This window comes from Falco punctatus (assembly GCF_963210335.1).
Source record: "Falco punctatus genome assembly, chromosome: 5".
Taxonomy (NCBI): domain Eukaryota; kingdom Metazoa; phylum Chordata; class Aves; order Falconiformes; family Falconidae; genus Falco; species Falco punctatus.
Genome location: NC_137584.1, coordinates 70,297,785 through 70,854,428, shown reverse-complemented (window position 1 = coordinate 70,854,428; position 556,644 = coordinate 70,297,785). Strand labels below are relative to the sequence as shown.

The window sequence follows — 556,644 nt, the reverse complement described above, 5'->3', positions numbered from 1 at the left end:
TCATGGTCACCTTATGCAGTGCAGTCTCATGGGTTTGCTTCCTCTTAAATATGTCCACGTTTATTCTGCCTTGGGAGCATATGCAGTATATCATATAAATCACAGTTACAGTGAAAAATAGATCTCTCTTCTCCCAACATAACAACAAAACAATAAATCCTGCCAAAAAAATGAGGCAGGGGGAATCCCCGAACAGCCTCTTTGGTCATTATCCCTCCTTAAGAATGACTAATCAGAAAACCCAGAGATTTTGGACCGTGTCCATTTTGCACACTGAACCAAGCAGAAATGGAAATTCCAAAGTCAAACCTTCCACGGAAACTGTCTTGCATTATAATTCCCTGTTAAGCTCTACCAACACGGCATCATCTGAAGAAAAGTCTGTCAGGACCTAGAAATACAGGGAGCAAAATGCATGTTTTCCAAAGAAATTCATGGCTGATAAAGGCTACAAATCACTGCTCTAACGTGCTCACTGAAAGATGTTCTGTTTAGTGAATTCTCACCACAGTGTGCAGCACTCGAATGTCTAGTCATCCATGAAAGCAGAAACCCCAGAAACACAAATTAGTGTAGGCTTGTCTCATAGGGTTCTCTGTAGGAAGATTAATATCTAATATTTTCAAATATATCTTGGCAAGAACAGATGCACATTAAGATTCCAGCAACATTTTCTGAATATGGCTCCAGACGACAGAAAAGCAGGAGAACTCCTTCTGCACACTAATATGTTAGCAGCTCCACAGATGGCATCCACAGTATTGATTGCCTTTGACACAGTCACAGTGAATCTTTTATTTAAGGAGATATTCTTCAGTGAATCCCTGCAATAAGCAGTAACAAATACTGCATGTTCTCGGTTTCCTGCTGGAGTGGTAATGGGCAGAAACTCAGAGTGTTATTGTTGCCATATGTTTCGACAGTCATATTGATTTAATTGGTTGTCATAAAAAATCTGACAAGAGGGAAGCCAGTTCATAGCTGGGTATGGGCCAGAGAGTACTGGTGAATGGACTGTGTAGATCTCTCAAGAGCCTCTTTGTCTTCTACCAGTGTCATTGAACTCGTTGTCTTGTCCATAATCTAGGAACAATCCATTTTATGGATGGAAATTAAGGCCATTTATTTTTAGGTCCAATTTGTCTTACAGAATGGCAGAAAATCTTGTACTGTATGGAAGCTATCTGCCTTAAAATATAAATTCCCTCAAATGGAAAATGATTTTACAGATGGACTGCTTCATCATTTGTATCCATATCACTCACCCGTATATCTGTGCTGTATTTAAACTACTCCAGTCCTTCCTTGACATCAAAAGACAACCACATGCAAGAACATCCATATTACATAACAGAATATTTAGCATTTGCATGAGAACCATCACACTGGAAGCTTAATGCACTCTTTCATATCTGTGGTTTACTGCAGGGTAGTGTTGCTACCCACACTTTATGGAAAGGGAAGGAAAACAGAGGTGCTAGAGAAATGATGCGACTTGGATATGGTGTGAGGTAAAACCAGGAGTGGAGCAGGGGTGCTCAGCTTTTGGGCTATGGGTTTACTAACAGAATGGTCCTCTTACTTTTTACCTGCCACGCAGGCTCTGGAGCAGTGTGAAAATATTCACCCTGTTTGGAAGAAAATGAAATTACATTTATCTTCCTACCTCATTGAAAATACAACAGCCAGGAGATACTCTTGTTTGTGTGTTCACTTTATTGTATGCAGTTCATCAGTTAGGTTCATTCCATGAGGAAGTTAGGTGCCCAGCCTGGGTGAACCACCTGTGCTGCCTCTGTGTCATCTTCTCTGGCAGCTCTTTCAATTGTAAGATGAATATGTCTAATAAACAGAGAGAATCATCCTTATACTTTGAGAACATATAAGCATCACCTAAGAAAGGATTTTGAACAATTTTGAAGCAGTCCAGTGTATCAACTTAATGTACTACACGTACTACAGCTTTATGAATGCTTTCAGATGCACCAGAACTTCTGTAGATTTATTACAGACTTAGTGAAAATACAAAAGGTTCAATAGGTACTATTATATTCAATGTATTGCATTAATCTATAAAAACTAGAAATGTGAATTTAAAGACAAAGTTCAGCTTAATCTTTTATTATCAGAGGTTCCTAATGATTGTTACTTATTTTGAAAATGAACTGAAAATGAACGTAAAGGTTATGCAAAAATGCTACACTAAACAGTGTGCTGTTCTGTTTGGGTTTTCCTCCAGTAAAAGATTCACCAGACTACATCCATCAAGGCTGACTACCCAAACCATTTACTGAAATCTTTTTTTTGGTTCAGAGGTCTATCAGTGTAGGTAATTTGTAAATCTAGACATTTATGCCCATAAAACCGTACTATGCAACAAACAGATTTGACAAGCTCATCTGAAAAAATCAAATTAAATTCTTGATTTTCATGCCCTAGTAAACGGTCAGCTAGTTATGAATGAATTTAAATATATAAATTAGCATCAACCTACTCCTGAGAGATGATTATTGAAAACAGTATACCACCGTGGCAAGAATTGTACAGCAGAGGAACATTTCCATGCAGCAATTAAGTTGATACCCATTAGCTAAGGACAATGTATTGAAGGCATGAAATTGATTGAACAGATTCTGCACAGTAACTGACTCCTATTTCAAAATACTCAAGTGAACAATCATCTGACTAAATACAACATTATTAAATTGAAGAGACTGTAGCTGATTTTGGCTACTGTGTCATAAACCTTGAGAAGAATCCATGCCACTAATAAATTTACTCAGTTTTCACCACTAAACTTGAGATTAAGTGACTTGCCCTAAGGAGTGTATTTGATGTGATAGGAAAAGCAAACCAGTCAGATCACACCCTTTGGTGTATTACACCTGTGCAATCCTACTTCTGTTGGGTTATTTCCAATGAAAGTTGTTGCAAAACTGAGTGTTGAACATTTGTATGTGGAACGCTGATGGGTTTTACATTCTTAAGAGCTTATCACGCTCTAACACAAAAATCAATTGCATTAAAGCAATACTAAGCAGTTTATTGAAGATCCTGTTTTTCCCTTGTGAAAGGCTTATCTGAAATTGTTTTAGATGGTGGCAATAAATTATTTTCCATAAATCTAAAGAACTTCAGATCCCAGCTATTTTGTCTAGTAATCAAGATAGTGCGTACACCTTTTGCTGGCCTATGTAAAAAAAGAAATTCCTTTAAATTGTTAAAACTAAAATAAAAGTTTGAGATATTCTCAAGTAGGAAAAATCTAAGATGTTTTTTTAACTTGAAGGTATCATGTGAAATGCTGGGTTTGGACACACCAATTCTGAACACCTCCAAAGAAGCAGATAAAGTTATTGACTTTCAACTGCATGCATGATAGCAGATTTTGGCCTTTCCATTTCTGACCTTTCATTTTTATAGGTGTTAACCTGATCTCATATGCGTTCAAGCATATTTTTCTGATTTATCTGCTATTAGATTAAACACATGAAGTTGAGGACCTACGCAAAAATTTAGGGATTCAAGTGCACTACTAAATAGCACTGAGATGACCAAAATACCAGCAAATAACTGCTTCTTAATAAACCACATGCCTAAAGTACCTGTGTTTTCATTTTAAAATTGGAGCTGGTTAGAATTTTCCTTTTGAAACCCAACAAGCACTTCAACATCCCCAAGGCACTTTGGGGATTTAGGCTCATTTAGCCCACAGGTAACACAAGAGGCCAATTTTCAAACCTGTATGTACCCAGTGCTTGGTCTTAGAGGGTAGTACAAGTATATGGTCCCAAATTTAACGGGATCTAGGAGACCTTACAGGAGACCACTGGCTACAACATGTCCAAGGTAGTGGCAGCCAGTGCCTGCTAACCTCAGGAATAGAGGTTAATGTCAGCTATATCCAGACTCACAAGCACTCCAAGTTCCTGCTGAGTTCCTCTAAGCCCTGTGATGTCCCATGCAAGGCTCTATTAGGATTTACCCTACTGGAGAATTTTCTGTGGGTTTCCCTGTATGACTCAGTTCCTTAGCAGTTATGTCCACTGCTGAGGTGAAGAGCTGACCAATTGCAGTTAAAGCTTTTCTATATTAAAAAAAAAGCCAAGTCAAGCAATGTGTTTCATGAACCCAGCTGGAAGATGAACTAAAGGTAATTATTAAACTAACTATGACTGAATAAAATATTACTTTTTCATATATCACCACATTTGCTTTGCTTCTTGTATTTTATCCTTTCTACAAACAGTGGCAAGTCATATGGCCAGGAAAAAAAACCCCAACAAACATCAGTCAGAGTAGTCTCACAGAGAACAACAACTAACCTTCTGCAGAGCTTAATCTCCTCCAGTGCAGTAACCTCTCAGTTACGTTCTCTTTACTTGTCCTTCTCCGCAATGCTGCTTTGTGCTGACCAGGCTGACAGCATTTCTCATCCACACTGTATTTTGCATTGCTGTTCTGCAAAATGAAATCAGAAGCTGTGTTCACTCAAAACATTATATGAATATTTAAATTCTTAATGTATTTTGAGTCTTTTAGCTTTTACTCGTGTCCCTACGTTTTCCTTTACTTTGCTGCTTTAAAAAGGGGTAAGTCATGCCAGCAAGCAAATAAAAAAAAACCAAAAAAACAAAACCAAAAAAGTTGTATTTTGCATTGTTGAGGCAAATCCAAAAGAACACAATAATTTTTATGGTGTTTGGATTGGTTTCAAACCAATCTTTTTAAAAGGGGAAGAAGTCACTGAAAACTGTCAAGTGCCTTTACAATTTACCAGGACTCATGATTTCATTGTGATTAATGCTAAACTTAACAGTTCCGCCAGCATTTGAAATCAGTTCACCAGCACTAAATCTTACACAAGTAGGTAAGTGCTACATCCAGCTCCAAAGTGTGTATAGTAATTAATGGTTCACAGGAAGAAAGCATACCGCTAACAGAAGCAGCTAAGCAGCTACCATCACACTGTATCGGAAACAGCCATCATTATCACTTTTCATAGCCTCATACCAACACACTCATATTGCCAGCAGCCACACAGATTGAAGAGCTAAGGAAAAGTTTTGGGAAGTGGTCCACAGACAAAAGACCACAGTTGCTCTGCAGAGATTTCATTGTTTCTCTGCCTAGAGGTGGTTGGGGTGAGCCAGAGCAGGGCAAGGCAGAAGCCTCCACAGGCTTGCTTACCCACATAACCAGGATTCCAGAGTACGTGGCCTCCATTCTCCATTTTACAGGTAGCATGCCATCTGGAATCTTCACTTCAGTAGAGGAAAAGCTGCGAACAGGTCACTCCTGCTTCATATAGTACAACCATTTAGAGAATTTGATTTGCAAAGATACAATTACTTGCATGGCACAATGGTCAGCATCATTAGATTAACACAGAAAGTGCTGCAGGCTCTTTAGTTAGCATCAGTGATTAGTGCCTTATTTCAGCTGGAAGATAGGACCTCCAGCAGTAAAGGGCCCACTTACTTCACAGTGAACCATTGACTCAGTGAGATACAAAGTTTAAGTGCCACCTACCAAATAACCAGAACCTCCTCCTGCTCCTCCTACATCCTTCCCTTGGCTCCAGCACCCAGGCTTTGATCCTGTTTGCTGCTAATTTGGAATCAAATTCAAGAGCCATAAAACACAGCAGTCCAGAGAGGTAGACTTAAAAACTTAGAATTAAGTTAAAGAAACTAAAATGTGGTTTTGTTTTTCAAAATCCAAGCAGTTATTTATTCTAAAAATCACAATTACGTATTTGAAATTCTTCCACAGTTAAGAAATTTTATTTCTGGCACACAAAAGGGATTCCTGTTTTAAGTGTTTGTTACAGTGTTGGCCTGCAGGTGAAACCTGTTGGTTTAGGTGTCTTGTCTGCATTTGTCAGATTCAGAAGTAATTAACAAATATTTCGAGTATGTTGAACAAACGAGCCGGTCATGTAAGTAATGGGCAACACTGGACAAAGAAAATAGGAGTTGTGCTTGTCAGTATGAGGGATTTCACTGCAGGAGAGTTGCTGTGGCTTTCATTATTTCAGCGGTCAATGGATGTTGCTATAGAAACTACATAGTTAGCAAGCCATGTAGGCAAAAGAAATATGATAAAGCCAAAACTAAAACAATGTAAGGATAAAGGACATGTCCAACAACTTAAACTCATTTGTTGGTTTTCTCTTTCAATCATACCACCAATTGACGAGATTTCTAGTAACAATATAGTAAATTCACATATCACTTTTATATGTCCCATCATGTAATTTAACACATAATAATCAAAATCAGCATCAAAAAAAAAAAGCATTTGGCTTCATAACAATATATTAACTGTCCATAAATACTAATAAGTAATTATAATACCTCTTGTAAGATGTACTTTCTTTGCTTAGAGGAAAAATAACATTATAATATTTTAAATAACATACGTGCCAGAAAGTACTTGCAGATGCAGTTACCTGCCTGAAGTATGAACGCATTGATGATCACCTGCGTAACAGGTTGGCTTCTATTCAGCACATGTCATGGTTTATGCTGATTTAAATATTTGCACTTAATGAATGAAGTCTGAGACTCTTCTTCCATTTTGGATAATCAAGTAAATAGCCATAAGAGCCAAATGGGATTAAAGAGACTTACAGATGATATCATTCTAAAGAGAAAAACGTATATGACAGGTGATTATATAACATTCTGAGTTTATACAGAATCTGTGGGCTGTATTCTGTGAAAATATTTTTTGTTGATTTTTCCATAGCCACATTGTCCTCTAAATTGATTTCTGTTGTGTACCCTTTCAGTAACAGGACAATGTGATTTTTTTCCTTTTAGAGGTGAACACAGTAAATATATACAGAAAAAGAGATACCCACCAGGACCTACAAATCCTCTTATACCCTTTCTTAGTTCTGCAATCAGGGCTGAGTGGCAGAGCCCTGAGCTTTTCCTTCCAAAAGCTGCCTAGCCAGAGGACTTTTTGGTAGAGGCGGCCATGGAATTAATCAGCAAAATAGATGCATTAAATAGGCAAAAGTCAAGCAAATGAGAAAATCTGATATATCAAGATAAGAGCTGTGCCAAGTTACCAAAAACAACACAAGCATTAGTGACTTCAAACAAAGAAAAGCAACTTGAGGAACATAGCGAAGCCACACAACATTTCCTCTCTATTCAACTGCAGCTTGTTCATCTAACCATCACAAATAAACCTTTCATTATCACATTGCTTTCCAGGTCTATGGAGAAAAAAATGTCAACTTATAGAAATGATTGCTTGAATTTCCACTGAAAGCCATGGTGCTTTTAACTACAAAGTCTCTTGAGAAATAAACTCTTGCTGCTAGGTCACATTAGAAAAAAGAATACGAAGTGTTTCATAAATGTTTGTATGGGCACTATAAAAAAACATGCAAAAACGATTAAAATTAAAGAGAGCATTCCAAAACTTCTTTTTAGATAGAGAAAGAAATAAACAAGAAATAACAATTTAAATAGAACACTTCTGGTTTGCACTGGTCCATGATTTGGTCAGTTTGGTCATTTTAGCTGGACTATTAAAAGTAATTCTCAGAAAAGGCACTGAGTCTTCAAGGGTCTATTCCCTCATCATCCAAGAGGGATGAGACTAATGTCTACTATGGGACTGTGCCAGGAACATGGTCTTTTCTTGTTAATGCTGCTCCTGGAAAAAAAAGAACTATTGTAAACCTCTTAACGCACTTTCCTCTTGCCGTGTCTCTCAACCCTGTCACACAATTTGAAAGGATATTAGAACAGACAGAGAGTGCAGAGTTGAAATCAAGCAAAAGTCCTTATTCCATGAAAGCTTTGCATATCACAGGGCCTGTGTTATGAAATGGCCAACCGTTTGCCCCTGAGTCCTCATCCATTACATCCACATAAAAAGACCATCTTGTAGTCAGAGCTGTGCAAACTGCTGGATGCTGCCTCAATCTGGTAGGCAGGAGGAAGTTTGCTGCCCCAGCCTGCCAGCTCGGTGTACCCCGGGGGACCCAAGCCGAGCCAATGCAGCCAAAGGACAGACATAAAACCAATTTGTTTCTTTATAGAATATAATGTCTGAGGCTGTTATTGGTGTGCCTAACCTTTGGATTAGGGGTCTCTCAGGTAGAGAGAGCTTAAAGCTATAGCAGTGGTTGGGGCAGAGCATACTACCATGGCTGGTGATGAAGATCACTTACCAAGGCAGGCATTCCTTAGGAATAGAGTGGATTTGACAGGATTTCGGTAAAAGGAAATTATGTGGTTTAAGTGCCTTTGCTTGGTGTGATTTGAGGGAAATCTACTAATGCAAAATTGGTCTGTTGCAAAACCACAACACACACTATCACTAGCAAAGAAGAAACTTCAGCAGCTGAACAGGATTTGTTCATGGAAAATTCTCTGAAACTGGAAAACAGTAATTACTTTTCTTATCAACTCAGGAAGGTAACTCAGTGTCTTTTTTTACACACAACCAACCTAAGGCATGAAGGCCTGAATCTATCCTACTCAGTACACATCATTCAGTGCAGAACGTCACCCAGGTTTGCATTGTAGCCACCAGAGGGACAGGATCATCCTGGGAGAGACAGCACACTTCACCTCTGCATCAGGTAGAGAGAACCTGGTGAAGCAGCTTAATTCGGTAGCCCAAAGCCGTGCACCAAGTTAACGACAAACCTCAGAGCAGAACGCTGCCCTTAACAGTTTTGGCGGCAGTGTCAGTCAGCCATGAGGATAAGTGGGTTCTAAGTATGGGGCAATCAGTAGTGAACAAGGGAAAATATAAAGGAAAAGGAAGGCATGGATATGTTTCTATGGCTTCTCTACACATACCTTATGCACGACATTCCCATGTCTTTTTCTAACTATCCCAGTAACTTTTTAATCACAGAAAATACTTTGGCTTGTTTTGGAATTGCTACTTATTCCTTCAGAAAACACCATTCAACAGATCTGAGCTATAAGTTTAAGTCAGTCCTGCTGTAATAGATACATAAAGCAAAATACTGAGAACATCTATAAAAGCAGAGTTGGGAATTTGCAGACCATCAGCTTTCAGTGCCTAGCTTGCAACACCTGGGGTTTGAATTTCAGTGGTACTCATTGCTGGCAGTTTACAGTGACTTCAAGAGCAGTAGTAGTGCTGCACTTCTTTTTCCTTATTAAATATTAACACATTCACGCATGAGAAACCACAAGGGTAGTCTAATATGTTGTATATTTATCAAATATTAAACAGTCATTGTTTGGATTTTAAGAAATGGAATCACAGAATTATGTTTAACTTTGTTCCACTTCTAGCAAGGCAGGCTCAAAATAGTGCAGAGTAATGTTTAGGTTACTAGCAGTTTAGTAACACTGTGCCATGGTTCCTTAATGAAAAATAAGATGTTAATAGAATGAACAAATGTTAAGGGGCAAAAATCTCTTCAGACATCGCCCACTTAAACAGTTGCCATTAGAGGAAGCTGTATTAAGTACAGATGTTGAGCGCCCACAGGGGCTGCTGTGCGAAAATGTCAGGCTGGTTCAGCTCTTTCCAAGGCTCAGTGCCTGAACCCTACATGCCAGTCAGACTGAACATCCTCTGTGGAAGGAACATTTGCATGGAACTCTGTCTCTATCAATACAGTACACACCCAGATCTGATTATTTTAACAAGGTTTCTTACTGTGTCAGTTCCAAATGGGCATTAAGGCTGAGCACCAGAGTAAACAGTGGGGGCAACAAACTTCATCACCAAAAACACCTGATGACCACTTCCACCAGCCCTTTCTTTTCTCTTTCTCTTGCAGGCTGCCCATTATTTTGGTCCTCCTGGCAGCAACTAGCTGTCATCAGGCTTGCTCTCTCAGGCACCCTGCTAGAGACTAATCCCCTCAACACAGCCCATTCTTCTGCCTCTTGCCATTCTTTGTTGGTTACACCATGTGCACAAATTAATTAGGGCTCGATTTAAGGGCTGACTAAGCTGGTTTGTAGCACAAATGAGTGCAGCTGGTTTTCTGCATAAGGTTTTCAGCTTCTTTTTTTTGGCCTTTTTATCCCTCTTGGTTTAGAAATATATTCTCTCTGTGTGTGTGCGCACGCGTGCGCAAACTAAACGAGATTTTTGGGAGATGCAATTGGCTAGGGAAGTTGGCAACATGGATCTGTTTAGCCCAACTGCCCCTGAGGGTCCAACTGAATTTCTTTCAGAGCTATAGGGTTAGAACTACTGAGTTTCCAGTGTCAAAGGGTGGCTTGTCTACCTCAGGCATGCTGGCATTCTGATCCTGGGAGGTCCCTGCCCCCAGAAAAGAGAAACATCTGGAATCACATGGGCAGCTTGTCTGCTGAGCTCAGCAGCAAGGATCCCTGTAGCTACAGCTCCACCCCACTGTTAGGGGACCTAGAAGGCACTTAACAATTACTGTCTTTACTATAGGATTACAAGTGCATTCAATATCATGTGTATAGTACGATCCTTCAGGTTTTACACAGAAATATTCTTGGGGTATAGTTCACACTGAAATATATCCTCAGAGAGATAAGCATCATGTTTTAATTTAATTTAGTGAAAATTCCTGAAATAAAAGGATATTTCACAAGTGACCATGTTATGTTTATATCCTCTTACATACACTTGAATTTTAAAATTCTGAGTGATGATTCAACACCACAGTAATAAAGCACCTCAAGTGATTGGGAAAAGTACATTCTTCAAATGCAGATATTAATCTTCACTGTTCATTTCAGCTAAAGGAAATTAGAATGATTATGAAATGAGCGTTTGATCCTCTGTTCTCACTGAAGTCAAATGGGAGTGTTGCTGTTAACTTGTATAGATGCCTCTAAAACGTTAGGATATGTGTGTTTATGAGACCAAAACGTTTACTACTTTGGGCTTGGTTTCACTGCCACTGGGCTTTAAAGATGATATATAGATTTAAATGATATATAAATGATGCTAAAATTACCTAGTTGTGGAACAAAAGATACTCTCATTGACTTCACGCCATTTTCCATTCCCTGTGGTCAACAGAGGTCTTATTAAGATATATAATTATTATAGAGTCTAATTGTGTAAATATTGCCGAAAAACAATCACATACAGGTGTAAGCCTCAGGCTAACCAGAATTTTCCACAAGCTAGAAGAATTAGTATATATTTCAAATCTATATATGTACATATGTATATACACATATATATACACACACCCCTTTATTTTTCTTTCAGAATATTTGTATGCTCCTTGGGGTAATCATTGCCCCTGACTAAAGTGTGCATGCCATTCAACAGGGACCACAGTCCAAACAGTGGCAAAGGCAGCTTGGCATATGAAATCAGAGGACTACTTACATACTTGTGATTAAACAGCTGCTGAAGTGCTTTATTAGACCGGGTTAACCATCTCCTCCCCACAACACACCTTCATTTCAATAAATGAAATTCTGTACTCGTATTTACTGAAGCAAAAGTCTTCAGTTTCTTCGTAGTTTAAACAGGAAGGAAACAAATACATATTATTTAGTCTGTTCTATCTTCCTTTTTGTAAAAAAGTAGATACTCAGTTGTCATCAGTTCAGATGTGAAGTACTACCTTGAATGTTGAATACAAATATTGCATAAATTATATGTTTGAATCACTCATGGAATAGATATGGAATTATTAGACATACAGTATGTAAACACTAGGGCAAAAGTCTCTGAATTGACCTTTGAAGGTAAGTTATTTAAATCAGTAGAGTGAAAACAAGAGGTAAAGAAGGTGCAGTTCAAAAGAGAAACCAGATTCATAATTTCCTAAAACAAACGTGCAAATTTGAATTCAGCTGTGCTAAAAAAAAATAATAACAAAGGCAAATATTTACGTGAGCAGAATCTCACCCAGCCCAGTCCCGATACTTGTACACATGAATAACTTTAGACACTTTAGCAGTAAGATTGTCTCAAGTGGCGTTCCTCAGGTAAGGAATGCCTGTATTTGCAGAGCCTGTCCATTACCACATAATTGTTATGCATCGTAAGAAAAGCTTGCCAGTCTAAAGAAAATACTTCAACAATCCAAAATAAACATTTTTTAACAAAAAGATTACATTTACCTGTAGACTTTGCTATTAATAGCCACTGATTTTTAGGCTGTACCTCATTAAGATCTTCTGTACCAATGAAGCCTTTTTCTAGATTGACAGGTGGCTAATTTAACAAAACAAAACAAAAAAAATCTTATTTTGAAGTTTTTTATCATGAAAACCCCTCTCAAACGGCCCAATGCATTGTGATTTCCGTGGTTCTTTTTCTTCTGAGCTGTTCAATTAGTTGGAAATCTCTCTCTGATGGACTGAAGCAGCTTGAGTGAACGCCTGAGCGCACAACCAATTAGGCTCATTTGAAGTTGCAGAATTGCCTTCTTTGGTGTTAAAACCCCATGTCAAACACTGGGTCTAAGATCATTTGTACTACAAAATGAGATTGACAGAGCAGCTGCAACAGGGGGCATGCCTGCTGGACGACTTAATTGTGGAGACTGAAGGGCCATCATGAACTGGCGTGTGGAGATTGTATCACCACTGCTGCATTACAAATGCTCTTTATTAACAGTGATCTGTAATCAATGAGCTCAGGCTTTTTGCCAGAGCTCCAAAATCAGATAGGCAGCTCTCCTGACAAGGAATGGGAGGAGCCACTGGAGAGAGATGTTGTGCTGAGAGAGGGCGCAGGGATGGGCTTCCTGGCATCTCCTTGGGGTTGTGAAGCTGCCGAGAAGGAAACAGCCATCCAGTGACACACAGCTCTACTCATTCAGTAGAATATGCATTGACTGGGTTGAGCATGTGGCAACATACAGGCAATTGCACTTGCATTGGCATGAATGAAAAATGGTTACTTCAACAAAGTGATATTTTATTAGTCAAAGAGACTACACCAACTCACACTGGCCTGAACAAATAGTTTTCATGGTGGCATGATGTCTGTAGCTTAATGGTAATCCCATGATACAAACGACCTGAAGTAAATCCAAGGGGGTTCCTTTCAGTAAATTAATGAAAAAAACCAGTCTATTTTAGTCTTTTCAGTAGAAAACCTTTACCTTTTATTAATAAGACATAATGCTTTTGAAAGTTACCTTTCACTGAGACTTCCAAGCCAACAATTTTGTTTACTCCTTCATTATGAAAACCAATGTCCACTTACTGTAACTGGAGAGAAATCAACATATCTGCACAAGTATTCAAAGATTACGTTATGATGAGGCAGATGTAAAACCAATGTCAAAGTCAACCTTAAAGTTAGGCAAAATCAGTGGTAGCTGATTGTAATTACCTTTGCTATGAGAATAACTTCACTGCTTTTTTAAAAGGCATTTTAGTCTTACCTACTTCATGCTGAAAGAATCCCAGAGAAGGAAATAAGAAACCTGAGTGAACAATACAGGAACAGCTCAACTAGTGTGGCAAATCACATGCAGATGAGCTCTAGTATCATAAAATAGTGCTTCAAGTTTGCACTCCTCAGTTAGATAAGTAAATCATGTAGAGATGCCTAGTCTAAACTTCTGGCTCCTCATTTCAGAACAAGGGACAGAATTTACTTTTAATTACAGGCTTTGTTCCCCAACCCCACCCCTCCACCCCACCCCTTTTTTTTTTATTTATACCACAGAGTAAGATTATCTCTTCAGGTTTTTGTTACAGGTTTGTGGGATTTTTTCTGAAGGGTTCATTTTGCTATTACCAGTAATTCCCACATGTTTATAAAGTCTGTTCAAATTGAACAGATTCACATTGTGTCATTCTGCATCAATTGCAACATAAGCAGCAGGCAGCTGAAATCAGATCATTTTAGGAAAAACTTCTGAAGTAAATACCTGCACATGCAGTCACATTTTACATTATCTTTAGGAACTCCTTTACCACAATACATGAAAGAAATTTAATAATAAACTTGACAATTAGGCTGCAGATTGTCTCACTGCTACCTTGTGGTCCTTGTGTGACTCAATCTGTCTGCACTCTCTTTCCTTAGAACTAGAGAATGAGCTCTGAGTGAGAATTGTATTTCTGTCCTTTGCACAGTGTCTAGCACTTTGCACACCATCATTGCCTATGACTAGTGCCCAGGAAGCTACAGCAAAATCACTTACTGCTACCGTTACAAAAAATGATAAGAAAAATCCAAATATCCTGCATGTTTAATGTTGGGAACAAAATGTCATTGTATTCTATTGTTTATGCACTGTTTATTTACCTGTTGCCAGCTCTTGTGAAATGTTTCTTCTGCATCAGCAATTCCTGATAGTAGGAAGGTAGATATACAGGTAATAGAGTTTTAGTATAATCAAGCTATTAAAAAAAAAAAAAAGTAGAATCCTTTTTTAAATAAATGGGTGTATCCATCAGCTACACTTGACCACACCACTCAATATTTTCTCATTTTTTTGCAGTGGTGTTTAGACCAGTTCAACAAAAACTAGTATCTAAACTAATATGCTACCTTAGCATAAGGAAATAACTAATCAATAAATATGTGACTGAAATTAAATGGCTATGTGTTTAGCCATATTAATGCTGTTGCAACTAAACTAATACCACAGCCAGTTGTAGTGGAATGAAGCTGGGTTAATTAGCATTGATAATATACAGCTGTGGGCTGGCTTCAGGGGTGGCGGGTTGGCCGATGTAGATGAGGTGCGGCTGTGGCTGGTTCTGTGAAGTGGTTGAGAGCCAGTGAAGAGAGAGCAGCTGAGGAAGAGAAACAGGGAGAAGAGAGAGTGTGCTCTGGATGAGGTGAGGGGAAGGTAGTAGAGCGACTGTATGAAGAGTATGTTGGTATGTGATGGTAAAAGACCTTTTTGCAGCTTGATGATTGCTTGATGAGAGTGCTGTGATAGCCAATCAATAAAAATATGAAATGTCATTTCTTTTTCCTCTCCTGCTTACAGGTTCTGTATATTCACTTAACACCACCTTTCCCACATATCTCAGGGTATGGCCTTACATAAACTGATGATGGGGCCATTGAAATCTGGATGAGTTGTCTTGATATTACTTTTTCAGTTCCACAATTTCTGATCCTTGGTCTTGTTTGCTGTTTCTTACAAAGCTTCAATGCCAGCAAAGATCTGAAATTTAACATGCTCTGGCTATGGAAAGGACGGGATGATTCAACACAGGCACAATTATTTGGTGAATTTGCAAGCTATCAGCAGCCTGTGAAAGTTTTCTCTAGCTATGGTGGTGAATGTGTCTGTATCATGCTGTCAGTATCAAGTAGTACCCTGTGGTTTCAAATAAACAATGTATGGAGGTTTCACAATACTGGAAGAAGACCACAGCTGCCCTGAATAGGTGGTTGTCCTACCTCTTGAAGGATGATTTAATAACAAAGAAAGATTATATTTCCTTTTTTATTTCCCAGTTATTCTGGGAAACCAGAGAGAGACGGTGTGGTGGAAAGCTCTGTGTGTGTGTATATACTAAAACTCATCACTACCTTTTGAAACTAGAATTTCACTAAAACCAAACATGGAAACCATTTTTTTAATTGTGCTTTGTCGAACTCACAACCCTTTCCCCTTCTCCCACTCACTGCTGTGAGAGATGCAACCATGAACTTATAAGCATCCCATTGTTATTTTGTTGAATAAGTGATATTCCATGCGTACATGGTAGAGTTACAAATTCAGCATGCATATAATAAAGCAGGCTAGTTTTGAATTATAAAATAAATGGAATATGATAAAATGAAGAAATAAAATAAACAAAAATGCTCATGTTTGAATCTGGAAAGCTATTGTGTCTTCTAGTATAATTCATTTTTATTTAAATGATCTATATGAAGAGCCACAAAAGGAAAACTACAGAATAAGAGAAAATTTTATGATCACTATACAGTTCTCAAAGTAAAAATAAAAAGAAGTAACTGCTACATTCCTTTATAAAAACTTAAAGCAACTCACAGTTAGTTGTACAGGATGTACAGGACTGAATAACTACAATTCATCAATATCCAAAAAGTACAGCAGGGCATATTCTGCACCCAGAGTCAACAGCATAATTTCTGACTGCCTGCAGTAGAACAGTCAAGGCCCAGCTCTTCAGCCTTTTTCTTTTAATTGAATTATTTTTGCCTAAATACATTACTGGGATATATTTTCTTTAAAAAGTTACCTTGATTCCTAAAAAGCTATCCTGAAAACTCAGAAGTCATCCTTAAAAATTATCCAAACATTTCAGTCAACAAATAACAGGGTCTGACATAAATCATGCTTTTAGAATATGCTTTGAAAACATACTCTTTACATTCCACCTTCTGAAGACAACAGCTGCGTCCTCTGTAATCTAGAGAAATGGGGAAAAACTTGGCACTGTACAAACATTTTTTTAAAAATACATCTTGCTGCTTTAAATCTGTGCAAATTCTTCAGTGATTATTGTCTTTAAATACTATCACAGATATAAAAGGGATTAGTGTTGATGCTTCCAAAATTTCATGCTCATTTGCGTGCTATAGATTTTCGTACAAAGAAATCAAATTGCTCACATCTGCGGAAATACCACATACTATACTTATTTGGACTTCTATTTGGGAAGTCAAAGCTTTTTCTGCAAGCTACTTTTTATAAAAAGAGAAAGAAAATTAAAATACAACATACGAAATGTATTGGCATTGCTAATCAATAATCTGTGACTTTATAGCTGGTTATCAAAAGGAAGTCTCATGCAACCAGGAATTAAAGGACAGAATACTGTCACTGGTATTCTCAAGAAGAATATTTTAAAGAGCAGTCAAATATTACAAAGTAACAAATATATCTAGCACCACACTACCAACAATTGTAGCTGGGACTTACAAATATATTTTTGATGTTTTAAAACATCGCTAACCATTAGGTTAATACAAGACTTCCTAGAAGAGGACTTATTCTTTATCTAGCAGCCATGGGTATTTTGTACCTTTCCCTCTGCTCATACGGTCAAGCAAGCTTTAACTGAACAAACTATGTTTAATTCTATCATTCAGAGAACAATAATTGCTGTTATTCAAAGACTAATAACAAGCTGCAGTCTAGTTCTGGAATATTTATTGCATCCTCTTCTCTCTGCTGTCTTTTGTTAGTTATGAGAAGGTAAGGAATGTCTAAAATATTCTGCTTCTGAAGTTATATATAAAAATTCTAAATATGCAATATAAAAATACAATATTATTTTTTAGTCCTGTGGCAAGACTTATTTTTCTCTCCCACAAAAACAGGGAAATAAATCTGACAGACTCAAATACCAATTGATTTATAGCAATATACCCAGACTGGGATTCATCTTCTGTAGTCCAAGTCATCCTGATCTCCTTTATGGTCAATAGAAGAAATCATGTAACTTCAGAAAACAATTCATGTTGCCTGTATTAATACAACCAGTTTAAGATGAAATGAATTGCTTATTTGTCTCATTGACTATACATGGTCCCTAGGGAGACTAACCTGAATTTGAACAACTTAACTTTAACACTTAAATTAAGGAAGATAAATCTTCTCCCAGTCTGTAAAATTGCTTAATTTACAAGTAAACCAGAAAATCAGCTATATGGCAGCATGAGACAATACCCAGGCTGCTATGGTGAGCCTGAAAGTTTTTACCCTTTTAGTTTTGCTCCAGTCACTCTAAGTCATTAATATCTCCTTGATTTTCAGTGATTAATTTCCTTTCTCATTGATTATCCTTTTCCATTTGTAAAAAAATGTTGACCTGCTTCTCTGAATAACATTTAACATTAGCAACAAATATTGCCTCTCTTTGTGATCAAGCAGGATTTAAAACTCTAAAAAATCCTCCTCATTTATGGTTTAGCAACCCTTTTTTCAGAAGCCAACCTACTATTAATATTACAAAAAAAGTTATAAAATGAAGAATGTAACACAGGAATAAGATCCTACAAGCAGTAGAACTTCTACAAAGAAAAGATGTAGAATCCTAACAGGCTACAGATAACCTTCAAAGTACTGTTGTCTGAGTCTGTTTTTTCATTTTATAGTTCTATTATTAAGCCTTTTTATAGCTATTTGCAATGATAAAAGAGCCAAAAATAATTAGGAAGTCAGACTGTGACTTCATGAAAGAACAGGAAAGAACAATAATAGTATATATATTTTTATGAGCAGTCTAAATTAGGTTGTCCTCAACTTTGTTGTGGTTACTTGCGAATGATTGTCCATTTGGATTAAATGTGAAGTTGATTTGGCATTCTTCCTTGAGTGAAAACTAATCAGCTGACAAAGATTTTGTTGCCTACACTTAAAGACAGAACCTTTCCACCAAGAGGAAAAATATCTAAGTCACCAATGATGCAGTTTATTGCTGTCAGGTGCTTTACTTGCTGTTTGATCATTTCATCTGTTAACAAACCAATTTTATTTCATTTGTCCAAGTGAAGCCTGATCTGTGCATATTATGTATCACTCACCTATGCTGTGTCACACATTAGAATCAAAACCCCTGTGATATTTTTATTGTACGCACTGGTCTTCTGTTTCTTGCCAAACTTCTAGTCATGCATATGTGCTCTATATCAAACTCCAAATGCTTCTGCAGAGATTTTAAAATATTACTGTACAAATTATCGTAGGATATAATGGTTTGATATGGTAGCACATAAACTATAGTTTAGGAACTTCCAAACAATTATGACTACAGCACCAATGCATCCAACCTTGTTTCTACTATCAGTAAATTTTTCTAGAGATTGTTCTTCACTGTAGTCTTGAGATAATGCACTTAATGACTCAAAGATGGAGATGCATGCTTGCAGGCACCTCTCCATAGACCTTTTCCTGATAAACATGGGAAAGTCAGCTGCCAGGGAATGCATCTGGGTCTTTTCAGAGCCTGAATCTATAGACTTTTGAACTTAATATGCAGATATCAACTAGGTTCTTTCCTCTTTTGTTTTTCATGTGACTAATGATTACATTCTTCATATGTTCTACATCCTTTTTTAGGCTCTTAGACTTCTTCCTCCTAGTTCGTTCTTTTTTTTTCCCTATTATCTTCCTTCACTATACCTTCTTTTCAGTTCCTCTGCTTTTTTCCTATCTCTTCAATACTCCACTTCCTTTCAAATTTTTGTTATTAAAGAGTAGATTTGTCTCACATAACTACAGCCATAGAAATGCTAGGTATTTTGTCTAAGGCAGTTATCTCAACCTCCTTTATAGTCAACAGAGAATAAGTATATTGAACAAAGTTATTTGCACTGTGCACTTTATACATCAACCTCAGATAGGGTCGTGCAAGGCCTCCTAGCAACCTCCACAGATGGAGACTGGACAACTCGTTTAGGCTGGATGATGAAATTTAAGATAGTTATAGTTTGGCAGAATAAATCCCCTCTGTTATAACTCTCTCATCATCGTTTGCTGTAAGCTTTTAACCCTTTAGTTTCACTTCAATAACTTCAGCTATTTGTCCTTGCACACTCAGGCCTCTCTTCCTCTTCTGCTCCTTCTGCAACTTTAAGGAAAAAAACAGTGACTAAGGATCTTGAATCTTATTATTGTTGCTTTCCTTTATCCCTTTTCTCTTTCCCCCTTCTATGTGCATGCTCTCAGTGTGTGAGATTAGACTGTGAATGCTGCAAGTAGATATGGACTGAATGTATATTTTTCTGTAAGTCAGGCAGAACATTTTAGATGCTCTTCTTTTAATAGGCACCCTCTCAGGTGTTGATGGGATAGAGTGTGGACTAGAGACACAGATTTTCACCTGGAACAGAAGACAGCCAACTTTTCCTGGGATGACTGAGAAACAATCCATGGGCTGCTCACCAAGTTCTGTAGGTGTTCACTCTGATGATGAAAATACAGGAGAACTTTCTAAGGGAATGTTAAGGACGTTTCTAAGGATGTTTCTTCTCCCTGTGATTCTTTCAAAGTTTTTGGGTTTTTTCCCCAAAGAAAAAAGGAATCAGTTTGATCAAACATGCTGTGTTTAACTGCGAAAAAGCAAGGAAAAAATCTCTGCAACAGCTTTATCTTACACCTGCTTTAATAAATTTCCTACACAGACAATTGGTAAGTTAAATTCATTTTAGTCAACCACAAATTGATCAATGATTAAAAGAAATGTTTTATTTAGAAGTAACATAAATATTTCTGACAAGTCATACAGCTTTTTTAAGCAATTTAAATCTGACATGCAGCCTTGCTTACCTTCTACATAATTTAAAATATAGCCTAAGCACTTCCAAGAATCTTATGACTGCTTTTTTTCAGGATGAAATATAAAAATATTCACACATATTAAGCACCTTTATTTCAGTATTTCCCAGACACTTCAAAACACTGAGGTTGAAAAAGCCTAGTCAGATAACTGAAACACTTCACTCACGATTAAATACCTCAGAAATGGCTGTTAAGCATTACGTAGTCACACATTAAACAATCAGTTTTCAATTATGTCTTCTCTTGCCTAAATCAGAGCAAGAATCCAAAACTAGGTGAAGGTTAAAAAGCATTTTATGTGCAGAGGCTGATGAAAGGAAAAGCAGAACATGCTGGCTAGGAGAGATGAGGGAGGTCAGCAGGTAAGCAGAAAACCCTCCTCATTTGAAATAGATGGGACACACTAACTTAAAGCCTTGCAGCTGAAAAAAGTCTTGCGGGGCTTTACTGATCATAAGAGCTCAGTCTCAGTTTTGAAGGAGATATATTTCCTACATTTTCTGTCCTGAATTATACTGTCACAGCTGCACTGACAATTCCACAGTATATTTTTTTCTAAAAATAAAATCATAACAAAAGAGATCTTGTTTGTTATGTTTGAAGTACATTCCTCTAAATGTTCCTCCAGCCAGGCAAGTTATTTCAGAATTTTACATCATCTTGCAATGCAAGTATTAAAAAGTATAAAAGCACCCCTCCTGACTTTTCTATACCACTTCACTTCCTCCAAAAAAATGAAACCAGATGACATTTTGGTTTATTTGTTATTGAGTGGGAAGAATCTGATGTTGTATACATCCTCAGTCCATTATTTCTGTGCCAGCTTGAGTTTCATAATTTAATTCAATTCCAGTAGGGCAGAGCACAGCAATACATTTAATAAAACAGTAAACTATGCAAACATGACATTGACGTTATAATGCAGTATTCATATGCATGCTGAGTTGTCATTTTTATAACACAGCATTTTCACCAGAGGGACACTTAATTAAAAACAGATTCTTTGTATCTGGTATCAAACTAGAACCAATTAATTCATTCTAATGCTATTTTTCTATCAGGAGCTAGTCTTTAATTGTGTTGAAAAATGCAGCATCCACATTTGGTTTGAATTAAAGAAACCATGCTAAGGCTCAGCAAGAAGCAAAAAGTGGATAACCATTTTGTTACAAGGGAAAAAAAACCCAACTATGTACAAACTACAGGAGACTGCTGTTTTTTGAAGAGAAAGGGGGCTGTCAACATTACACAATATAGAAGGTGAGCAGGTGTAAAAGTGATCTCGTAACATTACAGCCTGTGTAAGTTATGTAATACTAACAGCATCCTTACCTAATACAGTACTCAAATAAAGATGTTCCCTGCCCCTACTCTTTGACTCAGATATACAGGGGGCTGAATCCAGTAGAAAACGCCAAAGTGAGCAAGGTTGGGTTTGAGTGTTTGCTCACTGTCAAATTCACTTCTGTGTGTTTAAAGAGAAGCAGTGCTTTAGAAAGCATTTGAATGCGAACAAGGTGATGGGTTTGTAAACAAAGTTGCTAAAAAATATCCATGCATGGCCAGAAACATGGGAAAATACACAGAGAACTATATGTGACTGCCACTGGTGACAAGACTGGGATAAGTCAAGGTGAGAACTGGATGTTTTTAGGCAGGAAGTTAAGTTCAGAAAAGCTCTCACTGGCCTCAGTAAGCTTTGGACAAACACTTTTTTGCAGATTTCTGTATCTGCCACCAGATACAATTCAGGATTCCCTGAGCAGATGATTGCCCAAGCATGAGTCAGAGGTTTTTACCTGAGAAAGACTCTTCCTTAGTGCTGATGCCTCCTGTCTCAGTGCCCTGCGTCACACCCCTGGGGCAAGACACAGAGCAGAAAATGGCTCTAGACTTGGGGAAATGCCCAGAGTGTGGGCAGAGCTATTCCATCTCACCTGCCTTATATTTCATTATGAAGGTTCTTAAGACGTTTTGCATCAACTTGGCTGTGCCTCCTTTGTATATAGGTCTTGTTTGAGTCAAAGGAAGACTAACAACTAAGTCGGCCTCATTAGCTTTTCCCACAATCAACGTTATGGTCATTTCTCACTGGTCTGTGGCACCGTGTGTCTCTCTTTCCAGCTCTCTTCTGCAAACTGCTACTTTCTTCCACAGCTTCCTGTTTAAGATTTCCTCGCTTTATGACCTGTTATTGTTACTGTTTCTCAAGTATGCTGTCTTTGTGTTCCTACTTTGAGCTAATTGGAAAATGACTATTTATCTTTTTCTGCCAAAAAGCAGAAAAGGTTCATGGCTCCAGTGGTTTTGCTACATCTAACCTCTCAAATCATGCTTTCAGCAAGCAAACACCACAAAGAATACCAGGCTCAGTCAAGATACGGAGCCTGTGTATCACTGTTCATATTCCATGGCCCTTGTTTGGTAAGTGAGATACTCTTCATCTCAGGAGTTGGAAGTAGTGCAATCAGGCTAAAAACCATAATGGTAATATAACAAAAGGAACAAAACCAGATAAAATGAAGGCAGAATTTAAATACTCGTGTCAAGGACTACAGTCTGAATCTGCTAGACCCTTTCTCCCATCTCATCTAGGCACCAAGTTGCTTGGCATCCAGGTTTTTGACAAAGTTGTTTTGCAAAATGGCAAACTTTCCGATTTTCCTGACCTTGGTATAAATCTGGTTTATGTGCCAATAAACCTAAGCTTGGATTTTTGTTTCCAAGGTCTGTTATGAGCATGCCCAAATAAAAAAGATTAAGTCCAGCAGGAAGGATAGGAGCTTGTGGTGCTACTATCCTCTTCAGCCAGCAACACTTTAAATACTACAGACAGGAGTGAAGCTTGTTGCCAGAATCACAACAGATCAGACTGCCCTCACACTGAGCCAGAATAGCTGTTCCCTTTGGCCATTATGAGTTTCCAATTTGTGAAGGACATAAAGAAGAAATATCTACCTAAAGAATGTGAATTTTACTGCCACGATTGAAATGGGATCTGTCTACCTAAATATGAACATTACCAAATGTACATCTAAGGAAATAAAATATTATTTTCTTTAAGCCAGAAAATAAATTAGTCATTTTCTAATACTGACTCCAAGACTTCTAAGTTGATATCTCAATTTTTGTTTTATTAAAGAGGGCAATAAACAGTCACAGCCTTTCTGCCTTCACTGATTATAAAGGGACACTGGGGTGCGTGTGTCCAATCTCCTGTAAAGATGGATGAGATTAATCTAACTCTCAATTCCTGAGACTTAGGCATAGCAAGCGCTGCTAATAGTTGTCACATGCAAATTCTGGTTATTAATTGGAACTTATCACAAAATGAATATTTTTCTAGCCTAAAGAAGAAAATAAGGGTAGGGTTACAGCGATGTTTTTTTATCATCACAAATCTTTTTGACAACCCAGCTTCAGATCACTTTTGTAGGTTGAATGTGAAGAAGATATATAAGGCAAATAGTTGGTTTGGGGTTTTTTATAGACATGGTTTACTTGAGCAGTTCTTTTGATTTATTTTCAGTTTCATTTTCATATATTTTCACTTTCAAGCAGCCCATAGCAGTTTATTTATGCCCTGGTAAGTTCTGACCAATGCATTTTGGTCATCTCCAAATCTGCTACAGGTTGAATAGTCAATTTCATTTCTTTTCTTTCTTATATTTCATTTCTTACAGTGCTCTAGTAAACACTAGTGGGCAACCAACTAGGAAACAGCTCTGCAGAGGACCCAGAGATCCAGTTCTTGGCTCCTCAGTACAAGACAGCCCTGAACTTACTGGAGGGAAACAAAGATGATGACGAGATGGAACATATGTCATATGACAGGAAAAGGCTGAGAGAGATGGGGTTGTTCAGTCTGGAGAACAGAAGGCCCAGGGGTATCTGATCAATGTGTGTAGATATGTGACAAGGTGAGCGACAAGAAAGTCAGACTCTTCCCAGGGTATCCCAGTGACAGGAGAAGAAGCAATGAGCACAGACTGAAAATCCATGTAAACATGAATACACTTTTCTATAGTGAAGGTGACCAAGCATCGGCACAGGTTATCCAGAGAGGCTGTGAAGTCTCCATCCTTGGGGATACTCGAAACCCAACTGGACACAGCTTGGGACAACCTGCTGTAATTGACCCTGTTTTGAGCAGGGGTCTTAGACTTGAGATCTCCAGAGATACCTTTCCAATCTCCGCCCTTCTGTGATTCTATGGCTCTGTAAAGTGTTTTTTTTCAATGAAAAAGAAACATTTCCGTGAAAGCCGAACTTTTCAGTAAAAGTTATAATAAAAATAAGCAACTCACATAAAAGTTCCGGTAGAAATTTCCAGTGCCTGGTTTTCAAGAAGACAGCATTTTTAGGAAATTTTGTGTTGCTTTGTAGAGGGAATAGATATAAATCTAATCTATTTTTGTTACCCAGAGAACTTAATACAACAAGGTTGAATTTATTAGAAGGGAAGGCAGAGTAAATTTACTGTCTGTGTAGGCAAACATGCACAAAAGAGCATAAGAAAGTAATTATGTAATGCTCAGATTTGACATGCAAGTAAGTATAAACTAATACTGACTTGAGCCTTCTAATCATGTTCACACTGATTCAAATGAAAATGTATGTTTTCTATTACAATTATTTTACCACTGATTTAATGGAATTTCTCTCCAGCTAAGAGTGATTATTAGTCACAGAAGTGCTGTAATGCTGTGACCCTTTCAAACTTTTGCTATGAAACAGTTGTTACTGCATTTCTAATGTCCAAATAGTTGCAGTTGGATTCACATAATTTGACAATATCTTGCAACAGAATGTCCATATGTAATTTAGAGTTTTCTTATGATGTTCGTTTTCAGAAATACAACAGATAACACCTAGCCTATTGATCAGAGTAAGTTGTTAACTGGTTTAGAATCATTCCTCTCCACAAACTTGACAGGATCATTTACAATAATATTCAACGAGACAAAATAAACAAAGTTAAATGATTTAAAGACTGACTGCTATTCTTAAACATTTTCATACGCTTCATCTAACTGTAACACATATTTTTGAACAGATAATACTGTATAACTGTTTCTTTACGTTGCATTCTTAGCAGGTGGTTAAAGGACTTCTTGTTTTCTTATTTTTCAATTAATCTTGTTATTTTAGGGTTTTTTGTGTAGAATGCTTTTTACACAGGTAAAGCTCTAGAGAAAACCCATGTGAGCAGAGCTATATATGATCGCAACTATTATGTACCTTTTCTTATAAGTATCAGTGATAAAGGTCAGTGCAAACATATAATATGTAGTCAATTATTATGTCTGAAATAAAATGGGACAGATTATTAAGAAGTATGCTAATAAATTTGCCTGAATGATCTTTCTTATATTCACAATGAAGTATTACAGATAGAAGAAACAGAAGATGTTCTCAAGAACGGCAGTAGATAGCCGTAATTGATTTTCCTATTCTTACTGCTTGAAAACACACTATTGCACATATTTAGATCTGCAGGGTTACAAAAATGCTTTAGATACTATTTTACTCAATAGGCTTTGCTTTACTGTAGTTTTCTTTATCTACTTTCTGTGTCAGACTTGTCCTGGACAGAATAAATTCTAAGCACAGGTGAGTAGAGGCAGATGTGTGTTAAATACACAGCATTTTTGGTTAAGTGAGCATTCACTGGTGGCAACAACTAGTAAGTGGGTTGGAGACACTGGCCCATGAGTTATTGTGTTGCTTTGCACACCCTGAGGACCAAATACCAGTAGTGAAGAAACTGCAGTCAAAGATTTGCCACTGTTTATCCTTGTGTTCTCAGTGAGAAGAGATTTTGCACATTCCTGTAGGCTCATGCCGTTAGCAAAGTTTGCATGAACAGCTTTGCCGCATCCAGCACAATGATGAAATGTGGAAGTGGAGTTGTACTCTGAAGTGACATAAATGCATTAATATTGTATGTCCAGCAACATCTGCTCTGGCACTAGGGCTGTTAATAGATCTTTAGCTTTTTTAGCGCTTAGCAAATAATAATATTTAAATTCTTTGGACATAATGAAGATAAGTCTTCTTTTTCTTCTTTTTTTTTTTTAGTACAAAGACACGTTTAGGGAAATTGGTCAACTGCCAGTTCAAGAGAAATACTAAATGTGAGAAGTACTTCAGACATACATTAGCTAGATAAATTAGATAGCTTGAAAGCTCCTTTCCTCACTGTAGGATAATCAAGGAACTTGGTCAGCCTCCAACTCAAGATATTTATTTTACTTGCTGCAAGCTGCAAAGAGATATAAAGTACCCCATAACATTTGGGAATATAGAACTAAACCAGCCAAGCCTGAAGGAAAAATACACTTGTGAATACCAGCAGTCAGGAACTATCCATCACTGATGAAGAACCCCAGTATCCTGACAGCCTGTATTGATTTGGTTTGATATTTCTAGTCAGATCTTGCTCCTGAAAGCAGTGAAATGATCCTCTGTGATGCAATAGTTGTGGTAACAGACCAAATGACCATCTTCCAGAGGCAAGTGTCTAACAGACTTGCCGAAACCCAGAAATACCCTTTAAAATTTATTTCTTTAAACCATGAAAAGGATTTAAAACTGACTTAGCCAAATATATGCAGGACTATACTTTCTGAGTTTTGCATACTTCACCATAAGGCTTTCCATAATCATTGCTGTTTCAATTCTACATTGAGGCATTTGAGAGCAGACTCCTAAAGGGCTGCAAATGACCTGGCTGTTATCCACACACAGGGCTGTAAAACATGTGACCTTGAAAGAGTAGTTGGTGCTAGTCTTTGGTTTTCTCATCTGTGTTTGGTGTTTGTTGTCTTTGCCAAACTTTATTTTCTGTGTCACAACACATATAATGCCTAGAAAGTCTTTTAAGCTTTAAGTCATGTTGGTTTGTGGATTTTATTAACTTGGTTCTAGATTAAATTTTATAAGCCATAATGAAAGACATATGTCTAGTTATAGCTTCACAAAACTATACTTTGCCTCTTCCAGTATGCTGACATGGTCTCAGAGGGTCAGAAGAACACCCTGGCCTTTGCTCCCAAAGCTTTTCCTCTTGATGAGAGGGAGACCTAGAAGACTCCCTCTTCCCTGGGAAGGAGCCACAAGGTAGCCACCACCTTCTTAGAGCAGAACATCTGAGGAACCAGGAGGCACTCTGCACCACTGAATGCACCTGCTCCACCACCCAGACATCCAGCCAGTCCTCCACTGAAAATGTCTTAAGGGCAGGCACTCAGCACGAGGCTAAACTCAGCCCAAGTGTTACAGGACTTGCTCTGCATAATGTTTAATTTTGGCTCTTTGGTCAGACAGAGCCAGGATATTTCATGATACCTTCATAACAACTTTCCATGGTTTCTCAATAGATATTTTCTGCTTTTAAACCTCAGCTGAATTATGTAGTTGTAGATTTTGTAACTCAAAAGGGCCTGACATGTAGGTGAATAAGGAGGCTAATCATTTTGCTGTAAAGAAGAAAAATATGTATATGTTCTCATGCTTAGTAGAGTGTAATAGATATCCTAGATGATAAAGGCTCACAATCACAGAGTAGTTAAAACAAGGCTGGTCAGTTTAAATGAATTAAAACCCCTTTAATTCCTCCGAGGCCTCTCGATTTCTGTTCAGATTTAAACTGTAGTTACAGCCCCCTGTTAAGTAATACACATGCTGTGGATTTTCCATCCTATTCATCACAAATTCCTGCAGTAGTGGGGATGGGGGAGGGGGTGAGGAAGGGCTTCAGCTCTATAAATCGCCAAGAAGTGACTGACAAATACCAATGCAGACCTTTAAAGGCACAGTGCTGTGCTGGGGATGGCACAATGCCAGGCAGGCTGTGGATACACATTGCATTCTTTCTGAGCAATTTTAGAGAAATTATATGTTTATTCTAAAGTAAGGGCGGGGGGCGGATCATAAAGGCGCTTTTGCCATTTCAGTTGTAAGACAATGGAAAAACTATTTGAATTGCCTTTTCCTGTTTTATTGCATATGCAAATAAGGAAAGGGAATGGGGAAAAAAACACCAAGAAAATTCAATATCATACACTGTGAAAAGTAAAAAGGTAATGAAATTTATTTATTTTATTCTAAACGTGTTGTGCATTTGCTGTTCCTTCTTCAGGCTTCAGTCACATTTTAACATTTTTGTATGTAATATAGTTGAATTCCAGGGTATTTTATATTTCTGAAGTAAGCATTTTTGCTTGAAGTAAAAAAAGTAATTTCCAAACTTCTTCCATCTAATTAATGATATATGTTGTATATTTATTTAATGAGCTCTATGTAAATTCAGTCATTTATCTGATTTATGTACACAGTTGTCTGATCACCGTTTGGTACTTGCCATATAGCTACAACTATGCAATGTGAAACTTAAATTATGATTCTACAAGTCTGTGTCACTGTTTGGTCGTAGTTACAAGAGGACAAGATGATCATACTTTAACTTAGACAGTGATATATGCAGTCAGTGTCTATCCTTTCTGTTTATTTACTTAATTAGTCACAGTAATACATAAAATCTGAATACAGGAGGGAAGAATTCAAGAAAAAATCAAGAAAAGACAGTCTGGCTCTGCATGCTGTTTTCCTAAGATACGCGTGTAATATTGTGGCACATAAGATACACAGCTCACATTTATACACACTCATGCCGCTGTCATGTCAAAAATGTCATGCCTACTAGACTTCTATGAAAATATTCATTTTGCTCATTCCTGTGAATTAGTGTCAATAATCTTTTTAAATCACTAAACAGTGACCAATGTTTTGGAAGACTTTTTCCCAGTCAGCTTTATTTATATTGATAGGAGAAAAATGAATGAATGGAAAAGAATACAGAACTATTTTCAGGTTCAAAAAAAATACAGAAAGGAAGCATTCAAGTCACAATCCCTTTCATCTCTTGCAGCTTACTGATCACAGACAGAAGGCAAAAATGTGGAACATATTCCAGATTTCCTACTTGGCTCTGTTGTTTCAGTGCCAAGAGGAAAATAAGTAAAATATTATGTAAAATATTAAACATTATGAGCCAAATATTCTTCAGGGGGCCTGGAGGAAAGACAGCCAAAAGAAAATGCTTTTCAATAGGGGTAATGATATTAACTTCCTTTCCAAAACACTTTGGAATACATAGCTCAAAAGTGACAAGTATCTTTAACAATAAAAAATAATAATAATAAAAAAAAATCCACTCAGCATTCTTACAAAACTGACTATTCAGCACAAATTATGAACAAAAAGAAAGCTGATTTCAATAAAATTTCCAAAGAATTAAACACCCTGAGTTTCAGAGGTGATGAAAATGAAGTGTTAATTACTAACCAGATTGCTTAGTGTTCCTTGTCTTCATATCACAAATACAGCTCTTGGAGTTACACAAGCAGACACTTGCTCTCACTGGTGCTCAGAATAAACCAAGCATAGGGATCTTGGTGGCAAGTTTAGTTATGCCAGTGCCATCTTATTAGTTTTCCTTGTCCCTGTGAACAGGCGTCTGACAAGGATAGATAACTATCAGTGGGATGACAACGTCTTGCATTTTAACAGGGACAACAAATATAAGAACTGAAATACAGAAAGTCAGCAGGCACAGCAAATGACAATAATAATTTTCTTTATACAGTTGGTTAAGGTGATTTTTTTGTCATTGTTTATCTCATATAACTCAAATGCAAAATAGACATTGTGAGCCCATTTTACATTTTGATGTCAGGAAAACCTACAGGTTCAAGAAAAGAGAGAAAGAGGACATATCAGGGTATTTGTTTTCAAAAGAAAATGAGCAATCCATAACTGCTACTCTGCCTGTCTGTCATCCCTGGCTGATTACTTGTAGCATCTAGCAGAGATCATCAGAAAGGGATTTGGATGAAAGCAGGCTAGCAGTTTTGCAGATTTATTTATGGAGGAAAACTTGTGTGATCAGCACTGTGATATCATCCGTGGAGATGACCAAGAGCAGAAGCAGATAAATTGATCTTCAATATTAAGAAGACTGGTGGACAGATACATTAAAACCCGACATTGGGTAAGTGGCTTTGAAGAGAGATACGAAATGGTTGATTGGATACTATGGAAACCTTTAGAAAGTTTCTAAAACAGGCATGGTCTCCTCAATGTAAGGGACAAGGAAAATCACTTTACATGCTCAGGTCTCCATGGATTATTTGGATCTGAGAGGAAGAGTGGCAAAAGGAAAGACTGACATCTCTGCAAGACAGGTCAGAAGAAGGCAGTGTTCAAGGGATTAAATACCAAACTCCAATGGCATTTGAGAGAAAGTGACTTTGCCTCCTCCATGAATATCCAGCCAGACCCCTTTTTGTTTGTTCGTATTAGTTATGAACAGAGATGTACAGATGCATCAGATCTTGAAACAGAGGTGTGATTCAAACCATACCTATTAACACACATATATATCATACAGACCTGCTGAAGAGTTTAACACAATGTGGAAGGAGTCAAAATTTTAATACATATTACCATAAATCATGGTTAATCTTGGCAAACAAAGTCCACTCTTTCTAAGGACTCTCAGATTTTTTGGATAATTTGACTGTGTATATTCAAATCAACAACTTTGAAAAATGAGAGTAGTGTAGCTGTAGCCATTGCATGGCAAAGCCAAGTGTAATGCATGCAGGGCAACACAAGAGCTCCTGTGTGTCTCTACCATTGTTTCCCAGGCTGAGCAGGGCAGGCCAAGCTGCAAGGAGATTCTGTGAAGTCGAAAATCCCTTGGCATGCAAGATCGGGTCAGCAAACGTATTGTAGCTTGTTGAAAAACAATGAGCCCTGATTTTGAGTCAGATCTCTTGAAACTGAAGTCTATGCAGCACATGACATGTTTATTCACCCGAACTAACCCAGAAAGCATAGTAGTAAAGATTTATTTAATTTAATGTTTAATTTACGTTCAACAAAATGTATCACACACAGTTGCTACTTGTCTTTGCATCTGTGCAGGGACCTAAACCAGCAGAATTTTATTCATAAGTTACTATTATTTAAGCTTGTTTAGGAACAGAGACAACTGTATCTTAATAATTTGTCAAATGGACAATTTCTACTTGGGCTAATAAGTATTTCTGAAGAAGTTACCTGATCATCTCTGTGGTCTATTGACTACTTTTAAGAGATGTGAGAAACTAAATTAAAAAGACTGATTAACATCATTCAGCTTCATTTTTCACACTGAAAATTATTTTCTCAAGGTGTCTCCAGATGAAAAATGCTTGAAAACCACTGTTTTGTGGTAATCTATAATCACATTTCTGGTTGGATTCTTTCCAGAATAAATGATAAAATCTCACACATTTGACACTGGGGAACTGAAAAGACTGATCACTTTATGGAAGTATCGTTCTCCATTTCTTGGGTTTCTAAACATGGCATTATAATTTAGCATATAAAAAATGAATGCATGTGAAAACAAATAATTGGGCAAAGAAACAGGAGGTGGTACCAAAAAAATGTAGATTTTTAAGTGGTATTTAAAAACCATATTATTTCATTAATACAATATTTTTGTATAAGGTAGTGAATGTGATAGTTTTAAAGTAGGTTTAAGTACAATTAAGGCAAGACTCCTTTCTCCTCAGCAAAGTTGTACAGTAGGTAGGTAGGAGGGTATGTAGATGATAGATAGATAGATAGATAGATAGATAGATAGATAGATAGATAGATAGATAGATGTGTTCTGCTTATAAGTGACCAGATGTTTTTCCAAAGAACTGCACAAAAATCTTAAAGTGAAAGATATTGCATGTGTTTTAGCAAAGCAAGGACAATGAGGAGGTATACAAAAAAAAATTAGGAACTAGCCAAGCAGGGTAACATTACTGATCTTCAGAGTGTCTAGAGCATACATGTATAATCCTAACTTGTTCATCTTTAGGGTTTACAGTTCTAACCTGTGCTTTTAACTTCAGAAATGTTGTCTGGTTCCATGACAGCATGTTAGCTAATATGCCAGTTCATCCTCGTTTAATGAGATAAGCAGCATGATTTTATGTACAATGTCTTCTTAGGATGCTCCACAACCCAGCCCACTTTTTCAATGGGCTGGGAAGAAATTATTTTCTTTCTGTATTGCCACTTGTTCATTTAAACCATAATTACACTCCCAAAAAAAACTAAAATTCCCATACAAATACCAAAAAAAAGAGTCTACAAAAATTTTTCATCCAATGACATGGAACCAAACACAGCACCAGAAATGTAGCAGCAAGATATATCAGAGACTGGAAACACCTGGAGACTTGTAAAGGAAATGAATAAATAGCAAACAGCAACAAAATGGGCCATCACAACACGACACCCGAGGTGATGCTCAGAAAGCACTACACAGCTGTATGTTTCCTACTGGCTCAACCAAGAATTCAGTCTTGTCCGGATAAATGTCTGATAAATGTTCCACTATACAGCAATCATTGTGATAGTCCAGCCTTGGTGATACAACAGAGCTGACCGTGCCAGCCAACAGCTGCCAGTGACTTCTCACCACAGCAGCACAAAGCAGCAGAAGAGGAGCAGAGTGGAAAAGGGGTATTTCTGGACTATATATGATCATTTATTTGCCATCAATAGCAAACATCCTTCCAAAGGTGTTGACAATCTCTGGAATTTTTTACTAGTTTAGGAGTGACACAGTGGACAGTCATTTATATGAAGTCCCATTACAGAAGTTGGTAATGTAAAGATATCCAAGATCAGTAGGTATCCTCAAGTGTCTTTACTTTCTTTACTTTAATGGTGCCTTGGTGAAACATGGAATATTCTTTTAGAAAATATCATAAATAGGAAGACAGAAAAAACATAACATGCAGGTAACTCTACTGACTTACTGGTTGCTCTCCTTGCATTCTGGTTCATGTTTTAGAAGTTAAATATGTAACTAATGTTTCTGTCCTGTGTTTGCACTAAAATTACAGCACAGAGACAATTAAGGTTAGGGTTCTTTTTTCCTTCAGCAAACCAAACCCTTTTATCTTAATTACAGGACATGGCAACATGTCACAGAGCAGGTAATAGTTTAACATAAGGCAAAATCATATATCTAAAATTATGCAGGCAGCATTAAATATTTTCTCTAAATTAAAAGTAGACTTTTAAAAAAAATTAGCCCTGTTTTTTATTAGTTTTGTTCTTGTCTTCTGTTGAACTTCTAGTCAAAAAAGTCAAAAGAGACTGACGCGTCGAAGAAGAGCCAACAGCTCACTCTGGCTTCTGGCTCCTACACTTCATGTAGAAATTTGAGAGAACTTTGGAACCAGCTTTGCTCAAATGATGGAAAGACTGACAGCAGCTCCTTTCCCTTGTAAAAACCCTCAGTCAGCATGAAGCCTACTTAGTACAATAAACAACACAGTGTGAACTATTTTTGCAGGTGAGACATCCTGCTGGTGGCCCACCCATAAATCAAGGACACTGCCTAACAGCAAGGGAAACAGCCAGAGCTAAAAGAAGGGGAAATGAAGTGTTGCACATAACCCCCTACTGATTGAAGGTCACAGACCTGTTGAGACTGACAATTTATTATAATTTATTAGTGTTGCATTTCTTCTTTAAACCAGCAGGAGCATCAGAATCCAAGCATATGAATCCTGAAAACCTGAGGAAGAAAAAAAGGTCTTTAGACAATGTGCAGTCTATGAAGTAAAGGGAGATAAGGTAAAGGTAACTAATTCAGCCAATTTGCTTTTGACAAAGGTAAAATTTGAATGGTGGATGAAAAGCAGTATTTGTAAACATATTTAGAGGGACATAAAATATGCCAGAAATTATTAACGTGTGTTCATTGATATAAACATGCCAAAATTTACCTTTCCCCAGTGTCTGGTACTTAACAGTTAGACCTGGTATCAAAGACTTCCTGGAATTTTTACTGTAAACAGTAATTAAACAAACCCAATCTTTGGTTGTTGTTAGGCAAGAGATTAACTCCATGTGAAGTCAGTAGCAACCCACACTTTTGAAAGGCCCTTTGGGACCAGTTTTGAAGTCCTTCATCTAGAAAGGACTGCATTTTCTGATCACATATTAAAAGATTTCAGCCAATGCCAGCTTGCCCAGCTCCACAGAAACTGTTCATCTGCCAGGTAAAGAAACAACCTGTGAGCTACAGTAAATCAGCATTGTTTCTTTAACAAATGAGAGGGGCAAAATGCACTACCTTTTATATATTAAAAACCAACAAAATTCCTAACAAAAGGAAAACTTTTATCTACCTTTCTTAGCTTCTTCCCACATTTAGATATTACATTAGCTAGTATGTACTGGCTCATGAAGTGTTTAAAAGTAGGAATCCCCACATTTCTACCTCAAAAATTGTGGTTTTTGGAGTTAAGGTAGGCTCTATATAGTCACAAAATCATTCAGAACAAAGTACCAAAACTAGCCAAGTGAAAATTCACTAGCTTCACACGGCTGGACTGATAAATCCTAAAGATTTCCTGGGAATAAAACATGAATATCAAAGTCATGTGTTGGGGAACATTTTTTTAATCAGTCATATCATTTAAAAAACTCCTAAACCAGAACAATACAGTGCCCCTCAGGAAAAGGAATGATCAAAAGAACAAACCCCTCTGGCAGATATAAATCACCCCACTTAATGCATTACTGGAGGGTTCTTATATTCGGGCGATGAGGGCAGTTTAAAAATGTAGTTTGACCATATGGTATGATGTCTCATAACTTGGATGGTAAGATGCCAGCTTCATCTCTCTGGCTGCAGATCCCAAATTCAGCTTGTCCCCACTTCCACCAAGGTTCAAATGACCTTTTTTGTTTTAACTTAAATTACTTTGATAGTGAATCACCACTTTCTCTTTGTTCTGCCTTACTGAAATTTGGATGTAACAGTGATTTCCTTGCTACATTCTTACTTATCCAATGCTTTCTTACTCTACCTTTATTGCCACTTGAAGTGATCAGTTCTGAACTTGAAAAAGCCATTTCTTACAGCACATGGGTGAAAGCATGCTCCTTTAAGAAGTAAGTACAGATGGCAAGTCCATCAGCTAAGTTCAAACTGGAGGTCAAGAGAGGAAAAGGAAATTACCCCTCGTACTCCTCTCAGTCTCTGCCCTCTTCCACTGTCTTCTCTGACTGCTGGTAAATTTAGCTCATCATTTCCCCAACCAGCACCCAGCTTAGCCAGTGACAGTGGGAAATCAATATATCCACCACATTTGACCTTATCACCTTTAAACCGGTATCTTACAAATCACTCAGGATAAACAGTCATGATCACAGAGTTAGTAGGGAGGTCAACTAGTCTAAAGGAAGAATCAACTATACCTAAACTGTTCCTGGCAGATGTTTGTCTAATGCTTTCTTAAAATCTTCTAGCAACTGAGACTCCTTAGCTCCCCTCAGAAATCTCTTCCACCGTGTAATTATCCTTACTGATAGAAAATCTTTTCTCATGTCTAACCTAAATCTTCCTAGCTGCATTTTAGCATGCTATTTCTCACCTTAAAGATCAATGGATCAATGTCCTAAATAATGCCTGGAGAACATTTTGTTTGTCTCACCTTTTGCAGCAGCCTTTTACATGTTTGAAGGTTTACATCTACCCCTCAGTTTTCTGTTCCTTGTACTCCTCCATCCCAATTCTTTCCTTAAAGCCATATTTTCTAGGCTTATGATCAATCTTTTTTGCTCTGCTTTGCCCTCCCCTTCTTCTGGTCCATAAACTCCTGGAAATATGGTGCCTTTAATTGGATGCAGTAATGCTCCAGCTGAGGCCAGTATTCAGCAGAGCAGCTGGTTTACATATAATACTCATGTTTATACATCCTGATACAGTGTTTGCTTTTTTAAAAATATTTTTGGCACAAGTTTAACATTGAGAATACATGCTTGGTTTGGGGTGCCTTCTAGTTCCTAGGCTTTTTTCTGCAGAACTGCCAGCCAGGTAGAGATTTGTCTTCATGAAACAACAGAAAACCAGAGAAGCCCTCTCTTCTATGTCAGAGGACTCTGATGTGAGGAAATTCTGGGCTGATTTGACAATTTAGATTAGTTGTTACTTAAAAAGTTATTATCTTCAAGGTGCTTACAGACAGTGTGTTATTTGTTCCCTCATTTCTCTGCAACTCTGGTTATACCAGCTGTTTGGTAACTCCTTCCTCTAGCAGAGAGAAGACAAGAATTAGCTTCCTTGCCAGCCTTAGGCCATGATCAGTGCGTGCCTTATACAGGCATGTGTCTTTAAGGAAAAAAAGAAATCTTATGGATGGAAGATGTTTACCTCTCATAACTGAAGACAAAGAGAGGTCTTTTCTAAAAGAGGTCTAGGTGGCTGAGGAACGCAGGTCCTACTAATTATATCTCAGGGCTCAGCAGTAAGTCCTTGCTCAAGTAACCCCACTGATTCAAACCAGTTGTGCCATAGAACTGAAGGAAGAGGCCCAGAGCTGTTTTATGTGCAAATACTCAGAGATGTTCCCAAACAGAAACATATTAAGCTGTTTCCAATGAATCAAGAGGAGTTTTAACTTTCAGATATCCAAAGGAACACTGTTTGATTGCTTATATTTTTTAGGCTATGGTACCTGGTAGCAACAGTCAGCGCACAGGGGCTGGTAACAAGCCCCACGACCAGCATGCGGAGTGCAGCAAGCACTGTTCCACAGCTCAGCTAAGTAGCACCTGCAGTTACAAAGCACACTGATTTCAAAGGCTTTTCTACTTCATATTCCAGGTATTCGTCCTCATGTTCACCCTACTCAGCTTTAATTCATTGGAAATTATATGTTCAGACTAGGCATGCTTACTTTCTTCTGAGGTAAATCAATAACAGGCAAAAAATTATTCAAAGTCTCTAAGTTCAGAATAATGCCCTGGAGCTATTAATCTCTATTAAATATGCATCTGCCTTATAAATTAGTAGGTTTTGTGCTCTAAATCCCCCATGTCTGATAGTACTGGTTTTCCTACTTCTTAGGCACCTCAACTGTAAAGAGATTGGTAAACATCAAAATGATGTAAAAAGATAGGGGGAGGGTGGGGGTGGCAACTTACTCTGAATGAAAAAACAAAGGACTTTATTTCCCCTCAAAATTTGACCCTATTGGCTAAATTTCTTTCTTCCCCAGAGCTGTGCCTCATAGCAGAAAAAAGAAGGCTATCATCTAGCTACCTGGTTCTAATAGCCACTGCATTCCCTGTGTGATGCACATCTACCAAACCTGTGACACTGAGTTGTGCCAATAGAGTTGGTTGCTTACAGATCTCATGCTAGAATGACCAACAAGGTTAAGAAGCTTTGCTCCAATTAATCCTCCGTCCAAATGCTTTTGTGTCACCTGGTCAGGAATGCTATGACAAGACAACATTTTGGGGGATTAAAAGGCATTAATAAAAGTATGCTTTTCAGAGGAGTCATTTTTTTATACAGGCTAGCTTGCAAAAAACAGGAGTTCAGAGTTGCCTAAAAGTTTCTTTTGCATTTATCATTAAAATAAAAGCTTTGCTTTTCACACGAAAATCCCTCTCCTGTTGAGGTACCAAGGTATTTTTAAAGGATTAAAATAATTACACTGATTGTATTTGATTTCTCTTTTTCTAATCAGTTCACAGAGGTTTTACAAATTGATATTTCATCAAAAGTCAAAGTCAGAGAGGTTTCACTGTTTCTGTAAGGATTAGAAAAATTCCCAGTTGACTCAGATCTGCTTTTTGAGCACTTCTGATTATTTTGTATTCTTTCGTCCATATGTATCTTTTTCCTCATGCTAACATTTTTACAGAACTTATTTCCATTATTTCGACATGTGCACTCATCACTTGAAAAGCTATAAATATCTTCACACCCCTCATCCCTAACTACTGCTTTGAAGGTACCATTAAGTCATGCATGTGGCATAATTTGGAATTGGGGTGATAACTCTTCTTGCAGCCTGGACCACTTATCAGTGTTTAACACCTAGTGAACTCTTGGAACAATCTTTTAAAGTATTATGTATTGGTCTGAACTGTACTGAGTGACTTTGAAAATTACTGTCACCAGAAATTGTTCCTTGTGAGAAAGTCTTGCACAGCCACTGGAAAGGGAAATGTTTTCATTTTTGCCTGGCCTCTGCTCAGGGAAGGGTAGTTATGATTAAATTACCCATATTCACTAGTGTATTCATCAAGATCTGAACTTACAAACTCACCGATATGGTGATACTTCCAAACAAATTCAGCATCCCTGAAAATTTCACTCAGAAACATAAACAAGCCTGTTCAACTCCATGTGTGAAAATCCAACCACCAAACATTCTGCACAGTAAACTTAGTTTTCATTCACAGAATAACAAACGAAGCGCGTATTGTAATGACTTTTGATCCTATAATCCACACCAGAGCCCAGAGGTGAGCTAGCAATTTGCGGAGCTTTCTCCCCAGGCCTTGCTGGCACTTTTGTGCTATTCAAGTACACACTGTCCCGGTGACTGATCCAAATTACAGATATGGTAGAAAGCAGGGGATCTTGCAAAGCATACTCTGAAAATTTCAATCACTAACATTTTTTACCCATTTTTTTTTTACTTTTTCTTCTCCTAAGGAAAATTTCTCATCTTACTCTTAAAGCTGTCATGTGATTCAGCATAGCATTATGCCTGCCAACAAGTCAGCATAATAGTGGAACAGCAATGAAAAAGCACTGTTTTCACATGCCTTTTTACTTTATTTCACAAAACATGGCTTCTTTTCTTCTCTTAGAATTTCCAAGTGCCAAAATCTCAGCATCTACATTATAAACCAGTACAAAACAAGCTCTTAAACTGCAGTAATTTCAACTTGTGCACTATTGTGAAAATCCCTTTTCAGGCATTTCACTGAAATATTAATTAAAAACTTGAGTAATGTTTTATTTTTATATTTTACTGACATTAAGTTGACTATAATGAGAAAGTGTCTCTTGTGAGGACTTTGGTTATCAAAAAGGGCATTTTGCTCTATCTGATTTCCTGGCTGTATTACCAAAGAAATCCCTAAAAACTGAATTCAGATTTGGAACAAGAAGAAAGTCTCATAAAAAATGTTCTAAAATGCCAGAGAAGAAGCATGATCAGTCAGAGAGGATTAGAAAAACTTCTTATTAGGATTACCCAGAACTATTGAAAATAAAAATAAAAACCACTGGGAATTAAAAAAAAAAAAAGGCTGAAATAATCCAGATTATTAATATAATTAACACTAATAATAATAACAGATTATTAGTTTAATTAACAATGAATTATGTTGCATTAAAAGACCAAGCCAGATCTATCTGCAGACCTGGCTAAACCTACCCAGGAGAGGGCAACAGAGGAGAATGCACATCTCTGCTCAGTCACAGGTTTTCCACATACAGCAAGTGATTTCTCCACTTTTGATCTCAGCCCTTCATTGGTGGGAGCAAGAACAACCACTGCTGTCTGTGCCATTTATGCCCACACATTTTTTTCTGAGCTGCATGTTTTTTATTCTCCACCAGAAGTTAGCCACAAATCAGGCATATGTGGACACTCCTGAAAATGAATTAAAGTTTAAAATAACCTGTTGGGCCACGTTATTAGGAGTGTAACCCTCATTTAGAAATGTAGAAATCTTGACTGGGTTAAGTGGGAGATCATGCATCCTGATCCAACTGTGGCCAGTGCCAGATTCCACAAAAGGGTACAAGATCCTCTGAAGTGTGCAAAAAAGGGTTAATAATGGAAGAAAATATCTCTTAACTTTTTAGAAAGTAATTCACTTTCATTCTGATTCAGAATCCTTGCACTTGGTCTAAGCTTCTTTCATTTAATTCTATTTCTTATTGTCCAAGTAAATATGAACCTTTTAAAATTCTGGTGGGATTCTGTAAGCAACAGTATATTGTAGCAATTAATTCCAGAAAGACATAACACATTGCATAATGCTTTTTCTTTCTCTAGAAATTTTTCATCTTTTAAATTATTTAAGCAATCCCTTCTCTCATAATCAGAAGCATGTTAACTTATGTTGCCTTTTTCTCATTCCTGTGTTCACCAACCTCTTCAAAGCCTGACCATTCCTTCAATAATTTTATTTTTCCATCTGCAAAATTTCTGATATATGAACAAAAAATATTTTATATATAGGGAAAGTATTTTTAATAGGATCTCATATCTGAAATGTAACACAAATGAGAACATTCTGCCATTTTTTATTATTGGCACTACACTAACATTGGAATTTTTTCCCCTCTTGTTTGCAACATTTTCTTCACTGGTTTCACTGTAGCAGCAGACTGAGATGAGAATGCCATTGAGGCAAACTCAGTGATGCTGAGGTCTACTTTCCTAATGCCAGCACTGAATTTTAAATTGGAAGAATTCACTCAGACTGTTCCATCTCAGCATTTAGGAGCAGTGAAACCAGTACTGTGCTTATTTTTCCCTACACTTTTTACAATTCTTATCAACTACCGATTAGTCTAAGTACCTAGTCTAATTCAATTTTTGGTACTTGCCACTTCTCTAATTGTGCCTTTTTTCTAGGTCATTAATAAATAAAAAGCAATAGCTTTGGATATTCTACTCCTAGAAGTAGTTACACAAAGCTAGTAATGTATTCTTAGTCTCACAAGATTGTGAGTACAACAATATGGCTGCTTATTCGGTGCCTTCTATCATGAGTCCTGATATTACCTGTATGAAGGAACAACTTCAATGCCACACATATCAAAACAGTGTACCTGAACCAAGAGCTTGCTTCTGGAGTCTTTGCCTGTGTGAGAAATAGAAAGCAGTGTTCAGCCAGTTTCATATATATGTTCATGTATATATATTCACTTTGCCCCTCAGTGAGTGAATTAATCATGCTAATAAGCCTACTGCAGAGCTTTGAAAATCAAATAGAGGTGTCTTCAGATATTTATTAGAGCAAGGACTCCTCCAGTAAGCTGTTCTAACAACTGATCTCAAGACAGGAGGGATTTGACTACCAGGGCTTATTTTTGCTACCACTGAGCAGGAGACAACACACAATTACAGCCTTTATCTTTGATGAGCATATTATCAATGTCCTAGGTAAAGCACCCTGTTATTCTCACCCACAAACTACATAGGAAAATAACAGGCAAAATTCCTGTGATGTAAATGTGCTACAATCCTCTAGCAGCTACATACTCTCTCCTGATCTGCTTGAAAATATGCACTGAAACAGCAGTCAGCTCCACACTGTTAGGGCTCAGAGATGTGAAAACCAGATTTCACTGAGATGAGCATCTTGTGTGATGGTTCCCCAGTTAACTACATCCCCTCACCAACCATTCTGGTCTGAACCTGTAATGAATCTCCAAGAAGTACACAATCCACCCTGTCCTTTAAGGCTGGCTGAAGGAGTCTCTGCTCAGACATCTCTGTTCGATACAGAACAATTCACCCTCTAGTGGGAAAAATGTAGAGAAAAAACCATTCACTCAAATCCTTCCATGAATCTTTTCATAACCTGGGCTTCCACTTTTGCCCACCGATCTGGTAGCTTATTATCTCAGGATAAGTCCGCCTAAGAGGTGGCTTTGTAAATGGCCTCAGGTTGTCTCAGAAAGCCTTTTCAAAGGCAAACATAAGCACCAAATACAAAAAAGTAACCAGCTAAATCATTCATGAATGCTTCAGGCAGAAGGAAAATACCAGAAAACCCCTTCAAGCACCATCCAAATCCAAATGGTTATGCCTGAAACCTGCAAAACACCTTAGTCTTGGATATAACAATATAATTTGCAATATACAATGTCCCCACGGGGAATTTACACCTTTCAAGGTTTCCCAAAGAGCCATTTTTCCAGTGTTACCCCAACAGCCTCATCCTTCCCCAGACTGGACCCCAGTGAGCTGTGCTATATGGAAAAGTCACAAGTGGGAGAAAGTAACATACAAAGGCAACAAATCCTTCAGCATGGTAGGGGCCACCAAAGTGAACAAGTCACCAGGGAAAGACAGAATTACAAGTTTCCTGTCAGGTTTCTATCCCTAAGGAACAGCAACGGCTTGCTAGTATAAACCCCGCTGCCCTGAACTGTTCAAGGTGTACATTTCCAGACTAAACTGCATGTGCCCCGGACATCTCTGATATCAAGGTAGTTTTCCTGTCTGCCTCATGCCTGCATTACAGCTGCAAAGCATGGGACAGGGAAATGGGCAAGTGAAACAGATCATTGCAGCAAATAGTTTTTCTTGTTTTGAGTTTTGGTTGTGGTTGTTTTTTTTAGACATACATATAAAGCTTATACCTGTTTTCCTGCCTGACTGTACACACTGGAGATTGGAGATGCTGGGACCTGCTGAAAACAGCTTTGTCGGGTGGGGTGGGCAATTGAAGTTACCAGGACTGTGTACAGTAAGTGGTCAAGGCACACAGTTGTCATAAAGTTGTGATTGGCTCATGTCATCCAGATAATGATGCATAGGCAGATTTGGAAGGTATGAAATGTACAGACCAACTCTTCTGGCAGGGAGACTACCTGAGCAGTGGAGGTTTTTAGAAGACCTGGGAGCATGTGTGTTCTTGTGTGTGCTCAGTGATGAGCCCAGATTTCTCATTCCTCAAATAGGAAATCTGGGGGAGAGGGGGATTTCCTGAGACAGCATGAATCCGTGTGTAGGAGGGTGCTGCAAGGCCAGATCTGAGGTTCCCACCTCCGCAGGGTTTCCAACACCCCACTCATAATACACATGGGTCAAGGCCACAACAGAAAGCCAGGGAACCTACCCCTGAGGGAACCATGTGGGGCTTATTAATAAGACAATGTAGATGCCATCTAGAAGAAAGGAGCAAGAGGCATCGCCATTGCAATACTTTTGAGTGTTGGGGGGGAGCACACACAACATATTGATCCCTTATGGATGGTTTGGGAACACTTAGCTGACGAAGTCCCTGAGGAATGAATCTTGTGAATCACAGAGAGGTTTGGCTAGGAACTGGGCTCCAAGCTGCTCAGTGCTTTTGAGACTAAGATGCTCCCAGGTCCACAGAGAAACAAAACGTGAGGGCCTATAAAAGTCCAAAAGCACAGTCATCTCTCATTTTCACATTGCCTCCCACGTTAGGCAGTGGTTGAACAGGATGTGTGCAGTTTTTCCCAGTTACAAGTAAGCAGCTAAACCTTACATCCTTTAGTAGGATTTCTTAAATGTCAATTGGACAATATAATCTGGTTCTGGTAGTTTGCTGGTCCACAAACCATCCAAAAGTTCCAGCACCCTTTTTATGTTTCAGCCTATAAGTCTCTACCTTTCTTATCAAAAGACTCATCTGATGTTCTTTGCAGACCTACACAATAAAAAGATAAAAGGACCTGTGAGTGTCCTCTTGGTGGTTATGAGTTATATCTACTCCTGTCTTCAATGGCAGTGACAAATAATCAGGGAAACCTGCAAGAAAGAAAAGGGCCTTAAACCAAGTTTCTGAACAATGACACAAGAAGCCAGTAACACTTTGGAGCCAGTTTGAATTCTGAGCACTAAACATTTTCTCATGCTACTCACATCCTTAAAACTAGAGCAAGCAGTCTGCAGAATCCACAAGCACACGGCTTGAAGCCAAACTTCTTACCCAAAATGTTTTGACATTTTGTTTGGATGAAATACTGTTCAGTTAGCAAGAAGCAGTGATTCTGCTCATCAGACATACCACTGCCTTATCAATAATTGACATGCTTATTTTGCCAGGATGGTATCTTCAGAGGTAAATGGAGATAGTTTAAAAAAATTGTACTTTCATCTGAATTTCTGGACTTTTAATGTTCTCTCTTATTGTTATGTTTAGTATTGTTGGCCTGTCTTGTTAACAGGATTATTTAATTCCTAATCTTAATTACTTACTACTTTATATAAAATATAATTGTAACATCCTTTTTAATTTTTAAATCAAAATTTCCTGGTACTTTCACTGTGTTTGGGATTTACATGAAATTCCCCTAAGCTTTAGTTTAGTCTACTACCCTAACAGTTCATAAACTAAGTCCTATTATTTTTTCCTTTATTGCGAGCACAGGATAAGTACTGTTTGTAGTAACTAGAGGATTTATATGTAGTGTATGCATCATATTACCTATCTTAAGAATGCCAGGTGAAATATTACAAAAACTGATCTTGGCAACTGACATTTTGCTAATCTTCTGTTGTTTTTAAAACAAAAAGGTGTAAATAAAGTAATGCTGTAAATGCTCTGTAATCAATGAATACAACATAAAAATATGTAACTAATTTTGCAGGCTAGATTTGCACTATTCCAAATGGCAGCAGCATGCTCCAATAAATTATTATTCTAGTCAGCTCTTTTGTAATATTGATTTGTTACTTTTGTATAGCTTTGAATCAATAAACTGATTAAAGTCAGCTGCATTAGCTTTCAAACTTTTATTCAGCCATTTACTTCTATTCAACAGTATCACAGCTGACAGCATCAGTAAAGCTTTTAATAGAGACAAGCCCCAAATACAGAACACTAAAGAAGTTTGGATATGAATACCACAACTGGACCTCCTTAAAACAGAGCCTGCCTTAGAATAGTTATCATCATTTTTAACCTAAATCACACACAGGTTTGGTTTTCTAGACCTTGAAGCACATCAAACTAATTCTCACTTTATGCTGGAGCAGTATAAACAATTCTGAGCAGGAATAAGAGTCAGGTCTTTATCTATTTCAATGTTTGCTTTCTTACAGCTATAGTTTCCTTAAAATAAGGTGAAATACAAAATCAATTTGCTAGTTTGGACTGTGAGGTTTTTTCCCCTACCAAAGTGTTTATATGGATACTGTAAAAATCATTAACTCAAAGCATTAGTCCAGCTATAGTTCTAGCTGAACTTTGCAAGGAAATACATCTTTTCATATTTTCTCAAGGGGAAAAGATCATATTCTGTTAACTTATCACTGCTAGAATGAGTAATACATATTTTTATGTATTAAAAGTATCTTATCTTAATACTTATGTATTAAAAGCATCTCTGTTGAAAAAAGTCAGTCCTTTGTGTAATATTAAACCAGTAAGAACCATATTGATTTTCATACTTTTCCTATGCTGTCAATCTGCCATTCCCATTGTTCCTTGCAGTATTCTTATAACAGAAAATATACAAGAAGTGTTGCATAGCTGTGCTGAATCCATTTGTCTCAAGTACGCCAGCAACTGCTGGTATTGCTCTTGTGTTTCCTTGCTAAAGCTCCCATATCTATCACTACTTACATGAGAGCCAACATTCACTTAAGGCAGCAGGAGAGGAAGTGGAAAACCTCCCCTGCAAACTAGATCTGTGCTTTAAATACTTAAAGAGATGAGCAGTGTCACTCTAAAACAGGCATTACTTATATGTTAGAGTCTTTTTTCTATTTAAATACTTTGCAACATTTACCATTTAACCTAAGAGAGCCAGTTCACCGAATGGAGATAGGGTTTGTGCCTGATCCCCACTAATACACCCTAGAAGACTTCTTGATGTGCCAAAACATATGGAGAACAAACAGCAGTTGCACAATGTTCAATTTATTGTCCACTCTTGCATACTTTACCCACATCCTAAAGGAACTCACAAGTTACAGCCTGAGGTGAAATAAGCTTTGCTGCTTGCAGTTCTGCAGCCATTGAATTATTAATGCTTAGGCCACTGCTCAGAAAGGTTCATTTCCACAGTTCACAAGATCACTGCCTGGTGAAATTGCTCTTTGCTTTGCTACACCAATAGCTCATACACTGGCCCTAATGGGGCAAAGTTAAAAAGTAGTACAAGGCTTCCCCTTGTAAACACTTGTGCATGGGGATGTGAGTATGTGTAGGGAAGAGAGGGAGGAAGGGGGAGAGAGTCATTCTGATTCTTACATATTCACATCTGCCTGCAAGGTGTGCAGTTCCTCAGGGCGGAAGACCTGAGCCTGGCAATTGGTAAAAGCTAAAGAAGCCACCCTAACTGCTAGGAAAAAAATAGCTAGCAAGAAAACAGATGGTTATACACGTGGGGTTTCTCCCAGAATTTCTACTTAAGGCTTTTTTACTTTGTTTTCACAGCAAAATGGAAAATTTGGAAGCATACAGAAAAAGCCACAGATTTATTTTCCGATTTTGGTCACAGTATTCTTATAAAAATGAAAAACTTACAGATCTGGAAACAATCTTACTGTCACATAGCTAATTTCAAAAAAGGAGTGTAGACTGTAAAATGAGCGTGCAATTTCCCACAAATGCTTCTGTGTGCACAAATGGTAAGATTTTATGGGTACTCTTATTTACACGTGTGAAATTATGTGGTTACCTAGTGATGCAAGTTTTCAGGCATAAAATAAAATCACAATTTCTGCACATAGACAGCAGTCGCAGAAAACTCTATGCAGACTGACGCTAGAGCTTAGTGTGCTGCTTCTAAATCAGCTCAGGAATAAAAATAATTGCAATATTAATATTTTTTTAAAATAAAGTTAGTGAAAAAAATGGCTCAGTCCTTGTCCACTGATATGTAACAGTTTAGCTTACTGACCATGAGCCATACAGGGTATGTGGTTCAGGTGAATTACTTAAATAATATATTCGTTCTGTATTGGTTTGTCTGTCTTCATTCCAATATCCTTGTGCTGACATAAGGCAAACACTGCATGTGACAGCTAGAGTGAAGGGGGGAAGGGAGTAAGAGGGGAGCATAAAACTGACATGATTAATAGAGCTGCCACAATTTGTTTACCAGAATGACTTTGATGAACATGTACTTTTTTCAAGACTGTTAGTTCACTGCCATTTGTCTGTTGATTCACATTAAGGGTAAAATCAGGCCATCAAACTGTCTAGGGAAAAAAAACCCACCCTAGCAAGCTGGCTTGAACAGCTGAAGGTATTACAGGAATGTTCAAATGCTGTGATCACTGCACTGTGCATCTGAGTTATCTTTTTATGCATTAATATAGACTAAGGACAATGAGGGGCACTTTCTGTTACCTTCTTTACAATGCCCTGTACATTCCCAAATAATATTCCTCATTGATAAAAATTACATGGAGTTAATAAAACAGAAACTGCCATGTTCCAATGATTAAAAAGGTTAACAGTAAAGTACGTTTGAGCCAGCATTTCAGTCTGAGTACTCTAATCTTATCTACAGATTAAAAAATATATAAATTAAGATGCTTTTTGACATACTATTGTCTTTCTTTGATGTGAATGACTAGCAAAATTTAATAAATTTGCAGCTTGTTGTGATAAAAGGAGATGGAGACACTGATTCTGTCAAGGTGTTTCTTAGATAAAATCCTATTTACTCAGAGAGCATATCTGAAATCCCAAAAGAACTCAGATAGGAGACAGTTGATTTGCCCACAGATAGAAGCTTTTTTCAGGCAACACTTGACCCAAAAATTACATCTCAGATTTTCTCAAGGTCATACTCCCAGAGCATCTTTGTTCTTTCCTTGTGTATAGCCACCCTGTTTCTACCACTTCTTTGCAAGCCCTGATCCATCCATAACCTCTCTAGCCACTCAATTTATCTTACTGAGTAGTTTTACACATAGGTCAGTTTTCAGATGAAACTACAGACCAGCCAGCTAGCTCCACAGAGAGATTTGTTTCTTCCACCTAAATAAAAATCCTAAATATTGTTCCAAGAACTTTTCTCCCAATCCTTTGCATAACAATGCATTACATGTCTTTTTTACTCATTTAAAACTTCCCACATAACCGAAGTTATACCAAGTCCTCGGGTTTACAAAAGGAGGAGGGAGGGATTGATAATGGCTCACTAAGCTGAATTTGTAATTTCCACTGTCCCCCAGGTGGCAGATACTTGGATTTTTCATGAAATCATTGACTAGGAGAAATGCAGCTAAGTGACCAGGCTTTTTCAATTTTCTCTTGCTGGCTTTTCTTCAACAACTCTCACCAAATTTGTAAACTTCACAGTGATCAAAATGGCCCTTGTGTGGCCCACAGGTGTTGTCTCTCAAACTATGAATTTAAGTGCCCAGAATAAGGCATCTCAATTGGGGAAGTTGTGGTCATATTTTTGAAATATGAGACTCCTGTTTCTCTTGATGACATTGTTGACCTGTGAATGTGCAAGCGAAGAAAAAAATAACGCAAAAGCCCTTAAACTATTAAAATAGAAAAGTGACAGAAAATTTGAATTAGTTACGTTAAAGATCAGTCAGTCTCTTTTAAAATGGTTAGAGACTGAAGTTCTCAGTTTATGGCTTCAGTCCTATAGCTTGCTCAGGTGTTGTATGTGTCTGGACTCACGGAGCCTTACTGAGTCTTTCAGTCCCTGCGGTCTGTCACCCAGGCAAGACAGGCATACAAACAGTTCTGTAGATTAATTCTTCATAAGGAATACTCTGAGAATGTATCTACACAGTAGCTACTAAAATATGGCTCACAGAATTTTTTTTGATTTATCACAGTTATTCAGTTGTTATAATTAGATTCCAAATTCACATTGCATTTAAGAGATACTATTTTTATCAATCTAGTATTCCACTTTTTAGGAGGCAATTTATTCATAGATGGATGTGCTGCACTCTTAAATAAAATAAATAAATAATGTAAGGGCAAAAACTCAAGCCACTGTATAAATAGTAGAAATAGTAAAATAATAAAATGAACTAGGGTTGTTCATAAAAATAATTTTACCAAGTTTAACTAAATTCACAACATAATAAAGGACAGAGATGATAGCCCATAACATGCTGCTACTCCTCTTTGTAAGTTTACAAACTCAAGGCATTATCTCTCTTTAACAAAAAGGGTTCATTTTCTAATGTTTAATGCTTCATTTCTGCTACCAAATAGGAAAATTGTGCATAACTTTACAGAGAATTATCTAACTTTATAGTGAACTATTTAAAAAGAACTTGTTTGATATCAGCATTCAGCAAGTTAGAATCTGTTTCCTTTCACAAGCCTTGAAATGTAAACAACATTTAAAGGTTTCCTTTACACTATGGCACCTAAACTCCTTTTACATGATCAAAGTTAACATGGATAAATATGAAACTAAGTACTCCAGTTCAAAATTTTACAGAGCATCATTTTCACTGGGCAGACTTTTACAGTATTTGAAGGTTATTTGGGGGATGGACTTTTGTTTTTCTCCTTCAGGAGAAAGGAAGTCTGATGTGATGGTGTTTAGCCCTTTTGTAGCTGAGTGTCAATCTGTAGTGCCAGAGTACCAAATCACCATATCACAGTGATCTCAATAATTAGCCAGCTTTTTTCTACTGTGCAATAATAGGCAGTGGTATATAAACCATTCTTTATAGAATCTTCACAAAAAGCCTATGACTGTAAAAAGTCTAGACATGATGACAGTGAATATTTGGAATAAAGGAACAATCTGACAGCCGCGAAAGAAATCTCACACAACAAACGCGTAGTTTATAGTGAGAAACCTGTGCACAAAATACTATTTCAGAGAAAATTCAGTCCTCAAGAAGCATCACAGTTTCAGCAGCAGCTACAGACCTAAATGAAATAAACCAGATTTCTTCCAGTGTGAAATTGAAGAGAAAAAAATTAGTCATCAGTCTCTCTTCATCCAGTTCTTCCTATCTTCATTGTGTGGAATATAATCCTTACAAACCAGAGTATTTTATATGCGCAGAAGCAGAACAAGCTGTGCATTAAATACAGAAATGTGAAAATCCAGCAGAGCAATACATGAAATCCAGTATTTTACAATCCAATCCAACCTAATCCATATTTTAAAACAGGATAGCTAAAGAAAACTAAGGCATCGAAATATAATTTAAAAGAAAGTAAATAATACATAATATTAAAACAGAATAATTGTACATGAACACTTCACAAAATACTGTCGAAAGCAAAATGTATTTCCAGGGTCTGTTAAGCGAATTGCTTTTAGTTCTTTCTCTGCTTTTTAAAGTAAATCATAATAAGCTTCTAAAAATAAGTTTAAAAGCCACATGTAATGACTCCACAGATATATCACAAGAAGGTCACTTGCCAGTATAGCATTTAGACTCCCTTCTTCTCAACCCCTTTATGAAATGCAGTACCTTCCATCACTTAACCAGATAAAGGCATATTTTCTTACTCTAAGTGCTAGTACATATTACATCATCTTCACTCCAGATCTGAAAGGTCTCTCTTTATCATTTTGGACTCATGAATTTCAATAAGATTTAATATGACAGCTAGGTTAAAATCAGATATTTTTTGTGAGAGATGATACAAGTGTAGTCACTGGTGGTATGTCATTTGTGATCATCACACTGAGACCTTCCAATGTTTTTCAGTCTGGACAGCAGGGGTTAAGATACATTTTGTGGCACTGTATGTTGATCCCACACGGAGTAAAGATCTGCTACTAGAGACGCAGGAATAAATCAGGCATTCTGTTAAACTTTTTTAAAAAAAAACTGTTTCTAGTTTTCAGTAATCTAATCTGTAAAAGATATAATGAATAACTAGATGATACAAAACTGGGGGCGGGGGGGGGTGGGTAAGAAAGCTCCTTATTACAGCTAATGATCTAATTGTTCTAATATTCCATGTCTCTCAAAAACTCTTGTAACCAATGGTAGAGAAGCCCAAATGAAACACATCTGCAGAACAGAGACAGTGTTACCCACATCCTTCTTCTCTATGCAGCACAACTATAGTAGCTTTATTGCTTACAAAGTCTTCCAGAAACAGTAAGTCTGAATAATTTCTCCATTTTAATATTTTGTTTCTAGAGAAGAGGGCTGAGGGTCAAATCAGGAACCATTTTCAAGTCATAGTACTTAGAAATCTTAGAGGTGGGTGAGAAAAAAAAAACCTCTTACAAAATACTTATTCAAACTAGTCATGCTTTTTTGTTTTAATTTTCATGTCTCCATTGGCACATTTCTCAAGAAAAGTTGTGTTTTAAAGTGTTCACAAAAATAATTTCAGGCAAGAGAAAGAAATCTGTTCAATACTCTTTTGGACTGTTTTTTGTGACAAAAAGAGGAAGAGAAATGACATTATACCACTGAGAGGATCAGGCATACAGACCAAGTAGAGTGACTAACTTAACTCTGTGTATGAAATAACTAAAGTAATGCTCCATTTTTACATAGATCATACAATGAAATGTATACAAATAAAGTAGTATTCCACCAAACTATGACTAAACTATTTGGATTTTTTCCTGAATCGGAGAGCACTTTACCCAGAAATAGCCAAAGTTAATCAAGGAAAAGTTGAACAAGAAAAAAAAATCACATCAAAAAGATAAATTGCCCCACATTGTATTAATTAGCAGGGGATATTATAATATTGCCTTCGAACTGCCTTCCCTATACCTGAATAAAAACATTAAGAACCCAGACTTTTTCTCAAAAACTCAAGTTTAAAAAAGATATAAGTGCCAAGATGTAGGTATTTTTTAGATCTTATGTGTGCTATTTTACGCACGCAATCCTATGCATGCAACTGTATTGCAGCAAGTGTCTAGGAGAAATCAAATCTATTTTGTTCTAAACATTTATGAACAGTGCCTTTAACTCAGCACTTATGAGACACACACCACAAGAAGATACTTTTTTCCCTTCCTGGAATGTATACGTCAAGATTCTGCTATTGCGAGATGAGTTATCAAAACCAGTTTGTGTTAAATGTAATGAACTAGGAAATTGAGAAAAAAGGACTATACTCTTTTCTCAAGTCTCCCTTCAGCTGAGTTCAGCTAGAGCTTCAGTTGCTCAAGAAAGGACATAATCTTGTTCTAAAAGAAAGAAAAAACCCAAAACACTTGTATCTGTCTGATGATGAGACCTAAGTATAGTTGCAGCAGATTCCTTGTTAAGCTCCTCATCAAGAGTTTTTCATAAACCTGTTTTTGTCTCTCTGGTCAGTCATCAGTATTATGTTCAGTTTAATTCTTCTCAGACTTGTTTCTGTCTTTGTATCCAATTTAAGAAGTTCACTAGTGAAAAACCCCATTTTTATTCAGCAATATTTCCAATAAAAATATTCACATTTTTTTCATCAGGAGATGCCAAAAAACTAAAAAATGCTTCTGCAATGCCACATCTAATGCCAAAAAATCTTCAATTTTCACTTGTTAGTATCACTGCTTTCCCAAAATTTGCACCTAACTTTATCCTGAGGACACCACAGCCCTCCAAAACACAGCACAAAAAGAAGCCTGTGAATGTCAAAAATTAAATAGAAATATTTTTTTTCTTATCAATCAACTTTTGTATTTGTATATTGCCTTTTTATTTTTTTAAGTTACAAAAACTGAGTGCAAGTTATCATGTAGCACACAGGGTACCTCTGCTTCTACTCCATTTATTTTCTATTTCCATTTTCAAAATGTCAGATGCAATATTCAAGTTAGAAAATGATCTTGTATTCATCTTCACATTAATACTATGCTGTATCTAAATTGTAAGTCGTGTGGCTTTTAAGAATTCTAATAGCATGATGCATACTTCATACATTACCTCTATTTTCCTCTTGCCCTTTCAACCTTGTTTATAGTTTTGCATAATTTGTAATCTGCTCAGGAGGGTGAGATAATTGCCTGGTTAAAGTGGAGAATATTGAGGCAGGGCTTGAGCCTGAAAATCTTTTCTTGGGTAAGCAGTCCTTACTCAAATATGTATTAGCCAACAAATTCAAGAGAGTTTACATAAATGCAGTTTGCAAGTGTCTAGTCTAGGAGGATATTGAATCCCGTGTCTGTAGTTTCCCTATAGGAATGGATATCAGCTATGCTTTCATTTTCAGTACAACTGGAAAAGGATTAATTCATTAGACCATGATGGATCATCCTGCACTTAGCTTTCTAAGTTACCATAATTTTTTAAGGCCAGATAAAAACAGTGCATCTCCAGAGAATTCAGGAGAATTATACTGTTGTTACTCATGAACAAACTCCCACTCCCATTTTACAATAAATCTTATTATAATTTCCAAGCAATACAGTATTCCACAGCAAAGATGGGAACAGAAAGAAGCACAAGACAGTTTTATAAATCACTGCAAAGATTCAAGAGCTGAAAAAGAAGGTGTAGAATAATAAACCATAATAATACTTATTATTTTTTATTTATTAGATTAATCAGGAAAAGATAAATATAGAGAGTGCAAATATTTCTTAAATTGTGATTATGGTCATACAGTCTTAAAAATGGAAGCAGGCAAGGAAAAGAAGAGGTCTAGCAAATCACAATGTGAAAAAGATAAATCAGCTCCATGCCACTTATTTTCCTTTGAGTCAATGGAGAATGTTTCCATTTTGTTTCCAAATGGAAAGGGGTAAAGAGACTTTAATTAGTATTCCATAAACAACCCCAATACTTTCATTAGAGGACAATAAACAAATGACAAAGAATGTAGATCTTCAAAAGTGGCGAAGTGTTTGGATAAAATCTGTGGAAGCAGTGGGAACAAAAATTAAAAAGAGCCTAATAGATGAGGTATAATCTCTGTAAGAAGGGACAAGATGCAGAGAGGATAGGCGAGAGCATAGGTTAGTTGGGGTTGTTGGAACTGACACGTCTAATCCAAAAAGTAAACTAAACACAGAACCTTTGTTTTTTGAAACCATCTTAGGTAGCAGACTTTTGTGTGCTTCTACCTTTTTAGTTTAGAAAGGAAAGTTAAAAAAACCCACAAACCTTTTGATGGAGAGTAAATGGCATACTTTAGAATTTCACTAAATCACGATTCCTTTGCTGTTCGATTAGGAATGCATTTGAGAGTCTGGACACTTTCTTTCAAACTTGTTTGCTTTTCTTCCTCCCTGCTTCTCTTTACGCGACATTGTCTGTCTGTGGTGCCGAGATTTTAGAGCTCTCTTTACCCTTTAAACTGTTGCTGTCAAAGACTACAATAAAAGGGGGATTCATAATACGAAGTGCATTCTGCCAAGGCGCTTCTCCAATATATATTGCCATTATGTATCTTGACAGACCCCTGTGATTAATACCGTCATTCTAAGCCAATGAAATTGATCCTGTCACCACCTTTAGAAAAGAAGACAACCAAAAGAAAAAGTTCATTTCTAGGGTTTACACAGGAGATGAAAAAAAACTTTTAAATGGTCATCACGCAAAAGGCAAATTCATTCCTTGCATGTGTTCACCACCGATTGCTGCCAGCCACGCTGTACACAAAAACCACCTTGGACTTTATCACTATCTAAATCTAGTGTCCCTGATACACTTTCATTAGCTGCATTCTCCAGAAGCACAGAGAGTATTTTCACACAACCTGGAATGAACCATATGTTGTTAGCAATTTATCATCCTTGTCTTAAATTCTTCTGCTCCTATAGACACACAGTAGAATTCTCAGGCCAAATAAAAAGTGTCAGGGAACAACACAAATCAGTCTTACAAACAGGTAATGGAAAAATTTCATTGATCGAAAAAAGCATTTACAATAAAAGCAATAAAGACATAAACACTGCACCTTTACCAAATTCCTTTTATCTTTTTATCTTTTCTAGCTCACCTTTTTTTTTTTTTTCCTCCCTCCTGCTGGCAGTACATAAATGTCCAGAGAAGCTATATCTTCTTTGGGCATGGGCAATCTTTTCAATAATAACTTGCTGCTTCCTTCCTTTTCCTTTTTGCTGCTTGAATGAAGAATTCTTCTGCAAGACCACATTTTTGGCTGAATTGATTGCCCAAACCTTTAATTCTAATGTTTCAATACATTGACTCCTGGAGATTATATATGTGTCTTGTATTTCATAGACTTTTAGTTGTGATAATTTTGGCTTAGATTGCTGATAATGTTAGACCATTAGAGAATATATAGTCTGACAGCAGTCATAAAACAGGCATTTGTTACTGCATTGTGTTTTATGTTGGTTAATGGTGTGTCCACAAATGTTTGCAAAACATAAAAGATACCAATATTTTAATGATGCAATAAGACTGAATCAAATAAAAAGCCATATCTTTGTGACAAGAAAATTTATTCCAAAGCAATGGCACCAGAATTTAAATGAAAAGTTTTATAGAAAAGAATAGTATGCTTGTCAGAGCTTTATATATGTATGTATTTATTGGTGTGCTAAATTGATTATATACAGTAAATGGCATTGCTGCTATTACACCATATTCTGATCATTTCCATATGCTCTAGGCTTTTATTTTGACTTTGCAATTATGAAAGTATAATCACAGTTATTTGAGTAGGTTACATTCTGCAGGGAGAAAAAGTGATTGATCGAGTAACAAAATAACACATAAAACCAGGAAAGTTTAGGCGCTATGTTGATCAGATGGAAAACCAAAGTGCTGACTGCTTGCAGGCTTCAAAATATATGCTGCAAGTTTGTTAATTTGAATTGTACCAGTAGTCAAGGCCAGATAAACAGCCTATGGTAGCAAATGTGAGGCTGCTCAAATTTGAAAGTAGCAGACCTGTACTGACAGTAATCTTTTGTTGTTGTTGTTCTTATATCAGCATTTTACAGGTAAGAAACTGAGACAGGCGAGGGATTAAGCCACTTGCACAGATCAGAATTTCATACTTAAATTCTGCCTGCCTCAAATGGTCTTTGCAACTACAGCAATACTGCTTTTCTTTTTTGTCTTAAACTGATGTAGAGGAGCAGACAAAGAGATGCTGAGTGCTTCCATAGCAGCATTTGCCAATCTGCGCTGGATAAAGTTACATCCTTCATCTCTTTGTGGTCTTCCCCCTTGCGTGAGTCCTGGGGCTGTAGTTGTGGAGCAGAGAGCTCACTGACCTCACCACAAGGTGCCTCCAGGCAGCAGAGCAGCTCAGTGGGGAGACTCAGAGCCCCAAACCAAGTGTGGAGATGGAGGTATGGAGCACGCAAGCAAGGGAAATTACTCTGACTTACACAACAGCTGGGCATTGTGCTGGTGAAACCGCAGCTGCGCTGCCACATAGGGTAACAGGATCCCCTGCAAAGGCAGAAGTGCCTGAAGTGAAGCACTGCTCTCACGAGCTTTTACATCTCTTTCAAGCTCAGACATAAAACAAGGGGCAATGGTACCAGGAGGCAAAGTGGTGAAGAGACAGAAAAATGGCTCCCATTTCACAGAGGGATATTGTCCTAAACAGCACCTGTCCGGCCCCAAAGGCATAGGCAGAAGAGAAGCCAACCACATGGGTGACACTCCAGGGAAGCCTTTTTCTTTCCTCACTCAGCATGCAGGGGGATAGACATCAGCTTCCCTTCATCACTTTCAAGAAGGACTGTTGCAATGAAGTTAGATACTGCAAGCCAGAGAAGTCTCCTATGCGACATCACATGGGAGTTAGCAGGAATCTTCTGCAAGACGAGGAGGGCCTGAAGGACTATACCTGTTCCCTCTGCACAGCAGCCTCTTGCTGTGAAGCAGTCAGTGAAATAAGACACAGGTGATGCCAGAGCTATGCCACAGGATCAAAGAAGAAAGACTGATGGAGATGCACAAGGCATATCAATGAGCAAGACCATGTAAAATAAAATGACATAAGAGATAGGGCTATGTATTTTCTACCTAAATCACATTCTGCAGATGCTTTTTCCTACATCAGCCTACCCTTTTGTCTCCTTTGTGTTAAGTACCTCCACAGACTACTGGCATTTACTGTTATGTCAGTACTTTAGTCAGTAGCAATTTTGGCTTAGCACTTCATAGAATAATCACCAGAATTTTGAACAATAATTCCCCCAGTATTTGACTACCCTTTGAAAACATTTTGTTGTGTTATCAGCTTCAATAGCTCCTCAGAGAATCTTAATTTGTTATGAATAATTTATTGAGGATGTTGGCTGAGATGTACAAGCACATTCTGATTTTTACATTAAAGAGTGAGTAACATACAAATGTATACTGCTTTCAAAGAGTGGAACCATTTCTGGTGGGTTCTTTTAAAAAAAAAAAAAAAGCTTGATGGACACTTGTCACTTTTTTATTTACTGATTGTCTCAATGACAAAACTGGCCATTTTCCAAGCAAGATTTCTTTATTTTGCAGCCTATTTTCCAAAAAATACAACTGATTTATGTACACATTGTATCCTGGTTATAGCAGGTAAGCAAGGTCACAAAGAGGGGTTTGGTTGGTGGGAAAAAAATCTTTCAGTCAGCACAGTTCATCTGCAGGGACTTGGACAGACTTAGGACATTTCGGTGGTTGGTATTTCCCTGAGTCCAAAGTATGTAACTGTGAGAGGAACACAAGCAATATGTAAAAATCAGATGCTTAAAATTATTAAGAGGGCTATTATGTGTATTAAAATAATAAGCAACTGCATACTTCAGGTTGTATATCCATAAAGCTGAAAAACTTGTTTCTGCTTTTAACTAGAATTGCCTGCAGGGTGATAGTATTTGGCATTATGAAAAAGTAAAAACATTTTAGAAATTCATGCTTAAATTAGCACACAAAATCCTGGTTGTACTAGGAAGTGTTGTTAATCCGATTTCTATAAAGGGAGGTGAATAAAACAGCAGGTTCTCTAAGTACAGCAGACACGTTTGTTTCACGGGGAGGAGAAGGCACGTCCTTGGTTCATAGACCAGTTCCAGTAACTTTCTGACAGTAAAGAGAGAAGAAACTCTGAGACTCTTTCACGCGAATGTGCCTCATAACTAATGGAAGTCAGACAGAGCAACACAAACAATTCACCAATTGCATTTTGTATTAGAAGTCTGATCCTGTGCTTTTAAAAGAAATGGAAATGTTGGTGGGATTGGGCTCCAACAGATGTATGGTGAGTTCAGAAACTGGTTTGGTCTACATCACATCTTCAAGACCACTTTTCAGAGGAACAGAGACCTGTTTTGCCTACTTCAGAGACCCATGAAGCTGACAGAAAATTTCCTTTGTTTTTATCGCTACTATCCCTCACAGCGTAACAATGGATGTGGAATAAATATTTCAAGATTAAAAAGTTGTAGAGTCTTATGTCTTAAATAGAAGAGATACCACAAAACTGTACTTATACATTACTGTCAATGGAACAAACCAGATCTACCTACAGTCAAATTAATAATATTATTTTTTAATTGTTTTTATTCAGAATCTACAGTCTTCATTCAGGTTCACTCACACTGTTACAGCTATCTGCAGCTAGTTTTCCAGTCTGTGGTTGTCAGGAGTGACATGTTGGTAAATACCAGTTTAAAGTGTGTTATCCAATAAAGGAGGCATATTTTTTTCTACAGAATTTGCAGTAAATTTAACTTTATAGGGAAATAGTGCACTATAAAGCAAGGACCTCAGGTTCAGCAAAGCAGCTGGGTAACTCTGCTAAAACAGTATCCACTGGACACTCCACTCGTGCTGTAAGACCACTACATGCATGGTCAACGTGGCTGTAGTCAGCACTGTTGAGGACAGTAACTCCCCAAAGCACAGTTATGGCTCTGCAGCTACTTGCAAAAATGTACAGTTCGATTTTAATGTCATCTTATCTATTCAATAGCAGTTCTCCCCTCCCCAGTTTGAAAAAGCAGCTGTGGTGTCAACAGGCACATTATGTAAAAATAAACCATTTGATAAGTGGATAGAGAAGAACACTCTTTGATCAGCAGAATATACAGACGTCTACGAGTGCAAGGGGCACTGGTGGAATGCCTAAGAAGTAAGTTCCAGCAAGAGTGAATTTGCTGGAAGGGTAATTGTGTAAGAATCTGTCAGACAGCAAGAAAGAGCTATAAGCTTCCAAACCATATGATCCAAACCAAGGGAGGGGGGCGGGGGGGGGGGGGGGGGGGGGGGGGGGAAGGAAAGCACTTTTGCTTTCAAAGGTCTCCCGAAAGACTAAAAATAGATCATGGGGAGATGAATCAAATAATAATTTATTCAGAATACTAACTTGCAGACAGAATACACAATCCTTTGATGTTTGAAAACTATTGAAGAAGGTCAGTCCATTTCAAAATAGTACAGTTTGAAAGTTTTCTTTCTTCCCCCTTATTTCAATGAAGTTTGCGATGTGGGTAAACTTTGCTCCTGCTATCATATTTTCAGGCATCAAAAAAAGCAGAAGAGAAGTCTGTGGCTTTGGGTAAAGAATAGATTTGTGTCTGCTGTTAAATTAACAGTAAGTCCTGCTCCAGCAGAATATACCCATGGTTAAACAATCACCTCTAGGATTCTCCAAAGATTACATTTTGTTCAACCTCTAGATAAAGGTCAGCTCTTTTAAACAACTAATTTCTAATTTTTTCTTTGGGTTGTCAGCTTACCAGTTTCCATGTACACTTCAGAAAAACAAGCACACAAGGTTTCTATGATGTATTATTTATAATGAAAATTGAAGGTATTAAAATGCCTTCCCCTGTATAAACTCTTCATGTTGAGGAGTCAGACTACGCTTCAATTTGATTTGATTCCTTGATTTCATCAGATTATGATGGAATCTGATGATCTGTATTTTCTGTAGTAATTTGAAGACAGAACCTTTGGGAGATGTAGTCTGGCAAAAACCTGGCAAGTGACAGCATGTTTAAGTCTCAAGTTGCTATATTGATTATCTCCTTTTGCATTTTAGGATTTCAAATGTGCAGTTGATTTAGCTAATCAAGTGGCAAAAAATTTAGTAAGCTATTTTTCCACCCTTACTTTTCATGTACATTTTTATTCTGTAACAAAAATCCGGTTTATCAGGAGGTAAGCTTTCTGGGAAAATCCCAGACTGCTGGCTTTAAAGACTGTCAGCAATTACTGAGGATACCAAACTTCACTGAGACTGTCAAATCCAACACCTGCAGAAAGATAACAGAGGAACCCAGTGCTGTTTCAGAAACACCAGCAGTATCACAGTCACAGCTAGATAAACATCACATGACAAGAAGCGATAACAAACACACTGCCATAACCTCAGGAAGATCTACGTTTACAAAGATCAAGGGGGAAAACACGAGGAAATCCAGTTAAACAAAGAGCCTAAAAGATACTTCCATTTCACGTCAGTTGTGGAAAAATCAATAGAAAAATACAAAGAATGAACTCGGTGTGTTGAGATCCTTATAAAAATAACTCAGAGCAAATGCAAGCAAGCTGGAAAATCAAACCACGCTGGCAGTTGTTAAAGTGCTACCAGGAGGATTTAAGCCCTGCACTGCATTGGCTTTCAGATGCCCGCAGTTTGCTTTACAAAGAGGGGGTGTGTTGCAATTGAATGTGTCACCTTCTATTAGCTGGTGACAAAATGCAAGGCCCACGAGGAGCTGCTTAGGTCAACCTTAAAGACTCTGCCTCATACGACAGAAAATTGCATCACCCACCCCCTGCCCCTCATTTCCCAACCAGTGCTGAGATAAATGATGCTTCCTTTGCTGAATCGTGCTGCCTTGGCTGTTCAGGAACCTTACCAGACTCTGCATTAATACTGGCATGACCACTTCCACCCGAACTGGAATTCAAAGAGGGAATTGATGGGGGAAAATGTCATATATTTTTCAGTGACTTGCCCCATATTTTGTGTTCTCAGTATGTTAACTTCATACGATGCTGCTGGTGCCTGTGTGAAAGAAATATGCATCTAAACCATCTTTCTTAATTTGTTGGGTATATGAATAGAAAAACTTAATAACAGTAAAAAATTTTAAGTCTATGAAACAACGAGTATAATTTACTTCACATTTTTACCCTGACCTTCTATTTGAGTTGGATTTTTACATTATGTCTTAAGGCTCAGATACATTTCTTCTCCCACAAAGAATAATTCCAGATTAGATGTCATAGTCCTTGCTAACATTACTGGATGAAAATGTTCTGAGTTATTTGTTACACATGATGAAAAAGTTCTAGAAATGAGCCACCCTTCTGAAAATAATGGCTTTTTGGTTTAGACTGTATACAACAAAGACGGGAAAAAACAGTAATAGCCACTGCTTTATTTTGCTTAACAAATATGAACCTGTAAAGCACCAACCACATAAATCCACAGTCATTTATCTGAAACAACAGGACCCTTTGCAGACCCTGACAAGTATGAACATGTAAGCAACCTGATAGATCTTTCAGGATCTTCCTGATTTTGTTCCAAACAAATAAAATAAAATTGGACTTTCAAATGAAAATTCTTTCACAGCTACTTGCAGGCAGAGGCATATCGCACAGCAGAGGCAGGAGCGCGCATGTTTCCTTCTCACCTGTGGTTGGCAGAGTGGGCATGGGATTTCCCACCTGGCTCTGTCCTTCCTGGGAGGGAAGCGTTGTGCCCTTCAGCGCTACTGGCTGGACCTCAGCCTCGACGTAAAGCTGAATACACGTCCTCAGCATTTCTCATTCTCCCTCTGCAGAGCAAGGATGCCTGTTACAGGCCAAAGAAAGGCTGTTATGGACCTGTTCTGGCAGATGAGACTTCAAAGGGCTATTGAATATGATCCCATATCTTGTACACGTCATTTCCCTTTCTTTTGTGTTTCAAAGGCCAGCTGAGACTTAAAAAGGTGTTTTAGTAACAGTTTTCAAGTTAGTTACAGCTTCCAAGTATCAACCATAACCTCAGGGACCGTTTACTGCCAAACAGGTTTAGTGAAAGAGTTTTAAAGGTTTCTTTTAACAATGTTTTCCGTTGTGTGAATTAGCTGACAAGTGATAAACACCTGCCCACAATCCTGATCAAGACGGCTAAGATATTGTGTACTATCCTACCAGAATGATGTTTGTTTTATAAGGTGTCTGCTTCTGAAGATCACCATTAACAGACTTGAACATCGCTGAGACAGTGCTAGGAACTGCTGGGATAAACATATTCAAATACTTTTATTGTCTTACTGATGAAGCTGTTTTGAATATTTTTTCTTCTGCCTTCACACAGAATGTGCCTCCTAGTGCTCGGTGGTCCGTTGCCCCCCGAGTCATTGAAGTACTCAGAAGTTTTATGATCAGTCTTCCGGCAGGAAGCTACACACTAACTGAACTTCAGGCATGTGAACCATCCCATTGAAGTTAGCTGCAGATTTCAAGATCATGCCCATGTGTCTGTAGGATGACAGTACCTCAGCATCTTCATGCCTCTCAATTAAAGGCTGGTAATTGGAGCCAGCTTCTGGTAATATGGGCAACATTTCCCTCTGCAGCTCTGAGGACTCAGGATAGGGCTGCTCCTGTAACAAAAAGTGAAAAAAGACAGCCCAGGGAAGCCAGACTTGCTGTTTCTGGAAGGGTCTATCTCCTGCACTTCACATCACAGTGGCTTCTCCAGGGCTTCAGCTCAGGCAAAGTGATGGCTGTGGGCTTTGCTGTCCACATCTTATTTTGCTGCTGTAGCAACTGCTGACATTTCCTGTGCCTGGAGATGGCTGCAATCTCAGTCGTTCTCAGCATTGTCATAGGAATGTTGTGAACCCAGAGACGCAAGTAAGGAGACAAAAGATAACTTAATACCCTGCACAATAAAAGGAACCCAGGCGCACAGAGCCTCCTGCTGAAGAAACAGACATTTTTCTCTTCTGTTCTGGAGCCAAAGGTTGTTTCACATCTTCAAGGCCTCTTGAGAGTCCACTCTTTGGGGCCTCTGCCACAGGATTGTATATGGGGCATAACCTCTAGCATATATTCATCTCAGCTCAAACACTGAAAAACTAATAGAAGAGAACACCAAGGGAGAATAAGATGATGGAAACTCCTGATAGTTGGAAGACAAAATTAGAGAAGGTCCAGGTATTTGTCATAAAAGAGCTTTGGGACCACCGGCTACCTCTGTGAAGAGAAATGTTGTCTTTACTCCTCCTCAGTAGTGAGGACATTTGGACTGCATTAAACTGCAGAGTGGGAGGGGATTTAAAACAAAATCCCCCCTGCCAAAGACTGCGTGTAAGGAAAAGAGCATGATTGTCATAAAGCTTAGTGTTACAATGTTTTCAATTAGTTTAAAAGCATTTTTTATTGATAATTTTTATTATGGTTCTTCAGTTATTTTGTAACTTTTATTTGTAATAAGACTCAGTTTATTTGAAACATTTTTAAAAACTACATTGCTTTTTCAAGTGTTGTCAAGTATGAGTACTTTGCAAGGCCAAGTTAGCATACCTACTTTCAATTTTTAGTGGCTATTTTTGATTTAATGTTTAAAAAAGTTCATGTTGTGTTTGGTTTTCATCTTTTAATCTGATTTTGCAAGGCTTTGTGTGAGGCTTAGCTTCCGCTCATTTGAGGTGCTAAGCACCTTGCAGAATTTTGGCTATTGTTTTGTAATTGAGATTCAACAAATTCAGATACTGATGATTTGTATACAATTCAAATCTGATATGGAGATAGCTTTCATGAATAGGTTAGTTTACTATATTCTTACTTTTCTAACTTAAACAACGCATTGTCTTTTATTTCTATTTATTTCAGGTTTTGTTAAGTGTTTTTGTTCTGCCTTGAGTCTAGGTTCTGCACATTTTGTAAGTTCCATATTAAAGGTTTTAAAAATCTGAAAACTGATATGTCAAGCAGCTCAGCAATACTTGGATGATATCCATGCCACATGCACTTAACACACACGCACAACAGATAAGTTCTAGTGCAAGACCTATGCTGAAGATTTGCTATGACTGAAGATTTAGTATTAATCGGATACAAATTGCTATAACAGAGTTATCCTGAGTAAGTACTTTCAGCTATTAAATATAAGTAACTTGATCTATTTCTAAACCAATTATAAACTGCAGGGAGTTTGGGGGAGAGGGAGGAGATGGTGAAGGATAACTGGAGAAGGAGAAAGGAAATAGAGAAAAGGATTAATTGAACACGAGCAGAAGATTCGTATGAAGGAAAACATATCTATAATGTTACCTATGAGACCTAAAGAACATACGACAGCCTACCTGCTATTTTTGCTAATAATTTATAGACACAAGATCACTTGTAAAACTTGCCACTCGGTAGATGTAAGAAAAGTGTAAGCAACACTTAGGTTACTTCAGTGATTCTGAATGTCCATGCTTTACAAAAAGAGATGGGAAGAGGTAATAACTAGACTAACACGATATTTCATTCCTAAAGCTGATACCATGGTAATTTTTTTCCCTTCTGCCACTACAGTCATTCCCCTCATAACCGACTCCAAAAGCTAACTGACATATCTGACAGCTATAACCAAGGACCACACCATAACAGAACTACATCACAGAGCAACTTCATCACACAGCTGGTGTTATTAGGTTGTCCTTAATCAATCTAGCAGAGGGAAGACACCACGAAGCTCTGATCAGTTTATGCACGTTTAATAATTTGGAACTTATTCAGGTATATGACTCTTCCTCTATAAAGGATTTTTTTCCTTTTTCTTATTTTTTTATTGTTTTCTAACCCTATTTGGTGGTGGTTTTTTAATGCTATTCTTGTTCAGAATGTTGTGGCAGATGACAAACCTGGGGCATATTCTCCTTTCCACACAAAATTCTTTGGGAAAAAAAATAGTTGTCAATTTTCAGAACAAACAGACTCATCTCCAAACCACCAGAAAAGTAGAAAAGGGGAAAGAGGACTCTGACAGGAAATGAGAGTCAAGTATTTTAAGGGGTTTTTTTAATTACAGAAATGGCAGTTTTACTATGAACCTGTTGCCAGACTCCAGCATAGAAGCAGGAGGAGGAGGCTGGAGTGAGAAAAGGTGAATTGCCTCTGCCCATTTTTTTGCACCATTCTGTTAATATGGAAATTTTCTCATTAGCCAAGATGCTTGAAGACCTACACATACAAAATACACATATTTAAAACTTTTGCAAGACGCCTCCCGCAACTCAGTGATTCATTGTATGTAGGCTAAAAAGTGAAAACAGAATTCCACATCAGTAAGATTGGCCTAAAAATACAAGTTTGCCAAAACTGAAAGATAAAGATTGCAGCAGCACTCAATTTGAAGCAAGAAAGCTAAGCTTTTAAGTTCAGACAGTCCTCATTTCTGATTAAATTCTTTAGCACTCTGATTTCCTTTCCCAGAATATGAAATCAGATCACAGAAAGGGAAAAAAAAGATCCCAGAGAGGAGACCATTACTGACGGAAGCCATGTGTCATTAATTCAGTTATAAATTATTAGCTGAAAGCAGCCTCTCAGCATTTGTATTTGATGAACAAAAATTGATTGCTTCAAGGGCATTTCAATCCTTTTGATGTTACCATCTTTTAGTCCACCACAAAACTGAATCCTTAACAGAATGATTATAGCATTATAGTAATCCTAAGAGCCAATACTAAAGGATTTGGAAGAGCAACAGAGATCAATAGTTTGAAAAAAGCATGCCTTTTTGAGTTGACAGAGCTGTCTAGCCTGATAGTGAACCTGAAAAAAGTAAGTGGGGACTAAGTAAACAAGCAATCGTGCAGACTGAGCTAAACTGAGATGATGAGCCATTTTTCTGAATTGTTGAATACACCAGGAAGCTCTGAATATTTCCATGGGATTTAAGCAAAACTAATGGCAACCAAGGGATATTTTGACCACAATAAAAAAAAAAGAAGTTTCAGAAATATGTTTGCAAGTGTTTTCAGAGCTTTGTGAACTATTCTGGAGGTTGGGAAGTTCTGTGAGGTCAACATTTGTGTTTTGCATAGACTTTGAGATTATTTGAACTGGGATTTGAGGGAACATTGTCTTAATGATTGTCTTCCTTTTAGTTGCTTTGAAATCCAGAATCTGGGCCATATTCCAACACAGAGATGAAAGTGTAGTCCTCTCAGCAACTGGATTGTGAGATACACAGTAGACAGTACCATGCATCCTTATCGTGTAATCTCTACCAAACTTTAAAAAGCGTTTAAACTATGGAAGCAATAGGTAAGGTTTGTGGAAAGTTCAGGTTGTGTCAGGTTGTAAGTAACAAAAGTTTCCCTAGCACAACAAAGCAGCTAATGAGCTGAAAGCTAATGCTCTCTTCAACAGCTCAAGGATTAGCATAAAATTATACTTTGAAGAAGGAAAAAGAACAGCATTGCAACAGTGGGGTATTGTTAAAGATCACTGGAATGGATAGAGGGAAGAAAGAGCAGAAAAAAATCCTTACACCAGAACACTGCAAACTGGTATAATGTTTAGCAGATATTTAACGATTCTTTTGGTGTGCTAAACAACAGATTAACTTCATAGTACTCAAGTGAAAATTCAGAGAAATTCAGATGCAACACATCTGGAGAGCATCCCCTGGCAAATGGTGAATAGCTAAGTAATCTATTTCAATAGCAAGACATGTAGTGATAATTTATTGTTTGTAACAAGGGCTGTGAGCTTACCATTACTTCTAACACAAAAAGTTCTAAAATTATTTGAAGGATAAATGCAGGACTTCCAACAATCACATTTCTTTAGTGAGACATATGCCACCGATACATAGTATTATTAAAAGATAAAGGCATAAAAGTCATTTGAAAAAGGGTGTGTTATTCAATTCTGTATGGTTTTGTCTATGAAGACTAGTGGAAAAAAAGTGCAGCATGTACCTTTTATGCTACTGCAGATGATTTTCTTTATGGGCCATAGCTTTTTAGCTTGGTTCATGTTTTCACATTTCTTACATCTGAAAGAGTGGCACAAATTAAAGGCACATTAAAGAAATTATTTCAGAACATTGTGTTGAAGCAGGTTTAACCCATTATTTTGAAGCTGTGCATGATAACATGTGATCTTTAAGCTTAACCTTTATCTCAAGCTGTTTGAAATGTTTTGTAGCTGTTCTTGTCTAAACGAATAAAGAGGATTATAAGCAGGGACTGGCATAAATAATAGCTGTTTTAGAATGGGCACAGAAATCGATAGCTCTACAAATGGTAGCCACCTGTATCAGGAAACTAAAGAAAGAGTATTCAGTGAAGAAGAATGACTAGAAACCTTACAGCAAAGTATAGAAATGACAAGGGGAGGGGAGAGAGATCTTTTTAAATTGTTCTGTTATCTAATCATGAAGTGCCAACTTCAAGCCTTGAATATTGGTTATATCACTGGTAGTCTGCTGACTTTATCCAGCCACTCCTAACTTTACAAGATTTCATCAGTGTTGGAAGCTGGCTTGTCTAATGAATACACCAACCTTCATTTTTCCTTTTTGTGGTAGTGTTGTTTTGACCATGGTCTGTAATCCTTCGACCACATCTCACACACTCTTAGGCAGAACTGGAGACTATGAGCATGAAAGAGGACAAGTCTCTGACTGTCTCATGGTAAGATCTCATGGAAAACCTGCAAGCACTGGTGACTTCCCAACAGAGGTTCACAGGAGCAGAGGTGCTTAGCAAAGTACAGCTGGCTGACAAAAGACGGACACGACTCATGAAAGCACATGAGCAGACAAAATGCGACAATAGAATAACTGTTGTAAATCACAGGATGCTGGGACATGCAGGTAGTCTCATGAGGGGATAAAAGGCTAATTTGTGAGGCCTAAGACAAAATCTGAATCAATGCTTCCGATAGAGACAAAAAGAGAAAGCTATATTTTATGCCACATTATACTTCCTAGGAGACCATAATATGCTACTTGTGAGGCTAAGTCCTTGAAAATGATTAAATCTTTTTCTTTCTGTGACCCACATTCACATCAACACATGTGAGCTTCTGCAACAGGACAGGGGCTTCAGCTGTCCTGAAAAGCCAGAACATCTCTGACTCTGGCTGCATGGCATAAATCCCATTAGCTCCCAAATGGGAAAAATTTTTAACTTGCTCAATAAGGCTTTTCTTTGTCTTGGCCCAGAAAATTTTCTTGTTTTCAACAATTCAGAAAAAGTAGTCGCTCTTCAAACATGAAGCTACTGTAGAATTGCTTACTACTAACCCATTGTTTTTGCATTTTCACCCCACATCTGGACAGTCAGAAAATATAAGTTACTAACTTTACCCTAATCTTTAGGAATAAAGTAGCACAGAAGCATTGCAGGAAAAGATCTGCACTTCCCCTTGTTAAGGTCTGACACATTCATCTCACCCTACACTTCTATAAGAAATGTGGAGTTATTTCTATAGATTATTGCTGGGGTAGATTTGAAATTTGCATGTATGCCCCTGAAATTATTGATATGATTCTTGGTAATTGGGTTGTCAGATTTATACTTTTGATAACAAGACTGGCATTCTAACCCTAAATCCTTAAAAAAACATATATAACACAAATCTTTATATCCTGTCTATCTATCTACAGAATATTCCCCACAAATGTAAATCTCTATACAGACTGAAGTTTCCAAAGGTCCTGTTGACGTTGGTGGCAGTTTATACATATACAGTTTGTTCTCCATGAGAGGGGAAATTAACTAGAAATAAGAAAATTTAGTGCAAATATAAAAAAAGTTTTGTAAGATTTGAAAATAATTTAAAATCATTTAAAAAATAGTTAGACCTTACACAGATGCATGTATCATGTAGACATACAGTCTCTTATACAGTCATAGACTCTTAAAAATATTTCAGCTGGACAGGACCTCAGGAGATGATCTGATCCAAACTTGTCTGTCCTTACTGAAGGCAATCAAGACCAACTTGATTCTACCATGCTTATCAATGAATAACTCATTCAAGTTAACATTCTTCACCTGTGGTACAAGAAGGCTCAGAAACACAGTATGTGAACTGTAAAAGTTACTGTTTCTTGTAGTGTCTGAAGGATTAACCTCCTCAGGATTACTGTCCTTCTTGAAGTTGCCCCATCTTCCTCTCAGACCTTTATAACTCACTATAACTCTCTTCCTAAGTTACAAGCTTCTACTAGTTGCCTACTTGCACATAAATTCTTATTCAGAGTACCTAACTTACTCTCTGTGTGTTCTGTAATACTCACATCTACTTCTCACAGGCATTTTAGAAGTGTTATGTGCACATTATTTATCAATGAGGATTGCTAAACAAAAGCAGATAGAATTCATGTTGAAAAGTGTTAAATATTATTATAAAATTTTCATTCCACAATTAAAGTTGTGTGACATGGACTCCAAAAAGAGTGTCTTATTTTAGGAACTATATATGAGGTCACCTGAAGGCTTCCCATATAGTTTTGGTGAATTGAAGGGCAATCACAAATATATATTTAGGATTAGAAGGATGCTTAGCCATTAAATTTGTGATTATTAGGGATCAAAAATATCCAGTGAAGTTCACTAAAAACACAGGGACTGATCCACCAACAGGCAAACCAAAGGTTTTCATTAAGATGGAAAGTTTTAAAGTCTAGAAAGGAAACAAGTCATCACTATGAAATATAAAACATTTCAGCTGTGTGATACTGAGAAACCATAGGGAGATGACCAATGATTCCTGAATCAAGGCTTAAAAATAAGAATAATTCTATGTCATTTTCTGTTTTAGTAATGTTTGACAGGTTTCTGATCTGGAGTCAATTGATCTATCACTATTTCTACTTTAGAATAGTGATACACAGCCTTTGTATCTGTTATTCAATAAAAACTGGATCAATACTATAAGTATTTCATGGCTACATGTCACATATACAAGTTACATTAAGAGTATAGGACTGGAGAATCTCTCTCAATCACACAGACTACTCAGCTGCCATAGCAGGCAATCATAACTACTCACAAGCTGCGACATCTTTTAATTTCTTTGTGTTAATTTTCTTTGTTCCAGAACATCGCTGTGTTCTACACTCAAAATTGTCCTTAGTTTTCACCCTACATTTTTTCAAGAGCATCTTCTACCCATTTATTCTTGGATCAAGATTGTCCTTTATCTTAAATAATTCTTTTTGCTCCTTAGGGCTTGTTTCCATCATACATTTTGAGACAGCGGTAAAATTTCTCCCAGTTCTTGTTTTGCTATGCTGCACAAAGCCAGCTCCTCTAGTTTGTTCTCACATGTTAGCTCTGCATCTTGTGATTACTCCATCCTACTTACTTTTTGAATTGTAGCTTTCTAGAACTTGGATAACCAGATATTCTGGAAGAGTACCCTTGATAAGGGAAAAATTATTTCCCCTACTGAAAAATCTTTGCATGATAAATCCAGTGACTGAATTTGCCTTTCCTATGTTTCCTCACCTGTGGATTTGCCTTTCCCATGTAATCCCACCTGTGGATTACAGCCATTTTATGCTTAACTAATGCAAAATATTTCTCCTCCTCTACTCATGACCTTTGAATTTTATTATTAAAACCCAAAGGCACAAATCTGTAATTCCTTCTGTTCAGTGTAATTTCACTGCAACCATAATCCAGGCTGATTATTTAAGGTTTTTATGTTTTAAAGTATTTAGTTAGTATCTTCAGGACCAACACTAGCAGCTTCCTTACACCCCAACACCTCAATTCCAGTACTCAACACAGTATCTGCTCAAACCAGGTTTTCTGCCTACACTAACCAGTAATTTCTCAAAGTGTAACATCAGTCTACTCAGGCTGAGATAACTTGTGCCTACTACATTTAATTTGTAAAAAAATAACAAATAAAAGGCTACTGCGTACATTCCTCAAACGTTAAAAAAAACATGAAATATCTTTTATCCTTTATAAAAATACATCCCACATTTGTTATTTATTTGTTACTATATTTGCCATATGGTAACAGTGACTAAATTTATTTTTAAATACCTTGCCACCAATCTTGCAATTTCACATGCTAGGCCTCTCAGAACTCTGGAAAGGGCATGAAATTCAGAGTTTATTCCTCCATAACATAGTAACATCCATCTTTTTATTCCCTGTAGCTAGCTGCCTTGCCCTTTCTTACCTGTATTTCATATGACTTATTAAAAATTGAAGTAAAATATTATTTTAGAGATCGGACAGTGATCCTTTGACCCATTCCTACCCCTTTCAAATGCAGAGTAGCATCCCTTCTTCCCTCACTCTCATTTTATTTATAAGGCTAAAAAACCTTTTGTTCTTTGTTTTGAATTCCTTTGTGATGTCTAACTTGTCTCAGCTTCTGCTGTCTTATAAGTTTTAACTGCTCTTTCTATACCTTATGAACTCTAGAATGTCATTTCCTTTGCTTAACAATCCTTCTTTCCAGCTGTATTCTCTTACCTAAATCTTATTTTTTTTTCTCGTATTTTGCTCTTATTTTGAAGATTATTATTTTTCAGCCAGGATGAAAGTGTGACTCTCAACTTTGGATAGAGTTCCAAAGATTTTTTGCTCCTTTGACTTAAAGTAAATCCAAGCCTTGACTATATTGTCCCTCCTAGTTCCTTAGTCCAAAAGATATGACTACCTGAATTCACTAAGTTTAGTAAGCATATTAAGGTTTCTAATTGAAGCAATCAGAATTCAGAAGATACCAGTTCTAAGGGTGCCTGTGCAATTTTCATTCAAAATCTTTATGCATACACACTATAAAAGAGTCTTTATGAACTATATTATTATTTCATTCAGCCTCATGTAACATAAAATAAGGACAGTATTTATTGAGTACATAATCATTCACAGTCTTTTTTTTTTTTTAACTAATTGTTCATTGGGTTGCTCCCATCATTACTTGGTATTCATCATCCAATCCCTTCACAGACTGCAGACACATTTACTTGCATCTCTGCTTCTCTGCTGTGCTCATCACCTGATTTAGTGGAGATACACTCTGCCTTCATTTTCATAATAAGTGACAGATTCTTTAGTCACTCAAATTCCAAGATCTTCAGTGAGGAATGCCCAAAAAAACACTCTTTAAAAATTGTTTTTTGGAATCATAGAATCATTTAGGTTGGAAAGGATCTTTGAGATCATAAAGTCCAAGTGTTAAACCAGGACTGCCAAGTCCACCACTAAACCATGTCCTGGAGTACCACACCTACACATTTTTTAAACATCTCCAGGGATGGTGATTCCACCATCTCCCTAGGCAGCCTGTTCCGATGGTTGAAATATTTAATCAAACATGCTAAATGGGTTTAACTGGTTGCATAAGGAATTGCTCACAGGAATTCTTTCACAAGGGCATCGATATTAAAGAGTTTTCTAAGACAGTATTTAGATCATGTAATTGAAGAACATGCCCCTCTATATCTTTTCCCTTATTCTGTGCACAAGAAATTTATCTTCTGTGGCCAGCTCCAGAAAGAAGCTGAGTGCATGGGGTAGTGAACTCCAGGTGGAAGGAAAAAGGTTAATTGCTAGAAAGATGATTTTAAATTAAAGATTTGGCCTTTCCATGATGGAATGAGAAGTTTCCCTCTTAGTTCACTAGATCCTGTTCCCGGGTACGTGATTTTAGATTTCCAGTAGATGACAGAGTACCCAGAGTTTAGCCGTAGCTGTACTGAAGTGGAAGGCCTCATGTGGCTCTATTTTCTATTTTATTAAGCAAAGAACATCAGTTCATTCCAATGCAAAAGAAGCAGAAATGTGGATTTACTTGTCCAAAATTTACTCTGATTTACACGAAGTTGTGAGTTATGAAGGAATTCACCGCAAGCCTGATCTTACTTTCTTTTAAGTGGTAAAGTCTGCAAGTTCCCAATTGCAAAGTTTGCAACAAGTCATGCTATTCTGGGGACTAAGTTAACAGGACCTGCCAACGGCTTAGAAGGACAAAACAATGTGATCAAGTATTCCCAGAGGGGGCATAAGAAAGCTGTGGAATATATAGAGGCATAATATAGCCCTGCAACCCCTCAGGCAGCTGGGGTCTGACGCCTATGTACATACTGTCTAGCTCTGCACGATAGGCCTAGGAATCTGGGGCAGGGGGCGGGGGGGGGGGGGGGGAAGTTAAGCATTCTAAGTATTAATTTGAAAAAAAATTTAGGCTGGCATTTTTTAATGCTTCATACTAAAGAGCTGCAGGCAAAACTGCACAGAAGAAAGACACCATCTCCCATTTGTTCTCTGCTGTCATTCAGCTACCCCTTGACTAGCTTTGATGTGGAAGGGATTGTAATACAGCACAGGTTCCCTGCTCTGACCAGAGCATATCAATATACCTTGAATCAAAAGCAAGAAGAAATTATTTCTTGACAAGACTTATAAAACATTAGCAGACATCTCAGTGAACCATTACAAACCTGAGAGCAAAAATGTATGTCTACTAGCTTCTAAATTAATTGATGGGCCTATTATTCTCCTCACAGGGCTAAAAAGAGATACCATTTCTTGAATTTTCTTATTGGTGTTTCCCTTTCCCTTAGGGGAATGGGACTAACGTTAGGTACATCAATGTAGTTACCACTGAAAATGAGGAACCACATGGAGCAGCTTTTTGGTATGTTGGAGATCACTCATTCCTGACATATAATGAAGTCACCAGCTTTTTTTTTTTCTTGGTCTTTAATTGATCCAACTTTATTTCTATTTTGAAGACATTACCTCACTAGAAAAGTATGAAGATCTGATAAGAATTGAGCCCATTATAGCCAGCCAATTCCATGTAACCCTAGGGCAGCATGCCATACTTTTTTTCATTGGAAACTGGCTTAGTCCCACAAATGGAGACAGGTCAGGGGGAATAATGCCAATACAGAAACATAAGATCTTAGAAATACTGCCCATGTGAACTATGACTAAAAATATTGTATAAAACATAATAGTGTTTCAGGGGAAATTTCTAAAAAACAGTTTAAGTGCAGTAGAGCAGCTCCAGCAGGAACAATAAAGAAAGGACCACCTTAGACTTCCAATATCTTCTTTATTACTTGGTACACCCCATGGGATATTGGCCTTTTGCCACACCATTCATGAGGTCTAAATGCACTTTATGCTTACTCCTCAGTGGAAGCATCCTATCAAGCTGCCAGAGAGAACATTCATGTGAACACCACCCCCCCTTTCTCGCTTTACATAGAGTAAACCGTGCCTAAGATAGAACAATTTGCTCTCCAGGCTGGTGGTTAAGACAATTCTTTCTGAGCCCTACAGCCTGCTGATATCAGTATTCCCTTTGTTCACTGGGGCTCTCAGAGAGATGGGAGAATGAGAACATGAAGTTTGAACGTGGCTTTCCTGCCCTTTTTGGAGTACTCTCTTAATCTGCATATATGTGCAGAGAACTAACAGAGCTCAAGGAACCAGCTCCTGTTAAAGAAAGGTTTTTAAAGCACTTTACTGAAAATAATTACAAAATTCAGCAATTAAGAGTACATCATACAAATATTTTATGAAAATATGCGTACTACATTTAAAAGAAAAAATGAACAGAAATAGAAGAATTATAATTCAGAAGTTTTTATGTTTAAAGATGTTAGAAAACACTAACAGGTGGACAGTCTGTTAGGGATAAATCTTGCCTAAGCTTTAGATGTTAAGCTGCAAAGAAATGGAGGTCTCATTGCATTTGCAGATGGGAACTTTGGCATGAATATGAGTTCAATGCCAGATGAAGGCTGCCTCGTGGAAGAGTCTTCTTTTATCACCTAATCACCAGCATTAAGCTGCACTAGTACAAGTATGGCAAATGAATGCATTTAATGTCTGTGGGTGGACTAGATCTGACTTTTGTCCTAATGCATATACTTCATTGTTACCTAAATGAGTCTGGTGTTATTCTGTGGTCACTTTTGTGAATGTGAAGAATTAATAGTTCTGTGAATGTGAAGAATTAATTCAGTGACCATGCCTTTTGATTCCTGTTCTCTGTTCTGACTCAAAAGCCAGTCAAAGTTTGACTAGAGGTCTTAATTTATAAATCTTAGACCTTTAGTATTCTATTTCCTGCTTATTCCTGGAAGCAGTCTTTTTACTTTATTTGCAACACCCTCACCCTTAATCCTAGAACTGTTAAAAGGTTTAGAACTGAAAAAAAAAAATTCATGGAAGTGAACTGGAATATAGCCCCCTGTTTTCTTACTCTAAGTATCCAAAGTTATCTTTTTTTTTTTTTTTTTATGCCAAAGGACAGTAATCTCAAACAGTTCACTTTGGCAAGAAAATTCCTTTCCCATCCCACCCCCTACCACCAGTATTTTGCTTTATTTGCTCCAGTGAAAAGAGAAGAAACTTTAGCATACAACCCTGAAAATTCGTAACTTATACTCACAGAAACCCTGATGGGCAACCAGAGGAAGCTGACAGAGTTTGGGGACTGTTGCCTCCATCAAAGAATGTGAAGACAGAAATAAACAAACCTGTGGGCTCACAGGAAGTGTTTGCCAAAAATCATCTGGGAGGGCAGACAGTGATGACCTGTTCCCATAGATGGTATTACTGTTCCCACATGAGAAGCAATTTTATTTACATTGCATTTAAAAATCATAATTTGTGTTTTCAAAGCTTATATTCTCTGGGACTGGTCAAGGTCAGAATTCATTGTGGATGCAATACTGACTTTTCTTTTTCCATATTTCTGATGATACTAAGGCCAAAGAGACCATTAGGTATAGTAACATCCATATTATCTGCTACTAATTTAAGCCACTAGGAAGTTACAAATTCTTGCAGGATCATCCTGGCCCGTTATGCTACTAGTAGATGTATGCACTCTGCTATCCAATGAAAAAAGTCATTTTTGTGGATACCATTATTTTAGACCCATATTTCAATAAAATTTTATGTTACTAGTTCCCAGAATTTATCCTTAAAGGAACTGGTGTGCCCAGAAAGTGAATGTGCAAAAATCATTTGATACTTTAAAAAGTGTTCCCGGTACATGTCTAATCTAAAACTCATTCCTCACTCTCCTACAAAACAGTGGTTAGCTCAGCAGAACTAAGAGGTGAAAGAAAGAGAAAGTTATCCTTCCTCAAACGTGCTAGAGACACCATTTCAGTTATAGATACAAAATCATTACTGCTGAACATAAAAGATTAAAAACAACAGAACAGCCTGCCTTAATGCCAAGAGTTTTAGGTAAGTATGCAGAGTTACATGTTTGGTAAACCCAGATCTAGATAAAATAAAATATTCTAAATGGTATTTTAGGCAATGATAAGACTGTCATTGTCATTCTAGTTATGGCCAACTAGTACTCAATTGTCTTATTGCACTTTTCAGAAAAACCATTAGTCATGTTACAATTTAAGAAGAAATTATTCCTTTGTACTAACATACTTTTAGGAGGTTTACCACAGAAAAAAAAAAACCCTTACCTTTTCATCAGTTCTTGATGGCTGGAAACTATTTGATTTCCTCAAACCATCTTCCTTCATTCCTTCAAAGGAATTATCTGGACAACAAATCAATTGAAACTGAAGACTCTGCCAGCTGAGTCAGTTCATCCCAAGCTCATTAGACCCATAAATAATTTTTCATCTCTTACCAAATCTAGAAGCACCTGCCAGCATCACAGTGTTGGTCAAGGGTGGCCATCAGTTTGTGGGTGTATGAAGAGGTTTCATCCTGAAGCTGTGATTCATAAAGTGATTCATAGAGAAACATACTTTGTTAGCTGCATTACTCCTCTAACAGCACTGCTAACGGTGACAATCTCTGTCCAAGGTGCTCGCTCCCTGCACCACCTTCCTCTCCCTTCCAGCAGCTGCACAGTGAACCAGGCCAAGGAGCTGATCCAGCAGAAACACGGCTTTCTCAGTTAGGCAATTTTCCAGCCGTATCACAATTCTGATTCAGCTCTTTTCATGGTTATCCAGTAGAGGGGTATCAATCAAAGGATGGGCACCTCTTAAGATGGTTTAAGCATTGCTGCAGCCAAATGCTAGATCGATTTTTTACTGATTTCTTATCAGGAAAGCTAAAGCATTTTCTTTCAGTATAGCTTAATGCTACACTAAAACCTTGGCCAAAGCCCAGTAGTGTGGTGAGCTGTTTATCCTCTGGAGACTTGACAACCACATGTGGTTACTCTTAGGAACATCAGCATTATGACTGGTTGAGGATTAAAGTGGTCAGGAAACAAGGAGGGAAACCCCTTTCTTGTTCATTCAAAATCTGAAGTGGGAGAAAGCAGAAAGAGCAAAATGGAAACTTGGTTTAAATGGCCTTCCAAGGGATGCTTGGACTATAAAAGCAGGGCTCCAGACCAGATCCTTCTTCATAAGTGCAGCATAAAGATATGAAGCTGAAATAGGAGGGGCTGTCATTAAAGAAGGTGTGATTGTCTAACATTTGACCAGCAAGAGAGTGAAGGCTGAAAGGAACTTCTGGTGATACACTGCTAAATAGATCTGCCAATGGATATCTTTTCACTTTTATTCACCTGTTGCCATGAAGTTTTCAAACTCACTAGAGCAGTAGGTGATAGGGAGGATGAAAAGAACATCTGTCTTTGTTTGATGGAAATGTTCTGCTGCTAACTACCAATGTCTTCAGTGAACCCAGTAATGAGTTGCTGAAGCAAGCAAAACAAACTTTAAGGAAAATGAGTAATTCCAATTTAGAGATTCCAGCTCCTTCTGTGTGAGAACCTTTTGGAACTGAGTTACAGATCTCCTATAGCACAAAGGAATATAAGTGCTGAAGACATAAACCAATCACAGTATTAACAAATTGTCCCCATTTTTTAACAGCAAGTCTAGGCAGAATATGTGAAGTTTTATCCTGAGATGCAAAAGAATAATCGATCTACATAAAGACACTATTAAAAGAAGCAAATATTCAGTCATTTAAACAGTATTGAAGCATCTGCACCAAAAGTATACCATCAATACAAATAGTCATTTAAATTTTTTTTATCCTTTAAAATCTAAGGGCTCTGAAATATTCAAGTCACACAGACTAATATATTTTGGCTTTTTATAAAAAGTTTGCATGCAATTATGAAGGGCATCTGCTAGTTGCAGACCCACAAAAAGGCCCAGTTTTTAGACTTCTTAGAGCTTTTGTCACCACAATTTTTCAGAAGAACTTTATCAGATTCTCCATTGCTTAGTATTTCCACTGTACTTAGAGAGTACACATTAAAAAGAAGCTGTGGAACCGTAGTCAGGTTCATGGCCTTATACGGAAGGCTGGACTAGATCATTACATGATCCCTGGCCTTACAAAAGAAAAAAAAAAAAAGTGTTAGAATCTCATCCAAGCGGTTGCAATTCCCGTTTACACAGATTAGTTTAATATCCATGCACTGGTTCTCAAAACTATTATCCCTTACTTCAAGGAGGCAGGGAAATTTGAAACAAATGTAGAAACTATAATTACAAAAAATATATACTTGCCAGCTGGAAAAGAAATGTGAAGCACTCTTATATGCAGAACATACTACTACTACTTCTTTCCCCAGATTAAATACAAAGCAAAAAGAAGCATATTAGCAAAGTCAAATCTGTATTACAAAGTCCATGGGTAACAAAAAAACCAACAGATCCTGGGAAGGGGGCTAAAAAAAGACTATTTTGAGGATTACTACCCAAGATGTTTAGTGAGAAAGAAACAGAAGAAAAAAAGCTTATTGCAGACTTCCATTTATTTAGCCATCTTTTTCTGTCTATCCACATCAATAAATTTTCTGGACATGCACTTAAACAGGCCAAATTACATTTCTCTGGAAATGTGAAATATTATTAACATGATTAGTATCCATAAGCATGATCCAATGGGATTTTTACCATTAACACATATACAATACAGATTTTATTTCAACTACTATCCTGAAACAACTAGATAGGATCTTTTTGACTTTTCCATTTACATGATTTACATGATTTACATGATTCCATTTACATTTCCTTATACATGATAGAAGTTGACACCACACATTTCAGAAGACACCCTTCAACATGCAGAATCCCCCATCAGGATCTTATCCTTACCTTGGCAGTTAAAGAACTTTGTAGTTCAAGAATGTGAGGGATACTTCATCTTCCTTTCTATAGTTTTAAATTGAATTATTGCACTCTGAATGTAATTGCTAATCATATGAAAAGACAGTTTCTCTTTCAACCCCATCGAATGGTTGGTCTTTATCACTTTCTGAACACAGATCTCTGTGCTGCTACCTCAGCTCTAGATTGTCTCTCAATTAATCAAATTGCCTTTTTCACAGAGATACACATGTCTTCCTGAAAGAGGAGTTTGATTTCAGTGAAGTCAGTGCACCCCCTCGCCAAAGAAATGCAGACATTTGTACAGCTATTTGAAAGTATGTGATATTTATCTCACATATCTACTAATATATTTTATCATGGTTTGCTAGGAAAATCGTGACGTAGTTCTTCACTGGATATAAGTCAAAGCTAATTAATTTAGGAACACAAACAAAGTACCCCAAGGTAAGGCAGTCTGCCAATTTACAGTGCTCTCAGGATGCTCATCAAGAGCTCATTCAAAGCAGCTCATCCGTTGCTGACGACAAGACCATTTCCACAGACAGTAAGCCCTGTGTAACTGGCCCTTAACGCAGCTTAGCTAACCCAGGCTGGTTCAAGGATCCAGTCTCATGTGGACCTCTGCACAACTGCAATAGTTTATCACAGCTGAAGGGTCAGTTCTCAAGGTGTGGGGTTTCTTTTCTATTTTTCCTTTAGAAGAAAAAGAAAAAAAAAATATTGCACTTTACAAATGGAGAGAATACAATGCTTAAAGAGTTTTGAGGGGAAAGCCTTGTGCTTTAAAACATGAAAAAGGAATACCAGTTCAAAACCAGGAAACATACAATATTCTGGGCTTGAGCCTGAGGTCCACAGACCTTACAGGTGCTAAGAACATTTTTTACTTTTGGGGAAAGTCAAGCCAGGGCTGTCTTAAATTTTCCTTACATTGTCAACTTTTAAAAAGGGGGTTTCCTCCTCCTGCTTTTAGCCAGTGAGAATTTTCTTCTTCATAAGGGTCATCAGGCCTGTTGGTGTGGAAAATCAGTTTGGGGAGTGTGAATGCCACTGTTGCCAGTAGTCCATGGTGCTGATGAGGAGATTTATATTTGAATATGGTCAGTGTCCTCAGCCTGCAGCTGGAATGGATTATTTCCAACATTTTTTGAAAGGTCAGTTGGTGCGTTTCTGTGTCAGCATTGTCAAGGATTTATGGACAGCAAGAAAAGGTCAATAATGCACACAAAATGGCCTGCCAAAATGAGTTGTGATCTACTAGTGGGTTGTTGCCCTACAAAGTTCCACTAAACTGGAGATAACATACAAAAGAACCCACTTGTTAGTTTACCATGCCATTTGGCAATTGCTCAGCATAGCTCAGGTCTCCTCCTGAGCTAAGAAAAAAAAAAAGTGGTACTAAAAGTCACATTAGGAAAAATTTTATTATATATCATCTTCATGGTCCATTTTTCTTTCATGTGCTTCCCCATAATAACGTAGTGTTCACTAGATTGTCATGGGTATCCAGGGTATGCATGTTAAAAAGAGCTGATCATATTCACAAATATATTTTCCATTTTAACCCTATTGTTCTATGAGATCCTTAACTGTGCAATATTTTCATTAAAAAGATGCTGTTGCCTGTCTTTCATTAAACTAAGAAAGGAAGAAGTGTAGCAGGTTGGTATTATGAGATTTTTTAAAAAATTACTAGTGAAAAAGGCTAGACTATGTTGTCACATTTTACAATGGTAACCGACAATGGCTGCACATGAGAAACAGAGTGCAGAGATAAACTTCCCTTTATCCCCCCCATCCAGATTGTGTCCAGACCATCACATGTATTAGCAACTGACTGACCTAACCTTCATTAGTTTGGACCCATTTAGCTTTTGGCTCATAGTCAAAATCTATAGCTCTAGCAAATCCAGGAGGACTGAGTCGCCTGTCAATGCCCAGAGTAACCCACTGAGATCAGACCCAGCATGGCAGCCTTCATCACACAATGCTCATTCTGCCATGCTCATGGTAGCACCATTCTCATGAGTACTGTTAAAAAATGTCAGCCCCCAAAGCAAAGATGTGTGATGAGCACCCAGCTACTCCCAGGACGGGAGCTAACCAAGTCTCAGCACAATTACCTCCTCCTGAGTTGTCACTTCCCTTTGTGCAAAGAGACAAAACCCAGACTCCTCTTCTGTAATCCAGCCAAAAGATTCTGTGGAAAACAACAGAGTATTGTTCCTCCTAAAATCCTTCGCTATTTCCCTAAACATTTGACTATCTTCCCTTCAGATTTTTCCTGCCTCCCTCTGAGCCACCAGAAAGGGCACCTTGCTCTGACACCTCATTTTGGCCTTGGCTGAGATGTCTGAGTGGCTGCTTCTGCTTGGTGACTTGGTCATAGATGCAAAAAGGCACAGGCCCCCAACTAGAAAACATTTCTAGGACATTCCAAGTTGGTTGTTTGTGCCCTGTCCCCCAAATAAACATGCAGAAGTTAGGATATCTACAATGTTTTGCATCAGATGAAGGTCCCTCCCTCAATCTCCTTCCGTTTTATTGCTGTTACTAGATAAATTATGGAATTACATCAAAGAAGAAACAAAAACAGAAATGGCTTTTTTTTCTTCTATATCAACAATCTACCCTTACCCATTTCTGTGTCCTATAACCTTTTCAAGGAAGTCAGATAAACTTCAGATAAGCAATCAGAAATCTCCTGTTATGCTTTCATACTTCAGCTATTGTTCGTACTGCCCCTGTACATCCCAATAACAGGTATGTTTTACCTCGCATCAGAAATGCGTCAAGCAGGCTTACTGTGGTGCACTCACCATGGGCTCACATCAGGCAGCACCAAAATGGGGAGAATAAACATGGAGAGAAGCTACTTTTAAATCTCAAAGTAGGACTTCGTTTTGAGTTTTGTTCATCGCTGGGATCCATTCCAATTTTAATGAAACAGTATTTCTTGGTAATATTTCCACATTACTGTTCCATCTTTCATTAAAGTAGAGCCAGAAAAGCACTTAAGCACATGCTTAAAACTTCAAAATGCATTCTGAACGTATTGCCTAATTCCTGTGATATTTTTGTTCACTGGGGGTCTTAACAAGTTCAGACTAATACTAGAAATTGGCTTTGATTTAGATAAAAGCATTCTTGTGCTAAATGAGGTCAAATACAACAAGGCCAAAACCTGAAACCTTCACATGTGCTGGGGGAGACAGACACCATCATTCTTCCCTAACCTCGTGCAGTTAAAACATTGGCCACTCAGACGCGATGTGAAGAGGAATTACTAACTCTGCTAGCTTCCTCGCTGCAGACAGCTGCCCGTTCACTGGCCTGTGGGCTAGGTCAACTCAGGTGCCAGCACCAAGAACGACAACTGCTTTCAGCATGGCGACTTGCTGAGTAAAGTGTTGTCCAAAATGAGCTCTAGAAGACTGTAGAAGTGGCAGTGTAACCATTGCCCTATCCAGATTTTTAGGACAGCCCTGAGTCTTTACTTTTATTACTGGCTTCTCTTTGTCAAAAAAAGGGCATTTTGTACTGTGGGATGTAATTTTCCCCCTTACGGACCTCATGTCTTCACATGAAAGCATGGGATTTCCTACGTGGTTCACAAACAGGCCAAATTCTTAATCCAGTTTCAAAATAGTATTTTCTTCAGTAGTCTTTGTGAAGAAGGTTCAGCTCCCGGAGAGCAGAAGTGGACTATTTTAATACAAAGTAACTCACACCTTTAAAGGGATTCAAGCTGCTCTTTATATATTCCAGAAAGCCTTGCTTCGAATCTCATGCTCCCAGCATCTGCTCCCTATTCTCACCTATTCTCCTTCTTTCACCTGGGGAGTTAGGTAATGTCTGGCCCAAGTACAATAAGGCCCCCACCCCCTTTAAAGACCATCTTATTCTAGTACAACATTGTTTATGGATTCCATATGGTGTATCATTAGTGTTATCCTTGATTCTCTGTCTCTCACTTTCCTCTTGTGCAATAAAAGAGATGAAGTAACACATTGTAAAAGAATGTGTTTGCAAGATAGAATAGACATCTGCCTCTCTACTTTAGAGGCTGCTGTGAGAATACAGTTGCTACCTATTTTGCCAATTTGACCCCAACATGTCTAGGGCCTCTCAGAGCAATTGTGCGTGAACACATCAATCTGTTCATGAGCCATAGCTCTGTGTCTGAGATGGCCATCGATATTATTTTTTTTTCACTGTTACTTTGTCCAAAACCTGCCCGAGTTATTGTTGGTACTGTTACAAAAGATGTTAAGGATCTTTTGGGGAAGATATGACCTGATCTTTCTGGAACATTTTTAAAGAGATTGTCTTTCTTTTTTTAAAGAAAATATCATTCTTCCTTTGAGCCAGCAAGCCCCACATGCCCAGGCAAGGCCAGGAAGAAGTCATGTTTCCACTTTCAGAATTGAAGACAGAATGCTTTGTGCATTTCTAAGGAAAAACAACCCACTCCAATTCAACCACATGACTTGCCTTTAGATCTGTTGTGACAGCTTAAAAATTAGTAAGGATAATTTCATCATTAAAACCACCTGCTGTTTGATTTATGACAACTATATAACATCTAAGAATCAGTGAGCACAGTGGATATTGTCAAAAAGGCTCATATTGACCTCTTTTTCTTTACACCATCTTAAGTCAGGAATACCTCTAGTTAATTTGCTGCAATTAGCCTGCTGTAAAATGTACCAGAGGTGGACAGCTTCTAACTGCAGTGGAGCCATCCCCCCCCACCTTACACTGGTGCGGCTGAGATAGGAATCAGGCACAAAGGCTGCAAAACTGGTCCTTAACCACACACTGTCAAGCCTGACAGCATTTGGAAATCTGTTTGTATATCTCATTACATTGCCTCTTTGCCACAAGGCCATTGTTTAAAAAAAAATATAAAATAATATGTCTTCTCTTATCATCACATAGAAAAGGATATAAAATTATAAATAAAACTGAAAGCATCAGTCTTTCTGGATTATTTGAGAATAACCTCATATTAATGAAGATATAAACAGTATGCTTTAATAGAACCTGCAGCACAAACTGTTTGAAAGAGAAATTATTATTTCTCTTCCATTTCCTGAGTAATCAAACTTGAAGGCAGGTCTTGTGTCACTTCACAGACATAAGACAAAGACTATTTTAAAAACACTAAATCTGTTCTTTCCTCTTCGCTGAAGATCTGCTGTTTCACTGGTTACTCAGGGAAAACTATTGCTGGTGTTGGTGAAATATATTTGGACTGAGGGGTGCAGAGGTGGGCATACTTGTTATAGTGCTAAAACTATCTTTCTCATGCAAAAGATAACCAATCAACCAACACAAATTAATAAAACCTTACTAGTTGCCAGCAAGTCCACTGAATCTTTCTTCTTAAGTTAGAGGAAGCTGAAGTATCTGCCTTCCTGTCAACTTCATTTCATGGTCTTCTATCTTCCTCCTACATGTATCCATCAATTTCCAGCCAGAATGTTCTGTGTGCCACTTTTTTGCATGTGAATGACTCTTGCCTTATTTTTCTCTCTGCCTTCTGAAATCTCTATAATCTGAATTTATCTACAAGGTGAGAAAGAAAGTAAATTCAAATCTGTGAAATCTATGGGAGAACCAAGGAAGTTCCCTCAGATCATCTTGCAATTTTACAGGTAAGAGTGGCCAAGACCATGACTAGATCCTTCACAACTGCAGCAGCCAAACAAATACACTGTTTCCAGGGAGTGCAGGTGTACAACTAGCAAAGCATTCTCCATTCACTAGAAGAGGAAGCCCTTAAGAAGGACAAAAGACTGCATGTGGAATATGGTACAGTGGGAAAGACACTAAAGATCTTAACCTAGATGCACTCATATAAGCATTGAAAAACCTCAGGTCACCTCAGGTGTTTGTTATTATTTTAATATTATTGCCTCTGACTGACAGTAAAAGTGAATTGGAAGAGTATGTTTGAAAATCCTTATGTATAATACAATTATGCCAAAATGTATTTGAACCTCTATACTTGTAAGGGTCCGCTCATCATTAGTCTGGAACTGATATTTGGACACTGCTTTATGCACTGTTTCATTTGAACTAGATAATGGTAAAGTCTTCTTTTCTTCAGCATACTTTGTGCAGTGTAATTTACAGTGTTATGCAGATGCTGGATCATTCGAATCTCCATTCTGTTGCACATAATTTACATTGCCAGTGGCAAATAAAAAGATAAGTGCAATCCATATTGCAAATGTATCGTACCATTGTGAATTTGCATGCTTTATCCTTGTTCTTCACCTCGTGGAATTTATGTGGTCATTGTAGCAATGTCCAATATCACAGTGAATATCCTCTTATCAGTCATGTTTGGATTTTAAAACTAGCTCTTTCTATATACATCATCATAGCAGTCTTCACTATCACTCTAAATAATTTGAAAGCTACAGTAAAAAAATCTGCAGAGCTGAAATATCACAGTAGACGTAAGGACACTGCTTGAAAATAGACATGTAATGTTTCCTCTTATTTGATTCATACCCAGGCAAGCAGTTCTAAGTCAGATGTTTGGGGTTTTTTAATTAAATCACTTTACAGATTTAAATCCATTTGTGTTGGGATATTTTTTAACTCAGTGACACTTTTATGTGGACCGTATAGCTCTTTTGAAATATTTTCAGTTGAGCATCAGTGTTTCACCATGTCAACAAATGTTCCCCTGATGCAGGAGACCATCTAGTCTTTCAAAGCTCAGACACATAAATTAATCTTCCAGCTATATTTGAATCAAAGTAACTTTAAATACAATAAAATACGCAGTTCTAGGAGAAGATAACCCACAGAACCTCACTCTCTAAGGTCTGGTTTCTTGTGCCTTGAATTTCCATGTTCTGATGTTGTGTAAGATGAAAGCCTGTGTTTCACTTTACTTGAGCACAGAAGGTCTTGCCTCTTTGTAGCATCCTATTTTTTTTAAAAAATGTGATAATTTAGACTGATGTCTCTTTTGAAAACTCAGTTCAAATAGGCTGAAGGGTTGCAAAGATATTAAGGATGAAGTAACTGACAGATGGACAAAGAGACAATGTGGTTGCATGAACTTCATTCTCATAGGAAACCATGACAACTAGAAAGAGAGATCTGGAGATCTTTAGCTGGAGCAAGTCATTACAGCTTCACTTACCTCAGTGAGATGGAGTGACCTGCTAAGAATCTGAGTGGTAAAAATAGATAGTAATTAAAATGGAAACACTGGGCTGGGCAAACTCTGCCTGAATGTTCTCTCTCCTCTTCACCTCCTTGTAATAAAAATACAGTGCAATTGAATATGAAGTTCTTCATTATATTCATAAAGTAGCGTGGTTTTAAGTGGGCATCAAAAACAGCACTTTAAAACAGCAATTGTAGAAGTACCTTGTAATCTAAATACAGTACATTCTTTTTGGCATAAATGAAAAGTTCAGTTCTTACTCTTGACTTTTTGAAATTATTTTTCTAACACTGCAATTCCAGTGCAGGAAAATTACATTTAAGAAATGGAAATTAAGATCCTCTGTTTATTTATTTTCTAATCACTTTTCCATATCCTTCTTACAAACTACCAAAAATGTTTACAGTAATTGCTAATGCTATAAAGCATCTGTATTTGGCCCCTCCCTGTGAAGCCATTACCTAACGAAGTGCCACATAATTAAAAAAATAAACAAATACCAAAATATGATCCATTGCTGTTGTGTAAAAAAGGAAAATATCAACCAAAGTCTGTTTGAAAAACTTTCATGTGATCAATCACAACTTGTTAAAAAGTCAAATGAGTGAATGTTTTCATAGAAGCAGAAAACAGAGAATTTCAATCTCTTTTAAATTCTCTCCATAAAAAATAACCTCTTAAATTCATTTGATGCAGTACATTAGTCAAACATTGTGGATTAATATACAGAACCTGTGACGTGTTGATGTGGGTAGTGAGGGAGTTGTTTAAACTACAGAAGTCTTTAAAAACTTCCTTGCCCTGGCAGAGTGATCTCAGGTGGGATGTTAAATGTATGCTCAGCCACTGGCTGCAAGTAGTCACTAAAGTAAACACCAAAGCACCCTGGTGAAGGCAATTTCAGCCTCAATCCTATCAACTGACACTTCTGCTCAGTGACCCTCTCAGGTCTTAGAAATGGTCTTTTCAGATTCCGGGTCTTGCTGTATTGATTTCAATCAGCAGCTTTTCCTATGAGCCCCACTTTGAAATAGACCTGACAGAATTTCTACTCTCTAGCCCAAGTTTTATCTCTGGGGTTTTATTCACATTTGACATCGTTCAGCTAAATGACAAGTGAGGATTTTGTGTGCACTTGTTTTCCTACCCACATTTTTTTTTAATTATGTTTGTTTCAAACAGGAGTAAATCTCTTTGTTTACTTACGCTTTCACTCGCTCCAGCGAGGGAAGCAGACTCAGCTGCCTCAAGTGTTGTTTTCAAAATGTTTTTACATTTTTGGCCATGCTTCAGTGGGACCAAAGCATTTCTGTCAACGACTTCATTAATGTCAGGATTCTACCCCTGGCTTTTGAATGGCAGCAGCACCCCGCTGGAGGCTCTCTCACTGCTCAGATCCCCACGCTTCCCCTTTACCCTTACCCCAGCAGCACAGGCTCCGACAGCCCGCGCACCCCTATGGCACAGGCTGGTCAGGGACCAGGCAGCTGCTGCTCTGCACCAGGAGCCAGGAGGGGGGCAGAAGGGTGGAGAGTGGGCGCTGCAGCCCATCACGCCTCTCCCTCGCCAGAGGCTGCATCCATCGCACCACACCGTCAAAGGCACCCAGCAAAGCAGGCTGGAGGCAGGCAAAGTCCCTTAAACCACGTTTGCACCTTCTTACTTCTATAACTCTTGGCGTAAATTAGAGCACCCTAAAAGGGCACAAGATGGTTACGATTTGGGAGAGGGGGAAAAGGGTATTTCATATAGTAGAAAAGTTTCAAAGTTTTTCTCTTTTTCTGTTGTTTTTTGTTGTTGTTGTTTCTTCTTTTAAATGAAGAAAGCGATCAGGAAATCCTCAGCCGAAACTGAGAATGGGTTCCTGATGGCTGGATGGATTTTGCCAAAATCCATTTTAAGGTTTACTTTGAGTAAGCTCAAATCAGGTTGCCATATGGAATTACTCCATGCAGCAGCCTGACCCAGAGCAAAACTGAACAAAGCTGAGATTATTTACTAAACTCCTAAACTGCTGGCTGTTTTGCAACTCTCCCACACTGGATCTAATTCCTTAGGTAAATAAGCACATATTAAGTTAAAAACCCAAGTTAACCAATAGGCCAAATAGTTGTACACAAGGTAGGCTGTTTGATGACACACAAAACACAACCATGAGTCAACATTCATGCCTCAGACTGTCTCAAAGCTTGCTGGCACCTGCAGTTTAGCATATTTACTGCTGTAGCTGAGAAGATTGATCACAGGAAGCCAAAGCTGTTCAGTTAAAAAAAAATAAGAATCAGCTGTTTTCTATGAGCAGTCTGTCAGATAACCAGACTAATGAAACTGTGGGCATTTCTCTTGAGCTCAAGAAACATTCATGCTGGAGAGGATACTGGAGTCATTCTAATACTTTGCAGTTGTTTTGGAGGTTAAATAGAAAGCGGCACAGAAGAAAGGTTCTGCCTTTGTGATTGAAGAAAGGCAGAAACATAACATCAAAATGCACAGTTGTGCCCTCAACTAAAATAGTCATAACACTAATACTGTATTTTTCACCTCACTGATGCGCTCCAAATTGAAAACACAAAAGATGCCTTTCACTAATATTGTTTAAAAAAAAAAAATACAACTGTCCCACAGAGAAACCAGCCAGACAAAACACAGTCCTGCTTTTGTAAAAATAATTCATAACCTGATGAAATGTCTTGTGTCAGAATCAAAACGAAGAAGCTTCATATGAAAAGTGGATCTGACTCCTGTTAGGACTGCATAAGCTGCTCTACAATCTTGGCTTTCCCCATCCTGGCCTCCAAATGGATGCAAAGGTAAAGGGGAAGCAGCAAAAGGCTCAGCACATGGTGATCTTAGTGTCCTTTGACAGGACACATCACCAACATGGAAAACACCGACATTCACGCATGGGCTTTTGGTTAGCTTCTACATACAGACATGGTTTCGCCAGCTGCCCCACTGTCAGTGCAAAAGGGCATTCCCACAGGGGCTGCCTTACCTGGCTGGATACAGGCAGGACTCTACTGGGCAAACATTTCTTCTGCCCTGATGAGAACAGTCTTGTGGATGTTTACTCAAGTTTTGCTGGGCAGTGTGGGAGAAAAAGCATAGTTTCACATCTTCTGGTACCTTCTTCCTTTCATTTCTTACAATTTGTGAAGCTAATAGCACGGAAGAAAGGTGGCAGCCTAGCCTAACCTGCTTTACCTCACAAGACACAATACTAATGTAAAAAAGTGTTTTTAAATGGTGGTGAGATGCTCACCGCTATTCCAGCACTCTTGCACTTGTAAACTCACTACAAGCCAGAGGGCCGTTGTTTTTCATGTGACAGACATGTAGACCATCATGGTAGGTAGCACAAATCAGTGTAGCCTCAAGGCCACTCTAGCTAGTCCCAAGAGGCTGACCGTTTCAGAGCTACCTCAAGCTTCAAGGGACATAGAAAGTGCCATAGGAAGATTCCAGTCTGCCCTTTGAAAGTGAATCAAATCATCTCTGGTGCTACATCTTGAGGGGAAATTGAAAGTGTCCAGCTTAAAAAAGGAACCTTAAGCTTTTTTCACTATTTTGTCATGTTTCTCCTAACCAAAAAAAAAAACCCAACAAACAAAAAACCCAAGTAAATGTAGCACACTTGATAATATACAAGTTTATCTGTTGGCAACACAGCTTTGGCATAATTTCCAAATACATCATACTAACAATTCCTAGGAATACTGCTGGAAGCGAAAGATGGCTCCTGTATGACATTTACCATCTGATACGTTGGGTACCAAATAGGGGAGCTGACAGCCAGTTGAAAGCTTTGAATATGCTGATACTTTCTGGGGTTTATTTTCCAAGCCTCATTTTATGCTCTGCATTTCATATTAATGTTATTTTTGTTATAGAATATTTTTATTTATAGATTAATAAGAATATAGGTAACAGGTGACAAATATAGATAACATCATAAAAAGGACAAAGCTGATGACAGTTTGTGATAATAAAGGACAAATTAATAAGAATGATATGAACTGTAATAATGAAATTTTAATTATTTGCATGTAATTTAATGCATGCTTAGACAAAGTTTCCCTCTGAGGTTTATCTAATAGTAGCTTTTGTTGTTATTTTCCAATACAGGCATACATCCTCTGCTCTCACCTTTTATCTTCATGTTCTGTTTGCAGGCCAAGAATGACAATATTTTCCAGTGCAGCTAAAGCAGTATGTGTATTTAGTATGCTGAAGGCATCTATCATCTTTTGTCTGTAGCTTTTCTGAAAAGTTCATCACCTCCATTCCCTCAACCAATAGCTTTCTTGTAGCAGAACTAATGCCTGTGAGGAAAAGATTGCAGGGTCCTCAGTATGGCATTTTCACCAGCTGTATAAAAAAGGGAAAGGGGAGTGCAAGTGATGGAAACTGTTGTCAGATGATAGCTGTTTTCCTCATGAAAAGGAAAACACAATTTTCAGGATCAACTGAGGACACTTGCTGGACAAGCTAGATCACAGGATTTGTGAAATCACAGGCCAGGGCTTGGGGCAGAAAGGAGGAAAGGGAGATGGAAGGGACAATGCCTGAGAGTGCCAAAAATGAGAGGAGTTTGGGAGAAAGGTAATGACAGACTCTGGGCAGAGAGAGATGTCTGTGAGGATGAGCAGGCTTGATGATGGTGAAGCCCAGCTGTTTCCATGTATCTTGTCATGTATTCCAGTCTTGCACCTGACCTCTGGACCATAGTCCAGAGTGTTGTATGCATGCTTAGTGAAGCTCCATTTAACATCCATGAAGAAACCATGTAGTCTGTCAGGCTTTGCACTGTGGCGCATAGCCCTTTTTATTCACACAGGCACACCAGGCTGCATAGCAGCAGGCTATTTGTGACCTTCTGACAGTCAGAGAAGTTGTATCAAATGAAATTGCTGATGCCGAAATCTCTGATGGCCACCATATGGGGATAGAGGAAGTTCCTGATGGTATCACACACTTTTATTACAGTGGCCATGACAGCAGATTTCCTCACTGCAGAGCCTAGGAGCCAAGAATGCACAGACCCTAGTGGGCAATGGGTACTCTTTACACGCTAGAAGAGCAGTTATAGATATGGCAGGACTTTCAGTGCATAATGGTGAGGATGATACTGAGTTTTGTTGCAGAGCTAAGCATGGAGAAACTAGGACTACTGCTGTCCTATGGAGGAAAATATGGTCCCATGAGTGCCTATTGATCTCAGTGTCTCTTTCAGTATGGGCTTCAAAGGCAGAGAGGTAGGTCAATAACAGGCACTTCTGAAACCCCTCACTCATGCATTTAAAAATAAAAAAGAAAAGAATGAAAGAAACCCAACACATGTTTTGCACAGCTAAACAGCATCATTTGGGGAAAAGATGACACCATTTCCTGCCTGCATGGAAAGCCAGGGCCAAATTCAGGCCAAGGAGAGGGGAACTGCCTAAACTACCCTGTAGGAAATGCTAAAATTATGAACCGTGTTCAAACATCTAACTCAATACTGCAGAGTATTGCCTAATCCCAGGAGCATCTCCAAGAACTGAGTGCCTATGTCCATGCAGGAACATAGGACCAGCGACACAATTTCATCTCTATTTTATGCAATTAATTTCCTTGAGACTCAAAACTGACTCTTCGGTGCATCTCACCCCCATCACTGCTGCTTATGCATTTTGCTCTGAGTCTTGAGAATGGAAAATAAGTGAGCAACCATCGTATCCTGAGAAAGCTGCTTTCTGATCCAACCACCGCATCAGGTTCCCATTACTCTGACACCATCAGTCTCGCATTTGTTCACTTGCAGGGAAGACCCTCAGTGAGAATGACTGAGAGGATGGGTTTGATGGCTCAGAAACCGCTCCAGAAAGTGAACACTGTGACCTGAGTTCAAAAAGACCTAAACCCCAGACCAGGCAAGAGTTGCAGCCACTAAGCTGCTGCAGTGTCTCATGTTTTTATGGGTCAATTGAACCATACAAGCACACAGACCCAACTAATAGCCAGCTCTCGGGTCTGAATGCAGTTTAGCACAACTTCTGGCCTACTCCTTTGTCATAATACTGCTCTTTGTCTGTGTATAGTATTTTAAGCACCTAAGGGATGTTACGCTCCAAGTCAGCAAGCTGATTTAGCTGACGCACAGGGGTGGTGGGTGGCTTCAAGAAACATGGCAGACTATTCACAAAGTAGACAACCTTAATCAAGGCCCTGTGAGTCGGCTTTTCTTGATTCAAATAGTATCTGAGCAGATTCAGATGTCTTTCTTAAATGCGGTAGCAGTATATTATCTGTGTCTCTTCATATTTTGCTAAACTTCATTCAAGATTCTGAGAGCACTTAGGATTCACAGGAATCAAAGTAACTTACCTTTACTGTGTCCTCTCCCAATTCTGAGAAATGCTACCATTAATTAAAGTGAATTCCTGACAATGTATCCTACATAGGACAAATCTTAGTTTAAAAATGTAGAAGAACAGACAAAAATTGCATATTAGTAGCTATATTTTAAACCAAAAAAAAATCTTCACATAATAAATACATCTTATGCACATTAACTTCAAATTTACTTCAGAAAGCTATTTACAATATAAATAATTATAAATGGGAACACTTTGCAAGATATTGTTGACATAGCTAAATTGTGTTTCCTACATTACATTCCAAAGGAAAACTTCAAATTACAGATGTTATGCTACAATGTCACTAGACCTTATACATTGCAAGGCATGGGATTTGAAACACTGGCAATCGGTGTCTTTTTTTCCATAAATATAACCCGTTGGTTTAAAGGAAACATGAAATGCTTCATTATGTCTCAAGTGCTTTTTTTGCTAGATAAATAGTTTTATGCATTGAAAGATCTACCTTGGGAAAAAGTTGCAGTGCCTTAAAAGTACTTTTTCCAATAGACTGTATTTTCTTAGAGATGTAAGGATGCCAACATTTTATAAGTGAGCAAGATTATTTCTTGCATTTCTAATCTTCCCACTGTATCGGTAGCTGAAAAGAAAAAAAAAATCATGCAGTCCAAATTGCAATAAATAAAAATGTTTTAAAATTGTCTTTTGAATCCTACAATAGGTAATCTTGAGAAATTCAATCTTGAGAAAGGGGAGTTAAATAGTGACTACAACCAGACAAAAAGCTTTGTTTCTTCCTGTATTTGATCTTGCCTTTCAAATACAGCTTCATAGATGGAGTCATAAATTACCTCTTTTCAGAAAGGGATGTATTCCTAGTAACTCAGAGCCAGATTTATCCACAGAGTTTTTGTATACATAAGTTAAATGCCACAGTGAAGTTTAACCTCACAACATATTTTTTTTTCACTAATAAATGCTCTAAGGAAATATGAAATGGAGTCACACTAGTGCTCTATCCACTCTGAACAGAAGACTATTTAATTTTTTGGCCTTCAGAATAACAGCTAAACCCTCAGCTACACCTCTGGTAGGCTTTACTAACACCAAACTGAAGGGTTATAATAAAAACTGGAGGGTTTTTTGTTTTGTTTTTTCTGTTGTTGGTTTTTGGGTTTTCTCAGTGCACAGAGCTGAAATATTTAAACCTCAATACTAACTGCAAATAAAGTAAAATAGGTCCTCCTCCGCACTATGGAGGTATCTAGAGTTAATCCAGTATACCTACAGGAAAGCATGTTCATCCACCATTGTTCCTAATAACAAAGCCTGTATTGCCTTAAGACCCTTAGGTGTTTTCAGTAAACTTGCAAATCATGGAGAGACCAGAGCCTGAATCCGTTTACTACCAGACATTAACTATAGCCACCTTAAAATAGACATAGCTAGGTCTGATCCTGGAACTGTATGCTATAATCCCCATTATATACAGCTTTGTATGCAGAACGTCTGAAACCAATGTGTGTGCTATAGCTTTGTTCCTTGACTGAAAGGTTAACTGACCTTTGGAGTAGCCAGTCTGATGTTCTGGGGTGGCTGCACCTCTTCCAGAAATGCTATGTGACCTTTTATTTTTTCCAGCTCACTCAGGATGTTCACATAAATGAACATATGGTGGTTGACATACTTAGGGACATTAATGAATAAATGCTGCACATCCAGAGATAAAAACAAGATTCAGATTAGAGTGATTAAAAGAGTTTAAAAGAGCAAAATTTCACTGTGTAACCTATGGCAGTGTTGTGGACACATCAGCAAAAGCCATTCAAAGCTCAAGAAATACTTCTGGGGCTCTTCAGTGCAGGGAGATGCACTCATTTTTTCAAAGCACGTATAAATAATCTCTATTACAGAAACACAGCCATTACAGCTATTACCTTCCATAGCTTCCATACTCACATCTTGAGATTTTTAAAAAAATAAATTACAAACCCCAAACCTATTGACACTTCACAAGAAGTCAGCTTTTTTGCCCTTACATATATTAAGTAGTAGCTTACTCCACAAATATTCCCATTTGAGTCAATGGGACAAATTGCTGAGTAAGGTTCTTCTATTTTAACAATTGCTTTGCAAATTTGTCCAAAATTACAAACTCCATGCCCCTGGGCTGCGATTTTGTATAGAGGGGGGTTTTGCTTCTTTAAATAAGACATATATCAAAATCATAATGCATAAAAATCATAACACACCATCCACTGATATCAGTAAGAAATGGTTTGAAGGACCTGTGGTCACTCTGTATTTGGAGTAGCTACAAAATATTAATTTGGTGTTAATAGCAAAAAAGTATTATTTCAGAGAAATGATACAACACAGCAGTTTATATTGTTTCTGTTCCAAAACACAACCTACATACCTCATTTGAAGTGGTAACCTTTAGCTAATGTGATACATTGGAAATATATTTGGTAGAAATGCCTTGCATTTTTCAGTTTTGCAAAATATCTCATCTTATCTGATTTAGAAAACAAAGAAACAAAAAAAAGAAGATGATATCCTTGAAGGATACTAAATGAAAAGTTGAATTAAATAAATATATACTAGAAAAAATAAGCTTTATACCATATTGAAAAGTACATGTAATATGAGCTGCAGTGATATTATATGCTAGAATTAAGATTGCAAACTTGCTTTCATGTAGCATGCGGAGTCTAAGTCTACATTTAATGATTTCTGTCAATTGAGAAGAAATTCCTGGCTATCTAAAGAAGCAAGATGGCAAATTAGCTGACAAAAGGCATCTATCTCTAGCAGGTTGTACTGAAGTGCTAAGGAGTGCCAGTTGCTGGAATCCCATGAGAAGAGCGAGCATCAGCCTTTGCTTGTAGCACAATGTGGCTGCATGTACAGACTGCTGTACTGATATATTCCATTCATTACAGTGCATTTTTTTACATTTTTCATTGTTGTGGACTGGAACTATTGAAAATAGGATCAATAACTACAAGTTGGGAAGTTTTATTTCAATATCACAATAGATAATAATGGGGAATTTTTATTGCATAGCACACCGGCTTTTTTTCCTAGGTGAAATCATATAGAGTATAAGCATCTTATATTGTACCTGGTTTTTTTTTTGAAAGTGCAGAATGCGAATACAACCGTGCCCAAACTGTGGTCTCCTGACTGCTTGTGGCCATTAGATGATAGCCAGGGAACTGCAGCTGGTCTGCAGAACTCTATTAACTTCTAATGAGAAGATTGATAACAAGAGTGCTTGGTGATCCCAAGAAACTTGAGTGCTGACAAATTCCCATTCATCCAAACTGTTTAGGAAACTCTTCTGTAATACAAAATAATATTGACACTTAGACTTATTTTTATATGTACTAGTAGGGATAATATGATACCATGTACCTCTACTCTAATTCGCTTTGCAAATTGTATTTTAATACTGTACAATGAGACTCCAAATACAAGTTTATTCATATTATTCATAGGAATAAGTGAAATAAATATGTATCCAGAACTAGATTTATCAAAAATACTTTTTCATTCCTATGCTTTAGGAATATATACAATTGTTGGGCTGAAAGAAGTCCATTTTGGTCCATTCCTTCCTCTGAGTTAACAGTTGTCAATGTTTTACTTCCCCTCAATTATTTGTCTTGCTTTTATCTTAAAACAAACAAACAAACAAAAATCTCTAGCTGCTTCTCTTTATGACCTTTATTGTTCATTTGGCAGTTAGTCAAATAAACTTCTTGCCAAATCATTTTGTTCTCATTTTGCCTTGGCTAACATTCAATGCCCTGTCTCTCATTTCTGCCACTAGTTCAAATAGTTTTAGACCATTATTTATATCTCCTCCGTGCAGAGCTTGGTGCACACCAGTGACATTTTCCCTTTCTCTTTTCCCTTGCAAAGATGACAGACCCAGTTTATTTAAAGTTTTTATTAGATCTTTCAGTCTCTTTATCTTTTGCTGAGCTCTGCTCCACCTTTTCTATTATGAGGTTTAGATAATAAAGACCAGACTGTGTTGCCCTTCCTTGTGTTCAACGTACATTTCATCAGGAGTGATCACACTGCAGTCAACAAAGATTGCTTATGGAGTAAGGTACTACTCAATTCAACATTCACAATCTGCCTTGGAGTGATCAGGACTATACACAATATTCCAAGTTCAGAGAGGTAATTTCCTCTGCTTTCAAGTACATCTCTACTTACGTGGCTTAGAATGTTATTATTTAGCTTTTGCTTCTGATTAGTTTTATTTGAAAATAGATATTTTTAACCCACCCATAGCATGCTGGTTTATATTTAGTCCCATTGATGACTCAGTCCCATATGTCGAGCTTCTTAATGTTACAAATGAAGCTAGACTTAGTGCTGATCTCATTTTAGTAACCACAAGTCCCCTTAACTCCACATTGGTGTAATAGGGAGCAGTGGTCCTGCTCCCATGGAAGTCAACTTTGAGACTTCATATAAATGCCATACAAAGAAGGACAGGTCTACCAATTGTGCCTACAAATGCCCTATTTTACTCTTTTTAGCATATGCTTTTTATTTACTCTTTTCCAAACAATTAGTGTCTCTTTGTTCATGAGATTATTAAAAATTGCAAAACGTTTCTCTGCCTCTTTTGATGTCTTCTATAAGTCTAGGACAGGCCCCGATAACATCAGCATTCTTAAGACAACTGAATTTCTTGGAACCCTGACTTTCCTCAGTATTTTTTAATGAACATATGACCAATTTTGATACCCGTAATATGTTTTGATATTCATTACATTTTCTGCTGCAAGTAAGAAAAGAATGCCTATCTCTTTTTCAAAGTTATACCTATTACTTCACTGTATGTCCGACAGAGCAGTTACAAATTTCTATACTTTCTTAATTTACTCCAAAACTTTATCAGAAGTAGGACAAACCACCATACAGTTTCTGTCTATTCTCATCTCTCATATTTTCACACTTATGCAATTGCATTTGCATTTTACAGCAAAATTTCTAGATTCTACTGAGTTCCTTCTGTGTTTCAAATTAATACTTCATTATTCAGCCACTTAGAACCACTTTTCCTGTTTTTATAATATTACTAAATGGCATACATAGCTATAGGGTTAAATGTGTTTATCTTGGACCACTCCTAGTTCCAGCCTATTCTCCCCATTTCTCCTGACAATTTCCTTTCATTTCACTCCACTACCCACCTTGTGCAACCTTGCAAAAATATGAGGACAATCTCCCATCTCTACATCAAGACAACCAAGCCCTATGTGTTTCTCAAAAGTACACTGAGAAAGGCCCTCTTTCTTTTAAATACAGTAGAAGTAAATACTTGATTGTACTAATCATAAGGATACTGCTCATTTGACTCCTTTCAAATCAAGCATGTGTAAATAACTATGCATGTGAGTACACAAGGAAATAACAATTTGAGTTCTCTCTTCTTTCTCCCCTTTTTGATTTTTGTATTGGTTAGCCATGGATGCTTTATACCATGGAGCAGCATAACATACTTGGCCATTAGGGAATAAACAGATCACCAGAAGTACACTTTTTGTTGTGTATTTCAAAGGAACACATTCCAACTTTCCGCATAAAAAGAGTGCATAGCAGTTTTGTTGGCTGGGACCTGTGGTGCACATGCAGTTCAGAAGGGCTGCCCTTGGCAGTGTTTCCAAACAGCCAGCTCTTACACAATGCACACAAATTGCTCTGCTATCTGCCTCAAGCACTCCCTGCCTAGACCTTTTCCATCCTTCTCATCTTGCATGGCACCAATGTTGAGTTTAGCTCCACTCACTCTAACCTGCATGCCAATGCATTTTTATTTTTAAAAAGTAATGTGTGTTAACTAATTTAGCCCCTCAAACCTTAGATTATTCTTTGTAGTGCACTGTGGTATATCAAATGCTGGTAACGACAAGGGCATGAAAACATATAATATCTTCCAATTAGATCTCAAAGGTTACTTTTTAAAGCACAGAAGTTTTTAGAAAAAAGTGTCAGCTTCCATTGGTTATTATAACAGATGTTCCCTTGTGTCCTTGTGCTGGATCTTGCTGCATCCTTAAGTGAGAAGTCACATCAAAGTGTGATCCATTACAGCCTAGTGAATAGTTTCTAATGGTTTCAGTGTCATATAGATGCTCCAGGGCATATCCAGTTAATGTGTAAGAATGCTTATCAAAGTACTGCCTGTGGGAGCTGTAATAATTTGGAGAGGCTGCTGGGTGATCCCCTGGGGTTTGATGAGGGGACACATCTGAATGCAGGTAGTCTTTTGCTAGTACCAAACTAGATTTTGATATTCGGTCAGAATTAGGGCTGCTTATCCTAGACAATGTTGTGGGGCTGTTGTCATAGTCATTTTCATGTGGGCTCATGATCTTTCCATCTCGTTGCTGGATGTGTTCACAGGGAGGAGTGTTGGCAACCATCGGGACGCGGCAGACATCCCCTGCCAACTGCTGCTGAGGGTAATTTGCAAAACAGATAGCATGCTTCTTCCCTGTGCCATTAATGGAGATCAGTGGATCAGGAGTCACTTTCCGCAGTTGTAGTCTGTTTTCTTCCTCTTTAATCATTTGCTGGGTGGCTCTTATAAGAGTTTCAATTTTGCTAGGTTCGTGTGGACTGCTTTGATATTGCTCAGCACGGTATCGGTCACCTGATTCACTGGCAGAGCCAGGATCAGGTGAGCTAACAACACTGTCCTCATCCCAGTGTCCTCTCCCTAGGAAAGACAGAAAGGAGACAAGCATTGAGATTGAAGGAGGCAAGCAATCTTAAAGAACAAGTACCCTGAATCTTATTTTACAGACAGAAAACCAAGACAGAGGCAAGTGACTCATAACAAAGTCACCAAAAATGCCTGTGGTAGACCCCTTGCTTTTCAGTGACAACCTCTAGTTTCCAATGTCTGTACATGGAACAAGTGACCTAGCTGAAAATATACGAAGCAGAGGTCTAAGCACCTCAACATAGAAATCCAGTGCCACCTGAGATGCTCTAGGGTAACCAAGCTTCTGCACAGGCCCAGCAGGTATGGCACCAGCTCTACAGGAACTCTATGTCTTCTGGAGCAGCTAGAGGCTAGGCAGGGTACTATAGGGCATGTCAAAGTGCCCTCAGCACTGACCTTCAGGCCCTGACCCCTCACTACCTCTTTGTGTCAACAAAGTCTGAGTGAATTGGTACCATGATGAAAACAAAAATCTCAAGGAATTACAAATGTACATCATTCCAACGTATCTTCTGAGGCCTTTCCAGGAGCTAAAACATAAAGACAGCATTGTGGAATAGCTTGTGGCTCTATAGTGACTTTATGCAGGTTACACAACAATAAATAAACACAGGTAAGGAAGTAGTTCTTTAGAAGCATAAGAACCCATAGCTATTAAACAGGGTTACTGTACAAATGCGATGTCATATCCCAACACATAAATATTTGCCATATAAAACTTTTAGAATGGGAAAATATAACTGTATTTGAACCTCTCTTTAAAAAATAAGGCCCACAGACATATCAGAGAAGGTGTTCAGCTTGCATATATCTGAAAGCACAGAATCAGACCTGTCAAACCTCACTAGGAAGAAAGCAAGTGAACCCTAAACCTGAACAACCAACTAAGGCCACACGATAATAAAGTGCTTGATAAAGGATTTGCTGAGATACATACCTGCAGGAGGGCATGCGTTGGACTTACACAAATTACTTAACGATGCCTTTGCCTCAGCACATGCAAAGTCCTCTTTGGAGATGAGGCCCATTGGGTTGGTTGACCGGACTCCTCAAAGGAAACCCATTTTCAGACTAGCACGGTTTCCCCTGCTCTGCGTTTGATCAAGGCATACAGATCTGCCCAGCTACCACTGTGTGGCAGAGTTCATGGCAAAAATCAGTGATGGGCTTTTATCATCAACGTACCCTGCCATTTGTAGGTGGAAGTACTACACTGTTCAATACTCATGAGCATAAATTTATCCTTCACACCCTTGTAAGATCTGGACCCAAAACACCAGGGCCTGGAGCTGGAAGGGAGCTCCAGCCATCCACGCACACAATAGGTCCAGCACACCATGACACACTGTGGAGCTGGTTGACCGCAGCACTAAACCATATGCTCAGCTTGTCTCACTGCACAGACCATATCTGCAGTGTTCCAAACTTCCTGAGCATGACCAGAAATGCATGGATTCATGTCCAATATCCAGGGCCTGTCGTACTGGTCAGCTAATTCTCATTATCGTAAGGTGACTCCGAGCCAGGACTACCAGAAGATACATTAAAAGAACAGAAAAGGAAGCAAATATTTTCTGCCCAAAGAAACTGCTCTGACAGCAACATTCACATAGTATTGTCAAAAGGATTTTCATTTGTGAAAGGCCAAGGTTTGAAACTGCCTAAATCTAAATGAAAATGTCACATTTGCAAAGGAAGATGAGATGTTTCTCTCCTCAACTAAGGCCAACATGTGAGGTTTTACCCTCAAAGCTACATGCAGACTGAAGGCCTATTGAAATACATAAGACTTGATACAACAAAGGAAATAACTGCAGCACTTGGAATTACAACACCACCAAGGAACAAACTAAAATCAAATTATATTAACCATTTGCATTGATTAGCCTTGATAAAGGTGCGGAATAAACACTTTTGTATTTGTACCTCCGTATGGTATTCCTACATTACTATCTTTCTGTGCTCAGCAAGAATTACCATGCATGAAATTTCCCAGCAAAATCATCATACTTTGCTCAATTCTCTTCTTTTTTTGGAGAAAAGAAAGCTAGAGAAACAAGCATGACAGACGTACAGAAGAGACACAAGGAAGGAGGTGTGTTCTCACAGGGAAAATGGAGAACTGTCCTCTTCAAAATTTAGGGCTCCCTTTGTTTCCTCATTTTTCCACTGATTGTATTTCTTAGAACTTGCTATTTAATCATACTTCTAAATCTCAATAGAATTTTCCTCGGATTGGAGTGAAATAGTGCAGTTCTTTTTTATTTCCAAATTCTCATTCTGCAAGTCACTGGAGTGGTATTAATGTAATTAGCTTTTATGAGTTCTTTAGATACAACCTATATTTTAAAAGATTATTTTAGTAGAAAAGCATTTTTTTAATTTAAATTTATTATATATATATATATATAAATATAAAAAAACAATTTTCAATTAAAAAAAATAAATTAACTATCCTTACAACCTTAAACTCTGACTTTTGGGTCAGCTGTGGTCCTTCAACTCTCAGCCTACCCTTTAAACCCGAGGAGCTTCAGATTTTTCCAAACCCAAGATCAGTCTTTCACCGTGATTTTTTTATTAGCTTCAGCCTCTGATGATGTGCTACTGCATGGAGTTTGCAACCTGCCAGACACCAAGCAAGGCTTCAGACTTGGTGCTAAAAGGGTGAAGAAACTCCAATTAGCTAAAAATTATTGGTGGGGGTAAATGTCTGAAATCAAAAGCAAATGTTAATTTGAATTGCCAATTTTAAATAAAAATAAACAGCAAATCTTTCAGAATCTAGTAATATCCAGTTGGATATTAATGAAGAAAAAAGTAATTTGGAGAACAATTTCTCCAAAGACTTTAAAGATTTTTTAATATCTAGCTTGGATGTAGCTCTAATTTTTTGCTAAAGATATTCCACCCAAATCAGTTTGATCTTCAGTCAAATAAATAACACATTTCTATCAAGTGTATCATTTTGTTTATATTTTTAAGATTATAAAACCTCACCAGTCGGATATTTCCACTTTAATTTCACAGATTAAAAAAATATATAACAAAATTATATTTTGCTGCATATAAGCCAGACCATCAAACTCAACTTGAATTTTAAGCATTCCTCATCTCCATAGATGTGATCTCTGAGACCAAGACATATATCAAAAGCCTCTCTCAATTTCTGCCTCTCACATAAACAGCTGCATGTTTGTGTTGCGTTGCTCTGTCGGAGATGGTGCCTTGTTTTCTCTTACCATGAATCCTGTGCACTGACGTTATGTGGGGCATACTGTTCTCATATGCTTCTCTGCTCTCTGGGGATGACTTAGTCAGAGGCAATGCTGAACGAGAACCCCACCAGCTCTCCCTTCCTGGCTGCGGTGTGCCGAGGAAATACCGGCCAGCTTCACATCTGCCGCCTTCACAGGCCTGAGTATGGAAATGTCTGTCATCAGTCAGCCTGGAGTGGTCGAGTGCAAAACCGTAGCAGAGCGCACTGCGGTCTGAGTACTGTCTGTAGGCACAGGAGACATCATGGTGCTGGGAGCTCGGTCTGTCTGTGGGCTCCAGTAGCTGGGGAGAAGCTGTATCGGTCAGGGGGCTCCCACCCCACTGGCTCTCGTGGTCAGACTCGGATCTCTCAGTGTGAAACCCAGAATACTGCAAAACAGGAGAAGCAACAGGGAAATTACTACGCCTGGGTGAAATCTGCAAGTAATGGCACGGGAAAGAGAAAGCATGTATGTGATAGGGTGTTTTTTGCGAGCGTGCCCACATGTCTGCACCTTCTGATTGGGCTCCTAGTCCTTTCCTGTACAACACTCGGTAATGAGCTCACAGATGACAGCACAGACCTCATGAAAGCCTAAAACATCCCATGTCGACCCTTAATAGCCATCTCCTTTATGATGTGTAATATTAAGTTCAGCAACATCAATGTCACAATTCAATATTTTTTTAATATGTCCAGGTTTTTCCTATTGCTTTGAAAGCTAGTGCTTGTGCTCAGCAACGGTGCTCAAATGCTCTTCAGCAAAACGCTTTCAAAAGGGACTGAAATAAGACCGCTCTGGAGCATTCTCGCATGTCAAATTGAAACTGAATGTATTTCAAATTCTTTTTCTAAGAGTTCTCTCTTTTTCTCATCTTTCGTTTGTTGTTGGGGTTTTTTTCTTACCTGAAGTGGTATCTTTGTACTTCTTTCCTCCTATTAGTAAGGAAAAGAAAGCCTCCTGTAGATCCTGGGACTACCAACACTCCTACAGAAAAAAGCTCTGAAGTGATGGCAGATTGGCAGGAAGGTAAAAATCACAGCTCTGTTGCAACATGAGAGCAAGGAAAATCTAGAAACTGTTTGCCAGAAAAGGTGACTGCTAGCCAAAGCAGGCAGAGTTGGCATTCGGCACCCTCACTTAAGCTTTCCCAACACGGAAGAAGCAAGTAGCAGGCAGTTGGAAAAGCAGAGCATGAGCATTTGTCTAGAGAGAAGTAAGGGTTAAGTTAAATGTCACAGATTTCTAGATATTCATAATGAATATTTCAAATTTTTAGATACTTTTTGGGAAAGGAGAGAAAAAAAAAAGATAAAGAATGCTTATTAAACCTCCTAGGATTTAGCTATCTCGTTTTTAAATCTTTTTATTTATTGGAACTGTCAAACTTCATGGAACATCTTTAAATCAATTTCACCCATGATTACAGATTGGGATGAGACCAAAGCTGTACATGCTCGCCTCTTCACTACTGCACACTCATGTCACAAATCAATGTATTACAACATGAAACCTTGGAATTCTCCCATTCCATCACTCACCTTCCAGATGCCCACTATGCGTTTTCTTTGAATAGGCATTAGGCCTCTTCTGAAAACATAAGCCTACCTTCCTTTTCATTAGATTGAGTTGCTATGAAACTCCTCATTATCAGCCAGGATCAAGGTTTTATGCACTTACCAATCGAAAGTACTGACCAGATGTTTGACTTACAGAAACTTAAACCATCTGTGCAACACCAGTAGTGGTTTTGGCATTTAATTGAGTATTTCTTCAGTATTCCAGTTTATATTTGTGAATACTGTTTGTTAACATGGTAGGCTATTTAAAGGAAAGAAAGAAAGGGTCATGGCTTTGGGGAGCTTGATTATATTTTGTTATTAGTTGTCAGAGAAATACCTGTAGGCAAAAAGCCTGCCAGTGAATATGGAGGAGGTCAGCAAGTTAGTACTACCATACTCATTGCACAGTTTTAGAGATGAAAGGATAAACTGATTTTGCATGGAGGTAAGATAGTTTCAGAGGCAAAAAAGAGTTCTTTTAAATGCCAGTAGCTCAACACACATTAACTAGGAACTTTATTCAGCCATCACAGTGTTATGTGACCAACTGGAATGTCTAACTCTTCCATTACCCTTTCAGATCTGATGTCTTCAAACTGCTTTGTCACAAAGATATCTCTATAAATACAAATTGAGTTACTGTAAACTTTTTAACAAAAGCATATAAATCAAATTAAGTTTCCAATAAAAAAATAGAAATTATTAACAAAATTTTGACTATTACATTTTAGTTAAAATGGAAATTCACAAAAGGAAAAATATTTTTGTACCTGTTCTTAATTTATTTTTAGCACTTTTTTTAATTTGACTTCTACAAACTGGGTTTTTTAAATTTAAAAAGCTGAAATATAAGATATTATCAGCCTATATGTAAGTAGAAAAAAGTTTTAAGTTAATTTATTTTCTTATTAAAAACAAAACCCATAGCACATTTTTCTTTCATGAGGAAGACAAGGAAAATCAATTTCCAATAATATTATAATGATATTCCTTTTTTTTTGTACAGTTTATGATTATAAGAAACATCAGAGATTCTTCCAAACTAAAAATCCTTAATTTCATTTAGCTTTAATAGATATTCTCTTATTAGTTTTCTGTTTCTAAGGACACCTCAGGGTCAATACAGCTTCTCTTGAAGGGAATTTCTCCATTTAACTGAAAACTTGCTCATTTTTTTTTTATTTTTAACCTAACCACAAAGGATTCAATTGCACAGCATTCATGCACTTCTTTAAAAGAAAGGGAAATATTTTCAAAGTACACGTGTTCAGTATATGAGAAATGCACCATGTAATGTCAAGTAACCATGTAGTCAAGAGCAACAATACTTCATGCATATTCTTTGTACTTGATGTAAATGATGATTATTTGAGATCTGACCCATAGCAGCTGCTAGGCCATGGACGGAATTACATTAGCACAGTGAATTATTTGTGGCACACATCGTCTACCAAGGTTTGATATGACTGCTCACCCTTAAGGTACAACATAAGCAGACATAGGCCAAAAATATGTCTAATTCCCTCCAAAGCTAATCACTTCTCTATTTGGCATCACAGAGCTGCCTCCACCACTGCGGCCCTACCATTGCCTCTTCTGGGAATCTGATGTTGACAGGTGGAGACTCCAAATATGGGTATGTGTGACATGTTGACAGGGGGAGCAATGAAAGGATGATCAGAGATACTGCCTTACTGAAATGAGAGCGGAAACACTATCTCTCAAGTCAGAATTACACTCCCATATGTCAAGTGATGAAAGACCATAGAAAATGGAATCAGATTTAACGAAAATGATGGCCAAATAAAATTACTGAAAATATATAGCTTTTTCAGTCCTGGTCCTGCCTCACCAGAAACATTTTCCTTTCTGCTAATTTTTGCCTTCTGACTCCTATCAGTCAGGTTTTATTATTTTGGGGTTTTTGACAAAAGTTTGACCAGCAGACAGAAGTTAAACATGATAAAGAACTTCAGATAGGCAACATCTGAAATCCCTTTGTGATTTCTGAATTGTCTTCTGGCATAAACAACAATGATAAATAAATTAAATGATCCTCCAGCTGGTTCCTGGAAACGGAGTTGCCATCTCCAGATACAAGAAATGCCTTCCAGAGTGCTAATCCAGCGTACCATCGCAGTAAGAGCACACCAGCAGGATTAGGACTGGTGTAGAAAGGGGCTATAGGCCACCACTGACACTATTTCCACCCCAAGAAAAACTTTGTGATGGCCAAAGGGGCAAGGAAATAAGAAAATATAAATTCCATGTCAAAGAAAAGCTTGCTTTACAGGAGTCCATAGAATTGTATTAGGCCAGTAGACAATTTAATATTTCTCTGGTGATTTTACTTTGCCTGACCTTCCTTCCATTCCTACAGGTGTCTCACTGGCCTGAGCCCATGTCCTGTCATAAGCAGCAACATCAGCCTGCTCCACACACTGTGCCAGATGTTCAAACAATAGATGTTATAGATATTTGATTTTCTGGCAACCTACTCAGGTTTTTATCATTATAAACATTAAATATATAGTGAAACCCTCTCAGAGTTCTCTTTTCCATGAAAAACTTTCACTGCATCAGCATTAACAGCTTTCCTCTTGATTTGTGTCTTAACCATGAGAAAAAAAATCACAGATGCTGGCTGCATTGTACTACGAACATATGCATGCTTTTAAATCACTTTTATCTTACTTTTTACTAATGTAATCCTGAAATGTAAAATACATTCTTTTTGCATTCACTATTATAGGCAGAACAGATGGTGAAAAGGCTTAGATTAAAGTAATACAGCATGTCCATTAAAATAACCCCCACTGCTGGTGACTCTTCACCAGATCAGGAGTTATGTTTACTATAAAAAGAGAGGTTTGCTTTGCTTTTGAATACACTGGGAGTTGCCAAGGCTTTAGTCTACAGGCAGAAATGGAAAAAAAACCAAACAAACAAAAAAAAAATAGGCTGACTAGAATTCAGCCTGATATGATCAAATAGAAGTGGACAGCAGAATTAATCCAGATTATCTGTTTAAAGGAGCTATAGAATCAATTTACCTCCAAAATCAGGTGCATTAATAGACACATACTAGAGAAGGCTCTTACTTCCAAAAACTCCTGTGTGGTGTAGCACACACCAAAGCCTCCATCCAAGAGCTCTTGGGTACATCCTTACTTGTATACGTGCATTCCTTTTATATATATATATATATATATAATATTATATTTACCCAAGAAATAAGATGAGATATGAATCAATAAACTTTTTTTTTATCCAGATCTGACCAATAAACATTTCCATTAGAGGCAGACAACAGACAATTTTAAATATTTTCTTTAAACAATCATTATTAATGGGAGACTAAACTCCAAAGTGGTTGTTCAGATAATCTCAATTAAAATGTTTTTCCAATCTTGTTGTTATTTCCTCTGTACAGAATAAATGAGGTCCAGGGCTAGCTTTTGGGAACACAAAATAAATGAGGTCCAGGGGTAGATTTTGGGAGCCCCTCACAATGATTATTATTATGGGGGAAGACTACACACATCTTTTAACCAACTCAGAATTTTCCTTTTTCCGCAAAACCCTATCAAGCCTTCATCTTTCTTGTTTCTTCACCTCTTGGCTGTCCACCTCCCTGGTAAGACAGGACTAGAAGAGCCCTGTTCAAAGTGTCAAATCCTACAGCTGTGTCATGAATTTTGGTTTGCTCTCCTCTCTGCTGGCCTTTCCCCTGTCTGGGGCTGGTTTCACAGAACCCAGTAGCCCACTGTACTAATGTCAGTCAGTGCTAATCATATGCTGACTGATGTCTCCAATTTAATAAACTCTAATTTTGCTTAAAGAGCCTATAAGGGCCATATTGCACCATGTCTGCTTTTGCATAAGATTTGAGGAAAAAAATATTAATGTTGTCTTAGGTGACCAAAGCATCTGCATTTTGCTCTAGTGGTAAACATTCAGCTGAAATTTATTAACCTGGTTTTCATACAGTTCACATCTCATGTAGCTATCCTAGGGGCACACAGCTGGAAATGGAGAGGCTTCTCAGTCATCACCCAGTAAAGCATATGACTCTCTTTTCTCTTCAAGACTGAAGCAAAGTAAGTGGTAAGGTGAAAAGAAAGAAAAAAAGAGGAATTAAAAAAAAAAAAAAGGAAAGTATGTACATTTCAAATTACCTAGGTGCCCTTAACTTTAAGAAATACATTGCCCACTGCCATTATTTTACCAACAAACTTCCTGCTTCCTTCATCCACTAAAATCCAGGGTCCTGTGTAAGCCAAAATCTGCGACTTCATCTTTCAGTCATGGCTTTTGAGTCACACTCTGCTTCTCTGCAACTGACTGGCAAATTATGTAGGCTGGGGACTGAGGGACACAGGCCATGACACCTGCTGCATGTTCTTCACAGCAGCTCTTACTCTTTCAACAGTTTGTTCAGTGGTGGGGGAGGACGAGAGGGATGCAAAGCCAAGCTGCCAGTGTTGCTTGTGATGATGTGCTGCAATGAATGGTATGACTATTTTTCAAGATATTGGCAACTAGTACAGCTGGTTCTTTTTGAATTATGAAATCTGTGACTTTGCTACCAGGCAGCTGGTAATGAGGATACAAAATGAAACTGCAGACTAAACACCCTGAGCTGTCAGACAACAATCCCTGGTAAACCAACAGTCTCGACACTGCTAGTTCAGGGTTTTTTCTGGTGGCAGAGAGAATAAGGAGATACCGATGAAAGTCACATTTTCAGAAAGCAGATTGATGTGGGAGGATAACAGGTCTTCAGCTGGGATCATCCTGCTAGCAAGTGAGGACTTCTGAAAGGACTGTGTAAGGGGAGATGAAGGGTAATTTCAGCAAATCAAAGATAGTTATCTTAAAAATCTAATTCAGAATTAATTGTAGGGAAGTTTCCCAATTCTTTAAAGCAGTTTTATTACAATTGTCTGGTGTAAGGCATTCAAGAGAAAGACTCTCCTTTAACAACCTACAGAAATGCATATGAACAAATGATTAAACAACCTCTGGCAAAATTAGATTCATAAAATTTAGAATCTGACTTCATACCTAGGCACTCGGTTAAATATTCCCTGTGCCAAAAGCAGATGTCATTTAACTGAAATTCTTACCGCCCGGTACTTTTGAGGGGAAAAAGAAAGAAAAAAAAGAAGTGATGTAGACACTTGGGCTCACATTGTACAGCCTTAGAGGTCAATTTAGAAAACATTGTGCCTGCAGAGAAACTGTAGTCATCAAGGTCATTTATCAGTTAAATATTGACCTGAACTCTTTAAAAATACATAGCTTTTAAATGTTACATCATGAAGGCATATATTTACATCCACTGTGCGGTGGCATAAGGGCAGTAAGACTTGCATCATTATTTAGTAAACATAATGGTTATTTTGACAAACAGATTTATTTGAGCTAAAGGGTTGACAATGTAAGTATGCAAGTGCTGTGGCATTCTCTGCAGAAATCAGTTGTGTTAATGTATTAGGTAGGCTCCAGTCCAGAGATCTAATCAAATTTGGTCCGTTCTCCAGGCAGGGACATGTTCCTTACACATTAGGCCTGAAAATGGAATCTGGGAAATTACAGTCCACTGATGCCAGTGGCCATGTCCTAGCGCTTTCTCCCTTTCAAAGCTTTGTACGTAGAAAAGCTTTCTTGTTCCCGTTCAGCGTTAGCTTGTTGCTTTCTCTCCTTAAAACTCAGTCCTCCTGACTAAGATTTCAGTATTAAACTGCTGTCAAACATCTGGCAGCTTTCTAGATATGCTGGAATTATCGAAGAGTAAGAAAAAGCAAGCTTTCTCAAATGGCAAAACTCACAATTCTCTCGAACCAAGTATTTCAAAACCAACATTTTCACTTTCTTTCTGTCCGCTCCTCATTAACTCTGAGCCCTGCACTGTTATTGTTGTTGATGATGATTTATTATGCATGCTGAAACATAAATGTTTCCAGCTTTTTAGAAACAGTTTAAAGAAATATATTCCTGCCTCCAGATCTTTTAACCTGTCATCCTTTATTCCCTTTCAGTAACATGTTCTTTGGCCCATTCTAATTACTTGGGTAAAATAGCAGTCAAAATCAAGATATTAAAAAAGATATTATTTTGGTTTTTAAAGGCAGCTACCTGTGGGTATGGTGATGTCCTTGATTTTGACTTTGTGCTCGAGAGGCGAGATTTGCTTCCCTTTCTATTATCCGTTATGGTCGGAGTTGTATTTGCGTAAGAGAATGCCGGCTTGGTAGCAGTGACCTGATCCAGGGAGAGCTGTAGTCCTTTATATTCAGTATCCCTATATAAAAGGCAAAAGTGAAAAAGAAACTCACTTCGTATCTTAATGGGAAACATTCCTTCCTTCTTAGTAGGGGGTGGAAACAAAACATATTTCTAAGGAAAAAATAAAACCATCCAGGGCAAGCCACTATATCCCCCTAATACATTTAAGTAGTATAGCTTACTAAACAATCGCACTATTTTTATATTGAAAATATGATTGCTTTTTGCATCCAACTGTTATCATGCTGATCTACTTTCTTCAGTAATAAAAAACAATGGGATTGAAATTTCTGAGATTTATATTACAGTTCTGCATTGGTCATATAGCTAAGCAGTAAATAGGATACATTTTCCTCAAAACTCTTTTAACTGTACAACTACAAACTTACCACATGTGTATGTGTGTTCATGCATGTGTGGGGGTGCACATAGCAGCCTACATAGATGACTAAATTTAACAATTTTTTTTTTTTATGGAAAACACTTTTATTTTGAAGATATTTTTCATTGTTCACAAAATTTCAGGCAACTGGTGCAAATTTTTGAATGATTCCTCTTCTATGAGTCTTGTGAGTGTTTATTCCTCTCTTTTAAGTTTACCAGTCAGAGAAAACAGCTAAATAAATACAAATCTTCTGATTTAAATGGTCTGTCCCCCACTCACCAAATACTAGAGGTTTTCTGTGGGGAGCTAGATGCAATGGCAGTTTGTGATGTTCAGTGTTAGTTTCTTCAAGCTTTCTAATGAATACATAAAAGTAAGGATAACTGGCATTATTCACAATGTCTTACTGCACATAACAAGGGCATATGCATTGGACTGCACCCCTCTGCACACATGTGCATGTCTGCTGATACCCGGGGGAGTAAGAAATGAGCTCTCCAGCTTTCATGTAGTCATACGGAACCTATTCTGACAATGATTTATTAAAAGACAGCAAAGCAAGAGTTTCTTCCTGACCTACCTACCTGGAGGAAAAGAGGAAGGATTCATAGCTTTTCTCTTCCTTTGTGTTAATCAGCAGAAAAGTAAGAGAGCAAGGGAAAAATAATGCTTCTCTTATGCAGTCAAGGAGGCATATTCATTCACACATTACCCCATCTAAACCTAACTCATCCTTAATGAATTACATTAAGTCCAGCTTTAGCAAAAATATCTTGCTCTATAATTACACATATATCAATGTAAGCCATGAGAGTCTAACATTTTTAGAAAGGAACTGCACCACAACCTGAGCATAGCACAGCTTAGTACACTGGAATGCTTTCATATAAAAGTCAGGGACAGAAGGACAAACTTAATAAATCACTGAAATAAATGAAATAGGATGAATCTTTGAAAAGCCACAGATAAACCTGCACAACAGACAGATCTATTCATACCAGTCCTACACTAAAATGTTTTTGCACTTGATAAACAACAAATTTGTTGTTTGACGAGGTTTAGGGTTTTTGGCAATGCAGGCAATGTGTATGTATCCATGTGTTATATATAAACACATGAAAATTCATCACTGACATTAGAACTGTGTTGACTACACTGTTTCCAGTCCATAGAAGACAGAGATTAGCCAAGTATAATCAATGAATTCTAATAAAAAAATTACTTCTTAATGAGGCCATTTCTTCAAACTTTGGCTTTAGTAGATATAGGCTTCTGCTAGAATATTTGCATTTCAAACATCCTGCCTGCAATGAAAGTACCTCAATATAGGGATTTGCTTTGGCCTATTTGACAGGTAAAGCTCATCCACATGTTTAGAAACCGTCATTTTTTCCCGTGGTTAGCCTCCAGAATTTCTATCCAGACACCTTGACTCGACATGCAAAACATCTGTCTCCATAACTGAGTCCTACCAAATTATCTTTATGTTGTACAAAATGTCAGAAACAAAGGACGCCAATTAATCTTCATACTTTACTACTATAGTAGCATGACATATTATCAATAATCCTGAAAAAACTATCAGTCTCATCCTGATACACACATTCCCCCTGACTATTTGATTGTAAGAAAAGGAAGCCTCCTGTGATCTCAGTGTCCGATGCAGCAAGTATTGCCTCCAGAAATGAAAATTAATCAAAACTAAGTAGGTAAGTTATATACAGCCTTAGGGATATGAGAAGGTTATTTCATTTTTTAACCTTCCAACGCTTTTGCCTCCCTGTTTGCTGGAGAACCTGAAGCTCTGCACTCCTGCCAGTACCCCTCCATCCCTGGTGTATGCAACCCTATAACAGTGTGCTGCTTTCTCATGTCAGTGGAAGAGTTTTAAAAAATTGGACGAAACACCACCCCAGCATTCAGACCACAGACTGCCACTCTAACACTACTTGCCTGCCGTTACAATCTGTGTAAGGGCCAAGCATTCAAATCACAGAGACTACACCATAAAATGCTTCTAGGTCACAGAAATCTAAAAAAAACCAGGCAAACGAGGCTGCCCAAAACCTTGCATGCCATTATCTGTTACTTTTCTAAGTCCTTGGTATCATTACAGTGAGGAGTCACCCTCCCAGACCACATATAAGAATAAACACCACAAGGTGGCATCTGCAGCCAGTTGCTTAGATGGCAACATCATTAAACAAAAGATAAGTTCTCGCTGCGAAATGCAAAGTTTCCCCTTAGAAAAAGAACACATCTGTACTCTCCTTGCAGATGAAACATCTGGACTTTTTTGCATCACCATCTCAACCTTATCCTAGCACAGCTACCCTTCAGAAGAGCCAAGATAGACACCAGAACACCAATAGTAACAGGCCAAGATAAATACCAGATTAAAAAAAATGCAAAGAAAACATGAGGGAAGGGTCCTGTGGTCTCAATGTCAGTTGCAGATGATGTTCCATCAAGAAATGAAAATGTTTGAGTATATCCATATGCACTATGAGGCAAAGGACTAGAGGAACCAGGGCTCCTAGTGGTACACAAACTACAGATGAAAATTCTGACAACTTCCTAGAGGAATTTATAAAACTTCCACCAACTGTGGAACTGTAATCTCCAGATTCCTGTTCTCAGGCACCTGAATCCTCTATTAAACAATCCCAGCAACGCAGTAGTACTGCATCTTGTGTTCTACATGCAATTTAAAAAAAGGTGGTGGATATGAGCCTCTTCCTCCAAGGTCCTCACCTTCAGGATCCCACAGGGATCCATACAATCTACATCTATCTACATGAGACTGCTGAGAGAGAGAGTGATACGGCATATGTTCAATTGCTAACAGTATGTTGCTGACAATCTACTATTTATCTCATTTTCTGATGCAACTATCATCACTATAAAACATCAGAATAACTACAGGAAATTAGCTCTTAAATGAAGAACAGATGGAATAAACTGAATCCAGACAAGACCAAAGTGATGCTTCTTTGCAAAGGAATACATATTGAAGACCTCCACCTTTTCATGATGGGAAACAGCCATTCTTTCCACAGTTGGATGGAAATTCTAGGTCCTCTTTGACTCCTCAGAAAACCTGGATGCAGATGCTTTTGGTAGTGTATGCTTCCAAAACTGTATTATTTCTCCTCTGCCTTGTCCCTCCCCCCAGTATGAGAATCTGGCCAGTATGGTCAATGTATTAAGCACCTACAGACTGGATTACCATGCTTCACTGTAAGTGAAAAGAAATCAGAAGACAAAGTATAAAATCCTCTTGCTACAATATGTCGCTTCCCATTTTCATCTCAGATCTAACTCGCACAAGCATTTCCACTCTGTCCCATATCTCTGGCTCTTCCAACGCCCATTATAAAGCTTGAGCCTAATTTTGAGAGCACTTGTTGATGTAGTAGAGCTAGCATCATGAAAAAAAACAAGGATCAATGGCTGTACCAACTGCACTTCTCTGCAATAAAGCATCTGAAAGTTGAGTCCAAAGCATTTTTACTAAAGGGATCTAGCTATAATTAGCTGCATAGGTGGAGAAGGACAAAGGCTGAAGCAGAAAAGCATTTGGAAGAGGAAGGCAATCTGTTTGCTCACAACTTGGATGACAGCTGGGTCTGCAACACTTGTGTAAAGAGTTCTCATAATTCAGCTTTAAGAGACACTTTCTGCCACTACCATTGCCAAAATGTACAATATGAAACATGGTGGCAACAACAGTCTGTCTAATGGAAGTTTGAGGAAGGGATAATGACTTATCAGCAGATAGACCCAAAAAAGTCTGGTAAGGGAGTATCAGAGTGCCACAAAACCTGAAATCTCAGCAAACAACAGCTTGCACAAATACGGCAACTGAATGTGTCGATAGAGCTCACCATAAAACTGAAGAAAATGAAAGGGTTTTTTATATGATCTCTTTGAAGGAAAAAAGATGAGGAAAGGGTGAGTCAGCATTGCTAAAATAATGTTGGGAAGACTGGAATTACTGACAAAGGTCCCGTGGGCATGGTATGCCCCAAGACAAACTAAAACTGTACAGACAAGCCACGCTTTTTTATAGTTGTGTTTCTTCAAGTAACACAATGAAGTCTGGAACTACTTTAACCAAAATCTAAAAGTAAAAGTGAGACTAGACATTAGCATTAGAGAGCTAAAAGCATAAATAATTTTGAAGATATTTAGATTCCTACTTAAAGACAATGTTGGCTATGGGACAGAAAAGAACTTAAGCACTGAAAAACGCTTTCAAATAGAAAGAACAGTTCAAAAGGATGTATGCAGAAGAAGGACTAAAATAATGGCATCCATTAGTGAAGAATAAATATCCAGATTCAACCAAAATAATTTAAGGACAACCAGACTTAAAAATAGAGATCTTACGTATCTACAGTCATAAGCAACATAACTTTCAAACCAAGAAGAAAACCTTCAAAACAGAAGAAAAAATGCTCAGGCCATGGAAAACCCTGCAAAAGCCATAAGAGAGAGCATCTTCTTACCTTAATGCCACAACATACCAGAAAGGAAGAATAAGCTCTTCATAAAGTGACAGAGAATACACAGATAACCAAAAAGAGGCAGATATTTGTCATCTACCTGGACTTGTGCAAAGCTTTTGACATTGTCCCACACAATATCCTTGTCTCTAAACTGGAGAGACATGGATTTGACAGGTGGACCACTCAGTGGATAATTGGCTGGATGGCTACGCTCAAAGAGTTGCATTCAACATCTCAATATCCAAGTGGAGACTGGTGACAAGTGGTGTTCAGAGGTCTGCACTGGGACCAGTGCTGTTCAACATCTTTGTCAGCAACATGGACAGTGGGATCAAAAGCACCCTCAGCAAGATCGCCAGCACCAAGATGAGTTGTGTGGTTGACATGCTGGAGGGAAGGGATGCCATCCAGAGGGACTTTAACAAGCTTGAGGGGTGGGCCTGTGCAAACGTTGTGAAGTTCAACAAGGTCAAGTGCAAGGTCTTGCATGTGAGTCAGCACAACCCCCAGAATCGGTACAGGCTGGGCAGAGAACAGACTGAGAGCAGCCCTAAGGAGAAGGCTTGGGGGTTCTAGTGCATAAAAAGCTGGACATGACCCAGCACTGTGTGCTTGCAGCCCAGAAAGCCAACCATATCCTGGGCTGCATCAAAAGAAGCGTGGCCAGCAGGTCAAGGGAGGTGATTCTTCCCCTCTAGTCCACTCTTATGAGACCCCACATGGAGGAGAGTCCAGAGGAGGGCAATGATGATCATCAGAGGGCTGGGGCACCTCTCCTGTGAAGACAGACTAAGACAGTTGGTGTTGTTCAACCTGAAGAAGAGAAGACTTCAGGGATACCTTGTAGCAGCCTTTCAATACTTAAAGGGGTCTTATTAGGAAGATGGGGACAGACTTTTTAGTAGGGCCTGTAGTGATAGGACAAGGGATAATGGTTTTAACCTAAAAAAAGAGTAAATTTAGATTAGATATTAAGAAGGAATCCTTTACTGTGAGGGTGGTGAAACACCGGAACATGTTGCCCAGAGAACTTGTGGAAGCCCCATCCCTGGAAATGTTCAAGGCCCTGTTGGATGGGTCTCAAGCAAGCTGCTCTGGTGGAAGACGTCCCTGCTCATGGCAGGAAGGTTGGAACTAGATGATCTTTAAGGTCCCTGCAACCCAAACCATCCTATGATTCTATATTTTATGATATTTACAGTGTATTTAATTCCATCAAAAGACACTAAATTTAGACGCCTTAAAGAAGATTCACAGAAATTCAGTTTTCATGCATGGAGTTATGGCGTTGGATTACAAACACATATCAGATCATTCTTTCCAGCAGCAATCAAATTCTAATTTGATTGGATCCAATACAGCAATTCCAGTATACAACTGGAAACAGAACTTATTCTTGGTTTTAGGTATCTTTCAATTTATAGTCTGAATAATATGCAATTTTGTCACTGGAATACTGTCACTGGAAATCACAGCAAATAAAAAATAAAAAAGCATCATGTGACCACATAAACCTGAAAAACACTGGATAACCTACACCCATGTCATTCCCTACACATTTCAAAGTAATTGATGACATACAAGCTGCAAGTAAAGGCATTAGATGATTTTAATGCAGCAGGTTCCTACATCATAGGTACAATCACAACTGAAACAAAGTGGAAAGCATTGTTCATCCAAAAGAAATCAAGGTGCCATTTTAATTGGTTTCACTATTTTTTCTATTGAACTCATAATATATGTATGTTCATCATTTCCTCTAGTTTTACACGCAAATCTATGAAAGGGGTCATATGCACTCTGCATTTTTTTAGTTAAAAATCAGAAAAATTATTTGTCAGATTTTCTGCCAGTCTAAGAGAATACAGGACAGAAATATTGGGATTAAACTGAAAGTGTTAATGTCATTAATGCTCAGTCTATTTTGCCAAGTTGTTGCAATTCATTTAAAATCAGCCATGAAGGTGGTAAAAGTCTGGCACATCCTCGTACATGTCTGACCACAATACTATAATATATCATTCTTCTACTTTTAAACAATGCCTGCAACTTTTAACATTTCCACACTCCAGCTTATGCAATGCTAACAGAGCGCCATTCAGCAGATGAGTGAAAATAGAACAGATTCTGGCTGTTTGTCATCTTCAGGCTTTCTAAATCAGCAGATGGTACAACAAAACAGACAATTTCCTCATCTGCCATGTCCTCTGTTCATGTACAATGTGTCTCAGAAATGTTTACAAAGGCCTCAGTCTGCTCACAAGACTTGTCAAGGAGGAGCATATACAATCCCCTTAGCATCTTCCACAACCAGTCAAAATAAGATTTTAAACTTAGCTCGTTCAGGAAGCCAAATTTCAGGACAAAGTAGGAGAAAAGCTTTGAACCTCACTGCTTGTTATGAAACTACACTGACGTTCAGTTGTGCGGCATTGAAGATACTCCCTGCCTCGATATTCCCATTGGTTATTGGGATGGCGTTAGTACACCTCTTTTCTAAAACGTCTCAGTTGAAAAGTCCCATACAGGCCTGACCTACTGCTCACCAAAGTCTTTGGAAAGACCTTCCAGAAATCTTTCAAGTGGCTGTCTATCATTAACACACTTAACGGTTAAGCAATGTATCTACTTGGAGAAGTACAAGATCTGTATATTGGATCCCTTCATTAAGTTCCAGGCACCCATTTAATTCCATAAATAGCATAAGCAACGGTAATACATCTTGAGTCAAAGTTTACAGCTCCTCCAGCCCTGAGATTCACATACATGATATCTTGTTTCTGTATTTGTGTTTAAACACAGAACGATCCAAACCAGGAAGTTTAATTAAACGATTTGATACATTTGGGAAAATTGAAGCACAAAGTTTCCTATACGAATCATTTAACACAAATATCTGAGGGTATCCTCTAGACAGCTACTCTCAGAGAAGTTTTGTATATTCAGTGATTTGTTTCGCATTTCAGAATGCATTCGCTTAACTGTCAGTTGGAGTTAAATAAAACACCCTGGCCTCTAGACAACCATGGTGTGGCAGAGTTTTCAGCAGTCTGAAGGTACCTTTGTCATTCTCAACCACATAGCTAGCATCTCTGGCTCCAAATGGAATCCTTTGTACACCATATTTGCCTTTATTTACTAGATTTGCTAGATGAAAACCTGCACCGGGGATTTATTATTGTTTGTGAATAAAATGCCTAAGATACCTTAAGCTAATTATATATAAATGCATTACCATTTTGTTACAGATAGCACTGAAAAAAATGCTTTAAATAAATAAAATATGATGACCTGAGTATAATTCTGTAACATTTATATATACTGTGAGTGGTTTTTTTCAAATGCGAGGTGCCTAGGAGCACAGCTGGCTAAAAGTTATGTTCTATGTGTATTCAGCCAAGTTAAACAGAGAAATATATTTGACAGTAGTTTATAAATGTTTGTATATGTTAAAATCTGTCTGATAATGAGAAATTTGGATTAGAGGGACATAGCCAACAATGCTTTTTTTTCTTTTAGTTTTTTGGGTTTTTTTTGTTATGGCCACCAAATAGTTAAGAATACTTTACCTGAAGGCATGTTAAACCTTGCAGAACTCCATGACTCATGTCCATACTGTCAGCCTTTGTTAAATTATCATGGTGACCTCTTTGTAATCATTTGAGGGTTTCCATTACTTTAAATTCACCTGCACATTCAAAATAATATTTCTGAATAAACCAAAGGCCTGTTAAATGAGACTTCAAAAAGTCTCATTTTTTTCTCCTAACTACTCCCTTTCAACCCCTCCGTAAAAAAAAATGTCACTTCAGTGCATTGGCAAGCTCAGGTACACAGCACCCCTTTAGGAATTAATGCCACATAAACAGAAGTTCTCATGTATCCTTCCATTTTGCAGAAAGCCAGACTGACAACAGCACAACAGACTGCTATTAGAGAGGGTACATTTTCCCATCTTGGGCTTCTTAGTATTTTTCCATGTTGAAAACCATACCTTGAATACCACTGACACCTTTAAGACACCAATCTGATAACCAAGTGATGTGGATTCAATTCTCAATCCTCCCACAGCGTACGGGTGCCACACTGAACAAATCACATGTCATGGGATTTCAGCAAGCACTTGGCACTTGCCTGAGCTTACTTGACAGGTGGCCAGCAGGACTTTCAGTTTTGCCAGGGTCAAATTTAGCCCAGCACTGATCACTGATCACTTCTGAGAATCCCTACCTTAACTTTGCTGAATATTAGCTCTGAAAAGGAGCATAAAAATATGTTCTTGTAGGAAACGTTTTTGTGAAATATCTTTGTCTGTCTCACCTATTAAACCGAAGCTTTTTGTTGGAAGGAACAATCTCCCACTATTAATGCATGCTAGCCAATGTTACTAAGCTAACTCTCAGCTGCAGCCCCTGGCTGTACATCTACCAGAGATGCCAAAAAATACATTTCTCAAGACCAGTACTCATGTCACTATTGATGCAAAGCATAGCTTTATTGTTTCAGAATCTCCATGTATTCAACACAAATGTTTTTAACTACGTCCTATACTATTTATCCTTGATTAAACCCCTTCTAGATAATCATTAATGATTTATTTACAGTTGCTGTGTAAACAGTTAATTCACACCTATGATATATCAAATTTCACAGACATGTTCTTTAATTGGATTCATTTATTTCTAATCTATTTAAGTCCTCACTACTGTAATGCTTGACTAAATATACATTAAACTCACTTATTTAAACTGCTAAAATAAATTTGAAATGTATTCTATGAATAAAAATACTTGATTGAATACATGTAATACCATTGTTATTGTGTACCTAACTGAGCAGAAATTCTTGGGAATAGCACACTAGATAGCTATATGATACGCTTGGACAAAAGGATTTGAGAGGATGCTGACGATTTTTTGGCGGAGATTGTAGATTAACGGTTTTCTAAATCCTAAGAATTCCTATATCACATTAAGGTATGGAACAAGGAGAACCAAAATGAGCTCCTCATTATTTTCTTGATGGATGGTGGGAGTTTCCTTTTTAAAATCCAGGTATTTTTTTAGACATAAGAGCCTCATACCTCATGGCAAGAATAAGAGCTAAAACAGCCAAGATGCTTTCAAGATTTGACTATTCTATGTTTTGTAAGTAACAGCAGCTGAAAAGTTGACACAAAAATGGGTAAAAGTCCTCTTTCTGGGTGTTTAGAAGCCACAAAAGACAATTATGTAGCTAGGGACTCCAAGTTACTAGGGATGTATATAAGAGTCTCCTCTATGGAGCTTAAGTATGGTCTTTAAAAGCTAGTTTCAGATTTTTCTTTCTAAAACTAGTAGCCTTAAACCCTGTTTTAGTGAAGAATCCTCTAATGTATATGTTTCTTCACTTACACTGAGAAGTTTCACAAAAGAAAGATTCATCACATTGCAGAGGGGTCACTGATAACACGGACTGCCCTGTAAGAAAATGCATGACTATGTAGTAAATGAGGATTATAAAAATGAGGTTTATACCTGTCATGCACTGACACCTCAAATACTGCATACTCTGACTGTTCCATCTGAAAACCTGAAAAAGCTCAGAGTGGGACAGCAAGGATAGTGGGCTTGGAACAGGCTTTCTATGAGGAACAATTAAAAAGACTCCTCAGACTGAAGAAGAGGTGCCTGGGAGAAGAAAATAAGATCTGTAAATTAAAAGCAACATAGAGAAAATGAGTGGGAAGCAGTTTTTCACTTTTCCTTCTAATGCAAGAAGTAAGGGCTATGAAAGGAATGAAAAGGTGGCACATTCACAACAAAAGGAGAACTTTCTTACCACATTTACTTCAGCTTGGCAAAGGCTCACATGGTTTCAAAAGGTAAGGAGACAAATTTATGGAAAAAAAAACCCAAAACACTGACAGCTAATACACTCAAAGATCTCACCTCTTTCTAGGAAGTCATTTGAACTTCTTGAAGACTGGGACAAAGTGCTGGGGAAGCATTACTGCATGCTTGTCCTATTTTTAAACTCTTTCCAAAGTATTTGCCATGACCACCACCAATATGTGCCTGATCCCTTATAGCTGTTCTTACTTTACACTCTCTACCACAGCAGTTAAACAATTTCATACTTCAGTTCCTTTGAAACTGTGCAGTAAAGACTTAGTCCTAACAATTTGCTGTCATAATTTACTGTAAAAATTAATTTATTATTATTTCATATTTTATCAACTCCTCTGTGTTCCCCATAATTAAATCTTTTCTTGTGAAACTTTCCTAAGATCCTAAGGTGAACACTTCAAAAAATTAGCTTTTCTGCAATGACTTTCTGAACAAGCTTCTGTGATCTTGCCATAGTTTATTTGAGCAAAATTATGTGCTTGGAAAGTGGTTTGCTGTTTATTCTGTTTGTTTGTCCTTGGGAAATTTCCTATCTGCGTGCCTCATAACATACTTGTCCATCATTCCAGCCTACTTTTTGTGGTCAGCTGCACCCCATAGTGAAGAGGCATGTTAAATCCAAAAGGATTCATGAACTCCATCTGTTGAAGAGGTCCCATCTGCAATAGATCACTTTCATCAGATTAGTACTTTCTTGAGATAAGATTTTCACCTTCCTCAGAAGAAGGAAGATTTTTCTACAATGAAAGTCTTTCCCATTCACCCGTCCAGAGTTCCTCAGCTTTGGCCAAGGGACAGCACTTTGCCCCTGAGGGCCATTGTGGGCCATTACCTGCCCACAAAGCAAGCAACAATGACATCTTACTAAATGCTTTTCAACTGAACCATGTTTGGCTTAAGTTTTAGAGTAGGTAAGGGGAGAAAGACAGGCAAGGACTTGCACGTCATCCTTGGCATGTGAGGAGAAGGGCTTTTTGACTTTTTAACAAATTAATATACCTGTTTTCTCATTTCATTATTTTTACCTGAGTTAGACTGCCTTTTAACTCCTTCCCACGCACAGCCAAACCACTACTGCAGCCAAATCTCACTAACATTACTTGCCACTTGTGTCTAAGGCTCTGTTCATATCAGACTCAGGCTTGATGATCCAGCTTTAATAGACATACAACATATAAAGAGTTGATGTTGATAAAACAGGAAACAAATAGCAAGAAAAGCCAGTCAGTATCATGAGGCTATAAGATAGCCCATAATACTCCATTTTATTTGATACTTTCCTGGTAATCACTGATTCTGTCTCCTGAAAGTATACATTATACATGGTTATATTGGTTAAGTGGGTCCATTAAATGCTAAAATTGATACAAGATAACCTGCTTGACTACCTAGACCCTCTGGGCCACGGAATAAGTTAAACCACCATATATGGCACAACTACTGCTGACCCCATGCCTTCTATCAAATTCAGGAGACTTTTTTAATAGTAGTTAATGCTTTTTGACAATACTCCTAACAAGAACTCAGCATTAACATACACAGTCCCAGAAATGCATGCCCATGTTAAAATCCAGCTTATGAAACTGAAGAATAAGTCTCCAGTGGGTTCAATGGTTGTAGATAGTGAAATACTCACAAGGTGTGTCTAAAGTTTCTCAACAAATAAATAAAAATCATTTAATAAAACACAGGAACATCAAGCTAAAATCTTCTTTAGACATTTAAATCTATCACCTGACTAGTACCTTTGCCCTCTTGGTCCTTGCTTTGACTAGGACAGGCAGAGGCCTTAGCCACTCTGTTTTCACTGCTTCATGTGCACATTTATCAAGGGGTTTTGGATGCCTACAAGTGTCTCTGATCAGGCTGCTGTATGTTCTCATAAAAATGTCCAAAGCATATAGGCAGATCGACTCCACTGACAACCTACAGCTGTCCTTGGACCGACACTACAGCTCATCTGCAGCTGAAGTAACTGAACATTTGATTTGGTTTGTGCAACAAGTTTAGTATATCATAATGCGTGAGGTTTACTGTGCTTATGGTGACCACTTCTGTAGCCCATACACAGCAACACCGGAGTAGCTCACCTGTGCAAACGGTGCTGTGCACCTTCTCTCCTATTGCTTTCTTGAACCCACTAGATATCATCATGGAAGCCCTAACTGCATATTCCCATGTTAAGTTACACGGTTGTAGTCACACAGACATGCAGTTTTCTTTGGACTGAAGCCACGCTCCCACACCTCTTGGTGGTTTTCATGGACTAGAAAGCACTAAGGAGGCTGATCGTCTTTCAGAAGATGGCACTTTTTCTGTAACTCTCTCTCCTACTAGCAGCTTAGGATCAAGAGAATTATTTTCAGCATTTTGGCTGCAAATGGGAGGATGCTATCAAGCTATTTACCAAATCTGGCCTTTATTTGGGCAAATACTCTACTGGGATATGCCTTGTGAAGCAGTCATTGAAGATTATGATTTTGTTGTGGGTACAAAACAGTCTTTGGAAACAGCAAGAGAAAAATTGCGTGCGATGCCTTTGGGTGGGTTTCAGTTAACCAACAACTAAGTCAGGGAAAGAGAGTTTTCTACAGCAACAGCCCAGGCTACCAGCTGCCAAACATAGTACAGAGATGATCGAAGCCACAGGCTACTTGGGAACAGGCTGCCTTCAGGGCAGACTGTGCATGTTCACTTCCTAACCGACAGCACAGATGTAAGAACATTGAATATTGGATGTTTAAGGATCTTCACTCTAGGTTATGTCAAAATATCCACACAATGCTAGGGATATGTCCAAACTTTAGTTAGCCAGGCATTCGAGTTTCCATAGCTGGACTGAAACTTCAGCAGATAATAGCTGTTATTTTCAGCATTGCTGTCCCCAAGATTTATACACAGTGGTTTGTAGCTGAAAAACTACGGCTGTTCTTTATTAGGTCCCAATTCAACACAGTAACAAACACGTCCTTCAAGTCATCTCTATTATGGCAACACCAAGGAATATTCTTATTTTTAAGCGTGTGCCTAAGGCTTTCCTTTTATTTCAAAACCGAATTCACTAGGATATAATCATATACTAAAAGTTATGTCTAAGCACTTTTAGAGCCTGCCATGTGCTCAAGTGCTTTAGTAAATCAGGACTTCTGCAATTTAATTGCACTAAGTGGATGATAACAAAAGACAACAACAGGAATAAATTGTCTAACTGTGTTAAAGATCATGTGATTGACTCCAGACTTCAGCCATCCCAAGCCTTCAGAAGGCTCAGGCACTATACCCTTGTTCACACAGAGCGATGCCTGCCTCCATAAATAGTGTCATCAAAGTGAAAGGGGCTGCCTCTGAAGTAACCTACTGAGTACGAACATGTGTGCTGGAGCCTAGCCCATGCTGTAAAGTACAAAAGAGAGGTGAGGGAAGGCGAATTAGATTTTAAACAGATACTTGCCACTGTTGAATGGACAAAGGAGATTTATTTGTTAACACTTAATTTAGGCCATGTCGAAATGCCACATTTGTGTGTATACGAATAAAAACTAGCAAAACCACCACAACATAAAGAGAAGTGCTTACTTCAGAAGTAGTTTGGTAACTTATCACACCTGTTGTATCTCATGATAATTACAGTGAAACAACACGGGAGCCACAAGAGTACTGAGATGCAGCACAGAGCAAAAAGAGCAAACATGCAACAGATTAAGGAAACAGAAGCCGAGCTAGTAAAACTGTAAACCTGCTTAAGGAACACACTGTTGCTGTTATGAGAGCAGGAGCCAGTTCTGCATCAAGTTTTGTGCAGAGTATCAAGGCAGTGATAGCATGGAGGTGAATCCTTAGGCAGCAGTTCAGTGGCTTGGCCTGCCTCTGCTGCACAGCCACTGACACAACCCATAGACAAGATATAAATGCCATGTGGTAAAACCAGCAGATGCTCTTCCAACCACCTTACTTCTTTCCAGGTCTCTGAACTCTCACAGAGCAATGAACATAACCCTGAGCTCCATGGCCTATGGTCTCCCCTGCTCTGCTGTGTGGGAGGACCACTGGTGCTGATCCCCACAGGACTGAAGCTCTCAGCTGCTGTATTGGTGTTCACAAACCTCATTGATGCCATTCAGAGTGCGGAAGGGCAGAGTAAGAATAAAGTGTGAACAACCTCTCTAGCAATAACAGCTGTGCTACAGTGTACAGACCAATGCTTCCATGTAAAGTGAAATCTGCGGCAGCTTACCTTAAGCCATAAACTGTGGCATTTTAGGAGTAAGAATCCCTGGAGCAGGCCCTGTACCTTTCATCAGTGGAGTGAGGCAGACAGCTGGAGATAGTAATTACTCCAGCCATTGCCCTTGCTGAATGTGTCTCAGCCCCAGACAATCATTTTACAAGATCTGTAACTCAGTGTTTGGGAGGAGGGAGTTTCCAAAGGTCTGGAACAGCTGGTATGCCGAATGGGAAAAGGATGAAGTGGAAAGCATTTGAAGTCGCTTTTCTTTCTTGGAATAGAGACACTTACTTGCAATCCTGAATTTCATGCTGTGTGAGACTATCAGTATGCATGCATTTAAACTAATGACTGCTTTTCTGTGGATCTGAGCTGCAGTCCTTTAATCCTTACTTTAGCAAATAAAACTTTCTTCTTGCGAGCAGTGACTGTAGACTCTGGCCCCCAGTTTTAGTGCCTTGGCCATTACAGTCACCTGGTTGAAATACAAGCATAGAAATTTGGAGTGAATTAAACAAATGGTAGCTAAGAAAGCCCCTACATGAACAAAGAACTGCAGAAACGTATTGTGGACACCTGGAAAAGCCTGTCTCTTATTTGCAAGATATATATAAACAATGTTCCAGGGAGACAAGTCTGTAATAAAAACTAATGGCAAACAAACAGAATGCTGCACTGAGTAGTTCAAGAAGAATCCTTTTATACTTTTTTCCTTTGAGGCATATGCTTCCCAAGCACTTTGATTTATTAAAACAATTCCTTGATATATTTACATTGCTAATTCAATCATGTGAATGATGGTAGGTTTTCCAGTCTTAGGAAAAGTACATTGCAGATTGAACAGATAAATTGGGACCCAGTTCTGTGCACAATTAAGCAAGTGGCAAAATTCCCATTAATAGTGAGAAATATAAAGGAAAAGTAGCAGCTCAAATTTATTTCTGCTGTTTACAACTATTTAAGAAAGAATACATTATTCAGTTAAAGCCACTAAGCCTAATGTCGAGAATTAATGTTAGATGGCTAAGCTTACTCATACAACTGGTTCCACTAATGATATGAAAAAGGGTGTAGTAGGATTACTTCTGCAAGTAATAACTTTCTCAGTGTCTTCATTATGCCACATATTCCATCACACACTTGGGAAATACAAGAGAACATGCATCTGCCTTTGTCTAATGAGAAGACCCTGTGGCAATTCCAGATAGGTCAATTTGAGAAAAACACTTAAGGTAGGCCTGCAGGTGTGGACATAGAGTTTGTGGATTCTCCCATTGACTAGGAAAACAAGAAGGTGAGACCTGATGTCCCAGAGACAGGCCAAAAAGAGGATTCCTATGAAAAGCTATGAAAATATTTCATTGTAACTGTCAAAAAATATGGGGAGAGGTTTATTTCCACCTGAAACACAAATTGCCCTAAAGCCCACTTAATATGCTGGGAAGGATTGTTTTCAAAGTCTGAGTCATCACACATAATGACACCACATTGCTCATACAATCATTTTAAATCTGGTAGTACACAAAGCTATAAATAGTAATAATAATTTAAAGATTAAGTGTGTAGATACAATTAATGGTTAATTTATTCTAAATCGCATTTACTGCATCATTAAGTAAAACATTCATCAACATGGCAGTTGTTTGTAAAATAATCTTTCAAACAAATTGCATTTAATTTGTGCTTCTAATCAGCCAGTTACATAATGCAATATAAAGAGGTCAGATGGAACTATATCATAGATGTACTGTATCATCAGAACAGAGATTAGTCACAATTAGGTACCTAATCCATGTTATCTGTATATGTTACTGCTACTGCTATTCTTTTAAATGCTAAAGGACAATGAAACGTATATAGGAAAACTTCCTTAGCTTTCTCTGGAGACAAATTATTATAATATTTGCTCACGTTCAAAAAGTCAAAAGATTTGCCCTTTGTGTTATTCATTTGTTTAAAGGGAGGTTGTTTGCAATCTAAATATAAACTTAACTTCAGCAGTTGCGTTCTCTACTAATTGACTCATACTTGAGTCCCTTTATGTGATAAACATGCACAGCTAATAATCAATGATATGGCAACTGTGTGTACAGAACAAATAAGAAACAAATATTCTGTGTCTGTACTCATATATGCCAAGCAGAATACAAAGAAGAGCAAATACGTGTGCTTTAAAGCTGGAGTCCTTAAAGGTCATTTATATTAATTTTTGACACACTGCTGTTACACAGAAAATAACCTTTCCTCTTGTTGCTAAAATGCCCTTGCCACCATACCTATTTAGTTCAGCATGTATGCTTATTACAAACATTCGTCCTCAAGCCTAGAACTCACTTTTTCAAAGCTTGGGACTTACTGAAGTTGGAAATTACCCCCTTTTTATTTTCATAGCTGGGGGGGGGGGGGGGGGGGGGAGAGTCCTTTCTGCATAAACCCATTCTCATTTTTTCTATTTTCATTATCTATACCACCCAGGGCAGTTGGGAAGCTACAAGGTAAGAGATTCTTGCTCTTCCTCTCAGCCTGCACTGAAACTAGTCCTACAGACCAGTTTGGCACTTACACCCCTCAGTATCCATGCCTTTCCAAAATATCAGAGCACTCAGGTTCCTCTCAATAGTGAGAAAAAGCTCCTTATCTCATGAGCAAACTAAAAAAACTCCTAGGGCTTTCCCTGAGTGAAGAAGTACTGTGCAAGGGAACCAGGGACCCAGCAGGTCAAAAACCTGCACCATACCTTCCAAAGCTCACAATCCCTTTTGCTATTTTCACCCCATTTGGGTGAAAAAGACTATCACCTATTTTCAAAGGAATCTTCAGCAAGAGGCATCCCACCTTTCAAGCTCCATTCTGCGATCCCAAACACGACTGTTATTGCAAAACCACTAATTTGCACCTCTTTTGCTTTCTCTTCTGTATCCATACACAAGAATCAATATGCAAAGGTTTGTCTTCTTCTTTTGTAAGCAGGTTTTCCCTCTCTGGGTTTATAACATGACACAGGCTGCAGCGGGCAAACCAGTGCCTCTGCCAGGGACTGCATCTGCACAAGTGGCTCTGCCATGCACCCACTGCTGGGTGGGTAAAGTGCACATACATATACACACGTCAGCTGTTCCAGGTTTACTGGAATAATCCAATGTCATCCTTAAGGAACTGCAGTAGCTATAGGATTTGCACCGGAACAAAGTCCATTAAACACTTGCAAATGTTGAGTGCTACAGGACTTTTACTCAGCACTCCTTGGATGGGGTCTGCTTCATACAGAGGAAAACACCAAATCCTCGTAACCTCTCATTTTTACCCTGTATTTTCACCACCTACCTTCCTCATTTGAGTGATAAAATGTTGACTCTGAATAACTCCTTAAGGCAATTAAGCCATAGCTAGGTATGAGTTCAGCATCCATCCTGCCCGACTCTCCCACAAGGAACCTTTCCCCAGCAGCTCCCCTCCCCCTCAGGTTACCCATTTCAGAGGCTGGCTACATCTCACTTTTTTAAAAGCCAGCCCTTTTGCTGCTTACAGCCCCCAGCACATGGTGCAGCCTGTTTTTCTCACGTATTTTTCCAAAAGGCAGGTTAGCCATAGGGTAATGATGATAATAATAATAACAGTAATAATAATAATACTGCAGTGGAAGCTATGCCTGTGCCCTGCATCCAGGGCAGCAATTTCAGCAGTGGCAGCCCTGCCGCAGAAGCAAGCAGGATGCAATCCCTTCTTCTGCAACACCCTAAAGGAAAGCCAGGCAGGATTGATGAGACCTCGAGGACCCAAGCATACCAAAACTAGATTTTAAAGCAGTCGCGGTGCCTGCATTGCAGCCCCTGGCAGCACATGGCAGCTGCCGCAACCAACGATGAACCTCCCAGCATTCAGCATCCACATTTTGGCTAGCCTGGCTCCCTCTCTGCCCTCTTGCCGCCCTCCCCACTCGAAGCAATTAAGCTAAGAGAGCAAGGGGAGCCTTACACCGAGCGCAACGGAGTCGGGCTGCGGTGTAAGCTCATTCTCCAAGGGAAATCTTGAAAGAACTTTAGTTCTCCTACATGTCAGCCCGGCTGAAAACGGGTTTAAATATAACCTTGTAACCGGGGAAGCCGTCTCGCCTGCAGCGCTGCTTGTCGGTTGGGGTTTGGGGGTTTGTTTGGGGTTTAGGGGGGGTGGGGGTGGCTGTGAGCGCTGGGCCCCCCCACGGCCAGCGCCAGGCAGCGGGGAAATGCCGGCGGGGCGCGCAAGGGCTGCCCGGGGCGGGCGGATGGAGGCGCGGCCGAGCAGCGGCTGCGGGGGCGCAAACAAGGACTGCGAACAAGCTGACTGCGGTGGCCCCGGCCCCTCCGAGCCGCTGGTAGCCACCCTGGGCTGGGCTGCACTGGTGGTGAACGCGGCACTGGTGTGCAGGCAAGTGGGCTAGGGCGGCAGATGGTGTAACCGGTCCCGCTGCTGGGAAGCAGCTCCGAAGGGTTTGTCTGACCGGCCCCCAGGGGACCAGGGTACTCCCTGCTGGCTTTGTTGTGCCAGCCTGAAAGGCTGGTGCCGTGGTGGTCACCCCGGCAAGAAGGGGACAGATCGAGCCGGATCCCCAGCTGACTTTAAGCTGAACCGCTGGGATGTTTCATTTCCACTCGGGTCATTTGAGGTAGAGTTCCGTGATTGATTGTCACGCATTGAGGATTAAAGGAGGGGGAAACGACCGATAATCTCAGGTGCTCATAGGAAAACATGTAGCCTTTCTGGTACAAAACCACTCTAGCATGCTAGTTGCCTTTGGGTTCCTTGTTTCTTAGCGTTATGATACACTGACTTCTGTCTTTGCAGTTCTCCCTTCACCTAAGGTAAGTACTTGGACTTAATTGACAACGTGAGAAATACAGAGAGGTGCTGGTATAGGGGAGATGGACACACAAACGTGCGGAACGGCTGGGACAGAGGTGATGGTGCCTCTGCTGATCTGCATCCTTGCTGGGTGAACGCCAGACTATTCGCACCGCCGCGCCCCCTGTCCCTTTTTAAAGCGAATAAAAAGGGTTTTCTTTTAAAGGGTGTCATGGTTTACCCCCTACACCAGCGTACTGACCCAAATGTATGCCTTTTCATGCAGGCGCCATAACCCCATTCTGCCCAGCTAGAAGCACGATGCCCGTTACCACCTTGCGTACCTACGTGACTACATCCTAGGTGCCGCGATCCCCAGCTCCTTCCCCACCCCACCAGCCGCGCCTGTACACATGGCCAGAGCCGTTCCCTCCGTACCGAGCCACTTGATTCTGGGAAGCACGTCTTAAATTCGGCTACCAAACCACTTGCCACCTGCCCATGGGCGAAACCCGCAACGGCAAAACCGCGATGCTGCAGTTCTAGAAGAGCGGAGGGTCGTACCTCTCAGACGTTCCCAACACCTACATTTGCCTCCGGAATATGAAATGAGCAGCGGAACAGAGGAATATTCAGCCCCTAGGATCTACAGGTACCGCCGCCCCGACCGGCCCTACGGTCCCAACGAAGCATCAGTGCGGCCGCCAGCAGCTGCCGCTGTGCCTGCAGGAGATGCTGACAATCCCAACGATAAACACCTCCAAACAGCCCGAACGAGCGTCCCTTCCTTCACGGGGCCTCCCTGCTTCAGTTTAAGCAGCATAGCTAGAACACAACCCCAAATACTAGGAAGTGCGTTGAGATATATGGTATCTCAGCAGTCACTGATATTTAAAAAAAAAAAAAAAAACAACTATTTTATTTTGGTTTTTAAAAAGTTTAACTGACCCTTCTGGTCACCAACTTGCTTTGTGGTTCACTGTAAGGATTGCTCTCCAAGAACAAAAAAGAAATCTCGGAGCTTTGATAGAGACTCTGGATGAAATTAAGAACTTCAAACCCCAGATTTTTGAAAAGAAAAACAGATGTCCTGTTTGTTGAGTATAAATAACTCCGTACGTGGAAACCTTTTTTTTTTTTTTTTTTTTTTTTTTTTTTACGCTGCATTAAATTTTAGTTAATGCCGGGTGCATTTAAGCTGAAAAAAAAAATAAAAGGGGGGGTGGGGGGGGTGGTAGGCAGCAAAGTATGTGGGTGACAAACCTCTAAATCTTTTCCCCTCTCGAAAGAGAAAGAAACAGGCAGACGGGAAACCCTTCATCTACATGAAAGTGTTCAGTGTGTTTCCTAGCAGACCTGGCGAGCCTGCCCTGGTCAGCGGCAGCGCGGGGGCTCAGCAGCCGGGATCGTGAAGGGGGGAGAGGAGGCGGAGGCGCGGCCGCCGGGCCCGGCCCGCAGCGCTGCGCGGCACTGCGCGGGGCGCGCAGGCAGATGCCCGCCGCCGGCTCGGCCCCGCTCGGCCCCGCGCAGCGTGGCGCGGCCCTCGGGCTGACTTACGTGAGGACGTAGTTGACGCTGACGATGCAGTGCGGGCGGGACGAACGGCTGTTGTGCACGATGGTGGCGTAGCTCTGCACCCACACCCAGCCGCCGTGCTTGGCCAGGAAGCGGTAGTACTTGGTGGTCACTTGCCCTTTCACCAGCACTGCGGGGACAAAGCGGGGAGAGCCTCAGCACGGCTCCCGCCTCCGTTTGGATCGGCCCTGGGAAGGGGGCGCACACACACCCCAGACCCCCGTGGGCGGCGAGAGGCGCTGGGACTCCTTTCGCAGCACATTGGGAAGCGGCGTGGACCGAAATCCACGGGCAAAGGTGGTGGAGCCCTGAGATTCGGGCCGCTCCTTGTCAAAGGCTGTTCAGGGACATTTGGTGGCGCAGGATGAGTGTGTGTGTGCGTGTGTGTGTGTATGTGCGTGCGTGTGTGTGTGTGTGTGTGTGTGCGCATCCCATCACCACCACCACCTACCCCCATCCCAACATATCGTCATGGAGATTTCTCGCTACACTCTCTGTAAGGAAACTTTGCGGAAGTTAGTATCATTTTTATTCATCTATCCACGTATTAATGTCATCATGATATCAAAATAGAATGAAGAACAGCTCTCCGAATCGGGCTCACTACTGAGGTCAGAATTAGATACACAGATAAGGTTTGTGAGACTTGGTGGAAGTGGAACAAAAGTATTTGAATTTCAGTGGCATGGCTTCTTGGAGCAAGAAAAAAGGGGTTTTCCCTAACTGGAATGTGAACTGAGAGCCTGAAGTTTGCGCAGAGGAGTTCTGGTCCTACAACAGGGAGCTGAGGAGAAGAAAATAGCCTTTCATAGTCGAACCCCTCCATCTGCCTCCAGCTCGGAGTTCAGTCTCTAACGACTTGTTTCACTAAAACCTGCTGCAAATTTTGCTTATCCTCCCCTCCAGCAAGCTGTTTTTTCCCATTCCGACCTAGAGGTAAATCCTAGCAAACCCGAAGTCCATCTGCAGGGTGGGGGGGGCAAGGTCTCTACAAGAACATCATCTCCTTACACAAGTGATGCGCGCACCGCAGGTGGAAGGTGTCACAGCCATGGACGTGGTGGTAAAGGGTCTTCTCTATCAAGTCCTGGGGCTCGTAACCTGTTAGCTCAGCTACCCTGCAAGAGACAGAAGCAGCAAACAGCAGTATGTGAGAGGACAGGAGAGGAGGCCTGGGAGAGAATAAGGGAGGGACTAGTGAAATAGATTTGGAAATAACCCCAGCTCTACCTGGAATCTAAGAATATGAGCTTCATGTCCAGGCTGGCCCGAAACATGAACATATTGCTGTGGAGCTTGATCTCCGTCACGGCGCTGGGCGGCAGCGAGTGGCCCACGGCGACCAAGCCAACGTTTTGGTAGCAGCCGTCGAAGGGGGACATGTCCAGGCTGTACTGGCGGATCTTCAGGTACCCGCTGCAGTGAATGACCTGCCGGAGACACAGGAAAGCTAGAGGTCTGCCTAGCAGGGGGGAGGGCATGCTGTGACAGGTGCCCAGCCCCGTTGGGGGGTCCCGGCCATACCCCCACCGCCCTGGCCGGTGCCGATGGGCCGCCGGGTGCCCCGGAGCTGCTGCCCGCCCCACCGCTCCAGCACTGCGGCACTCTCTGAGGGTTTTCTGCTTTTCTCTTTGGGTTGGGCTTGGGCTTTTTCCATACAAGAGTTCAGCACTGATCTAAGGCCTATTAAAGTCAACGAGATTTTTTTTTTCCACTGACTTAAGTGGTTTTTGGACCACCTCCTAACTAAGCTTTTATTATTCTTCTAAAAAGGAAAGACGCGGAAGTGCCAAGCCAGTTACAACTTTGTAATGAAGAGTGTATGCGTGTGAGAGAAAGAGTTTACATGTGTGCGTATGTCATATGTGTAAGATATGTCTATTATATAGATAGAGCAGACGCGATCCTTAGCCAGAATGTATCTTTGGACGTAGATTTAGGTATGTCTCCTAAATGTATCCTCGCAGATGACTGCTTATGTACTTCCATCCTTTTTTCTCTATTATTAGGGCGTTTCTTCCTAGAGGAAGTTCAGCAGATGTTCGTGTACGTCGTGGCACAACATCTCCTTGGGTTATAGGTCCCCACGGCTCTTCGCTGTTGTGCAGCTGACACAAAAGCAGCGAGCAGGCAGGAGAGCAGGGGCTGTCCTCACCAAGGAGCCCTCAGCAGAACCGTGTGAAACACCTGGGCAAAACCTTTGACTTGGAGAGCCACCCCTGAAGCTGGCGAGTTACCCAATAAAGAAATGAATTAACCCAGGGCTGCCATTGTGTCACCTGACAGCTCCCACAGACACCTCGGGAACGCCCGTGGTCGTGCAAGCTTCAGTTTAAAAAGCAAAGTCAAACAAAAAAAAAAAAACCATAGGGAGCTCGATTCCTTAGTTTTATGGTTTGAGCTCTTTAACCTGAAACTCCGAGAGAAATTCTGGCTCTGAACCACATGAAAAAGGGTACCGGGCTGGGACAGACCCCGCGGGCAGAGGGCGCATCCCCACCCCTGTCCCCGTTTTCGCCACCCCAGCCCACCGCGCGCCTGCGCTGCCGGAGCAGGGCCGCGGGAAGGCTGGCGGGGGCGCAGGGGGTCCCGGGCGGGGTCACGCACCTTGTAGCCCCCGCAGGTCAGGCCCGCGTTCCTCTTGGCCAGGACGCACTTCATCCTCAGGAAGAAGGACCTCTCGATCTCGTACTCTGGGAGGGGGGACAGGCAGAGATGGGTTGAGCCGCGGGCTCCGCCGCCTCTGCGCGGTCCCCTCCGCGCAGTTCTCTCCGCGGCCGCGCAGGCCCGGCGGGGGGCGGGGGGCGGCGGGCTGTGTACTTTACCCTGCACAAAGTGCGAGTGGTAGGGCTGGTGGGCCGTCAGCACCGCCGTCATCTCGTCGTGGTCGGCGGGGTGGATGTACTCGTAAATGCTGTTGCCGGTCAGCTCTACCTGTGAGAGAGAAGGACGAGGAAGGGCAGAGAAGGGTTCGGGGTTCGCGGCCGGCACCGCTCATCCTCCCCGCACGCACCTCCGCTGTCAGCCGGGGAGGGTGGGGGGGAAGGCAGGCACGGGGGCTACCGCCCTCCCCGCGTACCTGCGACAAGCCCAGGTGCACCGAGGCGGTCTCCGAGATGTACATGATCTTGCCATCCGGAGCCACGACAAATATGAAACCGTCCAACGTCTGCAGAAAAGGGTTGAGGGGTGGGAAGTATAAATACATCAACAGAGAGATAGATCCACCTCTGAAGACAGACAGATCTATGAAGTACCTGTCCCTCTGATTTATTTTAGCCATCAGTCATCCCTGTTCAGGCTGTGACTATTCAAAAGGTTGGAAGGAAATGAACAACTCCTGGACAGGGATGCCTCTAAAGTTCTTGGACCCCCGAGACACAACGGGGCCGAGCTCAAAAGTAATGCAAAGTACCTGAGAAGTATCTAAGAAGAGCCTGGCTACCCGATGATGAATATGTCGGTCCCAGAAATCCTGAATACTTCTACCCCATTTCAAATGTCACTAGGGGTTTAGCGCTTGGATATTTGCTGAGGAGACTTCAGGCGAGCGAGGAGGATCTGAAACTCTCCGCAGCGTACATAAGGGACGAGATAAATTGTCAGGCATGTTTCAGCAGACATAGGTGGGACTTCTGGGTGTGCTGAGGGCAAAATAGACCCCCAAAAGGCCACACAACCCCACCAAATATGCGTCCTGATGGTAAACGCTAATATTCCTTAATATTTCAGTTCGCAGTAAGTTTTCAAATATGTCCTACCTCTGACGGTGCTAATTTCTGTGCCTGATGAGCCCTTCTACCCAGCACAGCCTCCCCCCAGCCTGTTTCTAGAGCCTCTCCCTGTTGTCTCCACACCACGCTGGCTTCAGCACATTGACGGGATTTGTCACCTTGTTAACAATTTGGGGAAAAGCCATCACGTTCCTGTATCCCGACACACCAGGATACACTGAGAATCCTTCGCTGAGGACTCTGTGTTGGACAATGCTGGGGCAAAGGACCCGAAGGGACCAAACCACAGCTCCATTGAAACGCACGACATTCAGCCGCTACTGTTTGTATTTCTGAAGTTGTCACCCTCCCGCCCCCCTTTTTATTAAACACTTGGACAGTTAAAAATTAGTCAAGGTGGCAATTAAAAGCGAAGAAAAGGGAATGATTTCTTTAATCATTAATATCATATGTCTGCCGTTTCCAGACCAGTACCTGCAAAAGATGGGATCCCAGTTCTCGTCCAACGTTATCCAGCGGGCTGGTTCGGCTGGAGTGGCCCCAGGCTTCTCCAAGTCCTGTTTATTTAAGACACACAAAAAAGTAAGGCGAAAATATGAAAAATTTACTCCTGTTGGCCTGCTGGAGAGAAACTTTTTTTTTTCAATTTTTTTGCTTGTGTTCTCTCTAAAACATGTATACATACAATCTTTGGAAAGCTAGACATGATTTCGTTGCACAGAGAAGCCTTTTTTGAGGAGACCTAGCTCCCATGAGAGAAAAATAACAAAATACTTATTTAGAGTTAACGGTGAAGCTCATCCCTAAGACCTAAGTGAAATAGTGTGTCAGATAAAAGGGCTTTTTAGTGCTGCCTTCAGCTACTGGGAACTGGCTCCCTGAACTTCAGGGAACGTGCTTTTCTCCTAACGCCACCGAATCCTGGACAGCACTGGGAGCCATTTAAAATGAAAGAAAGAGGTGTGCTGGGGGAAGCCTTTGATGTCGAGGGGAGGATGCGGTTAACGTGGCACGACGGTCTCTGGGAAGAACCTCCCGGCGGCGGTGCGGGCGCTGCGGGTCGGCCCTGCCAGCGCCCGGCGAGGCTGCGGGCTCCCCCCCGGCAGCAGCCAGAGCCGGCCTCGGCCTGCCGGGTAATCAGCCAGCAGTCCTTGGACGGGGAAGGGTGAGGAGCGGCTTAGACCCTTTGCTCGCCAGAGATCACTTTCCAGTTTGGTCTGTGACCTCCCCCTCTTTCTCTGTTCGGGGCCACCGTCCTCTCACTTGGAAGGTTTGTCATACGTGTGTGGGGAGGGAGAGGAGCGACCACATGAGGCTCATCCAGCCCTCTCCGAGCCCCGTGTTAAAACACTTTTGCTTTTAGTGACCCCCACACAAGTGAGTGGCTGTCACTAAACCGAGAGTAGTTTCACGGCTGCGGTAAGGCACTTTAGGGCGGCCCAGGCAAGTCACTGTCCGACGGCGCGGACTTGTCCTCCCTCCCCCACCCCGAAGCCGGGTCTCCGGGGTTCACGTCCCTCCCCACCATTCCTCCCTCCCGCTGCGCTGGCGGGCGGCCGTCTCCTCAGGGAGGGATGATCTGCCTCCAAACAACCCCCTCCAAAAATGAATCTTTCCGGACCTGTCTAATGTTTCAGACGCCGCTTGTTTTCTCCTATGCAAAGTGAGGAGGAATAAAAGCCAGATGGAAGTCACTCCAGCGGAGTAAAACTGTTTATGAGCCATGCCTTTTCACAGTGTTGTTTGCCGAAATAATTTAAACGGGGCAGTTGAAACCTTTGACGCTTATGCTACTAAATAAGGCTGAGGTGTCTGACATGCAGACACCAAGATAAAGTAAAAGGGAGGAAAAAATTACAAATCCTGATTGCTGGCTGAGCTGCGGATCGCCCGGGGGAGGCGAGAGCCGTATTCCAGCCGTATTCCGGCTGTTTCGAGGCAAAAAGGCGAGGCGGCGGCAGCATGCAGCCGCGGGCATCCCTCGCTAATGACCGATTTCACCTAGCTGTTTGCCGGTCCAAACAAAGCTAACGATCTCCTCCGCGCTGTTTGAACGGGGCATCCCACGGCGGCCCTCGCCTCCCTACCCACCACCGAAGCGCAGGAGCGATGCGCCCCTCTCACCCCTGCCTTTCCTTCTCTCCTACCTCCTTCCTGGTCCACCTCTTCACACCAACCTGTCTCTTCACCGCTCCTGCACTTCCTCCCTCTCTCGTTAACTTCACAGGCCCTACAAAGGCCTGGCCCCCATTCCGCAGCCCCAGCGTGTACCAGGGTGCCAGCTCGAAACAAGCTCCTTCCCATTACTTCCTCCACGGCAGCTGACGGGGACCCCCAGTGAGTGGCTTGTCCCCGAGTCCCCGGGTTTCTCTATTCCCTGCGCCCTTCGAAGCGAGTGAACCCGCGGGGAGTGCACCGGGTCCCCGCAGGCAGCTTTGCCCGTCCCCGGGCACCCAGCGACCAGGACGGAGCTCCATCCCCCGAAATCAGCAAGGAGCTGGCAAATCTTGCACAGCTTTCAGGAAAAGAGAGAACCCCCCGCTGTATATTTGTTTTTCGCGAGCACCTCAGAGGTTTCTCTAAGCCAGGATGGCCCACCAAGGCAGAGGCGGCCGAGACGGTTCCTTGCGACATCCCCACACCTGGAGGGAAATTTGAATGGCGGGTTCCTGTATTCAGGACCAAATCTGCACTCCCCTCCTGTGATTTAAGTTGCTTATTAATCGAAGTTTACGGGTCTAATTATTCTGCTTCTAAAAGGGAAAACAACCCGACCCTGGCGGGTTAATGAACAGCTCATGGGCATTGCAGGTTAACCTCCCCCGGGAAGCTGGTTCTTCACGGGGCGCTGAACTCCTCGCTGTGCTTCAGGTGGAAGCCCCGCGCTGCTGGGCTGTGTCTGTTAATGGTTTATAATTAAACGTTTCCACTTGTCTACCTGAGCCGGTTTTTAAAAATCCTATCGCATGAGACGATTCTTTGTACTTCCCAGATGTTTCAGCATTTTCAAGTCGGAGACTATTTCTATCCATTGGCAAGCCCAGCCTCTCCCAAATCGACGGGTCCTTCTGATGCCCCTTAAAAACTGGTTTTGAAGATTATACGAGAAAACCTCGCCATTAATACTCCCTTTTATTCCCTCCCCCCCCCCCCCCCTTTTCGCTTTAATATCCAATTTCCTTTTATCGAGGGGGCAAACTGTGATTTCTTGCACTTGACCTACCGCAGAAAATTCTGCAAATCCTTTGATTGTCTATTTAAAACAAAACAAGGAAATCAGATCTCCCTTTTGCTTCAGGATTACGCTTGGAAACAAGATCTAAAGATTCTCTTGTAATTTGGAGAGCCAGCAGCATAATAGGTTTGGAATAGAAACAAGCAGCTTTGTGAGGGGATAGATAAAGAAATCGTTTTTAGGCGAAGGATTTTCCCAGCTAAAGTGGCCGAAGACAAAGCAAAACATAATCTATTTTGGAAGATTTCCAAGATATGCCACATTAACCTTAGCAGATAAAATTTGCTGTCTTCCCTGCGTTCCCTCCCCCATCAAAGTCTGGTTTATCATATTTACATAAGTAGCCTTAGAAGGGATGTATCTATTATGGATCTAAGGAGCTAGCGAGCTCACATTTCATTTGGAAATGGAGGCGAAGTTTTCCTGTTGCTTATTACTTGACGCATTGTAGAACCGCTGCCATTTAAATACCCCGACCCACGGATTACCTCAATGGACTGGCTGCATGGGTTTTGTAATTTCCTGAAAATGAGATTTCGATTTATAAAACAAGAAACCAATTAGTAACCAAATGAGGCGAAGTAGATCCACTAAAATTGACCTAATCCCACAGGCACCATTTAGGCCAGTTCTTGGCGAATGAATGATGAGCAACCATCTAGCGTAAGCTCAAGGCATCATCCAGCTGTGTTATTCAAGCAGCAAAAATAAATGGATCGAGCTTTTCTTTCGGAATGAATTTGATACTCTTGACAAAACATAGATTATAGGCTTCTACCTAGCAATCTCCCCCACTCGAGGATTTTTTCTTTTATTTTTCCTAAGAAGTTAAACAAATTGGGCCACAAGAAATTGTTCACTGTCAGGAGGAAGGGAGGGAAAAAAAAAAAAAAAGAAATAAGACAGGCTCTTGATTACTTTACGAACAACAGCCTCGTACCTAACGGCGTGCGCCGAGGCTGCACGGAGATTGCGCGGATCCTGCTCGGAACAAGCGTGCTGATTCATCGTTTCTCTCAGCATTTCCCAATGGAAAACCACTGCACTTTCCACATCAAAAAGCATCTCCATCGGTGTTTCATGGGATAGCTACACCGGCGGATCCATGTGAAATGCCTTCTCCCCAGCCGTGCCCACCCCCGGCACTAGGCACGCCGCCCCCCCGGCCGCCTGCCCCCCCAGACAGGCTCACGGCCGCCGCGCTTGGCTGCGCTGGCCCTGTCCTTCCCCTCATCTTTTGATTGCTGCAAGCCTTGATGTCGGCAGCCAATGGAGGGCTGGGTGGGTGTCATCCCTACCCAGTGGCGATGTTGTCTCAAGAAGCACTTCTGTCCCACGGAAGGGGGAAGAGATTCCTCAATCATTTCTACCTCGATCTAGGCAAAGACGGAGGAAGGCAGGCGCAGGGAAATGAAACTCCAGGAGGCCCGGGCAGCTCCTTGGCCCTGGTTGGTCTCCGGGTTATTTGTCCCTCTGTGAGCATCTGCAGCGCAGAACCCACCTCGACCCCCTCCTTTGTCTGGCAATAGCAAAGTGGGGCGGGGGTGGACGGTGGGGTGGGGTGGCCAGAAGGTGCAAGCCCTTACCTATTTTGTGTTGATTTGCCGGCTTTTAAAAGCGCTTACTACGATTTCCCCAACGGACTATCCGTCACGACACGTCAGCGCGATCCGGACTTACGGTAGCGCAAAGACTGGCAGAGCGGACCGTTTGACGTCCGGATTTAAAAACCACTTAGTGGAGAGCCCCAGCCTGAGCTCCGGATCCCCTTCTTTGGAGGCCAGGCTTCGAGGCACAGCCATCCCCGGGGACTTGTCCCTGCGCCATGCCTGGCCGCACGGCCCGGCGAGGTGCACGGGCGAGGGCAGGAGTACGAGGCCCACGGCTGCCGTGCACGGCGGGCAGGTGCCGGCCGGGAGCCGGGCCCCACAGGCAGGGAGTTTTCTCCCGTCGCTGAGGTCAGGGCGAGGGAGAGGCGCAGGGGGCTCGCCCGGAGGCGGCCCGGGGCGCCGGCCCGCCGGGGCGGCAGCGGGAGCGCCTGCCTGAGCCGGGTCCAAGGAGCCCCGCCGCGCCTTTCGCTTCCAGGCGCTTCTTAAACCTCCCCCTCCGGGCAGCGGCGGCGGCCGCCGCCCCGCTCCCGGGCTCTCCCCGCCGCCTCCCGGGGGCCCCGGCCCGGGAACGTCTCTCACTTCTGTTTCGTGGCGTTTGTTCTGCCCTTTTAGGAGCCGCTCTCGGCTCGTTAAAGATGGAGGAGAGGCGGCTCGCTCGCCCGCCCGCCCCGCTGGGGATGCTAACACCGCGGGCGAGGGGTGCGGGACCCCCGACGACCTCCGCCCCGGGGCTCGCCCCTTCGCTGCGGCACCGAGGCAGGCCGGCCCCCGTCAGCCGCCCCCGCGGCGCTGGGGAAGCCAAGGAGGGGCGGCCCGGGCCTCGCTCCCTCTCGCCTCCGCTCGCTGGCTTGGTGTAACCTGCTCGGCGAAGACGCCCGTAAAGCTTTACGGCGGGCACGGGCCTTCCACCGCCGTGTGCAGCTCGTAGCGCAGCACCTCTCCCACCGCCCCCTGCTGCCGCACGGCCCTCGCCGCGGCGGCTCGGGGGACAAGCGGGGCCCGCCCGGCTGTTTGGGGAGAGGGGGGCGGCATGGCGCTGTTCCCATCTCCGAGGAGGTCATTTCTCCTTGCTGCCCAGGGAAAAAGATAAATAACAGCACCGGGAGCCGCAGGGACAGCAGCTGTACGTCCTAGTCACCGCCAAGCGAAAAGGCAGGCGGCTGCTGTATCGAGGAATTAGCTTGATTCGATTAACCATTTAATTAAATAGGCTCCCGCCAGCCCTCCGCTTTGCCATCGCCTAGCGTCCGACAGGGCTGATCTCTCAGTTAATTTAACAGGCAGTGGTTAATGATAACTCAAAATCTTGGCCAAATGAGGCTTCTGTGAAGGAGCGGGTCGCCGTCGGAGGGTTCGGATGAAATGGAATAAGCTACGTTTAAAAAAAAAAAACAATGCTGCTCGTTTCCAACTGCCTGCGGATGCCATTAGCGAGGTTTTGTAAAGATTTATTATCTCGGTAAATCACATGTGTTCATTTAGAGCAGGGATAAGTTAGCATCCCGCTTACTTTATAAAAATAATAATAAGAGGGAGGAAAAGTCCTGTTGACTAAACAAACAATCCTATTAAAAAAACGGTAGTGGAAATAATGCCGAGACTGACTCACTCTAGAAAGAAATACCAACATTTTGGCACACACGGGGTAACGGAATTGCGCTCTGAAATGCAAACAAACGCAACCGTGCCCAAATTGGAAGGGGGCGGGGGGGAAATCAGGGAAATTTGTGAGCGCAAACTGTTTTTTCTCTTCTACAGAAGATGCAAGTTCAAAGAGCCCTTATTCCGAAGAAACTGGGGAGGGAAGGGTTTGCACCAATGCACTTGCGAACACACCCTATTTATATGCAAGTTGAAAAATAGCCTCCAACATTAAAACGGTCGTATGCTACTAAGAAGGGAGGGGATGTTTCTAAAGAAAATTGGATTTTCCCCATTTATGTCACTTAGTACTCTATTTAATACATAAATTTGCTTTTTCAACGTTCGTCCTAGTAGCTTAGTTTTCACTTCACATTTTAAGTTCGCATAAAAACTGGAATTAGACAGAAGCAGCGTGGAGAGTAAACTGCAGTTTCAATGAGAAAAACTTCTGTAAGAAAATAAACACTGAAACCTAATGCTCAATCATTTCCCTTAGCAGTAAGAAAAACAGCATTAAATCACCTATCCACGTGGGAAACGGATTTTTTTTTTTCTGCTGATCTCTCCCCCCTTAAAAATAAAACAAAGTTAAGGATTTCAATATTGAAATGTTAACCATCCTGATTCGGCGAAAGTTTATGTAAACGGAGCCTCTTTTGTCTCGAAAATCAAACGCCTCTCGGCGCGGAAACGATCCATCCCCATCAGGACAGGGACTGCAAACGCGCCTTTTCCCTCTGTGCGCGTAAGCAGAATAGGACCCTTAAAATATTCCTAATTAAAAAAGAAAAACAAAACCCCCAAACAAACCCAAACAAATAAAAATCTATGAATTGCGCCACTTGTTGGTTTGGGTGGGTTTTTCTTGTTTGTTTGGGTCGGTTTGTGTCTTTTTTTTCTTCTCCCTTCGCTTTTTGGATACCGGCGAAGGTCAGTGAAGAGCTACCCCACTGGTTATAGCGATGGGATCTATTTTTAATGAAAACTTCTTTAGTCCTTCGACATCCCGGAAATTTTTCTAGGTATTTCTTGAGGCTACGTTACTTGCCATTAAATATTTAAAGTTCAATTGCAATTTTAGGGTGTGGGTTTTTTTAATGAAAGTTAACTCAAGAGTAAATTTATTAGGAAGTTCTGCTTAAAATTTTTTTTTTTTTAAATATCTTCTTTACTCTCCTCAACGATTTAGCAGGTCTTCAGCCTTCCCAAAAGCTGTCCGATCACGAAAACTACTATTTGTTATAAGCTTTCTCCTCCTGAAGCAGAAGAGTTCTAGCGCTGAAACGATGCGAGCTACCTAAGCCGCTGAACACTTTTCGCCCTTGACAATTTTAATCTGCTGGAGACCTAGTAAAGTGAAATCAGGGGTAGAGAGAACAACCCAGGTGTTCTAGTAGCTTGAGAGAATTACACAGCCATTACGGGAGGGATCTCGTTGGAAAATCTCTGCTCGGTTTATCAAGGTTATCCAGTGCCACTGGTTTGTGTTTAGATTTCTGGGGGCGAGACGGGAACCGCACCGTGATTATTGCGTGCGTGACGCTCTTGTCATTTTACTCCCAGAAAACTCTCGTTTCCAAAATTAATCCGAAATCTACCCAACTTCTCTCTCTCTAGGAACCTTTCAGATGTAAAAATATGCAGACAAATGCACACCGATTCTTTCCGCCTGTTCCCCATCCCCAGCCCCGCGTGTGCGCAGCGATGAAGAGCGTACATCTTTCTGTACGTGACTGTTTACAACCAACCCCTATGCAAGCACTCTCCGGGCAGATGGAAATCCGCTTTTGCACCGGCGAGAGGGGGTGTGAGTTACATTGGAAGGGCAGCTCGCTCTTACGGAGGCAACGCTTCTCTATCCTGGCTCTTCCAAGATCTCTTTAAATGTATGACGTGACACTTCACCGTGCTCGCGAGCCTCCTGCTACCCATCTCCAGCCCTTTGGCCAACTCATCGGCTCTGTCCCAATGCTTGTATCGCTTTCCTCCCCAGGGAAAAACAAGCAGAGGGACACCCCCCCCCTCCTTTAAATTCGTCCAACATTCCCAGCCTGCCTCCTTTCAGGAAGGCTTTTCCATTCGGTGCGCACTTTCCCTGCCTGTCACTACCTGTCCTCCCTTCCCAGCGAAGCAATTACTTCATTTTCTGGCCGGGGGCTCCGGGAGACCGGGATCGCCCCCCTCTTCCTCACCTCCCTCTCTGCAGCCCGGCCGAGCTGGAAGCGCCCGCTGCACAAGCACACCCGCACCGGGAGCCCCAGCGGCCGCCCCCGCCGCTCCCGGAGTCCCTGCCGCCCCTCGAGGTCGCGGGGGAGACCGCTCGGCCCCGGGCTCTGCTCGTGCACGGCCAGGCACGGGCGCAGCGCCGGGAGGCCGCCGTGGGCGACTCGCTCGCCATCAGTCGCGGCACCGGCGACCCGCGGCTCCGGGACCGGGCCAGGGCCGCCCCCCGCTCACCCGCCCGCCTGCAATACGTGGGAGGCAGAGCGAGCCCGCCTGGGCCGCGGAGGGGCCGTACGGCCCGGCCCCACGCCACGCCGTGGCCCCGCTCTCGGGCCTTTGTGCCCACCCCGCTTGCGGCCCGGGGGTGGGGGGCGCGCGGCCCCGCGTGGATCTGGCGCCCGCTCGGCGTCGGGCCTCGCGCGGCAGCGCGCCCCGCCGGGACGAGCCCTCTCGCGCCTGCTCGCCGCCTTCCCGTTTAATTTGCAGTTTGCCTTTAATTAGGCTGCGGAGGCTCTGCTGCCTGCAAAGCCCCGCTCAGCCGCCCCCTCTGTCTCCGCGCTCAAATTAGCATCTGCTGCGGCCGGCCCCGGCCCCGGCCCCGGCGCACTTCGCCACACCGCTCCCCAGGGCATTCAAACATCCTGCGCTGCCACCGAGGGACCGGGATCGCCTATTCTTCCTTTCCCGTGATTACTCGCAGCCTACAAGCAACACCATATGCTTCTTCTGATCAAACAACCCGCTACATAGGCACCGGTAATTGACGAAACCTGCTCGAAATCACGCAGAAAGGTAGCCTACTGAGACCGCAGGAGTTGACAAATCATTGCTAATAATCCTTTTAGGAACATCATGGGCATCAGAGTTTGCAATAGCTTTATTTTTATAAAGTATGCGCTGACAGTATAAAGGACAACTAGGTCTCCTTTGAAACAGGGGGCTGTCCTGCATAACGCTCTTCAAGGTGGCAGGTCACATAGAAGAGGAAAGGGGCTTGATGAAAGCTTTAATTATTATTTAAGGCTTTCACTTATCCCTTTCTTTGGTTCGAAGTGACTCGGAGGTATGGAAGGTTGTTTAAAGAAGTTATTGCAAAATGCACTGGATTGGAAATTACTGCTGTGGACTTTAGGTATAAGCGTTCATACGTAACCGGGGGTGGTGTGTGTGGGTGTACCTCCCCCAGTCCAAATGACTGCCCGATTGCATATTTACTTTTAAAAATTAGAATTAACACCGGTAGTTCAGAGATGTAATCAGGTAAAAAACCCACCCCAAACACAAAACCAACAAACCCAAACAACAACAACAAAAACCAAAAAGCACACACACACACCCCAAAAAAAGCCACCCCACAAACCAAAACCAACACCGAAAACCAAAGCAACAGAAACCCAGCCCGTATACCCACTCTTGATTCGTAAAATATAGTACAAACATAGCACAGACAGACCGACCGACTCGAGGTACAGCTACAGAAAAGCGAGGCACATAGCTGTATTACATTGTTTCTTATGTACACATACTTTTCAATAAAAGATGCAGCAGATCTTGGTTTTATGTCTGGGAAATAAAAAGTTCTTAATACTTTTTCTTTCACGCAGACTCTCTCTCCACCGAGTTGATCTAAATAAATGATTCGTGAAGTATTTTCTGGGGGGGGTTCCCTACATCTTACGAAAGCAATAGGGTGAGAACACAGGAGAACTTTATTCTGACTTTTAACTTTCTACGCTGTTTGTTTTTCTTGGCAGCCGATGTATAAGACCCAATCCTAATTCTACTCAAAAGCAAGGCATACTTTGGCACGCTTAAGTCTGCTTTCGCTAGGCAGGCGGGACCGTTGTTGCAGCTGTGGAAGCCAGCGCGAAGGTTACTGCTTGCCCGGCTGTGGAGGAGAATCAGGCCCGGCCTCGGACGCTGGGCTTTGCAGCACTGGGTGGGCAGGGGGATGGAGTGTGTCGGAGAACAAAACGCCTGTTAAAAATTGCCGAGGTCGATTAAAGCCCTCAGACTGCCCTAATGATCCTCAGAGCGAGATGCATCACATTCATGATGCGATTCGGTGTGCTCGGCTTATTTATTTAGGCTGCGTGTGGGAGCATGCCTGTACGCGTGTGCTGTACCTGTAAACCGCACCTTTGCTCGAAACTTGAACTAAGGCTTTAGGACTTTGCGTAGACTTATGTAAATATTTACCCATATATTAACTCCCCCCAATAGTATGGCTATAAATAGGGGTGAATCGTCCCCTTTTTCGCCACGCACGTGCTTGGCGGGGGATGTACATCTTATTGGGAGACTGGGGGAAAAGAAAACCCGTGTTTGCTTTAGCAGAACACGTAGCAGAGCTCAGTGCCTTCAAGTGTTGACAAAAGCACCGTAAGTCCCCAACCAAACCTGTCATAGGAACTGAAGGGAAAGTATTTACGACAGAGGAAAGTGACAGCGGAGAGCACCCTGCCTCCGAGCACACCACCCAATGCAATTTACTTTTTTTTTTAAAAAAAAAAAAAAAAAAAAAGAAAAAAAAGTAAAAGCGGCAAGCGATACCTGGATCAGAATGAAAATAGAAGCGAATAGGCATTCCCACCTACCTTCTGGAAAAACCACCCTCATTTTTAAATAGCTGGTGGTGAGTCTGATTATGGATGCTTTGTCCAGCTGAGAGGTGATAGCTGAGGGCAGGGGTAGTAATTTAGCCAGTTCATAAAATTCACTGTTTTCTTTCTCCCGTCTAGTCCGGGCAGCATTTTTTGACTTCTCTTTCATCGTGATTTTTTCCCCTTTCCTTCCTACAATTTAAACTCCAGAGATTCATCCAAAGGTGGAAGGGAAACTCAGCAGGAATTCATCTCTCCAGAGCATCAGACAGTGATTCTAAGCGCGGCCATTACTCTGAGAAACCGTTCAGTTGCGTAAAATGCAAACAAGTATTGAAGACCAGAGAGGTGTTCTTAACAAAAATATATATATATATTCTCTGAAAAATCAGAGTCAATCGGATGGGAAAGGCATTTATCCAATGCAGCTCAGAGACTCCAAGCAACTGCAGGGGGGGCAAAAAGGAGGAAAAAAAAAAAAAAAAAAAGAAAGAAAAAAACAGCTAGGATCTTGCGGCCCCAGACAGAAACCAAACGACGTATTTCTGGCCTTTTTTCCTACTCGTGGCGGGCAGCATAGCTCCTCGGAAGAGGGTCATAATAATCCCGTTTCTTCCCGTGATCCGCTGTCAATCCGAGGCCCGAAACGCCCGGCCGTGGGCTGCCTCCCAGGGCGCTGGGTGCCTTCCCGGGGAGCCTCTGTGAAGACAACAGCAGTCCTGGGGTGAGAGAGCCGGTACACAACGTCGCAGCGGAGCCGCGAGAAATAATAATCAACAAGCAGCCTCCGGCGGGTGTAGTATTTTCTCCCACCAGAGGGGAAAGAAAAAAAAAAAGAAAAGAAAAGTGTATTTTCCCATCTAGTGCGCCCGCAGCGCAGCCTGCCCCGCACTCTCCTCCCACAGCCCCCGCACTCCCCAGCCCAGGTGCGCGCTGCATGGCCGGAACAGGGCACAACCGAGGCGGGCACAAACCCCCGGCCGCCGGCGCAGGCGTTACCGGCCGGTTTCGGTGCGGCAGGGCTGCGCCGTCCCCTCCGTGCTCCCCCGGACTGGCTCCGCCGCGGCGGCCAGACCTCCCCACGCTGCCGGACCCGCAGCGGGGCAAGCATTTCCAATCCCGGAGTATTTAAGCTTTTTTTTTTTTTTTTTTTTTTTTTTTTAATTTTCCCCTCGTCTCGGCTGCTCTCCTCATTCTCCGGCTGGGGTCGGTCGGTGGTGGTGGTGGTGGTCTACCCCAGCTGCACCCTAGCCAGGGGAGGCACGCTCTGCCCAGCCCTGCCCCGAGCCGGAATCCACCCAAACATCACATTTTTCCAACCAAAAAAACATTTTTTTTTCCACCGGGAGGAAGCGACCCACAGCCTAGCCCCGCACATCACTGCAGCTCCTTGCTGAGGCAGGCAGCTTGTGGTGGGCTGTGATCTTCTTTTTACCTACCTTGAGTCCCTGAGCCCGGCAGCCTGCAGAGAGCTCTCCCGGGGTGAGGAGCCCAACTCTTTAATTAGCTCATTAATGGCACGGGGAAAAGTTTGCGCCTGTCACTGCTCCTCACACCGATGGGCAGACAGACATTGCCGCCTCCCCATCCCCTTTATCGGCTCCTGGGCTCTCCCTCTCACATAACGGGGGGGTTAGGGTGGGGTGGGGGGCGAGGTTGGTATTAATGAAGAATCCCTAATTTGCGGCTGAGAAATGCCTAATAACTTCTTGATGGCTAAAAGCCTTTTAGCACAACTTCATTTCTCTCCCAGTTCCCCCTCCCCCCCCCCCGCCCGGGGCCGAGCCCTCCCTTAATGCCACTCACGGACCCACCTCGCTTCCCATTGGCCGCCACCACCCTGCGCCCGGCCTCCCACTGGTGAAGGGGACGGTGACGTCACCGCGCCCCGGACACACCCCCCTCCCCTTTCTCCCCGCGTCCGCCCTCTGACCTGGCGGCGCCGCGCGAGGGGTGGGCGCCGTGCGGGGACGCCCCCCCCCGCCCCCAGCGTGTACCTGCCTGCGCCGCTCTGTTGGGGTTTATTTTTGTTTATTTGAGGGGTGTTAGGTGGGTTCTTTAGCCATCGCGATGCAGGCGACCCTCCAGCCTCCCCGCTGGGCACCGGAGAAGAGCGGCTGAGGTCCCTCCGGACCGTGGGTTGTGAGCATCGGCGGTTCTGCCCCCTCCCAATCCCCCACACCGAAGCCCCCCAAGCAAGTGGTCGTGTTTGAGAGAAATAAGCTGCAGCCACGTGTGTTGTCATCCCGTCCCCCCCGTCCCCCCACCTTAACGGGGTACGGTTCAGCGCCGGGCTGATGCTATGTGGAACAGCGTGAACTGAGTCGCGGGTTAGTGCGGAAGGAGCATGGAGCAAGATTTTAATAAATCTTGATACACGCTGAAAAAAAACCCACACCAAACAATCCCACAGAAGACCAAAAAAGAGGGGAAACCCCCCCACCAAACAACCCCAGTCCTCCTACATCAGCAGACAGAGGCACTTTAAAACTGCCCTCAAAGTGGATGTGGAGCGAGGGGGGTTCTTTCTTTCCCGGAGAGCGGGACTATTCCTAATCTCGCTAGTTCCCTCAAAAACACTCACCACAAAACCCAACAAAAAACCAAAAAACCCCAGAAGCAGCTCCTAAAACTGTTGGCTATTAAAAAGAGTTGATAGAGCAGAAAAAGAGCGCCTGGGGGGGGGGGGGGGGCGCTGGGGGAAGAAGGCTTATAGAGCCTTCCCTAAAACTTCCCTAAAAATAATTGCCAAACCAGTCGGTGTGAGAGTTCAGCTAGAACAGTTTTTTTAAAATGACACCGCACTGGCAAGGCAACCGTCGGAATATTTCGAGGAAGAAGAAGCAGTTTCGGTTTTTGAAAGAAGAAAAATGTCAACAGAACCCAATAGCCTCTGAGGCACCCCATCCCTTTGCTGCACGGAGGGCTGCAGCTCGGAGCGCAGGCTCCCAGTGCCGACCTCCTGTTCGCTGCTTATCACCTTAAGTCTCCCTTCGGTTAAAAGCTTTCCCGGTGTTCATTTGGGTAAATAAAGGAAGGATGGAAGGAGAGGCATTCAACAACTCCTCTGGGTGTCCATCGTCTACCAGCAGCAGAAAAATGTATCCACGTAGTCTCACATGTTCTTTTGATTGTCTTCTTTACCGAAACAACCCGTTGTTAAACAAACACGAACGCAAGTCATTTAGTGAAGGTATGGATTAAAGAAAAAAAAAAAAAGAAAAATGGGAAAAAAACCCACCAGCTATCCCCGCCCCCGTCATGTTGTAATGCAATCGCTGCTATGGGGGAAAGTGATACTGAAATTTTCAGAAATCTTCTCTGTGCGTTGCTGCCATCAGGTATGAAGTGGGTTTGGGGAAGAAGAAAAAAACCACCTTCCTTCTGGTTTTCATTTGAGGTAATTCTCTCGCTAAAAAGCACTGACGTCTCTTGGAGGGTATTTAGACATATGGGCAACAACTGGACTAACGCTGTCAGGTAGCTCACGGGTTATTTGTCAACATGAGCCGCAGAGAATGTCTTTTATAACATCCTTGTTTTGGAAAAAATAAATAGATCAGTAGGATACACTTCTGCTAATTTATACCAGGGAACATGAGCACCTTATACCTTAGCACCCCCCTACAGCCCCGGCGAGGACAGCAGCTCAGCGAGGATCCGCTTTCCCGGTGCACTGGGACTCGGGTTTTCCCCAGCAGCGGCAGCCTGGGTGGGTGTCAGCAGCCGCCCCCGTTCCCCCCGTGGCCGGAGTCCAGGGGCTCGGACTCGACGAGCCCCTACGTAGATTTTTAATGTATGAATGCTGCGGTAGATGAAGTACAAGATATGAGAGGACCGGCGTACGAAAGGCAATTATTCAGCTTTCGAAGTGATGCCAACCGTGGACAAAGTCACGGCGTTACGGCATTACTAGCGCGGGGTCAGTACGCTGGGGACATTTCCCAGCACATTTCCAGAGGCAGCTCCCGAACGATGAGAGAATTTGGCAGTTTCAGAGACATTAGCCTTCTTTTCCTTCGTCAAAATACTCTGCTTCTGAAAGTGGAGATCAGAGCTAGCACTGCCCTGTTCCAGGTATACAGATAAAGGCAGCCCACAGTAGCTAAATTAGTGGTTTCCGTACCAGCCGAGAGCCCCGTGTCACTTGCGGCGGGCTCGGCGAGGCCACCGCCGCGCCCCGGTGGATCTCGCCTGCCTCAGAGGGGAGCAGAGGATGCTGCTCATTAAATACAGCGAATGCACCACTTCGGGATGGCCATGCCGCCGTTACTCCGCGGCGTACAAGCCGTCGGAGCGGATTTTTACAACAGCGGGGCGCACTGACGGCGCGGAGCGGCCACCTGCGGGCGGAGGGGCTGAGCCCCGGGAGAGCGGGGCAAACCGCAGCGCTGGCCCCCCGCCGCCCCGTGTCCCCCCTGCCGCTCCCGAAGCGGGGAACGGAGCGCCCGGGCGGGGGGCGGCGGTGTCCTGCCGTTCGGGGCACCGGGGGAGCGGGCCGAGAGAGACCCTCCGGTTGCCTGGAGCACACACGGGCAGCTGAGCTGTGCTCAGATCAGATGCGTTTATTCTCGGATGAGAATACTCTGGAAAACAGATAATGTGGGGAAATTGAATAAACAGGTACTGCAGCGCAATTTTATTTAAAAAGACGCGTAATAAAATGGGATATCTGAGGAAAGGCTGGGTGAAAACAAAGCGTCTCACAGACAGGTTTCCAACTATAGGTAGCAGAAAACTTGTGCACCCAGGCACAATGTGCAGCGTATATTGCAGCATGTGTGCGTGCGTGTGTGTGCGTGTGCGCGGAGAGAGTGGGGAGAGAGAGAACTGTACAAATCAAAGCCGGGGTGGGGGGTGGGGTGGGGGGTGGGGTGGGGGGTGCGGGAGAAAGAAACCCGCTAGTGGGTCATTTCCCTACGGGGCAAGTCTGATCCAGATCCTTCTCCAGCACATTCTGGCGTATTCTGATACATTTATTAAGTTTATGAATTTGGGTGCGTTGACTAATTCCCGCCCCCCCCCCCCCCCCCCCCCCAACCAATAAGGTGGCCATTTCTTATGCAGAGAGAAAAATCTTTTCAAGCATAAGACATGGCTTATACACCGCTGTCTTGGCAGCGTTCTAAAAAGGTAAGTATTAGCTAATTAACCATACTGGTCACTCTCACGATCACTTAAAAAAACCCATCGGCCTGGTATTAGTAACGGAGAGATTTGGACACGCCAAACTTCGCTCCGCTCTGTACCGGCGGGAGGGCAGGGTCCCACCTCGCAGGGACCCGCACAGCTGAAGGGAGCACACCGCGACCGCAGCGTCCCCAAATGAGACGCGTTTCCGTCGCCTGAGGTGCACAGCCTCGGGGATGTCTGTGTAGGTGCGGGCTCCTGGAGACTGAGGCTGTTTTTAAGAGACCGGTAACTTCAGACACACGTGCTCTGGTACCCTGGTGAATTGGAGTGTGATGTGAATTTCCATCCCTGCCCTAATCAAAGCTTTATTGACATAAATATACACGGCAAATGCTCTTTGAGACCATTCAGAAGCCATTAATATGTTTTAACTGATCTAGATCTTAACCTCCAAGATTCAAGCCATGCTCTAGGTACTTTATTCCCGGTCTTTTGCTAACGTTATTAGGATATTCAGGAGAGCAGGACAACGAGAAAACCGATTCTCTAACAGAACACAGGAAATAGTTAACAGACCCTTGGATACCAGCTCTCAGATATAAGCAGTTCCGCATACATCTCTTAAAAAACATTGTAAAATTAAAGTACTCCATCCTTAGCATGACTGTTAGCTATTTTCTGTAGCTCTCAAATATTTTTTGGCGATATATCCGTGGGTTTTTCAAGCTATGCTTGGGGGGGTGGGGGGTGGCACTTCTCTTAACCACGCACTCCTTTCAATTTTATTGTTTTTGGCATAAATGTAGAGATGATTTATATTAATTTTTCCAGTGGAGTCAAAGTTCAGTACCTTTTAGCCCTTATCTTATTGAATACACTCTCGTTAATGATCAGAAGTCAAGCTATTTTACCGTTACTTGGAGCAGCGAATGAAAACATAAAATAAATGTTTTAAAAATGCTTAAAAAAGATCTACTTTATGGTCAGTAACAATTACCCCCAGGCACATTTTTCTTGCCTTCTGTATTTCCAAAGGAGCCCGGTATACTGAACCGTCGAACCGAGCCGAAATGCCTTTGGAAGGGATGAGAGGTTCTGGAAGGGCACGGGACTGGAAATAACTTCGAAGGAATGGCGAACTTTGGAAAGTGTTTCCTGCCCTCTGTCTTCACAGACATCTTGCTTAGCTCCTCTGTCTCTTTCTGCTGCGCGGCCGTTTATTGTTTCCCTCCTGCCCCCGGACGGTACCTACGGCCCGGGCGCCATCGGTGCTACGCCCCCGCCTCCCCCTCACTTGCACCGGGCTGCCCCGGCCACAGGGCCCGCCGTGCGGCGGGCAGGAGGTTCCGAGACCCGCGCCCCGCTCCCTCGCTGCCCCCCGGGGGTCTACCGCCCCCGACCCGCGCCGTGAGGAGCCCACCCCCGCGCAGGGTCTCCCCTGACTTCGGCGGGGAGTGACCCCTCTCCCCGTGAGGCCGCCGCTGCTCTATTTCTCTTCCTTCTCCCGGCGGAGGGCCCCAGCGCCGGTGGCGGCAACGGCCGCCGGGGGCGCAGCCAGCCGGGCGCCCCCCCCCAGGGGTCTACCCCCCCTCCCTCACGGCTCTCCTTCGTGGGAGGTCAGAGCCGGGCTGCCGGTGCGCTCCCGCCCCGCCGAGCCTCCGGAGCATTTCGGGGCAGGCTTCCCGGCGGCCGCGGGCTTTGTTCGGCTGCGGTGCTCCCGCCGCGCTCTCTGGTGGTTCGGCAGCGGCCCGCGGCGAGCAGCGCAGCCCCGCGCCGCCACCCGCCCCCCTGCGCCGCCCGGCCTGGGCCCGACGCCACCGGCCGCGGGACCGGCAGCGCCCCACGCGCCGCGCCGGGCCCTGCAGGAGCGCGCCTGTGCGCGCCCGCGCGGGGAGCAGCGCCTCGCAGCGCGCCCCGCCCCCCCATCCCCGCCCCGCCGCGCGCGGGCGGGCACGGGCGGCCTCGCGCCGCGCGGTGCTGGCTCAGCGCCGTCCCGGGCAGCGGCCCCCCACCTGCGGCCCGGCCCGGGGAGGCTCACAAGGCAGGGAGAGCAGCTGCCCCCCCCCCCCCCCCCCCCCCCGAGTTTGTACGTCCACCTGCCTGGGGTCAGACCTGCCCTCCTCGCCCTGAAAGAGGGAGCGCGAGCGTTGCGAGGGGGGCGACAAGGGGGGGGACGACAACGTCCCTTTAATGTTATTTTGTTTTATTCTCTTCGGCTTGCTAGGTTGGGTTTCGCTCTCCCTGTCCCCAGTTACAGGGGGCTTTAGTCCCGGGCAGGGCCGGCTGCAGGCCAGCCACCCCAGGGCAGGGGGAGCCTCCTTGGGGGCGCAGCCTCCCCCAGCTCTCAGGTACAGCGCCAGAGCTACACTTGGTCTGCCAGGGGGGCTGGAGCTGCGTCAGGCTGCCTCCAGCCCCTTGCTATCACTGAAATTTCCTTTCCCAAGGCCTGGCTTTTATTAGCAAAAAAGTTATTTCATTAGTTGTGGTGGGGTGGTGGTGGGGTGGTGGAATCTGTCAGCAGAAGCCTGTTTAAATTTCAGCACCCCAAAGAATAATGCTTAAAATAGTGGGATCCGTTCCACAGCCTGTTCTTACTATCAACCTGACAATTAAGAGGTCACAAACAGACTTTGTTTCAGCAGAGGAAAGCATCTTAACCCATCTCGAGAACACACTTTGCTTCGAAATAAGACATGCCATTTCAAATGAAACTAATGGCAAGAGGAACCACGCCCTTCTGGTGCTCTGAAATTCTGCCTTTGGCCTCCCATCATCTAGGAGAACAGGCTTGCTCAGAGCAAAGAGGAAGGATGTGGAGTGTGAGGCTGCTGTTGCACTTGGTGTGTATCGTAGTCATCGGAATGCCTATGGTTTTGTTGTAAGGCAAGGTGGGAAGTGTTCCCTGCGTGGATTATAATAGAAGCTTTACTTGTTTTAGTGTCATACCTGTTTGCGGTTAGAAGTTTAATCACATTTGTGAACATTGCATGCTAAGCTGGGAGCAGCCCCTCTGTCGCTTAACAGTTTCTGATTTATTTGCGTGCTCTGCAAGCCTGTCACTACTCTCCTCTGCATTCCCTACGTAGTGAATAGATGCTTTCTTGCAACATTGGTATGAACTGAGTTTGTAATCGTTTTCTTCAGAAGTGATGCAGAGGAGATGATGTCTCCAAGGAAAACACTGTGGGATCAATTGCTTATATTGGAAGGGGGCACAGGGAAACAGCATCAGACTTGTAGGTCTGAATGCAGTTTTAAGTTATTTCAGACTATGCTAAATCTGTTGCTGAAGGGTGGGGGGTGTTTCCCAAGGCTTGGCATATGCCCATGATTAATATTTTTTTTATTTAGGTTTCGCCTCACTGTTGAACTGTTTTGTCCAAGCCCTGAATTCTGACTATTATTCACTGATGGTGGGACTCCATTTACATAATGCTGGATGTAACCAGCTGAAGCTAGAGCCTATTAAAAGGACAGTTTCCCTGCAGTGCCTCTCTTGAGGAGTGTCCTCTACTTGCAGCTGGAGGGAGGAAGCTCCAGGGCTTGCTTGCTCTGTGTAATTCCTGTCAGATTTAGCTGGTAGATGAACAAGGAATTGTCATTTCTTTGGTCTGGCAATAGCTTGGTGATGTTAATGCCACATTTTTGAAATGTGCCAAAACCTTAGGATGTACTGGGTCTGGTTTTAATTTTGGCTTCAGCACAAAATGCTCCTGGTGCATGGCTCAACCCAACCACTTGTCAGAGCAGCCATACTGGCAAGAAAGGAGAAGACTGTGGGTGTCAGGTCCCTGAGTGCACTAATTAGCCTTAATTGCCCTGACTGGCCTCACCTGCCAGCTTCACACACACTTCCTGCCCTCAGTGCTTGCTTAAGCCAGGCTGTAGGGGTTCCTGGCTGCAGAGGTACTGTAGCTATGCTTGTACTTTACTAGGGACCTTGTTGATCTGGACTCTGATGCACAGACTGACTTCCCAGCTTGACTTTGGACCTGCCTTGCCGATATGGACTCACCTGATGACCTGGGCTCTGGCCTGAGCCTGAATGCTGTCCCTCTGGCAGCCCTGCTCTCCTGGCTCAGGTAGGTGGGCCCTGGCTAGTGCCCTAATAGCCTGGCTGTCACATTTGGCTTGTGGCTTCCCGTCCTGTCCCCGCAGCCCAGCCCTCATTGTTTACTGATGCTGTGCTGCTTCTATAGTGGGCTCCAATGACCTTTCTGTTTTCCCTCTAGGGGAGAGGATTCTCTGTCTCTAGCCTGCTTGTCTATGCTCTTTGGCTTTTCCAAGAATAATGACTATCCCAGAAGCTGTCATGCTCTGGGGAGCTTCCTGAGAGGTACCACAGACCCCTCCATGGGTGCAGGAGTGTACCTGCAGTTATGGGACCTTAGAAAACAGGGCTGGAGAGGGAAGGGTGTTGCATGGCATAGAGCTTCCTCTGATTTCCTGGCAGGAGCAAAACCTTTGAGTTGGAGAGATGTAAATAAGGGTCAGAACTTTGGTAAGATAGTGGACTCCTAAGCTTGGGTGTTCAACTGCTAAAGGGCTGGAGAGGCATGGATTAGAAAGGCTCAGGCTCCCTGCACTTGAAGCTTGCTTGCTACTTCTCCGTATAGGAGAGTTATGCAGGAAGCTCTGATTGCCTAGGAGGGCTGGGGGACTCGGCAGGGGTGCAATAATCTATGTACTCAGATCAGTTTACAAGGCTGGGACCATACAATACAAGCTCTTGGAGGCAAGGGCTGTGTTTATCTCCATACAGTGTTGATCACAATAGGATCCTATTTCTGTTTAGGGCTTCCAGATGCAATGCTAGTCAATGCCTATAATAAACAATAATATTAATAATAAGTATTAACATGCCAAGCTGCAAATCACTGACATAGTTTTCTAATATTGTTGGTTACTTTCCAGTATTGTCCTCCAGTCTTACTGCAGTACATTATATACAAAAGAATTGAAACCCAATAATTGGCGTGTCGAGAGTTTAAAGGCATGATCACTTTTTTTTTTTCTAAAAATGAAACTGACATCACAACAAGTGAGTTCATTTGCCTAATGAACCCCGTGTCCAGCATGCTCACACTGTTCTGTATACCAGGACATTAGTAATTAGGCTGGTAACGAGGCTGCTGTTGCATATAATAACTAGTATGAAAATGTTAAAAGTTAAGCATAATGAGAGAAAAATGTAGTGAAAATGTAAAGAGTAGACATCAGATATGACATTTATTTTTACTCCTGGGAAGACAACTGAAAGGAAGACTTTAGCTATAATTCGTTTTTTCTGCTTTACTGAATCTATAAAAAGTCTACAATGATTTCGTCCTTCTGACCACAGTAATGTAGCTTTACATTTGAACAGAAAAATATCTTTAAATTTAGGTTTTAATTTCATTTCTGATTGCAGACATAGTAGAAACTTTACCCTAAAATAATATTTCTTCTATAGCCAGCTCCTTTTGTGCTACTGAAAGAAATAATAATGAGAAAGTATTCCAGCAGGAGGAGCTGGTTTAGAAGCAAATGGATTCCATGGCAACTCCTGACTCTACATGACACCTGATAACTAGCATTTATGTTGGAAATTGTCTGTGTTATCTTGTACCCCAGATCTGATCTTCTTATAAGGTTTCCCCCTCATTTTAAAGCAATAAAACATAGAGTTGGTGTGTTGTTGTTTTTTGTTTTTTTTTTTTTAATATAGATCCAAGAATTAACGTGAAGTGAAATGAGTGAGTTTGCACATTTGAGAACACATTTAAATGTGTGCTTAGGCAGGCTGTTTTCAAATTAATGTAATTAACTTTTTTTGAATTATTTCAGAAATAAAGTATTTGCTGAGAAACATTGATCTGTCAAGGGAAGAGCTGTATAGGATCAGAACGCTGGAACTGTGTTTTTTTAACATCATGAGATATCCATATTTATAGTTTGAAACATAACATGAGAAGATTCAACTGAATCAGACCAGAAGCAACTGAATCTTGCTTCTCACAGTGCTGAATGCACCAGGGGACTCTCATCATGAGCAGCTGGAGAATAACCTGGTCCTATGGGCATCCTGTCTGCAGTCAGTCGGCCAGTTTGACTGATTGATGATCTGAAGAATGTGGATATTTATTCTTCTGTGCCATGATCCAATCTAGTGTATGTGTGGGGCCTGACAACTGTTGCTGTTTGAGTGTGGAATATTTGAACTTGCTATTTTATACCTAAATTGAAAGGAATCTGTTCTTAAACTGTAATGTGACAAGCAATCTTTGTCTATGACAGTTCCAGTAGTACTTCATGACCAAGAGAACATTAGCTGAAATCAACCCTGGAGATGAAGTTTTCAGTAGACACTTTCAGGCCTGGATGGTTTCTCAGTTAGCTGCTGTTTAGCTGGTTTCTTGAGGGCCTCAGATGGTAGAAGAGCATAGTCTAGGCTTGGAAAAGAATATGGATCTCTTGTGGTCAAATGAAAACTGATTCAGGTTTGTGTTGCTCATCCCTCTTCTGTGCGAGTGAAAGAATGAAGAAAGTGTGGCTGAAAAAAACCCTGGTTTCATGATTGTTTGGCTGGGGACACGTGTAATTAGAGATGGTGTTCTAAGGTGCAGGTGAAGGGTGGCCAAAATGAGAAAGATGGAAGAGTCTCGGGTAGTCTAATCTTACTGCTAGGTGTTACTGATAGCATTTGCATTTACATATTGATGCCTCTTGAAGATGCCTAACACCATTTAACTTTTTGCCCAAGGGAAAGAGTGCTTGTTTCCTCTTCCTGTTCATACAGACAAGGTAGGCCTTGTTACTCACCTATCGCTTAAAACATGGAGTAATCTTCAGCAAATACACTAAATGGATGGGTAGAAAATGTGAAAATGAGTCTTGGTTTAACTCATCTTTTACTGTAGCTTACAATTAGATGCTGGCATGGAGTTCCTTCAGTGGAAAGCCTGATCTACCACAGAGATATTTGTGACTAGCACTTGGGATCAAAACTAAACTACTCTAAGAAGGGTTATAACAGATTACCTAGAAAAGGTAATGGAAGAAGGAGGGCAAGGCCACAATCAGACTTTGGAACACAGTTTGAAGATAAAGGCATAGAAATGGAAAAGGCAATGGAAAATACAGGAAGCCCAGAGAAAGGTGCTCTGAGTAGCACCAGTAGTAAGAAAATAATTTTTTAGCTTCTTTAGTAGGTGTGTATGTTTATTTTTATCTACAAGGGAAAAGAAGATACACCACAGAAAAGAGAAAGGTATAAATAAAACAGAAGCAATGCTAGACACTGAGAAATTAATACAGAGCTGAGGTAAGGGCTAAAGTTGAAAAGTGAGCATAATTATGGGAAAGGAAGAAGAATTAGAAAAAAGAGAAATTTCAAACAGAATTACTTGATTTATCCTTATTTCTGCATCTTATTTTGTTGCTGTTTCTCTTAGTCTGAAGTTTTTTAGTTTGGGGAAGAGATAGCAGAATAATGTTGCATTGGTGATCTGAGCTGGACAGCGATTCTTACATGAAAAGAAAAGTGGCAGAGATAAGAATGAAATAATAGTTGTGTATGAAGTGTGGTGTGCTTTTTTTTATTTTTATTTTTTTTTAATTACAGGAAAATAAAGGGGTATACATAAAGAAATGGAACAGTGGAAGTTAATTTTAAAGATAGTCTTCTCCAGTTATACATAAGCCTAACACATAGACAGGGATCTGATTCCAATCGGTAATCTCTTTGCTCTTCCAAAAGATCAAAGTGACATTTCTTTTCTGAATGCTAGTTTTGGTGGGTTCTTGCCTTCCTTTGATAATGGTGGCAACAGTGACTGCTAACTTCAATGGCTTGTTATGTTCATGTTAATACGTAACATGTTCATATTGCTATAATATTTATGTATAGGATTATACATACACATATAACATTGTCATGAGTTTATGAATACTTCCTTCCTTGAGAAATGTTGACATAACTGAGTACATTTTATTAATGTCACGTGCTATACTTCCAAATGTAAGGATACAGACCAGTTTTAAATACAAACTACTTATTCTTAATATCAAGTTGGTGTGATGTAACATGAGAGCTACAAGCATAAGCATGTAAAATGGAAAAAAGAGCAATATAGTTTAGAAAATGAAGAGCAAGCACTTAGTGATATAGCTAAGAAAGGATTTTAAATAGCAAGAATTTCACCCCTAAATGCACCCAGAGTGGATTTCAAGATGTGAGGTACTGAGATTCCCCTATCTGGTAAATATGGAAAATTAGGGTCTCTCAGATGGGACTGAATAACTGCATATGAAGAGGGAAGCCTAGCATAAAGATGGGACACAGAAATGTAACTTAAATTTGGTACCTTGCCTAAGACTACAGGAGAGGAGCTTGTCCATTTAGGATACGTTACTTGGAACCTTCCTCTGAAAATAAGAGGCTTGCTGTCTTTCAGAATGAGAGACAGATAGCTCTTGTGCTTTCTTAAAAATTCACTGCATTCCACTATCCCATTTGCTCCCATAAAAAATTCCCTCCTTCAGTTCTTTCTTCCTTTTTCTGACCACGTTTTCCCCTAATGTGCCCTAATCACCAGGTAAATGGTAGAGGCATGCTTTTGTGGAAGCTGTGCCATCATGCCAAAATATTTTAGTGTCATGAAAGCAGGTGAAATTCTGTAATAAAACCAAACAGGACCGTTGCCTTACAGCAGCCCTGTCTGCATGACTCAAAGCTCTGTCTCTCCTTGGAGATGGGATTCTTATCCTGTTTTTCTCACTAGGGATATTTTTTTCATCTAATTTCATCCAATTTGCAATTTTTCATGGTCTTGAGTTCTTAGTTTGTTCCTGTAAACTCAATGGTTCCTAATAATTAAATAACTTTAGGACATTACCTACCAATCCAATTCAAGAAAATACAATTTATCCCTGAATTAGAAATGTTATAAAATCTGCAACTGTTAATCTTTGAGTCCTAGGTCTGAGTGAGGGATTAGATAATACTAATGCTACTGTCTACTCACCAAATCCTTTGAAAGTAATAGCAGAAACTGAATTTGATCTGCTAATAATATATGTTGGAAATGCATTTCATCCTTCAGTCTCTGAAGCAAAAGGGCAATGCATCAACAGAAAAGAAACTTCAGCATATTTTTCAGTCACTTAATGCTGGGATTTCTTTCCAGGTTCTGTTTGTTTCCTTAGCAGCACCCATATTTCCCAAAAGATTTTCACTAATTTGATGAAAGTAATCCAGATGTTCCCCAAGACTTTCAGACAAATATGTAGGTACTATGTGTTTTTAAAATGAAGAAACAAAGTGTGTGACATTCTTGTCAGTATCCTTTTGGTGAGATTCATGTTTACAAAGGATAGAATATTCTAGCAATTCATCTGGACTGTTTATTTCTAAAAAAACCCCTATTTCATAACGATTTTGATCTTTGAAGGTCAGCTTTCCCTGTGGATACTGGTCCTGGGAAAATTTTGGACAAGGTTCAGTTTAGTTGAGGTGCATTTAAGTTTGGAATAGAAATTTAGGCTTCTGTTCCTAGTGTTTCTCTGGGCACACTCTCTTGCCAGCGAAGGAAGCTGAAGTATGACCTGGAAGGCTGATGTACTCGCCCACTACTGTAGGATGTGTGAGGCAGTGGGGTGGATATAAAGTTTCACATCCTGTAGTGGGGCTCAGGTGCCTCTGGCAATTCAGGAGTCACAATGCAGTACCTGAGAGCTAGCACCTGACTAAGAATCTCTTGCAAACCAGAGAGAAAATGGACTAAATGTCTAGTGTATCTTTCTTTGTGTGTTCCTGGTCTCAGAGTATGCGGTAACATTGATGCTGGTATTTTGATTTCAGCAACAAAAGGGAAGTGCTGTCATTGCATGTTCTGTGATTGTTTTTCAGGGAGGTCAGGATCATATCTATGTGCCAAAGACTGTGCACAACAACCTGCTTTTCTGTCCCAAAAAAAGCTAGACAGAAAAAAAAAATCACTTGCCACACGTCGACAAAATACAAATTATTGTCTCATGACTTTTATACTGCAACAATATGATCGTGCTTCATTCAGCTTGCATAACCCAAATGTCATTTCTTCTACTCTTGAGCACCTAAGGAGTTTGAATGTTATTGCTTTATGTCTCATGGCTTTAGGAATGGATGTGATTCTAGGAGACTGGTAGCATTTCTTGGCTTTATAGGGCTGGACTAAATTAATTTGTTGATTAAGTAAATTTTTTACCATTGCAACTACTTTAATTCATAATTTAGTTATGTTTTTTTAAAAAATGATTTAGCAGTCTTCTACCCAACTATCACTTCAAAAAAAGGTTAAAAAAGTATATTCATTTAGATCTATGTGATCTAGAAAGCTTAGATCTTTGATTAATTCTAGACATGCTTAGAACAGGTAAAATCAAAGAATTTCATCCAGACAGGGCGATGATTTTATTCGGAGCTGCTTTCTCCCAAAGGATACATAGTCCTTATCCTAAGAAAGCCTTTGTTTCAGCTTAAACTCTTATCTCAGAGTACAAGCCAGACTATTTTATTCTCACTTTTTCCCCTCCAATTTTCATTCTCTTCCCCCCATCCCCCCAACTTTACAAACTCCCTCTATTGGTAGCCATTTTCCAGTGATACTTGCCAAAAAAAAAAGTTAAGAGTTCTGCAATTAGATGTCTAAGTCAAGTCTTCAGAGTTACAGTGGTATGTATTCTTTCCTTGTTCTTCCAGCTTGAAGTGTGAAACAGTTTTAGGACCGAAAAAAGGTGGTGTTGAGTCAGCTGTTACCAATTGTCGTAGGTCTTGTAGGCTTATGGGATGAGAATGGAGTAATCCGGTTATGAATATAGCTGCAAGAAAACAAACACCTTTTGAGCAAGTTTGTTTCTGTTTTCTCCAAGTTATAAGTTTATGGCCAGACTATTGGTAAGACTGAACAGGTTGAAAAAGCTATTGCAGTACTCCTTGGATATGCTCCATGTGACATGCTGTGAAGCCAAAACCTGGGGACTATCAGCAGTGTTAGGGCAAAAGCCCTCTACTATTGCAGTTGAGCTACAAGATAGTGCCGTGGTGTGAAAAAAAAAAAAATGTTTTATGAAAGATAATTATTTGTAGGTGACAATGTCTGTGTTTAGTTTATCAAGAGGAGGCAAAAATTGTTAGCAAAAGTTTCAGAAACTTAACCTAGTTGTGATTTATTCTGAGTTACCGGGTAGCATTGCAAAAGATGGCACTGCAGCTTTATATACTGGGTGAAAGCAAAGTCTTAATCCTTTATGAATGTGTTTTGCAATTTCTAAACTTTTCATTAAGGGGTCTTCGTGAAGTTGTGAGATTCGATTGCCTTCTGGTGCACATACTATTGTATCTAAACTATGGAAGCTTGATTCTCTTGAGAACAGCAGAGCATGTATTTTCCTAATATCTGCAAGGGTGAGGGTGAAAAATGTCAGTGTTTGCATGTTTTAAGAGTTAAGTAAAAATGTGGGAGATGCACAAAGGCAGAACTCGTACTTGACTAGATGAATACTACATGTGTGGATATGGCCTATAACTATTTCACTATGGTCAGTTCTGAGCATTTAATTACCAAGGAGAACTGAGAAATCTCCCCATCCCTCCTTTCCCCCAGATTACTCATTCCCTCTTTGAATCAAGTCACTTAGAACTACAAACAAAAATTAAACTGGCAATTGCCTTAATCATACAGCTAACTGTGCTGCATCTTTTGCACCTGTCTTACTTAATATATTCTTGGAGTATCATTGCATCATATTTTGAGTTTAGTACAGTAGAGCCTTATGTGGTTATTTGTAGATCTCACCTTGCAGGAACCTAATCGTGGACCAGGACTTCCTCTGTGCTATGTGTCCTATAAACAGAGAATGAAATTCGCTTAAAGGTCCAATCCCCGAAAGCTGAGTTGAGCCTAACATGTAAGGCTGTATTGGCAGGGATGGGGGGGTTGGGATAGTACAGGGCATGGCCATGCCAAAGCAAAAGCAAGACACTAACTGGGGTAAACTGTAAAATAGTAATGTAGTAATAGTCATGTAGTCTCTCTGGGTACTGAGTTGAACTCTTTTGTTGTATTTTCAATAGGGATGAATCTTGCTTTGGTGTTGGTGATTGAAGGGGCCTTTTTATGGAGATGGCAGGATCCTATCAGTGTTTTTTCTAGCTCCCCCTTTAGTCATTGCAATCGTTTGAGAAAATAAGGCTTAATTGCAGAATATTCACAGCTACTAAGATGACGGTTTATCAGAACCTGATATTACTGTCCTACTACAATGAGTAATTAGTCCCTAATTAGTTGCATTTGCTGACAAATACCTGATGGGAACTCACCATGTGTTATTGGCGTCTGAAACAATTTTAACTTGTTAGCTAGAAGAAAGTGCTGCTGTAAAGTACGTAAGCCTAATTTTCCCACATTAGCACGGTAGAAACTCAGTTATTTCCATTTCAAAGTGCAAATTTGCTAGTGTGTGAAGAATGCTGTTGATCACATTTATCTAGAGATTTAGAGTGTATGGTGATATTTCTAGACTCCCTCTTCTACTGTTCTCCTTGCCAGTAATTAATAGCATAGCCCTATAACTATTTGTATGTGTCACATTAAGAGCGTGATTTTTCAAAAATGCCCAATTCACCTCTGCTGTCATTACAATTAGTGGGAATATTATTACTGGGAATGGGAATACTCAGCACAGGACACATTTCATTTATTCATTGGCTTTGTAGCACATGAACAGTAGCCAATGTCTGTCTGTACTCACCAACTCCCTCTACACCCCCACCCCCATTCTCATTTCTATTCTAAAATCTAGATGTAGACACCCCCCCCCCCCAATGGTCACATGATATTTTCAATGAGATCTCCATCTTGTCCTCTCATCTGTGTGACCTTTGTCATTGTGCAATGAGATGTTGCCAATTCTGTTTCGTACTGATCTTCTGCAAGGAGAAATACAAGGCTTCTACTTTTGGGTGCATGTTTTTATTGAGAGTCTTGGTAGGACAAGACTAAGCTGGAGTAAAAAAAGCAGCAGTGAAGCTTTTATGTTATTTCTGAGGAGAGATTTGATCAGAGAAGGTGATTGTGATTTTCTAGGAACAAAGATGAAGAAGAAAGGCTTATTGACTTGGGTAGTCCCGGATGCTAATCACATTGATGTAGTATGGTGCTCACTAGAAGACTGGAGTACAAGACATATTGTAAACATATTTAATTGCAGGATGGCATAATCACTGTGGAGAATCCTTTTCTATAGAGCTTGTTTCTTCTGTCTGGATGGAATCCTCGTAGGAATTATTTACACAGAGACTCATTTAGTGCAAGCAGTACAATTGCTTTCCAAAGAAGTTTCTTTAATATAGAAGTTCCCTTCAGACACTTCATGAAAGCAGCTTAACCTCTTGCTGCTACCAGTATCTGACATTAATAATAAACTTGGTTAGTTCATTCTTGAGCTTTTGCAAATCACTTCAGAAAAACGTGTCAAAATTTCTGCAGATGTAAGTCTTGCCACAGCCTGCTGAAGTGCAGTGTGCTCCAAGAAGACACGTCATTTAACAAGTTTTTAAAAAGACAGGTGGGAATCAAACATAGCCAATGGAACAGGCATAGTGTGTAAGTTGAAACAGAGTGACCGTTCTCAGCAGCAGCCCTACTCACATTTTTGTAGCTCACATGTCTGTTGGGGCATCCTATGGCATCCAAACCTTTTTGTCAAAAAATATTTCTTCTCATGAAGAATTCTCCCTTCTCAGAAAATAGTTTGGAAGAGAGAATTCTGAACACTTATGGTTCTGACTTGTGAAATAGCAGGGGCTTGATCAGCTAATTAAACTTCAATATGTAAGTATTTACCCTGTGATATTGGCATACCTGCACAGGGTTAGCAAAAGTGACACAGAACCTGTGGAAAACTTGCTGTGTTCTGGAGTGCCAGTTGAAATAACTGGTGATTTTTAAAGTGCATTAGACACAGTTAAGCAACTGAATTGCTTACCTGTGACGAAACAGGTAATAAGAGCTCAATTTGGTTACCTGAATGTAGATACCTAGGGCCATTTCAGATGCCTTAGGTGACTTGAGGCATCCACAGAGAGTGACATATATAGCAGCATCATGTTTCGCATCTGATATCCCTCTGCAAATGGTATATGTTCTTCTGGAGCTGAATGTAGAGGCCAGGTGAGATACTGCATATTAAATGGCACTAGATATCTACACGTAAGCAACTCGAAGGCAATCTAGCTGGAAGAAAGGATACCTACAAAAAAGGTTTATATAAGAATCACTTATACCTCATATGAAATGGTAATTTTGTGTAAAGCACACTTGGATGGATGGGTGACTTCTTTTTACACCTGTGACTTGGCTTTCTTGTTACAGATTTTTTTTTTCTATTCTCAGCATTAGTTCAGACTTTTTAATGGAGACCTTTAGGATGTGGAAAAAAATATATACGGTTTGCTTGTATTACCTTCCTTTGTCCTGCTTCAGTATTTACTACATAAGCTAGTGTCCATACCATGTCATAGAAAGATTAAGCTTAAAAATACCTTCTGTGATAATTTCCTGGCCCTGATATGGATAACTGTCTCCAAACAGGTGTGAATGCAGGGTCTGCAGGAAGTGGAAGGAGCTAAAGGGAAGTTTACTTTACATGAGATGGGTGGAGGCAAGACAAGAGAGAGTGATGATTTAAGAACCAGATGCAGTAAATAAGCCTCTTCATAGAGAAGTGATGCCTGTTAGACCATTCCATCGAACTGTCTTAAAAATATCACAGCCTCTTTTTCTTGAGTGAGGGAGGAACATGGGAATTTGGATTCAGGCTGTGATGTGCAAGAGCAGATGCACGCGTGATACCTTATTCTTTCTATAAGCACTCCCTAGAACACTGGAATTATGGAACTTAACCTTTCTTTAAATACAGCCTATTCAGTGAATGTTCAAGCTTTATACTAGGCTCCAGGATGGAGGTTGATGAGAGACTTCCTGAAGTTTCCTTCAGGATGACCACCTAGAGATGGTCTCTAGAAGCAAACTAATGATCAGGAAGATGAATTTCGTGTCAGCTGCATAAAACCCTGAATTCATCTGGATGAAATTGGGGCCTCCAAAGATTCAACTTACAAGAGTAAGACCTGCATGATGCCACTGATGGATTCAGTACTTGGACTAGAACCAAAATCTTCAGTGAGGTTCTAAACAACAGATTGCATTGTAAAAACTCCTTAAGAGATGGGTGATGGCTGTACACACCCAAACCTGCTCCTGCTCAGTACTGCTGTGATGCTATTATCAGATTAGGATAGGGGAAGGCAGAAAGGTTGAAGCCACATTGGCAGACTTAAATACATCTTGATAAATGAAACATGCATGTTTTTTGTTGCTCTTTCCAAGTTTTGGACTGAGCAGGTGGGCACTAAATGCAGCTGCCCCCACAAAGGGGAAAACCAGAGATAAAATAAAAACCTGCTTGCAAACTGGAATGAGAAACCTGAACATTAAAAATTTCTGTATGTGCTGTTAATTTGTTCACTTATCCACAATGGTGAAAGTTACATCACCAAAGCATTTATCTCTATTTTTTCCCTCCCCGTGTTTAATTTTTGTACTTCTGTTAGCTATTCTCACTTTCCACCATTAGATATCACTGGATTGAATGTATTGATTGTTCCTTCTAAGCAGCTGTTTCAAATGCATCAGAATTCCTTCTCTTGGATTCTTCAGATAAATACATATTCTAATCAATTTTCTTGAATTTATTCTGTGTTACTTCAGACTTTGGCTTCATGAATCCAATACTTTTGTAATACCCCCCACCCCCCCTTTCAAATATGTTATTAAGAAATTTCACCAAGCTATTTATATTAAAAAAAAAATTACCATGGTAGGAAATTAAATACAATATTTCCAAACCAGAGTACAAATGGTACAAATGACATTACAGAAACTCCTTAGTTGATTAATAAAGAATACTGAAGCTATTGTCTGTCTGCAGTTAGATTATTTTGTGTTGTGCTTTTAGCATCACTATGTTGGTATGTTATTTGACTGTGGCATAGCTCTTTTTCCTAATAAATTAAATTTGTTGAGGAACAATATATTGCTTAAGCAAAGAATTTTCCCAAAGAAAGGATTTAATTTCTGTGAAAATTTACTTGCAGATTAGAGCAAACAATTATCTTAAAAATGTGCACACGACTAATTAACTGTGTGCATAATTAAACTTTGGCTACCAATTTGAAAAAAATCCCGTTTGCTGTGTGACGTGGCACCACATTATTTTGATACAGTCTAAAAGGCAAAGGCGGCAGTTCCGTCATCTAGCAGGCTGTAAATACAGTGACAACTTTTTCCATTATTGTCCCATTTTCTTAGGCAATAAAGTCAACCTATAATAATGAAATAAAGCATTTTTAACAACATCAGGTGATGTGAAGACCTCTGAAAACACTCAACTACAGAATTATTTTAAAAACTTTTCTTACAATTTAGAGATGCCAGATACATATGAAATAGTTAACTGCTGACCCTTTGAAATCCTTCTCTTTGCTGCAATGTAGTGCTAGTGATGCCATACCTAGAGTACTGTGTCTGCTTTGGGGCTCCCCAGTGTAAGATTGATACGGACATACTAGAGCCAGTCCAGCAAAGGGCCACAATGAAGATGAAGGGACTGGAGCATCTCTCATATGAGGAAAGGCTCAGACAGCTGGTACTGTTCAGTCTGGAGAAAAGAATGCTCATGGAGGGACCTCATCAGTGTGTATAAATACTGTGTAAATCCAAATAAATACTGTATAAATAGTGTGTAAAATGGAAGATGTTAACAAGGAAAGAGCCAGGCTCTGTCCAGTGGTGCCCAGTGACAAAGGGCACAAACTGAAACACAGGAGGTTTCCTCTGAACTGCATGAAACACTTTTTACTGTGAGGGTGACTGAGCGCAGGTTGCCCAGGGAGGTTGCAGAGTCTCCAGCCTTGGAAATATTAAAAAACTGTCTGGACACGGTTCTGGGCACCCAGCTGTAGGTGACCACGCTTGAGAAGGGGAGTTAGACCATAAGATCTCCAGAGAGATCCTCAGCCATTCTGTGATTCCATGTGGGTGCAGCACCACCAGTGTCATTTTCTTCTGGAAAACTTTCAGGCAACAGCTCTGCCATATTCTTTCATCTGGTGAAACACAATGGAAATGATAGCAAAATGATTCCTCAGAGAGGTAATGCTTATCGGCTAAATGCAAAGCTGAACAAGTTTAACCGTTAATACACAGTTTAAAATCCAGTCTGAATGAAGATGCATGATGTTTTTGCAGTATGTTGCCTCCAAGTACTCACACATGCAGCATCTTGAATCCCCTTAAGGCCGCAAAGAGGACTGCCCTCAGGATGCGTACACCTAGGTAAGCATTCTCATCACTGCACTGTGCAGAAGATAGGTGCTGCTTCTTTCAGAAGAAGTTTCAGAACTTCTCCTTTTAGATTTATGTCTTGCAGGTGGAAGTGCCTCCATGGTATTATCGCCGAGCTGGGCATCTCTTAGAGACTACCTCTTGTCTGGCAGAAGTCTTCCTTGCTCATCAAGCCATCTGTTGCAAACTGAAGCCTCGCTTTTACTTACAGAATGTAGTTGCCCACTTTAGCACTGAACCCTAGAACAGGACACCTGATTTTATATGCCTTAATCCTTCAAAATTCAGGAAAAAACACAAAGGAAATTGTAAATATGAAATAAATATATGTGGCGTGTATATATACGTATGTACATGCATGTAACGGGTAAACTTGATGATCTATATAAATTGCATCATTGCTATACTGCAAATATTTTATATTATTTATCATGCCTTTATAACCAGATTTACTGTTTAATAAAAATCTGTGAAATTTTTCCTTTAGAGTGCCTTCAAAATGTAGTATGTGTAAGAGGAGGGTATTGTTAGTATACATGTCATATTTTACACTGAAAAATCTAATGCAAAACATTCTTATGGAGATATTTTTATTAAACATGAAATATAACACATTCATCAATATTTTCAGCAGTTCTTACACCAAATTTTGTATTTCTCCCTATAAGTTAAAAAAGATGACTATTTAAACTACCTTAATACATAGGCTACAGAACACTTCTCAAAATTAAGACTATAGCCCAAAATTTGCACAGATTACAGTATCTTTTAGTCTTTTGTTTAGATGTGTCAAAATTCAATTAATGATATGACTTCTGAAAGAAGAAAGATGAAAGAAGAAAAGATAAGTCTTCATAAAGGAGTAAGGCCACTGTGGCTAACTCTGTGTTACCAGAGTCAATACAGTAGTCATTTTCAATTTCCTTGTTGTCTTGAGGTTTGAAGTTGGTTCTACTAAGGCAAACTCATTTTTGGATATCCAGAATGACCTGATGTCTTAGCTGCACAACCAGTTCCTTTGAATGGATTTTTCAGATCACCTTACTTCACAGCCAGGTGACACACAGCATCAGCCACCTCTGCTGTGACTTGTGCTGAATTACTAGCTGGTATAATATTCAGGTAAATATCGTACTGTTGGTCCATGCCAAGGTAACTGTCACTCATGAGATACAATGTGTAGATACACCTAAAATGCAAAAAGCAGAATAATTAGTTTGGAAATTAGGTCTTGACTACTTGGAAAAAATAATCACTAGAAGAACTTAATTTGTAAATTTGTCATACTTTCCAGGAGCTTCTGGAGTATAAAAAGCAACAGAAACAGTATTTCGATTTCTGACGTATCCGGTTCTTTTCAGGGCAATGAGTTCTTTTTTATCGACTTCTCCCAATATCAAAAACCATCCTTCATCTTTAGCTTTGGGGAATCGAGGAGCCACTGCTTTGCTGTCTTGCTTTCCCTGTTGGGGAAAAGAAACAGCTTAGTAAAGCTAGAAATCACCTTTCCAAAATGCCATTCTTTCTTCAATGAAACCCAGCTCAAAACCACGTTATCATGAATTGTTACATTTAGGCAGACTAAATTTTTTTTGTTTCTTTCCAGATAAGGTTTTTTTAAAAAAATAGAATCACAGTCCACAGAGAAAAACCCAGAATACAAGATTCTGTTCCACTTATTTTGTATCCTATTAAAACTTGAATGGAAATACTGTTCTGTTTTTTGTAATTTCATCTAATATATTCCGAATGCTATTCTCTGCAGAAGGGTTAATTGTAAACCTAGTGTCTTTAAATAAAGCTAAACAGTATTGTTCAAGATTAATATAAAGACAAAAACAGCACTTGAAGTCTTTATCTGAGGTTGATACAGCAAAAGGACAGATTATTTCAGTGATTCTTTAAGACTGTGACTTTACTGCTGAGAGCTGAAGATATAATGATGCATACTCAATCAGCATTCATTTCATGTTCTGTAGATGGAAAGGTTTTACTGAAGATTTATACAGAAGGAAAAGCACCACGACAGCAATGAAGCTTCAGAAACAGTTTGATCCAACTGTTTCTTACAAAAGAGGGATCAAATTCTAGGAGAGGTTTATAAAACAGTGATCATTTCATGAAATGTTCCTGCTCCCTTCTTTTCTGCGGCTTCTGGTTAGAAAAAGTCTCTGTCAGTAACTGGCACAGCAAATAGGACAAATTATGGAGGAGCTCTGACACTTTCTCCTCCTGCAAATGAGACAGTCTCCCCTTGAAGCGATGGTGACATCCTTGTACTTGCTGTAGTCAGGACAAGAAGTATTTTGGGAAAGAAGAATACTTTTCAAAAAGGACTTACAAAAGAACATATTATTATTTTTATCAAAAGGAATTTGTCTTTACGAGTCTTCAAACTAACATCTAAAACTTTTGAACTCTTCTTTGTACCTTAACAAAAATGCTGGCAACTAATTCTTAAGTTGTTTGAAATGCTAGAGAAATTAATTAGCAAAATCATAATCATATATACAATATAAAAAATCACATATATATGTGATATAAGCATATCATATGCCACTCGTGGTATACAAATGACAAAAAATGCATCTGTAAGTGATAGCTACAATGTCAGCAGTGCCCGATTTGAATGCAGGAGGCATGGTCCTAAGGCTTACAAGAGCTGACAGACAGGTACATTGAGTTACTGCTGCTGGGGGCAGAGCAGCTGGAAACCTGTGCAGCTGCTGGTGTTTCTGTCTTGGTGCATGAAGACTTGCTGGGGGCCCAGCGAGGTGACCAGCCCAAGGTGAAATGGGATGTGCTTTAACTGGGCAAAGGGGTGGGACTGAAATTTAGGTGTGGAAAAGAACTGTATGTAGTTTCAAAAAGCTTCACATGTAAAATATGAGGAAAGTATCCTCAGTAAAGGCCTGAGGGTGTGTTGTGAGTAGAAACATAGTTATAGGTATGGGTTTGGTATGCAATTTGGAAGTACACGGGAATATAATAGGGAAGCAGGATATGCAAGAGTACAAGTGTTAGGAGTTTGGGCCTGGTGACTACTTAAATATTGCCTGTGAAATTACCATCTCTACTGTCGCTGCTTACAGCACCCTAACAAATGAACTTTATGAGCTTCTGGTTTGTAAAAAATGAGGGAATTTTTTCATTGACTTGAATTGGTCTAGGATTTTACCTTAAGACTCTATTTACTACCCTACTGCAACCTGAAAAACCATTTGCTTCATTATTAACACAGAAAAGGCTTTGAAAGTTTATAATATACACAATTCTTAAACGATAAAAAACAGTTATGCTGTATAAAGCATTATTGATAATGTAAATGGATTATTGGAAATGTGTGTGCTTGGAAAGGAAATGATAAATTAATCTACCTGATACCCCATCTGGGTTCTCTGCAGATTTATTTGGAGCACGTACTCTTGATCAGCATGTAACTTGATCCATTGTCCGTCATCTCGCACGTCTGTTGTCACAGAAGGAACAGGCACTTCGTTCTGTGGCTGAACTGGGTTATCCCAACAGCCCTTAATGCTCAGGCTGACGTTTAGAATTGGCAAACGGCACAAGAAATTCCAAGCCTGTAGAAAAAAACAGATCCCTGTGGACTACCAGACGATCTATACAAACATTGCCACTGTAACAATAATGATTCAATGTGCAGTCTACACATTTATTCTATATTAATAACATTTTATTATGTATTAGAATATCATCTATAGTTGTATGACTCTCAGTCATAAGCATAAAATGCTTTTCATTAACTTTTTAGTCTACTTCCTTCTAGGCAAATAAAACAAGTATGAAACTTCTCAAGCATGTTACATGTGCCTCACTAAGATTACTGAGGTCTGAACACAGGAAAAATTTCTTTCCACTCTCGATTAAAGTATTTTTTTCCCTATAAGCCACTTAAAAACTAGTATAATTAAGTTTTAAATTAAAACTTCCTTAGCATAATCCATAAAGAACAAGTCACTGCAGTGCTAATTAGCAATGGGCAAACCTCAGAGAGTTCAGAGGATCAGTTCAGATAATTAACCAAAAGTTCAACTGCATATCCAAAGTTATCCCTAGTTCTTTTTTTTTTTAAAGGTTTTCTTGCATTGATCTTCACGAATCCTCCTTACAGTCCTCCTGAGGAATCTTAAGTCTCTGTGGTTTCTCATGAACTGCAACAGGCCCTCAACTTTCTCTCATCCTTGTACAGGGAACTATTGTTAGAGGCATACAATTTGTGTAGTTGAACATGACACTCCCTTCAGCCTTAAAGCAGCACCCTGAAAATGCAGCCCTATGTATCTATCACTCATTTTGGTCTCTATCAGACAAGGAAAAGCATCCTGAGAAGCTGTGACAAAAACGGAGAGGGGTAATGCAGGCTTTCATTTAGTAAAAAGAAAATCAGCATGTTTACTCAATGAAATTTGCTAGGAAGAAATGAAAAAATGGGCTGTGGAACGGAGGCAGTGATTTGTGGCTTCATTATGGCTGAAAAAGATAGATGAGGCTGGCACTGGAAAAAAAACAAACCCAAAAGACCAAGAACCACGCTCTGGCCTGCCCTCCTTCCCCTCCACCCGCAAAACAAAACAGGAATCGGCACTTCACCAGTGTTTTCAAAGAATACATATGAAAAGCTAGCGGGTGGGAGGGAGAAGAAGGAAAGAATATTGGTCTTGGTAAAGAGCCAGCAGATGTTAAAATGGGAACTTGTGGGAATGAAGAGGGTAGGCATAGTTGCATGGGCAATACTTGCATGGAACAGAAATGTTTTATCTGGAAAAACACTAAAGTATATTTTTCAAGTACTGGCTTGACTATCTCGTGTTTCAACAAAATCTATTTTCATTTAGATTGTGCCTGATGTGTCTCCGATTACTTTTTCTGTGCTGGAAGGCCTAGAGCCCTAATAAAAGCTCAGTTTGCTTTTTGGAGACACCATTGCCATGACTCATACTGACAATAATGGTGTATGTTAACACATAATTAGGGATACAGCAGCCAGGGTAAGCAGACCTAAGATCGCCCTGCTGCAGGAAAAGGTGGTGCCATCCCTCTCTCTAACATCCTCACCACCAGCAAGCTGTCCCCCTCTCCATCCCCAACACATTGGCACCGCCATGCTGTGATTGTGCAGCGAGATGGATCAGGTTGCTAATCATTTTGGTGGAAGCATGAACTTAGATCAGCTTAAAGCTGATTGTGGAAGCATATTCTCTAATCCCGTCAGTACTCTGAGTAAGCATGAACCTTCAGTGCCACTGGAAGAAGTGGTCCAGCCACCTCCCCTGCTGGCACAAGCATTCATGTAGCTGTTTGGCTACATGCCCTTTCGACCGTCAGCGAGAGGGCTGGTATGATCCCTCCTCCCCTCCGCCCTGGATGCTCATTCCCATCTCCTTGTCTGAACCAGCCCCAGCGTTTGTGCAGCTGTGCAGAGAGCTGGGTCAGCAGAGGTGAAAATGGCACGGGGAGGGCAGGGCTGCCCATTTCGGCTGCAGCGCGGACTTGGATTAAAATGGCTGCATTACCGGAGCCTGGCTCAACTAAATGAGAAATCTGATTTAGGCTAAAAACTAATCTCTCTCTCTCTCCCCTCCTGTGTGTGCTGCGTGAACAGCTGTGTCTGTTCAATGGAGAAGGTGGGGAGGGCCAGCTGTGAGCACTCAGGAATTGCCGTATAAAAGCAGGGGATGCCAATGAATTGCACTGATGTTCTTAACAGTGCCTTAGCTAAGAAAGGGCTGGAAAAATGTAACAGAAAATAAACCGCCAGAATGTTAAGGGAAAAGATATCCCTCTTTGTCCCAGCTTTGAAAGGGAAAAGGGGGAAAACAAGGCAGCACCTTGAAGCAGGAGAAAAAGCACTACAGACACTCTAAATGAATTAGCCATTGCTGGAATTTTGCTACATTTAACACACAAGACTACTAAAATCACCTCCCCAGATCACACTGGATGAAACAAGTTGAGTAGTAACACCTTAACTGGCAAATGATTTTACGTTTAAAGGTTTTTAAGATGAAGCTTACTGTAGGAACTGCACAGACCTACCTATTGTGTGAGACTCTCCATGTACCAAAGCAGCGTACTTCTGCTGTGCTCAGTAGAGGCACCCTAACGTATACCAGAGTGGTGACCACCCCTTTGGTTACATTTTAGATATCATTTACCTGGAAAACTTTTACATGTACTACCTCAAGAGAACAGGCCCTCTTACAATTATGTTAGAACAAGGTTTAATTTCAGCAGAGATCATAATGTATTATTAACTCCTTTAGTGGTGTTACTTGTTGCTTTGCTGAAGACTATGATTTGATCTGGTTTATACTGTACAACCCCAACATACTCCATTTGTCAAAAGCTGTCATGTCCTCATGTAGCTTTCATGGTGCAAACAAAGTAACTCAGTAACTTTCTAACGAGATAAGAAAGTGGTTGTAATATGTCATTCAGTCATTAATGGTTGGACTTGATCATCTTAGAGTTCTTTTCCAACCTAAATGTTTCTATGATTTCAGGCTGTGTGTATTTGAAAATTAAAGGCAAAGTTAGTACTGCTCAGTCATTGATACAGTATGGACAGCAGGCTGCCTTTTTATCATCCATGCAATGTGAAGAAAATAAATATTTTTTGTACTGAAAAAAAAAAAGTCAAGTAGTAGCAGGAGAAAATGAAAAAGATTATAGGAACACAGATATTTCCAGAATAAAAGCAGCTAATACTACAGCAGGGATAATATCTTTTGCAATCTTGAGGTTTCTTTTTTCTCTTTCAGTAATATAAATATCAGCTTAGTATTTGAAAAAGTGCCTAATGCCTAAGTGACTTAGAAACTGAAAAAGATTGGTAAAAGAAATATGATTCAGAATGAATCACAGAAACAAAGATGGAGCTTAGGCCAAAGATCAGTGTTACAGTCTAAATAGCTTTTGAATTTAGGCTGTCAGCTTTTAAAGTCCTGCTGACTTTCAATGAGGTTTAGGATTATAACTAACTTTTGGAAAATTAAACTCAGGCTCCCACATCACTTGGGTATTTCTTGACAATTTTACCGAGTTTTTTTGCTATACAGGATGACCTAAGCACATATTATCTCCTTTTACATTAACAACATGCCCAATGTGTGCATATACAAATATACTATATATATATATATATATTTACTTACCAAACCCATAGATTCAAATCACAATCACATGAGAAATTCTTCATGAACCTCTGATAACATCATTAGCATTTTTTCCAATAATCTGTCTCCCCAGGACTCGGCCTAATATTCCAAATCCATGAGCAGCTTCAAGAGCTGCTATTTAAAAATTAATTACCAATCTGCTTAAAAGACATTTTCTTCTTTCCAAATGTGAAATTTCTTCCTTTTCCTGTCTGCCTCCAATTTATGTAAAGCTCAAGCTGTTTTTACCAGTCCTGTGCTAGTAACAGCTTTAAGATAGAGGTTCAATATACTGTGAGTGAGAAGTAATAGGACTGTTAGGAAAAAGAATGTTTTTGGCAATTTAGTGGTGTACTTACCACTTTATTTGATTTTGTTCAGGTCTGGTGCCAGAATCCTAGGCTTAAACTCTGTGATTTTATATTTTTTATTTTTAGAAAATATATCATAAAGATGCATTATTTATTGCAGAATTTTTCTCTTGGTTGGCCCCTGTCTAACTGTGTATTGAAAGACTTTATATAAGAAGATGCTCAATAGGCAGTCTCAAAATGAGTTTTAATTCTGTGCAAGGTATTACAATATTTTTTTTCCGAAAAAAATGCTGTAAAGAATATAAAATATTGGTATAAAGATTTTACATTTGCAATGACCTGCATAATACAGTCATGGCTTTGCTAGACCCATTACGGCCATTCCCAACTCAGGGAAATGAAACTTTCTTCTTATATGATGCTAAGACATTGTTTTTGCCTCTTATATGCATCTGTATTTACAAACATAAATATATAGAGGCATAGAGTCATTCACACTGTGAACGTACACATCACATACACCATACACACAAGCTATTTTTGAAGAAACTGCTAAGACATTTCAATACCAGCCAAACATATTTATCTGAGGATTAATCTTCATCTATTGAATCAGACGAGAACACTTCCATGCATACAATTATTTAATTAGCAGCCAAATCCTCTGCCAGTCAGCAGCCGTTCCAGGCATACTGATGGGGCAGTAGATGCAAATCTCACAGTAGTACTGCTTTTTCTCATTACTACTGCAATTAGCACTTAAATTGATGCTTTAAACATACTAATTTCTGGAATAATTCAGGATTTGTATGTTACCTGGGATCGCCTCACTGCAGAGACGACACCAGATTGCTACACAAATTGAAGCACTTTTGAGCCAAATAACCATTATCATATCAGACAGAGCCAATTTGCATTTGCTTTTAAAGATAACAGAATGGCAATTTATGCAAATAAATTAAGTAAGTTTACTTCTGAGTTCTCCCTGAACTAATTATAACAATGTTCTAATTTTTTATCACATCTAAAAGTTGGACTGAAATCAATGTGTATTATGTTAGAAATCTGTTGTTAAAGGAAGCCTTGTTTTGATGTCAATACATTTTCGTAATTCAGAATTTTGATGTTAATTTAGTTACAAATGCAGATGTCTGTTATAGACATTTAAGTACTTTTCTTCTTGTTTGCATACCAGTAAAAGGTTTAACTGAAGCTGAACAGTCAAACACAGGACATATTGCTGTCCTTTTAAATATTCAAATAAAAAAGATTTTAAATATAGCTGTTGAAGTTTTCATCTTTTGTACATTTATTTGAAATCAGTAGGCTTAGCATGTGATGAATACTATGGAACATAGCTGTCCTTTGCTGGGAACGGCTTGAAAATCAAACTGAAAATAAGACTCTAGCAGCCTCAACATTTTGGAATAGTATTTTTTTTCTTCCCCCCGTGAAGTGTGAAATTGTCATCTGCTTTTTCTGTTTCAAACAGAAAATGAGCGCTGCTTCTTTACTAAGGGTATTCTCAGAAAAAATGGTGTTTGACAGACCACTTCAGAAACCAGCTACGATGACATTTGCAATGCATGTATTCCTAGTGCATAGCTGGCTATGAAAAGGTGGATAACACTCAGCAGATTGAGCAACCTCGAGAAGCATCTTTAGAGCAAAGAGATGTGGTAATATCAGTCATAAACCAGACTCTGTTACTGGTTAGCAGGGAATAAGTGAAAATAATATTAAGAAAACAGGCCGAGAAGAACCTTTGGAAAGCTAGCACTACCTTGAAATTAGAGTAATGAATGTGTTACACTTTATACAGAACATCACATGATATTTGCTGAAGGAAGTGGAGAGAGTATTTCTTTTCCCAACCACTCTTCCTTTCCAATCACATTGATAATGACCACGGATAGAAAGTATTACCTGTGAAATGTGTGCTGTTTGCAATTCACTGTCCACAATGGAAGCAAAAACATTCTCTCTTCCTTCGCAGGCAGCCATTAGTTCGGGAAGACACTCGATAGGTCCTTGGTAACCTCCATGCAGACTCTTCCTTTTGCCTTGGCTCCACTTCCTGATACAGACAGCAAAACATATGCTCAGGGAGGGAAAGCAAACATTTGTTTTCAGTTGTTTTGGTGGTAAAACTTGATACTGGTTTCTGTTAGTAAATGCTGGTCATTTATTTTCAGGCAGCATTAATTACTGCATCATCTAGGCATCTATAGGGCTTAGCATTATCTATGACCCTAAGATGGATACTAATGTATTTTTATAACAGATTAAAATAAAGAGATAATTAATATACAGAGATAGATTTGTTAGGACTTGGAACTCTTCCAGTAATCTCTTGTTAATTTGTCTGGAATCATGGTTCTCAGAATAATCTGTGGGGGTTGATTAATCAATGAATGTTGAAAACAGGAACAGAAACACCATTTGGGAAAGCATCATTGTGAAAGAATGAGTTCTGCTTCTGGTGCATTAATGAACATTCTGGGGCACAACAATGACATTCAAACACAATCAGCAGTCAGAAGTGGAATGAAATTGCAAACCTGCAAATGCTTAGAAGAATTACATACCGAAAAAGGTAAAGATGTTGTAGCTCTATATTGGGCAAAGTAAGCAGGGAAGAGTCATGTATCCATCTACCCTGAACCACCATCTGCACCAGGTTGGTTATATTCAGAGCAGTCACCAGCCAGCCATGATGTGCTGCAACGTCCAGCATTGCCTATTCAAAGGAGACATATAAAACAAAAGAGGATGGAAGTATAACTGTGTACATGGTTCATACAAGTAAGAGCATTTATTTAATGTTTAACATACAGGAAGTTCTAGGCCTTCAACACAGGAATTTACTTCAACCTCTACTGATGGGAGTAGGCACCTTTTGCACTCACCTTGAAAAAACAGATTAAATCCTGCACTATCATCATCATCATCATCAACTCTTACTCTTGAAAAGGTAATTTACACCATGAGAGCAGAAGGTGGGATCTTTTCCTTACAAAAACCCTCTCTTTTACATAATCCAACTCAGAATGAAAGGAATAAATGATTATTCTAAAGGAAGAAGTTACAATTAACTGTAGTATTTGCTTATATTTTGACATGAGAGCTTTGCCAGAACTGCGTAATTGTTCAAAAATCCTTGAATTCTTTAAGAACAACAAAAACATATTTACATTGGTTCAAAAGTTAATGCTACTGTCATTTACCAGTAGCATTAATTATTCCCATTTTAACCTAAGGACTTAAAAAATCTCTTGAACCGGACTAGGTAAACGCACTAAAATTCAGCTCAATGAGCATTTTTGAGGTTTTGTTCAACACTGACAGCTAACTTGAAATCTTGAAGAAAGATTACAAAATAGCTACAAGTTTACTTAGGGTGAGTAAGAGCAGTCAGAAATAACATGGATTTCACCCTTTGCATTGTAATCAGTTGACTGTCTTGAGAACGAAGGATACTTGGCTCTCTCTCCTTTGGCACCTCTATCCTGAATCTGAAAAGCTTTCCCAAAGTACATAAAACCCCCAAGCAAACACCTCCCCCCCATCACACTTTAAAGTGTTAATGAGCATCCTGCCTTTCATGTCTCCGTGAGTTTCTGTTCCATATGTTTTCGACAATACAAGTGAAAGATATACTACAAGTATCACTAGTATAAAGAACTAAGTCAGCAAAATTCATTATGGGTTGTGCATTGTGAGTGCCCCAATTGACAAGAAAAAATTGTTATGCTTGCTTTTTTCCTGACTGGACTTAAATTCCGTTTGGTTAGTCTGAAAGAGAATTTAAGGGTTCTTCCAAAGGAGAAAGGACCAAACATGAGCTTTTAGTTTCAACATGTTTTTTTTTATAGTAAATGCAGTTATTTGAATATATAATATACATTTCACCTTATCTAGAGTACATTAAAACAATTACTATGATTTAGAGAAGCATTTCAGCTGGTGAAGAAAATTACACTGCAATATGTTAGTTGTCTTGCTTCTTTTGTTAATTCCATTATGATCACAATAAAGCGCAGGTCCTCATATAACAACACTCTAATTCAGTCAAAGGTAATGCATTTAGAAGTGGTGTTCCATGTAAGAAATTTGGAGTTTGATTAAAATACTAGAAAATATTTTTTTAAGAAAGCAAGAAAAGAGTCTGGTACATGGAACAATTTCAACACTTCTTTAAATACCATCTTCTTGGTACTAGGAGAGTCGTAGTTTGACTTTTAGGACTAGGCTTAAGATGTTTCCATGGGTTTTTCTTTTAAAGACAAATGCTATTGTTTAATACTTCCTCAGACAGCAGATACCTGCATCATTTCAACTTATTTTCCAGCCACTAGTGTAATGAGGAGAAGCTGTCTATGTAAGTCTTCACATTTAATCAAATGCTTTACAGACAAACAAAACGCAGCATTTACTTAAGGCAAACTAAACAGTGAAATCTTCTTTAAACAAAGGAGTTGTTTACACACGCAGAGCTATTTCAATTAAATTACACTGATTCTGGAGAAATACTGCGTTTAAAGACACAAGTTAGTTTCAGTCCTGGCCAGTCACACAGTTTATTTTAGCAGTTTACAATGCAATTTCAACAGGTTTTATTCCAGATAGGGGTGATAAGATCAGTGACACAGAAAAATATTTAAAGTGTTACCCTGCATTACACAAATGTTGCCCCATTTCTCATGAATTGTGGATAAAGTACCTTTCAGCTAATAAAGATCTAGATGTAACATTTAACTCATCCTTTTTGAAGGAAAAGCCACAGCACCCTGAAACACTCTAGTGACATTCTTAGTGACTGTTGAAAGAGTACCTCACAGCACAGCATTAATGGTTTTCTTTTTCTGTCCTTTCACTTGGCTTGCCAAGGTGATTTCCAGGTATGATTATTTTTACTGAACAGAAAATAAAATTTTGTTAGAAATCACGTTTGAAAGGAGCAGCTTCATGGCCTGTTGGTTCTTACGTGTTGGTTCACATGATTTTTAGTCAGATAAAAAGGGAATTGTTCTCAGCGTGTAGCAGAGTGAAGTCCCATCTTTTCAACTGACAGGACAAGTTGCTCTTTACCCGCTTCCACATTTTAAAATACACTGAAGCCTACGCACATGGCATAGTCTGTCTCTGAGTGTGATGCTGAGACAGTATGTTATCGCTGTCCTATTCTCCACTACCTGATTCTTGTTTTTTCCTTTCTGCTTTTCTGACATAGCCTGAAACATCATGTTCCTCAATGACAAGACTGCTCTATATACATGAAGAATAATGGGTGCATCGATAGCCTGTCTTTTTCATGAGCAGCAACAAGAATACAGTAAGTTGTATCTTTAGTCAGCATGAAGCTGTGGTATTTTCACAAAATTTCTGAGGATACATGCATAACACTGTTTTCATTGTTCTCTTTTTTCTTTTATTTTTATTTTTTTGTTTTATTTTAATCTATTCCCCTACCCCCACCCCTTTCAACGGAGGTTTGAAAAGGGGAAAGGAAGAGAGAAGACATAAGAGAAAGATAAATCTAAAACAAGCTATACACTGAAATTAGCTGGAGGATCCTTTCACATAGAAAATCTCCTAGAAATTGATAGAGGCCTACAGATAGATATCCCGTAGGGAGTAAGGAAAGCCTGTGTGTGTGAGACTCTGTGTTCCACATTGTTATAATGAATCCACATGGCAAATCCTCTTTTCCTCCTTATTTTCTGCTTCTTCACCCATAGAATTTATTCACAGCATCTCTATCTGGATGTGAAATCCAAGACAGTGACATTGTGAAAAAGTCAGAACAATGGTAAAGTTGGCTTGTTTCATCTACTGCGTTGGAAACCTGCACACATTTCATTTTCTCCTAAGTAAAACACACAGATGCTTGATACTTAAATGGTTATTGAAATTCCTATAAATACTCATGGTAACAAATTGACTTATACCCCTATCTCCAAAACAGTTATATAAAATGTGGCAACTAAGTAAAGAAAATAATATAAAAGAAATAATAAAAAATCAGACATATTTAGTATGTATGTTATCCGATAAATAATATTTAGTCTCTCTAGATTCTCCAGTTGTTACTTGTTTGGTTTGTTGTTATTTTTAAGTACAAACCAGTATAATTTTCTAGAAATGTGTGGCTTCTTAACTTTAACTCTTATTTGGCAAAGAAGTAATTTCTAAATATCTTATCATTGATAACATTGGAACAGATTAAGAATATTATTAAAAACTGAGAAATGGCATAAATTGGTTATCTGCCTTTCTAGCCTCACAATTTCACCAACACAGGACAATTTCATCACAGAGGAAAAAATGAAAAAAGGAGGACAGCGAGTGCACAAAATGAAACAGAACTATAAAGATGCTTTTACTTATAGAAAAAACATACAAATATTTTTTGGTAAATCAACAAGTTAAAAAAACCCAAACAACCCCTAAGCCCACCTCTTTTTAACCTAAAGTAGAAAAGATGTGGTAAGTACATGCAGTCAAAGGAAATATTGCTTGTTATAATGAAAAATATGTTTACCATCATCTTATTTGGGTCTCTTTCTGTACTTAGGAGAATAAAAGCAGAGGCCTATACTGAGATGGTTTTTAATGAAAAAATCAGGTGTCAGCTTTGAAGTCTTTCAAGGGTCATACTTGAACAACCACAAAGTAATAACAGCAATTAGTGACATATCCTTTAACATTTTGTTCACCATTATAAAAAATAGCTTGGCTTGTAACAACATGGGAAGTAATATGCTATAAACCATGGCAGGGGTAGGGCAAAAATGCTGATGCTAGGTGTACCTGTCAGGTATGGCAAGAATTTTCATTTTGATGATATTCAGAATTGACTATCATCTTGCTTCTTTCTTCATTCCAGCAGTGCATTAATATGAAACTCTCAGCATCTATTAACAGGTTTCCATCATCTTATTTTCAGAAGCAGTGGCTGGTTATCCTTAAGTACTGAATTATTTAAACTGAACAAATTGTACCTTTCTGGTCAATTATGAAGCTAAGGTTTAACAGTTTGTCTCTTTTAAGCCAAAGTTACCACTGATGCTCGGAATTTAAATCGTGGTTTATAATTCCCTACCTTCAAGAGAAGCAAAGATGGAGGCAGGATGTGGGAGAGGTGAGTGTGTAGCACACTCACGGATAGTAAAACATTAACAGGAAAACACACTGACAGCAAAACATTGCTTTTCTGTGGTGTTGTAAGCACTCTGAATATATGCTCAAAATAACAGATACTAAATTGGTCCATATTTAACATATCTGCCTCACTAACCCCCTTCCCATTTAGGAGTTTTGTCTAGCAACTGAAATATCCGACTGCAAAATCTTCTATTTTAGAAATTTCTCGCAAAGTTTTAACACTGTTTTTGGTATTACTTTCACATCCTTCATTTGAAAGCCAGATATTCTGGCTCACTCTTGTACGACTGGGTAGGTGGCAGGGGAACAGAGGCTGTACAACTAGCAGAATTTCTGATCTACTCAAATGACTTTAATTGTTTTTTTCTTTAAGATAAGTTATTCAAGTGTTAAAATGAAACAGCTTGCAGCTTATTAACAGAGATTGCATACTGCTTCGAATAATTTCTTTCTCTGTTTAAAGACACCCGTCATATAACTGAATACACTAAGCATTTCTACTTAAACACTGTAAATATAAATGTCATTGTAAACATTGTAAATATCAATGTCAATATTTTGTGGCTAAATTATATTTAAGGAAAGTGGCAACGATGCTAAATGAACAATGACAACTGCTCTGGATACAGAGGCTAGCTAAGGAGACTCAGGTAACTTAAGAAGTGCCATTGTAGCTGAGAATTGCATCTGGGATCTGTGATTACTCAGCTATAGTCAGCTGCCTTACAGTGATGCCGTTGGTCATAACGACTTGGTGGATGGGGGCTGAAACTTCCGGAGTACTCAGGGTGAGCTACATGGCTCAAATTTATCCACTCTTAAAAGATTGTTTTTAATTTTTCTATCAGTGCTTCACAGACTATGACATTTTCTTGAGCGCCTTCATATGGGAAATTGAAGGTCGGTACACAAATGTATACGGCCCTCTAAGCAGAATGACATTCGTCTTAGACTTGAAAGTTTATGTAATGCAAATCCAAAACATTCTTAGCCAGACAAATACAAGTCTTATTCTGCAATGATGCTTTGAGGAAGGAAACAGGTATTTGAAAGAAACGAACTATGTAAGACTAAAATACTTCAAACTGTTAACTGCAGTTACATCAAAAAGCAGAGTTAAGGCTGATTGGGTTTTGTATCTATTTTTGTACCGGAATTTATTGTATATAGTATTCCAATATCAAATAATCAAAATATCCCCACTCTTGTCTTCACTGTATGCTAATATAAGTTCTGTTGTCTAGGACTAGACTTCAGTTAGAAATATGATTTTAGATCCACAGGTCTATTAAAATCATTAGAATGCTGCCTAATTACAGCTGTTTAGGACTACAAAGTTTATATGACAAATATTTGTAGATAATAATATACAAAAATGTATGCATTTTACCCATTCTCCTGAAAAATATGAATTCATAATAAATTTTTTTTATACAAGTTTCAAATGTAGGAAGCCTTCCAGTATGTAATATTATATTATCATCCACATGTGACTTGAGATAATACTAATACAAGTAAAATATTTTTCCAGATGTTAAAGCACGCTATGTACTATAATTTTCATGGTTTTATACAAATCATGATTACGATGCTTCAATTCTATACTCCAGAAGCAACAACTAACTTGAAAAGTTGAAATTTATCTGAAGTTTTGCAGAGGGTTTTAAGGTCACTACCTTTTGTATGTTATATATTGGTAAAAGAGGTATCTACGGAACCTTTGCCCTTCAGAGATCTAGTCCAAGATCACTTTTTAGAAATGTATTAATCTGAAGGAGGAGTTCTTAAATCAGACTCATACAGCTCATACAGACTCATACATCTGTATAGTTTCAGCCTACAGACCCCCCCCCCCCCTTCCACTTTATCAGATGTAGTAAATAAGATGTAATTAATCCTATTCAGGAGGCACCACTCCTTTTATACTGCCCTCTGCATCCCCTTTCCCTTCACTTTTTTACAAGCATATTCAGCTCCCACTTCCATATGCTCTGCTACCCCCTACGAGAGACTAATGCTTCATTCTCCCATCATCATAAAGGTCTCACTGATGTATGCAAATTATGACCTTCCTAGCTGCTTTGTAAGATTCCTATCCCTGTATTCATCTGTTAGCCTCCATAGTAACATTACTGGTATGATTAAAACCAGGGAAAGGACAAGTCACTTACTGTCTACATTTAGTGGACTGAAACCCTTGGGTTCTTACTGACTTTTTTTTTTTTTTTTAAATAGTATTACAGAGATAAAAGCAGTTATGGAATGTGATACAAGCAATGTAAACTTGGTAGGGCATAATGCAACATGTTCAGAACTTGCTGAGTCCCAATATCCAATTTATTTTCAAATTGATAATTAATAAATTGATATTCTCTACTATGCTAGTGAATGGTAAATACAATAAAACATTTTTGATAAAAATCTCTTGGCAAGAAATCACAGTTTCCTAACATAAACAATGTCTTAAAGACAGCATTTGTTCCAAATCTTACAGAAATCTACCAAACCTGTGAAAAATATAGCAGCATCTCTCTCATAATGTATCTCCCCTCTTTAGAATTTAAAATCAGTTTCAAAGTAGTAATGTAAAATTTTGTCAATAATTAAAATTTTTTGAGTGCATTCACAAGAATCCTTTTCAACAGCAACAGTTATTCCCAGTAACTTTCTCCTGAACTTTTAGCCCCATAAGGTTAGCATTCAGGAAGCTCAGCTGCTGTCTAACAAACTTAATTAATCAAAAAGTCATTTCCGAGCTGTAACTATGAGTAAAAGTGCTTCAAGTGTGCTAGCAAGCCTACAAGTTAATCAAAATGCTAATGCAGTACAAATTAAAGTTGTGATTAACATTTCACAGTAGCTGCTTAAGTGAATTGATCACACAAATGGGTTAAGCATTACTCATTTCCTCCAGCCCCAACTGGGAAAAGGTTTGTCATGGGTGGGGGAGGGATTATATATAAACAGCACCAAATCATCATTAAACGGTCACCAAGATGCTTCCATACACCAGTTCACCAGTTATCCATAGCAAGCAAAAACCCCAACACCACTGCCACAAAGGTAACCCTCCCTTCTCCCTACACACCTATAAAACACAAGCGGGCAGCAAGTAATTCCACCCCAACATGTCCAGGTACTTTCATTACAAAGCTCTTCGTTGCTGTTTAGTATCTATAAATAAGCATTACTGGTCAGTACATGCACTACAAGTTTTTTGATTATTCTATTACTCCCACCCTCCTAATGCGAAATAATAGCCATCTGACCATGAAAACAGCCAGTATTTGAGGAACATTGCAAACATGCTGCTACGGCTGGACTGTTACTCCATACACAAAGAATACGTGTAGTACCTAAAGAGATACGGCCTCTGCTCTTTGCTGGTTTCTGAATAATCCTCTGCGTTCTCAAGTTAATTTGATTCTCTTCTCTCCCTTCAGTAAAGCTGCCCATTTTTTTATAGTTGCCAATGCATCCGTTAAACAAAACAATTATCTCTTTCCCTGGGCACCTCTGGGCAAATCTTACAGACACAACTGTAAAACAGGCCATTCCTGTAACTGCTACCACCTTGCAGCAAGTGGTCGGCACACCTGCGCTAGCAACAGACAACGTAAGAGCTCAGAACACACTTAAGATCTTTTCCATTTCCTCACGGGCAGGAAAAGAAATAACCCAAGGGGTATGGCTCCCCGAGGCAACAGTTTTAGTGGCTGTTATGAACTGAGGAGGTTTAGGGAGGACAGGAAGTCCAGAGCTGAGGGACACTCTCGTTCTTTTAGTCCAGAAACCACAGCTCGGGCACCTCTGCTGTTTGCAGCTGTGTGGATATGGCCAGGACATACCTTCCGTGTGGGAAACAGTAGATACAGCTCCCACCATCAGTCAGAACAGTCTGCAGTTTAGTAGAGCAAGTGTTTTGCACATAAGCTAGCTCTGGAAAGGCAGCTGAATGGGGCAGCATATTTGACCACTCTGAACATGTGCCACAAAACTGATTTTTATAAGCAGAACTGTAGCAAAAGCTGCAATTTAAACGACCAGAAACAACGTCTTTAACTATTTTAGAATGGGTAAAGCGGTATTACACACATGATCGTTCAGCTAAGGAAATGCAGTGCTTAACCCAAAGAGTTTTTTCTTTTCTGTCAAAATTAGATGCTCCAGAGGAGTAACATGATGGGGAACAGCAGGCCACCAATGACAGCATTACAGGGTCCTCATTTTGGGGGAGTGTATGTTTCCTCTGCAAACTAGTCTTTATTCTGCAGTTTGGAATCTGACTTCATGTCCATCTTCTCTCAGTGCACAGCTACCCCACTGAGATGCATTTAACACATCCATAGGTAAACACTTCTCAAAGGTTAAGGCTGAGCTCCATGGCAGTTCTACTCCTGGCAATATTAAAATATTTTATCAACGATTATACTACAAGTGGAGGCTTGTGGCCAATCCCAATGCAAAGCCAGCAACTGTCACATTATTTCCAAAAAGAGACTGCCCTGCTGAATGTGAGACTGACAGTATTACTGCCTCAATTATCCATTTCAATTAATGCAAATATAGGCAATAGTCTTAGATCAGCAGAGTAAGAACTGATCGCTGAACACACAGTCACAAAATATAAGGCTTGAAAAAAAAAGTAAAAAAGAGATTAGATTTATTCTGTTTCACATATTCTTAAATCAGAGATGGGAAAAATAGGAAAAAAAGGTGGGGTGCTGTCTTTACAATAATAATTATATTCTATAAAAATATTAGACAAATAATTTCATTAGAGGTTTTATTCTTTGATGTTCTTCTTCAAGAAGTGGACAAGTGATTTTGAGCAGCTACTGGAGTGCTCGGTACCATCTTACTGACATCTCCATCTTTTCTCGGTAAAAACAATGCAGAGTGCTAGGCTTGAAGAGAACATGTAGTCTACTGTAATAGTATTAAAGGTAAGAGAGGCAAATAAAAATTAAGGGCCTTGACCAAGGTCACATAGGAAGTCATGGCAGATTTTTTTGAGCCATGGGAACCTTCAGTGCTTTATCTATGACAGCCTGCCACTGATAAACTCGTTAGTTTTTGACTTGAGCTTTTCAATGTAGAGCAGGGACATTCGTTCAGTCTAGTCAATGCCCCAGTGGCCATTCATTACAGAGATGGGTGTGGGAGCAGATAGGCATTCACCTTCCAGAAGGTTACTTATTGCTAGTCCCCATATTTCTGCAGTAAAAGGGAAAGAATTCTGTATTTCACTCTGGGTATACAGATACTAAATTTTTTCTTGCTATAAGCTCCATCTATATCTAACAAATGCTAACTATAGGAAAACTGTAACACAATATATTTCTTCCATTTTCTATGTTAACAATCACATTCCTCTATTGAGCAGCACCATGATATGACTCCTCACATTCTGTTAGATGCTTATGACTTCTATCTTTCATCATGAGTATAAATGAACTGAGTTCTGACATAACACAAAACTTCTAAGACATTTCAGGAAAATTAGAGTGGTTGCCTATTTTTTTTTTTATTAGAAGAGAGTGAAATCTCACCTGAAATCCATCAGCTACATTTATGTATGTGATGCTGTTAACACAGTTTTCTGACTGTTAACACCACACAGCCTAAAGCCACCAGCAATGAAAACGGCCCAGAGGATACTGGAGGAATGAATGGGAGGACACAACAGGTGGGGTGCAAGAGGAACCATTGGAGACAAGGCTGATTCAGGTGAAAGACAGCACAGGAGAGTGGAGAAGTTTAATAGTCTGTGATGGAAAGGCACAGGTTTTTTTTTAACTTGCTTACGTATCATGGCTCGTGATGGCAAATCTGCCCTGCAGAGGACCTGGGACGGAGGCCTGCTGTACATACCCAGATACAACCACAAGCCCTTTGAAAGATCTTGCTTTCTTGTAACAAAGCAGCACTGATGATATGAAAAGTCTGTCATTCACATACTCATCAGCAAAAATAAGTTTATGTTCAGGTCACAATTTGAAGGTTAGCTATACAACCTTAACAGCTAAAGTACTTTGTAAGTAAATAAACAAAAGTTCAACATAACTCAGAAAAACCAATTCCCATCTCACTGCTGAATTTTACATTTGGTGGTGCATGAGCATGTGTTCACACACACAGAACACCACCCACTGAAATGTTTATCAGTGGACCCTTCTATGGTTCAGTTCCTTTTCCCAAAACATCTTTTTTTCCACCTCTGATGACCCAGAGTTCATCAGCAGGTCAGTGCTAAGGAAAAGGTAACAACCAGTATGGAAAGTGTAACCCTGTCTATTGCTTAGATTCTGGGAACTTTAACCTCCATTTGGAAAGCGTGACTAATAAGATGGAACAAATATGCTCCCAAGAGATGTAAACCATGTGCCAACTTCAAAATAAAAAAATGCTTGCATGTTTTTTCTTCTTTTTTTGTTGTTTTTGTTTTCTTGTTAAGGAGGAACTTTTTTTTTCTTTAAGATGACAGTATATGTTACATTATGTAGTAGTTTAACTGAAGGCCAGAGTGCCAAGGCCGAGTATGAAAGAGTAGTATTCTGAATTCTACTTTGGTTTAAAGGCACTGTTGAATATTTTAAGGTTTTTTCTTCTGAGTGCTTATTGTTTCTGAAATACCTATTATGCAGTAACAGGATCTGAGAATAAATTTCTTAGCAAAGCAGGATAAATATTGAGCAAAATAATTATTGAAAAGAATCTTTAATTTAAATTTTCTTCCAAATATGTAATTACCTCCCAAAACGTTAATTCCACAAATGTCTAAATGAACTTTAGGTATGTGATTTCTTTGAAACAAAGGTGAATTTTCTCATGTGACATTGTTCTCTGTTAATAACTGAGCATTATGAATAATCACTGTTCATACATTGAAGCTTTCAGCACCATGATTTTATTGATTTGAAATAACTGGAGTATGCAGAGTGCATTCAAGCACTGCTGGTTGCCAAGTTAAAGACTGCACAGCAATAACATCTGTGGCGTTACTTGCTTCTTACTTTTCTTAGTTTTAGTTTGCTTTTTTTGATACTAGCATTAAAAGCTTGTAGTTTTTGCTAGTGTAAGGTCAAGACTCATCCAAATCACTGGACACTGAATTGCCCAGGTATTTTGTCTGTCTAGAGCATTGATTAATAATTTCCCATAGAATGGTTTTACAAACTGGTAGGCTTGACACAATGATGTTTGAGGTTGCCATATTGCAATAGGCTTCAAACAAAACCAAAGCCTCATTCTGCTAGTTGACACACAGACCACTGAAGATATTAAAATCCGAACAAACAAAAGCAAGGAAAAAAAGTAGGATGCAAGAATGATTGTCCCTATTTTACAGATACTGAACTGAGGAAGATAAGAACAGTTGAAGACTACCTGATCTTCAAGAAGCTATGTATGAGTCCTTGTCCAGTTCTGCTAAAGAGAGTATCATTCCCTTCTTGCAGAACCAGGGGATGGGTGTTCCCTGCATCAGCTAGGTCTCACCGTTCCTGCTGTAATGGTAACTGTGTTTTCCAGATATTGCAGCACTCTATTCCAAACTCAAAGCGCTGCTTCAACATTCTTTTGAGGCGTGCAGCTGTGCATGTGATCGCTTGTTACTAGTACTCCATAGTCAGTTTAGTTTCTGTGGGTTCTGACAATGGTGCAACCATAAAAGTCACAAGCCTCCAGACCAAGTTGAAAAACTGTGTTTAGAAGTGTGTTCTTTGACTCTGTGGTAATTGGGAAATAGTAGACATATCTTTTCACAAGCCTGAGAAAAATGCTGTATCTCATCCAAAATCACATTTCAAGACATATTTTATTTATGCTTGACAGTGACTACAGCACTTTTGGGTGCTGTAAAAATAAAAGTACCCATGGGAGACAGGTTCTTGGAGGATCAGCATAACAATCTGCAGGGAGCACACTCATGCAGGAATGACTTAAAACATTCCACAATACAGAGATAGAAAGCTCTTGCATATGAAAGAAGGTGAGCCCTATGGCAACAGATGCCTTCAACCAGAGTACCACAGTTTTTACCATGTTTGTTTACCTCCAGTTCTGTAGAGTGGGTATCTTTATGGGCATCTAGATCCTTCCTAAACATACCGTGGTATCATACTGTGTGGTACCAGTCCTCCATAGGACTGCACGAAATCTTCAGGTTCTTCTATATTTAAAATATTACAACACACTAACAATAAGTAGTAAACCAACAGGAGTTAAATACTGAAATGCATTACTATACCTGACATATTCTAATTGCTTGGTCCAGCACTGTCTTTGTATCAGTTGCATAATCTGGGCAAGGCAGCATGGCATGACTGAAGTGGGCTTGCAGCAGGAGATGTGTTTTTGTGTGTGAACTGTCAAATGAATGGGGATTGACTTCAATTGGAAGATGCTTTGCCAGTTCACTGTTCATCTGATCTTCATTGTGTCTTACAGGTAGATCTGTGTACTCATCAGCATTCTTGAAAAGAAATAAAAATAAAAAATTAACTATTGTACTTAACTTCAGAATAATTACTATTCCTTACTGAGACATTAAAAGTATATGCATTTAAATTACTACAGTTAGATTTCATTGTTAAAATAGCAATTTTACTGTCTGGAAAGTGTACTTATTTATCAAAATGATACGTGTGGGAAAACAAAAGCTAGTAAAATATTCACAAATATTCACAAAATTTTAGGTTTAAAATTTTTTTTCACATAGATGATTTCAACATTAGAAAAGAAGAAAATAAAAGCAGTGAAACAAATACATTCATTGGACGGACTCAGTATTTTGAGATGACCTACAGATTGGTTGGCTTTCAAAAACATTGTGAAGTTAGCCATAAAGAAGTCAATAATTCACATTTTCAGTTTTCAAGGTATCTACTTTTCTCTCTGTATTCAAAACACAGTGAGTTTGAAATAGCTCTGGTAAGGTTCTTTTAAAATACATCTTCAATATTTTGAGCAGTCAGTGTCTAAGCAACAGATGATCAGCAATCAAAGCAAAGAGCAAAATTGTAAGCAGGTGCTTAAAACTATCCTCTGTGCTCCAGAGTGGGCCAGTACCATTCGTGCAAAAATGAAAGCTAAGAACTTTCTCACTGTTGCAAGAAGGAGCTGCACAACATCAGGTAATCTAAATGTAGTTATGAGTAGCAACACCCTTGGGGCTGAGAGGAAGAAGTATGACTGTTCTAGCAGCCAGAGCAGAGATGTTAATTCTCCTGCTAGGGAAATCCACTGTTTCTGAAAGAAAAAATATTCAACAGAAGCATCCTAAGAACTGTAACTTAGGTTGAAGAGTCAGTTCTATGACTTAATTGGTAACTTTTTGTCCAGAAAATCCTATTGTGAATGTATGCATACATATTGTTTGGAATGAGAATGATCTTTATAAAGTATAAAACTTGCAAGTGAAGTAAGAATTTTATAATATGTGATCTTTTCCCTCAGTAATTTAAGACAGTGTATTTCTTTTGCCATAAAATAAAAAGTAACCCAAAGGGCAATGTCTTTCAAACTATGGGCTTAGCAGAGACCACTAAATTAAAGTGTTCATGGTTTTATATTCCTCTTAAACTATAGATTTGTTATTATGCATTTTAGTCTTCAATCTCCATTCAGACTTCCTGCAAATCCGTATTAAAGAAATATGCACAACAGTAATCAATGCAGAGTGAGGTAAAAGAAAAATGGCAATCTTAGAACACCTGATAGAACTATCTAATTGACTTCAAAGTACCCTATCTGCTCATTATTTAATATCCTAACCCACAGAACACACAAATTTTTTGACAATTCCTAAAAACAGTTAGATAGTTGTTTTTCAACCCCCTTGAAAATTGACAGCACAACATTTTCTATTTTCTTTACTGGCACAGTGAAACTACACCTTTTGTGTATTATTTTGTGACATAAATGTAAAAGGAAAGGTAAGTATTAGACAATTTAAGCTTTAGAAAGAATATCAGAATGTCATCAATTTATATCATATCTCAACTGCAGATTAGAACTGAAGATTGACTAAAGACAACTGCTGCTTAATCCTGGATGTCTCTGCTAGATCTCTTGTGAAAACTGGTCATTTATTCTCTGAACCTAAGGTCACAATCTTTTTAAGCCCTATAGAAGGCTGCATGTTTGCTTCACTCTTTTTATTTAACTGGCTTCTCCTTCAAAGATATTTTAAGGAATATTTACCAAGGAGATTTTTTTAACTTAGTTTCGCTTTGCAGTTAAAAGTAGCAGAAAGAAGAAAGATCAGCCAAGTTACTCCAGACCAATTGGTACTCCTGAAAATGCATTTTCCTTAATTCTTCCCCAGCATGTTTTATTTATCTCCAAAACACTCCTCTTATTTTAAACAACCTGCCTACTTAATTTCCTGTTTGTGATCATTGACTGTAAGTAAGTGAGATTCATTTTCTTATCTGCATCATGTAGGTAATTAAAGGAAATTGAGAATGGGTAGTGAAGCTTTTATACAACTGAGAATGAAGCTGAATGGAGGGCACTGAGGTCAGCAGAGTCCATTATATTTTTATGTGAGAGGCCAGTATGTCTGCCCTGTCCTTGTTTGCTTAGTGTAGGCTGGACAGACTACTAACTGCAAATCTGTTTCTCTGATTTGCCCAGCTGTCCTTGAATAAAGACATCTTCCATTGCAAAATGTTAAATGACAGTGATTGACAACTCTGTGATGAACTCTGCTTGTAACCCCCTGCTACTGTTTTCAGGTTGCAGAAGAAAAGACAGAATAAAGAAACATCCTTTGTAATCACCTCAAATGGGCCCTGCTGTTCACTCAATATTTTTTCATTTTAGTTTTCCTTTTCATTGTGAATCTCAATCTGTTCTGCAAAGGCTATAGCTTCAACTGTTCCACAAAACATATAATATATACTATTTTAGTACATTCTATCTGAATACTGTTCTTACTTCCATGGGTGAGGAAACAGATCATATTACGTATCAATCATTAATCTTCATTCTAAAGTCAAGAAACTTAATATGAACTTTATAGTTAAACCACAAAACACTGCTGTGCATTTTTCACTTTTTCTTCTGCTAAATCAGGACTATTGCAGCCCATGTGCAAATAATATGTTTACAAGCACCTACACAGTTAAGCATAACTTGGAGTATACCAGGAGATAACTAGGAATTTTAGCTATGGGTTCTGCAATCATGCATTTGGTAGTCATGTCACATCTCTTCTATAGGTCTGTAATGGACTTTCCCAATAATGTCTTCTTTTGGGCATTAGAGACTGCTGCATCATTTTGAGGATGCAAACCTACATTTTGACCTGTTTGTGATGCAGGGTCATATAGGAAACAGCCACTTGCTTTGCCAGTGAGAAAAGTCAAATGTAGACTTGCATAAACTCGATAGTTACATTTTACAAGGCCAATGGGCTATTCTAATAATTTAATTCTGTTTCCTGCATAACAGCAATCACAGAATCATCTTAGAGTTCTGTCTGCAACACTGTGTTCCAGACATGCAGCTTATCATCACCCTTTATTTGAATTCCTAGCGTTGTTCTAAAAGTAAAGAACTCATTCCATTTTAAAATGTATCTTTTGCATTTTTCTGGTACTATGAGGCATTTGAGGAGTCAGACTGAACTAAAATTTAAATAAAGTATCCAACATGGTGAGTACTATGCTCCACAGTGTTCACAGGGTTAAGAAAAAAAAAATCAGATTTTCTTTCTACCCACAAAATGTGTAAGTTTAGCTGAAATTACTGATTTATAGTGAGAGCTGAACTATAAACTTATACCATATGTAAACTTTCTGAAATATTTTAAATCTCAAGTAACTACACCTCATCATCTGTCTACAACAGAGAAGAGGATACTTGTGGAGCATAGACAGAAATGGGATCAAGGTGAGCAACTACAGTAAACTTGAATATTTTAAGTTCAGTTCAGTCATGGGAACGGTAAAACTTGTAAAGTTAATGAATTCTAGACTATAAAGAGCAGTTGATTAATTTGTAACAATGAGGGTCTAAACCAAACCAAAAATAGTTTCTCACATTCCAGAGTTGAAGCAGTAGTCTTTTCTTTAGCCATGCTGTTACTGAAACTACCTTAGAATTGACTGCCTGTAAGTTCCTTTTCTTTATACATGTACAATGAACCCAAACACACCATATTCTCAACTTTGATAAACCTGCAACTTGTTTTGCTCTTTTTCAAGTTTCTGATGTAGAAAGAAACAAGGAAAAAGCGTTCTTAGGAAATCTGATACCAAAACTAACAGTTAAGCTGAAGTATTAAAAAAAAATCTTGCAGTAAACTACTACTAAAAGTAACTACCAGAATAACAAAAAAGGAGAAAAGATGAAGATCATTTTTAGCTAATACAGTAATTGCATCCTCTTTACCTGAACCTTGGCTTAAATTACATAAAATTATGGTAGTCTAAGTACTGCAGAAATCATGCATTTGTGCATAGAATGATAAATAAAAAATAAGCTGCAATAAATAAATGTGGGTGGTTTTTTACAGCTCTTCTGCAGTTAACACTAATCCACATTATGAAGTAAATTTTAGTTCTCTGCTATGAGAAGTTCAAAGGTATGCCAATATGCAATTTATTTTCCCAAGTGAAACCAGCATATTTTGATCTTTAAGTAACTGGATAGGCAAATATAAGCTCAACAATAATATTATTATATAATTGGCTTTTCCTTTTGTTCCATTGTACAAAGTGCTACGGAGTATTTTAGTGCAGTGTGCTGACCTGCCACTTCCACATAGTGCTACAGTGTATAGGAAGTAGCTGGACTGCAATCTTTAAAGCAGTCTGTAACTGTCCTCATTTGGGTGATATCTATGGTATCCTTACTATAGGATAGAGAAAAGTAGCATGTTCAAAACAGGGAAATAACAAGCACTGGTAGTTTGTGAGTAGCTAGGTAGCTGAATAATGTCTTATAACAGATTCACAAACTCTGAATTTTTCTTTGAGGATACTTGAACTTCTGTACTTAAAAACATCTGAAATTATTTTGGTTTTTCATATATACATATATGTATATGTCTCCATTCACATGCTGACAAAAGTCTCATTTGATTCTGTTAACTGCATTATAAGGAAAATAAAAAAAATAGCTTAACTGAAGTTCTCAAGTTAATCTTCCTTTGCCCATGCTCTTCCCAAGAGCACAGACCATATAATGTGACATAATAATGACACAGGTATATATTACAAAAATAATTTAAATTAACCAACATATTTATACTGTATTTTATCATCACATTTTCAAGTGTGAATTTGATTTATAAGCAAAGACATTAAATTTATACAGATGCATCCTGGCAAGCAGCTGGAACACAATCAAGCTTACATTTACTCAGAAAACAAATTAAAAAAAAAATGGTAAAAAGAAAAAAAAGCCCAAACTGCCCACATATTAAAAGTTGTTTTTCAGTCATACCAAAAAGTAAAGTAGATAGCAAAATGGAATTGGAGAAGTACTTGCTAGAATTACTGCTCTGAAAATTGTATCTGTGTTAGGTATTCCATTATAAACTCCTATTTTGAGGAGTTTACTGGTAGCTTATAAATGTATATGCTTTGGTCTCAGTTTTACAGGACATAATTCAAACTTACAGAGTTTAAAATGTTTGGGTGTTTTTTTACTCTTAGATATAAAAGATCTAGGATATTCCAGTTAAAGACAGTTCTAAACATATGTTACTAGTTATAAATTTTAAGAACAAACATGATGCATGTGTTCAAGATTCATATTATAGACAAAAAGGAAAAAAAAAGTAATTTCTACCAGCTTATTGAAGCTGCTGCATAACACAGGGCTATTTATATTGGAAGCCACCTTTTAGACAGCAGACACCGGCACAAGGCCTCCTCACCCTGTTTTATACTTGTAAAAATATACTTTTAAGACAAACTTTGCAGAAGTGACATTCCAAATTGTTAGGGCAGCCTGGCAGGCTCCTCTATGCAACAGAGCAGGCTGAGGTTTTGTAGGGATCTTGAAAAGGGGCTAACATGATGCAGAAGAAGAAAACAGAAATTGTCAGGCAAGATTAGAATATATTTCCTGCATGATACTGTAATTCACCACAGAGACCATTTCTAAATAAGCTCCTTGCCTTCATATACCATGCACCATTGCAGGGAAAACCTTGGGAGGAGGTCCTCAGCCTGGGAGCTGTGGTTGCCCTGCCATGCCCAGACCCTTTGCAAGCCAAGGCAGTGGGGGTGGGGGCCGGGGTGAGATGGAGGGTGTCTCCCCCCACCACGGAGCCCCTGGGCAGAGGAGCCCAGCTCTTCCACATTCTGGGTAATGCTCAAGCTGCCAGATAAGCAGGAGCACCGCTGCCAAATGATAACATTGTTTGGAAAGAATAGAGCAGCCCTTGCTTTGCAAAGAAAGGGCTTAGTTACCTGATGCTGGGAGAGGGTTCAGGGCTGCTGCTTCCCAGTGGAGGAATGTGTTTTCGGAGAGCCCTGCCCCACTCAAAGTGCCCAAGAGGCAGCTGGAATCTGAAGCATCCCTATCTTCAGCATTTCTTGCTGGCTTATGGAGTGCCCTGACCTCATGTATCTGCCAAACCCCTGAGCTAGCTGTCGTGTATTGGGATTTCGGCATGTGCCTCTGCTCACGCACCGCATAGGGCAGTCCAGTGGAGTGGGCCTGGAAAACCCAGGGGAGAGGCTGTGTCCTTATCTCCACCTTGGTGTTTCCCAGTTCTGCTCCCACCGCTGCTGGGAACTGAGGTCAGGTCTGGTCCTCAGGCAGTGGAGGGTCTGTCCCCTGAGCCCTTCCATGTGCTGGCATCTCTGCAATTCAATGAGGGTGTTTCAAGGGATTTGTTCTCCATATCAGGGAGATCCTACAAGGTTAGGATTAGAGACTTTTGATGTATTTTATAGGGGGAAGTATTATGTCTGAAAGCATTTCTGAGGCTGGGCTCCTGCGAGGGAGACTGTTGGGGATGCTGGTGTTTAGCAATTCCCATTGTTGCTTTTGGGTTTCTGCAGCTTAACAGCACTGGAACTGCTGGGTTTGGCATTTCTCATCTCTAGTGCCAAGTTTGTTGGGAAGCAAAATGTTTCCAAGTGTTAGGGGTGTGCTTTGTCCAGCATTAGGAATGGACTGAAATATTTTGGTTTTATTTGTAAAATGTCTTTAAAGTTAGTTTGCCTCTCCCACCCCCACCCCCCACCCCCCTCCTGCTATGGCTTGCACTCCATCATGCGTGCCTGCCTTGTTTTGCTGTGGAGGAGCCTTGGTTTTTGCATCTGGAGGCAGGTCCATCCTGCAAGCACATAGTATGGGCACAGTGAGCAAGTGCCAGGGCCACCACCAGCTCCTTGTCAACTGCATGTGTATGGCAGCGCCACCAAAGGGCACCCGGCGTATCAGAGCCAGCCCTGCAGCCCAGCTCCTTTCCCACGGGGGCTTCCCCGCCGCCCCCTGCCAGGGTGGGTGGCTGGCAGGGAGGCAGGGCAGGCAGGGCAGGCAGGGAGGCAGGGCAGGCAGGCAGGGCAGGGAGGCAGGGCAGGGCAGGCAGGGCAGGCAGGCAGGGCAGGGAGGCAGGGCAGGCAAGGCAGGGAGGCAGGGCAGGCAGGGAGGCAGGGCAGGCAGGCAGGGCAGGCAGGGCAGGCAGGCAGGGCAGGGAGGCAGGGCAGGCAGGGAGGCAGGGCAGGCAGGGCAGGCAGGCAGGGCAGGGAGGCAGGGCAGGCAGGGCAGGCAGGCAGGGCAGGGAGGCAGGGCAGGCAGGGAGGCAGGGCAGGGAGGCAGGGCAGGGCAGGGCAGGGAGGCAGGGCAGGCAGGGCAGGCAGGGCAGGGCAGGGCAGGCAGGGAGGCAGGGCAAGGCAGGCAGGGCAAGGCAGGACGCAAAGCCCCTGCCGGGCACAGGGTCAGAGCGCGGCCCCCGGGCACCGGCTGTCCTTGGCTGCCGAGAAGGGATTCTCTCTCTGGCACTGGTGCTGCACTGGGGGCTGTGCCTGCCCTGACTCTCCGCTCCTGCTTGGGTAACAGGAAAATGATCTTGCCACTTCCCTGGTACTCCATCAGTGCACTCTCCACTCTCTACTTTTGGAAAAATGACAGGAGGAAACCAGATAGGTGTAGGGTGGAAAGCAACGTCCAAGGGATAAGGGCTGCTCAGTATCTTCTTGAAACAAATACTAACCATTTTTATTAGTTAATTACTGGTTAATGCATTTCCAGAGATAAAAGATATGTCTCAAAAAAAGAAACACAGAATTCAAATTGTAAAGTTAATCCAATAAACTAGGTAGGAGCAAAATAGTGAGGCTGGGCTACCCTGGGCTCTGTCTCTAGATTTAAGACTTATCAGAGCAGGAACTGGAAGTTTCCAGTTCAGCATGAGAAACTGAAGAGATAAAGTTGTAAAACCCAGTAACATGCAAGTATGTAAATCTATTATCTTTTAAAAATTAATTTGTAACTATCTTTCAGGATTTAAAATGGGCACATTTCAGTAATGGGACCTACAAATGTAGTTTATAAGAACATGAAAGTTAAAAGCTCTTATAGTACTCACATTAGTGATCAGAGAAATCATACATAACTGTATTCTCAGACTTACAACTTTAAACAGACAAGTGTTTGATTTTCACTTTTAAATAGCTGCATATGATAAAGACCACACATTTTACAATTATAGACATCATAAAAAGTACAAGCTAGGGCAATGAAACAGTTGAGTGATCACTTAAAAACACGCTGAAGGGTTTAGATTTCACAAGTTCACCTCTTACTTAAAACATCCAAACTACAAACTACTGATGACATTCCTGATGACCAGGGGTCAGGAGTCTGAAAGACCTTTGCCACTGTGCACAGAGCAATAGGAGGTCAGCAATATTAGCTACCAGTAGCAGAGAGTGACCTGGCAGATCTGGGAACTTCTAAAGTACAAAGTTAAATTACAGACCTCTGCTTCAGCATAGAGTTGCTAAAAGAAAATGCAAGCATGCTAGCAATATGAGAGGGAGGATTATATAAAATAACAATAATTTGACATGGGAAAAAAGTTCTTAGGACTTCTATACTAACTTGAAAGTCGATTTCCCTCCCCCCCCCCAAGTTTCTTAAGCATATCAGAGAAGCTAGGTATCAGTGTACAGAAATATACAGTAATAGATAATACAGTCATTATAATTGGTTTACCAAACAGCAAAACCCATACTTATAGAACCATTCTGTTTCAGAATAATTTCCTTTTAAAATTGCATACATTCCTGAAATACATCAAACCAAGGAATGAATTCATGATTTTAAGTCTTAACTCTCACAATCCATAAAGTTTATGATTACAATCATAACTCAGTGCTTCATTTTCCTCCCAAATGTGTAAGTACTTTCACAGTATTAAGCTTATACAACTTTCATAGAGGTGGCTTTAGTTCACTCTCAGTTTTTTAAGTTAAATTACTGATTGTAACCAAGCTGGTAACACTTGCCCAGTCAGTTTAAGGAAAAATAAATGCAAAAGAAGACTAAAGTAGGACAAAAATTAGAGAAAACATCTGAAACTGGTATGGCATACACATTCTTCACCTACAGCAAGTTACTCTGACCATAGCAAATAAATATAAATGGAATGTCATAAATTCCATTAAAAAAGTGAATTATAGTGAGAGAATCACTACATTTTATCACTGGAAATGGGATTGTTGAGATTTTTGCTTCTCCAAGATGCCAGACTTTTCCCATTACTTTTCATGAGAATGCTTTGAACCTGCCCATTCTGAATACATTATCATCACCCCATTTTTAAAATCTCAAGACCTAGATGGGGCAGTGACCCACAACTTTCTTCCCTTGTAATCTGGTGACATTACAGGAAAGATGTAAACCTGACTTTTTGTGGCCGTACTGAAACTAACTGTATTGCACTAACACAGAAAAGCTTTTCAGTGCGTGAACTCAGTAATGTGCTAACACAAAACTGGGATAATCTCTGAGTGTACATTCAAAAGTCTGATTGCCATGAGAAATCTACTTCAGTTCTATTTGGACGTTTGTCCACAAGCTGAGCTTGGCTGAATCAGCTGGCTCAACTGCTGATTGAGATGATGATAGCAATAAAAACTGGAATAGCAAATCTTGGCACACAGCTTTCCCTGGGAAAGCGATCAGTCATTTTCCATCTTTGGCTTTGATTCTCCATTGGGATCTTCCAGTGCAGAGCCCAGACCCAGGGAAGAAGTTAACATATCTCTGCATTAAGTTAATGATACTTTGCATGGGAGACAGGAGTAAGCACTACTAGTTCTTTATGTGAAATGGGGCCCATACATACTGTATATGTTAATGGCAAGCTGTAAAAGCTCTGTGTGTTGAAAACCGTATTTCAGATCTGCTGACCTGTGGCAGCTCCCCTAGTGGGGAGCCACAAATGCACACTGCCGCATTTTTGTACTGGATTAAATTCCAGATCTAGACTACTGTGTGACCAGAGACAAAAGGGAATAAAAAGTTCACAGGCGTGAATACCTGTCATCATGTGGTGAAATGACTAGCAGCGTCTGTTCAAGAAAGGCTCAAGCCAGAATAATAGAAGAACAATACGAACTGGCAGAAATATATGGAAACTTGGAAGGTGCCTACATGCACAATGCCTTTTCAGCAAGCCAATGCTACTGGTCTCACTCTGAGCACTTTTAAATGAAAATAGTTTAATATAATAATAAAAAAAACACAACTGTAAGAGGAAGTGACAGCTGCTGCAAGTAAATTTCAATAAGGGTAGCTCCCTGCTGATAAAAACTGGCATATCTCCACTCATTTCAGTGTAACTATGTGGATTAACATTGCTTGAAAATCTGACCCAATGTTTTGAAGAACTCAAGAGCTACAAGGTAATGCAGAGATGGAAGACGCTGATAATTATAAGGCTGAGGAAGAGAGGGAATCACTGAGGAAACAGAAGTCAGTAAAAGGAAAAATATTTGAAGTCTATTAAATAAATAGACTATCTGTCAGTATTTTAGTGTGCTTGATTTGAGGAAGTTGTATCAACACTTCTGTCATGAATGACCAGAGGTCTGATACAGTGAGTAACATGGCAAAAATCCCTTGGACCACACTTGACCTTAAACAGAACATCCCATTACCTGAATGAGACATACCATGCACTACTAGGGCAGATCTAAGCCTTTTTGGATAGCAAGTGATAATTTTTGTTGGTGATGTTCACTGCACACACATTTGTGAGGATACTGTAAACTCGGGTTCCTACACAAACTTATACCATGTATTTTCTACCTGTAAATAAAGGCATTCATCTAATGTACACCATAAGAGCTGTATTAAAAAAAAGAAGAAAAAAAAGAAAGATAACTGACGATTAAGAGTTGCAGATATTTTGCCTCTGGTGTAAAGTTTTAAGAACTTCTTTTAAAAGACAAAAAACCCAGAGATTTTCAGTACCAGATGTCTAGGAAGATCCCATTTGGCTTTGAGCTACTTAAATTTGCAATCATGTATTTATACATCTAACAGAGCTTCTGTTTCCCCTAGAATCTGAAAATTAACTAGCTTTGTAGCATCTTCCTTGATCTGCCACCCGTGCCCTGAGGATTAGAGACTCCACCTGAGCTTGTTTTACAAGCATAACAGAAAAAATTAATCTCTGCTGGCAGCGATCCCACTGGGATACTGATGAATAATGATATCCCTCTTTTGCTGCCCTCTCAGTCCACTAGAAAAGCCACTCTAACCCAGCAACGTGGAAACCGCTGAAACCATTCCAGCTGTGGATTAGCAGGCAGTCAAGCATCCATCTGTTCTGTGTGAATCAAGAGAAAGCAAACATGCATTCTTATAGCTAAAGAAGTATTAAAAATTAGCATCTTATATGACTGCATATAGTAAGTATTAAGACAATCATATACAAAAGAAAAATAATTATCTACACCTCATGTTGTTTACACTTGCTTGCTGTCTTAAGCAAATGATAAGAGTTGTAATTCATCTCATTAAAATCTACAGAATAATGTGCATTCAATGATATAGTATTTTTAAGATAAATTTTCATAATATTGTAGGTATCAGTTATACCTAAAAATATTTTGCAAGTAGACATGCATATATACACTAAATAAAGTGAACATAGTAGCATGCCTTCACCTTGACAGGAGAAGGATTTGAGAGACCTGTTGTGAGAGGAATTTTAGCCTCTCAACTGCAAAGGTGAAAGCAATAGACTTGAGTTATTTTCTCTTTCTGAAAACTAGCAGTTTGAACAATCTCTGCTGGCTTGCTAGTCTTTTCCATTAGAAGACAGAAAGGAAAGGCAGTGGAAAGTTGGCATGTGGGCAACCCAGTCAAACTGGTGATGTCTGATTTGACTCTTCCATAGGCAACAGGACGATGATCTACTACAAATTAAGGAAAGCTCTATTCAAGCATCATATCAGATAAAATGACTTAGAAAAGTGTGCAATTTGACAGTTTTCACGTACATTTTCAGTATTTTGCTGGATGTCTGGCTCACATTCATTAAGCTTCAGAGGTGAAGAAAATCTGCAATCATTTGTTCTCCAAAAGCAAGCTTAGTATGCTATACCACATTTACAAAAATATATTAACTTTTTCAAATGCTAAAGAAAGTTTTGGCTTTTTGATATCAAAAATCCCTCTGCAATTTCTTCTAACATAGGTATAGGTAGCATGAGCTACCTAAGTAACTGTGAAACAAAGCACATTGTAAATATTAGACAAATAAAAGGAGAGGCCGATTTCTTAAAAGTTAATTTGTGATAATATAGAACATCAACATTTAAAACAAAATTCAACCTTCTAAAGCTAGCCAGGTTAAAAAAATCAGGGAAAAAAAAAGAATGAGACAAAGAAAGAATCTAAATGTAAATAGGAAAATACAAGTGTCAGATACTTCATTAAGGACTGATCAGTAATCCTCTTATGTCCTTTTTTTTTTTTTCTTTAAACTACTATGCTAAAGGAACAATTTATTGGATACCAATCTTGTATGATGTAATTATTTCAGCCAAACCAATCATTATCCTGAAATTTCTGTTCCAATCAGGGAACAAGCTACAAAATGCCTTCCTCTTTCTTAACAGTTTTACAAGTCTGAGCAATAACTTCTCTCCTGACAGAAAAACATTTGTGTGTCTTTAAACAGCAGTTAGTAAGGCTGAGCTGGCGTCACTAAGTGAACTAATTCTGTGAAAACAAATTCATCAGCAATATAATTGTAACTGTATAATTAACAGTGTAATAGTATAATTCTATCATAAGTAAAGGCAATTAACTAGAAACCAGTGAAGACAAAAGAACTGCAGGCTGCAGAGGGCCCAAATCTGCCTACTGCACTTTAATTACAAATTGGGAAGGTCAAAGTCGGTAGAACTTGTACTGACTCCCTAAAGGCACACCAAGCTTGTAAGTCTGCCTTCTGGAGTACTTGGGGCATGGGAGCCCACGGCCACAAAGCAGTGCTGTGTGTTATAGAATGTTCAGCTTTATCTTAATAAAGATGTAGTTTAGACCTTCAGTTGTGTTTCAACAAACACAAATGTTATGTCAACAAATACATTGTATATTTATTTGAAAGTAGAGTCGTATGACATGACTAGTGAAAAAGTGTCATTTAATTTTCAGTATGAATACTTCACAAAGTATTGGCTGCATGTACACAACTATGCATAGTTTGAAACCTTGCATAATGATGATGTCCACAATTCTAACTGCCAAGTAGTAAGAAACTTTTGTGCTGAAATCAATCAGTCAATCAAAAAATGGTGCATGGTTGAACTTCCTGCAGCTTTAAGTAGTCAGCTAAAAGAAGCTTGCTATCACTGAACTTGCTTCCAGCACATATACCAAGGACAAGCACTGATCTGCCACAGATGGCAGCCAGCGTTCACATTTTTAACTACAAGACCAGGACAGTATTTGTATCTGCCTTAGCAGATACAAGTGCAATAGTTCCCCAGCTCATCAAAATATATTTCATTGGTATATGTGAGCGTTTTGCTGCTATAACTTCATCTATAGCTCCTGTTAAAGGAGTTTATTTCCACATTTTTCTGACAGAAACAGTTACTAAAGGAACTGTTTGAAATGGGGATACAGACCGAAGCTACCGGCTTCAACTACGACATATACACTTCTCCAAGTTTTTACCTCAGATGTTGCACCATAATAAAAAAAAAATTCAAAAAAAAAGAAACAAATTAAAGATACTATATTATTTCCAAAATAACAGTTCTTGTCTTATGGTCTGCCTCATGAGAAATGTATTCAAACCTTTAGCTTCAACTTTAAAATAGTTTTTGTTTTAACTTTCCTGAGTATTGACTCATTTTTTTAAGCTGGCAAGTAATGTCAGAAGTTGAGTAAACAGATTGGACGGAAAAAAGAGATATGTTAAACAGAGATTAGACAGTCATGTGTATTGGAGATGGGAAGGTTTTATATTTTGTGGTTTTGAACGTAATTCTTTCTTATTGATGCCATAAAAAGGAAAGACTTATGTTGTGTTCAGTTAGCTGTCAGTGGTGGGCATTGTCATCTTGATTTACCAACTGATTGTGCTTTTCTGGAGAGGCAGGCAGCATATGATGCTTTCAAACTAAAAATCAAACAATCATTTGGAAAAAGAAAAATAGGAAATAATTGTGTCATGATGCTAGAAAAAAATTACTATATTCAAGTACTACAAGAACATTAAAAACTGCTCCATCTACTGGGACCACAGAAAAATCAAGACAAATTTAATCTGTGAGTATTCATATGTGTAAGTACTCTTTCTGCTAATTACAAGGTATTTTGAATATACTGGGTATAGATGACACAATTTAGATGCTATTAAAATTCACTGTAACATTCTGTTTTATTTTCATGAAGCCAAACACAATTTTCAAATTTAGACAATTTTATTAAATACACTATGGTACTATCTAGATGTTCCAAGTGGGAACTGAAGCACAAATGCTTTAAATACTAAAGTCCAGAGAGTATAGGCCCTATAAAAGTTAAGGAAATGATCCTGGAAATGCCTCTCTTTAGGATGATGTTTATGCATTGAATGGTCCTAGGTATGGATTTATTGTGAAGAAAAGATTTAATGGTAAGAGGTAACAGTTTTCTCCTGTTACAAGGGGTCACTGAAATATGCACAAGGGCTGAGGCCTGTTCCTATTTGTTGAGTGGCCACAGCAGTCATGCTCATATTGTTGAGAATTCATGATATATGTGAAACCAAATATGTAAGTTCTTTAAAAGTTAGCATGTAACATAATTAATTCTCATCTGAGATAAAGTTTATGTAATAAGGTGTTTTCTTGACACTGAAATGTCATATTTAAAAAGAATAACACAATGAATACAGTCTTACTGCACTTTTATTATGAAGAAAATAATAGTAGCACCTTTATTTTCTTCTAAATTAAATGTAAATTTAAACTGGAAAATGACTGACCTAGGAAGAGTGATCTGATTTTTTTCTGAAATGGCTATAGAACAGTACATCAGTTTTATATAATACCTTAAAACCCCCCCGAAGTAATGCTTCTGCCATGGCTTGCAGAGAAAATATTACACAAAATAGCTCACATTAGCTTGTTCTTGGGCAGTATTTTTGTAACTTATTAACTCCCCTTTCCCTGGCATCTAACTGGAGACCAGTTGAAAAGGTGATTTATTACTGAGTCAAAAATCTTTGTGGCAGCTTTAAGGTAGAATCCTGTTGCAGAAACAGTATAATTTTTGAATGAGAGTGTAAATACTCACAATGACTTGCATATTTCCCTGGTTAGAATAGGATGTGCCAATGATGATGAACAGAAAATAAAGGTATTGGTTGAGTTATTTAGAATCTTGTACTGCAAATACTGAATAGGTAGTGAAAGACAGACAAGACATAAATAACTTTCGGCTATGTATCTTGAAGAGTGCCTGTTTCATGAATCTCCCCTCCTTCGACCTTCCAAATCTGCTACTTCAGGAATCCCAGATTTTCTGCTGAGTTCCAAAATACTTAGTCTAATACAAGCCAGTGTAAGAAAACCATGTCAATTACTGGATAGAAATATAGGGAAGAGGTATGTGGATACCAATTTGATAAGCCCATGTTTATGTCACAGAAAGATGGATATGTATGCCTCGCTACAACACAAATAACCATGTTGTGCTGTCCCTAAGCTCCCCAGTTAGAAAGAAACCATTGCTTATAACCAGTTTATATGAAAGACAGTAGTAGGCACAAGAAAATCAACCAGTTCTTTCTTGTAGGTAGAACTCAAAAACAAAAATAAGAGACAACATGCAGATAAAACAAGGGATGAAAAATGGTAATGTTCTCTCCTTCACTGTCTGGTATGAACAGATATGATGAAGTATTTGCTCTGTAAATAAGAATATTAACCAGATGACCAAATAAGTGCAGTAACAAATCACCAAAAATCATGAAGCTAGTGGATCTAGCCATCACAGACCTGATTAATCATCAAGACAGACCTCCTTTCCTCAAGGTACAAAAAATTGTACATTTGATTTTAAAAACATTTGTGGTGATGCTGCTTCAGTACAGAAAATTAAAAAAATATACCCCAAAGTATCTCTTACTATTTTTTACCTAGACTTCCGTTTCAAACTTTGCACCTAACTTTCAGAATAAAAGGAAACAGTCTAGGTACCACAGGGAAATCCAGCCTGTCAGCAATAATTCATGAACACTTTCTCATCAGTAATACTTAATGCAAGAAGCACCATAACTCAACAGTGATTAAGCTCATTTGGATTACTACTGTCTGAAGCACAGTTAGAGAAGTTTTAAAGAAAGCTCTATGGAAAAACATCAAACATTTTCTCTCCGAAAAATAGCAGGGTCACTAGCACAAGTCAGTTACAGAAGTAACTGAATCTGAACTTTGCCTGTTAACTGCAAACCTAATGCACATTTCACACCTCCAGTACAGATTTACTGGGAGGAGAAGGAAAAAGCATGATTGTACCCCATCTATTTGTATCACTTACTACTGTATACTTCCAACATGACTGGAGGTGTTCCCACTTGCCATGTTCCTACTCATGTTATGGATACTTCAACCCCTAAACCATACTGAAAAAAAATCATTTGATCTTGCAGAATGCTGGCAGACGATCAAATGAAAAAAATAAACCAAAGAACAGATACTGGAGAATTGACTATGAAAGGTCCTGACTACTAAGTGGAAACAATTCTTGCTATCAAGAGACTTTTTTGAGAGATTCATCAGAACTAGAAACAGGATGACTCAAAACTACTTTTTTATGTGAGTTGCAAAGATTCATTGATAACTCACTGGTGAATCATCCTGCATTCATCATGCCATCAGCATGGCAAAATATCCATCTGAAACACAAAAAGCCTTAAACATTTAAAATCCTTAATATGATGATAAACTTCTGAATTCTTGAATGTGATCTTGCTTTTTTCTTGGTTTTGTTTTAAACAAATGTTTGCTCCTTTTCAAGTTACACACTGACAATTTGGTAAAAACTTGTATACATCCCATTTCAAACCCACAGCATCAGTATCTTCTTTGTTACAATTGTATACTTCTACCTTCCTCATATACATCAGACAACTTGTAAATGTCTAAAGGCTTGCAAGATTATGAACAAAGCAAACAAACAGAAGACCCACCCATATGTCACATCTACAAAATCCTGTAACTGCATTTGGGAATTGTTTTGGTTATTCTTAAATAACACAGTCCAAAATCCAAAATTTTAAAACTGAGTGATCAGTGGAATAATCACAAGTATAATTATGTTTTGCAATGAGCCTTTTTGTACTATAGCTACAGCTTTCAGTTCCAGCATCATTAAGAGATTCTTCAAATTACTTTTTAAATATCCTTTTCCCTCAGGATTTTCACTTATACCTAATTAGACTACTTACCCCATGCCATGTAATTCCCTATTGACAAAACTGCTAAATGCTTCAATAAAGAAGGAAGAGGGCACCAGTGGAGCAAGGCAGATGTAATGTCATTGGTTAACAATAGAGGTGTGAAGCAACTGCTGTAATTATAAAACTCATTAATTCACAGTGTTTAGGGGAAAAAAAAGATCCTTGGCAATAACTCTCTTGAAATGGCAATTCTTTTCAACACTACATCAGATTGAGAAAAAATCTTTTCATTTACACCTTCAAGAAGATAGAACAGTAATTCTACTAGTAATTATGAAAATCAACATCTGCATGAAAAGCACAGAAAAATTGTCAGCTATAATGGCATTCAGCATTCATACATTCTTTTCATCTTTCAAATTGAAACTGGACAATTTTTGACCCCTAACTGATTTTATTTTTAGTCTCGTTCCTCTTAAGACTGTAAATGGACAACTTTACAGATTATATTGCCAGAAAATACTAATAAAAGAGTAAGAATTAAAGCAAGGTTAATGAATTTTACATTTTACAATTTCTGCCCAACAGTAGTGCGCTAGGTTTTGTCTGCAACAGAAATATTTGCCATTTACCTTTGTGCTTCATGGATGCAAGCTGTTCAAATAGATGAGGAGACCTGACATAAGACAGGCAGCACTACGTTCTGCTTCCATCATTCATCTTCCATATGCTGCTCACTAGCTTGAGCAGTGTCATGAAATGTCCCTCATCTCTTCTAATGTTATTCTCAAACTTTCCCTGTCCAAATTTGTCTAAAAAGAAATCCTGAAGTTTCTAAGGAGAATTTTTTCTCTAGAGAGAAGAGATTTTAAGAAGACAGCAGCTGGAGTAAAGCTCTCACCTTGAATGCTCAGCATTATATTATTTGACTTCTGTTCACTAGTGGGTATTCCTTCTTAAAATTTCAGTTATTTTATATACAGCGAATATAGGAATTGTGGTTGATTATCAGTTTGAATTCAGCCAAATAGACTGAATGTCATTTCATATAATTTGCAATGTTTTCTGACAACAGAACAACAGATATTGCAGGGTCAGTGACAGCAATTCCCCTGTTTAGGCTGTCTAACACTTTCCATTATAAAAGATTACTGTGGCCTTTATTTCTGAGCTGTAACACTCCGAATGTTTGCAGCAGGTGATTTAAATTTATCAGAAAGAAAGTCTCTGTACTAGAAAAGTGGCTTTCCTAGTGTCATGAAATACTGATCAGGTTTTGTTGAGATGCAAACTGTTGAACAGCAGTCTTTATTTTGCTGTTTGTATTTCTCCTCAAAGAAGTTTTGGCAGCATATCAAAACAATAATGAATATAAAAGAACATACATAAATACTGTAAGATGGGACTCTAGATTTGCAGTTAACACTTGGAAATCAGAATATTACAGAATTTGGGTAACTTCTATAATGTATTACAAAGACTACAATCATAAGTGGGCAGAAATAAGTTTTCCTGGATAAAATTCAGGCTATTCTTGTTTTCAAATATGTTTGTATAACTAGACTTATATAATTTTGAAAAAGAGTATTTTTTAGATATAACTACTTAAGTACTTAAAAAGGAACATGGAGAAAACCTTGATTCTTTTCTGATGAGAATGTAATACTGTCATGCTGCATTGTACACTGTGCCTCCGGATTTGTAACCTAAATTTTTTTTTGTCTTACATTGCCATTTCTCTACAAAACAGTCATTAGACTAACTGTAGGAGCTGGCATTATTGCAAGTTATGACCTCAGGGACTGTGAGGTGGCTGGGAGAAGGAAAAGAACGCATTTTAGGGAACAGGTGTTCCCCATATGTCTCCCCCACTTATTAAAACTGCTGTGTCTTCCCCATCGTCCCAGTGCAAAATGGTGGCCCTGGTACAGATTTAGGATGTTGACAGGCAGTTATTATTGCGGCATTTCAATATTATACCTAGCTTAGAAAAAAACAAGTATCAGATTTGTATGGATACTGAACATTATAAAGGGACATAAAGAGAGAAACAGCTGTTTATAGTAATTTTGATGTACTGATTAGATGAAATACTTGAAACTTCAAAAATGACTCAGGTATACTATTCAAAACAACAAAAAATGAAATTATAGATCAGGAAATAAAGTTTTTTTTTTAATTTCAGGGTTTTTTTTTAATACACTTCTAAGTGTCTACATGTGTCATGAGTTAACGTATGTGTAAGTTAAGAAAATATCAGCACTTACTGTCAGAATTAGGAGCAATTCTTCAATGCTGCTTTCAGGTTTCAATTGATCTTTGAACATCCCAATAGTTGGATGCTTCAAATAGTAATAGGAAGCAATGCGGCCATATGTCAGAGGTTCAATGCTGCGATTATCCTGTTAAAAGAGGAATCAAATATACATGGTTCCTACAGGGTTCAATATGAATGGTTTCTACAAAACTGTAAAATATTTAAAGACTACTCTGCAAAAGAGAACAGCAAAAATGATTTAACATCATAATTTAGCTGCAACCCCAACTAAGCTCAGTTTTCAATGTAAGTCTCACAAATAGCTCCATAGACAAATTGAATCAGGAGCATGTATACTGCTGTTCCCAACTTTTAGGAGCATGTATCTTACTGAATCTTGTATGGCACAGATTCGTCTTACCTTCCCAACTTCAATACAGTAGGAGCATTCCAAATCGAAGAGGGATTTCTCAACAAGGCTTGAGAGGTACTTATTCATAGTGTCATGGCTCACATCATCCAAGTTATAGTAACTAGATAAATTGAAAACAGATGCACTACATGAATACTTCTTAGACTGAAGATTTTTAACAATAACGTCTTGTAGGAAAACTTACAAGGCTGCTATAATACACACACATACTTGGAACAGCAAATATCCACATTAAACAATTAAACAGAATTATTCCCTTATATAGTCTAACAAGAAATTAATGATTCTTAAATGGTTGGTGAGAGTAACCAACATAATACAAGCATGTACATAGAGAAAGATGGCAATTTATCTGTCTATTAATAGAAAAATTGATACAAACAGAACTCAACTGGTTATATTTTGTTAGTGGGAAAATTCTCCTGATTGCATATTTTCCTGATCATATAAGTACAAAAGTCAACTAGCAATAATAACACAACTAACAATACTTTAACTTGAAGAGAAAGGAAGAAAGCCCACCAAGGATAGCAAATGTTCCTACATCCTGGAACTCTGAAAACTAAAACTAGGCACATACAGTGACATCTCTTGTAAATGTCACCTTAACCCCACCCAAACGTTCATGTTTATTGTTTTATTTTCACGGAATTTGATTCTCAAAATCACTAAAAAAAGGAATCAGGTATTTTTTCAATGTGGTTATTTCACATGTTCATTTTCAGGTAAAAGTTATTAGGTTAACTATATACAGCAACAATGGCTCTTAGTATCTGTATGAAGGAAAAATGCTTATAAAGTGTGCCAAAAAATATTGTTATATCAGCCTATAACAAAGACCCAGTCACTGAAGTTCGTACTTCTTAACTGCAGAACTTCAGCTGTGTTATAAGATTCTTACTAACACAAACTAGTATCATTTCAGGGAGAGCTCCAGATAAAAATGTAGTAAGAAGTTTTGTCCTAGATTCAACATGGGCACCAATTCAGAAAGTAACAATTAAGTTCAATGAGCAGTAAAACAAAACTGAGCATGCTCAGAAAGTTCAAAAATTCTGAATTTAAGCAGAGCAATTAAATAATGACATTTCAAAGTGGAATTCAAACAAACAAAAATTTTGATGATTTACTGACGTGTTAAAGGTTGTCCCTGTTCATTTAATTCTGTAAAATACTGTCACACAGACTACTGAGATTGCTGCAATGATGGAAGATGCTCCTTTGTTCATACTAGCTGTTTTACTAAATTTTCCTACTGTTACGATGTACTCAGCATCCCCACTGGAAACAATACCACATGCTGTAATAGAAAGTAGGTTCTTTCCGTGTTATTTTGTGTAGGTGAACAACAGGCTCCAAAACACTGTGCTAAGATTCATTTTAGCTGATTTTACATAGTTACAGCTACAACAGAGTAAGTCTTTTTAACTCCCTTTACTGCCAGTGGAGAGGAACATGTGCTTGCAGAATGCCATTCATCTGAAGTATTCTATATATCTGTTTTAGGATGAGGTGAAATGTAATCACTGACTGAAAAAAAGAATGTTAGGCAATCAGTTCAGTTGTTGATGCCATATTTGGGCAGATGAACCCCATTCTCTGATTTAAGCTCTGTTTCATTCACTGTAATGCTGCTGTTAGCAAATTTCAAAAGATGGAGTTGTGTTTTTATATACTACAAGCATCCTTCCATGACTGTTTTATTAACAGATTCTGATTTGCATTATTATTTTCTTAAACAGTTTTTAACATTTATCCTTTTTAATAGCAGTACCATACATGAAAAAAGCCTGCATGCTAATGAGCAGTACAGTAATTTCCACATTTTTTCCCTTGTTATTAATCCCAAATTATGGGGTTAATTCTCTCATGCTTTGAATATTCACTTATAATTGGGTAAAGCTGGAGTAAAGCTGGATTAAAAAAATCTGTTCTGATAGCAGGGAACAGCTACAGTAGACAACAAAGTGTGTATATATATGGCAGAGGAGTTTTCAACTCTGTGATATTTCATATGGGTTCATGCTGAGATGATCTCAAATATTTAAAACATAGCTATTGTCCAAAACCAACCCAAACCAAAAGAAAAATTTATATTGACTAAAAAGTTTTATATGGTAGACAGCCAAACATTATCAGCCTTATGTGAAGAAAACTTAATTGTAGCAAAAGTACTCTAACATTATTTTCAATGCAACTTAATTTTAATGAGTCGTCTTTTAAATTTACTGAAGTAATATAGCAATGATAAAAAATGGTCAATATTTCCATCTGCACCTTTTATCTGCCTGACATCATCAAACACATTTAGATTCTGTTTTATTAGCAAAAATTACTTTGTAACATTTTGTTTACCTTCTGAAAATAATTGAGCAAATTAACTACATAAATTGTTTAAAGATGTGGAAAGATTTTCTATTTTATACATCTAAACTAATAATTATTCATTAGTATTTTTCTTTAAATTGAGTATAACACTACTGAAATGATTATAATTAAGGCACTTTGTTGTCATAGTATTCAGACTTTCACGGTATCATTTCAGGACTGTTATTTGCAGTACCACAATATTAATGATGAACATCGATAAAACAAAGGAAGAGACATGGGCAATACACTGAAATTCTTTTCTGAGACTGCAATTTAAGACACTAATTTGAACAGCTTTTATCTTACGCTCTGCTTAATTTGCAGCATTTCACACTAGACGTAATCATAAAAGGCATTATAATGCCTTTTAAAAACTATGTGAGTTCTAAAAGTGCTGATTTTTGCTAATTTTTTGTCAGAGGAGTAAACATCTATCTGCCTAGTGTGAATAAAACAATGTAAAGAAAAATCTTAAATGGTCTGTAATCTTGAGTGAAGTGGCACCAGTGTGTTTTAACTACTATCTATAATGGGGTAAATATAATTTTGAGCACACCCACAGGAGCTTCTTGGTCACTCAGCACATTTTCCCTTAATAAAAAGCAAAGCCATTCATCTAGAAAGACTATGTTAAAATCGTTAGTGAAAACAGAGGTATCATGACATTAGACAGTGTTTTGAATGCACAGGCATAAATGCAAGTTGAATTTTGCACGTTGGTATGCTCCAAGTATAAAAACTGCCTTGTATGTGAGTTCCTCTATGAAGCTTTATTACCTAACTATTTAATTACAGATAAAGAATAAAAACAATGCAGTTTCATGCTCACTGCATTGAATCATCTAGTCATTATTTTCCCTTTGCTATAAACAGACAGCCTACCTTTTTATCAGCACACCATTTCATTTATTTCACAGTGAAGCCCAGTTTCACAATAATTGACTTGTCAGAAGCTCTAATTTATGAGGCTGGGCTCTGTAAGCCTTCTCCTATATTGGACTCAACCTGCACACAAGCAGGGTTGAATATTTACAATGCTGTTAACAGGTGCTGAGTTGTTTAATGATTCTAATAGCCAGAAGCGTACTGAGAAAGCCAGCGGGATCACAATTACAGGCTGTTTGAACACAACAATTACTCGTCCCCTGAGAGGTGTGAAAGTCAAAGGCAGTTTTATCCTAACAGCATCTAGCACATGGGCTAGACAGGCTAACTTCTATTAGTAGTCCATTGGGAAAAAGCAATAACAAACCCCTACGTATCATAAAAATTTACAAAGTATGTAAAATTTAAACAATCAAAAACTGAAGGAACTTTTTATTGTCTTTTAAATATTTAAAATCCCAAACCTTGTAGAGCTTAGCAAGAACAACAAACCGTGAAACATGAACTTATTTCTCTAATCTAAGGAAGTGTGGAATTTCATCAGCTGAGAAAGAGACAGACACGTGCAGGAACATAAAATGTAGATGAAGTTACACAAAACATTTAGGATTTAATGTGAATAGTGGCAATCATTTCCTGTTTAGCTTATGTAAACCTGACCTGAGATCTCTCTGGAAAATTTTTCATCAGCCTTGAAATGGTCTTGCTATAACTGTCAATGCTGTGAAGTCATTTGTAACAGCACCATGTTTTTTATGTTCAGATTATACGGTAGTAATAGTGACACACATAATGAAAATCGGTGGCAGAGTCAGCCAAAAATATTAAAAGGACAAACTTGCTACCCAGAAGGCCTTTTGAAACAAATATGCAAAAAAGGTGAATCTACAGCATTTATCTGACAGAAGAAAGTGTGCTGAGACTTTTACTGTCCTGAAAGCAACATTTTGTTATGAACAAGTATGGGGGAAGCACAGACAGTAATTTTTGTAAATCGTTTTAATGCAGCCATCAACTGTGTTTACTTTCATCAGCTTGTAGCCTTCAGCAGCTGCCATCCTCAAATGGTACTGGGAAATGGTACTGAGTATATGGTACAACTGATGGACCTTCGTAGCCAAAGAGCTATGAACCAATGTACCAACTCACTTCCGTTGCGAAGGCATCACTGACTGACTCTGGAGTCCGTGACTGGCTTGCTATAATGCATTACAGCATGCACAAATGCTGCAGACAGTAATCTCTATATGTATTTTATGATATTTTCTTGCATTCACATATTGACTTGTGCCAGGTATGAGAAATAGGTACTTTGCTATCTTTAATCAGTTTTTAGTATATTAAACATTGTGGTTATTTAAGAAGATCAAAAAACAGCCCAGTTTCTCCAACATCAGCAAGGTACTTGCCTCCACATCAGTGTTTGTAATTAAAACACTTACAAGAAAGTTTACCTCCTAAGATGCATTCAGAAAGAAGAGAAATCAGAGGTAATAGGCACATGTAAATTTGCTTACATATTGATTGGGCATTTCTTTTTTCCTGTGATATATTCCAACAGATAATTTGTACAGGTAAATCACATCCAAGAGTAGGAAGACATTTATGTGAATCTGCTTTCTGAATGGGGAGTTGTGGGGTCTTCAGCTTTGCATTCTCACTGCAGACTGCAGCACACTGGGCAACAGGAGGTGGCTCAAATACTCAGCAGCCTGGGGCTTCCCAGTCTGAGAGACTCAGAAAAACTTCATTCATGTGAATAGTTTGGTAAAAGCATATAATGAATTACATTCCTGTACTTCTCATATCACTGTGACCCTAATAATTTAAAAGAACAAGCTCTTGTTATGAAATTCATAATAATGCCTATAGCTGTTATTTATGAAGTATATATACATGCACACAGATCTAAATGTGACTGTAAAAGAAAGAATTCAACCTTGAGAAATATCTTTTTACTCACTCAAAATATGGTTATTGGTAATTACTGTAGTGTAATACACCTACACCTTCACCTTCTTAGCTTCCGCCAACCTCTTCCATCTTATGTCTTAATCTTAATTAATTTAACTTGCTTTAACTAAATCTCCCCCTTCTGATTTAATTCCAAACTAGGCCTAAAATTCTGAATAACTGTGATTTCATCACTGAAATACATACAGTTCTATCCTGACTGGCTGATATTGGCTGACACTTCAATACCAGAAAGTATATTAGAACAGTACATATTCAGATGTTTTATTTACATGTTATTAGACATGCTCAGCTAATCATACTGAGAAAAGAAAATTTTAAGTAAAATATAAGTGTACGATGACAAGAGCATCAGTCTGAGAAAATTTAATTATAATTTATGCTACTTTATTCTTTCACTCCAGAAAACTTCATAAGACTCATGTAAAGTGAAAAAAACCCTCCTCAATAATTCTGAGAATGAATTGATAAAAAATTTTTTTCAGATCTTCACAAAGAATTTACACAGAAAACTGATTTTATAAATGTGTAAATATACACACACACTCATATATATGTATAAATACATAAAAACCCCACACACATTTTAACAGTGATGTGATTTGATGCTCTCAGAATATCTAAAAATTAACTTTCCAAATGAAAGTTGATTCTGCTTAACTTTATATATGTTGCAGTTTTCTAATTCTCTTTTACTGCACATGTATCTGGAAAATATAACTTGATTCACAGAAAATGTCTCCCATAGCCATTTCTCTATTGTAGAAACTTGTGGATTATCATCTTTTATAAGGGTGAAGGAATGAAATAGTCAAGGAATTTCAACCAAGGAAAGGAGACAGACAAGCCTCTCAAAATAGCCCCTTTCAAAGAATGAGGCACTTTGCTGATCTAGTTTGTATGATCTTATTTAAGGAAAGAACATACTGGCTAAAGCTGTATGTGAAAAGGAGAACACACTGTAGTACTTGACTGAAGTAGCACAGAAATTTTGACTTAACATGCAAATTCAAAACCCTCTCTATATTTAGGAATAATTGCTTTGAGGGAACAAGAAAGAAAGGGAAGAAACTCTGGATATTGAGACTGATACACTTTGATAAACAGTTTTACTTGGACCACCCCTCTCATTTGCACATCATCTCTTGAACAGCATGCACATGAGTAGTCAGTATACCTCTGAACAAAACCAGCACTCAGCTACTTCACTCCGCCAAATCAATAGCTCAATTACTCCTCTTAACTAGACAGTTCAAACCCATTTCACAGATTTCAAGATACAGGGATTCATCAAACAAGAAAATTAAAATGTTTTGATGAAAAGAAGTATTGTAACACATAAAATTTTTCAACACCACCATTAAAAAAGCCATTATTACAAGTGTAACCAATTATCTCAAGTGTGCCAGAAAAACTTTTGTAATAATTCCATGTTTAGAAGAAATCTGGATACTCAGAGCAAAAGGATACTTTGATCTCTACCTCACAACAAAGGTAGATTAACATTACTTAAATAATACAAATTGTAGGCATTTAGTAAGGCATTTTATGATACTGGGTTGGAACAGAATGATCCTAAATTTGTTTATGCAGCTTTAATACACAAGTAGCTAAAACTGACAATAAATGAGAATATAAATCTTCTGCATATAATCTAAGCCCATTATTTTGGGGATTTACAGCATCACATGCAATGACTTTTATGCCAATGAATCCCAAGGCAATTTACCAATCATGCATGCGGGAACTACTTATTCAGCACTAAGGTACAATCACCTGCTGGCTGGAAAACAGTTCTGGCTTCATGGTGGAAAGCAAGCCAACAAAATTGCTCTGGGGCAGGACATGATAAAGAACACTGCATCAAGTGACACTACGTGGTTATTGTGTAACTACCCAAATCAAAATTCAGCCATTGTGCTCCTACTCTTTCAAAGAAAATAAACCCTAAAACCTTTGGATTATTAAGGGTCACATCACAAATAGGTCTTGTTTGGTAATATCAATCGCTTCATATGCTCGTCTATGGAACAGTAAACTCTGTTACCATACTGCAATTTATTCAAAATTATCCCGACTATCACTGACTTCTGCTCATAAAACTCTTCAGTCTTCCTTTGGTGTACCTCATTCGAACATCGACCACACTGGAACTGCTTGGCTTGTGGGAGGTCTGAAGATACCACAGACAGTAGGTCTAGGGACTCTACTAAATGGCTAGTTTAGTAACTTCTGATGAAACTTGATAGAATTTATTGTTATGTCAAAGAATGGAAAGCATGCGCATCCCCTGCATTTTGCACTTGGTATCTAGAAGTGACCTCTTTGACACAGTCAATAACATCCTTCACTTTTCTCCCTGCATGACTGAGTTCAGAAGGAATGCTGAATGCCTCTGCGTGGATGAGACAGGGAGTAAAGCAGCACTACTTGTGAACTGTTCCAACCCCCATGTGTGGCATTCCAATCTCTAATTTCATTAGAGACTTCAAGATGCATTTCTATCTTGCCACTATGGACATGAGTAGCCAAGGTCTGTTCATCTTGTTTCTCACTACAAAGGCTCTGCATCTTACTATGAAATATAGCAGGTTCCTCCCCCTTCCTCCACTTTCTTCCCACAGTCCTCTCAGAACAGCAGAACTTTTTCTTAGAAGTCGATATTGTGGTAACTTCAGATTTAGCTTTCCATGACACTGCACATTAAAGAAACTGCTGAGAAAAAAGGACCATCAGTCAACATGCCAACCCCATACTCCAGTGGGAACCTTCTTTTATATTGGGAAGAGCTTGCCTATTAAATCAAACTACTATATTTCTATATTCTACACTTACCTTTGGGCTGTATGTTGTGTCTTAAAAATCTACCTACCACAGATACTGCATGATCAAAGTTTGCCAAAAACAAATAATTAAAAAATCACTTTAACACAGCAATTCAAGAGCAAGACATTTTAAAATAACATCACTTATTCTTTATACTAAAAAAGAATAGCGTCTGCGGTGGCAGAGTTTTTCACATTAGTTGCAGTATGGATCACCTGTAAATTCCGAAGTCATACAAATAAACACAGTTTTACCCACACCAAATTACACAAAATCAGAATTTAGCTGTTCGTCATTGACAGGGGAGAAATACCTTCCACATGAATGTATTCATTTTGTTCATTATGAAGTGAGAGAACTGAATATGTTTTCTTTAGTGTACAGTTCTAACACTCTGCATTTTTTATTTCCCAAGAAGATTAGGTGGAAATTCTGGTTTGTGGGAGATTCTCAGCATAGGACTAGATGCAGAATTCAAAACTAATGAAGACTAATAAAAAATTTAAGAAATTATTTTATCACCTGCAGCCTCCCACCAACAGGTACCCATAAGAATCCAGCCAAAAATTCAGCCAAATGTTATAGACATTAACATGATGTCAGGAATACAACACTCTGGAGTACATCAATAAATATTTAGTGCTATTAATGCCTAATTCTTTTTTTGCCACATTATTTTAGTGGGTGAGTGATCACATGATAGGTAACATACCGTTTACCCAAAACAATGTTGTGGCAAAGGCAGACTGCATTGCTGGAACAGCTCAGAATGATCTGCATACCAGCTGGAGCTAGGCAGGATGATAACAATCACTGAAAGTATTGCACACATGGTTTCACCAGGACACCCTAATGAAAGTAAACTTTATCACAGAGAAACAGCTGATAGCTATTCTCCCATTTATTAGGAAAATCCAGGTCTTAATAGATTTTCTATAGAAAACTGGGCTGAATATATCAATGTAGTAGCTAAAAAAAAAGTAACACATTATAAATACATACCTAAAGGAATGTGATAATCTGGAGTTTTATTTTAGGGATGCTGATGTAGTCCTCTCAATAAGGCTATTTTATAGTTGTCAATAAATTGTAAAGTTATCTGCTATGAAACGCATTTATATTTAAGAGAAAAAAATATTAAAACAATGTGCACACCAGTTCCATGTGAGGGCCAATAATGCTCCTACATTGGAGACTGCTAAGTATTCTAGGCTCCAACAGCACTGGGATCACCTTTGGATCAACTCTACCCTCAAGTTACCTTTAGATTAAATTGCATTTGTATTTTATACTTACGTTGGGTTCATTATAAGTCGCCGGAAGAAATAAGTCCAGGTGATATAATCCATTGCATCCTGCTTAGAAGTAATAGTTCCAGCAGCAATTTCAGCATTTAAGTGGTCAGCTAGGACTTCTAACAAGCTGAAGAACAGGAAACAAGAGGACTTAGCTGACTTTATAATCACAAAGGCAGGTAATGCACTTTGTAGAGTTGTGCATTACAAGGTTTATTGCTTTTAATCTGAAAATATACATTTATCTTCTGGTAAAAGAGAAGCAGGGAAGAAGGGGGAATGTAATTGCAAGGTCACTCATCTTCTTTACATGATAGTGGAATGAAGATCAAATTATTTTTAGATTGGACCAAGAATGCACAAGTTTAAGTCATTCATGGAATGTATTCAGATGGAGCTACTCAGTGGTAACTTCTGAATACTGTATGTTGACCATATGATCATGCTGGTTTAATCCAATAGAGAATCATGTGGAAAGACAAACAGGAAATGAAACAGTGGCAATAGCTTAGCTAATACTTGACAAATACTCGAGGGCTATTAAAATTACATCAAAATTGCTTCCCCCAGATTTTGCCTCATCTTTATCCAAGGTAAAAAAAAAAAAAGAAGAAGAAAGAAAAGGCAACTACCCTTACCCAGAAAGATCTAAACTCAGAAACACAGAAGAACAAAAGAAGTTTAAGATGATTCTTACAAAGTAAAATACTGTTTAGTGTCATTAAATGGAATAAAGACCTTCATTAGGGTATCTAATGAGATCATGCCTGGCCAGAGTTCAGTCAGAGAATGGCAAATACCCTTAAGGACCAAGCTAATTTTTCCGGTATTATAATCCTTTTCTTTTCCTACTGTTCTTTTTCTATTGCTAATATTTTGGTTTTACTCCTCAATACCACTGATTGCATGCTTCTGAAGATAAGAACTGAAGACGTTCTACCCAGATTGTCCAACAGAAACCGGACAGATGACAGCTATTCCATAATAAAGAGTGCTTTCTCTTTTGCTTCTAATGTGCTATATTTCAGACCCATGATTGGTGAGAGCACAAGGCCTGTCATATGAGTTGTGTACTCAAGTCTTACAACTAATACATAGACAATGACTTTTGGAAAAAGCTTTAATTAAAAAAATATGAAGTTTAATTTTACAAATTGGAAATACCACACAAAGCTGATAAATCTGTTCTTTGGTAGAACAGATGGGAAAGCATGCTGAAGCTAAAAACCCTCTAAAAACCCCCAATCAGTTTCTCTTCAAAGCTATGAAGCTTCTTAGTTCAAATACTTGATCACAAAAGCGACCAAGACAACTCTTAAGTTAATCAGTTCACAACCTACATAGAACTTAACGAGATTGCTGATATGTGAATTTTTCAAATATTCTCTGTTTATAATAAAAGGTGAAATATATCAAACTACAAAGTAAATATATGCACAGAAAATGGAACTACTAGAAACATACAATATTTATAGTATTCCAAAGCAGAACAAGGTGTGATTACTACTGTTATATTGAAGATACAATTTCTTTATTTAGAAACACCACTTGCCAATTAGTAGAAAGTTTTCCTAGTTTATGTTAGTGCCATAGAGTCTGGATATATCATCAACATTTTACTCACACTGCTCTTTTGACTTATTAACTACCATTTTGAAGTTCAACTCCTTGCCTTTTGTGCTAAGTGCAATTTATATGTTAAAAAAACAGAAAAGTGTGGTTTCCTAATGAAATGAAGTACATGTCTCCACATTCTTTCTTTCTTTGCAAAAATTGTATGTCTGTCTCTGCAACACAGAAATTAATGTTCAAATACACCAGCCTATTTCAACTACATTTCACAGGTGGATAGCACTCTCAAGCTCCTACAAATTTCCTGACCAGATAAAGGTCCCTTTATTACTTCTGTTGAGGGATGAAGTTTCCTTAGGAGAACAATACTGTGAATTCTTCCATCCCTGAGAAAAGCTTTCAGTAATGCTCATGCTTTATTAGATGTCTGAGAATTCCTTGACAAAATCTGCATCTATAGGAGACCAATGTAACTAGTTCTGCTTCTTGTTGAACAACTAAGTATGTTATGAATATCAAAACCAAGGCATAAAAAGGCTAGACAGCAAACTTTCTATCAACTAAGTTCAGAGAGGCTGCAAAAAGGTGGTATTTCTACATTTCTGTCAAATATATTGCAATTTTGAAGCGAAACGTGTTGAAATGTATTAGTAGTATTTTACACTGTAGATTTCTTTGTGAACTTGTGAGATTTTGAAGAGTGTGATATCTCTAATGGTACAAGTATTCTACGTAAAACGTGACAGAAACTCACTTCTCTTTTTTTTTAAGAATTTATCACAGAATTTCAGAGACGGTTCAGTGGATCACATATAGTTGTTCTAGACACTGGCCTTGAAGAACAGTTTGTGCTCTCATTCAAATGTCTGAGATAAGACTCAGAACCAGAGAAGCATTGGCAGTACTACCTGGGAACAGACTAAAAAGCTCAACAGTGCTTCAAAACTCATGGAAGAAAGGATTTTTCTGCATAAAGATGGGTAATATTTTTTGGAAAATGATTTCCCTCTAGGACCCCAATATTTAGGCGGTGTTCAGCACAGGAATTTTGTTTCACTTTTCTCTAACCCTCATTTGTAGTATTGTTTATAGTTTGATCAGCTTTTCTGATTGCTTTCTTTACCTTGATTCCACTGGGAAAGGTTCATAAAGGAATTTTTTGTAGAAGTCTTTCTTAATATCATGAACTAGAATTACAGCTTTTCCTTGGTCATCAAACTGCGGTCTGCCAGCACGTCCCATCATCTGAAGGACATCTGCCGAAAGACAATAATGTATAAACAAATGTATAAGTAAATGTATTCACATAAGTATAATGTGCAATACAGGATATTTGGATTTCTTTGGCCTTATATGCTCTATTCGTTTTGACACTTCTAATTTTTTTTTCCATCTCAGATAAATTTACGATAAGCTTCTTTCTGGCAGGGTCTATCTTCCTGCATGCTTGAAGACCACCCACTGCAATAGAATCCAAGCTTACATCTAATATAAATATCCTTTACTCCCCTTCCATTCTAGATCCATCCCTTGTTTGAGCATATGCAACTAAAGATGATAAGTCAGAGAACTCATGATGCCTACAATGGCAACTGTCTATTTCCTAATTTTCAAGTATTTGACTTTACAATAATAAAAGTTCCTTGTATAAGCTTTTCTGCTACATATGATTTCTTAGGATTTGAGTATTTCAGAGATAAAATAGTAAAGGCAAATTCTAATTACTGGCAGCTATGATCTTTACCACTCAAACTTCAGGACAAGTTATATTATTTATTAGCACTGGAATAGAGATGGTTTTGCATCATATGTTGTCCCTATATCAGATTACAATATATGAATTGAAAAGCAGGTATGGTTAAAGCTTACCTCTACTACCCTGCCTACACATCATTACTGGCAAATACTAGTTAATGATTTCTAAAAACACTGAAAACACTAGTTTATACAAAACACGCTCAACTTGCTTCCTGGCCACCAAGGTAAGTATCCCTATCATCTATTTGTGTCTTTTGATAATCTGAGAAGTGCATCTGCATAGGCTGTTTTGTGTCTCGTTCAACAGAGCTCCGATTCCTTTTTGGTACCTCCAACTGCTATTTAACTTTGAAGAAACAATGGAAAGAACTTAGTAAGTAAGTTTTACATCTTCATTTTAAAACTGCTTTGTGGATTTTCTATGATTCTCTGCCATACCTGCACAACATAGCTTGCAGTACCTGGCATTTTGAAAAGCAGTATCTTTGGCTTCAGAATCATTAAGGTTTTGGCCCAATGGTCAGTTGGTGAAGGAAAAGCAAAAGGGTGTAGAATGGGATAAGGCAACAGGCCATGAAAGGAGGAAACAGCCTGATGACAATAAAAGTTTTCAGTAACACATTTTCACTTGTGTACCTATGAGCTATATAGACAGCAATGTTTTTTATCAGTTTATTCCTTTTGTTCATCCAGTAGTGACATGAAAATGTAAAATGAAAATAGTTCAAAAATTATGTTTCTGAATAGGTTAGTGCACAAGAGGGTGATGAAACAACTTCTTGCTACTCTAATGTAGTGAATTAAATTATGCATAATACCACACAGGAAATGGATTTACCAAAAAGCGTCAGGAAATGATTTTTGCCAATACCCACTACGTAATTATCCAAACCCAGTATTTTCTTTAGTGACTATATGTTGCTTGTCTGCTTTTAATCTGGACTAAACTCCTCAAATGTTAAATATGATCCAACTGGCTAACAAAATGTCTGGTAACTGAGAAAAGGCCCTCCTCAAAACCTCTGACTTCACTCAAAGAAGCACTTTTACTTATTTTGAAATTACTGAATACACCAGAACAAATCATTCTGCCCTCCGCTACTTCCTTGGAGCCAAATGCACCCATGATACAGAAAGGTAACTTCAGCAGGGAGAAACCAAATTACACCATGACAGAAAGGAAGGCATAACTTGAGGGCAGCATTAAAGGCAGTATTGTGAAATTTTTGGAAGTATTTCAGAAAGAAATTAATCATATTTTCATTTTATTGCTGCTTCAAAACTGTACTACCTATCCACAGAACTTCCAGATGCATAAATATTCTCTAGAAAGTTAAAAATAAAAATGCTCTAAGTAAACCACACCACATGTTTCTTCATAAAGTAAGGAATCTGCATTTTCGGTTGCAGTGCAGACAACAAAATCTAAATGCTTCCATTACAGATGGTGGTATTCCATCCCCCCTCCAGTCTTACTGAAAATTTAACAACCCCCAATGTCCAAGTCACCTGAATTCAAAAAAGCAATAAAAAGTATAAGCATTCCCTAAAGGCTTTGTGTGTACTTGTACGACAGATTTACAGAATAGCATAGTAAGCCTTCAATGCTTATTGAGTTTCTGGTTTCTTCTGAATATACTATGTTCTCTAATACTGATCTCTGACAGTCCTACAGATTCAACATAAAACTTCAAACTACAGCTGATTTCTTTCCTCATCACTTTTTCCCATTCAGGAACAAAGTCGCTATTCTTCCAGTTGGGACTCGCAAGATACTACTTCTCTGCAGAGACTGCAGTATGTTTAAATCAGCCAAAGTCTGTCACAAAAGGCAAGTGTGCATGGCTGAGCTCCCAGGTCATACCAGAATCTTTGAACAAGTGAGCTGGTCTGGAAATTGATCCTAAGTTTCCTGCAGAGCTCTAACCACTAAATTAAACTCTATGATAGGTTACTTGGAGAAGTAACCCCTGTAGTATTTTCAGTTTGAGCTTTTTTTCATTAGTAAACTTATCAAACTGAAAAGACAGCATGTGGTTAAAAAGACGCTAGTTCTCTATTTACATGACAAATAACATTCAGATTGTCCTTAGGTGTACACATCTCTGGCATAGCATAGGATTAATTAATCTCTTGCAAAAAGAGAAAGGGAAAACAGAACAGGAAACCTGGAATAAATTTAGCTTGTCCTCATTCTTCAAGCTTAGTACCATCCAGAGAAATATTCTCCCTGTCTGAACTCTGAAAGAAGTTATTCTATGGTTCACTTTCTTAAGATTGTTGAAAACACTGCAGAACAGTTTATAAAAAGTGGAGTTGACTGGAGCTAGAAATCAATAAAAGCCTATATCAAACCAGAAATTAAAATATTTAATTTAGCTGTTTGTTTCTGAAGTATCACTTACATCACTGAAGACACTAGACTAACGGTTTTTTGCTTACTGTCAATTGACTATGTATTAATTTTATGTTCTCATACATGTGTGAGACAAGTTGCATTTCAAACCATGGCTAAATTTACTATTAAAACCAGATTTGTTCAAAAAAAGGTTTCAAAAATGAAAAAAAAAAATTGCATGTATGAAAATTTCCTTTTATACAATATATATATATTGTATAAATAGTAGTAGCTAAATATAACTTTAAATTGCCCCTGTTTAATGTCTATTTTGAACAATACGCATTAAAGGAATTTAGCACAAAAAAAGATTCACAAACCAGAAACATTTTCATTATTACGTAAAATCTTAAGAGTTCTTTTACAACTTGCATTAAACAAAGAAACCCTTTCCTCAGTACTCCTAGTCTACCCAAATTAGGCATTTTCAGTGATTAATTACTAAAAAATCCAGATCATTTGCATATGCTTGAAATACATTTCAGCATATGAGCATTCCCATAATGTATGTGAGTACCTGTAATGGGATAATCCACGTAACGCCTTGTTTTTCCATCATAGTATTCTGTTCCTTTAACAATTACTAAATGAGCTGGAAAATTTACACCCCAAGCTAATGTGCTTGTGGCAATAAGAACCTAAAACAGAAAGAAAGATTAATGAGGTATATGTAACAAAAAGCCAACTTTTAAAATTCCATGTAAAACTCATTATGGCAGGATTAAAAGAACAAACGTACCTGGATTTTGCAGTTCACAAACAATTCTTCCACAGTTTTCCTGTCTCTCTCATGCAGACCTGCATGGTGCATGCCTATTCCAAAAGCAAGTGTCAGCTTCAGATTTGAATCTCTAACTGTCACTATAATGTCATTCATCTGTAACAGAAAGGATAGTTGCATGCTTTAAAACAGACTACTCAGAAATTTTAAACTTTTAGCATTGTTATCTTTTTTTCTTTATAGCAAGGATAATTTGCTCAATACTGTTTATACAAACAGGAAAACGCAGTCTTCAGTCTCTGAACAGTCTGGTTTTAGTCTAAAAAAAATCAACCATATTAATGATGGGGGGGAATACAAAATACACATGACTTTATTGACATACCAAGTAGTGCAGATAAGGAAATGAAAATGCTGAAAATATCTTGACAGGTCTGGGCAAATGCTGTGCATTCTGCTGTGTGTTTGTTTAATGCAATCCCTAGTATCAAAGGGGTTAGAACTGGTATAAAACCATAGCAAATCCCTGCAACCAGTAACATAATGGTCATGAAAAATAAACCTGGCTCTCTCTAATACCTATGAAAAGACACAGTTTTTCAGTTTGATAATTCTGTAATTATTCACAAAAAAGTTTCCTATTCACAGGCTGAATGCAAATTAATTTGAAAAAAAAATTTTGAGTGTTTTTAATTCATAGACTCAAGCCCGGTACTGAAATCCAACATACAATAAGTGTCTTCATTTAAAACTTTTAGAAGTCCAGAAAAAAAGCTATTTATTATTATTATCACTATTTGTTTTTTCAAATGTCACATCAATGACTACTTGTAATCATTTTAACTACTATCATTTTCACTGTATTTCTTGACTATCTTTCCAAGCAGTAAACTTCATAATAAGCTCATTTATATCTGTAGATGACCTCTGTGAAAAGCCCCTCACTAACAATGAACAAAAGCTTTGTAACTTTTGTCTTGTTGAGTGATTTTACCTCTCAATAGTCCTTCTGTTGTTTTACTTCTTAAGGCCATTATTATTTTATGTGATTTTAATATAATTATAGCCAGGAACTTTCAAACCTCATCTCTTATTAGTGGTTTCCTGGTGCCACCAGCAGTGGCATGATGATATTGCATACTTATGGGCAGCATCATTCACAGTGAACCTAACAGGTATAGCCAAGGTTAGAGACAAAACAGTAGCGCGGAATGAATTACTCAGGGTAACTGAAGGTATTCAGTCTCATCTCAGACTGAGTATCTTAAATACTGAGATATGATACCTGCATGACTGCAGTGAAATCTTAATTTCCACGTAGGACCCTGAGGTGTTGCACCTCTGATCAGAACTGTAACCTTCTCTAAATGTCTCCTGGATTTTATAATTCTCAGACTTTAACGTTAATAAAATTATTCACATATCTAAACTCAAATGACATATGTCACTACCATTATAAAAAAAAATCCTTAAAAGGTACAAAAAAGCCAGAGAATATAATAGTCCATATTCAGGTTTTAAAAACTATCAAACACACAATATAGATTTTGTAAATCAATTTTGTCAGGAAGAGCAAATTGCAAAGCATTTAAAAATATCTATTGCTTAAAGTAGTATTGACTAACAGAACCAGAATTGATGGAAGTAACAGAAAACCCAATTTAAAAAAAAACAAAACAAAAACCACAATCAAGTTTTTGCTTGGTTCAATCAATTTGATCTGTCAATGGAAGCTCCTAACTTTATTCTTCCTTACAACACAGTTGACTGGATGTTCCTGAGAGTTTCCTATATTATAAGACATGGAAGGTCTGTTGTATAAACTGAGCAGGCACGTATAAAAGAAAAGGATGCTTACAAAAGAAAAGAGTGACAGGGACTATAAACACTAAAAGGAATGGAAGCAGAAAGAGTAAAGCAATGAATTGAGAAGTGAAGAGGGGATAAGTCTATTTAGGAAAGGGAAACAAGACGAGGGGTAGATAAGTAGAAGAGAGTAAAGAACTGAATGAAAGGAGGATATGTTAAAGGATAAAGTTTATCTATCTAGATACAATCAGCAAACCTTTGATTTCTCTAGTCAACATGTAGGCATGTGACTGTAGTGTAGACAACATGAATTATGACCCATCTTAAAGATTTTTTTTCTCCTAAGACAAAAAATAGCTCCATAAAATGAGAACCTGTATACTGTTTTCTCTACAATTATGACCATCAACATACATTACTAAATACATTCTTGAACCTATTAATACTTGTTGTGCTATGGATTTATGAAGTGGTACTAGCACTGCACAGGCTCCTTATGCTTAGGTACACACTATGAGAAATAATAGTTATATGTATATATTTGACAGGAAATTAAGATGAAAAAGTAGAAAATGGCACTGGTAAATATCAGAAAAAATAAATGAAAAAATTAACGTATTTACATTTTACTCAATTGCTGCATTCAAAAACTGACAAAAGATACTATATTGCTGAATAAAGTTTTCTCTTCCCCACCAAGAATCATCATCTCATGATAGTTCTATCTTTAATGTAACAAGCCAGTTCCAATGATGTTTATTTCATTGTTAACATGAGCAAATTTGGTATTGGGAAACTAATGAATCTAAACTCTCTTTTCCTTTAGAAGAGTACAGGGATCAAATTAGCTGATTTGGATTAGTCTATAGCGATAAGACCGCTCCTTCAGCACATGCAGTTTTACAGTGTTGGTTATTTTCAGTACAGAATCAGAGCTAAACCTTTTTGCCATGTAGTTGACAGCATAAAACTTCCTAAATTCACACTGCTGGGAATTTATTTGAAGATGTTCTTCTTGCTTTTACAATCAGTGGTGGTTATTTTTTTTTTTTCTCTCTGACTTGTATTACAGTGGTGGCCTGTGGTGCTGTTAGTCATACCTGCAAAGCACTGTAATTTACCACAGGAAAACTGAAGAACCCTTAGCAGGAGAGCTGGCACATGTACTACTATCCTGTCATTTTAGCAGCAGGGAATCCTAGTCATTTTTAGCTGACCCCTCACTTTCACATAAATCAATGTAATAAACATAACTATTTTACCCATAGGCACAATCCAAGGCTTAAAATTCTCATGACAATTTATTTTAAAATAAAACTCTCATGTCAGTGTAGTGTAAGAATATTAGCACTTTGTATTAAGGAATAATAGCACAATTAATAGGTTCATTAGCCAGAAACAGACACAGCATTGTGACTATAGAACAAATCTAACGTTTCCATATTGTTGTAACTTCATTACTATTCATCTTTCTGAAAACAACAGTAATGTTAACTCATAAAAGGGTTAAAAAAATTACATTTTATTTTATGAACACACGTGTATTAAAATAATATAAAGAAATATACATGGTACTGACACAAAAACCCGCCATACAACACTGATGCAGGGAACTTAATGCAAGGAGGGATTTTTTCCTGGACTCCCAAGACAGGCAGGATTGGGCCCATGTGGTTTTGCTATCCTTCTTTTCTGATGAACAAACAAAAATATCTCATGTGCTTTCTGAACATTAGGCTGATTAGGAATCCATCTTTTAATAAGAAACCTTTGAAAACCAAATTGGGACTCCAGTAGCACTGAGAAATATTTATTATAAAAAATAAACTTTATTTCTACCTTTAATATTCTAATCTCTTAACAAGCTAGATTTTTCTCAAACTAGTAAGTAGTCATTTTCTTTGTTCCTGCACATATGTAAACTGTTGAACCATTTACTTTAAGCTAATAGAACTTTTTTATATTTTAAATTTATTATACTTAAAAAGCTTTTGTAGAAAGATAGGATTCCATTTAAGTAGATACATTACCCTGTGCCTGAAATACATTCCAGTCAGAGTATAATTCAGCAAGTTGATGACAATGCTGGCTCCAAAAGAAAGGAGGAGACCAGATTGGACAAGAATGAGCTAACAGATTGTGCAGCCCAATTCTGTCCCTTTGAGTGTGATATATTGTTTCAAGATGCTAAAACCCCATACTTTCTCAAAGCATATCTGTTGTGCTGGTTTTCCCATTTTCACAGAATCCTCATTATTAGTACTCTCTACTCTTTTCAAAGCACGTCAGACTCAGACCATATGCCACTGAATAATGCTTATCAATTGTCTAAAATGCCCAATAGAAGAAAGATGTGCCAAACAAAAGAATCATGAAAGTTATGAAGTCTTTTACAAAAATAATTACATATTTCACATCTGCTACAGATGTTAAGTGTAATAAAAACATCTCCTTGTTATAACTAAATGTTAATTTTTTATGACACACTTTTGTGTCATAAAAACAACATCTTGTAGAAGGAAGTTGAACTACTATAATGAGTGAAACACTTAGAAATCATTCTTGGGTACCCTCCTGATCTTCGAAGGCAGAAAAAAAAGTCATCTTACAAAATTATTTTTGATGAAGAGTTGACTTGTACTCCAGAACTCTCCCACACAAAACAAGATGCCTAAATTTCTCAAAAAAGATTATTCAAGAAACATTTGAAAATACAGTTTAAACAATTGACATATATTATTGAAACATATATATTTAATGTTAAAAATCTCATCTAAAAGACAGCAATATACCTATTCATGACATAGACCAGATTCTTCTATTCCTGTTTTATAGCACAACATTACCTCAGAACATTAACATGGAGATAACAGGTTATTTGATTTAAAGGTTAGAGAAGGAAAAGTCATCTTTTGTCTTTCCAACAATTCTTGGGATTTTTTTTTTTAGCAATGCAAACCAGAACTATACAGAAAAATTTAATTCACTTTCATACATATGTCTATGCATATTTCCACACAGTGTATGAACACATATACAAATCCATCATTAGCGCACACATGTTTATACACTCACATAACTAAAATCACAGAGTCAGTATGGGCCTGATTCATTCTTTTGGAGTCAACGAATGCCCTTCATTCAAATGCCTTTGAATTCAGTGGAAGCTGGCTATTTCTGGTATGGATGCTATTGAATATTACAGAAAGTATCTTTATGCTAAAGGATTTTAGTTATTTCTAGAGGTTTCATAAAGAACAGTCTTAACAAGATGCAGATGGTAAAATGATGCACAAAGCAGAATGCAAAAATCATTGCGGTTAAAGTTAAAACTGTGTACATGGGTACATTTCTTATCCATCCTTGAACTGTAAGTATATAAAAAAAATCCAAGTATCTGGCCAGGGAATAAATTTCTTAAAAAAAAACCCAAGAAACCCAAATAAGATAACACCCTGCTTGCTTGCTGGTAAGGACAGCATTCTAATTTCAAACAATAAACAATAAACACTACTTTGTAGTTTTGTTTTAGCTTAAAAACAATAAGCAGTAAAAACATTAGAGAAAAATAAACTGAAAAATAAATAAACTGATTCTAATAAATTATGTTGTAAAAAGACTGCAACATCTGCTGCCAGAACAGACATAGATGCAATTTTTGAAAGAAAAGGACTTGTTCCTCTTTAGGCAGCTCCTAACACAGAACCGTAGAAGCGATCTTACCCCAGCTTAACACCACAAACCGGCGGCACTGGCTGTTTCCAAAAGGATAATCTGAGATATTGTCCCTTTCAAGAAGATAAGTAATGGGTCACACGCTTGAATGTGACAGTCCTGGCTAACAGCTCCAAATTAGAATATTAGCTAGAAAGTGTATATTTAAAAATCATCTCATGATGATACAAAAAAGCAGGGTAAGCATAAGGTTTTATTTTTTCATTGCCACATTGGCATCAATGAACAAGAAAAAGAAATGAAGAATTACTCAATTTACAGGGGCAGTCTTCTTGAGGTGCACTGCCTATTCACATTTCTGTCACAATGCACCTGTGCCTCCTAAGTGTAAGTGGGATGATCACTACAAAGTGATGTCTACTGAAGTGTCCTTGGAACAACTGCAAATGGCAAGGAGGGCAGCTCCAGCTGCTTCTTCACTCTTTCGTAAAAATAAACTGTGTTGGGACTGCAAATTGTAAAAGGGATAGGGAGCTCATTTTGGAATGTGTATGGACAATGCACTTTACAGAAAAAGAAAAAGCTTCACTTCTAAGGCTCTAGAGATAGGTAACTATTCTTTCAAGAGACTGCCCACTCAATCTACTTTGGGCAAACTGTCGCAGTCTTGCTTAAATCCTGAAAAACATCTGCACGTGCTATCCATAGCAATTGGCAAATGCAGAGATGAGTTTTGAAGTATCAGCCACAAATCTCAGTAAGTAGGGTATTTCAACATCACTGGAGGCTTTCTTGCTCAGACTAAACTAGACATGAGGTATTTGAGTGGACATTTCCTCACAAAAAGCATGTACATAGCCTGAAAATTAGTTGGATAGAATATGTTGTACAGATTTAACTATTGTGCATCAACAGTTCCGGTAGAACTGGAAAACTTATCTGTACTAGAAACAGCAGTTTTCATCAAGTACTGTTCAGTCTTATGAAGACTGACTGCTCTCTCAACTCTCAGTACCTTTCAACTTTCTGAATACTGCAGGAACATGGGTATGAGCAGGAAACTACATCAGAGATAAAATTCAAGGAAAGCATCCAGGAAGAACCATCTCCAAAAACAAATGGACCTGCCTGTAATATATATTTTCAGTAGATGGATGCAGGACAAAATTCCTTCTTGACTATAATTCAGTTGCACCTGCTAGGCAACTGACTCCTTTGAAGGAAAGAACATTTTGCATGATTCCTCCATGATCCAGGTATGCTGTTGTCTACTTTGGTGGCAATGGTTGAAGGGCTGTTTTTGTACATCATTTATACAAATACATATTCCAGAAGATTCATACAAGTTCACGTTCTTTGAAATATGATTGTTTGAAATATTGACTGAATCTGGGACTTGGAGCTGGGTGGCAGAGATGGGGATGGATTTGCCCAGTATCTGAGAGTACTGTGAAAAGAAGTAGTGTGGTTTTGTGAATGGAACCCTTGTGAACCATCCAAATGAGATGATGGCTTGGCACTACCACTACAGGGAGAATCTGTACGCAGAAGAGGAGAGAAGCTCAGATGATGGCATAGCTGATAAACAAGTAACAAATATCAGTGTTGGTCTCTCCCCCTTTCCAATCCCCTTCCCACAAGGCCTGAATCTCTCTGTTACCATCACAGAAAAGCTGACATGTAGGGTAACAGAGAAAACTCACTTTTAATGGCTCTAAAAATCTGTCTACCTCAATAGCAGTCTTCCAGATATTATTATAGATTGCATTGTTTACAGCATTTTAAGAAGGTTTATGAAGTCTACACACTGGGAAGCTAACACAAACATAGACCAACATTTGGCTATCATGTAGCAAAACCAATTACACCATTAAACAAAACTAAGCAATGAGTTCTCAAAGGATTCTTATGTCAGCCAAAATTAGTATCATACAAATAAGGCTGAATGAAGAAAAATGCCAAGGCCTGTTGTAAAGCTTGTAAATGTTGTATACAACCACTTATGAAAAATGTCTTATATCTCAACATACTTCACAATTAACAATTACAAGTATTTTGAAAATAAAGTAATTTGTCTGCAAGTTCCCCTAAAGGAACACTGGTTGGCAAAAAAACAAACGTGAAAAATTGACAGGCAACAAAAAATCTTGTTTAAGGGCAACAACAATTTATGTCTTCTAACTAGTCCATTTTTATCCCACATGGAATTGAGAAACACTTGAAATATTGGGCCAAGTGTTTAAGACAGGGAATAGCTACTATAAAGTAAGCATCACTATTTCTACTTCTAATGCTTAAAAATGCTATAGCAATATGGAGAGAATTTTGTATAATTCACCCAGTTGAAGCCTGAGTTTAATATATCTTGAAGTCAGACTTTTTAAATAAAATAAAATTATTATGGATAAAGAATTAAGTAGCACATATGCTACGTATGTAGCCCTACTATAGCTTTGTCCTTTGCTTCAATGTTGAATGAAACTCAGGCTAATCATGCTTATTTAAAACACAAAACTACAAACCTGTCCCATAAATATCAACTTGAAATTGCAGGTACTTCAAACACAACTGTGTTCTGCATAATAGGGGTAAGACATAAAATTTAGGACTTAATCCTGTCCTTTACACTTATGTAGTAAGAACTGAGTAACTTGGTAGGTATCTTATGCTCCAAACATTTGGCTTATTAATTCAAATACAAATATTATTAAACTAATAAATGCAAAGTCTGCTTGTCCTTGTTGGCTCCTCTTTCAAAACCTTCACAGGTTTATTCTGAAACATATGAAATTCAAAGACTCCTAATTGAAAACCCTTTTCCAGCAAATGAAGAAGCTTCAGTTACAGTTCTTTTCAGGACAGTAGTGGCTCACAGGACATGAGGAAGCTATTTATATTAATGCAAGTAATTTAGGGCAAGCTGGATGTTGCATATTCTAGTTGTAGGTGAGATTACTACAGTCAACTAGCACAAGGTACTAGAGTACTCTACTATGCGGTAATATTTTTGATATGAAATGTTTCTGTTATGCTCAAGAAAACATTAAATACAGGTTACACAGTTAGAAAAGCTGCATCAAATTGAGACATGCTTTAGTACTCGTAGTTTATCAGGCAAGACATCCATTTTCTCTTTTAAAATCCATCTAAGAGAGCAAGGATACAGATGTTATGCTTTATTTCAGGAAAATCACACTTCAGTTTTTTGCAAAGAGCAAACAAACCCCCCAAAACTCATCTAGAAAACTACACTTTTTGGCATATAATTTTTGGTATAAAATGGTATAATTATTCATACAACTGTTGATATAGAAATACTCATATGATATTCAATTTGGATCTTTTATGTATGAGTCACGTATTTTGATGCATTTTGGCCCTATATTATCACAGAAATTCCTATACACAAGGTTTGCAACCACTAGAAAAAGCTAACTTCCAAAATCTATGAAATCTGAGTACAAACCAAAAAAATAGTTTTGAGGCAATAATACACTATAATCAGGACCATTAGTCCAGAAGGAAATACACAATTCTGTATACAGAGCAGGTGCTGAACTGAGTGCAGTAAATAAAATCTAGTATACATTTTGAAGAATGCAGATAAAAGAGAATATTGAATGGTTGTTTATTATTTGACCATCATTCATATTTTGCAATAAATGAAAGAAGGATTTTTTTGAGAAACAATACAAGAAAAATGTAATTAAAATTATATTGCTTGAAAAAGAATAAAAAGTTAAACATTTACTCCAGCATTGCTTAACATCTGAGTGTTTGACTTTGTAATCTTTATGTTCTTACAACAAAGATATTGGCAGAAGGTATCCTATTTTTTTAAATAACATTTGATTTATTTCATTGATATGCAAGACTGAACCATTCCTAAAGGGTTGGTTCTGCTGTGTATCTATCTATATATATGTATGAATATAGATGGATAGACACATGTATATACATACGTACATATACACACAGATACATATATGCATATACATAACTCTCTACACAGAGTTACCTTATGAGAAGGATGCTTTTGCCCCTAAAACACTGAAAATGATTTAGTTTAAATTTCAGCTGTAAACTTCGGAGAACACTAGTCCTCTTTCTTATATTCTTTGTCTTATCTTTGTATCAAAGACTTGTACCATGTGATACATGTTGTCTGGGACAAGTGAACCAGCATTAATAATAGATAGCAGGAAAAACAAAGATAAAAGAGTTGTATTTAAAGTTCAGATCTTGAAAAGATGCTTATATAGTCTTAATGCTGACACCAGTTTTAATATATACTGAAGTTTAGCATATGCATAGCAGTTTCAAGATCTACCCTCAAATGACTCTTTTGTTCTAGATGTATTTTCTTTTCAAAAATACATCAATAAAATAGAAGGAAAGCACAAATAATACAGGTAAAATCATTCTACCTCTCCTTCATCCATCTTCAGCCATTGTTTGGGATCGTCCTCGGTGGCTAGGAAAGCTATCAGATCTAAGGCAGTAAGCCTTGTCTGACGTCTGGATGACACAAAAATAAGAACAGGCTTGGCTGGAGAATGACTCCGAATTGCTGTTGAGGAAAACAGAAATTGAGAATTAGGCCCTTTAATGACAAACATTAGAGTTTCTCTTTGCAATACCTAGACAGCTGATACACCTCTTTACAGGTGATACACAGATATGTATGATTGGTCTCTATTCTGCCAGATATAACGGAGATGAGCATATACCGTCTCTCTTAGTCAAGTCTGAATTCATTCGTTATGCTACCCCACCAATCATTTTAAGCTAATTAAGAGAATCAGTTAGGACACCACCCCGCCCCCCCCCCCCCCCCCCCGCCTAAACCACCATAAAATCTGGACAAGCTTTCTAGACTTCAAAGCTTGTGAATTTCTCTATCTCAGCCTAATAAGTATGTTACGTTTTTTCTACCCTGTTGGGATATGTTGTCAAGCTAAGTGCCATCAAGGTCCAAAACTTGCTTTCTGCCTGACCAAGAGTTTATGCCACACTGCATAAACTCATGTCTGCCTGCAAAGGATCACTTCAATCTACCACAAACAGAAAAGGTGAAAAAGGTAGAAAGTGACTTTTCAATAGCTGCTGTGAAAGTGGGCATTATGGTACAAAAGGACTTTGTTTCTGTTGTTTACTAATTAGTCTGATATATTTAAATCTATTTGTTTTAGGACTTTTTAAAAAAGCATTTTCTTGCTCAGCCCATGTTTGAGAAGTTTCAGGTTGCAGCGAAATTTTTATGGTCTCAGGAATAAGTATTGCCATGAAAATGCTAAAATAACCTTGACTATATCATGTCAAACAAGCGGGGAAAAAAGCCCTCAATAAATCATACGTCTACAGATTTTTCTAACATCAACAAGCACTAGAAGTACAAACAGGTGTACATAGAATTTTAAATACTCTCTCTACATCTCTCATAAATCCATTTGTGTATTTTCTCATGTAATTCTCATTCTAGCAATTAAAATTATGTATTGATTTCTGAAAACTATTTCATACTATCCACCGTCACATATTGTTCCCCAGTTTATGAAAACTACCCCGCATGTGCTCCTGCATATACAGACACTATGCAGTTCTGAAATTATTGAAATAGAATAATTCATGCGTATTTATACCTTACAACTATATATCCCAATATATCTATACATTTTAAAAGCCCAGCATCTAATGGATTTTTGTTGCTACAGGAACAGGTGTGGCAGAACAGCCCAAGACAGATTTATTGTTCATTAGTGTTTTTGTACAATGCTCTTGTGGAGGTGTAAATAATCTGAGCTGTCAAGATTGGTCTCTAGTCCACAATCAATACTTTGCTTCTGTCATAAGGCTAATTAAAGCAGCTAAAAAGTCACCTCACAAATGTCACCTCACAATCAACAGCAGTTTACATTACAAAATTTATTTTGGAGGTTATTTTTAATTGATACAATAAATATTCCTTATGTAACCAAAACAAAACATGTTCAAATAAAATATGAGTTTTTCTTAAATCTATCCTGCTTGCCAGCTTTGTTAAGAATAAAAAATTGAAAACAGAAGCATATCTGGATGCACTACAAATTCTGAATTTTATGGTTATTGCTTTGAAACTAGAATTATAGGAGGTTAGCCTGACTTGCAACTTCTGTTCACAATTTTTTTAATGCTTACATACAGTGGGTCCATATGAAAATACCTCAGCAGATTAGTAATATGAATGGTTTTATTACTTTCTAAATTTCAAATGTTTTTACACAAATATTTCTGTATGGTGTCAAACACTAAGAGAAAACACATTTTATTTCCCCTTCATTAGCACTAATTTTATTCTTCTGTTCTAAATACACTACATTCCTCTGTTATATGTTGCATTTGTGGCACGCTTTATGTTTCAGACAAATAGCTTCAGGCCATTAGCGGAGCAGATTCCCCCTATACATGCCAAGAGTACATACAGTAACACATGTTGTAAATGTGCTGCAAATGAACTGTGTAAAGTGCTCAGTCTTTTTTTCTTTCACAGAAAGAAGGAAAAGGTCTAGAAGCTTGTTGCTTACCCTGAAATGCAGGTTTGTTCATGCTAGCCATGCGAGGACAGTAATGCTGTCCAGGGAAGCCCTGAATGTGCACCTCCAGAGGAACGGGGCGTACCGATGGTCGGAAGTTGAACAGACCCATCTACAAGAAAATATTTTTTTCAAGTTTAACCTTGAATTGTCTTATAAATTGTTATTTTGTTTTTCTGCAGCACAAATACACATCCATCTTCTGAAACATTTTTCATACCTGATTAATATTTAGCCAGTCAGCAAGGTCTCTAGCATTTGCTAAAGCAGTGGATAAACCAACTACTCTTACAGGCTTCTCTGTGTGAGATGAAATGAAGTTTGTCCGAGACACAATCACTTCCAATACTGGGCCTCTCTCATCCCCTAGTAAATGAAAAGTCCATTGAAAAACAGAAAAAAAGAAAAGGTTCAGATGTCAAAAAGTATATCCACATCATACGTACCAGCACACTTCAAATTTAGCAATGATTCTAATTAAAAACAAAACATGCTCACCTAGCAGATGGATCTCATCTATGATAAGAATGGAAACTTTCTGAACATAGCTTCTGTTCTGCCAGCTTCTGCTGACACCATCCCACTTCTCTGGGGTAGTAACAATCAGGTCAGCTTGGGCAATAGCTCTCATATCAGGAGTTACATCTCCCGTCAACTCTACAACCCTGTAATCAAGAAAGATGGTGGCTTGTCTTTACAAAGCTTTAGAACATCTCAGCATTCCAACACTAAGTCCTAAACATAAAGTGAAGAAACAAAATTAAATAAAGCAATTTTCTTTTTGGTCAAATACTTCTAACAAGATTTTCAAAACTGTTTTAAAGTAAATAAACCTGTGTATCTGTTTTCCTAGCAAATACCATATAAACACCAAACATAATTCCTTAGCAAAACCATATAAAAGGAAGACGATGAATACGAGTCCCTAACCATATAATAAGGTTAATTTTTCAAAATGAAGATACTGTAAGAATATTAGTATGATATAATGTGAATCATAACATCCTGTCATAGCCAGGATAAAAGCTTTCTAGAAAGCTACCAAGTTGCTGCCTGCTGTTCTGTACAGATCTCTGGTTTGAATAACGAGGCTAGATTGCAGTATATCTGCATTTGTTGATGAAGTTCCATTAACACTGGAGCAGAAATTATGCTGAGTTAATTTTTTGGGAAGATTAGCAGAGTCTTTCCAGCTGTTTGCCTTACTGCCCTTTCAAGTTCTACCAACAACGTTTGAGATGAACCATCATTTCAGTCTGAATATAATGGATTTTTGACATGTCTGTGACACTTCTACATCCAGTTGGAATTCCTCATAATAAAATTCCTCAGCGTAACGTGTATCTTCTGTTCAGAATGCCACTCACAAGTAATAGAGTAAATTTCAAAAGGAAACTACTTGAAAATATTTTAAAGGTATGAGGCAAATAATTTACCCTCACAGGCCATTAAAATATATAAAAAAAAAGTAATGTCACTGCTGGTAATAGCAGGAATCTCACTGGCAATTTCATGTACACAGAGTAGCACCTCTTTCTATTGGAACCTGTGGTGTGCTTTGAGCTTTAACTTGGGAAAAAAGCTATATACAGGAAAGGAAAAGGCCCTAAATAATACATCCCATGGATAATATTTTTAATTCAAGAAGGTATAGTTTTGGAAACTATCAACATGACTGATATACCTGATATGCTATAAAGTAATGGCTGAACTCCAGCATGTAAGAAGATCATCAAGAAATTAATGTTACCAAGGAATACTACATCTAATTTATATATGAAGGACAATATATGAATACTAGAATACAGTTCACGCAACTTTTATGAGTTCCTTATAGCTGAGATTTCTAAAGAAAGCTTATTTTGGATTGCAATTTCAGTTTCCAAAGATATGCATTGAGAGAAATCTGATCTTCATATTTGTTATACTGGCTAGTAATGAGAATGAAAGTAGCTGGGTGTATCTCTTTTTTAGGTTCGATTTTGCTATCACAACAATGACCATTGATAGCATTTTTTATTTTTTAAGTACTATAAATTTGAAGGATAGTATACAATCAAAACCTATTATGAAATACTCAGAAGTATTCTGTAGATTTTATTCATACTTGATGGGCTGTTCTTTTGCTTCTCATTTCTCTGATTAGGTAAGGAGAAACATACTTTTTACCAAGTTTTTCTTCAATCCTAACTTTCCAGTCCTCAATTCTTTCACGAACGAGTGCCTTTAAGGGCGCAATATACACTGCCTGCAAAAGAAAAGACGCAAAACCAGAGATTAAACAAGAAATCTTTATTAAGTGTACCTACAATGAAAAAAAAATATATTTAGTACTTGTGAGATTTGCAAATACTCATTGTCTATCAAATGATTAAGGCTCGAGTTCCTTAAATGACTTACAGCAGGATTATATTTAAAACAGGCTTAACACTTGAAAATACTGCTTTATTTCCTGAGCCATTAGCAAGCAAATGAATTAAAAAAAAAAAAAAAAGAGTAATTTCTTGAAAAGAAAGTATTTATCACACAATTTAATATCAAAATCCATTTATATAAATAATGCCATTTATTGCCAGGACTATAAAATCTGCAAGCTAACATTCTAGAAAAGAAATAATCTGAGTTTCCAGCAAGCAATATCTTACCAGGTTTCTAGTTACGTCATTAAATTATTAAAACATTACCAATTAAATTAAAAAGCTGGTTATTTTAAGGAAATGTTACAGTATTTTCCTCAAAGATACCTGCTGTGCAGGGGGGAATACTTTGACAAGTAGAAACAATATTTATTTACAGATTTATGGTTACATATTCTGAAGCTTTTGAACATGAAGAAACTGCTACATGTAGAATCCACATAAATTCTTTAAAATGTATAGCCAGGTTTTCAGATTTATTAAAACCTAAAAGATATATTCCTTTGAGAATTGGCTATTTTGTAAGTCTAATAGATAAGCTGCAAATGTATGAGTGTCTTGTTTACGTCAATTGGACTAACAAATTACATGAAGATACTGAGATTTCAAAGATGAATAAGGGATTTATGCACATGATTTCTGTTAATTTCAAAGGTTGTTCTTTGGTTATATCCCACAGTCTGATACAAATATCTTTTCCAAAGGCTTTAAAGCTAAAATGTGGCTATGACAAGATGGTTAAGTCAAGTTACACATATATATTCACTTTGAAAACAAAACCTCAAAAGCCGAGTTGTTCAGCTTTTAGGCAGTTTCAGAAACAAAACACAGGGGCAAGTTGGAACAGAAACTTGACTTGTAGTAATTAATTGCAACTTATTTGTTTAAAAAAGAGACAGACTGGGCTAGCTGTATTCACATGGAAGGGAACTAACAGCCACAAAACACTACTGCTAGTAGAAGGAGATTAAAGCAGGAACTGCAGGTAAGTACAGAAAAGGAAATCCAGCATCCCTGTATGTCATGTTTTTAGATTTAACTCTAGCTGTACAGTGATTAATATGTAAAGTTGAAATAAAAACATAATGTACATAATGCAGTACCATTTTGTATCTAGACAGGTATAAATTGGAGAAAGCAAAATTCAGTTTCCCATAGCCTTTTTCTAGGCTTTTGTATTGCTGAAAACACTCCTACATGAATTCATTATAGCAAACTTATTTTACAAACCTTTGATGTGGGATACTTGTTAAAAACTCTAAAGATGGCTAATTCAGCTGCAACAGTTTTTCCAGAACCTGTAGGTGCTCCAAGAAGAACATTACAGTCTGTGTGATAAAGTGTATGAAATATCTGGGTCTGGATAGGGTTGAAATGTGTGAATTTGTATAGGACTTCATATTCCCGATGTCCCAAGGCTGTGATAGGCAAAGGCTGAAGATCCAGAAGCTCTGAAAATACAAAATAATCATAACTGCATGATAACAGATATCATGACATAACATAGTTTATTACGAAGATAAAGATATTAACCAGTACTTTAGTGGAAAACAACATTCATTGGAAATTGTTTTACTTAATATTTCATATGACACACAGTCCACATTTGGGTCATTGTTAACTTTGATGAGGAATAATGAAAAGTTCATTTTATAGCTCTGAAGTATTTCTGCAAGTACTGTAGTTAGTATTCTGATAGCTGTGAACCAGCCATTTGCATAAATTAATTTTTCTTTTAAAGTTGTTTCCTTTTTACCCAGTTGTAGTAAGTTCTAAACCCACTGCATTAGATTATATGTATGTCCAGCTTCTTATGATAATAGAATGCGGAGTTGGAGAACAGCACAGTCTGTAAATTTCAGACTGAAGGAGAAAAAAAAAAATCTATTTGAGAAGGAAGGATTCTTTGGAGTTTCGACGTTGATGGAGTAATACAATTCAGATGAATTCAACTCAGTTTTGCATCTAATCCCTTAAACATGTAATTCAAGACAATCTTAACAAGTAAACAAACAGCCTTTCAATCTATGAGTCTCAATATATCTTCAGGGCATCTGCTATCCAAACAATTAGAGATTGTGGAATTTAGAAGATGATATATATAACCAGATTGGATTTGGAATCCTACCAAATTAAGGAGACTGCAGTGATTCTGCTATGCAGATGCTTGCTTTGAAGTGCGGTGGTTGGTTTTTTTGTTTTGTTTTGTTTTGGGTTGGTTTTTTTTTGTGGCTGGAGCTCTCATTTTCATTTTGGGGTGCTTCACATTAAGGTATGATATGGGAGTCATAAAATCTACTGAGGCAATGATGCCTAATATTCTTCACATGCCTTTCACTGATACCTTATGGCTGTTTTATCATTCCCACTGAAACTGTGATTTCTTGGGCTCTGTTGAGGAGAAAGAAGGTTTTTTTGCTTAGCAGGGCCTCTATGTACTTCATTGTTGAGTGGGAACCAGATGGGAATTGAAATCAATTACCATAAATCCTGGAGGCTCCATAACTGGTGATGTGTAAATATCTTTCTGTTTCTTCTGAATAGTAGTCAGTGATCAGTCAATTAGATAAAAAGGTTACACATGCTTTTCCAGACAGCATAGGTACAGTATAACAATAGCTAAATACTTCACAAACACATGTGAATTTATGCATGCCAAAGGACAACACCGTATGAGAACTGAGTATTTCTGAAGGCACTCACTTCACAGACTGCTAGATGAGCCAAATGTAATTACAGTAGAAAGGTTTTACAATGACATCAGGCACAATGAATGTATAAAGCAATTTATGTATCCAGAAAAAAAAGAAGCAAAACACAAACATATGCTTCTGTGCCAAGTGTTAAAAAGGGAGGGGGAGGGGAAGGACATGACTTGATCAGCAGTGCGGAATTGAAATGCGATGGTAAGTACTGTTAACAGTGCTTGCTATGACGAATTAATTTTGGTAAAAATAGTAAAATGTTTCATATTTTCAAAATTTTAACTGTTTTTTCTTTGCTGAATGCCATTAACAATACAAACAGCCACTCTAAGATTATTTTTAACCAGTCCAGAAGAAATGTAATGCTTACAAGCACTAAGATAAAACATACTGTAGCAGAGAGATGTGCTCATTTTTATATGACAGTTTCAATTTCCCTACGTTTTTTAGTGAACCTGGAGTAACTAAAAGGCTGGTATTATGCTGAGATGAAATGAGCTCCTTTTTGTTCAAGAATTTAAAATTTCAGAGAGCTCTAAAGTTTGTAAAGAAACGGTCTCAATAATACAAATATATCACAAAGTGGAATTCCATATGTTTTTCTATGATGAAGCAGAAGTTAAGAGATTTATTGCACTATCATAAGGAAAATCAATATAAGCAAGATGAATTAAAACAAAATGATCAAATTTGAAGTTACCTGTGTGGGGTGGATGTCTCTCTGGAAGAATCAGATGTTGAAAATTTATGATACATACAGCCTCTGCTCCTAACCATCTATCGGACACAGCTCGAATGTAATATTGAGAAGGGAGAGGTTCAAAAATTGGGATTGTGAACATCAGCAGTTGAGGTTCTTTAGTAATGACCTAATGCAAATGTGTAGAGAATAATTACTGCATAGAAAGATCAGTAACTTGAAAAATCATAGTTTGCCTCATTTCCATAAGCATTACCAACACAAAGCAATAAAGTATGTGTGCAACTCCATGTGCAAAATAGTCACATCTTTGTAAAGTATTTCACTACTGGGAACAGATTTTGTTTCCATGGACTTCAAAAGATAAAAATAAGACTGGCTCTTCATCTTTTTCTTTAACAGACAAAACTATTACAGTCTTTCTTTTTTTCACCTGGAAATAACTATGCCACCAAAAGGGGAAGACAAAAAGGGACATCTGAGATTAGAAAAGATCTTTGTGGAAGTCCAAGCTTATAACGTACATCTGAAATTGAAAGCTGTGCTACCTAGGTCAAAATACTGTTTGACCTTATAAATCCACATCTAACTAACTTTATTTTTGTCTTGCTATGAGATTCTGAATAAAATCCTTTACCTGTTTTTTTTGAATGATGAAGTACTCTGAATGATAAATGTGATCATTAGTAGGGTCTTCTACCCAAATCCACCAGGGCTCTCCAACAGTGCCGTGTACCTTTAAGAATGGAAAAGATGGCTTTGTTATAGTTGTAATGAGGTGCTCGTGATTTGCTGGGTATATTGGATATATTTCTAAATGATGTAGCCTTACAAAGGAATAGAGAAATATAGAAATCAGAGGTAAGAGCAATATAGCATTTTTAATTGGATCAGTCTGCGTAAAGATTATGTTTCAATACGGATTTGCTTAAGGTACTTATAATATAAATGGACATGATATAAATGCAACTGAAGCTAGTGCCTAAGCTGTTTATAAATAGACTAAACTCCCAGGGTTTTCCCTAGGCTGCTAAAAAAGGACACATTCTCCTTTTTCCTCCTTGTACTTCTGTCTTCGGGTTCTGTATAGAGGATTGTCTTTTGCTATCCAGTGCTCATTTTTCAGTTAAAAACATTATCTGAGGAAAAACTGGACATTGAATTGTGACATTCCTCTCTCCTCCTCTTTCTCTTCCACTTTCCTCTAGAAAGATAGAGTAAGTGGACTCAGAAGGCTGTAGATCTAGTTATTGCTACAGGTGAAGTGGGAAGAACATAAATAGAGCCGTCTCTTGATGATTCCCATGCCATCTGGCAACACTTTATTCCATCCTAGATTTTTGTTTGCTTTGTTGTGTGCCTTACTTTGCAATGCCAGCCACAAATCATAGCTAGACGGGATGATCAGTTAAGAATTTTTGCTTCTTTGTCAGAATAAATGACTTGTGCCAATGTACAAGCATTTTGCTTAAATCTCTAGGAAAAGAAAAACGTATAGTAAAGGATTATGGATGACATACTATTAAGTGACATAGGTTTCTTATGAGGACTGTGATAAGGTAGAAAACCAGAATGAAGATGAGAAAAAGTTGGAATTATTCCTAAATTTTAGTTAATAGGAAAAACCACAAAGCACATAGTTGCTCCTAATGGCAATTTAATGCTACAGGAATCTGGTAATGATTCTCACAGCATACACTATTTTCAGCATAATTCATTATTGTGTATGTGTTTGAAAACAGTCTATTGGCTTTTGGAGACAAAAATACATATTAAGAATAGAACTAAGGTGCTTTTAATTCTTTTTCAACATGGTTACACAATAGATAAGTAGATGGATAGTAAAGACTAAGTCATTTTCATTACATTTACATTTCACTAGCAACTTCATGGAACTGAAGCATTGAAACTGAAAGGACAGAGGTCACTGCAGATGACACTGAAAAATTACAGTGAGACTATTACTTTATCAGGGTTTAGGAGAATTTACAGAGAGGAAAGAAGAATTAAGCAAGGTGATAAAGTTTAAAGCTCAGAATTTTTATTATCAACTGTAACAGCATCTTAGTTTTGGAGAGTCCTGTGACAAAGCTGCATGGGGAAAGAAGGGCAATATGTAAACAGGCAACACAACACGCTCTCCAGTAATGATTCTCAAGAACTCTAGGGAGCTCTTAAGAACTGACACATACCTGTATTTTGGGCAACCACTGCCCTAAAACTCAGCTAATTAATACTAGTTGTGTTATTCTGTATCCCTGCTGGACTTCTCTTGGCTGCAGTAAGGCTTACTTGCTCTGTCTGGGTTTGTTTACAGTCCTTTGCATCTAACAATATAGTAAGTATTTTCCACTGGGATATGGTTCACACGCTTTTACTGAACTTACAAGCTCCCAGCACTGAAAACTGCAGCCATTAAAAATTAAGATGATGTCATATCTCATGACTACAAAAAATGTATCTTCTTTCTCTTGTAAAGACAAGTGCAAAATTTGCATGAGATCATTCTAGAAATAAGTATCCAGATAAAGGAACTATCTTAAAACCATGAAATGTTAGCTAAGCAAGGTGTTTCAGTTAAGTATGGTATTTCAGTTTTTAATATTCTGATTTTTTTTCACTACTCCCACTCTTTGAATGGAATTTTTTGGCAGCAAGTTTTTGTACCAATTACAGCTATACCTATAAGTTTCTATAGTCTTCTTAATAGCTTGCTAAAATACTGTTTGATGATGGAGCAGTTTCAGTGTCAATGGTTGAATTTAAAAGACTGTTAGTCATTTTTAGAGACTATTAAAATTTAACAGCTTTTTTTATTTATTTGCTGTGATAGAAGTTTCATTTACTGAAGAAACAAGAAAATCAACAGCTACTTTACAAAAATAAAAAAGAAACAAAAAGATTTCCAAGTTTTAATGAGTACCAATATATAAATTCACACAAAAAGAGCTCCTTAACTTGACCTGATAAAACAGTCATAATGTTTCTAAAGCAACCATTAGGAAAACTGTGTCAAGGGAAAAACCAGCAGAAAATAGATTTTTGCTGAACTTTTGCTATAACTTTAGAAATTGAGAATTGAAATAAGAAAGTATGATTATGTGTGGACCCCTTTTCAATTTGTAAAAATATAAAAGAAGCTACATTTTGTAGAAGAAACTAAAAGCAGATTGAGAAATTACTTTGTATTAAGATACAGTTTAATATGAAGAACAGTCATGCGTTTCTTTGTCTTTGATATATTACAGGTAAAGTGGATGAAAGATTGAATAATAAAAAATTGTTTCAATCCTAGAAAGTAATGCTTGTTTGCCTTCTGAAGTATTGCACATAAGTAAGGCAGCAAAAAATAAATCATGTTATAATTCATTTTAGGAATCCATTCAAATATTTCTGTAATAAATTCAGGTAGCAAACAAAATCTAACTTTCTATATTTTGATCATTAATCTCCCATTCGTAAGCTAACTTGTTGAAACTTCCAAAAGAAAAGAAAAAGCCTTTAGGCAGAGAAAATAAATTCTAAAATAATCTAAACGTTTGTGGAATAAAACTCTAATTTACTAATGATTAAGGTAAATTTGTAATCTAAGGGTATTTTAAAAATATTTTTTAGTAAAAGCACAGATACTTAATAACCACCTTTCAGAATGATTTATCTTAAGTTTAAATGTCCTAAGCATAAACAAAGAAAAATATTCTTGCCCACTGAGGTGTCTTTCCCTTGTTTCAGTAGAAAGTTTCAGAAGTACCAGCAACAATACAATGCCCCCATGTGGACATTTGTATTTAATTTACATTTATCTTAAATCTATTTGTAATGAACAGATTCTGAATCAAAGGGTGTGGGTCTATCTAAATGTGCAACAAGTACAACTCTTCATACAAATTTGCACCATAAAATATAGATGAATATAATTCCAAACATATCTCAGTTTTTCTGTTCAGACAAATCCCAACAGAAAAAAATGCGTGCCGTGATGTTGTGAATGTATATTTGTAAAGCTGTAAAGAGCAGCAGAACTTGGCATGCATGAACTGTACCTCAAGGTTTTTTTTTCTGTTTGACATTCATTCATTGTACAGACAGCTCTCTGTGTCTTGCTTTTTCTTGCTTCTTTTTGCGTGTATAACTCAAATCTTTGACTACTGTTAATATTCAGTATAAGCATGTACTTCAACATGTTATAAACACTGCACTAACTAACAATTAACAGAAATAAAAGGACGATCTTTGGGTGCTTTCTTCTACAAAAGTCTTAACAGTCATCCCATTCCTATTATCAAATTTGCTTCTCGGCTAAGATAAATACTTTTTTTCTTATCCAAACAGCTATGGACTCCCTGTGATCATCTCCTTTACTGAAGCTAAATTAATGCTTCCCATCCTGCCTCCACCTCCTTTATTTTTACCTGATCACTCCACGTGAAGTCAGGAGCGATGTTCAGCCGAACTCGGAGCACTGTGCGAGTAATTGGCTGAATCGTTGCTTCCATTAGGATGGAGGGGATTTGATGGACACACTGTTTTACCTTTAACCCAATCTTCACATGATGCAGCATATGACCTGCCAAGAAAACATTAGGTGTAACAGATTTGCATTTCCAGGAAAAATAATATAACTCCGACTTTCAAATAGGCTTTTAGAGAGCAGTATTATTGCTTGCTTGTTTTGCTGTTAGGTGCGTAAATGTCTGACTCTCTTGACCTGGCGTGTCTGAATATTTTGTAATACTTAACTTGAATTAGCAATTTAGAGCCTAGAAAAATCAGTATTAACTCCCCTGTTGGCTATAACTAAGGGGTTAAAATAACTATTAAGAATTCAAACTGAAAACATTATGTCAAGCTAGTTCCCTTTACTGACTTTTTGACCAGGCTCTTACCAAGCCATATAGTTCTTCTTTAAAGCATGAATAACGACCTTTTATTTAATGAAGGGCACACATTTGAACTTCTACAATTCCTCTGTAGTGATTCAAAGCAGACAGAATGCTTTTCATAAAATTGAATAAAGGTAGTTAATAGCTTAGAAATACACACAACTAGTAAACAGCTCACAGCAGCTCTGATCTTTCAGAATACGCCAGTGTGCAACTGAGACAAAGGAAAAACTAAATGTTGCAATGTTTATTTTCTATCACAATCATGGTAACTAAGGCAATAAAGTGATTATATTAATTTTTTTTTCCTACTTGTATTTTACAGTTGAAATCTCTGCTCCCCTGCTCTTTGTTTTAAATCTGAAGTATGTAGCAGTGATTTCTTTTTTTCCTGAAAAACATGGCAGCTTCTATCTTATTTAGGGAAAGAAGGTTGATTTATCACATCTACACTGAAATTGCTTATATAATTATGTGGTGCATATTTTAGATTTTAAGTATAATGGTCATAAGAACTTACTGTGAAAAGCTACCTTACAAATGGCTACCGGTATTTCCTGGTATCATTATGTGGTTCCTGAGCACACTTTTCCCATTAACAAAAAAAAGAAAAAAAAGAAAAAAAAGAAAAGAGAAGAAATCCTGTTATTTGCACTATGTGCAAAGTGAAAAGGTGATACAAAATTTTTCTTGCTATTGCATGAAATTTAGGAGCATAACATCTTGCAATTGCTAATATTTTTGTATTCATCCTGACTTTCCCTCTTCGGTTTTTCTTATTTAACAAACTGGCAGATTTTGCCTCACACAGGCATTTATCTATACTCTGAAGTAATGAATGGTGATCTTGCTTAAGCAAATCCCTAATGTAAAAGTTTTAATGCATATTTAATCAGTTTAACTTGTGGTTGGTAAAATAAGTACACCTCCAGCAAGTGGATTATTAAAACCCAAAACAATTACATTGGTACAGCTCGGTGATACATGTAGTATTAGAGCATACTTGCACAGTAACTACCTTTTGCAATTAGGCGGTAAAATTTCAGAAATCATGTTACATAAAGATAGGTGACAAATTCAAAGATATGACTCAATAAGCTTACGTAGGCAAGTACATTTTCTAATGCCAGAAATAATTTTCTATATCATCATGTGAGAGGTGAACTTCTGTGTTTGTACTTGACAGCACTGAGGTTTTGTACACTTATTTGCTAGGGGAAATAAGGCTCCTCTCCCAACTGCTGTAAAATATTATAAAACTCTCCCCATCCCCCCTTTTTTTTAAATAGTCACATTTTGAGAAACTATCAATGGCGTTTAAAAAAATGTTAAAATCTTCTGAACAAAAGCTGAGTATTCAATAAAATAGGCATGTTTAACAAAAGAAGAATACATTTGCTTATTCCACAATGATTGTCATCTGTATTCTGATAAACCAGGACTGTTTATCTCAGATAACATAGTGGTTTCTTGGCTTTCTGGAAATTCCATGATTACACTGCAATAGCGCATAGATTGGTGTTGACCAATTTGTGGTACACTGGAATCCAGGATCCGTGCACACAACACGCTCTTCATTCACTCAGAGAGCTGGCACCCATCTGATGCTTTTATCCCTCCCTAAGCCATGGACTGAGTTAGCCAGCTAGCCCCTGTCTTTTTTAGTCTACTCCAAGGTCACATGAACCTTTAAAAAGGAAGAAATGCTAAGACTGAAATTAGTCCTATGGAGTAGAGAACAAGGCAGCACCCGGAAGCAGTGCCTTTTCCCACTTCAACAAGGCTTTGAATTCAAATAAAAATAAGGTGGCTGCCAGGCAAGTGCTTCCTTCACACCCTTGGTGTCAGAAAAAGAAGGTAGGCAGGAAGAAGTATGCCAAGTAACAGCACTTCACAGAGATGCACAGATCAACTTGCTTTGATGTTTATAAGGCTGAAGAACACGAAATGTCATTACATATAGTCAGCAATGATCTATTTTCACAGATAAATCCCAAGTCTCATCTACTTCCAAACCAATATAAAACAAAACTAGATATAGTTTTATATATTTATAACAAAAATATATAGGTATATATTGATATATTTCCATCTTGTCAATACTAATTCCACTACACTGAAGGAAGCAAAACTGGTTTTCTATTTTAATAAAAAAATTATTGCTTCTCCAAGGGCAGGTATGGGGAAAAAGAAGCATTAAAAAAAGCTGAAAGCACTAATACAATTAATGGAAAAGAATATTAAGTAATAAAAAGACTGCACAAATACATACCAAATTAACAAATCTGGAAAAAAAAGTGCTATAATGCTTCTGAATAGAAAAACACAATAATGCCAGCACTTCTAATAAAATGTTATACTTTTAATACCTTTAAAATTACTACATATTATAATGCACAGTTAAAGTAAGCCTTTAAAATTTTCTCATAGTGCTTTGGCTTAACTTATTAAATAAAAATATAGCCTCTAATTCTGCAAGGTTTTACACTATTTATCCAATTTTTCCAACCTAAATTAGGCATGTAACAAAGCTTCCTGAAATAAGAATGTAGTTCTCCTGTGAAATGACAGAAATATCAAGTCAGAGGTCACAACTTCTGAAAAGGAGTGCCTATGAATTGCATTTTTACTATTAAAATATTTTTTTTAAAAAATGACAGTTTGTTTATCAGCTATTTAGCGATAACAGGTGCAAAGAAAGCCCCAATAAGAAAAAATACACTAAGATATGAAAAAAAATACACATTAGAAGCATATTTTTTTCCCAACTTCAGCCAGCTGGTGGACAGTTTATGCACAACAGTTTATACACACATACTAGAAAATGCCATTATCTCTATCAGTAGGCTTGTGGATTTTCTCATTATCAAAGTGTCAAATCCTTTAAAAAATTCCATTAAGGTTCTGCTGCAATGACACCAGTGACAATGAATTCTCTGTGCTCAATGAAAATTAAAGCAGTGTTTCAGAAGCAGGCCATTTACTGATAGTAAACCAGGACATAATAATCTGCTTTCATTCTTTTTAATGTTAATAGTATTTCAATTAAAAAAAAAAAAAAGCGCCATATTTTGCCAACTGGCAAAAATAAACAGAGGCTTTTATAGTAGTGTATTATGTAATGTGAGCAAGAAGGGAAGCTCAGGTCAACATAAGTATGTACACATATATGTAAATATATGTCAATACACATCTGCATTCCACATGTGTTCTGGGGTTGCAGGGACATGGCCTAGCCTTACCTTCAAAGCTCTGCCATATTACAAACTGTGGAGATTGAATAAATGTTCTTTACTGGACAGACCATAATACCATATTAATGTGTGTATGTGGCTTCCAGATCAGAGTGATTACATTAATGAGTAGCTCAGATTTAGTTCTAACTTGCCCATTGATAACTAGAAGTTTAAGCAGATCAGCATTGCTGATTTCTCACCTATTTCATCCTTTCTCATGTCCTTCATCTTGTCTATAGTGAGATTCTTCTCTTCCAGCTTGGAAAGGACGGATGGTGGTAACACTGAGAACTGTCTCAAAGGGCTAACCCAGCCCCACAGCCGCTTGTCAATGACTTTGCTGAGATTCAGTAGTCGATATGTCATTGCAGGCCAACGTTTCCTAAGGGCAATCTCAAAAAGGGCTCGAACAATACGAGCTGCATTCTGGAGAGTGGAAAAAAAAGCAAAAATGTTGTAATTCTTTCAAGTATTCTTTGTAAAATGAAAAGGATCCCATAGACTGATCTTTGACAAACCATAACAATAGATTTTTCTTTTCAAACTTATTTCAAGCATTCTTGAAAACTATTTTTTCCATCAGTCTACTGGCAGAACTACCTCATGATTGCCTACAGAAATTATGGAAAGAAACATGTGCAACTTATTAAAGTTGTAGTGGCAGGTCTGTCACAGAATTTTGATCACAGTTATGCTAACATTAGGGAGTACTATATTTATTGCATCTCAATCACTTCTGAAACAAATTCACTTACCATATTTAATACCTTACTCTTTCTTCCCCTGTATAATACACACCTGCAAACTCAGTTGATATGGAAATCAAAGTTTTAATTTTTCACTTCAGTTGTGCTTCCATAATAGCATTCCATTTCACACTGATTTTCAAAACATTTGCACAGAAGTTTAACAGTAGTGACTTTTTTTTAACATGTTACTATCTTCTGAGACTATTGTATAACCACTGCATAAACCTGCTTTGGACTTGGAAAAGTAACTACTAACATAAGATTGAATGAGGCTAGTCTTATCCTGGAAATGTAAGTTATGGCACTCCTTTCATAAACTTATCAAGCTGTATTATGAAGTTGTGCGGTTTTTGGTAGTTTTTTCTTTTTTTTTGCCTACCGGTGCTATGCCTGGATTAGCAGTTCTGTTCTTGATTCACTGAATAGAATACAATCACTCTCTACTGGCTCTGTAATGCCAATAGGAATTAAAAATAGAAAATTACTTTTTCATGATACGAAGCATATGTTACTAAAGAAGCACATTTCTTTTACTTTGAAAGGATAAATGACTTTCTTAATAGTCACTATCCAATTAAAAATATTCACAAATTGTTACACTGGTTCCACATGTACAATTTATCAAGATCTGAGAAGATGACCATGTTGCCTCATTGAAAATGCTGTAATTGAGACAGACAAATGAAAGCAATTGTCTTGAAAGAAAAGATTAAAAGAATATACTGAAAATCATCTTGCTGTGCAAGTACCACAATTTTTATGATGTGCATAATGATTTCAGAATTTTCTTATTTATACCTATACATGCTATGAAATGTAAACACTTCTGAAGATCATGTCAGTAGAAGATCTCACTGAAAAATATGTATACTTTTGAATATTTAACTCTTTAGCACAAACTAAATGCAATTTTACAATCAATTCTTTCTAAAATGGTTTTGTAAGGATAAGAAAAAAAATGATTCAATGCAACATGTTGCTGCATGTTTTAAAAAAAAAAGGAAAAAGAGACATAGGATGGGCTAAAAGGTAAAACTTTCTTATCTATTTTATACATTCATTATTGTTGCACATCTGGGATTGTCTAAGAGCATTTTATCACTTGGAGTTCTTCAGGATCCAGAATTCTAAACTTTCAGGCAACGTTCCTTTCTTTCTAAGACGGGCTTTAGTTCTGTAAGCAAGCAGTTCTCTGTCACAGATTTGCAGTTCTCTTTTTATTCTGTGTAATAACTAAACATGCTGTATAACTATCAACCATTCAGGTGACAAATCAAGCTGAGAAACAAATATATAGATTGATATGTACATTGTATGATTGCGTCTAGCAATTAAATTGTAATAGCACATCTTTCTTGTGTAAACCAAGGTATGTGAATAAAACAAAAATTATGTTTTGCAGAGTAAAATATAAAAGTACACAAAACCTAAAAAGAGATTGCAACAGTTTTCCAGATTTACAAGAAAATCCACTAAGTTAAGAACAAAGTTTCTGTGAAATCTCAGTTAGAGCTGTATAGTAAGACTACAGGGATAATACAAACCAAAAGGACATTCATAATTAACAAAAAAATGCAATAGTCTCCCAAGGTAGGCTTTTGCAAATCTTGAAAATCTTGCAAATACTTAAATATTATACCACACAGGTACACACACACGGCTCTGATTTTCAAATAAATTTGCATAAAAAATGTACAAAAAAAGTTGCAGATCAAGCACTAATGTAACTGTAAACACACGGGAGAATGAAAACAGCGGACGACAGCAACAGATATGTAAAAAATACCATTTTTACCTGTGCAACATATGCAGAATCTGAAATAAGGGAGAAGCTGTCCATCTCCCCTCTGCTAATATATGTTTGAAGGAGGATATTAATTTTTCCATAATTGTTTTCCACACCTCCTGGAGCAGGAAGTTCACAGAAATCATTCAGTAAGGTATGCAGCTCTTCTATTTCTTCTTCTCTTACCTAAAACACAATTATACATTATGAAGAGGCTGGAGCAATTTGATAAAAATTTTTACTCTGCAATCAAATTTTCCTTATAACATAGTTATATTATTTTTAAATGGAGCCTCTAGTTTTAAGGAAAAAAAAAAAGAAAAAAAGCACCAAACCCACATCTTCCACAATGTACCTAATAGACCATAATTGAAACTATCTTAATAGTGACACAATTACATTTTATTATTCATCACCATCTATTAAGGTTGCCATTGACATACAAAAATTTGATATGCCACAAAAATTGAATCTTCTGACCCTACCATCCTTCATCTGATGAGATTTCATTTTTTATTTGACCAGAGTAAAACCTCTGTCCATCTGGATTAGGGCAATCTTGAATTAACATTAAATGTACTCATTACAGTTACATAGTTTGCATGCGGCACAATAAATTTTTAACTCAAAACTGTGAAGTACTATGATTCATGATATTAAAATTTTCACTGTTAATAAGATTAAGTCTTAATATGAGTAAAGAAATATTAATATCTATGGTTTGAATAATGCATAACATTTCACATTCTAACTGATGACCCTAACATGGCAAAACCAGCATAAATCTACATATTCTTTGATTTACTGATAGTCTGTTAGTGTAAAACTTATTTAAAGAGGGTAAATGTTTGGTCCCTGCAGGGAACCAGCTGGAAGTAATTTTCATTTGGACCTGACTACCTGACATACAAAAGACCCTGAGACAATTGGGTTAAAATCCCCAACTATCCAGCCACTGGTCCTACAGGAAAGAAAATGATGAAGGACACAACCATCACAGATGACTCCAGTGTCAGGGGAATATTATGCTCTGCTTACAACAGCATTTTTGATAATTTTTTCTGCTCTTGCATAGCACAGTACAGGTCAAATCAGATCTGTATTTCAGCTACTGGTGACTCACCTATCTCAAAATATGGAATTTTTAAAGGCATTACGGAAACATGATTCATATTAACAAAAGTCACAATTGTATCACACAGAGGGCTAAATCCTGAGTTACTTTTGCAAAAGTCAGTTACTAATTTTGCCATTCAACGCTGCACAGCAAATGAATCACATAAAACTGGAAATGATGGTTACTGATGCCATACCATAGAAATCTGAGAAAGCAAACTAGAAAAACTATGCTTTAGTCAAGAAGCATCACTACTAACTTTATTACAAATATAGAAACATATCACATCATATTTTCCATATGCTTTCCTTTTAAATACTCAATTATGCTAAATTTAGACCTAGCAAAGCAACATCACTATCATAAAACCCCCTTCTAGTTTGGAAAACATTTCATGTATCACTGTAAAACCTCACTCTTATTATCTTCTATAATAGAAGAGATTACAGCAAAACAGAATTTCTCCGTTAGATAAAGAGATGTTAATACTCAGAAAACGTGTGTGAATATGTAAATATGTAGATGGTGAGAGATTCACACTGCCAGTTTGTAAAGCCAGGTGAATGAGAGCCAACTCTGATCTTAAAATTGTATAATTGTGGTAAAATGGCAATGAGCCCAAGCTAATAAACCCTGTGGAGTCTGGCTCGCACCTCTATGAAATGGAAGCATGGGCAAACAAGTTTGTGCCAGCTTGCAATGTATTGTCTTGTGTCCTACCCACACAGGAGGCAAAAGGGAGGTTGGATCTGAGCTGAGTACACTAGTACAGTAATCTTCTAGCCTGCACAACAAAATCTGTTACAACAACAGGATTTCTGCTTGGATTTCAATTTTTGGAATTTCAAATTTGAAAATAATTTATCAGAATTCATCACTCTGCTAATCTAATATTGTTCCCTGCATGAAGTACATCACAGAGTTTACTTCAGTGAGTCCTGCCTCATTTCTGACAAAGTAAATTGTACAGCAAGACATCTAATAGTGGTTTAAACTTCAAACAGAAAAAAACATCTCATCCCTGGGTGCACCATTCCAATGGACACTTATCTTCACCTTTTAATAACTGAGGAGCTGAAAAGTTCTTAACATAATTTAAAATGAATTCTCAAAGATCCATAACTAGTTATTAAATGTGTACCATAGTTCAAGCTGAACTACACATAAATTTGAGTGGCAGCATATATAGTTCTAGGCAATTACGCCTACTTAGAAAACATTTTATAATGGAGCTTAATATTTAACAAAACTTGGGTCTGTGGACACTATTTATGGAGTGACTACTAAACAAGTGTCTAGTTCTAAGGCATTCTTTGTACAAAAGGATACAACTTTACCTTTATCTGTTCAAATTCTTCAGCTTTTGATACTATAGCAAGAATATCACCTTCTGTTTTATGAGCATCGAACAATTCATTGAAAGTCTATTAAAAATAAAATGAATGGATTTAACATTCAAAATAAATATACACATATAGGACAAAAGAAAGAAACATTAATCAAGATTTTAAAAAGCATATAAAGTTCAAATGTAAGTAAGATATTGGAAGACCAGAGTAATGCAGTTTAAACAGGAACAATTTCCAGCATGAATTCTCAGCGCCTTCAGAAAAATAGTCCTTTGAAACTTGGTCACCCCAAAATCGAGAGACATGCAATCTATGGCTATTTCAAAAAAAGTCTAGGACATATTTGAGTGAATGTGAGACTAATTATACATAGTGACAGTAAACAGTTAAAAATTATTACTGTGAGCCTTCACCATTTATTCAAGAAAAACACTTCCCACAAAATAAAGGTTTTAAGATGAATCTGTACATCAAAATCAAGCTTCCAATACTACCACGTTTTGTAAAATGCATCTTCCTTACATATTTGCAACACAATCTGATTACAGGGCCAGAAGTTGTTTAAGGTTGGCAACCTGATAGGATTTTCATGCAGAAAAACTTTTGTTATCAGACTCTATACTGGAATGTGCCATCATGTACCAATGGTTGCACACACTGTTGATATCAAAATGTTTCTTACAATTCACCAAAAAGAATGCAGAAACCATAGAAATTTCAAATCTCACTGCACACCAAATCTGATTTTTCAGTATTGCTTTATACTTAGTTTCTTTCTTTTTCGTATTTCCTCTCTCCCCATTTCATTCAAATATGATTTGAAAATGTATTGGACAAATCAGCTATATAGTCTGTAATATCTTACAACTATTTTAGGTATAGGTTCAAAAAGAAGGAGAAACCCCCAGAAATAGAACATCATATTTTACCTCTATAGTATTGTATTTAATATAGTAGTGGCTGGCAGTTCTGCCTAAATCTGTTGAAGAAAAAAAGCCAGTTCGTTCTTCAAAGCGGATCATGCGGGCTTTGTCCAGTTTTCTGCCAACTTCGATTACCAGTTGCTCTCTGTGCTTTTCTAGACCTGGATCCATCTAGACATGAACCACATACATTAATTTGTATAAAATACAAATGTTAAATAAATAATTTTATTGAGATAACCCAGTCACACAATGCCAGAAATCAAGTAAAGGAAAGGTACAGTTATTAAGTCAAGATTTTCCTGAGATCTCACTAATAACCTTTACATTGACATTATTGACCAAAAATTCTATACAGGAAAAAATAATCAGAACAATATTTCTTTTACAATGCTTTGAGACCATCAATACAATGTAGACTAATACTACTTACAAAACAGTAGCATGATTATGAAATAAATTTACATTGAAGTTTTTGAAATAACTTTTAACAATAACATATTCTTCATGAAATTATCATTACTGTATGACTTTAGAAAAACACGCCATCTTATTGTATCGTCTATTTATGAAAAAGGCTGAAGATATACCTTGGCTGGGTATCTGACATGAGGATGGCTTTAATTGTATCCCAAACAGAATAAGCTTCAAATTAGATGGCTGAAATGTTTACTAGCAAAAAAACTTTGGGTGTGTCAGCTGGGATACTCTCATTACCGAGTTATAGATGTACCACATAAACATGTTAAAAGCACACAAGAAACTCGCTGTGCCCAACACTGCTTCTATTGATACCAAAGTTCAGGAACTTGGACATTTTGTCCAAATAATAATGCACATTATCTCATTAGTACATACATGGCTGGACAAAACTCCCGTCTCGGTGGGACTGCTGTATAATTTTCTCTTTCCACATCATGCACCCAGGATACCCACACTGACAGGGATGGATGAAAAAGGATTCATAGTCATGTTAACCCTCTGGTTATGTGTGCCTGAGGTATGGGGTCTAATCACACAAGCAATGACTGGCCACCAAATTTGACTGTTTAAACTCTGTTCTAGTTCACAGGAAGCATTCTTATTTCAGGGCTTGTATAGTTCAGTTTTCCTGCAGAGTAAGTCATACCAGCCCTCTTGGTTAAGTCTGCCCCAGAGATGTATGACCAAGAGTACAAAAAAAGAGTAAGCTCGAAGAATTGCTATGCCTTGGTTTCCTCTGGTTTTCCCTGGGCCAGGATTCAGTTTCATCTTTGTGCTGAAGCCCTTCATCTCATGTTCAGTGGAGCTGCAGATGAACACAGCCATCTCCACAAAGCAGCTGCAAGACTAGTGCCTAATATTCCCTGTCTTTGCCAGTTACTCTGAAGCTGTTTCTCCTTAGTTATGGCTTGCCTTAGTTTCAAGTCAAAAGCTAAGATGGCAAAGGTCTAGAGTGCTTTTCTCAACAGGAAGTCATGCATCGAGGTCAGATTTCAGAGCAGAGATGGTCAAAAAAAAAAAAAAAAGTAATCAGGATGCCAGATGTTTAACATTTCTTAAAACTAAAGACGAGGAAAATTTTAAAAAATATCAAAACACTTCCATACTCCTTTGGCAGTCCAAAATACCTACCAATCTTTTGCCTTACATACAAAAAAGCTGAAGCTGTAATAGTAGACTAACATTTTTTACAAATACAAAGGTTTTAACTTTAGAGGAAAGGTCACAAACTTGAACAGGCTGTGAAACAATACTCCAATCTAGAGAATCCGTGGTTAGCACCCTTCTTGTTGAACTTGCATAATTAGAAATCCCACAGAGTAAAAGATCCAGACTAGAACAGCTTTAAGCCATACTCTTAAAAACAAGCCTTGGCATGTCCACAGCAACAAACTGAGCAGGTCTGGAGTATAAATATGGACATTTAAGAATGCATGATAAAGTACATTATTATTCATTGTTTTCGCTAGCTGAGGAGTGTTGGGGATAAGTGCCTCTAACTTTTACAGATGTTCTAAATATAAACATATGGCTTATGGGGATAAAAAGCTTTGTTTAACTGTGGGAACACCAAAGAGTGGAACCAAAAAGAGGAGAAAACAGACAAAGGGGTTACCTTAAAAAAAACCAGCCACCTTTCCATTGGAACTCTAAATGGATGAGAAAAAGCCTGTAATTCATACCACAGGCTTCACTAATACAACACTCAACATTTGCTCCACTTTTTCCTTCCACTCTTTGTTTCTTCTTGCTGTTCATCATGAATTCTGGCCATTTTCCCAACCCTATTGGCACGCCTTGCAAACAACTTGAAAAGTCACAAATCAAAGCAGTGGGCCTAGGGTAGACTATGCCTGGCACAGCCCAGAAATGGGCTAGGTGGGGAACAGTAATATTGCAGATGCAACATGTGGGGTGCAGAATGTGTCAGTGCACAGCAGATACATGCTTGCCCTGGTTTCCCTGTGCAGTACAACACACCCCTTTTGTGTAGACAGGCTGGACCTTTTGTGCCCTAAAGTAATTAGCAGGTGTGGTGAGTGCCTGTGGAAAGGGAAAGGGGAACGAGTTTGCATCTTCTCAGCCCCACTGAACAGCTGGGAAGTGTGACCCATGATGGTTATGCAGATACATGTATTCTGAATGGGTAACATTGACTGTCAGCCAAGACAGAGATAGAAATTGGCACACTGCAACTTTACTAAGAAACAAAAAAATACCAATTATGAAAATTGGATACCTATAAGCAGAACAGAAGGAATAGAATGGCCTAAGTGAGCAAATCTGTGGTTATGCCCATACCTGGCACTATACCATCCATATACATATGTCTATAACATATGCGCTTTGAAGTTTAAAACTGGTTTATCTAGAAAATAAGGGGATTGGCATTGGTTTTGCTCCAACATGGATGGATAACACTTCAAGTTGATATAATTTGTTACTGCCCTAACACAAAAATAGGTCTGTCTATTATTAGCACATCACATCAGAAGGGGTAGAAAGGAGGTTAGCGGCAGAAAAAGGCAAGTGTTGGCAATATCCAATTTCTCATCAGCTGAATAAAAACAAAAAAGCAAGGGGAGGGGAAGCAACTCTTTTTCATTACTTTTTAAATTTATAAAAAATATTCCTGTTAGTGTTTTATTAATTTTTTTTCACCACTTATTATAACCATGATTACATTTCTTTTAATCTAAAATTTGTTACTAACACTGGTCAAAAATATCTAATTAAAAAAAAAAAAAGAGAATTTTATAGGAATGGGACAACAACATTCTTCTCACTAGTAAAACAATTTTTGCTTTTCATTTATCTATTGCTTTGTGATTTGTGTCATATAGTGTTATATTAACATATGGTAATGTACTGTAAGGCTTTTTATAGAAAACAGATTTGAGATGACCAGAGGTCTAAAGGTGTCTGCAGAAGCTTACTTAAACAATAGCCTATCTACTTCCACTGCAGTTTCAACTACCAGGCACAAAAGCTATTAAAAAAAGTATCTCCTGACATACATCTCTACATGATGCAATGACCTGAACAACTGTATCTCACAATATCATGACAAATTATGAACTCACAAAACATATTCAGGACATGTGAAAAAACCTGCAGTTACCATACACTTGTGAAATTTTCACCTGCATTAGGCTCAATTACCTGTGTCCAAACCATGTCAACATTAAATGCTTATAAACAGCTGTACAGAAAAAAGTGACAATATTTAGATAATCTATAAACTAGTAAACTTCCTAAAAATTACATATAATAAAAAAAACTTGAAAAAACTTATGTAACTGTGCTCTGATTTATATCACTGCAAGGGTGCACTTTAAATAAACAAAAAAAAATTAAAATAAATGAATAACCCCCCCTTATAATTACTAAATCGCAAGAAAGAAAAAAAGCAATTAAAAATGTAACTTTATACTTTATAAGATGTCATGCGATGAAACATTCTAAAACAAAAGCTGAATAGGGAGGGGGGGAAGCAAGCAACTCAAGAATGCTTTATTTTATCATTTATTCCTAGCCTACAAAACTGAAACACTGACAATAGGCTAAGTTACGGTAACTGATAAGAATGAACGTTGTCCTTTGGAGCATAACTTGGCCAGTTAAAGTGTATTTTTATTGTGAACAGAAGGGGCCTCTTAATTTAGTGTTAAAAATACTCTGCTACAGAAAATATCTTCCTTTTTCTAAGCACTTTAAAAGAATTGCTGATGTCAGGTTAAGTAGAAATAGCAAATATTTATCCTCACATCAGGGAAGGATTAGAAACCCAGAACAGGTTACAGATTTTTTTAAAATGCATTTTATACCTGATAAGCTTTGTGACTGATGCCATATACTAATGGATTTGCTCTCATCCGTACATAAAGATAAGTGTAACTTATCCACTTTACTGCTTCTTCCACATTAGTTACTGTTCCAAGAGCAATCTGGAAATAGGAAAAGACACAAAATTAAATGTATATGTTAAAGCTGAACATAAGTATTTGGCTGGAAACATATGGAATTCAGAGCATTAGCGCTAGATTAAAGAAAGCGTCAGTATGGTTTCAACAAATTATTTTAGAATAATCATAAGACAATTACTTGAACCGTTTGCACATCTTTACCTCATGAACATTTAATAACATGGTATGCTCTGTGACATAATATTATAGACAGCGACCCACACGATCTTTGCTACACCACTTAATGATTTTTACAATTAGAAGATGATACTGAGTGAGGTATAAAAGAATGACAAACAAACCAACATCATTCTTTAGCGAATATGCTCAGGGTAATTTGAAGAAGAGTACCTTTAAATAAAAAATCTACATTTTAAAAACTTATTTTTTCATACCAATGTAAAAGCAAAGTGTGGTTCAAATCCTAAACCAAATGATACCAACAATCTTTATGATTTTCTTCATCATGCTCTCACAGTCGGCAATCTGTTTATACAGTTTTCACAAATAGTTTTCTCCTTTTGTATCTGGCAAGTTAAACATACAGGTACCTGCTACATTTTTGTTCTATCAAAACATAACAAAATTGAACAGGTATTAGGCACTTTTATATATATATTTATATATATACATTTGTTTATTTTTCAAGGCTAGATCAGGTATACCAAACCAGGTTTTTTTTACTATTTTGCTAATTCAATAGTTTTATCATCAAATTATTTATCACACACACATTTTTACTGGATAAGTTGAGCTCTATTTTGTATTGGTTACATTAAGGAGAAGCATTGTACTGCTTAATTGCAGTTAACCTCATTTTACCAGAAGAATTTAATATTTCCTGCATGTTGCATGAACAAACATTTTTTGGTTGTTGCTGGTTGTTTAAAACAAGCAAAAGTTCCTCTTAACAAATTTTTGTGATCCATTACTAAATTTTTAAAGTTATTTTTGTTTTATTTATGTTTGGATTTCATATAAATGTTCCACATGACTTGGCAAAACCTAAAAAAAACCCTATGCAATTGTAAATGATTTCATATGCATGTTCAGATCTAAGCATCTAGACCTTAATAATAATATATATTGGTTTTGAAATAACATAAATATCTAGTAAAATGCATGCCAAATCTGCCTTGAGTTAAAATAACTTAAATCCAGTAAAGCCTTGTTGATATCAATGACTAATAGCATAGAGTAACCCCAAGCTCTGCATATATGTTTTTCAGGTGATGTTTTGCTCTTCAGCAGCATAAGGAGGTTGGGGGAAGCTGGATTGTAGTGTTTGTCAAAGTACATAGCTACATAATGCACTGAAGTAGCTACAAAAGCGTTCAGTTCTTCCTAGACTACTACAGGGAAAAAACATCTAATACAGCCCACAGGTTATTATTACTCAACTGGCTACCAAGGTTGATTTCAGTGTTTCTTTCCACGATTCAAATGCCTTTCAGTAAACAATTTGAAATAGCATTAGAACATCGTCCAATAGTAATGTTTTTCCCCAAACAGCCACTTTCACAATCATGAAAATGTAAAATTCTCATTACTGAGGACAGTGAAGTCTGACAATTAAAAGACACCCCCCCCCCATTTTTTGCCTCCTTTCTTTAAATATCTAACTGTATTACTTACAAATTAATTATTTTCACAAGTTAAAAGTAAAACTGAGGGAAAAAAGTGGTTATGACATACAGTTTGGTTTCATACATGGTACTGAAATATAATACTGTTCTTTCCTTCCTCCATCAACTTCAATGAATACTCAATAATATGCAGTCAACAACAAAAAAAGGCAACTTCTAAATATTTGCTGCCATCTAGTGTTCAAGGAAAGTTCTTAGGGATTGTTTTAAATTTATACCTTTGTTAAAACTGTACGATGATGGAAGCCAACACATTAATAAAAACACTTCAGAGTAATTATGAAATAAATTATTTACCAAGTTAGGAGAGGACTTCTGTTATGATCTAGGACATGTAGTATTTATGAAATCAATAAACAGACAAGGTGATACTTTATTAAAACAAAGAAAAAAGTTCTAAATTTTTCAGCATTTCCTCAACCATGTATTAGGTATCTAGTTACAGATGGAATAATCAACGAGTAGAAATATTTACTATGTTGACATTGTATTGTCTGATTGCAGCCATCACACAATGCTTTGTTTTTAAAAAATGTTCAAATGCAAATAACGTGGTATACTCACAAAAAGAAAACTTGACTATTATATTAATCCAACTCACTGTGTCATTTTAAATGAAAAAAATCATCAGCATCAGAAATTTTCAACCAATTGTTCAATGGCTGATGCCACCATCACCAAGTGACATGCTTAGTAGTCTGCATTTTCATTACATATTTTTTTTTAAAAAATGGTATCCCACAAATTTTATCAAGTTCAACAGCATTTCAGAGGAGGTGTTTTTGATATTCAAAACAGTGCAAACAGATACAAGTAGCATGGCTTTTTGAGGGTAGTTTTTAAAAAATGAAGTTTTCTATACAGATTAGAAAATGGCATAAAAATTTTACTGATAATATACTGTATGTATTATATAATATAATCCATAATATACTGCATTTTTTTACAGAAGAATGTTTAGTTGCTATTATATTTGTATAATTAAGTCAGATTACATGGATGAAAAATTTCTATATATGAATCAAATATCTGTTAAATGTAAGAGAGGAATCTTTCTAACAACCTAATAAGCATTTTTTGGTTTGCTTTGGAAACCAGTGTATTCTGAATTACTATTTCAGCATCTGAAGTGACTATGGTCTTATTCCTGTACAGCTTTTGAGATAATTTCTTAATGCTACTGGAATTGTCCCCAGTGGGACAGAATCTCCTCTAATAACACGTGACCACAGGACTGTTTATATATCTGAACTACACCAAAGTTGTCATTACCTGTTAACTCCAAATAACTTGTCTACCATTTGGACATGGCAGCAGAAGGTGAGGGGAGAACAGATGAGGGTGCTGGTTTCATGCAGCTCAGGTCAGGCCTCAGTGCCCTGGACACCCAGGGAGAAAGCTTTAGTTCCCCCCAGCCTGTGCTTTGCCCCATTCCCAGATTAGCTGTTCAGTCACCCAGCTCCTGAGTGATTTTTTTGGAAGGCCTTCAAAGGAATTCTTTGTCTCTTCTGAGAACCACAACAGTTGCCCACTCTTTCAAGGCAAAAAATAGATAAAGAGGTTTGTCCCAATTAAACAAGTCACCACCTTTTACATTCCTGATTTCACAACAAAATCATAAGTAAATGCAAGGAAAGGCACCCCCCCTGGGGAATGTATACCTACTGCCAGGCACCGCAAATCCTCTCAGTTTGTGAGCTCTCTGGGGAAAGGAGTCATCCCAGCAGCAAGCTGGGGTCCAGCTGTGGATGTCAGGGAGGGCTCTTTCAGGTGGAAACAATTAGGAAAGGAATGGTGACCTGCATTGTATGAGCTATTGATGATAGTTCCCAGATAAGTTAAAGTTTATGGTCTAATTAAACCACATCCCCTGCATCTTATCTTTCTTCCTGTATCTCCAGAAAATATAGCCATAGGTATTTTCTGTTTGCCAGCTGGTCAACTGACCCAGGACTGACTCGCTCCTCTCAACTAAGCACCCTAATCAGCTGTTTATTTTATTCCTTTTCACATTCCCTTATGCCCAGTGGCACAATTTCAGCAGGAAAGGAAAAGGGCAACTTCATGCCTATGTTGCTCATCACTGACCATTTACTCTTCTACTCATTTTTAAAAGAAAAAAAACCCCAAACCAAACCAAAACTCAAAACAAATCTGCAGGAGAGAATTCTCAGTGGACTGAGGTGCTGAAATACATGTTCAAAGTCTTAATTTTGGTGTCAACTCCATGAAGTTGGGTGTATTTCAGCTTTCCCCACTCTGCAGCTTTACTAAGAACAAACATGCTGGGACACGAATCCAGCGCGCTCTCTCTGCAACTAGACAACAGCAAATGCTGAAGGGCAGAAGGTGGCAATGAGAAGCAAGCGTCACATAAACTTCTCCCAAATTCTTCAACTATTGCATCTCAGGGTCTTTAGTTAAAGGTATTGGCTCTGTATTTGATAGCTTTCATTCGAGTTTTATTTCATTTCCATACAGTTTTTGACTACCATTTAGATACAACTTGCTGCAGCAATATGGTCTAACCACCCAGCTGGCATCCTTTTGTGTTTTCTGAATCTGCCACTGATTCACCTCAGCCAATATTTCCTGATTCTTGTCCTAGGAGACATGCATTCATTACTTCATAGAACTCTGCCATATAATATCCCATTTGTCTTTGTTCTCACCTGAAGCATGCAGGTAAACCAGTGTGTTTCTTTTATAGGAGCAGAACTATTCCTTTGCCCGTTCTTTCTGAAAATTTCTGCTTCTAGAAAATGAATTTTGAAATGGGAATAAGAAATACCCGTTTTCTTGCATCATTGCTCAAATTTTCTCTCCTGCAGCACATAAGCCTAGAAAGGGTAGAAAATTCAAGGCTCTTGATTCCACTTAGTGATTGTGTGGTTAGGATTATGTATTGTATTACCCCAAATATCAGAATAATTGCCTCATTCTTACCACCTACCTATTTCTGCCAAGAGATCTGACCTAGATAAAAACAACTTCATATTCTTGTGGAAACATGGAGTCTTCCCGTATTTCCAGCTGCTACCTTCATTTTACTAGTTCTTCTTTTGGCCACTGATCTGTCTATAACAAATTAAGAACTTAATTCAGCAGCGCTTCTGGCCTTTAATTGGTTTCTCTTTACAACTACAGCATAAGCATTTGGATTTCCTGAATGACTTGTAATAAAAGCAGACCCAGCTCCTAAAATATGTCTTTTTATTACACATCAGTGCGGATTTCTCGGTGCTAACAACAGGCTTTTTTATGGCAAAGATGACAGTGGTCATCAGCATACCGTCTAGATTTCTGTAGCGAATCAGTCAAATATATATTTTGTCTCCATAGAGTACTCTTGCTACTGCCTAAGGGACAATGCCTACAAAAGATGACCAAAATGGAATGTGCTTCCTAAGATCATCTACTGATTAATACCATGGCATATGTTTTAGAATATTTTTTTCACAGTGCTGCAGCCTATGGAATAGTCATCTCCAGAAAAACATAACAATTTCTAAAACACCTGTACACTTCTCAGAGGATTCCACTATCTTAGACCAAATCAGCATATATAGAAGTTTTAGACTGACTCAATTATGATGAAGTTACTTTCCAAAAACCCTAACACAATACCTCCTTGTAACTGCTCATTGTGTGGATTTCCTGTAAACTGGCAGGTGCTAATTCTTCATGCATGTCATGACAGAAGGATAATTAACATCACACATACCAGATGACAAAAATGGTGGTTTCATGCCCTTGTTTCTCTATTGCTTTTCAGCTTTTTCCATTGATATTTCTACTAAAACCCATTTATCACAGCAATTAACAAAATTCTGACTGCATTTTCAGCTGCTGTAACTGTACTGCAGCCACAGGATCTTCAATAATTTAAAGCCAGGAGTACACTGTTCTTTTCAGACACACTACCATTACATAAAATCTGAAAAGAAATAGTTCTGTGTGAACTATTTTATCAGTTTTCTGCACTCTATCCCAAACTCCAAATCCTGTGGTAGAAGTGCTGCATTTCACAAACTCAGAAGTAGTTTTTATTATACTGTACATCACATACTTCCTGTATATCTTTGATTGGGTAAGTTTAGATGACTGCCTCCAATGAAATCAAATTATTGTTCTATTCCACTAGTTTTTTCTTCTCTACTTCAACTATTTTAACAGGATAAGAGAATTAACTTCTTAATTTTACACCTTCAATATGACCAAATTATTTTTGCAGTGTCTACTAGCAATATTTTTCGGAGAACTACTTGGAAAGTCAATTACTGTTAAAAGTCACTACATTTGTGCTAAGATTTTCTCTACTTCTGGAAAGAATTTCACTAATGTGTAAATATTTGAAAATAAACTATTTAGCAGAAATACATACTTCCCCAGACAAACAATCCTCTTGTTAGGTAAAAATCTAAATAAAGCTTCATGAGTAAGATTGCTTTTATTGCCGTCAGCCTTATCTAAAATTGCTGCAACTATTTTGTTTCCTTTTGGACAATTTTTAGTGTTTCATAATTACTGCACACATTACTATTCTAAGCTCACAGACCTCTTTCCTTGTTGAATGTCTTGCTTTTTGATACTTTTTTTCCCTCTTCATTAAGTATCCATTTGGACATACTCAGCTGGTGCTAGAGAATAGTATATACCTTTCCAAGTGTTCAGTGATTTCTTTTTTAACAGCTTTTAAGCTAGCGGAGTGCTTACTGTTAAATGTAGAGAAAAGGAAAAAAAAAAAAAAAGAAGATACTACTACCTTTAAAAACTGCTGTTAAAATCACAAGCCTGGGAGACATTAAAATTGTTTTATATTCAAACAATCAACCAGGTCTGTTTGACGTTCAATGTTTTTTTTGGTGCTAACTCCACCAAAGTCAATGCTAGCAGCAGCTTGGTACCTTAATTAACTGTCTAGTATAGTAACACACAGAAACATACAAGTAGATATTTACTACATTATAAATATTTTGTTAAGCCATTCTAAATATTCCTGTGAGATAAATACCTAGGACTTAAAACTAAGAATTTGCAATCTGTACAGTGGAAAAGGAGGAAAAGGAGAAGAATCCTAATGTCTAACTGTAACCAAATACGTCTTTTCTTCGTTACTGAAAATGTAATCACTTTTAGAATTAAAATTTTTTTTTCCTCTGCACAAAATGTAAATTCACTTGTCTCCTCATAAAAAAAAAAGCCCAAACGCAAACCAAACCCCCTTTTTTCTTTAACCTTGTATACAATAATCACCTGCTTTCTGGCCTTGCTGGAAAATTTGTGCATTTTGGAACTACAGCTCAGATCAGAGGGACAACACGCTGTCCATTAAAACCTCTCTCTGCAGAATAATACACATTGAAAATTTTTAGCTTACATCTCATACTTTCTTAACTAAGCATTCTTAGCTGAAAGGAAAGAAATTGGACTGCAGCTTTTGATTCATCAAGTCAAATCTTTTCCTCATATACATCTTCCATACAAATCCCATCACGCATTACAAAATCTTCACTGTAGAAAAAAATTACACTTCTTTTATCTCCAGTACTGCTAAAAGACAGGCTGTTCCAGATGCTGTATTTCAGGCAACCTTACTTATGAGCACGGTAATTAATTCTTGTACTGGCACTGGTCAAAATTGTCTTTTTTATTTCTTTTTCTTATTCACTTCTAGTTCTGGTTACTTATAGAGAGCTGTCATACCTCTTTTGAAACTTTTTTTTGCTAAGCTAACCAATGAAATTTTTTAGGGTATGTCAGTAAAGTATTTTTCCCACACAGGCTAGCTTTTCTACTGGAGCTCTGCAGAAGGAATGCTTGAGATTCCCAGTGTAATTCATGCGGGCACACCAGCACATCCACACACCACCTAGACAGTTTAAGGCAATACAGACCAAGCCTGAAAAAACAGTAGCATATAGCCATGCCATTTGTTTTTCACAGCATGCCCATCATAGAGATCTTCTCTGATCCAGTTCAAAATAGGTGCTTATTATTCCATTGTCTTTGTAATTCTTCACTGACCTGAAGGCGTTCTGTGAGATGGGAGGACTAAATTTCTAACATTAAAATAAAAAAAAATTGAAAAATAAATCCTTTGCTGCAAAGAATTTATGGAAATCAGGATTAAAGAAACTGGATTAAAGAAAGCCTTTCCAACTCTTTTTTTCTTTGTCTACTTCATGTATCTCAAGAAAAACAACAAAGCTTTTCTATGAAATCTGGCTGGATTCTTTCCTAGTGAAAAGGTACACAGTATTCCAGGACTAGATCTCTCTCTCCTAATTTCTTGGGGTGCTGAACAATAACTACAGGTAATCCTCGCCTTCACAACTGACTAGGATTTAATTTGTCACTGCTAATGTGTAAATTGCTACTATTCAATTTTAAAGAACTGAATTTCCATCCAGTTCCACTTAAAGAACATTCACAACTATCCATCTCCAGGAATATAAAAGTGTTGTCAAAAGGAAGCAGTTGAGAGCCCTACACCTGCCCGCCACAAGCGTGCCTTCCATTTATTTTTCCTCTCTCTTTTGTGGTGGAAAGATGGATGGGAAAATTCCAGATGGCTCCTTCTCATCACATTTGTGTCTCATGTTGACTAAGAGTTCCATTTCTCTCTTCCCTCTTGTACTCAAGACCACTCCAGAGTTGAGGTAAAGAGGAGTAGCTGTGAGCACAGACAGCTCAGTTTTCATTCCCCCACATTTGTGTGTGGAAATAGTTGGAATAACAGTTAAACCTTATTCTGCTTCTGACATGTGGCTGTACTTGGGAAGATATTTTCCCTGTTAACAGGAACTGAAGAAATAAGTTATGAGACCTCCTTAAAACAAAAAAACCCAATACCCACCAAAATCATGAATGATAAAATTTGATCATTTGTAAAGAATAAAGGAATGAATCTTAACATTTTAAAACAATGTATCAATTTATGCTCCTTTCCAGAATTTCATTTAAAAATTATTATTTTTGATTGAATAATGAAAAGACTTAAAGTGATGAAAAGGTAAAAAATAAAAAGAAATACGTAAGAATTATATAGATAAAAGAGAACAAGTATCTTAAAAATCCAAGACTATTTCTAATAGACCTATACCTAATAAACTTCACATCGTTCACAGGGATAATCAGTTTTAAGACATCAATGCACACTTCAGTTTAGCTGAACTCCTTTACTTTTATTGAATAAATTTCCAGTGCTTTTGAAAAAGTATTCTCTTTTTCATCTAAGCGTGTTTAGATTTCTTAATTTTCCTTGCAAAAAGTGTCTCTGTGTGTGTATATACATATTTTTAATTGTTTATTACAATAGGCAGGTTTTGAATCATTATATTTTAATATGACAGAGGTCAGTACTTCCAATACAACCACAGCATTTTCAAAGAAAATGCATTATAAGATTTAAACTGAAGCAAACTGGGAACTTCCTATTTATAATAAACCAGTTCTGATTACCATTGTGAAAGAGAACAAAGAGAAGAATTCTAGGGCAGATACGTTATTCTTCCTACATTGCAGTGAACCATGTGAAATAAGTTTGCTTATACACATACAGACATGCTTTAATTTTTTTTGCAGATTTTAATTTTCAATTATGAAGAACACTTACTAAATTCTAATAAAGCACTTCTGATTGAAAGGTTTTAAGATGCTGTGTTTCTACAACTTTATCTTAATGGTATTTTGACCCTCTGTACTGCTTCTTATAGCTACTACCTTTTGTAAAAGGCCCCCAATATTTTCATGTGTAACAGTTCACTCCTCTTAAACATATACACTTACAGATTACCAGTAATAATAAAATTTCCATTTTAGATATTTTAAATGTGACAATATTGCATTTTTGTTTCAAATAATATTAAACCTTTAAAGTTTGGTAGTTTCTGTAAATGAATCAAAGGTTACCTCTGCATTTAGGTTGTCTGCAAGGCTTTCAAGAAACTGGCTTTCAATTGGATTCTGCTGAGTAAGAAGAGTCAAGTAATGACTGAGTTTATCATGAGTTGTAATAATGATGCCTTCTCCGAATTTGTCAAACTGAGGCCGTCCAGCTCGACCAAATATCTGCATGACATCTAAAATTCCAAGGTCAACAAAGGAGCCTCTTTTTGCAGCATATATTTGTGTTCCCTGGTTGAGGAAAAGTTAATAAAAATTAACATAAATACACACGAATATAATCCTGATGAGCTGAATACTGAAATTAGGCAAATATAGCATGATTTCGGAAGTGTACTTTAACTAATCCTTTCATAATCTTTGATATATTTAAATCTTTACTATACAAACCAGACTCCCACTGGAGAGAATCAGTTTAATGAGATATAAATAACATTTCAAGTCAATCAGACATCTCGCCTCCAGGCCCGAACCCCACAATAACAATCTTGCTATCTGTAGTTTTTTACAGGTTTCTTTTAAGACTGATACCCATGTGTAGAGTAATGGAAGCTCTTACCTTAATAACAACAGCATGAGCAGGAAGATTGACACCCCAGGCAAGTGTAGCTGTACAAACTAAGACTTTGATATGTCCGTTAGAAAACAAGTTCTCAACCAAACTTCTGTCTTGCCGCAGCATTCCTGCATGATGAATACTAAATCCGTCTGGAAACAGCTCACGTAACTGCTTATTTCTGGATCTCTGTACCTAGAATGGACAAGCATAAAAATGAAATTCACTCCTAATTACAGTACAAGAAGCACTGTATTAAAAAAAAATTACAGGGAAAAACCCACTGAATATTATTATGAGTCATATGAAAGAAACTGTTTCTATCAATGTCAAACTTTTAATCAACACCAATACGGCATGATTTTTCTATACATAAATTTGGATTCTATTCTCATTTTCCAAAGAATAAACTTACTTATTTAAAAGAATTCTTTTATAAAAATATAGCTTCAGTTAAACAGAGATCCAAATTTACTGATAAGCAGCATGAACATCAAACGTGAGAACTCATGTATTGCATTTCCTCAAAAGCAACCCCTTCAGACTATGCAGGCAGTTAGGACAGGCTTAAGGCAGCAGGCCACACACTATATGTAACATTAAGGAGGGGATAGCTTTCCCTGCCATCAGCCATTGCATCAGCTCAGGACAGCGTGTGGATTAATAAATTCACAGTACAGAATCATACTGTTCACCCACCCTTCATTTCTACCTCTCCCCCCTGCCCCAGGAGGCCGGGATCTCAGTCCACAAAACCCCCGGCCCTCCAGGCCCTCCAGCATCCGCTGCGTATGAGGCCCATAAGCATGCCTCCACTATTTTTGGGTGCTAGCTGCAGCATGCGTCACCTAAAACACATATTGACTGAAAGTTAAGAAAAACTAATACATCTCCCTTCCAAACACTAAGCTCTGAAACTTGAATTGTTTTGGCGTGTGCCTTCCAGAAGCAATAGGGAAGGAAAAAAGAAACCCAACCACTTAAAGAGAAAACCCAAACTACTGCAGTTCATGCCATTTTAGCCCAACAGGAACAGTTGCCTTTCTGTTCAAAACAAAGCTTTGGGCTAAAGGTCACGTACCACAAAATGTACAGCTCTTTTATTACAATTAAGATGACAGGAGGAAAGGCATGGTAATCCTGTTGTAAACTGGAATAAAGGACCTTCAACCAAGCTTATATGAGCTTAAATACAAGGTCAGAGAGCATACTGTGTAGAGTCTCCTTACTTCTGCCCTTGGCTACTGGTTTCTCAGCTCTTCATGTTCAAATGTCTCTAATTTTCCACAAACACCTCCATATTCCTAACTGCTACACTCGGTAGCTACGATCCAAAATTGATTGCTGCTGAATATGACACTGGAGGGTTGTGGTAATGATGACTAATCTTTCCTTAAAATGGACTTCTTTATTACCTTTGTCAGCAGAGAATCTTTACTTTTCCACAGACCACAAGAGTTAAGTATTTTTTATCATTGCAGTTTCAGCCCTGTATAATATAGTGACTTAATTCTAGATCAAATTACTATTACTATCATGACTATTACTATTTTCTCAATCTTCACATTTACTACTACCTGACACACAGCCACTGAGAGTTGACTTAAGTGATACAGAGTGGATAAAGCAAAGCAAAATATGGTTCACAGTACTGGCATACTGCCAGTCATGAACAATAAATCTCTGCAAACACAGAAATAAATAGGGAGATGGGAATGCAATTATAAATGAGGACATGAAAAGAAAAATATTGTGGGCAAAACACATTTTTCAGCTTCACAATTATCCAGCTTCTCAATATCTGATCTTTCCTGCTTTATCAGTAATTATTTACTATTCATTTAAAGGAAATCAAATTCACCTTTTAACTACACATGATTTTTTGGCAAATTTAATTAACTGCTGTAGTGCTTAAAAATGAATAAATAAGAAATTAGGAAAGTGGCAGTGCAGTTCATGAAGCTTATTCTTTATGAGTTAGCAGACGGAAACATATTTCATAAAGAACATAAATGCACCAAGGTTTGCATTTATATACTTTTTAATATATATATTTAAATGTATCAACAACAAATCTTACAGAAGACAGGCATGTGGAAAATTCACGTCAGCTGCAAATTTAATTGTGAAACAGAAATTTGTATCGATCTTGATTACATTCAGAATGTGGTATAAACATTTAACAATGTAATTAGGTTTTGTCTTAAAGCAAATTTTCCCATGTGATAAGACAACTACCAGAAATTTTACTTTATCAGTAGAGCGTGTTGTTTGGTGTTGCATTTCTATTTTACAGGTATCAAAATAACTACTTTTCAAAAAGGAAAATTTTTCAATATAAACCCCTACCCTTTAAATATTATAATCTGTAGCTGAAAAAGCCAAATCTTGCTCTCAAATGTCCACAATTTAAAAATTACACGCCTTTGTTTGTAACCTCATTGTTTATGCTGTTTAATGCAATTGAAAGACAGGGCAATTTATTAATGGGAAACTAAGAAGAGTAAAATTTCGTACTACTATACATGGCAGGTAACTGTATTTGTTTACAGTTTTAGGACATAAAATTTCACTAATTTAGAGAAAGGAACTTGTAAATACAGGAAAAAGGAGGAGGAAGGGGAAAAAACTATGACAGAAAACACATTAAAATATGCCAATGCTAGTCTGGCTATAATTCAAGTACTACCAAGCTGTTTAAAAATACATAGGTACATCAAGACGTATCCGTATGGTTGTGTTCAGAACGAATATCCACATACTTCTAAAACATCACCACATTCTGAAACATCATCTTTGAAATAATTAATATTCAGAGGTTTTGTCTGTTCATTTATTGAATCTATGAAATGCTAGACTTCCAGCTTACACAGTAACCAGTTTAGAGACGCATTAAAGTTTTTTTTTTCCAACACAGAAGATGAACTTTTTTAAATGAAAAACTGACAGCCCACTTCTGACATGGGAAAAAACAAATGCTGAGCAAATCGAATCACTGATTACCTTAGATGATACCATTAACTGCACAGAAATTGAACTCATTTTATAAAGATACAGGCAAGTTAGTTTAAGAACAATGAAGTAACCCATTATTATAAAGTTACACTCAAGAAAATAAAATTAAAAAATAAATAACATCTCTCAGTGATGGCCTGGAAGACTGCTCGCACAGCATATCCTTTAAAGGCAATGTATTTGCAAACAGACGTGCCAATAAATGGCATGATTATTCTATTCAATCTGGATTTTAATGGTTGCAAGACAACAAAACCAACGACTACTAAATAAGGGAAGTGAAACTATAAAAAGTTATACTACTCCCGTCTTGTTCTATTATAGACTAAAGGTTTTCTTAAAATGTATACCGAAATGTTACTAAGTGCCTCAGGTGTACGGAGAAGTTGTTATTACGAGGTCTGGCACTGGTCTCCTGATTAGAATTGATTTTCTTTCCCCTCCCTTATTGCTCAAGAGGGCTGTAGATTTATGACCTTTGCTTACATGTGTGTGTGCATCTAAACCAGTATGTATTAAATAAAATTCCTACTTTAGCTTGCTGCCACCTATATTTCTCCTTTAAATGTCTAGAATTTCATGCAGTTCTTGATTAAGACACATTAAAACTGTCACATTTAGACACAAAAAAAAGTCACACATAATTTTAATGAGAAGTGAAGCATATGTATAAGAAAAAAAAAGATTTAATCAAGCCTTAGGGTATTTCAGCTATAGACTTAAAAAAGATAGCACCCTTCCTTACCCTTTTCTTGCATCTGGTATCGCAAAGGTATCATAATTCATAAAGACTGCATGCTTTTTGTCTGAACTATCAATATTATGTGAATGAAAGAATGAAATTTTTAGTATGTTTATAGCTATTTTTTTCCTTATTTTATCTAAAAAACAAGTAAAAAAAGAATAATAAAGCTTGATTATGAGAAGCAGCTGCCAATTGATTACTTCTTGATAAGTGAAACACCAATTTATGTCTTTTCTTTAATCTCCAGTTGCTACACTCACCTAGGACAGACTAAGTAGTTCACCACTACTTGGTAAGATCAAGTTTTTTTTCTTTCCATAAATTACATATTTTTTCTTTCTGCTTCTTCATTTGAAGATACTGTTTGCAACTTTGAATTATGGTGTTTTTTCCCCACTAATAACACAGTTTTTGACTTTCATGTATTTTCTTCCAGTAACAGAAATGGCACAGGCTATTCTAGCATTTTTCTCACGATGACCTTACTATAGTGAAACTTCATGCTTGTGACCTGAAGACTCAATCATTGTAATTTCCTTTCTGTGGAGTTCACAATAGGGCAGCACTTGCAGTTTGTTCAGAATGCACCATCATATTTGTTCACTGGTTTGAGCAATTCTGAGCAATTTATTCTCATCATTCTTTGCACTGTCCTGACACCCTGCAAAGTACCAGCTCTTAATTTTGAGGGCTCATCAGCTTCACTTGATGAGTGTTGGTGTTCAGATAGCACAGATATCAGAGACACCTAAACCAAAGGAAGGTATATTTTGCTGCAGCCTTCAATGAAGGGCAGTTTTAATTAGTGCAACTCCTGTGTAATTCATACAATTGGATTATTTCCAAAATAACTATTTTGTGACTTTTCTGAAGACATCCAAAAGTGTAATTCTTAGGTTGACCTAAAGTGTTTTAAGTACCAACAGGGCAAATGCCTCCTCTTCCTCATTCATATTAATCGTACTGCTGGAATGTACTCTGCTGGTTCATTTAAAGATTATCAATTGTCTTTCAAAATTTTTGAGCTCAATGTAAGATGTGAGAAGTCTCCACCTGATCAGGAAGTAAAGCAAAATGAAAAAGGGGAAGCTGAAGAGTCCATCAATGGGCTTATTCCTGTCCTACAGGAATACAAATACAAAAAACCTAGCATGTCTTCTGCATGTATGAGAACTGAGAGAAATGGAAAGAAATGATCAAAAGATTGCATGATCATTCACCATTTTTGCTCTTCAGAATTTACTACTTACATACTGCATATTAATTAATCTATACAAGTTAAATTTTATTTATTCTTTTTATTCACAGCTTACTCTTTTATTCATAACTGCTGGTTCAGAGGGGAGAGATCAAAACCTAGTGCCAATAAAACGATGGGACGGGGTTTTTAAATATGAAATGAAAAAATAATTTACTGTTACAGAAAAAAAAGTGAGACCCTTTAATATGCAGTTAGAGCAATTATATGAAACCTAGAGAAAATACTAAACCATGAAGATGAGCAGTAACACTATCTGACAGTTTATGAAAGAAACTGAACATGAAGAAATACAGATTAGAGTCTAAAGAGAGAAAAATGGAATGCATTTGAGCTACAATGATTTTACCTGAGGACTCTCCTTTTATGAATTAGAACTTTTATTTGTATTAATCAACATGTACTGTCTGCATAATAACTAAGTTATCAGCAGCTGTTTCTAGGACAAGGATGAAGTGGCATGTTAAGTGGTAACAGTAAGATTAAATTACTATTTTTATTACAGAAGCAAAGAATTAACTTTGAAAGAAATTTTCCTTGAAGGATTTAAAAGTTGACTAAATTTCTGTGATGAATATATATATTAAACAATTGGTCCTTATCTTGCATTACCTTTCACACTGCTTGAGAAACAGCATAAACCGCAAAATTATTAGTATGTACTAAACATGTAGTAATACACTAAATCATACATAAACAACTTGTCATGAGGCCATTCTATAAATTTATAAATACATCACTTTGTAAAAGATACCCAGCAGTTAAATACTTTGGATTCAGGTAATGCTTCTGTGTTGATCTGCCCTCAGATTACTTCCCTTGCTTCTTCCTGGCAACAGCAGCATTAGCTTTGCTGACTGTTCACCCTGCAGCTGGTTCCTGTGAAGAACCCAGAGACTACTGAGTGCCCTCCTCAAGCAAGATGACTTACATGACCTAGCAGATAATTTCTGGATAGATGCAGGCTGGCCAATATGCTATTCTACTTAATGACTATACATACTCATTCTCTACATCTTTACTTTTTAAATGTATCTAGCTATTAACTTTGTATGGTTATCCTGAAGTAATATCTCTGTCCAACACTTATCCTTTTACTGGGTTATAAATAGTGGGTACCTGGCAAGAGAGTATTTGAAAGAGGTAATTCTAGCAAACAAATGTGAACCAGTTTGCATTTCTCCTGGAAGAGTCAATAATCTAATTGTCTCCCTCTGGAGATTTAAGTTCACTGTATTAAAGTTAGAATTCTTTAAATCTAGGAGTTACTGATCTGATTAATTTACTTAAATCACCTCAGTAAGTTCTATAAAATATATCTCTGAAGGAGAAAGAGAGTAGTGTAGAAACTGCTTTGCTTAAACACCTCCCTCTATCAGTATGAAGAAAACAATTCTTTGAGTACCATCACCAGGAGTACATTATTCAGGACTAATTTTCTGTATTATAGTATTACAACTTTTTCTTCTGAACCGTCTCCTCTGTGTGTGTATACAGGTTTCTATTGATTTGGGCTTGTCTCCTGTCAATTTGTAATTTAGAAACACTTGTTTAGAATAGGAATCTGTCTGTCCTTAGTCCTCAGTAGGCCACAGACCGTCTTGCAACTGAATCAATTACTGATTCTCACATAAAAGGGTTTAAGAACTTAGAATGAAAAATAATTATTCTGTGAAAACACACATGGAAAACAGCACTAGGTTTAGATAGAAAGGAAACATTTGTTACAACGACCCAGTTTAAGCTCTACCACTGAGTGAAAATGCAGTAAAAATAACAATTTCCATATATTGTATGATGATAAACATCCTTCTATTGTTTATAGCAAGTGCAATACAAATTATATAGGGACATTTTTGTACTGCTTCAGTATGATGAAAATCTGGACTTCACAGTGAACAGAAATCTGCACCTAAGGAATCTCAAATTTTATTAAAAGAAGTGTCAAAACATTTCAATTTAGCAATAACATGAAAATGCACAACAATTAAGACTGAATTAATTGCATAACATCACAATTCTAAAATTCATGCAAAATCATGTAAAGCTCTGGTTTTCTTTCTCATCAGTTTAGAATTAAACTGTTCTGAGAGTAGATACACAAAACATGTAAGATACAGCAAGGTATCCATTGTTCTTCATCCCTTGAGACAGGAAGCCCTGTCATCATACGTGCTGACCACTTGGGAGTACACAGCTGAAAAAGTCATCAGTCTTGGTCTGTTTTGCCGACAGCACAAGTTTTCAGTGTGCTGTTAGAAAACTAACCAGTAGGGAAGATACACAGCATGAAAAGAAGTTGATAGAGCGAGAGAGACAGTTTGATGACATGTGAGGGTAGCATTGCAACAGCAAGTATGAATTTGTACCAGTTTCAGTTTAAATTCTGACATCCTCCAGAGACCTAGTTGAACCTTTTGTTGCTGTGCTTAGCAGTGCAAAGATTTCAATATTTCTGCTTCAACAAGAAACTCATACTGCATGGTTTCCATACAAATATTTGTTATATTTGAGTACACCTCTTTGCTGCGTAATACTCAAAACTGCCACTCTGCTGAGCCATGACAATACTGGATGCATTTTTACTCTGAGACAATGAGAGCAGAAAGTGTTTTCAAGATCCTTCCAATATAGCTGCAGCCTACTTATTACATATCATCATGATTTTTAGTGCAACTCCTCCTCAAAGGCTATACTGACTGAGACAGCATTAACCCTGCAAGAAAAAAATCCATTTGTGAACATTAACCGCATTTCTCATTTTGTAATTAAACCGTAACAGTCCACTACAACTTCACAGCTATGCCAAGTGATGGATTGAGGATTCTTCAGAAGAATGGAATTTCTCTTACAAGCTTATAGGTAATTGGAAATGTGCAGTATGAATTAATAGTCTATAGGGTTTTCAGTTTTAGACTGGCATCAATATGTTGGACATGAAAAGCTGAAAATTATCTTAAAACAGGAAAATAATTTTTGGAGATGAACCCTAGATATTAAATGTCTTGATTTGCTATTGTGGCTTGGTTTCTTCACTTTTCTAGCTTCTGCCCTAGAGCATGGAAGAAATAAACGTAACAATACTAAGCAGTCATGATAAAAAAAATGCAAGTCAATAGAAGTGGTACAAATTCCTAAATTAAAAAAAGTCAAAATTATACTCACCACTCATTAAGCAACTTGAGCTATGTAACCTGAACTTTAACAAGAAAAAGATAACTAAATGAGAACATCAGACCATATGCAGCACCATAAAAATAAGTGTTTTTCACTAATACCTGTGTAATATGAAAACCCATTAAAAAATCCATGATGTAATTCTCATCATATAAAGTATTTCTTATTGGTACGCTAATAATATCAAACAAGTCTCTGAACTAAAGAAATTTTATTCCTACTGTGCCTTTGCTATTTTAACAGAATTTCAAGGATTCTGTTATAGTAACACTTTGTAGTTCAGTGTTGCCAAATGTTAAATCTTACAAGACAAGCACTTTTGAGAAATCTCAAAAGCATATGAAAAATTATAGATGTTTATGTATTTTCTTATTGCAATATTCATGGAGTATTATAATAATCTGATTAATGATAATGTGGTAATTATTTACTTTATCTGCTAAAGTACTAACACAAAAATAATCCTTTGAGAAACCAATGTACCTTTAAGTGGTGGGACCGGTGAAACCCAGTTTCCTATGAATTTTATATTCCTTGTGCCCTTGTCTCAACTCAAATGCATGCCTCATCAGATTTCCATAACCTCATCTCTCCCAGAATTATCTCCTTGACTTACTGTTTCATATATTTTTCCACTGCACCCGCAGGACAAAGATATACATCTTAGAAATGACATCTGTAAGACTTAGGCTCATTATCAACACTGCCATCTGACTATTACTAACACCTTTGACAACTGGGTTGTCTTTTTTGTTAGTTTTATTCCAAATTACTAGCAGGCTGCTCTCTGAAATTCTGCAACCTCAGTACAGAACTGTGAAGCCTGTGAACTATTAAACATCATTCAAAGTCAGTTTCAAAGTCAACATGACGTCTTTACACACCTAAAGGGCACAGAAGTAGCACCTAATAAGTGATGAAGCAAAGTTTATATTACTATGCTCTTTTGGCCAGGAAACTTTGGAATTTAGGGACGGATTGTCAGTTAAACTGAGACAACTATTAGGCTCGCTGCCAGAGGAAAACAGCCAATGCAAGAAAGGAGCATGCTATAAAGTTACTTTCATAGAGCTCAATTTTACAGCCAGATCCTGTTCAAATGTAGGGTATTTCCCCCAGACTTCTGCTAGTTATGAGATCCCTTGTAGTTTTAAATTCTATCTACTAAAAAAACCTCAAGGTTTTATTACTCCCTCCTTACTTTAAAACAAAAAAATCTCCTCAAATCCAGCCTTTATACTCCCAATATTTTATGTCACTTACTAACATTATATTTCATACTTCATGAAGCCTGTGAGATTATTGCTTTATAAAGTTTAAAAATCACAGAGATGAAGACAATTATGTATAATTAATTTGGCTTTAAAAGACTGTTTTCTATGTGTATAGTTCTTTAAGCATGTACCTAGTACATATACACCTCCCCAACACTGACACTTTGTGCAAAGGATGACTTATTTTCTTGTGCAAGTGATTTTTATAATATATTTACAGAGATCTGAGAAAAACATTGCATTGATTCTAATTCATTGATCTGCCTTGTCTGAGGTTTGTAAACTAGATTAGAAATCCTCTGTCAAAACTGAGGAGCCCAGTATCATTAATATATTGTAATTCATATACCATTATTTTAAAGCAGGCTAAACAGTTCTTCAGCAAGCTAGCTTTATGTGTCTTACCCACACATCAGATAGATCTCAGGGAAAATTATAGCAAGTGTCTCACATATCAAGCATACCATGGAGACTAAATTATCTGGTATTGGAAGAAGTAAGGAGACTTAAACTTTCTCACTTAAGGCAGCACATAGCAGCACAAAACAGGTGAGAGGAGAGCTGCTGTGATGCTTCCACAGTCCTTCTCCAACCCTGATTAATTCCTGTTTTTCATACTCTGTTTACTTATCATGCATACATTAGTGCTAATGACTGCACAAGTGTTAGATGCCATACTGTGAGCTTCATTTTCTTTAATCTCTTAATTATATTAACAGTCTTTCTTCTGTACAATTAATAGTCATACCTGTTAAAGCCATTACATCCTTCATGCATTTAGTCACTTTAAAAATGTTTGTCGTCTCACAACTCTGTCTTCTTTTAAGAGCAGCTTAATCTCAAAAGGCTTTGCAAAATTGTTTACCTAGAAGTTGAACTCATATCTGTAATGCTGCATTTATTGGGGTGTTGGGACTCTGGGAGGAAAGCAAATAGTGAACAATGCCAATACTTGCCTTGAAATAAGTGTGTCTATATAATTTACCACTTGAAGTAGTAACATTGTCAAACTGAATATCTTTATATTGTTTTAAATGACAAAAATAATTGAAGCTTAAGTAAAAACATATATAAAAATAAAAAAGTTTTTTTTCCTTACTTTAAGACTGAAAGCTAATACTATCAATCTAAAAGAGTTCTATAACTAACACTGCAACCTCTTTCAAGATTTATTGACAGCTTTCCTATATAAAAAGAAACTTTATCTGACTGTACAGAACTAAACCACATACCATGGTTCAGTGCTATGGTAAATACCATGTTTGTGGAGTTTGTAACACACACAAACTACCGGGTTATCACCAGGATATTGGTTTTCAGTGGTTTCAAGTTGGAAATACTGAATTATGAATTGAAATCAGAATAAAAGCAGTGGAGAATCTTTGACTCTCACAATCCATAAAATTTTTTAATTAGATTGTGAGTCAGATATTTTAAAAACTTTCACTGTTTTGATTTTCTTATTATATACTTTGAAAGCTAACATGAAATATATTTTATATAAAATGAATGTAAACAACAATGTATAAATAATAAATAACATAAAATATATTGCAGAGTTGGTGATCATATCATCACCCATTTTTAGATATTGGTTTACACATCTAAGAATATTTTTACTTTGCAAATTCAAATATTTTAATTTCCTTCTGTTAATTTTGTATTTGGATTTCAACTAATTTCTAAATATTTTTTTTTGAGCTCCAAATATGGAATTGCCAAATATTGTGTCACAGAAATTGTACACAGAATGGAAACGCAGAGGCGACACTTACCTATAACACTGGTGTTTTCTCTGCTATCCCCAGTGACCACTCACTAGAGGAAAACCTACTGAGCCTGTTTTCTGTGATAGTATTGGACAACCTTTCTGATGTGATTTATAGAAACAGACTGATGACTTGTAATTCTTGGCATAGCCTTTTCAATCTTGAGATCAACCTAGAAAAACTTCCTACTCTATTTCTTTTTTGAGGAGGCATCACTTGAGATAACTAGATAGTTCCATCATACGTGTTTAATCTGCACGCTGCTAGAACTGAAGATAAGAGGGCCAGCTAATGCTGTTTGATGCAGAGAAATATCACCAGAAAGTAACTGCTTGACCATTTGAGACAGGCCACTTTGCCAGCAGCTTGATACAGCAGTGTTCAGTATGAGATTAAAACACTGTAGAGGCCTACAAGCAGATCTGTACAGCTGCAGTAGGAGTCTGAGCACCCTTCGCAGTCAATGGGCATCAGACAGCAGGGCTTGTTCAGTGCTTCTGCTCCCTGACCACCCTTTGTCAGCTCATGGTTGAGCACAGGCATCCTCTCGGCTCCACTACCTGAACTCCAATTACAACAGGACCACAGAGACATCATGCATTTGCAGTTACCAAGTGCAGTCTTCTAAAATCTGTGTGCTATAATCTTAGCCTGAAAAGTACTCCACTGGGGTGCTTCAGATTTAGACAAGCGAATAGGAATTATCCTGGAAAGAACTAAAGACAAAACAGACTCTCAAATAACTCCATTGCAACAAATTTTTATTGTAACTGACTCAGGTGGCACTGTCTCCACACTCCCAGATGGCACATATCAGTAATAGCTCCTAATTATCACTCCTATTCCAAGTAAATTAGAATCTGCATTATCTGTCTTCACACTAATCTTTGCTTATTCTGATATTGAATACCTCCTATCACAGAGAAAACGAAGAAACAACTGAAAAGTTAATGGCTCTATACCTGAAAATTAATCAGATCATCCTATGGTTCTAAATGCATGAACATAAAGAACTAAAGAACATAATGGGAAAAATAGGAATGAAGACTTTTCATCCTTTTTATTCGCAACAATGGAAACTTAACAAGGGGGCATTATTTATCATAAATTCATTTTTTACTTGTTAGAAACACCAAATATAATTATACACCTTCCTATAAAATGCTACATCCCCATAACCCTTTCTTTGCCATGGACAAAATTATGCAATACATTCATAGGATCTGTCCTCATCACACTTGGCGCAGGTCATAGTGCTAGTTGAAAGTACGACAAGAAACAGTTTTCCCCAAACATGACAAAGTTTGTAAGAACATACTGTAACTGAAATGTTCCCAAACTGTTGTTGTCAGACAAAGAATGGGATTAAATGTCTAGCTAATCTCAATTTTCCCCTACTAAAAAAAAGGAGAGCAGATGTTAAATGATTTTTTTTTTTCTTATCTGTGCAAATTTCTACAGTTACTGGTTTAACTTTTAGTTTGAGTTCAAGAGTTTAGTGTTTGATGAAATTAGTTGCCTATGAAACCCTGAAGTTGTCTGAGGGTCTTGGGTACAAATTCAGCCACTGAGGAAAAAAGGTTTCCACTAGTATCAGGAATTAAGTATGAACCTTATGGGGAATCCCAACCCTACCCCCTCAAAGTCCCAAAAGAAAATGCTTGGTAGAGTACTGGTACTGCTTCAACCTCTACCTTTAAACACAGTATATACTTTATTACAGAACAGAAAACTCAATTCAGGAAACCCTGGATTGCTACTTTGACTGATGGCTTCCTGTATTTCCAGGAGCCCTTTTAGAGTCACAATAAATTTTGACGTCTGTCCTCCAGAAGACAACTGAAATTCATAAATCTGTTTTGCAAAGCTATGTTCAAGAGTAATCAATTCACCTTCATGTGTTTTCTCCAACTCATCCCAGTTCTGATGCCTGAAACTGATTTCATACATGCATTTAATAAAGAATAAATACAAAATTGGAGGATATAAATATTGAATTTTTCTATTTACTATTAACTGTTATTCCAGTAATCCAAAAAATTACTAAGAGACAGGAAAATAAATGTTTAAACTGACAGATTTCGCTAGCTTCGTAAACATTCACTGTCCAAGAATTTCTATTTTTTTAAGCAACAATGAATGTAGTCCATATTATTATACATGTATGTTATACGCTATACTTATTACACATGTAACTTACCTATCCTGCATTTTATACTATCATGAATTATTGTATGCAGGAAAAAAGGAATAGAACAAATGAGGGAATAAGAAAAAATTATCTCAGAAACTTCATATGAATGCAAAGAATGAATGTTTCAGGTCAAGCAGAGAGCTGCACTTCAGGCTAGATGCCTGGAAGTAGAACATATTTATGGATTTATTTTTAATTCTAGCCTGCAAAATGCTCTGAAGTAAAATGATGAACAGGGGCCTTTCACCCACCATTAAATCAGCACCGTACAATTGCATTAAAAAATATGGCCACAAGGTGGCTGTCAATACTCAGCATTGAAAACTATAAATCTGAAAATGAACTAGAATCTCGATTAGCTTTGTTTTCTTAATATTTTAAGTGATGTGTTCCACCTCACTTATTCTTAGAAACATAAATTTCCATACTAGACAAATACTTTACAGATATTTTATATTTATTTTGTTCCTTAACATCATGAACCCTTATATAAAGAATTCCAGTGAGAGATTTCCAGACTCAGTCTGTGACAGCATCATTTTCCTGCAGTCATATATTTCTCCCATAATCTGAGCCCTTTTGAGAGCTGGAATTCAAATATATATAACTGAAATAATTTATTTACTGTTTTTTGGTTAAGTTAGTTTTCAACTATTTACCAGTACTAGCTCTGTTTCACGATGAAAACTGTATGAAACTTCTACATAGAACATGCATTTGAATGTGGATAGCACCTTATACATCTTGTTTTTTTCCAGTATGCTCTAGGTATATTCTTTATGTTCTTAATTACCATTTTATTCTTCCTTTTACAGGTTTAATAACAGTTATGGGTTTTGCTGGAAACCTTCAACCCATTTTTGTAGTCAGTTTCAAAAATATCTCTGTTTTCATTTACCATTTATTTTCCTCCCAAGTGTGGAAATCTGAAATTTAAAGAAACTGGACCATGTAGAAAAAAATAATAAATAGGGTTATGATTGTTCAAACTAGTAAAGAATTATTGATTCTGAATCAGTGAATTGTAGAACTGGACTATACTCTGAAAGGATGGAAGTCTCTTAGAACCATCATCTTGGATATATTCCTTAGACAAGATCTTGGTGGTTACTGCAAGGAATATGCTCCCTCACCGGAAGAAAATCTAAGAGAATACCTGAAAATAACTATTACAGCTGTTTTGAAATCACAGGCCCATGCGGCAAGAAACCAGCTATGTTTTCAATGCTCCACTGCAGTACAAACGCTTTTTTACTACACTGTAACTACTGAATCAAGAGCCCAGAAAATAATTTCTGAGTATAAGGAATCATTACAAGAATTATAATACTGGTGAACCTATATGACTGTTTTTAACCCATGAATCACTGGGAGAAATTCACATTTTCTTATTGCTTTCAGCTCAACAAGCTTGCAGAAAATCCACATCTGCAAAAAGTTAAACACTGTTGTTTTCATTATGATACACTATTTTGTGCTGTATTAAGTTGTGTCCTCAGGGCTTACTCCAAAGCCAACAGTCTCTTTCCCATTAGCTTCAGTACGTTTTTCAATGAGATCCTTCAACTGCAAACCAACTAGGACTGTTCAATTATTCAGCAATACTACAGTTTAAATGAAAACATGGCAACATGATGCTAAAGATTTCAAACCCTTTTCAGATTTCTCAGTTGTCCTTGATAAACACACATAGCACGATACCTGGAAAAAGTGATCTCTAGAATCAATGACTTTGCACTGGAATTCTACATGTGATTACACAACTCATGGATATCAAAGCCAGAGGTACCCACACAGACAGAAAATGTGCAGTATTTTTCATCCTTCATGCAACAGCCTTTGATTCCTGAGCTAACTGCTTTTGTTATTATTACGAAGTCTAAAAAGGCTTTTGCAAAGCTTTTTATACTACAGATTCTAGAACCTAAGGGTCTGCCATCCACTCCTAGGTTTTTAGCATTTTGTCAACAGTTCTCAATATTTTACAACTTCCAAATTTATAAGCCAACAATCTCTCTTTTTCTCTCTCTTTCTCATAGAGAAGAATCCTCAGCACACCAATTACTAAACTAGAGGTCATAACTTTAAACACAGAAATAACGACAGTTTTGCACATGGCAAACTCAATTTATATCTCATAGTGTTAATACTCATAATGAAAACGAATCATACAGTGTCACCTATATAAATTACAGAACCTCATAGTAGTTAGCCGAAATCAACATGGTTTCTTCAAAAACGCTGCTGAAGGTCATTATTCAAATGTTCAAATTGTTCGAATAGGTAACAATTGTAGAAAAGCTCTGGCAACTCCTTGTTTGGAAAAAAAACAACTTAAATTCAAAAGGAAAACATATCAGAAACCGTGGTCACAAGGTCTGTTGGTCACAAGTCCTTTGCAGGTGTGTGGGGCAGAGCATCTGAGGTAGTGCTGAGTTCAGGCAATCAGCAGCTGTACACATAAAATTTTTCTCCAGGTAACAACTACTATGTTACACAGTTACATAACAGCCCACTTTATTTTTCTTATCCAAAGGTATTTTTTGATTGTTAAGAAAAAGTAACTTAATGCAAATGTTTTTACTTATCTTTACCTATGCGAACTTTATTTTGGTCTCAGTCCTCTTGTATCTATTGGGAAACATGGACAATTGGCTCAATTATTTTTTTTTTAAGAACCTTTGCTAAGCTTCATCAAAATGTTCCAGTATTTAGGGAAGTTGCTGGCCTATGTCCACAACTGCCTCAGCAACTTGCATCTTTGCAATTTCTCCCTTCTGTCACAGAAAACATTCACCAGAGAAGCTGTGCATAAACTTTTGAAATCATGTATGTAGTTTTCTTACAGAGGTGATAAACCACCACAACACAGCAGAACTTACGTACAGATATGTATTTTCAGTAAAGCTTCAGATATGTTTCATTAGGCATTTTTAAATAGCTGGGCAGATCTGAAGGTGAGTTACACAAAAGACAGGTTATTTATAAAAAAAAAGATTTTGATTTCTGCTGCAAGGGGCACAAAACTTGAATGTGAGAAACTTGTGAGGTACTGGGCAGGGCAGAGGTATGGAGTGCTATGGCTGCAAAAGCACTGTCAGAAACATGACAACTTCACTACATGCTGACACCATTCTTTACTGAAGAGGTAACAAAGACCTATATATTTTATTAGAATTAAAATGCACCAATGGTTGATTAACTAATTGTTGATCTCAATATAGATAAAGCAAGATACCATAATGCTCATAATCATATACTGGTTTTAATCTATAATATATATAATTTATAATCACAGTTTAAGTTCCATGCCTTTTGACTTAAGATAATTAAATATTCAAGATCTTTGCTCAGTTCTCCTATTATTGATTATCAAAAGAACAAAATATTCTCAGCATCATTATGTCTGCAGAAGAAGTTTTACTTGTTTGTAAAATTGGAACTGTTTTAAATTTGAACTATACCAAGAAATACAAATTCTAAGCCAAAAACCCTTCAAAACTGAAAGTTCTGTGTAAATTTGTTAGAAAAGTTTTCAGGCCATATACACATCATCTGCAAATATGTCAAAACAGGATCTGTCCTGCTTGTCTTTTGCTGTTTTTCTAGTTTTCCTTACAGGTTAGAAATTATTTTGCCCAACAAAAGTCTGATGCTGAATAAAACCACTGCCTGAAATGCCTTTCAACTCCTCCCACACATTTGGTGTCCAAATGTTCTAGAAATACCATCCTAGTCCTTAATATTCTCTTAATATCCCATTCTAAAGAATGCATTAGAAATGTTGACATTATTAATTTCAAATGGCTTTTTCATTTGGAGTATGGTAAGTACTGGGACACGGCACTTCTGGGGTTTTAGAATTTCTTAAAATATTTCGTGCAAAAATTATATATGATTGTTTCTTGGAAAAGAAACAGATTCTGCTGGTTCCACAGCAGCCAGCATTGTAATAGCCATCATAAACCAAATCTTGCTTCTTACTCAAGTTAATTGACTTAGTAAGTAAAGTTAGTATTTAACAGGAATGAAATATCTTAGGAAAAAACCTACTCCAGTGTCAGTGTTTTTCAGTATGTCTTATTCAAGTACTAAAAATGAATTAGTTGAAGACCTTGTTCTACCAAAAGCCTGTAAATAAAATGTTAAGTTCTAGAAGTTTATACATATTCCATTATTCAGCTTTATTGACTAAAATGAATTAACTACTTGTACTGATACTGTCCAACGCCAAAGGCCTGTTTAGTGGGATGGTGATGGTGAACATTTAGTTTTTCTAAGAATTCATACTTAAGCACTGAACTTTACAAGTCTTCTAATATTACTGTCTTCCTACCTGCACTCTTCCAGCAGCTTCTCACAAGCCATATACTTCTAAATCAGTCTCCATTTTTTTTATCAATTTGATTTTCATCCCATAATACAAACTCCATTTCTATTACCTACCAATTTTCATTATAGTTCATGCACAGTTTGTGTATACTCTAGTCTTGTCACAAACATGTTAGTCTAGTTCCCAGTATCATAATACATAACCTTTAGTTTATTTTGCTCTTTTGCTGAAACAAGACCAAAATTACTAACATAGTACATGTACAAAGATGTATCCAAATACACATTTATATGATGCTCATTTGAAATCTTAGTAGTGGGATAAAAAGAATACTGTTTTTTAGCTTTTTATGTTTTTGGAAATCTGTAATCAATCTCTGGTGTTTTTGATGTTAACCATTTGCTAAAACAAAAAGAGGTTTCTGAAGGAATTAGGTTGTTCAAAAGAGACTTGGCAAATTTAGGCAAAATTATAATTTTACTTTGATAAAGGTGACATGCAATGGTACCTGTACATCCTAAAGCATATTGTTTGTTGTTTTATACAGTGCAATGCTTTTCTCCAGAACAATGATTTCCAGTTAGCAGGGATTCTTCTGAATCTTGGCTGACTTTTGAAATTCCAGTTCAAAGGAGCTTAAAATGAATTCAAAACAACCAGAAGATAAGACTATACGTTAAAGATATCAAAGCTTCCATATCTTCTGGCCTCCTACTATGGAGAAATGTTGATAATATAAAACATGCAGAGGACATGCAAAAAAGCTGAGACTGACTATACACTTAATAAAATTAAACCAGAAAAAGAAATACACAGCAATAAATATTTACAACTTTCTGAAAGTATGCCTAATTACTTTTTAATTTATTTTGTTTTCTCCAAAGCACCTCTGGCTCTCAGTATGTGGTATTAACAGACTGTGGATCAAATTCAATTCACTCACTCTTAATGGGTATTTCTAATTGCTCTTTTTTATTTAAAATTCATAAAAGCGTGCACTTATTTTAGTCATTTCACAATTCATTTTAACTAGATGTCAATGCAAGCTGCAGCACAAAAATGCTCAGTCCAGTTCTGATCTACCCTACATACTTTGCAAATAAACTAAAGGAATAGTTAAAAGGCCCAACCAAATTTGCCTAAATTATGGTGTTTGGGGGAGCTGGAAGTGGAAAGTGGATGACAACTGAAACAGTGTGTACATAGCTTAAAAATTATATCAAACCATGATCAAATAAAACTGTATTTGTAAAGCTTTTTTATTTTGAAAATAAATGAAATTAAGAATATGAATGGAAGTAGAATGTAATATTTTTCTCCATCTGTAGAGAAAATCATGTTTTCTAAATGAAAAACTGAATCAAGCATCTAAATGTATGGGGGTGGGGGGGTGGGGGGATGTGGATCTAATGTTTGCCACAGTCTGAGTCCAACAGGAAGAAATCTATCGATAAGTAAGTGAACAGAATATTTCATGCAACAGGTGAATTTATTTAATTGCACTTATTCTAATCATGTTTTTAAAGTGACAGTCTGAGATAGTTTCCCATATAGCAGTGATGTTTTCTATCAATTAGGTGTTTATGAGCATGTATTTTTCAATTATGACAGGTCAGAAACTTCAATTATAAAAGATTCACAGTCTAAAGATGTCCTCTACATTTATTGTTTTACCATATAAATAAATAAATTAACATGAATCCTTAGGGAGCAAAAGAAACGTGGTCAGTTAATAGTGATACTCTGAAAGAAAAACATCAAGCAACCTTAGAAGAAAGCACATAGATTTATTCTGCAGGATAACTGTGAATATAGGTTTTGTTTGGAATTCTATTTCAGGAAAGGCAACTACAAAGGGTGTTCTGTGATGGCCTGCACCTTTAAAGCAATGACCATTCACTTAAAAAAACCAAATATTATATCCTTCATTTACAATCCCAAAGAACGGCACTTCAGGATTTTTGCAATGATCCTTTATAGGTCAACTATGATGCTAGAGAAAAAACTAAAATCAAATGCAATTCACTGAACCTCAGAAAATTTACTCTGTTAGTTCCTGTATAAGAAATCAAATATAGTTGCTCAGAATGTCAATCACTGAACGGGATGAAGTCTGTTTGAGAATAATGTAATCACCTTGAAATACAAAGTACAACTGATTAACAAGCAGCATTCACTATCAGTGCAAACTGCAGAAAACCCAGAAATCATTACTAATAGCTACTGTAGTTACACTGTTTTCCTGATAATTCCTAAGTAGATAGGATCTCTTTAAATACTACTTTCTAGTCAGTATATGGTTTCTGTACTAAGCTACTTAAATTGCAGATGACCAGAACCATTTGACAGTATGGTTTGGTGCATCCTGTAAAGAAAAGGTGCCTGAAAAATATGATTATTGCCTACAGCCTCACTGTGATCATATTGCACACCATTCTGCATTGCAGCCAAGGACTAACTGGCTTGGAACTTGGAATGCAAGACCAAGGGGCATCAGTAAATTAAGCATTTCTCTTTAAATTTCTTGCCTGGAACAATCCCATGAGATTGAAAGCAGCTGAGCAAACTACGCTTTTTGAGGGAGGGCTTAAGAGGGGCTAGGCCAGAGAGCACCTGTGCTAACTTTCATATATCTTACAATTTCTTTTTGCTGGAGTGTTCACAAGTAACCAGATATTGCCAGCCTGTTAATATTGACAGAATATGTTAAATGATTCTGAACCTGTTAAATGACAGAAGAAAACATGAAGAAAAGGGAACTTCACCTCTCAAGAAATCTTACGTGTTTTTAATATATACCTGAACTTCATTATATATGGTCAAAGCAAGCACTGGCAAACATCAAAAGTGGGTAACAGGCTGTGTTGCTGAAGTGGAGAGTGTAGTCCTGTTTCCCAGATTTTTGAATATGAAAGCAATCACACTGGTTTTTTTTTGGTTTTGTTTTTCTGTCCTAAAGAGCTTTGAAGTTTTATTTTGAAATGTATTTCTTTAATATTAGCATAGCTATTTGATACCCATATATATTTTATGTAACAATGAGACTTCATGTTGACATCATCTTACCCAGTGAAGCTATCAATTAATAACTACTGTGAAAAGACACAGCACACTTTTTTCTTTGTGACCTGGATTACATGTTAAAACATTCCAGCAGCTAACTGAAGGAGATTTCCATGGTCAAAGGGAAAAACAACGCTGTGTGGCTTTTCTGTCAATGCCCCAGAATGAGGTTAAAACTTCAGGAAAGACAAGATCACAAATTCTCATGTAAGAAATAGCTAAGAATGCACAGGAAAATGGTTAAAATATATATATATATATAAATATTATACTTACATTCACTTATTTACATTAAAATAAATTAGTTTTACAGTAATATCAACAATCAAAATGACAATTTTAAAGACAAAAAATACACATATGCTGCTACTGACTGTGCAAACTTCTGTGACTGTATAATCAACCAAATAACTTGTTAGAGCTACTCATTACAGTAGGCAGTGTCACAGCTGGCATCAAAGAACCTCTATTAGCCTAATATTGTTCCCATATCCCAGAAAGAAGTTTCAGTGTTTTTTAATCAAAGACATAAAATAAAATAATAGATTTAAATCAGATTAGCCGTTAGCAATATTGTTTTAAACAATACAACACTGAATTTCAGTGTTTACAAGCAGAAATAAAGAAGACATTTTAAAAAATATATTTACCTTAAGATCTGAATCGACTGAATGCAAATACTGCACTACCTTGCAGCACGTTGCAATAGACTTCATTTAGGGAAAGAAGCTTAATCATATTAGAAATATGACAAAAGTTTCAAATGATCTTACTAAGTGTATTTAGTATTTAATAGGAAATTTTGTCAACAATGAAAGGGGCTGCTATAGGCAACACATTAACCTACAGTTTATCAGAGCATTTCCATGGAGGATTATAAGAAAAGGCATTAAATCTTAGATTTACAGTGATGAAATCCATTACTGATTTTAACCTGAATAACTCTGAAATTGCTGAAAAGTTGTGTACTAAAGCATAAAATGTCTTTTTGTAGTTCCTTTGAACAAAAACATCAGCATCCCTGTCAGCTGTATTTGCAACCTCAGAGATCACTCTAGAAAAAGAATTGGTAACCTATTTTGTTTCTAGGAGTCCCATTACTAACACAGCACAGCTTATGGAAGTAGAACAAATATTCATGAGGCAGCTTTCCCGTGATAAACAGGATAAAACTAAGCATTGTGGCATATCAAGTTGATGCTCAGGATAGATAAAACAGAATATATGATCAAGCCAACAGATTAGGGAAGAAAAGGTCCATTTTATTTTTCACAGGATAGCAGAAGACTGTTACTTGTTACCTCAGTGCTGTAACTATCAGAGCTCGAGAGACAAGCCAACAAACCTGAAATCCTTGGATCAGAGACTTTCAGAGATTTTCAGAAATATAGCTGATAACAGAATTCAACCCATACCATATATTTTATACTGTCTGATTCATAATAAAAACACTAGACAATTCCAGTAGACTGTATACAATGCACAGGAGTCCATAGAACTACGAACAGAAAATAGAACTACAAATCTAAAGCTGTGCAAATACAATTTCTGGAGTGACATGTAAAAAAGTAACTATTACAATAACAGATGTATACATCAAACTTCATATGTTTTTCCTTTTTAAAGGTCAGGAAAGCAAAAGCAAAAAGGAATTGTTTACTGTTTCTGTCAACTTTTTATTTCTGTTTGCAATACCTAACACTTAAGTTAATTCTAATACATAGGAATACTCCAAAAAAAAGATGAAGGCCAACATTTTTCTATTGTTCACAATGTATTTCCCTGTAAACTGGTGTTGTGGTTTAACCCTAGCTGGCAACTAGGTACCACAGAGCTGCTTGTTCACTCCAAAACTTAAATGTCTATCTAAATAACTCTTAATACTAAATTCCACACCTCAGGATTCATTAAAATAGTGGGATAACTCTACACAGAACACATTTTTCTTTAGCCTATCAATTGCTAGGACCACATCATCTCATGAATTTTGTCTCTGACCTTTAAGCAGAACTACTGAATAAAATATCCCATGAAAGAAATACAAAGAGCTTCATTCCATTCTCTGAGATAATTAGCAAATATTTTTCAAAAGTAAAAAAAATGTAGTAATTATAAAGCAAATAGGGAACTTCAATATATGTTTGACATTTAATATAGCCTAATGTATTTGAATACATATTCTCATTTTATTTTTTATAGGTTTTTTAATGACATATCAAATATTAGATATTTTATTAGTAAAACAAAAATAAAATGAGGATTTGCTCTGAAATAATTAAATGTCAAACAAATGATTACACATCAAATATTTGATGAATGTTCTCTAAAAATTAATTTCTAATAATTTAAAAACATGTGACAGATAATTAAGAGGATTAGCAAAATTGCTTTCAAATTTTAAAGGCCAGCAAAGAATACAATGCTTTTAACTATTCTATTTTTCATTTCCTCCTCTGTGTTCAAGCAGCCTTAACTTACACGTGGTGTGTCTAGAGTAGAACATACATGATTTGAGCATTACTTATTCTTGTAAGTCATACACTGGATTTCAGATGTTTCTAAGTATCTTCTTAATCCACTACAGTGGACACTGTATACAGAATACAATATAAGGACTGTAGTACATTATCAAGATTATTCTCTGCCACGTATTGCTAAATTTCGTCAACTGAAATGGCAAGACTGAATGGCCTGCAGTCTGTTCATTTTGGGAACTGTGACAACAAACATCGCTTTACACAAGATAGCTCTTGTCAGACAAACATGATATTATCATCATGAAGCTTAAATTAATCACTTTGCATCACACAGCATTGATATAATGCAGTTAGACTTCTGTCAGAATTTTCATTTATATGGTATGGCACTGGGAATTTAGTACTCCATAAAATGAATTTCATTTATTAAGGAGATTAAAATTAGGCAATGATGATCAAAGAAATTAAGTGCATATAGAAACTCTGACTTGACAGAACGTCTAATTAGGTTCTTCAGAGATTCAATTTGACCCATGGATATTTCCCATTTGTATTGGTGATCAAAAATTTAAAACATGATCAAGCTGATTAAAGGTACAGTTTGGAAATCAGAAGCACTCTGAAGGAATGGTAAATGCTTGCTAGGACAGATCAGTTCCACAGTGCCATTTGGCTCACCTACAGGCTGAGCTTTAAGATATCCGGGGAGCAAAGAACCTAACAGATTTTAAAAAAACCCTGAAAATCTCTTACAAGTCGTGTGTTTTACCATGTTAATACATCTTATGCAATAAATTAAATATCTGATTTATAGTATAAGGCATAAGAGCTGCTGCACCAGGTCAGACTGAAAGTCTGTCTAAAGCAGTATTCTCTGAACAGCAAATGCCTAAGAAAGAGTATCAGTGCTCTTCCCAGTATATTCTCCTGGCAATCAGAAATTTGCCATTAAGAGACCTACTGACTAACTTGATCTACCCCTAATAACAATTCACTATTATTTAAAAGAATGAGAACTTTCACTGTGAAAAAAATTTAAATTAGTGAAGAGAACCAGCATGAAATCCTAAGTCTAGAGCAGCAGGCAGGCCAATTCAGACATGAAGAATGACACACATCAAGGCTATATACTGGGTAGAAATTATTGCTGGAACTCAAACAGAAATTCACACCTTACTCAATTCTCTACTTCACAGAATAAATATTTCAAAACAGCTGGTCCTCCTTGGCCACAAAAAGTATGAATCCATTAGTGTCTCTCTGTAGTGTTTCTACACATCTGACTTGTTCTGTTTAGAACCGCACTTGGCTGTAGTGACAGTGGTCTTTTTCTGGTAGTTTTAATGGTAGAAAACTGAATGGTTATAATTCCTGGTGACAGCCACTTATGCCTATATATGTAGGCTCTGTCTGTACAAGTAGGTGGTACTGAAGTTCTTTCCTTACCTTAGCCAGTAAAACTCCACAGTATCACAATTACCAGTGGAGGTGAAAATTTCTACACTTTCAGGTTACCTGAACGTAGATGTGTATTGCACATGCTTAAGATGGTGCTATGCCAGCCTTAGGCATTCAGTTACAGGATGGGTTTCTTGGAGAGGAGCAGAAAGTTAAGGGGAAAAATATCTCTTTATATCCAGTTAAATAAATAACTGCTGTTACTATAGTAATTTCTGTTAGAAATATTTACTTCTAAGAAAGAAAAAGAGAGTTTAGGCTGAACAGTAATAGCCTTAATAACAACCCCCCACATGCTGTTATCACTGAAATCTTTGGTGTACTTTTAAGTCTTAATATGTTAGCCTTAACTGCTTAGCAAAATATTGCTAGCATATTACTCATTTTATGATTATTGATGATTTTTTATGCAGAGTTGCTGCCTTGGCAAAGTATCCATTTGATTAGCATTCTTATTGTAATAACTGTATATAAATAAAAATATGCCTCAAAGATACATGCTGTGACATAATCATTGCAGTACATGAGCTCTGCACAGCCAAAGATTAACTAACAGGGAGTGCAACTCCATCTTTTCCTCTTCCCTGTCTGTCCTTTCCAATGTGGTATACAAGATGCATTGCCTCAGAGAGGTAAGCTGCCTGCTCTATTCACAAGTATATATCACATCAAAACACATTCATATTAACATTACTTTCTGAAGCAGTCAGAAATGCTATAAACACAGTTGATTCCTCCTTTTGATGTAGTGTATACTAGCACATCTTTTAAAATGCCTTTTACAGTACTATGACTAGGATTTTTTGCTCAAGCTAAAAAGCAGTTAGGGAAGAGGCTGACCAAACCCAGGATACTCTAGCAGGTCAAATTCTGGCAACCAACAGTTCACTCCCTCATGGAAAAGGATTTATGGGAACAGACAGAAGATTGAATGTGTTATTTTGGCAAGTAACGTATGATTTAAAGATGATAAGACAACTACTTTAAGGAATAGACAATGAGTTTATTAAAAAAATACCCCGATTTCAGATGTGCTTTTCATAACTAAATAAAAAGTGTTTCTCCTTAATAATGTCACAAATCTGATACTACTTAAAAGACACTGACATCTTAAGAAAAAAAAAAGCAGCCAACACTGGTACAATGATTCTTATTATGCTATGTTTAAAGACCTCTTGTCATAATGTCTACTTATTACACTTAAAAATAAAATATCGAAATAAAAGTTTCAGGCATTTCCAATGGAGAATAATTGTATCTTTCATACAGTGACTCCACTTCTTGTGGTGACATTTTTTAAATGTTTCAGTGAATTCCCAGTGAAACTTATTGAATATCAGAATAAACAGTTATTTTTTGTTGGCAAACTTTAACACTTATATTTATTATATTTTAATTATTATTTATTAGTTTACCTTCCTAAGATTCTGAGGTAGTATAATGAACACTATAGTCTCTGGCTTTATTATAGTATATGAAATGGTTGTTCACAATACCACTCATACTACTTCAATTAAATTCTTTAAGTCCCTAAACCTTCTGGGTAAAAGGAACATTTTTCTGTTGTAATAATGCAGGAAGTAGTCAAAAAGAATCAAAGATTTCCATGAAATATAAGAATTCATTTGTATTTAATTACAATGAAGGCCATTTTGCTTTATTACAAAAATCAGATAACTTAGAATCATGGAATTGTTTAGGTTGGAAAAGACCTATAAGATCATCAAGTCCAGCCATTAACCTAGCACTGCCAAGTCCACCATGTCCCTAAGTGCCACATCTACATGTCTTTTAAAAACCTCTAGGGATGGTGACTCAACCACTTCCCTGGGCAGCCTGTTCCAATGCTTGACAACCCTTTCAGGGAAGAATTTTTTCCTAATATCCAATCTAAATCTTCCCTGGCACAAGTTCAGGACAGTTCCTCTTGTCCTATCGCTTGTTACTTGGGAGAAGAGACCAACACCTACTGTGGTGTATGATTGCATGGACTCTGGGAGCAGATCAAATGCACGAAGACACTTTATTAAAATCAAGCAAGTCTTGTATACCTTTATGGGGGGCTGACGTGTCAGCCTGTAACTATGCTCAGTAATTTTCCACTCTTAGCTCTTTTTTTTATTCCAGACACAGAAACTTAGCAACTCCTTTTATCTACAAGGCCACAAGCCCTGCAGACTACTCCCTATCTTGAAGTTTCTCTTCTTGCTCCCATGGCTTCCTTCCAACAAGCATAACTGTGTCTCTCTCCCAAGATTGGTTTTTGCTCACTGATGCCGTTGAGCTAGCTCAAGACATACCCACAACCTACCACGTTACAACCCCCTTTCAGGCAGTTGTAGAGAGCAATAAAGTCTCCCCTCAGCCTCCTTTTCTCCAGGCTAAACAATCCCAGTTCTCCCAGCCGCTCCTCATAGGACTTGTTCTCTAGACCCTTCCCGAGGTTTGTTGACCTGCTCTAGACACGTTCTAGCACCTCAGTGTCTTTCTTGCAGTGAAGGGCCCAAAATTGAACACAGGATTCAAGGTGCGGCCTCACCAGTGCCAATTAAAGAGGGACAATCACTTCCCTAGTCCTGCTGGCCACGCTACTTGTGACACAAGACGGGATGCTGCTGGCCTTCTCAGCCACCTGGGCACACTGCTGGCTCATGTTCAGCTGGCTGTCAACCAGCACCCCCAGGTCCTTTCCCCCAGGCACTTTCCAGCCACCCTTCCCCCAGCCTGTAGCGCTGTGGGGGGTTGTTGTGACCCAAGTGCAGGACCAGGCACTGAGCCCTGTTGAACCTCATACAATTGGCCTTGGCCCATCAGTCCAGCCTGTCCAGCTCCCTCTGCTTAGCCTTCCTGCTCTCCAGCAGATCAGCACTCCCCTCAGCTTGGTGTGGTCTGCAAACTTACTGAGGATGTACTCAATCCCGTCATCCAGATTGTCAATAAAGATATAAACCAGAACTGGCTCCAGTACTGAGTCCTGGGGAACACCACTTGTGCCCAGCTGGCAAACGCATTTAGCTCCATTCACTCTTTGGGCTCATCCATCCAGGCAGTTTTTTACCCAGCAAAACATATGCCTGCTCAAGTCATGAGCCCCCAGTTTCTCCAGGAAAATTCTGTGGGAAACAGTATGAAAGGCTTTACCAGAGTCTAGGTAGACAACATCCACAGACTTCCCCTCACCCACTAGCAGGTCACCTTGTCATAGAAGGAGATCAGGTTAGTCAAGCCAGACCTGCTTTTCATAAACCCATACTGGCTGGGCCTCATCACCTGGTTGTCATGTATGTGCCACGTGATGGCACTGAGGATGACCTGCTCCATAACCTTCCCTGGCACCAAAGTCAGCCTGACAGGCCTGTAGTTCCCCGGATCCTCCTTCTGGCCTTTCTTGTAGATGGACATCACATTTGCTCACTTCCACTCAAATGGCACCTCCCTGGTTAGCCAGTACTGCTGATAAATGATGGAGAGTGGCTCAGTGAGCACTTCTGCCAGCTCCTTCAGTACCCTCGAGTGGATCCCACTCGGCCCCATAGGCTTGTGTGTGTCTAAGTGGTGTAGCAAGTCACTGACCATTTCCCCTTGGATCATGGGGGCTTCATTCTCCTTCCCATCCCTGTCTTCCAGCTCAGGGGGCTCAGTACCTAGAGAACAACTGGTCTTACTATTAAAGAGTGAGGCAAAGAAGGCATTCAGCACCTCAGCCTTTCCCTCATCATTTGTCAATATGTCTCCCCCTGCATCCAATAAAGATGGAGAATCCCCTTAGCCCTCCTTTTGTTGCTAATGTATTTATAGAAACTTTTTCATTGTCTTCCACAGCATTAGCCAGATGAAATTCTAATTGGGCTTTGGCTCTTCTAATTTTCTACCTGTATAACCTTATGACACCCTTGTAGTCCTCCTGAGTGCACTGCCCCTTCTTCCAAAGGCCATAAACTCTCCTTTTTTTCCTGAGTTCCAGCGAAAGCTCTCTGTTCAGCCAGGCCAGTCTTCTTCCCCGCTGGCTCATCTTTTGGCATGTGGATATGCCCTGCTTCTATGCCTTTAAAACTTCCTTCTTGAAGAATGTCCAGCCTTCCTGGACCCCTTGTCCCTTCAGCACTGCCTCCCAATGGACTCTGTAAGCCAGGCCCTTAAACAGGCCAAAACTGCCCCCTGGAAGTCCAAGGTAGTGGTTCTGCTGCCCACCCCCCCTTACTTCTCCAAGAATTGAAAACTCTGTCATCTCATGATCGCTATGCCTAAATGGCCTTCTACCATCACATCACATCACCAACAAGTCCTTCTCTGTTCACAAACATGTCCAGCAGGGTGCATTCCCTAGGTGGCTCCCTCACCAGCTGTGCCAGGAAGTTATCTTCCATGCACTGCAGGAACCTCCTGGACTGTTTCCTCTCTGCTGCACTGTATTTACTGCAGAAGCCTGGCAAGTTGAAGTCTGCCACAAGAATAAGTGAGTGACCTTGAGATTTCTCTAAGCTGCTTATAGAATATTTCATCTGCTTTTTCATCCTCGGTGGGTGCTTTATAAGACTTCTGCCATGATACCTGCCTTGTTGGCCTTCCTCCTGATTCTTACCCATAAACACTCAACCCTATCATCACCATCATTAAGCTCTGTAAGTATCTTCTAAAGCGAAGTCAGCTTTTCTATATTTTTTCACACAGATCAGCATTTGGCACTACAATCCTCAAACAATTCAAAATTTGATTTAGAACAGATGCTCAGATTAATTACAAATGTATGTGTGCTGGGCTGGGGATTTAGGGGATAGAAGAAAAGCAGGGAAATTTGCTATTTTACTCAGTATCCCCTAGATTTCAGTATGATGCATAAATACTTTTAGAAAAAGAAGCTATTTCAGATATGCAGCCAGCCAACCTATATGCCATATTATCTACCACTCTCTTAATTTGTACTATAAATGTTACCTTAATACTATCCAACTACATGCAGCAATAACCTGTATTCCAATAGGTTTGGAACTTTTCTCTGTGATATTTTTGTGGTTCTCATCAACATAACATGCTTTCTAACTCATTTAATCCCAGAATGAAGAGAAGAACTAAACATATAGCAGTAGTTTTCACTGAAATACACAGTAAATTGGACAAATACTTTGACAGCTACCTCGCATACTATGCACTGCTGAAATAAGCATATAACTTTTCCTAACTTCTTTAGCAATAATTTTGTGTGTCTAAATAAGCACTGGTACTTTCAATAGCTTAAAATATTTCCCCCCTATATTAGCATTGAAAAATTAATATTATTTTTAATAAATTAATGAGTTTCAGGTTTTGTCCCAAGAAATCTAATGAGAAAAAGTTCAGCATTAATTACCAGTGTTACAGTAGAAACATGGGAACTCCAGGTTCAGGTTTGATATTATTTTTATAAGGCAGCAGATACTAACATCCACTAGAAAAAGAGGGGCTTTTTGATATGTTATTTTATGTAATATAAGGATATCAATTTATAAAGCATAGATTTTGAAATATTTATTATTGCTCTCAGAAGCACCATGACAGAAAGAAAATATTAGAAAAGATTTTTTAAAATCAGGATCAAACCCAGAATTTTCTCTACATTTCAGAAATTTGAATTTACCAACTGTAACATCTATGCTCCATTCAAAATTAGTAAGTATGAATAAATCTTTCCACATTTTCAGAAGTATAAAATAGGGTAACATATTTATTACATTTAAAGACAGACACAGAATCTAAAACCCTCACAACATTCCTAATTCACAGGGGCCCAAAACATTTATGAGTTTATAAATATATTTGCCAGGAAGAGAAGGTATCTTATAAGGATATTAAACTTTCTACAATGAATAAGTATCTCTTCTATGTTCTGCTATTTAACTGAGGAGAGAGAAAGAACATTATTTTTCAGGGAATATTAAGAAGACACTGTCAACTCTAATATTTAGACCTCAATATCACCAAATGCAAATGTCACATATAACAGTGAATTAAGAATTGTTTTGGCAATATTGTCTCATCAGAAATGCTAGCATATTGTTGAATAAATGAAAAGAAGTTGTTGCAGACCAAGTTACTTCTGATTGTTATTTATCAGAAAAAAACCATGGAAGGTCAACTAACATAATTCATAGAAAGAACTGTTAGAATGCATGCAAATGTACAGTTTCAGCTGGCAAGTACTTGGGTACTGCTCAAAGTACTAGTAATTTATGATACATATACATATTTTTAAATATGAATAGATTAAGGGGGCTAAACCTTTGTGAGATTCAAATGGCCATGCCATTTTGACTCTTAAATAGATTACTTTTTGATTGCCTACCATTAGTTGATTCATGAGGGAAGTCAGATGGTTCTCCAAAGATGTTAAATGTACAGACTAGGTCAGTTTAATACTTTAAGGCAGTTTTCTGTCTTAAAGAGTGGACAGTACCAGGTGCTTAGGGGGAAAGTGCAAAAAGCAGGAAATATGTACTCTCCCAAATTGTGGCAACTGGTGTCTTTGGGACTTCCTGAGCTGCAGATTATATGAAGACTACTGTCAAGTAGTACAAGTTGCATAAAACACAACCAGTTATCAGCTTTTGAAAAAAACGTAAAAGTAACAGCACTTTTCTTTCACTGTTACTCTTTCCTCTATTCAGTTCAGCAATTCCACACATCCCTTCAGAGCAAAATATATCTCCCCAGAAGCTCAAAAATGCTTCATCTCTTCCCACCTTGGACTGTTGCAGAAAAACATGAATTCTAGGATTTCAAAGTCTACCAATGTAAATTACTCACCTGTTTCTCAGCTAGTCCGTAATCTGACCCTTGGGGTGACAAGAAGTGACAAATATGACCATTGTTTTTTGCTTTTTCTCGAAGACCCATAGCAGTTCGTACTGTGGCATTTCTAGCATGAACAAACACCATTACCTTAAGATGGAGAGAAACAGGGATGATGAGACAAAACAGAAGTCTTAAATAACGAAAACACTTTAATTACAAAATACTTCCTATAGGAAAGAAAAAACCTATAGTTAATACATGACATACTGATGAAAACTAATGTTGCTTTAGGGAAGGTAAAGCGTGATCCTGCCTACATTGTATTTAATGTTTTCAAAGAGCTTTTGAGAAGGTTCTCTTTTTTTATTCTTTAGTCTTTAAAAGACTGAGAACAATTGTTGGATTTTCACAAAGTAGGGAGATTACCATTGATGTGAAGAGCTTTTCGACACATCCTAAATGATCTGGAAAGCAAACAGTAAGGTGCTAATTTTCCTGATAGTACGACTTGACTATGTGAGGCAGCTGAAACAAAAACTGACTACAAAGAACCTCAGGAGGATACTTCAGTCCCAAACCAATGGACAATCAAAGAGAAGAATGAAATTCAGCACCAACAAATGCAAACCACATACTGGGATACAAATTTTAAAATAACAGATATGATCATGGGTTTTAAACCACATACTATCACTCACTAAGATACCTCAGAAACACTGTGGACATTTCCCTGAAAATATCAAGTAAGAGCTGAGTATGTCTGACATCATTGTGATCATTCATTCAGAAAGACATATGACTATTACACAAAAAATAACTAAGAAACAAGCATTGTATAACTGTCCTCCACCCAGACGCTCTTCTAGTTTTTATAAAAAAAAACCCTAATTTTCAGATGTGTAGCGTGTTTTCTCTATGAAATTTATCTCCCACTGTTTTTAAAGTATATAATGCAAACCTGAATTCATTCACTTTTCTGTATTTCATGATCACATATCAACACCTGACCAAATTTTAAAATTTAAATTTAAAATGATTGACAATAAATAGAACTCAGTGAGAGGCAGACAGACACCAAGTCTGATTAAACAAAATAGACCACTTTATTAACTGATAGAGGTGCCCAACGTTAAGGTTAATGTTTACTTGTAATCTCAGTACATCACCAAATAGTTTGTAAAGAACTAGCCCTAGCTAAAAATTGACATATAACACCTTGTTGAATGTTTTTGCCCCAGTGAAGTTCATAAGCATTTACCAAATACATTGTGAGACAGCAACGTGATCTTAAAAGGGTTAATTTAGCCTGTCCTAACTATGTCAGAGAATATTATATTTCAGTGGCAAAATCTCTGTGCATTAAATTATGCAAATAAGTTAGGAAAACTAATTTAGAATAGAGAGAAGTGGTTCCACAGCTACAAGCTGTGTAATTAGATCCGTACTCTGCAGTTCAAAGCTAGCTCTGGTGTATATAGCCCTAGTGCTGAAAGCGTCTGCTGCTGCTCTCCTGAAACCAAAGCTTTTAAATAATAAAAAATATACAAGAAAGGAGAAAGAAAATGTCTCTAGCTAGGTTACCTCCCCAGAATTTTCTCAAGGTATGAAACAAATCAAAAGTTTTCACCAAAGACTTTGTTAAAAATTCAAAGGAGTAAGTGTCTGCATTTCCCAAGTGTTGCATATTCCAGGTTGTAATCTTTCTGAAATGCATTAGTGCATCACCAAAGCACTGCAAAGCGTACTATTCAAAATACCTACAAGAACTAGTATTTTTCTGTTATCAGAGACATGTAACTAGACACTAGTGGGATTTACATTTTCACCTGGAGAAAGAAACACACAACATATACACATAACAAAAGTATCTAAAATAATTCATGAAAATTTGTATCAGGTACTTAAAATCACTTGAAACACCTTTCTTCTGCCTTTGACAGTAAAGATGCTTTCACTAACTTTTGCTACTAGGAAATGTGTCTTTCAAACTAACATTCTCTGTAACAACTTCAAAACGGTGTTTTCATCCTTTTGGAGAAGCACACTGACTCTTTCAGGTATCTTTCCATCCTGTTACTAGAGTGCTAGTCACTCAGTGCTTGAGTTCAGCATCTCTTTTTACTTAACACCTCTCCTTGAGGACAGAAGGCCTAGGTTTTGCCACCCACTTTGCATCACATCTTTCAAAGAAATTAAGACAAAAGAATGAATTTATTTAATTCAATGTTGATATTAATTACGTAGTTAAGAGACAAGTATATATACTTTATTTTAGCTTCAAGACATTGTTTGGCTTTGCTCAACTTAATCCTTATAACATGTTCTTTTATGTGGTATCCAGTTCTTGACCTGGGTATCACTTCTACTGAAAATGAAGTTAGGAATACGGATCAACTGATCAATCTATCCAGCCATTTTCTCCCTTAAGGTCAGCATGAAACCTTCTCCAAGTATTTTACAAAACTCTGTTCGTAATGAGGTTTTAACATTTTTCCCCAAGGAGAGCTGACTGCACCTGTTTATGTTAAACAAAATCATCCTTTGCACCTCATTAAAAAGAATCATCTACACCAAGTACAACTCGCTAATGTCTAGCTTTATTCTAAGGAATAATAAAATTGTTTCTCTCTTGTGTTGTGCTTTCCCGTCGTCTACCAAGATACAGTTCAAAACTCCAGTGCCTAGTATTTACAGAGCGAAAAGCATATTCCACGCAAAATATAAATGAAAATAAGACATATGGTTCACTAATTGCTCTTGTTCAAAAACATTCACTGCAAAATCAGAATGTCTTGATTACCAGATCTAAATGACAGTGTGACAGTGATTTCCCCTTCCTCTCACTAATATCACAATGACTTATGAAGATCGCTATCCAGAACTAGTAACTAAAAGACCAGCAATGAAGTATATGAAATAGGAATTTTTATAAGGTGACCTATAGCTTAAAAAGTTTAATGCAGAAATCTTGCTTTAATTTTAGCAGATATTTTTATTTAGAAAATTAAAAGTGCTTTCACATCTTAACATCATGGGAATGGAAAAAGCTGAACAGGCTGTGTCACTTACCAAGGCAACAAGAGAACTTGAATTTATTTTCTAATTATTTTAATTCATTTTAGTACATCTTGTATTTAAAGGAAAAATTGATATAATCTGCATGTGTGTGTATTAAGATCTTTTACACTACAAAACTGAAGGATTACTAAGCTACATACAAACTAGTTCTAATGAGACATTTCATATATCCTTCATTTTGTATAGAAAATTCTTCACAGGTTAAAAGCAGACTGCATTAACTCATCATATAAAATTAAATGATGTGCATTAGAATACAGGAATTTTCATTCAAGCTTGAGGGGTCAAGAATGCCAAAAAAAATTTCAGCAAGTCACCATCAAAATATTTATACATTCAAGGGAAACATTCAGCAAACCCTGCTGAAGAACAAAACTACACAGTACTATACAATATTTTAACAGAAAATATTAATGAATAACAACAACAAAGAAGCCTACGATGCTGCATCAGGTAATCAGTACTGTATTGTGATATATTCTGAACTCCTGATAGATTACCATTAATTGCTCTCTGCTAAGCTTTAACTGTTCACTCAAGTAAAACCTAGGTTTTTTGACAAAACCTCTACAGAATCTAATAAAAAAATCCATTTAACATAGCTATTTATCTAATTATATTTCTATTTAGACATACCAGGTAATAACTCCTATTTAGTTTACAGATATTTTTACTATCATAATGTGCACTTGCTCATCTATTTATACGTAATACTACTTTTTAAAGACATCTGTCCTATAATTTCAAGTTTTTAGTTTATTTTACTGTGAAATCTATTTTTTATTTAACACGAGCCCACCCTAATGAATATTGCATTGTACAATCCCATCTAATTTTTATTACTGCTCATGAAACTTTATGTACAAAGCTATGGTAAGGACATTATATTGGAACTACTTTCTTGATTTTCTTCCTATCTGCCCTTCCTTCATTTAGCCTTTTGTGTTCTAAATCTAGCCATAAAACAGGCTTCACTATTGTACACATTCTGAAACACTACCATCTTTCTTGTTCCTCATTTCTCTTAAAAGAGTTTCCTTCTCGATACACCTTCTGCTGTTTCTTCTCTGACTTGTTACAATCTTTATTGTTACAGCTCTGTTGTAATTCTCGGTATAAACTTAGTTCCTCCTGATTTTGTTTTCTTCCTTTTTCCTTGTCTTTCCTCTATCTTTGTTGTATTGTGTCTAGCAAAAAATCTTCCCACTTAACAAGACTTAAACACAGAACCTGTGAAACGATTACCATTTAAAAAAAATTTCTGTAGGTGTTCTAAGTATGTAACAACTTTTATCTTTGGTGGAAAAGAAATACTTTTGTAACAGTACCCATTAGTTCCAACAATACATATGTATGTTTTTTAACATGCCTTTTTCTTGTTTCTGTATAATTTATAGGCATTCTGAAAACTTACGGGCTCACTGATTTCCAGGTGTCAGGAGATGATTTAAAAGGTGCACAGAATCCCTCATGAAAGGTAGGTTCCACCACAAAAAAAATGGCCTACTACAGTAAGTTATTACATTGACTTTCTAGGATTATATCTAACAAGACATTTTAGCCTGGGGTAACCAAGGAACTTTCTTTAACTAGAAGTTGATACATTTTCTTCCTCATCTTGTGACTTCTTTCCCCCTTCATTTAAACTTTATAACCTCAGCTGAATTTTTTGCCCTTTTTGAAGACGGGGATGACGTGCTCTCTTTCAGTTCTGAGGAACCTCCCCTGATCACTATGATCTTTCAAGGATTATCATAAGTGGTTCTGCAATATCGGCCAGTTCCTTCAGCATGCGTGGGTGTCCAATCAGGATGCATAAATTTATGTAAGGGTAAGTAAAAGGATAAATCTTAGCTCTGATCTTTCCCATTTGTCTCAGGGATATCCTTTGGTATATCTCAGGATTCCTGCAGGCAAATCTTATCAGCAAAGACCAAGGTGGAGACTGAGTAGCTCAATCTTCTACGTGTCCTTTGTCACCAGGCTTCCTGCCACACTCAGCATTTTCCCTTGTCTTCTTGCTGCTGCTACACTATAGAAGTCCTTCTTGTTGCCCTTCACACCCCTTGCCAGATTCATCTCTGGATGGGCTTTGGTTTTTCCTAATCCTACTTCTGCACACTTGGACAGTGCCTTTATACTCCTCCTGAGCCTCCTGCTCCTGTTTTACCCTCCTGTATGCTTCCTTTTCATGTTTGAGTTTTGTCAGAAGTTTCTTGCTCATCCATGCTGGCCTTAGGCCAGCTTTGCTTGATTTCCTGCACATCAGGATGTACCGTTCATGATCTTGGGAGATGTGATACCTGAAAATCAACCACCTCTCCTGGACCACCTGCCATACAATTCCTCCAAGCAGATCCCTGAAGAGGCCAAAGTGCTCTCCTGAAACCCAGGGCTGTGGTCTAGCTTTTTGCCTTGTTCTTTCCATCAGAATCCTGAATTCCACCATCTCATTGTCACTGCTGACAAGGTTTTTCCCAGCATTCATATCCCCAACCTCTCCTTCCCTTTCTGCAAGTACAAGGTCCAGCAGAGCATCAAATCTCATCAGCTCCTCTATCATCTGTGCTAAGAAGTTGACCTCAATGCACTCCAGAAACCTCCTGGATTGCTTTTGCCTTGCTGTATTGTCCCTCCAGCAGATATTGGGGTGGAAGTCCCCCAGAAAGACCATGGTGACACACGAGGCTTCTTCTAGTTGTCTGAAGAAGACCTCATTTACTTTATTTCTGATCAGTGGTGTAGCAAACTCCTACAACAATGTTGCTCATGTCTGTCTGCTGGCTAATCCTCCTCCTAAGCTCTCATCTTGTGCATCATCCATCCCTAGGCAGAGCTCCAGGTATCCCTGCTGTGCTCTCACATGCTAACAAGTTTCTTGCCATCCTGGCCTGACCTTGATCAAGAGCTTGTTTCCACCCATTGCAGCACTCAGTCATGTGAGCTATCACATCACATCGCTGATTCTCAATATAATCTTAACTCAGGATCTGGACGCAGACTGCCAATTTCTCTTTTTTGTTCCGTATGTTGCATGTTGTAATGCACAGGCATTTCACAGAGGCACTCAGTTATGCTCATATAAAACATGACATGGTGTCTTCTACCAGTGTGTAAAAATGAAAGATATAGGGTTTTGGTGTAATTTCCATTCAATGCTATGGATAAAACAGTTCTGGACCCGTAAGTTTGACATTAAGCCTCTAGCATTAAAATAAAAGACTGACGATATCAAACCTTTACAGTGAAGAACAGTCAGTGTGTATACTGCAGCACTAATGGGAGGATGTTTCTGAGAAAAAAAGCATTTGCCCATGTGAAACTTCATGACTCTTCCCTTATACCTATACAACAGTTACATACATTTTCCACTAATATATGCTGATTGGTTTGTCTGATTTAATTTACATTAGGAAGGTCTAAATTATTAATTACTTAAAAATTGCAAGCACTTGTGTTTACGATCTTGTTTTATTATATTTTGAATTATATTAGATGGTCTATAAAAAATATTCAGTTATGGAATCAATGCCTGAATATGGATTCTGGATATTAGAGGAAACCTGTTTCAGAACAGCATAATGGGATCTATGCTGTCTTCAATTTTCTGGCATTAGCCAAATATATGAAAAAATGCAGAGGAAAAATAAGTAGAATGAAAATTAAAGTAGAGGACAAATTATTCAATAAGACAAACAAATAACACATTACTGACTCCTACAGGTAGTAGAAATTATTCTGAATTTTAATTAACAGGATAGAAATAGAAATAGCAATATCTATTCTTGTATAGAAAATTAAGCAAGAATAGCTAGTCTATTACTATGCAAATATGTGTCATTAGGCAGTTAAGAATTGCGTTTTTGCAGATGCCAATGGACTTGAACGACAATTATTATTCAAAATTATAAGCTGCTTTTCACTGCGTCTTTTTTTAGAAAAACAAGTTCATGCAGTAATTTGTTTCAAGCATTTCCCTTTATCCTGTTCTGACATCAACTATTTTGACTTTGTACAATAAAATATCTTTCTACATTACCATAAATTATATTTTAAACATGTCTACCATATCTCTCTTACTATTTATACTTATATGTATACCATCCATAATGTGAAAAAATAACCCAGGAGCCAGTAGTGATAAACACATTCAGCTTTACTGAAGGAAAGAAACATAGAGGACAGTGGACAAATCTTTGCATCTATTCCCATTCCTTTTACTTAAGTAAAAAGGTTAAGAAAATCGCCATGTCAATCTCTATATCTTCTGGTTTTGTAAGATCCAGTAACATAAATCAACCTACCAAACAATTAAAGAACAGAACAGTCAGGTTTTCTAGGTTATTTCTTATCAGTACTGATTTAAAAACACAGACCTTTATACAGAAGCTTTTTTTGCTCCTAATCAATAATTCTGCATCATCAGAAAAGTGAAGAACTACCTTCAAGAACAAGCAATGTTTTTAATACGAAACTTAATAGTTATGAAGAATTTAAATGATGCAATAATTTGTAAACAATAGCAAACTGTGCTAGAGCAATTAGAATGTCCCTCATAAACCCATACCTTATATGTATCTCAAGATATCCTCTCCTAAATAAGAGTACTATAAATACCTCACAGTTAAATACATGAGAGTATACAAATGGAACATATTCTGGAGGCATCTCTTCAGTAACCACAAAGAAAATTATCAGCATCACAGCACTACATATGTGAGAAATCTCATACTCTGGAAAGTGAACAGAGGTATTAAGTCGGAAGGAATTCCTTGATGCATCTTAGTGTCTTAATATTAAATTCCCATCCTTATGGATTTCTCAAAATGGCCTATTTTCTATAGAATCCTGTAATAATGTATATTTCAAACCTATGAATGACATTACTATTGGATTCTCATGAACATCTATTAAAAAATCTGTGATAGCCATAAGGTCTCCGTGGACAGTAATTATATCATTACATTTTGAATAATTTACAGTAGTTTTAACAGTAACAAGGAAGTTTATTGGTTGATACTCCCTGTTATGTTAAACTAAGCACACAGATTCATTTCTTTCAGGACTACAGAGCAAGAATTTTCAAACTTTTTGGACTACTGACAACCATCAACATGTCTTCTGGAGTATCATTTATCCTTGCCATTAAATTCTTACTGGAGAAAAATGGGAAGAAATCCTAAATATCGGTAAACAGAAATCTTTTTTAGTAGGGTGGGTCACTGCACATCAGACAGGGGATCATCCAGCTCATCTCTTGAACAATCAGGTAGACTTACTGGCCTGCTTGGCAAGGGTGGCCACAGAGGGTGAAGAATAAAAATGGGAACATCTGTTAGAACAGCTACATGTTAAACAAGACCATTCTGGAAGTAAAGATCTGTTTAAGGAAGCAATCAGTAAGGGGTGGTCTGTGACAAGGGAAGTGTGCAACACCATTGTCTCAGCATGCAACTCATGCAATACTTGACTGGGAGAGCACAACCCCCACAAGGATCAACCCCTGCACTGAAGAGACAATAAGGGGCTGTGGGACACCTGCCAGGTAGACTACATCTGTCCCTTCTGACTCTCAGAGGGAAAATGGTATGTGTTGGGAGGTGCTGAGGTGATTTTGGGACTGACTCAAGCAGAGGCAGTATGGCTAGCAACAGGGGATAACACAGTAAAAGGCTTAAAATTGTGGTTTAGTTGCCTGCCTAAACCCAAATCAATTCAATTGGACAATGACAGCCACTTCACTGCTGGTGTGGTCCAGGAGTGGGCATGGGCTGAAGGGATACAGCGGGTTTTCCATATTCCTCTCAGACAAATTGTATTGTGGAATGCACTACTGGGCTTCTAAAACGAGCCTTGAGGTCTCTCAGCCCTGAATGGGTGCAATAGGTGTCTGATGCAGCAACTAAGGTTAACAGCTGTTGGGGAATCAATATTACATGTTAAACGAGTATGTTTATGTAACATGCTCCTGATCCATAGCATTTTGTCCCAAACCCTTGTCTATTCTACCTGAGAAAAGAGATAAGAAAGATCCAACAAAACCACTCCATTATTCTAGACAGCTTCTTTTGCTGGATTTACCCTCTGTGGGACAGGTATGCCTGTCTGAAAACTCTGCTTAACCTGTATGCATGGATAGCCACCAACATCCATGAAAAGGACCACCGAATCCATACTCGATGGATTATTCTGTCCTTTTAATTATTCTTGGCATTGTATACACATATATAGACAGCAGGCTGTGGACAAACTTGTGGAATCCAGGCTCCTGATTGCAGTGTGGATTGCTACTTGTATTGTTTGTTTGATTTTGTCAGGAACATTTTTGCATTGCACTAAGGAAAGATGTGGTAATGGAATCATGGGGTGAATCCCCCAGTTTGGCTTGTCAGTTGTACAAAGGTTTGGGTGTAACTGGAACCAGATGGACCAGGGGATAAGTGTTGCCCTCACTGCTTTGGCAGCAGAGGGATTCAAATTTACAATGATTAGTTTAAATCTTACAAAAGTATTGGAAAATGAGTTTAAAAGGTCATAACCTAACAGGAAAAAACCCCATCACATTGGGAATAACTGAATACTCTTTTCTTGAGCAAAAAGAGAGACAACTGTGGAGAAACAATGGGACATAGATCAAATACTCATGGGCTTTGCATCAACTCCTGAACAATTCTACTTGGGAAAATTTGTGGAATCAAACTTGTTATTGATCTCTGAACAAAAATTCTGGTATCTGCTTCTGTGCCTTGTACTCTAGTACCATGATGGGATTCCTGCTCTGAAAGTGATTATTTTGAACATGAATATAACGTGCATTGGGACACAGATTGGTGTATACACAATATGGTTTCAGAGAAGCGTTTACAGATTCAACAGGTATCTAAAATGACTTTACAAAATAGATTAGCTTTAGATGTGTTATCGTTGGAAGAACATGGGATATGTGGAATGTTAAACCTAACCAAAGGGGAATGCTGTATTACCATCCATAATGCCTCCACATCTACAGAAGAAGCACATGCAAAGATGAAGGAAAGTGCCGTTAAGATCAGAGAATTGTCCAAGCAACACAGCCAGCAGATTGGTTTGATGGACTTGGCTCTGGGATAATGGCAAGTGATAAGCATTTCTGCTACCCAATTATTTACCAATGAGCCTAATTATGGAATAAAAGTTTTTGTTTACCTACGGACCTCAGGTATTGTGTATACCCTATTCCAACCAAAAGAATCAGCAAATATGAGTCACTCCTCCCTCCTCCTTGGTGGGACATGATAGGAATTAAATTTGATTTTTTGTTTCAATGATTTACTGTACATTAATAATACCAGAAGAACTGCAACTCTAAATAGTAGCACTTGTTACCTTAAACAGTGGTATACCAATACCGACCTTATTGTATAGCTGTGTAAGACTACGGACATAAACTGAACACCTCGTGAATTCATAATTAATGGAAAAATACTAAATTGCTGCTTCTGGTCAACATAAATCCATTGTGAACACCTGAGTACACATATAGACACAAGCGACTATGTAAATACAAAGATACATGCAAAAATTAGCATAAGGCTAACTTATTCTTAAAGCACACTAACATTCAGAAGGCCACCTAATTGAAGAATAATGGGTTATTATATACATAACTTGCTATGGCATCCATTTCCAGCAATTTCCTCAACTATTTGTGTAGGCAGCTGACAAGTTATTAAACGTTTAAAGCCAAACAGATTTGACCAAAAGATATAGAGGAAAATAATAGATATGTATCATTTGAAAATAACATGAAATATCTGCTATATAGTATTTTTTGTAGCATTATCTTCCACACAGCACATCAATACAGTATTTTTAATTAAAGTAAGATACAAAGTTTAATTTGTTCAGGCTTAAGCTTATATTAACTATCACATCCTTAAAATTGCAAAAGGCAGTTATTGTGGAAATGAAGTGCATAAATAAATGATGAAGATGCAGAACAAAAATAGTGTACCATCATTGAATTAGTTTGTCTATGATTTTGTTAAAGAAACCATACATACAAATGAGCCCTAATTGTGCAAAAGAAATTCTACGGAAAGAATTAAGGTCTTCAATTAATCAGCAACACAGAAATAACAGTTGAGTTGCATGTTATGGGAATTACTATAGCAGGAACCCCTTGTTGATAGCCAGGCTAGGAGCATGGGGAGAAGTTCAGTGCAATGTCAAACCCTATAATCTGGCCCGAAGGGACCAGAGGTGGAGATTGTAATGGATATACCTTTAAACTGTTGTAACCTGAGATTTGAGTTGCATGTTATAGGAATTACTATAGCAGTAACCATCCAAACCAGTGGAGGACAACTCTTACAGGAAGCAGTGCAAGTGCAGCAGTGACTTGACCCAAGTTGGCTTTTGTGCCCAGTTAATCCACGCAACACACCATGTCTCCAGTCCTGACTGACCACCATAACAGATGAAGCCCAAAGTAACAGACTAAATTAACTCAGTGGACATTTGTGGACATTTTACAGAGCCTGTCCGTCAACTATCAAAGGATGGGAAGGGGAGTGGTGATTAATGATGTTGCACTGGAAAGTGTGGCATGACTAAATGGTATAGAATAAGGCGTGGATACTGTCCTGATTTCAGCTGGGATAAAGTTTTGTGGTGTGGTTTTTTTTTTTTTTTTTTCCTCTCTCTTAGTAGCTGGTGCAGTGCTGTGTTTTGGATTTGGTGTTCGAATAATGTTGATAACATATTGATATTTTTAGTTGTTCCTGGGTGATGTTTATAGTAAGTCAAGGACTTTTCAGTTTCTCAGGCCCTACCAGCCAGAGGGCTGGAGGGGCACAAGAAATTGGGAGGGGACACAGCCAGGACAGCTGACCCAAACTGGCCAAAGGGATATTCCGTACCATGGGACATCATGCTGAGTATATAAGCTGGGGGAAGAAGGAAGGCAGGGACGTTTGAAGTGATGGTGTTTTCACAAGTAATTTACATGTGATGGAGCTTTGCTTTTCTGGAGATGGCTGAATGCCTGCTGATGGGAAGTGGTGAATTAATTCCTTGTTTTGCTTTGCTTGCCTTATTACAATGTCTTTATCTCAACCCACAATTTTTCTCACTGTTACTCTTCTCCCCCATCCTACCAGGGGGAATGAGCAAGCAGCTGTGTAGTGCTTAGTTGCTGGCTGGGACTAAACCACAACAAACATCTACAATCATCAGCCACAATTCAGCTATCCTGCCAGACCACTTTACTTTCTGCATTTGTGTATTTTTATATACCTACATACATGTATGCATATATAAATTTAGAAGCAATATATACACTTATATATGCAAATAAGCTACACCAGGTGGTGAAGTAGAAGTAATCTGTATAGATGCAGTGTTACAAAAACTCAGACTGAAAAACTCTTAGGCTGTAAGATGAAATTCTGGGAAAAAAACCAATCTAGATAAAGAATACATTTTAACAAATCCAGTAACTTTTCAGTTATTTGTCCGAGTGTGCTAGAAACTCTTTTACCCAGGAAAAATGCTAGGACAAGCTTAATTCTCAGGGTACTAAGTTCCAGAGAGACCTCTGAAGAAAATACTATTTTATTAAATCTTATCTTATGACACAGCTATAAAAGCATTGTCAACAGTTGCAGTAACTAAGCCTATTAAACTTCTATCTTCACATGGCTTCTGCAACCAAATAATAGCTGGAAGACTGATAATAAAGAAATTTAATCCATCATTTTTACAGATGAAATTAATACCTGTCAAATTCACTTCTGACAATTTAATATAATAGATTTAAAACAACTACTCAGTGTTTCTTTTTTGGTTTAAGATAGCATTGTAAGAAAAACAAGATGACACTTCTTATATCTGCAAAGTTCAAGTCAATTATTGTAAACAAAGAACAGACTAAGTGATTGCTTTATGTGCAATATATAGCACAGAACCAGTTTTGACTACAAAATTCAAGTGTAATCTGTTTCTGATCTGTGACATCAAAAATCCTGATTTGAAACAGTATTAAAAATCTGTGCAAGGTGATACTTAGAAATTATGTCAAGATATAAAAAGTATATAGCAGCTCAGTATTACTTCTATTCTAATGAACTAAATGCAGAACAGTGTTATGGAACGTTTTAATTAAGTACATAAATTCTAATTAATAAAGCAAGCTTTTTCTCTAGAAAACTGCACACTGACCACCCAGTGCACACACTAATTAAAAATTTAACAAGTATATATACTCTGCACATTAAAAAAATACACATTTCATTTTAAAAGATAAAGCTTGTCATAGGTATATTGGATGCAGTTAAGACAATACTGCAAAACCAAAACATTAATACAGAAGAAGACTGCTAAACCTAAGAAACTAGTTCAAATCAGAAAAGCCAAAGCTCAGAAACTAACAAGGTACTTGAAAAAGCACTTTTCTTCAAAAGATTCTTAAGAAAACTGAGCTGAAATAAGCACAAAATGGCAGTCTGAAATCACCACTCATAGTGCATCATTGAGAATGGATGGTTTATATCAGACTGTTCATTATTTTAAGTAGTTTTTCTCTACATTTTTAGTCCCAGTAGTAAGATTTCCATCATGTTAATTCTAAAAAGATTGCCATATCTTCACTGGTTTACAGTTCCTAAAGCCTGCTTCACTCGAGTTACCCAGAGTTGTTGCTAAATAGTTAAGACTACTACTACTACATTCATTTTTGGATGCTGTGGTGAGGCTTTCAATAGTTATTTACTGTTTCAAAAAACCAAGTCTTTACAACAGACGACTTGGCATCTTTGGCCACCAGAAAAGCTCTTCCTTGTGTATTGAAACCACTCCCTGCAAAGCAGTGATGCCTCCTCAGTATTTATGTACTGACACCTTGACCCTCAATGCCTGCACTGACAGCAAGGGCAATGAGAAATTCCACTGAACAGTCAGTTTTTGCTATGAACTGAAAACACCAAGCTCAGTGAGAAAAGGAACTTCCAAGGAGTTGCAGAGTACCAGAGCTAGCGGAAGAAAAGTTAAAGCAGACAATATGTCATCTCAGAATTACACAACACTCTCAAAAGCAGCGGAAAAACAGACATTCATTGTCTTAAAAGGAAAAGAGGTTTCAGAAGACAGGAGAATGCCAAAAGCACTCCAAGTTGAAAACTGTAATAAACAGCCAAAACAGCAAATGTGCAAAGTACATTGGGTAAGGAACCAGGACTGAAACTTAGGTATCTGTGGCTGAAGACAAGTAGAGTAACAGAGTACTGAAGGTCAGAAAAAAGCCATACAGGACAGTAAGGTGCAGAGAGTAAATACAGGAGACCTGCTGAAACAACACAAAGGGCAGAGAGAACACAGGACTTATTTTGAAGGTTTAAGTAACATTAAAGAGAATCAGCTATGAGAAAAATAAAATAAAATAAAAGGTTGCAGGAACAGAAGAGATGAGTAGTCTGGGGAATATAGCAAAACCAAGAGTTTCATGAGTGCAGTTTGTGGAAGTACTTCCTCTGAAAGCTTTTGAAGAACTTCACCAAATCCCCTTCTAGTTCATAATGCAAGTAATTAACAGGATCCCAAGAAATTTTATGCAATTTCAGGTTTTTACTTTTTTATTTTTTGATCAAGAGAGACTGTTCAGACCACCTGGGGGAAAAAAAAAGGAAAGAAAAAGTAAAGCTAGCAAACAGTAAGGTTCTGACATTCTTAACAGCAAAAGTATTTAAGATGGGATGGGGACTATGACAGAAACGTATGATCATCTCTCAGTAACCAAAGTAATGGGATAAACCAGCTAAAGTTCAGCAGCAGCAGAAGATATAATGGATGTGAACCTATACAACCAGTGATGGTCAGAGTCAAAAAGTTAATTCCCTAGGATACTAACTTAAGCAACTGAACCTTGGCAAGCAGCAACAGCTCCATATTCTTTAGATAAAGGAATTTAACATCATATGGAAATTTTCACTTTACATGTTTCAGAAGGAAAAATATCCCCTTTAAAATAATTGTTATTTCTTAAAACTCCTAAAAATACTGTTACTTCCCAAAGCATAGCATGACAAGGGTGCTTTTCCCCCTCATACATTGTGAAGATAAAGGCAGTATGATATGTGTTGTCCTAAACTGGTTAGTAATGCAACGTTTCAATTATAAAAATGACGTTTATATGTATGGTCTTCAGTCATTGTCTTTGCTGATCTCATCAGGTTCTCTACTGGCTGCCTCAGAAAGGTGCTACCTGCTCCCCAGAACTCATTGCCACTAGATGCCCTTCTCACAAGGCTGTATAATGTGAAGAAGCTTTTCCAGCTCTGTAGCTGAATTAATGCTGTCAATGCATGTGGCCCACTGCTAATGATTGCCTAGCAAGATACAGCTGTAACCACTTTGAGGTAATGATAATTTTCTGTGACCAAGACTTCACCCAGCCTTCAAGGGAACAGTATCCCAGCACATATATGCTGGCAAAAATACTCTACCTGCAACTGAGCAAGAAGTCATATTCTCTGATTAATGAAGTGTAATTTCAGGGTTTTTTTCCCCCTTTGTTTAAAGAAACTTTTATTTCAACCTCTCAACAAACCAAGCTCCAAAAGCGCAAATCAGTCCAAGAGAACCTAACATCTTTTCAGATAAGATCAGAACAGAGTAAATTCAAAGAATGGCAGGAAAACAAATTTTCACTAGCTAGTATAGAGCACAGAAGGACAGTCCCAGGAAAGCAGACATAACAGCCCTAGAGGTTCTGACTTAAAGCAGTCTTTAAGAGGTAAGATCTGACAAAGAAACCTCCTAATGAAGATCCACATTGTTATTAATCCTACAAAAAAAGCACACTGACTTGAAAAGCACCTGGAAACCTCTTGGACATTCAATCATGATAAAAATTTTCTGTAACAAACCCCCTAGAAAACTCAGTAGGGCAAGCCATCTATCATTATATCTTTCCTCAAGTTAAACAAGAGAAGAATTGTGCTATAAGACAAATGTTACAGTTTCAGTTGCATTTGGTAATTCAAAGTGAAGCCTACAAATGAGATATCTCATTAGTTTGAGCAGATGGATCAAAATTAAAGGCTGAATCACCAACTCTTAATTTCCCAGTAGCCAGGAAGAGCTTGAAGTCTTGCAGAGGATGACTGTTGAAAAATCAACATAAAAAGCTTCTCTCCATCTGTCAAAACACATGCCTGTAGAATAAAACTACCTCCTACCAGCCTTTAGTCTTAAAAAATGAAAACACATGTACAACTATTAAAACACATGAACATATCACATCAGTCAAGCATCACACTATAACCTATAATATGACAGGAACACATCAGCATGACTTCCATAAGAGTAAATTATTTGTTTCTGGCATGGTAGAATTCTTTGAAAATGAGTTAACAGAACAATAGGTAAACAGTGTTGGATTTAACTTATTAACACATTTCAAAGACTCTGGCAAAAAAAATCTTAAAAGAGATGACACTGTGAAAGTTTGATGGCCACAAAAGGTGTATATTCACTCATGGAACATTATAAGAGCAAAAATATTTTTCTCCAATTCTGGTATTTCTTTGTTGCACTTCAGCATAAAACAGAACAGGTAGGGTTTTGGCTCTATGGAGGACTGCTAATTAGATCTGTGTCTGTCACACATTACTGCCTGAATAGCTACAAAATTCCAACCACGTCCTGTATTCCATACAGATATACAACTGCTGTGGAAATTTCTTCTAAAGTATTGGGATGCAAATACATTTTTCTAAGAATATATTTAAAAATAACCACAGCTTTGTTAAAAAGCAAACAAACTCTGCACACACAGAATGTAATTGAACACAAGTTTCAAGGATAACACAAGCTAAGAAAGGTTAACAGAGCTTGATGGTAACAGACTATGGTGAACATGGACACAAGGTAACGGATTTCTATAAACTAAGAAAATTAGAGGAAGCTAGTAAACTTTAGAAGATGAAAGGATATTCTCAAAATTATGAAAAGACATGAAAGAAACCCATCCTAGTGTAATGGTCATCATATTAGCTCGTAATCTTCATCTTCCACTATGGGTCAGGCATTTCAATGTAAATATATCTATGTGAACTTTTTAAATTTTTGCCCTTTTTTTTAACATCTGCAGTCGGTTTAATGATTAGAGAGATCAATTTGTCATAGCATACTTATTAAAAGGAAAAATCCCTAATTTTTAATGTCTCACAATACTACATACTATAATTAACTGTATTATACAATGAGCTGATATGCTTGATTCTGCATTGTCAAAGATTGTATACCACTCATTTCAGGATATGAATTTTTGTTTCATAAGTATGAAGACTCATATGTTTTAAATACTCTGAAAGGAAGTCCAGTGTAACTGGTTGGTATTTAGACATGTATTTAAGACAGTTCTGCAACATAGCAGAACAAACCTTTTCAAGCAAAGAAAATTCTTAACAATTACAATCAATTGAATCAAATTAACTGAAGTGTTTTGAAATCAAATCAATATTTATATAGCAAATGAAACAACACTTCTGCTTTGCCTGAAATATGCTCCTCATTTGGTTGTTGGTTTGAAATACAGTTTTCAGAAATTGAGATCAGCAACAGTGTCTGCTGCTGAAAATGTAACATTAAGTAGACTACAGTTCTGCACTTGACCTCTTTCAGCTGTAGCTCATGCCTTAAATCAGAACACTCATGCATTCAGCTGCTAGTACAGGAACTAAAACTGTTCTCAAGGAAAGCTACAAAAACATCTGCTAGAATTAGGCAACTTACTGTACTTGATTTTTTCCAAATAGTATTATATATGTTTGTAGACAGTTTTTTCCCTCAGTGTGAAGAAAAGAGAGGGGAAGAAAGCAGCAATAAATATGCTGGGACAGCATGCAACTTCTGACAAGAATTGAAGACGTTACTTATTTAGACATACCAATTTAAAGAAACTGCTACTTGTAGGTTTATCCACTGCAAGTGAAAATATGAAACTGTAACAAGAAATGAAAGATAAGAAACTAAACATAGCTCAATGTTACGAATTTGGTAGGGTATGCGCATAATTGACAATGAGGAGAAAATAAACTACAGTTCCCTTGGTACTGCCAATAAATTTTGTTAACAGTCTTCACTCAGGAAAATGTCAGCATTTCCACATGTTATCTTCAAGAAAGTTTTCTGAATGTAACAACAAGTAGCTGATACAAGAGAAGGTAAGTGTAAGAATGGTGTTAAAGCAGGGGAAGCAGGAAGACTAAAAAGCTGTTAGTGAAGTATCTTCCCCTCCCCTGCAAGTCATAAACCAACTGTTCATCTTTCAGAAACATCACAACCTGTATTTATGTGAAAAAGGGAAAACGTGCAATTCTCAGTGTGACTGTGTGGGTGAGTTTCCTTCTTTTTTATATAGGTTATTTAGTGAAATGCCTCTTCGAGGATTATAATGCACTAGCATTTGTTCCTGCTCCCAACAGGTGCCATATCTGCTACAACTACTGCTGCATGTGCAAATTTGTAACAAAAATGAGACATTGTGTGTGGGTGCTTCAGGAACATAACAACAACAGAATGAGAAACTATTCAGGCACATGAGTTAAACCCATGATCTTAGGTGGAGGGGAATATCAGACTTGAAAATTCACTGCAGAAACCTCTACTGTAAAGCACAATGAAGGATTACTTCCTTTAAACAGAAAAAACCACAAACCCCAGGATATTTTAAATGACAGATGCTGAGCCCTTGTGCACCATGTCTTGAACACTCTGTAATTCTCATCACTCACCTATAACATGAGACACTAGAATATGAAAGATCTGGGAAAGGCTAAGAATAATAACTAAGTGCTGTATTTTTTCTTTTTTTAATCATGAAATGTACCTTAGCATAAAGTCTCTAAAGCACTGACCTACTTTGCCTTGTCATTTTTAAAAAAAGTGACATAAATATACATTAATTACTTCAAGGGATAAATAAAGTACCAGGAATTTTCACCTTAGCTAGAAGCTAACATTATTTAGCCTGTTTAGATTTTCTTGCATGCTGTTTCCATAAAGTGTTTTCAAGATTAGAAGTGACCTCTGAAGTGATGTATCTCAAAACAATTAAAAAAAAAATTTCTTAATACATTGTTTTGATATCAAAACTGCTTTCTTTATGTGTGTTCTGAATGTAAACAAAAGCAAAAAATAAATACCTGGTGTCCAGACATGATTTGCTTCAGCACATTTTCATAACATACTTCATCCATATGATTCAGCTGCTGCACCTGAAAAACAAACATCATACTTCATATTAAAAGCACTTTTATATTTATGTATTTTCCAATAGATATCAAGCAATTTACAGTGATCCATGAAACAAAAATGTGATTATGCAATTGAATTTACAATATACTGACTCCCATTCCTAACAATATAATTTTGATATTCTTAAATTCACAAACAGAACATGAAAATAAGGAGAAAGTATGACTAAGGGCAGTGGACAGAAAATTTATTATGTGGCTTTGTCAAATTTTAAAAGTTTTTATTGTTTTTTTTAACGATCAAAGAGACGAAACCCAGATCTGTTCTTTGATTTATCTGTTTCATATTAAGAAATCTTACTTCTACAGTACTGATGAACTATCCATTTAATGCACCATTTTACCTCATTAAGTCTTTCCATTTGGTAATATAACAATAAGTTTTTACATTGCATATATCTATCTATCTATCTATCTCCACAAAATTAATGATTGTCAGCTTTGTTGCCATAAAGAACAGAAATTTTTTTCATAGTTGGGTCATGCATGTGGAACAGCAGGAATATGATATACAGTTTCCCATTATGGATAAATACAATGTTTCAGTAAGGTTCCAAACTAAAGAGTTCAGTTGAAATAAAAAGTATTCTTCAAGCTACCTTAAAGATCTTTTTTTTCTATTTCTTTAATGCATCACAAAATAAATAGCATGCATCTAATTGAACGAACCTCAGTATTAAGGTTCTGACAAATCAAAATCATTAAATGAAGTTCAAAATCCGAACAATCACTTCATTCTTCATTTGCGCATTCATGTTTTGTGACCACATTTTTTTTTGACAAAAAGCATGTAAAAATTCAAAAAAATGGAAATTCAGTAGTTAGAGTTATCTAGAGTAGCTGAAAATTGAAAATCACAGCTTTAAAATAGCTTTAGGGGGAGAAGAAGAAGATTCATATTTGGAATCATACCAGTATTATAATAAAAAGATGAGACAATATGGACATACATGCAAGAGACAAATAGCCAGTCTAATTATTCTGAAAATGGGAGGTGCGCATTTTAACTAATTATTTTTTTCAAATAAGTGAAAATCATTAAGGAGAAACATACATGGGCAGTGCATAGGTACACATATGGACATATATACATACATACATGCAAACAAACATAGCTTTATGTAGTCTTTGCACCTATACATAAAAAGCAAAACATAAGCACACATAAAGAAAAATATCCAACATTAACAGACCTCCAACTGAAGCCACCAAACATTAGACTTGGTCCCATATGCTTTAAGAGTTTCAATGTACAGAGTTTTTATTAAGCATAGAGGTTAGCCATGAAAGCTCTAAATACACCACACTGTCCTTGCCTTTGAAAGCTTGCCCACGGTTTGCATGTGATTATGCAAATCCCTAATCAGCTCCAATTTTTGGGGGATTTTTTTTAGATGAAGGATGTCAGGAAGCTGTGGCAAAGTGTCTACCTAAAGTAACTAACAGCCTTCTATCGCCTTGCAACTCACCACTGTGGATATAGACATAGCATTGATAGCATTTGCTCATGTTCTGCAAGAACTGCTTTTGATTCTGTGGGTTTTTACATTGCTTTCCTCTTGTCATAGAGACCAGAAGGACGTTGATATTGGCAATAATTCGGCAGCTTTAGTATTAGTAATATCCTGAATAGAATCCTTTTTCAAAGAGGCTTAATACTTTTACTTTCATTTGCTATGAAGTGTATTATCTTGATTGCAAAATGTATTTTAGTCTATGAAATCTCTAACGACATTCTTCTGAAAAGGAACAAGAAAAACTCCTGGCTGTGGTATTATCAAAATGGTGTGCCAGGTACTCACATTTCAGAATAACTACTACCTCCTATTATTTCCTCATATCCTCATGTTTTTTCAGGAAACTTACTGTTTTTTAAAATAATTTCAAATTGTATAGGATTATTTGTGTATTTCTTTGATTTTTAAATCACAAATGCATTCTAAAGTGAGTAGGAAGAAATGGAGTCTTTCCTTTTTTCTTACTATACAGTGGAAACAAACTACATATTCAAATCAAGTATCAGGAAAAGATTAAAGAAAAGGAACAGCAGATAACAGTAAAGGCACTTGAAACAATTAATGAAGGTTAAAATATGCAAATCATGGTAAGCACCACATGGTAAACTATTCTTACGTGTATAGACTTGAAATGGCTCTCTACAGATGCAAAATAAGTTTTTTTCCTGCACTGGAGATGGAATGAAACTACTTAAATAACCTAGTAAGAAAGGCAATGTCCATTTTTACAAGAGAAAAAAGCTATTATCAATTAAGCTATGAAATTTAGTTTTGATTTAAAATGTTTTGATTTCTATTAAATTAAATCATAGCAGAATAAGCTATTTAAACTGTAATTACCAGCTAGTGAGATGCATTGAAAATCTTACGGAAAAGTGTTTGTATTAATTCCTGTATTTAAAGAAGAATTATAATTTAGATGTGCAAGTGGCATTGCACTTATGATTTTTAATGAGAATATTATACTTGGCCATAGCCTTAATGCTTCCCAAAATGAGCAAGAGCACTAGGAGTAAAGAAGCTTATTTAAGGACTACTTTAAAGTGTTTTCTGTCAAATGTGCACATACGATAGTTGAGCATGACACTATTTTAATCAATAACTTATATCCAACTAGTATTAATGCACATCATATTAATACATATACACATATCTTTATCTCCAGATTTCATATATTAATATTTTCTTATAACATCTTTTCAGCTAAACAAGAAGTACCACTGCTTCTAGCAAATGGAAAACTGAAATGAGAAAGAGAATAATCAGCTGCTACAGTGACTCTGCAATTGAGGATGATTATTTCTCCATCAAGCAAAACTTAGTAGCAAAGCAGAGGCAGTGCAAAGCTAGATACCATTGCATGCAACTGCAACAAAGTCTATTTACAAGTATTATAAAGTTAGGAAATATGATTCTTAAGGTACCTTTCAATTATGTATATCTTTATACAGAAGAAAATATGCTTCATGAAACACCTGTAGCGTAATAAGCCCATACCCCCTACACACAGATACGTGAAGCATGATCAAACCAAAAGCAACCCTTTCCTTGGCATTCATGGCACTTTACCTTATTAGTTGTCTTAATTCCTATAAAGGTTTGCCCCAGTGGTACAGGTCGGAAACGGCCATCGAAGTAGAAGAGTCCAATGTAGGGATTGACATGTAAAAATGCAGCAACATCAAGATAATTGGGTAATGTAGCTGAAAGGCCCAAAATCCTAATCATACTTTGTGTAGATTCAACCTATTTAAAAACAGAAACCTGTATGTGATCCAAACGTTACAAGCCAAGAAATCAAACACAGAGTTTTAAAATATCCCTCAGAAAACAGTAATGTGAAAGAAGCAGTTAACACTTTATACAAAAGGTGAACAAAAGATGTGAGTTAGTGATTATCCCGTATTGAAGAAATGAGAGCACACTGCAATTCCATCAAGTCTTGCTTATCCATCTTCCTATTCTGTTGTACCTTTGCTCTCTGAACGGTTACTTGTCATTAAGTGACATGGAGGAAAAATAGCAGTAAAACCAGCTTTGTTAAGAATGGATAGTCCATTATATTATGCCCATTTATAGGCAAAACTAGGACAGCTAGTTTGGTATCATTTCTTCCTTAGTCCAAATCACACCACAATTCTGAAAAGAAGAAGAATGTAATTCATGTCATTCCTCAGTCTTGGCTTTTGCTGAACTATTTCCACAGCTCTCTTAGACAATCTACTCTGGTTCTCTGTAATAGAGACATTTTTTTCTTTTTTTTTTTATTTTTAATTGCCCAAATGTTTGCATTATATGCCTTCCCATTCGATGAAGGGCAAAAAAAGGTGTTTTGCAAAAAAAATAATCTGTTCCATAAAAGCCTGCATATTATATGTATTTCCAGGGAATTGTCAAAAAGAATGAAACCAGCCAAAAGACTTGAATAAGGCAAGTATGCAAGAATTTTCCTATTTCCTTTTGGAATATTGAAAGCCATATAGGCTGGCTCACAACTTTCTTACTAGCATAATTACTTAGAAGCAAAGTTCACAGTAATTTTCATCAAAAGTCTTTTTAGACACTATAACTGAAGCCATATACAAGGTTCTCAACTTGCCTTAAATTCATGAATGTCTCATGAAAAGTAAGGCTGGTAACATCAACCTGGCTAAGTCCTATTTAAAACAATATGAGGTTTCACTTGGAAGACAGATGTTTAAATCATTCAGGTGTTTGAGTTAAAGTGAAAGGAAGTACCATGTAATTAAAGCAGACAGAAGTTTTCAAAAGAGCATTAAAAAGTGTATGGGAAGCATTCTTAAGGAAGATAAAATACACCACACCATTAACACAGAGCTGGTGAATAGCAAGCACACCAAAATAATAAACCGAATTCCAAAAGAAGCCACCCACCACAACCGTACAGACATCAAGCAAAGCAAACCAATACTTTGCCTCGTAATGGACATGTCCCATAGCAAAAATTTGGATGCTTAAACTAAGGATGTAACCTACCAAATGACACAGAAAACCTACTGACCCTTTTACGCTTACAGAAAGAGCAGCTTTGCAAAGGGAAGCCCATGTATGACAAATTCTTATATGTAAATGCAGAATTTGAGAGTTAACTGGGATAAACGAGGGATTTCATTGTCAAGTCTTCCAGCTAAAGGGAACGAAAGCAGCATTTACCTTTAAGAGTACAAAGAAGCATTATCATTCCTTACACATCTTTTTATAGCTGGATTATGTGATGATGCAAGGGATACAGTCAACCTCAATTACATTGTTTTGAGGTGTCTGAGGTTTTTTTTTGGTTGGTTTGGTTTTTTTGGTGTTTCCCCACCCCCAAGGAGGGTGAGTGGGTGGTTTTCCTTTTCATTTCTTTGGGTTTTTTTGTTTTGGTTTTGGCTCAGTCCCCTGGTGCACTGCCTCCTCCTGCACTGACCCTGATGTCTGTGAGGTTGTTTCTCACACTTCTTTCCTCACTCCTATCTCTCCCTCAACACCTGCACAGTATTTTTACCCTTTTTTTCCCTGAGGCACCACCCACAGCCACCGCTGCCAGCGCCTGGGTACCAGCAGCCAAAACAGAAGGTTAATTTCCTTAATGTTTATACACTTTTTTTTAAAAAAAGCCTTGAATCTCTAAGAACAGTAACCACTTGCTGATATATTTCTCCTGTACTTTGTTCACAATAAGCACAATATCTGAAAGGGTAACAGCTCCAATCTGGAGGATATTATTGATTTTGCTAAATTCAGTAACATTTTTTTTCAAATCTTCTAAGAGCCTGAAAGCACTAGTTTGAAAATGTGCTCAGTTCCACCTGAAGGTAGGAAAGCATTTCAAGTATTTAAACAATTACCAAGAACTGTGCTTAGTAACCATGGAAGTATATGTTTTTATAGCAATTAACTGTAAGCTGTTTGTTCAGAGTTTTCTTTCAAAATACAAACGATGCCTAAAGAACAGTTACAATTTACCGAGACCTGCCACTTTCAAAACCTCTGTAAAAAGAAGCCACTTCATTGACCTGGGAGTTAGCCCTACAGTTACGGAGCTGATTGAAACCCCTGAATTACAACTCTGCATAAAAACTGCAGCGGAGAGTTAACACAAGCAAGTAATTAAAATTACTAATGTGCACAGCATATTTTAAAACAAAATATATTTTCGCATATTTTATATTATACTTTACATATATTTCTGCATATGTATATAGCACCTACATAACTTTTCAACTTGTAAATATAAAATTTACAAATTACTTGGACAATTAGTTGTCTATTATTACTAAGCCACAAAAATCAAGTCAGAGTGCTATAAGAAATCAGGCAATAATGTCATTTGCTCTATAGTAACATTTTGTTATTTATAATTAAATAAAGACGATTAAGACTAAGTCATTCCATCAATTTCTTTAACTTCTTTCAAAGTAATTAAAACAAAAAATATTTGGGTTTTTGCACCTACTTTTATATTGACTTAGCAACACAAAATATCAATAATATATATATATGTATGTGTGTGAAAATAATCAAGAAACAAAACCAGGTAAATTTACCACATCAGACAAAATGTAACAATTCTCCCAAATATTTTATGCTCCTATCAAATTTAAACTGTAAACTAAACCCCTGTGTGTCTGCACATCACATACATATACAGAATGAGTTTTGTTTATTCTTTTAATTATACACAGCAATACCCAAAGAGCAGTGACTAAAACTGCACTAAACTTCAAAGTCAGAAAAACAAAATTACCTGAATATGCAATCAGAACACACTATTTATTTTCATATTTTCTTTGTGATTATAGTTCAGTTTCATTTATTTATTATTAATCTATCCAAGCACTATAGAGAGCGTAATTTTTCATAATAGCTTTTAGTATTCTAACACATTTTTATAACAGAGTTCTCTGCATATATTTTTCAACTACTTTTCTGACTTTCCCTTGAAGAGCAAGATTAGTATGTCTTGCTCTCAGATGCTTCTAAGGAAAAGTAAATCTTGAAAGCGCAGATTTGTGTGTACCCTTTGTAAATAGAGTACATTCAAACATTAATACTTTTTGTGTGCTGGATAACTTATTTGGTCCTAGAAGTCCCAATTAAAGATCATGCCTTCATATATAAGACACTATGAACATATAATCTTTTCCTGAAATTGCAGTAAAAATTACTGAAAAGGCATTTTGGATGACAAATTTTATGTTTACATTCCCTATCACTGGCTGGTGGTAAGCAGCCAAGTGCATTTCCTTCACTACTGGCATACAATCTCAAACATTTTGATCTTCATATGTGTCCTTATCTCAGTAAAAATATAAGTATCATTTTAGAACTTATAAGACCTTTGGAAAATTGAACCGTCACAGTATTTGCACATCATGTTCTCTGAAAGCTTTGCTATATTTTATTGATGCTGGTGTTACACTGGAAGTTAAGAAATAAAATTGCCATAACTATGTTTAATTGACATATCTAATTAGAATATCTAATTCAGAAGCATTAATGACGGCAAGTGGAGAATTGACAGCACATTCACCATACACGTTTGCAGAACACAATTATCACACCATGAAATTCTACGTATACAGCTATCCAGTACTGATTTCCACACTCAAGCATCATCTGCAATTACACTGTAAATGATAAAGGATCAGGAATTGGAAGTGCCTCTCTGGATTGTAAACTGATCACAGCAGGATCATTTTCTTCCTAATAGGTTTTAAGATTTGCGTATCATCTCATTACGTTACAGCCGTCACTTGAGAGCAAACAGAGTATGCACAGAGATACTCTTTTGTCTGACTTCTAAAATTCTTCCTGAACTTTTGTGATCTTCGCAGTTGTTCCATCTTCATATATTAAAATATCACATTCACAGAATGAATTACAACCAAGCTGGAATGCATATCCCTGATTGTTCAACTTGAGCACAGAATTAAGTAGAGCAGACAAGTTTACATATCCTGATCTTTGAAGAATTGTCCACTGTTAGAAATTAATCTGATATTCAGATGACCCAGGATTACTTCAGTACACCCTCTACAGTCAGCCTGTATGCCCTTCAGATGTACACTAAAGACAAGATACACAGAAAATTACACACAAGCATTTCTTATTTTTCAGTCTAGACGTGCAAGAAGATGAATTTGTAACTTAGGTTCCCGAGTTCATTCATACCGCTGTTGAACACGGAAGTACTGCATATGAGAGGATTCACATTAGTTTTAGTTAGATACCAGCCTACCCACAGAATGGCTATAAGTTTCAGTTTCTCACAAGATACGTGCTTTTCCCATTGTTCAAAAAAAAGGAGAAGAAAGGAAAAAAAAAAGTAGGAATCCTTAGAACGTTAAAAAAAAAGAATTAAACATGTTTCAAAATGACTAAGTTTGTTAGAATGTTTCACCAGTGTTTACTTATTTATTGATATCTTGTTAACTGTCTAATGAAGAATCAAGAAGTTGTCAATAAATCCACCACATAGGTGGTAATTTCTTATCTTTAGGAACAAAAATGGAAAACTGAGTAAAACTGCAAAATCAAAAGTACATAGTGAAAATGGAATTACTAATACTGTTTTGAAGATTCTACATCGGACGTTATCTACAACCCAAACACTGTGCACAGAATGCATTTGTTACTAGGCAACCATCTAGTTAAGTAATTTTATAAATGAGTTCTACTATGCTTCCAGTGAACCCTGAAAATACTGTGATCTCAGTCCTCCATTTAGAACATATTTAAAAATCTAGAGGTACTGAAAAAATGTAACCATGCAGAAAGCACTATTAGAAGCCACATGATTTTCCCTCAGCTAAATACTACGTATGCAATACTTTGCCTTAAGAAATGACATTTTGAATGTACCTATTAAGAGATTTCTAAGACCTGCACAATGCCATGCCTGTTTTTCTTGAATGACAGAATGCCTTTTCATGCTATGCTTACTGTTTTGTTCCCAAACTAAGAAAGAAAAAATACACAGTTTAACAGCTTTACCGTATTATGAAAGAACATAAAACATGTGACAATCACTATAACCTTTTAAACTCCATGGATATATCACAAAAATGGAAAAACGTTCACAAATCAATAATAAAAAATGACAGGCAGAATGACTTCCTGACATCACTTCCATTGAAAGTAATAGAAAAGCTGAAGATTAATTTAAATATCTGACATGTAACATTTTCCAAACAAATGGAGGTTAGGTTTTGCTTTAAAGAAGTATTTTGTTTTAAAAAAGTAATTTTTACACAGCTACAAGGTTGCCAGAAAAGATAACAAGCTAGGTCTAGACTCATGTATTCGACTTAAGGCTGCACAACACACTGTTTAAAAATAGCATCACAGAATAACAAGAAAACATGTGTTAAATTTATCACAAGCTGACAAACTGACAGATTCTAAAAAGAATATATAATTGAAAAACAGTAATTAAAAGGGGACGCCCCTAACTGCTTTCTAAGCCTAACTCTATTCAATAATTTTATCCATGATATGCAGTAAATAAAAAAATATCTGGTGACAAGAGCGGGTGATTGGCAGAATTAATACAACTGATGTGTGTGGCTGACACACACGTAAATCTAGGTTGATGGTCCCATTCAAACTAAATGTCTTTTAATTTAGCTTATTCTAAAACAGGCCACAGCTGCAAGACAAGACTATTCTCAGGAAACATTCTTATAGCAACAAGTGAATCCTGCAGCAACTATAAAGAGGTTTGTCTGAGGACTTCACGAACAAGCATCTGAATGCAAGGTCTGAATATGATGTCTGAGCAAGTTAAGTACATGCAATTCTTAGGGATATAAAAAGGACAGAACTGAGTAATAGGAGAAAAACACTCTACCTCTGCCTGTGCTGCAACCAAACTAACACAAAAGTTTTATACCCAGTTTTGCTGATGTTTTAAAAATACAATCACAAACATCAGTGAAAAAAGTCCTACAACACTATAATTAGAGACAAAAAAATTATTGTAGAAGGTTTCAGTAAGCTTGTTTGGTTTATCCTGTAACAGAAGATGCTGAGAAACTTGATTAGCCTATATAAGGAATATCAAAGAGACAAAAGACTAAAAGCAGTCACTCAAGATGAGAAATGAAACGCCCAATGCCATTCTAATCTCAACAGACATATATAGGAACTACAGTGGGCTATCATTAGATACAAGATATATAGATCTGATCAGCTGGTTTTAGGTCATTATCTATCAGCCTTGATTTTTCTTTTTTGAGTGAAGAAAGCTCAGAAAGGAAACGTGACAATTTCCAGGGGAAGGAGAACTCCTCCACCATCTCATGGTCACTGCAGCCAAGGCTGCCTTAGACATTCACAGCCCCAATGAGCCCCTCCCTCCCTTGCTGGTGACTATGAGGTAGAGCAAAGCACCTCTCCTTGGCTCCTCTACTGCCTGGAGGAGGAAGTTCTTTCTCATCAGTGCACTCCACAAATCTCTCTGATTGCTTATCCTGCTGTATTGTCCTGCCCATTATTTATCTAGCAACTCTGTTTATCTAATACAAAAACATGAAGGAATTGAAATTTAAATTTGAAGAATAAGACTGATGAGATATTTGTGTGTCTAAGATGGGAACTTCAGTTCCTCAAAATCTGAGAAATCTTTTACTATGCTCTTTCTTTATCATTCACATAGTTGAGAGAAGGTATCAAAACTCACGTATCACTTCAGTGTAATACAATATGCTTTTTGTGAAAAAATACCTGTAAGCAGCACAGAAGTCATAAAAATCTCTGAATAATTATGACAAAATAATTCAGTGTCCTTTAAAAGTAGACAATTTTTTTCTTTCAAGCTAATAAGCTTAGTAGCTATTACAGAAGTGTGGAAAGTTTGATTAAAAAGTTTAAGCATTTCAGTTCTACATCTGCATTATGCTCTAGACAAACTTTAAACATCAAAGCTATATAAATTGGATTCAAAGAAGTTGTTTGATGTTATACCTACAGTATGTAAGAGAGCTCAAAGCAATTTTTCCACCAAAATGTTTAGCAAAATCAATTTAGTCACTTGCAGAAACATTCTCTAGAATTTAAAAAGTGCAACCATGCATGAATATGCTGTTCTTTCTGCTATTAGTACAACTGTCAGCAATTTCAATATATATGCTCCTTCCAGGTTTAAAAAATGCCCTGATTCTAAAAAATGCCATAAGTTAAAATGAACATGTTAAAGTCTTACAGTAAGTGGTGTGACTCAGTGTTCATCTGGGGGGGAGGGGGGAAAGTACAACAACAGTTCAAGTATTTTGAGGTACAAATTAGGACAGACCTGGTAATGCATCAGGATATTCTTGTTTTCAGGATGTATTTGTACAGCATATGAAAATGGATCTCAAGCCATTCTTTTCTGCCACAGTTGTAGGCCCAAGCAGCTAGTTGAACACTAAATTCTTAAGACCAAAAAAAATTCAACCCCCCAAACATTTGTTTTTCTGTTATCCACCATCTAAGAAAAACCCTCACACACTCCAACAAAACAGGAGATAGACTTTTTTGATAAAACAGGGTAACAAGCCCTGCAATATGTAAAAGGCATTACACTACACATCCTGACCTGCACAGAAGTTGTGACATTGTCTCATAATAGTCTCATACAAGCTAGAGAAGTATGATCCAGATGGTACACAGTATTATTATATAGGTACACTGGTATAATAGGTATATTATAGGTACACAGAATTATTAGAGTAGCTATTAGTGATTTATTGAAAAGGCTGAAGTAGTATTCAAAGGCATTTATCACAGTTCTGTCCTAGAAGTGATATAAGAAATGACTGTTCCAGGTCAGACCAAAAATCCAACTACTTCAATACACTGTCTCCCACAGCGGGCAAAAGGGACAGTACAGAAACTGGGAAAATGTCAATGATAGTTGCCAGCATAACTCTTGGCTACTACAGCCCCTAGTCTAATCTAGTGACTATTAATCTGCAATGGATTTTTGTTTGAATTAGTTGTCTAATCACTTTCTGAATCCCTCCACTCTGAAAGAGGAAAAACAATTTCTGACATCTTAAACTGGTATACAAATAGGTCATTTCAGCAATTACTGCAGTGGTGTAATTGGCATAAGGATATTTTAGACTGATGTTGTCAATGGAGGTTTTTTTTGTTTTTTAAAAATGGAACAATTAGTCTTGTGTGCATGAATACTGCATGAATATGATGTTTTTATAAATATCAATGAAAAATATGTTCTAGAACTACTTTCAGAAGGGCTGGAGAGGAGCTGGATTTTTCATGCAGAATCATCGAAACCAGCACATTGTCCAGGGATAGGATGAATATCCTGGGTTTAGTTCCTGCTCCAGAGACATTTATGAATTTTTATCAAAATGCATAAAACAGAACTATAAGCAGAGCACAGAACCAAAGAACTTTAACCAAATATTTTTTCCTTTGCAAAATATCATTAAAACATTATTAGATGTGATTTTTTATGCTTAAAACATCTGTAATACTATTTTCAGTAAACTCCAGTGAAATACTTCTGAAATCAGAAATCTATTGGGTGACTAAAAGAGATAACATACAAGTTTCAATAATTTCATAATTAGTTATGGATGTATACTGCATACTTCAGAGAGCTATCCAGGTGGGCTCAGATGCTGCAGTATAAAATTTCTTTTTTAAATTTTAAAACTAACCCTCTTATTATTGTTTCCATATTATAAAGATAAAACAGCTGTACAAAACATCTCCTGTTTCTTTGTCCGCAAGCTCTCTGGGAGGCTTGCAATTCAAAATATTTTTGTCTGGAATTGTTTTCTACTGCATAATTCTAAATATTTCTACAAGTACTTTTGTCTTCTGTTTAACTGTGGGGTTTTTAGTGTACTTTTAAAATGCAGTTTTTCCCTTTCTTCAACAACCTGCTTGTAAAGATTTATAGTGGTCTCTTTCTTAACAACTTAGAATAAATATGGGTCTTCAGAAAGGTGGTGAGATAGTTAATTTCAAGATTTGTGTTTTGTTTTTCTTCTCAGCTGTTTCACTTCAGAAGGGTTACAAATTAGTAGCTTCAATTCTGGATGAATTAAACTCCAACTTGGTAGGTAAAACAAACCTTGAAATTCTATAAGATTAAAGCACTCTAGAAAGCTATTTTTTAAATAAGTGTTGAAGTAAGATACTGATTTATTACAGTAAATGCACTAAATGTAGGAGACAGTACCCAAGACATAATTGCCTCAGATTTTATATTCCTGAAGTTACCTGCACAGGCTTGACAGACACAAAAAGGAAAGGATCTATGGAAGATTTGTGTCCAAATGAAACAAGGATGCCAAGCTGAATAATGCAGGACAGACACAATGGCTCTAGACATCTATTTTGGACAGCTGATGCCTACCTTAGAAGTCTCACAAAACTTTGCATTAGAAAATGAATGAGTCTTGCAATCTGACATGAAGACAATGACCATGACGGCCACTGCTAAAAGCTGAGATGCTTTACTTTAAGGACACCTAAGGAAAACAAGGTTATCAAAACCATTTAAGAAAAAAAACACTGTATCAAGCAGGTTAAGCTTCAGAGCCTGTCCTGGTTTCGGCTGGGGTGGAGTTAACTTTCTTCTTAGTAGGTAGTACAGTGCTGTGTTTTGCTCTGATGTGAGAACAATGTTGACAGCACACTGATGGGTTTAGCTCTTGCTGGGTAGTCTTTACGCTAAGCCAAGGATTTTTCGGTTTCTCAGGCCCTGCCAGTGAGAGGGCTGGAGGGGCATGGGGAATTCGGAGGGGACACAGCCAGGACAGCTGACCTGAACCAGCCAAGATGTATTCCATACTATGGGACATCATGCTTTGTATATAAACTTGGGAGGGAGGAGGTTAGCTGGGGCCTGGGGATCGTTGCTTGGGGACTGGCTGGGCATCGGTCAGTGGGTGGTGAGCAGTTGTACTGTGCATCACTTGTTTTCCTTTCTCGCTTTCCCTCTGGATTTTATCCTTTCCCCTACCTTTCCATTATAACTGTTGATGTTATTTATTATTATTATTGTTGTTTTTATTATTATTTCATTTTTATTCTGTTTGAATTACTAAATTGTTCTTATACCAACCCTCGAGTTTTACATTCCTTTCCGATTCTCTTCCCCAGCCCTCTGGGCAGTGTAGGGAAGTGAGCAAGTGGCTGTGTGGTGCTTGGTTGCCAGCTGGGGTTAAACCACAACAGTGCCTTTGAACCAGGTAGTCTAAACTTCACAAAGCCCTACTCTCCATAAAAAATAAAAATAAAAATAAAAATAAAAATATCTTTCCAAGTTTAGCTTCTAAGCAATTATTACTTATGTTGTACTTTACACAGGAACTTTACATTTTCTGTACTGGATTACAGCAGACATGCATTTTGTTCTGTTCTTAGAGGAGCTGGATTCAGACGATTCAGAGCACCTTAACAAGGTTATTGTAGTCTTACCAAGCAAAAAGCATCTTGAAAGCTAAAAGGCTTTAAACATTTAACATGCTACAAATAGAGCCATAACAATAGCAATTGTGTTTATTTTTAACTTGTTACAGATTATTTGTATTGACATACTTTTGCTCTGCATGACCAAAAAAAAAAATTGCACTCTATCCTCTCCTTACCATTATTTATCCTAATTTAATCCTTTTTATTCATCCCTAAATTCTACATTTTAATTTTCTGGTAAACGCACATCTCACCATTGAGACCAATCTTTTTTATCACCTAACTGTGAATCCTTCTTTAGTACAAGATTTAAGAAAAAAACCCCACAAATTTATCCTTTTCTCCTTTTGCCATTTCAAATCTTGATATTTAGGAACTACCACTAAAGCATGAGGAAAAAACCACAAAGGACCAATTACGCTAAAGTACAAATTACATAGTATTTTTCTAGCAGTATTGAGAGTTTTATCTAGATTTAAGACACTACTCTTACTTAAAAAGAAAAAAATCTAGGAAAACTGCTTATTAAAAATCAGCATTTCTGGTAAGAAAATATTTTCAATTTTGTTTATGTTAAAAAATTAACCTGATTATTATTTGTTTAAATACATTTAATTTTGCTTTTACTTGTACAGTAGGTAAATCAAGTAAATAAATCGTAAGTAAAGAAATAGCTCTGTAATAGATCATGGAATTTGTAGCTGATTTAATACAGAAGAGAAGGTAGAAGACAAAAATTTTTCTTCATTCTTAGTACAGAATAGCTATGAAATAAATTGCAAGCTGCCTAAGCATTGCTCCTTTTACACTGACATCTATCTATTCTTGACCAATATAAAATTCTTTTGAACATTTTTTTTCCCCTCTTACCTGTCGTAAAGTACGTGCTACTATACTTTCAAGTACTGGTCCTCTGTCTTCATGCAACAGATGAACTTCATCAAGAACCAAGAGTTTTACCAGCTGAGAGAGGGCTACATCACCGACGCTTTTTCTTGTCACTACATCCCATTTCTCTGGAGTAGTCACAAGCATCTAGTAGAGCAGAAAAAAGAAATATTAAGCATTCATAAAGAAAAAATCAGATTTAAGTTTATTAATAAACCCAATATTTTAATACACAGTAGAGTAAATGCAACGTAGAACTTAACAAAGCTATTTTAAGTTTTACCTGCTTTATATAAGAGGCAGACACAATTTGCTGCATCTACATGTGTTAGCCATTAGTAGGATTTTGCATGGAAAACTATATGGAAATATCAACTAATAACTTCAAGCTAATGTGCATCATTTGTATACATTTTTCACATTAAAACAATTAAGCAGCTATACAGAATCAATTCTTTATATAATCATGCAAGTCATTTAGAACCATAGAATCATTTAGCTTTGAAAAGACCTTTAAGATCATCAAGTCCAACTATTAACCCAGGACTGCCAAGTCCGTCACTACACCATGTCCCTAAGTGCTGCATCCTATGTGTTTTTTAAACACCTCCAGGGAAGGTGTTTAAAACACCACTTGCCTGGGCAGCCTGTCTCAATGCTTGACCATCCTTTCAGGGAAGAAATTTTTCCTAATATCCAATCTAAACCTCCCCGGTGCAACTTCAGGCCATTTCCTCTTGTCCTATCGCTAGTTATCTGGGAGAAGAGACATACTTCCACCTGCCTACAACCTCCTCCCAGACAGTCATAGAGAGTAAATAAGGTCCACCGTCAGCCTCCTTTTCTCCAGGCTAAACAACCCCAGTTCCCTCAGCTGCTGCTCATAGGACTTGTGCTCCAGACCCTTCACCAGCTTCATTGCCCTTCTCTGGATGCGCTCCAGCACCTCTATGGCCCTTTTGAAGTGAAGGGCCCAAAACTGAACCCAGGATTCAAGGCGCAGCCTCACCAGTGCCCAGTACAGGGGGACAATCAATTCCCTAGTCCTGCTGGCCACACTGTTTCTGATACAAGCCAGGATGCTGTTGGCCTCCTTGGCCACCTGGGCACACTGCTGGGTCATGTTCAGCTGGCTGTTGACCAGTACCCCCAGGTCCTTTCCCCCAGGCAGCTTTCCAGCCACCCTTCCCCAAGCCTGTAGCGCTGTGGAGGGTTGTTGTGACCCAAGTGCAGGACCAGGCACTTCTCCTTGCTGAACCTCAAATGTAATGTATGCATCCAACTAATAATTATGTGATAAAATATCTATAACCTTCACCACAGCAGATACTTAAGACCCTCATCATACCTAAACTTGAGCTAATAGTTCCCAGTTCCCTATGAAATACTTTCTCCCTAAGGCATAATTTCAAGTTGTACATATTGGTATCTTGATCCCAGGACTGGCAAAACAGATTAAACTACTTTTATGAGTCCGAGAAAAGATGATTTCCAAACTTTACTGTTTCATGCAGATACATGTGTGGTAAGTCTCTATTATGGTGCCACGCATGCTCTTGCATGGCTTCTCTTTTTGCATAAATCCCTAAGTAACAGACTATCAAACAGATAAAACCGAGGTACGGTTGGTCAATTGCCAAACAATCATAGTACCCTCCATTCCACACAACGAGAACATACGCAGCAGTCACTTCATATGACCTTAACACAAGAATTCAAGAAAGCAGCATTTTAAAATCTAAAATCAGACATAAAGTGGTCACTCTAAATAAAGCACCTCACTGCTCCCCTCAAAAAAATTCTCAGCAGCTTTTTAAAATAGAAATAGAAATGCAGATTTCTTATACACTATTCAACAGAAATAAATTTCTATTTATGTGCCAACTGCTATGTACAAATCCCACCTAGAACTGGATCTCATCTACTGAAACTCAATCTAACTTGCCTGCAAGTTGTGACTATGATTTATGGGCAATTATTTATTGCCTACTCAGAACAAATCTAATGAATCACCACCTATAAAAGCTTGAGGTTTCTGGGACAGGCATAAAGCTTACCTTACAGTATCACTTATTTCACAAAAAAAAAGAAGAAAAGAGCTTAGAACTACTAAAATAAAGGTTACTTTGCAGTTGAAAATCACTCAGAAAATAAAAAGGAAAATTCAAATTTTGCTGTTTCATAGGTCCCAATAGAAAAGTTTAGAAATTGGGCAAATCTTGTTCAGGCGACATCTACAGCAAATTGAATGCTTTAATGAGTGAAAGAGAACAGGGACTGTTTGATTATCTTGACTGAAATGAAATTTCTTTAAAATTCAACTACCAATCATTGAAAGATATTAAGAACTGGCAAAATGGGGAAACTTCTAACAGCTTTGATAAATAGGCATGATACTAAAAGAAAACACAGTGATCATGAACTACTTGTTTATAAATAAGCTTATCAACTTGTGACAGGATCTAGAGAACAGCACACTTGTTTTCTAAAACTCTACTGACATTGACTAAATTCCAGTCAACAATTTCAAATTACCTTATCCTACAAAGAGGACAGAAAAAAATGCTCGATAGATGACCAAACTTGGCTATGACAGAGCTTTCAAAATAGGAATTCTGAATTGCCTTCCTACTTCTAACAGTATAACCTAATTTGACAAAGTATTTTTAACTTAATTGCCAACTGCTTCCCCTCAAACACATGGATTAGTGTCTTCTGACAGATTTTGGTTCCAAGGTTATTTCAATACAAATTTTAGTATCAAGGCCTTTGATTCTTAAAGCAGTATTACATTCTTATTTTTCCTCTCAATAATATTTTTCTGTAATTCTACTTAAAGAAAAAAAGAATAAGCAGTAATAAGTAAATGTTAATATGTAGTACTCAATGAACACACACTTCACATCACAAATAAGAGTTGAGTCTACAATCAGACAGGAAAACATGCATCTGATCCCTATCAGTTCTTTCATAGTAAATATGTTTTATGATTGGGCTTTCTCTCAACTTTAGATTTCCAGAAGTAAAACACTAAGATGACACACAGTTCAGCCTAATAGATCATAACGCTTCTACAACAAATATAATAGTAGTAAGTTCCTACAAAAGTTTATCCAGAAAACAATTGTTTGCATCTAGTCAGCATTTGCTATATTCCAAGCAGCCATGGTAGAATACTATAGAAACCCCCATAAATTAACAGTTGACCAGATACTATCAGTATCTGATCTCACATTTGACCAGATAATGTAAACCCAACACAGTGATTCATGGCATTTTCTTCTCAAACAAAATCTATTATCTGTGAGTATACAATGTACAAATAGAAAAAAGATGGCTGCACTAGATCCCACACTGAAAAAATCCAGAAAGTGTCAAGACAAGTTAGGTGGCCTCCAAATGTGGTGCTGTGAGGTATAAAAATGGTACAAATTAGTGTTAGCACCAAAACCAGTTTCTTATCACAGAAATTATACAATGGAAGGGGTAAAGCCACTGGGTAATTATGAATAATGCTTCAAGGCCCTGGCTGAGAAAAGCAGACACAGAGAGCGAGCAAAGACTTATAAAACCTTTGTGAAAACTCCAAATTTGAGCATTTCTCCCCATCAGAACATCCAACTTGGTGTCCACTGGCCATCCCAGGTCCTTCTCTGCCAAGCTGTTCCCAGCTGGTCATTCCCCAGCATGTATAGGTGCATGAGGTTATTCCCCTCCCCAGGGGCAGGATGTTGCACTTGACTTTGTAGAACTTCATGATGCTCCTGTCAGGCTATTTCTCCAGCCTGTTGAGGTCCCTCTGGGTGGCAGCACAATCCTCTGGTGCATCAGCCACTCCTCCCAGTTTGGTGTCATCGGCAAGCTTGATGAGGGTACACTCTGACCCATCATCCAAATCATTAATGAGGATGTTGAACAACACTGGATGCAGTATTAACCCCTGGGGTAGACCACTAATTTCTGGCCTCCAACTAGACTTTGTGCCACTGATCACCACACTCTGAGCCTGGCCATTCACCTGGCTTTCAATCTACCTTACTGCCTGCTCAGCCAGCCCATACATCAACAGCTTCTTTACAAGGATCTTATGAGAGGCAGCGTCAAAGGCCTTAATGAAGCTGATGTAAACAATATACAATGCTCTCCCCTCATCCACCTGGCCAGTCATTTCATCATAGAAATTCATCAAGCTGTTCAAGAATGACTTCCCCTTGGTGAGGCCAAGCTGACTACTCAGGATATGATTTTCCTGTCTGTCTTGTCCTTGTTTCCAGTATTAGCTGCTCCATCACCTTCCCAAGTCAGGCTGACTGGTGTAGCATTCCCTGGCTCTCACTTGAGAAGTGACATTTGTTTTTCTCCAGTCTTCAGTCACTTCTCCAAGTTACCATGATTGATCAGTTATGATATCAGCCAGCTCCCTGAGCACTCATGGATGCATCCCATCAGAACCCATGGACATATGCATGCCCAGTTTGCTTAAGTATTCCCTGACCTGATCCTCTTCCACCTAGGGTACACTTTACTTGCTCCAGCCTTTCCCCCAGTTGCTAGGACCTGGGATTCCCGAAGGCTGGTCCTGCTAGTAAAGACTGAGGCAAAGGAGGCATTCAGTACCTCAGCCTTTTCCACCACTGTTTAACCAGGTCCCCTGTCTCAGCAATGGACCCACATTTTCCTTAGTCTTCCTTTTGTTACCTATCTTGTTGTCTTTGACATCCCTGACTAGATTCAATTCCATTTGGACTTCAGCTTTCCTAACTGGATGCTCAGACAATGCCTCTGTATTCCTTCCAAGTTACTCATTCTTGTTTCTGCTCTCTGTGTGCTTCTTTTTTGTGTTTGAGTTTGACCAGGTGCATCTTGTTCATCCATGTAGGCCTTCTGGCTTTTTTGCCTGACTTCCTATTTGTTGGGATGGACCTCTCTTGAGCTTGGAGAAAGTGATCCTTGTATATTAACCAGCTTTCTTGGGCCTCTCTTCCCTCCAGGGCTTTATGCCATGGGAGTCTTCCAAGCAGATCTCCCCAGAGCCAAAGTCTGTTCTCCTGAAGCTCAGAGCTATGAGCTTGCTTTTTGCCCTGTTCCTTCCACTCAGGATCCTGAACTCCATCATCTCGTAGTCACTGTAGTCAAGTCTGCCTTTGATCTTCACATCACCAACAAGCCCTTTCTTGTTGGTGAGTATGAGGTACAGCAGAGCACCTCTCCTTGTTGGCTCCTCCGTTACCTGGAGGAGGAAGTTCTCATCAATTGACTCCAGGAACCTCCTTGACTGCTTATCCTGCTGTGTTTCTTTCAAAATATTAGAAAAAAAAATGTATCTTACACAACACATGTTATTTATGAATACTTTTTTCTTCACTTGATCTCCACAAGATATATCCTGATAATATTTATTCTCCTCAGAGAAGTATTTTTCCCTGCACTGCCTCACAATATTGTTCCAGTCCAATTATTTTACTAACATAATGTATCAGTCTTTACTAACTACCAAGAATTACTCCTGAAGAGACTTTGTGATATTACAGAAAAAGACATTCCTGTCCTGCAATATTTAAAACTTAACACATGAAAGACTCACTGAGTCATTAACATCACTGAGAGAGTGGTGGTGTGTTTCTGTTCTTTTAAAATATTACTGGGTGCATTTTGTTAGCAAATACAGATTTTTCAAATGCTTTTACAAAACAGTCCATGTAAAAATGTATAACCATAATTTATCAACTGAATTGTAACACTACTACAGATGCGACTGTTATCACTTTAAAATGAGCCATGTCAACCACAAAAAATTAGCAGCTGTACTTCCACAGAACATTAATTAGCAAACAGTGACGAAATATATTTAGCAATGCATATTAAGATTTTAAGGTGTGAAATACTACAAATGCAAGCTACTTAGCTAATTTGTTAAATCTAAATTGGCAATGTTCAGAATGCAGGGTTTTCTTCCCCCCTAATGTCAGTCATGTTATCAGGATATCTATTTTAAATGGTACCATTAATTCTGTTTCTGATTCATGACTATTCATTACAATGATCTTTTACTTGGATCTTATTTTAAAACAGCAATGTTAGTCAAAGTAATGACCTGAATTAAAAGCTATACTTGATATACTGTCTCATTTAGTAAGACCAGCAATTTCCAGAGAATGTCTTCCCAGAAAATATGGCTGGTTCTTATATTTATTTTTCAGATAGGAATTACGGTTGAAAAAAAAAAAAATTCTCAAAAAAACCCCGCCAAACAAATCAGCTTTGCAGTCTCAAACCATAAATTGAATTAAAATATATAAAGTATAATTAAAAATATCACCTAAAAGAAAATGCTGATGATCAGCAAATGTTAGCATAGATTTTGTCAATTAAAATAATAAACAAAGCAGCATTATGATCCATCTCATAATTATTTTAAATGTGTTAGTGGCATTTCTTTTAATAATTAATTTTCAGTGGCAACATATTTTATCCACAGTCATAAACTCAAAACTCAGATTCAGCAAAAGAATTCTGCTTTCTGTCTGGGGGCAAGGGAAGCACAGAGTAACCAAGTCTCAAAATATCTTTTTAATATTTTTTTTTTCACTTTGACTTGAGTTAGCAAACTGAGAAACATGTTCATTGATATTGCTATTTCACCACTTCACCTCTTTCACTATTGAAACAGCCTGAAAACAAAGCATCACATTTACTTAATGAACTGCAACTCATGCAAAACATTTCAATCTGTTTTTTTATTAGGGTATGACTGAACAGAAATTGGTTAACTGTCAATAATTTTACTGTCAACTTGAATTTCTCTCCACACATACAATTCCCCTTTCCCAATGCTTTTTGGATTATCCTTAGTAACTACTCTGCACTGACTTTTTCTACTAGCGAAAACATGGGCTTATCACATGTTCTCTGTTTCAAGTGAGCACTGCCACTCAATTTTATACCAAAAATGGTAACATTTTTTTTAAAAAATAATAAATCTTTCAACTCAAAGTGATTGCATTTAGCTTTGCTGTTATTTAACATATCCCTACATTACTTTACATACTGTTCATACTCAAAAATGTCCAATTACTTCATTTTGAAAAATGAAGTCAAAAGTGATGACACTAGCTGATAATTTCAATGTGAACTGACAAAGTTTCAAGTGACTGTGAAAATAGCATTTTTCTATAATTGCATGATTTGCTAACTATTTTTGTCAGTTTCTCTTCAGTCCTCTCAGAAGCCAGACTTAGTGGTATGAGGAACTTACATTATCGCCACAGTTTCGTAAGATCTGCATGTTAAAAAAATGACGGGTTTTGTTGTTGTCTGGTGTTTTCTTAAGTCTGAAAAGGCTTACGGTCTCACTGAAATTTATTTATCTTCTATGAATTGCTAGCAGTTGCATAGCTTGCAGCTCACTTGCAATCCTCTGATTTTTTTTCTGCTTTAAGTTCTCCCAAACACATCTTGCACATGACTAGTATCTGACTTCTGCTTGAATAATTTGTGCAAGGCTAGTAAAACATGGCAATTCCCTCAAAAAAGATTAAATTCACACTCCCACAGGTTCAATCCACATATGAAAATATTTCAGAACAACACACAATAATTGGTTGTAATGTGCCATACTACAAAATCCATGGCTTTTAAGTTCTTCCAAGACTATTTTCGAGAAGATTTCCTCTCTTTAGCCACTTCAGCCTCAAAGCATGTCTGCCACTTATCTGACCTTTTGTTCCTTTCATACATACAATAAATCAGAACTTAGAAAACCCCCCTCACAGATAACTTCGTAACTACAATGATTTCCAAGAAACAATTAGAAAAAACCTCAGTCATTCTCCTTATCTACCAGATATTGTCAAACCAAAATGTATAAAGAACTGGTTGACTCATATATCAGGTTAAACATCGTCTGGAATAATAGAAGAAGGGGGCTGGTGTTTTATTTTTGTTTTAGACAATACCATTCTGATTACAAAAAGAAGAGGGAGAACAGTTGGTTGTGAATTATCAGGTTAGTAGATTAAATTCTCCCTGCCCCATATCTTAAAAGTAGATTCTTAGAATAGTCTACTTTACATCTGTTCAAACCTTTCTGGACAGTAAGGCATCATTACTAAAGTAGGCATGCATGGCAAATTTTAAACATGTTCTCATTTTAGGTTTCTGCTTTATCAGACCTGATGACAACCTAAATTTTGAGATGACAATGGTTTTACATAAATTTGCATATTGCGATTGAGCAAACACCCTACAAGCCAAATCATACCTTTGGCAATTTATCTTCAAACAGATATTTGTAAGTTTTTATTCCTGATGCACAGGAGAAACAGAATTCAACTAGTATTTAAATATAAGACTTCTGAATGACTTGATGAAATGATTACAAAGGAAAGACACTGTTAAAATTCTTATAGCAAAGATTTTATGGACATTCCTGAGAATAAAAATGAAATATTCCCCACAAACAGCAGGAACAGAAGACTGGAAACTAGTCTGCTGTAATCAGCCCCATTCAGAAGTAGATCTTGCTGCCAGTGAGCTGTTCAATAAAATAATTTTTACAAAATGAATGAGTAAAGGCTTTTGCAGAACTACAAAACTGGTATCAACCATTAGATTTTAAGTCCAAATAAAGAGCTGCCAATCTTACAGGCACTAGAATTAGTCAGTAAAACAATCCCAGAGGACTAACCTGAACTGAATCAATGAATTAAAAGCTCTGAATAGAAAAGTAACAAAGATGGCAAAAGGTGTACAAAATTCTGGACCAAAACAGAGGATGCATGAAAGAAAATCTTTTGAGAAAATCTCTTACACTGCAGTTGCTCCACCTCCAAAACACTTAACTCATCTTCAGCTTAACATTCACTTCCATGTTTTAATTTTCCTGCTACTGTGTTCACAAATGAGTTATGAGCAGTAATTCTTTATGTACAGTGTTCCCCAGAAACACCGAAACTTAAAACGTTTGATTTTTTTGATTTTTTTTTTTTAAGTAGGCTCATATAAATTTTAGGCCAAGAACTGCTAGAGATGGCAAGCTGTTGTGCAACTGCATGTGAAAGGTGGGAAAAACATCTTTCAGAGAAACTTTTCAGAGAAGCAGCAAATATCTGTCATTAGGAACAACAACCACTATCAACAGCGGTCAATTTTAATGTTTAGCCATGACAATTATTTAAAAGAATCAGCTGCAGCAACTTCATCCTCATCTAGGCAGGAACAGATAAATAATCTGCTATGGTATACAAAATTTTTCTACTACAACACATCTATAGCTCACCATAGATTCCATAAAATCATCGTCCTGTATGGCTGTAAGAACTTTACTACACAGATTCTTATACTACATTAATAAATGCAATATGCAAGTCCTTTCCAGTAAAGTATTATATTGATGTTCTCTATCATTTGTTTACCCCCATGCCCTGTGCACGGGCACATAGTATTTTAAGATGTAGTTACATAGCCTTCTATAACATAAAAGGTAGAAAAGTACCTTGTACTTAGACTGGATAGTGTCGATATTCTGAGTATCAGCGCTATTCCAGAAATAAGCCTGCATGCTAACATACTGTAAGCAGAGCAGTAGTAGTACCAACTGACATCTAGTTTCAACATCTTTCCTTAACATTGGATGTAAATATGTATGCCTTTATTACATTAGATTTATGAAAATACACACAATGGCATGCACACGTACTTTCAAACATTTAATCTGTAGGTTTGACTTCATATTATTGTATACACTGGGCATTAATAGTTATCATTCTTTCTAGAAAGAAACTGTAAGTAAGCTCAAGTTTATAAGGAAAAAATCCAGAAGCCTCCACATGAGGAAAATATTGTGGATGTCAAATGATCACAATAATAAAGCTTGTTTGTTATGGGAAGTTTCCAAAATGAAATTATCTTCCCAAAGCTGGATCCAGATTTCATGGCCATATGTCATGACAAACATTTCATGACCATATGTCATCGCACCCCTGCAGCACAACAGATATATTTTCATATTTATCAAACCTACAGGAAAGTACTACTTCCTCTCTGCTTTGAAACCATTATAATAGCTGCTAAGTAAACAGCAAACACTGTTTATGTCTTATTTCTCTGTGAAGTTCACAATATTGTTTCTCAAAGCACTGATTAAATCAACAAGAAATACACATTTCCACCGTAATTTTATTTTTTGGTTTATTTTACCCTCTTAATAAGCATTTCTTTTTCATTTTGCATTAACATATCTTCATAACTTTCCAATTTTCTATTAAGAAACCATCTTAATATTTCAGTATCCTTCAGAAAAGAAAAAGAAAACCAAATCTCGTTACAGAAAAACACTGATGCCTGTGTTTTTTTAGCACAGGCTACCTCCTGTGCAATGACCAATGATGCTGGAGTTACTCGTTTTGTTAGCACACAAAAGTCTGATTGAAGATACCACAGCCAAAACTAAGGAGAGGTAAAGAGACTAAACCAGCTAAAATACATCCTGGAAGTAACTGAAATACATACTCTCCATTAGAAAATGCACGTTGGGTATTTCAGAAATTTGCCTTTTAACAATATAAAACAATGATTAGATACGACTAGAAATTATTTCATCATTTGCAGATTAAAGAGAATTCTTTTACTGAAATTAAATGTGATGAAATAAAGCATCATTCCAAATATGGGAATTCTGTAAACCCACAAAAGGTAGTATTTTCTGAAGCACCTTCGATGATGTTGGAGAAGAAACAATTTTAAGGCCTATTTCATTTCCATATACAATTAAAGAGAAAACATAGTTCATGTACAAAATATAAGCTCTAAGGATCTAAAAGCTTTGGAAAGCACGGAACCACCCTCTTTCTATGTTAGTGTCTGTAGGAAGTTTGTCCCCACCACAGTGACTCATCACGGATGGATGGCAATAAAAAATTCTGGTCTAGCCACTGCTGCTTTCTTGTCAATATTCAGACACTCAAGGATCTACTTCTGTAGATTTCAGTGAATGTAACTTCCTTAATCTTTATTGTTTCCACATTGCTACTGGTCATCTCTCTTTCTTTTCCCACTCCTTTACACACATGTATAATTTCCCCTTACCACACCTGAAAACAGCATTTAAGAATATGCGGCTCATCCTAGAAAAAGCTTTGCTCAGTCACAGCCAGCAGTCCTCATCTCCTGACAGCTTTTTGGCAAAGGGGCACAGACAACCTACACAGTTTACTCTGTTCATGCTATGACTATTTATCTTTGTGCTTTGTTCTGGCAGCAAATTCATTGCAAGAGCTTTACTTGCACAGAAATGGAGAGACAAAACTCCACACAACTACACACATCCACCCAGAGCAGCCTCTTATTGGAATGCAGCATATTCTACAATTCTATAGGGAGAGCTGCTATGCTGGGGCTTTGTACAATTCAGAAATATTTCCCTTCTAATCAGTGATGCTTTGGAGCTTCTCACAAATTTTAATACTAGATACCTAATATCACACCCCATGAGGGACACTTTACCACTTTGGCACTCTCTGAGGTAAAAACTTCATCAAAACATGTTGTAAGAGCAGCAGCCTGCAAGTCGCTTTCGTAAGGTTGTTTTTATTCCTCTTTTTATTGCACTCTTACTCTGTATGATTTATTCAAGCGTTTCACAAAATCTCATGTGAGCTTGAGCTCAGGCAAGGATGGGATAACATATAGAAAGTAAAACCGAGGGCAGCAATTCAAACAAGAATTTGAGGTAGAGTGGTAGGAAGTAATAAATAATGAATACAAATATTTTGTTTTGCATAAATCAGAGACAGCCATGTGATGCTGTGTTTTACACAGTTAAAACAGAATTATGTCTGCAGCAAAGCAGATTCCTTACAATACAAAGACATGCAGACGAGCAGTATGCCCATTTGGGTGAATAGGTCATGTTATATCAAATCTTAATGTGTATTTGTGGTCTAAAGTAATAGCAATACAGGATTACATATACATATGTAAAAGCATCTTCGAAAAATTAAAGAATAAAAATATACCTACAAAAAGTATCTACATAAAAGACCAAGTTTTTCACGTTAGAAAGACTTACGGAGGTGTGTTATGTTGATGCATAGTAGCAGCAATTAGTAAGTCACCAAAGCTAATGCCAATAATCAATCAACAATAGGTCTAGAAATCAACAAGAGAACAACAAAAATTCTAACAGCTGCCACTCAGAACTCATTAAAACGGCAGATTAATTTTTAACTGAGGAAACTTAACATTGTTCAGCATGTTTTATTCTACAACTTAATCCTAAGAACTCATAATGATTTAGCTCCTTTACAGAACCCAGCTAGTCCCTTAATGAAAAGGCAACCAATTCACAATGTATTAGCACACCACCTTAGAGGAGCAAGATACTTAAGGACACATCTGACATGTACTGTTGAACTGATTTTTTTCAGTTTTTAATTTGTTCTATATTCAGTTTCACAGTTATGATTAATAGATATAAGTTCTTACATTAAGACCTAAGATTTAATGCGTTCAGCACAGTTCTGGATGTCCCAGTGATTTTTACAAAATTCATTCACAAGTTCCAACTACTTTCAAACCTCAATACAACAGACTGACAATCAAAATAAACTAGACTCAGACCCAGTAAAACTAGTCAAGTTGATGAATTGGATAGAAGAATTGGATAGAAGACTTCCTTTTTGTTACTGCTCTGATATCATTGAAGAATTTATATTCTTACTAATAAAATAAAGCTTTACATGTGGAGTATTTGCATTAATCTGAGGAGAAACTATGGAAAACAATATACATTAGGGTAACAGTAGCTGTACTGAGATGTAATATGACACGAGCACCTGCTTTCCGTATTTTTTTTTCTAGGAAAAACCAGTTTGTTTAGAGTCAGTACAAACATTATTTTAACAGCCATAGTGAGGAAGACCAGCTTGCATGCTTTTTGAAATTTAGCTCTTGTAAAATATATAATTAGCCACTCAGGCTTCAAGTTTAAATAATGATCTAAATGTTTTAAAGGAGTTCGATCCAAAACATTACCCTCTTTTCCTCTTTGCTGTTAATCAGTCCACTAATTATAGTTATACTAACCTCTGATATAGTACTGTCAGGTCTGATTGATGCCAATAGCTCCCTTAATCAGATCTGACAACTTTCAGCAAGTGTCTGTCTCTTGAGACACTGCATCCAGCATGCTTGTTTTCAAGTCTTCCCAGTGTTATTTTGCATTTTCTTCGTCCCCAGTCCCTTTTTCACTTTACACTCATGTTTTGTTGTATTTGTGTAAAGTTTTTAAACAACATTATAGCAGTATTTGGGCTAAAGTTGATAGCTTGTTCACTGGATAGATAAGAATTTACAAGGAAAAATTAAGTACAAGAACATTTTTTGGAAATATATTGATGTTTCTGAGAAACACAATATTGTTGCTTGGTTGGTGACTATTTTTCCTTTTTTTTTTTTTTTTTTTTTTTTTTTTTTTTTTTTTTTTTTTCCCTTTTTCTTCTCTTTCTTCCTTTTTCTGTCAAAGCTGCAAGGAAAAGGGTTTCAAAGTCATTCCTCCTCTGTTCTACAGGGAAACTTTAGGCTTGGGTCGCACAGCTTCAGGAAACAAAGATAAAAGACCACCTCAGCTACCAGTTTTTCCAACATATATGTACTGTCACACTTTTAAGGCCTATCACAATGGCCCTGCATATCTCATTAACTGTAAATATAAAAAGTTCAGAATAACTTTTGTTGGAATAATTAAAATGTTTTATTTATTTACTTTTATTTTAAGATTAGCCAGAGTAGGGGGAGAGAGAAATCTGTGTTCCTTTTCCTGGTACTTGAAAAAAAATCAGTGATCAAACACTTTTTCTCTGGAACACAGATAACTTTTTGTCTAAAAGTGAGGAACTATTCAAGAAGCAGTTGTTCTTGATCAGCTTTTTCCCCTCTGTTCTGCTCTGCTCCTGTAAAGCACTACCCCCAAGACGTGGATTAACTGAATATTATGTGAAAAAAGGCTAGACTGCAACAGTGACATTTTGTTCCAAATATAATTTTTAACACACTTTTTCTCAAGTTTTATTTTCTTTCATAGATTTGTATGCAAGAGGAAGCAAGTCATGTTCATTTTGTCTCAACCCAGTTTTTTTGAGAATCAATGCAAATCACTGATTCAGAGGCATACTAAGTATAGGATGAAGAAAGGTTTCTTAGTTCAGCTGAGATGCTGATGTTAAGCAGATATTGCATTAAAAGCCAACTTCCTGACACCTGTCCACAAAATGACAACCCAAACACCAAATCACTTGCTTTCACGTAAATGTTATTTCATGAAATTTGCTTTCAGGTCTACACTCCAGAGAAAATTATGTATGGTAATATTAATGATAACTAGTGTTGAAGATGATTGCAACAGACCTACAGTATGACTGTCAGATTTATATTCTCCAGTTATATTAACTAAAAGCTAGCACACCCTTTGGATTTCAGCAGGATCCTTTAAGCAGTCAGAGGCAATACCAGCAGTTCACTGTTGTAATGAAAGGATCAAATCAAATGGAGTTCCACTAGAGTCCATCCACCTCAATGCTATTGCATAGTTTCATGAGCAGTCCTAATGATAGACTAAAGATTGCACTCACTAAACTTTCACTTGATATTATCCTGCACAGAGCTGTAAATGCATTGGAGGATGGAGCAGGAATTTAAAAATGCCTTAGTAAGTTGAACAGATGCATTAATGGATAGAAGTCAGTAATACAATTTCAATATTCTACACCAAGGATGAGATTCATCTTGCCTATCTTACCTGCTAATTTAGAAATTCACCATCTAACCTAGTTGCCTAGGTTCCCTTCAGCTGGTTCATTTCATCCATCTTGGTATGAATCAGCCTTAGAAACTTACTCTCGGTAGTGTTCTCCCTACAAGTCTGTGCAACCAGTTTAGACTAGTTGCCTAACTTTTACATGGCTAAAGCTAAAATATATTAATCTGACCTTTAGGAATAATTATTTCAACAAATACAGCATGTAAGACAATTGGCGAGACAGTAGTTGGGCAGGGAAAAGAGAAAGAGCATATCAGTCTGCACGTGAACTACAAATGCTATGCTGTTGCGAAAACTTTGAAACCTTGGAACAAAAATGCTGTTATTTGGACATGCTAAATAAACCTTCCACTCTGTTCAGCAGCAGTATGACCTTGGGGCAATACATTATATTTTGGGCAACTTAATTCAAGAAATGCAAACCATCTGAGAGTCCAGAAGTGAAAAATGAGAATGACTCAACATAAATGAAGCATGACCTTTACAAAAAGTTTAAATGAATTGATGCTTAGGCTAAATAAACATGACTGAACAGAGATAACTACAAGAATCTTCAAAAATCAAACAGCATTGGATGGGGAAAAAAAGACATTCAGATGAGGAAAATGGTATCCAAATCTGAGTAGGATTTACATTGAAAAAAAGATTCCTCTTAAAAATAGTAATAATAAAAGAATCTTCTAACAACAAAGACAGATAACCCCTGAAGGAGATTCACCAGGAAGTTTAGGAAAGCTCCATGATCAGTGTGTTGCAAGATTAAATTAGACCAATATTTATCAATAGTGCAATACATGTATTACATCTGTTTTCACAGAAGGACAAATTAGATTAATTCTTGTACTGTTTTGCATAGTTTTAAGATCAGCTTAGCATACATAACTGCACTTAATGTTGCATTAACACCAAGGTAAATGTCCTCAAAAATTCAATTAAAAAACATCTTTAAAATTTCGATTCTAAACTAATAAATATAACCTATATCCTAAATAATGTATTCAATTTATACTCTATATTAATGATATATAATGCTACTAATATATACTCTACTACTTTATGCTATAAGATATAGTATTATACATCTCATGCTAATAAAATACTTCTATTATACTAATAATACTTAAATTAGATATACTCCAATTCTATATTAGTGTATTTTTTAAATATAGTGTAGAAAAAGCTTCACTTTTAAATGCAGTTAAATTTAGCAAGATTATCTACAATACCTGTAAGTATTTAAAATTTGGTTTTTTTTCCAAATAATCACAACAAATGATATACAACCTAAAATATTCTGTAACATGCAAAATGACAACTTAGAGGATATTAATTCTACATTGCTCTGATGCTGTTTTGTAATATACTTGCATTTTCAACTGACCAGGAGCTGTTACATTTGAAAAAGAGCCAAAAGAGGCAAACATTCCCCAAGCAACCTGTTCTCCTCTACTCAAATAAGCTATCTTTTTGCAGAGGAATATTCACTCAGCAGGCACAGCTGTTATTCTGCAATTTTTACATCTAAATCAAAGATAATTGGACTGCTGAGTACCTTTAAATAGTACTCTGGGAGAAGGGTCTAACTTAATGCATCATTTGCACTAACTATAAAAGACTGCTTTTTTATCATGTAAAATTTACTGTGCCTAAAAAAGTATTTGGAAGCGCAAAACAGTTAGTAATTTTATAGACACATGGATTCTTTTTGCACAGAACCTTTTCAGCTATAAAAGACCATTAAAACCAACAAAAGTAAATCATTTTTCCAAGTTCTTCATAAAGAAAAAATTAATAATAGACACTCTTTAAAATTATATTCCTAACAGTTTCACTGAAAATTACATTCTCAGTGCCAAAAAAAAGCCTGAGACAAAACTCCATAATAATATTTTATTTGGTGATTTAAATAAATTCATTATTTATTCATATGCAGATGAGCAGTTCATACCATGAAGTACTTAAATTTCAAATTCTTTGCTATTAATTTAAGAGCTTCAGTTGAGGCATTCTTTATTGTTACTTAATAAGATTCACTGTTCTTCAGAATTGAATGTACAGACAACATCTTTAAGGATCTTTAGTCTTAATTTTACCAATAAAAATATGAAAAGCATCCTGTTTATTAGTCTTCCACCACTGGAAAAGAAAATCTGAAATTTGTTTGACAAAATGTCATCTTTAATCATTATATGCGAACATTGTGCCAGGCAAAATGGTGTCTAAAATGGTTCCTTGCTCATCTTTTACTGCATGCAGCAACACACAGAGTAAATATCACACAGGCAATTCCATCAATATAAAATAATCTTGATTTTCACAGAATCGATAAGGTTGCAAGGCACCTTTGGAGATCTTCCAGTCGAACCCACTGCTCAAAGAAGGGTCACCTACAGGAGCCTGCTCAAGACCATGTCCAGTTGGGTTTTAGTATCTCTAAGGTGAAGACTCCATGTCTTCTCTAGAGAAACTTCCAGTGTCTGACCACCCTCATGGAAAAAAAAATAATCTTTTGTTTACAGAGAATTTCCTGTATTGCAGTTTGTGCCCATTGCTTCTTGTCCTCTCACTGGACACTATGAGGTCTGGCTTAGTTGCCTTTACATGATTACACAATGCACTCATTCACATTGACCACATCTGAGCCTTCTCATACCTGGGGCTGAATAACCCCAGCTTGCTTTGCCTCTCCTCATGTGTCACGTGTCCCTATCCCTTAATCATCTTCAAGGCTTTCTGCCAGACTTACTCTAGTATGTCCTTGTACCTTTCATAACAGGGAGCACAGAACTGGACGCAGCACTCCAAATGTGTCACCATGAGGGCTGAGCAGAGAGGAAGAATCACCTTGAGCTGCTGGTGACACTCTTCTGAATGCAGCCCAGACTAAAGGGCTCATTGCTGGCTCACATTCAATTTGTTGCCACCAGAACATCTGTATCTTCTGGGAAGCTGCTTTCCAGCTGATTGGCCCCCAGCCTGAACTGATGCATAGGATTATTCACCCATTCCTGTGCAGGACACGGCATGTAACTCTGGAACTTCATGACATCTCTGCTGGCCCATTTCTCCAGTCTTTCGAGGTCCCTCTGAATGACCATACAACCAACCGATCTATCAATCGCTCCCCCCAGTTTTGTATTGTCTGCAAACTTGCTAAGGGTACACTCTGTCCCGTGACAGAGCATCACCATGACCCTTCAAAGGTAATTGAGAATTAAGTCATGATGACTGATGAGCTCCCTCAGGACTTGTTGGTGAATCTCATCAGATTGCATTGACTTGTATTATGTTCAGTTTGTTTGCACATTCCCTAAACTGACTTTCTTCCACGAAGTGTGAAGTTTTCCTTCTCTGGAGTTTCCCGTTTGCCTCAGGGGCCTGGGATTGCTGAACGACAGTCCTAACAATAAAGGCTGATTCAAAGAAGGCTGAAGTACCTCAGCCTTTTACATGCCCTTTGTCATCAGGTATCCTGCCCCATTTAGCAGTGGTTTTCCCCAGTCTTCCTTTTGCTATACACCCATAGACACCTTTCTTCCTGCCCTTCACATACACACCTAGGCTTTGGCTTATCAAACTCTTTCTCTTCATGCTTTAACAGCAACTAAAATTCCTCCATGTCACCTGGTCCTGCATCCACCTCTTCCATGCTTCCTTTTTATGTTTGCTTTTTGTCCTGCAGGCCCTCTGCCGCTCTTGACTTCCTGCTGCTCATCAGGGTGAACCACTCCTGAGCTTGGAGGCATCAACACGGACTAACAAGTTCACAGGATAGTCTCCTCAAGTCTGAAAACCTTTAAGTTTTGAGTAAAAAATACTGAAGTAGGTTATTAAACTCATCAGTATCATATCCTCATTAAGTGATTTACAAAGGAGTGTGGTAAATATTGCAGTAACATGTTATTTGATCACTTTTCAATACCAGACCATTTTGTTGAATAATGCTACATATCTATAATACCGTTACACACAATGCACTTTCTGAAGAACACTAACTGGATGGAAGACTCAAACTTATGCATAAAAGATTAAAACTGAAGGATCATGCTGCATGACAAATGCATTAAGCTAACTGAACTTATTACAACTATAATACTGGATCTACAATATTTGCATATTAGCACACAACTGAATTGGAAGTCTTTGGAACTTTCTACTACATTAGGAACTCTTCTCTCTCCCCCCTACCTCAATACCAAGGTCACCAGATCGATGTAACATTATCTGTTTTGAGAGATGTAGGAGTGAATACAACTTGGCAAGTAAACAAGTAAATAAGACGGACTATCTGAAACACAGGAAAGCAAGATCAAATAAGTGGAAGGAGCAGCAAAGAAATCTTGTGCTTAGCACTATGCCTTTGACACGAAGAAATAATGTCTGGTTTTCAATATCACTGTCTAAAGATTTTTCTTAAATGGCAAAAGCACTCTAAATAAAGCACAAACCAAAACTGGTGTCTCTGAAGACCCGAGAGATAGGTTTAATCTACTACTGAATCTTATGTAAGGTAAACCACCTGACCAGCCAACACAATAGCCTACACAAATCTATTCAGATCTTTCTATGCTCAGAATCCACAAGACTGATAGGTATATGTACACACACACGTGTATATATGTCTGGCAGCTTCCCCATAAGAGTTTCAGCACTCTATTGCAGGAGTGGGAGAGCAACTCAGCAGCTCCAAATGGGCTTCCTTCTTCCCACAATCACGTGCTGTATTACACAGAGGCCTCACTGACAACACCACTAGTATTCACAATGTGGCTTAAAACATTACAAATACTTTACAGCTCACAGGTAATTCAACAGCCCCTGGATGATCATTACATCACTGAAATAATACAACTAGAATTCCTTCACGTAAAGGTCAAGACAGAATTTGAGCCAGTCCCAGTCATTGAGAAGTGACAAAATACGTTTTCTGGGTTTTTTTGTTTGGTTGGTTTTTTTAACTAATTACAAGCCTGGCAACAGAGAAAGGAAGATACTGAAGCCTCCAAAAATCACTGAAGAACAGCAGTCCTCTCTCTTAACATAAATAATCTTTGTACATTAATCTACTTTCAGAAAAACTTCATTAATATTTGTTGTATTGAAGTAACAGGTTCAACAATCTAAGAGCAACCTTTTACTTATACAAATCAAAAAAATGTTTATTAATCTGAGTTTTTTAAGCCAAATGCAATACTTTTGCCATTTAACTTAACATTCACTTCTGCAATAATCTACCACAATGAACTGAGACGAATCATCAACAATGAATTTTCACCTCTATAAAAACATGTATGATAAATTTTAATATCATAAAACACATGCATTTTCAGTATAATTGGATTTAAAACAGTAAGTGTGCAGAATATTCTCAATAAAAATGCTCTATATACATTAAAGAATGATTTCCACATTTTTTAGCAAGCACTTTGAAAAAATATTTTGAATGACATATTTGCAGTTGATTTCTTAACAAGAATAAGAAGCAAAATGGATTTAAAATATTCATCGCAAAGTTATTAAACCAGATCATCCCATTTCCAATAAGTAACTTGTCTGAAATTTCCGTTTAAAAAATTAAGAAATCTACTTGATTCACCTGCAGGGGACACTGTTGGTCTTAGCTATACAACCGAAGAGCAACAGCACTCCTCTCAATATAGTCAGTTGCAGTCTCGATCAATGGTGTATCCAAACCACAATTATTTTTCTTGTATTTGTATACTAGTACTTTCAAAGTTCCACTGTGTTATGGATAGCAACTAAGCAGCACCCAGCTACTTGTTCACTCCCCCCAGCGCGATAGGAGAGAGAATTTGAAGAGTAAAAGTGAGAAAACTCATGGGTTGAGATAAAGACTGTTCAATAGGTAAAGCAAAAGCTGCACACACAAGCAAAACAAAACAAGGAATTAATTCACCACTTCCCAACAGCAGGCAGGTGCTCAGCCATCTACAGGAAAGCAGAGCTCCATCACATGTAATGTTTACTTGGGAAGACAAATGCCATAGCTCCAAACATCCCCCACTTCTCTTCCCCCAGCCTTTATTGCTTAGTATAGGATCGTATGGAATATCCCTTTGATCAGTTGGGGTCAGCTGTCCCAGCTGTGTCCCCTCCCAACTTCTTGTGCACCCCCAGCTTGCTTGCTGATGGGGTGGCATGAGATGCAGAAAAGGCCTTTACTCTGTGTCAGCACTGCTCAGCGGTAACTAAAACATACCAGTGTTATCAACACTGTTTTCATTAAAGCCCAAAATTGTCGCAGCACTCTCTGAACTAGCCGGCTGCAACAAGGTCTTTTACCATCACATACCAACACACTCTTCATGCCAGTCCCTCTGCTGCCTTCTCCTAGTCTCTCCTCACCCAGGGCATGTTCTCTCTCCTCTCTGCTTCTTCCTCCTCTCTCTTCCTTAGCTGCTCTCTCTTCCTTGGCTGCCCAGCCTCTTCACAGAACCAGCCACACCTGCACCTTGTCTACATCGGCCAACTTTCTGCCCCTGAAGCCAGCCCACAGCTGTATATTATCGATGTTAATTAACCCAGCTTCATTCCTATACAGAAAATATAGCACCATACCAGCTACTAAGAAGAAAATTAACTCTACCCCAGCCCAAACCAGCACACACTGTAATATCAAGCCGCTGCAGAAACAGTGATTAATGCAAATGCATCAAGTAGAGATCTTTTAAAATTGAATTTATTCTGATTAAGCTTAAAGTAAATGAAAAAAAATGTGCGCACTGGAGAGGAAAAATTAAAAAGAGTATACACCTATAGCAAGGACTCTTCATCCAAATGGAATATTTGTATATTTGCATTTAAGTGCTTAAGTACAATACCAAAGAGTTATATCAATTTATTTACAAAATAAGGGGAAGGGGCGGGGGGGGAAGAGAACCACTCCAACCTTTGGTTTCAAAACAATTTAGAAAAACTTGTAGAAAATGGAGCCAAGTCAGGCATGAACATAATTACTTCCAATAAAAGGGAACACAACCAAAAATACAATTAACCCTCTATCCTTTAACTATGAACACAATAATTTTTTCCCTGTTGTTCAAAATCATGGTAATTTTATCTGGCATCATTTCAAATAGATTTTAAAACAAAGATTAACTCCCACCTTCCAACCCAAGCTAAACAAGAGTTTTTAGTCAAGTGAGTCACACCAAGGAATACCTGTCAATTACTCATTTTATCAGAGTATGTGGCATTTGATTATTAAACACAAAGTAGGTTACTCAAAGGCTGTATTACAATTCTACAGATTATGTAGTAACAACAAACAAGTAGGGATGTAGTATAATAAACCACTGTGTCTATTTGAAAAATAAATTATTTCAAATAAAATGTAAATTAGTGTCTTAGAGCAGTGATTCTAATTTCTGAAGTATGGAAGCCTGATTTTAGTAAAATCAAGATGGATTCTGTCATAAATCTGTCACCAATTAATTTAGGTCACAGGTAGCACCTCCAGTTCCTCATACAGAACTACTATTTTTTATTCAAACTGCTACTGCTTAATGATGTATAAGTACTTTTCCCCTCCAGCAAAATCTTAGCTGTCATAGGCATATATATTAATGGGAGAGCAGTAAATCAGAAGGGCTTCCAGCAATCCCACTAAGGTATTAGAAGACTGATGCCAAACAAAAAAAAAAGGATGGAAGGCACAAATCAATAACATCAACCTCAGAAAGCAATACAGTTGTCCCTGCAATAAACCCAACAGAAATAATACAGACAACAATTCAACTAACTGAACCCACTGAAATGTTATCCAGAAATCTCTTATACAAGCAAAAATTAATTTGTTTCTTAATAATTTTCATCATCAGACACAGCCAGGAGTCCTACATGTGAAGTCACAGAGTCTACTGCCTTTATTTCTGAGGGTTAAAGAATTCAAAGAATTAACATTACAACATACAGGCCCCAAAAGTTACCTCTCTGCTGTTTAACAATTTTTTTTCTCCTGCTTTACTATTTCCCCAAGTTGGTGTAAAGAAGGAAGAAAACTGTGGGAAAACAGTATACTTCATAAAAATGGCACCCATGGAAAAATTCCTTCTTTGTCTTTAAAGACATCCCTTCTGATTTTATTTTAATAGTCTTGCTTTTAGAACTGAAACTAATTAAGAAATACACTTAACATTTACAGAAAGAAAGTTTTAAATGTAAACCAGAAAAAGATTTATAACAGCCTGTGCAGTCCCATCAAGCTTCAGTGCTTCAGAGAGATACCGGATAGTGGTATTTTAAACACAATTTGCCCTGAAGATACCATGGACAATGAAGCAGGGAGCAAGATTTTATTTTGCAGACTGGGAAGACTTCTGAAATGAAGGAAATCCTTATGGAGATGACAGTGTGAAATGCAGATGACTTTGGGATACAGAAATCCTCTTGTATAAAAAGATTTTGATCCTGACTCAGCCATACACTTTAGCAAGCATTTCTGTTCTAAACATTTTAGTATATTTCTCTCATTTGAAAGGTAAGGTTTTTACCTCATTTAGAAGAAAGACTTTCACTTTAAATAGTGCATAACTTTGAAGATTCAGAAGAAAGGACATTTTCTTTTAGCAAGGCTGTAATACTAAGAAATATTTTGGAAGTTTTCTCAGAAAGAAAGGCATGTCCCTTCCTCTTTCCTTTTCGTATTAGATTTTGATGTACTCTTGATAAATTATATCTTCCAGTCCAAATGCTGATTTAAAGAGAACATTCTGCTCCTGAAGCCATAGGTGTGCATAGAATTCAGCACTACTTTTTTTCAGCCCTAACAGGATCAACTCTTCTTTTGAAATGAACAACTTGAAAAGAGGAAGGCTTTTCAGTATTGGTGAGCTTTATAATGTCTGGATCACTTCTGATGGCCACCTCATGACGGTTTTTCTCCTCATCCCAAAAAAGATTTGTAGACTTTATTGCATCTAATGCATATGAAGTTTCTAGAGCAAGGAACCACTCTGTTCCTGAAAGAAACAGACTGGCATCTGAAGTCAGCAGTAATACAGTGGTTTTTTTACTTGCGGTTGTTGAAAACACATGGCATGTAACTGCAGATGAAGGCCACTTACGGGAAACTAATATCAGAGTAAGCACCTTACAGGGATGGACAAAATTACCAGAGAAGGATAAAGATTAGACAGTGATGAAGCATCAAGAGATGGGAAAATAAAATAGTATTATCTTGCTTTAAAGGCACTTTAGATTGCATATTCTATGTAATTTTTCAGTGTAAGCACTTAACATAGTTTTCACAAAATGCTACGGTAACATGAATGGGATACCAATTAACAATGTCAATCTAAAAATTTCCCAACAAACTTTTCTCATACATTTAATTTCTGTTAAAATGCAGTACAACATATAGCCTGTGAATTGTTATTAAGGGAAAAGAGTTGTTAACATTCTGAAATAAAAAAATCATAATTCTTGGTCACTGTATTGAAACATGTTTATATGAGTAAGGTGGTGGGCATAGTAAGATGACATGCCTGCATTCAATAAAAGAAAGTGAAAAATTAAGTTCCTACAGGGTCTGTTTGATAGCTAACTTACTAACCGAGAAATGTTGAAGACTACTTTATCAACACAGACAGTTTAGAAATAGAAATATATTTGTGGAAAATAAGGCTTTGGGAGAAATAAGAAATGCAACACTTTTCCATGTTTTAATTTCATGATGTAATGTAATTTCATACATTTTAGCATTACACATGTAACCAAAAGACCAATCTACTTGCAATTAAGGGCATGCTGCAAACCCCACAAAATCAGGGTTCTTTCAGTTCCTCTCTGGTTTGGGGGTAATGGAAATATGAACTAGTGAATTATTTTTGTCTGTGCTGATCATGTACCTCTGTCAAATTCTTAGCCACAGATTTGTTTTACTAGATTTTTGCACAGACAGATTCAATAGACAGTTTCCAGTATCTTCATGTGTATCAAGCCAGGCTAGGAGGTCTTTTTAGCACACTATTAAATAAAATTTCTTAGTAGTAACACTTAAGACTGTTTCTTTATAACTGTACCCTGGAAGATCACCTCCACAGGACTCGTTAATTCCTACCACAAGCTACGAAAAGGACAAAAAGAATGCCAAGAAAAACAGGGTTAAAAGAACAAACCCACACCACCAAATCCTGTTTGTCAAGATTTTTCGTTTTTACAAAAATCCTTTGACATTGAAAATGCTGCTTACATAGATTTATAACATTTATCACAATTCAAAATACTTACATGGCTTCAGAGTTAAATAGGTCCAGAAGTCAGTAAGAAACACTTAATGTCTAACATGATTTAGCGGTAATTCTGTCATCACTAATTTTTTTGTCAGTTCCCAAGAGCAAAAAAATCCCCTTTGATTTCAAATATTCTCATCCTTTATTCACTTTTCCTAATATAAAGATGTCCTCATTTCTGGTTACACATAAACGTGCATGCAATAGGTGTGCAATGTTTTTTTAAATAAAGTATGAAAATGATTAACCACTGTGAAGAATCACTATATCATGTACTTACTATATGCATAAGGTAAATTACTATGTATGAATATTCAGCTTCCAACAGCGGGCTTTGTATATGCATGAAATGGGAAGCACATACAAAGCAGATGATCACAGAATATAATGCAATAAAAATTAACAAAATTGGTGTATTTCAATTTCCATTGGAAAAGTAGCAGAAATCAAGTTCACTCTTTGTTTTTACCTAGAAGCATCTCCGTACCTTATTAAAGTGCAGGAAATAAGAAACAGTGTATGAGAAAAAGCAAGCTGTAGATTAAACAGAAGGCACCTCAAGTTTATAGCCCTCTTTTGCTTCAAATATTTTCAGACTTGATTAGTTTTATATTGCAGTTAAGAACTTAAGAAAAAAGCATTATTCCATTTTATTAGTATCAGATTCCAATAGGGAATAAAGCCTTCATGACTTAATATCGGAGTCTATCAGCTGACAGAATCTATCAGAGTGATCATTCATATCACTCAAAGGTCCTGATGCCATTTGCTGTTCTCAGAACTACTTGCCCTGTTCAGCTAATGCTTTTGTGGCCTCTGCTTCACTTCTCACTTCTGCCTTGCCAGCACGAGTACAATTAATCAGCTAATCTTTGAGATGTCAAAATACATTCAGTCCTTCAGGCTATTTCCTTTCCTCAAGAAAAGAATTCTGTTCAGTAATCAGACAAATGTATTTGCCAATGCAAATGCAGCTTACACAGATTCTCTTTTCATTTGCAACACTGGTGTTTTCAAAAACACCATCAGTACTGTCGTAATACTCACGCTTTTCAATAAGAATTGCCCTTTTGTTCTAAATTACTCTTATTTCCAGTATAAATAGCTAGCTAAAGTTAAAAAGAAAAATAACCAGTTAATAAAATTTGCAATAAGCTAACAAAACATGTTTCTTGGATTTAAAATACCAAAAGTAAAATTTCAGTGAAAGCAGTAACTTTAAAAAAAATCCAAAATTAAAACTACCCATAGTGTGTTGACCTTCGTTGGCTGCCAGCTGCCCAGCCATGCTCTCCCTCACTTCCCCTCCTCAACCGGACAAGGGGAGAAAATAAGATGGAAAAAGTTCATAGGTTGAGATAAAGACTGGGAGGTCATTTACCAATTATTGTCATGGGCAACACAGACTTGACTTGGGGAAAATTAGTTTGATGTACTGCAAACTAAAAATAGAGTACAATAGTGCGGAAACAGAGAAAAAACCTAAAAATCCTTTCCTCACAGTCTCCCTTCTTCCCAGGCCCAACTTCACTGCTTGGTTCCCATCTCCTCCACCTCCCAGGAGACAGGGATTGTAGTCAGTTCATAAACCTTTGTTTCTGCTGTTCCCTCCTCACCCCTGCTCCAATGTGGGGTCTCCCCCACAGGACAGTCCTTCACAAACTGTTCCAATATCGGTCCCTTCCAGGATACACCTGCCCCTGTGTGGGCTCAACTTCATGGGACACAGTTCCTGCCAGGAGCCTGTTTTTGCATGGGCTCTCCACAGTCTGCAATTTCCTTTAGGGCACCATCCACCTGCTGCAGTGCAGGGTCTTCCCAGGGCTGCAGAGTGGATATTGGCTCCACCATGGCCTCTTCTATGGGCTGCAGGGGAATCTCTGCTCCCAGTGCCTAGAGCACCTCCTCCCTCCCTCCACTCTGAGCTTGGTGTCCGTGGGGCTGCTCTTCACACTATTTTCTTCAACACTCTCTCTCAGCTGCTACGCAGTGGTTCTGCTCTTTCTTAAACAGGCTTTTATAGAGGTGCCACCAGCCTGGCTGAGGGGCTCTGTGCCCTCTGGCAGGTCTGTTGGAGCTGGCTGCAGCCAGCCCTGTCTGGCACCCACAGCCCCCCTGCTGCCAGCGCCTGGGCACAAGACACCCCAAACATGGGGACAATGTGCTTCTAAGGTGACAAAAAGACACTCTGCTCAGTTACTGCTGGGTTTTTTCCTTAATTGGGAACTTGGAAATCATTCAGATTTTAAAACTGCTCAACAGGTGCAGCACTTGGCAAATGAAAGTGATATCACTACTCATAGCTAAAGCTTTGAAGGATGGTTTCTTAGCTAAATGTTAAGATAGTTTTTACATAAACTGTGAGCAACATCAAGAATCAACTCTGAAAGCCACATGACATTAGCTTACACAGGCTAACGAGCAGAGAACAAATATGACAGCTAGCTGCCCGTTTTCTGACTGGCAATGCAAGTCAGGTTTAGCAGGACTTTCTCCACACACATACACACTTTTTTCTTTCTTTTTTTTTTTTTTTTTAAACTGAGCTGCGTGGATAAAAAGCCTAATCTTTCACTTCAAGTCTCTGTGTATTTCATTGATGCAGGACACTACAGCAAACAAATCTAAGCTTTGAGTTTGATTCATTTGAACATCCTGGAATTTTTCAGGGTTGTAAAATAACAAAAGTTTATGAAGAAGGCAGTTCTTAACAAACAAACAGATGAATGCTACTTCAGGTTTCCCACTTCCCATTCAGGAGAAACATTTAGAAGCATTTTAGGTTGAAAACAGACCAAGGTCAAACGCACCATTTGCTTCCAGTACCCCTTTCTTTAATCAGACAAGGAATTAATTTTTATCAAATCCATGACAGAAAAAATGATATTTGGAGGCCTGCAGAAACCTAAAAGTTTTAGAAACGTCTGATCCTGTGAAGGCTGGAAGGCCCATGTTAACAGGCACAGCCCTGCAGTTCATTAAACGTATACATTTTTGTGGTATACATTTCTGTGGGCCTTGAAATATTTCAGTACTACGTAAACACTACACAAAATCCCATATTAAATTTTAAATGAACAACCTTGCTTTCTGTATAATCAGTTTCTTGATCAAGAAGAACAGTAACAAAAAAAAGTATTCAATGGTTCAGAAGTGCTATCAGAACTACGCCCACAATAATAGTTTGATTCATTTTCCCCTAATATTTATTTAAAAGGCAATAAATTTCCTTCTCCTGTTCTCTGAATCCCTTTAACTCCAAGAATATGAGAAGGAAGGAACAGAGATATATAAAGGTTTATAGGTTGGGGAAATTAGGCCGCTTTCAAAATTTGACCAGATTTGTTTTCAACTACTACATAATTTTAGCAACATAGAAAGCACTGATAATCTGGTCTTAAGACCAAGACATATCTGTAGTGAGCAAGCCTCGTGACAGTCTGGCAGTCTTCAAGTCAAAGCAAGAGACACAGGACCCATAAAAGAAGTTTTGCTTATTATCTGCAGGTCTGAGACACAAAACAAAGCAAAAACATGACAGAAAATTTATCTCAACTTTAAAATGTCAGTCTCACTTGTATGCACTTATCTGAAGTAGGATGCTAGCTGTTGACAAGGACTGTAGTGTAACACATCTCGTACAAAACTGCTGAGGTACTAGTTTAAGGGTGAGCAATATTCACAGTAACAGAAGATGCGACAGAATAGTAAAATAACTTTCCTTAAAAAGGAAATAAAATACCTTTAACAGGATCATATTTTTTACATTATTTTTAAAGTTTACACAGATGGAAGAAATTGTAATAAATTTTCACTGTGCTATGCCAAGGATCTTAATTTTGTTTCATGCATGTACAAAAGATTAAAAAGAAATTATCTCCTACATGTGTTTTGATGGCCACTAACTTTAAAAGCTACCGTTAAAGCCAGAAGGCATTTCTGCAACTCCCCAGAGGCTACCCCTGTTTTGTACAAGTTAAGGCATCACACTAGTCATTAGCTTACAATACACCATGCTCAGTGCAGGGCAGTGCCTTCAGACTTGGCGACTACATTATAAATCTATACTGCTGTAATCCCAGTTGTATTCTCCAAACTTTGAAAACATAATTATTACTACTATTCGTTGCAAACACAAGATCAAAGGTAACCGTTTCGAAAGCCCACAGGTTGATTTTGAAGTTGTGTTATATAATTTTCTAGACAGTATAAAGCAAATGAGTGTATCTATGAGTATATCTATATATATGCACACTCAAAAAAGCCATAAAGACAACGACTCAAATAATCCATTGCCTTCTAACAAAACTCTTCATGTTGTCCCAAATGCTACCCAGCAACATACATAATTTAATACTTCTAAAAATATTTTCCATTTAAACATTGACATACCAAAACTGACTTACCTAACAATAAGATTATGGCTAGAGTATGCTTAATATCATTGTGTTTTAAGTAATGTCTAAGTATCAGAGATAATATTATGTCAGTATACAAACATGCTTAGATAATAGGTCAGAATACAAACATGCTTAAAATAGAGCCAATAGGAAAAATATCAACTGCAGGGAAATAAACCTCCTTAGATTGTTTTTTAATGAGGGAAAGAAAGTGAAAAGTTAATGTATCTCTATTTAGGCTATGAAAAAAGGCTTAATAACAGAAGATACATTCTTTACAAGAACGAGTATAATAGCTAGTGTTATTTATCTTTGTAACATGTTTATTTTGTTCTGTTCCCATGTTCAGTAAAGCACGCACTTACATCCAGATTATTTGGTAATGGACCCTGTATCTATTCTGTCTGAAACTTTACAGCAATATGTTAAATATTTACACTTACTCCTTTTAACAAAAACATAAAGGGAAATTGTGTCTTACAGTTTTAACACTTACCCTTACATCTTACACTTAGAGAAGTAGTAGCTGTGGCTTTCACTGTACAAGCTGGGGAGCAGGTTAGAAGACTGACTGAAGAGTCAATAAAACATTATTTTGATTTTTCTTTTAAAGATAATTTCATTATTTGTAACATGAGAAATAACTTTTTTTGAAAAGCTTGGCTTCTGAAGTATGTGTTGGAACCATAGTACTGTTAATGATTATTCAAAGTATAGTATGGAATAAAATGGAAGTAAAATAATCTCATGTATAATACTATAAAAGTGCAGAGCAGAAAGAGACAGGAATGCCTTCTGCAGGAGTATAAATGACAGTATGGAAAGCATAGAGAAAGTTATTGCTGAAAAATTATGCTTACAAACCTTCTTAATAGGCATATCTTTCAAAAACATTTAAAGATTTTATTCCATCCTAAAGGAATGAAAATTTAAATTACTAATTACTTTTTTTTTGGCTTGTTAAGTGTGGATTCCTAAGAAGTGAGAGAATCAGCAGTTTCTCAGATAAAGCAGTTCTTCATCAGCACATGGCAAACAGATACATGTAATGACTTACAAAATACACATATTTAAATACACACAGAGAAAGTATGAAGGATGACGGATGGAAAGGAAGGAGAAAATTATCAGGATTGTCCCCGAAGTGCTATTTCTAATTAATACCTGACAATTATCTCATTTTTAAATCCTTCATTGTGACTGATTTGATTCACCCGAGGATGAAAATGAAGATGCTGAAAATGGAGCTGCTCAGAAAAGCAGAAGACAACTGTGACGGAAGACTTACATAAGGCCTTCAGTTTCCTAGAAGAATCAGCTGAGATCTTTTGAAACAGCGATCCAACTGGAAATACCTGCCATCTACTTCAGTTGATGCCTTTTATTCCCCATACTATATAAACTATCCCTGTGTATTTAAACTGTGTGCATGCATTTACCTGCTGTAATATTAATTCTTACAGGAAAAACTGCTTTACTGTTAAACACAGGCACTTCATCTATTACACTAATGAAGGCTAGAAAGCAGGGTAGTGATTAGCAAAGTAACTCTGAAACTATAAGTAAAGCAGCAACACATATCAGAGTATTCCTATCTGAGAAATGTATACATTAGAGAGGCTAACAACTAAAATAAATATTTGAAGCAAGAATCTATTTAATATAGGGTAAAAAGCAATGAAAGAAACCTGCTTGCATGAGGTGGCTTAAGTGCACAGTTCATGAAAGCAAGCTCCTGAGTTTTCACAGGAAACAATATACACAAAGAGCAGTAAGCAAGATCCTGCACAAGCAAGTGCCCTTTTCTCAGTTTATAATAAGGTTACATATTTTCTGTGCACTTTTATAAGCAGGGATAAAACAAAGCCCAATGCTGATCACCAGAGTCTGCAAGAACAGCAGCAGCAATTACAATGGTAACTCTTGGATTGGTGTTCTCTCTCTTCTGCACCTCCTACAATTCTGACTCATCATAACGAAAGACTGACTGTCTACAAAAAGCAAAAGAAAACAGAGTATTTCACAGTCCCAGGATTTTTGGACTTTACGTATTTGTCTTTTTAACCTTTCAAATGTTTTCAAGAGCAAAGAAGCAAAAGTATTACTGATGCTAAAGCAAATGTGAAATTAATCAATGTTATAGTTCCTTTGAAAATCTAGAAGCTAAATTTTGGGTCATAACTAACATAATGTTTTCCTAATTTTCCCTCTTCTGAGGACAATTTTTTCTTCCACCTGCATTCCCCCAAAACGTTTAGGAACTACAAATACACTACAATTCAGATTAGTGTTTCTATCCTATGAAGTATATGCAAAACTGTAGAAATGCTTTGAAAGTAAATTTCAGATAAAAAGAAATATTTAATTTCAAAGCAATGAGCTAAATCCATGGCAGAAAAAACCCCCTGATTTTTACCTAGGTCCTTCCCTTGCCATTTCTTCTTGAATTTTATACAGAAATCTACTTTACCTTCTTCCCCAAAAGAAAATAAATTATGCTACTAGTAGTATTTTGGACTGAAACAGGAGTGCATGATAAGGCAGACAGTCTTTCTACACTTGAAGTTACCATGTTGCTCTAAATTAATACATTGTATATATTAATTTCCCATTACCAGAGTAATGAAAATTCAACTTTGTAAACTATTTTCCATACACATTTCTTAATAATGCCTGAAATGTTGGTTTTTGTGGTCCCCCCCTTCCACCTTACATCTTTACTGGATGCAAGCAGAGTTTTAGTAATGAGGAGAGATTTTATAGCTGAAAAGTTCTTTAGTTTTTAAACCCAATTTTTATGCAGATGGGTTGCAAAGTAATTCTGATAAATTACCAGTGGTATTCCTGTTACTGATTGTGTCGTTATTTATTGGTTACCACAGCATTGTGGCTGTATGTGTCAATACATATGCATGTACATCTTCTAATAAATAAGATTACTATCCAGGACTTAATACTAGATTACTGCAGTGGTCTTCTTTATTATTAATTACATATAGACATCTTTTCTTGTCACGTGAAGGGTTTTCTCTAGTTTTACAAAAATGTAAAATACATCAAAGCTAAGACTGGCAAAATATAACTCATCTGAATCAATAATTACTACAGCTTACATTTATAAATGTTCATTTCAATAATACAACCAAGTCTTACTCTGTCTCTTCATCCAGGCAGGAGGAAGAAGGGTAATTACAAGGAACTTGATGAAAGAATATTTATAAACGTATCTTAATATTTTGGAAAAAATGGTATTTCACTGACATAAACAGCATTTGTGTGAAATACACATGACAAGAAGTATCCACTAAGAAAGAAAAATCTCCATCTGTGCAACATTATTTGGAAGCTAAAAAAGCAAATAATATTCATTTCTATGAATGTTCAGATGTTTAACCTAGCAATGTCTTATACTTTTCCTCATTTGTGCTTAAGAAGGAAAGATAAGATCAACTATTAACAGGAACCTGCAGCTTTATTAACTTTTTTTTTTTAATTAACAAGGTAAGTATTATTTTAACATATTTGCAACAATGTTGTTACAGCATTTCAAATTTATTTAAGATTTACCATTTGCAGACTAGACCTTCAAATTTCAAAGATTGCTATTATCAAAGAATGTCTAATCTGAAATTATAAACGTTAGGCTCTTGCAAACACATACATACAACACTTGGTTTATAATTCTGGAAGGTAAGGGGCACAACCCACTAAGGTTCACAAGCTGGAAATCATGCAAGATTTTATACAAAGGTTATAACGAAGTGGGGCACCATACTAGTAAGTCTGAATGGGAGAAACCAAAATGTTTAATGAGCTAGTTGCTTCAGATATTTCAGATGCATTAGTGTTTTAATCACTTTGAACTGAAAGTCACATTTTGGAACAGAACCGAAGTAATTACAGACTCGGTAATAACATTTCAGCTGCTTTACCAATACCTTTAACAAGGAGTTTGAAGAAAAGACCAGCATGCCTATAAAGAGGTATGAATACATACAGAGAACATTTTAAAATATTAAGCATACCTGTGTTCGCAGAATTTCACCTTTTGACAGTTGCATATCACCGGTCAATTCTTTCACAGTAATGCCTAGTGGTTCCAGACGCTTGCTGAAGTAATTTGTCATTTCAGCTGCCAAAGCCTTCATAGGAGCAACATACACAATCTGCACCAAAAGGACACTTGCTTGATAAATGAGCAAACCCCACAATGTCGTTTGTTTCATGGCAACCACTACAAATCACAATTTATTCTGAAATATGATGCCAGGCGCTTACAGTGAAAAATCTTAATAGTGATATATGAAAAGTAGTTATCTTTGTTGGATAAGTGTGCAGCTGTTTAAAGGACAATAGATTTTGTTTATACAGCCTCATCACTTTGAAAATTGGTTCTGCATCAAAGCTAAATGTGTTTTCATAGCTTTTTACTTGCATAATAAGACCTTTAGAACACAAATAAGAATGGCTTTAACAATAATGAAGTAACTCAAAAATAGCCTTATCTTTGACTTGGAAAACCGTAATACCCTTGAAAACTTCCTGACTTCATATTCTCTATATATCATATAATGGGTTTTACCTTGTAAGTTGAAAAGCTGTTACTTCGTTCATTAAACTCCTACCTTAAACTCATCCTTTTTGATAACACCATGCTGGACATGCTGGCGAATTTCATGAAGGACTGTCAGCATGGCAATGTTAGTCTTCCCAGCTCCAGTGGGGGCACAGATTAGCATGTTTTCGTTTGTGTTGTAGGCGGTCTCGAAAACTATAGACTGGATTCGGTTTAGTCTTTTCACGCCTTTAAAAGCAAGTTGTCCAATCTGTTAAAACAAACAGCATGCATATTTTTGATTTTTCATATATACATGCATGTGTGTGTATATCTACATATATTAATCATAAGGAAAAGACCATGTGGTAACAAAACTTAGGATACCTGTTGAAATGTATTTATTATTCCAAGGTTTTTATTCTGAGGCTACCACTCGCACCCAACCCTGAAATACTGAATCCATCCATAAGGAAAAGAAATACAGCAGGAAAATACGTATTAAAATCAATCAAAATCTCTAGACACATGCTATTTCAGTATTTAATTTGTTTTTCATCAAGACTGTGACCAAAACTACTATACAGTAATGACCTGTTAATAATTATACATCAGTCAAATAGCAATAGTCAAGATTAGAAGAATAATCATCTTTAAACCTAAGATGATAAACTGTGACTAATAGAAGAGGCAGCAATACACAAGAACCTGCCAAAGATTATTTTAAAAATTACTTATGATTAATTTTGTAAACAGACAAATTCAGTAACAACCTTCTCTCTGCTTCTGAAGAAATCTCCATCTGGCAATTGCTAATGTTCAGACCTTTCTCCAACAATATTTGCAACAAACTGCAACCTCCAAAAAGAACATAAAACTTGCCTGTGCAGTCCCAAATAAACTTTGAAAATGTTTTCAAAAATTAAATTATATAGTTAATCCAGGCAATTACATTTATTATAGTTTAATGCATGTTTAAATCTTACAAAGAACAAATCATCAATTATAGAAATACTTTGTCTCTCTTTTTCAGACAACTGATTTTTCCACCACTAATTGGTGTAGACAATTAAAATTTCTGCATGTGAAGATTCTAAAACTTTAGCAACTAAAGAACAGATCCTTAAGATATAAAATTGATTTTCTAATAAACTTGCTTTTTCTTAGTTACTTTTCAGACACTTAAAAAGGACTGCAGAACACAGAATTATTTCCTTTCTACAGATTTAATTACCTGCACTACTTCTACTAATAATCATGAAAAGTATCTGATTTTTTTTTTTGTGATTATCTTTTTTATTTTAATTGTAGAAAGCCACAGATGTACAAATTCACTGTAAAGAACAGTCCTGAAAACACCCTCTGAAGATTTCCCTTTCCATTACTCTGGAAGCTTTAGTTACTTTATAATTATATAATATATAATATAGTATTATTTTATATATATAATATATACAATATAATATATAATATTTTATTATTATTATAATATAATAAATATTATTTTATTACTTTTTCTATGGTAATAGTGTCTCCAATACTAATAATATTCTTTCCAATGCTTTCCAATACTAAGCAAATTATTTGAGCAGCACCCCAATTTAGTACTACCTCGAGCAACACAAGCTTAGGAATGAGGGCTTCATCAGCTATTCAAATCAACTATTCTATTTAACTTTGTGACAAACTGCACTAGGTCTATCATTTTGCTGCAGCTTCTTATAGTAGCCTCATGTGAGAGGCTGAGATACAAATTACAAATTTAGGATAATACATAATACTCTTTCACTCTACTCTTAAATGTAGAGGAATAAAATAACTGGCCAACTGTAGTTTGATTCTAGAGAACTTTAAATATAAAAAAACCCCAATCACCTATGTAAAAGTCAATGAAACTGCTATGCAATCAATTACACTAATTCTTTTTGAAAAATATGCTTTTCAATTTAGGAGTACCATTGTCTTCACAAAGCTTTCAGGTTGAAAACTTCTTGTGCCACATTAAAAAAACCAAATTCCACTTAAATCATGAATTGCATTTGTATTTATAGGATTGACACATCTCAAATATATTCAAATTTCTATTCTAAACTGTTAAATGTCTTCAGTTGAAAAAAAAAGTAATTAATGCAAGTACTTCCAGTACTTTTCATCAAGTTTCTTCAATTAAGTGGCTGAATTTCAGGATTACATCAGTTCTTGCTATTAATGTTCTTTCACAGTTTATTCTGCTTGCAAGATTACAGGGTGAAAGCTTATTTGTTTTGCACCAAGTTTTGTATACATAACGTTTATGCCATGTATCATCTTCAAAATTCATTTCATTTCCATGAATGAGACTATTATAAAGTGTTAATGGGTTTCCTGGAGACCTGCTGATTATATTAGTGCTATCAGGGTTCAATCAGCTATTTTTATGGCCTGCTTAGTCATTTTAGGTTTCTAATTTGCCTGTTACTTCATTTTGAGATTTCTTGTCAGGTCTTTGAAAATGGTTATATTTTTCCTTTCCCCTTTTCCCTCCCAATTCCATCTAATTGGTTTTAGAAGCTATTGTAAACACCATGAAGTTCATAATGATAAACACTGTTTACATTGTTAATAATAAAGGATCTATGGACAAAAACCTAACAAACACAACTGGTGATTACAGAACTGAACTAACAAAACACTATACTGCACGGTACGTATATTATTTAAAGAAACAGTTTTTAAACAGAAGCAGAAACATAGCTGTCTAAATGAAGTCTGGTCTAAGTATCTTTAGGAAAGAATGACAGGAATTTTTCACATTCACATAGTTGAACTGCATGGCTTTATACAAAATGGTCTCCTTACAGCTGTGACATACCCTTAAATAAAGTACGTCTTTAAGTGTTTTCTTAAGAGTACTGCCTGTAGGAATGTATTGTTCCAGCTTCTCTTAATCTTGAAGTTGGCAGTGTAAGACTTTTTCCTCTACATTTGGAAGAAATTACATATACTATAGCCCTGGGACATGCAATTGTTAGCAAAAATAAACAAATATTTAGATAAAGAAAAATATTTTCCTCTCTTTTCCTATTGGAAAGTAGCAACATCATGGATTGAGACTGACTTAGTAAGCAGCAATAAACAAACAGAATTTCCAGAAGCATCAAAGAAAACAGTGTAACAAGTTAGAAAAATAAACATCAGCTTGTTTTTCTAGAAAGATGCTACACCTGCTTGAAACAGGAACATTAAAAGAGAAATAAAGATTAATAAAAAAATAAACCCTATAAAAGTCTGGTTAAGAACTAGAAGAGTTTGTGGGTTTTTTTAAATAATGGTATTCTGACCAGAATCTAGACTTTCATTCAACACACTGAATGAAAACTTTCAAGCAACTCAAAAGAAAAATGTGGGCAGTGACATATCAATATACAACATTCACAATCACAACACACAGTCAATGCATAATATTCTTTGAAGGGTGACTCTGTAGGAACATATTAAGGATTAAGAAAACTACAAGAGAAAGGAATTCTAGAGGAAAACAGTATCTTAAGACTTACTCAAATCAACTCCCCATTTGGTTGAAAAAGTATTACAGGTTAACTCTTTCTCAAAACTTCACAGTATTCCAAACAGTACCTGTAAGCACCTAATCCAAAACCAGTAGTTCTGCCCTTAAAAATTAGTAAAAAAACCCCAATGGACAGAAATGCAACAGTATGCACAGAAGTCCACAGTTTGACAAACTTACTAGAAGATCTGCTTTTTTAATATGTCATTTGCACAAGCTACCTAGCTTGAAAGCTGAAAACAATTTTTCGTTTCCCCTCTGGCATATTAATGTCAGTCAAGATTTCTACAGACCAATTCTTTTTCAGATAAACCAGTGAAATCCACTCTTACTTAACAGACTGGTAGCCACTGGATGGCAGAATCTGTTTTTTTTTGCTAAAGGTGAATAAGCTGTAACATTTTTCAGCTTTCTATTCCACAGCTGATTTATTTAGAATTCTACACAAACCAAAGAAATTTAAGCAGAATACAATCTGAGTGCTACTCACAACAAACATAATTTCATGCCTAAAATGGTGCCTTTTTTACGTAAGCATGAATCAATATGAAAGACAACTGAAAAGCAACTCTTTCCACAAACCAATGATACTCACAGCAGCTCTGATATGAACTTTTATTTTTACCTCAGTAAGCTTTCCAATTCTCTCCCAAAGAATTTACTACTACAACTAATGCATTTATGAGTAAACAAGATTACACTTAATGAAGACATTTGAAATAAGTCATTTCATTAAAAAGATATTTGTGTGTTGGTGCTCTAAGATGCAATTTAAAAATAGGACAAAACAGTAAAAGTCATTAAAGTAATATCCATTAATAAGGTCATACAATTCACTCTGCAGGCAAGCTACAGCTCAGAAACACAATTGCTTTAATAACACAGTAGTAACAGTGTCTGTTCTAAATAGCACAGGCCATCAGCACTTTAGACAGAGTTTAGTCACACAATTCATTAGCCAGATCTTACAGTTCTACAGAATTTAATGGTGTGGTTGGTGGGTTGACCTTGGCTGGATGCCAGGTGTCCACCAAGCTGCTCTATTACTCCTCTCCTCAGCAGAACGGGGTGGGGGGTGCAAAGGAGTGTAAGATGGAAAAATAGCAACTTGTGGGTCAAGATAAAGGCAGTTTAATGAAACAATAGCAAAAGTCATGTGTGCAAAAGCAAAGGAAAACCAAAAGATGTTACTCTGTACTTCCCATCAGCAGGCGATGTTTGGCCACTTCCCAGGAAGCAGGGCTACAGTAACGCGTAGCAGTTGCTCCAGAAGACAATCATCATAAGTAACAAATGTCCCCCTTCTTCCTCCTTCTTTCTCTTAGCTTTTCTATCTGAGCAGACATTATATGGTATGGAATATCCCATTGATCACTCTGGGTCAGCTGTCCTGGCTATGTCCCCTCCCAACATCTTGCCCACCCTCAACTTACTGGTCAGAGGTGGCAGGGAAGGTTGGAGACACAGCCCTGATGCCGTGCCAGCGCTGCTCAGCAGCAGCCAAAGCATCGGTGTGTTATCACTGCCTTTCCAGCTACCAGTACAAGCGCAGCACCATGAGGGCTGCTGTGGGGCTCAGCCAGGCCCACTACAATTAAATGCCACACAAAAAGACACTAAATTTTTTCCCAAGACATACCTGTGAAATCTGCTGTGTTCTATCTACAGTCTATAGCACATTCCCTCATCAAGAACGAAAGGGTGCTAGCTACAAGTTCCATTAAAAGCTGAGATGATCTTTCATTCTCTGTACCACTTTATGCATTAATACTAGTTGACAGGAACAGCTTGTCAGATGCAGTTAACCTCTATCACAAATTTTCACTTGGTGGCCTAATATGTTCTTAAGTCAACTTCAAGGCACAATGCCAGCATTTTAGTAGCAGCTTCTAAATTCAGTATTGGCATGCACAGACATAGCATAGTATGTCTTATTTAATTTACCCAGACCAACACCAGAAAAAAAAATATAACAACATTTAGTCCTTAGCAATTTATCCAGAAAACATGTTTGGGTGTTACCTCCCTTAAATGATCATACTTTATTGATTTATTGACAGAACATTCTCTATATATTCCTCATTCCAAGAGACTTTTGTCTTGTCCACATTCATTTTTTCCAGTTTTCAGGTAATACTAGACAAATTTTCTGATGGCCTGAAATAAAGAAATGTTAGTCATCTGTACTATTTTCCACAGCATAAAATCACCTGAAATAAATAGTCTATAATGATGAGTTCTTCTGTCGTACTCTAACAAAATAATAAGATTACTACCCTTTATCATAATCTACTGCACTCAAACCAAGTTTAATCTTTTAGCATTTTCCCTACTCATTGGCTTAATTTTAATGTAGATATATTTTAATCAAAGTACCTTATATATTTCAGGTGCAACAAATCCCATTCTGTATTCAGTTGGTCAATTGCACTTTCAGTTAAAAAGATAATTTATCTAACTGGTAATAGCATGACTAATCCATGCTGTTTTACAGAAAATCCATGACAACCAGGAAATGAAGGTCAGATGTCCCTTGTCCTGGCATATAAATAATCACTAGGTTATTTTTCCCCTTTGCTGCACTTTGGAACATTGGTTAAAACATCTATCCATGCACACACTCTCATATATATATATTTGTATATATCTCTGTGTGTGCGTATATATATGTATATATAAATACCTACACATTATCCCTCCAAATTATGAACATTTAGTAGTCCCCCCTGCTTTCTAATAATGTATGTATACACTTAAAGCACTTTTGTGCCAGTATAAATGGTATTTTGTTACTGAAGGTACACTAAGAAATAAACATAGGTATACACCTGGGGACCTGCACATGCTCCCTTCTCCTAATGATACTTTTCATATTCTGCTACTTTAATGGAGGCGGTAGCTCATGACATTTAGGAACAATAATAAATAAAAATATAACTATATAAATACCATAAAGGTAAAATTATTTTTGTATTTTCTTGGAAGTGCTATTTGAGAATACAATTTCCTATCTGCTCCAGAGACTGAAGTGTTGTCTTTTAAAACGCATATATACACTGTAAGTAAAGGCTCATAACATGTAAAAGAAAAACTGCATGATGATTGGATCTGCTCCATTTAGCACCAAATCATATCAGTGAGAATCAGGGGGACAATTTTTGTAGGAACAAGTTGCATACACAAAAATATGAAGATTATACAAGTGTACCAAATAGATTTTAGGATTGGCTTTGGGCCATAATCTGCATAATAATTTCTTCATGTCAGTACAAATGCACACATCCAAAGTGTAGTTTAGTACCTGGAGTTATGTGCTATAAAGGAAGCTTGGAGTAAACCCATTTAGACAGAAGCAAGTAACAAAAGGCACGAGAGAACCCGCAGCTGGTTTCAAAGCTGTTGGTGCTGCAAGTGTCTAAACTATAACTAAAAGCAATTATTGCATGGTATGGCTATCCATGTCACTTTTAGTGGTAATCACAGATCACAGAATAATTTAGGTTGAAGACCATCTAGTCCAACCCTGCTGCTCAAAGCAGGATCACCTACACCAGGTGGCCCAGGACTGTGCAGTTAGTTAAGTATTTCCAAGGATGGAGACTCCACAGCCTCTCTGGGCAAGGTGTACCAGTGTTTGACCACCTCACAGTAAAAAAAAAATAAATTACTTTCCTGTGTTCAGATGATACTTCACACGTTTTAATTTGTATCAGTTGCCTCTGGTGCTGTCACCGGGCACCACTGAGGAGTTTGGCTTCCTCTGTTAATCATTCTCACATCAGGTATTTATATGCACTTGTAAGATTCTCCCTGAGCCTCCTGCCTGTTCTCCAGCTCCCTCAGGCTCTCCTCACATGAAAACCACTCCAGAGTCCCTTAATTAGATTAAGAAGCATGAAGAAATCTGTAGAAATGACAGATAACGAACCGTAGGGGTACTATAGAACACAGAATCACAGCCCATGAGACTTTCATGAATATGTTTTTAATTTGAATTAATCATCTTTTGGAAAACTATGGAATCTTAATTTTTGACATTATTCCCACATTCACCTGTTAATGCAGTAGGTATTTCAGTAGCAGTAGCCACAAGAAACCAAGGAAACTGTCATACTTTCAACTTATGTTAGTGTCATTGAACTCAAAACAAACACTGCAAAATTTTCCTAGATCCCAACAGAGTTCACAAGTTAAAAAAAGTATCCTGAGGAGGGCAAAAAACCCGAACACATGTGTTCATTATGTATGAAAGGATTACCTCTGCTGAAAGCTATCACAGCACACTAACTATGAAAATTATTAGTTTCACTTTATTTCGAATGCTGCTTTTAAATCCTGATTAAACATTTCCTCTCTGACTTTCAGACTTCATGTTTGCCATGATACCGAAACTGTTATTTTTCTGATGTTATTCAGTTCTCAGAAATGTGAAAATTCTGGACAGCTTGTAACAGCGAGTGCTCTTCAGCAACAAATGTTCATTAAAGAACCAGTCTCTATTCAAAGAAAGTCCAGAACAGCTCCATTGAAAAGCAAAATCTAGTAGTGTATTAGTCTCCTACCAACTATGGTAACATAGGCACTCCTTGAAAAGAATAGCCAATAAAAACCCCAACAAAAATAAAGAAAAAAAAAAGTCAGTTTTTTTTTTGTTTGGTTTTAAATCATTAGTCCTACCATCTGCTCTTTTGAAGAAAGAAGAGACCTATTCAAAAGCAAGAATTTTTAGGGGAAATATTTAACTTCACACATGACGGCTAAGAGCTAACATGCCTGAAATAATTTTAACAAAAATCCTTTTAGGTTTATATATAGACTGTGACCAACATTATCTAAACTATTCTCCTGAGAACTACACTATACAAACATCTGCAGCAGTCATACCTTTTCTATAGATTTTTGAATTATTCAAACATTTACTGTTGCATTAAAAATAAAACAAAATATTCTTTGGTTAAATTTATAGATTAAAACCAAAGACTTCAGCATGTACAGACCCAAAATCAGTTTGATGGAAATGATGGGACAGCACCATACCTCCAAGGCTTTCACTCCTCTGAGTTAAAAACACTGAAAGAGCTTGGGGAATCTCCTCCCCTCGCTAGGAGAATTGTTGTGTTCCTCAGCCTAGCTATAACATGACAAAAGATTATAGACAGGATGATTATACCCTCTAGTGATTTTATTTGAGAAAATGGATAACGAAGTGTTTCAGAAAGATTCTTCCATAAAAGCAACTATTTCTGCAGCACAGCAAACATACATAAATTCTGGCATCCAAACAGACACACAGGGAAGACTCTGATTTCAGTGACACTATTGCAAACTCAAAAGTATCTAATGTCAAGAGAATTATTCCAGATTGTAGCAATGAAATCGTGATCAGAACACAACCTTCTCTTTGAGCTTTCTGATGCCATTTGTGAATTACACACAAAAATTACATTGAAGTATCACAGCTAGTATGAAAATAGCAAAAGGGAAACTGGCAACAGTTGTAGCATTTCCTAATAACATCAGAAGTTAAAATTGTATGAGGTTAGAAGGATTTGAGCTTAATTTGCTCACTTTTCATCCATATTAATAGTATTAAATAAACAAGGTATCTTTACCTCAAAATTTAAAAGTGACTTAATGCTATACAAAGCTAAACACATGGTAGAGTGAAATACAAAAAAAATATTTAAAATGTTGTTACCCTTAACAGCAAGGTTCCTTCTGGACTTAGTACAGACGTACTGACACCTCCACTACCATTATCTCCCTGACTTTTCCAGATGCAGCAATGAGGAACCTGATGTTTATAGGCCACAGTCTATTCTATAAGTTTTGTTGGGGATTTTTTTGTGTGGTTTTTTTTTTTTTTTTTTTTTTTTTTCCCCCAACTCGGAGAACACTCTTATAACTTCATACACTTGTATGCAACTCAGACTCATAACTCTGCTGATGACATATTGCTCCCTTAATTTATTCCCCTGGAAAGACACAGTGCGTCTTTTTTTAAAAAAACACACTGTTTCAAAAGTAACAAATCAAAAGAGTTAATACAGAAAACACTTTTCTAGTTGTTAAAGAATATAGACACTGCAAAGGGAGAAATCCAGCAAATAAGAAGGAAAGATACCAAGGGCATCTGCAAACTCGAACAACTACTCCTCTTCAAAAATTTTAAAATTTCCTTATCATCTTTAGGTTAATGGAAACTGAAAATCTGGGATGAATAACCTATCAGATATAAATTAAGTATTTTAGTCATGTAGGTCCTCTATACCAAACCCTTTTAAAAACATTTAGAAGCATGTGGTGATTTCTAACTGAATCCTTTTACCTCAGTCGCATTTCTATTACTGAAAGTCCTAGGACATTCCTATCCTAGATAAGAGATTCATATCTCAAAGAGAGTATAGAAACTTGTGCTAACTGAAGACAAACACTAAAATCAGACAAACTATAATTTGTCTAAAATATTTTCAGTAAGAGTTAATCTTTTAAATGTTACAGCGTATCAGAATTAGCATAGACTTCTTTCACCTTTCAAAATTCTCACTTTGAGACTACATTTCTTAAAAACAATAATCTTGGTCTTGAGTATAATATTAATTAGAATTTAAAATACTATCTTGTCTTTCTCTGTAAGTTGAAGACTGATGACTCCTAAGAATAAAAGCTTGCCTTCTGGTACGCTATCAAAGTAAAGCAGACTACTTCATTCTTCTTCCACAGTCGTACCATGAAATTCCATTGAGAAATGGCTATCCCCTTAAAAGGATGCAGCAGAAGCACATTATTCACTCTCCAGTTTTAATTATCAAAAGGACTAAAACTACTTTGAGTTATTTTCACTAAAAATTTTACAGATCTCTGCATGTGCTTTATACCAGAAAGTCTCTATATTCAGTCAATGACATAAATGTTACTCTTGAAAGAATGAAAAATGACCACTTTAAAAGCTGCTTCCTCTATTTAAATATTTCACTTATGATGATAATTTAATGAGGTCAACAAACATAACAGCTGCAAAGTCACCAGGTAAGTATAATCTGATTTCAAATATTACACGGATTAAGCACAAGAGGAAAAAAATGCTGTGAACCAGAAAGCTGGATTTCTTTGAGCTACATGCAGCTGCACTGTGGCAGAACACGTCTACCTGAAATGCTTCTTAGATTTTTATTAGTCATTGGTTTTACTCTACAAAATTTAATACATAAATAAAAGCCACTCAATTTACAGTCAGTTGAATATCACAATTTGGAGCCTAAATATTTCCTTCCTTTGAAAGCAAATTCAAACCTGTCTTTAAGAGCAGGGTAACAGCACTTCATATTATACTTTCTAAGTATAGGTTTTTTCAGTATTCTTATTTTTAAATAAACCCTAATTAATAATTCAATACTATTTTTTGCACACAAAAGCATCAGTTCTAACTGTTCATATAGAAATAGATATTTAAACTGCTAATGCAGAAGCCGCTTCAGGATAACATTTTCAAACTATTTACTTCAGCTTACCCTTAACACATGACAAACTATTTCTTCCGAATAACACTTAATGAAAACCAGAAAAACAGAGAGCTCTGAAGGATAATTATAGTTAAAACCAGTAATAATTTTCACACATCAAGTACAAATGAAAGAATGGCACACAGAAGAATATTTCTAGAGGAATAACTACTGCTGTCATAATCTTTCTACAACTCAATTTTCTTCTCTATTTCAGTTAATTTCACACCACTGCTAACCAAGAAGGCAGTACTGTTTTGCAATACAGATGCTACATGACTTTTTCTTAAATTTTACAAGAGAAGACTACAAACACAATCAGTCTTTTTTTCTACAAGAACACAGCTATTTTGTTCTCCCAAATCTCAACTAAATCAGCAGGCATTCACTAAGTTTTTCTTCCTAATCCACTGTTGGAAACGAAAGGTAGGTGAGGGCTGATGAACTTGTGTGGTACGGTCACCAATGTGTGGGAACAATAGAAGTTAAAAGTATCAAGACAAAAAGTGCAACAGTTTTAAAAAGTATTTGGGGAGTTTGGCTAATGAATTCTGATTATACAGCATATTTTTGTGTGCGCATCACTACCCACAATGAATCAAACACGCTGCAGTGAAAAAAGAAACATACCCTCACAAACCCCCTGAGATCTATCTCTCAAACCAAGCCAAACAAAACTGGAAGCCTGCTCTTTGGTAGCATGATCTCTCCCATTCTGACTACATCTTTTAGTAAGACACTACGCACAGCATAACTGAGGCTTTTGGCTGCCATATCTGGGTTTGATTTTATTAAAACAAAAACATAAGATAGTTATGAAAATGAGAAGCTTTCAGAGGCTCCTACTGCTGAGAAGTGGAGCTCTTTTGCACAAAAAACCACTCCCACCTGCCCCCCCCCCCCCCCTCCTTTTTCTTTTCTTTAGGCATTCAGAATTAGTTTAAGTGGTTGAATCTTTACACAGATTAAAATCCTGACAGGTAAAACCAGGTACTTGCTAGATTACTTGTAGCTACAGGCAGATGCATCTATTCCCACAGTGGCTCAGCAGGTGCTTTTCAGCAGCTGGTGCCCTTTACCAGTTTGCCTTTGTAAGTGTTCCCATCAGATTTTCAACCATTTCAGAGGCAGCACTACACAAAATACACACGCTTGGCAGCTGTGTAGAAAATGAAACAGGCTTAACATTTTATTTAAGTCAGATGCAGTCAATTTTGCCTCATGTTAATATTAAAAAGTGCATTTCCCTATTCATATTTACTATTTGCATGAAAAGGAGTGACCAAAATACCAAATAACTGTAAGAATGACAGGATCTAAAAAATACTTTCCGGCAATTTTTGCTTAGTATATTATACACAGCCATGCTAGTTTAAAGAACAGACAAAAATAAATTAAGTTCTCTATATTCACCAGTACATCTATTCTCATATTAGACTTTGACCCATGCTGTCAATTAATTGTTCTTGACTTCAAAGTTATAGTGCTCAAGAAAAGATAACTCAGATTTTACATAGCTCTTTTCAATGAAGGAAGTTGTACATTACTAGTACTTAGAATAAACAGAGTATATATAAATGAGAAGATCTCTTTAAGTTTCAATTACAATCTCACTAATGAAAGGACACTTGAAAGTAATATCTTATATTCACAAGGATTTTTTCCTTGCTGTATCTACACTTATCAGTGCTTTTCACATGTTTTCATTAATATCAGGCCTTTGACAATAAAAACGTGCATAAGATCACAACCCAGACTGACACAATTAAGAGCATATTTATCAGTTTTCCATAGCATTGTTGCCACCCTTAACATCTCTGGTGTCTTAAATGTGGCTTGTTCACATAACACAACTGTCAAACTTCTAAGATGTTAAAAGGCTCTTAGATGAGTATGTAAACAGATAAGCCAACACCAAAAATAAAGCTATAATGTAGTACACTATACTATCCTAATAGTGTTTAGAAACTGATGTTTAATGAAAAAAGACAAAAGTCTTGATAATCTTAAAAAGAATAAAAGGACAAGACTACAAAATGTCTTTAACTACACCGCGACAAAGGCAATTTAGAGAACAAGTAATCAGATCATATTTTAAGCAATTTTAAGACACTACAAGACAGGGAAAAGCATTAGGTTATAGCTGAATAGCAGTAAGAAACCTATTGGCCAAAAAAAAGAAGGTAGTTTTTCATCTTTGTGAAAAAGTAATCTGAAAAATTTGTGTAGATGAGCTAAGACAGCACATACTGCAAAGAAAACCCTCATTCAGCCTGATTCTACAGGAATCAAACTTGCCCAGTGTCAAACCAAAGCATATAAACCTGCTGTTCAGCCTACAAAAACAGAGGTTTATGACAGAGCTAGACAGAAAACATTCTTTTGGAATAAGAAAAAGGTTACATGGCAAGTTGTTGCAATAGTTGTTTTTTCAAAAACCAGTGAAATGTACAATCTGAGTATGTGGGTGCAAATGGTTATCTATGAATTTCTGCAATAATTCTGGTAACACAAAAATTTAAGAAAGTATCTGCATTTCTTCCCATTCTTATGGGACAATAATTAAAGCCGGTTTTCATTATATTTCTCTGGTGAACGTTTTTCCAATTTCTGTAAAAATGATCTGCTTTTAAATGATCAGTGATTTGATTCACAATGTCACACCAAAAATAAAACCCACATCATATGAATAGGCCAAGGAGGATGTAGTCTGAGCAAATACAGGCTTACATCTGATCAGTTATATAACACCTAGCTCTGAAACTCATGGGCGGCATAGCATATTTGCTTCCTTTACCTTCACTTCTCCCCATCCCAAAAGTGAACTATGGCATTACTTCCACAATGGTGGGTTGACACAGACTGTTCAGAATGTATGGGCTACTGCTCAGTGAAAGCTGCTTTTTGCTTTTCATAATATCTGACATATGATCATACTTTGGTTCTTGTCTCTCTCGAATTATTCACCATCCTCCTCTCCTTTTTACATCCTACATACATCTGTATAAGGGACACAGATTGGCATGACTATCTTTTTTGCATACAGATCTTTTTTTCTATTTAGAAATAACAAAGTAAAAATCTGGTAAGCTGAGGGAAGCAAACGGGAGGATATATAAAATAGCGGTGACGGGTTTGTTAAAAAAATCTGTTACTTTAAAAATCAGCTTTGCATTAATAGGAAATACATATATACCCCCATATATGTTATATACGTGTGTTGTGTGTATATATATATAATAAATATATTTTTAAATATCTAAAATTTATATATTACCATTTTTTAAATAACTATGACAATCTTGGACTAAGAATGGAAGAAGCATCATGGATTAAGGCAAAGAGTCCAGTCATGTCACACCTGCCTAATGGAGAGATGTTTCAGAGAAAATAGTTCAATTTCTCATCCTGTGTTAATAGGCAGGTCTTCTCAAAGACTATAATAGTGTCAAACACACCTTTTTGCAGAACCAAAAATCACAGTTTTCAAATGCTAAGGGTATATGACAATCCTTATTGCCAGGTATCACTGCATTTCACAATGTTATTTTAAAATAACTGTACATGTTACAAAATAAAATGCTCTGGGGGATACCCATGACATTGCTAAAACATGAACATATCCAATACTGTGTTCAGCTCTTAAGAACTAGCACACACCTAGGATGTGTATCTCAGGGAGGGGGAAACGTTCTATTATGTGTTTTGTCAGAAAACAAGATGTCAGTCTACTTCTTGCTTTCGCATTTCTGTAACAACTTTGGTATCACTATACCTGATGACACTTCGCTTTCTTTTTGTGTTTTACAACTGTTACCTTTAAAAAGAAAATCTTTATCCTCAGTATAACTCTTCAGAGACAGTTCACTCTTTCTCATATTAGCACTAGCATAAGCTTTTATTCTAATGTTCTAGGAAACCCCCATTGCATGTTTTGATACAGATTTCAGAGATGCAAAAACCCTCTCATTTCAGGAGACAGTAGATATAGGTGGAACCATGTTTAGAATGTTAATCTCAAATTATCAGAGAAAATTATCCATCTATAAAGCATTTCTTGATTACATGTTTATTCTTTTATTGTCTGCCTGCTTTATTCCTGATCTTCCCTTTTGGTGTTGGTTTTCAGTTTGTCAAACTCATGGCTGCTGGAGGGTAGTCATAATCCCTGATCTTCCCAAGCTTTGCTCCTAAGAACTCTGCCTCGCTGGAGCTGGGACATCCAATGTGTCATATTAAATCAAGGAATTCAGACTTTCACGTTTCATTCTGACATAAATTCAAGTTGTACTACAACATTCATAAATCCTTGCTATCACTGCAGCGTACCTGTATTTCAATTAACAAATCAAGTCTATTTGATGTTGCCATATCAAGTTTTTTCTCTCTTTAAAGTATTGACATATGTTTTGCTTTAAAGATGTTAACCAAATTAAATCAGGTTAATAATCTAGCATACAATAAAATCAGTGATTCTGTTAAACAAAAAAAGAGCATCTTACTGCCAAACAAATATTAGTATTTAAACTAATAGAAAGGTTTTATGAATCCAGGAAAATGCTATGGTAATCATCTGTAGTATTAACGGCTTTATCAATAAAGTAAAAGCATTCTTCAAAATACTTTTCAGATACTTATCACAACGGTAAGATGTTTTCTATTGCTGAAAGGAAAAGAACTATTTAGCATTCAGGAAACAGTATAATGATATCTAAAAATTGGAAAGCCGCAGTCAAGTGATACATGTTTTAAAAATGTTACGTTCAATGAGTTATATTCAAGTACAGCAAATGTCTTCAAACACTGAATTAGTAGTCAGCATCAGAGCACATGTTTGCATTTCTCCAACACGACATTATAGGTAAATTTTAAGACCAGAATACCACTTTAGAGGTTGCACACCACAGCACAGATCTTTTTGATGAAGGGTTAATAAACCATTTCTAGTAAGAAATAGAGTTTTCTTAACAGAAAAAGATCTTAATTTTACACAAGACAGACAATAAACTGCTGGTTTGGCACGAAGCACATATTTTCATGTGCTTTCAGCCAAAGCAACAGTATTTGTTCAGACAGTTTACACAAAACAATGCACAAGTGCCTCAGCTGAGGCTAAGTTAGATACTTGAACAATTTGATGCAGAAATTGTAAATATTGCACCTGGAATTCTAAAGTAATGCTAAAATACTCATTAACACATACTGAAGAAAATTAAGCCATAACTCATACACTTTTAGATTAATATCCGTGTAGAATCTTAACTCAAATATTCTTGTTAACCTCTTATTGCACATATTCTACCTTCTTTGGACCCTGCTCATGAAATATGAAGACAGACTGCAATTCCTAATATACATTACCAGCTATTAAAAATATTGTATCTTGACCTACACTTTTTTTTTCTTGTCTTACATTGGGACTAAGGATTACAGAACTTGTAAACTTTCTTCTGAACATTTTTCTAGTATACTTCATTGGATAAGTGACAGATTTCAATACAATTAAAAATATTTTTTTGAATATTCAATTCAGTCCAACTGTCAATTGCTGTTTGGAAAATATGCAACTGGAATATACACTAAGATCAACTTTGGAACAAATGGTCCAACATTCTGGATGTGAAAAATGTAATTTATGCAAAAACATCCATACTTATTCAGTAGACTTAACTTGTACAATTCTAAAAACAAGAAAACATTACAGGAAGAAAGAAAATATTGATTTTGCAATAATTCCTTCACAACGCAGAGAGGAAAAAAATGTCTTATTTAGATCATTAAGTAGTGCTAGTAAAAGGAAATGGAAATAACATGAAACAAAGAAATAAATCCTACCCTAAACACCCACTTTAGGTAAAAAGCTGAAGTAATTTTTCACTAACAGCAATTTGTTAGATTAAACCTGTTTTCACAGTCTTGAAGAGGAACTTTCCCTGACCTGAGTTTATGACTTTCAAGGTACATTTATTTGGCAAAAAGGCTTGCACAAAACCACCTTTACAGAAGTACAAGAAATATATTTCACTAATGGTCAAGCTGCATGTCAAACAGACAAAGCTAATAAATCTAAGCTTGCGCTTACTCCATTTTTTAGATTCTCATTATTGAAACAACCTAGCTAGCATGCCACTTTTGGAAGTAGCAGTAGCATAATACTTCAGACTAAACTGGTGTGATCAACCAGCTCTTATAAGCCACATGTGCTTGCACTATGGTGAAAACACAGCTCTCCAAATAATAATAAATGCCAAGAACAATTATCTACAAATTGAGTTGGGGGTGAGATTTACTGCCTTGCAGTAAGGTGAGAACCTTTTGCCTTTGCAACTCCTTTATGGGATGCAGCACACCCTGCCACCACAGATGCTCCTGAGCAGCAGCACAACACCCTCCATACGAATCACTAGCTCCTTCTCCCAACTCAAAGGGACTAGGAAATAAATACTATAAGATGCCACAAGTAGAGTTAGAGTGTGGCAGGAGGTAAAGCAGTTCATAGTGTAGAAAGGCAGGGGTGACAAAGCAGAAAAAGGAAAAACACAGTAGGAGAGTAATAATATCAGCAGTTTATGACAGATACTACAGTATGATTTTATGGCTGCTAAATTGTGAAACATCGGCCACTCCTAATCTTGTATTTGCAGCTCACAACGGGATTAAGCACAAAAATTTGGATCTTTGTCAGTTTGTTCACAAGTTTCATCTTAGCATCTGTATTCTTACAGGCACTGATTCCATGACACTTAGAAAAAACTGCCTGTGGAATACTTTAACTAATCACGAAGTTAAACTCTTCAGAAAAGCTCTGACCCTTTCCAAGGAGGCTCTAACTAAAACTAAATAATCACTTTGAAAATACCAACCATAAAGTTTCTGACAATATAGTGCCAAACCTAGCTAAAATGTGTTATTTCTTCATTCTGGAGTGCAGTGGAAGGTGCATCTTGACTACACTGCCAATCCTATAAGAACTTCTTGCATCTGTACTAGTTTAAGGCATTGCTGCTCCCTTTGGTGTTGGTTCACAGAAGTTCTGTCATTTTCTCTTATGTTTATACAAAAGAATCAAATAAGAAAATGAGTCTATACATGTTTAAATAGGGTTAAAATGCAGTTGTTTAAAATGCTGTTAGAATAATATTTAGAGGAATACATTTCTCTCATCTCTTCTCAACCTATTACATCAATTTAAGGAAATGAAAAAAATATGTTACCTGAACTAATACTTAAAAACATCTAAAATGAAAGATTACTTCAGCTTACATGATCCAGAAGTTTAACTTTTGCCTAACAGTTCAAAATATAAATGAACTCCTTATCATGAACTTAGTTCTGACCTTAAGAGCTTTGAAGATTAAAATTAATAGTGTATGGTGCAGTACACATTACATGGTTTAATATTCCACCCAAACTGCTGACAATGTGATTAAAGTCACATAACTCATGAGAAATAGAATCCTTAAAATTATCTTTGTGCAAATGAAAACATACAGACCGAAAAGAAAAGAAGCTCCTATGATACTTCAAAAATTCTCACATTAATATTCAGTTGAAAGTGAAACATTTTTGGAAACAACACACACTAGCCCATTTTAGACTAATTCTTGCCTTCCCTCTTTTAAAAGGAAAATTAAATTAAACCTTTTGACAATTTAGTTTCATAACCACCATTATGTTATGTCTGTACCTCACAGATTTTCTCACAGAGCTCCTTTGTATGTTAAAAGACAGAGGTGACACAAACGCAAACTAGTAGCTGTATAACAGAATTTTCACCTGTTAGGTAATGTGAATATTAAGTTAATGAAGACATATAATGAAGCTATACAGCACAGCTTCTTGGTCTGTCTTTGTACATTCCCAGATCCACTCTTGTCAACGTACCCAATACAAATCATTAGTGAAGAACTAATTTTATTCTGTACTGGTACTATTCTTCTCACACTCTTTCTTATTGGTCACGCTTCATAGTGAGGTTTACTTCCCTTCAGTCCCTTGGGGGAAAATGATGCAGTTCAGGTTTTTAACCTTGAACGAGCAAAGGTGCCACTGGAAATTTTCAAATCAAGATGTAAGATTCTTTGTATTATCAATGGCATATACATTTCTTCCCTTTATACATTAAATAACTTTCCATAAACGAAATCTAAGTAGAAGCAGACTTCCCTCTAGAATGCAAGAAAGTAGAACATCAGCTGTGTAGTACTTTTCCTTACTACCTACACTCCCCAAACTTGGGCTAGGTAGTTAGCAGGTGAAGAAGGACCCAGGAGAAGGCCTAGGCAATTTTCTTATTGTACAAAAATTGCTGTACTCTGTACCTGAAGCAATGACCCGTATGTCCCACAGATGTGCCTCATGTTTCAAACAGGACATGTGTTTAAATAGAAAGGTCAAAATATTCTGTAGTGTAAACCCATTTCCACTTCTGCCATCTAGTCACAGTTTCTCACAGCAAGTGAAAGAAAACTGGCCCTTACAGAACAGAGCCTGTTATTACAAAAAAAGTAAATTGCAAACAAAGGGCATCACCATTTTTTACCACCGTTGCATAGGCAAAGTAGCTCCAGAAAGCTTACCGGCAATTCGTAACAGCTGGCCTCCCTCCAGCAGGTTGACACCCTACAGCTTTAAAAGCTGAGGGATGACTCCTGTCCCCCACTGTGCTGAGCACCTGGGGCTCTGACCTGTCTCACCTCCTCCTCACCCTCTTTGCAGTGGCTCTGTGGCAAAAGAGAACTTAAGAGCTTAACCCTTAAAGTCAGTCAGTAAAACTATTCTTGAAAAGCAGAAAAGTGATTTATTTTCTGTATGTAAAAAGATAATTTTACAAGGAGAAATGCCTTAGAAACCCCCAAGATTTTGAGTCTTTGAATGTCAGGACTAACAAACATTAGTACCTGAGGCAAGGAAATGGCCAGAACTGGCTCTCAGCAAGGCAAGAAACTCACCAAAACCTAACAGAAATAGGACTCGTGAATTGGAGAACAGATGAAAACTGAATGAATAAACTCAAAGGAAGAAGAATATTTATAATCTTTAAAACTACTGGGATTTCTCCTTAAAACAGCAACCGCTTGGAAAGCTGTGATAAATACCCTTGTAACAGCAACCACAGACAGTTTGGTTGTTCCAGAAAGCCAACCAAATCCTGAGCTGCATCAGAAGCATGACCAGCAGGCTGAGGGAGGTTATTCTCCCCCTCTCAGCTCTCGTGAGAGCCCACCTGGAGTACTGCATTCAGCTCTGGAGCCCCCAGCATAAGAATACCACAGACCTGTTAGAGCAAGGTCAGAGGAGGGCCATGAAGATGATCAGAGGGCTGGGGCACCTCTCCTATGAAGACAGGCTGAGACAGTTGGGGTTGTTCAACCTGGAGAAGAGAATGCTCTGGGAAGACCTTACTATGGCCTTTCAATACTTAAAGGGGGCTTATTAGGAAGATGGGGACAGACTTTTTATAAGGGCCTGTAGCGACAGGACAAGAGGTAATGGCTTCAACCTAACAGAGAGTAGATTTAGATTCCCTACCACTAATGGCATCTCATAATAGTGAACAGTAGCAAAACTATCAACTTCCTCATGATGCCTTTAGATGCTGCTATGAACTATCTACAGTTATATTTACTGTCACCTCTCCTCCTTGCCCATCTGCTTAGATAATCCTGCAAACATATCTATACAGAAATATTAAGGCAGCTATCTTATAAACACCTATATATGCTAGGGATAAAGCTAAAACCCATTATTTTGCTGCTTTTGCTTATCCTAGTTCACCAAAAAGAATAAAATACATTGACAGAAAAATTTCTTGCACTTTGACTCAAGTTAATCGGTAAAAATTTTAAGTACCAACCGAGATTTTATGATCTCGAGATCTATAACAGACATACAAAGGAAGCAAAAAGAAATTTCACCCTAACCAAGATATTTATGTCTTGACCAGGTATATCTTAAACAACAGACATGCTGGCAATTTCAACTTCTTTACCTCACTGAGAAAAAGGCACTATTCAACGAGATTCAAATCTATGAGTCTCACTAACAAAAATAGGAATATGACAAGTCCTGCAGTTGAAAAAACATTCATAAATTTGTCATCTTTTGTGGCAAGCTGATATCAAAGTTAGGGGTGGGAATTAAATATATAGGTGTTCAAACATACTAAACTGTATTTGCTGTTGATACTTGTATTCAATCTCCTGTAATAGGAAACATATGCAAGAGTAAAGTTCTGAAGTAGATTGTTTCTATTTCAAAATTTCACTGTAAAACTGAAAAGTATATCTCTTGACAATACACAATCTATAAAGGAGATTAATTATTTGTGAAATTAGTAAAAATGATGCATTTTTTAACATTTATTTAAAACGTGTAAAAATCTGCTAAAAATTTCTTTTAGATATTTATTTTTCTGTCTAAACTATATTTTTTTCTGAAACAAGTTATTTTCTATGAAAATATTGGTACAAGAAGTAAAAAGTTTACAGATTAGTAGGCAGTATTTAGCTTAGGAGAAAGATATTTCATTGCAAAAAGCTGTCATGCTGAAAATTGTCATATAAAATGTCACTTTTATAGCTAAGGTGGCTCAACTTTTCTATCTAGTTAAGCTGTCAGTCACTTCATAAACATGACATTAGGTACTGTCACCCAAGCAGAAAAGAATAGTTTCAGATTCTAAAATTAAACTGTCTTCAATATTAAGAGTTAAATCTATATGTAAGACATAATTTTTACTCAGAACCCCAATGAAGTATTCCAGATAACTGTATTAGATTTATATTCTCATTTCCTGTTTTCCCACACAGAAAAAAGGTGGGAAACATTTTTCCATATTGTATGCTGCTGAAGTACTAAGAAACATAAAACCTTTTTCATATGTACACACAAGTTCACTCTTTATGTCCCTGTTCCACGTCAACAGCAAATCTCCCATTCATCAACAGATCCAACATATACAATGAGTGAGCAGGTACACGTGATGAAGTACCACAAGTTCTAGACTGTAAATAGTAACAACAAATATAATTCCCTTACCTCAGCTTTTTTACCATTTTAAATCAGTAAAAGTTAAAATGTTTTACTTGCATTTTCTCTCTCTGCCCTCTATTGTCTATCATCAAAGCTTTGCTTCTGCTTAAAGAAGCACTATTCCAAAAGGTTTTGTAACCCCATACAGTCTATAACACTGTAACTCAGTACCCCCACAACTGCATCATACTGTAAGACTGGTCTGATGGACTGCAAAATAGTGCAGTGCAGTCACAAGCCAATCTGTACAAGTCAAGATAAAGAAGCCCAGGCTCACTTCTGCATGTGGTCTCCAGAAAAAGAACAGAATCACCATAACATCTTATTTTCATTTCAGTGATTCAGATCACAGCTCAGAACCATAGATAGCTGAACAGGTAATGCCAAAAGAATTGAGAATTGCAACTCATGAACAAGTAGTTTAGAGCAGAAATTTCTTGAATCTGAGTCATCATGAAAGGGATTATTATCACTGAGCTACATTCCCCAATAAATACTCGCAAAATTAGTAGCAAAAACTAACTGGCTGCACTTACACATTACACATCACAGTATTAACCGGTAATCTTTTCCAGTTAAATATTTTTAACATGAAGCAAAACGTAATTTAATATATTTAAATGGTTTACTCACCTCATCTAAGTCTTTAACATAAACAATTTTCTCTTCAATACCAATAGGCATTGGCTCACTATGGGGTATCTTCACCTCTTCATACATTTTATTGTTTTCTCTCTGAACTGCCTCTGGTAAGAACACCTAAACCAGTATTACAGGAAAATTAATTGAAAGTATGAAAACAGAAAGTGTCATTATGTATAACACACTTTGAACAATGGTTTATCACTTTCCTCCAAAAATGAATCCAAAATAGAAGCAATTCTCACTGATTCATTTTATAGGCAGCACTGAACCCCCAATATGGAAAACAATCAGGTTTACTACTCAGAAAATAGTCCCCAAAAGACAAAAAAGGTAACTCCATTTTATTAAATTTCAAAAGCCATTAAGTCTAGAATTTCATAAAGCATTCATTTTGTGGAAGTCTATTCAATGGTTTCCAAAAGACAGAAAGAGAAAAACAGTATTTAAATTAAGTGAGCCTAGAAATAAAAACAAACACAGTAGTTGAGAATGAGATTTTTTTCTTCTGCAGTCAAAATAAAACCAGAATATATGAAAGTGTGTAAAACCCTCTGCAAAGAAGCACTGCTTCATACATTGGACTCCGATGAGGAGACTCTCTAAGGGGACAAAGAGAACCCTGGTGCACATTATTCACTGGGAAAGATGTACTGTTCAAGAAGGGTCATGCACCAAACACGTACCTTTGCACCCCCAATGAATGCTGATGTTTTCATAGCTTCAGCTCGGGAATCATAAACATGTGGATAATGAATTTTTTCAAAGTCCATCTCTCTCTGTCTGCCTAGGACTGGCACACTTCGAGCATTCAAAAGCGCTAGTTCTCTGTGAGCAGAAAAATAACTGCAATAATTCTGCCTATTTTAGTCAGCCATTACAAAACCTGAATATCTTATATTAAAGTCAGAGCAAGAGTTGTGGAAATTTAAGGAAAAAAACATTGCATAAAATAATCAACAAAGGAATTTTACAGTGTTATTTATCTGGCATCAGTTAAACCAAGTCCTTGTAACAGACTGTTTAGATAAAAATTAGAAGTGCAATCCAGTAAGTGCAAGACTTTCCTAAATGCAGCTGTCTCTTTTTAAGCAATACAACACATGTATTCACAGTTAGATACCAGTCCCGCTGTATTTTTCTCAACAAAAAATACAGCAGCTTATTTGCTCCATATACTTTCCCTCCCCTACTCCTCCCACTACCTTTAGCTGACAACATGGAAGATAGTACCCATTAATCTCTAGTGGAAGAAAAGAAAGATAGTTCTGATAAGATTTATGAAGTCTATACTAAATCTAAGCAAGCAGTGTGGATAAAGGAACTAAGAAAGAAAGCCTACCCTTCTAATCTGCATCTCCAACCCACATAGATGAAATGAGGAAGATTCTCATTAAGTAGATCACTGCTTTCTTTCCCTGAAAATTAGGCTTTCGTACTAAAAAAAAAATTCTACACTTGTAATAAAACGTGACTTGAAGTCAGAATCGTCTAATCACCAAAGCAAACTAAACCAAAACAAACTGTTATGATATGCTGAAGTAGCATTTACAACAGAAGCATTTCTCAGCTTTTGGCATTTATTACCTTTGCATCCGCAGCTCTTTGGGATCAAAGCACATTAGTCCTTCTCCAGAAACTTCTCCATCTTCCCCAGCTTGTTTTTCTTTTCTGGCATTTCGCTTTTCTTCCCGACGATATTGTTTCAGTAACAGTTTTTCTTGTTCGGACTGAATTGTAACTTGACAACCATAATTGGGCTTAGTATTTTCTCCTATAAACTTCTTGTACTGTTCTGCAATACGATAACAGGTATGCATATCCGTAAGTACTGCATTCCATCTCTGTTCTTCTCAGTTTTCTTCTAAAGATTTGTTTTCTGATGTTTGTTGGTCTTTTTGGAGGGTTTGGATTTTTTTTTAGGCAGGGGTGGGGTGGGGCATGTATGCTTAAAGATAGTTTAATTTTATGTAAATGACTGTGCAGCAGTTGGCCTCAAGAAACTAAAAGTATCAGCTCTTGTCCCAAAGGTAGGATGTTTAAAGTTACCATCATTAAGCAAACAAAACTTCATCCAAAAGCAACGGGATGGGCTAGCAGCAAAAGGAAGGGCTTTCTATATTTATAACTTCATCAGCAGTGGAAACACCACTTATCTCTCCTTTCACACGTAACTTTTCTCTTACATGTGTATACTGATGAGTAGAATGGTGTGAAATCAGATTAAACAGGCTGGGTTTTTTAAACCACCTCTTCACATAACAATTAAAAGTGTACTCACAATGTAATTTCCCTAACAACTGAGAAGAGAAATTCTAATCTATACAACCACAAGGACTCCCCCTCCCTCTACATGGATAAGCAGCATGACTGAATCAAGAAGGATCAGAACCACAAAACAACTACAGTAATAAATCTAGGAGAGCAGGGAATCTGAAAAAGCCCAGTCACATTTGCCATTCCAAGGCCATTACTGGCCAAAACCAAAGATACAACCAAGGCTTTTATATGCAATGGGTTGGAGAGATTTGTTTTGGTTTAAGTATATCAGTGTTTTTAAACTTTGTTTTCAAAATTCTGCAGATTATTAGTTTATGTAGGTTTGACTGCATATTACATACTTAATTCAATTACATTTCATATGTACTTTTGCAGTCAAATTCTGAAGCCAAAAATCTGAAAATGTTTTTTCATCAAATAAACCCACTTGACTGATGTTTTGAACAATTTGTGCCACTTAATTTTCAGTTTTCACCTGTGGTGAAACTCCTACATCTCACAGCATGCATACTGGATAAGGTGACTATAACTTGCTAAATAGCATTGCATCGATTCTAATAAACTGCCAAAATGTTCACATTCAATACCGTCATGTCTGTAGCTTTAACACTTTCTCTTGTATTAAAAGGAGACAATGATGCCATTTCCTGACTAAATTTAATTCAGACTGGACACACCAGGACAAAGAACTGTTACTTGATTTGTCTGATAAGCACAACAATCTTTACCGCCATGAGGTAAATTACATATGAAATAATCAAATAATAGAGTATGCTACAAAAATGCAGTACATGTACAGTTCATTGACTTGTGCTTATTTTCTCAAGACAGAAATTACTCAAAGATAACTAAATTTCTGCAGACATAAGTGACTTCCTTCCCTAAATGCAATTCTGGAAAGATAAAACTTCACTCCCCATTAGAAACACCATTTTGATCAACTTAAAAAAAAGCATTATTAAAATTAATAAACTGAATTCGGGGTAGAGCATCTTCAATTTCAGAGAAGGTACTTGAACATCATTGACTTCTTTACCACAGTGAAAGAAGGGTTCTCCCATCAGTGGAAAAAAGCATACAATCAGTAACATTTTCCTATTGTCTCAAAAGCACAACATTGAAAATATTCTTCCTCCACATTCTAGCAGAAATTACTGTGGTAATTTTACTGATAGCATAGTGAAGAATAAATTCATAAAAGCTTCCAAAATACTACTTCTGCTAAGTGAGAAGAAAACACCTGTGGAACTAAAAATTGCATGTAGGAGGAAAACAGTAATCGTTCAGTTTCTACTGAATGTATTTTTAATTTTTTTATTACATGATTATTTGAGAAGGGAAAAAACACCAAGACAAAACCTTGTTTAGCAAGACATCCACTTGGAAATTACAAACAGATAAAACAACAGTTGTTCTGATGAGTTTAGACTAACCATCAGCATAAACTCCTAAACACTTGCTTACATAACATTTCATTTAAGATAAATGTATTAAAAAAATGCATTATTTTGCATTTTTTAATTATTGTGAGGATACATAACTCCACCATTACCAGTTTTTTTTCACATTTTTCTAACTCCGTATGCTGTGAACATGCAATGGGCTGCATGGTGCTATGTCCATGTAAGATTTATGCCAAGTCACAACCTATTCACAGTCAGATTTATTTTTGCCAGAGGAGAAATTGAGAAGACTTGTTTTCAAACAGCAATTTGTAAAATGGATTTTAAAAGAATTAGCCTTTGTATTATAAAAACAAAAACCACAGTATAAAACCTGAGGTCCTTTTTTTTCCTCTCACTCATCCATCCTTAAGCTTAACTTTATTTTTTTCAGACATGGTTGTTACTGTGCTTTTTTGTGCTGGGACCCACATTTGATCATAGTACAAGAAGTAGACAGTAAGCAGGAAAGCAGATGAGGAATAACCAAAGATCAACTTATTTCCAGAGTAATCCATTAAAACAGAAAACGAGCAACAGTTAATAAGTTTAAAAATTACACATGCCCATAAGCAGCTGAAAAGTAAATAAATATATGCAATACATGTTTGTTTCCTCTGTATAACCAGACCCCAATTTCTTTGTTTAAGCCCGTATATACATGAACCCCACCTCCCCCTGGTTTTTTCCTTGCTTTTTATATACACATAGACAGTACTGTTCTTTGAAATACAACTGAACAGTTTCTGGTATCTGGTTTGGAATAAAAATTTTGTAGTTGCTTACCTTGCAGTGTCTGGAACCTGTTATCATTTGGACAAGTCAAAGACCTTTCCAGAATCAAAGATCTGTTCTGTAGCAGTTTCTCTATGAGTTCAAAACCTTCAGGGCCTAGCAGTTCAAATAACTACAAAGAAAATGAAGTTTTAAGTCATCACCTAAATTAACGTATACTTAGAAACATGACAGCAATATTTCTATCCCTAGCAACACCTATATCCACAAACAAAACATATCTATTGACAATAGTTTAAACAAATGAACGAACTTCAGTACCAAGCTATTCAAGCCAAAAGGTATCATAGCTAGTATTCAGCTAGCTAATTATTACAAAAAGGGAAAATTACAGAAAGTTTTTAGCTGGAAACATTTAAAATCTGTGAATTTTGTCTATGAAGTAAAACTCCATTTCTCTCTGAGATTCTTGCATAAAATTTAACTCTTTTCAAGACTAAACTTCATGTGTCTCTGTTTATGGTTATTTACACAAACTATGCTGCAAATTTATTTCTCCACAATCTCAGCAGATAAATCAATAGAGCCAATACTTTCTCATAAAAGTCAGATAAATAGGAAGTTATTCCCATTCCAGTGAACAAGAGATATGGCCTACTGCATTTTCACAGTCACATCCCACAAAAAAACCCAAACAAACAACAGATGTAGAGTGCAGCAAGAATTTTAAGAAACAAGTAATATGACACCAGGATCAACTTCAGTCTATACTACTTGCACATATAACGCTGTGTGAGTGTGCTCAATTCAAACACATGAAGCAGGTCATGTGTGCCAGCACAGAATTCCATACCAGTAAGCACTGTTTTGGCCCAGTGATTGCCTTGCTCAAATGACTCACCTGTGGCAGGTTAGAAAAACACAGTTCCCTATTTAAAGTTCACTTTTCCCTAGAGCAGTAAGTTACTCGGCACCCATTCTTGATTTCTAGTACTGCTTAAAACAAATTTTCTCCATTTTTTTCCAACTTCCAAAAAGTAAAATACGGCAGTTTCTCCTTAGTGCTCTTTGTTTTCTGCTAATATTATTCATGTAACTTTGGGAATCAGGTAAGAATAAAAGTTGTGATGTACTTTGATGTGATGTTTTATGGAAGTAGGATTGCAGCACTGTAGGATTCAAGTATTTCTAACTATAAAAGGAGACAGGACTCTTACTATCCTGTATTTAATCTGCGAACTCCTTAACACATAGTTTTTTCTGTGGCTGTCTATGACTACTGCCCTCTGGGAACACCTTGAAATAACTTTATGCTTCCTCTTCATATATTTGTAAAATTTTGAACAGTGCCAAGGGCATCAGATCAATGATCCTTTTTTTCAGGCCAATCTGTACTTCATAATATAAGCTGTCATTTAAAAAAACCCAACAAACAAAAACCCTAAATAAAAAAATGTTACTGCTGGCCCCAGGTTTTCTATGAAAAACATAAGGTTTATGCAAATTAGTACGGTGCTGGCAGAGTTTGCAGAGACCATGAAATAACAGCTCTTAAATGCCTAAAGTCTTGTAATTCTTGTATTTCTTTCATTAGAGTAACTACTGGACAAATAGAAAATTCTATACCCTGATAGAAGGAATAAACTACAAAAACACAGGACAGGGAACTGCTGGCTAGATGTCAAATCTGCTGTCAAGGATCTCAGGCTATGATGGCTTTCCTTTTATCCAGCCTTCACTAACAACAATCGTTAATTCTTGTCTTTTGCATAGCTATTCACTGTCACCTTACTGCCACATTTTAGCTAACATTATCTATAGGTCCAAGACAACCTTGGTTTTATTTTTCAAAAAAAGTGGCAAAGTAGTAGTGGTGAATTTGAGAAGCGGGCATTTTCCAAGCATAAATGCTAAGGCAGGGATGGAAAAAATATTACAAAAGCAAGAAGAAGTGTATTTAAAATAGCTTAATTGTATGAAGAGCTGAATACAAGCTTCTCAGTTTTGCTAACTGTGGAATACCAGCAAGACAGGGAAATGTTTTCAATTCAATCAGATCTGGGCTTAAACACTAGCTTCTCATCAAGGCAGCACACACAATGTAAGTATTTTCAAACGATGTTGCCCCCCAAAACCAAAATAAACATCACCCCCGGAGGGCAAACAAAACATCAGCCCTAAAACATCCAGCGTAGACCCTTAGCTTTGCACGGGACTCCAAAGCATTTCTATCATTGGAAGGTGTTAAGAACAAGCTAGAAAAGTAACAAACTATCAATCAGGAAAGGCGGGTTTTGCTGGGGAAATAGACACTCTTTAGGAACAGGAAGCTATTTTTCCACTCCTATCTTCTCAATATATTCTGAAACAAAAAACATCTGTATCAAAACTATTTCAGCCAATTAGAACAGCAGAGCTGTACAAACAGTAATGTTACAATATGCATTCTACTTCACAGTCAGAGGTCATGAAGTAAAAGCAGTATCACTTAGTCCATTCCCAGTGAGCCAGGGGCTCAAAACAAGAGTACCAAGGTGAAACAGCACAATCCTGCTCTCCAGACAGCCTAGTAGCCAAAGAGAATGGAATCCATACAGTATTACATGATAGACTGCAACGCTCACATGGTAAAGTCACTCCATTTTGCCTTCTTGATTGGTGGACAGAGCATGGTATTAATTTGCTAGCAGCAGTCTGAGAACTCTGTATCACCTAAATGATCTTGCTGCTGTCTGAAAAGGAGGGAGGTTTTCAGAACATTTTAGACAACTAAGACAGACCAAGCTCATTGTTCAAGACTAAAGGAAAAAGCTAAAGAATACAGAAGACCAGAAGCAATGACCTGTTCTTACTGACAAGATGTCTCCCATGCCCACTAGAAGCCTGCCAGAGATAACAGGTAGAAAACAACCACTGAAGTCAAACCAAGAGAGAAGTAGAAGTGTGGAGAGATGGAGAACAAATTAAAGAGTAAGATCTGTCACCACGTACTACTGATGGCAGAAATGGTGACAATGGCAGAAAAAGATTGTGAAGAGCAAAAATAGCTAACCTGGGGGGCTCATAAGACCAATGTTATTAATCACCAGGTTTGTTCACACTATAGGAGTAATCCACTGCCTCCTAATTAAGGTATTAAGAACTACCACACCACAGAATGCTGCTGTTTCAAAGTGCAAATTTTTATCATATTTGTTTACACTTCCAAAAACATGAGTCCCTTCTGAAGGCTTTCTACCATTTCAGAACAACTTCAACATTTGTTGAAGTTTTTAAGCCTAATTTTCATAGTAATCAACAAATTAAACAACAACCTGAACTTCCATAATGATAGACATCATTACAGATCTAAGCAGCAACTGCTCCATATGGTAACTCATGAAAACCAGTATGAGTTGGAGAGAAAACACTGCCTGTCAGGATCCAGCTTCAATAAAGTGAATGCTGAGTCTGACATCTTCAGAAATAGCACAAAATTTGCTTTCTTAAAAAAACAACTTTCCACTGTCAGAATTACATTTTTATTATTAATAATCACACTACCCAAATAATCCTGATCAAAATTTAGAGAGCAAAAATAAAACCCCAGAGAGTTTATCTTACTCCAAAAAGAAAGAGGTGCTAAAGTTTGTACAAAGTCACCACCTCACTACTGCTATCATTCTTACACTGGAATGCACTTACACTTTACAGTGACAGGTTGACTATATAAATCGAAGAGCAGGAAAGAAAAAATTTGGAGCTGTGTTGAGCTGCCTTATGCCTCCTAGGAGAAATGAAGCCCCAAGGCACAGAAAACATCTGTCCAAGAAATAAAATAGGCTTTTTTTGCCAGGACATATTTTTCCTATAGTAGTTTTATTTTTTGATAGCATAAATTTAAGTTATCAACATAGGCTGAAGTGGCTGAACCAGCTGTAGAAGAGCAAGATCCACAACACCCTCCAGTACTGACAAAATGCTGATATACCCCTGCCCGCTGCCGTTCAGCCTCATGCCTAGATGTTCAGCTGGAGGCGTAATGCTGAAGTGACTCCTTACTAAAGTTGCTCTGCATGTTGATTTACAAAATACAAATGTATGGCTTGTCACAGAAGGCTGTGTCATTTATTTTCTAATGCGCAGAACAGGCTTCCTCATTCTGGTGCTTAAGGTGACTGCACTACTACTCCACAGAGTATGTCCATAAAGAAACAAACTCCACAAACAGTAGTGAGAGAAAAACAAAGTAACAATTTCTGTAAAAGGTAAAGCTTAAGAAAGTTACGAGGAAAGCTGTCAATCCTATCTACGCTTAAACCTCTCCGAGTGATAAAACACTAACCCCCAGTGAGCTGCATTGCTCCCTTGGACAAGTATCTAGTGTAAGCTGCACAGAAATTCCTAATATTCACTACAGAAAACGAGAACTTCTTCAGAGCTTTTACACTGTTGAGAAAGGAATTTTCAGGTACATTTTGCTTTCTCTTCTAGAGAAGAAAAAGCAAATTGAAAAACTGTGATGCACTCCTAGCAATTTAGGTAGCTTAACAGGCTAATTATTATGTTTCATTCCAAATGAAATGCTTTCCATTAATCAAACCCAGGAGTTAGCAGGGTGACATCCAATCCAACAGTCCGTGGGATGAAATTTCTAGCATTCAAATGCCAACTAGAAGCAATGAATCTTGGAAGGACAGTAAGGCTGGGGACTATGTTGATGACAGCCAAGTGGTAGCTTTTAATGAAGAAACTACCAGCAAAACAGAAGTCCTTGAAAATATTTTCAACACTTTCCTAGCATCATATTTATTTCTATCATAATGAGCTTCCAGCACTCATCTCAAGTGCTCATCCCAACAAGGGGACAACAGGGAAATTTATGCTTGAAATAAAGATGGTGCAGGTTTGAATGGTAGACACATATTCCTGGCACTTGAGCCTGTTACTTCAATGCTATTAAGGCCTTCACATTGTTTATGGAAAAACATTAAACAATATGTAACATTGCATGTAAAAAACCCAACAAACAACGCCACCAAAAACCCAAACAGGTTCTCAGACCAATGGGAACCCAGATCATGATCCTTTCGGGACAACCTGGTAGGAAAAAAAGTATCTGTGCAATCTTGTTTGCAAAAAGCTGTGAGGGTTCTGACATAGAAAGTGGCACAGGGGTGTAATTCTGTGTTTAGCGTAGGTGCTAGCATTTCAGATTTGAAACATCATTACATATTCTGGCCTGAAAAGTCAATGTCCAGGACCATGAGAGCAGGCAAAGGAATGTGAATGTTCACAGCTGCCTTTTTATTAAGCTATATCAAGATAAACTAGACAGTGGGCAACAGTTGGAGAGGCTGCGTGTCAATCCCTGGTTTCTTGAATCCCAGCCAAACTATTACGTTCCTTGAAATCAGTAACAGATTGTGCCCAAAAGGCAACCCTGACTGCCTTCAATAACAAAGGTCCCAGATGACTTCAGCTACTACTCAGTGACCATAAAGACATAGATGACTGTGATACATAGTCACTCATATTTGTTTGAAAAATTTTTACATTTCATTTTATGTGCATAGCCTTAATATCTGGAAGAAAGCATAATGAGTCATCAATCTAGGAACAAAAGGACAAGATGTGTCATACTGCATTAGAAAGATGAGGCAAGGTCCCCATGCTAATGTTTTCTACTGAATATATGCCAGTTATACGGAAAAATGAAGGAAACAGACAGCAGTCTTGCAGATAGACAGCAGTCTATCTGCCAGTGTAGGTAATGAGAAAAAAGCTGAACTTCAGTGAGATGCATGACATCGTAAATTTTTTCAAGTAAGACTCAGCTGTAAAAAGTCATCTTTATTGTTTCACTCACAGTTAAGATTGAAATAAGATTTTATTCTGGATGTTAAATAGCTAATATTACTTTTCCGTTCTATAAGGCACAATTTACAAGGAGCCTTGGAGGTCCTCAGGGTGACCTCAAATATGAGGTTCAGAACTGTGAGCATTACTTTAACATCACAAACCATCTGCCATCACAAGGTCATTTTCTTGATTTCTGCATCTTCTATGAGTGGGAAGGGATGCTATAAATCTCATAAAATATTTTGTTTTTCAAATGCAAACAGAAATAGACTAGGAACAGTCTCTGTACCTTGCTTGAGTCTTAGTACTAAAATACTGCTCTGCAGCAATAAATGAAACAGAAAACCCAATTCAGCCAACCAGTGGTTGTCCTCTGTATCTCTCTACCTTTAGAGCCTAACAGCTGGTCTAAGTTACACAGTACCACCTACACAACTAATTGCTATGCCTGCACTTAATGTCTTGTTTGCAGATGATACTGCTTTACAAGGCACAGTTTTCAAACACCTGTGGAAGAATCATCTCCATGGCATAATCTCAAGTTTGTTCTGTTCTAGCAGCTCTTATGTAACTGAAATGATTCCTTCACTAAAAAAGTTATAGGGAAAATATGACATTTTTCTTGGGCTACAAGCTTACTGCAAAAGCTGTCTGGATATAGTACCAAAAGAATACCAGACAAAAAAATTCATATTAGCTCTTGCTTAAAAGACTCAGTAACAAAATCAAAGAAATTGAAGATAGGGCATTTTTTTCCCATGAGAACGTTCAATGCAAACTTCATGGATATAATATATACACTGATTGGTAATGACTACGATGCTGAAAAGTACCAGATTATCACCCCCTTTAACAGCTAAAGGTCACAGAAGAACACTTGGTTTAAAAACAAGTCTCAGATAATTTGTATTTTCACGTTTCTTACAGGTTGATTAAAGTAAGACAAGCCAGACAAAGCACAATTTCTTACCACTGTTATTAAAAACAGGTATCAGATGTGTCAGAAAGTCATTCAGCTCTCAGATCTGCTTTTTTTCAAGCCTGGAATTTTTGAATACACAGCCCATCACATTAAGTCCATCTACACAAAAATGATCTTCCAGTCCTAGGAACCATTTCCACCTAGGACACTTGCAGAGAGCTCAGCTTAATTGCATCTGCCTCACAAAGAGAATAGTTGCCAGGCACCTCAAGCACTTTGAGGGTGAGTTGCAGATAAAAGTATGGCTATGCAGAATGCATTTCTGATGGCTATTCCTTGGTACAGGGGCTGGAGGACTTTCATACTGCAGCCTCATTCATCACTGGGATCAGATATGACAGACCAATGTGCCCACAGGCAGGCATTCTAATGGGACAAGGAGCACCTGGTTCTCAGGCAGCCTCCAGCAGATCTAGGTGCCAGCTTCATGAGGATGAATGAGAAGTTACTACTTGTTGTAAGAGCACTCTTAAAAGTCTCTCTGTGCTATCAGCTAGCTTTGAATTTTTAGATTTTTACTTTCAGCCATCAGTTGGAAGAAAATAACTAAATACAAAATTAAGTTAAAAAGAGGCAGATTAAAGAAAAGCAGCAAAACTCTAGGAATTCTCCCAACAAAAACTTTCAGTATTACTAAGAAGATAGAAGGCAGAGTAAGGAAGCAGATGGAGAAGTTTTCATATAACATTGTCTTTGGGAAAGATATTCGCATAAAGATAACACATTCATGACCAATTCTTACTCATCATTCAACTTTTCGTTGCTTTTCTCATTATTATATCTGCAAGAAGTGCTTGAAATCTGGTCTTCAGCATGGGACACATTTTTAGTTCAGGACTACAAGTACAAGGTGCAAATAAAGATGCAGCCAATTATTCTTTTTAATACCACCTCTCCTCAGCATATCAGCATTGCCCTCTACTTTTATGTATTTCTGTACCCACAGATTACTACACAGCTTTTACTTTAACAACACAATAATAGAAATATATGAATCAAAGCAAAAAAAATTCCAAAACTAGTATTAAAATATGAAAACTAATTTCTTAGAAGAGTCAGCCTACAGGTAACAGACAAGACTTTTTAAATCAAATTGAAATTGATCATTTAAAGGAAAAAAAACAATTAAAATAATTATTTTTCTTCTAACAAGACTCAAAAACCAGACTATCAGACTGAAAGTATATGTAAATATTGCTTATTAGGCCTAAACCGCTCACCTTCCCTATTTAATTTCTTATCGGTTTTGATCACAGATAATCTCTTTAGTATTTTTGCTTATATTAAAAAAAATAGCATAATCTGTTGCAATATAATTCTGAAATATTTGTTGGAAAGCTTTCTCCAACAAAAGAAGATTGTGCAAATCCATGCAAAAACTGCCTACCATACTTGACAAAGAGACAAGCACAAAGTCAAAACGCACCTTGGTAATTTTTCTTAATATTTTTAAGTGGAAATGAACAGACTGGAGAGATCATCACCAATGTTTTAACACTAATTAGAAACTTACACAGATGCACAATTTCAAAAATTTCAAACATATAGCTACAAGGCAAATTCTACCAGCTTATTTAGCCTAAAGACTTTGGCAATTAAAAATAATGTCAAACAGCAGCTACAAACAGCAGACTACCCCTTTGCCTTTAAAAAAGGAAGCCCTGAAGACCAATCAGAAAAACTTGCTGTTACATGATTCCTTAAACTAGTATTTATCTTCAGAAGTATTCCGGGATCAGCTGTTAATGAATTTTGAAGAAAAAAAACAAACCACTAAAATTAACTAATCAGTGCACTTGCCACTTTTCTTACCCATAGATATAAGAACACAAAGGTAAGAAATTCTAACTTTACCCAGCAGAAAACATACATTTGTAGAATTAGTTTCTGTGTCAGCATCAAACTATTTTGCAGTGTGTGGGAGGGTGTGGGGGTGTGTATTTCAGATACTTACAAAATAGTGGTGGTTGGTCCAGAATTATTTCCTGCAAAACAGGGCAATCTACAGGTTTTCTTAAATGACAGCAATTTTCAGATCTGACCATTTCAGGAAGGGGACTTGGCTGAGCATGGAGCTGTTCACCTCTACTCCAACACTTCTGCTATCCCAATGTGTACCAACAGCGTAAAAAGAAAATACCAGCAAGCCAAGGAGTTAGTTCATGTTGCTTAACAGGGGCAGATAATGAAGAGCAGCAAGGGATTCTGATACCGAAACCTAGTTTTATCCCAATTAGGATAATAAAGTCAGCATCTTAATATCCTCCATGAAAGGCTGCCAGGCCTGCCAGGCTTCTGCAGGGAAACAGGCCAAAATGCCTTAGCCTCTGCTCACGTCAGCCAGCCCCAGGCCACACACTTCAACACCCTGGGCTGCCATATGCCCACGTGGGGGAGAAGGAAACAAGGCAAGTTTTTGCCTGAAACATAGCCTTTTGTATTCCTTTAGGAGCGTGTTAAAAAGAAAAAAGGCTCCAGCAGAGGGAAGATTAATTTTTAGCCTAGCTTTCCAAGGAACCAAGGCCTACCAAATCACTCTGTACCTTTACCAGCGTGTGAACTAGCAAACAAGTTTTAAGCCTCCTCAGTAACTTCCAGATTTGTCAAAGACAGGAACGTTCAGGGCCAGTAGAGGAGACAGACCTGAACAACCGCTCTCTGTGCCTCCTGCTCTTGCCCTCAGTGCAGCTGTGGCGCCAGCGGTGTCACACATGGGTGAGCCCAGCAGTGAGGCACCGGCATGGCACCTCCCTCAGCCAGCAACGCTGCGGCAGGCACCCGGTAACGGAAACCACACAACACTGCAAACCACGGGAAACCTGGCCCTGCGACTTCTGCAGCTCAAGCAGCTGCTGTTTTGGGATTATTTTTGTGGGGTTTGCCCCATTCCTGCTTTCCATAAAATGAATTGGAGGAAAGTGATTTTGTGTCTAGTTAGTAAGCCTTAACTTTTCAGGCGCCATCTGGAGAGGGACATTTATAAGGGCATGTACTAATAGGAAAAGGGGTAACGGCTTTAAACTGAAAGAGGATAGATTTAGATTAGATATAAAAAGTTCTTTACTGTAAAGGTGGCGAGACATTGGAACAGGTTGCCCGAAGAAGCTGTGGATGCCCCATCCCTGGAAGTGTTCCAGCCCAGGCTGGATGGGGCTTTGAGCAACCTGGTCTAGTGGAAGGTGTCCCTGCCCGCAGCAGGGGAGTTGGAATTAGATGATCTTTAAGGTCCCTTCCAACCCAAACTATTCCATGATTCTGTAACTGGATTTCTTGCAGAAGCTGTAGCTCCTTATGTCTCCATGTGGATGTGACAAGAACTTCTCAGCATCAAAGAAAATAAAAAGGGAAACTTCTATCAGCTATAGACTGGCTTGGTCTAGAAAAACATCTCATAAGTTTAACGATATATTATTGAATAGTTATCATGAATAGATGAAGCCTCATACCACCTCAAAAGATACAACAATCTTTCAGTACAAAGCTGAAGCAAAGGAGTTGACAGGAAAGAGGAAAGGTTACTGACAGGAAGGAGAGCGACCAGTTCTTAGTACCAGGATAAAGCCTACCATCTCTTGGCTCTCACTGTGGCTCTTTGATAATTTCTTAAGTTCTGTCCTCAAAACCCAGAACTCAAACACCATTCAATTTGGTTTCTTGTGAGGGGAGACAGCACGGCTCTCTTTTCACAAAAAGACAGTTTCCTGTCATCCATGGGGTTTCAACAGTCCTTGGACATCAACAGAGCTGTATACTTCTGATTTAAAAAAAGAACACCGCAACTAAAAAGAGAGAAAACCATATAAAAAATAACTGGATTATTTTCACTATATGAAAGGGGAGCAGATAAGCTCTATGGTCAAGAAAAATGAAACCTAAGCTTTGTATTGTCTGAATACAACTTTCTTAGTAATTTTAATAAAATTACAAAGAGAAGAATATGAGCTTGAAAAGCAGTCTCATGCCAAGTTAGAAGCTTTGATGATAAGATAAAGATAAAACACCACAGGGAGTGATCCACATACGCCTGTACTTTCCCAAAATGGGTACTGCTTTTGTGAACTAGGTAATAAGGAATAAGCTTTGTAATATGTTAATTTGTTAGGGCTAGAAAGTCCTTTTACTGAACATTTGACACTTTAAACCAAACATGCTTTATGAAATTAGTTGCTTTGACATGAAAATATCTGAGATGGAAGGGTACACACAAACCAACTAAAAGCTAAAGTTGTAATTTCAAAATACATTAAGAAAAATGAAGATTAAGTTACTTCAACATAGTATGACATCTAAAGTTTTCATGTGGTGTTGCATATACATAACAGTGAATATTTAAATTAGCGAGTTTTATGTCAAAATGGATGTTAAACAGTAGCTTTTTGAACTGTTCTGTCAAAGGAGCCTCACAATGAGAGCTAACCCACTTCTTTATTGATTTTAACCAAGACAAAATTTCTAAGGACAGACTGAATTTTGTTTATTTTCTACTATGCAAACAACTTCACATAGTAAACTTGTGTGTGACTTAAGAGACAAACCTAACAAATTAACTTTCAGTAAACAGTTACATGGAAGTAATACAATGGCAATGGAATTCTGTCTGTCCTCAGGAAAGTTCCCTGGCAGAAGTCTGTAAATTGTTCAAAGACAAAAAAAGAGCTATACAGCATTCAGGGAGTGTTGCAGATGAAATTTAGATGTGACTTCAGGGGGGATGTAAGGAAATAATGACAGAATAAAAGTAGGAGGAATGTGAACTATTAAAAGATTACTGTGGCTATGAGCACTTCCTCTTCTTATGTCCCAGATACTTCAAAAAACTACTAGATATTGCTCTTCCATGTTTTCTAAAAAATTTGTTAACTATGATATTGAAGTTTGGGATTCATAACCATTTGTAAACCGTCAGACAAGGATCCTCAGTAAGTTTCCGAAATGTATAACTAACTTTACAATCACTAGTAGATTAGTAACAATTACTAGTGGCCTGGTTTAAGACTTAAACCAGGAGCAAAAGATTAACATTTCTAGAAGTCAGGTAAGTACTTCCCTTTCCTTCTGGATCACCAGAAGGTGACCAAAAATAGTCACCAAAAATAATCCAAATTTTCAAGTACCTTATATGTTTTTTAGGTAACATCTTAACTATCATTTCAGACTCTGTTCAATATTGCAAAAAAAGATACCAAATGAACAGTGGTTCGGTAACAATTAAAAACTAGCACCAACAGTAGGAAGTATGTAAACAGGTACAGGGACATAACAATACAACCTATGACAATTCCAGTTCTGAAGAGCACTGGCAATCTAGCTATGTCCTATATAAAACCAGATATTGAATATTTACTGAAATAATAATAACCTACTCTGGATTCTCAGAGTCTGCTTAAAGCCCTTAGAGGCAACGAATTTCCATGTCCAAATGGAGCAATTAGGTAACTTTCAGCATCCTGGAGAACCACTCACATGGAGTATACAATAGCTCTGTGTGTAACAGTTCTGAGAGCTGATGCTCATGCACACTTCTTTTAAGAGTGAAAATTGCTTAGTTACTGCAAAAGCTATGCTACCACCGGAAACAAGCTTGCCTAAAATCTGAAAGTAACTGAAACTCTCGGTGAGATTTTTCCTCACTAGGAAGAGCAGCCAATATTTACAAAACGTTTGTTTTATGCTGCCAGTCTACTGCTATCCCCTCCCTCTCTCTGAGTGCCTTTTACCACAGGCCACAGTCCGTTGATGCATTACTCCCACACTAAATATGTTTGTACTACTGATACTTCTTCGCATCAAGCCAGACTGGCAATTATTTCTTCATATTTCATTTCCTCAGTTATCCATGCTTTATTTCACATGCTACCTTCTACATGATGGACCTCCTCTGAGCCCTTTTCCAATTATTTTTTAGCACCTCCTATATATAGTAATGATGAAGTCATCTTCTGAAACTGCTTTCCCTATCAGTAGGCAGTCTACATTAACACATTCTCCAGTTAAGATCAACTATGAGATGTAGTTCTAACACTGAAAGCATCTGGCAGTACTTACAATGACGGTCTTTAAGGTCTTTACAATGGGATATAAACATAAGAGATGTTGATGTCTTTGAAATATGTTCAGTCCAAATAAAATTTTCTGGTTGTGCCTTTTTTGGTTTTTATTTAAGTATCTACATACCTGGGTGAATATTCTCACGCTTTCAGCATCTGCATTTTTTTAAATAATGCCACTTCAAGTAGTATGTCAAGACATTTAACATTTGATTACTTTGAGTAAGGATGGTCAGTAAACTCCTTACTCAAATTCCAACATTCATAAGGAATGGTTTAATAATGACTTCTACATAACAAAGTATTATGGTTTTTTGCTATTCTTACACATAGTGTCCAAAGACCTAATCTCCACAAACTTCTGGACTCAATAAACATTGCCAAGTAATACAAGACAGTAATGTATAACTATGCCTATAATATTCTGTATTTATACTATATAATATATAGTAATACAAGATGCTGAAGCACAGAATGCTTTTGTTGCTTTTCTGCAGAGTCCATGCCTAGCTCCGGCACAGCTTTAACATGCTAAGTTTAGAGGCCTGGAGAACTTCTGCAGCATGACAGAAATGTACTCCTGAGACACTCAGTTCTGGCATCAAATATCCAAGATTTTCCCTTTATTAATGAATTTCTGAAAGCTGTTTCACATCTTTTGTCTCTTATGATAAATAACTATGGTAATAAATACTATAGCTCATAAAAAACAGTTCATGTTCTAAACCAAGCTATTTAGTCAGTTTTTATGACAATCTTCCATTTTGAACAAAAGACTTGGAGTATGACTACCCTCTGTTCACATGAGCATTCAATTTTGTTTAATATTTCACATAATTATTACATCTGCTTATACCAGTTTTTCAAGACTAATAGTATAATACTAGTTAAAAAATCAGTAAAGTAGTTAACTAGTCAGTGTATAACCAAATATCCAGTTCCTCAGTGCGACGGTCTCATAAAAACGCAATGACACCATAATGTTGAAGCTCTTCTAAGTGGCAAAAATTTCCCAAGCCATGTAAAAATACATGTTAGTGCAATCCTGTTTTGCAATGGTGCTATTTTACTGGCTGTGTGTGTAAAATACCAGCTATACATACACAAGTTCAGAAACCATCTCTGTAAAATAAGTTAAAAAGATAAGCACAGAGTAAGACAACTAGTAAAAAAACAAAAAAACTTTTGAAATCAAGTATGAATCTCCAACTTATTTTAATACTACTAGTATTTTATCCTAGAGGTTTTGTCTTTGAACTTACATGTTTAATTATTATTTCAAAATATATTCAATTTTCATATTTATTTCACTTTGGACAATCGCCAGCCATTTCACCACTGGCTTCTGTTTCTGGCTAATTTGAATTTCTCATTCACTAACAAGCTGTACTGTTTACTTATGTCTCCGTAAATTATGCTTTTTATTATATTTCAAAAAGTGTTTTCCACTATTTTTTCTAAAGATTATATGCTAAAACTAATTCTGTTGGCCTCAAGTTCTGCCAAATCGCATTTTGACATTGAAGTTGTCTTTCTCCACTTAACGGCTTGAGGAAAACCACGCAGGGAAAACAGCAGCCTTGCACTGGGGCTCTCAGAGCACCTTTGGTTCTGCTTCAGCTGCATTAGAAAAACTGCAGCTGGGAGTCCTAAGCTTGAAGAGAAGAGCGACAGCTTACACAAAAATGCCAAACGTTGGCTTTGACAGGGAACAGAGAACCTTCTGGGAACAAGGAAGCACATGTAATTAGACTGATGTGCCGAGCTAGTGACAAGTAAAACTGAGTTTCAAACAAACATTCATATTTGATATTTGGAAGAGCTAGCATCTGCAAAGTCCAATATCCAGCATTCTACAAAGCAGCAAAATATGACACAAAGCATCAGCTTTTTTTGCTTACGGAAAGAAAAGTCCATGCCTACTTTCACACCTGCATACTGCACTTTCCTGATGGAGAAGGTCAGCTTATATCTAGGGCAAGAGCTACCCAGCATATGCAAACAAATGCCACTTGCCCTCTGAGCCAAGCAGAAGTATTAGTCAAATACTGAGCCAGAAGTGATTGCACTGCGCACCGATAATGCAGCCTGTTTCTCTAAAGCACCTCTGTTGCAACCTGCACAGTATGTCAGAAGAAAGGTCTCAAAACTAGCACCTTTAAAACCAATTACATATTCAGATGGCTCAGAGAATCACTCTCAATACAGACCTAAGAATTACTAAACTGAATTCAGGTTTAGAAGTATGAGCTAAGTGTTTCTTAGGTCATTACATTTTTGGATACTAATAGTTAGAAATACAGGTTTTATTTGTGAAATGTAAACACAAGTTCTGACTACTTATGAAAGCAATGAGCAAGACGTAAATATAAAGAACAGTGTCTGCAGTGTGTGCTACTGACAGCACACCAAGTCGCTAGTACAAAACAAAATCTACGCATGCTTGCTTAGTCTTACTCTCAAATAATGTGATACTGCGCAGTGCTGTATATGCTCTTCCATTCATTTACCTGAAAGAGTGAATAAGTGTGTGCAGTCTGTAGGAATTCAGAAATCCTTTTGTAGCTGGTTTGCATTACGAGCTCTGAAGTATGCTCTTTCTTGTTGAACTGTATTTCAATGTAATTTCACAATGTTACATTTGTCTTAGCTTACACACTGAAAAAAACCTTAAACCTTCACATAAATAATGTTAGGCTTTTAAAGGGGATGAGAAATTTGGTCATGTAAATTAAGATGCTATGTATTTTCTCGTAAAAGAATAATGACCATTACACAGATTCTTGTTTAATGCAGGAAACTAAATTTCTCTGAACAACAAATGTCCATTATTTATAGATACTTAAATTCGGTGACCAATTTAACACATCCGAAATCAAGGTCACTTTAAAACCTAATTGAGATTACTTGCAACACAAGGACTATTTATTTCCTGTATGCTGCAATTCATTAAATGTTACACATAAGGTTAAAACTAAGTACTTAAAAGGGCTACTCCACTTACTATGAGATTCTAACAAGGAACTTATTACAAAACAAGATTTTTTTTAACTTAAAAAGAACATATTAGGGTAAGGGACAGCTTACACTTGATTTTAATGCAAGAAATAAAGCATCAAAAATGAAGACTTAAATTAATACAGAATTAGTAATAGATAGAAAAGTTTTCTCAAATTACTTCTATTTATTAAATTGAAATGACAGAATCACAGAACGGTTGAGGTTGGAAGGAAACTCTAGAAATAATCTAGTGTCCAGGATTGGAGACTCCACAACCTCTTGAGCAAACTGCTCCTGTGTCTGACCACTCTCACAGTGACAATAAATATTATGTTTACATGGAATATTCTGCATTCCAGTTTATGCCCACTGTCTCTGGTCCTGCCACTGGATATCACTGAGACAAGTCTGGCTTCACCTTCTTTACTCTCTCACCATCACATCTGATCAGATCAGATCCCCCTGAGCCTTCCTTTCTCCAGGTTGAACAATCTTAGCTCTCTCAGTCTCTTCTTGTACCTCAGATGCTCCAGACCCTTCATCATCCCTTTGAACCTTTGCTAGACTCAGCACGGGAATACTGGACACCACCTTACACTTTTCAGATTTTATTTCTTGATCTCACTGCTCAAAGCAATAAAATGCGTAAGTGTGATGTCAATTAAGAAAGCCTAACATTTAAGTAATAACTACAAATAGTTTTCATAGCTTTACCTCTGTGCTGCTTGCATTCCTCTCCATTTTATAAGCAAAATTAAATAGGAATACCTATTAATAAAATACCATTAAAAATAAAGTCAAAAGAAACAATGACATGCATTCCCCAGAATAAAAGGCAAGTACTGATCAGTCAGTCTAGACACACTTTCTGTCATGATCAGACTATCATGTGAAATGCAGTATCATCATTTCTTAAATATAACTTTTTCAACTTTAGGGGTCAGTGGGGCAGTGTAGGAAAGAAAGCTCTGTTCAAATAAGAGGGGGCTGCATAAGATAAAGAAAGCGATAGTAACCCAAAAACTGTGGGGGCTTTTTGAAAGATACTCACGATAGATGAAAGTGGTATTTACCCAGCCCCACAACATACTCTTTCCTTGCAGCACTTGTGAAACACTGAGGGTAGTTTTCCCCTCAACAAATCCAGCAAACACAACAGTGAACATGATCCAAGAAAATTTAAGGGGTTTTATGTCCTTTATCAACCCACCAGATTATACAGTAACATACTACCCAATATTAATATGCATACCTAAAATTGTTTCAGCAGCCAATACTAAAAAGCAACACACAGAGGCTTTATATGTTCTAAAAAAATTATGCACCTTTCCATGGTATCCCTGAGATACATGATAAAAAGCTTTCTGGAGGGGAAAAAAAAATGAACTGTAATTAAAGGTAATAGGAAAAAGTTGTATTATCTGTTGACTGCTGACCTCTATAGTTTCTATTTTGATCAATTAGCAAAACTGACCAATCCTGGTTTACTGTGAATGACACGCCCTGTGACTTGCAACCTGCAGTGTGAGGCTGCTACTTCTATCGCCAAATCTGTCCACTGGGTTTTAGTTTAGACATAAAGAGATTCTAAAAATAAATAAACAATTAAAAAAATCATTGCTGCAGGCTGAAGTATACACAATTGTAGAAATACAACTTAGTCTTCAAGTATCAAAAAACCACACAGAAATCCAAGTTTGTCTAACACAGGAAAAGACTTTATAATAAAATCTGTGAATGCCTTTTCCTTATTTAACTGCAACCATCATTTAATAACAGCTTTATACGTGAACTGCCTACTTGTAAAAAAACATGTATGCTTTCAGATGCTGGTGATGCTATACTATATTTGACTGGGTACACTGGAAAGACTTCTTAAAAGATGACTACAAAGGGCAAAAAATTAAAGAAAAAAATTCATCTCCTGTTATATATTTCTTTTCTTTATCTTTACCAGTACAATTAAGCCCCACTGGTGACAAGACTCGGAGTCTGCTCAAAATAGAGAGAAGTGTACCAGAGATAGAAAAACAGACAAAAACCTGTTCAGAATGGCAAGGGCATTGCTGGGGTGTGCAGAGACACAGTTGGAAAGGCAAAAACTCAGTTCAAATTTAAATTGGCCAAACATGTAAATAAATACAAGAAAGGATCCTTCAGGTATATAAACAAGAAGAAACAGAAGGAAAACATTGGCCTGCTGTTAAACAGAAGAGGTGAATTAGGCACCAGCAGCACTGAAAAGGCAGAGTTTCTCAACACGTTCTTAATTTCTTCACCTCTGTCTTTATCAGCGCTGTTGGGCCCCAGGCCTTGGGAATAAAAATCCAGGTTGGTGAAAACAGACCCACCATCAGTGAAGGAAGAGCTGGTACATGAGCTGTTACAGGCGCGTGACCCCTACAAATCGATGGGCCCTGGCAACAGCCATCTGAGGGTGTTAGGAGAGCTGGCTGACGGTGTTGTGAGGCCGGTCTCCTTACTCTGTGAGAAGCAGCGGAGAGTGGGGGATGTGCCACAAGACTGGAAGAAGGCTAACGTCACCCCTGTCTACGAGAAGGGCTTAGAGGAGGACCCAGGAGATTACAGGCCCATCAGTCTTACTTCAGTCCCTGGGAAGGTTACGGAACGAATCCTCCTGGGGGCTATCCCAAGTCCAATGAAGCACGTGACTGGGAAAAGCCAGCACAGATTCACCGAGGGCAAATGCCTGGTTGATATGGGGCGAGCGATGGACATTGTCCACCTGGATTTCTCCCAGGCGTTTGATTCGGTTGCCCGCAGCTGCCTCCCGGAGATCCTGACGCACTGCGATCCAGACGGGCGGCCTGTGCGGTGGGTGGGGAACTGGCCCGCAGCCCGCACCCAGCGGCTGGTGGTGAGCAGCTGCGTTTCAAACTGGCAGGCTGTCACAGGTGGGGTCCCCGGGATCGATATTGGGCCCAACGCTGTCTGATACCTTCACAGGTGGTCTGGGTGATGGGATCAAGCTTGCCGTGATGAAGATTGCCAATGATGCCAAACCAAGCGCGGAAGGGGATGCTTCGGTAGGGAGAGCCACCCTGCAGGAAGACCTGGATAGGCTGGAAGGGTGGGCTAGCAAGAACCTTATGAAGATCAACAAGGACAACATTGCAACCTGGGAAGACATAATCCAGGAGTGCAGCACAGGCTGGGATCTACGCGGCTGGGGAGCGGCTCTGTGGAAGGGGACCTGGGGGTCCCTGTGGACAGGAAGCTGGAGATGAGCGACCAGCGTGCTGCTGCGGCAAGGAGAGCTGGCAGGATGCTGGGCTGCATCAACAAGGGCATCACCAGCGCAGATCAAGAAGCCACTATCCCCCTCTACTCAGCGCTTCTCAGCCACACCTGGAATATACCGTGTTCAGTCGTGGTTCCCGCTATACAAAACGCCAGATGTGGACAGGCTGGGGGGCGTCCAGAGGAGGGCCACAAAGATGATCGAAGGACTGAGAAGCCTGCCGTGTGAGGACAGGCTGAGGGAACTGCGTTTGTTCAGTCTTGAGAAAAGAAGGCTTAGGGGAGAGCTTATCACCGCCTTCCAGTGTTTGGAGGGCAGCTACAGAGAAGATGAAGACCTCCTTTCTACAAGGAGTCACACGGTAAAGACGAGGGGTAGTGTGTACCTGGGGAGATTCCACTTGGACGCGAGGGGAACATTTTTCACCGTGAAAACAGTTAGCCATTGGGACAATCTCTGCAGGAAAGTGGTGGATTCCCCAACACTGAACGCTTTTACGATCTGGCTGGACAGGGTGCTGGGCTGTCCTGTCTAGACCATGCTTTTGCCATGAAAGGTTGCACCAGATGATCTTGAGGTCCCTTCCAACCTGGTATTCTACGATTGTATTTACTGGTTTATATCACTATATCAGGGAATAATTTTAGTGTCTTTTGCTTTGAAATTATCCAGGCGTGTTTTCCATTCAGAGTTCCACGGACCAGGTGATTTCACTAACTAGGTCCCTTACTGTAGCATAAATTTTCCTTTTGAAAGGGAAATTTTGACTCTTCATTATTTAATTACTGACATGTTATTTCAACAGATTTCAATTTTAAAATTCATCATAGACAATTCTGATTTTTAAAGAAAAATGGTTTTGGATATAAGGATAAGTTGGTTAAAGAATAAAGAGTATGGATATTAAAGTGATCACATGGAAGCTAAGAACAAAATTCATATCTCACCGTTGCAGCTTGAGTGTGAAAATCTTTCATAAATCTTTAGACACTGGCACATAAAATTGTAGGTCAGGGAGCACACACCTACAAGTGCAATTATACTGTGGATAAAAAATATAAATATGATTGCAGAAGAGTTAAAAGAATATATTTTTGAAAAAATCACAGAGCTAACTGGAAAACGGCATAAACATAGCATGGGCTTGCTATTGATACATCACTTGGTCTAACACTTCATTTATCTAGTGAATGAATAAATAGCAGTTGTTTCACATTTGGACTTCCTTTAAAGCATTGCGATTTTCCACATGAGAACTTGTTAAATTAATGAAATTGGGCATTAATAGAAGAATTAAAAGTTGGCAAGGAACTGCCTGAAGGGTAAATGAAAGGAAGGGCAGAGTTTAAAAGGAATAGCATTGTCTGAAAAAAAAAGTTACATGTGCAGTTCTTTGATGCTCGTTTTCTAAATCGGTTTTAAAAAAAAAAAAAAAAAAAAAAGGACAACTGTAGCACAGGAAAAGTTATCATAAACCAGCCCTGAATAAAGCCAGAAAGCAGATAACGAATTCATTTTCACCACCCAGGCAACAAGACTCTGGAGCAGTCTTCACCAGAGGAATTGGGACAAACTTTCCCATAGTCCTTTATTACTGAGTCTTCCTTAGTTTAAGATACTGTATCACTGACAGAAAAGGTCCTTCCGGATTCTGTGAAAGTTTGAACAGATTTTGCTCTCCTTTACTCTTCTGTACTACTATTGCAGAAAGGCTGGTGTCAGACACAGAGGAGCTTCCTGCCAGTTTGCTGAATTGACAGATTAGTTAAATTCCCCTTGTTCTTGATCCCAACAGCATTTACAGGTTTGACCAACAAAGCACATTGGCAGACATTTGTGGTAGGATTAAGACAGGGCAACAGAAACCATGTAGATTAACCCAAGCACTGGGGAAAAAAAAAAAGTCGAAAATTATATTGCTACTAGCAACAAAGGCAGCTAAAGAAAAGTTACAGACAGAAGCCTGAGAGACAATAAAGCTCCACACAGCAGAGCCAGGGGAAAACTGTCTAAAAGCCTGTGGCTACATCAAGCATTCAGAGACACACAAACATCACACAAAAAATCCTAGTTCATGAAACAACAAAATAATCTATTAACTTTCGTTCTTTTCATGCTTATTTCAGAACAGCATTTCTGTAATAAAGGTGTAACCTTCTGGCTCTAATGATGAGAATATTACTGGATGCATCTATTAAGAAATACATACAAGAAGAGGTGCTGCCCAACTCTTGACCTTCCCCCCCCATATAAAAACCTATATTCCACAACTTGTACTTTTCCGATTTCAGGTTTACATTCATTTGAAAGGAATGTTTTTGATGCTTGAAGGAAGGATGCAACACCTTCAAATTCCACATTACTACCCTTTGGTCTCTTATGGTAGTTTTCCTTACTCGAATATTCTCAGGTGCTTATGACAACAAGGAAGAAGCCATATCACGCTTTTTCAGTAGGAATGATGAATAATGAATTATCCTTAGAAATGAAACAAAAAGGAATGTTTTTACCACAACAACTTGCAATATAGCTGGATTATATTTAACTGATGGAAGTCCTGGATACTATAGTTCAAGTATGTTTATATGCTAGCTTTTAATGCAGGGAGCTGGAGACAGTCAAAACTATAAAGCAGACAAAAGAAACCTAAGCAGTAAAACACTTGTGTCTTCCTTGATAGGGAAATAAATATATCATATATAGAGGTAAGTAAACATATGTACTACTCACATAATACACAAACTACTAACAATGTAATTTTCTTGGAAGAGTTCTGCTGTTTTACATCATAGCCTGGTGTTCTAGTCATTTATACAGCATTTAACATTATCTTGTCTGAGAAACACCATTTAATCTAATATGCTGAATGACATTAAGGTTTCTTAATTTTATTTGGGCAAAGTCCCTTCCCTTGCCTGAGACGAACTGCACAATTTTTCATAATCTGTGCGGTATAAATTAGATCTTAACACAATTCTCATTGCATTTCCTTTTTTTCCTCTAGTTAGTTTAGCTCTATAGAAATTTCTTCCTGTTTGAAGATAAAGGGATAATGCACCTCTGCATTAGTGTAAAAATAGAGATAAGTATTTCCAAAATAAAATTCAGAAAAATTTTGCAAATTAACTATGTCAGGAGTTCACAGAAGAGGCACACCCTCTGAGAACGGCAGAGGTGTAACCAAAGAGGGACTTAACCCCTCCACCTTTTTCCTAGTTTTCCTGGGATGGGTTACGTGGCAAAGTTGATAAAATACTCTCAGATGCCTCCAGTCTACATTATGGAAGTGCCATATACTAGAAACTGAGTACTGGAATTGGAGGAATGCACTGCATACTAAGTTTTAATAAAAAATAACAATAAAAAAGCACAATGGTTATTGAGCAAAACTCCATAGTTTGTCATCAGCTTTTTCTTCCTGTTTTTAAGTAATGGTTTTGTTACCGCATCATTACCATTTCATACTCAACAAAATCTGACATACAGTGAAATCATGCTCCAGTAGTTGTCATTTAGCTTTACTAGACTTTATGTCCCCAATGAAAAGCACGTGCCCTAAACACTAAGTTATAACTCCCTTGTCACTCCAAGCATAAGAATCAATTTTCCTCTAATTAAGAGTCACTAGTGATATACCAGATAAACAAACTGTCCCAAAGGAAGTGTGGAATGTTCTTAAACAGTGACAACAAAGAACAAAGTATTACTTTCTTCTACCTCACCAACTACTTTAAACATAAGCTATACAGTGGTGGTGGAAGTAGCTTATTTCACCTTGTACAGTTCATAAGTAGATAAAAACCTAAATAGGATACACGTTGTGTGTGCCTATACATATGCTACAAAAAAACCCAGGCTGTCACCTCTGAAATTATCTAAAAATGCTCATAGTTTTCATGTGATCTGGAATCTTAATAAACTTTGCTTAAAGATCAAATGAAGTTGTCTTATAGTAAATCCACTCACCTATATCCTCAACACCAGCATGCTCTTTTCCTGTTTAATAATAAACAGACAGTTCTGTCTTCCTAAGACAGAAGAATAGACACAGCCACTATTTTAACATATTAATATTTTTTTTACTGATCTGGATTTTTATTTACAAAGAATTATCCTTTCATATCAATAGTTCTTTTTTTCTTGGTTTATAAAGAAAAAAAAACATTTGTAGAGCATGGAGACCTCAGCATCTATGCATCACCCCAATTAATGTAAGATTTTCAGTATGCATGATCCATGATCATTCACATACTTGTTATACCATCTCATTTGGCAAATTATGACCTAATTCTAGAAATGGGTTACCTTCAGGTTTAAAACCACCATCTGCTCTTAGGGATGCCACCAGTAAAGTTGCTGTAATAAAAAACCCAATAATGCCTAAGTGATGTTAAAATCCAAAGTCCAAAGAAATTTTCAAGTCATGACTACTCTTACAGAAAGCACAATACAAATGCCACTGGCTTTTAAGAAAAGGTGATCAGGTTCAAATTAGTCTCACCCCCTTCTCAGCCCCCACATTGTGCAATGAACAATGAAATAATAAGAGTGTTGCAAGGAAAGGCAACATGGGGGCTGAAATAAGAACTGGGACAAAATGTATTTTTTTATTTCTAACAGCTCTTGAAAATCCAAAGTAAGAAACAGGTTTCAGACACTCAAGGGAAAGAATCCTTTTTTCTCTAGTAACAAGAGACAAGGATTTAATCTTGCTAAATAATCTTCCGATTACTGTAAGAGTAAATAATTTTTTCAAATTATCAAATTAAAATTCCTGTAAAGCCATCAGAACAGACATTTTGCCAGAGCCAAAGGAAAGGAAGTCTTTATTGGTGATCCACATAAACTGATAGCTTGAACTGTCTGCCAACTGATTTAGCAATCCATTATAATCATACCATTGCAAAATAAAAAAGTTATTTCTTCTTGCTTCAAGTGAAAGGTTTCAAACATTTCCTTTAATATTTTACAAATTCAATTTAGGATTAAGTATGCATTATACATAAGTATGGAATTATTTCTGCATACCCTGTGACTATATCTGAAAAGTATTTTGCTGATCTAGAAAAAAAAAATTGAAATCTTTATCTCCGTACAATTATAAACTTCAGGTCCCTACGGCAAATAAAAAAAGAATGCCTTTATGTTTCATCTGACACTCAAGTTTCTTTATCCAATCTCTTTCTCCAAGATCTGTTCAGTTGTCCATTTTCACGTATCTCCCCTCAATAAAACCACCCAAAATATGAAACTGTTTGCAGACACGCATAAAAGTGTTATTTTTCAAAATCTACTTTAACGCAGTAGAAATTATATCAGCTTCTCTTTATATTCATATTTAGGCTCTCAAATTAGAATAAGTTTGTAAGAAAATATTCATATACAGAACACAGATCAAAGGACAGCTGAAATGTGGTCTATTGACTTTCAAATGAAACAAGACAAGGGCTTTGGGAACAGTATCACTATGCAATAGATACCAATACATAGTTATCTAAACTTAAAATGAAATATTCAGGTCTTCTATCACTTACTTTTTTGTTAAGAATAACAAAATCTACTACTGTAATGGCAAAATCCAGCAAATTTTTATTATACTGTCTTTCACAGGATTGTCTATTCCTACCATCAGTTGTATTTCTGTAGCAAATTTTCAACATTTGAAGTCTTTCTGAAGAGTCAGTTTGAGATTTAAGTATTGGATATTTTCAGGGGATGAAAGCAGAGCAAATAAGGAAAAACAAAGTAGACATAAGAGTGCACAGGAAGGAACAATAAGCAAATTGCAGGAATTCTTTCCCAACTCTGTTCAAAAACAGTTCTCTTGACTAGATTAATCCAATCATCTCTCCTGCACACACCTTGAAAGCCTCTTCACCAGCCTTTAATCATGCTCTTTCCCCTTTCTACCACTATGCTTATGCTTCAACTCCAGTCTCCCAGCATCTGTTCTCTCTCCCTCAAGCTTTCTCTGCCCTTGCAATAAACCCACCCCCTGTTCTTATTGAAAGAAATGGAAGTGATGTGACAAAGTTTTAAAGTAGCACCACCTGCACAGTCCTCCAGCTTTCCTTCCAGCTACAGGAAGGCTCTGAAACTGCAGATGGAACCTGCCCAGGAAAATTAACTGATTTGTTTTCGCAAGTTCTGACATTTTTATACAGTAGCTTGATTTGGCTGCTGCTTAAAAAGAAAATATGGGGAAGCTGAGCAAATGGCCAACACCCCACCCCACCCCTCCCCCCACAAACCGCATGTCTGTTATGGGGAAAAGGAGACTATTCACATGAAATTAATGCTGCTCCCATATTCTGCCCGGTAAATTAAGATGCTTCCATGTAATTTTTTTCAAGACAAAAAAAAATTAAAATATCAATGACACTTGGATAAAGTATACGGACATAATCCAGTATGAAATAGTTGTGTATTTCTGCAACTTTCAAATACATGTAGTATGGTTAATATGCTACTATACCTCATTTTGAAGTTCATCGCCACTTTTGGTAGAAGCGAGCATCTCATACAAAGTACAGCAGAGGTCTTCTGTTGTTGGTCCTCCAGGGGTACCCCCTTGAGATTCATTCAGATACTTTCCAACTTCACACCACAAAAAAGAATCATCTACTTTTTCCAAAGACTTGAGGTCGGATTTCTCTTCACAGTAATTCTGTAAGTGATTCAGCTGGTTATTCAGAAATTTGTTATAATCTAAGCTTATAATTTTCTGCGTATCAGCCTCACCATTCACGGGCAGCTCCTCAGAGTGATCCAAATCATGCATATCAAATGAAAACACTATATTTTTACCAAAGAATACCCTGTTATCACCATTTTGCTCTGCAGCCATCTGTATGAGGGCTGTAAGCTGTTCTTCAGTGAAGTGAGAAGCAATCCGACATGTGGCATTGCAAGCTGCAGTAGCAGATGATGATGGAAATGGCCCAAACATCTGCTTGATCACCTTCGTCTCATCACGGCCAACATATTCTTTCCCGTGAAATGTCTTAAAGAGAAAAACAGCTCCGCTTTCAACTGCTTCTTGTCCATTCTCAGCTCCAACTGTTAATGAAAAAAAGCAAAAAGTACCTTTATATACTTCAAACTGATTTTCTTTCATTGCCTGTAACATAACTGTATTCAATTTCTTGCTGCAGTTCTCATCAACAGAGATATGAAATGAAGACCATAACAACAAGTACCAATTGTTGCAATGTACTGAATTATAAAAGGTATATGATAATAAAGCATCTGTCTTCATTATGCTTCTACTCACTAGAAATTCATATTGAGGATTATCAATGCTTTCTCATTTTTCTGAGTTAGACAAAAAACTTGCCTGAGGTCTTAAACTCATGATGGTGTATTTATGAGCTTTTTAAAGGTAACAAATTTCCACTCTGTCTCACTGTTTATTCACTACCTAATCTGAATATTCATAACAGACTAAACATACAGAACTCAGCTGGGAATTACTACATTCTTGTAGTAATTCCCAGCAGAGTTACTACAGAATGTGTGTAGAAAAATTGCCCAGAGAAATTAAAGCAAATAAATGCATGAATTTGGATTTATATCTACAAAATATCACATTATGCAAATAAAAATATATTAGGAGACAAACATGAATTTACCTCTTTACACAATTATTCACAAGGGTACTCAAGGAAAACATATGCAAAACCTCCATATGATGAACCAAAATGTCACTGCTAGACAAAATTTTAAAAGTCACCAAGCATAAACTAAACAAAACCATCCAGCTCACTGGGTTTTTTTGGTTTACATGACGAGAGCATGCAGAATTTTTTTATGAAGTTTAAAAAACGTTTTTCAGTAAGTTGGATAGGTTACTCCAACATTTTTAGTAGAATATTTCTTAAAAGATTGCATAATTTTAAAAACATCTTAAAAGCTTACTGTGATGATTTACAAGCTGCTGTTCTCAAGATGCCTATCTGGTCAATTCTTTACATCAAGATCAACTCATAGAACTCCAGCAAAGAACAGTGCAATTTAAGTGGTAACACTCATGATTTAATTCTTGGTATGGCTAATTCAAAAGAACTATTAAAGACAAACTATTTATTTTAAAAGGAACAATATTATTCATTCTTTAACCCACCCCACCCGCAATGGCACCACTGACATAGTAAATAAGGCTATTCTCTTTTCAGTAATCAAAAGTGTCTTGTCACTGCCTCTGCATACCTGTTATTCAGTTACAGGCCTATGTATTTGCTCTACTATGTCCCAGTTTTCTGGCTGTTAAAATACTTATTGAAGTCAGTGGGGGGATTCTTAATTACTTTGGCATCATTACTTGATTCAACTTAGGCTAGGTTTAACCCCAGCAAAACCAAGGGGTTTTTTTCCCCAACAGTGTAATAGGAAAAAGCAAAAGAAATACAGCATAAGAAGATGGAAAAGGCTGAGCAACTAGAAACATAATGTATAAGTGGAGGTGCCTAAAAATTCAGTATTTCTCTTAAACTTTCCTATGGTGCACTTTGAAAAGCCAAAAAGTTCACAGAGAGGACTGGAGATGATATTTACAGGCTTATTAGATACCTTCATATGGAAAATACATGACATAAAGATAAGGCACATATACAACATATATGTAAATGTATCTCAAAGGAAAAGATGGTTCAGCCTTCCTCTCAGCATTAACTATACGGGAATCACAGGGAAAAAAACCCTAACATCTAAAAACTTACACACCTGAGCTTGGCTGCATAAACCTTACTCTTATATTCCTAACATACAAATACACATCGTTATTTAAAGTAACTTCTGTGAGAACAGAAGTACATGTTACCTAACTAAGAGAGCAATTGTACTGAAAGATTTGAGAAAAGGCTCTTAGCTTTATTATGTGCTAATTCTCCTTTATTATTAACATCTATTCATGGAAGCATCTCTTGAGAAAACACTACCCCTCCCTACTGAATATAATGAGCCAGCCAAGATGGCACTACTTGAAGTGACTCTTTCCTTTGTGGTTTTAAGCCAGTCAGATCATTTCAGTAAGTGACATTTTCCCTGTAAAGTATATCAATATTACAGTATCTGTTGCCTAGGCTGAGATTTCATTTCCTTGAAAATGAAGTAAAAAGACATACAAGCAATTCCTTTTCTCTACTACATGCTTCTGATGAGGGCATTCGGAACATTACCACCAGTTCAGTTTGTGCCTCAGTCACTGTAGCCTGTTCTCATTCATGTAACATTCCACATCTATCTTTATTGAGAAGTGTCAAAGCTGATGGTTTCTTTCCAACTTATTCTAAGTAACCATGCATTTGTTTTCATTAGTTTTGTCCTCTCTGATCCATCAAACAAATATTTACCACTATTACCTTCAAGTCTCTCAACTTGTTCTACCTACGGACCACACTGGGCCCGCTATTAAAGCTGGGGTGGGGGGAAAGGAAGTTAGAAAGTTTTTGCAGCAATCTTTGGCAAATGTGAAAATTAAATAATAAAAAAAAAATTACACAGGTAATACTTGTTTCTGTCATTAATACCAAAAACACAAGTCCACCGAGTTATTTTCATAGATGGCATTTGCAACTAAGAACAGCAAATGCTCACTTTGCTTATAACCTTTTTTCCATCACCAGACATTTTTTCCTACTTGCTGTACTACACATGGTCTTACTTTTTGTACTGCAAACGTTATAATCTTTATATATTTATCAGTCCTAACTTAACTGACATTTTACTTCAGTACTTCTTATGATTAAACTATACCCAGTGGATATTTAAAACACCTATGTAGATCTTCTCAATCAATACAGGTCTATTATCAATACAGACTGCACCTTTTCCATATTAACTTTGGGCACTGACGATTGATACAAACTCGCTCCCAATCTTGCATAGAACTTCCCTCAAACCTTGTTTATCACAAGTGCCAGCTGAAATCTGAGCACTGAAGCAGAGGTACCTGAGCTGGGGCAGAGAGGTGGCCCCTTCCTAGAGGCCTGTCTCAGAAAAACAGGCAACCACATGCTTAAATTCTGGCCTGAAGAGGTAAAAGTCTACTAATAGCATCAGCTCTACTAATTGTATTAGAAAACATAAGATTAAAAAAAAAATTGCACCAAATTTGTAAAAATAACTGTTATGTCACTAACATGGAAGAACTAAACCACAACGCAAAGTTTAGAACACACGTATCATCAGATGAGTTTAAAACATTTTTGTCAGTGATTTGAGAAATACTCGAAATTTTTCTTCTGATGACTCACTAACGCAATACCCATTACACCCATTAATAGCTTTAACAGACATCTTCCGTGCAACTGTGCAGCACAACTGATTACTACGTGCTGGACATGAATAACTTGTCTAGCCTTTCTTGAAAGTCTGTGTTTAGATATTTCTTTCTTTCTCAATTTGCTAGTTATTTCCAAAAGAACTGTCGAGAAATAGAAACACAACTGACAGGTTAATATTTGTATTGTGATAAAAACCATTGGTGTATAATGCCAAAAAAAGACAAATATACTTATCTATATTAGTTCTCTCAGTCTTTTTACCTACAAGATTATATTCAAGATATTTGAAATTATCAGAAAAGAAGAAAATATACCTATTAAATTGAGATGAAAAATTCTTATGTATATGACAGCTAGAGAGCTTGGGCCATGTGCTCAGTTTATGAACTGATGAAGTTAAATTCTGCTAACAGCACAAGCTGGATTAGTTTTAGTCTTTGATCAAAAACTAAGTTTCCAATCAAAACTAGGTTTTCACACTTCCTTTGCTATAACATATTTCAATTTTAAAAGCTTAATTCCAGATGAGTGAAATCTATTTATTTCTGTCCTTAACACCAAACACTTCAAGCAGAAAACATTTCTTAGATTTTTATTTGCCTATGTGTCTGTGCAATTTTTCATGATACCAACCACATGGAATTAAAGCAGGTAACATCACGATTGTTCTCTTCTCAGAGTACTGCCATTCCAGAAGATGTTGCTTTTGCTTACTAAAGGTCCATCACAAACCATACCATGCACTACAAAACAGTAATATCAAAAAGGAAGACTATCCACATAACAATGGAATCATATTTTAAAATAAATAAAATAAAAGACCGAATTGTGCACACACAGATCAGATTAATTGGAGTTTCAAAGATATTTCTGGGCAAGTCTGGCATCAAGGTAGAACTAAAATTGTACCAGTATGCAAAGTATGCAGGCAAAAAGCAGCTTGGAAAAAAACCAACAACGAAAGAGTATATTATTAGACTACTAGAGAATAAAAACATACCTATTTGTTTTGCAGCTTGTAATATAGTTTTTAAATCATCATTTACAGTTTGGTTTTCTTTTTTATCCAAATTGTCATCAACAAACTTTATTATCTTCTTCCAAGTAAGATCAGACTTCAGCAACTGTGCATGTAGTTTTGACCTTTTAGTCTGAAAATGCAAAATATTTAGGGTTTTTAATTTATTTCAAATGACTACACGGAGGTTCCTTTAAAATTAAACACCAGATAAAACCACTTCTTTCCAACTCCATTCAGTCAGTATGTAGTAATGATTGCAAGCAGTTTCCCTATTACTTGTTCTTTACACCCTTTCCTGAGCGTAAGGAAGAAGGAGGATGCACATGCACAGACTGTCTGACTACTTTACTCCTTCCAAGACAGAATTCTCTGTAAAGCCAAACTCTTGCAACTTCAAGAGATATAGAGCTCCCAAGATTCCAAATTCATTTCACATTACAAGTTACCACAACACATCTATTGCTTTAATGCATTATTTCTTGCAGGGAGGAGAAGCATCTAAATTTAGTATCACTAAACTTATTCCAAATAAATCCCAACAAGAGTCCAAGTTGAACTTCGTATTCAAAGGGAAATGTTTGGCACCCCAGTTCTGCATAAGCTAAAAACATACCAGCCCAGCTCAATGTAACTTCCTAAAAGATGAAGTAACAGGGCTGTGCTAACCCAGCCAAACAACACTATCCATATAGCATATCATCATTGTAAGCGCCTAGCATAAACCACAAAGCTACAACAAATCTGACTTGGAGTGAGGACACTATAAAGGAATGCACAGGAAATTATACGCACTCTTGCCCTGTCTTGCTTCCCTCCTCTTATAAAATGGCAATGCAAACAAAGCAGGCAAACAATTCTTACTGTATACACACTAATACTTTACAATTATGCTTTAGAAAAGAAAAAAATCTTTACCGTTAAGTCAGCTAATTCTTCACTGTAATCCTCATGTTTAGTGACATTTGAAAAGGAGCGTAACGCGCCTGTAAGACGAGGCAAGGCCATCTGTTACTCATTCAGTGATCCATAGGATGAGAAATGAAATCCCAGTTCAAGCACCTAGATGAGAATAAAACAAATAACGTGGCTTTGTTAATGCTATAAATACAAACACATCACAAATTTGAAAGACCTTTCTGAGCAAGCAGAACGTGACTGGCACTTCAATTAAACAAGCTGAAAAAAGTCTCAAAACGCTGATAATCAAGATTCAATAGAAGGGAGGTGTAAAGCACAGAGCATAGGCAAGTCATGGAAACATGCAGAGATCACTCAACAGGTTCTTCTCTCTCCTCGCTAAAGACAAGTTACCAGCAATGAGGCAAATTGGCAGTTATTCCTTCACAACCACTAAGACAAGAGTATTATAGTGAAATCTATGTAACTGAACTTTAGCTCCCAAAAGCAGTTAAGTGACTACAACCTACAAGAAGATTTTCTCTGAACCAACCCATACTGGGAGCTTTCAGGTCATTAGCAGCCTCCAGCACTGATGCAGGGACATCTTTCTTGACAACCGCTTAGCCATTTCTAACTAGCAAAACAGGCAAAGAAAATCACGACAGGAAAGAAAGATTGTAATATGCAGAGCCCTGAACTATCATAGGAGATAAAGGGAATAAAAGGACTAATGGGAAACTGGAAAAAGTATGCCTTGGGATGTTTCCATCTCACAACTGGAAGCACGGACACACGCACACAGTGTGGGGCTCTCTCTAGGGCTACAGCCTATTTTTGCACAGTCTAATTTCCTCTGTGAAACAGGCTCATATCTACACAGCAAAACACAGCTGTTCTCCATCTGAACTTGTACTCATTCCAAACCTTTTACTGAAACTATTCTCAAAAGTTATTTAATTTCAAGAGATGCCCACAGCTGAATTGTTTAATGAACTCTAATGCACAGCTACAGCTTCAGATGGTAGCAGATAGATACAAGTTTAGATTATTTTTGAAACAATTGATGATATCATTATAAACCTAATGATCTGCATCGTTCTTAGCATGCCTGAAGACCACCGGCCATCCAGAATTTGAATAACTTAAACCAGAGTTAATAAAATGACTTCCCCTGCTCCCTGCCCCCCACCTCCCCCCAGTCATATACTGTATAGAACTCCCTGGTTTAATCCAATTATCCTTAACATTTTTCTTAATTTAATAGCTGCATTTGTATTTTAGCTATCAGCTATGCAATACAGCACAAAAGCAAATCCAGATGCAGCGTTCCAGTCACAGACAAAGAAATACCACTGACTTGTCACCTCTACTTGTTTTCTCATCTCACATTAAGATGCTTTTTGGAGAAAAGCTATCACATCATCTGATATTTTGGAGATAAATGTTATAACAATGAAGCTACAAAACATGGAAATTCAAAATCTGTAACTGTGAATGTGATAGACAGGGCATGTTTAAATTCAAGCCTAGAAGCCGACAGAGCCAAGCAACAGTGCAGCTTTTATGCTTGGCTTTTAAGATGTCTGGTGGATATATGACATGTAATTCATACCAGTGTAGCTCCTAGTGAAAAAGCCCACGAACATTATAGCCACCATTATAAAACATGTCCAAAATTTGAGGGAACCTAATCTGACCATTTTTGTTTGAACCCAACAAAAAAGGTAAATCACTCTCACGCTACTCCAATGACAACATTGCCATTAGCAATGGATCACTCCATTTGGCCATTTATTTTATACCTATACTCAAATACCTTTTTCTATAGCATTATGGTCCTTTGCAATAACACACAATAATGCAACTGTACCATTATCATCTTAATTGTCCTTTATGAAATAACATGCATAGTAATTTATGAAAGTTCAAACCGACTTTTAAGTAGTTCACGTTTTACACATGGTTTTAGGAGATTTTAAAGCATCTCCAGCAAGCCCATTTGTCAGAAAATTGGATTTTGAGGGAGTGTTTCTTCCTCCTTTATTCATTGAGTTATTAGTACTTTCTGAAATAAAAAACCTGGAACCCCAGAGGACAAGGGCACACCTCCCTGACCGCAGGCTTGGCCAAAGAGCCAAATCCAGCCCTAAAGCCCTACAGTTGAGCCTGTACTAATAAACGCTGCTCCATACGTGCCTACGTGCTTCCACAGCTTGCCAGTCCCTGAGGAGGCTGGTTTGGCAAAGCAGCTGCACAAGGCTTCTGCACCTCATTTACAGGCGAACCCCACACGTGCCCTTCACTTCTGGTCCATGACACCCACCCTCGCCAGGGCATCACAAGAAAACAAAACCTGCCATCAATTAGAAAGTGGGGGACAGGTGCAATTACTGTTAACAGGAAAAAACAAGGTAAGGTTTATGAACTTAGACTATTATTCCACAACATATTTGAGCCAGCTCTAAACACTGGATCAAAAATTCTGTGGCCCTTACATTTGTTTTAAAAAAACCAAAACTGTTACCTGCTTTCACATAAAGCTTGCTAATGTAGCTACCTGCCTGCATCACGTTGCCTTTAGAGTGGATCAGCTACTGCTTGTCTTCTCACAGCTACCATAACAGTAACTAATTCCTTCTGATTTGACAGAAATACATGTTTGCCTGCAGCTTCATCTGAAACATCTGTACTACCAAATGATCCTGCTAAGATCTGCCTGTTTTGGAACAAAGACCTAAAAGGCAGCAGCAATTAAATCCTACTTACCAGGGGCCACATACAGAGATGCAAGTTGAACTTTTGCCATTCTTCTGCCCATTCACCCTCAAGACAAGGGTGTGAGAACTGGTACCATGTTTGTAGATGGACATGTGGAATGGAAATTTAACCTTACAATGCGTGCAATTTTACATGATAAAAATTATCTCCCCTCACACACTTCAATGTAAGGACAATCTGGGCCCATTCTGCTAATGATTTTTAGGAAAAGGAACTGAAGTTTGACAATTCATTGAACTATTTCAGATTTCCTGTCTCTTAAAAAAACCCTTCACTTTCCACAAAGCTTCTGTTTGTAAAGCAGAAAAAGCAATATCCGCCTTTCTAAAGCTTTGTGAAGATGAGAGGCAATAACTTTTATAAAAGCAAGTATGATTTTAATGCTGAAACTTTTTATGAGAGGAAGTAAAACCTAGAAGCAGATTATACTCAGAATTCAGATATCAAACCATTCAAACTTTATTGTTTGAAAGCAAACATGGACCATAATCCCAGCTGGTTTTTATTCATTAAACTGAAACATTAAAAAAAAATGCTAGCAATATCACAGAGGTAACAAACGTTACTAGAGAAGTTTTCCACTTCGTATTTTCACCAGCCTATTAAGTTTTCCTCCCACTCCTGGCCTTCCTATATTTTTTCTATAATAACAGTCCGTCTTTCTCTTGCCCACTGAAATGTTAGGAGAGATTATGGTCAAACAGATGCCCTTTTAAAATATACTTAAATCCTGTAATCTCTAAGAAATCAAGCCAGCTGCCCAGTAGGGCTAAGAGAAGGGGACTTCTGAAATTTGGTACCTCAATTTTTAAGTTGAACACAAATCTTAACAGAATCAGAGGTAAAATAAACATTATCAGAATCATTAACAGAATCAGAAGTAAAATCCATGCTTCAAAGTACCAGCTTCTGTAGCCTCTAGTATTTGACTTAAGTCCTTTAAAACTTCACAGCACTCATTTTATTTAAACCGTTTAAGGAATATTGTCACCTTACCAGGTTTTGCCTATATTGCCTATAATTCTTTAAATTATTAACAAGTTTCTTGCTGTCTATGTAAAGTTTTCATTTATGAAACCTGAAGAATTTATTACTAATTACTATTCCCATCAACGAATATTATAATGAAAAAAAGGCTTTAGACATTGGCAATTAATAGCAGGTTACTATTGACCACATAGCATTTGGATCAAATGGCATTTTCACTTGCTCTTGTGAAAGCAGAAACATTTCAAATGAAAAGGAAGTAAACAGGCAAAAGATATCCCAGCCGTAAGGCAATACAAAAAATAAAAGGGACACTGCAGTACTTTCTGCACTTTAAATGTATTTTAAAAACATTAAAATAAATGTTAGCCCAGGATTATTTAAATCAAACACAAAAGCAGCAAGACCATGAGGACACATTAGGACATTTTCAAAATACCCACATACAGAACATTTTATTTCTTTACTATGCAAGAGGAATAAAAATAAATAAATCCCAAAACATTAAAATTTAGTGAACATGAACTCATTTTAGAACTGCTAAAATTAACCTCAGTAGCTTCATTAACACAAAGGTAAACTTCGTATTTTATTTACAAATAAATACAGTATTTAAAACTCCCCACATTCTATTTGGTGTGTATTGCTCACTGCCATTTTAAAGAAACAAATAAAAGCATTTAGATGAAAAACCTATTTTACAGCAATGGGGATGATTCACTTAAACTTCTTATCCAAGCTTGTTTGATGCAAACAGTACAAACACAGCCCCTAGCATTGAAGTTGATGACAGCCAGGGATAACAGTGGTTTAATAATGTTTGGGACATTAATCATAACAGCAGGTCAAAGCAAGATACTACAATATTATTATATTCCAACTTCATATTTTGCACCTTTATAAGCAGTGCTATATGATGTAGTAACAATTGTACACTTTCAGACAAAATTTTCTGCAAAAGGCTCAGACATCACACTGGAATTCTCTCAAGTTGTCTGTGTTGAATATTGCTGATCTCGAGTCAAGACTGGGTCAGTCTTTGAAAGCAAAATGTCAAGATTAAGGACTACGTACTCAGGAAGAAATAGTGGCTGCCTGATACATGGTATTCATCTCACTGAATACCAGAATTCCAACAAATGTTTCAACATAATGAGGAGGCATAACAGCACCTGTGTGTGTCATCTTTCATATAAGAGACAACTTCAGGATCTTAATTATATAAGTCACCAAACAAAACAGAAAACCCAAAACCCTAAAAAACAAATAATGGAATTGTAAGTCATGCATTCAATAGAGTATTAACCCTTTCCCCCTCTCACTACTGTAGCCATGATTAAACACCAGCTGCCTAACTCTGTTCCAGCTAGCATCAGCTGGCAAGGCATTTCAAGGTATTCCCTGTGATTATGCCCGATAGTGCACTGGTATAACACCAAACATGGCTTGGCCCTTTAACGTCTTCATTTTAGATGCGCTCTGAGATCATTCTAAGGATAGCTGTTGTTTCTAAAAAAAATAATAAATAAAGACCAACAACAAACAACCAAACCCAACAACCACCAAAGTTTAAACCAACCTTTTTTTCAGAATAACTCATCTTTCTTTTTGAGGAACATAAGACATAGTTCAATTGTTACATTAAAAAATGCCTGCATTTTTATGCCCCATAACCTTTTCATTCCCTGCAGCAAGAGACAAACTGCATCCCAAGCAACAGAGACTTAAAGACTTGCCTTACAGGTGGAGATGTACTATGAGCAAATCTCCAATTTCAACATACATAACATGTATGTTCATTTAAACTCTAGGTACAAGCCACAAATACAACAGGGGGAAGGGGTGTTTGGTTTTGCTTTACCTTAACAGGCAGCTCTCTATACATCTCTTTCTCACACTGTGCCATCAACAGAGTCTGAAAACCACCCCAGGGCATTCATCTCACCCCATTCCAGAAAAGTTTGTCACTGAAGGAAAAACAGGAGCTGTATGGAAGGTAAATATGGATGTACATGTGCAAAGGAAGTAAAGGGAGGATGAAAGGCAATACATAAGTGAGAGAAAGAAAAAAACCTTTGAGCTAATGACAGCTAAGTAACACATGATGCATACATATGCATACATACGTGATGCATAAATATGGCTGAGAGGACATGGGACGTGCTTCAGCAAATACAACTACTCTAATCATAATAGCATAACTGCTGTGATATTACCAAGGTAGAGCACCTTGTCAGATGGTATTAATAAAGTCTCCATAACACATTCCTGTAACAAACAGCAAGCACACTCGAGGATAAAGCCTCCAACTAACTACACAGTCTACAAAGATAGCATTGCCAGGTTCCTTTTAAAGTCAGCTTCAGGAGGTAAAAGAATTGCTTATAACACTTCCTAAAGATTCACAGTAACATTTTAATGGAATGAACTTGATACTGCACAGAGGTACAATTGCATGTTGCATGTGAATGAAAATCTGTACAAGTAATAATCAGCAAGGGTAACAGGTTTAATGCAGCAGAAAACCACTAATAAAAGCTTTTATCTTTCTTCTGAGCTCTAAAGGGAAAGCAAAAACAGAAAAAATAATAACTGTATTTCTCTGCTGTGTGGCCTGCATTAAAAATAATAATCTGTGCAGATCAGGTCAAACCTATATAGAATACGCAGCCTGAGATAACAAGTAATCTTCATAAATCATAGAATACCAAGTTGGAAGGGACCTCAAGGATCATCTGGTGCAACCTTTCATGGCAAAAGCATGGTCTAGACAGGACAGCCCAGCACCCTGTCCAGCCAGATCGTAAAAGCGTTCAGTGTTGGGGAATCCACCACTTTCCTGCAGAGATTGTCCCAATGGCTAACTGTTTTCACGGTGAAAAATGTTCCCCTCGCGTCCAAGTGGAATCTCCCCAGGTACACACTACCCCTCGTCTTTACCGTGTGACTCCTTGTAGAAAGGAGGTCTTCATCTTCTCTGTAGCTGCCCTCCAAACACTGGAAGGCGGTGATAAGCTCTCCCCTAAGCCTTCTTTTCTCAAGACTGAACAAACGCAGTTCCCTCAGCCTGTCCTCACACGGCAGGCTTCTCAGTCCTTCGATCATCTTTGTGGCCCTCCTCTGGACGCCCCCCAGCCTGTCCACATCTGGCGTTTTGTATAGCGGGAACCACGACTGAACACGGTATATTCCAGGTGTGGCTGAGAAGCGCTGAGTAGAGGGGGATAGTGGCTTCTTGATCTGCGCTGGTGATGCCCTTGTTGATGCAGCCCAGCATCCTGCCAGCTCTCCTTGCCGCAGCAGCACGCTGGTCGCTCATCTCCAGCTTCCTGTCCACAGGGACCCCCAGGTCCCCTTCCACAGAGCCGCTCCCCAGCCGCGTAGATCCCAGCCTGTGCTGCACTCCTGGATTATGTCTTCCCAGGTTGCAATGTTGTCCTTGTTGATCTTCATAAGGTTCTTGCTAGCCCACCCTTCCAGCCTATCCAGGTCTTCCTGCAGGGTGACTCTCCCTACCGAAGCATCCCCTTCCGCGCTTGGTTTGGCATCATTGGCAATCTTCATCACGGCAAGCTTGATCCCATCACCCAGACCACCTGTGAAGGTATCAGACAGCGTTGGGCCCAATATCGATCCCGGGGACCCCACCTGTGACAGCCTGCCAGTTTGAAACGCAGCTGCTCACCACCAGCCGCTGGGTGCGGGCTGCGGGCCAGTTCCCCACCCACCGCACAGGCCGCCCGTCTGGATCGCAGTGCGTCAGGATCTCCGGGAGGCAGCTGCGGGCAACCGAATCAAACGCCTGGGAGAAATCCAGGTGGACAATGTCCATCGCTCGCCCCATATCAACCAGGCATTTGCCCTCGGTGAATCTGTGCTGGCTTTTCCCAGTCACGTGCTTCATTGGACTTGGGATAGCCCCCAGGAGGATTCGTTCCGTAACCTTCCCAGGGACTGAAGTAAGACTGATGGGCCTGTAATCTCCTGGGTCCTCCTCTAAGCCCTTCTCGTAGACAGGGGTGACGTTAGCCTTCTTCCAGTCTTGTGGCACATCCCCCACTCTCCGCTGCTTCTCACAGAGTAAGGAGACCGGCCTCACAACACCGTCAGCCAGCTCTCCTAACACCCTCAGATGGCTGTTGCCAGGGCCCATCGATTTGTAGGGGTCACGCGCCTGTAACAGCTCATGTACCAGCTCTTCCTTCACTGATGGTGGGTCTGTTTTCACCAACCTGGATTTTTATTCCCAAGGCCTGGGGCCCAACAGCGCTGATAAAGACAGAGGTGAAGAAATTAAGAACGTGTTGAGAAACTCTGCCTTTTCAGTGCTGCTGGTGCCTAATTCACCTCTTCTGTTTAACAGCAGGCCAATGTTTTCCTTCTGTTTCTTCTTGTTTATATACCTGAAGGATCCTTTCTTGTATTTATTTACATGTTTGGCCAATTTAAATTTGAACTGAGTTTTTGCCTTTCCAACTGTGTCTCTGCACACCCCAGCAATGCCCTTGCCATTCTGAACAGGTTTTTGTCTGTTTTTCTATCTCTGGTACACTTCTCTCTATTTTGAGCAGACTCCGAGTCTTGTCACCAGTGGGGCTTAATTGTACTTCCACGGTTGACTGCCATAGTGAAGACCACAAAAGGTATGAAAGTGGCCAGAAGAAAAGCTTACCAAAACAAGCTTTCCCATCATAGCTCTGCTTCTAAACCATGCTGGGGAGCCGTTTCTCAGTTGTCTACCCCCTCTCCATCTCCCAGAGAAGAGTTTACAGGTACATTAGTCCTTTCAAAACATCAGAAGTTGGTGTCCCGTAATATTTCACTTCAAAACATCACTGCAATTAAGCTGGGAGGGTGAACTGGCCTTACATTACATGAAGGGAGAAAATGGATGCATTTACATGTCAAAATCCTTCAGCAACCCAAGAAGAAAAGCAAGAACCAGAAAATAACCATATTGAAAAACATTCTTGCAAAGATAAATGCTTCTTGTATAATACCATTAGCTGTAAGCGTCACTTAATTGTGCAAGAATTAAAACCCATCACATTATCGCTCCTCTAGAATGGTTTGTTAAATACTATCTATACAAACCTCGTGTGAGCACCTTTATGCAACTGAGGCAGATTAACAAAAAGAATTATGAAGAATAGTATCAGCTTTAGTGTGTAATCAGGTACATCTCTTATGGATAACACACAGCTATGCCTGGACATCGACCACTACGACATATGGTGAAAAACCATACGTCTTTTTGGAATTAGCTAGTAACAATTCACAAGCAGAAGAGATAATGCCTCAGATTAATACCACTGAGGTTAATAAACTGGACCTCTACTTTAGCAGAGCAACCATATTACTTTACTTATTTTTATTAACTTCTTTTAAAAATAAAGCTATAATAAGAAATTCACTATTGGATAATACAAAATATCCTTAATTAACTGAAATACCAATGCATATAATAGAAGCTTACTGTTGGGATATCCAACACTCAGTAAGCAAGTAAAGTTAACTGATTAATGAGCTTTCAAAGGACAAGATAAATTATACTTGGTTCATGAGCCTGGTGTACAACTAAGATCAAGATCTGTTTTTTATTTTCTTTTGAGAAGTTTCTTATGTTTGGTACACAGAAGAAAACAAAGTCCAAAGGACTCTTCAAGGGAAATGCGAGTACCCAAAGAAAAGCACCTTCCTGCTTCTTCAGCAACAGAAAATGAGTAAGACCAAAAAGAGACATGTATTTAATAGATGCATACCTGAAAGCACAAAACAACAAACTGTGCATCCAATTATTACAATTAGGATACCTAAGTCATACTGTTCACAGTAGGTACATCTTATTCATAGTTTAGTTAATTCTGCTTTGGTATTCTCCACAGAAAGGAGTAACTAACTAAATTTTTTAATGTTTGAAATCAAGCTTGATTAGCATGGGTTTGCTTAAGGGAAGGGACTAACATACCTTTATTTAAATAATAAACCTTCAGCAGATGCTACAGAAATAGTAAAGATACCACACAGCTTCTGTTCATTATCAGTGAATTTGGTTGAAAATTTTGCTCAGGAAACAGAATATGCTTATTTTTTTTCTCTGCAATACTTCCTCCCTTCCATCTCCATTCTTAACAACACTAAAATACTCAGTGCTACAAATACACTTGGGGATTGTCTGGAGCATTTGACCACTTCAAACTGATGGCTTAAGAATGTCTTTTTGCCACTGCTTCTTGTGAGAACAGCATCGGTCCATGCCTGCTGGAGGAAACTATTTCTGAAAACTTCGCACTCACATTTGCCCTTGAACCTCGGCAGGTGTGGGGGGACAGACACAGACCAATCCTGGTCCCTAAAGTACAACTCGAGATGCAAATCCTACACATACTCCCAAAGTTTGCCTACCTTGCCTAGATTAATCCTAAAAAATAACAAACATAGAGGCTGCTTTTATTCAGGTCTAAGTTCAAGTTCCTAAACAACTGGAAACAAGACTGAAAAGCAGAAACAAAGTCTTCATCTCCATCACAGAATAAATTTGAAAACTGTTTGTTAGAAGGTCTACTATTCTCATTTGATCCCCAACATGCATCCACGTTACCCAGGAAACAGGACAGGAAAATTAACATTCTGAATACTGCCGCCAAGACCTCTATGGACTCATACCTATGTAATTTAATATAAGAGCACCTCACCTGTCTACTGTGGTTATGTTCACACCACATACATAGGCAGACACTACTATGCTTACACAGAGAAGTACCACACAAAGCCTACAGCCCATTTCCTTCAGGGCCTCTAGGCACATGACATTTTTCTCTCCAAAACCAACAATGTGAAAACCTGTCTGAAGACCCATGCCTGAATCATGCAGAAAGATTCAAGTTTGCCCTACGGCAGGCACCTGGGTGAGATTCAGTCTCGAAGCAGTGTCCAGTGGTGTCTGAGACCCTTTATAAATATCAAGGATATTTGCATGGACCAGTAGATGTGACACAGGTCCTGTGAAATATCCACACCCTCTGAAACAGCAGCTGGATACAAGGTGTAGTTCTGTGAGGTTTTAAAATTGGCAACAAGTGTGTGTTCAAGCACCCGAATCACCAGATTTACAGACAACTAAACAAATGCCTCAAATACTGTATTATCTCCCAGTTCTAACTAACTGGATGCTTGTTATCCACTCAACATCATAATTATCCTTCATCATTAACTCTGACTTCCTTCAAAATATGATTTCAATAGGCCTCAAGGTTGAACTGAATCACTCTGAATTTAGAGCATCTCCCCCAAATGCTGTTGAAGGATACACAAACCATCCCTTTTGAGAAAAACATAACCTATTTTAGCATGATGACTCAAATGCAATAAAACAAAAGACTAAGCGAGATACACTAATCTTTAAGACGCTGCCCGTACACTATTACTCAAGCCACAAAGGAGAGGCTGTACGAGTATGATTGCTCTCTTACTTCTCATTAACCCATCTTGTAAGAATCCTAAAACTTTGGGAAAGTTTTTGAAACAGGGTCAAGCTAAAATAAAAAAGTACTATGGTAAAGTCTAGGAAATAGTTTTCAAGAGGCATGTAACATCCACTATATATCAGTTGCCATTATTTTTAGGAGACAATACACAGGACATCTAATGTCAGCGTCCCTGAAGCATGAAGCTTCCTCCAAGACCTAAGGACTGTGTGGCCACACAGCTAACACGTCCCTGTACAAACATGGGAGTCAGTACCAGTAGCCTTAGGAATCCAAAGCGGCAAACACCCTACAACACCTCTAGTCAACTGAAAAGGTCCTAATGTACAGATTTTTCAGAGCCTATTTTGTTCTTACCCTGGTTCCGTATTTGAAGTGTAGCAAGATCATACTTAGGGACATGGTTTAGTGGTGGACTTGGCAGTGTTAAGTTTACAGTTGGACTCTATGATCTTAAAGGTCTTTTCCAACCTAAATGATTCTCTATATATGTATGGTATCATAAGTAATTTTTACAAACTGACCTGAAAGAAAATGAAGTCTTCTGTGTACATAGACAAGTCCAGCTGTATCACTGGCAAAACTCTTACAGACTTGGAAAATATATTTCTGAGATTCATTTCACAATGGTCAAGTCAACCATAAGAGAATGTCTTTTTGAAGTTGTAATACTGACTGGATGAGTTGTGTTGCTATTAGTACCACCAAAATCGGAAGCAAGTATTTATTAATTAGTTAAATAACACTGTCTCTGGTACTTTATGACTATTTCACACCCTGCTAAATTCATCATCAAAAACTATGTCCAAGAATTTCACTGGCTTGTAAGTAAAATGGTGACATCATTGGCATCATCAGAAGCCAATCACAAAATTCATGCTTTATTCAGCATCCACACAATGCAAAACAGACAAATTCTACCAATTTTGTTTTCTGACCACACTTTGGCATTTTGAGGGGGCATCGATTACTGGATAACTTATACCTGCTTTCTGCATAAACAGCTAACAAGAAACCCTGATGTGCCTTCACTTTCAAAGTGACTTACAGCTAGTCTCCTAAGTCAGATGACTTACCATTCATCTCTGCCAATAATCAATGTCTTCCACAAGACAACTACTTACTTGTTAGCACTATACTACCCCTCAGTCTTTCTAACACTCCTCCTAAAAGTTTCTGTCAGCTTATTTTAATACTTTTCCAAAGGCATGTCCACTGGATCCACATCACATTGAATGTTCAGTCCAGCTGAGTGGTTTAAAAATGTTGGCTTTTCTGATAGCAAATACAAACAGAGGCACATTCAAAATAGAGCTCACTGTTTGACATTACATGGCCAAATATCGAAGGGTGGGGAAGATGCATACAAATTCCTAAAAATCAACCTATCAAGACAAACTTTTCCAGTTGAGGAAGAGCTGAAAGGAGAGTCCAGACCACCCCAGCCTTCCAGGCAGCTCTGGGGATGCCTTCCTCTTCAGACCTTCCTCCTACTGCCTGGAGGGAATACTGTCTTCTCCCCTGCAAAAAAGTCATAAAGAAAAGCTGTCCCAAGGCAGACAACTGTCCACTTTTGATTTGGCATAAATATAAATTACTCTGATCTGTTATTTAACATTAGTAGGGTGTAGGAAAAAAATGGCCAACATTTCAGCTGGAAAAAAAATATGCATGGAGCACCTTTTAAAAGTATACTCCTATATCCTGAAAACACGCATACTTCTTTTTAAGGTAGGCCCTTCTACCAAGGAAAAAAAAAAAAAGTTAATTATAAATACTTTTAAAGAGCACTCAACTATTGAATAGACACATAGTTCCATAAAGTAACATTATTAGAGAGAGTCCCTTGTCTTCTCTTTAGAGCTCATATACTACATAGGCACTTCAAACAGCACATCAGCGATTTGATGGCCAGCAAATAACAGCTTCCTAACTGATAATTTGTTACTATTACTGCTGCATTCCTGTAATATTACAATACCTGCAAACTAGAATCAAAACTAACACCTGCTGCCCACCCTTCCCTGGCTGACTGCTTATAGTGTTGGCAATACAAGAGGATATTTTGAGAAAGACACGCAATTTAGAAAAAATGTACTGTAAGAAATATGCACATATTAGTCAAGATTCTGTTATTTAACAGTTAAAAGCCTTTGAAGAAGTATCATATTTAGCACAGCAGATACCCAAACTGTTCGAATTTATAGGAACAACTTTTAAAGACTCTCCATAAACAAAAATGCCACTCTAACAAGAAAATTATATAACCATACATTTTATTTATATTTATGTTTCAGCGGCAACACAGCTCTATACTCTATGATGTCATGCTCAACAATAAAAACTCAGGGAAAGGAGAAGCAAGGGGCTGGGGGGGGAATGACACAACACGACATGACACCTCCATGCTTACAGTGTCTGTCTTCCTAAGCAACTGTTACAGGTCTCCTATTTTCTCCCCATCTTGCAACAGAAGGGATTGAGAGGCTGGGTGGGTGTTTGGCTGCTGGCTCGGGTCAACTCACCATAAATAATATATTTCTTGAAAGAAATGGAAGAGAGGAGTTTCAGAGATCCTCTTTACTCCCCCCTAATCTTTCAAGGAAGACAAATTGTTTCCCCTTAAAGCAGCAGCTAAGAATAATGCCTTCAATCTTCTTGAACAAATTAATCACAAACCAGTTTCTAAATACAGACTCACTAACAGTAGTCTTCACCAGTTTCAAAGAAAGGAGTGGTTGATATAAATGTTTCTATGTTTTAACAAACATTTGAACACATGGAAGTCAGTCACCACTGTACAAACTCATCTACTTAGTCTTACAACTTCCTCGGAATCTGATTTCCAACTGGAAAACTGAAATTTACTCCACAAATCACCCCACAAATGCTTCAATTGCCAACCCATCATTCCATGATTTATTTTTACTGTATGACCAGCTTAAGATTGAGATTCAGGCCAATTAATATCAGATTCAGTTTATTTTTCAGGCCAGACTTCCAACCTACCTTTGGGCAACCAAAAGTAACAGATGCTCAGAGTAAATACATGCCATAGAACAAATGATGGGAAAGTCTAGGGAGGTGTATAATCCATATCCCTAAGTTGCGATCCTAAACTCAGCATACAATGAAAGGAGAGAGCTAGCAACTTTTGCTTCCCTAAAATCAGTTATGTAGAACATTCTCCACCTTCCTGTTAAAGATATTTCTCTCTAGCACCAACAAAATTTAACCAGCCAGAAAAAGAACCCAAGTTTTAATTTGAATCTTGAGAGATGCAACCAGAGGCTGACCACCAAACTCCAGTCCACACATTAATGTACTGAATAAAGCAGAAAACACCAACTACCCTTTCAGCAAGTACAAACTGCTAAATGCCCAAGCAGTCCAGCACAGACACCATAACCTAATTAAGTCTTTGTTTCTCCCTAGCCTAACTGATTTTCAATAAACTATGCAAAGTTGTGTACCACTTCAATAGGAATATTCCATACCAAGTGACTAGAATCACCTCAAAGAACACAGGGCATAAGAATCTTTCACACCACAAGTTAATTCAGTGAGTACTGTTATCACAGAACCAGAGTGTGCTGCTATTTTTTCCCTCAATCACATTTTAAGGTGCCTGCGCAAAGTGTTGAGGTGGGTTGACCCTGGCCAGCAGCCAAGCAGCCACACAACCATTTGCTTACCCTCCACCACAGTGGGACAGAGGATAAAATAGGAAGAACAAAAGTAAGAAAACTTAAAGGCTGAGATATAGACAGCTTAACAGGGGAAGTAAAAAAAAAACAACAAACAAAAAACCAACAACACACAAGCGAAGTAAATTGCTCACCACATCCCACAGGCAGATCAATGCCCCACCAATCTCCAAACAATAGACACCTTGGAAGCAAAAAAAAACCCCTTTCTTCTTCCCCTACCTCAGTTTTTATTTCTGAACATGACAACACACAGCATGGAATATTACTTTGGCCAATGCAGGTCAGCTGTCCCAGCTCTGTCCACCCCCAGCCTACTCACTGGGCATGCAGAGAGGGAAAAAGAAAGCCCTGATGCTATGCAAGCACTGTTCAGCAACGGCCAAAACATTGGTGTGTTATCAACACTGTTTAAGCTACAAATCTAAAGCACTACGGCTATGATGAAAGTTAACTCCTAAACCCAGTACAAGAATGTACTTGCATTGCTTTGTGCAGAGGCGATCAAATTCCTCAGAGAGAGATGAGCATAAGAAGTGTCCTGACTGTATATCCCCATAGGGATTGTGCTTGCAACAAACATGAAATTGCTCATTTCTGTGATGTGATAAGTTATTTTAAAAGCAAGAATGGGTAAATACAGATGACTGACTGTTGCCCATAATGCAAGAATAAGGTGATACATGATAAAACTGAATTAGTGAAAACAATACCAAATGGAATGCCTTTTCTATGTAGAACATGATTAAATCTGGGAATTCATTGCCACAAGATGCCAAAAAGACTACAAGTTCAAGTATGCTCAAAAAGTTAGATGAATTAATGGAAGTCAGTATCTGACGTGGTAGTTACCAAACTCAACATCTTAGAGACAGATCATCAGTTATTTAAATCACTGACTACTGAAAAATAATATGAAAGGGAAGTCATCACTGCATTTGTTTTCCAGTTTTTTTTTTTTTTCCCCAGTACATTGCCTAAGCACTTGCTACTAGCTGCTACAGGAGAGCTAGCAGACAAACGTTTTGTTTGAAAACAGAGCATAAAATGACAACTGAGATTCTGAGGATTACAATTTGGGATTAGGAGCCTAATGTCTCCTCTAAATCACTTTGTGGGTCCAACCCACGTTTCCTTCTCTTCTTAGGTCAGACATCAGCTATCATATTTCTAACTAGCTATGCATTATAGGTCATATGTTGATTTTATGTTTAATTTTATAAGCTTATCCAAACTAAGGAATAGGGTGGGGTTTTTAATTCTTTCTCCAAACATTAAAGTGCAATTCTATTTTAAAAAGTGCATAGGCTAGAAAGTGCTCAACACCACCTTCAACAATCATTACTATAAGCTATTTACCAGGAAGACATTCATCTGTTATTTGGAGTAATGAGAACTTCCAGCAAATTTTGTGCAAGAATCAATTCTAGATTGATTGAGCTAGAATCAATAACATATTTAGCAGCTTCCAAATAAACTTTACATTGTAACTATCCAGCAAAAGACAACATGTGCCTTTCCTGCCCCCACCCCAATAGTGGCTGGTATGACTATGCAAGAGGAATGAAACATGCAGGAAGAATATGGGCCAGCATGAGCTCAATTCAGTATTTATAAAGAGCAATTTTGAAAGCAAGAACTGTAGTTTAACAAGAACCTGCAGAAATACACACTGGTAATTTATGAAGGGCAAATTTTCTATTAACTCTGTAAAAAAAAAGATTTTTCAACTCTAAATATCCTTCCTGACAACAGAATTAAGACTACACTTAAGAATTCTGTAAACGATACTGAGATGCAAGGTACTACAACTGTTTTAGGGGTCAAATTACAATTTACAATTATCTTGAAAGAACTGTATCTAACATGGCTAGTAAAATATATTATATTAAAGCAAGAGTAAGAAACCACAAAAGCAGAGTATGCCAAGAAACAACACATTAGTTACAGTTTTTCAGAAACACACCTACAGAGTACAGCAAGCAACAATCATGTCATTTGTCATGCTAGAAACACGGAAAGACATGAAACATTAATAATTAAAGACAAGAGTGAGGCCTTAAAATATACCAAGTTGTCCTTTCACTAGTCAATATTAAAAGACTAGATCAGAGTACTGGTGCATTTGTTGTGCACCCTGTCTCTAGAACAGGGGTCCTCAAACTACACCCCGCGGGCCAGATACGGCCCCCCAGGGTCCTCAATCCGGCCCCCGGTATTTACAGACACCCCCCTGCCCCGCCACACACCTCCCGGGGGTTGGGGGGGGTGGGGTGGAACAAGCAGCCGCAGATGACTGCCTGCCACTTCATCCCTGCGCCAGCCCCCTGTTTAAAAAGTTTGAGGACCCCTGATCTAGAAAGATAAAAGTTTCAGAGGATGTTGTGGAAGATTAACAAAAATGACCACCAACATAGAAGACATTACCCACTAGGAAAAACACAACAAACAAACAAAACAAACACTTTAGATAGTTTACCCGGAGGAGAAACATATTGCTACATGTCAAATAAACACAGGTCAGTTACAGGGAGGAGGGAACAAGAAAACAAAAGGCTGAAAAGGAACAGTGTGCACCTCTTAATTTTAAAACCAGAAAGCCTAGCTAAGTATCAGGTTTAGCTTGAAAGGAAGCTCCATAAGCACAGAACTGCCTGAACAAAATATCATCATTTGACAATTTCTTACCTTTTCTCTGATTCAATGGAACTACTGATCTCACCTCTTCCAAAGGCCAAGCTAGTTTTCAGAGAAAACAGATCTAACAAACTAATTTACACAATGCATAAAGGACCTAGCTGGGAGTTGGTCAGTGTGCCCATACAAATGGGAAAAGTTCCTCTAAATATCTACACACGTAATTCCAGGATGATGCAAGTTTACTCTGTCATGGCCAGAAGCAAATCATATCCAAGGGAAATTATTTTATTACTGCCGAAAAGCTGCATGTGTTTATTTATACTCAGCACCTCACTGAAATAAATTAATCATGTCTTCAGATGAAAGGCAGCTCGCACCTGCACTGACAGCTGGTCTGGTTTTCTTCCTTGTAAAAATTTTTCTCTGCAACCTACCATGTGGATAAACATAACCCTTGTTGCATCGTATCTAGAATTTGTAATATTTTTTCTACTGAATTGGCTACACTCAACACAAGCCTTTCCTCAAGAAAATAACTAAGCTTGACTATTAGATCTCTTCTTGGTAAAAGTGAAGATTACCAATTTAATTTCAACAGTACTAATTCACACTCAAACCTTTAAAAAGCCTTAAGATTGAAAAGGGTCTACACAAATGTTAGTAAATTAAAAACAACAACAAAAAAATCTAAATTCAGAACTCATAAAAGCTTTTAAATAAAGGCATTATTTGAATTCAAACACAATACACTCTCCTGGAAGCACCTGAAGGGTAAGGGTAAGCCTTAGGATGCCAGGGATAGTGATGTATTTTACAAGCAAAGCGGTCAGTTTACCATGACCAACCACAATGAAGCAAGTAGTACTTGAAAGGGGAAAACCCTTTACACGATCACGTGCTGGTTCTTCATTCTTCATTTCTAGTTTTCCACACTTATTAATAATAGCTGTAAGTACTGAAAGTATCCGGGCCTATTCAACACCTGTGCCGTTTCCCACTTGACCATACCCCTGTTACCCGTTTCAATAACCACACTGAGGCCAAGACCAGGATCAGAATGGGAGGAGAACGGGCCCCGGCCTTTATTAGTGATCCCGCACCGCCCGCCGAGGGGCGCGCCGGGCTTGGGCACACGCTGGCGGCCGGCCCCGCCTGCCCGCCCGCCGCCGAGCCCCCGCTGGGAGGCGGGCCGACGGGAAGCAAGGCCTGGCACCGGCCTCGCTGCCCCAGACCAGCCGGGCCTCGCCGGCAGCCCGGCACCCCCCGCTCCGCCCTCCCTGCGGGGCGGCGGGCAGAGACCCACGCACCGCCGCCGTGCGGTCCCACTCCTCACCGAGGGGGCCAGACCGCGGCTCCGCACCAGCCGCGGCGGAGCGCAACGCCCGCCTCATCTGCCGCAGCGTGCCGAGCTCCGGCCGCCACCGAGGCCCGAGGCCGCCGCCGGCAGCCCCCGCCCGCCCCCTGCCCGCCCGAGCCTGCCGCGCACCTGCCTTCCGGCCTGCCGGTTCCGCTGCCGCGAAGAGCCGGCGCGGCGCGACGCTGCCGTAAAGCGAGCAGGCGGGGGGCGGTGAGGCGGCGGGGAGCCGCCCTGCCCTTCGCTTTGCTGCCGCCGGGCCGGCTCATCTGTTCGGCCGGCCTCGCCACCGCCCGCGCCCAGGACGTGCCTCTGCCCCCCCCCCCGCCTACTCCGCCTCTGGGCGCCGTGCATAGGCCCACCCCGGGTACAGGCCGCGCCCCCGCTTTGCTCCACGCCCGCGCTAGCGCCGTCAGCTGCCTTTGCTATACAGACAAACGGGACCGCCTGCTGCGACCGTCCGCTTGTTCCCTGCGTGATCAAATACACCGTGGGGGCAGCACCCGGCAGCGTTTCCGCGCCCGCGTCGGTGCCTCGGGCGTTCCTGTACACGGGGTGCCGCGGCCCTCAGCCTTCTGTGCTCTTCACCGGCTCGTCCATCGCTGCACACTCGGTGTGGGCCTTAGCATGCTCCTCCACACTTATTCCTTCAAGCTTCCAGTCTAATCCAAGGGCACCATAGTAAAATGGAGCTAAAGACCAAGCTGTGCAGAGAGAGGGGGAAAGATGAATGAGCAATGTTAGATAATTTTGGGACAGAACCAAGCTGCGAGGAAAATGCTCACTCTAGAGTGCTTCGGTATCTGTACACAAATGCATCTGGACTTGTAAGAGCCCTCCAACTCTCTGGCTGTTAGCATTCAGATGATTTATTTCTGACTTCTGTCTTCTTGAGTGTTGTGTCTTGTGTTCTGTCTTGCAAGGCATGTAACAGCACTATCTTTTCAGATGACTGGACTGCTTTAATCTCTACAATTTTGGCAAGTGTTCTGCTCATATGAAAGAAGGCAAGCACTCGTGCATGTAGGTGCCTGTGTGTGTATTTGTACAGCTGGAGATGTTCAAAAACATACTCCCAATAAATAGTAACATAATCCATCCCTTGTTAAAAAGAAGGAAACATACACAGTTTGAGGGCTGCTTTGGGGAAAGAACTCCATCTCAGCCAGACCCAATAGATTAATAGATATTACGGATGAATTCTATAAAGCTAGGCTTTGCAAGGAATACTTGGCTTTGCAAGGTCATGTTACCCATGGATCTCTTAAGATTACAGGCTTTGTAGCTTTGTCTGTGTTAGGCTCAAAATCTTGGTTATGGGCAAAAGAGAACTCACCATTAAGAACTGACTTTCAGCCAAATTAATGTTTTAACAGTCTTAACAGCCCAAGTTATCTCCTAGAGAGAAGTGTCTCTTTTGTAATGCAGCTAAAACCTTCTTGGTAACCTTTTGCATTATAGTCACCTTTCATATATTCCTCTGGATCCTAAGGGAATCTATCTGTCCCTATTAAGGAGAATGCAGGAGGGGCTTACAAGATATCAGCATCAGGAGGTCTTCCCTCGGGATAATGTTCCCGTTGGGAACATTCCTGCTGTTCCCAATGTTCCTGTTTTCTGTCTCCTATCTTGTAACTTGATGTTTATTTTTATGTTTTCTTAACACAATCTACGTCCTTCTCATTGGCTCCCAGCTCAAGTCTGAGAGTTACCCTAGAGCCTTCCCAGACTCAGTTGACAGAAATGACTATCATTTTGTACAAACTAACTGCCTCAATTTGTCAGACTGTCCATATGTGATATTGACCGAGTTTAAGATAAAATACATCATGCCATAGTCAGCTGACCGCTAGACAACTGTTAAAGCAAACTATAACCCACTCAGGCTGAGACAAGCCAAGACAGATTCTGAGACCCTGCACGATCAGTCAGTACAAAGCCTGAGGTCTTCTCCTAATGGGGGCAAAAAGGAAAATCACGTTTGCTGGGTTACATTTGTTTCCTTATCTTGGAAAATGTTGAAACTACATTTTTATAGCTCTTTGGTTTTTCTTGACTTTCCAACAGGCATTAGGAATATACCACAGCCTTATTATCAACTAGCTTTCAAAGACCTTAAATGTGCAAATGGTTGTACATACAAACCTACTACTGTTCCAAATTTTAAATAATTTTTGAAGCAAGTTTTTTAACTAAGTGGCCTATGTTCTCGGTTGTATTAATACTGAACGTATGTGTAAGGTGATGTTTTACAATGAAGATATTATCTGGTAGATTTATAGGTGCCTGACATTGCATGAAAATATTTTTATCAAATGCAGATGACTTAACATAAACTTACTAAGTACCTTAGGAAAAAACCCTTGATTTTCTCCAGTATGTACTGTTATTTTTTTTGTGATTTCTAAAAGTGATAAAAAAATAATTCATAGAGAGGACTTTGTGTTAAAAATTTATATTCCTGCTATACAGAAATCTATGTCTCATCTTCTGTGGAATCAGTGGAAGCACACAGGTTCTGTCCATCTCACCCTAAAATCAGATGAATCATACTGTAAGAGTGCCAGTGCTTCTCAATTATCCGTAAAGGGAGCATAAAATGACCAGCTCACATGTAGATGTGTATGTATTCTTGTAATGTGTAAAGTTAGCTAAATGGAGATATACAAGGTGAGTAGAATTTCACCCTATTTATTGACTAAGATGAACAGAAATATTAATTATGAGATGAACTTAAGAGAAATTTGCTCCTCGGGAAAAGAAAAAAAAGCTTTGTTATTTCTTCTTACATCATTTGTCTGATGTCCACACCTTAAATAATCCTTTGTTTATTCTTTTTTGCATAGTACCAGATCTCTTGCAACATTTCAGTGTTCTTTAATATGTAAATCTGCAGTTTATTTTATCTTGTCCTTTGGCTGTTATACTTCTTACCTGTCCAGTAGAAAGGAGTAAAAAAGTCTCTGTCTTTTTCATTAAATCCTTCCAACATAGCCATGTGAGTTTCAACTTGAATTTGAGAAAAAGGTTTCAGTGAAGTAGACTCAAAATTATAGAATCTGAGAAGCAATGAATGTACCTGATTTTAAGTTTGCAAAATACCACGCAAATTTACATGAGTGAATTTGCTACTGTATTTCTCACTTGATGTGTTTCTTAACCAAGGGATATTGCATGCAGAGTTAAACAAGGGTTTTTCACATGGAGGACAATGGGTACTCACAAGACCTGATCCCTAGTTTATGGTCATTGTGAGTACTGCCAGCTGGTGACACCTGAATTATTATCTGCAAATGCATTGTAATTTATGGGCTATTGAATTGACACTTTTGTTTCTTTTAACAACTAAAATCTAATGCTAATATGTAAACCATGAGTTTTACAGTTACTTGAAGTGTACTTCAGATTCAGAAAAGAAATGGGCTAGTAATTAGAATGACCTTGTCCTTACTTTGACAACAGAAAACATTAACTCACCATCTTCCAAAAAATTTAACACATTCAGCCTCTATTGAAGTTGTAAGACAAACCTGACAGACATCCTTGACTCACTGTTGATCTCTGCTGTGATCAAGCATTCAAAACTAAACTGCTCTCTGCAGATGCTACTATTACCAACACCAGGAGAAGAATTGTTAAATCATTGTTATTATGTGAGGATAATGCAGTTTCCTCACAAAACATCCAAAATCTCTATTGCCTATGATTACAAAGTAATCATATTGTGCATGGCCACAACCACAATGCTAGCAAAAGTTGGTGCATCAGAGATGCTGTAATTCAAATGAGCTGTAATTCCTTACAGTTATCTTGTTCCCATGGCTTTTAATACTTTATTTAAAAGTCACTGTGTCAGTTTGACCCTGGCCAGACACCACGTGCCCACCAAGCCACTCTATCACTCCCCTTCTCAGCTGGACAAGGAAGAGAAAATATAGTAAAAGGTTTGTGGTTTGAGATAAGGAGAGGGAGATCACTCACTGATTGCTGTCACATACAAAACAGACTTAACTTAGGGAAATTAATTTATTACTCATCTAATCAGAGTAGGATAACGAGAAATAAAACCAAATCTTAAAAACACCTTTCCCCCACTCCTCCTTTCTTCCTGGGCTTAACTTCACTCCCAGTTTTGTCTACCTCCTCCCCTCCAACAGGATGGGGGATGGGGAATGGGGGTTGTAGTCAGTTCATCATACATTGTCTCTGCTGCTCCTTCCTCCTCAGAGGGAGAGGACTCCTCACGCTCTTCCCCTGCTCCTCTGTGGAGTCCCTCCCACAGGAGACAGTCCTCTATAAACTTCACTAACGTGAGTCCTTCCCATGGAGTACAGTTCTTCACAAACTGCTCCAGCATGGGTCCCTTCCATGGGATGCAGTCCTTCAGGAACAGACTGTTCTAGCACGTGTCTCCCATGGGGTCACAAGTTCTGCCAGCAAACCTGTTTCAGCACGGGCTCCTCTCCACAGGTCCATGAGTTTTGCCTGGAGCCTGCTCTGGCACAGGCTTCCCATTGGGTCACAGCCTCTTTTGGGCATCCACCTGCTGCTGCGTGGGGTCCTCCACAGGCTTCAGGTGGGTATCTGCTCCACCGTTAACCTCCATGGGCTGCAGGGACACAGCCTGCCTCACCATGGGCTTCACCATGGGCTACAGGGGAACCTCTGCTCCGGTGTCTGGAGCACCTCCTGCCCCTCCTTCTGCACTGACCTTGGTGTCAGCAGGGTTGTTTCTCTCACATAGTCTCACTCCTCTCTCTGGCTGCAGTTGCTGTTCCACAGGTTTATTTTCTCCTTCTTAAATATATTATCACAGAGGTGCTACCACTGTCACCGATGGGCTCAGCCTTGGCCAACAGTGAGTCCGTCTTGGAGCTGGCTGGCATTGGTTCTATCAGATATAGGGGAAGCTTCTGGCAGCTTCTCACAGAAGCCACCCCTGTTAGTCCTCCCGCTAGCAAAACCTTGCCATGCAAACCTTATATAGTTGCACAGATATTTTAAGTGGTCTGCAAGTCCTTGAAACTTAATACATAGCATATCATAAGAAAATACTGCTGAAGAGGATATGCATGAGAAAATATGTAGCCACTGCTGCATAAAAATTCATAATTCAAATTTGTTCTTTGAGACTTGAGCCTTTTTTAATGTAATGCAGGCTACATAAAGGGGATATATCATCTCCATTATTACTGTTTCATCTGCATTGCTCTCTGACTTCAATCTGTTCATATTATCTTCTACCGGATATGAATATACTGAGGTTTAATGCCCAGTTGCTCTTCTTTAATGTAGTGATTTTTCAGAGCAATCTTATATTTTGGCCAGGGTTTTTCACATTAATCAGCACAATATTCCTTCTGTGCTGGTGAATATCGATGTAGCCAGAACGGAAAATGTATTTCTTATTAGTTTCCATTTATGTTTATCTATAATTTCTTAAATTTATTTAAAAGTGCAACAGCATTAATTGCTTCACAAGTATGGACAAAGAGCATAGATATGTCACACACATTCTCATAATTTATCAGGATCCTGGAGGGGTAGCAGACAAGTTTTCTTTCAGTTGTTGAGCCTAAGTATAAACAGTTCCCAATTTCCTGGTAATCTGCTATAATTTTTTTTTTAATGCTAATAGAGTTAATCATTGCATCATGAATAACTTTCCATATATAACAGCGGAATAAGGAATGCATTATTATTTTGCTTTTTTATTTTCTTTCAGAAAATTATGATCTTTTATTTGTTTTTCAAAATAAATACATCAGACCCTAATAGGAAATTTATATTGTTATTTTCAACATGGAGCCTGAACTTAGAAAACATTAAAAATATTTCAAAAGATTTACCAGTATTGATCTAGAGCATAATTTTTAAGGGTCGTCTGTAGCCATAGTGTTTCTGTACCTGGGTCATGTGTCAAGTCTGATCCATGCTTGCATAATTTCAAGATGACTGCACTATGTCTCATGTCTTGTGAATTTACATTTATATATTTGCCACCTCTGTATCAAAGGAGAATGAAAAAAGAAAGTAAACCAAATGGAAACATCCTTTCATTCTGAACATGAAACAAACAAGTAACATTTCATTTGTGAAAATCACCACATGCAGCTGTTTAAAGATAGAATAGAACAGAACAGAACAGTGTAGAATAGACTATTTCAGTTGAAGGGACCTGGAAAAATCATCTAGTCCAACTGCCTGACCATTTCAGGGCTAACAAAAAGTTAAAGCATGTTATTAAGGGCATTGTCCAAATGCCTTTTAAACACTGACAGTCTTGGGGCATCAACCACCTCTCTAGGAAGCCTGTTCCACTGTTTGACCAGCACCTTGGTAGAGTAAAACTTTGTAAGAAAATGACAATTGATGTTTGAAGCAGCCAAGTTGTTTCCAGGGTTTAGTCTTGGTGAGAGATAGTCACAGGTTTCACAACTCATAACTTACCTATGTGTTGATATGACAGTATGTTGTCAGAGAGAGATGATCTGTTGGATAATGTTTTGGTTAAACAGTGAGGAAGTGTAGAACTATTAAAAGCTATTAAGCCAGGGCGAAGCCCAGAACTGAATCCCGTGTTTCATAATTTGTTAATTTATTTTTAAAAATTATATATAATGTAAGAAGGAACTATATGTGTGGTCAAGAATGGGGCCTGCTCAGAAATACAAACCAGAAAGAAGTTATGTTGGTATGAGGTGTGTATATGGTGTCCTTTTTCTGGTTTATTTCTCATTCTTTTGTTAGTGATTTAGAAAGACTGCACATTAAAATAATTCTTTTATATACATAATTTCAGGTGTGGTGTTGAAATGAACAGAACTGAAATGTTGAAACATCATAGTCAACAGACTGGACTTCACGCCCATTTAGGCTGATTCAATTTCAGATTTGGAACCTGGTGGACAGACCTTACCTGTCATCTTATGTTTTCTATGGTCTTTCTTCATATTTCTATAGGCCCTGGTGGCACATACAAAAAGTGGTAGAACTGGTTCTCCATCTCAAGTATACTTGTCCTGATTTATGCTGGGATAGAGTTAATTTTTTTCTTAGTAGCTGGTACAGTGCTTCATTTTGGATTTAGCATGAGAATAATGTTGATAATAACACACTGTTGCTTTAGTTGTTGCTAAGTAGTCTTACCCTAAGTCAACGACTTTTCAGTTTCCCATGCTCTGCTAGTGAGGAGGTGCACAAGAAACCAGGAGAGAGCAGAGCCAGGACAGCTGACCCGAAATAGCCAAAGGAATATTCCATACCATAGCATGTCATGCTCCATATATAAATTGGGGGGAGTTGGCTGGGAGGGGCTGATCACTGCCTGGGGACTGGCTGGGCATCAGTCAGCAGGTGGTGAGCAACTGTATTGTGCATCACTTGGTTTTGGTTTTTTTTTTCTTGTCTTTTATTCCTCTCTCTCTCCCCTGATTTCGCTACAATGGTGGCTGTTGTTATTATATTTTAATTTAATTATTAAATAGTTCTTATCTGAAGCCATGAGTTTTATCTTTTCCCAGTTCTCCTCCCCATGCCACTGGGATGTGGGGGGGGGGGGGGGGCGGGGGCAGGGGATGCAAGCAAGTGGCTGCGTGGCACTTAGTTGCTGGCTGGGGTTAAACCGCAACAATACTACTGCAATGATTCACACTATTTATATTTCCTTTAATAAGGAAAAAATGTCTTTGTCAAAGAAGAGCAGCTGAAGAAAGTAGTTTATTGAAGGAAGTATCAAGATCCTATCTCTAAATACTGGAAAATGCTGGAGAAAGAGAAATGTAAGTGATTGATGCACATGGGTTTTTGAAAAAAATTACTGGGAAAAGAAATGTCGTTACAGCCACAGCACCCACCCACCCCACCACACCCCCTTCCTGCCATCAATGAAACTTGTTAGTTTCAAGCCAAGAATGCTGAGATCTAGTCTTCAGTATTGCTTATCTCAGAATATAAGCAGTCTGTTTCCAATATGATGCATTCCTTAAAAGCAAGGTGGCTGTATTGTAGTTTGTGTGGTCTGAAGGTGATAGTTACTTAGCCCAGATGATACTCATCTAGAGTCACCTTAGGATACCAGCAAAATTTTCACAAGAAAGAAAGAAAAGATTGCTCTTCTGGCCAGACACAGAAAATTTCTTTTCTCATTTTAACTGATAATTGATCCTTTACAGGAAGATTTGAGTCATTAAACAGCAAGAACAACAACAGTATTCTTGCCAGATTCTGAAACTGGGACATAGTCAGAATTCACTCAGTCAGCTACTGTTGCAAATGTAATCTCAGCTCCGTTTTCTGCTTGCTTCTTCCAAGTTCCACAGCCTTGTGGCAGGATCCTGGATATCCCTGTGAGCTCTTGCTGAAAGTGGAACATCTTTTTCAATGCCAGGTGCTAGTTTGTTGTCAGTTATGCTGCTAGGTGTTTGCCATTCTGGCTTATATCACTGAGCATAGCGCTGTAAAAAAAAAAGGTTAGATTCTGAGTTTATTTCAGAAATGAATATGTGAAAAAGGTTGGTAGCTGTGAGAAACTGGCAAGGGTCTTCTGTAGCTTAACGGTTCACTGCTTACACAAACTGCTGATGTGTGTGTGTATGTCTGTATATTTAGATATCAAAAAAGTAACTCAGGATTTTATACAAGTTTTTATTTAAAAACTAATTTTGGGTTATATCCAGATAATTGTTGTGTGGTTTTTTTATATTAGGAGGTTTCTCAGAGGCCTATGAAGCATCTAAAAAAAAAATGTTGTTATCGAAAGCTTTGCTGACACAAGATGTGATAGCACTTTAGGAATTCATGTCACATATACTGCAGGGGAGGAGGAGGCTGTTCCTACCAGCAGCAAAGCAGAAGCACCAGAGACACAATAGAATGATTTCTAGCTAGGACTTTTTAAGTCCTACTTAGTCACTAACTTGGAGAATGACTTCAGGCAAATAATTTCAAAAGCTATTAAAAAAAAGAGAATATTCCAACAGATCTCATCAGACACAGACGTCAACATTTGCCCTGTTTGGAAAGGGAATTCTGAATGAAAAGGAAAACAGTGAAGTTGGGAGACACTCAGAAGAGTGCTGCCTGAGGACACTAAAGGGCAGAGCTGTCCCAGTATGAGATGAGTAATACCTTGTGCTTTGTAAATTGCTGAAGCTGTTGTGCTCACTTCTGACTTAGAATGGTTGACATGAAGTAATCAATAAGTAGAGTTTTAAATAGTATTTTGTAATGGATACCACAGGTTTTTACCTATTTATTCAGAGGAATTATATTAGCCAAAGGACTTTTTAAAGTACTTCTATTCAAAAAAAATGTTGAGATATTCCTGCTAAGATTATTTCTTTGTATCTCATAAAGGATTGTAAGAATTGTCCAGGTGTCCTTTAACACACTAATAAGTATGATTATCTTTTTGTTGTGATCATCATGCCCCTTTTTCCTTTTGAAGACTGTTCAGGGAACCAATTACTTGTATTGAATGCAATTGTCATGTGAACTGAACAGAAAGACCCTTTAACAGAGTGGTCTTATTTAAAATGTTAATACTTAGTTTGACTGGAGGGATATGATGCTTTTTTTTTGTCATATGGCTCCCATGTTACTGTTAGGATATGTGGTAAAAAGCTTTTCGACACACACAGAAGGGAGCACAGAGAGACAGCGGCCAGCAGGGGTACCTGAATTATGGACTTGGAGGACACTGACCAGGCCCCTGTCAGGGCAACCCAGGAGAGCCTTAACCATGGGCTATGTACTCATACATTCCAGAATGAGTCTCTGGAACACCTTTAAGATGAAGGGAGTCACTGCACAGGGGTATGGGACACATTATGGAGTGCAGAGGAAAGACCATTTTGGGATTATGTGAGACTTGTTATAATGGGATGTTTAAGGAAGGAAAGGCGGCAGGGAAAGAGATGAATCTCGGTGATTTGGGGAAGAGTAATCGTAGGACAATAGAAGGATAAGGGGATTGAAGGGGCCAGTTGCAGGCAAACAAGATTGGTACACTTGTTTGGCCATACCCTGTGCCTGATCAGTGCAGTCTGTTCTGTCTTATCAAAATCCATTTTCTAACCCTTTTCCTGGGTAAGAGGCTATGTGTGGATGTGTCTGTGGTGCCAGTGAATATGTGAGCCCTAGTGAAGAGCAAGCTAGACTAGGCAGCAAGTAAGTGCAATGGCCAGGGAGCTGGTTGTGCCGCTCAGGGTGAGACCAAGGAGGAGTTGGGGACTGGGGACCAGGATAGTCCCAGCTATCTGTCTGTGTGTGTGGATCTGAGAGTGAGGGGGTCTGCATCAGCAGCCGGAGTGAGGCTGTGGCCTAGGGAGCTCAGATGCCCGGGTGCCAGCAACTGGGGAGACTGGGATCTAGGAGCAGCTTCTGGGCAGAGTGAATGTCTGAGCCCAGCTGCTGGAGGGACCCACATTGTACAAATGTATGTACAAGGTTCACACTAAAAGACTCATCCTGCTCAGCCAGAAAGCAGAGCAGAATGAGGGTATTGCTGCTGTTTGTATGAGTGCTCTGTGTGTCCACAGTGCTAGGAATATATTCTCATCCTTGCTGCTGGTTGGACCTGGGGGCATGGATCTGCAGCAGCTTCATCTCTGTCATGCTAGTGGATTCACTCCCCTGCCCCCCCATTTCCTATGCATCATTTACTCTGTCATCTGATCAAATGGTTTTTGTATTTTAATCACACGACAATGAGCAATCACAGATCACACTGGTGACAAAGCTGCTTCAAGGACTGATGCCAAGTTTACCTTTTGCACTCTGACATAGGGGCACTGTATTATACATACGTGAGAATTACATGGGTAAAACCAGTTGAAAACATGCCCTATGCCCTATAAATTATGAAGATTTCTGTTTACTATCTTCTATACCTAATTAATTTGTTATATTTGACTGCCATTTCCTTTAAACTGTGTGGTTGGTCTGTCTGCTGGAAATCTGCAATAACAGTCTGACCCTCTTAGGTTCTAGCTAGTACCATGCCATAAATGTTTATCAGCCAAAGATCAGCTAGGTGGTATTTAAGATACTAGAAGAGGTATGCTTTCTTATGCCTCCAGGAGATAAACTTTTTATGCCTTAATCTCCCTAACAGTACAGTGCAATTCCTTAACTATAATCTTGTATTTCTCCACAAATAAACTACTTCACATTTTTATAAGTATGCATGTATCAGTGATGAATAACACTTCTAAGTCATGATTATAATTTGCATTATAATGTAAGAGGTGTTAATGTTGTACATACTGTGCGTCCTTACTTTGAAGGACATGCACTCTTCTCTACAAGTGTCAGATGATCAGATGATCAGCAACTTGTCCCTTGTTTCTGGAAGAATAAAACAAAAGCCTGTTGAATATGTTGTGTCATATTCTGTTTACACAAAACAAGCAGCTACAAAAGAGTTCAGATACCCTAGAAGGGCAAGCAGTCATCATTGATGACTGTTGAAAAGAGAGGACAGAGAATCCACCAGATACACGTGATTTTAGTAAGGGATGATGCACATTGAAATTAGTTACAAGACATTCATGTGGAACTATACACTTTAGGAAGCTTCAGTTATCTTGAAGGGAGGCAGAAGACAAAAGCCCACATAATCTTCTTAGAGTCATTCTAATAGTACTGAAAAGGCAGAAGATACCAGAGGGGACCACTGTTTGCATGGCTGGTATGAAAGGGAAGTTTTCAGTTTGTCAAACATTTATCCTAAGAGATGGTTGCATTTATAAATACCACAGCTTACTTCTCTCAGGAAAAAAGGTGATAATCTTCTCAACTGGCGATTAGCTTGAGCAACTGTGAGGCTATTAACACAAAAATGAAAAAGGAAACTTAATAAGAATGCAAATGTGGTATAAACAAACTCAGGATGTTGTGATCAAGGTCAACAGATGTGGAAAGGATATATTTTTCAATTGCTATATGCTACTGCTTGAAGGCAATAAGCAAGAGGAATTGGAAATTCACATTGATTAGGAGAAATCTGATATAACTGGTATTCCTAAAAGCTGATGAGTTGATTTGCATGATTAGAACATTAAAATCAGTGGTTATTACCCACTTTAGGGGAACAAAATAGGCAAAAGAGGTAGCAGGGTATACTGAAGAAACATCACTGTGCTAACTAGCATAGTCCAGATGATTGAAGAACAGCATAAATGAAAAGAAAAATAGGTTATTGTCAGTAATGCTGTAATCTTTAGAGACACATTAGAGGTCTCATAAAGCCCTTAAAAAAGCATCCTTTAGTTCTTTTAAATGTTATAGATTACTGTTTTCTAACATGAAAGATTCTGCTTCCAGTGTGCTGTTTCTCTGTTTTGATTGTCATTATAGCAGATAGAGATGAATTAGTCACCTGGGCTGAATCAAAACTGGCCATTTTGTTTATATACAGTCTGGCAAACAAATGAGTGTTTTCCATTAATCAGAAATAACTGATGAAAGTTTACTAGTGGACCAAAATTACTGGATCCCACAGTCAAGGCAAGTCCCCTCTGCCTCACTGGTAAAATGAAAGTTAGAAAATAAAATACAATATACAACACGAGAAATAATAAATATATACTAAAACCGGCCTGCTAGAATTGTTGTAAAAAAAAGCTGAAGGAAAGTGACAACCACTGGGAAAAGATCCATAGTGGCTAAGCTAACAATAATAGAATAATTTTTTAAGGATATGACAAAAATATTCAAGCAATATGAATACACCACATTTCTCATTGCTGATTGTCACTGAATATTTCTCTTCTGCATTTTGAAAGAAGTGCAATAAAGGGCTTATTTCACAGGAGGGTGATAGAGTATGTTCCATTACTAACCAAGAAGGTTAAAAATGTGTTGTGACAGACAATTCTGAATTCACCAGGTATGGATAGAATTCCAGCAGATGTGACTGAAGCAATGCTTGACCAGCTGATGTGCATTTTTAAGAAGTCTTGGAATAGTGGATAAATTCCAGAAGACTAAACAAATGGATATCTTGTGACATAACTAAATAAGACACTTGAAAGAAAAATTAATAAAGAGCTGTTTTAATATATAACAGTAAATTATTGAAAAAATTAGTGATGTTTCTCACTGTGCATTTATAGCAAACAGGTCATGTCAAACAAACTTGGATTCCATTCCTTAAGATTACAGATGTGATTGCTAAAAGGAACTGCTTGGATGTAACATACTTTCATTTTTGTAAGTCATTTGACTGTGTCTCACATCATATCTTGATTATAAAATTGCACTACACAGTAGTGATAAACTATGCATTTAGCAGACTAATGAGCTGGCCAATGTATAACCTATGAATAAGTAGCTATCAACAGAATATCAGCCCCCATGAGGGGTTCTGCAAAGATTGGGAGTTGACCTGGCACTATGGGGCATTTTCACCACTGCTCTGAAACTGAAAATTTGTCAGTTTTAAATAATGAAAGCTTTAAATTATACTGTATGACATAAATTTCCTGGTAAGATACATTCCATCAAACAAAATTTATTTAAATGTTGCCAAGTGTGAAAGGTATAAATGCATAAGACACATAGTTGAAATTATACACAGTGAAAACAATACATATACAAGCTTTCAACTGTCTACCACTTTCTGTGATGTTATACTCAACCTTCTACTGTCCCTCTGGGTTTTACAGCAAGTCATCAGCTTCACAAGTCCTTCACTGGGAGGAATGTTATGGCGATAGTGTCTTCTGCTTTACTCTAGGATCCACTTGGTGTCATTTTTATGTTTGTTAAAACAGTCTGCACCTGGATCTTTCTCCATTGGTCTTCAAGTCAATGTTACATCCCAGTTTGCAATATTTTATGTAATTTATGTCTTAGATACTTTTTCTTTGCTCCATCATTCCTAAAACTGGTTTTGCCCCGTTCTGAATGCCCTATTACTTTGATGACCATTGCTACTTACTGCCAAGTGGCCTCTGATGTCTCCTGTGCCTGTACTTTCAAGGCTTCCACTATCATCACATGTCCATGCTCCTCTAAATAGCATTTCACGCTAGGGCCCATAGATAAGTCATTACACATAGCATAACTACATATTCTATTTATTAGTTACAAAATATATGTAGCAATAGGAGCTGTTTACATGACTCTGTGAAGCCCAGCAAAAGCTGGAACAAAGTAGGTAGTAGTGATTTGGTCACTGGGTAATTTCTGTCACGTACTAAAACAAATCTCCAGGCAGGCCAAGACTAGTCCAGACACAGCTTGACCCATCCTGATACCTGTGTTACTAACTAAATGCTTACCCTGTGGTCTGTTACAAGCAGTGGCAGCTCCATATTTGCTGGGCTACAAGGCTACGGTATTGTGCTAGAAATTACAAGGGTAGGTTACTTACAATTCAAATTAGGGTTTATTTTCAGTCTGATTTCCATATTTCACATTAGATTCTGTTTGACTGAGTCTAATAATATTTATTTTTACAGTAAATGATGTAGTTTATTTCTTCAATAGGAAAAGCAAATTTAACGGATGGGTTTTGCTTCTTGTTAGATTGAGATACTGCCGCCTTTGGTCTTGGAATGGTTTCTTCTACAAAAAGCAAGGAAAGAAACAAAAAAGGTACAAGTTTTTTTTTTAATACATTGTCTAATATTGCCATGGCAACATTAAAATTTCCTCATTAAGGTTAGTTCTGTGAAAACAGAAAAAAAGCAATATTGTTACCTAATGACTTGGCTCAAGTCAGTATACCATCATTTTAAATCATCTAAAGAGAAAATCACTGTGAAATGTCTTAGTTGTCTGTGATTATATGGGTTTTACTGAAACAGAGATGTTCCAAACATCAACTTTTTCTGACACAGAGGCAACGTACTGTAACAGTATGTTCTCTGATTTGTGTCTGTGGGCAGTCAAGTTGTTGGGCTTGACCATTACTTCCCTAGTTCTTTGGGGTGTGGTTATTTTAAGCAATTGAATAGTACCTTGTGCATATATAAAAGTCAGTTTTCCTTTTTGATTTAGCACAAATTTCTTGGAACAATGGAGACACTTTTTCTTTTTAGAACAATACAGTAGGTTTAATTACTTTTTGAATATTTGAACAAACCTAGGAAAAATATTCATTCAGTTACCAATGCTTTAGTATCTTTCTTGCTTAATGGACTATAATATTTTTTGTGGTGGTGGTGTTTTCACAGGAATAAAAGTCAGCCTTTGAATTGCATGCAAAGGTGTAATTGCTGTGCAATTAATATTGGCCGCATCTCTACTATCTTTATTAGGCTCACCGGGTATCCCACTGTTTTTTACTGCATTTAAATAATCTCTTCTGGCAAGCCTGCTTTGCCTGCACCACTCCTGGCCTGCTTTGACCTCTCAGCATCTACTCTTCCATCCTAGGCTCTGCCTTAAGAGGTGGCCTCATGTTGTGGCTTTCAGGTTGTACCCCTGCAAGCCTGTGCTGTAGAGCATGCTCTCACAGATAACAACAAAGACTCTCAGTACCTGGTTGCTCTGGATGCTTTTGTGGCCCAGGGTTTGCATAGGGCTTATACGCTTTTCTGCTATTGAACTGGACTCAGCAGGAGCACAGGTGATCAGAGACTGTTCGACATAGGAAGCACAGGTTTTACATGACTACATTTTTTTTTTAGTTCATGCATTGGGATTTCTCTTTTATTTGGGTACAGAGACATAACATCTTCTGCAGTTTAGTACTGTAGCCTGAATGGGTTAGGTTTTTAAAGACCATCTGAGCAGATTGCAGCCTTAAAAGCAAACTGCATTATGGTATTCTAGTTTTCTTTCTTGAATCACTTGTGTCAGGCTTTATGGATCACCAGTGTTACAAATAAATTCCCATAGATTTTTGTGCACATTCCTCACTTAAAGTTTTATTTATATTATCTTCTTCCATTATTTTTTTTATTTTTAGCTATGCTAAGTCTGTTTTAGATAACTTATTTTTTGACCCATCCTGATATTTGCAAAAGGTTATGGAAAACTTGGGGTCAATATGGTACTTCTGCCACTATTTTATGTTACTCATGTCTGAACCTGAAAACAAACAGCAGTGCAATTCTCTGATGTTGCCAGAGGATCTACAACTTTTTCAAATTGCCTAAAGGTGACCATTATAATTTCACTGTCCTTTTCCAAACTACAAATACAAATGTCTTATCTTTTATATACAAAAAGCCATTGTAGATATGGACATAGCCAAAATCCCTAGGAACCATAGCAAGATAGACAGACAGTCTGCAGTTCTTTGGCTCCCTAGACAGCATTCTGCTGATTCTGAAGCAACTTCAACATAATAAATTGACATTTACATATTCACTTATCTAATATGTAAATAATAGCTTGACTGTTGTGCAACTTACTAATAAATTAAATATCTTTCAGTCTCTGTTGAGCATGTATTATTAAAATTCTTTGGTTTTATTATTATATTTGTATACATGTTCTTTTAATTTTAGAGAGTTTATTGGAAAGTAAAATGTTAAAAATAATTTCCAGCTTCTCTGTAAGAGACTGGGGCAATGTGATGACAGCCTTGCAGATTTAAATTAGGATCGAAGGATAAAACCTTTTAAAATAGAAATAGTAACAACAATAACAATAGCAATAACAATAACAGCATATGGTGGTTCCCCTTCCTCTACTGTCTGTTGTTTTTTGCCTCCCCCCAAATCTCCCACAAGTTTCCTTTTCTTCAAATGCATGGAAAACAAAATCAGATGTATAAACACCTGCATTCCAACTGAGGGAAGAGAAGCCTTTTTTGGACAAAGAAGAGAAAAGAGCAGAGAAAAATAACCATTTTTATCCTTTTTTTTTTCCCTCCCAGATTGATTACTATTTTTGCTTACAAGGCAATCATAACAATTTTAGTTTAAACTTTGATTCTTCTGATCAGACTATTTCATTATCTTCATACCATTTTGCCTTTGCTCTCATGATCCCAGCTTTCCCAGGTCTTAAGGGATTGAAGAGTTGTAGTCAATAAAATTTAAATAACAAAATTAAAAAACTTTTAGAAATGGTTTGAACTGATTTTCTCTCCCTGGTAATATCTCAATTTCAAGCACAATAGAGGAGACTAGAGGGAAGACTGGAGGCTCATGGCTCTGTCTGTCACTGGAATGTGAAGATTTTGCTTTTCTAATGGAATAAAATTGATGATATAAGATGTAAAACATTAAAAAGAAAATATTTAAAGATTAAAGCTTCTTGCAAATGTAAAACTAAACTGGGTCATGGGTCTATTTACTAAAGAAGCAGAATTTTAATACTTGGGAAAAGTAGTTTGGTCATAGGTAAATTAATGAGTCAGTGTAAATGGCAAAGTGATACAATTTTTAATCCACACCTTTTTTGTGGACATCATCAACATCACAGAAAAGATTACAGGTGCTGAAAATATTTTCTTTTTTTCTTTTTTTTTTTTTTTTTTGTGAAGAGTGAACAATAACACTGAGTATGAATTGAAGGATTTATCCAGCTATTTTGAGGAATATCCGTGTTCCTGCATCTCCCTGGAGGAGCAATGAACTTGCTCAAAAAACCAGTGATACTGAATGGTGCAGAATAACTATGAATGAATAACCTCTGTTTCTGTCTTGGAGGAGATGAGCTATCAAAGCAAAGAGTGCTGCTCCTGTGCTGTCTCTGGCTTGCAGCATTCTTGATGTCTGTCCAGAATACTGACAGCTGACAGGAGACACTGCTTGTTTCTTGATTAGCTTGCTTGCAGAAGATTAGGTGCTGACAGTAGTTGATGAAGTTGCTAGTGTCTGCTAAAGATTTATTTAGTCCTAGACAGACTTCTGCATGTTTTAGGAAGAGTGATCAATTTTCTGTCAAGGGAGGTGTTGGTCATCTGCCTAGTGGGAGGCTTAGCTCTTCATTCTCATATTGCCCTGGAAGATGACTAGGGTCCTAAGGGCTACTGTTGGCAATTTCTGTGATTGTCAATTTGAATAAGTTGACTGTTTGGAAAGAAGGTACAGTTTCTCATCCCACACGCAGTTTCAGGTTGTTTGTTTTTTTTTTTTTATTGGACACTTATAAAGCTGTACTATCGATTTCAATTTGTTAATCTTAGGATGAGATTTAACAATTGTATGAATATAATTAAAGACACTGATAGTATTTCACTGAAATGTTCACCGTTTCAGTCTTCCTTCCTCATTTTGATGCAGAATTGATCATTATTGTCAGACAGTAATGTATTTTAAGTATATCAATGTTAATAGGAATAATAATTTAATGAGAATATGCATACTGAAGATACAGACTATTTTCCAGTAGTATAAACTCCCTATCATTTAATTGTTATCAGCCTCTTCAGCAATGCTATGTGAAATTATATTGCTTGAAAGGTGATTTAGTGTGAACTTGAAATTATACATATTGCTGGTAACATATCTCGTGCTTTGTGCACAGAGTGGGCTTGTGTGAACCTCAGGTTTAAAGACACCAAGTTGGCTCTGTACAGGACGAGCATACAGAAAAACCCATGTTAGCTCAGTATGAGACTGATAGGTGTAAAGATATACATGTGTTCAGGACACTGTACCTGCTCTCTGTTTTCAGAAGTTAGCTAGGATAGTGATGATTTCTGCATTGCAGTGTATCCTAAATATGACTGCAAGTTTTAATAGAAGCAGCAGCTGAGGACCATCGTGTGACTGGTACTCAACTACATGGGACAATGTGTCCACATAATGCATTTGACATTACAGGCTATCAGGGTGAAGTTAAGAAACAGCTTCGGTGTGTTCTTGACTGAAGAGCTGGCCAAATCAGTGGTAATGAGTCATTCCATCATTTAATCATGTGGATTTTCATGTTTTCCTCATTAGAAAGAACAGTCAGAGCACTATATCAGTGATTTAGCTGTAACTCACTGAATTTTTCTTTAATTGCTGATGAATTCCACACAATTTTTGTACTCTGTTATCTTCATGATAATGGAAAGGAAAGCCTCTTTTCCCAGTATATGACTTCCATGGACTGCATATGCCACTATAATTACAGAAATTTCAAGCTGCTAGTTTAGATCTAATGGGCGATGACAACTTCAGATGTGACAAAAACTGACACATTAATTTGGGTTACACTGGTTCAAGGTCTGGCAGAGCTTTTCTGTCCAGGTAGAGGAGAACCTTTCCCGAATATTTTTTGCCAGTCATTGAGACCATAGAGAGTGTGTGGTGGGATCAAGAAACTTGGGCTCACAGACACTCAAAGAATTTTTATCTAAAATTGTAGAATTGCCAAATTCCTCAGTACCCTGATTTCCATTGCTGTTGTTCTTATGTATAATTTTTTCTAAGCAAGGCATTCCCGTTTTTCCTTTTCCCCTCAAAAAAAGGAGCTGCCTATAGTTGTGTAGGGAAATAGAACATATACTACATGGCATAAATGTCTGGCAAAAAGGCTATCACTTGAGCAGGATTTAGTTTGTATTTAAAAAGTAGGTGTCTGCTGATGGCCATATTCCATGAGTCAATGAAGATATATTGAATATCATTAATAAAAACCAGAGAACAATTTGGTCCTGTATAGGTCAGTTGCCTATTGACTTATCACCTGAATCACATGCTATGATCCGCATTTTCTCAATATCTATAAATTGTAGCAGGGGCTTAGACAGCTCATGTGCCTTCAGAAAATTCAGTGGAGTTGTTTAAATTATGAAATGAATCTTACCTTGTATGTTGAGGACCTGTCATCTTTAATAGTGGTCAACAAAACAAGAAAAGCATACTTAACTCATACAATTACTCCTGTGTAAATGCTGCGGTCAGCTTTCATACATTTCTTGAATGGTTATCCTCTTGAATTTACATTTTCTTCTAAGTATATTTCTTTTCCTGGAAAGGGACCCCAGATTACCTTGGCTCCTGTTTTCCAGAAGTTAGATATAGTACTGGCTTATTGCATTCCTCATTTAGGAAGTATGTATCAGTTTCCACTTTCCAGCCTCTGGAAGCTCTGAGCATTCATACATAGGTTGTTTCATAACTATAACTTATAGCAGGACTGGGTGATTGCATGCTGGAGACAAGATGCAGTTCACAGCTTCTTCCCATATGATTTAAGGCAGTGCTGCCTTCTTCCATGTTACTGGAAAACATTCTGTTAGTATGTGGGTTATCATGGATTGCAAGTGTTATTTTCCCCCTTCCACCTTGACCAACATTAACTACTTCTACCTACTTTTCACTTACAACTTTGCCAGAATAATAACTGGGAAGTGCTACAGGATTAGTTTGGGGGCATTTGAAAATTTTCCAAGTGTTTGAGCCACTTTTGCTGATACCCTACGGCTGAATCTCTAATACTTACAGATAACTATTTATTTTGCTCAGTGATGGAATCAACTTTGTTGCTTTGTCCTCCTTGTCTTTCTGCACCGCAGTGCTGCAGTGAGCTGACACACAGTACACTGTTCAGGTTTGCAGAGCTGCCTCGATGGGAAGCCCTGATTTAACTGTTGACTTGTGCTCCAGTAACTGTGTGGCACATGCCTGCAGCAGCTATACGGCCCAGCGGCAATTGAAATGCAAGCTAAAGGTGGAGGCCAGAGATGCTCATAACTCTGTATTTCAATCCACAAAAACATTGCAAATGCAAAGTTAAGTCTCTGAACAGATGATCTCTGGAGATTTCTCTGAGTTTGTACTTCTAATGTTCAAGAACAAGTAGCTGGTGTAACAAATATAAAAGCCACTCCCCAAGTTGCTTTCGGAATTAATCAGTGTTGTTTCAGTTCATATAACATTTACTCATTCAAAGTTTATATTGGACCTATCATTTTTATCAGGAATCTTATTTTAGATCAGAGGATCTTATGGTCACACGATTTATGACTGCTTTAATTTTTCCAAAGAACCTGTTTCAACAAAAATTACGAATGTTGAGAAACTGACATTATCCCTCTGAAACTGATAAAATTACCTGTTCAGCACGTGAGACAAATGCTCTGCCCACCTTTTTTATTTCTTTATATGCTATTTAAATCTTGCTCATTTCAGTCATGTTATGACAGCCATCTATCTGTAAAAAAGTGTTAACATTATTTCACTATAAAAATGTTTTCCATCAGGCCTTTCAATGGAACTTCTTTAATTTTTCTGTCTGTAGAATTTCTATTCCCATTTAGTTTATGACTCTAATGTAGAAATTCACTGTGGGTTTTTTCACACTTCCTTTGCCCAAGTAAATATATAGTTCTAATACACTTTGTCTGATCTTGACTTCAGTATATCTGTCTATGTAGGTAGCATATGTCACAGCTGCTCCTGTCAATATTTCCTTCTTGCAGGTGACATAATGTGGTTGCTATCCCCAAAAAGTTAGTGCCTTTGCGGTGCCAAGACATTGGGCTTAAAAGTCGTTGACTAATTGGATGGTCATGTAAATAATTGATATTTTGTGTTCTATAGCTGAGCCCCACTTCCAAAAAAACACTTTCTAAAGCATAAACCAGGGTGGGAATCTGTCAAATTTAAATCATCACATCACTTGGCTAAGTAAAGAGGGGTTTATGTGAAACCCTAGAACAGTATAGTCAGTTTTCTGGTCACCGTGGTTCTGGAAAGCTGCTGGCTAACAGAGGGAAGGTGCTCAAGCAAAAAGCAGTAATACTAAGAAGACAAGGGCAACTGACACAAGCAATGACTAACAAGTTGCATATTTATATTAGGAGTGCCAGTTTCAAAACTTACTTCTCAAACTCAGATTCCTGAAAGAACCAAACCCTGCAAATCTGTTCTGCACAGAATACTCTTTTGGCTCAGTGGAAGCTCGGTGTGTTGGGGTTTTCCAAAAGTAGATTCTAAGTATATCCCTTTCTTTTCAAATGCTGGTAATTTCAATTTACTTTTGTCTGTATCTCACAGGGAAATATTTCTGTTCAGGTGCTGAGTAGCTAAAATAAAAATCTCCTCTAATTTTGCTATGACCAATGAATTTTGTGTATACCATACACTAAACAGCTATACTTCAGCAGTTCAAGAACAAGTTTCTTATATGTGTAATGGTTGTTTTATACTTGAAATTAGAACTGTTTCAATAAAGAGGATTTTTTTTTTTTTTTTGCATTGAGTGGAATTTATATATTGGAAATACAATGTAAGATTATTGGAAACTGCTATTACGATTAAAAATACGCTAATTTTGTATTACCTATTTTGTACTTACGTATGAAATATATCCCCACATTTCAGACAACTAAAGCACTAGGATAGAAACAAATGTAGTTGATAATTGTAGATTTGGATATATGATCTTCAAGTCAGTTTAGTTGTATACAAGTTAAAGGGCTTTGTAATTTGTTCATTGTACACAAAAATTTATCTCCTGGGAAGAAATTTTGTTGGCCTGGTCTACATAATTACCTTTTGTGGAAAAAGTAGTGAATAAAATAGAGGATAAAAACTTACGGTGTTTTTAGGAACACAATGTATATTTAGAGAAAATTCTATAGGAAAGTGGATTGCATGGATAGATCCTTAGTAGCCAAGACAGATGACGTGTGCTGAGTGAAATGCATCTTTACTGGCTTTAATACTGCTTTGTCCGCTGCATACTGTCTGATCAACATATGATTAAGGTATTAAAACTGTAGGAAGAAACCATGTTTTTACACCTGAAAGGTTACATCTGAATGCATATGTCCCATGGGAAAAAACCCAAGGATTAACTTTAGCCTTTCTGACACAAGCAATTAACTTTTTAACTTCAAGGTGTAATGTAACTTACGTTTAGTATAGGCTGTTTTCTTATCGTTTACACTAATATGTAGGTGGAATAAGACGAAAAAATATTCTTGAAAGAAATTTTCACGAAATCACGGAATGCTTGAGACTGGAAGAAGCCTCTGAAGGTCATCTGGGACAATACCCCTCATCAGGCAGGGTCACCTAGAACCTGTTGCCAAGGACCATGTCTGGGTGGCTTTTGAATATCTCCAAGGTGGGAGACTCCACCACTTCTTAGGGCAATCTGTACCAGTGCTTGGTCACCCTCACACTAAAAAAGTGTTTCCTGATGTTCAGAGGGAACCTCCTATGTTTCCATTTGTGCTCATTATCTCTGGGCACTGGGTACCGCTGAAAAGGGCCTAATTCTGTCCTCTTTGCGTCTTCCCTTCAGGTACTTACAAGGTTCCCCCTGAGTCTTCTCTCCTCTAGGCTGAACAGTCCCAGCTCTCAGCCTTTTCTCCTCATGTGAGAGATGCTCCAGTCTATTGATCATCTTCTTGGCCTTTCACTGCACCCTCTCCAGTAGCTCCATAACTCTTAAATATTTATTTCTGTCTAGCATCATATCTATCAAATTTTGTCATTTTATTCAGGGCATTTTTCTTCCATGTTGCAGAAGGTTGCAATGAGCATTTTTATGTAGTACTTTTTACATTTACATACAGAAAGAAGCAAGCTGTAACTAGAAAATATTTTTCTGTTGCTCCTATCCTGATAGTCCTGCCATGTTTTTTCTGCTTCTCTGTCACCTAACATACCAGTTTGGCTTGTGTACTGTTATGCTTGAGTACAGGGTCTGACAGCAGATGGGAAGCTGAAACTATCCTTACACTTTTCTCTCAAACATACCAGTGTGAATCCTGTACTAATATGGGCACTATGAGACTGCAGCAGTCCCCTACTGATTGTACTTTACATAGCAATTGCCATAAATTCCCTTTTGCTGCATATTTCCCTTATACAGGACTCCATATTGTTTTAACTGTATTGTCTTTATTTAAAAAAAGGCACATAATGTAAAAGATATATAACATTTATATATGGAGATATTGTTACAAGTGATTTTGACAAATCAAACTCAATCCACTAGCCTATTTCACTCATTTGCTCAAAAAATTGCTAATAAATAGCTCTACAATAACAGATATTTCTGGGATTGAATGACTAAGGAGAACCTTACAGGAAGGTGAGTTATTTTTAAGGGATTAAGGCAGCATTAGTAAATATTTTTCTAAAATAAAATGTAAAAGTTGAGATTATTATAGGATTTGTAAGCAAATATGCTTATGGTTTTGGTTAGCAGACTGTTCTCTGCTGTTTCTATCATTTCCAGAAGTTTTTGCTGCTAGCAAAAGAATTATGAGATTGCTGTCCATTCAACACATAAATTATCATAATTTTCGGCAAGAAATGAACATGTGCCACATGAAGAAGTTTGTCCTTCCTAGATATCTTTATCAGAGCATGCACATGGCTTCCCCCTCCCTTCCCTCTGTTGAAACCAGCTACAGTTTTGACAGGAAGATGATACACTGCATACAGTGGATATATTCCACACCCCGGGTATTATCTGAAATAGCTCTGGCAGGACTGCAGTTTGTCATGCTTGCATGGCATGAAGCTGGTAAAATACCAACTGCACACTCTCCCTTTCTTTTCTTTCTCCCTCCCCTCACAACAGCACATTGTCTGTGTGGCTTTCTTTTGACCTTGTACTACTCTTAAAATGTAGGGTACATCCAAGGCCCACCTGCACAGGAAAACAATAAATTTCTGTCCATGGTTCTGGATTTCTCCCACCCATGGACAGTCAACTCACCAAGCAAAGTCTGCCAGGGTTCAGGCAGGAAGAAAAGCAGTACACTAAAGTGTGGCTAGTGTACCCCGGTACCCTTCAGAAAAAAACAGGACACTGGATTCTTCCTGTGTTGCAGGCTCTAGGTTAGGAAGGAACAATTTGCATAGTCAGGTGAAGAACCTTTTATTAAAGTTCCCTAGGACTTTGGACTGAGCAGCACCTTACATGACTGCACCTGCAGATCCAGGCACACAGAACTGGAGGAATATCCCACAGCTGACAGTATGGGCAGGATTCACTTCTGTAAACCTAGGCTTCTAGCATCATTCAGCATGCCTCCAAATATTCTGCAGCTGCCTCTTCTACAGGTCCCATAGAACAGATCATCTTGAGTGCCATCACACAGCATGTACAAGACAATGAGATGATGAGGTCCAGCCAGCATAGGTTTATGAAAGGCAGGTCCTGTTTGACAAGCCTGATCTCTGTCACACCCAGTGAATGAGGGAAAGACTGCGGATGTTGTCTACAGAATTTAGTGAAGCCTTTGCCACCATTTCCCACCGTGTTCTCCTGGAGAAATTGCTCATGGCCTGGGCAGGTGTGCTGTTCTGTGGGTAAAATCCCGTCTGGCTGGCCGAGCCCAGAGAGTGGTGGTGAATGGAGTTAGATGCAGTTGGTGGCCAGACACAAGGGTATTCCCCAGGGCTCAGTACCGGGGCCAATTCGGTTTAATGTCTTTGTCAATGACCTGGATGAGGGGATTGAGTGCACCCTTAGTGAGGTTGCAGATGACAGCAAGTTGAGGGGGGTGCTGATCTGCTAGAGGGCAGGAAGGCTCAGCAGAGGGAGCTGGACAGGCTGGACCAATGGGCCGAGTCCAATTGTATGAGGTTCAACAGGGCTCAGTGCCTGGTCCTGCACTTGGGTCACAACAACCCCACACAGCGCTACAGGCTGGGGGAAGGGTGGCTGGAAAGTGCCTGGGGGAAAGGACCTGGGGGTGCTGGTTGACAGCCAGCTGAACATGAGCCAGCAGTGTGCCCAGGTGGCTGAGAAGGCCAGCAGCATCCCGGTTTGTGTCACAAATAGTGTGACCAACAGGACAAGGGATGTGATTGTCCTCGTGTACTGGTGAGGCTGCACCTTGAATCCTGGGTTCAGGTTTGGGCCCCTCACTACAAGAGAGACATTGAGGTGCTGGAGCATGTCCAGAGAAGGGCAACAGGGCTGGTGAAGGGTCTGGAGCACAAGTCCTATGAGGAGCGGCTGAGGGAACTGGGGTTGTTTAGCCTGGAGAAAAGGAGGCTGAGGGGAGACCTTATTGCTCTCTACAGGTCCCTGAAAGGGGGTTTTAACTTGGTAGGTGTTGGTCTCTTCTCCCAAGTAACAAGTGACAGGACAAGAGGAAACGGCCTCAAGTTGTGTCAGGGAAGGTTTAGGTTGGGTATTAGGAAAAAAAAAATTTCTTGAAAGGGCTGTCAAGCATTGGGACAGGCTGCTCAGGGAAGTGGTTGAGCCACCATCCGTGGAGGTATTTAATAGACGTGTAGATGTGGCACTTAGGGACATGGTTTAATAGTAGACTTGGCAGGGCTAGGTTAATGGTTGAACCTGATGATCTTAAAGGACTTTTTCAACCTTAATAATTCTAAAAGAGCTCTGGAAAACTTGTGAGTGGGGAGGGGGGGAGTGAGGCATAAATCCTGTCTTATAGGTGCACATTCTGTTGATGTACTTTTAAGAGTTTGTGAGAAAGCTTAAGTGTAGAGGAATGAAGCTGGGTTAATTAACGTTGATAATACACAACTCTGGGCTGGCTTCAGGGGGGATGGGTTGGCTTCAGGGGTGGTGGGTTGGCTGATGTAGATGAGGTGCAGCTGTGGCTGGTTCTGTTAAGTGCTTGGACAGCCAAGGAAGAGAGAGGAGGAAGAAGCAGAGAGAGTGTGCTCTGAATGAGGAGAGACTAGGAGAAAGCAGCAGAGAGACTGATGTGAAGAGTGTGATGGTAAAAGACCTTGTTGCAGCTGTCTAGTTTGGAGAGTGCTGTAACACTTAAGTGCTCCTGCAGGCACAACAGGAGTCCACACAGTCTGTTAGAAAGGATGGTTTTTTTCCTGAGAATATACATATATGCAGTACAAGATCATAATTATTAACAATGAAAGCTCAGCTTTACAAAACTAAATATAGCAGGAATTTTTGTCTTGATCTTGTCTACATTCCTCACCAAGACTTCCTCCATAATTTTGCAACAGAGAACCTCTAATATTCCTTGATTTCATCTCCCCTTTCATGTCTAGACCTGTGTTTCTGAGGGACAAGGAGAACACATCATGAATTTTTGCTAATGCATCCCATCCAGGGCATGCTCCTCTCTATTACACCTTAAAGGTGATTTTTCTAGGGCATCTTTCAGTGGAATTACCACAGCTTTGAAGTGCAAAATACAGAAAACATTGTCCAATACAGAATGGGGAAAGTGAACAGGCTTCCAACCAATAACTTAAAAAAAATCCCAACGCTGGGAGTTACTCTTTGTTCACTCATTTGCAGAATAATGTTTCAGTTACATGGCAGTTTCTTGTCTCCTGATTACTGCTGAGCATCCTTTTCAAAAGGAGACCATTTGATTTAAGAAGTTGGACAGCTTTAGTTTTTACAGGTAGAGTCCTGGGCAAAAACCCCCACCCACAACAGCTGCAAAGGACATCTGTGGTTATTGGGTCCTCTTCCCAATGCCTAAATGTTCTTTTTGGGGCATCTGCTACTGATAATCAAAAAATATTACCAGGTTCTTAAAGTGCCTGTTTCATGGGATTCCAGTGGCTTTCAGACTTGGAATTAGGACTTTTATCTGATAAATTTGTTTAGGGGGCTGTTTACTCTGTGAACGTATTTAGAAGTCCACACTTGTAACATCAAATATTACTTATATACTGTGTGAGCAGCTAATGTAACCACCAATCTGCCATTTTTCATCTCTGCTTGAATTTCTTTGAGATTTGTAGCCTTTACTGCACCTTTTTTTTAATGTTTAGCTTCTGAGTTTATGTTGAATATCTGTCTGATCACTACTGGTTAATAAAAATTAGACATAAAAGACCCATCTCAGTAAAGAAACAACAGCTTCAGGGTTAGGTAGCTGTTTTTCACAAATGAACTTGTGTGTAATACAATTACTTTTAGACAGTTTTTCCTAAATATTATGAAATGATCTGAAATAATTACAAAATCAGTGATGGCAAACCAGTGGCATTTCAAAGTTACGGAATTGCTTTTTAAATGGATGTTCAATGTCATACCTTTGTTCCTACAGGCTACAAGCACTGAGCTGAAACTAATGACAGTGAGTTACCAATGGCTTTACTGACAAGTGAAGATTTACTTAATAGTGTAATAGAATTGGAACCTGCAATATTTATCGCTTTATCTGTTCCTTTATAGTCAGCAGTGGGGTTTTTTTCAGTCTAGAAGGCAGAATGTTCAAAGAAGGAAGATAACTGACTTATTTCCAGCTTTGCCAATGACTTCTGTTTGGCAAGTCACTTAACCTCTGTGTCTGAGTCTCACTAGCTGTTAAACAAAGATAATGATATTTTTCTTCTGTTGTAAATGACCCTTCTGGGCATATGACAGAGCAAAATAGCATGCCCATAAACATGGGTACAAGGTATAAATATTACAGAAAACAATGACTGTCAAATGAAAAGCAGCTCTGGGAATAAATCCAAATGGATGACAGAGGCATGAATGCATATAAGCACATAGAAAATGCAAGTAACCATTTCTAGGACAAGAATGAGTGTGATATTGGCTTATTAGCACTGTTTTGAACAATGTGTGTAGTTATAGGAGGGGAAAATTCAGAGCTCACTGAAGGCTTAAGGAAATATGGCTGCTGACTAGGGTGGTGTAGAGTAGTGGACCACCTGTCCCTTAGATGGGGATTGGAAGAGCTGGTCCATCCCCATCTGCTGCCTTCACAGGCTGCAATCTCTGCTGAGAGCCACTGGGGATGACAAGTATGGGAAGGGACTGCTCTTCCTCCAGCAATAACTTGTTTTTACCTCTCTTCATAAAGGTAAAGTCATGCCTTCCACTGTATTCCACAGCCTCTGACCTGGCTCTGTGGGGCATCTGGGAGGCTTAGTGGGGTGCTCTAAGGGTTAGTTGTGAATTGGTCAGGGGAAGGGGCTGCACGAGGAAGGGAACAGCTGGGGAGATGAAGTCAGCAGAGTGGGGAAGGAAAGGGAAACCTGTGGGGTGACCTTGGCTGCCTCTCTCCTGCTTTCCTTCCTTTCCTCTATTTACCCCTGTGTGACTTAATCTGTTGCTTTAAGATTTTGCTGGCTGGCTGAAAAGCCTTAAGGCATCTCCAAAATAATGTGGGGATTATAAATTAGTATGTAGAAATAAAAAAAAATAAATTAGAAAAGTATGTACTAGGTGATAGAACAGACATACACAGGATTATATTGTCCCTTAGGAACAGAGTATATGCTGCTGTTGTCTCAGTATAAACTTCCTTACAAATATTAGTCAGACTTTGGAGTATTTTGCTTTACTGATTGTAATTGTCTGATAAATAATGAACAGTAATTCACAGAGTTTTATGTGTTGCAAATTGGTGAGATTCAACAGGAATTTTATTATTTAAGTTAGACCAGAGAGTATCTGTGCTATTCTCATCTGTGCTCTAAATGAATGACTTACCAGCTGGGTTAGGTACATTTATGGAGAAAGATGGAGCCTATCCTCCAGGACTATTTGAATTTCACAAGATGAAGTAATACTAGCACATATGTAAGAGAAACAGAATATATATTAACATCACTGCTGAATATCCCTTTTCTCTAGCCTGTCAGAGCTTGCCAGCTGAAATGAATTACCTTAATAGATTTTAAGGACAATGATGATTTGTGATTACCTGGTCTGCCCTTCCGAATAATATAGCTTATAGAATATCTCCCCGGTGTTTTCTGCATCAGGCTCTTAACTTCTGTTTGTGCTATATGCCACAGCATAAAGACAAATAAGAGGACACCTTCAAACACTCTCCCCCCAGTCCAAAGATTCAGGTGGGGGATTTCCCCTGTAATAAAAAATTCAACAAGGAGCTACAAAGCATGGTAGTAGTGACTCACTAGGTGGCACTCTTACTTCTGAATCCATGCTAAATTAAATCCCAGGCATCTATTTTAAGGGTTTTGTATTAAGTAAACCATTTGTTTTTTTCGGGAAGATATTATTCATAGTCCTCAACCTCCTTACTGCTTATGATTTCAAAGTATTATTTGGAAGAACTTGGTAATCTAGAAGTCCATTATCCTTTCACTCTTACGCCTCTTTTTGCCACAATCTGCGTCATTTTTCAAACCTTTAATAGTTACCAAGGAGTTAAAAGTGTAGAACTCTGCCAGATACAGTTTGCTGCATTTGGGCTTGGTAGTAGGCTTGAAACAAAGGAAACGATTATCAAAGGGTGCATAACCTGTCTTTGAATGGAAGTATTTTGCATGTGGGAAATCTGGCCTCCTTGCTAAGATGAATTAGATATGACCTATATAATTGCTTTCTGTACTCTTCAAGAATGGGGGACCTGGGGGCTATACCAATTGGCTTCTCTGTTACTGAGTGGGTTAAAATCTCTGCTGGGACATTCTTAGTCAAGTAATTCAGTTTTGATCACTGATCCTCTGAGAAAAAACCTGTAACAAAGTTCACCTCTAGTGAACCCTGCGAGGAAAATGAGACAGGATGATAGCATTGCAGGTTGGTAATGTCCTCCAGGAACATGTACATTGAAATTGTGTTTGTATACAAGAACCTTCCCCAGGTTTTCTTTGTATAGAAGGAAACTGATTTCTTCTGTTTGTAACTTAGTCTGTAGAATATTTTAGCATGTCTAAGGTATGGAAAATCCTACAATTCCAACTTTGTAAAGACCTGATTGTATTAACTAGGTCATTCCAGTAGTATCATTAGCACTATTTGCATAAGTGAGCACAATAGGAGATAGGTTTTCTATCCTATCCTGTTATTAATGTTCTCAGTTTTTAAATTTGCAGTGTACTGGCATTCCGTGCAGAACTCTTTAAATGTACTGTAATGGGTTGCACTTGTGATTTATGGTTATATAATTTATTGCAACATTGTTTTAGGGCCATACAAGGATATAAGAAAAGAAATAGGTAGGACTATGTACCTCCATTTTGGCTGAGAGTACATCCGCATGAGCAAATAGTGCAATTGGAGCAGATCAGAAAGCAAAACAGGTAGCAATAAGGACCCAATGTCCACATCATATTCATCACAGGATGTTGTGTTACTTCAGAGTAGCTCTGCTCTGCACTGAATGCCAGTTGTTTGTTTGAATGCATGAGGTGTGTGTCACTCTACAGCACATCTTCTCTTTTAGTTTCATCTGAAAGCAATCCAATTTGTGTGCTCAAGACTGCTCCGCAATATGAATGTAAGCAGGGATGATCAGAAATTAGCAACAAAAGGCACTCATGTTCTGAACTAAAATGCTAATGGAAGAGCACCCTAAGTATCTTCATTTTCAGTCCAGTGGTAGCATCCAGAGAACAGTACTATGTGCTAATGGAAGAGTGGATAACCAACTGCTTTCAACTGAACTGGTTTTTTTTCCTGCAAAAGTCCTTTTCATCAGAGATAACCTAGTCTTCTGAAATTTAGAGGATTTGTTTTCCATTTCTCAATAATTTAGTCTTACCTTCAAAGAAAACTTTTGACAAAGAAAGCACACCTTCTGATTCCACTGTTTAAAATATTGTTTCCCATTAGAGGGGAATTTTGTATCATTTTCCTTAAGTTGTAGTAGGTAATGAAATCCCAGATCACACTGTGTTTTCCATTTTGACTTGTATGTCTTTTCAAATATAAATAGTTGCATATTCCCAATGACTGGCATCAGCTTCATGTATTTTTGCTGCCAGTTTTTTGCTTAATAAATGTCAGTAGGTGTCAACCATGTTTTGTAGATGCTCATGTGTATTACAGTGATTTATTTGTTCACATATGTCTGAACCCACAATATGGTAGGACAGGAGCTTTGTTTTAACATGCCTGATGCTACAGGGATTCAAGGTGACAGATACAACTCAATACCACATACCCTGGGTATTCCTAGAAATCTGTAGAACTTGTACCTACCCAGTTATAGCCCACAAATCATTGTTGACACATTGGATACATCATTCTTCATTTTGCAAAAAAAAATGGATATAGTATACTTGAGCAGACTTGCAATATCTTGTAGCAAAGCCATCTATGAGAAGCAGAACCACTAATATAGGAGAAATAAGCTGTCGTCATTGGCATGTGACTTATTTTCTCCTTTCCTTAAAGGTAACTGACAGAACCCATGGATACACTGAAGAGGAACCTACTTTTTTTTTTTCCCCAAGTTTTGTGGTTGGCAATGCAGTGGCTTTAGTTTTCTCTTTTCCTTTATTGGAGAGAGTGTAAGAGGGCATACGTGGGTGCTATATTCCCTGGCAAACTTGTGCACTTTTGATCTTTTTTGCTTTAACAATTGTGATGTTCTGTTAATAAAATGATAATGAAAAGCTTGCAGGAGACTGAACTGTTTTATGCAAATGTTGTGCCTGTTTCAGTTGTTGTCACATTCGGTTCATAGATTACTGTGTATGATTTTGCCCCAAGGTTGGCACCTCACAGTCTGCCCTCTTCTATTTTCTTTTCATCAAGTTCTTTTCATAACAAAATTCTGCTTAAAAGATGACAAAAAAATATTCATGAAAACAGGAACCTACATAATGAAACAAAAATATTCAGCTGGTAACATTTAAGTCATTTCATTGGAATAATGAAACTGAGTGAAACCTTCTTTCCTCTTTGCTCTGTGCCTGCCTTCAAAATAATACTAGATATTATATTAGATGAAATTCTCCCGGGCAGCCATTGTTTTATTCTACTGCAGAGTTCCTTGCATAACTAGGCCATAGGGACTTCTCTAGTGAATGTTACAAGGATAGTAGGTCTTGAACTCAAGAAAACTCTAGGAATTGTAAATTAGGTTCCACACATATGAGACACCAAAATGAGAACCTGTTTGGAGCCCTGAACAAGATTTTATCTTGTGCATTTTGACTCCTTGGGCTCAGCAGTGGTTTTAAATGCAGCATGGGCTCAGACTGGTTCCTTGCTTGGTATGGTGTTCCATGACTGATTCTGTGCTATTGGCTCACCCTGGGTTTCTTAACTATTTTTCTTCCTCTGTAACCCTTAGAGAGTAACAATATTCATGTGCCAAAGTGAAATTCCCAATACAAAATTATTCTGGCCTTCATATTAACTCCCTTATCCTCTTACAGTGCTTTGATCAATGGCCAAATAAGTAATGTTGACAAGTTGATCTTTCAGTTATTATCAAAGCACATCTGAGTTAACAATCCATTAAGCAATTCGCACTCCCAGAGCCCTGAGTGCTAGCTCATGCAGATGTTACAACTGCCCATGTTCTGACCTTGTTTTATCTGCAAGGATTAGAGAGGTGTGCTTGTTCTAATAAAAGTTTATGATATTGAAGAACCTAACAATAGTACCCAGGAAACAAAAGAAACAGACCTTACTTAATTAAAGCATTTGTTATTAGTAGCTAGTTCCTTCTTTAAATGGATCTCAAATTGCCCCTTGAGCCATCCTGCTGTGAAGAAAAGATTTTACTTCTCTATGAGGAGTGCTTTAAGCCATGTTTTGAACTCAGTCGGGGAAAAAGAGAAAAATTATCCAAGAGTTGTAATGAAATGCGGTAATTCAGATGTCATTTGTGCTAGGATTTATTAGGAATAAAGAGCTAAGCAGAAATCATTATTATAGTATGTCAATATGTAAGACTGCAATTTGCTCATAAATGTGTGCAGGTCTGCTAAAGACAATAATCACTTTGCTTCAAACTAAAGGTCAGCTTACCTGTCCTGTCTCCAGCAGTGGTCAACAGTGCCTGTCCACAGCAGGGGAGAAGAGGGAAGGTATATGTGATCCTTCACTAGAGTTCTCTTCCATCCTCCAGCAATTTCTGCCGTTGGAAATATTTGGTAGCTACTTAGAAGCCTCTGGTGGCTTCCTCCTGAACTTGTCCAACCTAGGTGTGACTTCCATGACACTAGCATTTACGGCTTATTGTGACACAGATTCTGCATTCTATACTGTGCTGGTTTTGGCTGGGATCGAGTTAATTTTGTGCACAGCAGCTCATATGGTGCTCTGTTTTGGATTTGTGACCAAGACAGCACTGATCAGTGTCAAGGCCTTTTCTGCTTCTCACACCACCCCACCAGTGAGTGGGCTGGGGGTGGGCAAGAGGTTGGGAGGGGGCACAGCAGGGACAGCTGACCCCCACTGACCAAAGGGTATGCAATAGGATACCATATGATGACGTGCTCAGCAATAAAAGCCTGGGGCGGGGGGGGGGGGGGGGGGGGGGAAGATGGAGGAAGTGGGTCATTCAGAATTATGGTGTTTCTCTTACCAAGTAGCCGTTATGTGGGGGTGCAGCCTGGCTTTCCTGGGGATGGATGAGCACCTGCCTGCAAGTGAGAAGTAGTGAATGAATTCTTCATTTTTCTTTGCTTACACACACAGATTTTGCTTTCTTTATTAATCTGTCTTTACCTCAACCCATGCTTCATTTTCTCGTTTTTACCATTCCAGTTCTCTTCCCCACCCTACTATGGGGGAGTGAGTGAGCAGCTGTTTGGGGCTTAGCTGCCTGCTGAGGTTCAACCATGACATACACTATACAACTATACATTGTGTAAAGAAACACTGCATTTTGATTGGTTTTAGCCTACTGTCTGATCAATTTTAGCAAAGTTGGTAAATTCATGCCCACTTGTGTGGACCTTTGCCAAAACAGGCTTACACTGTTATAAAATTGGCAAATTCCCCCTTACTTAAACACACTTGACATTCTTCAAACTGTTATACCACAAACTGGTGGGCACCCTAGTTCTTAAATGGGAAGAAATAGTGAATAATTGATTAAAATATTTGTCTTTTTGGGAGGCTAAGTACTTATATTGCAAGTCTTTATGGGAACCCTTTTAGGCCTTAGATTATCTTTGCTCCCTTGGAACTTTTGCAGATCTATCTACTAAATCCTTTTGACCATGAGGGACTTCCACACAATGTTCCAGGTATCGTTGCCCTGTGAAGTTTGTAGTGGAGTAATATTCTTCTTCTCAACATTCTTAATCCTTTCTCCACCTCTCCTCTCCCCAACAAAACTCCTCCAACAGACAAAATAGTGTCTGAAGCCATAATGCAGGCCATGCTGAAAGTGGTGGAACAGAAAACTGGAAGGGATGTCTGCTTGTGTGGCTGAATCTAGGATGTTGTCAGAGTAATCAGTCATGCAGTTTCATAAAATGCTACAGATCATCTGTTTCATGTGATGCCACCCTGCCAAGGCCATGTAACCCTCCCCAGCAATATTTAACAAACACAGGACTGATAATAAAACCAAAAATCCATAATCATGTTGTACCACTGAAAGAAAATCAGAAAACAAAATCGGAACACCCTGTTACTACACATTTTGATAAAGGTTATAGGTGACCCTAGTCAGGCTGAACCAATGCATAAACATAATTACTTAACTGATTAGCTTAATATTTTGTTTCTGGTAATTCAAATTTTGTCATGCAATCCTTTCTATATGCCACCTAAGCATAATTCCAAAGCATTTTAGCTCCTTTTCTCATGCTATCTAGCTTGGAAACTGCCTTAGAAATTAATTTCTCAGTGGCCAGAAGCTTTACTCCAGTTTCCTGTCTTAGATATATTTTCTGCTAATTAATATTATTCCTTAAACTTAATTTAATCTGGGAGACATTTCATTATTTTTCCAATTTACTAGGCTGGACCTGTGGTGAAAATTTACCTATAGATAATTTAGAATGTTAAAAATACTCTATGCATTTTCTCCTTTTCACATTTCTTTTCTGGTTGGGTATTTAAACAATTTGGTTAGCTGTGAAGTTTCTGGTTTAAGCACTTAAATAGGAACATACTAAGGAAAATTTTATATACACCTTTCTTTGGTACATATGCACAATAGAAAATGTGTTTTATAGAAAAATTCCAAAACACAAATCAATTTTACCAAAAGTAAGACCAAGCATTTGGAAAATGCCACTCCTAAAAGACTTCCATAAAATTAAGTAATAGAAAATTAATTATTAGCTGCTTCCAAACCTTATAATATGGATAATGTTACAATGCTTCTATTTCAATCTGTTAGTGCTTTCTTAAAGAAAAAAGATAATTGTTTCTGAATCAACAAGATGCTTTAAAAAAGTATAAAATTGAAACACTGCTTGTGGACCATTCCATGAATGCACTGCAGAAACAAAAAGACTGGTCTGAATATTTTACAAGCTTAGGTTGTGATTAAAGATTTTTGATCTTTGATTAAAGACTCTCAACTATGTCAGCATTAAGTCAAACTTTCTGAAGTGTTATGTGAAACTAAGGAATTTCCATTGTTTTCAAAGGATACTTTTTGAAGGCTGTCTTTGAAGTGAGGAAAGCACGAGGCCCATAAGTAGATAATCTATAGAAAACACAGCAGTTATAAAATCACATTAAGACAGTTTTGTTGACTGATATGCATGTGAAAATAGGGTTTTACACTGAAAAAAAGTACTCGTATATTAAAATAAAAAGCACAAGTCTGTAGTTTCATAGCCATAATCAGGTTGTAAATGATTGAAAATTACAGTGCTCCAAAACAGAAATCAGTGTTGCTTTTTCCTTGTGTCAGCAACTGCTGGTAATGGCTGGTCCAGTGTCAATACAACCTGATACAGCATCAAATTGGACTGACATAAGTTCTGTTATTTTAGTAAATAATCACATTTAAAAATCTGTTCAGAGATTTCCAGGTTTGATTTGAATATGTTCCAAAATACCTCTAGCTGACCAATATATGCAGTATTGCAGATGTCACTGTTAAGTATGTGTTACTGAAGTCAGCGTGCAAAGAATTGTTTTGATTTCCAGATAGTACTAGACATGAACTACATTAGTAGATGTACACAAATTAGTAAAGGCTAATACAGATTTATTCTAGGTTAAATATCATGAATTGTTGTGGAATTATTGTGATCACTGTAACTTTTTCTGTCACTTACTGGAAGTTAGCTATTGTTATTCATCTAATTTCAGTTTATTCTATGACACTGTCTGATTAAGGCACAAAAAAAGTTTACTTGATGGAAGTAAATTTAACTGTATGTACTCTGAAACACAGAATTTAATGTTTTACCTGTTAATCTGTTAAAATAATCCCATTTCACTGGTTAGCAAGAAAGAAAAAAGAGGGTACTTCTGTTAACTTAAAATGTTTGGTCTGCCTTTCAGAATAGCTCTTTTTTTTTTTTCTTCTTGGAGTAACAAAAAACCTCCCCAGAACCAGATGTTCCTAACTTACTAAGAAATGTTATAAAAAATAAGGTGTGATAGATCCATTTCAGGAATTAGATTCTAGCTTCTGAAAAGAGGCATTTGGAAAATGTGTCCCATTTGACCAGATAATGTTAATAGCTAACTGATGCTTTGATATAAAATAGTATTGAGTCTTGCAGTAAGAGAATGTTAAGCATGCTCCCTTATTTCTGCTGAAATAAATCCCTCACTGTATAATAGCTTTAACATGAAAGAACAAAATGTTCGTGTTTTCAGCTTTCTTGTATTTTTACCTCTGTGATACCTGGAGCTCTTCTTCCTAAACTCTACCCCTCTCCTGTTCCTAAGGTGTGCCATCCAGCTCTACCTTATTATTCGTCTGAGAACTGAGAAACAGGAATTAACTGCCCAGCGTGATCTAAGTAGCATATGGACAGTCTTCATCTAAGAGAAGAAGTGAGAGGTGCTCCCTGACCAAAAATGTCCCCTGGAAGCCCTACCCCTACTGGCCATCACATGATCTCCTTGCACCCATGTGGTTTCTTTACTCTCTCTCTTTCTGCCCTTGTGGGGTCTCCATAAAATGGAGGGTGTGTGTGTGTGTGGAAAAAAGAGACAGAAGCATTTGAGGAATAAAAGGAAAAAAGCTGGAGAATCCTGACAGGCAATGTTCCCCTCATGCTTGGTTAATAAAATTTCTTTGTGCATGATTTACATGGACGGTCCAACGTTTCCTTTCTTACGTGTGTGTAGTAGCTGCTGGTTGGTAAATATGTCTTTGCTGTGACTTCTGTTAAAAGGTAACTATGTTCCTGGGGAGGTGGTAAGCTTTGGGCATATAAATCCTTTGTTAAAAGCTGCTAAAAGGCAAACAGAAGCAATCTGAACAGAAGCCAAGTGGCAACCTGGCTTACAAAACAGGATGCTTACAGCTTACACAAGGCACCAAGAAAGCACTTTAAAAGAAACAAGGACTAGAGCTGAATAAAACATTGAATTCTTCTTGTAAATATGGATGTTTTTCATATATTTAGAACTACTGAAACTGCTTAAATGATACTGTTTTCCATTTTGCTTCTTCACATTTTAATGGTCATATAAAGATGTCACTGTTTACATGGCTAAATGTTATCAGTGAATATTTTAATCACTTTAAAGATTTATTTGCAGTGATTTTGGTCTGGAAGACTTATGATGAAAATAGTTATTAGAACACATTGTTCTCAGACTCGTACAGATTATTCCTTACTTTCATATTGTTGACTTCAGAAGAAGTATATATCAATCAACTTCTAATCTATTCAACAATTTAAATTTCCTGTGTGAGGTTCTGGTTGCTTTGCAGTTTACCATTAAGTGCTTTTTCCCTCCTTAGAATTTTGTATTTTATAGCAAGTAATGAAGTACCATTTTCTTCCTTGGTGAACACAGAAACTATGTCTGGCAGAACAGAAGTGTGTGATCAAAGACATGATGGAAATAAGCAGCTTTAAATTAATTCTGTCGCACAGGTGTGCCTGCCTTGTAACAATGTTTTCCTTTACCTGGGTACCTGATTCACAAGTTTCTATTAAGATACAACAATTCTGCAAAATGGAATTTCCTCCTGTCTAACCAGTAGCTCTGTTCTTAAGCTTTCTTCTAGGCTGTAAGGGTACAGGAGACGTACTAGGGACATGCAGAAGCCTATGGAACACATTTTAACTATATATTTATATTACCTTTGTGGGAACTACAGTATCAGGAACTGGATGACATTTCAGGACTGCTATGGAAGACAACAATCCTAACCAACACAAAGGCATGGAGCGGCTGCTCAATCTCTTTTCAGTGATTTAATTTATCTGTCTTTCAAAGCTTACATTCTTAAACTTATATCAGAAGATTTTTATGATCATACTAATGGTTCTGAAACAACTTTCCAAATTATCTCAATGGTCTGATGATTTTTTATTTGAATAGATACTTTTTTTCCTATTATGAGATATTTTTTCTCCAGCTGAACCATACTAACAATATAAGACAAAGACTGAAGCCTTGTGTACTTTTTGAAGTTATGTTTCAGTGTTTACTGTAATATGAAACAGGCTCTGTGGTAGAATCATGTGCAGAAGGTAAGTTTCTTCTTATTAATATTAATTCATTTAAAATATCTGAATGATACTTGCAAAGCTGTTCTCCTTCAACATCCTGACTTTCTCATTAAAGGGATCTGTGAACTAAACTTTGTATTTACTATCTGCAAGTGATCACTGTGCTGCTAATCTGAGGAGAGAGCCAGCTGCCACTCCTAAATAAAAATGCTGCATATAGAACTTGGGTCAAGGTCTTTATTTGATATCAAGTGACATCTTTGTTATAACCAATAAAGTTCTGATTAGCCAATAAGTAGACCTTGGCAAATACGCAGCAGGGCTGTCAGTGAAAGGATATTATGACAACTCACAGAAGGAGCACTCAGACTATTTAAAAAGTAAAGAAATATTTTTTTTTTGTTATTCAATGGACTTCTTTCTGTCTGTTCTATTAATGGCAAACTTGTTTCTAATTTCTCTTGCAGAAAAAGGGATAACATAATGTGGGTAATGGAAGAGGATAAATTGGGAAGGCCCACCATAAAGCTTACCAGAAAAAAAAAAAAAAAAGGAGATAGAATATGAACACTGGATCTCTCACAGTTCTGAGATGAAAAGGTGGAAAGTTTACTACAAAATAATGTTGAAATACTGAGAGGCAGTACCAGACGCTTGTCAGACTTTTCAGAGGGAAGCTTATGAATCATAAAATGCAGTTTTGATTTGACTGCTAGCAGGTACTGAAGTGCTTACAATGAATTAGAAAACAGAAAACCAGGAATCTTCTAAGCCTATGGAAAATTATTAAAAACATTTACATTGTTATGAAGGGAGAGTGAATGTGAACACATTGGTGAAAACGGCCCTGGACCTGCCCCTCTCTTGACCATGAGACAGACATGGGGACTGAAAGCCAATCACCTGAAAACACAATGGGACATCACAGTTCACAAAAGGGTTGCTCCCAACTATAAATTGGCATCTGAAACAAGTCAATGGCCCTGTATTCGTAGTGGAAGGGACTTCCCATGCTGAGGTACTTCTGGATAAATGGGAAGGGGCAGCTGGTCCTGCTGACCAGTTACAGGGTGCTCTGTAATTATAGGGTATGACATTTTACAAAGTGGTAACTGCTAAAGGCAGAAAGGGGTGGAGTAAATAGACCAGGTAATTTGAAGAGGGGAGGGACTTCTGGAGCAAGGGGGTCACATGATAGTCAGGAGGGGTAGGGCTTCCTCAGGAAGGTGGGCACCTGCTGCTTCTTCTCTTGGAGTACTCTTGTCCTCACACTGCTTCTCTGAAGCTGCCCATCTGCAATTTGGCAAGGCTGTCTTTGGGAAATAATTGCCAGTAGCTGCCTAATAGAAAGAAGAAATAGAGGGTGAGTTTTCCTTCCCTTTGGTTCATGTGAGTTTTGGTTGCTCTCTTTAGCTATGGAGTTTCATAAGCCTTGTAGTAATTTGCTTATCTGGCTACTTATAAACATCATCCTTCATATTTTACTGAAATTGGCAAATGCACTCATAACCTTTATTGGCAGATGGGCAGAGTAAAGACCAAATAACTGCCTGTTTTGTCTGGCATTGAGGCTAGTGGAGGTTAAGATATGAAGAGGCAGAGGTTAGTAGCTTCTGAATGTTGTCTAATTGTCTGAATGTGCCCAATATAACCTATTGTTGGAAATAAGGCAAAGGCAACGAGAATCAACAAAAGCATGTAGCTGAACTGAATTCAATTTATAATTTCTGTTGACATTGGATAAAAAGAGGATTTGCAGAAGTTAGCTAGGCTAACTAGAAGTTATCCTTCTCTAGGTCTAAATCCAGCAAAAGTTGGCTCCCGGGTGGGGTAGATGTTTAACACCTGTTTGCTATGGACCTCCAGACAGGTTACAAACGGCAGTAACTATTTTTATATAAAGCTGCTTTCTTATGTGATAGATCTAGGGAAGTTAAGCAGGTCACTAGCATGTAGTAGGGAAAAACTGCAGCAGTGAAACTTGTTCATCCTTTGAGTCTTCCTTCAACAAAGTATAAAGAATGTCAGAAATGGGAAAGAAGCTGAGGACCTCCTGATTACCAGCCCTGTACATGTTCTCCTGATTGGAGTAGATTTTTTTTTATGTTCGGGGACACATTAAATCATGTGTTGAGCTATGTTTTAACACAGCTTTTGGATTCATATTTTTTCATTTCATTTTGGAATTAAATATTGTGACAGTCAGTTATTTCTGCCAGTATTGCACATTTGCAAGTGGAATGAACAGATGTATATGTCACAGATGATTGAATGGATAACTGTCCTGGAGGATTCTAATAAGAGTTTAGCAATACAATGGTAGAAAAGACATTGGAGGTGGTTGAGATGAAAGGTGCAGCCTCTGCTTTTTGCTCTCCACATCCATGTACCTTGTATCAGATACTTTCAATGTATTTAGGGCCTGTCATACATACCTGCTCTCCACCAAGACTGCCTTGGGTTTTTTCTTGCTTTCAGGTATTCACGTTTTATCTCTCTAGTAGACTGGAGACAGTGGTAGAATAGTGAAGTTGTGATACTAGAGAATGAAAACATGGTCCTCAGCTTTGGTCCAGACTTATAAAAAGAGCTGACTGCTTTGAAGTGGCATAACTACTGTTATCTACCAGGGTGCTAAGGCTAAGAAGTAATCACATTTTTTTATGTGAAACCTGTGGTTGAGGTGGATTCAAACCATTCAGAGGGAATAAAGTCTTCTCTGTTGTGTTCATCTAATTCAAGAGTTAGGCGTGCATATCAGTATTTTGGAAATAATGGGAGATAGATGAAGTCCTTCTAACCTTTTTGGCTTCATTTGCACCATTGGTGCAGTTGCAGTAGAAAAGACTTGGCTTTGTGCTGCTAACTTCACAAGTTGTCCAGAGAGATGAACACCAGAGTGAAGAGAAGTTCTCGGCCACCAGCAGCAGCAACCTACAGGCAGCCAAGTGCCTGCAGCTGCTCAGCTGCTGCTCCACCTGTCAGCCTTTTTATGGATGGAGTAAAAGTTGTCAGTTCAGCATGAAAAGGAAAAAGAAAAGGCAGAGCTGGCAGTATACTAAAATGATTGCTTTTGAACACTGATGAGCTGTGCTGGGATCACTTTTTTTTCTTTCTAATGAGACACAGAGCTTCCCTGTTTGCCTTTTCTTATTGCCCTTGACTGAAAACCAAAGCTTCATTAAGATTGAAGATCTACTGATTCTTTGTAGGTGTGAGAACAGATTTCTGGTTCATATTGCACCAATTCAGTGTGTCTTTAGTTTGCCTGGATACTTAAGTGGTACCAGGTTTGTCATTACAGTCTGAACAAACCCCAGGAAAAAAGCAATCAAATAAAGGCTTAAGAATAGTAGAAGAGAGAAAGGAAGGTGTTTGTTTCATGCAGAAGTTGGTATACTGACAGTAACAGTTTTGTTATCTTTTGTGAAACAATTGCCATGTATCAGTTTTTATTTTCTTCGTAAACCTTGATCATTGTGACATAGATATCTATGCTGTGGACAGCTGTGTAGTGAAGAGATGTGCAACATAAGCATACTATGATACTTGAAGAATTGTGTCTGTGTAAAGCTCTCCAGATGAAATTCTCTCTTCTGGGGTTATGTGCTGCCCAGGGTTAGACTTGTGTCGGTAAGTCATCTCTTTATTGCAATTTGCTAAGCTTTGGATTTTAACTTTTTTTAAAGCCTTCATTTCTGTGAAAAGAAATTGAAATAGACATACTACAGAAAAAGAAATAATGAGAAGAACCTTAAATTTTTAAGCCAGTCTTGTAGGGTTTATGGAGATCAAATTAATAAGTTTCCTAGCTGAAGTTGGTAATTTTTGAGCATAAAACTGGGCAAGCTCAAAGCTCATCCTATATATATGCAGTATTTGTAAATAAGACACTCAGAAACACAATAATGTGTGTGCTGTAGTTGAGATTACCCAGTATGTAGATTATGTATGTACATATAGTAGTACATATATTGTGTGGTTGTGTTAAGGCTGTGGTGAACTGAGGCTTTAAGTGCACAGATGTACAATATGCTGTTGCCTTCTGCCAAACAGATGTTAGTGATGTGGTAGTACATATGGTAAGAAATGCAGGATTCTTTGTCAATTGATCAAAAACGAGGACTACAGGAAGGAATGATGAAGAGAAGGATTCTAGAGTTAATTAATCCTGTCTGAATTTGACAGGATGGCATAGCTGAAATGAGAAATACTGTCTCTGCTCTGGATAGCTGTGAATTTCTGCATTACTAAGTTGTGGGAGATAGAATACACTGAAATTATTAAACAGGTTCCGGGTTTGAACTCTCTCAGGGTTTCAATCCCATCTTTCCTACCAAGGAAGGGCAGCATCAAGTGAACATCATATTTACATCAAATTGGCCCTTGTGACTCTTACTATACAGAATCAGTTCTGAAAGGGCAGTAGTAATGTTAGTCACCAAGTTCTTTTCTTCAAATAACTTTGCTCAAATAGAAAGCAGAAATGTAGTTATCATCCACTATGGATAATGCTGCATGTTAACAAACAGCATGCTACCTTTAAACAACGCTGTAGTGTTACTATTGGCCTGCTTAGCATGAAAAGGCAATACACTTTTAAAAGATAGGGTCAGTGTAGTGAGAAATAATGGAAATAAATGATACAGTTCATAACTGTTCAATGTGGAGGGAGTGTTGACAACAAACAATCTCTCTGGATTAGCACCCAGTAATGAAGCATGTGCTATTGGAGTGCCTGAAACAATTATGGACATTGATATGCATGAAATTATTCAAAATGTCTCAACATCTTATAAATAAATATGATGTGGTAGGAGATACTGGATGTTGTGTGAGTGTTATGAACAGCTTAATGTCACTGTTCAAAACTGTAAAAGACAAAAAAAAAAGGAAGTATTTGTCTTTGCTCCAGTGTCTATCATTTAAAGGTGAAACAATATGCAACAGAGCTGAACAGAAATATGCTTACTATAACCTTTCCAAATAGATCCTATTTTGTTTATGCGTAGTATTGTCTTTATCCTGTGGAAATAAATAGAACACATGGTGACTGAAGTAAAACCAATGGCAGATGTGTATATGAAGAACATGATTTTTCCCCAGGGTATTCATTAGCTACACACCTGCCTATCAGAAGTATCCCCCTCCCCTTGTGCCCCCCCCCCCAAGTCTCTGTGCCATGTTTCAGTGCTTGTAAGAAATTTCTCTGAAATTGCAGTCAGCTACTCCTGTAAAAACTGTACTGGGAAGAAAGCTCTTGGTACAGTTCAAAATAAAATGCTTTTATTGCTCAATGTTTGTTTCTAAAGAAATTGTATTGGCTGGATACATGTTCTTTTGTATCAGATGCTTTGTGAGTCAGAGCAAAAGTCCTCTAGTTCTCCAAAATTGTGGTCATTTGAAGCACTAGTGTAAAAATCAATTGCCAGTCCTTCACTGCTTCTCCCTAGACCCCATTAGGATAGCAACTTGTTTGGAGTTCTGGCTTTTGGAGTAGGGTTCCATTTCCCATTGCCTCCTTGAATTTTGCCTAGGTTTTATACATCTCTTCTCAAGCAATTTGCTTTTTCTGCCTTTTATTTTCTGGGGCTGACAGTCTCTTCTGAAACTTTCAACCAAACAACTGAACTACTTATCATTGCCCCCAGAAACACGGTTCACTAGTTTGGGTTCAGCACTGTAGATCGCTGACCTCAGCCAATGTTCCCAGTGCTGATGTAATGTCTATACACAGTCATTCAGTGGCCTTGATGTTTTCCTCCTAGCCTCCACACTTGGCAGTGGTCTTGACATGTTCTTTGAAAATGTTTTGCGTAGATTTAAATGCCCAATTCCTTCAAACAAAACATAGTGTGTGTTCTTCCCAGCTTGTATCTCTGGACTTCTAACAAAACCCAATTCTAGGAAAAGAAGGGATTACTTTACTGTGTTACTTTGTCCTGGAAGCTTCACTTCAGGTTACCTGAGGAAAGGAGTTCACTTTTTAACTCCTGAGATCTCAGACAAAATTTTCCTGAGGTTGGGCTGTTCTCTGTCTGGGGTGTCTGCAAGGTGCATTTTCAAAGCAGATCCTGATGGTCAATATAAAATTACAGCCTTACATCTCTCCCTGGAAAAGTGGCTTTGAAAAAAGGAAAGCTTCAAGACACGAATGATGACACATCTATCTCTCAGACTAGTTGTCTATCAGCTGACATAAAAGCAGCCCATTAGCACAACTCTTAACATGTATTTCAGAGCAGGGTTGCAAAATCACACTGTCAATTTAATTAATGTTATGGAAATATTTGAAAAATGTCTGTGAATCTTTTGATTGCTTCTGAAATAGAAACAGTGTGGCATCATAAATGATCTGTTGCAGCTGATACGCAGACAGTGCAACAGCTGTACAGGTGAAAATAATTTTAGTAACAAGACAGGGAGGGAAAATAGAGATAAGCTCGCTAGGGGTAGGTGGCACTAAACTTCATTAGTAAAGCTGCAGCTTTTTGCCTTGCTGCAGGAAAAGTCTTAGCATGAGTTATAAATTATGGTATAACCTACAAATTATATTCTCTTTGTGTATATAAACACATACCATAAACTATAGTGTGTAGAACTATTAGAGAACTTTTCTGGAGCTAAACTTGATCCATTCTCCACTTCATTTTGTGGAGTATAATTGTCTTCTGGTAACTGTCATGGTTTAACCTGGCATGCAGCGAAACACCATACAGCTCTTTGCTCACTGCCCACCCTGAGTGGGATAAATGAGAGCATTGGGGAAAAAAAGTAAAATTTGTGGGTCGAGATAAAGACAGTTTAATAGGACAGAAAAGGAAGGGGAAATAATAATAATAGCAGCAATAATAATAATGATAGAATTAGAATGTACAAAGCAAGTGATGCACAATACAATTGCTCACCACCCACTGACTGATGCCCAGCCAGTTCCCAAGCAGTGGCCTCTGGCCAGCTTCCCCTCTAGATTATATACTGACAATGGTATGGGATATATATCATATGGTATGGAATATCCCTTTGGCCAGGCTTGGTCAGTTGTCCTGGCTGTGTCTCCTCCCAACTTCTTGTGCACCTCCAGCCCTGCCAGTGCCCAGCCCTGCCTTCTCGCTGGCAGGGCAGTATGAGAAGCTGAAGAGTCCTTGACTTGGTGTAAGCACTGCTCAGCAACAACTAAAACTTCAGTGTGTTATCAGCATTATTCTCATTCTAAATTCAAAACACAGGACTATACCAGCTACTAGGAAGAAAAGTAACTCTATCCCTACCAAAACCAGGTCAATGTTCAAGAACTGGAAAGCTGTTTTGACATCATGGAAGGAATCAACATGAATTAGGTAGTTACCTACAATAATGCCAGAATTTGTCCCTAGTTTACCTTATGTTTGCTTTGTAGCGCAAATAGGGAAAACAAAAAATTATCCAGATGCATTTTTTCCTAAGCATTGCTTTCTAATAATACTTGCTGAAGTTTTAAATCTCTAATCGTTATTGCATATGGCTTCTTGTGAAGAAAAGATATTAAGCTTCTGCCTTAAAAAACAGAAAGAAAGATATACCTGTAAAAATGGAGTGGTGTGTAAAAAGGAAACTTTATAGTTAGCTTTAGTTGTATCCTAGATGCTAAGTGATTTTGTCCCATTATTAATTTACTTACCTATTCAAACTCCAATTTATTGGCTTTGATAGAATTCTTTATCTGAGATTTATAATTGGAGAGACAGACAATTCCTTAGACTAAATAAAGATTGATTATTATTGGTGGTTAATTTGATTTAGCACAAATTCAATACTGACGGTCACTGCCCTGATGTATTTCTAGTTTAATTTAGTATTTTTAGAGAGTAGGACTGGAAGGGACTTCAAAAGGTCATCTAGTTAATCACCCTGTACCAAGGCAGGAGTACTATACTCACGTCATTAGTATTAACAGTAACATAGCTTTGATGTAGTATTTCCAGTGTTGTGTTAAAACTTGTACAATTTACATTAAATCACAGTACTTGCAAGAAACCACATCAATTCAACCTTTTGTATTTCAAGTAGTCTAAAACCTAAATTTGCCCTCCTGCCCTTCTAATGTTCACATGGAGTCCTGGCTTCTTCTGCTAATCATAGGAGAGTTTTTAGAATAATAAAAAAAGTTAAATCACTGCTTATAATTCTATCTGTCTGCAGAAAAATAGAATCAGCAAAATAAGTTAGATATCCTCTCACCTACTCTTGTTAACATTTACAAAAAGGTCTGTGGATAGCCTCCTTCTTAGAATAGGCTGATGGGGTATCTTTACACAAATTATCTCACTTTGTTCTCAAGGCCAGTTTTGCTGCATCCTTTTCTTTCATTTTTTGCCTATTTAAATTTTGTCTGTGTGTGTACGTGGGGGGTGTTGTTGAGGCTGATGTTAATGTAGTGCCTTATACAGTGTTCAGCAACTGCAGATCTGGGGCCTGCAGGGTTTTTTACAGGTAGTTCAGAGGCAGTATCTTGCAACTGTACATGTTATAAGCTTATGCACAGTAAGGTTTCTATGCTACACTACAAGTATTTTAAAAGAGGAGGATGTAGAATACAGTCTTGAATAATCTAGGCATTTGAATTCAGAGTCAAATTCCTTTGGAGACGTTTGAGCTGCACTTCATCAGAGTGAAACACAAAGTGTCTGTGAGGTTTTCTCTGCGTGTACCTTAATTTTACATCAAGAATGAAATTTAGTTTAGTGTATGAGATAGAAAAAGGAGTAAGGATTTATGTAGCTCATGAAAATCACTTAAAGGATAATCTTTAGCTACCACAAAGAATTCCAATGGACAGCACTTTGTCACAGCAGTGGCGTGGCTGTAGTTGTACTGTCCATTTTGGTTTGGATGTATTAGAACAATATTCTCTTTGTGTCAATAAGGTTTTTCTAGACTGACTTTTCTGGGAAAATCTTATTTTACAGATATTAATTGGGCAACAATTAAAGTTTGAGGAAATTTTCTTCTTGCTCATTGAGGCACTTGGAGAGAGCGAGAGCTGCATTGCTGCTTGGCTTTTTATGAAATGAAACTGAAGTACAAGGTGTTAAAGGATGAAATTTTTCCAACTCTGTCCTGCCTTATGTTAGGCATGTTATCCATAGAAGATTAGGAAGCCAGTGAATCTGTTTTTTACAGAGAAGCAGAGCTACAAGTGGATAACTACTTCTTTTAAATAAATTTAAAATAAAAATGTACATAACCAGATGTTTTATTAAGTTCACATTTAATAGTTTCTGTGTTACATTAGCAGCTAAGGTACCTTATTGATGAGGCAAAAATCATGTATCAGACTCAAAGAATGTGTACATCAAAAACATAGCACCAAAAACTAAAAAAAAGGTCAGTTCCCTCAGTTTCTTTTTCAGGAGTCTGTTTAGAAAACCCTTCTATTCTGTTTCTTCATTACAGATGTAGAGGTAATCTAGCAAAAAAGTTCTAGTTCTATTCTGCCTTTATTGCATATGTGGAGATAATTAGATTTTGCTGACAACAGGACTGTGACATTTGTGTGTGGTAGGTTAGTATCTGATCAGTGTACGCTAATAAACAGATGTTACTTATGGAACTCACTGGATAGATAAGCTTTGGTTACTACAAGGAATTATTGCCTTTCGGCTGGTGATGCAGAGACTCAGCTAGAACAAGCTGTAAAGATAAATGTCCAGGCTGTCCATTGTGTTTTGTTGTGTACTCGGTGCACTGGATAAGGTTCCCTACCAGACTTGTGGTCTGTGTAGGTGGGTGCATCCCAGCTGCTTAACACATAAGAAGTTCTATTATTGTCATTAATTTCATACTTCTATATGTATATATTTATATACCACACATCTATGGTATGCTAGTAACCTAGTAAATATCACATTACCACCAAAAGTTTCCGACATGTGGATTTTGAGAGTTGAAACTTAGGATGTAGTCTGACAAGGAGAGAAGGTTTTGGTGGCTGTCTCTGAAGATGTAAGAAGAGCTCTGTTATTACCACTGGTTTGGTTATTAATTCAGAAAATAAGGGGTTTTTTTCTGCCATTGCTCTGTAGAAACATTTGGTTTATGAAAATATGCTTTTGAAAAGAGATAAGGAAGTGATCCAGGGTTTCCTCAAGAAAATGAAGTCTGGGAAGGCTTCCATGTGAAGTTTGCTTGATTCCTATTTCTGTAGCTTCTTGCAGTAAAAACTAAGAGAATTAGAGGTTTACGCTTTCAAAGTTATTGGAAACTGTGTGTGGATATCTAATTTTCTGAGATCTGTCAAGAAAATACAGATTATTTGTTAACCATGACCATCAAACTTGGTGTTTCTTACTAATTCTAACTCAAAATGAGACAACTTAGAGAATTTAAGGCTAAAGGGAAGGGAGCACCTCTCTTTTTGTAAGCAATCCTAACGACATTACTGCATGCAAAATTAGTCTGAGGTTAAGCATACATAAATTTAGGAAATCTGTCTTGATCAATAACCCATCAAGTATTTTTGAGAGATCTGAGGTAAATTTGATCCCTTCTACAGCCCATATTAAGGCTTCATCAGACTGAGTGCTGAACTTGAAGCTGTCCCTCATATTTGCATCCCTAAAGTACAAGAATACCCCAAATCTGAACTTGAAGTCAAAACTAAGGCATGACCAAAGGCAGAACTTCTTTCGACTTGTGGTGTATAAGGAACTTTCCTTAGAAGTGATGAAACATGAGAAGTAATTTTCTTTTGTCGCAGCTGTAAAGAGAAACTCCTCAACTCTGTTTTTGTCAATAACTGTATCACAACACATCATAAGTAAAACAAAAAAAAAGTTCCATTTGAAGGAAGAAATGAGGGGACAAATAATACCTGACAGCTAGAGTCATGCTGCTCATTGAACTTCAGAAAGAAATGTTGCTAATGGAGTGGTGAGAACCTGCACAAGATAGAATTGAACTCTTCTGTTGAGCTAAATGAAGAACAGTCAAAACAAATAATGATTAAATTATGTACTTCACTGAGAGAGGCTAAGGAGCATACTGAGGTTATCTAAGTTTTTTAGAGTGTTCTCAAACAGTTATAGTTGAGGAGGGGTAAAGACTTCCCATAATAGACTTGGACATATTTTGAGGAATTTAACTTACTCAAAGAGAACATTTAATCTTAATTTCTTGAAGACTGTTTGACTTCATTGATTCTTTCTGTATAGGAGTAGCTACAGTCCTGCAAGAATATTTTTGACATGCTGTATTTCAAGGACCTCAACAGTAATGAAAAGTGTTTATCTTAAGAAAAATGTATGTATTTATTGCAGGATTTACAAATAAGAAAAACAACCCAAACTTTCTTAAATCTGATACGCTCTACGTTGTACATCCAATTACTAAGTTTCATTATTTTTCAGTGTAATCAATTACATGTTGTTAACTGGCTCTGAATATTCTTGCTGATGATAATGTAAATTCATGAGCTGTAATCAGCTATAGAGTAATTTTGTTCAGATCGTTCTCAATGAATTTTTATAAAGAAAAGTCATAATTACAGTAATGAACATTTCAATCCTCAACCAAATTTATCTGGTGTGATAACTTGTGACAGACTGTGACAGTGGTGGTATTATGTTGGGAATGAATTCATTCCTTAATGATTAGCAGCCTGGTTGATCTTTTGTGGTTATTCTTTGAATGGAAGTAGATAGCAGTGTAGACATTTCTATGATTAGCATGGTGGTATTTTATTGTTCTCTGCATAGATCAAGCTATATAGGTGTAGCAGCATTACTGGCTAGGTACAACCAGTTCACCAAATGCTCTATCCACAAAGCCGGTAATCAAACTTGCAAATTATTTAGGTAGATAAACTGCATGCTAGGCATATTGTTCTTACCTGATGACTAAACTTTTGAAGGCTGAGATCTGGTATGTATCTGTTCTCTAGTTCTTGCTACATAACATCTGTTGACAAACTTACTATATATGTATTTAATAGTTATATTGCTTGTGCCTTATGTTGCTTTCAGGTGGGCATATTTGAGATGTCTGTGTTGGAGTTGGAGGTGACTAGTTGCAAGAAATGGTATAATCTGTATATTCTTTTCCTCTGAGCAAATCTAATGCAGCTGATGCAATAATGCACAAGACTTCACTGCCATAGCAGAAGTGTCTGCATGATGTTTCTTTGATAAAGAAAGATCAGATCTAAAGCTTGGTAACTTTGGTATACTGTTTGGCTCTATTGTACTTTATTTGGTGTTATTACTTTCTGTTCCTATCAATGCTTCAGGCAGGGAACATCTCTTACTCTATAAAATGCCTGTCGCTTCCTAGTACTATTAAGAGTAAAACATGATTTCCCTAATTTCACAAGTACTTGTGGAAGCTAATAATGAAGATTCAACAGAATCAGGAATACAACAGAATACGAAATGTATATACAGAAAATATAGGTTTTTACAGATGAGGTTATCATAGGTGATTGTAAAAGTAAAGGCTTTGTTTAACCTTTTAATCTATTCCTGTGTAACAGTTGACTGTAAAAGGTATATCAGAAGGGCAGTTTATGATGACCTCGATCAGAGGTGGAAGTTTGTTATTCAGAAAGGGAGGTCCAGCAAGTCATCAAGGTTCCTAGCTTACCAGTAAACTGCTAAGTTATGTTTCCTTGGCTTACATTCATGCTGACTATGATCCATGTTTAGTTTGAAGTGTTTGTTCAGTTTTTCCTATTTTTCCCTCTTCATCTTGTGGGAGGTGATCTCTGAAGTGGAGACTTTTCAAGTATACTATTTCAATGCAGATCTGTAGACTTATGATACTTTTTTGCAGAAAACATTGTCAGATTCATCCACCCTTCCTTACGTCTGCTTTGAACCAATCATTGCTATTCTTGAATGCTTACATCTTTTGTCTATTCTTCCACAGAGTTTAAGTCTGTAGGCCTGTAATATATGTTAGTGTTGCTAGTAACAGATCACAGGCTTTGTACTAAGTCTGGAAGGCCTCGGGATTGAGGCTTATTAGTCTTGTTCTGTCTGAACTTTTCTTTGGATATCTGGAGCTGTGTTTTACATGGCCTAGGTCTAACAGCAGTTTTTGTTTTGGTTATGCCTGCTCTGTTTCCCTTCTACTTATCTTTCTACAATACAACCATAGGTTTGTATAGAGAACTGTAACCAGTTATTCTGTGTAGAGTGTGATGTTTGCAACTCTAACATAACGGTGTAGTATAGAGTAATGCTGTTCTGGTGTGACAGCAAGAGGTCTTGGGAAATGGAGGCACAGGATGCAGCATAGAGTACAGGCACAGGGTGCCAAGAGATGGGGCACAAGCTTGTTACTGGAGACCCTACTTCTGCAGACCCACACTTTCTTCCATATGTCCTTGCCTCTCTTGTACTGCAGGGCTCGGATGTGTCTCATATGGGCTGAGTGGAGAGGAAGGATCACTTGTCTGTTGGCAACAGCCTACCTAATGCAGCCCAGGACACGGTTAACCTTCTTAAATGAGGAGTGAGCAAGGCATAAAAACATGTTAGTAAAAATATAAAAATGATCCCAAGTGGATCCTAGAGGGAGGGGAATGAAGCTATCAACACAAACACCATACTCTACCTGATGAAGAACTTGCATACTCTGCCAGTTTGTGTAACAGCCCCTCCCTCTCCCCAACACTGGATTAAAACCACTGATCTCTTCAGGAGCCAGAGGAGCAGGGGAAGGGTGAGCATAACACCAGGAGAACAGGTAGAAACTAGGAGTTTTTTTTTATTTTTAATGTATTATTACTATTAAGTCTTTTTCTGTAAAGAAGTGTCATTTTTTCTGTAATAATTACACCTGGACTAATAATTATTCTTTGAATAAAGTGTTAAGATTTTGACTGTACTAACAACAAATTTGGCTTTATATGTAAGGAACATTTCCTCTTGTAAACAAAATCTTGAGTGTAAAAAGACTACAAGAAAGATTAATTGTACGGTTTAAATTTGACCACTCAAATTAGTATTTTGGAAGGGGGTGTCCTTTTTTCTGTGGAAACTAGCTGAGCAATGTGGTATTTGGACTGAAAGTCCATAGCAGAGAGAATTAGGGTCATTCTGAAATTACATGTATGATATACAGTGTTTTTCAGGGTCAGGCTGACTGCAGGACTAAAGGATGTCAACTTGACTTTTTTTTTTTTATGGGGTTATGAACAACTTGCAAAGCTCCTTTTTCTTCAGTCAGCATTTTGCTTTGGAAATTAAGTGCAGATACAAACAGAAAGGAATTTATTTTTGAAAGGGATCCCTTTTTTCCCCCAAGTGTTCTGAGGTAAGTGCATCTCACTGTTCAGCTGACAGCACCTGGTTTGAGCCAGGGCTACCACATGTACAGCACAAGTACAGAGGTCCCACTTGAAGTTGGAGTCCTGGTGTGTTAGCTGCCATACATGCACATGCTGCATAGTGTAGTGAGTGATGGATCATGCACTAAGATAGGTTTTAAACAGGATGCAGTCAAGTCTTCTTGAAACAGTGGTGTGCTAAGTAGACCTGTTAACATTTCTATGTGGCAATAACACTGTGCCAGATTCCATTACATGCTGTAGTATATTTACTGTAAGTATAGCATATTCATTACTATCATCATCCTTCACCCGGTTGCTATTCTGAGATCAAAGCAGGAGGGGAAAAAGTATAGAATTTCCATATCTGCTAAAAATAAATCCTGCTTCCCTTCATGAAACCTCTTGACAGAAAATGTTTTGCAGCTACTGTAAAAAATATTTATGAACTAAATGGCTCTGATGCACTCCATCACTGTCCAGATGAAGATCTTTGAGAAGGGGAGAAAATTTTCATACTCTGCTGAGATGAACACAGGGACATTCCACTTTATTACTGGTGTTGCAAAATCTTTTTTTAAAAAACATACTTGAAAACTCATATGAATAAAGAAAAATCCAAATGAATATTTGCACAGATGGGAAAAATCTTTCAATATTGTAGATCATCATACACCATAGTTTGTGAAACTCTTGTTAATGCTCTGTAAAGAGCTGGCCCGTCATGAGTTTCTGTACTGTCAATTGTCAAAGTATATTAAATGTGTGTGTTTTATATTTTTAGAAGAATGTATTAAATATAAATCCCTGTCTACTTCAGTGTATGTTACATGAAGTTATAATAGTCTGCTCCATATGATAATTTGTCTTAAATGAACTTTTACATGGCAATGTAAGTCTCTTGTATCCTATATTTAATATTCTAGTCTCACTCAGAATGTATTGTGGGCATAATGTTTCTATATTGGGGTTGTTAGCCCTTAAATAGTGTTTGGGTTTTAGATTGGAACTACAAAAAAAATAATTCAGGAAGCTTTATCAATCTTACATGGACTTATTTATTATTATTCTGTAATATTAATAAGTAGTATTGCCTCAAAAGTAGTGACAGGCATATAATACATTAATATGTAATCATTAAAATATCATCCCTACAAATACAAACCATTTAAATGATTGCTGAAACTTGAATGAATACTACAATTAGAAATCATGGTCTCCTCTTAATGATATCATCTGCAGCATTTATGAATGACATGATTAAAACTTCCCAAATATAACACTTTAAAGCCAAACAATTACTGGTAAATGTAGCAGTTTAAAAGATGGTTAAATAATGTGGATATTCCTAAATTATGATCATCTGCAAGCAACTACATATGACTGAGTTTTCATGAAGAGTTTACTGTAGTGTTATGACAAAATAGACTGCAGTATTTTTTCCACATGTAATGGGTAAATGTACTTAGCTAAAGCCAGAAAACAGAAGCATTAAGAAAGTAAATTTGCTTTTTGATTAAAAATTAATTATTGTTTATGTTAGCTTTGCTACACCTAAAGAAGCACTCTCGTGGTTTTGGTTCTTCTGATTTTTGCATACTGGTAATGGGTGTAGCTTGATGTTTATTAAATTATTTTTCCTCTTTCAGAAGTTTTTATTTTGTCTAGGAAAAAACCCATAATGAATTACAGAAAATTACAAGTAAATAAGAGATGACAGCAGTCAGTCTGGCTATTCAGTGTATGCACAGATAACAGAAAATAGATAGCCCCAATATGCCTGTCTTGTAAGCACAATCCTGTACAAGGCCGTAGTCCTGTATTTTTGTGTGGTTGATCCGTACCTGCTTGAAAATCCCCCTTTTCCTCCCATGAAAGTTTCATTCATAGGTAAAACATGGCATTATAAAGATAAATAAACAAGTAATATCCAAGAATGGGAAACAACACAATATTTATGATCTGTGTCAGTAAAATAGCTACATTTTTTTACTGTCCAGAAAGTAATACAATATCCATTAAATGGTACAAAGTGATTGACTATGGAATTACAGTACAGCTAATGATGGTCTCAATAATTTGCATTTCTGCAAAATGTTATCGCTTCAAAATGTCACATAAACAATTGATCAAGTAATTCACTTAATTTTGTGGCCTTGTTGCTATTGTAATTTTTAACTGAATTCTTTAAAGTAATATATTTTCCTTTTAATAAATTCTCTTATTGTTCAATACTCATTTACAGGAGTAGTTTTGTGTTCTAATCTCACATTCTTCATGTACAAGTATAAACCTAGAGGTTTTAGGTTGTACTGTAATTTTCATAGCAAGTAATATTGCTGATTTGATACGGCACACAACTAAGATTGAAGCCTGAAGCTACTTCAGCAACTGAAAACCCAAGTGTGGACTCCTGTTCATGCTTACACCTATGTGGATTTTACTGTTATAACTCCAGTAACTATATACTGTTATATACAGTTATCACTGCAACTGTATATTATTGTTATAGACTTCACATCTGTTTTAGGTCCGTTTATGCTCCAGGTGCAGTGTAATGAGAGACAGTTTCCATCTATAGGCATGGAGGCAAATTTTTAGCAGCTCTAAGTTCAGATCTGGCTTTCTAAGGCCCAGGTTAAGTGGGCTTAGAGGGCACATTTTCAAACTCATGGGATGTGCTTACGTTACTGTTTTAGTTCAGGACAGAAGTCCACTTTCATAGAGAATTTCCAGATAGCCCTGACTTGGATAAATGCTGTCCCGTGGCCCCACAGAACACTGATTCAATTCTTCTGGGGTGAAATGAAACTGGGGTCCAGCTAAAACAATGCCAGGGCCACTTCTAGAGTTAACTGATCACCAGCTGTTTTTTGCAGACCCACTCCCATACCTCTGCACTACGTGCTAATGTAGTGGCACATTCTACCTTGGCAAAATGTTAGTAAGATAGGCTAAATCCTAGTTGTTATGCTGAAATACCATTGCATAATAAGAAGGCATTAAATGCTTTATTAGGTATCGTTAGATAACTCCAGTTTTTCAGTAATAATTTAGCCCTTTCACTGTTAAAGTTGATACGGGGAAAATTAGGGCTTGTCACCTAATGTCATTTTGTGCTGAAGTTTTCTTGTCTTTCTCCTTCTTATTTGTGGAAAATTTCAGATAATAGCAGAATGACATCTAATTTGGTTTTCTCAATTTTCACAAATGGGAAACAAAGTTCCTTGTTCTTACCACCTAATAAATCTAATTAAAATTCTTAAATGAAAGAAAAATCTATTAAGATAAAATAACTTTTTGATATTGTTTCTGTATTTTCAGTAATGCAGATTAGATGGTGTATACAACTGTGTTATGCCACTTCTGCAACACTGTTTTAGGTCCATATACACTGTTCTGACCCTCTAAGATAGTTATAAACCACCTTTAGGCACTCTCAAGTGATTTAAGTGCAAAAGCTATTGGAATCTTTGCCTCACAATAAGTACATCCTCTTAGGCTGACTCGAGTAATAGAGCTGTTGTGATACCTCAGTTAAAGCTGACTCTGGTTACATATTTTGTATGTGAAGGCACAATACTAAAGAAAGCAGGTGGTAAAATAACACTCCCTGTGACTGATTTCTCTTTGGGCTCTATAAATAGGTGATTAATATCAGGCAGTGTTTTGTAAACCTCACTATGTATTTATGGAAGTGTACTCCGAAGAGTATAAACATGGAAAAAAAATGGATGACATGAAAATCTACAAGTAGGTATAATGAAATATGTTAAGTAGCCTGTGACATATAATGCCACTGGTTACATGCTTTTAAAGATTATTTCAAATGCATATGCTGTAGATTTGATCTATGTAGTACCTGAAATTACCAGCCCCTCCCTGACTGTTACAGAGATAGTAAAGTTTCAAGGAAGAGAAACAAAATCATTCTTGGTAAGTAGACTGCTTGAAACTACTTACATTTTTTTTTTCATAAAAATGACTGAAATTTAGGAAGATTTTTTTAAAGAACATTTTTTACTATATTTTTTTGTGTAGACTGAAGTATAAAAGGTTAAACGCTTACTGCCTTTTGGCCATAGAGTAGATTCCAAAGGAAACCATGTGTATTGGATGTTTAAAACTAGGTGAGAGAAGAGAAAATTAAACTCTGGGATGTTAAAATACCCATTAGTGATACAAAAATGCAGACCTACAACAGAAGTGTGCTATTTTTAAATACAGTGTTTTAATTATTACTTCCATAGGCAGGCCTCTTTAAACACAGCAAGGAGTATATGCAGAATGATAAATATTAAGTAGATGATGCTATATTCTTCAGGTTCATTCCTCTCGCTCCCAGCAGTTGTGCTGCTCTTAGGACAGCAGGATAATTATTTTTTTGGTGACAAAACAATAGAGGTAACAATGTCATCCTTAAGTAGTGTAGTGAAAGCATGGTTCTGGTCTTGCTAAATGTATATCAATAATTAGCATATCCAGTGGTATTTTGACCTTGAGGCAATGGTTGGTATTTTCTATAACTAGCTTCATAACTGAGACTTCATTCTTTTGATACAGGCAATCTATAGTGCCAGAATAACTTTTTTAAAAGAAGTACTAACTTGTCTGCCACATGGTGAGAAAATGGGTGCTTTGGAAAAGCTTCTCAGTTTTGAAGCATTGCATTCCCTTTGACTGGAACATTTGCACATACTATTAGTGATATGGAGATGTTCAAAGTTCCAGCCATTAAGGAGAGACTAAACTTTTTTCACTATTTACAGCTTCAGATAATCACTGTTGGGAATAAAAATTAGAACCAGAACTGCATGTATCTTTCTGCTACATTAGTGACTTAGTCACCTACGGTGTCTCCCACGCTATTTGTGTCAAGTTAATTTAGGGAGGTGATAAAATGTATTCTGTTTTGTTTAGTGGACTCTAAAATTGCTGATTTTGGTGGATATTAATATATTTTCTTTCAAAACACTTTTGACAATGATATAAGACCTGTACAGTTTTATATCATAATTTTAGAAGATCAGCCACTCAGTTCTTCTTTAATTGTTAATGGTAATTTTGATAGGGTGGCCTAGTTAAGAAATATCTATATTCTTAATAGATATAAGATCTATTTCCTTTGAAATGTTGATATACTTACCTTCTGCTGAAAATTTCTTTTTCTAGTGGAAGATAAATATCTAAAGAATTTTGCTATTATCAGCCAAGATCTCTATTAATGCTGTGTGTATCTGATCTGAGCATGATGAATGCTTCTTGCAATGAAACTCTTGATTGATTTGCCTTAATCTTTAGTAGCATATCCTCCTTGTGCTACCTCTTTCTGCCACTGGCCAAATCTACTGTCTTGTTACTTGGCTATTTGGCCAAACACACTCAAAATCTCATTATGGACAAAAAGGAAACATATGCATATAAAGCCAAGAATTTATTGTTCATATATTTGAAAGCTTAAGAGTCTAATCTAAGAATCCTAATTATGGAAAAAAAGAAAACAAAGAAAAAACCTGACCACTTCTATACTGAAAGTCTTAATAATGTAGTTCAAGTTTCTATACACACACTTCCTGGTTTCTACCCCTTTTTCTTGAAGTGTGAATGTGGCAATCAAATATTGTATCATTCAGGACAGGGTAAACTGCTACAAGTGCTCTACTCCCTTCTCAACTGACAAGGTGGTGAGCTCTAGGCTTTCCTAGGCAGCCTGAGGGTACTTCCCCTGTTTCTGTGGTGAAGCATCAGGACCCATTCTCAGCACTTGACCCACATGCATTTACATTCTTATTTTTGCAGGGACCATAACTGAGGAATAGTTTTTACTCATTTGGTGCACTTGAGTGACTCAAGGAACTCAGTGCCTTGAAATCCGCACAGAGATGTACTGCTGGGGTAATTTCCACTTGTTCTTATGCTAATCTTCACCAGCTTCGCAGATGCTGGTTTGCTAAATCCACTATCAATCCATTTTCTTGCAAAAAGGGTACAAGCAATTTCTTGCTCTTTCTCTTCTGGCAGACTGTTAGCATTAGTCTGTACACAAAATGTTCCAGTTCCTTTTGCAACCTCCCTATTCTGCAACTGACCCGATAGGGGTACTGGACCCACCTTACCACTTTGTTATGCTGATCTATATCAAGTGATCTACTAGGACAAAATTGTCAGAACCTCATCCCAGTACCTCAGCTGAACACCAGTCTCACCATTAGTGAATCACTACTAGTGAACTACTCCACTGAACTACTACCACAACTGCTTATTACCTTTGATAAGGTTTATTAGTCAGGGACTCTTTGTCATCTTTACCTTTTCTTTTTGTTTTAGAAGACATCAACTGACTGCAATTGATTAACGTCTTCTATGACCCTTGATTACTGAGCACTCTTCTCTTTTAATAGGAGTTTTCATCCACAAAATGTTTCCCTAGAATTAAAAGGTTTTCATGGTTCTTACTTTAGTGCAAGCACAAACACATTCTGTTGAGATAAAAATGCTGCAGAAGCAATATTCTTAGCACTTGGCAACAATTACAGTCATACACTAATCTTGGATTTACTAAATGTTAAGATGAGAAGGATCACAGCAATGTATCTTTACTTAAGCAATAGCCCACATGCCTATATGCTTAGCCCATAGCTTTTTACCACTGACTTTATATCCAATTAATTTACTGAGAACACTTCCTGTACTTCTTTCATTTGAGCTGTCATAAAACTGCTATACCTTCTTGCCTGTATTGCTCTGCTCTTTCTTTTACTTTGTGCAATCAGTTTCCACATTTCCATTAAGCTTCTACAAAATCAGTATGGCTTTATATTATTATGATTTTGTTTTACTAGTGGTATAAGATTTTTATAAAATTATCTATATCCTATAATTGAAAAAAATTTCAATATTAAGTACATCCTTCACCATTATAAATCTTGTGAGCATGATATAAAATATGTGTAGTCATGTTTTAATCTAAATCCTATATGTTTATGGTTTCGGTTTCTTATAAACTTAAGATAACTGATTTGGAAATAGAGAAAAAATGGCAAGATCATTCCTTTTTGTAATGTCTCACACTTCATTTCCTTGCATTTTATGCTATTCTGGCTAATGAATTGCTGAAAACAGGAATTGTGTTAAAAGGAGTAAAAAGGTATTGCTCTGATCATAGGCAAATAAAATTATGGGGTATATGGTACAGAAACTGCAGTTGTCAACACAAAGTAATGGAAATCTGCAACAAATATGAAAATATTGGGTACTTAAACTGTTAAGCCATTAATTCATTTGCAACAGAGGTAATGTTATGGCTTGATATGAAGACAGTATTCAAATACTTTTTAGTTATCTTATTAATATAAATTAGTTATATTTGGGAGTCTTTAAATACATTTACACTTCTCAAGCATTTTTTTCTTCTCTGAACATTTTTTTCCAGTATCTTCTGTAACTTGCATGAACATGTGTCACAGAAAAGACAAAGTTTTCTAAAATTTGGAGTGATCTGTTGGAAGAAAAAAATTGAATGCAGTCAGTAAATTAAAAGTATATTTAAATAGACAGTTAATGTTATAGAAAGGAAATTGTTCAGATCTGGATGTATGATGAGAAAAAGACTTCACCTTTCCAAGTAAAGAAACATGTTATTGAAAATAAAGTTGCATTCAGTTATTTAGTTTTGACAGACTTTTCAAGGGTTGACTACATTGGGAATTCAAGCTTCTTCATGCATACATGATTATTGGGGTTTTTTGGTTTGTTTTTTTTTTTTTTTTTTTTTAATGATGCTATTGAGTCTTATGGGCTATTTAATCCAAAACATACCCACAAATTTACATTCGGTACAAGCACGACATTCTTACAGTACCATTTCCAGAGATCCAAGGCACACAGAGGATCAAATTCAATCAGGATGTAGAACACCTCAAACTATGCACCATTTAAATTTGTCTGTTTATATGGGGGCTGAATTTGATCAAGTCTGTAGCAAACAACTAATTAATTCAGTCCAATAGCAGCCTTATTTCACATGACTTGTACATCTGTCTTGATGGTGAATATAGCTGTTTTCCCAGGAAATGGAGCTTTGCTCTGATGAAATGTGTCTGGAAATTCCAAACAATTTTTAATACATTCAGTAAATAATACTTCGTTTGCAATTCAACCCACATGTTTTTCCATCTCTATAGAACTCCTTTGTTTTAGATTCTGATGACTAAATAATTCAGTCTGGTAGAACCAGGACTATTTCACTTTGCAATTACAGCTGCTTGAGGCAGGAGAAGAGTGTCCTGTCCTCTCCTCCTGCTATTGCAGAGGGTCTCTTTTTGATGGATGGCACTGGAAAAAACAAACAAAAGGAATAGATGGATGCTTTGGGAGCCTTACAGTCCCACATTTGAAAAATACTATAGAACTTCTTTGTACAGCCACACAGTGTAGAATTGTTTAGGCTCCATTACATCATTCTGTGTTGCATTGTAAAATGAAGTGATTGCAATGTGATTGGAGCAGCTGATATATTTCAAATCACTTGACAAAAGGGGAAGTGTAGTGGAAAATCAAATGGATATATATGGGTAGCAGAAGTGATCAGAAAAAATTGTGACCATAATTATATTTGATTGCTATCCTTTCTGCAACTGCTTTATAATAGTGGTTTGGTTTGTGTTCATGATGGCATAGAACTTCTCTCAATTTTAATTTCTCAGACACCGTACAGCAAACAATAGTTGAATAACCCGGTGATAACAAAATGTGAGTACATTATCTTTAGTTGTGTGAATTTGAAGATCTTTTGGCTGTTTCAATTAATTTAATTGATTGTAACTGCTTCTAATCAACTGGGGTAATAAAGCTAGCATCAATAGAGGGTTTTAATCCACATTTAGATGGGGGAGGAATCTTTTCTACCCTTATTCTCCAGTTCCTCTGGGCCAAATGCAACTGTTCCTAATGCATTACAAAGTCTTGGATCTCTTCCAATCTTAATGTAAGCAGCATAGATATGATGGCATTGATATTGATGGATAGTGTCCTCAGGGATATAGACAAAGATGAAATGTCAGTGCTAGTATTTTTCAGTCTGCTAAGACTCTCTGCAACTCCCATGCAAAATAATCTGCTGATCTGTTGGTGTGACTTAGCACAGGTATCTAGAGTTAGGCAAAGTAAAATCACTGACTTATCCAATAAAACTTGCTGGAGCATAATGAGAATCTCTTCTTTCATACTGAGTTTCTGTCTTTAAGGCTAGTTCTGTCTTTTTTTTCTGATTCAATACATACCTGAGGCCACTGGGAGAGCTTTAATGATGAAAGTGTAAAAAAAGAGTAAGGTGACTAGTCAATGAGTTGACAGTTGGAGAATGTACTTTGTAAGTCAGGATTACAGATAGTCTGTTTTTCTTTTCTGGCCTTTTTAATAGTGGCTGAAGATATGCACAGGTGCATAAATGCATGTAATGGTGGAAAGGTAACAACATACTGATGAAGAAAAGCCTACTATATGTTTTCAGGCAAGTCCTCCATAAAATAATGAAGACAGCTAAGTCAAAATTGGATAATAAATTGATTGTTGTTTTGTTGGGGTGTTTTTTAGTTGTGTGGGTTTTTGTGTGTGTGGTTGTGTTGTTTTTTTTTCTTAATTCAGTAATGCTGGAGCTAAGTAAGCACCTCAAATATTATCTGCTTTGGTGATATGCCATCGAGATACAACTTTATTGATCTTCTCCAAATCGTGATAGCAAGTGATGATGTCAGTGGAATTTGGGACCTCCTCACACTAACAGGGGACCCAAACTCTTTTGAATATTATCTCAGAGACATTTGTTTACCCTCCTTAGCACCTGTAACTTCAGCCCTAGAAGCAGCCCTTTTTTTTTTTTTTTTTTTGATCCCTCTTTTGTACCTGTAGCTAACTGATATGAATGGAGCACTGTCAAGGTGAATTTCTACATCTTGTCCATCATAAGAGCAGTTTGTATAACACGGATCCAGTTTTATTGGTGCTGGAATATACTTCTGAGATACACGTTTCTAGCATATCACATGTAGCATGTTTTATAGAATGGTGTGAACACTGATTTATATCATTAGTCCGTTAGACTCAACACCAAACTTTCAGGTTTGCCATCTACCCAATATCCTTTGTTCACTTTGCTTCACAGGTCACAATCTGAGACCCCTTTGGGGTTTTTTTAATGCATTTTTCTGTTTGACTTGCTGTACTGAGAACATTTCCTCTCAGAACTTAATTAATCCTGAACATCTTTGTGATTGTTTGCTGTATGCTTTGGCCTTTCTGTCCAAGCCTGCAGGTTAGGCTGCAGATCTTTCTTTGCATATGGAATTTATTTCATTCCTCAGATTCTGTGATTTGGGCCCGAAAATAAGAAATGTCTTATATTTGTCTAAGAAAATGTCATATATTTGACTCAAGGAGACATATATACATTTATGGTGCTGTAGAAGGCTTCATTTTTTAATGAGCTAGTAGAATATTACTACTTGGTCAATTTTATGGATCTCGTGTTAGTAAACTAAAGAGGAAATTCTTCTACCAGTTTGCAGTTATATACATAGCTGTCTGAAAATACAAAGTTATTATACACAGGAATATGATTTTCTTTATATTCATGTAGCTATTTAATATCTTTTAATTCCTTCCCTCCTCCCCTCCCCCAATTTTTTTTCCCATTTTCTTTCTAATATTCCATCTGGGCATCACTTTTCATGTTACTCATTATACAATCTATGAAATGGTTTAAATAATTGTTTTCTGATCCATATGTTCATCAGCACACAGTTTTCAGCAGAATCTTGGAAACCTCAAACCAAACAAAATTTCTAAAAAGGAATATTAGCATGTAGCAAACTGAACAAAGTTAGCAGAGCAAAACCCAGGTGCCATTTCAGTATTTAACATTATGACTCATTGCGACAAATTTGTCAGTGCTATCAGTTTCAGTCTTATCAGTGACTCAAACTAACTGTGATGGATGTACATTTCCATACTATTATTTTGTCATGCTTCAGGGTGACACCTTGGCTTAATTATTCCAATGCGTGTGGCTGATAGACCAAATTTTGCAAAGCAGCAAGTAGAGAACATTTCCCAGTCTGTATTATACATCTATGAAACCTTCCTTTCTAGTGCTTCACTGTAGGCAAACTAAATGGTAGCCAGAAACTTCAGGGCATATTTATTTATGAGAGATTAGGCAAAGATGTAAGTGTTAAAAATTTATATTAAAAAAAAAAAAAAAGGAAATGTGCCTTATACAATATTTGTCGAGGTCAGAAAATAAATAATGCAATAGTTTCTCTGCAATATGGATTTTTATGTCTGATTTTCAGAAAATCAGTGCCCTCTGCCTATTACTGTGTTATAATTAACCAATACTTAAGCAAGTCCTGTACAGAGAGTATAAGATCTTTCTTTTTTTACAAATTGTAAAACCTAAATTATCAACACTAAAACCTCAGATAAACCCAGTAAATATAAGGTAATTGAACTCCCAGGCTGAATGAATTTTCTTCTGTGTTTAACAACTGTCTTATATCAAGGACGGCAAATTAACGTAGATCCTTTGTTGCTTAAGTTCCTAGTTAATACAGTGTTAACTTTTACTTTCCTGCCTCACAACAGTGTTTGTTGATAAACACATTTTAAAAGTATGACTTCCTGAGAAAGACATCTTGCAAGTGACTGAGATTAATCTTTTCTAGCTTATGTGGATAAATGGGAGCAACAGTGTAATCAAAGGAGAGAAGAAAAGGATTGCTGTTTTAGGAAAAAAAAATTAAAATAGAAGATACTTGTTCTCCATCTTTAGTGAAGAAAGTAGTTTCAGTGCAATGGGAATCTGAGAGTTTCCTTGCACTGAAAACTCATAAAGGTTAGAGATGACTCCCAGTTCTGGTGTCAAAGATGATTTCTTCCAATGACCTTTTTGTTACCTGTTAAGGATCTGGTCTGAGCCTCGTGGACACTTGCTGGGAATGCTTGGGAAAAGGCATGCTGAGTTCCTGGTACTCATCAAAATATAAAAATGTCCTAGACGTACATTTACTGTGGGATGAAGAGAGAGAAGACACAAATCCAGAAAGAGTTTCAGGCAACATACCTAAAACAAAACAAGCATTCCGCTCGCCAAAAACAGGAAAAAGAGGACACAAAAATTCCTCTAATCTGACCAGCAAAAGCTGTCTTTTCTCCCTGTATGCGCAACTAACCATTACGCAGGGAGGCTATGAAGTTTTTCCTCTACAAAGAATGTATCTGGCAGGAGGAAGCTGATGACCAGTGTGGTTTAGGCTGGCCACTGGTGTGCAATTGGAGAGAGTGGGAGAGTAGGATGGTTAAATAAAATGTTATTCCCAAAGGTGTAATACCAGTGCTTTTTCATGTTGAAGACTTTTCTGATATTTTCTGTAGGAGCAATTGACAGAAGAAGCATTAAGTGTCATGTTCTTAATTATAGATCTTATCTCACTCTGAGGGAAGAAAGTTTCCTGGAGGGGGATCCTTGGGAAGTAATATGAGTAACATAGAAGAAAAGGAAAACCTAAAGCCTAAAGATTCTTCCAGGTCAAGATATCTTTCAGGTCATGATATTTTTACATCTACAAATATGTGCCATGAGGAACTAAAGATCAATCTGTTTACATTTATATGGTAATGAAGATTGGTATAGTCTGTCTTCCACATGTCTGCTTCTTCATGCTTATTTCTGGCACATGTTGCTCACCACCATTAAAAATCCTGGGTTGAAACAGTATCAGACACTATTGAACATAATTATAAACTGACACTGATAAGGAAGCCTGTTTGCCTTGTATCAAAGGAGGCTGAAGGAGGGAAGAAGTATGGGGCTTGAAAATTGCTGCCACATTAAGGAGTGTCAGGATGAAAGCAGAACGGGGCTGGTTCTGGCTGTACGGTGAAATGCTGACATACCATAAGTACACTAGATAGGAAATAAGAAGCTTTGTTTCAGCAAATAAGTGGATCAAAAAATTCATCTGTAAAAGGCAGTATGTGATAAACTGCTATTGGTATCTGGTAGAACCCAGAGAAAATGACTTAATTTCACAATGAATAGTCATCCCAAGTATTCAAACCCTAAAATTTCACTGTTCTTCAAGAGCACTTTGTGTGGCCTCCCCTAAGTTCTATTTTCTACATCTATTCATATCAAGAACCAAAGTCTGACTGACTTTAATGGGAGCAGAATTAGACTCATATTGAATTTTTAGAACAATGTTAACATCGCTATCAGCAAGATTGAGTTCTACCCTCATGCTTTCCCCTGACATCTGCCTGTTTCAAGGTATAAATGAACTAACACAGAAAGCACACTTGAGGAAATTTTTACATCTGTCTATTGGCAGCCAGGAGAGACGCTGTAAAATACTGGAAGCTTGACACAAACCCTGCAGCTTTCAAAAGTTAGATTACAAATGTTTTCAGCTTAGCCTCATTAAAGTAGGAATAATAGTGAAGGGAAGGCCAGACTCTAGATCTCTTCTTGAGCTAAGACTGCAAGATGATGGAACAAGTACTTCCACTGAAGACCTATAACCAGCCTGAAATACAGGTTTATTTCCATTTACACAGTGAAACTAAGGGCAAAAAGATTAAATCATCTATTTAATGCCTTGGTAAAAATGTCTTTTTTTTTTTATATAACAATAGGTTAAATGTGTGTGAAAATTTATTTTCCACTTTACAATCCTTCTGCAATTGATACGTTGCCATTACTTCATTCTTTCTATGCTTCTGAACCTTGAATTTTTGCATCTGCTTCTAGTGTTTTGTATGCAGACACAATAATTCTGTGTCCTGCATTGTTTGAGTAATATGTAACAGGTGTCTGTTCTGGTTTTGCCATTGTACAAATCAATATATTTTCTTAAATGAAAGGAGAAAAAAAAAAGTCATCCTAGATGTTGTAGACAAACTGAGTTTCTCTAGTCTGAAAAACAGATGCAAAACCCACAAGCTCCTTCCACTGAATAATCAGAAAAAGGCTTCATTTTTAAACTTACTGAGATATTTAACTCCCACTACTTTATGGCTTATTAATTACTTCAACAACTTGTTCTGGACTTTCCAAAGGTACTCCATCTTGACCACAACCGAGAATAAACTGTTTTTTAAATTGGATTAAGATTTTGTTTTATTGCCATCAATATTAACAACTGCATGTCCTTAACATGCAAGTAAGAAGGAAACCAGAGCTGTCTCTCACATGCTGCTTGAAAACCTAATAATGCAAAGATACCCACTGCTTCCTGTAAAGCGACAAACTTCTTCAGCTTCTTTTTGGATTTTCAGTGAGCAGGAATTGAGAGCATTAATTATCTCACAGGATGTACTGAGCAAGTCATGGGATGAAGCTCTTCCAAAATCCCTACTGCTACAGACTGTACTTTGGCTGAAATATTAGTAGATACATGTAGCATTTTCTTACTAAGATGATTTTCTATTTCCATGGTAGCAGACAATTTGGACAGAATTCAAGTGTGTGGGTTTTTTTTTTTCTTAGCAAAAGGACTAATGAGAGCAGCGGGGTTAAATTGAAGCCTCTGTTCTGTTTGTTATACAGAGCTGTGGTATGTGGCTGTTCCTGGCCAGGAGATAAAAGATGAATGAGACAGATATGCAGTAAAAAGGAACTAGAGGTGAAGACATGAAGTACCTTGCCTGGGATCTTTCAGTCGCCAGACCTCTGGGCCATAACTAGTGTTTGTCCACTTTTTGCAGCTTTATTCCATATTTTCTTAGTAATTCCAGTTGTATTATGTCTATAAACATGGTGCAATGTACATATTACGTTTAATGGTGGTGTTCTCCACACTTTTGTCTATCCAATTCTCATCCCTCCCTGTGTTTCATACTAGATTTAAGTTTGGAAAACTAACACACAAAGGAGATTGGTTGCTGCTAGTCCTGTTGCTTAATTATCAATGGGAATTTCAGTTACTCTCATGATAAAGGTAGGACAGAGCCTGAACTAATGTTGGATATAATACTGTCAGATCAATTGAAGTTACTTTAAAAGAGTGAAGATGGCCATATTGCCACAGTACTCAACTATATGGATTTATGATTTATTTTTGGACTGTACTTCTACCATACCCAATTTCAAAATGTGCATGTAGACTGTCTTATGGAACAAAGGAGAGTATTTGGAAAGAAGATTGTGGGTAGGTGTCATAATAATATGGTAGCCACTGTTAGAAAACCACAACAGCTACTCTTACATACAAATACTGAGGGTATGAATATTCAGGAAGGAAGTAGGATAACGTAAGAAAAGGTTACAGAGCCAACTAATGATATAATAAAAAAGTAGTCCTTTGTTCTTCATCCTTGTCTTTATGTCTGTTATGTGTGTTAATCCTCTTAGTATATTGCCTTTCTGATTGGCATCTCAGAAATGGTTTGTAATCAAGTTTAAGTGAAAGACTTAATTGCAACGAAAGTGGCAGTAAGTGAAGTTTTACAGCGGCAGCCACACACATTTTACTTCAGGGAAGACAGAGGGGAATGAGCTGGGGCATTTTAGGAGATGCTAATAAGTAATTATCAAAATTACATAGAGTACTTAAACCCTTCCTTGTCTAGGATGCTTCAGATGGCTATTATCCAAAATTATTAAATACGGTACTACAAATCAACATAGTTCTGCAAGAAAAACTGTTGTAGTATGGTAGTGTTTTGAATAAATATCTTTAGAAATACCATGGTACCAGCACAGTGAGGTTTGCATCTTGCTAGAGTTAATGGCCACAAAAGCATCTGGGGTGGAGAACTGAATTAATAAGATTGCTAATATTCTCTCTCAGCTTTTCAAATCCCCACTTTCATCCTTGTGCAAACTAACTAGGATCTTTTGCTCTTTAGGTATATTTCAGTTTCACTTTCTTTATCAGACTTTCTCAGACCAATGAATGCAAGTTGGAACAAGTCCCAGAGTGAATGTTGGGAACCCAGACATGAAACAGTTACTGATCCTGTGGTTAAGATGGTAATGTTTTAGACTCAAGTTCAATCCTTCCCTGTATCTTACAAAACTGCACAATGCATCATTTCTTACATCCCTCAGAACTACTCTAATGATTCAATTAATGATTCTGGGATAAAAGAGGTTCTGATTTTAAAACAGGTCTTTTCATTTTCTTTTTTACATTCTTGTGTAATACAGTAAGTTTCAAACTTCCATTCTGTGGGGAAGGTCTTCCTTCTCTACTGCAACTACAAATACATCTGTAGTTTTGAGATCAGAATACAATACACATTCTGACATAGTTACAAAAGATGTAGATAATATGCTTTCACAGATCATATTGCTTGTAGCACAAGCATGAAATCTTCCTGCTACTGGAGCAAAGCTAGGAGTCTGAGCAGTTAGAAGATATTGGACCTTCAGAGTGCTCAATGGTTTTGGACATAGAGCAGCAGTGAGCACAAAGGATAACGATGCAATAGAGTAAAAATCAATTGGTTTTAAAAGTCTGACAGAAAAGTGGGGAGAAAATAACTTTGTATCACAAAGACAGCTTCATATTAGGGCAAGTATGTGCCAGCATAGGCTGCTGGCAAGGATGACAAACAGCTGCCTCCGCCACTAACAACAATTGTAACAAGCCATAGCTAAAGCCAGCTGTGTCACTACAAGCTCATGGTTGCAAAATTAAGTCAAGTCACAGATCCTACTATGTGGTTAACCTTGTCTTCTACTGTAAGTAATAGCCAAAAGTATTAAGTCTGTCTGTGTTAATTATCAGCAGATGTTGCTTACTATGACTACAAAAATGCTTTTCCATTGAAAATTCTTCTTAGAGAATTGTAACAATGTCAAGTTAGAGTCTCCTTTTCATAGGAGACTTTTGCTCATAGACCATAAATTGTAACAGAACACAAAATTTTGGAGTATTCTTTTTTTCATCTAAGTGCAAGGCTTTGGATTTTACACTTTCAAATTTTGAATTTTAAATCAGAATTTAATAATCTCATATGGTTTTAAACCTTAAGGTAAAGAGCTACAGCGAAGGAGATCGAGAGTGTCTCTAAGATTTTATTGGGCCTTTTTGCCAAATTTAATACAGTAGTTGAGTGTGACTGAAAATAACACTTGAAAATTCATAATGCTCAGAAAATCTGGTTTAACCAACATTTACAGTGTTATTTTACATTTATTTTTAATTTAAATGCTTACTCTTATGCTAAATAAGTATCTCATAAAGGTCTAAGGCTTGTTGAAAATCTGTATTAATGATCCAGAAAACTCCATGATAAACTCCCTTTAAAGTTTCAGGTAAAAAATATCTGAACCACATTTTCTAAACTACTAAATTAAGGAAATGCAGTGTCCTCTGAATTAATTGATGAAGTGGAAGGTAATACTCACTCTGTGTAATGCATTTGTCACATTTTTCCCAAATGCTGATGAGTTATGTTTATTCCATACTTCTATGTGCTTTGTGTTGCTGTTTGACAGTTTTACCATTTACCATTTTTAGAATATATTTTCTTACATCTTCCAAAATTAAGTCAGATATTTTATCTTTTTTCCTTGTTTCCCTAGTTTTTAATTTGTAGTCCCTGATACAAAATTCCAGTCTTCATTTGCTATATGCTAGTTTTTATTATTTTTAATGTCTGTGTTTTGTAATCCTCTAAGCCAATATAATCATGAGTGTTGCTTAATTACAGATATTTGAAATATGTAATGTGATAATTTTAGTTGGATTACACATTGTTCTGTTCATTAAATTAGTTGATTTAACTCATAATTTACTTGTAGACTTGTGAAAATACTATTTAAGCCCTAAACACATATAAATCCTTCTTCTGTCTTATTCCACTTGCACATAGCAAATATATTCAGAACAAGAGCACTTGCTACAAAGTAATTTTAGTTCTGTGATCATAACGAAATGAATTTGGATTTCCTTTTGAATGGGTGGAAGCGTTCCTGAATTAGGAGACTGACATATATGCCATAAATTCTGATGAAATCAGTTGTATTAGAAGGGTGAAACATATGGCATCTTTCATTAAGAATAAAGGTTCCTTTATAGTTACTTCATAGTTACGCATTTGAATAGCTATCCGTAATCTTTTCAAGGATCGTTTGCTTGTCAGATACGGGGAACTGTTTTGGGTTAACGTCAGTAGGCGGCTGAGCCCCACACAGCCACTCGCTCACTCCCCCACAATGGATGGGGGAGAGAATCGGAAAAGAAAAGTGAGAAAACTTGTGGGCTGAGATAAAGACAGATTAATAGGTAAAGAAAAAGCAGCATGCGCAAGCAAAGCAAAATAAGGAATTCATTCACCACTTCCCATCAGCAGGGAGGTGTTTGGCCATTGCCAGGACAGCCAGGTTCTGTCATGTGTAACAGTTACTTGGGAAGACAAACACCATCACTCTGAACTTCCCTTCTCCTTCTTCCCTCAGCTTTATATGCTGAGCATGATGTCATATGGTCTGGGATATCCCTTTGGTCAGCTTGGGTCAGCTGTCCCCCCCCACTATGTCCCCTCCCAATCTCTCACCCACCCCCAGCCCCCTCGCTGGTGGGGTGGGGTGAGAAGCAGAGAAAACCTTGATGCTGTGTAAGCAACTGCTCAGCAGTAACTAAGAAATCTGTATGTTATTGATACTGGTTCGGTCACAAATCCAAAACAGAGCACCATATGAGCTGCTATGAAGAAAATTAACTCTACCCCAACCAAAACCAGCACAGTAACTTAGTAACAGCTAGCACTATTTTGATAGAGTGCTGCTTCGATTCCCACTTTGCTTTCTCTGTTCTTTTAAAGTTAATTCTATCTTATTCTTCAAGTTGTGCAATTCATTTCACAAGGGTGCTGTAATACCAGCTCTATTAGGTTTGGGCATGTAAACAAACCTGATTCATCTTTATTTCTCAAGCCCCTAGCTCAACATCTTCATAGGCTTTTGGTTTTGGGTAGCTTTTTTAAAACACATCTTGATTTAGGTCTAAGCAAGTGCTTTAGTCTTTATCTTTGTTAATAGTTTAACACCCTACTAACTGGGCCAGCAAGTTTTATCTGGGAAGGAAGGTGACTACTAAGCATTGTACATGCCATTATTGATAGAAGCAAGAGATGTAAGGGACAGCAGTATTTTTCAGCCACATATTCAGAAAGCATCTGGGAAATATTTGCACATCATTTACACCTTTTTTTTTACGTACTACAGTTTGTAATCCTTATCCTACATGTATTTTAGCTCACCTCTTATTATATATTAAAGAATTAGTGATGCAATAAAAAAAGAAATCTTGATACGTTGCAGTTCTGTGTGGTGATCTCAATGGCAAAATTGACTGTACCCCTTTCTACAAGAGGTGTTCAGCAAGTTATTAAGCAATATTACAGCTTTTCCTTATATATGATGTATTTTAAAATGTTAGAAACGCTCAGTGTTTGTTATTTAAAACAATGAGAGAAATTACCATTATCCCATGTGGAGGCATTCAGGGCTGGAGACAAGGAAGAACTGAGCTTGCTTATTCCAGTATATCTAAAAAGGTTGATAATTCTTTCATGCCTAATATTATCAGTTATGATAAGTCCTCAAATTAACAGTAGTGCCATAATTTATTGTAGATTCATGCAGTACTATCATGTAATATATACCATCCAAAAGGGTTGTCTAGGGTTGCTTCAGATTTGGGAAAAATATTGCAGGGTCTCATAACTCCTGCTGCTTCTGTTTAACCAAACCATCAAGTAGCAGTGGCACTCTTACTGAACTAGGGATGGGAGGTAAGGAGAGAGGCAGAGAGGGTAATTTCTTATTTTTTTTTCATCCTTATGAAGTACTTACTGTTGCAGGGCAGGACTCTGGGAGAACTACTCTAATGCTTTACCCAAAGAAAAGGAATTTTATAGAGCAGGGGTCCTCAAACTACCACCCACAGGCCGGATATGACCCCCCAGGGTCCTCAATCCGTCCCCTGGTATTTACAGAACCCCTCCGCCCCCCACCCCCCCTGCCAGGGGTTAAGGGGGAAACCAAGCAGCCACAGATGACTGCCTGCCACTTCATCCACACGCCGGCCCCCTGTTTAAAAAGTTTGAGGACCCCTGTTCTAAAGAGACACCTTCATAGTTATAGATATATATTTTTAATATTTACCAAAGCTTACACTTTTAAGCAGTGACCACATACTTCTGACACAGGTTGAGAGGAAAAATGAGGAAATGCACTTATTACCTTGAGTTCAGCAATTCTGTATCAGCTCATCATTTTTAGTGCTAAAGTTATTAGCAAGAAGAACATATAAAGCAATTCCCAGTCTGAGGATATATGTACGTTATCTTGAAGTCAAGGGAACAAAGTTACAGAGTTCTAACTACTGAGTAAATAAAGTAAAAAAAAAAAGTGGAAAATTTTATTTTAATGTAAATACAGTGGAATTAGCAATTGAGTATTACACAAACAATCTATATTATATGGTTGAAAGTGATTTGTACTGTCTTGTTTAGGCTTAAACTGTTGGTTTTGGAAGCAATGCACTTTTTAGATAAAAGAATATGGCTTTCTAGTTCGGAATTTTAGACAAATGAGTAAAAAGGACAGGACAATTTATTTCACTTTCAACAGTGACAGACATACAATAGCTTCTCTTTATGCATCTGAAGATATGTACTATATATCTGGCAGCGTTGTACCTTTGGCTTCTCATCATAAATGATCGTATACCAGTGACCAGATGATCTGCTTTTATAAGAAGATATTTCAAGTCAGTGATCCTCCTTGTCAGCTAAAGTCTTCTTTTGTCAGTCCATCATAAAAGCTTTTCTTTCCTCATCAATTATCCTGAATTCATATTTGTCTTGGTTTATGTACAGCGGATACAAACCCCATTTGTTTCAACTCTATTAGACTTGAATGCTATCTAAGATACAAGTTAGTGCCACAGAAGTATTTTCCATGGTATTTCTGCTCCTTTTGCTATAATTTAAATATTATCAACCTATTTTTCTCTTCTAAATCCATTTCCTGATTTAAACATTTCTCTACACTTGCCCCTGGCAAACCTGTCTTCCTTAGTTAGAAACACTTCTTCAAAGTGAAGTCAGTAGCAACAAAAACTATATAACATTTCCTCATCATTTAATTTTACATTTTGGAAGTAAATCTTATTCACTATTTAACAAATACCAGGATTAAAGTCGGCCTGGATTTTTTTTGCTTTTGTTAAACATGAAAAGCTTAACAAAACTGTCAGGCTCTCAGTAGACTTACATCAGTATTCTGTGGTGGTTCTGAAAGAAATCTAATGTATTCTCTAACCTCAGCCCTGAGGTCCCTATCCTTTTGACAGTCTATATAATAAAAATGCAGCATGTAGGAGGTACTGTTTGAGATCAACATCCCTATGTCACAGAAAACTAAAGAAACTTTAAAGAAACTGAATGGCTTACCCAAAATACTTTATAAAAAATCATTCTGAATGATTCACTTCTGTTTTCATACGGCCCATCATATATTGCTTAAGTATTGCAGCCACGGTATAGTTCAGATGCTGACCAGTAACAAAGTGTTGCAGGAAGATTTTTTTTTTTGTAATGTTTTTCATGTGAAAATTGCCTACATTTACCATGGTCTTAGATTTTCATGCTTCAAAATTCTAGATGTAAGTATTTGTCTTAGCAAGGGAATTTCAAGCAGAGAAGTTTTTAAAAGATTTTCTATTCTGTGGAAAATTTTGAAACCTAAAAATCCTGTTGTGCACCATCATGAGGTGAAGGTATTTGGGAAGAGACAAAACAGATTAGTCAAGATATTCACTTGTAACAGAGAATCTTATTTCCTTCTGTTTCTGACAGGGATCCTGAGGCTGAAGTTGCTGTCTATCTACTAGAATACTGATGTGGGCAAAAGTTACTTTCTCTTCTGTTCTATTAAAAAATTAATCATGGACCAGATTATCCAATGATTTTTTTCTCTGGATGAAAATTTTATTGCAAAAGTTTCAACAAAAAGTTTTAGTTACATAAACTGACTGATGTAAAATCATTGTGTTGAGGTTTCTCAGTCAGCTCCAACTCTTACGTTTTTATAGGTGCAAAGTATTATTTATGAGTTATTTTGCTTCCTCCCATCTGTTTGTGTTCTCCAGAATTATTTCTGTTTTATAAATAGTACGTCAAAAACTGTTGTTGAAGCATCTAGTTGCACAATGCAGTGTTTCCACAGTTAATAGAAGAGTTAAGAAAACAAAATTCAAGAGACGAGCAAAAGATTAAAGAAATATAGGAGATTATTTCATCCAGTTGAAATTAAATTTAGCATGCTTCTTCCTTGGAAGGAAAATCATCATTTACAGTCTAAAACAACAATAAAGATGCTATTTTATTCATTTCAGATTTGTGTGTATACATGCATCTGTTTCTGAAGACTAACAACAAGTAAGTGTGTAGAATGTATTGTGTTATGCTGCCATACAAAGGAGCTGTACCTCAAGTCATCTATATGACATACAAATTTGCTTATACAAAGAACTTCTTTGACATGAGTGATGCTTATGAATTAAACCTTTACAAGCATGCATTTGGTACATTTCAAGTCAAACACATTTATTTCAAGTATAATTAAGCAGATCCTATCATTTAAGGCATCATCACTGAGAGGTTTAACATGGTCATTGAATGAAGATTCAACATTTCCAATACTCAGGCAGAGATCAGTAAGGTTTGACTAGAAGGCTCACAGTTACAAAACACACACTTTAAAAATAAGGCAATAGCCTTCTCTCTGAACAAATGTTTTCTTGTCACCTGGATCTTTATAGGCAAGATGAAAGGAATTCAGTAAAATCTATAGCTTTTTGGAGACAAGATTTTCTCCAGTCTTTTGGTTGCGCTCAGGTTTTGTGGAGGTTGACTAGCAAAGTTATGGTTGACTTGAAGCTTCCTCTTCAATATTTTAAGCAGAATATTTGTTGCATTCTTCTAAGGTATTTTTTTTAAACAAAATAGTATTATTATTTCTAATCTTTAGCTCCTTGCTAATAAATCCATTGCCCAAGGAATTCTCTTGTGTATCCAAGAACGTTTCCACGTTCTCCAGTAAAGCTTACAGCTGTTTAAAGGTAGGAGATGCCTCAGAAGAATAGCCTTTATCCTTAAAATACTGATGTCTATTTTGTGTTTCATTCTGATCCTTCAGGAATGAATTTTCTTTTCTAATCAAATCATGGTAAAGTATGGTAAATCAAATCATGGTAGGGTAGAAGCTGGTGTATAAAACTAAAGCTAAAAACTGTATATCATCTTAGCTAAAATAATTATTTGCAAACACATGGAAATGTTTTTTGAAATGTTATACCTTCTGAGATACTAATTATTGATTACAATTTTTTGCAACATTTCAAAATTCTGATGAGATGATTACTTAATCCAACACACCAAACCATGTTCCAGTGCATCAAAACAGTTAAGTATGTTACAATCACACCTAATATGTAGTTAAATTGCAAAATGCTTATGATAACAAAAATACTTTTTACCCAACATATTATCATCAATGGATTTAAAAATTGTCTTTGTATGTTAGTCACCCATGCTATATTTACTTTCTAGCTTGCTTTCTGCAAGAATATAATGGACTAAATGCTATTTGTAGCATCTGTATTAGTGGCAAATGTAATGCAAATGTCTGGAAGATTATGATGTGGGTTTTTTTCTCAACTTTCATAACCAATCACAACTTTTTTAGTCAGTTTACAAATGAACAAAACCCAATTCATTACCTGAATAAACAATATAGAAATTACTGATATGACAGAAATAAGGACCCTTACAATGCTATTTATGTCATTGCTCTTCTGAGTCCCTTTTGAAATAGTTTGCTTTGATTTAAAACGTGTGTATTTGGTTATAAAACAGCTCTGTACAAATAGAGCTGAATGCATTGGGTAGTATATTATAAAATTTATTTCTATATTGTGGTTTGTGAGACAACTTTTGCATTCATTATACAAACAAAGATTGAGCAGAATAAATTTAAAGCCTATTAAGTCAACCATATGCAATATGCATCTACTGATGATAATAAGAAAAAATAGCTAGTGAAGTTTTGTTTATTTTACTATATTTACATATTTAAAATACCTTGCCTTATGAAGCATTAATAAGATCATATGTACAGTCTTCCTGGACCATTGTATTTGTTGTATTTGCAGAAGGCAGCTGATGGCACCTGACATGAATTATAATTGTAAAATCCTAGAATGAATTACGAAGCTACAAAGGAGAATCTGAAGAGTGTTCATGGTGTTTCTCTTTTCTAAAATCTAACAGTGCAAAATGCTTTAAGTTTCTCTGTAACACTGAATGCTCTGGAGTTAAGACATATTTTATTTGGCATTTATTTGTGCAAAAAAATCACACCATCTAGGGCTGGAGGCTCTAGGGAAAGGTAGCTAGACCGGGCAAAGTTTCTGTAAAATTTTAGGTAAGTTCCTGGCAAGTATGTGAAGCAGGATGGAAGGTAAACAAACTAGAGAGCAGAAATATTCTTGGGAATGGTTTAAAATCAACTGACCTACCTTGCTCTTTTGCATAGCAATGTAGGAGAAGGGCTGTTAGACGTCTGAAATAAATGAATGCATTTTTGGCTACTTTTGCGGTCATCTAAAGACACTTGAACCTGGTTGATGATTTGCTTTGACACAATGTCGGCTGAGTCTAGGTTTGCATCATATAGCAATGCTAATTATTAATAATCCACTAGATGTTCCTTAAACTTGCAACCTTTTTGTTGCAATATACAAATAACTCACCTGTACATTAATGGGCTCTTATAGAAGCTTATTATTTTTTCTTAATTTAATTTTCTTTCAGAATCTATTCTTTCAGAATACTCTTTCAGAATTCTCTCGGAATCCTAATTCTGCATTTGGATTGTTTCCTTACTCATTAATCTCTTGGTGGTATAAAGATATACCTCCACAAAAGAATGAAATCTGTTTTGAGGTTCTGTGTTTCTTCAACAGTGATAAGAACAGCTCCTTTATCTTTCTTGATTGCCTAAAATTTCTGTCAGTTTATTATTACATTGTTATCCTTTGTGTGTGTTAGCAGATTATACATAATAACTGCAAGAACTGTGAGCATTCATGATTGTTCCTTATTACCTTAAATGGCAATAGAATAATTTCTGCAGAGTCGTTTGCTATTCCATTTGGAAAAAAAACTTGTTGTAATAGTAATTCTGTCTTTTGTTTTCATGCTGTATATTCTTGACAATGACGTTTTCCCCTGTTTATCTTTCTTTTTTTTTTGGTTAGCATTTGGTCTAGTTGTCAGTAGTCTCATTTAAGTTATCTTCACTTGCTTTTGAAAATTTTTGAATTCACTCTGATTCACTTGTGATGCTTTCTATATTGTTTTTTCATTATTCACTTTGCATGCAATCATATATGATGTGGATATTTGGCAATTCAGTTCACAAGGCACTGTCACATAAATAATGTATTTCTAGACTTCTGCACATGCCTATTAACCTGATTGACCTCAAACCCCTTTGCAGTTTGTAAGAAGTTTCCTTCCACAGCAATACTTCATACTTTGCATCTGATCCAGTCTTTTTATCCAGTAGCCCATTTTAACCCTTATTCTTTACCTCAACTACTAATCTCTAGTTTGGAACCTTGTCAAATACTTTTGAAAATCTAAGTATATTACATCCACTGAATTCCCCTTATCTCTTACAGCAGCAATATCTTCAAAGAACTCCAACAGGCTAGATAAGCATGACAGTTCCCTGCCAGAGTCCTTGCTGGTTATCCTTAATCAAACTATGCTTCTCCAGGTGTTCTCCCTACTGCAAAGGCCTGTGTGAAATAGTTTAAATTATTTTCTTCATGAACCACTATCTACAGTTTGCTCTTAAGCCATTTCAGATTACTTCAAATTTAAATCTAGTTTTCCTTGGCTTTAGCTAATGCTGTTTTCCTTCTAACTGGCGTATATGCTATGCCAATATTTTTTGCTCACATTTTAGATATTGTTATGAATAGATAATTACTGTTTGAATGGTATCTGTTATAACGAGATCTGTTACTGTGAGCTATGGTTGTCACTTTAAGAGAAACTTGCAAGGGTACTGCTGTCTGCTAAGCAGATGAATTGCTGTTTTAACAAACGGCAAAGAGAATCTATTATATTGCCCTAGAAATTTTAGTCAAAATTCATATTCATTTGTGCTCAGTTTTGGCCCTCAGTTTTGGACCACTCCTAAATTCACACCAAATGCTGTCGTGAGTGTTGTTTTTTTTGGAAAACATTTATCATTTAAGTAAGGGATAACTCTTCCCTTTTTTTCTTCAATGTCTGTTTATATAAAATCAAGCCTCCAGTTACCATGATCTTTAGCTTTTGCCTCTTATTCCTGCATGTACTGTCCTGACAACTCAAATAACAAAATGTAAAAATGGTCCGTGTATTTCCTTATTTTCAAATAACTATTCTGTGGGCTGTTATGTAAATGTATATGGCTCTACTGGTAGATATATATGTATGTGATAAGAAATACATCAATAACTATAACTTAGTGGGGGCCTCTCCTCCCCTCTCTCAGACAAAGAAATTGTGGTACAGCTAAATTTAAATTCTTTTGAGTCTTTCTACAGTATCACTCTGTAAAAGTTGTTTTTGACTCTTTATTTTGGTCTGATATTTTTATTCTGTACCTTTTTGAGGAGTCAGTAAACCACATATTAAACAGTGATTATAAACAAAGATCAGAAATACCTTACAAGCTTTATTTCAGCAGGACCTGTCAGGACATCAAAAATCATAGAATCATAGAATGGTTTGGGTTGGAAGGGACCTTAAAGATAGTCTATTTCCAACCCCCCTGCCATGGGCAAGGACACCTTCTACTGAAAGAGGTTGCTCAAAGCCACATCCAGTCTGGCCTTGAACAATTCCAGGGATAGGGCATCCACAACTTCTGTGGGCAACCTGTTCCATTGTTTTGCCACCCTCACAGTAAAGAATTTCTTCCCTCTAATCTAATCTATCCTATCCTCATTCAGCTTAAAGCCATCACCCCTTGTCCTATTAGTACATGCTCTTGTAAAAAGAGTCCATCTCCAGCTTTCCTGTAGGCCCCCTTTAGGTACTAGAAGGCTGCTAGAAGGTCTCCCCAGAGTCGTCTCTTCTCCAGGTTGAACAATGCCAAATCTCTCAGCCGGTATTCATAGAGGAGCTGCTCCAGGCCCCTGATCATCTTTGTGGCCCTCTGGTATTGTTCCAACAGCTCTATGTCCTCCTTACATTAGGGGCTCCAGAGCTGAATGCAGTACTCCAGGTGGGGTCTCACAGGAGTGGAACAGAGGGGCAGAATCACCTCCCTCGACCTGCTGGCCACACTTCTTTTGACGCAGCCCAGGATGTGATTGGATTGCTAGCACACACTACCAGGCCATGTTGAGCCTCTCATCCACCAACACCCCTAAGTTCTTCTCCTCGGGGCTGCTTCCGGTCCATTCTTTGCCCAGCCTGTATTTGTACTTGGAATTACCCTGACCCAGGTGCAGGACCTTACACTTGGCCTTCTTAAACTTCGTGAGGTTTGCCCAACTCTCAAGCCTGTCAAGGTCCCATCAAATCCATGTCTCTGCAGTTTAGAGACAAGAATGTCATGCAGGACAGTGTCAAATGCTTTGCATAAATCCCAGTAAGTGATGTCAGTTGCTTGTTTCTCATCCACCAGTGCTGTAAACCCATTGTAGGTGGCCACCAGATTTGTCAGGCATGACTTGCCCTTAGTGAAGCCATGTTGGCTGTCACCAATCACCTCCTTATTTTCCATATGCCTTAGCATATTTTCCAGGAAGATCTGCTCCATGATCTTGCTGGGCATAGAGGTGAGACTGACTGGCTTGTAGTTTCCCAGGTATTCTTTATTTTCTTTTGTAAAAATGGAGGTTATGTTTCCCCTTTCCAATCTGTGGGAACTTCACAGGACTGCCATGACTTCTCAAATATGATGGATAGTGGCCTAGCCACCTCACCCACCAGTTCCCTCAGGACCTACAGATGCATCTCATCACTCCCATGGACTTATGCACCTTCAAGTTTCTAAGATGGTCTTCAACCTGATCATCTCCTACAGCAGATGGTTCTTCATTCTCCCAATCCCTGTCTTTGCCTTCTGCGATTTGGGTGGTGTGACTGCAGTGCTTGCAGCTCGAAGCCTGAGGCAAAAATCTCATTGGGTACCTCAGCCTTCTCCATGTCTCAGGTAACCAGGTCTCCTGTTTCCTTCTGGAGAGCGCCCACATTTTCCCTAATCTTCCTTTTATTACTGACATACCTGTAGAAGCTTTTCTTGTTGTCCTTGACATCCTTGGCCAGATTTAATTCTATCAGGGCTTCAGCTTTCCAAACCTGTTCCCTGTGTGCTCAGACAATTTTCTGTATTCCTCCCAGGCTATGTGTCCTTGCTTCCACCTCCTGCAGGCTTCCTTTTTGTGTTTTCTTTTGTCCAGGAGCTCCTTGTTACCCATGCAGGCCTCCTGGCACTGGTGCCTGACTTCTTCTTTGTTGGGATGCATCACTGCTGGGCTTGGAGGAGGTGATCCTTGAATATTAACCAGCTTTCTTGGGTGCCTCTTCCCTCCAGGGCTTTATCCCATGGTACTTTACCAAGCAGATCCACGAGGAGGCCAAAGGCAGTTCTCTTGAAGCCCAGGGTAGCAAGCTTGCTGTGTACCCTCCTTGCTGCCCTAAGGACCTTGAACTCCACCATTTTGCGGTTGCTGTAGCCAAGGCTGCCCTTGAGCTTCTCCCCAAAAGCCCCTCCTTGTTGGTGAGACCAAGTTGCAGCATAGCATCTCTCCTTGTTAGCTCTTCTATCACTTGGAGAAGGAGGTTATTGGATTGCCTATGCCCTGCTGTGTTGTCCCCGCAACAGATACCAAGGTGGTTGAAGTCCCCCATGAGGACCAGAGCTTGTGAACATGAAGCTGCTCCTATCTGGCTATAGAGAGCCTCATCCACTTGGTCTTCCTGGTCAGGTGGCCTGTAGCTATAGTTTCACCTGTCCCTGCCTTCACTTTAATCCTGACCCGTAAGCTCTTGGTTGGCTCATCATCCATCTGCAGATGGAGCTCCATGCATTCCAACTGGTTGTTGACATAGAGGGCAACACCCCCTTTTCTCCTCCCCTGCCTGTCTTTTCTAAAGGGCCTGTATCCTTCCATTCCAACGCTCCAGTCATAGGAGCCATCCCACCACATCTGTGTGATGCCAATAAGAGTGTAGCCCCACAGGCACGCACACTTCTCTAACTCCTCTTGTTTATTCCCCATGCTACGTGCATTTGCATAGTGGGATTCAAGTTGGGCCCCAATGAAGATGACTTGCTGGATGGAGCAGCTGGAATTCCTTTGTGCTCCTCTTCAGGTGCTCTCCTGCTGACCTGTGATCCCTCTCCAGGCTCTGGGCATCTCTTGCTGGCACTGGCATCAAACTGGTAGGAGTGGGATGGATTGAGGTTCCCCTACCCTAGCAACTTTAACTTAAAGCCCTCTTCACCAGCTTGGCAAGCCTATGAACACAGATGCTCTTCCCCTTCTCTGGCAGGTGGACCCCATCATTCCCCAGCAGACCAGGTTTCTCAAAGCAAGGCCCATGGTCTGTGAACCTGACCTGTAACCACTTGTTGATTTGCCAGATTTGACTGGCCCTTTCAAACCCCTTCCCTTTGAGCATGAGGATTGATGAAAAAGTTACCTGTGCTCCAGGTGAATGGATGGCTTCATTCCTTCCTCAGAGCAGACTGGGGTACGAAGGGTTGTGCATGGTACATAGTATGATTTGCCTGCCCTGTTGATGCACTGTTCCTCCACTGCTGTGTTGGGTTGAGGGAGGTTATCAGTAGAATCCCACTCTAGACATTTTTGTTCCCACAGGACGATGTCAGATTGGTCTTCATTTGTAACAACTTGCCTCTCTGCAAAATTGTTAATGACAGTTCAGTAATAGACTGGCATTAGATAAAACAGATAACTAGATAATGGAAATGGCAACCGCTTCATCCTTCCTTCCACCCATCTGTCTTTCCTTCCGTCTGTCCTTCCTGCCTTTGTTCTGTACAGTTTCTCCAAGAGTTTTCTGCTTAAGGAGGAGCCAGAGATTTCAGTAGACCATTGCATAGACCTTGAGCCATTGCAGGTGAAGGAAGTATATTGTGGGCTTGTTTCTGAAACAACCCATGTAACTTTCATCAAGCCTATAGCTCTGAAGCATTTACTTTTCTGCCACTCCACAGGGACAGAGTCTCCCATGCACAAAAAAGTCACATAAGCTGTCTGTCTGAAATGGAAGATTTCCTGGTCCTCCTGACACCTCCATGTTCTGAGCTGCTGTGACTGAATCTGGCTATAGCCGTTCCATGGTTCTTTTTGCATCTGACATCCTTTATTGTTGCTCTTGATTGAGATAACACTAAGTGCCTCTGCTATCAGGAGATGCCTGAAAATCAACAAGTGGGGTGCAATTTCTCTTGCTTAACAGTGATGCCTAAATTGCTATTTGCTTTCAGCAATGCTTAGCTGATGATTTGATAGCGGGAATATTATTTTTTTTTAGATTCTCTCTTACCACACTTATAGCTAAAAAATTTGCAGGTGTATAATAATTGCTCTGACGTTAGAAACTGCTTACTGGGAATGATTTATATTCGTAGCTCTCTGATGAACCTATAAGAAGTGATTTAACAGAAAATTCCTCTGAAAATTAAGGCTGTACTTTCTATGACAAAGTTACAGTAGATAACTTTTTCAGAAAAAAATAATTCCCTATTTTCATGAGGTTGTAAGAGTATGGCTATCATTAATTTGAACGGAATGACAACAAAATATATTAAATATAATAACTATGAAAGAATATTGAGTGTCTGAAGAATAAATCTATAAAATTATCTATTCAATTTTCTTGTCATTTTCTTTGGAGCTCATGTTTATGGCTGTGACTTTTACCATAAGGAAAGCATCTTTTTCTTGTAACAAAGGTTTGCCACTTCTTGAATGATACTGGTTTATTCTTCTTATGCCTCAAGATGGATGCATCAGCTCTTTACCATGTGCCTTAGCTCTGTGCTCTGACTTCAACTGAAAAAGTTTGGGCTGCTTCAGCTGTCTGCCTGGAAGACAGGCAGGACCTGGCAAAGCTGAATAGGGCTGTCCATAGTAGTCATAGTATGCCCACAACGTTTCTCAATATGTAAGCAAGGACAGTTTATACATTTCTAGTACTTCATAAACACATCAGGTGACTGAGAAACGGGACTGCACTGAGAGAAGTAACCTGCAGTGTAAGATTGGTGCTGTGAGAGTGTATTCTGTTGTGGAGAAACTGTGTTGTGTATTTTTTGCCATTGTCTTTGCTGGTTATAACTAAAATGTAGTGAAGGTTTCTGAACAATCAGCTATTAAAGGTGCTATATAGCATTTAATTCTGAATGTAGGCTGGCAGATTTCAGAGTCAAGCAGCTTCTGTTAAAAAGTATCTGTATCTGAAATCTGTCCAGATCTTGTGCAGAGAAATCCTTTATAATAATTGCTTAGTTGATAGCTATTTTTAATTCTTGTGGATTAAAGTGAATGTTGGGTCAATTAAAGTTTTGACAAACATCACAAATTCAGGATATTTTCTGAAAATAAAGGTATCAGTCTTTATTTATACCATAAAATTATGCTTAAGGGGAAATAAAATTGCAAGGTTGAGGATTATTTTGGAAGAATTCTCTCCTTAGTGTCAACCTCCATTAACTAGACTGAGCAGAGCAGGGGTCCATGGCAGAGAAGCATCTCTGTCTAAAGTCATGGGGCTTCACTGGCCTCACAGCACATAGACACATTGTTAGATTCCTCCTCTTTCTTTCAGCTGGTAAGCATTTTACACATAATTTTGAAAGCATTTTCTCTGGGAAGAAGAATGAGGATAGGATGACCTCCAAACAGAAGGATTATTCAGTACATTTGCTTTCATAAAGTATCTGCCTTTCTTTAAGCTAGCACTTAAACAGAGGCAAAGTTTGCATTATGCTGAGAATGCTTATTCCATGAAATCCATAAAACAGTAAATGCCTACATGACTCAAAAAAATTACCCTTGCAGTATTGTCTCAAAAACTTAATTTCTAATTTGATCAATACATCAAGACATAATTCTATTACCTTCTTCTTGTCATTCACATACACTTTATTTGTGATTTTTTCTACAATACTGTCCTCCTTGTTATTATACTGCCTGTAGCACTACTCTGCATATTTACGGTCTTTGAACTGGATCACAAATGAAAATTCCTCCTCCAACCCTCAGCCACATTTTAGTTTCTGTATGGTTATTTTAATTTGGATCAGTTTGCTGATCCAGTTCACTTCATGGCCCTGCAGACAGTTATATTTACAAAAGCAAGTGAGTAGCACAGATGTGGAAACAAGCAAAGGGCAGGCAGAGAATAACTGCTTAAACGTGTATACTACTGCAGAAAGAACCCGAGTTAAACATTTATGAGGAGATGTGTGGATATACTGTGCATATATCTAGGATCAGTGGAATTTTTCTTTCTTTCATAAAGCACTTGTCATCAATCTTCTGCAAGCAGTAAGTGAAAACAGAAGCTGTCATCTACGGTATTTGCCTTACACCCTGGAGGCAGCAAATATCAGCTCAGTTCTCTTTAAACACCAGGCCTTTCTACTTTGCTTTTTGATAGCCAGAAGATTTGCTTTGTCTGTTGTACAGTCCAGCATACAGATGTATGTGTTATATTTTTTTTTTTCTTCATTCATGTTAAGGAACCAAAGAATGATGAAGAGTTTTTCTCTCAAAGAGTGCCCCTCTCATCCCAGCTGTGTGTAGTAGCTGCTAGGCATAGAAAGACAACTGTAGCTGGATAGCAGTCAGGAAAACTACATTCAGGACATAAAGATCTGATTTAATATAATATACAAAACAAAATACTATAGAGCTATAGAAGAAAATATAAGTGAAACATATGGTTTGACTGCACAGTCTTTCAGAGAATAAAAGTTTTGCCTCAAGAATTACAGGCTCAGGCTTTCAATCTTCATTGCCTGAGATGAGTGCATGATATGAAGCATTGTGTTCTTCAGAATCTGGATGTAATGAGATGCATTAAGGAGAGTGTCATTCTTGATATTCTGCCATAGCTCTAAATTGCTTATTCTCTACAAGTTTGAATTACAAATGAAATGTTTCTTTGCCTAAAGTAACATTAAAAAATATATATTCCTCTTTGTTAGAAAACTCTCCATTAGTATGTGTGGTTTACAGACTTATGCTCCAAATTATGAAATGAGTATATAACAATCTTCATGGGTTATTGAGAAAATAATAAAGTTTGTGTCATGTTTGCCAGATAAACACAAAAGGAAAGATTTTACAGAAGGGCTCTTACTTGTGTTCTGAATTCTAACAGCCCCAAAGAAATCAGAACTTGATAAATCATGAGAGCTATTTTTAGTCTCTTGTGTAACAACCTGCTTTGTAGCTTTTAGAAACTTCTAGCTCATATATTGCCTTGGTGATCTGCACTACCTTTTGTGGAGCTGTTAAAATTGAGTCAGTATGTACCTTTAAAAACTATAGTAGATTAACTTGCTATTATTCATTTCTTTATTTTTCTGGTTTTCAAAAGGCTTCGGTACAAACAAATAAAATGTGAATGTTAAGAAATGAAGACTGAGATCCTGACTTTGGATTAATATGAATGTTATATGAAATGTAGAGTACAGAAGAAACATAGGTATTGATTGGGATCAAAATGGCAATCCATATTTTCCAACATTCTGTCTAATGTACAGTACAAGATGATGCAGAGACAGATGTAGGAAAGCTTTCAGTGAATGAGTTCTGAATAGCTGTTCACAAAGCAATTTAGTCAAAATAGTGAAGAAAATACTCCATGGGAGTGTGCTGCTTTATTTCCAAACAAATATTTATTTCATTTTTTCATCTGGTCTTGCACAGTGCACTGGCATTTTAACTGAGCTATCTATACTGACTCTTATGCTAAAAAAAATTTAAATGCTTCTGAAATGATTGAAAGCATTTGGGGTTTCAGAAAAATGCTTGGATACCTAATTCTTATTGAAAGTGATGGATATTATCAAATAATTTAAAATTCTGTTCTGTAATAGTTATATTTATGCTGGAAAATTATAGTGGCAAATACACAGGATCTTTCAATGGTATTGAACCTGGCTAGCACAGGACAACCTACATACTTGTTATACATTCACTTTCCAAACCACACTGGCTGTGTGTAAAATCTCTATCTGTAGCTGCTTGTCCTTTGTTAAATTCCAGACGATGTCTAGAAACTGAGAGGCTGATACTTGGTCCAGGTTCAAACTGCATTAGTGACCTTTGTAACAGGTCTACAGATTAGATTATTTGGTTCCAGTGCCTGGGAAAATTCCATGTCACTGTTTATTTTATAGCACTGGTATCACTGAATCATAGAATGGTTTGGGTTGGCAGGGACCTTTAAAGGCCATCTAGTTCCACCTTGCCTGCCACAGACAGGGATACCTACCACTCGATTAGGTTACTTAAAGCCCCATCCAGCCCTGACCTTGAACACTTCCAGAGAGGGGGCATCCACAACTTCTCTGGGCAGCCTGTTCCAGTGTCTCACCACCCTCATACCAAAGAATTTCTTCCCAGCATCTAATCTAAATCAACCCTCTTTCAATTTAAAACTGTTATCCCTTGTCCTGTCACTAAACTCCCTGGTAAAGAGTCCCTCTCTATCTTTCCTGTAGGCCCCTTTAAGTACTGGAAGGCTGCTTTAAGGTCCCTCTGGAGCCTTCTCTTTTCTAGGCTAAACAACCCCAACTGTCTTAGCCTGTCCTCATAGGGGAGGTGCTCCAGCCCTCTGATCATCCCTGTGGCCCTCCTCCAGACTTGCTCCAACAGGTCCGTGCCCTTTTTACATTGGGGGCCTCTGAGCTGGACACAGTACTCTAGGTGGGGTCTTATGACAGTGAAATAGAGGAGGAGAATCACCTCCCTCAACCTGCTGACCACACTTCTTTTGATGAAGCCCAGGATGTGATCGGCTTTCTGGTCTGCTAGCACACATTGCCAGCTCATATTCAGTTTTTCATCCACCAATACCCTAAAGTCCTTCTCTGCATGGCAGCTTTCTATAGCCTAAATTGTCTTAGATTACAAGTCTAGTCAAAAGAAACCATGGTTTCACGAAGGTATCTTATCAAAACATATTTGCAATTTGCCTTGCAATTTCAAAAGTCCAACTAAAATGTGTTGCATTCTATATAATATGGAAAACAGAACCTATGTTGATAAAATTTTAAAGCCTAAAACCATTGCTACAAATGAACATAACTGGTTGATGAAGTCATTCTTGAAATTTATGCTACAAAATTTTGTCTAAACTATTCAGAATACATACAATTAAGCTTTAAAATGTCGCACAAGCCCTTTTTTTGCTCTTATCTAAGGCTATCCATATAAGTGAATTATTGTATTTTCCTTAATTTAAAGTCCATTTGTTATCCAAGGTAAATTTCACTTGCCCTCTTCTTACTCCACTTGAGTCTTTCTAGTCATTCCAATTTTCCGTGGAAATTGTTTCACATTTGCCTACAAAGTACCTTCCTTTAAATGAAATGTCAGTAAGCAACAGTAATTGATTAAAAATAGAGGTTTCGCGGCTTATCCTTCTCTTTCATAATACTTACGCGCTCTGAAATCCTTTAACAACTAAAACTTAAAATGATGCCTTTATAGCCTAGATTAAGTCTACAGCTGTAGAATTTAATCTTACTGAAAAGTGATGCTCCATAATATAGCACTGGCCTAATACTTTCTTGAGGTTCGTTTAATAAAGACCCTTAATAATTCCTTCTTAGTAGTATGCTAACTCCACTAATCAGAAATAAGAATATATCGAAAACTTAAGTAGTGTCACAACTGAAAATAAATTCAATTTATATAGAAATAACATATAGCTATTCCAGTAATGAAATCTACTTTATGTTTAAAATTTGTATTAATAACTGTGTAGAATTTTTGCTTTAGGTTCAGAATAAATACCCTCAGATTTACAGTGCTAGAATATATGACTTTAGCATTTGGAGAGGGAGTGGTAGGAAAAGGAATGTAATTATTCATTACTTCCCAGGTTCAAAAATGACCTTTACTAACTATGACATTCTGTCAAGGATTTAAAGATGCAAAGTTTATTTGATAAGTTTATTTAATGCTCAGTCTCTCTTTTTCTTTTATTTACCTTTTTAAAAAACAACAACAACTTTTTCTTTTCTCCAATCTTTTTTTCTTAGGGCAAAGAGGAAAAAGAAGTGGATATGCGATGAGAAGTGATGCAGAAAATTCAGTTCTATGGGACAGACATAAGAAAGCCTTTCCATCCTATCAATTCCATGGGACAAAAAAATAGGAAAAACTATTCTTTTAAAGCCTTTAACATGCCAGTTTTCCTAGGTTGTTGATATTTGAGTGCAAATATGTTGGAGAAATCCGTGTGAAAAATAGCTATCTCTTTTTAAGGTCCTTTATTCCTGCTAGATGGTTAATAGTTCACAGGAAACAACACTGAATGCCATTCCTAATTTATCTTTAGAAATAATTGAATATTTAGTGCCGGGAAATGTAATGGTCAAAAGTATATGCTTTCCATGGGAAGATATTTGGATAGGGAGTTGCTGCTTATATCCAGAGGAAATTCAGTTTATTTCCAGAGGTATGAGCACTATGTGGTGAGGTGACCTTGGCTAGCTGCCAGGTGCCCAGCAAGCTGCTCTATTGCTCCTCCTTCTCAATGGGGCAGGGGAGGAGATATGATGACAAGCTCGTGGGCTAAGGTAAGGACAGAAAGAGCACTTACCAACTGCCATTATGAGCAAAACAAACTCAGTTAGGGGAAATTAATTTAATTTATTGCCAATCAAAATCAGAGCAGCATAATAAATAAGAAAAAGCGTAAAACATCTTCCTCCCACCCTTCCTCTTCCCAGACTCAACTTCACACCTGATTCTTCTACCTCCTCCCCCTGAGTGACACAGGGGTGGAGGGAATGGTGGTTACTGTCAGTTCATCATGCTTACTTTCTGCCACTTCTTCTTCCTAATATTCCCCTGCTCTGGCCTGGGAACCAACTCATGGGAGACAGCCTTTCATAAGCTTTCTCAGTGTGGGTCCTTTCCACAGATGACAGTCCTTCTGGAATGGACTGCTCCAGCATGCATCCCCCCCCCAGGGTGATAGGTCTTGCCAGAAGAACCTGCTCCTGTATGGGCTCCTCTCCATGGGACACAGTTCCTGCCAGTAGCCTTCTCTAGTGTGGGTTCTCTATGGGGCCACAGTTTCTGTCAGGGCACATCCACTTGCTCTGGTGTGGGGTCTGCCACAGGCTGCAGGGTGGTACCTGCTCCACCTTTGACCTCCACGGACTACAGCAGGACAACCTGCATCACCATGGGCTTCACCATGGGCTGCAGGAGAATCTCTGCTCGGGCACCTAGAGCACCTCTGGCCCCTCCTTCTTCACTGACGTTGTGTCTGCAGAGTTGATTCTCTCACATATTCTCACTCCTGTTTCCCAGCTGCTGTTGTGTAGTGTTTTTTACCTCTTAAATATGTTGTCACAGAGACACTACCAACATCATTGATGGGCTCAACTTTCACCAGCAGTGGGTCCTTGGAGCCAGCTGAAACTGGCTTTGTCCTATATGGGGGCAATTTCTGGTGTCTTCTTGCAGAAGACACTACTGCAGCACCCCTGCTACCAAAATCTTGGCATGTAAACTCAATACATTGTCAGATGTTACAGCATTCTGTTGAGGTTGATAAAATAAAGAAATTCTTTGAGCCTTGAGAAGCTGAATTCATCTCCTGAAGCAAACTTAAATAAACTCACTACCAACAAGTCTTTTCTGGAATGGTTAAACATACTACCTAGTCCCAATCCAAGCTTAATTTTAACATAAGAAAGAGCATATGTTTTGAAAAGCTGTTGTTTGTAAAGGAAGTTTTAACAAAACCGTGAAGTTGATGGATGAGGTAAATGCGGAATCATTACTCATAAAACATTATTGTACTAAAAGTAGCTGAAACTAGTAGATCAGTTTGAAACAGCTTTTTTTAAAGGCAGCAAGCAGTGAAAGGTTTTTAGGCAGCAAGTGCTGAAATTTGTTGCCATAGAAAATTGCAGACACAGAAAGTGTCAATAGATAAAAAAGGGATTAGACAAACTCAGAGACTAGAAATAAATTAAGAAGGGCTAGAAAGCAATGTACCTCCCAAGACCATTAATCCAGTGGCTGGGGATCCGAGGGGAGTGTCCACTTCGAGGACCCCATTGAGTGGTCAGGTTTATGTGCCTTTCATGAATAGCATCTCCTATGGTCACTCAGTTTGGTAGACCAGACTACCTGTATGATGCTGTTAAGGGCATTTGTAATGCTTTTATGTCTGTTATTGAACATTAATTCACTTCTTTTTCAGAGTGAAAATTCAGAGTGAAAAACAAGCACAAGATAAAATCTATGCAAATTCCCTTGTTCTCCATTCACACACACGTATATCTACCTCCTTACAAATATTTGAGTAGCTTTTGGCTTGGAAATTTGAGAAATTTTTCAAACAGACAACTAGCTACGTCATACTCTTGTTGTTGTTCAATAATTCAAGGTATTACACATTGTTGGGTTAGTCTACTCTATTTTTTTACTTCTGATTCATCTTTTAGGACATAATTTCAGATCCAACAATGGTGTGGAGAGAAGGGGGTATACAATAAACATCTGAATTGATCTATGACTGAAATTCCTGCTTTTTGTACATATCTATGACACAGATAACTGTGCCTTTCCACAATGACAGTTAATGTTGACGAATGGTTAGAAAATGGCTTGGATGATGCATGTGATAATGTTACTTTACAGTAATTTACAATGACACAATAGTCCCATTAAAAAGTGATTCACATGAGCTGGAAGCATTTTATTATATTTACAACACAATAGAGCTCTGCTTCTCTTCAAATAACGATGTTCATTGCAAATCATTGTGATAGGGTTTATGTTTTAAGTTTCTCCTTTATTAAGTTTCTTTTTCCATGGTGGCCCTTTCCCATCTTTTCTAATGCAGTGAGATTGCCTGTTGCTGGTGGTGACTGTTAGCCGCAGCTGCAGCTGACTTACTGCTGCAATGATTCTAGTGCAAGTGTAGACAAGGACCAGGATCACTGAATTTTTTTTCACAAAGCCCTGGGTAATAGTATAATCACTGATCTTTTTCATGTTCTGTAGTTGTAGTTAATGGTTAACTGCATCTGTGTCTGAAACTCACTCTTCTGTAGAATAAGATACAATCTATAAAGCTCATAAGAAAGAAATTTTGTACACAACTTCAGTAACAACTATCTTTTGTTTCCTCCTCTTTTTCCTTTAAATGATTGCTGGGGGCTATGACATGTCCTAAAAATTACAGATCTGTGAATTAGCCAATGTTACATTTGGAATATGTTAATTTAATTATAGATTAGGGTTGTGTACTTCTCCATTAATTCCAGGAGGAAATCAAAGAGATCTTGAAGTATATATAAAGAAAGAAAACAAAAAATTATTTCAAAACTGTAATATTAGGAGAACTAAAAATTGTGATCCTTGAATGGTATTTTAGACTTATGTGAATTGCTTCAAAGCTGCAATAAGCAGTTAGCTTAAACATTAATGTGCAGTTAATTGCCAAAACGATGTCTCAGGCATAGCAACTCTCTGTTCAGTTTCTTATTATGCCTTTGGATTGATCTTGACCTTGCATGTTGAGTCATATGCTCACCTGGCCATTGAATTGCATGACCTATGATCAGTCAGTCAATATCAGTCACGGATCTTAGCTGTTACTTGAAGCTTTTTGTCTGTTAAACAGATTTAGTGCTCTATATTACTCCATAAATGTGACTAGACAAAAAGTGATGTTTTATTATTAGAAGGCTGATTTTAATTCCTCACAAAAAGTCTTATCTGAATGTATGATATTAGCTCACTCTCACAGAACCATCTTTCCACAGTTTCAAAGTTATTGAGTGAGCCTTTATCTGAGATACAGGACTTTGGGAAAAAAAAAAGATTGAAACTCTATGGTCAGAAAGCTAAAATAAGTGTTTGATCCAGAAATTTCAGTTTGATTTTCTTCTGATATAAAAATATAGTATATAGGATCACGTTCAGTTTTAGTACAATAAAGAAAAGAAAAGAAAGCAGGAAAAGAAACATTTCTCTTCAAGATAGATACTTTAACCAATGAGAACTACTACCATTTCCCTCTGAATACAAAATGTTACAAATATGTACCCCAACTTCACCCGCAACTTAAGCTCATAACTTGAATTCTTACTCCTTGTGATGAATAACCTGAGTCCAGCTTAGTGCAGTTTTGGGCTAGGTAGTGATTTGACCCATTTTAGTCACTACCATAATGGCAGATATTGACAATATTCAAATACTTCACACATACTAGTATTTGCTATGATCCTCTGTGAGGCTGTGACTGTGGTGCAACACCAGGACAAGAATAAACATTTATGAAAGCTGCCATATTCACAGCAACTGAAATACAGCAAAGTAGAGAATTTTGTGATCCTGCCTCCAAAACAGGATTTAGTCAGTGGACTCTTGGTAAAACTTTTTCTCATCCTTGAACTTCCTCCACATACTTTTGTGCCCCCTCCTTTTTGTCACCTTATTCTAGAACCCTCATCCCTTGAATTTCTTTTCTTCCATATCCCTAACTACCAAATTCTTTTTATACATGCATTTCTGTTATTTTCAGGTGACCCAACTGAGATCTACAAGCACCATTTCTTTTCTCTTCATGTCTTGCAGTTTTCTATTGGCTTTACTGTTGTCCTACTTACCACTGCATTCAGCTACAGAAAGCTCCAACTCCTGTTAAAAACCCAGAGATGTTAGGCTGCAATCATTAGAAAAAAAACCTTCCCATGCAACTTTTAAAAAAGCAATGGTGATGAAAAGTCATCATCAATAGTCCAAGTGTTTCTTAGAACAAATATTCATGGGCTTTATGTTAGCATATACAATTGGGTTATTAAAGTCATGTTAACAGTTAAAAATCCTAAGTATGCTATGCTCAGGTAAAAATGAAGGTTGATTAACACTTAGTGCTTCTGTTAGTCTTGCTTGTTAAGATTTGTGTATTTTCATTTTTTTGCATCTTTTTGAAGATGCATGAGGAAAGATTAATACCTTACCAGTGAGCAAAACTAGGATTAATTCAGGGCTTTAGCCACTATTATAGTTGCATTAATTTAATCATACTATTTCAGCAGTAGCCACAATTCTTCCATGACAACTGATCAAACAGAAACCTCTCATTAAGGGACAAGTATGTATATAGTGTAAACATGCCACTGTGACATACGTGGGACATTACCAAAGTGCTGTAGTTTCAGTTTAAAACAAAATGGTAAAATGATACAAGACATGGAACAGTATTTCTTCATTTTATTTCTTGTAATGCCCAAAATTAAAGGTTGAGAAAACTGATGTGTTCCACTGAGAAAAGACTGGAAAACTTACACCTCCCTTTCTCAGTAGTTTTAGGCAAGAGCTATTTCATTTACTGCAAAGACAATCCCAAACATTCCCATTTTTTTTCCCAAACAATGGACAAAAATGCCAAGTCTTTTTTCTATTTATTTTTCACATGCCAAATACTTTGATGTGATTCTTTATGTTTAAGAGTCTGTGCCCTAAACTGGAGGCTTGCAATTATGTTTTTAAATCACTCTGAGATCTTTGAGCAAGTAACTACATATTTATCAAGTGTATCTTCCCAAGTTTATGTAGCATGTGAATACAACTTTTAGAAACCTGAGATACACATGCTTTACCTAATTACAGAAACGTGGCTTGTAACCTTGTAAACCAAAAGTATTGGCTCTTCAGGCATGAAAGTAAGGCTCTGAGTTATGAGCTCTGGTCTAGACTGATATCTAGCATATAGCTCTTCATCCATTCTCATGCAACTGAGGCTACTACCCCTGTAACAGAAAAAATGTGGAAGATCATATGTCAAGCCTTTAGCTGGAGCAGTTCACACCTGGGATTATTAAACTCAATTGTCATTGCTTGTAGTTTAATACATTTGGCTGTGAAAGGTGGCAGTTTAGGACCCTTCTTTCTATACCGGTTGGTTTTAACTGCTACAGCTGAGGTAGTTGCCAATTCCCCGTGGGGCTAGTAACATCCTTGTCTGTGACAACAGACGCACCAAGGCTGTCAAAACACCAAAGACAACTACAAAACTGTAGGAATACAGCTGCTGGGATTTGGCAGCAAGGCTGGAACAGAAGTTACTTAACAAATATGTGAATGAATGACATCTACTGGGGGTATGATGTGCCCACTTACTCAGTAGAGCTTTCCATACAGTGCTGTAATAGGATGCTTCACTCTTACATTCATTTGAGAAATGTTATAATCTCTTACCTCAAGATTCTACAAATCTGGATCAATCATTTGGATGCTGTAACGTGCCAGGTGCCACAGCATGGAAGACTATGTCTGAAACTGTAAATCAGATAGTCCAGTCAGGTGCACAGTGGCACAAGATACCCTTGTATGGGTATCTCACACGCCAGCTTAGTAGAAGCTGTAATAGTTTTATTTGTGCTAGATCTGAACCTGGTGAGTAGGAGGTAGGGAGAATTAGCATTGCTGTGATTCTGGAAGTAAAGTTCCTTTCAGGCACACTTTTAGCTATTTATCTTCTGTCATCTATATGTGAAGTGTTGTGTAAAAATTCTCTTGGAGATTTTAGATGCAAAGGTATAATATGCCTGTGTTTCCATGAGAATAAAAAACCCCGTCAAACAAATTCAGTTGATCTTAGATCTATGCACTGTCAAAGTGATGGTAATTTAGGGCTCAATGGTAAGAGAAGTTGAGAACAGAGACACAGGACAGGATACACTGAACTGATTTCTTCTCCTAAGGAACAGGAGAAACAGCTCCATCTCTAAGGATAAGCCCAGTTCAGTCAAAGGTAGATGTCTTAGGGTCGCTACAGTGCCCTTTTGAAGTTCTGTCACAGTGCTAATGGTGTTGATATGCCACAATCTTTTATTGCTGTAGCTTAAAACACTGGTAGTGATAAAGAATTTCTGTGTTTTATTTGTTTTCTTGTGTGACAGGTATAAGAGGTGTTAGCATACGCTGCAGGCAGTCCTTTACTGCTCCCTGGAAAGTAAGGATACGTCAGCGTTTGCGGTAACCTTTGTGGAGGCTGGACCTTCTACAAGAGTATTGTAACAGAGCAGCAGAATTATGTGACTGTATGGGGCATCTGCACTATTTTATTCCAAACTCTGTTTCTGATCAGCTGTCTTGTCAAAACTAAGACCATTCCAGTTCTATAGAGAAGTACAAAATGCACAGTGCTCTTACTTAAGGAACTTATTTCACTTTTGGTTTGACAGGATTTGTTAAACTCCATTACCCTCTTTAAGGTCTTTCTGTCTTGCACAAGCATTTAACTCACTCTTCTGTGATACTTCAACATGGATCTTCGAGGGGTACTTCAGGTTTATTCATTAGCATCTTGTTAGCTCCGTGTATGTCTCCTCTTTCCCCTTGTATGAACTGACATCACTTCACTTCTCTGAGCAAAAAAGAGGAGGTAAGAAGGCATTTTTACCATTCAACATTACTCTGGTTGTATTCTAAATGAAGCCATTTCTCAGTTGCAATTTGCTACTAATAATGATTTAGCCTTAAGAAATTTTTATGAGTTTAAGCATTTGTAGGCTTTCTATATAAATAAGACATTTCTACATAGAAATAATAGACTTTTATTTTCTGGTTAGCAGAGTGACAGAGGGAATGTGGTATCAGGTCCTTAGCTGATGTAAACAAGTGAGAGAGTAGTGGGTTTCTTGTTGTTTTAAGTGAAAATTTTTAACAGATTACTTTATTCACAGTTTTCAGGAAGTGAAATTTTGGTCAATAGAATTTCAGGAAACCTTACTCGGAAAATGAACTTGTTCTGTCCACCTCTCCAAGAAAGAAAAGCTCTCTGAAGCCCTATTCACCACCTTGTTTTCTTTAGCATGTCTGGGTTTTCTGCCTCCAGAAACCCAAGCAGATTTTAGACAATTCTATCTTGGTTCTGAAATTTTTGAGATCCATTTTGAAATGAAAGTTGGCCTGTTTTGAAAGGGAATAGTAGTATGTTAGAATGTGTTTGGAGAGAGGTTTGCTACAGCAAAAGCTTACTGGCTGCATCTGCTTTTCAATTCTAAATGTTCCTTTTTAGCAGCTCTTCTTGTAGCCACGTCATCTGATAGCTCACTGATGGGCGTTTTGGAGTGGAAAGTCAGTAGCATTAAGCATAAGGTAATTGGGGAGAAGAGTGATGGAGATGGAGTGGTTTAGTGAGAAGGAAAGAGATGAGGAATAGGACAGAAGGAGAGCTTGACTTGTAGCATCCTTTCTTACCAATGCAGGTAACTCTAGCTTGACAGACATTTTTGTGATATTCATGCCTTGCTCTTTCCTTCAAAACTAACACTATGCAGGGCTGCTGGGCTCTCTGTGTCTCCTAAAAAATTTCATTTTGCTTTCAGATGTAAGTTGAACAGTAGATACTGATGGGATAGGGCTTTTCAGATGACTAGATCTACAAATTCCCAGAGGAGGATTTTAAAGGAAGTTCACTCAATTACTGGCTGTGTTTCTTACTCCTTTTGGTTAAATGATTGTAGTTCAAATGTAGCTGTTCTACACATTCTCAAAGGACTCTATTTTGAAATAGCATAAAATAATGTGAATTTTAGTAATCATTGACACTTCTGAAATAAAAGGATAGCATGTGCTGTGTATTTTAGACTGGCTAGCTTGATCTAAGTATTTTTCAGGAACTGTTGTCACAAAAATACAGCTTTGCTATTTGTGTAATCCCTTAGTGAAAGAAAAATCATTCTTAGAATGATTTATGAGAACATGTGTTTCAAAGTGATTACTTTAGGCAGTAAATCTGTGTTTTCACTTAAGTCTGCATCAGAAATGCAAAGAACAGCATGGATGGACAAGAATTTTTATCTCATTTCCTTCATAACAAAGAAATGCTTAATATTAAAAAATTATAGATAGTTTTGGAAAAGTCATTTTTAGAAATCTGATGGAAGATTTCATCATTTGTCATTATAGAGAACTACTGGCTTGAGAAACACTTTTTCCTTCAAATCAGTCCAGGCTTACTACAAGCCCACTTAATTATGGTCAGGTGGTGATGAGAAAATATACAAAACTGATAAAGAAAAGCTCGGATAAACCAGCAAATAGAAATGTATTTACATTTTTTAAAACTACTTTTAGTGATTTGGTGTAGTTTATACTTATGGTGGTCTTGATGGCTTAGTATAGTGGCAAAGACATAGTGTATCTTTCCTCAAAGGACCTTTGGAGCTGCCCAAATTAGGAATGAAACTACCCATGGCATTTGAGACGTCTCTGGCAAATAAATGGCCCTTTTATGGGGGGGGGGGGGGGGGGGGGCTTAAGTCCACCCATGATTCTAATAACCATGTCCAAAGGTATTCTAGGAACATAATCTCTCTAAATGCTTTTTAATGTAAGCTGTTTGGTTAGGTGGAATAAAACCAGCCTACAGAATTTTATCATATAGGAAAGGCAGGCAATTAATATTAAACAAATAACCAAATAGTGTTGGCTGGGGGAGGGAACCCCTATATAACTGTAATTGAGAATAGCCAACTCAACTGCAAATAGATATAACTTACTTTTAGCTTTAGTGAGAAGTACATATTTATTTATTTTCATTCCCTCCCTAAACTGGCAATGAGCAATGCAGAATGATGAATACAGCTTTTGCATAAGCTAATCAAGAAATCAATCCTTAAGTCTCTCATTTAAATTGCATGAAAACTGGAGTGAGAAAGCACTGGGGGAAGAGGAAGCAGAAAATTTCAGCTGAAAATGAACCCAATTTATAAGCAAGATAAATTAAATACTACAGTTGTATGCCCAAATACAAAATAGCGAAGTGTTTAAGGTGATTGTACTTGTATAAACCTGGTTTTTTGCTACATGTACCTCCACATCTAAGTGGGAAAAAAGTTGAGAATGTGTTTCTGTGAATTGAAAAAGGAGGAACTCTTCTTTCTCCTCGTGATACAAGGAATTATGTGGAAAATGGTTGTCATACCTGCTTTTTAAGTTTCTTCTGTTGGAAAACTGACAGGAATTGGTGAGCACTGAGGAATTTTTCACTGAATCTGGAATTTTCCTGCAAAAGGGGTTTTTTTTAATATTTAAAAAATGAATCACTTTACATCTAAAAATTTCCTTACCAGTAGGAATGTGTTGGTACTGCAATAGATCATGAGATGGTCTGAACATACAGTCAAAGGCATTTGTTTCCTGTGGAGAATCCCTGCCCATTTAAACTGTACATGAACACAGCTGTTGTGGGTACTGCCTATAGTACTTACAAAGCCAAAAGACAGGGCTGGTATAACTGGCTTGTTTCTTTTGTTTCTCTGCAATTTTATATGGAAAATAGTGTCCAGCATTGAAGTGTGGGTTGTCAGGGTCCTGAAGGTACTCCTAATTAATTCTTGCTGTCCCTGCCCACCTTCCTGGCACTCCTTCACCATGCCCAGGGCCCCATTTCAGCCCCTCAAGGCCATCAGTCCCTGCTTCAGCAATGCCACATCAGGGCTGGTCTCCAATTCCCCACAGCCCTGCCCTGCTGTCCCCAGGAAGGTGCCCAATGCTTGGGGCTGGGGCTGCCAATGGTGCCCCCCAGCTGCCCAGCTCCTGGCTGGGGCAGTGAAATGAGCCCCCTGTCTGAGGGACCTGGGGAGCCCCCAGCTCCTGATGGACCTGACACAGGTCATTCAGGATGACTCCTGTTTTAAGTGAGAGCAGACAATATTCCAGAACAAGACAGAAAGCGCTCCTGCATCTTGTTTGGAATAGGCTGCTTCAAATACCAGTGTGGAAGACTGAGAGAAAAGGTCAATAAACTTATTAATTCTAACATAGCACAGCAATTGCATCCATGCTCTACAGACTTATTTATTGAAAGATTAGTGACTATCAAGCAAATTATTCTGTGAAGTAAAAAAATACACTCTGTTTCCCCTCCTGTGTTGATCTATCTTTATCATTGCTTGGTGCAGGTGATTATAACAGAAATAATTCAATCGTTCCCTAATTTTTTTTTACACTCCAGCTTTAAACTAATGATTTTAGCAGTGGCCATTTGACTGATATGATGGGTGGAAAATGTAGGTGTTCTGCATCAAGCATTGTTGGTTTTCTTGTACAGCTTTTACAAAGATACTGCTAGTTCTGGTGGCAGTACTATGTAAACCTGCTATGCAGGTTGCTGCTGTGCAGTGCTGCTGTACAGCACTCATAGCTTTCCGCTAGGTTTCTCTAATGATGTCAATACTGTATGTGCCTATAAGCGTTCTCACTTCTATAGAAATTTTGGTGAGCAAGAAGTGGTACCTGAATGTGCAACATTAAAACCTGTCTGATGAGAAGCTTGGCCTTGAAATCTCTTGAGATGGATTTTTCTCATGAGATGGAATTTTTGAAGCATTTTATATGGCAAAAATGAATGAATACACGCATATAATATGTATTTGAGTGGTAAGATATGGGAAAAATTGAAATGATCTTTTTCATAGCTGATTGCCTAAATGTTTGCTTGGGATCTTATACTACTCAGTCTTACATATTGCAGATAAATGCATTTCTAGGACAGCTTGCTTTGACTTCAGTCAGTGTTTAGGGTTTTGGGTTGCTTGTTCCAGAGCTATGGAACAATAGGAGCTCTGCCAGTGCCACCCAGCCAGCTGAGTCCTGAAGCACCAAGCAGAACAACTCTTCTGTCTGTTACAGTTTAAAGGTTTTCTTTTTTATTTACACAAGTTTGGGGTTTTTTTTTGTAACTACTTTATTAAGGCTATTTAGCACTTATGCCCATGCATAGAAACTGATTCTCCAGTAGTAATTGAACAGTGTTAAGAATGCTTTTAAGGACAATTTCTGCTGAATATAAGTATCCTAATTGTTTTAGAATTGAAAAGTTTTAAGTTCAATTATAACCAAAATATTTTTTTTAAAACATAAGTTGTTGTTGGAATATGTGTTACTGTGATAAACACTGGCAATGTGCGCAGTGTGAGTTGAACATTTCACCAAAATAATTTGATTATTTTACTAATAGATATATTCTTTGACAGCAGAATAGGTCAAAATTAAAAATCAGTATTTTCTGTGTTGCAGGAAGACACTATTTAAATTTAAAACTAGTCACATTCAATTTTATTATGTCATAACATGCCCTAACCAAACCAAACTAAACGAAAACAAAAAAAGATTAGGTGAAGTGTTGGATTAAAATCTGTTTCTTTGTACAGGTGTCACAGCCTATAAGAATCGTAGCACTGCAATTAAATTATTATTACACTTGCATGTTTTTATATGTGTTTACACTTTTATGACAGTAATCCTTCTATTGGAATTGGAACCTGTCCTTCATTGTCATCAATGAACAATCCTTAGATAATTTGTCCTTAACTCAGAGTCAAATTTCTGCTAATTAGGTTCAATTTCACACCATGCTCCATATGTGCTCTAGCAGAATTATGGATAAGCATTACAATGAATCTATAAGTAAAGTTGTAAGAATGGTCACTCAGTGGATGTTCACATATACTGATAAGACTGCAGAACAGGTTAGATTATTAGGTATGTGTAGCAGGACAGAAAACAAAACTCCCTTGGAAAATCTTCAGTCATTTACGTCAGATGGCATAAAAAGAGGTAGTGCTTTCTAACAGCTAGAAGAGACTTTGAAGGTCGAACCTCCAGGTGGGGAGGGGAAATTAATTTTGTGCTACAGTTGCTGTGTAAAGCAGTTGTGATGAGAGTGACTCACCTCAGTTGTACCAGGGCTCAGTGTGTGGAGTTAAAGAACAAGAGTTATGCACAAGGTCATTCAGCAAAGAGAGTCAGGGGACTTCTGGGGAGAAAAGGAGGACCTCTGCTATGCTCCATTTTGTCTTTTGCCTTTTTAAAATTATATTTTGAAGTTGGTTACTGACAAAGCGTCTCCTCCTGCCCTTACCTCTTCTTTCTGCTTTGTACTCCCTTGCCTTCATTGTTGACTGAACGACAACAGCTCTGCACAACTACATTCATTGGGAGTCACAGAGCTGGTAAGGAACGAGACTTTGCTGCAGACACTGGGTTGTAACAGGTGCCCAGACCCTTCTTCTGGGGAAAAGGTAAGCACTTGCATAAGTTGTGCACAGGTTGATAACCTGTTACATCAGGTGGCAGAGCTGCAGGAAGCAGTTAAAAGGCTGCACAGTATTAGAGGAGCTGAGATGGAGATAGATAGGTGGTTTCAGAATTATGCTCCTCTAGCATAGTGGACACCACCAAGAATGGGGCACTTTGGACTCTGGTGACCAACAAAACCAGGACTCTGCTTCAGTCTCCACCCTCCAGCATCACAACAAAAAACAGATATGAAACTTTAACAGCTAGAGACACCCATGAGCAAGGTCTGCAAGGAGAAACTGTACCAGCAGCTTGCAGTGGATACTGTGAAAACAAATGATGAGTGCTTGTAGTGAGTGACTGATAAGGGGCACTGAGGCATCAATCTTCTGGCCCAACAGAGAGTCATGTGAGGTAGGCTGCCTTCCAGGAGGTAAGGTCTGAGATGTTGCCAAGAGGGTGCGACAACTTGTCAAGAGCACAGACTGCTATCTGCTGCTACTCTTTCACATGGGCACTAATGACACTGTAAGCCAGAACCTGGGCAGAATCAAGGAAAACTATTAAGCTTTTGGGGTGCAAGTGAAAAACACTGGTGCGTAAGATATCTTTTCTTCCGTTTTATCAGTTAGAGGAAAGGGTGCAGTCAGAAATAGACATGATGCAAATCAACTTCTGGCTGCTTTGTGGCTGGTGCCGTTGTGAGGGTTTTGGCTTCTATGACAATGGGACATTCTTTGATGACTGTTAGGGAGGGATGGGATCAACCTCTCTAGAAGAGGCAAGGGAATCCTTGGTAGCAGGCTGGCCAGCTTGGTGAGGTGGGCTTCAAACTGAAGGACTCAGGAGGCAAGGTCTGAGGTGGCAATTCTCATGCTATTGCATCCAACTGGGGAATAAGCCAGGCCCACCAGAACAATGACAAATGTTTTTTAGCTGCCTCTAAGATGAGAATGGGAAGGCCAACTACCTCAAGGGTGTGTGTGGCTATGATGGATCCTCTTGCTACCCTTCTGGGAAACATGCAGGCTCAATTGCCTTTCTGAAATGCCAGTACACCAATGCACACAGTATGGGGAATAAGCAGGAAGAACTAGAGATCTGTGTGCAATTACAGGCCGTGATCTCATTGCAATCACAGAGACATGTGGGATAGCTCGCATGACTGGAATGCTGTCATGATAGCCACATATTTTTTAGGAAAGACAGGCCAGCAAGGAGAAGTGGTGGAGTTGCTTTTTATGTGAGGGTGCAACTGGAATGTACCAAGCTCTCCCTATGGGTCGGTGAAGAACAAGTTGAGAGCTTATGGGTAAGGATTAAGGGGCAGGCCAGCATGGGTGACACTGTTGTGGATGTTTACTACAGGTCACCCAGTCAGGAAGAAGTTGATGAGGCCTTCTACAGACAGCTGGAAGTAACCTCACAATCACAGGCCCTGGTTCTCATGGGGGACTTCAACCACCCTGATACCTGCTGGAAAGACAACACAGCCAGGCAGACACAGTCCGGGAGGTTCCCACAGAGCACTGATGGGAACATTTTGATGCAGGTGGTGGAAAAGCCAATGAGGCCAGGTGTGCTGCTAGACCTTGTACTCACAAACAAAGAAGGACTGGTGGGGATGCGAAGTTTGGGAGCAGCCTTGGCTGCAGTGACCATTAGACGGTGGAGTTCAGGATCCTGCATGGAGGAATTAGAGCAATAAGTAGGATTTCAGCCCTGGACTTCAAGATAGCTAATTTTGGCCTCTTCAAGTACCTACTTGGAGGAATCCCATGGACTAGGTCTCTAGAAGGTAGGAGGGTCCAAGAGATCTGGTTAATATTCAAGCATGACTTCCTCCAAGCTCAAGGTTGGTGCATCCCTATGAGTA

At 37.8% G+C, this 556,644-nt stretch overlaps 3 protein-coding genes across 4 annotated transcripts; all 3 read right to left on the bottom strand.

Annotated features, from left to right (window-relative positions):
• Window positions 1–78,618: 78,618 nt before the first annotated feature.
• SIM1 (SIM bHLH transcription factor 1) lies at window positions 78,619–151,620 on the bottom strand. Its single transcript, XM_080390035.1, has 11 exons — window positions 146,591–151,620; window positions 135,756–135,838; window positions 134,627–134,812; window positions 134,373–134,481; window positions 134,155–134,240; window positions 132,778–132,977; window positions 132,559–132,665; window positions 131,530–131,677; window positions 109,996–110,161; window positions 102,275–102,680; window positions 78,619–99,023 (listed from the first exon to the last, which is right to left on the bottom strand). Exons 1-11 carry the CDS (start codon window positions 146,763–146,765, stop codon window positions 98,293–98,295), a joined length of 2,397 nt encoding a protein of 798 aa, XP_080246161.1. The 5' UTR covers window positions 146,766–151,620; the 3' UTR covers window positions 78,619–98,292.
• Window positions 151,621–169,728: 18,108 nt separating this feature from the next.
• Window positions 169,729–454,401, bottom strand: ASCC3 (activating signal cointegrator 1 complex subunit 3). Of its 2 annotated transcripts, none has more exons than XM_080390028.1 (42): window positions 452,053–454,401; window positions 432,983–433,126; window positions 432,047–432,197; window positions 427,239–427,822; window positions 401,683–401,803; window positions 398,762–398,969; window positions 397,861–398,002; window positions 397,166–397,291; window positions 374,520–374,720; window positions 373,920–374,060; window positions 340,409–340,573; window positions 328,667–328,843; window positions 325,470–325,541; window positions 306,220–306,354; window positions 274,680–274,871; window positions 274,127–274,351; window positions 264,429–264,548; window positions 260,125–260,289; window positions 259,184–259,270; window positions 256,739–256,915; window positions 254,395–254,620; window positions 250,488–250,642; window positions 246,713–246,811; window positions 246,076–246,244; window positions 243,901–244,121; window positions 242,416–242,501; window positions 240,752–240,918; window positions 240,474–240,619; window positions 240,245–240,365; window positions 238,109–238,251; window positions 228,216–228,353; window positions 227,994–228,114; window positions 224,444–224,576; window positions 221,750–221,875; window positions 212,387–212,498; window positions 211,976–212,110; window positions 192,069–192,293; window positions 179,239–179,390; window positions 178,577–178,727; window positions 172,533–172,739; window positions 170,443–170,618; window positions 169,729–170,344 (listed from the first exon to the last, which is right to left on the bottom strand). In XM_080390028.1, the coding sequence occupies exons 2-42, from the start codon at window positions 433,070–433,072 to the stop codon at window positions 170,197–170,199; spliced, it is 6,636 nt and encodes a 2,211-aa protein (XP_080246154.1). In that variant the 5' UTR covers window positions 433,073–433,126; window positions 452,053–454,401; the 3' UTR covers window positions 169,729–170,196. The 2 variants fall into 2 exon arrangements, with proteins under 2 accessions (XP_080246154.1, XP_080246155.1); XM_080390029.1 differs by having other exon boundaries at window positions 452,057–454,401.
• On the bottom strand, window positions 435,819–445,578 carry LOC308064868 (uncharacterized protein). The gene is made up of 2 exons (XM_080390034.1): window positions 440,418–445,578; window positions 435,819–440,328 (listed from the first exon to the last, which is right to left on the bottom strand). The coding sequence occupies exons 1-2, from the start codon at window positions 440,883–440,885 to the stop codon at window positions 440,296–440,298; spliced, it is 501 nt and encodes a 166-aa protein (XP_080246160.1). The 5' UTR covers window positions 440,886–445,578; the 3' UTR covers window positions 435,819–440,295.
• Window positions 454,402–556,644: the final 102,243 nt, after the last annotated feature.

What these genes read in the sequence shown, in the direction of transcription:
- SIM1 (XM_080390035.1), bottom strand. Translation starts at nt 146,765, where the DNA reads ATGAAAGAGAAGTCAAAAAATGCTGCCCGGACTAGACGGGAGAAAGAA. An exon ending in CCACTCGCACTTTGTGCAGG is followed by an intron (nt 134,241 to 134,372) that starts GTAAAGTACACA and finishes CCCCCCTCCCAG; the next exon opens with AGTACGAGATCGAGAGGTCC. An exon ending in GGACATCACCATACCCACAG is followed by an intron (nt 102,681 to 109,995) that starts GTAGCTGCCTTT and finishes CCTGTTTTGCAG; the next exon opens with TATTCTGGGTTTCACACTGA.
- LOC308064868 (XM_080390034.1), bottom strand. Translation starts at nt 440,885, where the DNA reads ATGGGCCCTGGCAACAGCCATCTGAGGGTGTTAGGAGAGCTGGCTGAC. An exon ending in CCCGCACCCAGCGGCTGGTG is followed by an intron (nt 440,329 to 440,417) that starts GTGAGCAGCTGC and finishes ATACCTTCACAG; the next exon opens with GTGGTCTGGGTGATGGGATC.
- ASCC3 (XM_080390028.1), bottom strand. Translation starts at nt 433,072, where the DNA reads ATGGCCTTGCCTCGTCTTACAGGCGCGTTACGCTCCTTTTCAAATGTC. An exon ending in ACGGACTAGCTGAGAAACAG is followed by an intron (nt 274,872 to 306,219) that starts GTGAGTAATTTA and finishes TGTCCATTCTAG; the next exon opens with GTACAGAGATCCAGAAATAA. An exon ending in ACTGTATTGAAGTTGGGAAG is followed by an intron (nt 212,111 to 212,386) that starts GTAAGACGAATC and finishes CTCTTTTAACAG; the next exon opens with GATAATCGCAGCATTGAACC.